This window comes from Pongo pygmaeus, chromosome 19, assembly GCF_028885625.2.
Source record: "Pongo pygmaeus isolate AG05252 chromosome 19, NHGRI_mPonPyg2-v2.0_pri, whole genome shotgun sequence".
Classification (NCBI taxonomy): Eukaryota; Metazoa; Chordata; class Mammalia; order Primates; family Hominidae; genus Pongo; species Pongo pygmaeus.
In genome coordinates, this window is record NC_072392.2 from 787,651 (window position 1) to 1,201,727 (window position 414,077).

At 52.4% G+C, this 414,077-nt stretch overlaps 5 protein-coding genes and 3 long non-coding RNA genes across 16 annotated transcripts; 4 read left to right on the forward strand and 4 right to left on the reverse strand.

The window, feature by feature from the left end:
* Positions 1–327: 327 nt before the first annotated feature.
* On the forward strand, positions 328–7,224 carry TIMM22 (translocase of inner mitochondrial membrane 22). 2 transcript variants are annotated; one of them, XM_054459714.2, is made up of 4 exons: positions 328–855; positions 2,272–2,468; positions 2,978–3,050; positions 4,491–7,224. In XM_054459714.2, exons 1-4 carry the CDS (start codon positions 390–392, stop codon positions 4,565–4,567), a joined length of 813 nt encoding a protein of 270 aa, XP_054315689.2. In that variant the 5' UTR covers positions 328–389; the 3' UTR covers positions 4,568–7,224. The 2 variants fall into 2 exon arrangements, with proteins under 2 accessions (XP_054315689.2, XP_063511779.1); XM_063655709.1 differs by having other exon boundaries at positions 557–855; positions 6,239–7,224.
* Positions 7,072–233,869, reverse strand: ABR (ABR activator of RhoGEF and GTPase). 7 transcript variants are annotated; one of them, XM_054459706.2, is made up of 23 exons: positions 232,671–233,866; positions 129,332–129,516; positions 104,016–104,114; positions 94,730–94,915; positions 82,957–83,064; positions 78,593–78,653; positions 73,269–73,321; positions 72,275–72,415; positions 69,383–69,504; positions 66,803–66,968; positions 61,515–61,637; positions 60,743–60,818; positions 59,698–59,802; positions 58,750–58,824; positions 53,220–53,317; positions 52,734–52,865; positions 16,654–16,713; positions 16,245–16,354; positions 15,392–15,531; positions 14,252–14,386; positions 13,207–13,312; positions 10,442–10,589; positions 7,072–9,846 (listed from the first exon to the last, which is right to left on the reverse strand). In XM_054459706.2, the coding sequence occupies exons 1-23, from the start codon at positions 233,770–233,772 to the stop codon at positions 9,757–9,759; spliced, it is 3,621 nt and encodes a 1,206-aa protein (XP_054315681.2). In that variant the 5' UTR covers positions 233,773–233,866; the 3' UTR covers positions 7,072–9,756. The 7 variants fall into 7 exon arrangements, with proteins under 7 accessions (XP_054315681.2, XP_054315685.1, XP_054315682.1 ...); XM_054459710.2 differs by lacking the exon at positions 232,671–233,866 and adding an exon at positions 190,453–190,568; XM_054459707.2 differs by lacking the exon at positions 232,671–233,866 and adding an exon at positions 183,359–183,699.
* Positions 35,473–43,733, reverse strand: LOC134738649 (uncharacterized). The gene is made up of 3 exons (XR_010124559.1): positions 40,492–43,733; positions 36,089–36,188; positions 35,473–36,010 (listed from the first exon to the last, which is right to left on the reverse strand). It is a non-coding gene; the product is annotated as an uncharacterized LOC134738649 (long non-coding RNA).
* Positions 185,290–194,034, forward strand: LOC134738650 (uncharacterized). The gene is made up of 3 exons (XR_010124560.1): positions 185,290–185,593; positions 185,932–185,976; positions 193,380–194,034. It is a non-coding gene; the product is annotated as an uncharacterized LOC134738650 (long non-coding RNA).
* A 4,347-nt stretch (positions 233,870–238,216) lies between the features above and the next one.
* On the reverse strand, positions 238,217–260,094 carry LOC129018246 (uncharacterized). Its single transcript, XR_008495210.2, has 4 exons — positions 258,939–260,094; positions 256,471–256,551; positions 248,170–248,407; positions 238,217–240,359 (listed from the first exon to the last, which is right to left on the reverse strand). It is a non-coding gene; the product is annotated as an uncharacterized LOC129018246 (long non-coding RNA).
* Positions 260,095–273,004: 12,910 nt separating this feature from the next.
* On the forward strand, positions 273,005–274,375 carry BHLHA9 (basic helix-loop-helix family member a9). The gene has a single exon (XM_054459715.1). It carries the CDS (start codon positions 273,125–273,127, stop codon positions 273,830–273,832), a length of 708 nt encoding a protein of 235 aa, XP_054315690.1. The 5' UTR covers positions 273,005–273,124; the 3' UTR covers positions 273,833–274,375.
* A 7,720-nt stretch (positions 274,376–282,095) lies between these two features.
* On the forward strand, positions 282,096–302,327 carry TRARG1 (trafficking regulator of GLUT4 (SLC2A4) 1). Its single transcript, XM_054459717.1, has 3 exons — positions 282,096–282,823; positions 296,189–296,321; positions 299,643–302,327. Exons 1-3 carry the CDS (start codon positions 282,437–282,439, stop codon positions 299,654–299,656), a joined length of 534 nt encoding a protein of 177 aa, XP_054315692.1. The 5' UTR covers positions 282,096–282,436; the 3' UTR covers positions 299,657–302,327.
* Positions 302,328–342,712: 40,385 nt separating this feature from the next.
* On the reverse strand, positions 342,713–397,657 carry YWHAE (tyrosine 3-monooxygenase/tryptophan 5-monooxygenase activation protein epsilon). 2 transcript variants are annotated; one of them, XM_054459720.2, is made up of 7 exons: positions 397,147–397,298; positions 366,753–366,785; positions 361,856–362,055; positions 358,905–359,011; positions 358,096–358,302; positions 352,721–352,857; positions 342,713–343,684 (listed from the first exon to the last, which is right to left on the reverse strand). In XM_054459720.2, the coding sequence occupies exons 3-7, from the start codon at positions 362,051–362,053 to the stop codon at positions 343,632–343,634; spliced, it is 702 nt and encodes a 233-aa protein (XP_054315695.1). In that variant the 5' UTR covers positions 362,054–362,055; positions 366,753–366,785; positions 397,147–397,298; the 3' UTR covers positions 342,713–343,631. The 2 variants fall into 2 exon arrangements, with proteins under 2 accessions (XP_054315695.1, XP_054315693.1); XM_054459718.2 differs by lacking the exon at positions 366,753–366,785 and having other exon boundaries at positions 397,147–397,657.
* Between the last annotated feature and the right edge of the window lie 16,420 nt (positions 397,658–414,077).

Here is a 414,077-nt window from a genome sequence, read left to right on the forward strand (position 1 = left end):
TGGCGTGAGCTCCCCGCCCGGTCCGTGCATTTACAGGACACGTTCACGCTTATCTACAAAGCATCTACCTCTCACCGCACCTTCCGGGACCACAGGATTTAACGCCTCACCGCCCGATGACAGCACGAGGCGGAAAGGGCAGCGACAATGCTCGCGGGTCCCCTCCCGGCGATCCGGAGCACGGCAGCCCCGGAGCGCGCGGTCACTCCTCGCTCCCCTCAGGAGCTCGTAAGAGCCCCGCGCGGGGCCGAGGCGCGAGAGCACGCGCAACGCTTCCTGGGAAATGTAGTTGGATGTCGGATTGGAACTACAAATCCCGGTACTCACCGCGCCGCAGCCCCGACCGTGAGGGCGCTTTGTGGTGAATCTGAATCTCTTTTGTCTGTGACATGGGGAAAGCTGTCCAAGCCCAATTCCATTTTCACAAGAGGCTTTCTTTTTGGAAACATGATAGCGGTCTCGCTGGTTGTGCGCACGACGAGCGTTGTGGCCGCGTCTTCCTCCTGCGGCGAATCTGCCGCTGCAGCACAGTGGCTAGGCTCAGGGCCCACCACGTGACGCTTGTCGAATCTGCTGCGGGGAGAAGGACGCGAGGGTTGCTTTGGGCAGCGACTGTCATGGCGGCGGCCGCCCCCAATGCCGGGGGTTCGGCCCCTGAGGCAGCGGGTTCCGCCGAAGCTCCGCTGCAGTACAGCCTTCTCCTGCAGTACCTGGTGGGTGACAAGCGTCAGCCCCGGCTCCTGGAGCCTGGGAGCCTGGGTGGGATCCCAAGTCCAGCCAAGAGTGAGGAGCAGAAGATGATGGAGAAGGTGATGGAAAGCTGCGCTTTCAAGGCTGCGCTGGCCTGCGTGGGAGGTGAGGCCGGGCGAGTGGGACCCTTGGGAGACTGAGGGCCTGGACGGCAGTGGGGATCTCTGCCGAGAAGACCACGCGCCTGGGAGGCGAGGGACTGCGGGCCTTGACCTTGACCACACCCCCGCCTCGTTCCGTGAATCGGGCGTCACCTCTCCTGCCCCCTCAGGTCAGCTTTCCTGATGAAAATTGGGTCAGAGAATCGGTGCTGTGGTTGGGGCCTAAAAGTTATTACATGACATCCTGGCTAACACGGTGAAACCCCGTCTCTACTCAAAATACAAAAAATTAGCCGGACGTGGTGGCGGTGCCTGTAGTCCCAGCTATTCGGGAGGTTGAGGCAGGAGAATCGCTTGAACCCAGGAGACGGAGCTTGCAGTGAGCCGAGATCGCGCCACTGCACTCCAGCCTGGGCGACAGAGCGAGACTCCATCTCAAAAAAAAAAAAAAAAAATGTTATTACATGGGTGACTTCATTCATCCGTTCATTCCCTTAAATTCGCTCATTCTCTTAAATCATTCTTTCAACAAATTGTTCCTAAGCAACTATCACGTGCCAGGTGAAAGAGACAAGAGCCTGGTCTTCATGGGGCCTGTATTATACTATGTGGAGAAGAATGTTGAACAGGAACACTGCAGAGGAAGGATGCAGAGATATGGAAATGCACATGCAGACGACTCTAGGGCAGCGGTTGTTTGAGGTTTGAAAAACTGAAAGACCACTGTGACTAGACAGCCCCGAGCAAGGAGAGACGAAGTCTGCACTTGTCCTTCTGTTTTTCCCTTAAGTTGGAGGGGAGGTGCCCGTGATTTTATTAAACTCATATTGACCATGAGGTCATGAGAGGGCATCCATCTGGACACGTCCAGCCGGCTCAGGAAGGTCAGATGTGGCAGCAATGTGGGATTTGCCGTTAGGTAGCTGTGTGGCCTTGGGAGAAGCTGCTTAACCTCTCTGAGCCTCAGTTTATAGAAAGGAGAGGCTAATAGCATCTGTCTCACTGGATTATTCTGAAGAATGAATGAGGCTGTGGCGTATCTGGCAGGTGGTGCTCAGTAAAGCATTACTGTGAATGTCACAGTGGCCAAGAGTGATTTGCAAAGTTGATAGCTGAACTTGAGGGTGGCTGGTTTACATATGAGAGAGTGTAGAGAGAATAGTGGGTTAACGATGGAATCTTGAGAAATGTTAGGGAATGAAAGGAAGAAATCCTAGAGGAGACGGAGAAGATGTCGTCAGTAACATAGACCCTGGATTGTGCAAAACTCTCCACCAGGCAAGTGGAGAGTTTGAGTGGCAAGAGGGGGGTGTCCTCTGCACCAATGGTCATCCAAAAGTATGGTCCCTTCCAGGATGATCCCAATACAGTAATCCAGAAAACATGCCATAGACACCTTTATCTCTGTGTTTGCTTCTAGGATTTGTCTTAGGAGGTGCATTTGGGGTGTTTACCGCTGGCATCGATACCAACGTGGGCTTTGACCCTAAGGATCCTTACCGTACACCGACTGCAAAAGAAGTTCTGAAAGACATGGGGCAGAGAGGAATGTCCTATGCCAAAAATTTTGCCATTGTGGGAGCCATGTTTTCTTGTACTGAGTGTTTGGTAGAATCTGTAAGTGTCTCTGCCTTCTGAGAAATCCTTGCTGGGGCTACCATTTCATTACTTTTAAAGAGAAATTGCCCTTTAAAAGTCATTTGAAAGTTTCTAGAAAGCAGATCGGAAGCATCAGATACGTTCTAGGTTGAACTTCCATAAAATAGTCCCTGTGGCAGACTTTTTGTGTGTTTACAGTACGGGCTTGCATTATTTTTTACCTTTTGTAGGCTAGAAGTTAGCTAATGATTTTAAACGAGACTTATTGGAGAGCCCCTTGAAGAAATTTTGATTATATTTCAAATGCTGGACTTGGTTTCAGCACTCTGGTGCCACCTACGGGAAGCATCTATGAACACATACTATATATATATATACACTGTATACTTAGGAACTCTATTTTTGAGAAAGATTAGGTTTCCTTTGGGTAGGGACTGAATGAGCTAACTAGCGACCCTGCGTATTTCTCCTTAATGGTCTGTCTTGGCTTGTTTCTTTGGCTTTAACGTGTACTTCTCCACCCACAGTACCGGGGAAAATCGGATTGGAAGAACAGTGTCATTAGTGGCTGCGTCACTGGAGGAGCCATTGGTTTCAGAGGTTAGTAAACGGCTCTCGAATGCTTTTTCTTTGTGGCCTTGGACAACGTGCTGAGGTTATCATTTCCAAACACACGAGTGTTCCAGGGACACTTGATCTTCTTCCCTCTGACGAATAAATCATGTTTGTTTCTGTGTTAACTCGGTTTTGGAAACTTGCTAGGATCTAGATTAGGGTTTCCCATCGTTGGTACTATTGACATTTTCGACCAGATGAATCTTTGCCGGGATTGGGTCTGTTTTGTGCATTCTAAGATGTTGAGCAGTATCCCTGGCCCCTCCCTACGAGATGCAAGTAGCACCCCCGTCCGTTGTAACAACTTTTTTTTTTTTTTTTAAAGAGACCGAATCTCACTCTGTCGCCCAGGCTGGAGTGCAGTGGCACGATGTCAGCTCACTGCAACTCCACCTCCTGGGTTCAAGTGATTCCCCTGCCTCAGCTTCCCAGGTAGCTGGGATTACAGGCGCCCACCACCATGCTCGGCTAATTTTTTTTTGTATTTTTTTAGTAGAGACCGATTTCACCTGGTCTCGAACTCCTGACCTCGTGATCTGCCTGCCTCGGCCTCCCAAAGTGCTGGGATTACAGGCATGAGCCACCACGTGTGGCCAACATTTTTCTCAATAATTCTAGACAATTGTCTGTTTTAATTTTAGATATAAATTGTAACAGTAGTATCTTTCTGCCCTTGGGGATTCTGATTTCTACCCATTGAATGCTAAGTACAGATATTCTAGAAATATTAGATTATCAGCTGCAAAAAAAAAAAGAAAAAAAAACAATTTGCTGCCTCTTCTCCCCGTTGGCATGTCCATTCGGAGCGTGGTGGAAGGCCTTGGTGACTTGACTTTCCTAGAAGCTGCAGTGTTTTATCACTGGGCCACTTTCCATCTGTCCTGCCCTGACTTACCCAGAGCAAAAAGCCGGTTTTCTCATCTTCTGAGAGACAGGATGATTTGCTGTCATGAAACCTGGTTTTGCTCCTCAAGCACCATTTATGATGACGGAGTGACTTCTCCACCGGTCGTCCCATTGCTCAGCTACGCCAGGGCCTCTTTGAGAACCTCTGCTGTCTCCAGGACTGCTTTGATCACCTTCCCAGGAATGTACAAATCATAAACAAATCAGGGTCAAGGCCATATGCTTTCGTTTCATTCCGAGGGCTGCTTCTCTCAGCCAGTTTCCTGCCTGCGAGGGGCTGTTTCCCTAAGACTAGAAATACCCTTTGAAGGAGAAAAGCTAAACAAATGTAGTTAGATAAAGCGCACTGGATTAGATCATATACACTGCTTCATTGATGTCTTCCAGAGCTATGATCGTTTGAATGACTTACAGTGCTTAAGCTCATTTCATGACACTGAGGGTGTGCAAACTTTCCGTGAGTGCCTCGTGACCCAGCAGCTGTCACCACAGGTCATGTTCTTTCTGTTTGTTTGACAGCTGGCTTAAAGGCTGGGGCCATTGGTTGTGGAGGTTTTGCTGCTTTCTCTGCTGCGATTGATTATTACCTCCGGTGAGAGTAATTGCCTGTGGGGAAGGACGATGCCAGCCCCGGATCCGGGCTGCTCTCTGGAGGACAGTTTCTGTACCACACCAGGGCCTTGGTTCAGGGCCTGAAGACATCCGTTTTCCCTCATGTCGTTGGTATTCTGAGGGAGCTGCCTGGCTTCTCTGCCTCCAGCCTTCGAGGCAGGCACACTTTGCTGCTCCTGGACTCCAGCCAGCCTTCACAGAGGACGTCCCGTGCCAGATTCTCTCAGAGCAGATCGGGAGACAGGATGTTGACATATAGGAATTCAGCTCCACAAAGCTTCAGGCCTGACCACAGCTGGCCCTCTAGGTTGTTTGGTGTTGCGGGCACAGAGGTGACAGTGTCTCTACAGGCACTCAGGAAGCTGTTCTACCTTGGAACTCCATGCAACTATCTGTCTCGAATACCAGGGCAGGGCAAGGCAGACTGATGCCGTCCAACCAATTATCTCACTTGTTTTGTGTTCTGCCATCCTTGTTTTTTTTAAAAAAATACACCCCCCTCCCCCACTGCCACACACCTTACAGTTCAAAAGGTTGGTTTATTTGTATTTTATTTTCAAATTCCCTATTCCAAAAATAGTGCCGGGTGGCCCACAGATAACATCTGAAGGGAAAGAATGAGAAATCTCCCAGGGAGGCTGGGCATGGGGGCGCTGAGGCAGGGTTGTTAGAAGACTATGTCATCTTCACCAAGATCATTACATCTGCCAGGGCCTGCCTCAAGAAGCCCAGCCCAGCCTTTTCCTGGGATGCAGTGAAATCCCATCCATGAACTCGATGGGCCCCTTCTAGAAAAACCCTCCTGTGCCAGCCGAGAGGCACACACTGGCTTCACGACGTGACCGCTGGACCAGTCCTGTGCTGGCCGAGAGGCACACACTGGTTTCACGACATGACTGCTGGACCAGGCCGAGCTCGAGGCCACACATGAAGGGTCCTGCTGTGGTCATCTTGGTGACTCGGTCACAGCAGCTACTGGCCAAGATCAGATGTCGCTGAGGGGCCGTGCACCACCATCCTCGTTCTCCGGGGTCAAGGAAGTGTTTTAACATGTCGTGTTTTCCACTTGACCTTGTGGTATTTTTCTTGGCCTAGCTGTGTGCCATGGATATTTAAAAAAAAAAAAAAAAAAAGCCGTCTACAATTGGGCTTCAGCACTGGTGCTGCTTTACCCTGGTGCTTTGTGGGGGAGATGACACTAATGGAGTCAGGCCTTTGCTCTTGGGTGGGGCACAGGCAGGTAGCTTGGCGGGGGCCACACAATTCTGGGCACCTTCAGCCAGTGGTAATGAGTCTCCTTTTTCCTATAATACGGTAATTCCTCTACCCTTTTTTTGCCTTCTTCCTCATCTGCCCTGTCTTCTGGCCCACACACTCTTAACCAGAGTTCAGATTCAGCTTACATGGCCTGGAGGCCCGAGTGTTTGTACATGAGTGATGATGTCAAACCCAGCTGGTAACACCTTCCTTGGGCCATGTTTGCCGTTTCCTTGGAATGAATGTGAGTTCCTGCTCAGGGCTCATGTCCTTTTACGGTGAATTCTATATAACGCCCCTCCCAGTCTCACAGCTAGGAGGCTTCATCACTGCTAGGCCAGTTGGAGCATTCCCTAGAGCTCAGAACAAATTGTTTCCTCTGCTGTCCCTAAATACAGGACACCTACAAGCACTCTGAAGCAAGGGCAGACACTCCTCCCTGGTACCTGTCAAAGTCCTAGGATGCCTGGGATCTTCCATCTTTCAGTCTAGCACATGGGACCAAATACAAGAGAAGCTGCCCTCACAACGGCCTTGGAAAAGATGAGCACCAGGGCTGTCAGTAGCCATCAGTTCAGTGAGCCAGGCATTGTCCACGCTGCCTATTCACTCGAGAGATGAATAGTTTCCTGTTTTCGATGGCTGGGGAGCCAGTATGAGCTCATAAACCAAACAGCAGTTTTCAGAGACATCTGTTCCTGATCTTCAGAATAAACTCAGTGTCCAGTTGCTTCGGCTGGTGGGAGCCGATATTCACGCCACTGGCTCTCTCAAAGGGAGGGTGGGCCCTCGGAGACCCAGCTTCTCTGACAAGCAGATTAGACGAAAAGGCTGCCTCAAAGATGTGCCACTTTGAAGGAAAACGTAGAGAAGCGTTTACATAAAAGAAGATGCTTCCTCTTCAGCGGACAACTTCATGCCACTTACAAGGCATGCTGATGGCCAGATCCCGGGTGGGACATTTGTACTGTAGCAGCACATGGCAAAGGCGAGCCAGAAGCAGCCTGGATGCTGGCTGATCCGGAGGCCTTTGTGAAGAGCAAGGAGAGGGCTCGAGCCCACATCCCTGCAGCTCTGCCCCAGCCCCCGTGGGCCACAGGGAGGCTCAAGGGGAGTGAACTAGGTAAACAGATTCCTGGAAACTCACATCTGGATGCAGCTGGAAGAGTTAAATATTGACATTGGTGGCTTCCCTGGACCACTGCGAACACAAACATCCACACCACAGGGCTGAGTTTTGTGCAAATGTTGGGGCTTTGCATTTTTTATTAACATTTTCCTCTCACGTGGTTTACATCGATTTATAATAATCTACATAAGTTGAAACAGAACATAGACAAAAAAATATATCCTTACCAACTTATTAAAGTCAGATATTCATGAAGGGTCCCATCCTACCTGTGTATCAGCAGAAACTGGCAGCCATCAGCCATTGCCCAGCAAGGACAGGCAGACCTGGGGTTTCTTAGCCTGACTCCTGCCGGGCACAGCCCACCCTGCTGGGCACAGTGACTGGAGGTTCCAGGCTGCACAGTCCCTGCTCACAGAACCCTTAGCCTGACTCCTGCCGGGCACAGTGACTGGAGGTCCCGGGCTGCACAGTCCCTGGCTCCTGACTCCTGCCGGGCACAGTGACTGGAGGTTCCGGGCTGCACAGTCCCTGGCTCCTGACTCCTGCCGGGCGCAGTGACTGGAGGTCCTGGGCTGCACGGTCCCCAGCTCACAGGAGACCCTGCTGGGTGTTTCCTTAGTGCAGTTTAGTCCAGGTCTGGCACCTGACCCTCCCCACTCTGGGGGTGGGATTTATAAATATGAGCCTTTGCATTTCTCAGCTTTTGCAGCCTTCCCGTAGCCTGTTCTCACGTTGCCTCAGCAAGCTTGGGGCTGTGGGGCTCCCTGAGGCTGAGATGCGAAGGTGCCCAGTCTGAGCCGTGACTCACTCTGCCCCTTCCTGTCCATCGCTTTGGAAGCAAGCAGGAGCCTTCTGTGCCATACACCGACACTCAGATGCCAGGCAGGGACCTTAGGAAGGGCCAGGCGCTGGATCTTTAGACTCAAGTTCACCGCCTGTCCCAGGGAGCAAGGGCTCCCTGCTAAGCTGCTCACAGGCAGCTGATGGTCAGTACTTCCTTCCTCTTGGGCATGTCTTTCCTCCATGCACAGAATATTTACTGTTCTGCCCAAGACAACAGGAGTAAACAGGATCAAAAAGGGCTCTGCCTCTTACTGAGCAAGCGCTGCAGCCTTAGGGCCAGCAAACCCTTCTTTAAGACTCAGCCCCAAGCACAAGCAGTGGGAACTGAGCTCCCCAGCCCTGAGGGCCCAGAAACGACGCTCTGCCACATAGAAGAGCCAGGGAGCTGTAACTGGCTATAAGTCGAGCCCCTGGAGCTGCGTCTGCTCTCCTAGGCTGATGGCCCGAGGCTGGCAGCCGCAGCTCATGTGGGAAAGTGTACGGTGGGAATACACCTCACTCCTTCCTAGTACTGGGCAATGAGTCTTCAAGTCGGGTCCCTGCTCCCTGGCGGGTGCCTACAGCACCAAGGAGGCCCCAGCAGAACTCAGCCCCTAGAGGCGGCTGTCTGATTCCCCACTCTCCCCGCAACTTCTGGAGTTCCCAATGTTTACCCAAAAGGCTGCATCCAGAAGCTGGGGTGGCACCACAATGGCTGACCACCGTGGGCCTGTGCCTTTGCTTCCCAGGTCCTGGAGGACCGTGGCAGTGCTTGGCTGTGGAGAGTGTGTAAAATCTAAGGCAAGAGTACCACGAGGTCCTGCGGTGCCAGGGAGCTCCTGGCTGCAGCCTGCCTGCCTGGACACCTGCTTCGGCCACATCAGTCACCCTCCAGGAAGCCTGGCCCCTCTTGAAAAGCCCCCACAACTCGCTCCTAAGAGCTGAGCTGCCCCACCCATGACCCGGGACACCCAGCGTGATGTGTGCGTTCCTCCCCCGTTCAGCCCGTGGTGTTTCCTCAGCAGCCTGACTGCCTCCTCCCCCGTTCTCTGCTGACCCTCTGGCTATCTCGATAGCAGGTCACTTGTGAGTCTTTACACTCAAAGGAAATAGAACAGCAGGGAAAGGAACTGAAAAGCAGTAGAAGAAACAGTCAGAGATGCCTCACTGATAGGCAGGAGGCCGAACAGGTAAACCCCAGAAGTGGAGATTCCCAAATGGAAAATTCCAGAAATGGGCACTCCAGCTCTGTGCTAAGCTGGGGACGAGTGTGAGTGTGTCTCCTTGTCCAACATTTGCACAGGCAGCAAGGCAAAGCAGGTGTGCTCCCAAAGGCGGAGGCTGAGGAGGGGCCGGCAGCGGCAAACGGCAGCATCAAACGGGCCGCCGCTGCCCCGGCAACCCGGGGCCTCTTCAGAGCTTTCAAGGTGATGCAGCGAAGACCGAGGGTGCACACGCATGCAGGCAGGCTGGGAAGGAAGAGCGGGTGGAGGAAGACTGAGCGGGGGCTGCCAGGAGACCGCCATCTGGGAGCAGGGCCAAGAGAGAAGCTGGCAGCGGTTACACAGCGCAAAATAAAAGGCCTTGGGCTGGACTCAGGAGGAAAGAAAGTGCTGGAGGAAATGAAAGAACAAAGCGGGCTGTCTGTGCCCACGCCGGGCCGGTCACTACCTTTTCTGCATGACAAGTGTACATAAAACAATTCCCGAACAGCACGGAGCATCAGACACAACTAGAGGTATGGAGGGCAGGAGGTGGGTGCGGTGGTGAGGCTGGGGCTGGGCAGCCGGCTTTGTACAAGGTGGCACAAAAGACGTACGCATTCCAGTTCTTGGAAGCTGGCTTCCCTCGAGTCTGGAGTGCTGGGTTTGGGAGTTTTCTATTGCAGTCTTTCAAGTCTGAGTTGGACCCCGGGCTGGAGGGGCTGGCTCCACCACCCCCCCGCAACCGCCCTGCCTCGGGCTACACGTCGGTGGAGAAGTACAGTGTGTTCCGCTTGAGTTCTGCGAAGGAAATGGGGGGGTGCTGCAGGTAGTAGAGGAGGACCTGGACCTGTGGGAGACAGGAAGGCGGAGGCTGGGCTCCCTGTCCTTGGCCTCGCCGTTGACGTGCGAGAAGACGACGTGGTCCTTGCTGGCTCCAGCCCGTGTTGCCCCTCCCACTCCCTAGACTGGCTCCGCCCACCTCCCCTTCCTGGGGAGCCCAGGTGTGTTTGCCTTTCTGCAGCCGTGGAAGGCGCTACAGGGCAGAGGGTGGGGGGCCTAGGGCCACTTCCCCAACCTGGCCATAAGCTTCTGCTCTGTCCTGAGGCGGCCACAGTCTGGCCCCTACTCTGGGTCTTGCAGGAATCCCAGGGAAGCCTCCTGCCCTTGGAAGCAACCTCAGAGCTTCCACGTGTGAGGACAAGGTTCCAGCATCTCCCCACCCCTGGGCTTGCTTTCTGAGACCGAGGCCCTCCTGAGAATGCAGCCAGCATCTCTGGGCCCTGGTCTAGGCTCACACGTTTGTTTTGGCCTGGGAGGGGCAGAAGTGTCTGCAGCCCTCAGCTTCCCACGAGGGAAGAGGCAGGACTCTGAGCTGTTCTCTCTCCTCCTAAGGGGCTGGTCTCACCCTCTGCCAGCCACGGGCCCGGGCGGTGCCGGGGTACCTGTGCCATGACGTCATGGGACCAGATGTCCGCAGCCGAGGTGAGGTGTGCTTTGCTCTCCACTTCTGAGGGTCTCAGTAACGTGGGTCCAAACACGGTAGCCAGGTTGTGAAGTGACATTTTGTTGATGGGCTCCTTCTCGGCAACCCTAAGAAGAAGAAGACGGGGAAGAAAGAAGCCCTTCCTCAGCAGCCACTCGGAGCTCCAGGACCCTTGGCCTTCACCGTAGGAGCTCCTGAAGGACTCCTGGAAGGGGTCACCTTGTCTCCGTCTCCTAGGAGTGGGGACCTCCCCCGGGGGAAGGGGACTCATCCAGGAGAGCAGGGCCCCAGCCATGTGCCAGTGTTCTGTGCTAACATCTCTAGCTGCTGGGTCCCCCTGGACTGATGGTGAACTGCCAGAGCCAGGGAGCCCACAGATGCCAACTCCAGCTCCCTTGCCTGAGAGCAAATGCTGTTCTAAAAACTTTCCCTGTAACAATTCACACTCGCCGCAGTCCTTTGAGGTAAATATGATTATTGTCACCCCCATTGTGTAGACGAAGAAACCGAAGTACGGAGGGGTTAAGTGACTTGCCCAAGGTCACACAGCCATTAAGTGGTAGAGCTGGGATTTGAATCCAGGTAGCTGCCTCCAGGACCTACCGCTCTGTTGCTTATTCATGTGCTAAGTGGCCCAAAAGAAGAGTTAAGGTGGATGGGGCAGAGGAGAAAGGTAGGCAGGGCCTGGAACCCAGCAGGAGTCACTAGCTAGACCTGGGGCTCTGCCAGCTGTGCTGGGGCAGGAGCAACCCTACTTCCAGATGAGCCCGGGGACTGTCCCCCTGTGCCTGTCCGGAAAGGTCGGCCTCGTGGGACCCAGGGCTTCCTCTTGTGCCTCTGCGGAAGGGTCTGCCTCGTAGGACCCAAGGCTGCCTCCTATGCCTCTCCATCTGCCTCATGGGACCCAGGGTTGTCCTCCCTCCGGATCCTCCCCTGCTTCTCTTACTCAACAGGCCAGATGCTCTGCAATGCTTCCCTGGGACAACAGCAGGAGCTGCCATCAGGGCTGGTGTCCAGGCAGGCCCAGGGTCAGCAAACATATCAGAGGGCCTCTGGTTCTCCTTCAGTCTCAAAAAAAGTTTCTGTGCTGAGACCCACCCACCCTAAGCAGTGCCTCTCACCCTTTCAATACCATCATTCTCACCCTCCAGGCAGGAGCTGTGGCTGCGCCTGCTTTGGAAACAGGCAAACAAACACTGTGATGCCAACAGGCAGCTGTGCAGCGGGGCCAGCCCCTCACCACACGCGCGCACACGGTCCAGCCAGGGGCCCAGATGTGGGAACAGACTGTGCCCAGTTCCCAGGGTGGGAGCCGAATGAATTTTCCCTTCCCACTCCTCCCCACAAGGCTTGCCAAACGCTTTCGGAATTGGTTGGGGCTCTGGTCCTGGCCAAACCAGAGGAAAAATGTTTCATGATGGGAAAAACAAGACACCAGCCCCGGGCGCGTCCAGGTCTCCGCTGGCTCTCCCGAGCCTGGCCTGGCAGAGCTGCAGCTGGGGGCCTGGCCCTGAGCTGGGGCTGAGCTCAGGGAAGAACTGTTCCACAGAGCGGCCTGAGGGGGCTCCCTGGTCCTGGTGTGCAGGTGGGTTTAAGGGACACCCAGGGACTGCCTCCCCCTGCAAGCCTGAGGACCTCTGAACCTTGCTACAGGTACAAGCAACTTTAGCCACTCTTGGTTGGACCTGACTAAAAAGGGTGGTGGGAAGGCAAGAAGGGTCTGAATTTAGGATCTGCACGTTGAGGGCTCTAAGGACAGATCTGCTACTAACCCAAGCAAGTCTCCGCCTGGTGTGGGGACTCAGTTTCCCTATGTCAAGTGAGGTGTGGGCCAAGACCAGTGGGTTTCACCTTTTTTGACTATGGCCACAATACAACCCACGTTGTGACACAGTCCACACGCCTCCATGTAACTGACCTGCACTCGAAGCTTGCAGTGTATCCTCCTGCTGTCCATCCCCACTGCTGTCCATCCCCACTGCTGTCCACCCCCCACTGCTGTCCATCCCCCACTGCTGTCCACCCCTGCACTGCTGTCCATCCCCCACTGCTGTCCACCCCCCACTGCTGTCCATCCCCACTGCTGTCCATCCCCACTGCTGTCCACCCCCACTGCTGTCCATCCCCACTGCTGTCCACCCCTGCACTGCTGTCCATCCCCCACTGCTGTCCACCTCCTCACTGCTGTCCACCCCCCACTGCTGTCCACCCCCCACTGCTGTCCACCCCCCACTGCTGTCCATCCCCACTGCTGTCCACCCCCCACTGCTGTCCACCACCCCCCACTGCTGTCCACCACCCCCCACTGCTGTCCACCACCCCCCAGTGCTGTCCATTCCCACTGCATCTAGAAATGGCTACATTGGTTGAATGAACCACCAGTAGGTTGGGACCCACTGATTATAAAACCTGCCTACCGTCTAATACTATCTGTTCTCCATTTCATTTATAGAAGGCTGAATTGACTCAATGAACCACTGGTAGATCGGGACCCATGATGATAAAACCTGCCTGTAGTCCTGGACTCTCACCCTGCCATTCTGAGCATTTTGTGGTGAATATGTGAGGTTACTACTGGTTACGGGACCCAAATATTTCTCAAAACAGAAAAACATGAGTGCAAGAACTTGGAAAGCAAACTCTCACTCCCCACAGACAGCCCGATGGAGGCCAGCGCCCACGAGGACGGACTGAGGAGGTGGGGTTGGGGCCACTCCCCGTTACCTTTTCAAGTGTTCCAGCAGGAAGAGGAAGGTGATGAGGTTGGGGTCGGGCAGGGAGCGGAGCAGGTGCATCATGCAGTTTTCCTTGGCAGCAGGGTCTGACAGGGCTGTGGGAGAGAAGGGCCAGTGCGGCGTTCGGCTCCTGGGGCTCCCCGCCAGAGCCCCTGTGGTCGTGAGGCTGTGGGCCCCTGCAGGAGAGCCCAGGCTTCCAGGCCTTTGGGGAGCAGACCCCACAGGGGAGGGCCTGGTGTCTGGGTGGGCTGTCAGCAGCTGCTTCCTCCAGGAGGCCCCACCACGACTGGTAACTCAGCCAGGAGGCTGGCTGGTGGGAGCAGACCCCCTTCCTGCAGCTGAACGCATGGGCCTTGGGCGCTGGGGCATCCCCCGTCTCGAAACAGGACACCCCTGGTCTGTGTGGCTAAGGTTAAGCCAGTAGGGACATATCCTGCCAGTGGTGGATTCTCTTTCTCCACCCTCTCTGCTGCTGGCGTGTGGGTGCGAGCAGCCTTCCATGGGGGGGCTGAAGCTCCGGTCTGCCCCAGAAGCAGAGAAGGCTGAAGGGATGCCTTGGGGCTGGATTTGGCCCAGGCGGGTGGAGGCGGAAGGCCTGCTGGCCGGGGCCCTCAGCAGAGGTGACGGGACGGTGTGTGGTCCCGCTGGCTCAGCACCACCCGTCTCGAGTGCCCTCTGGCTTGAACCAGCCTCCTCCTTGGCTCTGGGATGCTGGCTTCTGGCCACTCACCTCAGGGCAGTCTTCCCTGGATGCTCGAGCTTCCAAGCAAGAGGCCAACGTCCAAACAGGAAGCAGAAGGGGCTGCCCATGCGGACATCAGGGGCAAGAGGCAGGCGAGAAAGGGCCTAGTGTCTGCACCAGGTCCTAGCAGGCCACACCTCACCCTCGGGCCCCTCAGCCACAGGCCCCAGTGCACTGGGAAGGTCAGCCAGCAAAGGAAGCCACAGATATTTCTCCTGCTGGTTACTTCTCCAGGCAGGGAGTTCTGGCTCAGTCTGGCCCAGCCCAGCCCTAGGAGCCCTCAGGGCCTCACCGATGCCCTCCATGAAGGCTGGGTAGAGTCGGTCCGTGAGGAGCGGCTCGGGCAGTTCCCGGAAGTAGAGCTTGAGCGTCCCGGCGATGGCGTTGATGTCCATGTCACTCAGCATCAGCAGGATGTCCTTGTTATCTGCAGGGGGTGGGGCCGAGGTCAGGCAGCCTTAGCCGGGCCGGCGGCCCTGCTCCACCCCGACCCATCCTGACACACCCCCCACCCACTCCATCTCTGGTTCTGGTCTCCCCCGGAAGAGCGGGACGTAGAGAGTGCCCACAGGTGTCTGTGACTCGGCTCTGTGGGTCGGGGCTGGGGGAACAGGGAGAGACAGCCTGGGGGCCATCTGCTGTGGCTGCTTGGGAAAGGGTGTTTGGGGAGTGAAATCCATCACCCAGAGTTCAGAGCCACATTCCTACCGTGTGGCCCGCAGCTTCCTTCCGACTGGAACCTCCCCATCGCTAAGGCCCTCTCTGGAAGGCATTGCACACTTTTCACACGTAAAAGCATGTTCTGACAAAGCCTCAGCTGCTAGGCTGCACAGAGGAGCCAACGCCGGCAAGTTCCCAGGCCCCACCCCATCCTCCACTCCAGGCTCCCCACGGATTCATCCCTGCCTGGCCAGCCCAGGTTTCTTGACAGTTGGGTATGTGGCTGCTGCAGCCTGAACCAGCAGGAGCAGGGATGAGAAACCAGAAAGGTCAGGCCTCACCACGGTGGGCTTTACGCAGAGGCAGCACTGCCCCAGAGGGGACTGGGGGCCCCGGAGACAGCAGGTGCAGGCTCAAAGCTCTTTCCCTATGGCTCACCAGGCACCCAGGAACTAGCAAGAAAGCCAGCCATGCAGACTCTGGAGTCAGATCTGAGTTTAAGTCCAGAACCAAAACCTACAAGTTGGGTCATCCTGGGCAAGCGACTTGGCCCTTCTGAGTTTCTGCAGTTCCTTACCTGCAGCAACGGACAAGAGATTCGAGGGGAGGGGATTACGTGAAAAAATGCAGAGAAAGCACTTGCCACAGGGACTCTGAAGCAGACCAAGCCTCCTCTCCAGGGAGGCTCCTGGTTCCCCCCAGCTCTCCTGTCCATCCCACCAGCCTGCTCGGACACAGCCACACCCGCCCCGGCTGGGCCTCCCAGACTCACTGGCATCGAAGACGGCCTTGAGCGCCTGGATGTCCGTGGCCACGCCCGAGATCCGGTAGATGCCAACCTCCTCGATGCCTCTCTTCTCCACCTCCTCCACGCACTGCCGGACGATGTAGGGCACCTTGGAGCGCTCCCGCCTGGGGTGGGGCGTGAGGATGGGTGGAGGGCGGCACCACAACAGCTCTCCCATAGCAACCCCCCACCCAGCACACCCACACCCTGGAGAGCTTCTAGCATTTGGGATGGAGAGCTGGGGCGGGGTGGGGACAGGGCAAGAAAAGGGCAGAGAAAAAGGCCACCGCACCGCACCCCGGCCAGCCCACCCCAGGCCTGCCTGCGGAAGGGGCAGCGAAGGACGTGGGCAGAAGCCTTGGGAACTTGGGAAGGTAAGGCCGAGACTCTAGGGAAAGAACGTCCCCCAGATTCAGACGCTTGTAGGAGGCCCAGCAGGCAGCCCACACGAGGAGGTGGGTCAGGCCTGAGACAAGGGGCCGGGGTGGTGGTGAACTGGGGGACACGTGCCCTTTCCCGAGGGGCAGCCAGTCCCCGTTGGTGCCGAGCCCAAACGCAGGCCCCCGGCTGACACAGCTTCCCGCTTATTACGAGGTGCAGACGATCTGGGATCTCACAAGAGACCTTCCAGCGTTTAAGTGCTGGCTCACGTGCTTCTAAAGCGTCGTGTGAGCGCCTCCGCGGCCACTCTGGCTCCACGCTGGCCGTCTGCTGCCGCTGAGCTGGGGGTGACTGATCAGGTGCCGGGATGGGCACAGGCGGGGAGGGCTGGGGGGCCCAGGCTGGCGGGGACCCGGGGCACCGACGCCAGGACTGGGAGACCGGAGGCAGCACCTACTTAGTCACGACGCTGATCTTCACACCGAAGACGCCGGTCTGCTTTTTGGACGGCGTCCTCTTCAGGCTCATATCTCGGCTGGTGAATTTCATGGAAAATTCCACTTTGATCTGGTTGGGGGGTGAGGCAGGTACAGATTCCCCAGGGTGTGAGTGCCCGAGGAATGCCCCCAAAACACAGGGGTCCCCTCCCCAAGACTGCAAACGAGGCCTAGCTCACACCCAGGGCTCCCTCAACACAACACCTGCAGGACAGCAGTGGGCAGGGTGAGGGGAGAGGGGGCTGGGCTGTGGGGAGGTCGAGGCAGCACAGCAGCCCCAGGAGCAGCCAGAGGGCCGGGCTGCCCACCTGCTGCACGCACGTTCCACCTCCCGGCTCACCCCACTGATCGTTCCCATCCCCGGCTCACCCCATTCATCTCAATCACGTCCGTGTGCCAGTTCTTGGTCTCCACAGTTTGTGGGTCCAGCTGCAGAGAGAGAATGTGGGTGAGAGAGGTACCAGCTCGGAGGCCAAGCCAGAGATCTCCCCGTGGGTCAGCACTGCTCAGAGCCAGCTACGCAGTCAGGGAGGCAGAAGTGAGCAGCTGGGATAAGCTGATGTTTACCTGGAAATCAACCCTTCGGGGGGCCCTAGCCCCCAGGCCCCTGTGGCCGCCGTGAGGAAGGCAGGGCACACCCTGTTAGGCACTCCTGCCCGTGAGACCTTATTCACTCCTGGCTGCCAGCCTGGGACATGGGTATTATTACTCCATTTCACAGATGCAGAAAACTGAGGCTCACAAAAGGTAAGCACCTGATTAGGAGGCGCTCAAGCCTCTTAGGAGGGAACCGGCCCATCCACGTGTTGAAGAGTCAGGAGCCCGCGCTCAGGAGGCTGTCTAGGTTTGAATCCCGGCAAAGTTTTAAACTCACTAAGCCTCAGTTTTTCCATCTGCAACAGAACCTGCCTCCCTGGGATTGCTGGGAAGATTCAGGGAGAAAACTTGGGTCAAGCCATTGGCTCCCAAATAAGCAAATCCTCCACAGGGGAAGTCCCCAGGCTCGGGCTGGAGCCCAGGGAGGTGCACACCCCAGGGGAGGTCAGAGGCACCCCTCACACAGGACTGTTCCACGTTCTGTTTCTGTAACTCGAGGGCCTTCAAGCCCGTCTGCCTGTGCACCTGCGAACTAATTCTGAGCAACTATGTGCTCCCTGGCACATTCTTAAGTCAACATCTGAACATTTCCAAGTTTAAATAGTTGCAAAGAGTATGATTTCCAGAATCATGTCAATATTGCCATCCTAAAATAAAAGTGTGACATCATTCCTTCCCATGGATTCAGTGGGATCTAAATACCCCAGCGACGTGATACCCGCACTCATCCATTTAAAACCTGCACGAATGGCCGGGCGCGGCGGCTCACGCCTGTTATCCCAGCACTTGGGGAGGCCGAGGCGGGCGGATCACGAGTTCAGGAGATCGAGACCATCCTGGCTAACACGGTGAAATCCTGTCTCCACTAAAAATACAAAAAATTTAGCCAGGCGTGGTGGCGGGCACCTGTAGTCCCAGCTACTCGGGAGGCTGAGGCAGGAGAATGGCGTGAACCTGGAAGGCGGAGCTTGCAGTGAGCCGAGATCGCGCCACTGCACTCCAGCCTGGGCAACAGAGCGAGACTCTGTCTCAAAAAAAAAAAAAAAAAAAAACTACACGAACAAGCTCTTCTTTCCCTCACAGAGCTCCTGGATCTTCTCTCCTTGAATTTGTTTCTATTCCATTTCTCCTAAAGAATGTTGTCCTAGTTTATATTTTTATATTTTCAAGTCCTTTATTCACCGTTATATTTTGCTTCCACAAAAAAATCTGTATACATTGAAAACAAAAATTTCCAGAGACCACAAGGCTCCAAATATTCAAAATATACTCAGGATTAGTTAGTACCATGATTGGCAGTACACAATCAAAAAGGTGGCCAGGCACAGTGGCTCACGCCTGTAATCCCAGCACTTTGGGAGGCTGAGGCGGGTGAATCACCTGAGGTCAGGAGTTTGAGACCAGCCTGGCCAACATGACAAAACCCTGTCTCTGCTAAAAGTATAAAAATTAGCCAGGTGGGGTGGCGGGCGCCTGCAGTCCAAGCTACTACTTGGGAGGCTGAGAAAGGAGAATCGCTTGAACCCAGGAGGCAGAGGTTGCAGTGAGCCAAGATCACACCACTGCACTCCAGTCTGGGCGACAGAGTAAGACTCTGTCTCAAAAAAAAAAAAAAAAAAAAGTAAGCCGACACATTACACATTTTATTTATGTATTTTTTTGAGACAGAGTTTCGCTCTTATTGCCCAGACTGGAGTGCAATGGCACAATCTTGTCTCACCGCAACCTCCGCCTCCCGAGTTCAAGCAATTCTTCTGCCTCAGCCTCCTGAGTAGCTGGAATTACAGGCGCCCACCACCACGCCTGGCTAATTTTTTGTATTTTTAGTAGAGATGGGGTTTCTCCATGTTGGTCAGGCTGATCTCGAACTCCTGACCTCAGGTGATCCGCCCGCCTCAGCCTCCCAAAGTGATGGGATTACAGGCGTGAGCCACCGCGCCCGGCCTCATTATACATCTTGATAAATATTAAGTAGCAGAGTAACTTTTTGGTGTAATTCTCTCTCAGTGAAATGGGCGGAACATTTTTTGTTTTAGTTTGCGTATCTATATGATATTATTTTTTGCTAGAGTGAAACGAGGTTCAGCATCAATCCTGTTCATGTTTCTGGTTTTGTTGTAAAAGATGTGCAGGTGCGGTGGCTCCCAGCCACAGGATCACTTGAGGCCAGGAGTTCGAGACCAGCCTGGGCAACGTAGGACCATGTCTCTAAAATGAACAAAAAAGATGTGAACAATGCAACATTTTGTTCCCATAAAGAAGTAGATGAGGTCGAAAAGAGTTTTATTACAGCCATGTTACACCATTCTTTAACCTCTCTCCATGCTATCCACCTTAAATCGCATATATACCTATTACTGAAAATTACTTGAAATGATCTCTCAGTTGGAAAATTGAGTCCTCCATCAGTTTTGTGGAAGGCAAAGAACTGGATACCACCTGGCTTTTGAAAGGTTCTAAGTGGCTACTAGAGTCTTTTACTTTCTGAACACTGACCCCAACGTTTCTTTGTTTTGTGAGATGGAGTCTCGCTCTGTCGCCCAGGCTGGAGTGCAGTGGTGCAGTCTCGGCTCACTGCAAGCTCCACCTCCCGGGTTCAAGCGATTCTCCTGCCTCAGCCTCCCAAGTAGCTGGGATTACAGGTGCCTGCCACCACACCCAGCTCTAAATTTTATTAGTAGTGGAGATGGGGTTTCACCATGTTGGCCAGGCTGGTCTCAAGCTCCTGACCTCAGACGATCTGCCCGTCTCGGCCTCCCAACGTGCTCGGATTACAGGTATGACCCACCGTGCCTGGCCCCTACCCCAACATTTCTAAAAGCCCCTCTGTTCCCCACCCAGGAGGTCTGCGCACCCCGGGCCAAGCCCCCACAGCCAGCCTCGGGCCTCTCCTCTGCAGAGGACAGGATGGCGAGATGCTGGCTCTCAGGCAGATGGCTTTCTGGCAACAGCACCTATGGCAGCTGAGGATCTGCAAACTGATTTCCTGAAAACTCTCTACTCTCCTGCCCACGTCGCCCTCAGAACGTCTCTGTGCACTCTGAGGTGTGCGTGCCACGGTTTGAACACTGTTGCTATAACAGGCCACTGTCATCACGGAAGGGAAACTGGATCTGGGTCAGCCTTGGGCTTCCTGCAGCTCGATGTAGGTCCTTCCCACATCTTCTATCACCCACACACCGGCCGGGGACAGGTGGTACCCAAGCCTCCGACGGGGTCTCGGTCTGCACTGGGTTCGCCCTGGGCCCCGCATTTGGGGCCAGCCGTGGCCCAGGCCCTGTCTTTGGCTGTTCCCTGCCCAGAGAAGAGATGGAACCCAGAACAGGAGACAGAAAAAGTCAGTTGTGTACACAGAACCAAGTGCCCCTCAGGGAGAACCACTGCTCCGAGCACCTCTTCACACACGGGAAGCGTGAGGCCATCACCAGCCCGGCTGGAGGCAAGGGTCCTACAGGGTCTCAAAGGAAGCCACAACTCTGGCCTCACTTTCCCGAAACCTCTCTCCCCTCTAAGCTGCTTTTGTTCTTTGCAAACCCTCCTGGATCACACAGGCTGTCCCTCGTAGTTCCTTCATCTCGTCTGGACATGGGGCGGGGCCTGGGTCTGTCCCCAGTTTTGTCCCCCAGCAGTGGCTGCACAGGGTGGAGGAATCAAATGCTCTTTGTCGACTGAGATGCTACCCTTGGGAGAAACATTCTGGAGCGGCCATGACCTCTTTTTTTTTTTTTTTTTTTTTTGAGACAGAGTTTTGCTCTTGTTGCCCAGGCTGGAGTGCAATGGCGCGATCTCGGCTCACTGCACCCTGTCTCCCAGGTTCAACCGATTCTTCTGCCTCAGCCTCCCAAGTAGCTGGGACTACAGGTGCACACCACCACACCCAGCTAATTTTTGTATTTTTAGTAAAGACAGGGTTTCACCATGTTGGCCGGGCTGGTCTCAAACTCCTCACCTCAAATGACCCAACCACCTTGGCCTCCCAAAGTGCTGGGATTACAAGCGTGAGCCACCATGCCTGGCCAATTTTTGTATTTTTAGTAGAGACGGGGTTTCACCATGTTGCCCAGGCTGGTCTTGAACTCCTGACCTCAGGTGATCTGCCCACCTTGGCCTCCCAAAGTGCTGGGATGACAGGCATGAGCCAACACGCCCGGCCTGTATTTATTTTTCTAGAGACAGGGTCTCACTGTGCCATCCAGGCTGCTGTGTTGCCCTGAGCTTGAGTGATCCTCCTGCCTCGGCCTCCTGAAGAGCTGGCATTACAGGCATGCACCACTGTGCAGGCCCTTATTTTTTTTATTTTTTTGAGATGGAGCCTCGCTCTGTCGCCCAGGCTAGAGTGCAGTAGCTCGATCTCAGCCCACTGCAAGCTCTGCCTCCCGGGTTCACGCCATTCTCCTGCCTCAGCCTCCCGAGTAGCTGGGACTACAGGCGCCCACCACCACACCCGGCTAATTTTTTGTATTTTTAATAGAGACGGGTTTTCACTGTGTTAGCCAGGATGGTCTCGATCTCCTGACCTCGTATCTGCCTGCCTCAGCCTCCCAAAGTGCTGGGATTATAGGCGTGAGCCACCACGCCTGGCAGGGCCCTTATTTTTTAATCGACACATTGCAGTTGTACGTATTTATGGGGCACAGTGTGATGTTTTGAGACCACCCCTTCTTGAGGCAGGTCTCTCCACACATCAGCATAAGCTTCAGGCCAATTCCACAGCCCCTGGTCAGATTCACCCAGAGCACCTCCTGCAGGAAGCTGAGCCAATGGTCCCTCCCCACGTTTCAGGGGGACCTGGACACAGCCTGGTGGGGGGAAATGGGCAGGATTCGGAGGCAGGCTGATCTGAGTCTCCCATTCAACCGTGCGCACTTGGGCAAGGCCTTTCACCTCCGTGAACTTCAATTTCCTCATGGAGGCGTCCGCACCTGCCTCACAGGGTTGTTATGGAAAAGAGTGAGAGCAACGGACATCTTGAGCCCTTCCCGCAAGTCTGACACTGATGAATCCTCTACACACAGCATCTGCGTTCATCATCATGATAGCAGACATAAGCGGTTTAAGCGCTCATAGCTGCTCCCATCTCACACATGAGGACACTGCGGCTTAACGAGAGCGAGGAATTTACCCAGTGCACACCTAGGAAGTGAGAGCTGGGGTTCAAAATCAAGGCCCCCAGCACCCTCTCTGCTGAAACTGCAGAATGTGTGAAGTCCCTGACCGGCAGCTGCTGTAACTGCTGCTTCCTCAGAAAGGCGACATCGGGCCTCCTGGTGTGTGTCCCGACCCGGTGGGCAGACCTAGGTGCTGGGAGGCCACCCCCAGTACAGCCCTCCCGCTGCCTCGTGCCCATCACTTCCACTCCAGCTGCCAGGTCCACCCCTGTGTTCTCCTGGGACAATCTGACCCAAGACTGCAACTCCTGATGCTAAGGCCCAGTTCTCGCCCCGCCTTCTCCAGAGAGCCTTCTCGGAGGGCCCCAGGTCATGGTGGGAAACTTTGGGTCCTCTCTGCCTTCCTGCTCCACTAAGAGCTGCCCCTCTGCAGCCTCCCAGGCAAAACTTGCTGCTGTCTCACACACTCCAGCCCCTTCTGAGGCCAGGCCTGGGCCAGGGGCATTTTCCTAAGCTGCAAGACCCTCAAGCCCTGCCATCTTCCTGGTGCCTGCTGCAGGTGTGGCCCTGGTATCCACTCAGAGAGGCCTGCCTGGCCCCATGGTGCCCTGACAACGATGCTCTGTCTCCCAGGAGTCCATCAGCCTCCAGAAACCAAGTCTATTTCAGGATATCATTTAAACACAGAGGAGGGAGGGGGAGGGAGAGGGACAGGGTACATTTTCCAGAGGAACGCTGCTGCCCGAAACTGCGCTGGCTATTTATAACTCCTGGGAAATGTGGACTCTGCTATTTCCTGATGAGATTAGCGCCAGGGTGGAGGGGCCAGCCCCTGGGACGTTGGTGGATGGGACACCTGACTGCTCACCCTCTGGTCCCGGCAGACAGGTGCCTTCCATGGGCCCAGGGGAGCATGTACCTGGGGGATGTCTGATCACCTGAAGCAGGGAGACAGAGGGAGCTTGTGAAGGGCCAGGCTGGGAAGACCACCGGGGGCACACGAGGACTGGGGCCTCCCCAAGGTAGACCACAGGCAGGAGACAGAAACAGGCTGCAAAACATCGTGGAGCCAAAAGGCGGACGAACGACTGGGCGAGGGGTGGATGACTGGACCATACATGGTCACTGAGAGCAGCTCAATTATTTGCTTTTTTTTTTTGAGACGGAGTCTCACTCTGTCGCCCAGGCTGGAGAGCAGTGGCGCGATCTCAGCTCACTGCAACTTCCACCTTTGGTTTCAAGCAATTGTCCTGCCTCAGCCTCCCGAGTAGCTGGGATTACAGGCACGAGCCACCATGGCTGGCTAATTTTTGTATTTTTAGTAGAGACAGGGTTTCACCGTGTTGGCCAGGCTGGTCTCGAACTCCTGACCTCAGGTGATCCGCCCGCCTCGGCCTCCCACAGTGCTGGGATTACAGGCGTGAGCCACCGCGTCCGGCCGACTATTTTCTTTTTGTCCGGACACTGATTCATGGTCAAATCATGACTGCGCATTCAGACCTCTCTCAAAGAGAAACGCTGATCTTGGGGGCTCATGTCCAGGAGACGACCAGGTCCCCTGCGGCAAAAAGCCAGCAGGCAGGGGCACTAGGTTGAAATGGGGCTCCGTCACCTCCGAGGAAGCAGAAGTGAAGACCCAAAGGTGAGCGTGGATTTTCTGCCAAGAATCCCGTAGGTGCTGGTGGAGGTCGCCTCGCCTTTTTGGACCGAAGTGACCTCATGTTTGGGGCAGGAATCAGCAAAGTGGCCTCGCAGCGGGGAGAGGATTTGAGGCTCCCGGGCAGAGGGTGCTCCACGCACACCTGAGCGTCCTCCAGAGCTGACTTTCAGGAACATCCTGGGGATGCCCCTGAGGGTCTCAGCCCTTCCTCCCGGCTCACCTCTCACCCCCTGGAGCAGGTGACCCCATTTCTCCTGCCTCTGCCTGGAGGGCTGCTCCCGGCCAGCTCCCCATGCTCGGATTCAGGGGCACCCTCCCTCCGGTCTCCACTCCTGCTCCCTCGGAGGTGACAGAGCCCCCATTCCAACCCAGTGCTCCCGCCGGGCCACCCTCTCCACTGCAGCACACAGCTCGCCCCAAGGTCTTCGGAGATGGTTTCCGCCACCTCCCCTCCCACAAGCCCTCACCCGGGACCCTTTAATCCGCAGTAAGGGGCCTGTGGTGACCCTGCCCAAGGCAGGTGGGACTTAGAACTAGCCACTGGGGGTCTCAGTGGAGGGGGGAGCAGAGGTCCCGAGCAACCTTCAGCGGACGCCACTCGGGATGTGATCCAGGGGCTCACTGGACGATGGGAACCTGAAGACCACATTTGCCAGGGCCCCAAGAGCTCCGAGGCCTCCGCCTCCTTCCTGAAAGCCGCTTCCCTCAGGAGCCCACTCGGTCACTCCCACCGCCCAGGAGCCAACCCCCTGAGGAGCCCTGCCTCCGGGCACAGCCCTGCCCTCCTGCCCTCGGGGCCGGCCCCGTCCTTCCTCTCACAGCTGGCGCTCCTCTACCCTCCGCCCTCTGAGCCCCAGCATCCCAAAATGTGGGAGGGTTTCCCTCAAAGGGGGTTGCAGAGGTTCATAAAAAAAAGTGCTTCTTCGGCCAGGTGTGGTGGCTCACACCTGTCATCCCAGCACTTTGGGAGGCCGAGGCGGGCGGATCACGAGGTCAGGAGATCGAGACCAACCTGACCAACATGGTGAAACCCCGTCTCTACTAAAATTACAAAAATTAGCCAGGCGTGGTGGCGGGCACCTGTAATCCCAGCTACTCGGGAGGCTGAGGCAGGAGAATCGCTTGAACCCGGGAGCCGGAGGTTGCAGTGAGCCGGAGCTGAGACTGTGCCACTGCACTCCAGCCTGGCGGCAGAGCAAGACTTTGTCTCAGGGGAAAAAAAAAAAAAAAAAAGTGCTTCTTCACAAAAAGGTGGTAAATCTGTTCCTGAGAGGTGGGACAGGAACGCCAGAAAATGACTCCCAGCCGGGCGCGGTGGCTCACGCCTGTAATCCCAGCACTGTGGGAGGCCGAGGCGGGCAGATCACTCGAGCTCAGGAGTTTGAGACCAGCCTGGCCAACCTGACGAAACCCCGTCTCTACTAAAAATACAAAATTAGCCGGAAATCACTTGAACCCGGGAGGCAGGGGTTGCAGTGAGCCAAGATAGTGCCACTGCACTCCAGCCTGGGCAACAGGGCAAGACTCTGTCTTAAAAAAACAAAAGCAGAAAATGATTGCAGAAGAAGGACCTCAGTGAAAGTGGCCCCCGGACAGGGAACCACGTGGAAGGTGGAGCTGTGTGGGCGCATTTCACGCCTGCCCTGGAGGGGCCGCGGAGCCCAGGCCCCGAGCCAGGCATCGGGTCTGAGGGTGGGCACGTTTCCTGGGGCTCCCAGGCCAGCGGCCACGGTGGCAGCCCGGGCTGGCTTTCCCCTACCCTCCCCCAAGGGCAGCCCCACGCTCAGGGCTGGGTCCCCGTGGGACACCGAAGCCGGCCTGTCATTGGGGCAGACCACAGGCGTGAGAGGCACGGCGGGGCTGGCAAGCTGGCAATGGGGGAGACGGGAGTTGCCAAGAGCCCGCCTCTCCTCCCTCGAGGAGGCGCCGGAGGATTCCGTCAACGTGGCTGCTCCGAGAGACTCCAAGAGAGGCAGGGCAGAGAGGGAGGGGCTGCCAGGACCTACCCCTGGCTTCCAGCTCAGCAGCTGGGTCGGGGACACCAGGTCGGGCTCCATAAACTCTCCCCACATCTCCCCATGGCTTGGCATCCACACTGCTAGGCCAGGCAGGCTCCGCCCCTCCAGCCCTCACCCTGCAGGGTCAGCCAGGCTCCCTTGTAGCCAAGGTGCCCTGCAGCCAAGGTGTGCCCGCCTGCCATACCCAGGCCAGCCACAGATAGGCTCGGGCTGATGCTGTGTTCCAGGGCCTCGGCTGGCCTCCCCTCCGACACCAGAGAACTTCGAAGTTCCCCAAGCCTCACGGAAGGAAGGGGAATAGCAGCTCTGAACGATGCTTCTGTTGAAGGCAGGTTAGCCTCTTAGCACCCGCAGCAACCTGCCTTCCCCAGCATCCACTCCAGCGCCTCTGCCTGCCCCACGTCCACTCCAGCGCCTCTGCGTTCCCTAGGGCCCCTCCAGCGCCTCTGCCTGCCCCACGTCCACTCCAGCACCTCTGCCTGCCCCATGTCCACTCCAGCGCCTCTGCCTGCCCCACGTCCACTCCAGCGCCTCTGCCTTTCCCAGCGCCCCTCCAGTGCCTCTGCCTGCCCTGGCACCCACTTCGCTTTTAGCCCCCGGGCTGGGCATGGCTGACCTCGAGGAGAAGCAGACAAAACCCAAACTTGGGCTGCTCTTGGAGGCCCCACAGCCAGGCACATCTCCCCCAGCGGCCTGGGGCTCCGTCTTCCTCAGGGCCAGCCCACTCCACCACTGCCTCCCTGTGCAGGCAGCCTGGAGGCTTCAGCTTCAGCTTCAGAACTGGGCTGCAAATACCAGCCAGGAAGCCGGCCCTGCCCCAACCCAGGGCAGGTCCAGGATGCCAGGGTAACAAGGGCAGGGGCAGTGGGGCCCTCTTGAGAAAAGGAACAGGCCAGGGTCAAAGCAACACAGAGGCCCCGTCCTGAAAGGAAAGGGGCGCCCTCAGAGGTCAAAGTCCAAGATGAGAGGCCTTCTGTGGTCCTGACCAGGAAGCTTCACGCTGGCGGCCATGGGAAGGCCAAGGACCTGTCAGACCTCCACAGGCTCCGAAGCCTCGAGCTGGACCTGGAGTGGTTAAGAAACATCAACAGGGCCGGGCGCGGTGGCTCACGCCTGTAATCCCAGCACTGTGGGAGGCCGAGGCGGGAGGATCACCTGCGGTCAGGAGTTCGAGACCAGCCTGGCCAACACGGAGAAACCCCGTCTCTACTAAAAATACGAAAATTAGCCCGGCATGGTGGCACATGCCTGTAAACCCAGCTACTCAGGAGGCTGAGGCAGGAGAATCACTTGAACCCGGGAGGCGGAGGTTGTGGTGAGCTGAGATTGCGCCATTATACTCCAGCCTGGGCGACAGAGCGAGACTCCATCTCAAAAAAAAAAAAAAAAGCAGCATCAACAGCCTTCTCTGAAACCAGCTTCACCCTCCCTGCCCGGACCCGAACACTTTCTGGGCATGGAGCTGGCCACTGGGGACATGAGGGGCTCCAGCAATTCCAGGGCCCAGGTCAGCTCTGAGCGGCCCCTCCCAGGCCTCGCCTTGCTCTGAGTCTCACGTTCAGTGGCGTCGTCGCGAAGAACTGTCGTGCCTGTTGCTATGCACGGCATGCCAGGCTGGGCACCACACTGATGCCTGACGGGCAGGAGCCCGGCATCTCCAGACGCCCCCATCTGGGGCACGCAGCCCAACCGCAACTGGCCATGGAAGGCAGGACACTGCAGGTGAGAGCCTGCACTGAGGGTGAGCTGCTAGGGTCTGAGCGCCACCCCTCGGCTAAGCCACTCATGTGACCTCATCTGGGTCACTCTCTGAGCCTCATTCCTCATATATAAAACAGTCTGGGCCAGGCACGGGGGTCCCGCCTGTAATCCCGCACTGTGGGAGGCTGAGGCAGGTGGATCCATTGAAGCCAGAAGTGCAACAACAGCCTGCGCAACATAATGAAACCTCGTCTTTACAAAAAATACAAAAATTAGCCAGGCATGTTGGTACATGCCTGTAGACCCAGCTACTTGGGAGGCTGAGGTGGGAGGATTGCGTGAGCCTGGGAGATGAAGGCTGCAGTGAGCCGAGATGGTGCCACTGCACTCCAGCCTGGGCGAGAGAGTGAGACTCCCTCTAAAAAAAATTTAAAAATGTAAAACAAAATTCAAAACACATTTAGGGCTGGCGCAGTGACTCATGCCTGTAATCTCAGCACTTTGGGAAGCCGAGGCGGTGGATCACCTGAGGTCAGGAGTTCAAGACCAGCCTGGCCAACAAGGTGAAACCTCGTCTCTACTAAAAACACAAAAATTAGCCGGGCGTGGTGGCGGTTGCCTGTAATCCCAGCTACTCAGGAGGCTGAGGCAGGAGAATCGCTTGAACCCGGGAGCCAGAGGTTGCAGTGAACCAAGATAGCGCCACTGCGCTCCAGCCTGGGTGACAGAGCAAGACTCTGTCTCAAAACAACAACAAACAAAAACAAAAGAACCCAAATAAATAAATAAAACAGTGTGAATAACAGCACCTCGCAGGTGTCACCTCAGTTGCGTCACAGGCTAAGAACGATGCCTCGTACAGTACGTGTTCAAGACATATCATCGCCACAGAACTGTGCTTGAACACCCCGCGGCTTCCCGCTGCATTCAGATTAAAGGCCGAGCTCCCTGTCCTGAACCGCAGGGCCCCACGTCGCCTGGCTGCCGTCCCCTGACCCCACGTAACGCCCCACACTGTCCCTGCCGCCCCCCTCTGCCTCTGAACACACCTGCCTCGGGGTGTGGACCTTGCCGGTTCTTTGGCTTGGAATGCACTGCCACCAGGTTTTTTATGGCTGAATTCCTCTTGTCATTTAAATCTTCGCGCAAAAGTGATCCTCTCAAGCCAGGCTTCCCCCCATCACTCTCCACTGCGTTCCCCAGTTGTGTTTATTTTCTTCACAGCACCTCATCTGACCCGCCAGGATCTCATTTGTTGACGGACTCCTCCTGCAGACAGGGTCTCGTCTGTCTCGGGTGCCTCTGTGTCCCTAGCTCCTGCAGGCCAGCACGTGGAAGGTGCTCCGGCAACACTCACAGGCCAGAGGAACCAAGTGGCGCACGGGGGAAGGAGCTGACAATGGCTCCCCGCCAGGGCTGCTTCAGGACAGGGGTCAGGAAGCCCTGTGTTCCCACTGAACCCCCTGCTCCCGTGTCCACTGAATGGCTGGCACTGGCCCAGGCGCAGCCCTGTGACAGACTCTCCCAGGGTGCTCAGGGTTTAAGGTTTAGGACTAGGAATCTTGAGACATGGCCAAGATCATCACATGAACTGGATTCCAGGAGATCATCCTGTTTAGCTCCTTCATTGAGCTGATACCAGAGAACCAGAGAGGCAAAGGGATGTACTCACGGGCACACAGCAGTTAAGTAGCAGCCCGAGACGAGAAAAATGGGAAACCTTGACTCCCACCAGCCTGGCGCCCTGTCTTCTCTGGCACCTTGTGCCACATGAGCCTGAGGGCTGGGGACCCCGGAGACCTCTCCGAGCACAGCCACGGCATCCAGGCATCGGATGGGAAGGGCGCTGTGGACGTCACAGCTCTGGCTGTGCCCGTCATCGGAACCAGCCCCGGCTGGGGTCACGATCCAGAAAAGAGATCCCTCCAGATTTCGGCTCAAGAGCTAGCTCCACTGTCTTGAAGCGGGACTGGGGAAGTCTCCGTGGGGATCCTGGGGCCTCCCAGGACCAGCTCCACGGGCCCTCCCACCTCTCCAGGACCCATCCTGGAGGGTCAAGGGTCCACGGCTCACTGGATCCAGGGCTGACGCTGGGTTTCTCCCCGGGGTGGGGCAGGCAGGTCGTAGGCGCAGGGGACCGTCTGTTCCTCGAAGGTGCTGGGGGGCCGTCAGGACACAAACATCTTCCTGCCCCAGCATGATTTCACAGGGGAAAGGAGGCCAAAAAATAGCACCTGTTGACCAGTTCCCAACCATCTGGGCAGTGAGTGAGGCCACTCAGCAGAGGACCAGGCCTTTCCAGCACCAGCGCCCTGTGGCCAACACCTGGCAGCTCCCCCAGACTCACACCTGCAGGCTTGGGGGCTCCTTCCAAAATGTCTGGGGCCTCACTGCCTCTGGATACTATGGCAACACTGGGCTCAGGGAGCTTTGGCCTTTGAGGAACCCCTTTGGTTGGCAGGTTCTCCTCTCCCTGGTCCAGAGCCATCCAAAAGCTGGGGCACCACGCCCAGCACCGCTGGCTGGCCAAGCCGTCTGTGGCCTGCAGGGAGGCTGGGGAGGACCAGCGCCCTTCTACCCTCCCTAAGTACCAAGAAGCGGCACCTTGCCAAGTTCACTCAGAGCAGGGTTCCCGCCTTGGTGTCTACAGCCCCCTCTGAAGTCGCACACAGTGTGTGCATGGGATGGCTCTGTGTCTGAGTGGCCTCCAGAACCTTCATCAGATTCTCAGAGTCCAGGGTTCCTGCTCTGTGGACTCAAGCAGGCCTCTTGGGAGCTGGCCTGGCAGAGAGGTCAGAGAGCACTCATGAGGCCCCAGCAGTGAGGTCTGCCCACTCGGCGGGTGGGTAAGTGCTGTGGAAAAGAGGGAGGGTCGCCCAACCCCACTGCCAACCTGTCAGCCAGCCTGGCCGCAGTGAGGACCCACACAGAGGCCCAGGAAGAAGTGGGCTGGTGCAGGGGCCTCCAGCTCTCGGGGGAGGCACCACTGTAGTCCTGTCTGTGGCTGAGGGGTCGCTACAGCGGGGGGTTTGAACAGAGAAGACACACGATGAAGCTTTCTTCCCACAGGGAAACAAGGAAGGGCGGTGGGCAGCCGGGCCAGGCCAGACTTCTATTGCAGAAGGCTGCAAGATCTTTCCTGACGCCCAGACTGGATTATAAAATAACGTACACGAGCCCAAGACGTATCTGTATCTTGTACCCAGCACCTGTGTACCCTCGATGGCCAAGTGAGGGGTATAGTGAACCTCCGGGGCGTGCACGTGGTCTGCACAGCTGGTGCCATCAGAAAGGAATAAACGACAGGCTCTGCGAGGGGTGGGGTTGTCCTGCGGTGACGATCAAGCGGACAAAGAAAGGGACCCTTCCCCCCCCCACCCCCAACCGAGACCGAGTCTCGCTCTGTTGCCCAGGCTGGAGTGCAGTGGGGCGATCTGGGCTCACTGCAACCTCCACCTCCCAGGTTCAAGCGATGCTCCTGCCTCAGCCTCCCTAGCAGCTGGGATTACAGGTGCCCGTCACCATGCCCGGCTAATTTTTTTTTTCTTTGTATTTTTAGTAGACACGGGGTTTCACCATGTTGGCCAGGCTGGTGTCGAACGCCTGACCTCAGGTAATCCACCCGCCTCTGCCTCCCAAAGTGCTGGGATTACAGGCGTGAGCCTCCACACTTGGCTAATTTTTGCATTTTTAGTTGAGATGGGGCTTCTCCATGTTGGCCAGGCTGGTCTTGAACTCCTGACCTCAGGTGATCCAAGAAAGGGACCTTCTTCTAAGACCATCGTGAGCCTGAACCTTCCCCGAATGGCCCAAGAGGGGCTCTCCACCCCGTCCTTCCCCAGGTAACACCTCTGATCCTCTCCGAAGCAAAGGCAGCAGCTCCCATCACAGAACACGGGACTCACTGTGGGGCTCAGCGGTGCCGGTGTCCAGCTTAAGAGGAGCTCTTTGGAAGTAGGGAATCCTCAGACCCACGTGGCTGTGCTTCAAGGCAGAGACAAGGTCACCTGAAGCTGCCCTCAATCTCCTCCTCAGACCCTGACAGCTAAGCCTGAGTCCCCACCGCCGGCCAGCATCTGGCCTGGTCTGGGTCAGGAGCGTCTTGGCCTTGGTTGCTATATAAGGGCCTCAACTTCCCCGACAGACAAATGCTTCTGGACCGGCCTCCCTTCAAGCCCTCTTAGCCTCCTCACGGCTCCCAAAAGGGGATGCTGCGGGGACAGGGTTGGGGGGTTCCTCCTTCAGCCCCTTCCCCTCCAAAGCTCAACCGAGAATCTAGAATTCAGCCCCTTCCCCTCCAAAGCTCACCCAATAATCTAGAATTCAGCCCCTTCCCCTCCAAAGCTCAACCGAGAATCTAGAAGAGGGAAGGATGGGAGGGAGAGCAAGGCGCCGGGCCTGGTCTACTTGATTGTGATTGAGGCAAAAAAAAAAAAAAAAACAGGGAAAAGGAAAGAAAAGTAGAAACGTGAAGTTCAATACCGAGAGCCCTGGCTGAACCCACAAACCCAGATGCCACGTGTCTCCCAGCTAAACGCTCGCACAACAAGCTGACTGCCAAGTCAGGAGCTGGAATGAGGCTTTGGCCCCGGAACTCTCCTCTGGGGACAAGAACAGCTCAACCACGGGGACCCCCGCTGGTACCCAAAGGAGCCTCCGTGAGTGTCCCTGCCTCCTCTCCCCCAGAAACCAGAGGCCCTGCACTATTTAAAGTCTCAGTTCTAATAATGAGACCTTTCCATCTGAACAGATTCTTAAATCCCAGCCCTGGATGAGTCACACCCCCGCATCCAGCCTTTAATGAACCTTCAAGTCAGTGGAAGCAGGAGGGCCACCAGTGTTTCTCGCACCCACAGCATCACTCGGGGCAAAGTTAACGAGGAGTTAATGAGGCGATCCCTCCTATCAGTCTGGGCAGTACCAGGCACCCTTCCCTTACCCCACCGAAACGAAACTGCCTAATCCCAGCCCCTCAGCCCAACTTTGAAGCTGTTGCAGGAAAACGCCAGGTTAATGTGGCTGAGGATAGAAAAGAAGAGGCCGGCAGGCCTGGCCCCTCGACTCTGCTGCTCACCCGCTGGCCTGCACACAGCGACGTGGGAAGCACAGGGCAGACGTCTCTCCGTCCACCACAGCGCTGACCCCTGTGTCCACAACACGGACACACTGTGCCACACAGCACGTGTTAGGGGACTGAATCGCTCGTCACACAGAGCAGCCCAGGACCAGGGCCACCCTGAGCTGCACTGACGCCAACTGCTCAGCAGCTCAATAGCCCAGCGTCTGCCTGGCCACCACCCCTGCCCAGAGATCCCCATCAGACAGAGCCAGCAGACACCGCCAGGGGCAAACCCAGCTAAGGAATTCCTGAAGGGGCTCCTCAGTTCTGCCGGCCACAAATGCATAGAGAAAGAACTGAAAGTCCGGGACCTCGGGTTTAAAAGTTGCCCCCTGCCCACCAGGCGCCTCCTCAAAGGGGCAGGTAAACTGGAAGCACCCTGTTTGGCTGGCGCTGGACCTGGAACCTGCCAGGTCAGTTTCTTGCCAACCCTGACGTTTGGGGATGGATGGTGAGCTCTGGGCTGGTGCCTGCTGGCCTAGGCAGGGGCTGGGGAGGGGATGAGTCCACGCTGCCGGGCACAGACAGCTGCCTCAGCACAGAGGGGCTCCGGCAGCAGCTGGGGCCAGCAGGGCTCTGCTAGCCCGGTCCCCAGGGAGGCTGAAGGTGACACAGGGGCCAGGGCAGGACAGCTCAAGCTGCTGCCCTGCCCAGCACTTTCCAGGGCTGATGTCACCTCTGGGAGGTCAAGTATGCCCCATGGCAGGAGCTGAAACGAAATGAGGGGCCAACGAACCCAAGATCACTTCCTCCTGGCTGATGCCAGGAGCCTCAATGCCAGCTGGCAGTAAGAGCCTGCAGAGAGGGTCCTGTGAGCCTCAAGAGGACCTGCAGATCCCCACCACGGACTGGCCAAGGCCTCCCTTGTTGCTCTCTTGATGGATGGGCCCAGCCCTGGCCAGCCGGACTGGCACCCTGGGACAGCTTACTCGGGCAGTTGATTTGATCTGCAGAGTTATCGAGCGCTTCCTGTGTGCTGGGCGCTGGGTCTGGCTCTTTCTCAGATGCCCGATGCCAGGGCCCCAAGCCAGCCCCGAGGCAGCCTGCCCAGCTGCAGGACAGTCGGCTTCTATTTCAGATTTTAATCCCAACTCAGGTCTGGGGCTGCAGGGGCAACGGCGGTCTGCCCTGGCACACGGACTGAACGCCTGGTGCCCGGCGGGCACTGGGCCCACAGTCAGATGGGTGGTCCCTGAAGGGAAGCCTGGAGCCCCCAGACCCGGCAGCATCCCCCACTCCCCACAACCCTGCACAGAGAAACCTCACAGATGGGGCAGATGGGGCTGCGGTCGGCGCCCCTCAGCAAAGGGGCAGCCAGCAAGGCCCGCTGGATGCAGGGGGTCAGGTCGAGGCTGAACAGGGCGGCAAGACACAGACCCAGAGGCAGGCGTCTCCCCGTGGGCGGTTTGCGCTCCCGGCAAAGCAGGGTCCACCTGCCGAGAAGAAACCTCCCTTCTCCTGAGGCAGGGGCAGATGCCCGAGCGTCCAGGTGGGGGCGGCCCCGGCGTTCGCCATCAAGTTCAAGCCACTTAGAGCGACGCGCACAGACCCCAGCTCTGTCCCGGGACTCCACGGAGGGGGCGGGAGCGGGAAAGGCGAGCGGGACCCCCTCGGCCCCCGCAGCCCCCCGAGCCCCCGCAGCGCCCCTCAGCCCCCACCCCCTGGAACCTCCAGCCCCCGCGGGCACCTTGTTTCGGAGCAGCTTGTTGCGCACGCGGCCCCAGAGCCGGGCGCCAGTGTTGGGGGGGCGCTTGCTCCCCGACTCCTCCAGCTCCAGGGGTTCGCGCCCCGCCTCCGGGCTGCAGTCGGGCTGGGGCAGGACGTCGGTCATGCCGTGGGGGACGGGACGCGGCGCTGGAGAGAAGGCGCCTGTGGAGCGCTCAGTCCCGCTAGTTCCCTAGTCCCGCCGGCTTTCCCCGCGCTCGCCTCCCTCCCCGCGCTCGCCTCCCTCCCCGCGCTCCCCTCCCTCCCTCCCTCCCTCCCTCCGCGTCCCTCCTCCCTCCGCGTCCCTCCTCCCTCCTCCGCATCCCTCCTTCCCCGCCCTCCGCGAGGCTGCAGCCCAGGCTGAGCGCCGCCTCCCGGGCCCAGGGCCGCCCCTCCAAGCCCTAACCCCAGGTTTCATCCCTGGCAAGGGCGCTGCTCCTCCCGACCCCGCCGCCCTCCCTCGAAATAAAGTTTACACCAGCCCCACACCCCAGTCCCTCCCCGCTGGGTCCCCGTGTTGACCCCTTCACCACCAGGCTGCTCCAGGGGCCAAGCGGAGGGGCCGGCAGGGGCCCGGGGCCAGGCGGGGGCTGCATTTTGGCCACAAACAGCTGCCCTCCTCCCCGGCAAAAGACTCTGACTGCCCTGGGGTCGCACTTCCCCACCCCCTACTTCTGCCCCAGGCACCTTCCCCAGAACCAGCTTGGTGACCCGGCCAGACACTTGTGGACGGGCACTCACAAGCCTCCTCAGGTGAGAAATTTAAGGATAAAGGAGACCCCTAGTGTGGGAATCCCAGTGGGAATCAGGTCATTGATCTGCTCAGGGACAGGAGCAAAAGCCCGAAACGACACGTGTCACATGTCCAGACAGAGATGCCTCTTGAGGGGTTACTTTGAACCGTGGCCCTTTGCACCTCACCAAAAAAGGTTTCCACCGCCAGGGGCAGAGGACGCCACGGGCAACCCACCCGCGTCTGTGCTGGGAACCGAGGACGCCACGGGCAACCACCCGCGTCTGTGCCGGGCACCGAGGACGCCACGGGCAACCACCCGCCTCTGTGCCGGGCACCGAGGACGCCACGGGCAACTATCTGCGTCTGTGCTGGGCACCGAGGACTGTGCTGGGCTCCAAGGACGCCACGGGCAACTACCCGCGTCTGTGCTGGGCACCGAGGACGCCACGGGCAACTACCCGCGTCTGTGCTGGGCGCCTTGAGAGAGAGAACTTGTTCTTGACCCTCAGTGTAGTGAACCTTCTAACCGCAGACTAGGACACGAATTACGTCTCAAGGTAACAGTACAAGTTAGAGTATGGTATTCAGAGAAAAGAGAAAGGCTAAATCCCAAATGGTTAACTATGCAAAACCCAGGGGTGTCTGGGACCTCGCACCTCTGCAGACCCCGGCACGGCGCAGAAAGGAAACCAGTATTTGCACCGTGGCAACCACGGGCCAGGTCTTTCAAACGCCTGACTGCATGTGAGCTCACATTCTTGTCGTGTTGGTGTTACTGCCCTGTTCTAGAGAGGTGAGGACAGGCGGTCAGGAGGTCCAGTTCTGGCCAGGGTTACACAGTGCCAAGTGACGAGGGGGAGGTCCCCCCAAAGCCCTTGGTGCTCACAAGCACTGTGCCTTACTCAAGCATGGATGATGCTTTGGATTCAGGACAAAGAGCTGGGTCAGGACATTTCTTGGTTGACCCCAAGGCAGGTGGGTCGGGGCCCAGAGACAAGCCCTCGGCATCCGGCGTCAACGGCCAGGCAGGTGTCAGGACTTCTCCTCGGAGGCCTTGGTGTTTTTGAGAAATAGGTGGCTTCCCTGCAGAGACAGCCATAGTCAGAGCTGCCGTTCGTGGAAGGTCGGCAGGGACCGGGCTTCATGGATTAAGTCACTTACCCCTCCCAACTGTATGAAGTCAGTACCAGCATCCCCGCTTTACCTCTGAGGAAACGAAGGGCTCTGACAAGCTGAGCTACGTGTCCAAGGCCAGGACAAGCTGGAACACAAACGGAGGTCTGGCTAACTCCAAAGCCCACACCCCTGTCACTCACTGTGATGCCCTAGTGTGGCAGGATCTGGCCCTGGACTGTCTTCCACCTGGCTGGTGGAGGGGGTCCCTGGGGCATCCTGCCTGGGGCCTGCTGGGCTAGAACCGGGCCTGGGTCTTCACTGTCCCTTCAGGGGCGGCCAGACCAGCTCCGCTTCTTCCTGGCTCACACGTCACACCCACCCCTGGACAGTGCACACGGAGCCTCCTCACACCTGAGCTGCTAAGTGGGGGCTGAGCCACAATAGCCTCACCAGCACCTCCTGAGGGGGAGGCGGAGAGACGGACGGAGGTAGGAACAGGCCTGTGTCCCCTAACAGAGGCCTGAGTCACCCTTCCCCACCCCTCCTTTACCTGCCCCTTCCAGGGCTCCAGGAGGACCCAGACAGCCCCTTCACACAGCCACAAAACCATCTCCTCCAGGAAGGCTCTGCTCACTCCCCAGGCCCCACTGCTTGGTCCTACTCATGTCATTTTTTTTTTTTTTTTGAGGCAGTGTCTTGCTCTGTCGCCCAGGCTGGAGGGCAGTGGTACAATCTTGGCTCACTGCAGCCTCCACCTCCCCAGCTCAAGCAATTCGCCTGCCTCAGCCCCTCGAGTAGATGGGACTACACGCACCCACCACCACGCCCGGCTAATTTTTGTATTTTTCATAGAGATGGGGTTTCACCATGTTGGCCAGGCTGGTCTCAAACTCCTGACCTCAGCCTCCCAAAGTGCTGGGTTTAAAGGCGTGAACCACTGCACCTGGCCCCACTCATGTCACTCTAGAGGCAGTGACTGAGGGCCTGGCTGCGTGCCCAACCCTGGGGCGGGGGTTAAGGCATCACAGAGACGAATCAAAAGTCAGTGCTTGACAAAGGGGCAGCCAAAAAGCAGAGATGTCCATCAACAGGAGGCAGACAAGCATTTGTGCCTTTGGCACAGGTCACTTGTGCACCTACTAGGCACCACGCCCAGATGGACAAAACCCGCACAAAATCCCATATTACGGCCTCAGAACAGGACAGACAAAATGCCACGAACGTCGAGAGACACAATTTCCAGCTGGAGGCAACCGGGGAAGGCTTCCTGGAGGAGAGGGGTCGGCGTGGGGCCCTTGGGGCTGTGGGGAAAGGCCATCCACCCTCGCTGGGTCCCAGCTTTACTCTACCTCCCTCCAGCAAATGTGCAATGGCTGTTGTGTAACTGGCTGGTAGGGTGCCATTGTAACTGCTCGCCACGTTTGCGCTGCAGTGCTCCTGGCGCCATGACTTAACTTCGGAACCGGCGCCGGCCCCTCACTGGCTCCGTATGGTCCCCTTCCCTCGGGCTGGGTCCCACACCACAGGGTGTGGACTGCGAGAATGCGTGCCCCTCCCTGCTGCCGGGTGTGTGGGAGAAGGGGGCAGTGTAAATCCCGTTCCCAACGCCCGGCACTCATCTGTCTCAGGAACCAAAGGCTCAATACTTGTCTGGGTAAAGCAAGCTCGGATTGGATGAACGATGGCCAGCTGGTCTCCATGGTGACATAAGTGCCTTCGCAGATGGGTAGCCGAGTTGGGAGTCTTCCCCTGAGACGCTCATCTTTCCCTTCCTCCCTACGGACTGGGGGCTTCCTCTGGGGACAGCGCAGACTTGCCTTCTCTCCCCCAAGTCCGACTCATTACTTCCTGGAGTCAACGGTCTTGGGTGGAAGGAGATCCGTGCAAGACAAATGTCCCCAGCAAAAGCAGAAGTCTGAATTCTAGTCCCTGCAGCCCACCACGGACCCCTCCTCATCTCTGCTGGGCTCCTCTCAGGCTAGCCCAACTACCTGGGAAGTGGCCACACTCCTTCCTCCCTCACCCCTTCCATCCCCTAAACCTGCTCCCCCCACCCCTTCCATCCCCCACACCTGCTCCCCCACCCCTTCCATCCCCCACGCCTGCTCCCGCAGCCCTTCCATCCCCCACGCCTTCTCCCCCCACCCCTTCCATCCCCCACACCTGCTCCCGCAGCCCTTCCATCCCCCACACCTGCTCCCCCACCCCTTCCATCCCCTATACCTGCTCCCCCACCCTTCCATCCCCCACACCCGCTCCCCCACCCCTTCCATCCCCCACACCCGCTCCCCCACCCCTTCCATCCCCCACACCTGCCAGAGCCCTCCTCAGACAACCTGCAAGACTCCCCCGGCTGGATAAACAGAGCCTGGTGGTAAGGCCCCCACGAACAGATGTCACTGCCTTTGGAATTAAAAACATTCCTAGTGGACCATCCCATCCTCCCTCAGCCCCTCCCCAGGCTCTCTGCCAGGGGAATGAGAGGGGCTGTCCCTGGGGAGACGTGGGTGGGACCCCGCGTTACACCTAGGGAGGGGGTCATGCCACCCAGCACAGCTGTGACTGAGGTAAAATCGGGTTAAGGTGGTCAGCAGCGGCATCAATGAGGAAAAAAGGTCACATCCTGTACCATGAGGGCAAGGGACAAGGCAGCGGGGCTGCCTCGGTGACAGCTGGGGGTGGGGACGGCTTCCAGGCAAATCCTCCAGCCTGTGAGCACCAGGAGGAAGGTTCTGTCTCAGAACCTAGAAATGCAGCTGCCACTTTCCTGGAGTGACCTCCTTTTTCCCACCAGAACGACACTCCTCTCCCCTAGCCCACACTTGAACCCCGATTCCTCGTCCTCTCCGATAGCGCAAATGACTCCAGGAAAGTCATTTGAGAGAGTTTCTGAGCAGCCAGCTAGATCAAGGCCACAGGCGCCCCAGTGGGGATAGCCCGGGAGCCAGCTGGGGCAGGGAGAGCCCCAAGAGGCCGCCCAGAGAGTCCAGAGCCCAAGAGGAGCCTGGCACCCAGCTGAGGACGGGGACCGAGGGGATGTGGCTCAGGTCTGCCAAGAACACTCCCTCTCTCAGCACCAGAGGACCATGGCACCGGGTGGGCATCAAAGGAGCAGAGCTGGGGAGCAAGAAGGTGCTGGAGGAGAGCAGGGCGGACCCGAGGCTTTGGGGGCTGCAGAGAACCTGCCAGTGGATCCTGCCCAAAGACAGGCGCAGGCTCCAGGCTGGGAGAGAGACAAGCAGGCCATGCATGGGAGCCCGGGGTGCCCAGCGCCCACGCAGAGGGTATGCGAGTTGGGTGGGAGGATGGCATGTTCCGGGGACAGATGTGGAGGAGTGGGGACAGGAGTGTCCCCCTAACTCGGTAGCTCTGTGGTCACTGCATTCTTACTGTGTGTTCTGACCATTTCCTGTACCGACCCTAACCAAAACCTACAGACTGGAAGGCCAACTGTCTTCCCAGAATGAGACACTGAGACTCACTCTAGGTTTTTCTCCCCACCCATCGGATACCTCTGGGTATTTGCAATGTTCAGAGCCTGCATTCAGCCTGGGGACAGGAGTCACCCAGCAGCCAATGGCAGAGCAGACCCTAGGAGCTATGTTTGTTTCTTTCTTTCCTTCCTTCCATCCTTCCTTCCATCCACCCACCCACCCACCCATCCATCCATCCACCCATCCATCCATCCACCCACCCATCTATCCAGGTGGGGCTGGGAGAGGGGTCCAGATGGGCTCAAGGTTGAAGATGGACACAGTGGAAGGAAGAAGACAGTCAGGATGAAAGCGAGTTGCTCCACAGCCCAGACCTAGGCCTGCCCAAGGTAACCTGCTGTCCTCCCAACTCCCCAAAGGCCTGCGCCGGCTCATAGGGCAGTCCTGAGTACGTGCTGCTTCTCACACAGCTCCAGCCTCCCTCTGCCTGACCTCCAGCCTCTCTCTGGCCACGTCAGGCTGGTGTCACCAGGGTGCTTGGTGGTTCTAGGTGCGGAGGAGAGGCTCAAACAGCCCAAGAGCTTGTCTGCTGCAGAAGTGTCCTGACAGCCCGTCCCTGGCAACCCCTAGCGATTCTCACAGCACATGTGGTCACGGAAAAGGGTGACAAATGCACTTGAGCCTTTGGGAACATCTTGCTCATCTAGAACAAAACTCACCTAGGGACAGAGTGGGCAGGGCGTGGCCCCTCAGTATGCTGTCCCTACCGCCGGAGCCCCCCTAGGCTGCTTGCCTGCTCCTCCTCCGGGGAAGGAGGGGGTGTGGCCAGGTCTCTCAGCACAGCCGGACATGGCAGCCTGAGGCAGGAGGGGCTGAGGCCTGAAGGTGGGATGGGGTCGCAGAGCCTCCCTGCTCTTTCTTCATCCTGGATTCCCAAACACCTCCCTTCCACCCAAGCTCCGAGCTCACGGTGGCCAGAAGCAAGCCCTGGGAGCCAGGGACCTGAGGACTCACCGGCTGTGTTTTTCTCTCTGGGTTCAGTTTCCACAGCTGTCACATCAGGAGCTCGGAACAGACACATGGTCTCTGGTGAGATTTCTTTTCTGCTGAGGATGCACCCCTGCCTTTTTTTCCAAATGAAATTTTATGCCGACGTCTCCCTGCCCAACTCGTCAGATAAAAGCAGAAGCAGAGAGAGCAGGCGCCCTGGCTGGAGAGGGTACGTGGGGCCCACCGACTCACACCTGCTTTTCTACCACCCCTCGCCTGCCTTGGGGCTCATGTCCCTCCCCGGAATTCCCACACCCCACAGGCAGAATCTGAGGCACACCCCACCGCCCCGCCCTCCTTTCAGGCATCTACAGCTCAAACCTTAGGTTCTGTGGGTGGGCCCCCAGCAGCTCCTACAGGCAGTTCTCCCGAGGGCCTCACTCTCCCTCGGGGTGGGGGACATGGGGGGGGTCAGAGAGATTAGGGGCTTTGTAAGGACACCTCCGGGTCAGACACTGAACCTGCAGCTCCTGTCGTGTCTCCGCTTCTCTCCCTGCTTTGGGAAACTCGGGGCTTTTGCTCGGTGGCTGTGCGTTCGCCCCGGCAGCCTCGAGAGGGAACAGCGCCTGTCTAGTGGGTCGGGCGGGCGTGTCTGGGTCATCTTGCGTCTCCAGTCGCGCTAGGGTCTTTCCCGAAGCCAGGGCAGCTCAGCACTTGCCTCCGAGGGCGTGAACACACTGTGCCCATCCCTCTCTGCCCCCGCCCAAGGCTGCAGGCTGCACTGGGGCTTAGACCCTCACCCAGCACCACCACTGTCCACGCCCCCGGGCCACGGTAAGGGCGGGGCTGGCCACGAGGGGCTGCTGTGAGTCTGCAGTGGCTGCAGGCTTGAGGGAGGCCAGCAGAGCCCACCCTAAAGGTGACCCCCGCTCAGCATTCGTCTGCAGCCTCAGCCCTAACTCAAGGAATTCTCTGGCAACCCTTCTGCGGCGTCCTTCTCTCGAAGTTTTCAGAAAACACGGAAAGTGGGACAACCCTGGAGCTGATTCTTTGGATTCCTAGGAGGAAGCAGCAGCCTCCGCCCGCAGGGAGGTTAGCGGCTCACGGGGAGGAATCTATGTCTGCAGCTTTCGCCTCGGCGAGTTCGCTGAATGCTCACGGACCCGAGAGGACACTCTCTGAAGGGTCACCCGAAGTTGGCCGGCTAAGATCAAACCCAGGTCCTGTGCCTCTGAGTCTGGGAGCCCGGCACCCAGAGCTGAGAACACCTGTTTTTGGTTTGTCGGGAGGCTGGATGTTCTCAGGGCCTGACTGCATCAGCTCCTGAGGTCCTGTCTGGACCGGCTTCTCTGCGTGGTGCCCACCCCTCAGAGGTGGGTCGGGGGGAGCGGGCGCCAAGCCTGCCTGCCAAGGTGGCACTTCCCAGGGCTGGAGGGGAGCAGGGGGAGCCGACTCACACCTCCATCTGCTTCCTGCTGGATGCTTCCTGCTCAGAATCCACTGGGCAGAGTCCAGGCTCCCAAAATCAGGAACACCTGGGCGACGGAGGCGGCTGAGCAGGGCTGACGAGAGAGGTTCGTGCCCCACGTTTGGAAAAGCTTTCGACGGCAGGGCAGGCACTCTCGAGGGACCCTGCCCCTGACTTCCCCCACTCAGGACAGGCTCAGCTGCCCACTCTCCAAGGAGAACCAGGCGTCTAGACCTGCCTTGAAAAGGGACAGCAGGTGGGAGTCTGGGCTGGAGAACAAATGTGTCCGAAACAGCTGGGGCGGGTGGGGAAAGAGCAGGACAATGGCTGCAGTCACAGGGCCCTGGGAGGAAGTGGAGAGTGAGCAGGAAGTAGAACCAGGCCTGGGGCTCAGCCTCCACGGTCCCCATGTGCCTGGGGAACTGGCACAGGGGTGGGGGGTAGCGGCAGAGGGAAGAGCCCCACATGGGCCAGCTGTGAGGCCGGCAAGCAGCAGGGAGGCGGAACTCCTAAGCCAGGAGCCGACGCGGGGCCTGACACGCATTCCTGGCCTTGGCGGGCGCCGACGCGAGCTGATCTTCCAGGGAGAGGTCACTCCAGTGTCCCGGGACAGGGAGCTACGGGGGCTGTGAGTGCCAGGGCAGGGGTTGGGGACCGGAGAGATGGAACCAAAGGGAAAGGCCTGTGTTCCTTCCCAGTTGAACCAAGACCTCCCTCAGGGCCAGGGGCTCGGCTGTGGTCAGTGTGGTCTGCGCATGAGGCCTGGAAGGACGAACGGGGGAAGCACTGAGGACCCACGTTAACGGCCGTCGATCATCTTCCTGGGAGGGGTCCCAGTACCACCACGAAGAATGAGAAGGGGCCGGAGCTGGAAGGGGCTCTGGGCTAACATCCCAGGGCCCCCAGGACGCGCAGGACCCTCAGGCAGAGTCGAACGGGGACAAGAGACCCCTTGGGGGTCAGAGGGAGGGAAGTGGAGCAGGGGAGCCCTTGACTCCTGCCCTGTCGGGCTCCGGCCCCACGTTCTCTGCAAGCTTCCTCGTGCTCTGCAGAGTAATTGAAACCAGAAGCTGCTCCCCAGCCGCTGACAAAGGCCCCTTGTTCCTGACCATACCAGGCCAAGCTCAGAGCTGCCGTACTGGGTCATGGCAGAGAAACCTCGGGCCAGCCGGCGGTGAGGGCCCCAGCCTTGACTTCCCCGCCCCTACTATGAGGTTGGTTCAGCAAAGCCAGTCTGACCCCATCAGCTTAAGAAAATAATGCTGCCTCGGCCAGCCAAAGGCCCCGACCCAGGGGACCACTTATAGGTGATAGCCTTTAGGAGGGGGCTGCTGGACAAGTGACACCCAGAACCACTGGAAGGGGGTGGGGGACAGGGTGCCCGAACCTGCCAGCTTAGGGCAAACCGCGTACTGACTCCATGCCAGGCCCCGAGTCAAGGGTTTCATGGACCCTCACATTCAGTCCTCTTACAGCCCATCTGACAGGTCAGGAAGCTGAGGCTCAGAGGCAAAGATACTTGCTCTGTTCTCCCAACTAACGATGGAGAAAGCTAGACTCAGCCCCCCAAGATCTGTCTGGCCTCAAAACCCCAGAAACACTGGCTGAATGATCCAAGTTCTCGTTTTCCTTTTTTTGAGACAGAGTCTCACTCTGTAGCCCAGGTTGGAGTGTAACGGCGCAATCTCGGCTCACCGCAACCTCCACCTCCCGGGTCCTGGTTCAAACAATTCTCCTGCCTCAGCCTCCCAAGTAGCTGGGATTACAGGAGCGCACCATCACACCCGGCTAATTTTTGTATTTTTAATAGAGATGGCATTTCACCATGTTGGCCAGGCTGGTCTCGAACTCCTGACCTCATGATCTGCCTGCCTCGGCCTCCTAAAGTGCTGGGATTACGTAAAGGCGTGAGCCACTGTGCCTGGCCTAAGTTCTCTTGTTTTCTTTACCAGATGGTGAGGTCCTGGTCATTCTTTGTACCCACAGCCCAGGGCCTGCCATTCAGAGGATGTATCATAAACAGAAACAAGTGAGTATACTGGTGAAGGTGTGGACATGCACGTCACAGCACTGACTGGCTCTTCCAGGTATGTGAGATCCTTTAAGCCGGTGCCGAAGGTGGGGTAGGAATAATTACCCCCATTGAATCAATAAAAAAACTTGGCCGGACGCGGTGGCTCACGCCTGTCATCCCAGCACTTTGGGAGGCCGAGGCCGGTGGATCACAAGGTCAGGAGTTCGAGACCAGCCTGGCCAACATGGCGAAACCCCGTCTCTACTAAACATACAAAAATTAGCCGGGCGTGGTGGCGGGCGCCTGTAATCCCAGCTAACCAGGAGACTGAAGACAGGAGAATCACTTGAACCCGGGAGGCGGAGGTTGCAGTGAGCCAAGATTGTGTCATTACACTCAGCCTGGGCGACACAGAGAGACTCCATCTCAAATAAATATAAATAAATAAATAAAAGAAGAAACTGAGATGCCAAGAGGTCAAGGGACCAGAGGTTGTTCCCGCAGCCTCAGGGTGACTGCGTCCACATTCGATGCATCTAAACCACTGACCGGGGGAGCAAAGAGCTGACCCAGGAAGAAGGGTGAAGGGGTCAAGGGGCAGGGACGCTTGGCCGGGGGGGAGAGGAGGCCCGGGCGGGGGGCCCAACTGTGTACTTCAACTACAGGAGACTAATAGTGACCAGTCATGCCCTGGGGTCACGGGCTCTGCTCGTCTATTACAGCTGGGAGGCAGGTGGGGGACAGAGCTTGGGTCTGGAGAGAAGGAGGCTGTGCAGTCTCCATCCTCAGGGACGAGGTTCTTTTTCTCAACGAAAGGCAAGAGCGTTTTGGGTGGAAACAACCCAAATGTGCACGGATGGACGGACGGATAAACAGACGTGGCACCTACATCCACGGACGGATGGATAAACAGACGTGGCACCTACATCCACGGATGGGTGGATAAACAGACGTGGCACCTACATCCACAGATGGACAGATAAACAGACATGGCACCTACATTCATGGACAGATGGATGGATAAACAGATGTGGCACCTACATCCACAGACACACAGATGGATAAACAAAGTGGCACCTACATCCATGGACAGACGGATAAACAGACGTGGCACCTACATCCACGGACAGACGGATAAACAGACGTGGCACCTACATCCACAGATGGATGGATGGATAAACAGACGTGGTACCTACATCCACAGATGGACAGATAAACAGATGTGGCACCTACATCCACGGATGGACGGGTGGATAAACAGACGTGGCACCTACATCCACAGATGGATGGATAAACAGACATGACACCTACATTCACGGACAGATGGATGGATAAACAGATGTGGCACCTACATCCACAGACACACAGATGGATAAACAGACGTGGCACCTACGTCCATGGACAGACGGATAAACAGACGTGGCACCTACATCCATGGACAGACGAATAAACAGACGTAGCACCTACATCCACAGATGGATGGATGGATAAACAGACGTGGCACCTACATCCACGGACAGATGGATAAACAGACATGGCAACTACATCCATGGACGGACGGATGGATAAACAGACGTGGCACCTACATCCACGGACAGATGGATAAACAGACGTGGCACCTACATCCACAGATGGACAGATGGATAAAGAGACGTGGCACCTACATCCACGGACAGATGGATAAACAGACATGGCACCTACATCCATGGACGGACGGGCGGATAAACAGACGTGGCACCTACATTCACAGATGGATGGACGGATAAACAGACATGGCACCTACATTCACGGACGGATGGATGGATACACAGATGTGGCACCTACATCCACAGACAGACAGATGGATAAATAGACATGGCACCTACATCCATGGACGGCCGGGCGGATAAACAGATGTGGCATCTACCTCCAGGGAAATTGTGTCCCTCAGAAAGGGAGGAAATCCAGACACGTGCATATGGGTGAAGCTCAAGGACATTAGGAGGACAAATGCTGTCTGACTCCACCTACGTAAGGTTCCCAGAGTGGACAAATTCGTACAGACAGAAAGCAGGCAGGTGGTTACTGGAGGCTAAGGGTGCAGGAGCAGGGAGTTATTATTTAATGGGGATGGGGTTTCGGCTGGGAAGGGCCAACAAGTTCTGGATATGCACACTGGCAACAGCTGCACAGCACTGAATCCACCTACAGCCACCAAGCTGTGCACCCAAAAATTATTATTTTTTGAGATGGAGTCTCGCTCTGTTGCCCAGGCTGGAGTGCAATGGCACGATCTTAGCTCACTGCAACCTCCGCCTCCCGGGTTCAAGCGATTCTCCAGCCTCAGCGTCCCAAGTAGCTGGGACTACATGCGTGTGCCACCACGCCCAACTAATTTTTTTAAATTTTTGTAGAGATGGGGTCTCACCATGTTGGCCAGGCTGGTCTCGAACTCCTGACCTCAGGTGCTCCATCTACCTCGGCCCCCCAAAGTGCTGGGATTACAGGCGTGAGCCACTGCGCCCGGCCCCTAAAATTTATTAAATAAATGGTAACTTTATGTTATGTATATTTCGCTACAAACTTTTTGTGGTTTTTTTTTTTTAGTGGAGATAGACTCTTACTCTGTCACCCAGGCTGGAGTACAGTAGTGCAACCCTCAGCTCACTCTCGCCTCCTTAGCCTCCCGAGTAGTCCACAGCTACACCCTGTGAGCTACTATGCCTGGCTTCTACCACTGTTTTTTCTTTAAAAAGAATAAAGGCCGGATACGGTGGCTCACGCTTCCTTCTTGGCCTGGAACCCGCCCTCCCACCACAGGGTCTTCAGCACTGCTGTGCCCAGGGAGGGCGGCCCTGGCAGGCACGTGGGGAAGTGGAGCTGCCTCCCAGGCACAGGGAGCAGAGGTGGAGTGTGGGGTGGGGGCTGTCCCCAGCCTGCGGTGAGCGAGCGAATGACGACGCAGGGCTGGGGAACGGGCAGGGGGTGCAGAGGGCCCCTCGGGTTTAAGTAGCTCCTTGGTCTCAGACCCTTCTCCAGTCTGGGGACAGTGGCAGAAACTGAGCTGTGGGGCCCTAAGGGAAAGCGCTCGCCTCAGGCCCAGCCAGCCAAGAAGGGCCGGACCCTGGGAATATGCTAATCAGCTAGCGGGTAGGTCGCAGCTGGATCGGCAAGGCTGGAAATAGAGTAGGATAAACACAGTGGAGTCCCCTGGGACCAGGAGCCAGGGCGGACTACGCCGGGGGCAGAGGCAAGAGCCGGTGGAGGGGGGGCTCCCAGCTAAGCAGACCTGGATGGGGTCCCTGAGTCTGGGGCCCTTGTTCACCCACTAACAAGCTCTGTGACTGCAGCTGCCTCGCTCACCCTTGCTGGTGTCCATTTCCTTCTCTCCGGAAAACAGGATTGGATTAAATGCCCTCTAAGATTTATTCCAGGCTGGGTGCCGTGGCTCACGCCTGTAATCCCAGCACTTTGGGAGGCTGAGGCGGGCAGATCACCTGAGCTCAGGAGTTGAGACCAGCCTGGTCAACATGGTGAAACCCTGTCTCCACTACTACTACTAAAAATCAGCCGGGCGTGGTGGTGAGCGCCTGTAATCCCAGCTACTCGAGAGGCTGGGACAGGAGAATGGCGTGAACCTGGGAGGCGGAGGTTGCAGTGAGCCGAGATTGCGCCATTGCCCTCCAGCCTGGGCAGCACAGCAAGACCCCCTCTCAAAAAAAAAAAAAAAAAAAAAAGATTTCTTCCAGCCAAACGCCCAGGAATCCTCTCCTTTTATTCATTCCTTCTACTGGCCTTGCTTGCAGCTCCCCGCCACCCCTGCTGAGGCTCCTGACTTTCCTGGGACCCTCCCTTCACATTCCTGCTTCCCTGCCAGGCGGGTCTGTCCTCGGGAACGCCCACCCTACTCCTTTCTGCAGAAGCGGAGCCTGCCCACCTTGCTGGAATAACACAGAGCCTTAGCATAGCAATTGCGCTGGCCGCTCTATACCAAGATTTCTATAAAGAATATAAAGTACTTTTAACAAAGTATCCAAAAAGGTGCTTAGGAAGACTCCATACAGCTCTAGAGAAAAGGAGGTTTATAATAATCCATGAAAACAGAAAAACAGACAAAACAGGCCCTGATTAAATCTACATAAAAATGTGTATACCTCAAGAAGGGAAAAGGCACAGAATAAACCGGCTGCTTCGGAGGAGCAGGAGGAAGGATGGTTTCTGATTAGGTTTCAAGTCTCTTTGCTTCTACTGCAATTTTCTTTCTCATACAAACATTGCTTTCAGAATTAAAAAACCCAGGGCTTCCAAATCACTCTCGTTCCACCTCCTCCTTGAAGCCTCCCTAATTCCAGCCCATGGTGACCTTTTTGCCTTTGAACTCCTGCGGGACAATCTTCCGTCTTCTTACAGCAGGAGGCAGTGGGACATCTAGAAATGGGCTCTGCAGCCAGCTGCCCGCCCTGGCTCACTCCTGGGCACATGGCCTTGGCCAAGCTCCTTAGCCCCAGCTTCCTCATCTTTCTAGCTGTGATGACATTCCTCTCCCACAGGGTCCTGGGAAGATCCCCTGAGACAGCAGATGGAAGCATTTAGCACAATGCTGGGTTCGTCCTGGGCTCGCTCATGTGTGCACGGCTATTGTGACTGACATCTAGCATTCTTCTCACTGGAGAACATGGATCAATATACTTGTCTTTCCAATCTGACAGTGGGTCCCTGGAGGCCAGGACCCTGTCCTGGGCTGGGGACCTCACAGACGCACGCTAAGTGCCCCTCCTGCTCTTTTCTTTTCTTTTTTTTCCCAGACAGAATTTCACTCTGTCTTGTCCAGGCTGGAAGGCAATGGAGCAATCTCAGCTCACTACAACCTCCACCTCCCAGGTTCAAGTGATTCTCCTGCCTCAGCCTCCCAAGTAGCTGGGATTACAGGCTCCCGCCATCATGCCTGGCTAATTTTTGTTTTTTTAGTAGACACAGGGTTTCACCACATTGACCAGGCTGGTTTCGAACTCCTGACCTCAGGTGATCCCCCCGCCCTGGCCTCCCGAAGTGCTGGGATTACAGGCACGCACAACCACCCCTGGCTAATTTTTGTATTTCTAGTAGAGACAGGGTTTTGCCATGTTGGCCAGGCGAGTCTCAAACTCCCGACCTCCTGATCCGCCCACCTCAGCCTCCCAAAGTGCTGGGATTACAGGCATGGGCCACACACCCAGCTACTTTTTGCATTTTTAGTAGAAACAGAGTTTTGCCATGTTGGCCAGGCAGGTCTCGAACTCCCAACCTCATAATCCGCCCGCCTCGGCCTCCCAAAGTGCTGGGATTACAGGCGTGGGCCACACACCCAGCTAATTTTTGTATTTTTAGTAGAAACAGGGTTTCGCCATGTTGGCCAGGTGGGTCTCGAACTCCCGACCTCGTAATCCGCCTGCCTCGGCCTCCCAAAGTGCTGGGATTATGGGCGCGCGCCACCACGCCTGGCTAATTTTTGTATTTTTAGTAGGAAAGAAGTTTCTCCATGTTGGCCAGGCTGGTCTCGAACTCCCGACCTCATGATCCGCCCGCCTCGGCCTCCTGCTCTTTCCCACATGTGCTCCTCTCCTTCCTCCCAGGGGCACCAGGCACAAGTGTCCCCTGCCCAGAGGACTCCAAGACAAAGGAGGCTCACCTTATGCCATAAAGCAGCACCTCAGCTGCTTCTCCAGGCCACTAGCCATGCCACGGTCCTCTGTCTGGGCCGGGGGGTTTGTTGACAAAGGCCTGAGACATGGGGACATCGCACAGAGGAGGGAACATGGTCTTCCCCACATACCGTATGCAGAGATGCCTTGGCCAAGGTACTTAACCTCAGTACCCCAGTGTCCTCATCTGTAAGATGGGGAGGAGGGACTGTCATTCTCCCTGGAGGATCACGACAAGGATCACACGAGGAGATGGCATTTGGGAAGCGGCCTCCAGGAGCACAAGTGCTGGACACACATTGGTGACGCATGCTGCCGTCTGTCACTAAATGCTGCCCCCACCCCAGCCCGCCGCTCAGACTCCTGTCCCACTGCCCCGTCAGGCGACCCAGAGTGGGGGCCTCATCGCAGCAGCAAACGCCTGCGCTTAGGCTGTAGGGCCCGTTGCTTTCTCTGGATGGGCTGCTGGGAGGCGGCTTAGAGAGAAGTGGGGGCCCCAGAGGCTGCCCTCCTCCTCCTGCCTTTCCTTCAGGCCCCCTGAATATCCCCGAGGGCTGGGCCTATCTCAAAGCCACCTCCGACTATGTTTTCAGCGCCTGCCGGCAGGCAGCAAAACTACATTCCAGAGGCTAGTGCCAGTTCCTTTCCTTAGATGTGTGGCCGGAGCGGAGGCAGGGACAAGCTGTGGGGACAGACCGTTCCGTGGCTCCGTGGGGCCCGGGTTCGTGGGAACAGCTCCGTTTGGACTCATCACCCAGCCTGGCCATCCACAGTGGCTCTGAGGGCAGTCATGGGGCGAGACTTTCTAAGTCACGGCCTGCCCCTGGGGGATGCCTCCCCCGCCGAAGGCAGGCTGGTGAGATGGTTCTGCAGCGGAGGGCCAGGGCCGGGCATTAGCACACTGAGTGCTGGAGGACTTCAAAGGCCTCCAGGGGACTCTGGCTCTGAACTACCCGCTCACAGGCCCAGGTCAGCTGGCAGCAGGAAGGTTTGTGTTTCTTTTAATATCAACTCCCAGGCATTTAACATTCCTCGAAGCTTAAACACAGAAACATTTTCCTTACCAGACTCTGCCTTCTGCTTTGCCAAACATAACCTAGCTTCCTCCCTCCCCCACCGCCTCCATCTGCTCCTGTCTCCAAGAGGCTTGCAGTGACTGATGGTGTGTTTCCCCCGGGGCTTGTGCAGCTGAGTGAGAAGGAGGGAAGCAATGGGACTGAAGTCCAGGTGGGGGAATGTGCCCTCGGGCCCTGGGAGCTGAGTTCTCGAGGGGCTGGGGCCCACCGTGCCCACGGAGCTGGCTGCCCGGCACATCCTTGTAACTCTTCTATTCCACAGCCACCGGTGGTCCAGGGAGTGTGGTGTGGCAGCCATGCGTCTCTTGCCTGGGCATCTCCTGGGGCTGGACAGGCCAGCCCAGAACCCTTCCGTGCCTGTCCCACTAGCCCAGCCCAGGAACAGGGAGATGGGGCTCCCACCCCTTATCCCCGCAGAGAGCAGGTCCCAGGGACTGAATCTCTAGAGCCCATTTCCTAAATCACGAAGGACTGGCTGGCAGTTGCCTAGCAGCCCTGTCTCCCTAGCGACGAGTACTGAGAAGCAGGGTGCAGGCCCCACAGCATCGGAAAGAGACGTGTTTAGGAGCACAGGGCGTATGCGGCAGAGGCCAGGCCCCTCCACGTGGGGCCCCTGGTTCAAACACTGGAGTCTGAGACGGGGCAGGGAGTGAGGGAGTGGAAGACCCACACAGCTCCCCAGGGGCAATGCTAGCAAGGACCTGCAGGTAAGAGCCAGATACCAAACTCGGTAGCCATGACAATGCATCAGAGAACAAATGCTTCCTGCTAAAAAGCATCATTCAGCTCCCTGTTGTAGACGGAGCCATCACAGCCTGCGCCTGGATCACGTCTGGGGCCACTGTCAAGAAGCTCAGCACGCCCAACGCCCGAGGCTCAACCCCAGTACGGGTCAGTTGCCGTCTCCCTTCATTTAATGGTCACAGAATCTAACCCCAAACCAGACCACTTGCGGCACAGCACGAGGCCACACGAGGTACCAGACCGGAGTATGAGTGGCTCCACCACGTCACGCCTTTTCCCGCTCCCAAGCCTACTTCTCTTAACAGGTTGGTGAATAGCAGCCATCTTCAAAATTGGCAGAATGTTTCAGAGACACAGGCTGCACACACAAAGGCCCTTTTCCTACATGTTTATAGGGAGCCAAAAGCACAGTTGAGGCACAAATGCTCTTTTTTTTTTTTTTTTTTTTTTTTGGAGACAGGGTCTCACTCCATCACCCAGGCACGATCTCAGCTCACTGCAACCTCCGCCTCCTGGGTTCAAGCGATTCTCCTGCCTCAGCCTCCTGAGTAGCTGGGATTACAGGTGTGCACCACTACGCCCGGCTAATTTTTGTATTTTTAGTAGAGACGGGGTTTTGCCATGTTGGCCAGGCTGGTCTCGAACTCCTGACCTCATGATCCACCCGCCTCGGCCTCCCAAGGTGCTGGGATTACAGGCGTGAGCCACTGCGCCCAGCAGCATAAATACCCTTAATCCGAGGCGCAGCCTCTACTAACACCCAGAGTCCCCACCCGAAGCCACGGACTCCCAACGCAGCTGAGTAAGGTCCAGCCACCCTAACAACAAGTCAGAGACCCCCCTCCCCCCAAGCCAACCAGCAGGACCCTAAGTCTTTCGGGCAGAACAGCAAACACCTGGTCCGTGTGCCTCACTCCGGTCCCCCGTCAATGGCAGACATGGCTCCTCACACACAGCATTCCTCCCTCCCGTTCACCGACGCAGCCTCTGAATCCTTCTCAACACGGCGTTCCGGGAAACAACCACCCATAGACTAAAGATGGGGTGTGAAAACAAAGCTGGTTGTTTCCATCTTGCAGAAGCGTAGATGACCCACCTGAGGAGCCAGGCACACACCTGGGCTTCCGGGGCCACAACAAGCAGCCACCTCTAGCAGGGAGGGGAGAACCACCTCCTGGGGAACTTTCCTCCAACCAGCTTGGAAGCAAAATCACAAAAGAGCAGGCTCCTTGACCAGGATTCCTTTTCAAGGGGAACCACCTCCTGGAGGCTCCCCCAGCCTCGCCCTGGCGCCCTGGCCTCACCTGGATCTGCCCTTTGCCCATGATCTTGTCCACGATCTCATTGTTGTCCTTGTTGACTTTGGTCTTGTCATAGCACTTCTCGTAGCACAGGATCCTCAGGGACTGGGAGCCCTCCAGCTCGATCTCAAACTCCTGGGGAAAGACGGGACAAAGGGCCCTGAACCTCCGAAGCTGGGAGGCCTGGCTTTCGGCAGGTGCGCGCCTCAGGTTTGCAAGGAGGAGGGAGTAAGCATGGCCCACAAAGGACACGTCAGATTTTCTGGAGCTCCCAGAGGCCTCCCATCACCCATGGAGTCTGGGGGCCTGAGCTGACAACGCAGGGTCTGACGCCCAGACACACACCGTGATCAGAAGCCAGAGGAGCAGGGAGCAGAAAGGGGGGAGCAGACAGAGCTGGTCCAACCAATGGGCTGGCTGTCCCCAGCAGACAGGCCACGAGCACGGGGCGGTGGGGTCCCCACAGAGACGCCAGCCCCTGCCACTCACCTCATCCCACTTGGGCTCCGCTGTGTCCCGGAACACCCTGGTTTTGGCTTTGCTGACAAAATAGCCAAAGGAATCCACCTCCAGGGTACAGTACAGGTCTGTGGGAGGACAGATGGAGATACTGAGTGAGTGGGGTCAGGGTGGGGCAGGTGGGGCGGCGCTCAGAACAGAGGGAGACATCGCATCTGTCCTTTCCAGCGTCCCCGCGGATGGCATCTTGGCTCTCTCCTCCCTGAAGCCCAGGACCATCTGGCTCCTCCCCTGCCCCCTTCTTAGGGGCTCAGCCCTCCCTACCTCGGCTCACGCCACACTCTGTCCTTCTTACCTCGGTCCTCCCCACACTCTGGCCTCCTCCTCCCTCTAAAGGGCCCTTGACTGTTCCGTCTCCAGATCTTCCTCACCATGGAGACAACACCACAAACTCTTCACTGACCGCCCTGGAGCCACCTCTCCCCGTAACACAGGTGCCCAGGCCTCAACAGCGGCATTTGGGGTGGGAGGCGCCGGAGGCGTTTAGCAGCCCTGCCTCTGGGTCCTGAATGCTCGGAGCATCCCCTGCCGCGGTGACGACCAACAACGCCCACGTCCCCAAGCCCAGGGTGCTGTGGTTTCCTCCGCTGCACTCAACATAAACCAAAGGGATCTTCTCTACCTGTGCATCCCTAGTCTCTCTCCCCCAACGACGTAAACACCATGTGGAGAAAAGCCTGGGTTTTCCTGCCCGCCGGTGTACCACAGTACCAAGAACAGGGCTGGGAACCCAGCTGGCACACGGTGAACGAGGCTCCCACCACCACCAAGTGCTCCAGGTAACAAGGCGGTGGAGGGCTGGGGAGGGAGGGCGGGGCCGGGGGCTTTCCCTGGCATTTCCGTCTTCAACCCTGGCCTTCAGGCTGAAAGTCTATCTTGGGACCCAACTGCTGAGGCCACAGCACTGGCACGGACCCCAGGCCCTCTGCAAACCCACACCCGTCCTGGGCTCGGACCCCGGCAGTCCTCCCACCTCCAGGGAGATGCCGAGGTTGTTCCCAGGGTACCAGAGGTGGTGTGGGGGGTGCCTTTGGGACACTACGGCCAACCCTCTGCAGCGTGAACCAAGGTCAGAGGTCACCGTGCGAGCATACAGTGCAGGTGGCTTACTCCACTTGGCCCCTGGAGCTGCCCAGCTGGGCCATTCTCCATCAGAACAGCTTTCCTGGCCGGGCGCAGTGGCTCATGCCTGTAAATCCCAGCACTTTGGGAGGCCAAGGCGGGCAGATCACCTGAGGTCAGGAGTTCGAGACCAGCCTGGCCAACATGGTGAAACCCCGTCTCTACTAAAAACACAAAAGTGAGCCGGGCGTGGTGGCACATGCCTGCAGTCCCAGATACTCGGGAGGCTGAGGCAGGAAAATCACTTGAACCTGGGGGGTGGAAGTTGCAGTGAGCTGAGATGGCGCCACTGCACTCCAGCCTGGACGACAGAGTGACTCCTTCTAAAAAAAAAAAAAAAAAAACCAGCTTTCCTGCAGAAAGGACAATGCAGCTGCCCTGAGAAGCCTCCAGCTGGAACAACAGAAAGGAGACCCAGGTGGGCATCAGAACACACAGAACGAGGCTGGGGATTCGCAGGTGAACAACACAGAGGCCCTGGGCACCCCGGCCTGGGCACCCCGGCCTGGGCCAGACCAGGGAGTGGGCCTGTGTGTCTGAGACAGGCCATGAAGTGCTGTCATCATGGATTGATCTCAGTGTGAGTGAACCCTCCTTGAGGGGCTGGAGACGGCTCACAGGGTCAGAGTGAGGGTTCCGGAAGGGGCTAGGGACGGCTCACAGGGTCAGAGCGAGGGTTCGAGAAGGGGCTGGAGACGGCTCACAGGGTCAGAGGGAAGGTTCCGGAAGGAGCAGGGGACGGCTCACAGGGTCAGAGCAAGGGTTCAAGAAGGGGCTGGGGGAGGGTTCACAGGGTCAGAGCGAGGGTTCCGGAAGGGGCTGGGGACGGCTCACAGGGTCAGAGCAAGGGTTCAAGAAGGGGCTGGGGGAGGGTTCACAGGGTCAGAGCGAGGGTTCCGGAAGGGGCTGGGGATGGCTCACAGGGTCAGAGCGAGGGTTCCGGAGTCAGACCATCTGGGTCCACACCCCAGCTCTGCACAAATCACCTCCCTTCTCTCCCCAGATTCCCTGTCTGCACAGCAGGAACAGTCATGGTGCCTACACCCTGGGCCTGCCTGTCCAGAGGTCCTGAGTTTACCACGGCTGAAGACACAGGGCCTCACCTCTGAGTGAGAACAGACATGTGAGTGGGTCAGGGGTGGCGGCGGAGAAGGGAGTGAGGATAATCTGGGGGTAAAGAGAGATTTTGGAGCAGCTCAGCCGGCTCTGACACCCGCCCAGGCTGGGAGGCAGAAGGCCTGCTCCACGCTATGGACCGGCTCCCTGAGGCGAGGACCTCCCGGCCAACGGGAAGCAGGAGAGGGAGGGGCGGCATCTGGGGGCGTGGAGTGGAGGCACCTGGTCCAGACATGGTGGGGACAGTGCTACAGAGCTCACTAGCCAGAAGCTCCTGAGCAGCAGCCCCCAAGAAGGGAGGTCTGTGGGTTTGGAGAGGGTTCAGGAAGCTTCCACGTTAACAAGCAGCCTGAGTGACTGTGTGGTGTTCCTGGCCAGACATCGAGAAGTGCCCTAAAGGGAAGAGCTAGGGCTCTGGTGCCGGAAGACGTGGATTCTGCTGCACCACCTGCTACTGTGTGACCCCAGGAAGGAACCTCGAGCCCCTCCGAGCCTCAGCGTCCTCGTGTGTAAAACAGGGATGGTTTCCGTGACCTCGGCGTGACGCCGGAGGCTCAGAGCGGGCCGTGAGACTGAGAGGTTCTGAACACGCCACAGGCTTTGAACATGTGAGTACATCCACACGCCAGCCGTGTTCTCATCTTCTCCAGGTGTACGGTAGGTGCTGTGTAAATTAATGACTTCATTCTGCATTTCTGAGCTCCCGTTCATCCCAGGGTAAAGGAGACCTGGTTCCCGCCCTCAGAGAACTCACAGTGGGAGATGCAAATTGTTAAGTGACAAAAAGCACGACAGGTACCATAACCAGCTTGCCCTGAGCGGGATGGGGACACAAGGAACCCGACGGGGGCACAAGGAGCCCGAGGGGGACGGGGGCAGAAGGAACCCGAGGGGGACGGGGGCAGAAGGAACCCGAGGGGGACGGGGGCACAAGGAGCCCGAGGGGGACGGGGGCACAAGGAACCCGAGGGGGACGGGGGCACAAGGAACCCGAGGGGGACGGGGGCAGAAGGAACCCGAGGGGGACGGGGGCACAAGGAACCTCGGGGGACGGGGGCACAAGGAACCTCAGGGGGACGGGGGCACAAGGAACCTCAGGGGGACGGGGGCACAAGGAACCTCAGGGGGACGGGGGCACAAGGAACCCGAGGCGGACGGGGGCACAAGGAACCCGAGGCGGACGGGGGCACAAGGAACCCGAGGGGGACGGGGGCACAAGGAACCCGAGGGGGACGGGGGCACAAGGAACCTCGGGGGACGGGGGCACAAGGAACCTCGGGGGACGGGGGCACAAGGAACCTCGGGGGACGGGGGCACAAGGAACCTCGGGGGACGGGGGCACAAGGAACCCGAGGGGGACGGGGGCACAAGGAACCCGAGCGGGATGGGGACACAAGGAACTTCAGGGGACGGGGACACAAGGAACCTCAGGGGACGGGGGCACAAGGAACCTCAGGGGAGGGGGACACAAGGAACCTCAGGGGACGGGGACACAAGGAACCTCAGGGGACGGGGGCACAAGGAACCTCAGGGGACGGGGGCACAAGGAACCTCAGGGGAGGGGGACACAAGGAACCTCAGGGGACGGGGGCACAAGGAACCTCAGGGGAGGGGGACACAAGGAACCTCAGGGGACGGGGGCACAAGGAACCTCAGGGGACGGGGACACAAGGAACCTCAGGGGACGGGGACACAAGGAACCTCAGGGGACGGGGGCACAAGGAACCTCAGGGGAGGGGGACACAAGGAACCTCAGGGGACGGGGACACAAGGAACCTCAGGGGACGGGGGCACAAGGAACCCGAGGGGGACGGGGGCACAAGGAACCTCAGGGGATGGGGACACAAGGAACCTCAGGGGACGGGGACACAAGGAACCTCAGGGGACGGGGACACAAGGAACCTCAGGGGATGGGGGCACAAGGAACCTCAGGGGACGGGGACACAAGGAACCTCAGGGGACGGGGGCACAAGGAACCTCAGGGGATGGGGGCACAAGGAACCTCAGGGGATGGGGGCACAAAGAAGGGAGGCCAGTTCGCCCCCAGGAACTCAGGGAGGCTTCCTGGGAAAGGCTGCTTTAACCGCCCGGGGTGTCACCTCTGTTTGGGGCACTGCAGGGAGGGGCGAGGGCGGACCCCACCAGCCAGTGAAGAGCAGGGAGTGGGAGGGGCAGGTGGAGAGGGAGGAGTCAGGAGCCCGGGGTTTTTGATCCTCTGCGATGTTAAGTCTTTTCTCCTCTCTGTGACTCGGTTACCTCCTCTGGCAAATGGGTAGAAACTATTAGCTGTCCAACTGACTCACAGATTCCCGTGTGGATAACAGGTAGATAAAAGGCGCAACCAGGCCAGGCGCAGCAGCTCACGCCTGTAATCTCAGCACTTTGGGAGGCTGAGGTGGGAGGATGGCTTGAGCCCAGGAGTTCAAGACCAGCCTGGGCAACATCGTGAGAACCTGTCTCTACAAAAAATTTTTTTAAAAATTAAAAAGTGCAATCCTACTTTGTGAAACGCTAAAAACAGATTTAGTACGACAAACCCACAAGGGGGAAGGGGAGAAAAAGGGATGAGCGTGGCAGCACACCAGCGTTGCACACATACGATCATATCCGCCTGCTCTCGGGTCAAAATTCACAAGCATGACTGCCTTTTAGTGGAGGCCCAGAGAGGGTAAGAAACTTGCCCAAGGTCACACAGCTTGTCACGGGCAGATATGAAGTTGGAGTCCACGTGTCTGTCGCCCTCAGTTTCTTTCTTTTTTTTTTTTTTGAGACGGATTCTCGCTCTGTCGCCCAGGCTGGAGTACAGTGCCATGATCTCAGCTCACAGCAACCTCCACCTCCCGGGTTCAAGGGATTCTCCGGCCTCAGCCTCCCAAGTAGCTGGGACTACAGGCGCCTGCCACCATGCCCAGCTAATTTTAGTATTTTTAGTAGAGACGGGGTTTCACCATGTTGGCCAGGCTGGTCTCGAACTCCTGACCTCAGGTGATCCGCCCGCCTGGGCCTCCCAAAGTGCTGGGATTACAGGCGTGAGTCACCGCGCCCGGCACCTAGGTTTCAGACAGCTTCAGGGAGGGCTTGAGAAAGAGGACTTTGGAGATAAAGGCCAGGGGTGACCTCCCTGCCAACAGGAGCTGGTTTCTGGCCTTCAGGGGAATGTCCCATGTCTAAAGGCGTGCTGGCAGGGCCCCATCCTGGGCAGAGCAGAGCAGTGCAGAATCCACAATGGCCCACCCAACCTCGTCCTGGCCAGGGCACTTACTGGCTGATTGCTTAAATCCCTTGGCAGAGTGGACGATGACATGAAGGAAGCCATAGAGTCCTGGAGACTCGTCGTCTGCAAGAGAGAAAAGCCCCCAGGGCAGAGGGTGGTCAGCGGCTCCCTCGGCCTCCATCCCAGGCCGGTGGGAGGCAGACGGGGTATGAGACTCAGCTGGGTCTTGGTCCAACATCACCACCTGGTGGCCAGATGAAAAAGTTTCCAAAGGCCACGGCTGCCTTGGATGTGAGCTGCCCGGGGTAGGTCCAGCGCACCCACCATGCTGGCCCAGGGACTTAGTACCATTCCCCATGGGTACTGTCTCTCCCTCCAAATCCTGCCTATCCTGGCAGTGAAAACTGACCAATAGGATAAATCACTCTGCTAACGGAAGAGAGAAGGCCCAGGCCCCTCCTATGTCGAGGAAAACTTGCCTTCAGGACCCCGTTCACCAAGTGGACCCTTTCCCAGCACACAGGCAGCTAGAATCCACCCACTCCGGTCAGTTCCCAGCCCTGATCACAGCTCCCCACTGCTCAAAACCCCCATGGACTCCTGGGCTTACAGCACGAATTCCAAACTCCCTTGCTTGGGATTCGAGGCCTTTCAAGAGCTGGTCCCTGGAAACTTCCAGCCTCATTTCCCATACACCATTTTATCTACCGGCTCCGCTCTCTCATGAATATATTAACAGCACAATCTCAGTGCACCAGGGTGCCAGTTCTCCTAAGTCAGAAAGAGGGGCCCGAAGAAAAGCTGGGGTCATCTGGGAAGTCAGTAGACAGTCGCCCCTACCCAAGCTCTCTGTGTCCCTGGCCACTGAACAGTCAGCACAGCTGAGCAGGGATCAGCCATTTACAGCCACGTGTCTGTCTGGGTCCTTACGGGAAGCCGGCCACGCTCTGGGGGCTGGGACCTGCCGGCTGGGCAACCTCAGGTTCCCGAGCTTACCGTCTTTATTGCTGGTGACAGGAATGTTGTGTACAGTCCTAAGCTTGAAACAGGATCCTGTGAGCACCTGGAGCTCCACTGAGCTCAGGACAAAGGCCTGGAGATCTGGAGGGAGAGCCGAGAGAGAAGGGAGCGTGGGCACTGGTCCACCAGGACTGGCTGCTCTTCCCTGGGGTCTGCTGCAGGAAGACGGCTTAATCCCTGGGGCAGACTTGGTCCTTGCGAGGGAGGGGGAAGGATTTGTGGACACAGGGGGACTGATGTAGATGCTGTGAGAGGGGTCAGAGTAGGAGAATCTAACTGAAGAGGTTTGCGTGTGTGTGTGTGGTGTATGCGTTTTGTTTTTGTTTTTTTTTTTTGAGATGACGTCTCACTCTGTCGCCCAGGCTGGAGTGCAGTGCTGTGATCTCAGCTCACTGCAACCTCCGCTTCCCGGGTTCAAGGGATTCTCCTGCTTCAGTCTCCTGAGTAGCTGGGATTACAGGTGCATGCCACCACGCCTGGCTAATTTTTGTGTCTTTAGTAGAGACAGGGTTTCACCACGTTGCCCAGGCTGATCTCAAAACTCCTGACTGGGATTACAGGCGTGAGCCACCGTACCCAGCGTGTGTGTGTGTGTGTGTGTGTGTGTGTGTCCTGACTGGGATTACAGGCGTGAGCCACCGCACCCAGCGTGTGTGTGTGTGTGTGTGTGTGTGTGTGTGTGTGTGTGTCCTGACTGGGATCACAGGTGTGAGCCACCGCACCCAGCGTGTGTGTGCGTGTGTGCGTGCGTGCATGCGTGTGTGTGTGTTAGAGAGAGACAGAAAGCCCAGGCTGGGCTCTGGGTCCAGTCCCAGGACTAAATCACCATGTCTTTAAGCCAATCAGTTAGATTCTTTGGGTCTCAATTAATCCGTAACATCCTTAAATACCCATCCCTGGCACCTCTGAGGGTGACTGCGAGGACCAAAGACGTGATACTGGACATGAAACGCTTAGAAATACAAAAGGCCCATCATTGCCACAGACATCATCGGGGAGTGTGGAAGAGGCAGGAATTTACCCTTCTTCTGTAGTTTCTGAATTGCTTCTCTCCACTCTGACCTCTCGTAGTCCGAGGACAGGAGGAACAGGTAACTCTGAAGAGAGGAGACAAGAATAAAGTGGGTGACCACAGTCAGGCCAAGCGTATTCCCAGATCCTGGGGACCCCAACAAAGCTCCTTTCATCTTTTTTTTTTTTTTGAGACGGAGTCTCGCTCTTGTTGCCCAGGCTCTACTGCAATGGCAATATCTCAGCTCACTGCAACCTCCGCCTCCCGGGTTCACGCCATTCTCCTGCCTCAGCCTCCTGAGTAGCTGGGATTACAGGCGCCCACCACCATGCCCGGCTAATTTTTGTATTTTTAGTAGAGACGGGGTTTTGTCATGTTGGCCAGGCTGGTCTCAAACTCTTGACCTCAGGTGATTTGCCTGCCTCAGCCTCCCAAAGTGCTGGGATTACAGGCGTGAGCCACCTTGCCCAGCCCAAAGCTCCTCCTTATCCAGGCACGGCTGACCTTGCAGGAGGAGGTGGTGGGGGTGGTTGGGTGGGTGAAGGGGGAGCTCCTTCCTGGGAAGCCAAGGTGACCGGAGCGGCTATGCCAGGGACGGCCAGCAGAGGGCACTCATTCCACATAAGTGGGGAGAGCGAGTCAACAGCTGGAGCCACGGCAGCCTCCTTAGGAAGAGGGGGCCTGAGTTTCCGGTTCCTACAGGTCAGGGCCAGGAGCCACACAGCGGGCCGCTCTGGACTAAGGAAGGGGCTGTCTTGGTCCCACCCCCACCCGTCCTGACCTTTCCATTCCGATTGTGGATCCTGAACGGGATTGTGGGGGAGTTGAGCAGCAGCAGGAACTCATTCTCAAACATCTTCTTCTTCAAGCGCTCGATGGCCCGGCTCTGACCTTTGTTGGCTTTCTGCAGGAGACAGGGACACAGAGGGTTTCCCTCACACTCGGGCCTTTCTCACGAGCAGCACTAAGCACGACACTCTGCTGTGTGTTAATCGTGCTCTTTACATTTTCCGTATTTCATGATGTTTTGACATCTTGTGGCAGGAGAGGTGGGTAGCTGGGTGAGAAGCTGCTCCCCCGCAGGGCTCGCTAATTCCTAAGACTGTCGGTGACGCCCTGTGAGCACAGCTTTCATACACACACCCACTGATCCAGAGCCCACGTCCCCATCCACCTTCTCTACCCGACGCTCACTCGCCAAGCCAGCATCTCCTCTGCCCCACGTCACCCAGGGCCAGGGACCAGGTCACTAGAGACCACCCCTCTAGCCCAGGGCTGCCAACATAACGGAAGCCAGCTGGTGCCAAGCCCTTTCCCTGCCCTGTTTCTCCACAGAAAAGCTGTGGCCACACTTTCTTTCCACTCCTGCCTCCTGTTCAAAGCTGGCGCCTCCCCACGTGGCCCTGTGCAGGGTGCTATGCCTCCTTCATCTTGGGAACCCTAAATAATACAAATATTACAGTAGTATTAGCCTCTCTGTACTGTCACTCTGCTGCCTCTACACATTAAATCCTGAGTACAGCAGAGACACCTGCTTAAAGAAACCTCGGACACCTTTCAGCCTCAAGCCCCACCTGCTAGCCTGGCACCCAGGCCCCCATGGCAGGGTTCTAGCCTCCCTGCCTGGCAGACAACCCACCCGGCCCCCTCGGCTCAGCCTCCCCCTCTCACCAGCCATTCATCCTCTGTGGGCAGAGCCTGCTCCCTCAATGTTCCAAGTTTCTGTTTCATAAAGAATCGCCTCCCTTTTATTAACCACCATTATGCTTCAAGTCTCAGCTCCCGAGGCCATCCCTCAAGCTCCTCAGTTAGAATTCATCTCTACAGTGTTTTGTTCTTTTTAACCGACTGGACTGGCAAAATTGTAATGAATGTTCACGGCCAGTGTTGTGACATTGTGGGGGACAGTCACCCTCACACACCGCAAGGGGAATGCCATCAGTCACAGCTTTTTCAGAGGTAAGCCTGTCAATTACGTGTACACTCACCCTGCCCTGACCTTCCCACCTGGAGGGAACCTACTGCAGAGACACCTGCAGTGATGTTTACTGTCGACTTGCCTGCTAAGAGCGAAGAATCAGAAACAATCCAAACATCCAAAAACATTTGTACGCAGCCAAGCGACAGAGCAGGATGCAGTTGTTAAAAAGAATCTGATACTGCCGGGCATGGTGGCTCATGCCTGTAATCCCAGCACTTTGGGAGGCCGAGGTGGGTGGATCGTTTGAGGTCAGGAGTTCGAGACCAGCCTGGCCAACATGGTGAAACCCCATCTCTACTAAAAATGCAACAACTACCGGGCTGGTGGTGGGCGCCTGTAATCCCAGCTACTCAGGAGGCCGAGGCACGAGAATTGCTTGAACCCGGGAGGCGGAAGTTCCAGTGAGCCAAAATCTCACCAGTGCACTCCTGCCTGGGTGACAGAGCGAGACTCCATTCAAAAAGAAATAAAAAGAGAATCTGATACATCCAAAGGGCTCAAAGACCCACTGTGGAGTGAAATGCTAACGTTGCAAAACAGCACACGTAGTCTAGTCTCATTGGACACACATGCGCGCACACACACACACGCAGGCACACACCAGTATAAGCAAAGAAGAGTTCAGAAGAATACACCTCAAACTGTCAGCAATGGGAGGCGGGTGGTGACCAGCTTTACCTTGTACATGCTGGTACTATGAGCATTTCTCATTATAACCAGCCAGTATTACATTGGTGATTAGAAAAAACATGAAAGTTTTAAAAATTATTATTAAAAGAACAAGGCCGCACGGTGGCTCACACCTGTAATCTCAGCACTTTGAGAGGCTGAGGCAGGCGGATCACGAGGTCAGGAGTTCAAGACCAGCCTGGCCAACATGGTGAAACCCCGTCTCTACTAAAAATACAAAGAATTAGCTGGGCGTGGTGGCGGATGCCTGTAATCCCAGCTGCTCAGGAGGCTGAGGTAGAAGAATTGCTTGAACCCGGGAGATGGAGGTTGCAGTGAGCCGAGATTGTGCCACTGCACTCCAGCCTGGGTGACAGTGACAGAGTGAGACTCCATCTCAAAAACAAACAAACAAACAAACAAAAAAAACCAAATCACTGCTTCTTCTGTGAGTCAGAGGATGGCACCTGTGCCTCTCCAGTGACTCACATGTGCCACACACTGTGGTCAGCAAGGGGCGTGTCTGCCTCCTCCACTGGACAGGGATATCCATGAGGCACCCGGCACACCTCAGGCAGTGCAGCCAGTGGGGCTCAGTGAGTGATGACTTGACTGGGCACAAGGCCATGTCTGCACAGCTGGGGCAACGGTCGGGGGCAGGAAGCCTCCCAGGGGCAGGTGGGAAACAGGCATGCAGGATGCTCCCGGGTGGGGACTGTGGGCAGGGCCCAGCCGTTCAGGAGGGGGACAGCTGTGCTGGCAAGGGAGCCCTGTGGGCAGATGTACCCCAAGTTGGACCCTCCGTCCTAGGACATCCCCCAGCCCTGAACATTCCTGGGGCTGTAATGGTGATCTTGCTTTCCCCTGTTCAAAGGGAGATGCTTGAGTTGAAAGAACCCTCAGAGAGGCCATCTGGTCATGTTTTCTTCAATAATTGTTTGTTTACTACTTTTTTTTTTTTTTTTTTTTTTTGAGATGGAGTCCCACTCACTCTGTTGCCCAGGCTGGAGTGCAGTGGCACGATCTCGGCTCACTGCAACCTCCATCTCCCGGGTTCACACAATTCTCCTGCCTCAGCCTCCCACGTGGCTGGGATTACAGGCACCCACCACCACACCCGGCTAATTTTTGTATTTTTCATAGAGACAGGGCTTCACAACATTAGCCAGGCTGGTCTTGAACTCCTGGCCTCAAGTGACCCACCTGCCTCGGCCTCCCAAAGTGCTGGGATTACTGGCATAAACCACCGTGCTGGACCCTAAGTACCTATTTTTTAAGTGTTGAATATTAGGAACACGGAACAGAAGAAAATAGCACTGTCACTGGAGTTCAAATTCTAGCGGGGAAGAGAGGAGGCTGACAATGCAATTACAATTCAGTAGCATTTAAGCAACGCCACAGGATCTGGGGACAGGGCACCCAACCCAGACTGTGGTGGGGGGGGGTGTCAGGGAAGCTTCCCAGGGGTGGTGAGGCCTAAGCTGAACCTGAGAGGTGAGAAAAACAGACCAAGCTGACCAGACCACTCCAGGCCCTTCCTGCAACTCCGGGGAGGCTCCTCCTGTGGTGCCTTCCTCTAGCACTGCTGATATGTGCACTGAGGCTATGCATGTTCCTCTAAACACTTGTTACGTGAACTGAGGGCTATAAATGTTCCTCTAGACACTGTTTTTATGTGCACTGAGGGGTATACACGTTCCTCTAGACACCGCTGTTATGTGCGCTGAGGGCTATGCATGTTCCTCTAGACACTGTTGTTGAGTATGTGAACTGAGGGCCATGCATGTTCCTCTAGACACTGTTGTTATGTGCACTGAGGGCTATACATGTTCCTCTAGACACTGTTGTTATGTGCACTGAGGGCTATGCATGTTCCTCTAGACACTGGGCTATGCATGTTCCTCTAGACACTGTTGTTATGTGAACTGAGGGCTATGCATGTTCCTCTAAACAGCAGTTTGGCTGCATCCATGGGTACTGGTATTGAGTACGCTCATTTCCAGGCAGCTGTAAACAGTTTGCAGTTCCCATTTTGAATTTTGATTTCCTCTTTACCTTGTCAGTTTGAACTTTCCAAACCAATATTTTTTTTTTTTTTTTTTTTTTGAGACAGAGTCTCACTCTGTTGCTCAGGCTGGAGTGCAGTGGCGCAATCTCAGCTCAGTGCAACCTCTGCCTCCCAGGTTCAAGCAATTCTCCTGTCTCAGCCTCCTGAGTAGCTGGGATTACAGGCGCAAGCCACCACGCCAGGCTAATTTTGCATTTTCAGCAGAGACGGGGTTTCACCATGTTGGCCAGGCTGGTCTCAAACTCCTGACCTCAGGTGACCTGCCTGCCTGGGCCTCCTAAAGTGCTGGGATTACAGGCATGATCCACCGCGCCTGGATAATTTTGTATTTTTAGTAGACATGGATTTTTACCATGTTGGCCAGGCTGATCTTGAACTCCTGACCTCAGGCGATCCACCCACCTCAGCCTCCCAAAGTTCTGGGATTAAAGGTGTGAGCCACTGCACCCAGGCTGACCAATATTCTTGTTCACTTCTAATCTTACTCCACTGTGGTCTGTGAACATGACTTGTATGCTATCAACTTGTAGAAAAATTTTGAGATTTCCTTAGTGGCCTATTATAGGATAAATGTGAATGTCCCAAACGTGTGTGAAAAGAATCTCAGTTTTCTGTCAGGACACAAGCTTCTCTGCATTTTTAAGTCAAGCATGTTAATTGTGGCATTCAGGTCCTCTCTCTCCTTATTTATTTGCCTACTTGATCTGTCAGTTTCTGAGAGGCCTCCCAGGTCTTTTTCCTTGCACAGGTCCTGCTTTTCCTTACAAAAGCCTGCTTTTTCTTCTCTTGCTTCCCCCTACCTCCACTTTTTTTTTTTTTTTTTGACAGCATCTCGTTCTATTGCCCAGGCTGGAGTGCAATGGCATGATCTTGGCTCACTGCAACCTCCACCTCCCGGGTTCAAGCCATTCTCCTGCCTCAGCCTCCCGAGTAGCTGGGATTACAGGTGCCCACCACCGCACCCTGCTAATTTTTGTACTTTTAGTAGAGACAGGGTTTTGCCACACTGGCCAGGCTAGTCTCAAACTCCTGGCCTCAAGTGATCCGCCTGCCTTGGCCTCCCAAAGTGCTGGGATTACAGGTGGGAGCCACTGCGCCCGGCTACTTGCATCCCCTTTCTATTGTGTTCAACATGCACTGCTTTCCAGGGCACTTTCCATGTTAGCCCCATGAAATCCTGAGCACTGACCCCCTCGATCTGCTCGGAGCTACTGTAGTCGGGGTCTTTCCCTTAGTAACTACATACTCAAGGCTCCCTCTCAAACTCTCAAATCTTACAACTTCCCGCCTCCACCTCCCCCAGCACAGCTGGCTCAAAGGGCCCCAGGCTCAAATACCAAGCTCTGCTCACCTCCTTCTGGATTTCACTCTTGAGGGCAGAGATCTTCATCTTCATGTCCTCTAGCTCATGGTCTGGGAAGGGGTGCACCTGGGGGCTGGCCTCAGACTCCTCGGGGGATGGAAACACCAGGTCGGCCAGGGGGATGTACCACTTACAGTCATACTGCTGGTGCTTCCTGCAAACGAGCCAGAGGGAGCCATGAGCCAGAGGGAGCCTGGCTCTTCCAGCCTCCACTCCTGGGTCCAGAACCACAGAACCACTGACAGGAGTTGACTGAGAACTCGCCAGAAGCAAGAACGATCCCTGCTGCTGAGGAGCCTGATTGGGAAACACACACGTGGAGTGATGAAAGCTGGGTTCTGGGGTCCACCCTGCCTGCAGGGAGCAACTCCACCCCTTCACCTTACCAGGCTTCTGGCCCAGATGACTCATGTTGTCAAACATCCCAAACCACTTAGGTATCAAGAAGAGCGAAGCCCTCCTGGCTGGGCTCGCATTTTCCTATTCCCCACCACAATCCCCTCCCTCCCTTCTAGACTATCCGTGTTCAATATCCTTCAGGCTAGCAATGGAATACAGGTGTTATTCCGAATGCCACCTCTTATCGAGAGGTCACGTGGGTCAACACTGGGTGGAGGATTACAAAGCCATATCCAAGTCTAGCAAGAAAGTGTGCCCTAGTTGATTGGTAATGTCTGCCATGGCAAAGGACGACAGGCAGAGGCATGTGTGCTTATTGTCGCCATCTCTGCCTCAGAACTATCTCAAACATGATCTAGTTCCAGGGAGTCATGTCCTTTATTATTATTATTTTTTTAATTATTTTTACTTTGTGAGATGGAGTTTTGCTCTTGTTGCCCAAGCTGGAGTGCAATGGTGCGATCTCCACTCACTCCAACCTCTGCCTCCAGGGTTCAAGCGATTCTCCTACCTCAGCCTCCCGAGTAGCTGGGATTATAGGTGCCTGCCATCACACCCGGCTAATTTTTATACTTTCAGTAGAGACGGAGTTTTGCCATGTTGGCCAGGCTGGTCTCAAACTCCTGATCCCAGGTGATCCACCTGCCTTGGCCTCCCAAATTGCTGGGATTACAGGCATAAGCCACCGCGCCCAGCCAGTCATCCCTTTATTGAAGTTCATAATAATCAATCCTTCCTCTAGGACTCAGATTTGCACTTCTCATTCTGACCCTTGAGTGTTGTGGTGGGCGCATGGCTTGCTCCCCCCGAGCTATACTTGGGGGCACAGCCAGCCAGGGAGGGCTGAAGGGAGAGGTAGGATAGCCTGGTGGTATAATGCACTGGCTTTGGAGTCCCCTGTGCTGTACTTGGGGGCACAGCCAGCCAGGGAGGGCTGAAGGGAGAGGCAAGATAGCCTGGTGGTAAACGAGTCCCATAGACACGGGTTTGAATCCAGACTGCCGCTTCTCAGCCGTGAGAAGGGGTGTTCTTGGCACATCGCAGGTGATCACTAAGTGTGGGTGGAAGAATGTGTGAATGAACGCAGAATGAGCCTCTCTGCTCAAGGCACAGAGCAGACCCACATTCCCGGGTAGAGAGGAGGAGGCACAAAGGAGCTTGCACGTCAGCTTGGGGTTCCAGTCCCACCTGTGCCTCTAGCTGTGCAAGCTCGTGCCGCTTATTTACCTTCTCCAAGACTCTTCTCTCATCTATGATAAGGGAACAACAGTCGCTACTTTGTGGAGGTGGTGAGAGGACTAGAAATCATGTATTCAAAGCATGTATCATGGCACCTGGCATGGCCTAAACCCTCAATAAGTAGTAGCAGGAGACGTGGTGAATATTCACAGCACTGCAGTTAACAGAAATTCAGAGATGTCTAATAAAAGGAGAATGCTTAAGCAGACGATGGCACATCCACTGGTAACATCGTGCAGGAAAGTAAAAGGATGATTATGAAGATGAGGCAGCAACAGGGAAAATGCTTATGACACGAAATAGAAACAGCAGAGCCCCAAATTGGGCATTCACTGTGATTACGACTGTGTGAAGAAACATGAGAACATTTAAAAACAGGGAAGGAAGCAGCGTGGCAGGAGGCGGACCTCATGCTTCAGTGGGGGACGGGGTTTCCTCCAATGTCCTTATATTATCTTTATAATTAAAAACATGACTTACTTTCAGGAAAAAAGGCTATGTAGTGAAATTAAGTTAATTAATATAGTTTTTAAAAGGAAAAAACCGGCCAGGTGCAGTGGCTCATGCCTGTAATCCCAGCACTTTGGGAGGCCGAGGCGGGCAGATCACCTGAGGTCAGGAGTTCGAGACCAGCCTGGCCAACATGGCAAAACCCCGTCTCTACTAAAAATACAAAAATTAGCCAGTCATGGTGGCGTGGCAGCGGGCACCTCTAATCCCAGCTACTCAGGAGGCTGAGGCAGGAGAATCGCTTGAACCCGGGAGGCAGAGGTTGCAGTGAGCCAAGATCACACCACTGCACCTCCAGCCTGGGCAACAGAGCAAGACCCTGTCTCAAAAGAAAAAAACCCACAAAGTTGCTGAAGGCTCCATGGGTGGCAGGGTCCCGCCTCTCTCCCACACCCCGTGCCCCTGGACCCGCACACTCACCCTGCAGAGGTCTTCTTCAGCTTGGCACACAGTAGGACATCGGTAAAGAGGAAGACATGCCGCAGCTTCCGGGAGCTCTCCGACACTTCCACCAGGAAGCCGTCCTTCACCAGCTGTCGCGTCTGAGGGAGATGGCAGACCCCCCCCAGCCTGCTCAGAGGGGAGTGCGGCCGAGGGCAGAGCCTGCACGCGGGGGCACGGCCAGCCAGGGAGGGCTGGACCGAGGGGCGGCATAGCCTGTCATCCCTTAACCAAAGGTGGTTCAAGCACTGCCTTCGGCGTCACATGGACGTGCGTTTGAATCCCAACAGGCTTCTCAGCTGTGATCTCAGGCGGGCTCCCTGACCTCTCTGAATCCCAGATTCACCTTCTGTAAAGTGCGGATGGTGACGTCTGCCTCATGAGGTGACTCATTGAGATGGTGCGTGTGAAAGAGCACAGTGCCTGGCACATCAAGCGTGTGCAATGCACGGGGCTCTCCGCAGCTACCCCCGGAGCCCCCTGCCCAGGACGACCCAGTTTCTCCACCCTGGGGCACGAACATCCCCGTCTGCAATCCCTCCCGACCGCGGCGGAGAACTTCATCTAGTCCCGGCTCAACCGAGACCCGAGACCCGCTCAGGCCTGTCCGTGCTACTCCTCCCCGGCTTCTCCAGCCCCCTGGGGATGAGACCTGGGCCGTCCAGCCTGGGGCTGCAGCAGTGTCCAGAGGGGACCTGCAGCCAACTCTAACCTGGGCTCTGGGTTTCTGCTCTGCGTGGGATTTCCAGAGTTTCCAACCCCCGCTCAGAGCCAGTGGGCCGTCCCAATCTGTCCCAGCCTTTCCTGTATGATACACGGTGTGACCTACATCTGCTGTAATATGTACGTGAGTGTATTCAAAGTATACAATTAAGATGACCGAGGCCAGGTGCGGTGGCTCACACCTGTCATCCCAGCAATTTGGGAGGCCGAGGCGGGCGGATCACCTAAGGTCAGGAGTTCGAGACCAGCCTGGCCAACGTGGCGAAACCCCGTCTCTACTAAAAATATAAAAATTAGCCGAGCATGGTGACACCTGCCTGTAATCTTAGCTACTCGGGAGGCTGAGGCAGGAGAACTGCTTGAACCCAGAGGGTGGAGGCTGCAGTGAGCTGAGACTGTGCCATTGCACTCCAGCCTGGACGATGGAGTGAGACTCAGTCTCAAAAAAAGGATGACCGAAAACTGAGGGTACGCTAAGCTCTCTGGAGATTTTTCAGATATCCCCAGAGTAAAACAGACGAGGGGATCCCCAAACGCTGCACATCAGCCCCAGGAGCCGCACAGAATCGGCTTTCTCTGCCCAGTGGACACTCTCCAGGCCTGTCCCTCACCACTTTCTCCCCAGGAGACCCTGGGGGCCCGTAAACAGACCAGAGGAGCAGACACCCTGTCAGCCCCACTCGTAATGGCCGCCTAATGGCCTCCCCTGGACAGGAAGCCTTTCACCTGGGCCCGGCTGCCAACCCACGAGGGCAACTGTCCCTCTCATGCTTCCTGGTACTCCCCTCGCTGGGCTGTCCCCACCCTTGCACCAAGAAGGGCCCCCAGGGAACGGCTGTCCCACATGCAGGTGCCCACTGGACATTCCGACAACCTGGACGGCCTCCACCACCTCCAGCACCAGCCTTTCCTGCTGCGGGCTCCCCCCAAGCTACTGCGCGTGCAGGCCGAGCTGAAGCAGCTCCAAGCTCCTGCTCCCTTTGCTTCCCAGGGGACCCCGACAGCATCACACTGGCCAGAGGCAGGTGTCTGCATTCAAGAACGAGGCACCCGGAGGCCACTTCCCCGGCGTGGGCCTCCAGACAGCCCCAGGTGAGGAATCCAGCTCTGACACCTGTGGCTGAAAGACTGCGTGGTGGACCTGGAGAGACTCCCCAGCCTCAGGTTCTTCTTCTGGCTCACTGGATTGTTATTATTATTTTTGAGACGAAGTCTCACTCTGTTGCCAGGCTGGAGTGCAGTGGTGCGATCTTGGCTCACTGCAAGCTCCGCCTCCCGGGTTCAAGCAATTCTCCTGCCTCAGCCTCCTGAGTAGCTGGGATTACAGGCGCCCGCCACCACGCCCGGCTAATTTTTGTATTTTTAGTAGAGACGGGGCTTCACCATGTTGGCCAGGCTGGTCTCGAACTCCTACCTCAAGTGATCCACCTGTCTCGGCCTCCCAAAGTGCTGGGATTACAGGTGTGAGCCACCGCACCCGGCCTCCCTAGATTATTATGAGGATTAATGAGACACTGGACTTAAAGCTCTCAGCCTAGGGCCTGGAATGCTGCAGATCATCAGGGTGACCAAGGACTGAAGACCTCTCCTTGGCTGGGAATGGGGAATCAGGGCTGGAGAGGCAGGAGGCACCCGGTGCTGCCTCTGTGTGAGAGAAGGGGACGAGGGACCTGCCGCCTGTGTGTGAGAGAAGGGGACGACAGACCTGCCGCCTATGTATGAGAGAAGGGGACGAGGGATCTGCCGCCTGTGTGTAAGAGAAGGGGACGAGGGACCTGCCACCTGTGTGTGTGAGAAGGGGAGGAGGGATCTGCCACCCGTGCGTGAGAGAAGGGGACGAGGGACCTGCCGCCCGTGCGTGAGAGAAGGGGACGAGGGACCTGCCGCCCGTGCGTGAGAGAAGGGGACGAGGGACCTGCCGCCCGTGCGTGAGAGAAGGGGACGAGGGACCTGCCGCCCGTGCGTGAGAGAAGGGGACGAGGGACCTGCCGCCCGTGCGTGAGAGAAGGGGACGAGGGACCTGCCGCCCGTGCGTGAGAGAAGGGGACGAGGGACCTGCCGCCCGTGCGTGAGAGAAGGGGACGAGGGATCTGGCCCATCCCATACTTCTCAGCCTGGGTGAGGGGTCGTGCTGGGCCCTGAGCTCACCTCCCCCTTGGGCGTTGTGACTGCAGTCCGGCGGGGGTCGATGTCCTCGTTGATGCTGGACAGGAAGTTCTGGGAGATGCGGAGGGCATCCTGCAGCAGCGGGTAGTCGGGGTGGTCCACAGGTGTGTGCTTCAGCAGGTCCTGGGAAGGGTGAGGCGGTGAGCTGAGGGGAGCAGCTCTGCGGCCCGATGCGTGGCCCCCGGGGAGTGCTCAGTCTCCACCCAAAGAATCCAAAGGGTGGGCACTCAGGGACCTGTCTAATTCCCACAAAATCTGAACTACAAATCAGAGTCAGGCCAGGCACGGCGGCTCACGCCTGAAATCCCAGCACTTTGGGAGGCCGAAGCGGGGGAATCACTTGAGGTCAGAAGTTCGAGACCAGCCTGGGCAACATGGTGAAACCCCTTCTCTAGTAAAAATATAAAAATTAGCTGGGCATGGTGGCAGGCACCTGTAATCCCAGCTACTTGGGAGGCTGAGGCAGGAAAATTGCTTGAACCCAGGAGGCGGAGCTTGCAGTGAGCCGAGATCGTGCAACTGCACTCAAGCCTGGGCAACAAAGCAAGACTCCGTCTCAAAAAAAAAAAAATCAGAGCCAGCACAGCAGGGGACAAGGCCCTGGCTGCAGTCATATTCTTTCCCCAGTGGGGAGACCAGGTAGAGGCTCATCCCCCCGAGCAGCTAGGAGAGAAACCCCTGTGTCCGTCCTGCAGCTGCTCCAAGGACACAGGAGACCAGGAGGCAGTGGGTGGGGAAGCAGGAAGTGCCTGCCTCCCGGGGAGCACCTGGCCATGTCAAGCTTAGTAGCCAAGCTGTATTCAGGCCCTGGCCTGGTGACACGGATACCACGGGCCAGACAAGCATCCTTGGAGCCTAGGGACCCCTGATTCCCCAGGTGGGCTGTTCTCAGTGACTCCAGCACCCTCTCACCCCAGGCTCAGTCTTCCACTGAACTCCTAAGCCCTCTCTGGCCATTTGGGGGCTTGACACTCACGTGTAGGACTAGGGTGCTCCGAGTGACCCGGTCAATGGGCTTGTAGAGCAGAGCTGTCGGGGGAGACAGGGAGAAGGAGGAAGAGGATGATGGACGAGGCCAACCCAACACCCCAGCGACCAGCTTCGTCCCCCACCCGCATGCTTCCCACGTGAACACCCCTCGAGGGACACCAGAGTGAGCCCACGGCAGCCGCCACCTCTGTTCTCACTCCCCAGGCTGACCACACAGCAGACACAGGTGACGCACAGCCCTGGCAGCCCCTGCTCCCTCCCTAGCCCTGCCTCCTCTCCCATCAGACATGGCTTCATCGAGAGCTGCCCAGGCCTGTCCTGGCCTCACCTGGCTCAAGGCAGATGCTCTCCTGGACCCCCAGACCTGAATCACGCAGCTCCACCCAGCCACGCCCTGCAGAGTCCAGCACACCTGCCACACGCAGGACCCCAGAATGGGGGAAGGAGACATGCTGTGTTTCCAGGAAGGGCAGCTCCCCAGACCTTATCATTCTCAGGCTCCTGCAGCTGAAGGCCGGGCACAGCCAGCTGGGATTGGCATGCCTCACTGTGATCAACAGGACTGGCCTCATCTCTCAGAGGAAAGACCCCTCCTCACATCCTCAAACCCCAGATTGCAAAGCACAGGAAGGCTGGAGGCCGGGAGGCTGGAGGTCAGGAGGCTGGAGGTCAGGGAGGCTGGCCTGATCTCCACAGAAAGGCTCTGCTCCCCGAGGCCAGCCTGGCTAACACAGTGAAACCCCATCTCTATTAAAAATACAAAAATTAGCCAGGCATGGTGGCACATGCCTGTAATCCCAGCTATTTGGGAGGCTGAGGCACAGGAATCACTTGAACCCAGGAGGCAGAGGTTGTAGTGAGCCAAGATCATGCCACTGCACTCCAGCCTGGGCAACAAGAGCGAAACTCCATCTCAAAGAAAAAAAAGAAAAGAAAAAGAAAGGCTGTGCTCTCAAACACGTGGCAGCCTGAGGGGCAAAGGTTTCCTGAAGCAACTCAGGTTAGGCCTCACATATGAGAGCCCCAAAGAGGCTGGGAGGACGCAGGCAAGGCCAGCCCAGGCCCCCAAAAGCCACACCCTCCACAACCCAGATACCAAGTGAGGATGGCTGGGATTCAGCAGGGACAAGTGGAGGTGGCAGCTGGTGGATCAACACTTCCCAACACCCTTCCTGTACGCAGCTGTGGCCACCTTCCCAACAGGAGGGCCAGCTTCAGTCCTGCACCTGGATGCTCTGTCCCTGGGGTCGTGACCTTGGGCCTCCTGCTACAGGAGCAGTGAGAGAGGCAGGGTGGTCCTCTGGGAAGAAGGATCCCAGACTGGGTGTCCCATAGGACCAGGTTGTGACAGGTCCCAGCGTGAACACGCACGCCCTAGCCGGGCCCCAAACCCGATAGTTCTCCAAAGCCTGAGATATAAATACCCCGTGCGCGGCTAGGCGGACACTTCAGGGAGCAATCTGCTGGCTGTGAAGAAAACGCAGCCTCAGCAGGGCCACCAGCCTCACCCGCAGTCCGAGCCTGGCTGCCCGTCGGAATCACTGGGGGAGCGGTTAAAAGATACAGATGTCTGCCCCCAGCCCCGTCAACTCAACCCAAATCTCTGCAAGACCACAAGGGCCATCAGCATTTCTAAAAAGCTTCTTTACTGATTTGAATGTATAATAATGGTTGAAAACCACTGCTTTATGTTTTATTTATATATTTATTTTAATTTTTAAGAAAATATAGAGACGAAGGGCCGGGCACGGTGGCTCACGCCTGTAATCCCAGCACTTTGGGAGGCCGAAGCAGGTGGATCATTTGAGGTCAGGAGTTCAAGAACAGCCTGGCCAACGTAGTGAAACCCCATCTCTACTAAAAATACAAAAATTAGCCAGGTGTGGTGGCAGGCACCTGTAATCCCAGCTACTTGGGAGGCTGAGGCAGGGGAATCTCTTGAATCCAGGAGGCGGAGGTTGCAGTGAGCTGAGATTGCGCCATTGCACTCCAGCCTGGGCGACAGAGTGAGACTTTGCTGGTTTCGAACTCCTGGCCTCAAGCCAAACACAAGTTGGTCTCGAACTCCCGGCCTCAAGCAATCCTCCTGCCTCAGTCTGCCAAAAGTTGGGATTACAGGCATGAGCCACCGTACCCGGCCAACCACTGGTTTACGTAAATACACTTCATATGACATATCTGTAGCCCTTTCTTATCTAGCAGTTTCCAGAGACCCTCCCCATGGGCCATGGAAGCTTGAAGGAATGAGGTCGGTCTTGGGGTATCCTTGGCACTGAGGGTGCAGCCCAGGTCCTAGCTCAGGTGGGATCCATTTCTGAGGCTGTTTAAGGCACCCACCTGTGGCTCAGCCCATCTTCAGAGGGAAAAAATCACATTCGAGAACCCCAGAGACCCAAAAGAAAGCACAAGCTCAGCAGACACCTGCCGGGGTGGGCCCCGGAGTGGCGGCTCCACAGAAAGCTGACACTGCATTATCGGCTCCCCGCAGCCCTCTCTTGGGTCCCAGGAGGAAGAGGTTTCTGACTAAGCTCATAGGTCTGAACACAGGGCAGGTTGGGTTTCAGAGGGGTTATTAATATGTCTGTGGTCACCTCCAGAGTCCACCTGAGCAGGGCTGTGGAATGAGCCCTGGAAGGGCGGCCAGGAGGACAGGTGCACGGGGCCGGGGGCGGCGCTGGGACCACTTCAGATACAGAGGGAACCGGGGGAACAAGAGCGGCCCTGAAGTTTGTGCTCCGAGCGGCCCTGAAGTTTGTGCTCCCCACGGCCCCTGCATGCTGGGGTCCCCTGAGAATTCAGGGTGAGGTGCTCGCTCTGGCCCTTTCCCTGTCCCCGGGCTCCCAGCAGGCTGGCCTGCTTCCTGCCCGACCTCATCCACTCTCCCTCTCCACTGACTTGGGCAGCAAGCTGGTCTCTCTCTAGTTTGCTGGGTACTCGCTCTGTACCCAAGGGTACTGAGTTAACTGCTTTGCTCGCATTAGTTCCTGTGATTAAAAAGGGAAGCAATTCTCACTAGCCCCATTTTACAGACAAGGCAACTGAGGCCAGAGGCTTGTGGCTACAAGTGGTGGGAGCTGGGCAGATCCGCCTGCGCTCTTCGCTTTGAGCTGCCCCTTCTTCAGGGGAAGGCAGCACCTGTAAAATCTCAATGAACCACAGGAGGGTTCTTGGGAAGAGTGACCAGGATGGAGTGAGGCCCCTCCTCACGAGCTGGCCCTTTCACTCCTCATTCCCCACTTTGAAGCTGACTTCAACAACAGTATCACGGAGACCAAAGCAACATGAACTCCGGGTCCCGGGTCCATTTCACTAAGTCGAAGCTTCCTTTTGGGGAAGGGAGAGGAAGCCAAGGGTCCATTTCCTTTTCAGGGAGGCAGAGTCAAGACCTGACCAACTCTAGGCCAGACCAAAAAGACCATTTCTCCTCCCATCGCTGACCAGGCCAATCTCAAGTGAGAACAGGGTTCCCACGGCCGTCCTGCTGGGCTGCAGGAGAGAGGCTGCCTCAGAGCTTGCTTCCATCAACAGGGTCCTGAGAAGGTCAGGGGACAGTGGCCCCACACAGCCCCTCCAGCAGAGCCGCCCCTGGGAGGGAGCCCAGGAGACCTGCCATCTCTCCTCCGGCAAGCTGCCACCCCCCTCACGTCAGCCTTCGACAAGGAGCTCCAAGGAGCTCTGGGTTACCAGGGAGATAGAAAAGCAAAGTGACTGAGAAGGGTGCAGAGCCGAAACACCTGGTGGGAAGGAAGAGGAAGGTCCTAAAACCAGCCGCCCGCTGCTCCCACAGACTCAGGCCCAGAGCAGCCGGCCTGGGAGCCACACGTGCCCACCCCACTCCCTGCCACAGGCAGGCGGGGCACCCCTTGGCACATGTGCCTCTTGGGGCAGGGTCCACGGGCTTCTGGACACCTCCCTGCCTGGGCTGGCTTCATCCTCCTATGAGCAACAGTCATGCTGATGACATGAACCTGAGGACATGCACCTGTCCAGGGACTTCCCCCAGCCCCCAGCCAGCTGCGGGAGCTGCAAGGAGGATGGTCCGGGTCCCTTCCACCGAAAGGTGGTGTGTGTGTGTGTGACCTTCATAGAGTAGCTTGCCACACCCCTCTCCCGCTGGCCCTGCTGACCTGCCTTCCACAGTTAAGGGCCCAGACCTCGGCTGGGGGTGGGTCTCACGGCTGGAAACAAACCTCTCCTTCCTGCTCCCACAGCCCCTCCGTGTCCTCTGCCTGCTGCTGCATGTGCACAGAGCACACAATACCCTGCCGCCCAGCCTCCGCTCCTCTCTCCAGAAACAAAGAAACTCCCAACTTCTCCCTCCAGCTCGCACTGGCGCCCTCTTGGCTGGCAACGCCGCCGTCCGGACCATCGCCACCCATCGTCTCACTGTGCCTGGCCCCCGCAGACCCTCTCCCTGGCCTCAGGGCTGCTACGTCTGCGGGCACAGCTCGTCGCAGTCTCTCCCTAACAGCCCCTCCAGGAAGTTCTCTCACACTAGCCCACCAACTCCCCACCGATCCTCGGGGACACCTGGATCCCTCTAGCCTGGTCCTTCCATATGCAAGCGGACCTGCTCTGAGCAGCCCCAGGTTTCAACTCTAGGCTGGACGCCGCCAAAACGAAGGGGGAATTCAGGTCCAGCCGCTTGCCCACCCTCCTTCCCTGTAGCCCTCTAACCTCGCCGGCCACATCTAAGCCCACTCCAGCCGGCCCCCAGAGGTGGGAGGGTCCGCCACCTCCCACAGCGGGCACCTGGATTACCATAGGTGCAGTTACAGCAGAAGCGAATAATGAGGAGAATCTCCATGGCAGCCTCTGTTCCCGCAGCGGGAGCGTGCAGCCATCGCTCCAGGCTCCCCGGCGCCCACCAGCAGCCCGGCCACTCAGCCACCTTGCTGATGCTGTCGCACAGACTCCAGCATCCAGCAGCCGCTTCGGAGTGCTCTTCCAGCAAGGGGGAGGGGAGGGAGGCGCGTGGCGAGGAGAGGAGGGAAGGGGAAGGGGAGGATGGGAAGGGAGGGAGGGACCCAGCAGCCTGCTGGCATCCTAAAGAGGAGCACGTTTGTAGCTGGCTGGCTGCCTGGGCACGAGGCTGGAGTCCTCGCGTGCGCGCACAGACGCGCGCACACACACACGCTCACACGCTCACGCGCGCACACGCACTCACGCTCACACTCATGTGCACACACGCTCACACGCGCACACACTCACATGCACACACAAGGAGAAGGGTGCCGCGTTCACGCAGCCCGTTGCCCGCACAGCCAGACAAAGGAAGGTGCCTGTAATTCAGCCCGCTCCCCGAGGTACCTTCCATGGTGACGGACGTGTGGCTGTCCTTGGAGTCCTTGGGACCTTTCACTTTGAGTTCCTGCCAAAGGGAGGAGAGGAGTCATGGCCTGTTCTGTCCCTCACCTCTCCCAGCCCCCACTGTGAGCCTGGCAGGAAGGGGAGTTCTGAAACTCAGGGTGCAAGTATGAGAACAGAGGCCGGGCGCGGCGGTTCACACCTGTCATCCCAGCCCTTTGAGAGGCCGTGGCGGGCGGATCACCTGAGATCGGAAGTTTGAGACCAGCCTGGTCAACACGGTGAAACCCCGTCTCTACTAAAAATACAAAAGTTAGCCGGGCGTGGTGGCACATGCCTGTAATCCCAGCTACTCGGGAGGCTGAGGCAGGAGAATCGCTTGAACCTGAGAGGAGGAGGTTGCAGTGAGCCGAGATCGCACCACTGTACTCCAGCCTGGGCGACAGAGCAAGACTCCATCTCAAAAAAAAAAAAAAAAAAAAGACAAAGGAGCCCCACGGCCATGGGTTGCCTCTGCCGCCCCAATCCCCTGCACCACACCTGTGAACTCCTGGAGCCTCGTGGAGTCCAGTGGCTGGGGCGTGGGCAAGAAGGAAGGGACTCCAGGTCCCAGAGATGAGAGAGGCTGGCAGGGAGCCCTGTGATTACGTGAACCCCGACTCAGGAATCCTACACGTCGGCCAAGGGCAGACAGGGTTTGAGTTGACCAGCGCCAGGTACTCCAGCCGATCTTTAGGGCATGAGCAACCCGTGAGGTAGGAAGGAGGGGGTCCCACACACCAGCAGGGAAGTGGTGGACCTGCGGCAGAGACGCTGAGCTCCCCAGGACAGTGAGTTGCATCCTACCCCCATCAGAGAGCACTTACTCAGCCCCAAGCACCCCGACACTCCCCACCCACCACTGCCCATGCTGGGGGTCCGAGAGGAAGCTTCGAGGGAGGAACAGCCAATGCCCTTCCTGGACCCCAAGCCAGGCGACAGGTAGTGAGTACTGGAAACAGACCCCAGGGATGACTCGTCTGCTCCAAGCCTCTTTATCCTCCTTTAGAGAGGTTCCAGCCCCAGCTTTTGCTAACAGGACAGTGCAGCCTACAACTGGAGCTGTGACACCATCCCCACTTGGCAGACGGAGCACACGGAGCCTCAAAGAGGGGTGTGGGAGGGAAGGCAGGAGGCAAGGTGAGGCCAAGGTCAGGTGCCCAGGTGATGTCACCTGCTTGGTCTGCAGAGGAGGAAGCGCCCAGACAGCAGGAACTTCCTACTTCTATCTCAAGCTGTTTCTAGACAGAGAAAACTCCCGGAGAGGAGCTTGGGTGTGTGTATATTTTGGGGGGTGGGAGGTGGGGGTTACTCAGCGTCCCCAGGCTGTGTCTCTGGCTGGTGCCTGGATTCCCAGTGTGTGTATATTTTGGGGGGTGGGGGTTACTCAGCATCCCCAGGCTGTGTCTCTGGCTGGTGCCTGGATTCCCAGTGTGTGTATATTTTGGGGGGTGGGGGTTACTCAGCATCCCCAGGCTGTGTCTCTGGCTGGTGCCTGGATTCCCAGTGTGTGTATATTTTGGGGGGTGGGGGTTACTCAGCATCCCCAGGCTGTGTCTCTGGCTGGTGCCTGGATTCCCAGTGTGTGTATATTTTGGGGGGTGGGGGTTACTCAGCATCTCCAGGCTGTGTCTCTGGCTGGTGCCTGGATTCCCAGTGTGTGTATATTTTGAGGGCGGGGGATGGGGGATACTCAGCGTCCCCAGGCTGTGTCTCTGGCTGGTGCCTGGACTCCCAGATTTCGGGAATGTTTCCTCACGCCCCCTCCAGTGAAGTCTAGGGTATGAAATCACTGCTGCTGCAGAGAGGAGCCTAATTGCAGTAATTAAGTGGCAGCGCTAGCAGGAAGCAAGCGCGTCATCCAGTGAGTCAGGATGAGAAGCCACCTGGCAGAAAGCCAGGGGCCTGGCTCTGCCCTCCAGGGTGGGCAGGCTTTGAGGGGCTTATGGTTCGGTGTGGGGGTTTCTGCCTATGCACAGAGAACAAGCAATCAGCCCAGGCCAAGAGAAGACCCCACACTCTCTGCACCATGTCTGACCCCGGGCTCTTGGGCGGCCTCGGCAGGGCTGCTCTGAACACAGACCAGGGGAGTCCAGGTAGTTTCCAAGGTTGGGCTGGTAACCGCAGGGGAAGCACCATTTCTCCAGCCCCTTTTATTTGTATTTTTAATAGAGACGGGGTTTCACCATGTTTCCCAGGCTGGTCTTGAACTCCTGGGCTCAAGCCAATCTCCCGCCTTGGCCTCCCAAAGTGCTGGGATTACAGGCGTGAGCCACTGCGCCTGGCCTCTCCAGCCACTTGACTCCATGGAGAGGGACTTCCCCACCCCGCACTTCGTCCTCCCAGGCAGAGGGTGACTCATCTGCTCCATGGGTCTGGGAGAAGAAACTATGGTCAGCCATCCTCTCTCTACACACTGGGTGAGAAGCGTGGGCTCTGTCCTCATTGTGGGGAGGGGCCGTGGTTTCCTATTCCTGCAAGACTCAGTAGATACTTTTTTTTTTTTCAGGCAGGGTCTCGCTCTGTCACCAGACTGGAGTGCAGTGGCGTGATCGCAGCTCACTGCAACCTCCACCTCCCGGGTTCAAGAGATTCTCCTGTCTCAGCCTCCCAAATAGCTGGGATTACAAGTGTGCACCACCATGCCCGGCTAATTTTTGTATTTTTAGTAGAGACAGGGTTTCGCCACGTTGGCCAGGCTGGTCTCGAACTCCTGACCTCAGGTGATCCACCCGCCTCGGCCTCCCAAAGTGCTGGGATGACAGGTGTGAGCCGCCATGCCCAGCTTCAATAGGTACATTTCATTCCAGAGGTGAAGTGTCAGCAAGCCCACTGTGGCTACAGATCCAAATCCACATTTTCCAAGCTGCATTTTTTTTTAACAGTAATGAAGCTGACATGTTCATCTCCATCTGTCAGCTTCTCTGCTGCCTCTCGGTGGATTCTAAACATGGGCATCACCCGTCACCCCTGAAGTTTCAGGAAAACTATCCTGCCTTTCCCCAACTCTTCTAGCGTTAGAGCTGAGATGGGGACACAAAGGGCCAAGAGAGGCCTTTAAGGCAGGACTCCCAAAACTGCAGAAGCTTCTCTCCTTTTCTAGGATGGAGGTTCTCTTGCCCCAAGCTGGGGGCTGTTCCTGCAAGGCCAGTGCTTCAGGGGTGCCACTGAGATCTTTTTGGACAAAGGGATAAACTGGTCTCTGTCATGAAGGATCCTAAGCAACTGTCCCTCCATGCCACCTCTTGGGTAGAAATGTTGATGGCAGATAGGACTGCACCTCTGCCCTGCGGAGGAGTGCGGGAGGAAGGCTGGGCCTCAGGAGCAGAAGCACGTGTGTTTCCGGCCGGGAAGGCCGGGCCTCAGGAGCAGAAGCATGCGTGTTCCGGGCCAGGGATTCCAAGGCTCCTTCTCCACATAAGTGGCTCTTACCCTCTTTGTGTTTATGGGATTGCAGTCTTAGAGTTGGCAAGAACCTTAAAAGACGACCTATAGTCCAAATTTCCTCAAGACTTCCCTGTCATAAATATCACCCAGAAGCTTGTTCAAATATAGAATCTTGGGCCCCACGCAAAGCCTTCTGAATCAGAAGCTCCAGGGAAGGTGCCTGGAAATCTGTGTTTTAAACAATGCCCCAGTGATTCTTATCAAGCAAGGTTAGGATTAGCTGGCCAAGCTGGGCTCAGTGGCTCGCGCCTGCAATGTCAGCACTTTGGGAGGCTGAGACGGGCAGATCACCCGAGTTCGAGACCAGCCTGGCCAACACGGCAAAACCTCATCTCTACTAAAAATACAAACCTTAGCCGGGCGTGGTGGTGTGTGCCTGTAATCCCAACTACTTGGGAGGCTGAGGCAGGAGAATCACTTGAACCCAGCAGGTAGAGGTTGCAGTGAGCCGAGATCACGCCACTGCACTCCAGGCTGGGTGACAGAGCAAGACTCTGTCTCAAAAAAAAAAAAAAGATTATCTGACCATGTCTAAACCCCTCATTCTACAGGACAGGACATAAAAGCCAAGAGGGGGGACGTGACTTGCTCAAGGTCGCCATAGTGTGATGTGAGACAACACTGCCTCGAATTTTTTTTTTTTTTTTTTGCCTCCCCTGTTCCTCTCTCTAATATGAAAGAGAATTAAAAATAAATAAATAAAATAGATCGTTTTCTATTAAGAGGGAAAATGTCAGGTGCAAGAAAGCAAATATCAGGCTAACTGTTACCCATTAGAGTAACCACTTCACCGACTGGCAAGCGAGGGAGGGGAGACCAACGGCTCTGAGCAGCCCCAAAGCTCCGTGTCTGTCAGGGTGGCTGTGCGGGGAGCTGCCTACCTCTGAGATCTTCTGGAACTGGTTGTTGGACTGGCTGCACTTCTCAGCTGTCTCCAGAGCAACTTTATAGTTATCCACAAATGCTTTGTACACACCGAGCTGGCTGGCCTGCAGGGAGGAGTCAGGGAACAGAGGGAGAGGAGGGTGGGAGAGGAGAGGATTAATGAATGGATGAAAGCTTCACGGAGCACCGGGAGCTCCCGTGCACCGAAAACCTCTCACTCAGCTCATTGGGAACTTGGGGAAATGCAGGGATGAACATATTACAGTGTCCCTTTGAACTGGACAGTTTCCATGGAAACCAGCTCAGCCAATAAGGTTAACGAGGGGGTCTGGGGTTGGGGAGACCAGGCTAGGGCCTTTGTTGGCCTGCTAGAAATTCAACTCCTCACAGCATCCAGCTTTCCTCAGCACGGTGAAGGCCTCCCAGGGTTTGAAATCCCTTCATGTCTCATACTTCCTTCACATCCTGGAATTAGCCGGAACAGGGAGAGAGGGGTGTGTGTGTGCTGGAGGGAACTGGCACATGTGGCCTGCTCAGGCCTCCCTCCCCACATGCAGTGTGAGGCACGACATTTAAAGGTACCATCTTGGCCGGGAGCGGTGGCTCACGCCTGTAACCCCAGCACTTTGGGAGGCCTGAGGTCAGGAGTTCCAGACCAGCCTGGCCAACATGGTGAAACCCCGTCTCTACTAAAAATACAAAAATTAGCTGGGCATGGTGGCACGTGCCTGCAATCCCAGCTACTCAGGAGGATGAGGCAGGAGAATCGCTTGAACCCAACAGGCGGAGGCTGCAGTGAGTCAAGATCGCATCACTGAACTCCAGCCTGGGTGACAGAGTAAGACTCCGTCTCAAAAAGAAAACAAAACAACAAATGAAGATGCTGTCTTTCCATTTCCCTTGGCCTCGAGGCCCCGTGCTCACCTCTTCCACCTCCTCTACCTCCAAGGAGCCAAAGCCCCAGCCTCACTACACGTTTGCCTGTCACTCACACAGTCACAACCTGAGTCACAACCACATAGAGACTCGCCTCCTCTGAGAGGCAGGGCAGACCCCATGGCCCCTTTCTGCAAAAGGAGAAACCGAGGCTCCGTAAGTCAGTCCCCAAATATTTATGGAAAGGCTTCGCTGTGCTGTGTATAAGCACTTCCTCTTAAGGGACCAAAGGGTAGAAATTCAAATTAAAGCCATCAAGAGATATTTTATACTCATCAGAAGGGTCAAAATTTAAAAGTCTAATTGATAGCAAGGGCTGGCAAGCATATGGGGAAATTTAAACTCCCTGTTTTTGTTTTTGGTTTGAGACGGAGTTTCGCTCTTGTTGCCCAGGCTGGAGTACAGTGGTGCAATCTCGGCTCACCGCAACCTCTGCCTCCCGGATTCAAGTGATTCTCCTGCCTCAGCCTCCCAAGTAGCTGGGATTACAGGCGCCTGCTACCACGCCTGGCTAATTTTGTATTTTTAGTAGAGATGGGATTTCTCCATATTGGTCAGGCTGGTCTCAAACTCCCAACCTCAGGTGATCCACCTGCCTCGGCCTCCCAAAGTACTGGGATTACAGGCATGAGCCACTGCGCCCGGCCAATTTAAACTCTTTTTTTTTTTTTTGAGATGGAGTCTCGCTCTGTTGCCCAGGCTGGAGTGCAGTGGTGCGATCTCAGCTCACTGCAACCTCTGCCTCCCAGGTTCATGCCATTCTCCTGCCTCAGCCTCCAGAGTGGTTGGGACTACAGGCGTCCGCCACCACGCCAGGCTAATTTTTTGTATTTTTTTTTTAGTAGAGACGGGGTTTCACCATGTTAGCCAGGATGGTCTCGATCTCCTGACCTCGTGATCCACCCACCTCGGCCTCCCAAAGTGCTGGGATTACAGGCGTGAGCCACCGCGCCTGGCCAATTTAAACTCTTACAGACTACTCGGGGGAGTGTAAATTAGTACAATTGTTTGGAGAGCAATTTGTTAATAACTAATAAAGCTGAGAATAGGCATGGCCTATTTTCAGTTGAACTAATAAAGGTGTGGATAGGCACAGCCCATCGATTGCTTAGCAAATCCACTTTTACATACAAACTGCAGAGCTGTATCGTTCAATGCAGTAGCCACCAGCTACATGAGGCTACCAAGCACCTGAGATACGGCCGGTTCAAACTGAGACGTGCCGGACGTGTAAAATACACAGTGGGTTCCAAAGGCTTAGTATATAAAAGAGAATGTAAATTACCTCGTTAATTTTTAAATACTGATTACATGTTGAAATAATATTTGGACCTGCGGGAATAAATAAAATATATTCTCAAAATTAATTTCACCTGCCTATTTTTACTTTTAAAAATCTGGGTATTAGAGGCCAGGTGCGGTGGCTCACAACTGTAATCCCAGCACTTTGGGAGGCCGAGGCGGGCAGATCACCTAAGGTTGGGAGTTCAAGACCAGCCTGGCCAAAATGGCGAAACCCCGTCTCTACTAAAGATACAAAATTAGCCAGGCATGGTGGCACGCGTCTGTAGTCCCAGCTACTCAGGAGGACAAGGCAGGAGAATCACTTGAACCCAGGAGGTGGAGGTTGCAGTGAGCCCAGATTGCATCACTGCACTCCAGCCTGGGCGACGAGAGCAAGACTCCGTCTCAAAAAAACAAAAAAAAAAGGTGGGTATTAGAAAATGTGAAATGATGTGTGTGGCTCATAAGCTATTTCCATTAGACAGCAGTGCTCTGGAGCAAATGGCCTATGTGTGTGCCCCAGGGGACTCAAGGGTGTTCACCACCTCACTTTTCCTCCTCATAGTGGAGGGACTGGAAACAAATGCTCACAAACGGGGGAAGCCACGCACACAGCCATGAACATGGATGCACCCAATTTACACATAGCGTTGCTGACAAGCTCCAAAACGAACATGGGTTGAACTGTAAAATATGATATACGTGTATACTTACACACTTTTTTTTTTTGACATGGAGTCTCGCTCTGTCAACCAGGCCGGACTGCAGTGGCGCAATCTCGGCTCACCGCAAACTCCGCCTCCTGGGTTCCAGCGATTCTCCTGGCTCAGCCTCCTGACTAACTGGGACTACAGGCACGCACCACCATGCCCAGCTAGTTTTTGGATTTTTGGTAGAGACCGGGTTTCGTCATATTGGTCAGGCTGGTCTTGAACTCTTGACCTCAGGTGATCTGCCCACCTCAGCCTCCCAAAGTGTTGGGATTATGGGCGTGAGCCACCACGCCTGGCTTAGACACATTTTTAAAGTACATGCAGCTGGGAGCTGTGGTACACACACCTATAGCCCTGGCTACTTGGGAGACTGAGGTGAGAGGATCACTTGAGCCCAAGAGTTCAAGTCCAGCCTGGACAACATAGCAGGACCTTGTCTTTTTTTTTTTTTAAAGTACAGGCCAACCCAAAATAGATACAGATATGTAGTAAACACACAAACTGCAGTCTGGAAGGCTATCCACCAAATTCATGCCAGTAGCTGCTTCAAGAGGGAGGAGGAAGGGTGGAGAGACTCCATCTTCATGTGTGACGCTGTATTTTCTTCATTAGAAGGTTTTGCTGTTATTCTCTGGAGTTTCTGGTTTAAATGTTTTTCAATACAGCAGCAAGGGGGATACAGCTGCTGCCTGGCTTCCTCAGGGGCCTCTGCTTCCCACCAAGGTGCTGGGGGAAGTGGGCTGCTGTGGACCCCCACCCCAGACCACTCTGCTTTCTGCAGGATCCTCATGCTCCCCGAGGACCCAGAGAGGCTGGGGTGGGGGTAGGGGTGGAGGTAGGGGTGAGCGCAGGCTGGCCGCAGCATCAGCTGAGCCTGGAGCCTCCCAGGACAGAGGCAGAGCCCTTTGAGGAAGCTGGTGGGACAGGGGAGCAGGGGGCATCTGGAAAAGTCAGAGGGGAGAGCGAGAGGGGACACTTGGGGTGACGCCAAGGCCAGAGGCATTCAGGTCTCAGCTGCAGAAGGGCTGGATTTTAAAAAGGGGGGCGGGGCCAGAGTTTTAAAAGAGGGTGGTGCCTGACTTTAAAAGGGGGCGGGGCCAGAAGGGAGGGCGTTTATTTCCTTTTCCAGGGAGTACTGAGGCCCGGCCCATCAGTGCCCACGCTACACGAGACGTGCTAGACAGTCGCTTCCTAAGCCAAAGTCAAATCACCGATATTCTTCCAGGAAAAGGCTCCTCTAGCCCCCCTTTCCCACAAGAAGGAGAAAGCCTGGAGGCCCGGGTTGGCACATCACCCTCCCAGGAGCCAGGGGCAGGAGCCAGCTGTGCGAAGCCCTGCATCCAGGATCACAGTGATCTCAGGGACTGCCGCTGCCACAGTCACCCCAGGCTGTGGGGCCCGAGGCCTGGCTTGGCAGGTTCATTAACTGGGAAGTGCAGGTTGCTTGGAAACAGCAGCCTGGCACTGGAGTGATCTCATAAAACAAACAGCAGAGATGCTAATTCCCTTCTCTCGGTAACGAATAATCAAATACCCAGAGACTTCAGCTGAAAATAAACCACGTCCGGATGCCAGACCTGACCCGGCTCCCCCCGGGCCCTCCCAGACCTGCAGCCCCAGGGGTCTCAGGCATCATTTCACAATGCTGGCGAGGGAAGGTGGTGGGTAGCAGATTCACGGCCAGGCCTGTGGAGCTGAGACCAGAACAGGGGACAGCCAGGTCCAAGTGACAAAGATAAACTGTGACAGCATTTCCAGCAACCATGGACTTGCTCTCCTCTACCCTCCTGAGGGATGAGGAGAGGATGCCCCCCAGGCCACTCGGCTCAGGTGAGCAGGCAGTGATGACAGGTGTTCACCATCCCTGAACCGGAGGAAGCAGGTGGGTCCTGCTAGAACCAGAGTGTGGCATTCCTTTGAAAGGATACCTTCCGGGGTGCCTCTTCCCAATTTAATAATAATAATAATTGCACTGATGATAATGACCAGTTATTGAGTACTTATTAATTTACAATGTTCCAGGCCCTGTTCCAAGCACTTTTCCTTTTATTTTATTCTATTTCTTTTTTTTGAGACAGAGTCTTGCTCGTCGCCCAGGCTGGAGTGCAGTGGCGCCATCTCGGCTCACTGCAAGCTCCGCCTCCCGGGTTGAAGCGATTCTCCCACCTCAGCCTCCTGAGTAGTAGCTGGGATCACAGGTGCGTGTTATCATGCCCAGCTAATTTTTTTATTTTTAGTAGAAACAGGGTTTCACCATGTTGGCTAGGCTGGTCTTGAACTCCTGACCTCAGGTGATCCACCCACCTTGGCCTCCCAAAGTGTTGTTGTTGGGATTACAGGCATAAGCCACTGCGCCCAGCGTATTCTTTTTTTTTTTTTTTTTTTTTTTTGAGACAGAGTCGCAGTCTGTCATCCAGGCTGAAGTGCAATGGCGTGGTTTTGGCTCACTGCAACCTCTGCATCCCAGGTTCAAGCGATTCTCCCGCCTCAGCCTCCTGAGTAGCTGGGACTACAGGTGCATGCCACCATACCCGGCTAATTTGTTTGTATTTTTAGTAGAGATGGGGTTTCACCATGTAGGCCAGGCTGGTCTCGAACTCCTGGCCTCATGATCCACCCACCTCAGCCTCCCAAAGTGCTGGGATGACAGGTGTGAGCCACCACGCTCAGTCAGGCCTATTCTATTTCTTTGTATAGATAGGGTCTTGCTATGTTGCCCAGGCTGGCCTTGAACTCTAAGCCTCAAGTGATCTTCCAGCCTCAGCCTCCCAAAGTGCTGGGATTACAGGCGTGAGCCACCGCACTCAGCCCCATGCACTTTTCAGATATTAACTCCTCAAAATCACCCAATGAGGTAAATACTATTACTATCCTCATTTTTACAGATAAGGAGGCTGATGCAGAGCGGTTAGGCAAGTGGCCCAGTTGCAGGTTTAATCTGGCAGCGCTGGGATTCAAATTCAAGCCCACTTTGTGACATGGTTCTAGAAGCTGTGCTTGAGAAACAGGGCTCTCAGGACAGAAATCTCAGGCCCTGCGACGTCTCCCTCGATGCCCTTCCGAGCTCTCCCCAGAACCCGTGGTCAAGGTCACGGTGCATTCACTCATTCATGCAGCGACCACTGGGCCGGTTCTGGGGGTCTAAGAAGAAGGAAATGCAGGCTGGGTGTGGTGGCTCACGCCTGTAATCCCAGCACTTCGGGAGGCCAAGGAGGGTGGATCACCTGAGGTCAGGAGTTCGAGACCAGCCTGGCCAACATGGTGAAACCCCATCTCTACTAAGAATACAAAAATTAGCCGGGCGTGGTGGCAGGTGCCTGTAATCCCAGCTACTCAAAAGGCTGAGGCAGGAGAATCACTTGAACCTGGGAGAAGGAGGTTGCAGTGAGCCGAGATCATGCCACTGCACTCCAGCCTGGGCGACAGGAGTGAGACTCTGTCTCAACAAAAAAAGAAAATGCAGTCCGTCCTCCTGGAGCTTGTGGTTTGGGGGTGTCAGGCAGTTACTAGTGCTCACTACGGGGACTGGCACGAGGCCTGCATTTGGTGACTTGGAAAGCCTTCTCGGAGGAGGTCCCTCCTAAGCTGGGAACTGACCAGGGGAAGCCAGAGGAGACGGGAAGGACGTTTCAGGCACACGAGGCCTCAAGTACGAAGCGTTAGTGCCTGCCCTGGGAACTGAAAACAGAAAGTCCAGTGTCAGGAGCACAGAGGTGCAGGGAGGAAGCTGCCAAGGCCGGGGCTGGACACAGGTCAGCGTGCAAAGGGTCTCTCGAGCCATTCCTCAGAGCCTGACCTTCATCCGAGGGCCGCGGGGAGCCGCTGAAGGGGCCGTCGAGGTTTCAGCGACTCTCTCCCCTCTAAGGAGAGGTGGGGGTGGGAGGGGAGTGGGCCTGGAGGCAGGGGCCACACAGGAGGATACGCAGCTGTCCAGGTGAGGGCCACGGGTGGCCAAGAAGAGGAAAAGGTGGCTGTGAGCAATGGCCAAAAAGTGGACTCCACAGGACAGGTGGGGGAAGGGGGTGCAGCCAGAACAAGTCTAAAGCACTCAGTGAGGTAGACAGGAAGCGGAGCAGATAACGCCACAGGCAAGGAGCTCAGCTCTGAACACACTCAGCTAGAGGTCCTAGGAGTGTCCAAGCAGGAGAGGGAGAGTCTTCTCCAGTGTGAGAAAGGCAGAGCCCTTTCCATTCAGCCAGAACAGGGGAGGGGAGGGGAGGAGGCCTCCAGCCTTTCACACCCAGAGAACAGGGCAGGAAGGAGAAGGTCCTCTGGCCCCTCACACCCAGAGAACAGGGCAGGGGAGGGGAGGAGGCCTCCAGCCTCTCACACCCAGAGAACAGGGCAGGGGAGGAGGAGAAGGTCCTATGGCCCCTCACACCCAGAGAAGAACCGTGGCCTGGACTCCTAGTCTCCCTCTTGCCTGCTGGGCTGTCAGACGTTACGTAGGAGTGCTGGGGAGGGGGCTCCATGGGTCTGACCTGGGGGTCCTCCAGGGGACACAGCCAGAGATGGGGCAGAGCTGGGGGAGAGGGTGTCACAGAAGCACAGGGAACCAGCAGACTTCCGTGAGCGTTTCCCAACACGAAGTCTGCATGTTAACCCACCCGCTCCTGCCGCTCCCGACCCTGAAGTGGTGAGCAGGGCTGGGCTTTAGTGCTTCCTGCTCTTGGGACCTCAGGAGAGGATCACTGGCCAATGTGTCCAACTGCTTCCTTTTACAGAGGCAGCGCTGAGATGGAGTGAGTCCCCGAGGTCTCGGGAGCAGTCCTTGCACCCCCAACCTGGCATGTGCCCCTCTGTTCACTGAGGGACGGGAGACTGGAAGCCCAGCAAGGAGCCTTCATTCCAGGGCTGGTTCCACACAGCACCCTCCAGGAAAGAGACGGAGTACCCTCCAGGAGAGAGATGGTGCTCCCACAGAAGGGCCCATCCACCCAGCCTGTCTCCACCACCCCTAGAAGTGCCTGTCTCCACCACCCGTAGAAGCTCCCATCCACCCAGCCCGTCTCCACCACCCCTAGAAGGACCTATCCACACAGCCCGTCTCCACCACCCCTAGAAGTGCCTATCATCCACCCCGTCTCCACCACCCCTAGAAGTACCTATTCACACAGCCTGTCTCCACCACCCCTAGAAGGACCTATCCACACAGCCTGTCTCCACCACCCCTAGAAGGACCAATCCACACAGCCCGTCTCCACTACCCCTAGAAGCACCTATCCACCCAGCCCGTCTCCACCACCCCTAGAAGTGCCCGTCTCCACCACGCCTAGAAGGACCTATCCACCCAGCCCGTCTCCACCACCCCTAGAAGGACCTATCCACCCAGCCCATCTCCACCACCCCTAGAATTACCTATCCACCCAGCCCATCTCCACCACCCCTAGAATTACCTATCCACCCAGCCCGTCTCCACCACCCCTAGAAGTGCCTATCATCCACCCCGTCTTCACCACCCCTAGAAGGACCTATCCACCCAGCCAGTCTCCACCACCCCTAGAAGTACCTATCCACACAGCCCGTCTCCACCCCCGCAGAAGGACCTATCCACACAGCCCGTCTCCACCACCCCTAGAAGTGCCTATCATCCACCCCGTCTCCACCACCCCTAGAAGTACCTATTCACACAGCCTGTCTCCACCACCCCTAGAAGGACCTATCCACCCAGCCCATCTCCACCCCCCCTAGAAGGACCTATCCACACAGCCTGTCTCCACCACCCCTAGAAGGACCTATCCACACAGCCCGTCTCCACTAACCCTAGAAGCACCTATCCACCCAGCCCGTCTCCACCACCCCTAGAAGTGCCCGTCTCCACCACCCCTAGAAGGACCTATCCACCCAGCCCGTCTCCACCACCCCTAGAAGGACCTATCCACCCAGCCCGTCTCCACCACCCCTAGAAGGACCTATCCACCCAGCCCGTCTCCACCACCCCTAGAAGGACCTATCCACCCAGCCCATCTCCACCACCCCTAGAATTACCTATCCACCCAGCCCGTCTCCATCACCCCTAGAAGTGCCTATCATCCACCCCATCTCCACCACCCCTAGAAGTACCTATTCACACAGCCTGTCTCCACCACCCCTAGAAGGACCTATCCACCCAGCCCATCTCCACCCCCTCTAGAAGGACCTATCCACACAGCCTGTCTCCACCACTCCTAGAAGGACTTATCCACCCAGCCCGTCTCCACCACCCCTAGAAGCACCTATCCACCCAGCCCGTCTCCACCCCCCCTAGAAGGACCTAGCCACACAGCCTGTCTCCACCACCCCTAGAAGGACTTATCCACCCAGCCCGTCTCCACCACCCCTAGAAGCACCTATCCACCCAGCCCGTCTCCACCACCCCTAGAAGTGCCCGTCTCCACCCCCCCCCCCCCAGAAGGACCTATCCACACAGCCTGTCTCCACCACCACTAGAAGGACCTATCCACACAGCCCGTCTCCACCACTCCTAGAAGTACCTATCCACACAGCCCATCTCCACCACCCCTAGAAGTGGCCATCCACACAGCCCGTCTCCACCACCCCTAGAAGGACCTATCCACACAGCCCGTCTCCACCCCCACTAGAAGGACCTATCCACACAGCCCGTCTCCACCCCCACAAGAAGGACCTATCCACACAGCCCGTCTCCACCCCCACTAGAAGGACCTATCCACACAGCCCATCTCCACCACCCCTAGAAGTGGCCATCCACACAGCCCGTCTCCACCACCCCTAGAAGGACCTATCCACACAGCCCGTCTCCACCCCCCCAGAAGGACCTATCCACACAGCCCGTCTCCACCACCCCTAGAAGGACCTATCCACACAGCCCATCTCCACCACCCCTAGAATTACCTATCCACCCAGCCCGTCTCCATCACCCCTAGAAGTGCCTATCATCCACCCCGTCTCCACCACCCCTAGAAGTACCTATTCACACAGCCTGTCTCCACCACCCCTAGAAAGACCTATCCACCCAGCCCATCTCCACCCCCTCTAGAAGGACCTATCCACACAGCCTGTCTCCACCACTCCTAGAAGGACTTATCCACCCAGCCCGTCTCCACCACCCCTAGAAGCACCTATCCACCCAGCCCGTCTCCACCCCCTCTAGAAGGACCTAGCCACACAGCCTGTCTCCACCACCCCTAGAAGGACTTATCCACCCAGCCCGTCTCCACCACCCCTAGAAGCACCTATCCACCCAGCCCGTCTCCACCACCCCTAGAAGTGCCCGTCTCCACCCCCCCCCCCCAGAAGGACCTATCCACACAGCCTGTCTCCACCACCACTAGAAGGACCTATCCACACAGCCCGTCTCCACCACTCCTAGAAGTACCTATCCACACAGCCCATCTCCACCACCCCTAGAAGTGGCCATCCACACAGCCCGTCTCCACCACCCCTAGAAGGACCTATCCACACAGCCCGTCTCCACCCCCCCTAGAAGGACCTATCCACACAGCCCGTCTCCACCCCCACTAGAAGGACCTATCCACACAGCCCGTCTCCACCACTCCTAGAAGTACCTATCCACACAGCCCATCTCCACCACCCCTAGAAGTGGCCATCCACACAGCCCGTCTCCACCACCCCTAGAAGGACCTATCCACACAGCCCGTCTCCACCCCCCCTAGAAGGACCTATCCACACAGCCCGTCTCCACCACCCCTAGAAGGACCTATCCACACAGCCCATCTCCACCCCCACTAGAAGGACCTATCCATACAGCCCATCTCCACCACCCCTAGAAGGACCTATCCACACAGCCCGTCTCCACCCCCACTAGAAGTACCTATCCACACAGCCCTTCTCCACCACCCCTAGAAGGACCTATCCACACAGCCCGTCTCCACCCCCACTAGAAGGACCTATCCACACAGCCCGTCTCCACCACCCCTAGAAGGACCTATCCACACAGCCCGTCTCCACCACCCCTAGAAGGACCTATCCACACAGCCCGTCTCCACCATCCCTAGAAGGACCTATCCACACAGCCCGTCTCCACCACCCCTAGAAGGACCTATCCATCCACCCCGTCTCCACCACCCCTAGAAGTACGTATCCACCCAGCCCGTCTCCACCATCCCTAGAAGGACCTATCCATACAGCCCGTCTCCACCACCCCTAGAAGGACCTATCCACACAGCCCGTCTCCACCACCCCTAGAAGGACCTATACACACAGCCTGTCTCCAACATGCCTAGAAGTACCTATCCACACAGCCCGTCTCCACCCCCACTAGAAAGACCTATCCACACAGCCCATCTCCACCACCCGTAGAAGGACCTATCCACACAGCCCATCTCCATCCCCACTAGAAGGACCTATCCACACAGCCCATCTCCACCCCCACTAGAAGGACCTATCCACACAGCCCATCTCCACCACCCGTAGAAGGACCTATCCACACAGCCCGTCTCCACCACCTGTAGAAGGACCTATCCACACAGCCCGTCTCCAACATGCCTAGAAGTACCTATCCACACAGCCCGTCTCCACCCCCACTAGAAGGACCTATCCACACAGCCCGTCTCCACCACCCGTAGAAGGACCTATCCACACAGCCCGTCTCCACCACTCCTAGAAGTACCTATCCACACAGCCCGTCTCCACAACCCCTAGAAGCTCCCAGGGCTGCACCAGGGGAGGCCTAGAGTCAAGGTACCGGCCCTGGGCACCCTGTAACACACAGGCCCAAGCTTTCCTCCAGGACTCGGAGAGGACTCAGGCCTTCAAGGAGTGCAAGAGGGCTTCCCGGTCCTCTCCTGAGGCTCCTTCAACACTATCAGCTCCGCTGAGGCCCTGCGTGAGGACCCTCCATCTCTGGCAGACTCACCAGCTTCTGGAAGAGGTGGCCCATGGTGACCTGGCTGTCCCACTGTTGCACCTTGGGGCACAGGTTGTCGTAGAACTCCTTGTGGATCTCATAGATGTCCTGGATCTTGTAGAAGATGGTCTCGATCTGCTGGATGGTGAGCACGGGCTGGGAGGTGGTGGCGGTGGCCTTTAGGGGTTTCATGGGCTGGGAGAAACAGAGGAAGAAAGAGCAGAGGTCGGGGGTAAACAAACCAGAGTGTCGGCAGGCCCCGGGGCCGATCATTAGCCCTTCCCGCTGCCCAAGTCCTGCCCAGACAAGGCCGCTAAAGGCAGGGCACTGAAGCGAGCTTTGTATCAAGGAGCCACTGCCACAGGCCCCAACAAGCCACACACTCGACGGCAGGAACCTGGCCTGGCAGCTGTGCCAGGCCCAAGGGGTGGTGCCAGGGCTCACTCCCCTACCACACAGCTGAGCTCAGCAGCAGCCTGTACTGGGTTAACAGGATCCGCGTCTTTCTTCCACAATAGCCCGTGCCCCGAGTCGTAAGCTCCTTGTCACACTTCAGTGGAAGGGAGGGAGGGTTGACGGGGAACTCAAGCCTATAGCTGTTTCCTTCCAAGAAACAGAACGTGGTTCTAGGACTCAGAGGGTAGGGACCCGAAGTTACTCAAGACCAGTCTTGGCCTCATTGATATTCCAAGTTCCCTTCACTTGGCACAGGGAGAGGGATGGGGGTTCACGTGTCCCCCACTGCGTCCCACCCCCGTGGCAGACATTGCTAAGTGACTGTGATAGCCCTTCCCACTGCGCATGGCAGGGGTCTCCAGTCTCAGACTTTCTCAACACCTGCCTGTCTATACCAAGATGCTCCAGGCCTGCCAGTGTAGACGGTGAGGTGGCAGATAACACAGACCAACCCCCAGCACTGGCCGGGAGCTGATGCCAACACCTTCCAGCCTAGCAGCGGGACTGTGGGATAATGGGACGTGCAGGCATTTCCTCAGTGTGGTTCTCTGCATTTTATAAGTCACCTACAATGAATAAATATGAATAATCAGAAAAAAAACCCTCAAAATGCCCAGGCTGTACTGCAAAGGCCCTGCAGGAGACAGGGCCTGATAACCTGCAGTACAGGGAAGGTGTGGCAGGGAAGGGCAGGGTGGCCAGAGGGAGAGCAGCCACGTCCGATTCTTTTTTTTTGGAGACAGAGTCTCGCTCTGTCTTCCAGGCTGGAGTGCAGTGGTGCGATCTTGGCTCACTGCAAGCTCCGCCTCCCGGGTTCACGCCATTCTCCTGCCTCAGCCTCCCAAGTAGCTGAGACTGCAGGCGCCCGCCACCACGCCCGGCTAATTTTTTTTTGTATTTTTAGTAGAGACGGGGTTTCACCGTGTTCACCAGGATGGTCTTGATCTCCTGACCTCATGATCCACCAGCCTTGGCCTCCCAAAGTGCTGGGATGACAGGCGTGAGCCACCGCGCCCGGCCAGCCACGTCGGATTCTGTTGATGTTCTTCACCGACCTGAAGGCCATGTGGAAAGAGGCTTGGACTTGGCCGGGCGCGGTGGCTCACACCTGTCATCTCAGCACTTTGGGAGGCCAAGGCAGGCGGATCACCTGAGGCCAGGAGTTCGAGACAAGCCTGACCAACATGGTGAAATCCCGTCTCTACTAAAACTACAAAAATTATCTGGGCGTGGTAGTGTGCGCCTGTAATCCCAGCTACTCAGGAGGCTGAGGCAGGAGAATCACTCGAACTCAGGAGGCGGAGGGTGCAGTGAGCCGAGATCGCGCCACTGCACTCCAGCCTGGGCGACAGAGTGAGACTCCGTCTCCAAAAACAAAAACGAGGCTTAGACTTAGTCTAGGTTGCTCTGCAGACCCAGGAGCAGTGGGGGAAAAGTTATGGGGTCAGATTCGGGCTCACTAGAGCTGTCCCCCATGGGATTAAGTAGTGAGCTTTCCGACAAGAGGAGCATTCTAGCAGAGAATGGGTGACTCCACTGCTGAAAATGCTGCACTGAAGGGAACACCAAAGCCAGCGCCAGCTTCCTCTGAACGACAACCACCAGCTCCAGCCAACCACGGCAAACTCCCAGCCCAGCCTCACTCCAGCCTCACATCACCTCATTCTGATGAAGTCTCATCTACTCAGACACATCGCCTCACTCTGATGGAGACAGAACCCATGTTCACTGGAAGAAGTCATCTCATCTACTCAGACACCCAGATGGTGCTCTGCCTTCTGGCTCCTTCATCCTCCGAGCTCTAAAAAGCCCAGATCCAACAATCCATGCAGGACAAAGCAGGCCCCTCCTTCTGACCCTCGCCACGCTAGAACCAACGGCCCCTCAGCGTCTGGTCCTTGCTAGGCAAGCGCATGGGGTTCCACCTGGTGCAGGCCAGGCAGCGTGGCCTTGAGTCCCAGCTCTGCTGCAGGCACTTCATTAAGTGTCCCTGGGCTTCATGTCACCAGCAGCCTCATTTGTGAAACTGGGATAATACAGCCATGCGCTACCTACTGACATTCCGGTCAGTGCGTACATGATCATGGTCCCAGACTGCATTTTTTTTTTTTTTTTTTGAGACAGAGTCTCACTCTGTCACCCAGGCTGGAGTGCAATGGCGCGATCTCGGCTCACTGCAACCTCCGCCTCCCAGGTTCAAGCGATTCTCCTGCCTCAGCCTCCTGAGTACAGCTGGAATTACAGGCATCCGCCACCACGCCCAACTAGTTTTCGTAGTTTTAGTAGATATGGGGTTTCACCATATTGGTCAGGCTGGTCTCAAACTCCTGACCTCAAGTGATCCACCACCTCAGCCTCTTGAAGTGCTGGGATGACAGGTGTGAGCCACCATGCCTGGCTGAGACCTTTATAATCCAGTTGGGCAAAATGGGCCAACACAGATGGAATGACTATGGACGATGCGACCGACTGTAAGCACCAACCACGTGGTTCCAAGGTTGTGCTGGAGCAGCCTGGAGGGCTGCATGGAGGAGGCAGACATACCAGGGCCTTGGAGAGCTGAGCAGGTGGAGGAGTGGGGGGGTAGGGAGGCATGCCAGACAGGGAAACAGAAGGCACTGGGGGGCAGGAGCAAGGGAAGAGTGTCCCCCCAAGCCCAGGTGGGTGAGCTGAAAACTTTGGGGACTCCCCACCTTCCATGAGGGACATGGAACTAGCTTCAGGATTGACATTGTCTAAGAGTTTAGCCTTTTCACCTCAACGCAGGACCCCACGGAGGAGCCCGCAGAGTCGCCACAGAGTCCCCAAACCCATGAACTCTTGTCCCTGCCTTGCTGCAGTCCCCACTGAGGGGGAATAAGGGAAGCAGGAAGGCAGCAGTCCCAGGAAGTACAAGGAGACAGGATTTCTCAGAAGCCGCGACGCGCTCATCTGCCACCCACACAAAGACAAGACACAATGGTTCTGCTTCCTCCTCAACTTCCCACCCCGTCTGCAAAAGGGGAAGAAATGGACGCTCACCCACAGCCAGTCACAAGGATGGGGCCTGTGCTTGGGGCATCAGATGGTTCTCATGACACGATGGGGACCTTGGCTGTTACTCCTGATTTCACTCGCGGGGAGGGGACAGGGCTGGGTGTGTGCCCTTGGCTGGCCAGGATGCTTGAGACCGTTATTTGTCTCTGGTGAAGTCCTGTGTATGGGCTTAGGGGCAGGGGGGTGGACCGAAAGGCAAGGTGACCCACACTGAGCTTTGGCACGGCACAGCCGTTCTGCCAAAGTGCTAGCACACCACTCAGGTACCCCCTCCTCCCCAGTCCCGCCACAGGGGCAAGGGCGGGCCCGGGCTCTCCATTTCACCATTCCAGTTCTCGGAGAGGACCCCTGAGCGACCTCGACCCTGGTTCCTAGCCCAGTGGCCTCTCAGGAAGACGGGCCTGGGCTGGTTCTCACTTGCCAGTGGGACTTCACACAGCCATTTGTCCGCTCTGTCCCCCAGCGACCGGCCTTTCGAAATAAGGGAAAGAAATGTACCCACTTCCTCCACCTCCTGCCCCAGAAGGCCTGGCACGCTTGCTGCCATGCCACCCGAGTCACTTGTCACTGGAGCCCAGGGAGGAAGGCCTCATTCACCTGTTTTATAGATAAAGAGCCTGCGATGCAGTGCAGCTGTGAACCCCAACGCGTGGCCAGGAGTCCACCCCAGGAGGGCCAGTCGTGGCCAGCGGTGGGAGGGGCTGTGGGGAGTGGCCTCACCCTGTGGCCCCAGCGTAGCAAGACACAGTTCCCAAGCTCAGTTCCCAGCGTCAAGGAGATCCAGAATTTCAATGCATTTGGCTTCATCTTTTTTCCTTTACCCCCTACCTCAGCCCAGGCTCCCAGGCTTTTGCTATAATCAGAGCCCACCAGGAAGCAGGAGGACCCCAGAAGATGACCCCTACCAGCACCCCAGAGGCCAGGACGGAGGCTTCTGTGCAGAGGCTTGTCTGCCCCGTGTGTGCACACGGTTTTAGGCACACACACCCAGCCCTTTGCATATCAGGAAGTGTTCAGCTGAAAGCAAACAGGCTGGGGCAGAGCGGTGGAAATGGGGTCGGGAGTGGGAAAGCGAGCATGGAGGGAACGAATTTCTTCTCCTTCAAGCTGGCACCTTTGTGAGGCCACCCCGAAGAGCAGAAGGTTTAGCTTCCTCCTAGCTGAGGGGTGGGGAGGGTGCAGGGGTTCCCAGCTCAGGGAGGAGAGGAGGAAGGGCATGATTCTTTCGCTCTGAGGTTTTCTTCTGAGGTTGTGGCCGTGGAAGGTCCTATTCCTCTTCCTGAGCCCTCCTGCCACAGACCTGGCCTCCCAGCGAGTTCTTCCTTTGCTCCCTCTGGTCTCTGCTCAAGAAAGAGCCCAGGAGGAGAGAGCTGGGGAAGGGGGGGAACCTGCCCCGGGAGGAGAGAGCTGGGGGAAGTGGGGGAACTTGCCCCCGGAGGAGAGAGCTGGGGAAGGGGGGGAACCTGCCCCCGGAGGAGAGAGCTGGGAAAGGGGGGGAACCTGCCCCCGGAGGAGAGAGCTGGGGAAGGGGGTGAACCTGCCCCCGGAGGAGAGAGCTGGGGAAGGGGGTGAACCTGCCCCCGGAGGAGAGAGCTGGGGAAGTGGGGGAACCTGCCCCGGGAGGAGAGAGCTGGGGAAGTGGGGGAACCTGCCCCGGGAGGAGAGAGCTGGGGGAAGGGGGGGAACCTGCCCTGGGAGGAGACAGCTGGGGGAAGGGGGGGAACCTGCCCCGGGAGGAGACAGCTGGGGGAAGTGGGGGAACCTGCCCCGGGAGGAGAGAGCTGGGGAAGCGGGGGAACCTGCCCCGGGAGGAGAGAGCTGGGGAAGCGGGGGAACCTGCCCCGGGAGGAGAGAGCTGGGGAAGGGGGGGAACCTGCCCCGGGAGGAGAGAGCTGGGGAAGGGGGGGAACCTGCCCCGGGAGGAGAGAGCTGGGGGAAGGGGGGGAACCTGCCCCGGGAGGAGAGAGCTGGGGGAAGTGGGGGAACCTGCCCCGGGAGGAGAGAGCTGGGGAAGGGGGGGAACCTGCCCCCGGAGGAGAGAGCTGGGGAAGGGGGGGAACCTGCCCCAGGAGGAGAGAGCTGGGGAAGGCGGGAACCTGCCCCCGGAGGAGAGAGCTGGGGAAGGGGGGGAACCTGCCCCCGGAGGAGAGAGCTGGGGAAGGCGGGAACCTGCCCCCGGAGGAGAGAGCTGGGGAAGGCGGGAACCTGCCCAGGGCACATCAGGAAGGGGGCCCCTACCCCGCAGATTCTGCCTTTGGGGTATGAGCTGTTAGAAGGGCAGAGCAGGGAGGGGCTCTTGGTCTTGGCCCAGAGGAAGAGGCTTGTGGGTGGCAGGTGGCATTTAAGGGCTCCGTGTCTGATGGGGACAGGCGCCACTCCCTCCTTCAGGGAACAGGTATGTTGTGGCAGAAACCAAGAAGCCCTAACCTGTCTCCTCTCCTGGCACTGGAGAAATTAACAGCGTCAACAAACACTTAGGCTGTGTTCTAAAAGCTTTACGTGCCAGACATGGTGGCTCACGCCTGTAATCCCAGCACTTTGGGAGGCCGAGGCGGGCGGATCACTTGAGGTCAGGAGTTGGAGACCAGCCTGGCCAACATGGTGAAATCCCATCTCTACTAAAAATACAAAAATTAGCTGGGCGTGGTGGTGGGTGCCTGTAATCTCAGCTACTTGGGAAGCTGAGACAGGAGAATGGCTTGAACCCAGGAGGCAGAGGGGTTATAGTGAGCCAAGATTGTGCCACTGCACTCCAGCCTGGGCAACAGAGCAAGACTCCGTCTCAAAAAAAAAAAAAAAAAAAGAAATTTTTGTATAAATTCCTTTAATCCTCACAACGACCCCATGAAAAGCATACTATTTGTATACCCAGTTTGCAGATGGAAAAACTGAGGCATGATAGCTCATTCACCTGCTGAAAGCCTGGAGCCAGTACGGCCAGACAGTCTGGATCCTTTGCCTGAACTCCTTTCAAATACACATCCTGTTAGTAATGACAACTATGTTCCTTTTTGGACAGCAATTCACGGTTTGGAAGATGTGTTTCACGAATGTCTGACGGGTTGTCTCTCTGCCTGTCCTCCTTTCTTCCACTAACGGTTGAGTGTCTTAAGTAACTCAACCGATCTTCTCAACCCCATGGAAAGACATAGAAAGAATGGCATCCCTCTCATTTTCAGATCCAGAAACGGAGGCTCAAGGAATTTATGTAGAGCTCGCCCAAAGCCAGCAGTTTTCTTTTCTTTTCTTTTCTTTTTTTTGTGATGGAGTCTCACTGTGTCGCCCAGGCTGGAGTGCAGTGGCACAATCTCAGCTCACTGCAAGCTCCGCCTCCCGGGTTCACGCCATTCTCCTGCCTCAGCCTCCCGAGTAGCTGGGACTACAGGTGCTCGCCACCACGCCCGGCTAATTTTTTTTGTACTTTTTTAGTAGAGACGGGGTTTCACTGTGTTAGCCAGGATGGTCTCGATCTCCTGACCTCGTGATCCGCCCACCTCGGCCTCCCAAAGTGCTGGGATTACAGGCATGAGCCACCGCGCCCGGCCAAAGCCAGCAGTTTTCAAACTCACAACAGGTGTAAGACACCATGGGTCCGGCAATTACATATATATACAGGCACACAGACAGACAACAAACCGAAAGTTCCCTCACTTATCTTTCCTGTGTATGATGCACGCTGATATTTTTTCATTGGTTTAAAAATGCTGGTTCAACCCACTGTACTGGTTTCACAACCCACTGTACCGATTTCACAACCCAATGCACTGATGGGCTGAGAGGCACAGTTTGAGAAACAGTGCAATATGCCTGCTATTAATGGCAGGGCCAGGTCTTGCCCTAGCTCTGGCCCCAGACCAGGACCCTCAGCTACCTGCCACACTGCCCCTCATTTGGAAAACAGCTCCGTACACACAGATAAACTCCTGGAGAGATGGGACACACTCAGCCTGGCGTGTGGCAAAACAGCTGCACATTCAGAGTTTCACTCTTGTTGCCCAGGCTGGAGTACAATGGTGCGAACTCGGCTCACTGCAACCTCCACCTCCCGGGTTCAAGCGATTCTCCTGCCTCAGCCTCCTGAGTAGCTGGGATTACAGGGGCCCGCCACCATGCCCGGCTAATTTTTTGTATTTTTAGTAGAGATGGGACTTCACCATATTGGCCAGGCTGATCTCGAACTCCTGACCTCAGGTGATCCACCCACCTCGGCCTCCCAAAGTGCTGGGATTACAGGCGTCAGCCACTGCACCCGGCCTTTTTTTTTGAGACAGAATTTCACTCCCGTTGTCCAGTCTGGAGTACAGTGGCGCACTCTCAGCTCACTACAACCTTCACCCTCAGGTTCAAGCGATTCTCATGCCTCAGCCTCCTGAGTAACTGGGATTACAGGTATGCACTACCACGCCTGGCTTTTTTTTGTATTTCTAGTAGAGACAAGGTTTCACCACATTGGCCAGGCTGGTCTCGAACTCCTGTCCTCAAGTGATCTGCCCACCTGGGGCTCCCAAAGTGCCGGGATCACAGGCATTGAGCCACGGCGCCCGGCCTACATCTGCACATTTACACAGTCATTCCTGGGTAATATAAATGTCAACTCCCCTGGAACACTGACAGCATCTCAGGGTTGACGTGTGACAACACTTCACGTCATGGCAAGTACTTAAATGTGTATCTTAGAATTCTTGTTAAGAATGAGCTTCCACAGATCCACACTTCTGAGTCTCCCTTTTCTGACAATTACCTTATGTCTCAGGCTGCAAAACACCCAGAGGAAAGAACTTGACACGCCACGATCACTCTGCATAGCATCCAGACGTATCTAAGGAGCACTTTCTTCCAAGGCAAAACCACCTCACATCTGTGTAGTAGTTTTATCTTCCGAAAACATTTTCATATTCCCCTCCCAATCGGACTCTCCCAACGATGCCTCCATCTGGGAGGGGAACTGAGGCATGTTACCGAGGGCTGAGCTTGGCCTGATGCCTCAGAGCTGTGCTGCTTCTCAAAAGAACAAAGACAGGCCGGGCGCAGTGGCTCACACCTGTAATCCCAGCACTTTGGGAGGCCGAGGCAGGCAGATCACCTGAGGTCAGGAGTTGGAGACCAGCCTGGCCAACATGATAAAATCCCGTCTCTATGAAATACAAAAATTAGCCAAGCGTGGTGGCACGCATCTGCAATTCCAGCCACTCAGGAGGCTGAGGCAGGAGAATCACTTGAACCCAGGAGGCAGAGGTTGCAGTGAGCCAAGATCGCGCCACCACACTCCAGCCTGGGTGACAGGAGCAAAACTCCGTCTTAAAAAAAAAAAAGAACATAGCCTCCCACCTCATATTTCCTGACACAGGGCCTCAGGATGGCGCTAACGGCTCCCTCACCCAGGGAGGTAGAAGGACTTGGACCCAAGATGGCAGAGACTTCCTAACTGGATTGATTGGGAGTGATTGCCCAGAGCACAGCATGGAGGAGGCGCTTGGCCCCCACCCGGGCAGGCAGAGCACCGTGATGGGTTAGCGATGCCCTATGCCAGGGTCGTGGATGACAGGTGTGTTTGCCATCCCTAAGCCAGGTGTGCTTCTTCTCCTGCCTTTTGAGAGCTGGAGCTGAGAGGCACAGGCCCTTTCTGGCAATGACCTGGGCTGCCTGATGCCCAGCCAGAAGCAGACCAGCTGCAGATTCTGTCCACAGGGAGGGACGGGTACAGGTCCCCTTTCCTCTCCAACTCCAAAAGCAGCTTCAGAGCATGACATCATCCCCCACGAGTGGGGGGACCGGAAGGCCCCAGAGCAGGGACTGTACTCACCAGCAACAGGGCTTCCAGCTGATTAATGTAGATCTCTTCGCTGGCCAAGAACCCCGAGAGAACCAGCTTCCTCATCTCCAGGCCTTTCCCTGCTTCCACCTGCACAAACGCAAAGCACAGCCAACAGCTCATGAGCAAGGAGGCCAAAACCCTGCGTGGACGGTCTGTTTCCCTGCCCTTCCCCCCTACCTTTCTTTTTTCTTTTTTTTTTTTTTTTGAGATGGAGTCTCGCTCTGTCACCTAGGCCGGAGTGCAGAGGTACAATCTCGGCTCACTGCAACCTCCGCCTCCCGGGTTCAAGCGATTCTCCTGCCTCAGCCTCCCGAGTAGTTGGGATTACAGGCACCCGCCACCATGCTCAGATAATTTTTGTATTTTTAGTAGAGATGGGGTTTCGCCATGTTGGCCAGGCTGGTATAGAACTCCTGACATCAGGTGATCCGCCCACCTCAGCTTCCCAAAGTGCTGGGATTACAGGTGTGAGCCACCGCGCCTGGCCATTACGCCAGACTAATTTTTTTGTATTTTTAGCAGAGATGGGGTTTCACCATGTTGGCCAGGCTGGTATAGAACTCCTGACCTCAGCTGATCCGTCCATCTCAGCCTCCCAAAGTGCTGGGATTACAGGCATGAGCCACCGCGCCCAGCCCCCCTTGCCCCTTTCCCCTTATTTTAAGTGACACTTTCATAGGGGATAAAAGTCAGATACTATGATAAAAAAATATATAAAACATGCAGAAATATAAAAGGAAAAAACAATCACCCATATTCCTCCTGTAACATCTTGTTTTGCTTCCCTCAATCTATTTTCCACATTTCCCCATCTGATAATCATCCATGAATTCATCCACCTGTCAACCAAGCCAACCTGCTCATGGTGAGCAAGACACAAGGACCTGCCCCAGGTCTGCTGGGCAGTTTAACGGGCTGTGTGGGGATAAGGAGGTTCAGGAGGGAAAATCAGAGTCATGACCGAGGCAGGGCACAGTCACAAGGGAGGGTACAGCAGGGGCCAGCATCTAAGTCTGGGGGGCAGAGACGGGTCCCAGAGGAAGTGACAGATAAACTGAGAGAAGTGCGGGTGCAGAGAACGGAATGGAAGGGCCCCAGCCTTGAGGCCTCCTAGCCACACTTCTGTCCTTATCCTCTTGTCCCCAGGGGCTCAATCCCACAACAGAAGGCCGGCTGTGAGCCCCTCAGCCTTACCCCACCCCCGCCCCGCACACTTGCCCCAGCACTTCCTGATCACCTCACCGTGCCGGGAACAGACCCAAAGTGGCCTTCTCCTCCCTCCGGAACTGCAGCTCCTTAGCGTGCAGGTCACACGCTATTGGGCACTGGATGTCCACCAACTAGTGCCTGGAGCAGAGGAAGTACCCCCAAAGTTTTCCTCAGTGAAAAAACATACATAGTAATTCTTCTCAGCCAGGACCCCCAAGAGTCATCCCTGGGCCCCTCTTCCTTCTGTCTCCTTTCCCTCTGCCACACTGAGCCCCCAAGCCCTTCCATGCTTGCTGTCCATCTCCCTCAAGCCCTTCCATGTTTCCCTGCTCATCTGTCACCTCCTGTTCCCTCTGTCCCACCCCTCCCCTCTCCTGTGGCTGAGGCCCCCGGCATCTCACCCTGTCGCCTGGGTTCTCAAACCGACTTTTCCTCCCTCTCTTCCTCTCTCCTCCTGCCTGTCCCACATACCAGAGCTGGATTCAACTTCTAAGAGTGCCACCTTGCCCGATGCTTGCCAAGGACCAAGTATGAATACTGCAAAATGTGAGTACTTGGGGATTCCACTGGGCTATGTGTCCATTTATTTATTCATTCAATAAATATTGACTGAATGTCCACCAGGCCCTATAGATACCATGGGAAACAGACAGTGGCCCCTGTTCTCAAGTGGCTTAGAAGCTAGTGAGAAAGACATTTATTTTTTTCATTTTTTTTTAAGAGACAGAGTCTCGCTTTGTCGCCCAGGCTGGAGTGCAGTGGCGCGATCTCGGCTCACTGCAAGCTCCGCCTCCCGGGTTCACCCCACTCTCCTGCCTCAGCCTCCCGAGTAGCCGGGACTACAGGTGCCCGCCACCATGCCCCGCTAATGTTTTGTATTTTTAGTAGAGCCGGGATTTCACCATGTTAGCCAGGATGGTCTCGATCTCCTGACCTCGTGATCCTCCCACCTCGGCCTCCCAAAGTGCTGGGATTACAGGTGTGAGCCACCGCGCCTGGCCAGAAAGACATTTAAAAAACAAACAAGTAAAGATTCGGCCCTAGACTGGGACGTGGGGCCCACCATATCCTTTATGAGCCACCTGCAGTGCCCCAGATGCCCGTCCCTACCCTTCCAGTCTCTCCCGCAGCCAGGACATCGCTCGGTCTCCCCCACATGCAGGAGAACCAGCTTCCTCATCTTCAAAGGTCTCTAGCTTTCGGTTCTTTACCTGCTGCCTAAAATGCCATCTTTCCCCGAGGCATCATGGTACAGGAGGGGAATGAGAGGGCCGGGGAGACAGGGTGGTGGTGAGGGACTGCTTAGAAGACACTACACTGGTAGGTTTGAAGACAGAGGATGGGGCCACGAGCTAGGGAATGCAGGGAGCCTCTGGAAGCTGGAAATGGCAACAAAATGAATTCACTCCCCTAGAGCAGGGGCGTCCGATCTTTTGGCTCCCCTGGACCACAGTGGAAGACGACGACTGTCTTGGGCCACACATAAAATACAATAACACTAACGACAGCTGATGAACTAAAAGAAAAATATATAATGTTTTAAGAGTTTACAAATTTGTGTCGGGCCATATTCAAAGCAGTCCTGGGCCGTATGGCCACAGGCTGGACAAGCTTGCCCTAGAGCTTCCAGAACCAATGCAGCCCTGGAGATCCTTTTTATTTTAATTAATCTATTTATTTATATATTTATTTATTGAGACAAAGTCTCGCTCTGTCGCCCAGGGCTGGAGTGCAATGGCATGATCTCAGCTCACTGCAACCTCTGCCTCCCAGGTTCAAGCGATTCTCCTGCCTCAGCCTCCCGAGTACCTGGGATTACAGGTATCCACCATCACACCCACTAATTTTTGTATTTTTAGTAGAGATGGGGTTTCACCATGTTGGCCAGGCTAGTCTCAAACTCCTGACCTCAGGTGATCCGCCCACCTCGGCCTCTCAAAGTGCTGGGATTACAGGTGTGAGCCACAGAGCCGGGCCGAGATCCTTTTTAGATTTCTGTATAAGAGAATAAATTTGTGTGGTTTTAAGCCCTTAAGTTTGTGGCAATTTGTTTTAGCAGCATTAGAAAAGCAATACAGACCCCACGCTTTAGGCAAGGGCAATAGTTACTTATTGGCGGCTTCACAAATTCCAGGAACTGAGCTTAGCTCTCTTCGTGGTTCAACTCACCGGAGTCTCAAAACCTGGCAGGTGTTATCATCTTCCTGAGGCACCGAGAGTCGGGACTGCCAGAGGCCTGCACAGCCTCCAGCACACATACCCCTGGGGGACAAGATCAGAGCCTGGAACAGCCCCCAGCTCCAGCCCCTTCAGGTCAGACCCTCGGGGGTCTTCCTGCTGCTTCCCAGCCTTGACAAATGGGGACTCATCCCCTGTGCTGGGGGCTAGCACCCCCTCCTGTTCCCTGCCAACCAAGGATTTGCCTGAGGGTTTAGCAAATGCCACACCGTGAGCTTTAACTGTAGAGCTGGTTGGACTAGGATGGGGGGAAGAACGGGATTTGCAGCCCCAGCCACAAACAAGCTTCATCCCCCCGGCACGAGCATAGACCCTGAAGCCCTGTAATCGCCCATTTCTGCAAGATCCTCCCCTCAAGACTTCCATTCACAATCCAGTCTTAAAAGGCTGGTTCTGATGGGAAGACAACTCAGGAAGACCCTCCCTCAAGAGGCAACAGTCAGCCCCAAGAGTCCCGCTCTGGGCCCCATTCACACTGCAATTTTGGCTGGGATGGGAGCAAAGGCGTTGGAGAGCGTACAGATGGGAAATTAGCCTCGGTGCAGTTGGCTAACAGGAGACCTGTTGCTCAGTCACCACCAAGGGAAGGCCTGTTCCATCTCTCATCTTTTCCAGCTTTCCTCAGACTCCACAATTCCCAGTTTAGAGCCATGAGGAAATTCACATTATTTCTTCAGTCTTTGCAGGGCGTCTCTTGTCTCATCAAACACCAGGCTCACCACTCACTCACCCATTCCCACCAGGAGCCAGGCACCAGGAATACGAAGGTGAAGGACGTAGTCTCTCCCCCAGGGAGCACTTCAGAGGTGCCCATGTGCCCAGAATGCTCCGGAGTGAGTTCTCTAAAGAGTTCCAGGTCCCACAGCCTCTGCCATGCTGCCTACCCGTCTCCAGCACCGGGAAGCTGCCTGTCCTCACTTCCTCCCAGCCAGAACTTATGAAACGCAGTCCTGGTGGGTTCATTCATCCTCAGCATCCTGCACAATCTGCTAGGCTGACGATGTGGCAGCTTGAAGCCGCCAAACCAAAGACGTCAGGTCACTCTGGTAGGGGCAGTGTCCAGAGACAAGGCGTGGCCAGCTCAGGCCTGGTCCTCCACAGAGTTGAGAGGCTAAATAAAGCCTCCAAACATCTGGTTCCAGGCCAAGCAAAGACACAGTCTCTCCAGGAGCACTGGCCTCCAAGAGAACAAGCAGGGTTGGCTCTCTGGCTGCGACTCAAGGCTATAGGGCATGCAGCGAGGGTCTGAGGCTTCACAGATGGTAGAAGTCAGTTCACGGGCCACAGCTGGCTGCCAGGAGTACCCAGCAGGATCTGCTCAGAGTAGATGCCACCGGGCCTGGGGGTGGGGGGTGGCCGTGCCTGGGGCTTATACCCACACCAAGCATCAACCTCAGGACAACTGGCCCATCTCAGTCTCAGGACAGCTGAGGCAGTGTGGAGACATCGAGAGACCCTCTTCTCTCCCAGGGCTAGGCACTGAGGAAGTCTCTTTCAGCTGCTTCCTTGGCAGAATTTAGAACAGAGAAGACAGGGTCAACTGCTGGGGGACAAAGACCAAATTCCAGCGGCCCCTCTCTCCTGAAGGGTGGATCCTCGTATTCTGGGCTCCCTGTTGCTGTCTAAAGTCTTAGGCAGGCACCGTGGGGCACAGGCAATGTTTTGAAACTTCGGTTGTTCATATCCCACCCTTAAAATTTTGCCATACTCACATACCACCACCTACACTATTCTTTACTCAATATTGTTCTTTACAATAACTTTTTTTTTTTGAGACAGAGTCTCACTGTGTCACCCAGGCTGGAATGTAGTGGCGGGATCTCGGCTCACTGCAACCTCCATCTCCCGAGTTCAAGCCATTCTCCTGCTTCAGCCTCCTGAGTAGTTTGGATTACAGGTGCACGCCACCATGCCCAGATAATTTTTGTGTTTTTAGAAGAGAAAGGGTTTCACCATGTTGGCCAGGCTGGTCTTGAACTCCTGACTTCGTGAGCCACCGCGCCCAGTCTCCCAAAGTGCCGGGATTACAGGCATGAGCCACTGCGCCCAAGAACTGACTTGTAAAAAGCAGTCTTATCCTACACGTATTTGAAATCATAAGAAAAATGTACAGGTCATATTTTTTCTAATATATATTAAAATATATACTTAACCATTAAAATGCAAAATATAGATCGAGGTGCCACCGATCATTTCTCAAATCACCACATGTGGGGCCGGCACTTAGAAAAACATCCAAATGGGGGATACAGGCATGATGTGCAGGCACAAGAGACCTGGGCAGGTGAAACAGAAATAGATGTTTCAGACGATCCATTAAAAACTGACACAGAATTGGGCCGGGCTCAGTGGCTCACGCCTGTAATCCCAGCACTTTGGGAGGCCAAGATGGGCAGATCACTTGAGCCCAGGAGTTACAGACTAGCGTGGGCAACATGGTGAAACCCTGTCTCTACAAAAATATAAAAATTAGCCCAACGTGGTGGCATGTGCCTGTAGTGAGGGGGAGGCTGAGGTGGGAGGACTGATTGAGTCTGGGAGGTGGAGGCCACAGAGAGCCATGATGGTGCCACTGCACTCCAGCCTGGGTGACAGAGTGAGACTCTGTCTCAAAAGAAAAAAAAAATGGCACAGAATGATACCCAAAGGGCTAATCTGCATGACAAAAGGGTTTTTATTCCTGACAAATAAGTTCCTTAAAATAGCACCTTCTACAATGCCCCCGTCTAAACCCTACCTATCTTTAAATAGAATGGCATGAAACACTTTTGGCAAGTATACGCCATTTTACAGATGCAACATGACGCTGCTATCAGTATTTGCATTACCAGTTTCACAGATCAATAACTCTTCAAAGGTAAGTCTGGGCTGAGATATGCAGCAAACTCCAGCTATAGCTTTGGAGAAAACTGCGGCCAACTTTACCTCTGCCCCCCAGGAAGATGAAGCGTCTTGGAAATTACACTGGAAACAGGATTGATTTATGGGCCTGGCACTTGGGCACATGCTCAGGACACAACTGCTGCTTAAGGTAAGTAACCCTAAAGTAAAGTCATAGCAAAGAGAATTGCCTTGGATTCCTACCAGCTGCCAGGGAGGGGTGTGCCAAGAACGTCTGCAGCCCAGGACAGGAGTGTATCATCCAGAAATGACCCTTGGCCTGCACGCACACACACGCGCGCACACACACGTGGACGCATCCAGGCCATCCCCAACTCCATGAGAAGTGGTCCCTTCTCCCCTGAATTTGGTGCCCTTTTATCAGTACTCTTCTCACAGCTTTTTTTTTTTTTTTTTTTTTTTTTTGGAGACTGAGTCTCACTCTGTCGCCCAGGCTGGAATGCAGTGGTGCGATCTTGGCTCACTGCAACCTCTGCCTCCTGGGTTCAAGCGATTCTCCTTCCTCAGCCTCCTAAGTAGCTGGGATTACAGACGCCTGCCACCACGCCCAGCTAATTTTTGTATTTTTAGTAGAGATGTGGTTTCACTCTGTTGGTCATGCTGGTCTCGAACTCCTGACCTCAGGTGATCCGCCCACCTCAGCCTCCCAAAGTGCTGGGATTACAGGCGTGAGCCACCGCACCCGGCCAACCCTGACTACTTCCGTACTCTATTCCTACTCCCTGTACCCGCCCCTTGCTCTGAACGCCTTGTGAGGGAAAATCACGCCTTGTTCCTCTCGTCGCCTCTACGGTGCCAGGCAGGGCGCTCTGAAGAGCACCCAACCTGAGAGTGTTTGTTGAATGAATCCATGTGCCTTCTTCCCACAGCTCTGCAGCCACCTGCTTGTCTTCTCCCTCTGAGGCCAATGCCGGTAGAGGAGGGAGGAATTCTAGAGGTGTTCAGGATGAGGCAGGGAGCCTGGAACTCCCCAGCATTCAAGAAAGGTCCCCTTCCCCCATGCTGGCAGCAACGTAGAGGGGAAGACCCCATCCAGGTGCTCATGGGGACCCAGGAGGAGCAGCTGTTTTTAGGTGTGACACGTGCTCAGGCTCTCTCGGCATCCGTGGGCCACCGCCGTACGCAGTAGGACACCTCTGAGATGGAGCGAGGCTGGGAACCTGGTGCACCCTTCGTGGTCCCCAGCAAGCCTCACACATTGTGCAGATTCTCACCGGCACCAGCCCCATACCAAGCACTGTGCAGTGTTCAGCAATGAATATGACATGGTCCTCGTCCTCAAAGAGAATGGGATATAATTGCGGAGGCAAATGTCTAGAGTTCTGAGCATCTGAGCAGAATGAAATACGGGCTTAGTTGAGGCATATGCCAGGGTCCAGCAGAAGGGGAGGTCCAGGAGGCGGCCTCTGAGTGGGCCCACATCTGTGCTGGGGGCTTCCCAGAGGAGGCCCATGAGGGCCACACACCTCCCATCCCAGCATTGCTACTCCCAGCCTGACTCCTGGCTCACGAGCAGACTTTCCCACCCTGTTCCTAGTGGGGAGGCTGGTCAGATCCTAAGTGCAGAGGCCTCCCTGAGCCCACCGGGAGACGTGACTTACCCCCACGGCCCTACGCCAGCACCAGATCAGAGAACACGGGGTGGGGTGCCAGCCACTGCCAGCCTCCCTACAGCTCCACTCCCCACCCAGGCCTGCAGCCACCGCTCCACCCATACTCCACACATCAGCCATCTACCGTGGTTCTGCATCTATTTTTACCTCCACTGGCTCCTCCTCAGAACCACACTGTAGAGTGGGTGGGGCAGGACTGTGATCCCCATCTTCTGTGAGGGACAGGGAGGCCCAGAGAGGTTCAGGGACAGCCTCCCGTCCCCAGCAATGCTGGCTGCACATGCCATCTAGGCCCCGCAGATGGGCACTCGGTTAGGCAGCCTCGCTTAGCAGTCTGCAAACTCCCCGAAACGCATCCTCACTGGGCGTCCTTTCTCGACACAGAACAAGAGAGCAGTTGAGCAAAAGGCTGAGGTTGAAGCTCTGAGAGGTGTGTCCAGGAGAGAAAAAGGAAGACCGCTGTGGTGTTCCGGGCCAGACTCACAGAGCCGGCGTGGTTCCGGGGCCACCACTGCCCTCCAGTTCTACCGGGAGGCAACCTCTCCTACAGGACGGGGCATTGCTGCAGAGAACGCCGTCAGCCCCAGAGCCGGTGGGCCAGGGCCCATCAGATGCTCCCTGCCTATCCCACCTCGGGAAGGGCACCTGCCCACCTGGCTGCGGCCTCCAAGCCAGCTGTTCCCTCCCCCGCTTCAGCTGACCCAGTGCTTTTCCCTCAAGGAAGCTCAGTGACCTCTGGCTCTTGCCCTTTGCAAACACCCTCTTGCCTCAGCTCAGAGACACCAAGTCCCCGTCCCCTGGCTGGGAAGAGGGTGGCCCCTCTCTTGCGGTTGCCGTGGAAACAGGGGATTCCTGCCCACCGGCTCCAGGGAGGCTGACAGGCCCGCCAGGTGACTCCTGGCTCGGCCGCCGGAGCCCTGAGCTGGGCTGGGCTGGAGGGGGCGGCAGCCACTCCCCCGAGGACACCGGTCGGGGAGGCAGGCCCGCCCCTCTCCCCCGGGAACAGCTGCCGGGGCCGGGACCCTCGCGGACTCCGCCGAGGGGCTTCCACCCGGCCGCGCGCTCTGCGCCCCCATCAGCCATTTCTCCCGCGCACCTTCGGCAGCGCCGGCCCGGCCCCCCCCCCCCAGCGCCCAGGGCGTGTCACGCTCCCACCTTCACAGTCACCAGGAAGGGGGACCCTGAGCCGGGGCTGGTCGGGGTTCCCAGCTCGCACTCCTCCAGGAGAAACACATCTTCGTCCTCCAGAACCTTGTCCAGCAAGCCTATCGCCTCCTCTTCCTCCATGGCAGCCGGAGCCCGCGGAGGGCAGACAGGAAGCGGGGTCCACGCAGCGGCAGCGGGAGGAGGGAGGAGGGAGGAGGGAGGAGGCGGGCGGGAGCGGGGGCAGGTCTACACCCGCGCGCCCGGCCTGGGGCTCCCGACCCGGGACTGCATCCTGGACCTAGTCCACCCCGCTCCGCCGCCGCCGCCTCGCGCGTCCTCGCCCGGCGAAAGGGGGAGCAAGGCCCGGGCAGCCCCTGACGCCGTGCCCGGCCCGTGGCGGAGGCGAACCCGCGGCGCAGCAGCCCGGCGCCCTCCTCCGTGTCCCGCCCGGCCCCGCTCCCGGCCCCGCAGGGCCCGCCCTTCCCGGGCTCCGGGGCTCGGGCTCGCGCTCGCTCCGAACACACAGGAAACGCGCGTCGCGAGGTGGAGCCGCCCGTCCTCTGGGGTTGCGGGGCCGCGGCTGGCGGAGGCTTCTGCGGCGGAGGAGGAGCGAGGAGGCCGCGGCCGGGCCGGGGTGGGGTGGAGGGGGGAGGCCGCTTCGCAGACGCATCTTCATTCCCCGCGCGCGGCCGAGCCAGGAGCCCGGCAAGCAGGGGCGACCCCCAGAGCCACCCCGGAGTCCCCACGCGCCAGAGCCCCCTTCCGGAGGGGAGGCCCCGGCCCGCCCAGAAGCCACAGCCGCGTCCCGGCCGCCGCTGGAGGAGTCAGGCTTTGCAACAGACAGGCCTGACCTGCCCCCAAGCAGGAGCGCGGCGCCACCACGGTCCTGTTCACGAGCGGTGGGCGCCCCACTCACAGGGACCAGGATCCCCCTCCTCCGAGCAGCCCCCCAACTCACAGGTGCTGAGACCAGCACCCCCACCTCCTCCGAGCAGACCCCCACTCACGGACGCTACTGATACCAGCACCCCCACCTCCTCTGAGCAGCCCCCCCACTCACAGACGCTACTGACACCAGCATCCCCACCTCCTCCGAGCAGCCCCCTACCCAAAGACCAGCCCCCCAACTCACGGACGCTACTAACACCAGCACCACCTCCTCCGAGCAGCCCCCCACTCACAGGCCAGCCCCCCTACTCACAGAAGCTGCTGCGACCAGGACCCCCACCTCCTCTGAGCAGCCCCCACTCACAGGCACTGCAGAGACCAGGACCCCCACCTCCTCTGAGCAGATCCCCCGGCAGAGACCAGGACCCCCACCTCCTCCGAGCAGCCCCCCCCACTCAAAGACCAGCCCCCCTCACTCACAGACGCTACTGACACCAGCACCCCCACCTCCTCCAAGCAGCCCCCCCACTCACGGACGCTACTGACGCCAGCACCCCCACCTCCTCCAAGCAGCACCCCACTCACAGACCAGCCCCCCTACTCACAGATGCTGCTGAGACCAGGACCCCCACCTCCTCTGAGCAGCCCCCACTCACAGGTGCTGCAGAGATCAGGACCCCCACCTCTTCTGAGCAGCCCCCCCACAGAGACCAGGACCCCCACCTCCTCCAAGCAGCCCCCCACCGACTCACAGGCACTGCTGAGACCAGCACCCCCACCTCCTCCAAGCAGCCCCCGCAGCCACCCCACCACAGGGAGCCAGCCTGCAAGGGGAATGCACACAGAACCCAGGACAGGCACCCAGAACCCAGGACAGGCACCATTGCCCGCCCTGCCCACTCCCAGCCAGCTTCCCCTGGCTTCTCCGATAGTTGCAGAACCCCCAACTGTGCAGGGAGTGAGGCCACATTCTGGTCCCCCTGGCCCTAGTTCCCGGATGCACATACACCTCCTTCCATGGGAGGAGGAGTCCAGGGGAGGCCCTGGGAAAAGCTCTTTTACAACCCAACGATGGAGCAAAGGTTGCAAACGACACCCATGAGGGTGCGGGTGAGGCCAGCCCGTGAAGCAAGCCAGGTAGGGCTGGGTGAAACCACCACTCAGTCCAGCTGATGGCTGCTGGAGGAAACCAAGCTCACGGCTGCCTGATCTCTGTTCAAAATAAGCTAAAATCTGGCTTCTTAACAGGAACGCTCCTGATTTTAAAACGATGGCAAATAATTAACATTTTAAAACAACATGGTGCTGTCTAAATGAACCACACCTGTGGCCTGAGTTCGGCCCACAGCCCTCCACTCCCCCCAGAATTCTTCAGAAGCTCTGGGCTCTAGGTGGGGCTCATGCAATTCCATTAGTAGCAGAGAAGCTGCCCTCTCTGGAGAGAGGCTCCATCCTGTTTCCAGAGCTGAAATACAGAGCAAGGGATTGGGGGGTGAGCCCTTGGGGGGGCCCCAGGGCTAACAGCCTTTGATCAGGGAACTGTGCCACCAGAGTTCAGCAGAGGCACACCCCCACCCCACCCCACCCCACCCATCTCCTTCCAGCTCCTGGTTTTCCCCTGTGCTTGCCTGCGTGGGTTATAAATAGCCAGGGCGCATCTGAACGGCCCTTTCAGCCACAATTCCTCATTTGGTGTGGGCGGGTGAGGCTGTGGCCAGGGCTTGGGAACGACCAGGCCTGGCATTCCCCAGGGCACAAGTATGCCAGCTCAGGGCCTGGTACCACAGGTTGTTCTGTCTCCCGCCCGGCGGGCTCCATGTGCATGGCATGGGCTGCCCACACGAGTCAGACCTGCAGGTGACACGAAGAAGGGCCTAAAACCCCACAAGCCCCTGCTGTGTTCGTTCCTCCACTCAAGAGGACATGAGGTGCCCTTGGAAGTCTGCCAGGATATCCTCATCCCCGTTTCCCACGCCTCTACATGGCATGGTGAGACTGACGCCCACTTCTTCCCGAAATCCCTGAACCCCACACAAGTGGCTCCCTGAGTATCCAGGGCCTCTCTACTCCACCCTGTCCCCGGTGGCTGGAAATTCCAGTGAGTAACGAGAGTGCCCCTCCATCAGACACAGACTCCACTCACAGGCCCTCGGCACCCCCCTGGAGGGGAAATGACTCACCAGTCCCCACAGCTTCCCTCCCCTTCCCTTACAAATGCCCTGAGCCAGCCCTGGACCTGAGCTCCACACTGTCTGCCTCGGCCTGGCTCCTAATGTTCTCCATAGAAGCAGCCTGCTTCAAAGGCCCCCATAACGGTTTATTCCAAAGCCAGAGGCCTCCCTCTCCGCTTCTTTGGCCTCTGCAGTCTAGAGTTTCTCCAAGCCCTCAGCTGCCCTGTTGATGCAGGCGCTGCCCCGACCACTCTCTGGTGTAGGCTGGCCCTTCATTCTCCCGCCTCCTGTAAATGTGGAGTCACTTGCTTGGGCCCAGCCTCAGCCCTCTGCTCCCTTCCCCCAGAGAAGCAGCCCTTCTCCCTTCCAGGCCAATGGCGGCCTGCTGCCAGCTCCAGCCCCGGTGTCTTGCTGGGCTCTAGGTCTAGCACCTGCTCCAGCCACTGGGTCTCCTCACTTGGAAGCCCCAGCAACAGCCCTTCCACTCCACATATCCGGACCAAACGACCCTTCCTCCTCCTGAAACAGCTTCCCCTTCTGGGTTTCCCCTTCTGTTAGTGAGGCCGCCATCTTGCGAGTCTTCCTTCCCTCCACCCCCACATCCCTTTTACCAAGTCCTTTGGTTCTTCTTTTCCTTTTCCAAAGCCACCACCCCACCAAGCTTTAGAGCCTCTTACACCCACACGACCACACATACTTCCCCACTTTGGCTCCTGATCTTGTCTGTCCATCTGTCTGTTCATTCATGCATTGATACCCAGAAAAGGCCTGGCATGACACACATACAAGGCTGGGAGACAGGGCCCTTGCTGTTCGCAGGCTCTTGATCCGTCTGGGTTCAGGATGTGTGAGCACACGAGGCAGTGTTCTCGTTTACCAGCCACCCTGGGGACAGAGGACAGTGGCACTAACGCTGCCTGAGAGTGAAAGCTTCACAGGACAGTGGCTTCTGAGCAGCATCTGGAAATAGGGAATGGTTTCCAGGCAAAGAAGAGAAGTCCCGAAAGGAAAGGGTTAAGCAGCTTCAGCAACCTGGGTGCAGTGGCGCAGCTGAAATCTCAGGTACTCAGGAGGCTGAGGCGGGGAGGATCGTTTGAACTCAAGAGTTGGAGGCGGCAATGAGCTATGATCGCACCACTGCACTTCAGCCTGGGCAACAGAGCCAGACTCTGTCTTGAGGAAGGGAGGGAGGAAGGGAGGAAGGGAGGGAGGAAGAGAGGGAGGAAGGGAGGAAGGAAAGGAGGAAGGAAGGTAGGTTAAGAAGCACTGCTTGCTAGAGGACAGAAGATGAACTTGGAGAAGTGGCCTGAACAGCATCATAGAGGGTGAGGGGCATAAACTCCCGCAAGAGCAATGAATGGGGCACCCACTGAGACTTTTTTTTTTTTTTTTTTTTTTGAGACAGGGTTTTGTTCTGTCACCCAGGCTGGAGTGCAGTGACACAAACATGACTCACTGTAGCCTTGACCTCCTGGGCTCATGCGATCCTTCCACATGAGCCTCCTGAGCAGCTGGGACCGCAAGCACACACCACACCCAGCTAATGTTTGAAATCTTTCACAGCCACTGAGATTTCTGACACCATCAAGTCTAAATCTCAGTCTCCAATGGTTGACTCTCCACAGTCTTCCCCCACACCCACCCTCCATTCCCTCCTTCCCTGACCCAATCAGCAAGCATTTGTTAACGCCTGACCCAATCAGCAAGCATTTGTTAACGCCTGACCCAATCAGCAAGCAGTTGTTAACCGCCTGACCCAATCCAAGCATTTGTTAACCACCTGACCCAATCAGCAAGCAGTTGTTTACCGCCTGACCCAATCAGCAAGCATTTAACCGCCTGACCCAATCAGCAAGCATTTGTTAACCACCTGACCCAATCAGCAAGCATTTGTTAGCCGCCTGACCCAATCAGCAAGCATTTGTTAGCCGCCTGACCCAATCAGCAAGCATTTGTTAGCCGCCTGACCCAATCAGCAAGCATTTGTTAGCCGCCTGACCCAATCAGCAAGCATTTGTTAGCCGCCTGACCCAATCAGCAAGCATTTGTTAACCGCCTGCTGTGCACCAGGCACTGTGCTAGCATTCCGAATGCAGCCACGGACAGGGGACCCCGTGCCTATCCTCGCGCAGCTGACAGTCTCGGGGGACAGACTGACCTCGTGACTGACTCCCAAGGCAGTGTCAAGGGAGGGGCAGGGCCGTAATGGGGAGGGGAGCAATGTTAGAACTCTGCAGCTGAGGTGCCACTTTTCTAGAAGGGATAACATGGAAACACCTATTGCGATTTTTTTTTTTTTTTTTTGAGACGGAGTCTCTCTCTGTCACCCAGGCTGGAGTGCAGTGGTGCGATCTCAGCACACTGCAACCTCTGCCTCCTCGGTTCAACCCATTCTTTTGCCTCAGCCTCCCTAGTAGCTGGGATTACAGGCACCCACCACCAGGCCCGGCTAATTTTTGTATTTTTAGTGGAGATGGGGTTTCATCATGTTGGCCAGGCTGGTCTCGAACCCCTGACCTCAGGTGATCAGCCCGCCTCGGCCTCCCACAGGGCTGGGATTACAGGTGTGAGCCACGGCACCCGGCCCACTGCTCATTTTTAGATTTGAATTTTAGCGTCACCTCCTCCAGGGAGCCTCCCGTGACTACCCGTTGGCTGCATCAGATGTGCCCGTTGGTGCCCTCAGAGCCCACTCTACGTTCCCAATCGTGGCATTTCTTTTTTAACTTCTTTATTTTCCTGTTACATCACTAACAATTCTAACTTTGTAGACACACATAATATAGAAAGTCTCCTCTGGTTGCCTCTGACAGAGGGAACCTCTAAGAGTTAGTTATACATTTTTCCTTATTTCTGTCCACGAATAAACTATACATATAGGCCGGGTGCAGTGGTTCATGCCTGAAATCCCAACACTTCGGGAGGCCGAGGCAGGAGGATCACTCAAGCCCAGGAGTTTGAGACCAGCTGGGCAACATGGCAAGACCTCATCTCTACAAAAATTTTTAAAAATAATTAGCTGAGTGTGGTGGCATGCTCTTGTGGTCCTGGCTTCTTGGGAGGCTGAGGCAGGAGGATTGCTTGGGCCAGGATATTGAGGCTGCAGTGAACTGTGTTTGTGCTACTGTGTTCCAGACTGGGCAACAGAGAAAGACCCTGTCTCAAAAAAAAAAAAAAAAATTAGGCCGGGCGCAGTGGCTCACGCCTTTAATCCCGCATTTTGGGAGGCCAAGGCAGGTGGACCACTTGAGGTCAGGAGTTCGTGACCAGCCTGGTCTACATGGTAAAACCCTGTCTCTACTAAAAATACAAAAATTAACCAGGAGTGGTGGCACAGGCCTGTAATCCCAGCTACTCTGGAGGCTGAGGCACAAGAATTCCTTGAACCTGGGAGGCAGTGGTTGCAATGAGCTGAGATCACACCACTGCACTCTAGTCTGGGCGACAGAGCAAGACCCTATCTCAAAAAAAAAAAAAAAAAAAACTTATGGCCGGGTGCAGTGGCTCAGGCCTGTCATCCCAGCACTTTGGAAAGCCGAGGCAGGCGGATCACCTGAGGTCAGGAGTTTGAGACCATCCTGGCTAACACAGTGAAATCCCGTCTCTACTAAAAATACAAAAATTAGCTAGGCGTGGTGGCGGGCACCTGTAGTCCCAGCTACTCGGGAGGCTGAAGCAGGAGAATCACTTGAACCCAGGAGGCGGAGGTTGCAGTGAGCTGAGATCACACCACTGCACTCCAGCCTGGGTGACAGAGAGAGACTCCGTCTCAAAAAAAAAAAGCAGTGGTTAGAGATGCCGGTGGGGCTGGGGAACAGACAGGAGAGAGACTGTGTGAGGCACAGTGACATGAGTTTAGTCTGGCTGGTTCATGCATTCATTCAGCTAATATTTACTGAGCACCTACTGTGTGCCAGGCACAGTTCTAGGCACCAGAGACCACAGTGAGCAAAAGTTTTCTTACAAAACCGACAAAATCTCTCTCTCGTGAGAGTTCACATTCTAGCAGGGAGTTGGTCCTGAGGCCACAGAGGTCAGCAGGGGGTCCAGGGGTCAGGTCAGACAAGGTCTTGACAGCTGTGCAAAGAGTCTGGGTTGGGCCCTATAGGCGAAGGGAAGGTGTTGAAGGATTTCAGGCCAGGTGTGACAGGACATTCATCCTGCATCCCTCCTGCTGACATCAGATGACTCTTTCTAAAACACTGCTCACTCTGTGCCCAGCAGGAAGCCACCAAGCCAGCCCAAACAAGGGCCGTGGGGCCCCAGCTGATGACTCACCCATCTCACTGTTGACAGTAACCTCTCAAAGGGCCTGGCACGTTCTCACTTCCAGGCCTTTAACAATGGCAGGTCCTCGACTTGAAGCACTTTCTCCTGCCTCTCGGCTTCTCCCTGGCTCTCCCAGCTTTCCTGGCAGAAACTCAAGCCCCACCTCCAGATTGTATGAAGCTCAGTAGCTCTTCAGCCAATGGGAACCGACACCAAAGGGCAAGTGCCAGGGCAGGTGCAGCCACTAACTACAGCCACAGATGGAACCGGATTCATCACCTTCTAGATCACCTTGCTCCTCCCTCTGCCTCCTCGTTCTCTGTTCTAGTACAAGTCACTCCAAAATCATATACATAGTTCAACTACATAAAATTAACATTGGCCAGATGCAGTGGCTTATGCCTGTAATCCCAGCACTTTGGGAGGCCGAAGTGGGCAGATCACCTGAGGTCAGGAGATCGAGACCATCCTGGCTAACATGGTGAAACCCCGTCTCTACTAAAAATACAAAAAATTAGCCAGGCATGGTGGCGGGTGCCTGTAATCCCAGCTATTCGGGAGGTTGAGGCAGGAGAATCACTTGAACCCAGGAAGTGGAAGCTGCAGTGAGCTGAGATCACACCACTGCACTCCAGCCTGGGTGACAGAGGGAGACTCTGTCTCAAAAAGATAAAATACATAGGCCGGGCAAGGTGGCTCACGCCTGTAATCCCAGCACTTTTGGAGGCCGAGGCGGGCGGATCACCTGAGGTTGGGAGTTCAAGTCCAGCCTGGCCAACATGGTGAAACCCCATCTCTACTAAAAATACAAAATTAGCGGGGCGTGGTGGCAGGTGCCTGTAATCCCAGTTACTTGGGAGGCTGAGGCAGGAGAATCACTTGAACCCAGGAGGCGGAGGCTGCAGTGAGCTAAGATTGCGCCACTGCACTCCAGCCTGGGTGACAGAGGGAGACTCCATCTCAAATAAATAAATAAATAAATAAAATAAAGCTAATGTTGAGGAGAAGCTGGTACACGACACTGTTTATACAGTGAAACAAATAAACTAAAACAGAAAGAAAACTCCCCTGCACTCTGCATGTGAGCCCCAGCTCTGCCTCTTGCCAACTGTGTGACCTGGGCACGTCATCTAGGCTCCCTGTGCCTCCGTTTCCTCATCTATAGAATGGGAGTAATTATGGCACCAACTCTAGGGCTGCTAGCTAGCCGGGAGACGGAGATCCCAGACGGGAGGTGAGAGCTGTGGGATGAGCCAGGCCAGCCAGGTGTGGTTCATCAGGGAAGATTAACAGTATGGAGAGGTGAGCAAGATCTCAGCCAGCTGTGGCTCATCAGGGAAGATTCACAGTATGGAGAGGTGAGCAAGATCCCAGCCAGGTGTGGCTCATCAGGGAAGATTCACGGTATGGAGAGGTGAGCAAGATCCCAGCCAGGTGTGGCTCATCAGGGAAGATTCACGGTATGGAGAGGTGAGCAAGATCCCAGCCAGGTGTGGCTCATCAGGGAAGATTCACGGTATGGAGAGGTGAGCAAGATCCCAGCCAGGTGTGGCTCATCAGGGAAGATTCACGGTATGGAGAGGTGAGCAAGATCCCAGCCAGGTGTGGCTCATCAGGGAAGATTCACGGTATGGAGAGGTGAGCAAGATCCCAGCCAGGTGTGGCTCATCAGGGAAGATTCACGGTATGGAGAGGTGAGCAAGATCCCAGCCAGGTGTGGCTCATCAGGGAAGATTCACGGTATGGAGAGGTGAGCAAGATCCCAGCCAGGTGTGGCTCATCAGGGAAGATTCACGGTATGGAGAGGTGAGCAAGATCCCAGCCAGGTGTGGCTCATCAGGGAAGATTCACGGTATGGAGAGGTGAGCAACATCTCAGCCAGGTGTGGCTCATCAGGGAAGATTCACGGTATGGAGAGGTGAGCAAGATCTCAGCCAGGTGTGGTTCATCAGGGAAGATTCACGGTATGGAGAGGTGAGCAAGATCTCAGCCAGGTGTGGCTCATCAGGGAAGATTCACGGTATGGAGAGGTGAGCAAGATCCCAGCCAGGTGTGGACGTAGGAGGGCCAGAGAGGACGGGGGAGCCAGCGATGACCGGACCCAGGGTCACAACCAAGGCACTGGTCTACCTACTTCCGACTTACCTCCTTCCCAACTGGGACAAGCCCGGGAGCCACCCTGAGCCTCAGTGTCTTCATCTACTAAATGGGAGCAGCCCCATGGCTGGAGGACTTGGGTGGCAGGGCAGCCCCTGGGCTCCTAGCACAGCATCTGGCACATGGGAGGGTCCAGCTCGTGTCCTTCTCTTTGCAGCAGGGACCCAAGATCCAGGAAGGGGAGAAATGCAGGGGCCGGCTGCTGGGGGGCGGAGGTTGAAACTCGAGGAGTCCCTGACTCCGCCATGGGCGTCCCTGAACCACACAACCCAGGTCCAGAGCAGTCAGGAGGGAGTGGAGCGGGCACCATCTCAGGAGCTCCTGGCTCCCATGCCACCTCTTCACGCACCTACCAGCAACCTCGAATCCCAAGCCCCAAGCCTTCAGAAGAGACCAAGAAAGGGAAGAGGAGGCTGCAGTTCTTCCCAGTGTTAACCCTGAGCCTGAGTTTCTCCCATCCCTGAGCCTGAGTTCTTTTCAGTGTTATTCCTGAGCCTGAGTCCTTCCCAGTGTTATCCCTGAGCCTGAGTTCTTCCCAGTATTATTGCCTAAGCCTGAGTTCTTCCCAGCGTTATCCCTGAGACTGAGTTCTTCCCAGTGTTATTCCTGAGCCTGAATTCTTCCCAGCCCTGAGGTTCTTCCCAGCGTTATCCCTGAGCCTGAGTTCTTCCCAGCATTATCCCTGAGCCTGAGTTCTTCCCAGCGTTATTGCCTGAGCCTGAGTCCTTCCCAGCATTAATCCTGAGCTTGAGTTCTTCCCAGTGTTATCCCTGAGCCTGAGTTCTTCCCAGTGTTATCCCTGAGCCTGAGTTCTTCCCAGCATTATTGCCTAAGCCTGAGTTCTTCCCAGCGTTATCCCTGAGCCGGAGTTCTTCCCAGCGTTATTGCCTAAGCCTGAGTTCTTCCCAGCGTTATCCCTGAGCCTGAGTTCTTCCCAGCGTTATTGCCTAAGCCTGAGTTCTTCCCAGCATTATCCCTGAGCCTGAGTTCTTCCCAGCATTATCCCTGAGTCTGAGTTCTTCCCAGCGTTAACCCTGAGCCTGAGTTCTTCCCAGCGTTATCCCTGAGCCTGAGTTCTTCCCAGCGTTATTGCCTAAGCCTGAGTTCTTCCGAGCATTATCCCTGAGCCTGAGTTCTTCCCAGCATTATCCCTGAGTCTGAGTTCTTCCCAGGGTTAACCCTGAACCTGAGTTCTTCCCAGCATTATTGCCTGAGCCTTCCTTTGCTCCTCCCTTCCTCCTGACTGAACATCCCAGAACTACTTGGTTCCATTCCACAAATACCAGTTGAGAACCCCTAGGTGCCGAGAAGCTTCCATTGGGGTCCAGAGATGATTAGGGATTAAGGTCCTGATCTCACAGGGCAAATGCACCCCACAAGCGACCGTGCACACCTCCCAAACTGCAATGGGATCAGCAGCGGGGTGGGTGTGAAAGCTTCACAAGGGAGGGCGTGTGAGCGGGACCTGGCAGCGCTGTGCAGACTCTGGCATCACAGAAACCCAAGTTTCAATAACGCTCTGGCCCTGCTGGCTGCACAGTCTTGGACAAACAATAATAATATTAATAGTTATTATTAAGAGATGGAGTCTTGCTCTGTCACCCAGGCGGGGGTACAATGGCTATTCACAGGCATGATCCTAGCACCTTTCAGCCTCCAACTCCTGGGCTCAAGCAATCCTCCTGCCTCAGTTTCCCTTGTAGACGGGATTATTGGAGTGAACCACCATGCCCAGCTAATCTTAAGCAAATTATGTCACCTCTCTGAGCCTCAGTTTTCACACCTGTAACGTAGAGATGGTTATAGCACCTACTTCGTAGAGTTGTTGAAGGTCTTAAATGAAACCACACACATGAAAGGTTCAGCACAAGCCTCTCTAAGCAGCTGTGATGAGGGGGAGGAGGAAGAAGAGGATGATAGGGACAATGATGATGATTTTTTTTTCCTCTTTTTCTTTTTCTTTGAGATGGCATCTCGATCTGCCCCCCTGGCTGCTGAAGTGCAATGGTGCGATCTCAGCTCACTGCAACCTCCACCCCCACTGGGTTCTAGCAGTTCTCCTGCCTCAGTCTCCCAAGTAGCTGGGATTACAGGCACCTGCCACCACACCCAGCTAATTTTTTGTGTATGTTTTTAGTAGAGATGGGGTTTCACCATGCTGGCCAGGATGGTCTTGAACTACTGATCTCAGGTGATCCACCCACCTCGGCCTCCCAAAGTGCTGGGATGACAGGTGTGAGCCACCGCACCCGGCCAATGGTGAGGCTTTCAATTCACCTCCACCCTTATCTTTGGGTTCTCCTGCAGGCTGGAGTCTAAACCCCTGTTTCGATTTTACATTGACAAAGCATTCTGCCAAACACCATCTCACAGAAACCTCACAACAGCTGTGGCTTGAGCTGCATGAGGTCAGGAGGAGGAAATTCTCAGTGTCTTCATTCTACAGATGAGCAAACTGCAGCTCTGGTGGGGAGTCCTGAGTGACACCCCTCAAGCCACACAGTGAGACAGTGGTAGAGTGGGGACAAAACCCAGTTCTTCTCTCTGCCTTGTGGCCCCTTTGTACTAAGCTTCCCAAGAGGGAAGCAGACAGAGGAGTCTGTGGCCTGTGGGGAGCTGGATTTTCTGTAAGACCATGGCCTGGCTTAGGAACCTACACCCCCACTTGTCAGCTGAGATGAGTCCTGGCTCTTCCTTCTCAGAGTGAAACCGGGCACTCTCAGCTGAATGGAGCCACCCGTGGTCTGTGGGCCTGGCCCTGCCGTGCTGCCCTGCTCAGCCTGGACTTGGGCAGGGTCTGTGGGGCAGGGCTTCAGGTTTCACCCTGATAGCTCTGTGGGATCCATGTCTTGGGGACACAAACGAAGACAAAGGCAGAGAGCAAGGCTGTGGAAGGGCGTGCTGGGGAGAGAGGAGCATGTCCTGCCAACACCGCAGAGACCCGGCTTCACCAGGGGCCACCCCATGTGGCAGAAAGGAGGTTGACTGCAAAAGCAGATTTGGTCATCGTGCAGCAGATATTGATCAGACTTGGTCTCTGCAATGCTCTTGGCCCCCCAGCCCTCTAAAGCTGGTGAGAAAAGTCTTGTGGGCCCTGGTGGCCAAGGGCTGTGCATTTCAGTGAGCCAGGCCTCCCCTCATGCTGAAATTCCGCGGCATCTTCCTGCAGCTGCTCACAGTGGGATAGGAGCTGAGTCCCCCAGGCAGGGCTCTGAGCCCTGCTGTGGTCTGAGAGCTGCTCACAGTGGGGCCTCCTCCCCCACTACCTTTCAGGAGAGTTAGAGCTATTTAAAGACAAGGAAACTGAGGCTCAGCGGTATGAGAACACTTGCCCAATGTCTCACAGCTAAAGAGTAATAGATTTTCTTTTCTTTTCTTGAGATGGAGTCTCACTTTGTCACCCAGGCTGGAGTGCAGTGGCTAGATCTCGGCTCACTGCAACCTCCGCCTCCCAGGTTCAAGCGATTCTCCCACCTCAGCCTCCTGAGTAGCTGGGATTACAGGCATGTGCCACCATGCCTGGCTAATTTTTGTATTTTTAGTAGAGACAGGGTTTCACCATGTTGGCCAGGCTAGTCTCAAACTCCTGACCTCAGGTAATCTGGCTGCCTCAGTTTCCCAGAGTGCTGGGACTCCAGGCGTGAGCCACCGTGCCCAGCCTGAGAGTAATAGACTTTCATCTGTGCAAAGCTTATCTGCTTTCCATCCTGGGCAGCTGAGGGAATAATAGTGTGACACTTCATTTTCTAGGTCAACCTGACTAGGCCACAAGGTGCCCAGATACTTGTCCAAACATTAATCTGGACATATTTGTGAGGCGTTTGGGATGAGGTTGATATGTGTATTGCTGGACTGAGTAAAACAGAGTCCTCCCCAGTGTAGGCGGGCCTCATCCAATCCACTGAACACCTGAATCAACAAAAAGGCAGAATAAGAGGAAGCTCCTCTCGCCTGACTACTTGAGCGTGAGCTGGGATGTTGGCCTCCTCCAGCCTCCGGACTCGGACTGAAACACTGGCTCTTCCTGAGCCTCGAGTCCACTGGCTTTTGAGCTGGAATTTACGTCCCTGGCTCTCCTAGCTCTCAGGCCTTTGGACTTGGACTGGAACTAATATTGGCTGTCCTGGGTCTCCAGCAATTGACTGCAGAGATTAGGACCTCTAAGCCTCCATAATCAATTCCTTCTAATATCTGAGTCCCCCAGGCAGGGCTCTGAGCCCTGAATCAATTCCTTCTAATACTTTTCTTCGTATGTAGATATAGATACAGATAACGCACACACCCTATTGGTTTTGTTTCTCTAGAGAACACTAACACAAAGACTCAACCTTGGGCTTCCCGTTGGCTGCATATTTGGGCGTGGAAGACTCAGCGATCAGGCGGTGCCAGAAGCCAGATATCTGAATATCTACAACAATTGTCTGATTTGGTCCAGAAGTCCCCCCTGTTCCCAAGGCCCCAGCAGGAAGCCTGGTGGGGGAGGGGACCTGTTTGGCCGAATAAGCACAGCCAAGCCGCAGAAACCTCCGTCTTTTATTCATAGGATTTTTAACCAAAACATCCCCAAGTACTCAGGAAGAGGCGTCAGCTCCCTCCAGACACCCCGTGTAAACAGCAATACCTGCAGAGTCCACTAGGTGGGGCCGTGACCCAGCGGAAAGGGCAGAAACGCTCCCCGAGGAGAGAAGGCAGGTGCGCGGATGGGACCTTTGCCGGGACGATCCCCAGGCTGGACAAGGGCTCCCTACTCCTGCCTTGCGTGGCTTCTAGTCGATGGTGTAAACATCAACCCTGGGGACCACAAGCACTTTAGGGGGCAGTCACTCTAGCATCTCTGGATTTCAAGGTCCTCAAACCAAGTCCCTCTTGAGCCACCAAGCAAGACGCACAGCCACCAAGTCAAGTTCTGCCCCGAAGCCCCGGAGCGCCAGGCGAGGGCATCTGTGCGTGACGCCCGTGATCTGTCTCCCGAGAGAAGGCACCTGCCAGCACCAAGGAATCGGAAAATCGACGGACACAGACGCCAGCCGTGGTGGTCACGTGACAAGGACAGGGCACAGGGACAGGGAGCAAAGAGGGAGGTGGCGCGGGGACAGCCAGCGGCAAAGACCCTGGCCCCACACCGGGATTCCGCAGCATCTTCCTGCAGCTGCTCACAGTGGGGTGAGAGCTGAGTCCCCCGGGGCGGGGCTCTGAGCCCTGCTGTGGTCCGAGAGCTGAAGGCAGAGATGGGTGCGAGAGTCTCCTCCTCCTTGCTCTCCCCGGTTGGCCCCCGTTCAGGTCCCTGAACACCTGCTCTGCCTCCTTGGGTTACTGTTTGTACCCTGAGCCCGATGCCTCCAGGGGAACCAGGGCAAAAAACCTGCCCCCGCAGGTCCGAGACGCTTGTCTCTAACCCGCCTCCCGTCTTAGGGCAGGGCAACGACACCCCAGGATGCCGGCTGTGGAGGGCCCAACACTGACCAACCCCCTCGCCGGCCCCCTGCCCCCCACCTACCCCCCGCCAGCCATTCCCAAACGTGCACGGCTGGGCTGCCGCTAAACTCGGCCTCGGCCTCTGTTGCCATGGCAACAATGTGGCTTCCCCCAAGTGGGAAGCCGGTTGCCAAGGCCCTTGTTGCCAAAGGCTATAACAGCCGCCCCGGTGCGTGAAGGGGGGGGGGGGGTGAGAGCTCTGCGGGGGGTGGAGGGTGGCCAGGGAGGCTGGCGAGGGAAGGAGCAGGGGGTTCTCAAGAATGGGAGGGTTCAGGCGGCCTCAGCTGGAGTGGGGGAGCACTAGCCCCTGGAGGAAGAAGAGGCAGCCCGTGGCATCTCAGCGACTGCTCCTCTGGGGACGTCAGAAGGCAGAACGGAGACCCCCTACAAAACACACCCGGACGAGCCAGACCAAGCAAGGATGGGGCACTCCCACCGCCCCCTGCAACACACATCCCCCACAGAGGACCGGCTTGGATTCTTCTCCCCCACCAGCTCCAGGCAAACAACCCTCCAGAATCTCTGTTTTGCTCGTTCATGTGTCTCCGACGTGCACACACAAGCTGTGCTCAGACAGCGTCAGTCCCTGTCGCCAGGAACACGTTAATGACAAGGACTGCAAACCCTCCACAGTTTCTATCCCTGGCCTGTCTCAGAGCACATACTTAATATTCCTTCTACAACGCTTCTCTCTGGAGCAGAGCTCTCGTCTCTGTCAACAAGGAGAGGTGGACGCCATCAGAGTTTGTTCCCTTCCAAAGTGAATAGAGGAGGGCTGGAGCAGGCAGCTCATTGCACCCACAGGGAGCACCAGGCCCAGGCTGGCTTTGCGGGGGCAGCATCTGAACACCTGGAGCCCATGGGCCACACATGCAGCCACTGCCTGGCCTGGGTGCAGAGGGGAGGAGAGTCTGGTCCTCTCCTGGGTCCTCTCGAGGAGAGAGGCTGACAGGGGAAAGCTGAAAGAGGCAGGGAGGGGTCTGGGAGGCCTAGGGAGCAGATGGCTAGTAGAGGGGGAGAGAGAGGGGTGGCAGCGTTGGCAAAGCAGGTGGGGAGGGGAGCCTGAGCCTGAGAGGGGTCCAGGGCCAGGACGAGATGACAAGGCACCAAGAACGGCCAGGTCCAAATGTCTCCAGTCCCAATCTCTCGAGACCAACCCAAGCAGGGCCTGGCCCACGACACCCAGGCCTTCCTGTCACCCCTCCCCAAACCCAAAAGGAAAAGCCGGTGTACCTACCCCAGGAGCCAGTCCCTCAGGTGGAGTCGGGGAGACGCCATCCCCCCCGCCCTGGCTGCGGGCGCTGAGCTGCGGGGACATGGTGGGCGACTCATCGATGTACGGCATGGTCTCTGAGCCCTCCGGGGGCCCCTTCTGCTCCTCATTCCCCTCTCCGTCGTACTCGTCCGTCCCGTAGCTGAAGTCTGAGACAAGGAACAAGAAAGGCCACTGAGAATCCTCCACCAGAGCTGCCAGGGACTGGTAGCGTAGTGGGCGCCGGCGGCGGCCCCCGGCTGCCATGGCCCCGGCCGCACCATCCACGCCTGGCCCGGGCGGGGGCTGTGCAGGGGCCTGGGCCTGGGGAGGGGCCGGGGAGAGCCAGCAGGCACCGGGCCCTGCACACTCCAGGGCTGCTGGGAGGCGGGGAGGAGCGGCTCTGCTGTTGCTACCCGTTGAAGAGCATGTCAGCCGCGTATTTCAAGCTGCTGTTTTCTTTGCCTTCTGCCTAATTCGAAGTGTAAAAATTAACAGTGGGAGCAGGAGGCAGGACGCTTCCAACTCTCCTCTCTGAGTCACCATTTTGCTTTTTATAGGGAATAAGGGGGGGGGGGGGGGCGGGCGATGTCACTTCCTGTGGCCCTCCTCCTTGGGTACCATTTGTACTGAGCCCACTCCCTCCAGGGGGCCAAGGCAGGTTCTGGAGTGTGGGAGGGGAGCCCTCAGCCCTCAGAACAAGGCCCTGCACGGAGGACGGAGCCCAAGGCAGCAGGGCGTGGGCGAGGAGGCTGTGCCCAGGCCTGGCAGGGACAGGGGCTCACAGCAGACTCCTCGGAGCCAGTGCTTATTTCTATTACCCCAATGTGGGCTTCCTTCAAAGGAGGAGGGAAGGAAAGGCAACCAGGAAGTTGAGCCGCATTAACCCCCCAGGGCTGCCAGCACCACTCAGGCTCCAGAGCCCAGGCACGGAGCCCACCCCCCTTGGGAGGGGAGGCTGAGCCAGTGCAGCAAGGGGGATGTGCAGGTCAGCAGCCCAGGGCTTCACATTTTCCAAAAGGGTTACGAGGGCAGCCTCGGAAAGGCCCCTGCATCCAGCCCCACCAGCATGGCTATAGGAGGGACCCTCCCACAAACCGGCCCCTGCCCCTTGGCCTGTTTGCTTCCCCAGCCCTGACCCGCCACGACCGGGAACGGAGAACGTGGCAGTGTTGCTTCTGGGGGCCGTGGTGGACCTCCTTGGGCTGGGGCCACCAGCAGGGGGTGGACACCCCTCTCACACTCATCGCAGAGCAGGGGTAAGCTTCAGTACTCGTGCAGGCCAGTGGGAGCTGGCACCGCAGGGCGTCCTGGAGACACGAAGATCACCATGCCGGCAGCCTTGGGGCCAGCAGGAGCCTCCTATGCGCTGGACTGCCCAGTGGTGGTGTCCGCTTGTTAAACCTCCCCGGGTATCTTCCAGGCGGGACTCCCTGGCCAGGCATCTTCGGATCTCGCGCAGTGTGATGGGGGAGGCTGGCTGAGCCTGCCCTGCCATCTGCCCAGACATCCTTTCCTCCAGGTCACCCTCCCTATGGCACCTGGCCCCCTGGCGCCTTAGTGAATCCTGCCCCCTTGTCTTTGAGCCCTTGGGGCAGGAGGTGAGCATCTCAGTCATCACTGTACGCCAGCACCCACAACCCCACCTGTGGCAGGCTCTCGGGGAAAGTGCATGGAGCGAATGAATGAGCAGAGGATCGCACCGTCTGTCTCAGGTCTGAGGCTTCAGCCAAGTCCCAGCCAGCCAAGTTCTCCATGGGGGCCTCAGCTCTTCCCTCCTCTGTCACAACACACCAGCCCACAGGCAACCAGCAGCCGGAGAATGGTGTCAACAGGTCACTGGGACGCCTGGCCATGGCCACGCTCTGCCCAGTCTGGCCTTCTGGCAGCCGAGCGCTTCCCCCCGGATCGCTGCACCTGCTTCTGTCGGCTGCCTCTCCTCGTCCCTGAGCCAATGCCCCATTCAGCTGCCAGGGGACATGGACTAGTTTTTTCCCTAGACAGGCTTGTGTATGAAGAACCACAGGACCCAGGGATGCCTACCAGTGAGATGCGTGTACGCCACACACCTGGGCAGGACCCAGGGATGCCCCATCACTGAGATGTGTGTACACCACACACCTGGGCAGGACCCAGGACGCCCTCCCACTGAGATGCGTGTATACCACACACCTGGGCAGGACCCAGGGATGCCCCATCACTGAGATGCATGTACACCACACACCTGGGCAGGACCCAGGACACCCCATCACTGAGATGCGTGTATGCCACGCACCTGGGCAGGACCCAGGACACCCCATCACTGAGATGCGTGTATGCCACGCACCTGGGCAGGACCCAGGACACCCCATCACTGAGATGCGTGTATGCCACGCACCTGGGCAGGACCCAGGACGCTCTCCCACTGAGATGCGTGTACCCCACACACCTGGGCAGGACCCAGGACGCCCTCCCACTGAGATGCGTGTACCCCACGCACCTGGGCAGGACCCAGGACGCCCTCCCACTGAGATGCGTGTACCCCACGCACCTGGGCAGGACCCAGGACGCCCTCCCACTGAGATGCGTGTATGCCACGCACCTAGGACATAAGGCCCAGTGCCCTGGAGACAATGACACTTGTGTCTGTGGCTGGCGGGATGTGAACTGACTTTGGTCCTTCCAGGGGGAGGAGGAAGAGGCACAGCGGCACCCAGCTGGCCTGAGTCTGGCTCTGTGAAGGGCCTAGCCGTTTGGTGAGACCTCCTCACTCTGGAGAAGCACAGGAGGGGATGGAGGGCAGCCTCCCGCCGGTTGGTGCCTGGAGCTAAGGCCAGGGAAAATAAGCAATAGTGGACCCCAGCCTTGCCCACAGTTTAGATTCCAGCCGGCCAAGCAGACTCTCCTGTACGCTGACCAGTTCCCAGGGGTCGCAGGAATGGACCCCACACACTTGGGAGATCGTCCAAGATCAACAGGGGGAAGGGACGGCAGGGAAGGCGGGGGAAGGGACGGCAGGGAAGGCGGCTGAAAGTCTCTGCCAGTCTCCCCACGTGTACAGTTCATCCTGATCAGAGCAGAGGACCACGGGCCCTGCCATCCCCTGCTCCTTCCAGCCTGGACGCTCCGCGGGGAGGCAGTTCTTATTTTCCCCAATTTACATACAATTGCTGAAGGTCACAGGATCTGAACCCAGGTCTCAAATGCCCTCCCTTTCCCTCTGAATCTCACTCCAGAGAAGTCCCCTTCCATATCCCTCCTGGTTAAGGGGGGGCTGACCATGGAGCTGAACGCAGGGGGCCTGAGGACGGGGTGCTGGTGGGGGAGGCCCAGGGGCAGCGAAAGGGCTCGGCCTGCGAACATTTCCAGGGCCTTCCCCTTTCATTTCTGCCCCCACAAAACCATGAGAGCCCACAAGACTCCCAACAGGAAAAGGGGTACAGAAAAGACGGGGAAACCAATCCTCGGAGAAGGCAGGAACCCTGGGGGAGGAAGATGGGGACCTACTGAGCACAGGCTTCAGTCTCTGATGGCCACAGGTGGGTATGCTGAGCAGACAGTGGCTTGGGCACCAGACCTCAAAAAAGAAGAAAAGGCAGACAAGGCAAAGGCTGCTGGCAGCCAATATCCATTTCCCTGCCGACTAACAGAAATCCTACTGTATTCGGAGCAGCAGTGCACCCAGCAGCTAGTTCAAAGACACCTTTTCTGATGGTGTGAGCCATATGATTACATTCTGGCCAACAAGATGTTACATGGATATGTGTGGAACTTGCAGGAAGCTGCTGAAAGAGACTGATTTAGCTGAAAGGTACACTACCCATGCTGCCCTTGTTCCTCTTTCTGTTGCTGGTTTGGAGAGTTGATGGGATGGCTGGAGCCCCAGCAGCTATCCTGAACCATGAGGTGAGCCGAGGATAGACGCCACCACTGAAGACGGCTGAGCAGAAAGCTGGGAGTCCAGGTCACTGAGGGCACAGTGGAACCCACCCCAGGAAGGTCTACCTCGGGATGTTTTCACAAGCTGGGAGTCCAGGTCACTGATGGAGCCACAGTGGAGCCCAGCCCAGGAAGGTCTACCTCGGGATGTTTTTACAAGCTGGGAGTCCAGGTCACTGAGGGCGCAGTGGAGCCCACCCCAGGAAGGTCTACCTCGGGATGTTTTCACCTCGGGATGTTTTCACAAGCTGGGAGTCCAGGTCACTGATGGAGCCACAGTGGAGCCCAGCCCAGGAAGGTCTACCTCGGGATGTTTTTACAAGCTGGGAGTCCAGGTCACTGAGGGCGCAGTGGAGCCCACCCCAGGATGGTCTACCTCGGGACGTTTTTACATAAAAGAAAGAAAAAATGCCAAATGCTATTTAAGCCTCTGTTATTTGGTTTTTCTATTATCTGCAGTTAAACCTAAGGTAACTGACCCAGGTGATCTTCCCTGACGTCCCCACTTCGGTGCGTTTCCTGTGACTGTCACCGTCCTTCTCAGGCTCCTTGGCGAAATCTTCTTTCTCTACCCATCCCTTAACAATTGCTGTTCCCATGGAGGGGAACGTCACACGCTGGGGCCTGTTGGAGGGTTAGGGGGGCAAGGGGAGGGAGAGCATTAGGACAAATACCTAATGCACGCGGGGCTTAAAACCTAGATGACGGGTCCAGGCGCAGTGGCTCACGCCTGTAATCCCAGCACTTTGGGAGGCTGAGGCAGGTGGATCATCTGAGGTCAGGAGTTCAAGACCATCCTGACCAATATGGTGAAACCCCGTCAATACTAAAAATACAAAAAAATTAGCCGGGCGTGGTGGCGGGCACCTATAATCCCAGCTACTTGGGAGGCTGAGGCAGGAAAATCACTTGAACCCGGGAGGCGGAGGCTGCAATGAGCTGAGATTTCACCATTGCACTCCAGCCTGGACAACAAGAGTGAAACGCCATCTCAAAAAAAAAAAAAAAAAAACCTAGATTACAGGTTGATAGGTGCGGCAAAACACCATGGCACATGTATCCTAGAACTTAGAGTAAAAAAAAAGAAAATCGGTGTTCCTTATAGATCCTTGGAACAGAATACCATCCAGCAATGAAAAGGCACAAAAACATAAGTGACCCTCCCAGACATTATGCTAAATGGAAGAAGCAGCACAAAAGAGCACATCCTACACGCTTCCACACACATGAGGTTCGGGAACCTACACGCTTCACACATGTGAGTTCTGGAACCCACCCGCTCCCACGCCTATGAGGTTCTGGAACCCACCCGCTCCCACGCCTATGAGGTTCTGGAACCCACCCGCTCCCACGCCTATGAGGTTCTGGAACCCACCCGCTCCCACGCCTATGAGGTTCTGGAACCCACCCGCTCCCACGCCTATGAGGTTCTGGAACCCACCCGCTCCCACGCCTATGAGGTTCTGGAACCCACCCGCTCCCACGCCTATGAGGTTCTGGAACCCACCCGCTCCCACGCCTATGAGGTTCTGGAACCCACCCGCTCCCACGCCTATGAGGTTCTGGAACCCACCCGCTCCCACGCCTATGAGGTTCTGGAACCCACCCGCTCCCACGCCTATGAGGTTCTGGAACCCACCCGCTCCCACGCCTATGAGGTTCTGGAACCCACCCGCTCCCACGCCTATGAGGTTCTGGAACCCACCCGCTCCCACGCCTATGAGGTTCTGGAACCCACCCGCTCCCACGCCTATGAGGTTCTGGAACCCACCCGCTCCCACGCCTATGAGTTCTGGAACCCACCCGCTCCCACGCACATGAGGTTCTGGAACCTACCCGCTCCCACGCCTATGAGTTCTGGAACCTACCCGCTCCCACGCCTATGAGTTCTGGAACCTACACACTCCCACACACATGAGGTTCTGGAACCTACACACTCCCACACATGTGAGATTCTAAACAGACACAATTAATCCATGGCTGAAAAAAATTTAAAAAGTGGTTCCCTCTGGAGGGTGGTGTGGAGACAGGAGTTCACTATAATGAGCACAAGGGAACTGCTGGGCTAAAAAAACAAAAGTTCTCCGTATCTGGAGGGAACTTGAGGTACACAGGCGAATGCATTCATCAAGATTTATCGGGTGGCACACTTAAGATTCATGCACTTCAGGCTGGGCGTGGTGGCTCACGCCTGTAATCCCAGCACTTTGGGAGGCCAAGGCAGGTGGATCATGAGGTCAGGAGTTCGAGACCATCCTGGCTAACACGGTGAAACCCCGTCTCTACTAAAAATACAAAAAAAAATTAGCCAGGCGTGGTGGCGGGAGCCTGTTGTCCCAGTTACCCGGGAGGCTGAGGCAGGAGAATGGTGTGAACCTGGGAGGCAGAGCTTGCAGTGAGCCGAGATCGCACCACTGCACTCCAGCCTGGGCGACAGAGCAAGACTCTGTCTCAAAAACAAAACAAAACAAAAACAAAAACAAAAAAAGATTCATGCACTTCAGCAAATGTTGAGCTCCAGTGAGTGACATGTTGGAGTGAAGTGTATGACTTTCTGCAACTTACTCCAAAATACATAAAAAATAAGATGGGCTGAATGCGGTGGCTCACACCTGTAATCCCAGCACTTTGGGAGGCCTAGGCAGGTGGATCACGAGGTTAGGAGTTCAAGACCAGCCTGGCCAACATGGTGAAACCCCGTTTCTACTAAAAATACAAAAATTAGCTGGGTGTGGTGGCGGGCGCCTGTAGTCCCAGCGACTTGGGAGGCTGAGGCAGGAGAATCGATTGAACCTGGGAGGTGGGGGTTGCAGTGAGCTGAGATTGCGCCATTGCACTCCAGCCTGGGTGACAGAGTGAGACTCTGTCTCAAAACAAACAAACAACCAACAATAAAAAAACCAAGATGGAATGACGATGTTCAGAGGGATGGAAAGATGGACAGGTGTGTGATAAAGGAAGAGTAGAAAAATCATCACTGGGAACGTTAGACAGTAGGTGAATGGCTGTTCACTGTGAATTCTTTCAACTTTTCTGTGTGCTTACAATTGTTCATGACAAAATGGTGATGGTGGCAGGGACTGGTACTCGCCAGTTTCCATCAACACCGCTTCACCTTCCTCTCCCAAATTGTGTTCCCACTCCCGGGAGAAGTCTGGGCTGTAGACTCCTGGGCACCTCCACCTTTGGAAGCCTCAAACGCAGCCTTTTCCCAAACTTAATACAGCCTTTTCCCAAAGACCACACATGTAGGGAACCTGGGAGCCATTCTAGATGCCTCCGCATTCCCGTCCCTCATCTCCTGCACTGTGAGGCGTCCCCCCTCCTCCCCACCCTCACCAACTCTTACAAGGACAATTCCAGCACCCTCCCCACAGCAGCCGGGTCACAAATCGGACCATGTTGCTCCCCATTCACTTAGGGACACAGCCCCGCTCCTCAGCTCAAGGCCCTTTGTGGTCCGCACCTGCTCCACCTTTCCAGGGTCCTATTCTCCTGCCCTGTGACATCAGACTCCTTCTAGCTCCCTGTGGTGGGTTCGGTAGTGGCCCCCCCACAAGGTATGTCCAGATTCTAATTCCTGGGACCTGGGAATGTGACCTGATTTGGAAAACATTCTTTGTAGATGTGATTAAATTAAGGGTCTCAAGATGAGATCATTGTCGATTAACCGGTGGGTCCTAAATCCAATGCTATGTCCCTATGGAAAGAGAAAGGGGGAGACACAGACAGAGGAGAAGACAGAGGCAGGGTTTGGAGTGGGGCTGCCACCAACCAAGGAATGCCTAGAGCCACCAGACACTGGAAGAGGGCAGTAAGTGGGAACTCTGCCCCGGCAGCCTGGGGAGGGGCTGGGACTTTGATTTCAGACTTCTGGTCTTCAGACTGCGAGAGCATCAATTTCTGTTGTTTTAAACCATCAAGTTCATGGCAATCTCTAATGGCAGCATGAAGACACAAATGCAGTGCCTGACACGCACACAGCTCCCCACTCTTTGCACACGCTGCTCCTGTGCCTAGAAAACCCTCCTTGTTGGGCACGGTGGCTCACGTCTGTCATCCCAGCACTATGATGTGGGGCATCCTCCGAGGCAGGAGGATCACTTGAACCCAGGAGTTTGAGACCAGCCTGGCCAACATAAGGAGACTCTGTCTCTATGAAGACACACACACACAAAGACACGCACACACACACATACACATATATATATATACCTCTCCTTACCCCTTGTCCACCTGGTAAAATCCTGTTTTGCCCTCAAATCTGCCTCATCTGTGCCCTCTCCTAGGAACTTTCCTGTGTTCTGCATATTATGATAACACTTGAATACCAAAAGCACTTTTTTTTTTTTTTTTGAGATGGAGTCTTGCTCTGTCACCCAGGCTGGAGTGCATTGGCGCAATCTCAGCTCACTGCAACCTCCGCCTGCCAGGTTCAAGCGATTCTCCCGTCTCAGCCTCCCAAATAGCTGGGATTATAGGCATACACCACCACGCTTGGCTAATTTTTGTATTTTTAGTAGAGATGGGGTTTCACCGTGTTAGCCGGGATGGTCTCCAACTCCTGACCTCGTGATCCATCCGCCTCGGCCTCCCAAAGTGCTGGGATTACAGGTGTGAGCCACCACGCCTGGCCAATGAAGCACTTTTACAAGCCAATGAGAAAAGATGAAAACCTCAACTTTCTAAATGTGTAAGGGAAATGAACAGAAAATTAAAGAGAACTACAAATATTCAAAGTGCATTAAAAAGAATGTTAACCTCATTTGTAATCAAAGAAAATGTAAAGTTCTATATAGTTTTCACTGTTCGTATCAAATTGGCAAGGATTGTAAGATAATAATAATAATATCCAGAGTTGTCAGGGCACAGGCACTCACAGAAACTCTTGGAGGCTGCCTATAACTGGCACAACTTTGGCCGGGCACAGTGGCTCACGCCTGTAATCCCAGCTCTTTGGGAGGCCGAAGTGGACGGATCACCTGAGGTTGGGAGTTCAAGACCAGGCTGACCCACACGGAGAAACCCCATCTCTATTAAAAATACAAAATTAGCCAGGCGTGGTAGCACATGCCTATAATCCCAGCTACTTGGAAAGGCTGAGGCAGGATAATCGCTTGAACCTGGGAAGTGGACGTTGCAGTGGGCCAAGATCACACCATTGCACTCCAGCCTAGGCAAGAAGAGCAAAACTCCGTCTCGGGAAAAAAAAAAAGTTGGCCCAACTTTTCTAGAGTCAGTCTGGTAACTGGTATCAAAAGGTTTAGTGGTTGGTACAGTTTACACCAGCGTAATAAGATTATGATCTATGCTACTAGTTATAAATGAACATAAAAATTAAGTTATAAGTCAAAGGGCTGTCTGTAAGTGTGAAATATTAAAAACAACCTGAATTATGGGACTGGTTGAGTCAATTATGGTTTTTCTACAAGACGGGCTGCTATATAGCATTAAAAACTATATGGATGATGAATAGCATCTTATCAAGTGCAAAAAGAGATTAATAACTAATTACAGTATGTTACAATGTCTGAAAAAACGTACATGCATAGAAAAAAGGCTGGAAGGCTACAACACAAAATCATTAGAGCCTTCCGATTCTGGAAATTTGGAAAAAATTAATGTACAGTCTCTGCTCTCCAGGGCACTGGCAGACACCCAATGCCCGTCTTCCCTTCTTCCTTGCTTACTCTACCCTCGTTTTCTAGGAAGTGGCAACAGACCAGTCCCAGGCAAGATATCCACCTTCTCTGCCTCTCTCATAACCAGGAATGGCTGCCCTACACCATTCTGGCCAGTGAGACCCAAGTGAAGCATGCTGGGGCCTCTGGCAAGGCCCTGACTTTGATGATTACAAAGGGACGTTTTGCCTTGAACTCATAGGTGATGACTGGAGTTACAGTGGCTTTACTGCTGCCACCAGGAAGAGGTCAAGAAAGAACAGAGGCCAGGCGCGTGGCTCATGCCTGTCATCCCAGCAATTTGGGAGGCCAAGGCGGGCAGATCACCTGAGGTCAGGAGTTCGAGACCAGCCTGGGCAAGATGGTGAAACCCCATCTCTACAAAAACTACAAAAATTAGCCAGGTGGTGGCTCACGCCTGTAATCCCAGCACTTTGGGAGGCTGAGGCAGGTGGATCAACTGAGGTCAGAAGTTTGAGACCAGGCTGCTCAACATGATGAAACCCCGTCTCTACTAAAAATACAAAAATTAGCCAGGTATGATTGCACATACCTGTAATCCCAGCTACTCAAGAGGCTGAGGCAGGAGAATCGCTTGAACCCAGGAGGCAGAAGTTGCAGTGAGCTGAGATTTTGGCACTGCACTCCAGCCGGGGCAACAGAGCGAGACTCCCTCTCAAAAAATAAAAATTAATTAATTAATTAAATGAAATAAATAAAAGAAAGAACAGAGCCATTTCCCTCATGCTGTTCAGCTGAGCCACACTAGGAAGAGCCTGTCTCATTTCCTGCTCATGGGAAATACGAGTCCCTATATATTGGGTTTTCTGCTGCTTACAATGAACACATTTCCAAATGATATCCTCACAGCCCAGAGAGGAAGCGAGTCCAATCAGCAATCAAATCTCCGAGATGCTATGACAGAGACCTCAAAGGCCCGGCGATGAGGAAGGGAGGGCATGGGCAACACTCGGGGCGAGGAGGTGGCTGGGGAGGCTTCGGTGCCACGCTAAGGAAGACAGTTCATCGCTGTGGCTGAGAGCAGGGAGCCTGTGGTCCGGCAGCGGAGGTTCCAGCCCACGCTCGGTCAGGCAGCGGAGGTTCCAGCCCACGCTCTGGCACTTCCTAACCTCTCTGTGCCTCCGAGGAGTGCCTGGCACAGGGCGGCTGCTCCTAAATGGATACAGGTTTAGGAAATGCTTGTGAAACGGGGGACGACACAGAATCAAGTGCACGGGCTGCTGCGGGGGTTAAACTGGATAACACGCGTAAGGCACTTAGCACATAGGAAGCACCCAATCCATCTCAGCTGCTATTATTAATGTTATTAATTGGATCTTGAAAGCTGTGTGGGTGCCTGCCAGGCGGGTGGGGGACAGGAGCAGAGTTTCAGGCAGTGAGAGGAGGCTTGGCAGTGGCACACAGTGGGAAACAGCAGGGCCCCTGGAGGGGACTATAAATAGCCGGGAGGGCTAGAACACAGAGTGAGCAGAGGGGGAGAGGGCCATGCTGGAGAGGAGGCAGGGACTTGCTCCTGAGAGCCTCGTGAGCTGAGTGAGTGAGGACAGGTGACCTGGGCCATGACCCTCTGCAGGCTCTTGCCTGCCACATCATTGCCGAATATTGCTAACTTTATTTTTTATTCTTTTTCTTTTCTTTTTTTTTTTTTTGAGACAGAGTTTCACTCTTGTTGCCCAGGCTGGAGCGACACCCTCCAGCCTGTCTCAAGAGTGATACAAAGGCTGACTGTAGGTGATAAACTTATTTTCTGCCCAAGAATTGAGGATGGGAGTGACAGAGGGAAGAGCAGCTGAGGGAGCCCAGCCCTGACCATTATTCCACCAAAGCTGCATCAAAAGTCTTCAGAGAGGCCAGGTGCGGTGTCTCACACCTGTAATCCCAGCACTGTGGGAGGCTGGAGCGGGCAGATGACCGGAGGTCAGGAGTTTGAGACCAGCCTGGTCAACATGGTGAAAGCCTGTCTCTACTGAAAATACAAAAATCAGCTGGGCCTGGTGGCAGGTGCCTGTAATCCCAGCTATTCGGGAGGCTGAGGCAGGAGAATCACTTGAACCCGGGAGGCGGAGGTTGCAGTGAGGTAAGATTGCGCCACTGCACTCCAGCCTGGGTGACAGAGCAAGGCTCTGTCTCAAAAAAATAAACAAATAAAGTCAGGTAATGTGATTCTTCCCATTTTGTTATTTCTGTTTTGGTTCCATGTAAATTTCAGCATTGTTTTTTTCTGTTTCTGTGAAGAATACCATTGTTTGAGCATTATTCGTAAACTCCCTGGGATATTCGAAATGGTCACCGAGCATTGGATTAAAGTCACCCCCTGCACTGGCCCCTAACACGAGAGTCAGCCTGTCCTTCTGTCCTTTGAAGCTTCGAAGCCAGGCATGGATGCCTTTTCTAGGATGAAAGTCCTACATATGTCTTTTTCCAATAGAAGGCTGTTTTGTCTACATTGAAAATCTGATGTTTTTTGTTTTGTTTTGTTGTTGTTGTTGTTTGAAATAGAGTCTGGCTCTGTTGCCCAGGCCGGAGTGCAATGGCGCGATCTCAGCTCACTGCAAACTCCGCCTCCCAGGTTCAAGTGATTCTCCTGCCTCAGCCTCCTGAGTAGCTGGGATTACAGATGTGCACCACCAGGCCTGGCTGATTTTTGTATTTTTAGTAAAGACAGGGTTTCACCATGTAGGCCAGGCTGGTCTTGAACTCCTGACCTCAAGTGATCCACCCACCTCGGCCTCCCACAATGCTGGGATTACAGGCGTGAGCCACCGCGCCTGGCCAAAAATCTGATGTTTAGTGCAGTGACCTTCCTTTACATTCTTTGCTAGATCTTCTGGACAACTGGCCGCAGCTTCTCCATCCGTACTTGCTGCTTCACTTTGCCCTTTTGTTATGAAAGTGGCTTCTTTCTTGACCCCTCATGAACAAATCTCTGCCAGCTTCAAACTTTCCTCTGCAGCTTCCTCACCTCTCTCTGTCTTCACAGACTTGCAGAGGGCAAGGGCCTTGCTTTGGATTGGGCTTCGGCTCAGGGGAATGTTGTGGCTGGTTTGATCTTTATCCGACCACTCAAACTTTCTCCATATCAGCAATGGGGCTGTTTCCCTTTCTTATCATTCCTGTGTTCACTGGAGGAGCACTTTGAATTTCCTTAAAACACTTTTCCTGTGTGTTCACAACTTGGCTAACTGGTATGAGAGGCTCCGCTTCCAGCCTATCTTGGCTTTCAACAAGCCTTCCTCACTGCACTAAATCATTTCTTTTCTTTTTTATTTTTTTTTTAGGCAGTCTCTCTCTATCACCCAGGCTGGAGTGCAGTGGCACAATCTCAGCTCACTGCAACCTCCGCCTCCCGGGTTCAAGCGATTCTCCCACCTCAGCCTCCTGAATAGCTGGAATTACAGGCGCCTGCCACCACGCCCGGCTAATTTTTGTATTTTTAGTAGAGATGGGGTTTCACCATGTTGGCCAGGCTGGTCTTGAACTCCTGACCTCGTGATCCGCCCGCCTCGGCCTCCCAAAGTGCTGGGGATTACAGGCGTGAGCCATCGCGCCCGGGCTAAACTGAATCATTTCTAGTTTTTGATTTAAAGTGACAGACGCACATCTCGAGGCCACTGTAGGGTTACTCACTGGACTAACTTGGATATTTTTATGTCTCAGGGAATAGGGAGGCTGGAGGAGAGAGAGGAGAGAGGCTGGGAACGGCTGGTGGGTGGAGCACCCAGAACACACAACATTCATAGATGAAGATCGCCGGGTCCGGTCTGTGGTGCCCAAAACAATGACAATGCTAACACGGAGGATCGCCGATCACAGATCACTGTAACAGGAGTCATAATAATAAAAAAGTCTGAAAGATCGTGAGAACCGCCCAGGAATCATAATAATAAAAAAGTCTGAAAGATCGTGAGAACCACCAACGTGTAACAGAGAGAATGCAGGGTGACCACACACTTCCAACAGGTGAAAAAAAACGCAGCAACTTCGAAGCTCAACTAAGCATGGAGGTGCCGTAAAGCGAGGTACGCCTGCACCACATGAGTGCCGTAAAGCGAGGTACGCCTGCACCACAGGAGTGCCGTAAAGCAAGGTACGCCTGCACCACAGGAGGCCATTTACTTTAGGTTGGAGCAAAGGTAATTTAATGGTAAAAACCACAATTACTTTTTTTTTTTTTTTTTTTGAGACAGGGTCTCACTCTGTCACCCAGGCTGGAGTGCAGTGCCACAATTTCGGCTCACTGCAACCTCCGCCTCCTGGGTTCAAGCAATTCTCCTGCCTCGGGTGGGATTACAGGTGCCCACCACCAACACCCGGCTAATTTTTTTTGTTTTTTTTTTAGTAGAGATGGGGTTTCACCATGTTGGCCAGGTTGGTCTCAAACTCCTGACCTCAGGTGATCCACCCGCCTTAGCCTCCCAAAGTGCTGGGATTACAGGTGTGACCCACCACGTCCAGCTCTCAACTACTTTTGCACTAGCCTAAATACAAAGCTCAAGAACAGGCAAAACAAATGGATGGTGATAGAAGTCCATGGCAGTGGCTTTCTGGGGGTGGACGATGGGGACAGGGAGTGTTGGCTGGGAAGGGGCAGGAGGCAACTTTCCGGGACACTGAAGATGTTCCATATCTTGATCTGAGTGTTAGTTACACAAGCAGACATATGGAAATATTCACCAAGCTCTATGCTTAAGACTGGTGCACTTGAAAACCTTTTTTTTTTTTTTAGAGACAGAGTCTCACTCTGTTGCCCAGGCTGGAGTGCAGTGGCGCAAACATAGCTCATTGCAGCCTTGAACTCCTGGGCTCAGATGATCCCCCTGCCTCAGCCTCCCAAGTAGCTGGGACCACAGGCATGCACAACCATGCCTGGCTGATTCGAAAAAGTTTTTGTAGACACAGGGTCTTGCTATGTGGCCCGGGCTGGTCTTGAACTCCTGGCCTCAAACAATCCTCCACCTCGGCCTCCCAAAGTGCTGAGATTACAGGCATGAGCCACCACACTCTGACTGAAAAACTTCTTAAAAATTTAAAATCTAAGTTGTACTGTTTTGGGAAACTGAGGACCGGAGAGATCGATATGGAGAAGAGAAGGACTGTTTATTTTAGGTATGCACCAGCTCAGTGGATTTGCATCTAAAAAGCTGAGCATTGAATAAAGACAGAATGGAGTTTTTATAAGCAGACTTAACAAAAGTGAAACAAAAGCAGTTAATCATATAATGCATAACTTGTGGCTTGTAGCTGTGTCAAAAGAAAAACAAGGACTGGCTAAATCCAGACATTTGTAAACACAGTTATGCTTAGGAAGCCAGGAAAAGGAGTAACAGTAAAGGAATTTGTCTTTCTTTTTTCCTTGAACCTTGCTCTAAGAGGCGGGTGTGTGGAGCCCATTTTTTTAGCCTTGGCTTCTTAAACAGCATTATCTTATAACTGTCCTTAAAGTGAGCTTGCTAGGCAGAAAAAAAAATTGGTTTTTTTTGTTTGTTTTTTGTTTTCTGTTTTTTGAGATGGAGTCTCGCTCTGTCGCCCAGGCTGGAGTGCAGTGGCGCCATCTCGGCTCACTGCAAGCTCTGCCTACCGGGTTCAAGCCATTCTCCTGCCTCAGCCTCCCGAGTAGCTGGAACTACAGGTGCCCGCCATCGTGCCCGGCTAATTTTTTTGTATTTTTAGTAGAGACGGGATTTCACCGTGTTAGCCAGGACGGTCTCCATCTCCTGACCTCGTGATCCGCCCACCTCGGCCTCCCAAAGTGCTGAGATTACAGGTGTGAGCCACCGCGCCCGGCCTGTTTTTTTTTTCTTTTTAACCCTTGCCTTGCCTGTTACTTTTCTTGGAGTAAATACATACATATTTATTTTTAAATTTCTGCCTCCGTACCATTATGACTCATTTACAATGGAGGAAATGAAAGCTCAGGGAATTAAGTTACTCGCCCAAGATTTCACGGCGGTCGGGTGGGAAACCAGATGGACACAGGTCATCTGACTCCACGACCTTTGCTCTTAAACTGTTATAATACGTAGGACTCATACAAATACCAAAAATGAAGTGGGTGGGCTGCCCTCAAGGGTTCACATGGAAGAAACAACCAGTCACAAGGTTGTTGCGTGAGGAAGGAAAAGGTCCATTTGCGGCAGGGTCTCAGCGTGCAGAATGGGGGCAGGACGCAGGAGGTTAGCCCTGATGATCAGACTGGTACCACTGAAGCCAAGCTCTGGAGGGGTCAGACTGTGGAGGGCCTGGAACACTGTCCTGAAGAGTCAGATTTCATGCACACCAGGAGCCATGGATGCCAAAATGGCAAGGTGATTTCAGAGGTGACTTCAGGAAAACGAAGCTGACTGTGGTGCATGAGATGATGTGGAATGGGGCAAACCATCCCTCCGTGGTTTGTCAAAGGTGACCGTGGTGGGAACCAAGGGCAAAGTCTGGCGATGGGAGAGTTGACTGAAAATGCGGCCACAGCAGGGTCCTCTGGGCTTAGAGGACTGAGCAATGGACAGGAAGAGGGAGCTGGTTCCTGGGGAACAGACCCTAAGTCCAGGTAGAGACATGTCTGGACTGAGAAGACACGTGGCCATCCCTGTCAGAAGATCCAACGGGCAGCCAGACAGCAGAGTCTGGACCACAGGTGTGGATCTGGGAGGCCGGCGACCCTGAACCAGGGAACCAGCCAGCAGAAGCAAGGCTGCCACTTCCCAGGTGCCACCTGTACCAAATCAGCCTGTCTGGGGCAATTTTAGCAGGGATGGTGGCTCACATACAAAATCTACCACCTCACCTACAACAATAAGGACACTGTCTTCTACTGCACTTTATTTTATTTATTTATTTTTGGAGACAAAGTCTCAATCTGTCGCCCAGGCTAGAGTGCAGTGGCGCGATCTCGGCTCACTGCAACCTCCGCCTCCCGGGTTCAAGAAATTCTCCTGTCTCAGCCTCCCAAGTAGCTGGGATCACAGGCGCCCGCCACCACGCCCGGCTAATTTTTGTATTTTTAGTAGAGACAGGGTTTCACCATGTTGGCCAGGCTGGTCTCGAACTCCTGACCTCAGGTGATCCACCTGCCTCGGCCTCCCAAAGTGCTGGGATTACAGGTGTGAACCACTGCGCCCGGCCAGTTTATGACTTGAATCCTAAGATACCTGTTCCAATCTTCGCTGCACACTGGAATCCTTGGGGAGTTGGGAAGCTCTCTGGCTCCTACCCCAGAGATTCCTACTGAATTGGTATGGAATGGCCTGGGCATCAGGCCTGTTAAAAGCTCCCCAGGTGACTCTAATGTATAGGAAGGCCAAGAGCCGCCAGGTTCAGACAAGGACACTGAAGTGAGCGTCTTTATAACCAAATGGAACTAAGACTCGCCGGGCGCAGTGGCTCACGCCTGTCATCCCAGCACTCTGGGATGCCGAGGCGGACGGATCACCTGAAGTTGAGAGTTCGAGACCAGCCTGGCCAACATGGAGAAACCCCGTCTCTACTAAAAATACAAAAATTAGCCAGGTATGGTGGCAGATGTCTGTAATCCCAGCTACTCGGGAGGCTGAGGCAGGAGAATCGCTTGAACCCGGGAGGCGGAGGTTGCAGTGAGCTGAGATCGCACCATTGCACTCCAACCTGGGCGACGAGCGAAACTCCATCTCGAAAAAAAAAAAAATACTCTGAAGCAGCCTATGAAGCCATCAGCCAGGCGTGTGATCAATTCAGCCAGCACAGGGAAGGCTGCCTGGAAGAAGCAAGGCTTGACCTCAGTCTTGGGGACTGTGGGATACGCCAGGGAAGAGAAGAAAAGACAGACGGAAAGGGCTTTGCTCTGATTGTGAACCATAGACAGGCAGGGGTGGGGTGGGGGTCGGTCCCTGTCTCATTCACTCAGGACCCTAGGCCTGGCCTGTAACAGCCACTGGGAGCACAGACAGCCCCACCCTCACCGCGAGGCCTGGAGCTCCTCATTAGCCCAGCAAAGCTGCAACTGGAGGCCAGGCAGAGGCCATGGGGCAGCTCACTCCTGGGGGGCAGCTCACTCCTGGGAGGCAGCTCGCTCCTGGGGGACAGCTCGCTCCTGGGGGGCAGCTCGCTCCTGGGGGACAGCTCATTCCTGGGGGGCAGCTCACTCCTGTGGGGCAGCTCATTCCTAGGGGGCAGCTGCCGTTGCAGGATTTGTTTACTCTGGCTGTACCTCCACTGCTGGGAACAGACTCGAGGCCCCACCATGGGAGGGTGGCATGGCCTCTCTGGTTGCCATGGAGATGAAATCCAATCATCCACCTCCAAGATCCCTGGAAGAGGGAGGCAGAGACCATAGCCGCCTGGAGAAGTGGCCGCCTGGAGAAGCTCAGGGCTCCACAGCCTGAGACAAAGGAATCATAGGTCTTGGACATCAGGAGCAGAGGCTGAGGCCCAGGGTGTCAGGGTGGCCAGCAGCCCTGGGCAGAGAAGGGCATGTGGCTTCACCAGTCTCCAGCTCTTGGGGATGGATGGGACATGCTGAGTATTATCTGCACAGTGTTTTACACAATGAGCCCACGGCCAGGATCTTATTTCATCCCCACAGCCCAGGGAGGTTGTCAAAGTAGCTATGAATGGTCCCTTTTGACACGGGGGAAAACTGAGGCTTCTGGGTCTCATCCAAGGCCACCTGGCTGAGAAACGGCTGAGCCATGCATTAAAGCTACTCTTTGGACCAAGGCCATTGTTTCCTGCGATTTGACAAAATCCCCCCACCTAGGCAGAGGGAACTAAAATTCCTCATCTCTCTGTAGGAAAGACAGTTACGTGCCCACCGAACATAGAGGAATAATATTGCAGAAGGGCCGTATAACCTTGCTGTGGTACGACGAAAGCTGACGGCATGTGTACGCAAGCAACAGCCATTCAACAAACATATCCTAAGCTATCACACACCAGATGCAGCGGTGGGCACAGACTCCAGCACCCCTAGCTCCGTTATGAGTCGCCCGGGAGCTCATAAAGGCAACGGGACTCAATGAGGTGGGCATGGGGCCAGGAGGCAGATCTGGGTCCCGCGTCCAGACCTAATCTCTAGGAGCCACCGCTTCCTTATCTGTAAAATGGGCAAGACACAGCTGCCCTGCGCAGTTCACAGGGCTGCCCCCTGTGGAGTGACAAGAGATACCAAATAAAAAGAGCGTTTCACAAACAATAACGCGTTCAATCAGGCAAAAAAAAAAAAAAAAGGGGGACGGGGCCAGGCTCAGTGGCTCACGCCTGCAATCCCAGCACTTTGGGAGGCTGAGGTGGGTGGATCACCTGAGGTCAGGAGTTTGAGACCAGCCTGGTCAACATGGTGAAGCCCCGTCTCTACTAAAAATACAAAAATTAGGGCCGGGTGCGGTGGCTCATGCCTGTAATCTCAGCACTTTGGGAGGCCAGGGCGGGCGGATCACCTGAGGTCAGGAGTTCGAGACCAACATGATGAAACCCTATCTCTACTAAAAATACAAAAATTAGCCGGGTGTGTGGCGGGCACCTGTAATTCCAGCTACTCGGGAGGCTGTGGCAGGAGAATCACTTGAACCCAGGAGGTGGAGGTTGCAGTGAGCCCAGATGGTGCCATGGCACTCCAGCCTGGGTGACAGAGTGAGACTCTGTCTCAAAAATAAATAAATAAATAAAAATAAAGGAAAAAAAAGAAAGGAAAGAAATCCTCTACAAAGAAAGCAAGTCTGAGTTCATCTGGGGTATCGGTATATTCTGTCTTCCCCTCTTCTGCTCACTGCCTGTTATTTGTGGCGCCCAGGACAGGACTCACGCAGAGCCGATGCTCAGTAACTGCTGGCTGAGTGATACGATCTCCTAATAATCCTCCTCATCTCTTCCCATAACAACCAATTCAATTATTTAGGGTCTGGGGGCCAGGAAGGCCTTCTGACAAATCCCATAGGAGTTCTAACCCTTATTAGAGTTAACAGCTTCAGCCTACTTCCTGCTTCCCCTCCAAACCTCCTCAAGAATTGATAACAAGTAATAATCCTGGGCTGATTTGATTTAAGGCTCTGCTCTTCCTCCTGTCTTCCCCTGTGGGAAATGCCACTCAGCCCCAGAGCTGCAGAAGGGGGGTGACCAGGAGGCGATGACCTGGGAGGACCTTTCAATCCGACGGTGCTCACCACCCGCCTGGGGTGGCCTCCTCGGAGCCCCCCTCCCATCTATGCCTTTGTAAGTCCTTAGGGTATTTACGAAAAATTAAATGACAATCTAGTGCTGAGAAGTAGGAAGAGGCAATTCAGAGAACAGACGAGTAATGCCAGGTCCGGAGAGGCCAGCAAGACTCTCAAAGCAGCCCTGCAGGGTGGCAGCAGCCAGGACCGGTATGCACGACCCCTGCCTTCCACCCCAGGGCACCCTTCAATCCCAGAGCCACGCAGCTCCAGGCTCCTGCCCCTGTCCGCAGAAGTCGCCCAAGGCGTCCACTTGCACACCTTCACACAAACACCTGCAGAAGCAGCCGCACCTCTGCCCAGTGCTGCTGGGTGGCTACGCTCACTGGCCTTTGGCTCAAAATGCTGGCTCTCCACCCAGAGCCTTCCTGGGCCTTAAACATAATTCTACTATTGAACTGGGCTGTCACAGAGTGCCTCAAAAGTCACCTCCTTCTCCCCACTCCCAGCTCCAAAGCACCGGTGACTGACTTCCACTTCCAATGTCTCGTGTCATTCAAGGAGGGCAGGTAAGAGGACGTGCCCAGGTTAGCCTCTTCCTTGGACATTCGACGTCACCATTCCTCCAGAGTGGTGCAAAGCTAGGTGTGTGCAGAGCTGGGGAAGGGCAATAGCCCAGCCAGCTTGTCTCTGCTTGTTTGTATCCACACAGGCACATGGAGACACACACACACACAAACACACACACACACATCACATCCTTGTGGCCCTACCACCTCTGGCCCCTACACTCCATTCAGCCCCCGGCCTCTCTGCTGCCATAAGCAGCCTCCTACCAGCAAGCACAGCCATCACTTGGAGGGTGTGGCCCTGAGCTCTGGCTTCCCCAGAGGTGAAATGGAATGATAGGATTGTTGTGGGGATTCCATGAGATGACGTCTGTAAACAGCTCAGCACAGTGCAGGGCACATGAAGATGACAATGATTCTGCCACTTCCTCTAGAAGTCAGTGACACCCAGGTCCCTTCGGTGCCCAGACACCTGCCACCATGCCACCACTGCCACATGCCACCATGGCCACCATGCCACCACTGCCACCACTGCCACACAACACCACTGCCACCACTGCCACCATTGTCACATGACACCACGCCACCACTGCCACTACTGCCACCATTGCCACATGGCACTACTGCCACCATGCCACCACTGCCACTACTGCCACCATGCCACCACTGCCACTACTGCCACATGACACCACTGCCACCATTGTCACATGACACCACGCCACCACTGCCACCACTGTCACTACTGCCGCCACTGTCGCTACTGCCACCACTGCCACCATGATACCACTGCCCTGGCCACAGAGCAGGCTCAAGGGCCTTCATCCTTCACATAAGCCACTTGCCACTACGTGGTCAACACGACCAGTGCCCAGCAATATCTCCATCCTCCTGTCTTTCTGGGCACGTGGAAGGCTGTACTGCCTGGCCACTTGGCAGTCCCTGGGCAGGGCCAGGTGCTCAGTCCTGGTTAACAAAATGTAAGTGGATGTGACAAGTATCATTTCATGGCTGAACAGTGGAAAAATTACACACAGCTCTTTCTCCCTTTTCTCCTCCCACTGAGACTCTTGGAGACCACACATTCCAAATGGTGCAGTCCCCATCAGGCTGGATCCCAGCATGACCATGGGGATCAGAGGCCCCCGTCTACCGGGCCCACTGTGAGCGCGCAGCAGCTTGCTTGTGTTAAGTGATGAGGATTTCAGCAGTAATTTGTGGGGGGTTTTGGTTTTGGTTTTTTTTTTTTGACACAGAGTCTCACTCTGTCGCCCAGCCTGGAGTGCAGTGGCACAATCTCGGCTCACTGCAACCTCCGCCTCCTGAGTTAAAGTGATTCTCCTGCCTCAGCCTCCTGAGTAGCTGGGATTACAGTCACCCACTACCACACTCGGCTAATTTTTATATTTTTAGTAGAGATGGGATTTCCCCATGTTGGCCAGGCTGGTCTCAAACTGCTGACCTCAGGTGATCTGCCCAGCCTCAGCCTCCCAAAGTGCTGGGGTTAGTGTGAGCTACCGCGCCCGGCCTTCAGCATTAATTTGGTTCTACGGCATGACCGGCTACCCTAACACCCTGCTCCCACTCAGCCCTTCCATGTATGCTCAGCAGGCCAATCCCAGCCTCACGGAAGCTCCACACACACTTCCCAACACAGCGCCTGACAGTCCTTTCTCCTAACCTCACCCACGCCAGCCTCATGGCAAGCTGCAGCCACCCTTTTCCTGTTCAGGAGAGAAGCAGAAACCCAGCACCCTCTTCTGGGGAAAGACGGGAAAGCAAGGTGGAATGTCTTCCAGCAAGTAGGTAAGTGCCAGGAGCACCCACGGCTTAGTGTTGGGTAGAAGCTGGCACCTGAGGGCCACGCCTTGCCGGCCAGCATGATGGCCCCAGGCTGGTCAATGACCCACCCACTCTCCCCAGGCTGATCAATGGGCCCACCCCACAGTAAGCTTCAAGGATGGCCTGCTTGCTGCTGATGAGTGAAGTAAGCCCAAAAGTTGTCAGGGAAATACCCACATTCCTAAGAGCATTACTCACACTCGCCAAAAGACAGAAACACCCCAAGTGTCTATGGGTAGATGAATGGATACACAAAACGTGGCCTTTACATAAAACGGAATATTATTCAGCTTATATTCCGACACGGGCCAATTCTGACGTAGGTGAACCTTGGGGCATTAGGCTACGTGAAAGAAGCTGGTCACAAAAAGGCAAATACCATATGATTCCACTTGGATGAGGTGCTTAGAGCAGTCAGATTCATCAAGACAGAAAGTAGGAGGGTGGTGGCCAGGAGCTGGGGGCTGGAGAAACGGGGAGCTGTTGTTTAATACAGGGGTCCCCAGCCCCCCGGGAATGGACCGGCACCCGTCTGTGGCCTGTTGGGAACCAGGCTGCACAGCCGGAGGTGAGCGGCGGGTGAGCGAGCATGACCCCCTGAACCCCACTTCCCATCAGAGCAGTGCAGCAGCATTAGGTTCTCATAGGAGCGTGAGCCCTGTCGTGATCTGCGCGTGCGAGCGATCACAGCTCCATCCCGAAAGCGCTCCCCACCCTTCCCTGGTCCGTGGAAAAACTGTCTTCCACGAAGCCAGTCCCTGGTGCCAAAAAGATTGGGGAGCGCTGGTTTCATAGATGCAGAGTCTCTGTTTAGCCAGGTGAGAGTTTCGGAGATGATGTGCCGATGGCTGTACCACAGTGTGAACGTGCCTCAGGCCACTGATGTGTACACTGGATGGAAAATTTTAGGCATGTGTATTTTGCCATAATTTTTTTTTGTTTTTTGTTTTTGTTTTTGTTTTTGTTTTTGTTTGAGACACACTCTCACTCTGTCACCCAGGCTGGAGTGCAGTGGTGCAATCTCGGCTCACTGCAAGCTCCGCCTTCCGGGTTCACGCCATTCTCCTGCCTCAGCCTCCCAAGTAGCTGGGACTACAGGCGCCCGCCACCATGCCCGGCTAATTTTTTTTGTATTTTTAGTAGAGACGGGGTTTCACCATGTTAGCCAGGATGGTCTCGATCTCCTGACCTCGTGATCCGCCCACCTCGGCCTCCCAACGTGCTGAGATTACAGGCGTGAGCCACCTAGCACCCAGCCTATTTTGCCATAATTTAAAAAAATAGAATAAAATCTAAATTAAAAAAAAAAAAAAGTAGACAGGAAAGGAAATATCAGTGACAGAGACCCCTCCATGGGCATTGACAGGAGGCCAGGGGGCGGAACCAGGCCTGAAGCCCACCCAGCTTCTAAAGAGGGGTTGGGAATCACCTTCTGAATTACAAAGGCAGATCCCACCTCCAGAGCTCATTTCTGGTTTTGGTTTTTTGGCTTTTTTTTTTTGAGACAGAATCTCACTCTGTTGCCCAGGCTGGAGTGCAGTGGTGTGATCTCAGCTCACAGCAACTTCCACCTCCCGGGTTCAAGCGATTCTCCTGTCTCAGCCTCCTGAGTAGCTGGGATTACAGGCGCCCGCCACCATGCCCAGCTAATTTTTGTATTTTTAGTAGAAATGGGGTTTCACCATGTTGGCCAGGCTGGTCTCCAACTCCTGACCTCAGGTGATCCACCCGCCTCGGCCTCCCAAAGTGCTGGGATTACAGGTGTGAGCCGCCGCTCCTGGCCCAGAGCTCATTTCTGTTTTGCCGACAACTCCCTGGCACAAGACAAGCTCAGCTCGGCCGTAGGTAGGGGTTGCCGGGCACCTGTCAGCTCCAAACGCCAGGAGCCAGGCTCTCCGAATTCCACTCCCAGTTTTAGCTGTGTGACCTAGGGCAACTTGCTTCATCTCTCTGTGCCTTAGTGTCCTCATTTGTCAAATGAAGATAATAACGTACCAACATCATCCCATAGAGCTTTTGTGACAGTTAAATGAGTTAGTCCAGGCGAAGTTCTAAGAACAGGGCCTGGCACGTGGTATAACGTTAGTGGCTGTTATTGTCATCACTGATGTTGTCACTGCTGTTATCACTGTTGTTATGATTTCTCCCCATAGTCCCGGCCTGGGAGAGACACCGAGAGGAAGGCCAGCTTGTCCGGTGTCTTCTCAAGGGCTGACACACTTCTCAAAGTGCTGAGATTACAGATGTGAGCCACCGCGCCCGGCCTGTGTCAGAATTTTTCTTGTTAACCACCTCACAAAGCTCATCATCTTGCTAAAGATAACAGAGCGCTTGGCCAAGCCAGTGCAATGCCTGCGTTCAGATCTCCTCTCTCACCTTTTGCCCACAATGGGAAAGGAGGTAAAAAGTCTGTGTTCCGGGTGTGCTGAGCACTTGTTGTGTGCCGGGTGTTGCAGTAGACACTGTCCTGTATGATTCCACTCTGAAGAGGTGCTTAGAGCAGTCAGATTCATCACGACAGAAAGTAGGAGGGTGGTGGCCAGGAGCTGCAAGCAGCGGCACATGTGTGGGCAACCCACAGGTTGCCCAAGCACCGAGAGAGGCCCAGGAGTACGGGCCCCGGGCATGGCAAGCACACTGCCCACTCTCACTCCTCCGGTGGCCGCCGTCCACTCCCAGCCCTAGATCTGAGCTCCTTCCTGGAAGTCCAGGGCCCTTTGGCAAGGTTGGGTGAACAATCCTGGTACACGGTCTGCGGTAACATCCTGCACGGCTCTAAACCAGAGGCAACAGGGCACCCCACCGGCTGGGAACCACGCAAGCAGGGAGGGACGAAGGGAGGAGCATCGCACACACAGACGCCGGACTCCCTAGGTTCTGCAAACCCAGCCATCAACACACAGAGGCCCACGAGCCCGTTCCTGAGCCTCCCTCCCTTGCTGAGCTATTGGTGCATGTATGTGTGCATATATATACACATGTGCACACACACACTCCTGGGGGCGAGGAGGTCATGTAAGCAACTTGCTGTCATCTTTCTAAAAGGTAAGAGTGGAGGCACGAGAACATTTTGGTTCAGAGCTCATGCTCTGCAGCCAGACTGACTGGATCTGAATCCCAGGCTCCACCCCTTACCAGCTGTGTGACCTTGGGCAAGTCACATAACCTCTCTGTGCCTCTGTTTTACCTTCAAAATGGAGTAATACTAGCACCCAACTTCACAGGGTTTCTGTGAGGATGAAACGAGTAAACATCTAAAGCACACTGAAGAGAGTATTAGTTCCTATTACCACACCTCAGAAGCTCAGCAAGTCAGATCTTATGACTGCTAGGCTCTCACAGAGGCCTGGTTCCCCTCTAGTTCTACATCTTATTTCCCTGGACCAGTTCCCTAAAGCCCTCTCTGCTGAGAACTCATCTGACAATTCATCCTAATCCCTAGAGGGCCCCAAGCAAAAATCCCAAGCTCAGTTCCTGCACCCAGGCTAGGCTTGGTCAGTGCCCAGCCCTGCCCTCCCCAACTGCTTCCTGGGTGTGACACCCTCAATGCCCCCACCTCTCTCATTCCTGCCATTTAGAAACCACAAAGGGCCTCGGTCAGCCGCTCTCCACCTCGAAGCCGTGTTCTTCCCTGCGGAGGGACTGTCATGGTTTTTCCAGCAGGAGATGTACAAGTGTGTTTCTTCACGGGACATCCTGAGAATGCCTGATTCTGGGGATGGCTGACATCCTAAAGAGCCCTGGACATGAAGCCCAAGGATTTAGGTTGAACTCTTTTTGGGCAGGTCACTTCAACTCTCTGGCTGCCCAATCCTGCTCTTCTGCAAAACAGGAACAGCACTGCCTACTGCCCAAGTGAGGGAGAGGATACAATAAAAAGACAGGACATCCATCCTGGCTAATACAAGGAAACCCTGCCTCTACTAAAAATACAAAAAAGTTAGCCGGGCGTGGTGGTGAGCGCCTGTAGTCCCAGCACTTTGGGAGGCTGAGGCAGGTGGATCATGAGGTCAGGAGATCAAGACCATCCTGGCTAACACGGGGAAACCCCGTCTCTACTAAAAATACAAAAAAGTTAGCCGGGCGTGGTGGCAGGTGCCTGTAGTCCCACCTACTCGGGAGGCTGAGGCAGGAGAATGGCGTGAACCTGGAGCTTGCAGTGAGCCGAGATCGCCACTGCACTCCAGCCTGGGCTACAGAGCGAGACTCTGTTTCAAAAAAAAAAAAAAAAAGACAGGACAGGCTGGGCTGGTGGCTGATGCCTGTAATCCCAGCACTTTGGGAGGCCAAGGTGGGTGGATCACCTGAGGTCAGGAGTTCGAGACCAGTCTGGTCAACATGGGGAAACCCCATCTCTACTAAAAATACAAAAAATTAGCCGGGCGTGGTGGTGCATGCCTGTAATCTCAGCTACTCGGGAGGCTGAGGCAGAAGAATCACTTGAATCCAGGAGGTGGAAGTTGCAGTGAGCCGAGATCGCGCCATTGCACTCCAGCCTGGAGAACAAGAGTGAAACTCTGTCTCAAAAAAAAAAAAAGACAGGACAGTGTCTACTGCAACTCCCGGCACACAGCAAGTACTCAGCACACCCGGAACACAGACTTTTTACCTCCATTCCCATTGCGGGCAAAAGATGAGAGAGGAGATCTGAACCCAGGCATTGCACTGGCTTGGCCAAGCGCTCTGTTATCTTTAGCAAGATGATGAGCTTTGTGAGGTGGTTAACAAAAAAAACTCTGACACAGGCCGGGTGCAGTGGCTCACGCCTGTAATCCCAGCACTTTGGGAGGCCAATGTGGGTAGATCACATGAGGTCAGGAGTTTGAGACCAGCCTGGCCAACATGGTGAAACCTGTCTCTACTGACAATACAACATTAGCCAGGCATGGTGGTGCACGCCTGTAGTCCCAGCTACTTGGGCTGAGGCAGGAGAATCGCTTGAACCAATGAGCCGAGATTGCACCATTGCACTCCAGCCTGGGCAACAAGAGTGAAACTCCGTTTAAAAAAAAAAAAAAAATTCTGACACAGCCTGGGAAGGTTTAATCAGCTGGGATCCAGAGCAGGCATCTGTTCTGGGAGATGGGGACCAGTCTGGACCCCTTTCTTGCCCCATCATCAGGTTTACTTGGTCAAATCCCCACCATACCTCTTCCCCCAGAACTAGGCAGAAGGACCAAGGAAGGCCCCCTGACACTACATGGGCCTGGCGTGGCCCCCTGTGTCCCTCAGTCATACCCCCCAGCCTGGCCAATGCCCAGATGACTTTTGGGACAGTGCCCATCATGCCCCCCAGCAGATGGCACACCTGCGGGAGGGCTGGGGATCCAGGCACACCTGCGGGGAGGGCTGGGGGTCCAGGCACACCTGCAGGAGGGCTGGGGATCCAGGCAAACCTGCGGGACGGCTGGGGTCCAGACACACCTGTGGGGAGGACTGGGGGTCCAGGCACACCTGCGGGGAGGGCTGGGGGTCCAGACACACCTGCGGGAGGGCTGGGGTCCAGGCACACCTGCGGGGAGGGCTGGGGATCCAGGCACACCTGCAGGAGGGCTGGGGTCCAGGTCTACCGAACCTGTCAGCCTGTCACACGCATCACAAGGTGAGAAAACCTCGCCCGGCAACCATCTCATCCTTCTCACTGGTTTGAAGCCTGGTGGTCACCATAGCAACAGGCTCCCGCTCCAGCCTGCCAGGCGGGGCTGATGCAATTCTCGGCAGCGAGCAGCTCCAACTCAGCTCACACGGCTCTGCTCCCACTCGGGGGCGGGCGCGTGGGAGGACCAACGAAGAGGGAGGAGGTGGGCACACAGCCCACAGAAACCTCAGCTTCCCCCAGTTCTGCTCCGAAGACTAGGTCTAAGGGACGAGGGCCAGGAAGTGAGCAGCGGGTTCACCTCCCATGTCCCTCATGACCTGGTGTCCCTGCCACGGCTGCCACTTCTGGGAGATTCATCTCTAAGGCCTCAGGGGACCTGGGGGAGCGGGAGACAGGCTGTACCATGGTGTCTCCACCACCACACGGTCCCCTCCCCGCCTGCACCCCACCAGCTGGGCACCCCCACTTCCCGGGGCCCACGGGCAGCCCGGCCCTTCAGAATTCAACAGGTGCAGCTTACAGTTCCCGTCCCATGGTGCTGCCTGCCCTGGTTGCATTAAAGTGCTCATAAAGCCCAGAATCCCCCTACAAGCCAAAATATCTCCATGGTGCCAGCAGGCCCCCGCCTCCCAGCTTTCCATCCCACTCCACAAGGGTGTCTGGCTGCCCTGGGGAGTGTTACCTCCTCTGCATGGAAGGCACACCAGCGGAGAGCCCGTTCAAGCATCCACATCCCCCAATTTCATGGAACGAGCACACAGAAAGGATGGAAGTCACTTCGTCCCGCCTGCCCACCCACCCCCCACACACTGCAGACACAGGGAAGGAAGCCACAGGACAAGAGCCTGGCAACGCCGTGTCCTCAGGGCTCCGGCGCCTACCCATGGATGCAGCGCTCGCCCTCCCAAGGCCAGTGTCCTGGTGAAGATGCTGCTAGTGCCAAGAATGCTTCCCTCCTGCAGGCCCCGCTCCCTTCCCCATTCCAGCAGCCACTTTCCACCCTGCGTTCGTTCCCTCCTGCCTGGCCCTGACCAAGGCATCCACCCAATCCCGGCGGGGCCTCAGCACAAACAGGGCCTGCTCTGGGACCGTGCCCCCGGCCAGGAGGCTGTGCCAGGAGGAGGGAAAGCACTCTCTGCGGATCCCTTCCCGGGCGCCCTGGGGGCCAGCCAGTCACACTGGGCCCTCACCCGTGGTCACCTCGACGCCAGTGGGAAGTGATTAGCTCTGAGGCCACTTGAGAGATGGTGTTCAGCTCCAGGATGTCCCAGCAACGTGTACTACGGGAGCCTCCAGGACGACCGGAGCAGATGGGCAGAGGAGGTAAACTGTCAGGCTGGGGGCATCTTTCCAGACACACAGATCCACGGAGTCGCGTTGAGCGAGTCCAGAAAGGAACCCACATATCTATGGTCAACAGATTGTCAACAAGGGCGCCAAGACCCTTCCATGGGGAAAGAAGAATCTTTTCACCAAATGGTGCTGGGACAACCAGGTTGCCACATGTAAAAGTTGAACTTTTACTTTGTACCATATTCGAAAATTAACTCTAAATGGATCAAAGACCTAAATGCAACAGCTAAAGCTAAACAACATGTAGAAGAAAACCTACGGGTAGATCTTCACGGCCTTAGACCTGGCAAAGGGTTCTTACAAACGACACCAAAAGCACAAGCAACAGAGAGCACGGGGGAATCGCAAGTCATCAATGAACGCTTCTGTGCTTCAAAGGACACCATCAAGAAAGCGAAAAGACAATGTGCAGAGGGGAAGAAAATATTTGCAAATCATATACCTGATAAGAAACATATCTAGACTATATTTTAAAAATCTTACAACTCAATGATAAAAAGACATCTAGGCCAGCCGCGGTGGCACACACCTGCAATACCAGCACTTTGGGAGGCCGAGGCGGGCGGATCACAAGGTCAGGAGTTTGAGACCAGCCTAACCAACATGGTGAAACCTTGTCTCTACTAAAAATACAAAAATTAGCCAGGCATGGTGGCAAGTGGCTGTAATCCCAGCTACTCGGGAGGCTGAGGCAGGAAAATCCAGGAGGCAGAGGTTGCAGTGAGCCATTGCACTCCAGCCTGGGCAAAAGAGCGAAATTCCGTCTCAAAAAAAAAAAAAAGGATAGGGTGGCAGGTAGGCGGGTGACCAGATCCTGCTGGCCATCGAGGGACAGGAGAAGTACTCACTGTGGGGCACTGTGTCCTGGTGCCCAGGTGGCCCCAGGTTCAACTCCAACAGTGATCCTCAATGAGGGTGCTGTGGGGACCCAAATTCAGACACCCATGCCCACCAGCCTACACCAGACGGCAGACGGGTATCCAAGGGGCACACGCTGTGGGGAAAAGTGCAGGCCTCCGGCTGCAGGGGGCTCATGAGGAGCCATTCTGAGGACTGAGCCTTTGCTGAGAGGGAACCTGGGGCCAGGTGGCTGCTCCCTTCACATGGGTGACAGTGTCCAGTGAGAAAATAAACCTCTTTTCATGTGAAGGAAAAAAAAAAAAAAAGGCCTCTCCTGAGTTCCTGGCTGGGTAGCCGGGTAGACGGCAGAGCTAAATGCCGTGGTGGCGCACGCCTGTAATGCCAGCACTTTGGGAGGCCGAGGTGGAAGGATCACCTGAGGCCAGGAGTTCAAGACCAGCCTGGCCAACATGGTGAAACCTCGTCTCTACTAAAAATACAAAAAATTAGCCAGACGTGGTGGCGCGCACCTGTAATCCCAGCTACTTGGGAGTCTGAGGCAGGAGAATCACTTGAACCCGGGAGGCGGAGCTTGCACTGAGCCGAGATCGCGCCATTGCACTCCCGCTGGGCGACAGAGCGAGACTCTGTCTCAAAAAGAAAAAAAAAAGCTTTATGTGCATTATCTTATGTAATCCTCTTAACAATTACTTGGTGAAGAGTGAGTTCTATTATTATCCCCATTTCATAGAGGAGTAAACTGAGGCACAGGGAGATGAACTAACTTGCTCATAGTCACGTAGTTAGTTAGTGGTGAGGCTGGGATCTGAATACAGGCAGCCTGAGAAGCAGCTCTTCCGTCCACCTCCAACCTCCTTTTAGCCGAGGGTTTTGAGCTCATTTCAACACAGCCACTGTGTCCAGGGATACCAGCGAAGAATTAGATCAATGTCAGGCTCTGATGCACAGGCAGGCTCAGCGATAACAACAGTCCACACACACATATGATAAGTTAACTCACTGCAGCCTCACACCGCGCCGGGAGGCAGGCACTAATATTATCTCAATTTTACAGTTGAGGAAACTGAAGCTCAGAGAGGTCAGATGACTGACCCAAGGTCACACAGCTGCTGAGTGGCAAAGCTTGGAACCCGGACAGTCTGGTCTCAGACACTACCCTCTCTCTTGTTACTAAGTCAGTCATGCTACAGCGCACATTACTTTTTTTTTTTTGAGATGAAGTCTCACTCTGTCGCCCAGGCTGGAGTGCAAAGGTGGGACCTTAGCTCACTGCAACCTCCACCTCCCGGGTTCAAGTAATTCTCCTGCCTCGGCCTCCCAAATAGCTGGGATTACAGGTGTGCATCACCACGCCCAGCTAATTTTTATATTTTTAGTAGAGACGGGGGTCTCACCATGTTGACCAGGCTGGTCTTGAACTCCTGACCTCAGGTGATCCGCCCGCCTCTGCCTCCCAAAGTGCTGGGATTACAGGTGTGAGCCACCGCGCCCGGCCTCAGTGCACACAGTTCTAACGTGCCTAGGGGGCTGGTCCCTCAGGCCATAGGCCATGAGAAGCAGCAACTACAAGGGAAGAGCCGCTGCTGGAAGACACCCAGTGGAACAGGGGGAAAGCAACAATCCCGGCAGATGAAGGACAGGAACCGGCAGGCACAGTGCTCTCACGCCATCGCGTGTGCGGGCAGACAGCCTGGCGGGAGCAGCAGGACCATGACCTGAGCCTGCCTGCCGGGCACAGAACCACAGGCGCACCCAGGCAGACCCACGACGGGGTGCACTCAGCCCCATATCATTCACGCCATCGCGTGTGCGGGCAGACAGCCTGGCGGGAGCAGCAGGACCATGACCTGAGTCTGCCCGCTGGGCACAGAACCACAGGCGCACCCAGGCAGACCCACGATGGGGTGCACTCAGCCCCGTACCGTATCATTCATGCTGCAGGTCAGCCTAGGAAAGGATCATGCAGTTTGGTAGGTCACCTTCTGGAATGGATTGAAAAGGATTATCTCGCCTAATAAGGGCAGGTATTACTTTATGAGGCTCATTTCAAGCGTGCATGTGTATATGTGTGTGTGCGGTTGTATGTATGTGTGCCGCGCTGCAGTGTGAAATGATTTTCCACTCTGGATTCTGTCCCCAGGTAGAAGGAGCGTGACCACCCCTGAGTAAGCTGCCATTTATTCTACAATGGAATTCCAGTCAGCTTTGACGGTGCACAGTTTAGAGCTACAGGCAGGAGCGAAGATGAACCTAAAAACATAAATTTAACCAGAAAAGGGCAGGTCACAGGAACATACTTACAATGTGATTCTTCTTCTTTTTATTCTTTTTTTAAATTTGTATTTTTTTTTTTTTTTTTAAGTAGAGACGGAGTTTCGCCATGTTGCCCAGGCTGGTCTCAAACTCCTGGACTCAGGCAATCCAGCTGCCTCGGCCTCCCAGACTGCTGGGATTACAGGCGTGAACCACCGCGCCCGGCCGTCTCGTTAGTCTTTAATAAACCAAACCCAGACATTGTATGGGCTGTTTTGCATATATGCTACATTTCACATATAACACAGAAAATGGCTGGGTGCAGTGGCTCACACCTGTAATCCCAGCACTTTGGGAGGCCGAGGCAGGCAGATCGCCTGAGGTCAGGAGTTCGAGACCAGCTTGGCCAACACGGTGAGACCCCGTCTCTACTAAAAATACAAAAATTAGCTGGGCATGGTGGTGGGCACCTGTAATCCCAGCTACTCAGGAGGCTGAGATAGGAGAATTGCTTGAACCTGGGAGTTGGAGGTTGCAGTGAGCCAAGACCGCGCCACTGCACTCCAGCCTGGGTGACAGAGCAAGACTCCACCTCAAAAAAAAAAAGGAATCAAAAGTGCATAGGGCTAGTCCAACCCTTACATTTTACAGCTGAGGACACAGAGGGCCGGCCTGGGAGTGGCGGAGCTAGAATAAAAACCCAGATCTCCTGCCTCCCAGTGCAGCAAAAGCCACCGTTGTAACCAAGGCCCAGAATTACCCAGAGAAGGCTGAAGCCTGTTCGGACTACAGGGAGCCTGTTTGGGACTCACAGTCCTCTGGCAATGAGCAGAGACACTTCATGCTTTTGTGCCCTGGACACACAGCAGCCGGGTGAAGCCAAGGGACCTTTCTCTGAAGAATGTTTTGAAATGCGTAAAACTAAACTATGCAGGATGACAAAGGAAACCAACTATATTAAAATGCTGTCTTAGTCATGGAAACTCTCAGGAGTCCAAAAGAAGTAAGAACACGGTACTCACACACAAGAGAAGTAAGAATGCAGTACTCACACACAGGAGAAGTATGCGGTACTAACACACAGGAAAAGAATGCGGTATTCACACACAGGAGAAGTAAGTATGCGGTACTCACACACAGGAGAAGTAAGTATGTGGTACTCACACACAGGAGAAGTAAGTATGTGGTACTCACACACAGGAGAAGTAAGTATGTGGTACTCACACAGAGGACAAGTAAGAATGCGGTACTCACACACAGGAAGCACTCAGTAAAAGCCAGTGACACTTACGCCCATTAATCCTAAGAATCCCTTCCACGTCCTTGGTTGTGGGTCAATGATGCTGAGGAGGGAGGCTCAGGGACCTGTGCCTTTAAGTCAGACCCGTGGGAGCCCCTCTAGGGCCTGGTCTCAGCTGAGGGATGAGGGATGATGGCCCTGCACTGCAGGCCCCACACGTGACGCTGCCACCGCTGGGGGAGGTGCCTTCTGGAGGGAACAGGTCCCTTGGGGCTGAGAGGAGAGGGACCCACAGCAGGCCCTGCCTGGAGAGAGGGAGGTAGGGCGCAGGAGGAAACACTTACACCAATAGAAGCAGAGCCCTGGGGTCTAGGGCCGCTGTACCTCTCCTCTCTGGTACAAGATTCAAGAATTGCTTGAACCCAGGAGGTGGAGGCTGCAGTGAGCTGAGATCACACCACTGCACTCCAGCCTAGGCGACAGAGCAAGACTCTGTCTCAAAAAACAAAAAACAACAACAACAAAAAAAAAACCACACACACACACAAAAGGACTAACACAGCCTCTTATGGGCCAGGCACTCACACATTATTTAAGCAAAGTTCATCAAATGTCAGCGCTGCAACTGCACAGTCAGTAGGAATTACACCCCAAATTCAGATGAGGAAACAGGCTCAGAGATGTAACAGCTTCATGGAATCAGCATTGACACCTACGTCTCTCTGACTCTAAGGAGAACTGAATCCCAGTGAACGTCCGTTCATTCATTCTTCATTCATTCATTCACTCACCAAACACTTCTCATGGTTCAGGCACTGTTCCAGGTGCCAGGGGTATGACGGAGCGGCAAACAGACCAAATGTCTGCCCTGTGGAGCTGAGTTCACAAGACAGCCACACGCCGAGCGCGTACGAGGCTGTGGGGAGGGAGGCGGCACAGATGACTCAACCAAGGCCACCCCCAGGAGCTCACATTCAGGTTAATGGAGGTGTTGCCATTCTCTGTTGAAGAAGTGGGGGAGGACAGATGTAGCGCATCTGAGAACCTATTCTACCGTGAATTATTAACACTTTTCACAGAGTCCATGCTCCACAAAGGGAACTTCAGCGATACAGAAATCTCCCAAGGTGGGACGCCAGTGCGGTGGAGGCAACGTCACTTCATTGAGCCATTGCTCTCTGGCCCCGCCACCTGTACGAGTGCTGCAGATGGTGCCTTGGCTGAGGCAAGGGGGCAGGTGTTGCTGGACTGCCCTGCCTGCTAAATATCTATGTAGATTCCCGGTCCAAGGACACCATCCCTTCTCAGGGACACAAGGCTGGGGCACCTGAGTCTCATCTCCTTCCCAGCACCTATCCTGGGAAGGTTTTGCCGGAAACCCCCGTCACCCACAAGTCCAGTCTTTTTTTTTTTTTAAAGACAAGGTCTCACTCCTTTGCCCAGGCCAGAGTGCAGAATGTGATCACAGCTCACTGTAACCTCAAATTCCTGGGCTCACGTGATCCTCCCACCTCAGCCTCCCAAGTAGCTTAGACTCTAGGGGCAGTCCACCATACCTGGCTAATTTTTTTGTAGAGACAGGGTCTTGATATGTTGCCCGGACTGGTCTTGAACTCTTACTCTCCAGCAATCCTCCCATCTCTGCCTCCCAAAGTGCTAGATAACAGGTGTGAGCCACGGTGCCCGGCCAAAGTCACTCTTTTTTTTTTTTTTTTTTTTTTTGAGATGAGGTCTCACTCTGTAGCCCAGGCTGGAGTGCAGTGGCATGATCTTGGCTCACTGCAATCTCCGCCTCCAGGGTTCAAGCAATTCTCCTGCCTCAGCTTCCCAAGTAGCTAGGATTACAGGCATGCACCACCACACCCAGCTAACTTTTGTATTTTTAGTAGAGACAGGGTTTCACCATGTTGGTCAGGCTGGTCTCAAACTCCTGACCTCAGGTGATCCGCCCGCCTCGGCCTCCCAAAGTGCTGGGATTACAGGCGTGAGCCACCGCGCCTGGCCAGAAGTCACTCCTTTTACAGCTGGGCCGAAGGCACCCGTTAGGTCCTCTCCCACCCCCTACACCACTAGCTAATGGTAATCATAGCACCCATTCCCCTGGGAGCCCCAAACCAGCCCAGGAGATGCATTTCACTGCGGAGGCTCATTAAGTGACTCTCCCAGTGCTACACAGACTTTACATGGGGATGCTGGGATTCAGGCTGGGATTCAGGCTCTGCAGTGTTGCAATTTCTCTTTCCTTTGCCGACACATCCTCCAGAGGTTAGAGACTCCCAGCAGAACTGAGGATGTTAAAAGACTCAGGTTCGTGGTGGGGACCCAGTGAGTGTTTATCAACAGTAACAATTATCCCTTACTCTGGTAGAGAACAGTACCATGAACACACGTCACCAGCATCCAGCTTCTTAGCTGATTTTTACAACAGCCCCAGGACATACGTGGGGCAGGCGTTTATAACCCTCACTTTGCAGACAGGAGAGACTCGGCAAGAACAGCTGCACCTAGACACAGCCTAGTTTCCTGGCATGTGCCCCTCCGGATCCCCTCTCCCTGCTTCTCCATCCTCTTTCCCACCCCAGCAGGAGATGAGAGGAGGACAAGGGCATGAGGCTGGGATGTGGTACCCCCAGCTCCCCACTGTGGGCCACCCGGGCTGTGCACACTCCTGCCCAGAAGCCCTCACCACGTGGCCTCTGCCTCCAGGTCTAGGACACAGACCCTGCCCTCACCCTGCCCACATTTCCATCACAGCTCTCCCGGCACTCCTCAGCCTGAGCGTGGCATCTGCTTCCTGACGGGCCCTAATGGATGCGGCTCACACCTGTCATCCCAGCACTTTGAAAGGCTAGGCCGGGCGCAGCGGCTCACACCTGTCATCCCAGCACTGTGAAAAGCTAGTCCAAGCACAGCGGCTCACACCTGTCATCCCAGCACTTTGAAAGGCTAGGCCAAGCACAGTGGCTCACACCTGTCATCCCAGCACTGTAAAAAGCTAGTCCAAGCACAGTGGCTCACACCTGTCATCCCAGCACTTTGGGAGGCTGAGGCAGGTGGATCACGAGGTCAGGAGTTCGAGGACAGCCTGGCCAACATGGTGAAACCCCGTCTCTACTAAAAATACAAAAATTAGCTGGGCGTGGTGCTGGGCACCTGTAGTCCCAGCTACTCGGGAGGCTGAGGCAAAAGAGTCCCTTGAACCCGGGAGGCAGAGGTTGCAGTGAGCCGAGATCCTGCCATTGCACTCCAGCCTGGGTGACAGAGTGAGACTCAGTCTCAAAAAAAAAAAAAAAAGAACATCATGAACATTAATCTTTTGCTCCATTAATTTGTGCCTCTGTGTTCTCTCCTGTAAACTAGAGATGATAAGTATCTTCTTCACAGACTTTGTGAAGAATAAGGGAGTTAATACAGACAAAGTGCTTGCAACAGTGTGGGACACACAACAAGCACTAGGCTAACGTTAGCTGTTATCACTGGCCACTCTGCATCAATTGCAACATTTTTTGTGTCGACTCTGTATCGACCCTGTAAAAGCAAAATCTCAATGTTTCTGTGACAATTCCATAGAAACTTTTCTTCAGCTTGGCCTCTGAGAGCCAGGGGGTGACACAAAATAGAGAAGCAAGTCACAATATGAGCAAGAAGCATCTAGGTGGGACCCTGGCAAAGTGACACACAGCACTGAATCCAGACGCAGGGACCCCAGATAAACTGCAAGACGCCCAGTGAACATGAATGCCGGAGCATGTAGGTGGGACCCTGGCAAAGTGTCACACACACAGCACTGAGTCCAGATGCAGGGACACCAGATAAACTGCAAGACACCCAGTGAACATGAATGTCGGGTGAGCAACAGGCAAGCTTTCAGTCTACAGATAAAATGCAAGACTCCCAGTGAACACGGATTCGGGTGAGCAACAGACAAGCTTTCAGGCTACTATGTCCTAAGTTTTGTATGGGATATACTTTCTTTTCTTTTTTTGAGACAGGGTCTCACTCTGTTGCCCAGGCTGGAGTGCAGAGGCGTGATCTCGGCTCACTGAAGCCTCAACCTCCCCAGCTCAAGCCATCCTCCCACCTCAGCCTCCGTAGGAGCTGGGACTACAGGTGTCTGCCACCATTCCCAGATAATTTTTTGTATTTTTATTAGAGACAAGTTCTCACTATGTTGCCCAGGCTGGTCTCGAGCTCCTGGCCTCAAGTGATCCTCCTGCCTCGGCCTCCCAATATGCCCAGCCATATGGGATATACTTATACTTAAAAATTATTCATTGTTTATCTAAAATTCTAATTTAACGGGGTATCCTTATTTTTATTTGCTGAAAAACTCAGCAACCCTTTCAGTGTGGTTGGTAAGATTGTTCCCGTTCTAAAGGTGAGAAAAACACAGCTCACTAGAGTGTAAATAACTTGCCGGAGGTCACAGGCTAAGCAGGTGTTCAAAGACCAAGCTCCTGGCCTGCAGAGGTGCCTCCGCCCAGCCGAGCAACAGGCCTGGGACCACAGAACCGGGCCCTGGAGCGCCTTCCCACAATCCAAAAATGCCTCTCAGTCCCCGGAGGGGAGCCTGTGACCCGGAGGAGCCATTTTCTCCCAGGCAGAGGGAGCTCCTCACAAGCCAGTGCTGGGGGAAGACCTCCTGCGGGTGGGTGGCCGGGAGGAGGTGCGGGAGAGGACTGCAGTCAGCCAGGGTGGCACCCACAGCCCTTCTGGGAGCCGCCCCTGCCTGGCGCTGGGACCTGGAGGCAAAACATCCAGGAGAAAACTCAGGAAGCTCCAGAGGAAACCCCTCAGGAAGTCCTGAAATAGTTCCACAGCCCAGAGTGAAGACTTTCTTTTTTTTTTTTTTTCTTTTTTCTGAGACGAAGTTTTGCTCTTGTTGCCCAGGCTGGAGAGCAGTGGTGTGATCTCAACTCACTGCAACCTCTGCCTCCTGGGTTCAGGTGATTCTCCTGCCTCAGCCTCCCGCGTAGCTGGGATTACAGGCACCCACCACCACACCCAACTAATTTTTGTATATTTTAGTAGAGATGGGGCTTCACCATGTTAGCCAGGCTGGTCTCAAACTCCTGGCCTCAGGTAATCCTCCTGCCTCAGCCTCCCAAAGTGCTGGGATTACAGGCGTGAGCCACCATGTCCAGCCCCAGAACGAAAATTTTCAAGTGAGAACAGCCTTGAGGGTGCCATGGTCTCTCTGAGTCCAGGGCATAGACCCCAGTGCCTGGCATCTTGGCCCTGCTCACAGGGCCCCCTCCCCAGAGCCCATGCAGATGGCCTCAGCCCCTGCCCCCCGGAGTGTCCGCACCCACCCTCCCCAGCGCGGTCCCACCTCCGCTCTCCCAGAGCCCAAGGTGGAGTTTCACTTCGGTCATTCTCAGCTCTATTTTTATTCAAAGGTGGTAAGGAACGCCAAACGTTCAAAGCAGGACAGTCACGTCGCCTGACTCCACGCGGCTGCAAGGCTGAGCTTTTCTGTGAGCAGGGACGGGGGCAGGCTGCGGCCCCATGGAGGGCTTCTCTCCAGGGCCAAGAGTCTAGGTCCAGTGCCCAGTCCCCGGTCCTGACACTCAAGCAGGTGACATTCAGCGTCCTCTTCACCTGACTGAGAAAGGCCAACTGCATCCCCAGGCAGAGGAACAGCACGTGCAAAAGGCACCAAACTATGAACGGGCGAGCGTGGTATCCTGGGAAACCAGGAGAGGCTCAGTGTGGCCGGAGGCCCGGGGGTGTGGCAGTGGGGCCAGGAGGGGAGGCTGCGGCTGGAGATGGGTTGGAGCCAGTTTCTGAGAAGGCTCCCACGTTGTGCTAAGGAGTTTAGAGTTTATCCTGCAGGAAGGAGGGAGCTACGAAGGCTTGGAGGGCAGATGCTGCAGGCGCCTGGTCCTTCCCATCCAGTGTGGGCAGCGCGGGCCTCACCTGGGGCTTGCTAGAAATGCAGAATCCAGGCCGGGCGCGGTGGCTCACGCCTGTAATCCCAGCACTTTGGTAGGCTGAGGCAGGCGGATCACGAGGTCAGGAGTTTGAGACCAGCCTGGCCAACATGGTGAAACCCTGTCTCTACTAAAAATACAGAAAAATTAGCTGGGTGTGGTGGCGGGCGCCTGTAGTCCCAGCTACTTGGGAGGCTGAGGCAGGAGAATCGCTTGAACTGGGAGGCATAGGCTGCAGTGAGAGCCGAGATCGCGCCACTGCACTCCAGCCTGGGTGACAGAGCCAGACTCTGTCTCAAAAACAACAAACAAGCAAACAAAAGAAATGCAGAATCCGAGCTCCGGACCTGCCAAATCAGAATGGGCATGTCCATCATGGCGGACCTTCCCCAGGGGCTGGGGGACCCCGTGATACCCCAGTGATTCATCTTCTCGGGGTGAGGCAAAGCCTGGAGCTCTGGCTGGGCGGAGAGAGGCCACCAGTTGGATGTCTCCAGTATCCCCTTCTGATGGCCCTTCTGCCCTCCTAACACCCAGCTCCACCTCCTGCTTGGATCCTCCCTGCTCCAGGACTCTCCAGGGCATCCCCCGTGCTGGATCCAGGGACCCAGAGCCCTAGAGCACTTCGTCTCTTCTTAGCCACCCTCAACTCCAACCAATCACAAAGCAGCATCTTCATAGCCACCCCCGACCCCAACCAATCACAAAGCAGCATCTTCATAGCCACCCCCGACCCCAACCAATCACAAAGCAGCATTTCCCAGAGTTCCACCTGCTCGGTGCCTGGCTGGGTGTTGCGGGGAAGGGAGAACCACCATGGTGAAAGGTTGGTCCCCCGAGTGGAGGGCGTAAGCCGAGGAGCTTTTCAGACATGCAGAGGCCTGGGCCTCAACCTGAGGTCTCATGCCCCAGGCCCTGGCATTGGGCGCTTCTGGCAAAGAACACAGGCTGAGGCATCCAGACAGATCTGTGTTGTGTGACCTCTGGGAAGTCTTGGGGAAGCATGAAACAGGATAAAAATGGCTAAGAACTCAGCAGGTAGCCAGAGGCTAAATGGGATACTGTTAGCAAAGCACAGAGGACAATGTTTGGCATCCTATCACAGCAGCCTTTGTTATTCTCCCTCGTGCCTCTAAGAGAGTTGAGAGTCTGGCAGAGAAGAAATGACAACTGGCATGAAACACTGTACAGGTAAACACTATAAAACAACACGGTATCGGCCGGGCAGGTGGCTCACGCCTGTAATCCCAGCGCTTTGGGAGGCCGAGGCGGGCAGATCACTTGAGGTCAGGAGTTCAAACCCAGCCTGGCCAACATGGTGAAACCCTGTCTCTACTAAAAATACAAAAATTAGCCAGGCGTGGTGGCACACGCCTGTAATCCCAGCACTTTGGGAGGCTGAGGTGGGCAGATAACCTGAGGTCGGGAGTTCAAGACCAGCCTGACCAATATGGAGAAATCCCGTCTCTACTAAAAATACAAAATTAGCCGGGCATGGTGGCGCACACCTGTCATCCCAGCTTCTTGGGAGGCTGAGGCAGGAGAATCACTGGAACCCGGGAGGCAGAAGTTGCAGTGAGCACTGCAGGCCAGAGCAAGCAGCATTAGGGACTCTGAGCCAGGGATCTCACTAAGGCCAGTGCTCGAATCAGGCCTGGAGGGCTTCCTGGAGACGGTGGTAGCTGAGCTGAGGCTTGAAGCTGGTTAGATCCTTGGAGCACAGAGCTTTGCAGGTTGGTGAGAGGCCTTACTGGCTAGAGAACGGGCAGTGTGCTGGGAAACTGGAATGGGTAACAAGAGGTTCCCCCAGTCTGGACTGAATATGATGGGAAAGGCAATGCCCCACTGAACCCACTGAAGGTTTGTGGGCAAAGGTGAGAAAATGGGTTTAGCACAGCCACAGGCAGTTGGAAAAGGAACAATGTCCTTCACTCAGGGAGAGGTTTGAGGACAGACACTGCAGGCACCCACAACAAGGGCCTGGCTGTGCTGGCAGCTGACCAGCTGCAGCAGCGTCCTCTGGCTAGAAGCAGCAGCTCTCCTGACAGCCCACGTGCGTTCCATCCTTTCTTCCCAGGGAGCAGGAGACCAAATCAGCTCCTGCCTTTGGTTTCTGAAGATTCTACACCCAAAGATGGCACTTGGTGCCCCAGCTCATCCAGGCCTCCCAAGGGGGAACGTGGGTCAGGAGCTGCCACAGGGTCTGCAAAACGCTTGCTGGCCTTGACCAAGTCAAGGTGGCTGTTCCACGCGGCTGGGTGGACGCCAGCTGCTCTCATGACCCTCCCCGTGATGCACTCACAAAGTAACTACCAAGGCTTTCTGCTCCATTAACACCAAAGCTGGCCCTACAGGGGAAAGAGGAGGGAGGGAGGACGTGGGTTTTGTCTAGACGGAGGCACTCACAAAGCCAGATGATGCCTGAGCTTCTGCCACGCAGGAAGAGGGTGAGCAGAGGAGGGCAGAGGAGACCTCGTGCGTCCCCCTCAGGGTGCCCCCCATGGCAGAAGTCACCAGCAGAGGCCAAGAACAATGGCCATCCCCCTTCTTATCCTTAAAATCAGGGTAACAACCTTTCATAGGTTTACTGTGAAGATGAAATGAGATCACGAATGTGAGAACATTCACTTGACTCTGGCACCTGTGAGGTATCCAATCAATTGCTTTGTTACTTTTATTCCTATTGGGAAATGGGCTCAAAAGATCTGTGTCAGGGATTGCCTTTCATGAGGCCAGAATCCAGAGCTACAGAAGGGTCTGGCTTGATTTGAAGTCCCAGCCAAAGGGGGCTCCGCTAAGGTGTAAGCCCCCCAGACACAGGCTTTCCCCGGGGGCTGACCTCTCCGCTGGGGACTCTCTGGCCTCGAGGGCCGTCGTGGGTGTGAGACTGGGTCTGGAGGGTCTGCACCACCCCGTCATTAACATGCTGTGCGCGGGCGAGTTCAAACACAGCAGCTGGCTCTGCAGCTCAGCAGGCCCTGGGCCTCGGCAAAGGACCTCGATGCTCAGTGGCCTGATTTATGGCTGAGGGCTCTCTTTATTTTCCTTTTGAAACTGTGGAGGTGGATTTTAAGAGGCTGGAGAGCAGGGCCAGCACGCTTGGGCTCTGCCAAATCCCCGCGTCCTTGCCCCTGGCCTTGCTCTAGAAACTGGGCACTGGCCCTGCTCCATCCCAACCGCCAAAGTTTATTCTCACTCTCCCTTTCTCTGTGTTTGTGTTTGTATGGGGGGGTGTGTTTGTGTTTGTGTGTGTTTGTGTGTGTTTGGGGGCGTGTGTTTGTGTATGTTAACAATCAGCACTTCTTGCCAATAATCCCAGGAACGCAGTGGGTAATGCAGGCACGTGGGTACTGCAGGCACGTGGGTAATGCAGGCATCTGGGTAATGCAGGCACGTGGGCTCCAAGTGCCCATGAGGAGATTTCCTTAGGCTCATACCCCTAGGAAGAGGCAGCCCAGTTGGTGGATGCTCCCAGTGCTTCCAGGATACCTGGGGCAGAGGGCTGTCTCCTCATATCATGGGGGGTTGGGGGCAAGACGCAGTCTTCACAACTGTCTTTCTAGCTAGAGAAACGAACCCAGATCCATCAACCTCAGTGAAATACCAGCGTCAAGAGGCCCCCACCAGCACCACTGTGAAGGGTAAGAGTGCGGGAGAAAGAGCACAGTTTACAGCGGGGCCAACCGAGTGCACAATTCCTGGCTTGTAGTCTGCGACCTTGAATTAATTAATTTAGTTTGTTTATTTATTTATTTATTTATTTTGAGACAGAGTCTCATTCTGTCGCCCAAGCTGGAGTGCAACGGCGTGATCTCGGGTCACTGCAACCTCTGCCTCCCGGATTCAAGCAATTCTCCTACCTCAGCCTCCCGAGTAGCTAGGATTATAGGTGCCCGCCACCATGCCTGGCTAATTTTTGTATTTTAGTAGAAATGCGGTTTCATCATGTTGGCCAGGCTGGTCTCCAACTCCTGACCTCAGGTGACCCACCCACCTCGGCCTCCCAAAGTGCTGGGATTACAGGCGTGAGCCACCGTGCCCGGCCTGTCTCTTCTATTCTTTCTAAACCAAATTAAAAACTCTAATTTCTATGAATCCATCAGGACTGATGGACTTTCTTTTCACTGGACCCCAGGATCCTGGGAGACCCAAGGATGAGGTTTCTATGTCCCTCTACAGAATCCAGACACAGTTCCCAAAGAGGCTCCCATGGGTGCCATTGCACAGAACAACTGCAGGGGGCACCCTTGCACAGCACACACTGCCACGCTGACCCGTCAACTCCCAGAGGGGTCTTTCTCCTGAAACTTTGCCTCCAAGGTACAGACTCACTCAAAAAGATGACGTATGGGCTGTTTACGCCCGAGGTAACGCAGAACGGGGTAACCACAAGTGACGAAGTCAATTGCGGCTGCGAGGAGTAGATGTTCCCAGCCAGAGAAATAACTGGCTTAATTACACGGCGCCTTTGGTCCCCGTAATCTCGATCCATTAAACCTTTGCTGCTGCCCAGGAGCCAATGCCCAGGAGGAAGGGGTTAGCCCAGAACACTCACAGAAGCAGCCCTTCAATCCCACGAAGGTAATGATGGCCACATCCTTCCCCAACAGCCCGGAGTAAGCCCACAGATCCCTGCTCAATACCAGGCTTCTCTAAGCAGTACACCAGCTCCACCGATGCCCCAGGGAGGCCAACAGCCACACTGCCCGGAGTGACAAGGACTCTGAGCTCCCTTGGCTCTGAGGCCTCCCAGCCACCCAAGACTTTCTGGAGACCCTGCTAGTCTTAGGCAAAATGCCCGATCACGTCTGCCATGTCCACCTGTGACCTAGAGGCACAGGAAGGCATCAGAGGTGAGAGCAGGGGCAAGAAGGAGGGAAGTGAGGCCGGGCGCAGTGGCTCATGCCTGTAATTCCAGCACTTTGGGAGGCCGAGGTGGGCGGATCACCTGAGGTCAGGAGTTGGAGACCAGCCTGATCAACATGGAGAAATCGCTTCTCTACTAAAAATACAAAATTAGCCGGGCATGGTGGCTGGCGCCTGTAATCCCAGCTACTTGGGAGGCTGAGGCAGGAGAATTGCTTGAACCCGGGAGGCAGGGGTTGCAGTGAGCTGACATCGCGCCATTGCACTCCAGCCTGGGCAACAAGAGTGAAACTCTGTCTCAAAAAAATGAAGAAAGAGGGGAGTGGCACCCGATTAATCAATCAGGTCACCATAGAGCCGACCGCATCTGGCTTCACCTACTGAAGCCCAGGCTGACTCTGACATTTTCCGTATGGCCAGTAAACCCAGATTCATCTTTCGCTCTAGTGTGTGAGGAGAGGAAGGAAGGGCAGCAGGAGGATGCAGGATAAAGCCTGGACAAAAAACTGAGTGAGAGGCCCCAGTCAGGTCTTGATCCGGGGACAGAGAACCCGCTGCTCCACTCACAAGGGGCCACAGCCTCAGCTGGTCCCGCCTCAAAGGGCTCTTTGCCAAATGCCCAGGCAGGGGTGGGATTGGGCATTATCTTCAGCCTCCATACAGGGGTGCCTTCCGTAGCCTGCCTATTGCCCTGATTTCTTTCTCCTTCCCCCTTCACAAGGTCTGGGTCAGGTTCTCCTCAAGCTTCAGGGACCAGTGGAACATTCCCGCTGCCTCCCAGCAGCGCCATGTCCCCAACTGACCATATCTTGCCCTAAGAAATGCAAGCTACTCCCGGGCCGGGCACGGTGGCTCACACCTGTCATCCCAGCACTTTGGGAGGCCGAGATGGGTGGATCACGAGGTCAGGAGATCGAGACCATCCTGGCCAACATGGTGAAACCCCATCTCTACTACAAATGCAAAAATTAGCCGGGTATGGTGGCACATGCCTGTAATCCCAGCTACTCAGGAGGCTGAGGCAGGAGAATCGCTTGAACCCAGGAGGTGGAGGTTACAGTGAACCGAGATTGCACCACTGCACTCCAGTCTGGTTGACAGAGTGAGACTCCATCTCAAAAAAAAAAGAACAGAAAAGAAATGCAAGCTACTCCCCACAGCAGCAATGGACTTTCTCACATGTGGAGACGAGCCAAGGCCACATGTCACAAACAGCTTCCCCTATCACAGCCCTAGAGATGAGTGAGCTGCAGAACTCTCCCCCTGGTACAAATAGTCACTTGGAGGAAAGTGCCAACAATATACAACAGAGCGGGTAATCCACCCCCCAACACATCACCTCAGTCCACCCCCCACACATCACCTCAGTCCACCCCACACACATCACCTCAGTCCACCCCACACATCACCTCAGTCCACCCAACACATCACCTCAGTCCACCCCACACATCACCTCAGTCCACCCAACACATCACCTCAGTCCACCCAACACATCACCTCAGTCCACCCAACACATCACCTCAGTCCACCCCCTACACATCACCTCAGTCCACTCAACACATCACCTCAGTCCACCCAACACATCACCTCAGTCTACCCCCCACACATCACCTCAGTCCACCCCCCACACATCACCTCAGTCCACCCCCTACACATCACCTCAGTCCACCCCCCACACATCACCTCAGTCCACCCCCTACACATCACCTCAGTCCACTCAACACATCACCTCAGTCCACCCCCCACACATCACCTCAGTCCACCCCCCAACACATCACCTCAGTCCACCCCCTACACATCACCTCAGTCCACCCCCCACACATCACCTCAGTCCACCCAACACATCACCTCAGTCCACCCAACACATCACCACAGTCCACCCAACACATCACCTCAGTCCACCCAACACATCACCTCAGTCCACCCAACACATCACCTCAGTCCACCCCACACATCACCTCAGTCCACCCAACACATCACCTCAGTCCACCCAACACATCACCTCAGTCCACCCAACACATCACCTCAGTCCACCCCCTACACATCACCTCAGTCCACTCAACACATCACCTCAGTCCACCCAACACATCACCTCAGTCTACCCCCCACACATCACCTCAGTCCACCCCCCACACATCACCTCAGTCCACCCCCTACACATCACCTCAGTCCACCCCCCACACATCACCTCAGTCCACCCCCTACACATCACCTCAGTCCACTCAACACATCACCTCAGTCCACCCCCCACACATCACCTCAGTCCACCCCCCAACACATCACCTCAGTCCACCCCCTACACATCACCTCAGTCCACCCCCCACACATCACCTCAGTCCACCCAACACATCACCTCAGTCCACCCAACACATCACCACAGTCCACCCAACACATCACCTCAGTCCACCCAACACATCACCTCAGTCCACCCAACACATCACCTCAGTCCACCCAACACATCACCACAGTCCACCCAACACATCACCTCAGCCCACCCAACACATCACCTCAGTCCACCCCCCACACATCACCTCAGTCCACCCCACACATCACCTCAGTCCACCCAACACATCACCACAGTCCACCCAACACATCACCTCAGTCCACCCAACACATCACCTCAGTCCACCCAACACATCACCTCAGTCCACCCAACACATCACCTCAGCCCACCCGACACATCACCACAGTCCACCCAACACATCACCTCAGTCCACCCGACACATCACCACAGTCCACCCGACACATCACCTCAGTCCACCCGACACATCACCTCAGTCCACCCGACACATCACCACAGTCCACCCGACACATCACCACAGTCCACCCGACACATCACCTCAGTCCACCCGACACATCACCTCAGTCCACCCGACACATCACCTCAGTCCACCCGACACATCACCTCAGTCCACCCGACACATCACCTCAGTCCACCCGACACATCACCTCAGTCCACCCGACACATCACCTCAGTCCACCCGACACATCACCTCAGTCCACCCCCCACACATCACCACAGTCCACCCCCCAAGACATCACCTCAGTCCACCCCCTACACATCACCTCAGTCCACCCAACACATCACCTCAGTCCACCCAACACATCACCTCAGTCCACCCCCTACACATCACCTCAGACCACCCCACACATCACCTCAGTCCACCCCCCACACATCACCTCAGTCCACCCAACACACATCACCTCAGTCCACCCAACACACATCACCTCAGTCCACCCCACACATCACCTCAGTCCACCCAACACATCACCTCAGTCCACCCAACACACATCACCTCAGTCCACCCCCCACACATCACCTCAGTCCACCCAACACATCACCTCAGTCCACCCCCTACACATCACCTCAGTCCACCCAACACATCACCTCAGTCCACCCAACACATCACCTCAGTCCACCCAACACATCACCTCAGTCCACCCAACACATCACCTCAGTCCACCCCCCACACATCACCTCAGTCCACCCCCCACACATCACCTCAGTCCACCCCCCACACATCACCTCAGTCCACCCCCCAAGACATCACCATCACCCACCACCACCAAGGGCCTGGCAGGGGCAGCGGGCGCAGGGTTGTCTTGAAGCTGCCTGCCCTAGGTTTGCCCCCAAAGGGCTCAAGCTCAGCCAAACAGCTGCCACAAACACTGACAGTGAAGTCTTCCCATCATAAACCCTAGCAAAAGCGCAAGACTCCCTCTGGGGGTCTCTGACTCCGCTACAAGCGAGTACAATGACCAATTCCACACAGCAGGAAACGCGTGAACGGGCCAGCTAACAGGTTTCAGCTAAAGGGGTTTCTGCTGGGGGAGGAGCTCAAGGAGCCAAGAGTTTTCTTTTCCCGCCCGTACTCAGGCAACCAAAACCTATGAAAGGCCTGTGCAGGAGCTGCTGTGGGAGGCACCGCCTCAAAGCTAGTCCGATACCCTGTCCCTGCCGGTCCTCCTGCCACATTCCCTGCTCCTTCCTAAGTCATGTGCCAGCCTTTCCCAGTCCCTCAAGGCTTTCCCGGATGAGGAGCACGATGAGCCAGACAGCTGAGCAGCTCAATAGCTCTCCTCACCTTCAAAGCACTTTATAAATATGAATTAATCCACACAACACCCACGAGAGCCATCATGCCCTCCCTCTACAGAGATGTGGGCACAAAGAAGGTACCGGAATCGTCCCAGAAAGTAGATCGTACCTCAGACAGAGAACAAGTCTTCCGTCCTACCCGCAAGAGTGAGGCAGAGCCTCCCCGCCATTCCCTATCTTCCATCCTCCTAACAGCATCTTCCAGCCAATTCTCCGCAAATTTCCTTCCTTTTCCCGAAGAACAACAGTAGCCAACAATCACAACCACAAAAACCTCAGTTTCTCTGAGTAGATGACTTAATTCTTCTGCCAGCCCCACCTCTGAGACTCCAGCAGCCATGACGATTATGGGCCGGTGTTGACAAAAAGGAATAAATTACTGGGCTATTCGGAGAACAAGCGAGCATCCGCCAGCAGGCGCTCACTAGCACACGTGGAGTGGTCTGATGCGGCCCCGAGAACTGAGCTGCTCTGATCAAACGCACACAGGCTGTCAGACCAGTGGCTTGGTCCCTGGTGTAGGGAATGTGGGGCTCAGATGAGAAACTGAGGCAGGCTCATGATCACCTGGAGGCGGGCTTACATCTCCACTGCTCCAAATACTTTCCTGGCCCATAGATGGGGCACTGAATCTATAAAGGGCATGAAAATATCACAAGAGACTGAAATCGCCCTTGGAAATGTTGCTTGGGGTAAGAGAAGTGAGCCCTAAAAAGCAGCCTCTTGCTTGGCTCAGCAGGGAAGGTATGTTTGAGACCAGGACTAAATTACTTGGGACCAAATGGAGGCTGAAATGGCAAAGGGAGAGGCTTTAAATACAGCCTCTGCCTCTCCTCTAAATAAGCCCTAAACACACATATAAAGATTTTCCATCTGAAGAGGTGCCAGATGATCAACCTGCCTGGGGCACACGTATGTCTTAATCCAGATCTCCTTGGAGAATCCCAGGGATGGAGAAAGTTTCAGAGCACACCTCCACCCCCATTTTGGGCTGCTCCGCAGAACTTAATTTAATCCAATCTAATCCCATGGAATTGGGAAAATAAAAATTAAAAAATAAAATAAAATAAAACAAAGAGAAGATGGTAAGTGTTTAGCGGAAAGGGTGATAAAAGACCTAGAGGCGTTATGACCAAGAAAACATGGCCGGGAGCGGTGGCTCACGCCTGTAATCCCAGCACTTTGGGAAGCCGAGGCAAGTGGATCACCTGAGGTCAGGAGATCGAGACCAGCCTGGCCAACATGGTGAAACCCCATCTCTACTAAAAATATAAAAATTATCCGGGCGTGGTGGCAGGCGCCTGTAATCCCAGCTTCTCAGGAGGCTGAGGCAGGAGAATCGCTTGAACCAGGGAGGCAGAGGTTGCAGTGAGCCGAGATCACACCACTGTACTCCAGCCTGGGCGAGAGGGCGAGACTCTGTCTCAAAAAAAAAGCCTCAGAGAGAGCATCACACCAGCCCCAGGGAGAGAATCTAGGTAAGATACTGAGGGGTGAAACTGACATTGCTACATTAATGCAGACAAATGAGTGGTGCAGACACAGGAATTGGGGGATGTCTGAAACCATCTGTCACTCCACAGGCGAAGGACTCTGCTCCCATCAGTACCAGGGCCCCTGGCAGCTGGGATCCAAACTTTCTCCTTGAGGCAGACAAATCACACTTACCCCAGCCATTCAGGACTTCTACCATAGGAGAGATGCGGGGTTTGCTGCCCAACCCTGATCAAATGACTATCAAACCTGTGATGGAAGTGGGCACACTCCTCCTGTCAAAACCAGAAAGAATGAACTGCCAACCCCAAAGGCAATAAGTGTGTTCAGGGCCGGGCGCGGTGGCTCACACCTGTAATACCAGCACTTTGGGAGGCTGAGGAGGGTGGATCACGAGGTCAGGAGATCGAGACCATCCTGGCTAACACGGTGAAACCTCGTCTCTACTAAAAACACAAAAAATTAGCTGGGCGTGATGGCAGGCACCTGTAGTCCCAGCTACTCGGGAGGCTGAGGCAGGAGAATGGCATGAACCTGGGAGGCGGAGCTTGCAGTGAGCTGAGATAGTGCCACTGCACCCCAGCTCCAGCCTGGGTGAAAGAGCGAGACTCCGTCTCAAAAAAAAAAAGAAGTGTGTGAGGGGAGGGGCTGGCTGGCAGGCTGGCACCTTAGAAGCAGAGAGCCACCAGCCTCGGTGGGCTCAGACAGAGCTTCAGCTGTTCCTGCCTGGGCTCCAGGCCCAGCCCCCAGGTCCTACAAGAGGCACAGGGCCAGGCTGGGGTCAGAGCCATTGAAGCCATTTACCCTGCCAGACCATTTCAGGGAGAACTCTGCAACAGAGGACCGTAGAGAACGGTGTCCCCCATTCCATGATATTCCAAGGCCTTGAATAAACTCAGACATACCCAGGTGGTACTCGGGGTCCTCCTCATTATTCTAGGGTACAATCTGAATTCCAGCTCAGCTATTTGTTACTTATGTGATCTTAGGTCTATGATTTGTGCTAACTGTGCCTCACTTTCCTAATGTGTAAGAGTTGCAGAGTTGTGAGGTTTGGAGAGAATGGATAGAAAGTGCCTAGCACAGGCCGGGTGCAGTGGCTCACGCCAGTAATCCCAGCACTTTGGGAGGCCAAGGTGGGAAGATCACCTGAGGTCAGGAGTTCGAGACCAGCCTGACCAATATGGTGAAACCCCACCTCTACTAAAAATACAAAACTTAGCTGGGTTGTGGTGGCAGGTGCCCATAATCCCAACTTCTCAGGAGGCTGAGGAAGGGGAATTGCTTGAATCCAGGAGGTGGAGGTTGCAGTGAGCCAAGATGGCACCACTGCACTCCAGCCTGGGCAAAGACAGAGACCCTGTCTCAAAACAAAACAAAAAAAGAAAAGAAAAAAGAAAGAAAGAGAAAGTGCCTATCCCAGTGCCTGCCATACAGCAGATGCTCAGGAGATGCTATTATCATTGTTACCAGGAACAATGCTCAAAGAGGTGAAGGCAGGGAACCTCTAACACCGAGTCATTCCCATCTCTAAGTCACACTGTCACCCTGTGCCCTGGGTATACCCCCTTTACAGTTCCCGACGGATCTGGCATTTGTGGAGATTTGTCACCCCAGGACTGCGAGCCTTGTAAGCAAACAGCTTCCTGAGAAGCAGAGGAACTTCCTCTGGGAGCCACAAAACCATGCTGCCAGGCAAATGACAGCTCGGGTATTTGTTTTAATTTAGGCTCTTGTCAAGAGGAAAGTTGATGGCTAACAGCCCAAACATGACTGCACAGCACCTCCCCGGGAAGCCTCCTGCTACAGCTCTCCACTAAGCTGCTCCGAAGATGGAGGCAGGGACTCCTCACACTGCAGCCACATCAGTGCCCCCTCCCACCCACCACCCAGGCCACCCCAGGAGCCACCCAGAGGCCAGGGCAGCAGCAGGAGGGTAGACAGCTCAGGTGCCAATCTGCCTGAATCAGGGCTGCCCAACAGAACCCCCTAAGAGGCCTTGGCCTAATTCCCTTTTCTGGCCTTCCTCTGGTCAGGAATTTTCAAGGTGGCCTCAGGCAATTTTGCTTTTTTGCTCCAGGCGCGGGAGGAAGAGGGTGGGGTATGGAAGACTTGGAAATGATGAGCTCAGAGGAGTCTTCTGCCGCAGAGAAAGCTAGAGACAGGGTTCCATACGATTCCAGGCTTTGGGAAATAGGGAAACAAGAACTGGGTTTTGCAAAGAGCCAGAAACACTCAGGAACATAAGCACACGTGAATCTGAGGCATTGTTATGACGGCTGTTTGCAAGCACACAGCTAAGAGAGGGTCACTAATCCTGCCTTCGGGTCAGGAGCTGATCTGCATCGGCGCTCCGAACAGATGTGTGCCCCCATTCATGCAGACGCACGTGCGTGCACATGCCACACAGCCGTGGGCCCTGACCTTCACCCAACGACGCTGGCCTCTGCAGGGGAAGGAGCAGATGGAGCGGCGGCACTTGGCACAGGACCCATGCCCAGGGGATCCGGCTTTGCCCCTTTGATGTTGAGAAACCAAAGCAGAATGAACCATCACAAGGACAGCTCCTGGGGGGAGGAGAGGAAGGAACATGGGATGGAGGAGGAGGCGGGTGGAGAAGAAGATACAGGGAATGGCCTAGACCCAAGGGGATGCTGAGGTCAGAGGTTGAATGTTGGGTACCACAGAGCCTCCAGGGTAAGCCTTTGGGGCTCAAGGCATCACCCTTCTCTACTCCTCCCACCCCCCCCAATATGACTTATCAAGGAACTCTAGCTGGGGTGACCCTTAAAAATGCCCTTGTTGGCTCACGCCTGTAATCCCAGCACTTTGGGAGGCCGAGGCAGGTAGATCACCTGAGATCAGGAGTTCGAGACCAGCCTGGCCTCATGGTGAAACCCCATCTCTACTAAAAATACAAAAAATTAGCCGGGTGTGGTGGTGGGTGCCTGTAATCCCAGCTACTCAGGAGGCTGAGGCAGGAGAATCACTTGAACCCGGGAGGCAGAGGTTGCAATGAGTGGAGATTGCACCACTGCACTCCAGCCTGGGTGACAGAGCCCAAGACTCCGTCTCAAAAAAACAAAAAAAAAGAAAGAAAGAAAACGCTCCTGTTCCATGGCATCCAGTGCCTAGAATCAGGCTGAACCAGGCTCCACCTGGCCCCACCTGCCTCCCCCAACTCCTGCCTGGGAGATGTGCTGAGAGAGTGGGAGGGTCCCACTCACGTGCGCCAGGAAGGGCGAAATCCACTATGTAAGCCCAGGAGGACCCTCTTCCTAATCCCTGAGAGCATCCGGGAAAGGTGTCTCAGGGAAGGGTGGGGAGAAGGGGCAGGAGCAAGGTGTGGTGGTGGGGGGGGGGCGGCTCTCGGTTCGCCCCAAGCCCCCAACACCATTACCCGTGATCAGTTACGCATCCCCCGGGGCCATGCAAGAGCAATCACATGATCCAGAGAGATTTGGGAGCGAGGGGGTGGAGAACTCAAGAAGGTTTGTTTTTTTTTTCTTCTGAGGGTGGTGGTGATGATGAGGGTGGGGGTGGTGATGAGGCTGGCAGGAAAGATTGCTGAGCCCGGGATTTTCAGCTCCCGCATCCAAACGGCCCCCGCGGATATCTGCACCCACCGTCTCCCCTCCCACTCGATCCCACCCCAGCACCAAACCCCTGGGCCCTGGACCACACATGGCCCCGGTGCCCGTGGGGTGGCAAACTCGGGTGCCAACGACTGCTCCCAAAACGGCCTTTCCGCTTCAGCCTGGACAGAGAAGCTGCCGGTCCAGGGGCGGGGGCAGCACCCTGAAGGGCCTCCCTCCCCCGAGGCTCGCGGAGGCCGGATTCACAACAGGTGGGAGGGGGGACGCAGCTCTCGGCTCGGTCCGCCCACGGTCCCCGCCCCTGGCCCGCGGGAATCCGCACTGGGGACCCCCCGCCCGCGCCCCCCGGACCAGCCCGGCGCCTGGGTCCCGACCTCGATCCCGATTCCCACCCTGACCGCGATCCGTACCCCGATCCCGCCTCCGCCCGTGCTCCCCGGACCAGCCCGGTGCCTGGGTCCCGAGATCCCGATCCTGGGGTCCCGATCTCGAGTCTGGGGTCCCGACCCCGATCCTGGGGTCCCGATCCTGATCCTGGGGTCCCGCCCCCGCCCGCCCGGCGCACGTACTGCTGTAGAGGGTGTCGATCCAGGACAGGCGCGGCAGGCCTCGGTGGCTGAGCGGCTCCATCCCGCGGCGGCGGCTCGGTCAGATCCGAAACCCGACCCTCATCGCGCAACAAAGAAGGGAGGGCGGGCGGGAGCCCGGGGAGGCCGAAGTTGCGAGCGCGGCGGAGCGAGGAGGCTGGGAACCAGGTCCCCGGGAGGAGCGCGGGGCGGCCGGGGCAGGGGCGAGGGCGGGGCGGGTGCCCCCAAAACCCTCCCGAACCCTCCCGGCCCCTGCGGCCGCGCCGAGCCCAGCTGCGGATCCCGGAGCCGATGAGCAACTTCGCGGGGGGCGGGGCGGGGGCGGAGCTTCGTGACGGGGCGGGGCTTTGCTGCGGGGGCGGGGCGGGGCGGGACCAATCGGCTCGAGGCTCCGCCCTCCGCAGGACGCCCCCGGCCGGGCTAAGGGGGCAGCGGGGCTCCCGCGCTGGGCGAGGAGGGGCCGCGGGGGTTTCGAGGAGTCTCCAGGCGGCGGCGCAGACCCAGGTCCCCCTCGTCCCCACCGCGCCGGGCTCAGCAGGATCCTGGCGATCCGCAAACCAGGTGCCATGGGGGGCCCGGGCGCCCGCAGGGGTGACATCACCTCCCGCCCGGGATCTCCAAGCGCGGCTTCGGGGGCGGGAGCGGCGGCCGGGCCCCTCCCCAGCCAGACCCGCTGCGGCACCCACGGGGTGAACGTCCTGCGCGCGGCGGGAGGCGCCTCTCTCCTCCCGAACCTTCCCCCGCTCGTCCCTTTCCACACCCCTGACCTCAGAGCGCGGCCGTTCCCGCCACACATGGAGGGGGGCGGATGGAGACCCGGGAGGACCGAGGTCACGGGGGCTGTGGGGCCAGGACAGTCCCACATGTGCCCCTCCTGGGCGGAGGACAAACTGGAGCCAGGAGAAGCCCCAGGGGCTCCACGCGCTCCCCTCCAGGACCCCTCCTGGGGACCCCAGCCGCGGCCTGGAAAGCCCATCGTGTTTGCATCATCACCTGCAAATGCTGGGAAGTCGAGTTAAGAGGCCTGAGAACAGAAGGTTTAGAGACGAAATTCCCTCTTCACCGCCCAAGGGCAGTGAAGAGATTGGGGGCCCCATGCCTGTCTCCTGTGGGCTGGTTCTGTGGGAGCCATGGCAGCTTCCCCATAGACCTCTTTGGGCCAAGCGACCCTGGAGCAGGGAAGGACAGGAGGGGAGTCAGGCCAGGGGGGTCCAGGGCAGTGGGGCTGAAGCCCCTTCCTGAACCCAGGGAAAGGGAAGCAGTGGGGCCCACCCAGCGGGCTCGGTACCCCAGATAGTGACATTTCAGATACCAGAGCTGTCTCCACCCCACCCCATCCCCAGGCAGCTTAAGGGGAAAACCTTCTTGGAGCCCAGCCCTACAGAGGTCTACCAGGAAGGTTAAGTCAGCTTGGCCTTTGCCGGGTGCAGTGTGGTCGGCACCCGCAGAACGCTGGAGGAGTGTGCGGGTCGGTCGTCATCACTCCAAACAGACACACACACATCTAGTTATTAAGGGGAGAAGCAGCTCCTCCCCCAGGATGCTGAGAGGAAGCCCCATAAGCCGCTTGGGCAGACGCCTCTGCAGCTGCCCCAGGGGAGATGGGGGTCACCCACTCATCACAGGCTGGGGAGCACCTGGGAGACGCAGGGGATGATGCTCTGGGTGAGGAAGCCTCTACAGGTGGCTGCAACAGAAGTAGTTTTCAATATTATTAGCCCCTCCCTGCATCCCCAGGGCTCCCTCCGCCCCAATCCTCCTGGCTCAGGCACCAGCGCTGTCTCTTGCCGCCCCTCCCTGCAGCTGCCACCCTCCCACCGTCCCTGACTAGCACACAGGATTGGGAGGGCCAAGCAGGCACCTGGAGCTTGGCAGGGAGGGGGCGTGCATCTCCAATGAGATGCTCCAGAAATAGAGCCTCGGCATGGGAAGGGAACGAGCAGGCTCTCGGAGGACCGCGAGGCCGGAGGAGCCATGAGGGGCCAAGGGCATCTCTTCTTCCCACCTGGAACGCTCGGAAGACAGCCCAGGAGAAAGGTGGAAACAGGGGCGTGAGCTGCCGCCACCAGGAGCCACCAGCCCAGGAGGCAGCAGCACCGTCCCCTCCTCAAAACAACAACAACCAAGAACGCCCGGGCCCTCTCCCCACACTGTGGGGTTTTCCTGATGGCCACATCCGGCGCCGACTGTGACGGAGCCATAGATGTATGCTTCTGTGTGAGTCACATACATTTGCGTACATTTTACATTTTTATCTACAAAGGCTTGAACAAGCTATTTTCAGCATCCTCCAAGCTAAAATGTGGCAGTTGCTTTCCTTCACGTTGCCATAGTTTGCTTTTTTCTGCCTACATTCTGTCCAATCCTGGCACTCTTGGACCTTCCACTCCACAACACGATACAGGGTAGGGGGAGAGACAAATCTCGAGGGCTCTACGGAGGAAACTTCTAATAACGAACACAGAACACCGAGTGTGTGCCCGGCTTAGCGCTTCATTCACTAGTGTGATTTCACTGTGAATGTCACCGTTATCTCTGTTTTCTCCATTTTCCAGGTCAGAAAACCGAGGCCCTGAGCAGCTGAGTAACCCACTCAGAGGGTAAGTGAGGGCTGGGACTTGAACCCTGGCACTCTGTTCATGCTCTTTTTTTTTTTTGAGACGGAGTCTCGCTCTGTCCCCCAGGCTGGAGTGCAGTGGCGCAATCTCGGCTCAAGGCAAGCTCCGCCTCCCGGGTTCATGCCATTCTCCTGCCTCAGCCTCCCAAGTAGCTGGGACTACAGGCACCTGCCACCACGCCCGGCTAATTTTTGTATTTTTAGTAGAGACGGGGTTTCACCTTGTTAGCCAGGATGGTCTCGATCTCCTGACCTCGTGATCCGCCCGCCTCGGCCTCCCAAAGTGCTGGGATTACAGGCGTGAGCCACTGCGCCCGGCCTGTTCATGCTCTTAAACACCACGCATACTGCCTCCACGGCCAGCTAACTGGTGATCACTGGGTGCTGAAGGTCCCGAGAAATCTCTGCAGGTCCATGGGGTTAGAGACCACCCTCCTCTGGGAAACCCTGTCAACGCTCTTCCATCTCCAGACGTCTGTCTCAGACAGCGTGGCTCAGGAAAGGGCAGTCACTTCGAGATTCCCTCAATGCCTTTGTTGGATGGCTTCCAGTAGATGTGAACACCACGGCCAGATGCTAACCTTGCCCACAGAGACGAGTGTGTGAGCCTTTGAGCACCACAGTGATTTGGGTGGGAACAGAAACCTCCGCATCCCTGGCACTGAGGAGTTGGGGAGATCCAACGTCACGCACTGGGAAGGAAGGAGTTAAAGAGTCCTCGTCCGGGCTTTGCCAAAGGTGATGCTACCCTGAAGTGCTCTTAACCCCAGCCATCAACCCCAATCTGTCAGAGCAGCAGAGAGCTGTGGTAGACAGACCTTCCTGATTCAGCTAAATGTGGACCGGGTGGGGACCAGCCAGAGCTCCCCAAGGCACTGAACCCCCATCTATCACGCTGCCTCCTCCAGGTCCCTTCTAAGCATTCCCCAGACAGTCCCTGGGGCCAGTGCTCTCCACCCTGCCAGCCCTCCCTCCAGCCTGTGCACTCAGACCGTCTGCGGCTCCCGAACCCCGGGGTGACCTGCCTGCTCCTGCCTCATCACTGGACTTACAGGGGATTTCATGGTTGGGTGCACCACCAAGAGCACTGGGTTAATGATGAGGGGCTGAGTGGGAAGAAGGTATATCCCATTTTCAAGACTATTTGCCCTGTTCCTCATTCCCAAGCACGTGCTACTCACGGCCTCTCCAACTAGCAACTCTTGCTTCTACCAACCACTTGGCCGGGATGGAAAAAAGGGGACGGGCCCTAGAACCAAAACTGGATATCTCCACTTTTCCTCCCTTCTCATGTTAGCAGCTCAGCTCCACTGCACACGACAGGAAGGTCCCAGGAGTCTCTGCTTCCTTGATCACCCAGAGGTCACCGCTGATGACAAAAATACGTTCCCACGCGGGGGCCAGGCAGGGAGTCCCGGTGCGTGCAGACGCTGAATACACAATGAGTGGGAGGGAGTGGGGCCCTCTACATTCAAATGAAAAACCAAAACCAAAAATAGACTGTGATGACCAAAAAACCAAGAGTTTGCACCCTCACTGGCCCATCAGGTCCTTAAAAGCTGGGACTGGCCGGGCGCGGTGGCTCACGCCTGTAATCCCAGCACTTTGGGAGGCCGAGATGGGCAGATAGCCTGAGGCTGGGAGTTCGAGACCATCCTGGCCAGCATGGTGAAACCCCGTCTCTACTAAAAATACAAAAATTAGCCAGGCGTGGTGGCACGTGCCTGTAATCCCAGCAGTGAGCCAAGATCGTGTCACTGCACTCCAGCCTGGGCAACAGAGTGAGACTCCCTCTCAAAAAAAAAAAGCCGGAGCGGGGCACAGTTGCTCAAGCCTGTAATCCCAGTACTCTGGGAGGCCGAGGTGGGTGGATCACGAAGTCAGAAGATCGAGACGATCCTGGCTAACACGGGGAAACCCCGTCCCTACTAAATATGCAAAAAACTAGCTGGGCGTGGTGGTGGGTGCCTGTAGTCCCAGCTACTCGGGAGGCTGAGGCGAGAGAATGGTGTGAACCCGGGAGGCGGAGCTTGCAGTAAGCTGAGATCACGCCACTGCACTCCAGCCTGGGGACAGAGCAAAACTCCATCTCAAAAATAAAAATAACAAATAAAAAAACCAGGACTGCATCTTCCTCACTGGGCAGACCCAGTGCTCAGCGCAGTGGGTGAACAAGGCTCAGGTAGACTCCGAGCACAGCTATGACCGTGTGGTGCCTCCAGATCAGCTTTCTGCCGAAAGCCCAGCAGATCGGCATTCAGTAATGCACACTGAACAAATAAAATTAATGACAGCTAACAGTTATTGAGTGCCTTTTTTTTTTTTTTTTTTTTTTTTTTTTTTGAGACAGAGTCTTGCTCTGTCACCCAGTCTGGAGTGCAGTGGGCATTATCACAGCTCACTGCAGCCTTGAACTCCTGGGTTCAAGCTGATCCTCCTGCCTCACCCTCCCAAAGTGCTGGGATTATAGATGTGAGCCACCGGGCCTGGTCTACTGAGTGCTTCTCAAGTGCCAGGCACTGCTCTATCTGCTTTACATAGGTTATTTCACCTAATCCTTACAATAAGCCAATTTACTATTATCTCCATTTCACAGAAGAAGAAATTGAGGTGCAGAGAGGCTAAGCCATTGGCTAACTAGCAGATGGCGATGCTTGGAAATGAACCAAGTCTGAATCCAGGGTTCCCATGTGTAATCTCTGCATTGAGCGGCAATTAGTGAATGAATGAATAAACAGAACGAAGTTAAACTCAGGGAGGAAGAAATCGGAGCTACACGAGGGAGGCAGGCAGTGTTATTTCAGAACCGTCCCAGGGCCACTGATGATAAAGTAGAAAGAGAACTGGTATCCCAAGAAAACCATATCTACTACAGCAGGCCAGATGACCCTGGAGACAAGCTGAACAAAGTCCAGTGACAATCCCCCAAATGCCAGTCCCAGCCAAACCCCACTCCTTCGATGCCTCCGGCCAATCTCAAGAGTTTCCAGCCTCAGTGTTCACATCTGTAGACAGTGTGCACCCAGGGCCAGGGGCGGTAGCTCACGCCTGTAATCCCAGCACTTTGGGAGGCCGAGGTTACCTGAGGTCAGGAGTTCCAGACCAGCCTGGCCAACATGGTGAAACCCCGTCTCTAATAAAAATACAAAAATTAGCTGGGCGTGGTGGCAGGCACCTGTAATCCCAGCTACTCGGGAGACTGAGACAGGAGAATCGCTTGAACCTGGAAGGTGGAGGTTGCAGTGAGCCAAGATCGTGCCACTGCTCTCCAGCCTGGGTGACAGAGTGAGACTCCGTCTCAGAAAGAAATTAAAAAAAAAAAAAAAAAAAGAAGAAGGTAGTGCCCAGGTGGATCAAGAAGACGACCTCCAGGCCTCCTATGAGCACTAGCAGAATACAAACTCTCCTGTCAGATCCTGGGGTGGCCTGTTTTCCATGCTTTGCTCTATTTCCATTTCCTTGGTACAGTAAAGCAGCATTTACTATTCTTTTTTTTCTTTCTTTCTTTTGAGACGGAGTTTCACTCTTATTGCCTGGCTGGGGTGCAGTGGCAGGATCTCGGCTCACTGCAACCTCTGCCTCCCGGGTTCAAGCGATTCTCCTGCCTCAGCCTCCCGAGTAGCTGGGATTACAGGAGCCCGCCACCACGCCTGGCCAACTTTTTGTATTTTTAGTAGAAATGGGGTTTCGCCATGTTGGCCAGGCTGGTCTGCAACTCTCAACCTCAGGTGATCCGCCCGCCTCGGCCTCCCAAAGTGCTGGGATTACAGGCATGAGCCACCACGCACAGCCAGCATTTACTATTCTAAGATTCATCCTCAGCCCTCCAGCCTGAGGAAAGAAGAAAATTCCCCAGGCCTCCACAGCGTCACCTGTAAGGGCGAAGTCTCAGCCTACGAGTCTGTCTTTTGCCCTCTTCTCACCTGCCCTCTGTTGAGCCTCCCGGCTTTTCCAGCAGCCAGTGAGATCTACAGGCAACAGAGGTGAACTGAAAGCCCTTTCCAGTTAGTCATTTCTCCACCAAAGTTTTGTGTCAGCTTGAGTCATGGGAAGACCTGCCGCCCTGGCAAGATGTGGACCTGCTCCCCGGGGAGCTGCATTCACCCCCTCGCTGCCTCCCTTGGTATCACTGCAGGATAAAGCACAGTGACATCAGGTCCTTGCAGCTGTGACACTCCCCACACGCCCCCACACACTTCCCAGGGGCCGAGTTGAAGCCCCGTTCCCCTGGCCAGGGACCACAGCAAGGGTAACATCCTGGGCAGAGCCGCTGTCTTAGATTATGCACTCCCCAAGCCACAGTTTTAGGAGGGTCTCTCGCCAAGCCCCAGCTCACGTGGCCTTCACTTGACATGGCTCAGATGACACCACCCACACACAGGTCAACAGCAGAGTTTTCCCAAAGGGTCCATCCAAGGGCTCGACAGCAGGGCCTGGAGCCCCCTCCTCATTTACTTACCACCAAGTCCCCATCAGCATTCAGAAAGACGCCAGCAGAAGAGTCCGATGGATTCTCTAAGTCTCCAAAACCCAGAGATTCAGTTCAGTGGCTCCAATCTCCTTAGCCCCAAGGGAAACAAGAGCACGTCCAGCTGGGGTCAGCGCTCACGGGCTGGCCCTCTGCCCTCCTGTGGTCACCACGGCCCCGAAGCTGGCCGTGCTCCTCGCTCGTTCAGCCAGAATTATGCAGACGCATCCCAGGCCTACGCTGCTCTGCCAGGACCTCTGACACCACCCACCAGGCTGGCCCTGTCCCCATCAGACCCAGGAGTGGCCACAGGAGCCGAGGGCCAGCTGTCAAGGAGACGGGGCTCCGAGAGGCAGCAGCTCACCATTCAGCAAGGCGGGGGCAAAGGAACCTCAGAGCCTAGCCAGGGGCGCCTGCCATCAGTGGAGCCTTTGCTTTGGGGCTGCCGGTCGGGCCTTGTGCGCTGTGTCTCTTTAAGGACCAGGCCTCTTTAAGGCAAGTTCCCTCTGCAGTCCAGTCCTGCCTCTGCCCGTCCTGCGGCAGAGAGTGGGGGCTCCCCAGCGCCATCTGGCGGCCGCACAGGAGCACCTCGCACCGGAGGCTTCCAGCCAAGCGGCCCGCAAGTGCTTGGACAAAAATCTCCAGCTCGGACACAGGGCTGCAGGCTGCTGTTGGGAACACAGCTCGGGGAGTCAGGAGGAACTCCGTCCGGGCAGGAGAGAGAGCAGAAGCCCCCAGGAGTGACATGGGGAGAATGATCATCCCGCCGGACAAAACCTTCACTAAAATATCCTCAAATGGGCCAGGTGTGGCAGCTCACACCTGTAATCCCAGCACTTTGGGAGGCCGATGTGGGTGGATCAGCTGAGGTCAGGAGTTCGAGACCAGCCTGGCCAATATGGTGTAACCCCATCTCTACTTAAAAAAAATACAAAAAGTAGCCGGGCATGGTGGTGGGTGCCTGTAATCCCAGCTACTTGGGAGGCTGAGGCAGGAGAATCAGTTGAACCTGGGTGGCGGAGGTTGCAGTGAGCCGAGATCATGCCACTGCACTCCAATCTGGGCGCAACAGAGTGAGGCTCCCTCTCAAAATAAATAAATAAATAAAATATTCTCAAATTGGGCCAGGCACAGAGGCTCACACCTGTAATCCCAGCACTTTGGGAGGCCAAGGCAGGCAGATCACTTGAGGTCAGGAGTTCAAGACCAGCCTGGCTAACGTGGTGAAACCCTGTCTCTACTAAAAACACAAAATTAGCCGGACATGGTGGCGGGCATCTGTAGTCCCAGCTACTCAAGAGGCTGAGGCCGGAAAATCACTTGAGATCAAGGCTACAGTGAACTGAGATCATACCACTAACACCCCAGCCTGGGAGACAGAGCGAGACCTATCTCAAAAAAACAAACAAGTAAATAAAAATAACAATGTGTGGGAGCATTTAAAGAGGTCACAATAGGCCAGCTGCAGTGGCTTATGCCTGTAATCCCAGCACTTTGGGAGGCCGAGGCGGGCAGATCACTAGGTCAGGAATTTGAGACCATCCTGGCTAACATGGTGAAACTCCATCTCTACTAAAAATACAAAAAATTAGCCGGGCGTGGTGGCACACACCGGTAGTCTCAGCTACTCAGGAGGCTGAGACAGGAGAATCACTTGAACCCGGCAGGCGGAGCTTGCAGTGAACCGAGATCGCACCACTGTACTCCAGCCTGGGTGACAAAGCGAGACTCTGTCTCAAAAAAAAAAAAAAAAAGGTCACAATAACTAGGGGTCACTACTAGCCTTCAGTAGGCAGAAGCCAGAAATGTTAAAATGTGCTACACAACTTGCCCTAAAGAACATCTGTTGTAAGTGTCAAGAGCTTTGAGAACTCTACCTGGTTGGGGAAAACAGAGGATAGCGGATGGCAAGCTGCCACCTCACCCCCAGCTGGTCCTCTTTCCCCATCACGCTGCTTTGGATGTCCTTCCTACTAAATTTCACCTTCATAAACGTAGGGGTGGAGGGAGGGGGCAGTCTGGCCCAGCCGCCTTCACAAGGGAAGCCGGTGCCTCTGGCTGCCCCTCCCAGAAGCCAGGCACACATACCCCTGAAATCACTGCGCCAGCTTCTCTTAGGCCGAGCTGCACCCAGGACATGCAAATTTTCCATAAAGCACTTTTGGGTTCTGATCGTGAAACCTCGTGACTCCTAATTTCCTCTTCCCCAAGCTCTTGGCACCTTGTCCTGAGCTGGTCAGCTCAGTCTCATGAACACACAGTCCGGTGCCAGGAGCTGGCACGAGAAACTAGCACACATGACTCGTGTTCTCCCAAAAGGAGAGTGAAGAAGGGTGAGACTCCGGCCACAGTGACTACGTTTTGGCTGCGTCCGTTGGTTGGAGCAGTCCCAGGCTCACGAGACTGACATCAAAGATATGAAGATCAATTAGAGGAAAGAGTTTCCCAGTATCTCATAGCTACTAAAGAGTTGCTCTAAAACATCCTAAAACACATGTAGCATGTCATTCCTCTCTTACTAAGACCTGTCTATGGCTTCCTTTTTTTTTTTTTTTTTTTTTTTTTTTTTTTAGACAGAGTCTCGCTCTTGTCCCCCAGGCTGGAGTGCAGTGGTGCAATCTCGGCTCACTGCAACCTCCGCCTCGGGGTTCAAGCGATTCTCCCACCTCAGTCTCCCGAGTCACTGCTGTCGGGATAGAGACCCACACATCCTTTTGGTGGCCTAAGGAACCTGTGGCCGGGCCTCTGCACCCCTTTCAGCTTCATCTGGCACATTCTGCTCCTTGCTCTCTTCTACTTTTTCCTGCCTTGGAACTTTTGCATAGGTTGACATCTCTGGCGAAAACGCTCTACCCCCGCTCTGCCTGGGTAACTCCTACTCACCCTTCTGGTCTTAACTTAAATATCTTGTCTTCCAGGGAGCTTTCCCTACCCACCAGACCAGGAAGGCCTGCGTCGCTCCCTGCTTCTGAATGCTCAGTACTCTTGTAAACGTTCAATGCCTGTCTCTCCTGCTAGACTGAGGTCTCTTGGAGGATAGGAACCACATCTCTGTTATTCACTGTAACCCCAGGACCTTGCACAAATAGTTTCAGTGAATGAATGAGAAAATGTGAATGAATGAATGAATGAATGACCAAGTATATTCCTGGTCACAAAGAGCCTGGAATGAGGCAGTACAGGTGTTCCACCCAGCCCAACTCCACCAACTGGAAAAGAACTGTTTGGCTGGTTGAGACGTCGTGTCGAGAATGACCACCCTCTCTGGAAAGATGCAAAGAAAGAACAACTGGCCCCTAGGATGGGATTTGGGATGGGAGAATTGCTGTTCCAATTAATTCTCTAACTGCTCACAAAAAAACCCTAACTGAAAATTCCCTAGTACACAGGGCTCCCTTGTTCAGCAGCCAGCATTGGAGGCTGTACTCCTTTTTATCCAATCAGGCTCCAACATGGAAACAGCATAGAAACCCAGAAATGGTTCAGCCACTAAGGGAACTTCGGTCTCAATTCTGAGTCCTTCTCCGAGGCCTGTCCCAAATTTGCAATAAAACTTGTTTTTAGGCCAGGCACGGTGGCTCACGCCTGTAATCCCAGTATTTTGGGAGGCCGAGGCGGGTGGATCACCTGAGGTCAGGAGTTCGAGACCAGCCTGGCCAACATGGTGAAACCCCGTCTCTACTAAAATTACAAAAATTAGCTGGGCGTGGCGGTGGGTGCCTGTAATCCCACCTACGCTGGAGACTGAGGCAGGAGAATCACTTGAACCCAGGAGGTGGAGGTGGAGGTTGCAGTGAGCCGAGATCGTGCCACTGCACTCCAGCCTGGGCAACAGAGTGAGACTCCATCTCAAAAACACACACACAAAAAAACTTGTGTTTGCGGGAGGGAGGTAAACAGTGCTCTTCCCTGGGAAGAAAGCAGTTTCTGGGTGCGTGCCGGTCCCGTCTCCTCTCGCCGTCTGCTGGGATTCCGAGAAAGAAGATGCCGGTTGCTCACATTATGCTCAACCCCTCTGCCCAACGGCGCTGCAGGCGAAGCTGTGACTCACCAGTTCCCAGGGATGACTTTGATGCACCTCCAACCGGACAGATGGAAAATCTGGCTTTCAGTTCAATGATGGGAGAAATATGATAGAAACGGATTCCGGGCCCTCACGCTCCCAAGGGGCTGGCCTGAGCGAGTCTGCAGGGCCTGACAGACAGGGCTTGGGCACGACGAATGTGGCTGCAGATTTCACTGGGCCATGGTGACTGCCACGCCCACCTGAGGACACTGCACAGTGCGGCACCAGACTCCAGGTCTGCTGGGGGCCTGTGCCCAGGGGAGAAGGCTCCTTTCCATGTTCCCATCACCAAAACAAAGAAATAAACAAAACAACCAATGTCAAATCAAGATCCGGTTCTCGGGCCTTGAGTTTGTAAAGATCCAGAAAGCCACCCCAGCAGACGGCGGTTGGTCCGCCAGGCTTCCCGCCAGCTTCTCACCAGCTTCTCACCAGCTTCTCACCCCTGCCTAGTAACGATGTTCTGGCATTTTTCTTTTCTTTTTTTTTTTTTTTTGAGACAGAGTCTCCCTCTGTTGCCCAGGCTGGAGTGCAGTGGTGTGATTTCGGCTCACTGCAACCTCTGCCTCCCGGGTTCAAGCGATTCTCCTGCCTCAGCCTCCCGAGTAGCTGGGACTACAGGCGCCTGCCACCACACCCTGCTAATTTTGTATTTTTATTAGAGACGGGGTTTCTCTATGTTGGCCAGGCTGGTCTCGAACTCCTGACCTCAGGTGATCCACCTGCCTCGGCCTCCCAAAGTGCTGGGATTCCAGGCGTGAGCACCCAGCCTGTTGTGGCATATTCAACAGTGTCAGGGTTCTTCTGTCTCCTGAAATGAGGGGCCTGGTGAAAGGAGTAGGGGTGTGGAAGAAGAACAGAGGGTAATATAGAAACAAGGCAGCAAACACTTCCACGCGCTTCCTGTGCCCAGGCTGCCCTAAGGACTCTGCATGTATTAAATCACTTCATTGTCACCGTGCCACACAACTGCTCCAGGAACCACACATTAGCCCCTCAACACTGCTGCCTTTCTCCAACAGGAGGGAAAGAGCGCTCGACCGAGCACAGCCTGAATCCAGCTGCTGGCTCTGCCACTAACTTGCTGCGTGACTCTGAAGAACTGCCTTTCCCTGTCTGTCCCTTGATGTTCTCACCTCGACACGAAGAGATGTAAGTCCCAGGCAGTAGCTGATAAAGCAGGGGGGATACTTTCCTCTTTCCCACCCTTCGGTTCCTATATTCCAGGAAGTTTATTGGGTTTTCAGGGCTAGAAAAGTTATTATTATTTTGTAGAGCCAGAGTCTCACTATGTTACCCAGGCTGGTCTCGAACTCCTAGGCTCAAGCAATCCTCCTGCCTCATCCTCCCAAAGTGCTGGGATTACAGGCATGAGCCACCACGCCCTGCAGAAAAGTTACTTATTATTTCACTGAATATTCCCTGAGCCCTACTGTATAAGCCAGAGTTCCTTTTCCCAGGCTGCTTATGATAATGGACTTCAGACATGCCCAGAAATCACAAAGAGGGAAAGCACAGACAGTGGTCTGGACAGTGAGTTACGGAGGGGACAGGAGGGAGGTACCACTTCAAACTGAGCTGATGACTAAATGCTTCTAGAAAGAATGTGGGCCGGGCATGGCGGAAGGCACCTGTAATCCCGGCACTTTGGGAGGCTGAGTCAGGAGGATCACCTGAGGCCACGAGTTCAAGACCAGCCTGGCCAACATGGTGAAACTCCGTCTCTACTAAAAATACAAAAAAATAGCCGGGCATGGTGGAAGGCATCTATAATCCCAGCACTTTGGGAGGCCGAGGCAGGTGGATCACCTGAAGTTGGGAGTTTGAGACCAGCCTGACCAATATGGTGAAACCGCCTCTCTAGTAAAAATAGAAAATTAGTGGGGTGTGGTGGCACGCTCCTGTAATCCCAGCTACTGGGGAGGCTGAGGCAGGAGAATCGCTTGAACCCAGGAGGCGGAGGCTGTAGTGAGCCGAGATCGCGCCACTGCACTCCAGTCTGTGCAACAAGAGCGAAACTCCATTTCAAAACAAAACAAAAAATTTCACAGAGGCAGACGTGGAAATGGAGCGAAGAGCTAGAATGGATGACTGTGGAGAAGGTTCTTTTGGGAACTGGGGGCGAATATAGAAACTGCTACTAATCTAACGTGTGGCCTCAGCATGAATTCAGGAAAACAACAGAATTAGCAGCTTTTCTTAGATCCGTCTTATAGAGAAGCCTTTCTGGGACACCCCCTCCCCATCAATACACACAAGGATTCAGGACTCCCCCCCTCTCCCGGCAAGTTTCCTGAAAGCCCTTCGGCCGACGTGTCCCGAGCATCACCAGTATTTACGTTCTAGGCACCGCATTAAGCACGTAACCTTCACTCTTCGCAAGCAGCCTCTCTATGTGGAAGCCACAGTCACCAAGCCCACTTTACAGAAGAGGCTCAAGGTCACACTGCTAGTGAGTGACAGAGCCAAGTTCACACTCGGGTCTGGCTCGGTCCAGAGCAATTGTACCTGGCCGCCAGTCCTGAAGCTTCAGGAAAGCATCCTGACCAGATGCTGCCCGACATTCACTCAGGAAGAGCTCGGTTTCCAGCAGGCCAGGCAGCACTGGCACCTGACGCTAATTCAAGTACATCAGTGCAGCTCTTTTTGTTTGTTTGTTTTTGTTTTTGAGATAGAGTCTCCCTCTGTCCCCCAGGCTGGAGTATGGAGTGCAGTGGAGTGTGGAGTGCGATCTCGGCTCACTGCATCCTCCGCCTCCCAGGTTGAAGCAATTCTCCTGCCTCAGCCTCCTGAGTAACTGGGACTACAGGCACCCGCCACCATGCCCAGCTAATTGTTTTTTGTATTTTTAATAGAGACAGGGTTTCACCATATTAGCCAGGATGGTTTTGATCTCCTGACCTCGTGATCTGCCCACCTCGGCCTCTCAAAGTGCTGGGATAACAGGCGTGAGCCCCGCGCCTGGCCACTGCAGCTCTTAAAGCTACTCTCCAGGGGAAGTGGCAGAGGAAGGAAGACACAAACATGAATTTCCATCCTCTTTCTCCTCAACTGAAATCTGACAAGCTCCTGGGTCTTTTGATTTCTCCTTGAACGTGAGGTCTGTATCTGAAGGATCTCTGGTGGCAAGGGTGTTTTCTTTTTTCCTTTTTTTTCTTTATTTATATTTTGATTGATTGATTGATTGATTGAGACATAGTCTCTCTCTGTCGCCCAGGCTGGAGTGCAATGGCACGATCTTGGCTCACTGCAACCTCTGCCTCCCGGGTTCAAGTAATCCTCTTGCCTCAGCCTCCCAAGTAGCTCAGATTACAGGTGCACGCCACCACGCCCAGCTATTTTTTTGTTTTGTTTTGTATTTTTAGTAGAGAGGGGTTTCACCATGTTGGCCAAGCTGGTCTCAACTCCTGACCTCAGGTGATCTGCCTGCCTCATCTTCCCAAAGTGCTGGGATTACAGGCATGAGCCACTTCGCCCAGCCTTCTTTATTTTTTAGAGACAAGTCTCACTCTATTGCCCAGACTGGAGTGTAGTGGTGCAATCATAGCTCACTACAGTCTCCACCTCCCAGGCTCAAGCCATCCCTCTGCCTCAACTTCTTGCGTAGCTAGGACTACAGGCATGCACCACCACACCCAGCTAATTTTTCTTTTTTTTTTTGAGATAGAGTCTCGCTCTGTTGCCCAGGCTGCAGTGCAGTGGCATGGTCTCAGCTCACTGCAACCTCCACCTCCTAGGTTCAAGCAATCCTCCTGCCTCAGCCTCCCTAGTAGCTGGGATTACAGGCACCCACCACCATGCCCTAAAAATTTTGTATTTTTAGTAGAGACGGGGTTTCGCCATATTGGCCAGGCTGGTCTCAAACTCCTGACTCAGGTGATTCACCCGCCTCAGCCTCCTAAGGTGCTGGAATTACAGGTGTGAGCCACCACGACCGACCCTAGCTAATTTTTTTTTTTAATTTTGTACAGACAGAACCTCACTATGTTGCCCAGGCTGCTCTCGAACTCCTGGCCTCAAATGATCCTCCCACCTCGGCCTCCCAAAGTGCTGGGATGACAGGCGTAAGCCACCAGGCCCGGCCCATAAGGGTGTTTTCTACCACTACAGTGATTAACTAGTCTCTGTGTATCCCTCTCCCAAAGGCAGCCCCCAGCCCTGCCTGACCCAGGCTCAGCAAGTAGCATAAGGAGCATTTCAAAGAAAATTATTGGCCGGGCACTGTGGCTCACGCCTGTAATCCCAACACTTTGGGAGGCCAAGGCCGGTGGATCACGAGGTCAGGAGATGGAGACCATCCTGGCTAACAGGGTGAAACCCCGTCTCTACTAAAAATACGAAGAATTAGCCGGGCGTGGTAGCGGGCGCCTGTAGTCCCAGCTACACAGGAGGCTGAGGAAGGAGAATGGCGTGAACCCGGGGGGCGGAGCTTGCACTGAGCCGAGATCGTGCCACTGCACTCCAGCCTGTGCGACAGAGCGAGACTCTGTCTCAAAAAAAAAAAAAATTATTGGCCGGCGTGGTGGCTCATGCCTGTAATCCCGGAACTGTGGGAAGGCAAGTTGGGATTGTGGGGAGAGATCACTTGAGGTCAGGAGTTCGAGACCAGCCTGGGCAACATGGCAAAACCCCATCTCTACTAAAAATACAAAAATTAGCCAGGCATGGTAGCAGGTGCCTGTAATCCCAGGTACTCAGGTGGCTGAGGCACGAGGATCGCTTGAATCAAGAAGGAGAAGGTTGCAATGAGCTGAGATCATGACACTGCACTCCAGCCTGGGCAACACAGCAAGATTCTGTATCAAACAAAAAAAAAATTGGCAAGGTGCGGTGGCTCACGCCTGTAATCCCGGCACTTTGGGAGGCCAAGGCAGGTGGATCACCTGAGGTCAGGAGTTCAAGACCAGCCTGGCCAACATGGTGAAACCCTCTTTCTACTACAAATACAAAAATTAGCCAGGCATGGTGGCACGTGCCTGTAATCCCAGCTACTCGGGAGGCTGAGGCAGGAGAATCACTTGAACCCGGGAGGTGGAGGTCACAGTGAGCCGAGATCACACCACTGCACTCCAGCCTGGGTGACAAGAGCAAAAACTCTGGCTCAAAAAACAAATTAATTAATTAAATTTAATTAAAAAAAGATTTCTTAGCTAACTTCTCAGAGGAACATAGGGCAAAACTGGGTATTAACTCTACATCCTGCCTCACCCACCCCCTCCCTGAATGTTCATGACTCTGTTGCCCTGGGCTTACAGAAGAGCAGCAACACACACAGAACTTTCTGGAAGATCCTGTTAGTGCTCTGAACAGGGCTAGAGCCCCTGGGAGAAGATGGCACCACAGGAAGGTATAGGATATCCACCTTCCTTTTTTTTTTTTTTTTTTTTGAGACGGAGTCTCGCTCTGTCGCCCAGGCTGGAGTGCAGTGGCGCGATCTCGGCTCACTGCAAGCTCCACCTCCCGGGTTCACGCCATTCTCCTGCCTCAGCCTCCCAGGTAGCTGGGACTACAGGCACCCACCACGCCCGGCTAATCTTTTGTATTTTTAGTAGAGATGGGGTTTCACCGTGTTAGCCAGAGATGGTCTCGATCTCCTGACCTCGTGATCTGCCCGACTCGGCCTCCCAAAGTGCTGGGATTACAGGCGTGAGCCACCGCGCCCGGCTGAGATCCACCTTCCTAAGGAAGGACACTGTGCTGCTCAGAAACCTTCCCAAACACTCCAGGAATCCCGGCTCCCCTCCAGTGCCTCCTGGGCAGACGCATCCTGCAACGCTCCAGAGGGTGTCGGATCTTGGAGGCATCTCTTCTTCAAGGCAGCCCCCAGCCCTGCCTGGCCCAGGCTTGGATGAGCACTGCAAGGAGCTCTTTAAGGAGAGTCACTCCTATTTCAGAGCCTCTGGGAAACAGGCCCTGATCTCCTGCTGTGGGGCAGAGAGGGTTTGGCTGGCGGCTCTGAGCTGGAGTCACCTCCACTTAATGCTGGAGTGAATGATTTCAAGCCTCTGTCTCTGTGGGTTTGAAAAAAATTGGGCAGGGTCAGCCCCATGCCCAATTTTTGGTCTGATAGGTTGGAGAGAGAAAGACACCATCCCTCTGGCTCCTGACCATTCTGAAGCCTCGAGCTCTAGGAGCCTCCTCGGATCTTAGCCACAGCTCTGATGAAACCTCACCCTAATCCCCGTCTCGTGGCCCACAGCCTTCTAGACGCTCATTGCCCAAGCCCCTGCATGAGTTATTTTCCCAGTTGCTGTTTCTGTCTGACTGTGAAAGATTCTTTCCTCCAAAAAGCCACATGCCTGTCACATGAGGGGAGTGCCAGACCACCAGCAGAAAGGGGGAGGGTGCTGGGAAGTCTTTCCTGGACCCCAGGCTGGTCCCCAGAGTCCTGGGGAGTGGCTCCTCACTGCTCCCTATAGCCGACATCCCAGGGAGCTTGGGATCACACTGGGAGGAAGATCAGTGCTCACCCAAACCAGACCGTGACTTGGTTTTCCCCAAAGAGCAGTATCTATGGTGCCCCCACCTAAGACCTAGCTGGAGCTGGGCTCCTCAGACCCCTGGCTTTGGGGGCAAATACACCCTGCTGACTGTCAGATCAAAGCCATGCTGCAGACAGCTGAAACAGGAACACTGCTGCTGCTGCTGCTTCTGCTGCTGCTCCTGCTCCTGCTCCTGCTGTGCCTGCTGCTGCTGCTGCTGCTGCTGCGCCTGGCTGCCCACGGCCCCATGCTGGGGGTTAGTTCTTTGGGGGCCCTAAAGGAGAGCTGAGCTGTCGCCTTCTGGACATAAAGGAGCTGCTTTTGCAAAAGAGACTGTATCTGCCCCCTGCCACAACTAACCAGAAATGAGGGAGCCGCCACAGAGAAGCCTCCCAGTCTCTGGGGCTGCGGGTCTGTCTGCTCCCCCTCCCAGAGGCCACACATGAGGCTGTACATGCAGGCAGGCCACATTTCCTTCCAGGCCCACAAACAACCTCGACTTCCTGCAAAGACCACTAACCCCAACGTCAGTACACGTGGCACATTGCCCAAGGCCGAGCTGCTGCTGATTTTTAGTGTGACTTTCAGGACCAAAAAGGAAGAGGTTCTGTCTGGCCAAGGAGAGCTTGGCCTGAGACTCCAACAGACGGCGACTTCCCACCTGGCCTCTGGCTGATTCTGCAATCAACACTGCCTGGTTCCGGCCGGGCGCAGTGGCTCAAACCTGTAATCCCAGCACTTTGGGAGGCTGAGGCAGGTGGATCACCTGAGATCAGGAGTTCGAGACCAGCGTGGCCTCATGGTGAAACCCCGTCTCTACTAAAAATACAATATTAAACAGGCGTGGTGGTGTACACCTGTGATCCCAGCTACTTGGTTTTTTGTTTTTGTTTTTGAGACGGAGTCTCGCTCTGTTGCCCAGGCTGGAGTGCAGTGGCGCCATCTCAGCTCACTGCAAGCTCCGCCTCCCGGGTTCACGCCATTCTCTTGCCTCAGCCTCTCCAGTACCTGGGACTACAGGCGCTCACCACCACGCCCGGCTAATTTTTTTTTTTTTGTATTTTTAATAGAGACGGGGTTTCACCGTGTTGGCCAGGATGGTTTTGATCTCCTGACCTTGGGATCCGCCCGCCTCAGCCTCCCAAAGTGCTGGGATTACAGGCGTGAGCCACCGCACCCGGCCAATCCCAGCTACTTGGGAGGCTGAGGCAGGAGAATCGCTTGAACCGGGGAGGCAGAGGTTGCAGTGAGCCGAGATGGTGCCATTGCACTCCAGCCTGGGCAACAGAGCGAGACTCTCACTCAAAAAAAAAAAAAAAAAAAGTGCCTGGTTTCAAGGACGAGGCCCTATCTCCTCCCAGACCTTCATTCCTCTGAGGGAGCCGGGGAAGGTGTGAAAACTTTGCTCAGGGGTGGTAAGGGTCACGAATGCCTGGTTCTGGAAAACAAAACCTCTCTCTGGCTCTGCAGGTGCCAGGGAAGACTGGGGGAAACAGGGGCAGTGAGCCAACGCCCCACTAGGAAGATCACCCGGGCTGCTGGCTCGGAAGCCACACTGCAATTAACACGCTGGCAGGGGCTCATCTGTACCCATGTCACAGACCACCAAGAGGCCACGTGGAAGGTACGAAGCATACAGGCTGTTGGGGTTTCTGTTTTCTGGTTTTTTTGAAACAGGATCTTTCTCTGTTGCCCAGCTGGAGTGCAGTGGTGCAATCACGGCTCACTGTAGCAGGTGGGATATTTTTGGGGGGTGGAGCGGGGAGATGGAGTCTCACTCTGTTGCCCAGGCTGGAGTGCAATGGTGCGATCTGAGCTCACCGCAGCCTCTGCCTCCCGGGTTCAAGCAATTCTCCTGCCTCAGCCTCCCAAGTAGCTAGGATTACAGACACCCGCCACCACGCCCGGCTAATTTTTGCATTTTTAGTAGAGATGGGGTTTCACCATGTTGGCCAGGCTGATCTCAGTTGAACTCCTGACCTCAGGTGATCCGCCCACCTCAGCTGCCCAAAGTGGTGGGATTACAGGCATGAGCCACAGCACCTGGCCAATTTTTTTAAACTATAAGTTTATTCACTTTTTTTTCTGTCATATAAGTCATAAAGCCAGAATTTTAAAAACTTTTAGACAATAAAAGAGTAAAATGTGACCCATAAAATACACCACCCCAATTAGCATTTTCCAGCATTTTTTGTATGCATACAATAGAGCTCTTTTTTTTTTTTTAATTATACTTTAAGTTTTAGGGTACCTGTGCACAACGTGCAGCTCTGTTACATATGTATACATGTGCCATGTTGGTGTGCTGCAACAATAGAGCTCTTTACAAAGTTTTATAGTTGGCCTTCTCTACCTGGCTGGAAGCCACACTATCCCTATCCAAGGGCACCCTCAGATTCAACCAACCACAGATCAAAAATATTTGGGAGGAAAACAATAAAAAATAACACCACAAAAATAAAAAATACAAATAATACAGCATAACAACCACATAGCATTTACAATGTATTAGGTATTAAAAATAATCTAGAGATAAGATAAAGTACACGGGGGTGGGGGGCAGGCATGGTGACTCACGCCTGTAATCCCAACACTTTCGGAGGATGGCTTGAAGCCAGGAGTTCAAGACCAGCCTGGGCAACATAGCAAGACCCTGTCTCTATTAAAAATATATTTTTAAAAATAAAGTCTATGGGAGACGTGATTAGGTTACATGTAAATACTACAGCACCTTATATAAGAGACTTGGGCATCCTGGGATTCTGGTATCTGCGAGGGGTCCTGGGGCCGATCCCCCATGGAAATGGAGGGACAGGTGTAATTGGAGTGGCTCTCCAGACTGTGCCCAGGAATTTCTCAGCCCGATCTTTGGACAGTCCAGCTTCCTTTTCTGCCCTCGTCCCGTTACATCAAGCAGAACAAGTTTCACCTAGATGAGCTATGACCTCGCTTTACTCGGGGCCTCCGTGGTGCAGACACAAAGATGGATCCCCAGGTGGAAACTCGGGCACGTCATCCCGGTTTGTTCATGGTGCAAGATGTCTCCAGTTACTTCGGGGAGAGAGGAACATGACCTGGGTTGTCAGCACCGTCCAGGGACACCAGAGATAAAGCCTCATCTATAACATCCCCAGTAACAAGCTGAGAATTGCTCCTGACAAGGTCCTGGGGCTCTTCCTTCCTCTGGGCAGGGCTACAGCTTAGAGACTGGGAGAAAGGCTTGGGGTTGGCCAGGGCCACCCACCTGCCTCAGGAGGGACTGTGTTAATGACATCAGCCTTTCAGCAATGGAAACTAAGGAGGATGGGGGGAGGAAAGTACAGGAAGACTTGTAAAGGGAAAGTTCGGTTTGGATTCAGGGCCCAAGCCCCAAACCCTGACAGGAATAAAAGGAGCAGGGGAGCAGCCACGGGAGGCTTTGGTGCCCCTCAGGCAACTGCATCACTCAAGACTGTTCACATCAGCAACAGCTTCACGGGGCCAGTGTCCACGCGGCTGCTGCTCCGGATGCAAAGCATCATGGTTTAGGTCAGGATGTGGGTTCTAGAGACAGAAAAGACCCGGTTCACGGCCTGGTGTCATGACGTATTGAACCTCTCTGAGCTTCATTCTCTTCGGTAATGACGGTAACTGCTTTAACTGAGATTGTTAAGGGGACCCAGCGAGATCATGAAAAGAAGACATCCCGCACAGCGCCCGTTCCCTCGTTAGCACTCACGCAGTATCAGCTATTATCATCATGCTGGCTGACTTTTATGTGAGTGTGTATAACACGGGTACACACACACACAACACCTCTCTCCCGAGGGTAAAAACAAGACAAAAAGTGAAAAACGCCCCCTGAAGAGATGACGGCAACCCGATATTGTACGCGGTGTGAAGGTCACCAAAGCAAAACCACACGCTTTGTTTTCTGGGGGTGTCTCATTGACAGTGCAGAGGTAGCTTACTAGCGTTTTTGCTTGTTTGTTTTTTTGAGACAGAGTCTCGCTCTGTCGCCCAGGCTGGTGTGCAGTGGCGTGATCTCTGGCTCACTGCAACCTCTGCCTCCCGCGTTCACGCCATTCTCCTGCCTCAGCCTCCCGAGTAGCTGGGACTACAGGCGCCCACCACGACGCCCAGCTAATTTTTTTGTATGTTTAGTAGAGACGGGGTTTCACTGTGTTAGCCAGGATGGTCTCGATCTCCTGACCTCGTGATCCACCCGCCTTGGCCTCCCAAAGTGCTGGGATTACAGTAAACCACCGCGCCCGGCCCGCTTACTAGTGTTTCTTAAAAAGTCAAAGCAACGCTATCCTTCATAAGTGTGTTCCTCCCATACTTTGCTATTCAAGAGCAGCTAGATTAAGAAAAAGAAGATCCATCTAGAAAAACATAATCCCTTCGCCTCCTTTTATTTATTTATTTTTCAAGACAGAGTCTGGCTCTGTTGCCCAGAGATGGAGTCTTGCTGTTGCCCAGGTTGGGGCACCACCACGCCCAGCTAATTTTTGTATTTTTAGCATAGATGGGGTTTCCCCATGTTGGCTAGGCTGGTCTCCAACTCCCAACCTCAGGTGATCCACCCGCCTCGGCCTCCCAAAGTGCTGGGATTACAGGTGTGAGACACCGCACCTGGCCCAAGAATCTCTTTATAACACATTCAGCCATAGCAGAGCCCACAGCGCACATTCAAAAGAGAATCTCCAACCTCTTATTACTCATCTTAGATCACTCTAAATTGCAAATTCAAAGGGGATCCCAGCTGTCTCTTTCCTATACTCTTCAGCGAACAGTCCCCAAACACACACGTGCCCACTCACAATGAAGTTGCATTCAGAGTATTTCCCCTGTGGACAAGGAGGCTCAGATTCCTCACCCTCTTCTGAAAGGCCCCAGCTGCCCCCTTTTCACATCTTCACATATGAGCTGGCAGCAAATGTTGCATGAAATGAAGACCCTGTTAGGAAAGGGAAGGTGATCCATAGCCATCTACTCCTAATCTGCTGACCCTTGATGAAATCGGCCTAGGTTTAGGGTTAGGAAACACTGCGGCTGGAAACAGAGGCCTTGGAGACAAATGGCCCTCTCATTTCAACAAGGAAGCTTCTGCTGCTTGGGAGAAAGTGGTCAGCTCAGCTCTCCTCGAACCCTACTATTTAGGTTGGTGCAAAAGTAATTGCGGTTTTTGCCATTACTTTTTTTATTTTTTTTTAGATGGAGTCTCGCTCTGTCCCCCAGGCTGGAGTGCAGTGGTGTGATCTCGGTTCACTACAACCTCCGCCTCCTGAATTCAAGCGATTCTCCTGCCTCAGCCTCCCAAGTAGCCGGGATTACAGGCGCCCACCACCACACCTGTCTAATTTTTGTATTTTTAGTAGAGACGGGGTTTCATCATGTTGGCCAGGCTGGTCTCGAACTCCTGACCTCAGGTGATCCGCCCACCTCGGCCTCCCAGAGTGCTGGGATGACAGGCGTGAGCCATCGCGCCCGGCCCCATTCCTTTTAACAGGTCTTTCATTCGCCGGTGTGAGCAGAGGATCCTGGGGAGGCCTCTTGGAAGAGGCTTCGGATCCAGCCAGGCTCCCGCGCAGCCCTCAGGGGGCGTGGCCTGGCCCGTGGGGGCGGAGTCCATGGGGGCGGGGTCCGCGGGGAGGGACCTGCGGGGGCGGGGCCTTGCGGGGGCGGAGTCTGAGGGGCGGGGCCTTTTCGGGGCGGAGTCTGCGGGGCGGGGCCGCAGGTCCTGGTCACGTGATGAGGCTGCGGGCGGTCACGCGGGCTGCCTAGTCGTCCAGGCGCGGTGAATCCAGGAGCCACTGAGTCACCGCCCGCCGCCGCTGCGAGGAGCCTGGCGAGGGTTCGGCCTCGGTTTCCGAGGTTTCGGCCGGAGCAGCGATGCAGACGCCTTCAGGGCCCGGGCCGTGTCCGTGACTCGCGCAGGAAGGCGGATGGCGCCCTCCGGGCCTGCCTACACCCTGGGAAACTCGCGGGGCGAAGGGGGCTCGGACGCTCTCTCCGCCTGGCGAGGGACCCGCCAGGGTGTGTGGCGTGAGTGTGTTTCCCGCCAGGACGTTCTGGCGCCACCTGACGCGGGAGGAGAAACCAGCTCCAGCTCCTCATCTGGATTTAACATAAATCCATGGCGCAAAGTGCTTTCGTGTCCTGGCCTCGGTGCCGGCTTCACGGAGGAAATCCCTGGATCCGAGGGGAGGGCACGAGAAACCACCGACCCCCGGCCCACGGGCCAGCCCAGCCCATTCCTCCCGGCCTCTCCCTCATCTCGGCCTGGGCCCCGCACAAGCCACCACCAGGGCTCCTGGATTCCACCAGGGGCATCTTAGTCCCCAGCACGTGAAACCGCGCCTGGCGGCATTTAAAGACTTAATGTGGGCCGGGCGCGGTGGCTCATGCTTGTAATCCCAGCACTTTCGGAGACCAAGGTGGGTGGATCACCTGAGGCGAGGAGTTCGAGACCATCCTGGCCAACATGGTAAAACCCCGTCTCTACTTAAAATACAAAATTTAGCTGGGCGTGGTGGCACGCGCCTGTAATCCCAGCTACTTGGGAGCTGAGGCAGGAGAATAGCTTGAACCCAGGAGGTGGAGGTTGAAGTGAGCTGAGATCTCACCACTGCACTCCAGCCTGGACAACAGAGTGAGACTCCATCTCAAAAAAAAAAAAAAAAAAAAAAAAAAAAGCCAGGCATTGTGGTTCGTGCCTGTAGTCCCAGCTACTACTCCATAGGCTGAGGTGGAAGGATTGCTTGAGCCCAGGAGTTCAAGGGTGCCAGTGAGCTGTGATTGTGCCACTGGCACTCCAGCCTGGGCAAGAGTGAGACGTGTCTCAAAAAAAAATGTGAACAGATTCTCTCAAAAAGAAGTAAGGTGAGAATATGAATTGGATCAACCTTTCTGAAGGGTAATTTTACGGTATCTATTTGTATTTAAAATGCATATATTTGGCTGGGTGCAGTGGCTCATGTCTGTAATCCCAGCATTCTGGGAAGCCGAGGCGAGCAGATCACCTGAGGTCAGAAGTTCGAGACCAGCCTGGCCAACATGGCGAAACCCCGTCTCTGCTAAAAATATAAAATTAGCTGGGAATGGTGGTGGGCGCCTGTAATCCCAGCTACTCAGGAGGCTGAACCAGAATTGCTTGACTCGAGAGGCGGAAGTTGCAGTGAGCCGAGATGGCGCCAGTACACTTCAGCCTGGGCAACAAGAGCGAAACTCTGTCTCAAAAAAAAAAAAAAAAAGGGAAGTGGAAGAAAAAAAGGAAACTGTTGGAATCACAGACCTTATGACTTTGTAATTCCTTGCACAGCCTCTCTTAGAAGATCAACAACTTTGTTTTTTGTTTGTTTGTTGTTTTGTTTGTTTTTGAGACAGGGTCTCGCTCTGTCGCCCAGGCTGGAGTGCAGAGGTGCGATCTCGGCTCACTGCAACCTCCGCCTCCCAGGTTCAAGCGATTCTCCTGTCTCAGCCTCCCGAGTAGCTGGGATTACAGGCGCCCACCACCACGCCTGGCTAATTTTTTTGTATTTTTAGTAGAGATGGGGTTTCACCATGTTGGCCAGGCTGGTCTCAAACTCCCGACCTCAGGTGATCTGCCCGCTTCGGCCTCCCAAAGTGCTGGGATTACAGGCCAGAGCCACTGCACCCATCCAGATCAACCACTTTGGGGCCATTGATATCAGAGGTGGCCTCCCTGCTCTTGTCTAGGAATGAGGGTGTAGCAGACCCATTGAGTTATGAGTGTTTGTAAAAAAGAAGTTGCTCGACCCCCAGATGAGTCCCTGGGTGGAAAGGAAATGGTGGATACTAGAACTTGTTCTTCCTGGCCTTCCTGGGCAGCTGACACACAGGAGGCAGCTCTGCCTGTGACCCAAAGAAACTAGGTGTGAGGAGCAGCAATGCAGGGCACCCCAGTGTGAAGTGCCCTCGACCAGCTGAGGAATTGACATTCTCCTCTCCAGGAACAGTGGCAGCCTGTGCTGCATCTCGATCGGGTGATTCCCACACCATCATTGCAAGCCAGGGTCACCTGTCAGCCTGTGAAGAACCAGTCTCAGAGCCACATCTGTGGCAGAGAAGTCCTTGCTACTAATGAGATTCGAGTTCTCTGCTAATGTCGCTGTAGAGAAGTGCTGACCACTGGCCCCCTTTTTGACTCTATAAGGGGCGGCGGGCCGGGCGCGGTGGCTGACTCTATAAGGGGCGGCGGGCCGGGCGCGGTGGCTGACTCTATAAGGAGCTGCTGGCTGGGCGCGGTGGCTCACACCTGTTATCCCAGCACTTTGGGAGGCCGAGGCGGGCGGATCACGAGGTTAGGAGATCGAGACCATCCTGGCTAACACAGTGAAACCCCGTCTCTACTAAAAATACAAAAATTACCCAGGCATGGAGCGCCTATAGTCCCAGCTACTGGGGAGGCTGAGGCAGGAGAATGGCGTGAACCCGGGAGGCGGAGCTGGCAGTGAGCCGAGATCGCACCACTGCACTCCAGCCTGGGTGAGAGTGCGAGACTCCGTCTCAAAAAATAAAAAAATAAAAAGCCTGCTTTGTGCCTGGCAAGTCAGTTAAAGACAGCAAGCGCTCAGTATGAGTCTCTCTTGTACACACATGTATGTAGTGAATACCTGTTTGCTAGCCTAGTACCACAGTTACACTGAAGGCTCCTGAAGCAGAATTTTGAACTCTTTCCCTTGGTTCACTGCTTGGCTCAGTGCAGGTGCCAATAAAGTTTGCCTTCATAGGGCCTGAATCCCTTTTTTCCAGATGGAGTTTATGGGAGCCTGGAATTGATAGAGTTTATGGGAGCCTGGAACTTATGGTCATAAAATCAGACGTACAATGTTTTACTCTCTGCAGCTGCGTTGAAGTGGGTGGTGTTTTATTGTCCACGTCCTTCTCTTTTAACCGCCTTTTTTTTTTTTTTTTTTTGAGACAGAGTCTTACTCTGTCCTTCAGGCTGGAGTGCAGTGCTATGATCTCGACTCACCACAACCTCCGCCTCCCGGGTTCAAGCCATTTTCCTGCCTCAGCCTCCCGAGTAGCTGGGATTACAGGCATGCGCCACCACCACACCTGGCTAATTTTTGTATTTTTAGTAGAGACAGGGTTTCGCCATGTTGGCCAGGCTGGTCTCGAACTCCTGGCCCCAGGTGATTCACTCGTCTCAGCCAGCTACCACGCTCAGCCAAAGCTGAATGGTGCCTGAATCCTTTTCTTCCAGATAGAGTTTATGGTAGCCCAGAACTGACCTCTCGTGGTCATAAAATCAGACATACAATGCCTTACTCTCTGGACCTGCTTTGAAGTGGGTGGTGTTTTATTGTCCACATCCTTCTCTCTTAACCTTCTAATACTTGGTGACGTGGACACCCCACACACATACGAGTTACACATATACATAGATAATTATACTATTTTGTTGACCTTTTTCATTGAGCAGTTTGGAGGTATAATCACTCTAAATTTTCCGCAGCAATTCTTTTAAGCACTGGAAAACGTTGCATTTATCAAAGTCCAGCAGGTATCCCCAGTTATTTACAAATTCAGCAAATTTACGAATCACAACAAAGCTGCTATCTTAACTCCCTGACGATCTCCGCTGCTGAAGAAAACAGATACATATGTGCCCAAGTGCCTTCAGAACAGCCGACAGATTAAAAAAAGAAAACACGTATCTTTCATGGCAAGGACACCTAAATTAGTAAAGCACTAAATTAGTGAAGGCTGATCTCTTAGAGAGAGAGGGAGAAAGTAGAGGTAGAAAGTAACAGAATCTGGAGAGGCAGAAGCTCAGCCCAGCTGTGTTGGGACCGTGGGGGCTGTCACTTTTCACCTGCGTAGAAAGTTCTGACCTAAGCCGGGTGCCGTGGCTCACACCTGTAATCCCAACTCTTTGGGAGGCCGAGGTGGGTGAATCACCCGAGGTCAGGAGTTCAAGACCAGCCTGGCCAACATGGTGAAACCCCATCTCTACTACTCAGTTTCTCTGCACTATCGTCCAGGTGTCACTCCGCTTCTCCGCGCTACCGTCCACGTATCACTCAGCTTCTCCGCACTATCGTCCAGGTGTCACTGAGTTTCTCCATGCTATTGTCCACGTATCACTCAGCTTCTCTGCACTATCATCCACGTATCACTCAGCTTCTCCGCACTATCATCCACATGGCACTCAGCTTCTCCGCGCTATCGTACAGGTGTCACTCAGCTTCTCTGCACTATCATCCACATGGCACTCAGCTTCTCCGCGCTATCGTACAGGTGTCACTCAGCTTCTCTGCACTATCGTCCACATATCACTCAGCTTCTCTGCACTATCATCCACGTCTCACTCAGCTTCTCTGCACTATCATCCATGTATCACTCAGCTTGTCTGCACTATCGTCCACGTATCACTCAGCTTCTCTGCACTATCATCCACGTATCACTCAGCTTCTCCACACTATCGTCCACGTATCACTGAACTTCTCCGCACTTTCGTCCACGTATCACTCAGCTTCTCCGCACTTTCGTTCAGGTGTCACTCAGTTTCTCCGTGCTATCGTCCATGTATCACTCAGCTTGTCTGCACTATCGTCCAGGTGTCACTCAGCTTCTCTGCACTATCGTCCACGTATCACTCAGCTTCTCTGCACTGCCATCCAGGTGTCACTCAGCCTTCTGCTATTGTGTTTGCTCTCAAGTCAAAAATCACTTTGGGCTGTTTCCCCTCTCTCTGCTTCCTGGCTCCTAACACAAAAGGATTACTTTATCACTTTATCAACCAACTGGCAACTCCTATCTACTCACACACAAACTCAAAAGGGCTTTTTCCTCCATGCTTTGCTTAGACCAAACTTAACCTCTTAAGTACATTGAGAACCATATTTTTGCATCCTTTTAATATCAACCTATGGGGCCAGATGGACAGAAAGGGCTCTATATTTTAAATGCACCAGACATTTACCACCTTATATCAAGCACTTGGCAAAGCCTGCCAAACTCTGGGGTGCTGGGCTGGCTGCTGAAAAATCTCCTGAGCTTGTTAAAAACAGAGATTCCTGGCCGAGCGTGGTGGCTCACGCCTATAATCCCAGCACTTTGGGAGGCCAAGGCGGACGGATCACGAGGTCAGGAGTTTGAGACCAGCCTGTCCAATATGGTGAAACCCCGTCCCTACTAAAAAATACAAAAATTAGCCAGGCATGGTGGCAGGCGCCCATAGTCCCAGCTACTCAGGAGGCTGAGGCAGGAGAATTGCTTGAGCCCAGGAGGCAGAGGTTGCAGTGAGCAGAAATCTCTCCACTTCTTTCCAGCCTGGGCGACAGAGTGAGGCTCCGTCTCAAAAAAATAAATAAATAAATAAATAATGAAAAATAAAAATATGGATTCCAGGTTTTGCTCTGACCCACTGGGATTCCATTCAGTGGAGCTAGCCACCAAAAATCGATCTTCTTATACTGTTCCTGCAGAGGTGTCTGACTTGCAGTCAGTCCTTATCTAAATTATTCCAGGTCCTGTGGCAGGTGCTCAGAAAACAAACGGTGAATCATAGGAGTCATTATTGATTGATTATTCACCTTGATTTTTTTTACCGTGGATTTCCTCATTAATCCCCACAACATTCCAGGAAATAGACACTATTAACACATCCACTTTACAGATAAGATATCCAAGGCACAGAGACGTGAAATAACGTTTTTAAATCCTCACAGCTAGTAAGGGGTAGAGCTGAGGTTCAAGCGTGGGCAGTCTGACCCCGGAACCTGCATCCTTTACTGCCATAAGGTGGTATCTGCCTTCAGCAATGCTAGCAAGGTGGGAACAACATGTAAATTACTGTAACAAGGCTGGGCACAGTGGCTCACTCCTGTAATCCCAGCATTTCGAGAGGCCAAGGCAGGCAGATCACTTGCGGTCGGGAGTTTGAGACCAGCCTGGCCAAAATGGTGAAATCCCGTCTCTACTAAAAATACAAAAAATTAGCTGTGTGTGGTGGTGTGAGCCTGTAATCCCAGCTACTCGGGAGGCTGAGGCACGAGAATTGCTTGAACTCGGGAGACAGAGGTTGCAGTGAGCCGAGATTGCACCACTGCACTCTAGCCTGGGCGACAAGAGCAAGACTCCATCTCAGGAAAAAATAAATAAAATAAATAAATAAATAAATAAAAATAAAAAAATTAAAAATTACTATAACAAAAGAAAGAATGAAACAAGTGTTAAATTGAGATACAAAGAGGCTGGGCATGATGACTCACGCCTGTAGTCCCAGTACTTTGGGAGGCCAAGGCAGGAAGATCTCTTGAGTCCGGGAGTTCGAGACCAACCTGGGCAACAGAGCAAGCCCTCATCTCTACAAAAGTTTGATAAGGATTAGCCAGGTGTGGTGGTACATGCCTGTGGTCCCAGCTACTTGGGAGGCTGAACTGTGAGGATCGCTTGAGCACAGGAGTTTGAGGCTGCAGTGAGCCGTGATCATGCCACTGCCCTCCAGCCTGGGCAATGGACCATGACCCTGTCTCAAAAGAGAAAAAAAAAGCAACAAAACAAAAAGAGAGGCCAGGCACAGTGGTTCACACCTGTAATCCCAGCACTCCGAGAGGCTGAGGTGGGCGGATCATTTGAGGTCAGGAGCTCGAGACCAGCCTGGCCAACATGGTGAAACCTTGTCTCTACTAAAAATACAAAAATTGGCTGGGTGTGGTGGCTCACGCCTGTAATCTCAGCACTTTGGGAGGTCGAGGCTGGCGGATCACATGAGATCGGGAGTTCAAGACCAGCCTGATCAACATGGAAAAACTCCATCTCTACTAAAAATACAAAATCAGCCAGGTGTGGTGGCGCATGCCTGTAATCCCAGCTACTTGGGAGGCTGATGTAGGAAAATCACTTGAACCTGGGAGGCGGAGGTTGTGGTGAGCCGAGATCGCGCCACTGCACTCTGGTCTGGGTGACAGAGCGAGACTCTGTCTCAAAAAAAGGAAAAAATATTAGCTGGGCGTAGTGGCTTGCACCTGTAATCCCAGCTACTTGGGAGGCTGAGGCAGGAGAATTGCTTGAGCCCAGAAGTTGGAGGTTGCAGTGAGCCAAAATCTCTCCACTTCACTCCAACCAGGGCAACAGAGTCTCACTGTCTAAAAAAAAAAAAAAGAGAGAGATAAAAAGAGGTACTTGGGGAGAAGCTATATCTGGGATGGGGATTTGGACTCAAGAAATTTTTCACCCTTTTATCAAACAGCTAAAGGAGTGTGAAATTCCCCCAACAAATCCTTGAATGGAGCTGCAGACAATCAGAGTCAACCCATCTAACCACAGCACAGAGCTTTCTCCAAGATGTGGCACTAAACAAGCTGCAGCCCAGAAACGAAAGCTGGTTATTTCCATTTTTCAGCTTCTAAAACCTCTTAATTTTGTAATATGCTCAGGGTGGGAGACAGCTCAGGCTGGGAAATGATGAGACGTGAAGCTGCAGATGCTGTTTTTCTCCCAAACACTGTGCCGGCCATTAATTACCTAAAGACCATGATTTGAGACCCAGCTAGCAAACTAAGGGGCGTCCAAAGAGCAGGAAGATGTGGCCATAGTTTAGGTGACTAAGCAGATACTATTTGGTGTGAATTAAGGCTGCAGAGCTTGAAGGTCACAGTCTTTTTTTTGAGATGGAGTCTCGCTCTGTCCCCCAGGCTGGAGTGCAGGGTGCAATCTCGGCTCACTGCAACCTCCGCCTCCCAGATCCATGCCATTCTCCTGCCTCAGCCTCCTGAGTAGCTTGGATTACAGGTGCATGTCACTATGCCCAGCTAATTTTTGTATTTTTTTAAGTAGAGGCGGGGTTTCAGCATGTTGGTCAGGCTGGTCTCAAACTCCTGACCTCGTGATTCACCCTCCTCGGCCTCCCAAAGTGCTGGGATTACAGGCGTGAGGCACCGTGCCCGGCCAAAGGTCACAGTCTTAACTCCTAAGTCCTTCTGTGCTAGCTTCTCAGAGATTGCACACAAACTGTGCAAAGATACTGTCTTAACCCCACAGTGATTTCACTTCTTCAAAGATGACAGGCTCTATGGTTCCAAAAAGACAAAACTGTTAAAAACAAGGCAGTCTAAGGCACTGTTTCTATTTTGGAGAGACGTGAAATGGTTTGTTTTTTGTTTTTTGAGACCAAGTCTCGCCCTGTCGCCCAGGCTGGAGTGCAATGGCACAATCTTGGCTCACTGCAACCTCTGCCTCCCGGGTTCAAGTGATTCTCCTGCCTCAGCCTCCCAAGTAGCTGGGATTACAGGCACCCGCCACCGCGCCTGGCTAATTTTGTATTTTTAGTAGAGACGGAGTTTCACCATGTTGGTCAGGCTGGTCTCGAACTCCTGACCTTGTGATCCACCTGCCTCGGCCTCCCAAAGTGCTGGGATTACAGGCGTGAGCCACTGCGCCCGGCCTGAGATGTGAAATGTTATACAGGACTTGGACTTCCCCGCCCCCCGCACCACCCTAAACCTAAAGGTAAGCTAACTTCAGGTCCCTTCAACCTAAAATGAACATTTATTTTGGCTTTCATCAGTTTTTGGAATCTATGATACTAGGATGTGTGTGTATATATATATATTTCCTCTCCATGAGTAACCACCACCCCAGGGATGACTTAGGCAAAATATTTAAATTATTCCTTAACAAGTTTAAATTACCCTAACAATGCTGAATATCTACAGTTAATAGCAATTTAAAGGACTACAAAGGAGAGATTTAAGATTTGAATATAAAAATTCTGATCCTGGCTGGGTGCGGTGGCTCACGCCTGTAATCCCAACACTTTGGGAGGCTAAGGCAGGTACATCACCTGACATCAGGAGTTCGAGACCAGCTTGACCAACATAGAGAAACCCCGTCTCTACTAAAAATACAAAATTAGCCAGGCGTGGTGGCACATGCCTATAATCCCAGCTACTCAGGAGGCTGAGGCAGGAGAATCACTTGAACCTGGGAGGCGGAGGTTGCAGCGAGCCAAGATCGTGCCACTGCACTCCAGCCTAGGCAACAAGAGTGAAACTCCACCTCAAAGAAAAAAAAAATATTTGATTGTACATAGTTTTTCCCTGTAATGTGGCAGCTATCTCAGTGTACATAAGCTCAATGGCCAAGTTCTATTTCTCTCCAAATAAAATACTCAGACCAAAAAAGTATTGCTCTTGACCAGGTGGGGTGGCTCACGCCTATAGTCCCAGCACTTTAGGAGGTGGAGGCAGGCAGATTGCTTGAGTCCAGGTGTTTAAGACCAGCCTGGGCAACATGGCAAAACCCCATTTCTACAAAAAATACAGAAATTAGGTAGGCGTGATGGTGTGTGCCTGTAGTCCCAACTACTCAGGAGGCTGAGGCAGGAGAATCACTTGAACTCAGGAGGCTGAGGCAGAAGAATCACTTGAACCCAGGAGACAGAGATTGCAGTGAGCCTAGATCTCCCCATTGCACTCTAGCCTGGGTGACAGAGCAAGACCCTGTCTCAAAAAAAAAAGAAAAGAAAAGAAAGAAAGAAACTGAACACCTAAATAGAACTTACTATGTGCCAGGCTCAGCCCTTAAATCAACCTGCTTAGTTCTCACAAATCTGAGAAGTAGGGAAGCTGTTATAACCCCCTGCTCCAGAGGAGGAGAGCGGGGCCCGCAGGGGCTGTGTCATTTGCCTAGAGTCACGCGGCAGTGAGTAGCAGAGGCAGACGCAAACCTAGCTCTGAGTCTTCCTCTGTTCCCTGCACTAGACTCACTCCTCTCACATCAGAAGTGGAGAAAGGGGCCAGAGGAAAGCTGACACCATCGGCAAAATCACGTCCAGCCTGAAGGGGCCCGTCGGCTCTGACTAATGCCTCCCATACACATTACCCATCTTCCCATCTTTCAAGAAAAGCCAGAAATCCAGATTGCTAGGTAAAACCTCCTGGTTTTAAACGGATCCAATTTTGTTTTAACCCTCTGTAGCCCAAACAAAGCACATCAGCAGACTGCACTTAGCCTGAGGCCAGCCACGTGCCACCCTGCTGTTGCAGCTGTCTCTAAAGACTGCGCTGTCCTCTGCCTGTCTAAAGACCCTGCGGAACTCTGGGTCTGGTGGCCAAAGGGGAGTCACCTCAGTGAACAACAGCTCCTTCAGCCCATTGATATGAATAATTAATTTCTGCGTGCTCACTGCCAGCCCACAAAGGTTACCAACAAGCTCAGCATTCAGGAAGCAACTCTGTGCCCTCTGAGATAATGAAGACAGGCATGGGGGGATCCTAGGGGTATTCAGGGAGCCCCATAATGAAGCCCAGCATGATGAACTGTGCTCAGAGAGCCAGTGGATGCCAGCCCAGCCTGCTGCCTAGGTGGGGCCACAGAGCATCATCGAGGCTCATTAGAGATGGGACATGCGGCGGTTTTCCCTGCTGTCAGCGGGAGTGGGCTCTGGATTCCTCAAGATGCTTTAAAATAAAACGAAAAGGCGCAATTATGCAGCCAAACAGAAGGCGAGGCAGCTGCCTACAAAACGAGGCTTTCTCCGTAATAGGACCCCAACCCCAGAGCACAGTTCGGCCGCCTCACCGTCCCCTGCAGGCTGCAGCTGTGACGCGTCTGTAATTGGATGCTTCGCTGCTCCAGCTCTTGGATTATTCAAATTACAGGATTTCCAGTTTCAATTAAGGTTATGACCAGGCAACAAGATGAGCAAGATACCAAGTTTCACCTTTATAGTCTATTTCAGCAAGAAACATGGCCAAACTAGTAACAATAGGGATAATCATAAAATTAACCAACACATACTGAGTAGTTACCATGTGTCAGTTCTGGCTCAAGGTATGTTATATACATATTGATTTATTTAACATTCACGCCAACTTAATTGGCTATTGATACTATATTATCATCGTCCCCTAGCCTACAAATATAAAAACTGAGGTGCAAAAAGGTTGAGGAATTTGCTCAAGGTCACATAGCAGTTAAGTGGCAGAGCCGTGATTCGAACCCAGGCAATGTGGTCCTAGACAGCGTGCTCTTATTTATTTTATTTTGTTTTTTTGAGATGGAATCTTGCTCTGTGGCCCAGGCTGGAGTGCAGTGGTGCAATCTCAGTTCACTGCAACCTCCACCTCCCAGGTTCAAGCGATTCTCCTGCCTCAGCCTCCTGAGTAGCTGGGACTATGGGCGCCTGCCACCATGCCTGGCTAATTTTTGTATTTTTAGTAGAGTCGGGGTTTCACCATGTTGGCCAGGCTGGTCTTGAACTCCTGACCTCAGGTGATCCGCCTGCCTCAGCCTCCCAAAGTGCTGGCATTACAGGCGCGTGCTACCATGCCCGACTAATTTTTGTATTTTTAGTAGAGACGAGGTTTCACCATGTTGGCCAGGCTGGCCTCGAACTCCTGACCTCAAGTAATCCGCCACCTCAGACAGCATGCTCTTGATCATCACACCAGTTGCTGTTTTCATTTATAGAGAGCTCACCATATGCCAGACCCCATACTACATTATTTCATTTAACCTTTGCAACACCAAGTGAGGTACAATGATCCCCATTGTATAGAAAAGAAAATAGGCTTACAGACAGGTGAATTAACTTGGTTAAAGTCACAAAATAACAAGTGGCTACAGCCTGGATCCAAACCCAGGTTCCTCTGATTCAAAGCCAGGATCTTAACCTTATTTAGTACATAGTCCCAGCTCATTTAACTTACTGGGGTCCATAAAATTTAGGTCTGTCTGGAAAATTATCTAGTCCAGTCACCTTATTTAAAAGTGAAAAGCTATAGTCTGGAGAGGTTAACAGTTAGTGGTGAGCTGGAGCAGAGAATAACTTTGGACCCAGAAACAGCTGTGGTCCAATCCTGACTCTGTCCTTTGTTAGCTGTGTGACTACAGACCAGTGACTCAATGTCTCTAGACTTGTTAGTATAGAATGAGAAGAATGATCCTTATTCTCATGGGAATATACTGATTAAAGTATGTGTGTAACCTACACTTCTGCTCAACATTCGGCATGCCAAAACCATCTCATTATAGTCAGCTGTCCCCAGATTACAAATGGACGATTTCAAACTTTTGCCGATGAGTCTGTTCTTTATGATTTGAAATAATGCTGTAAGTGATGAGTAGGTCGCCAAGATGGGCCCCCCAAGTCCAATGAACAAAGACCTTGGAAAATTGCAGTGAACTTCTAGACTTCTCTGAATTCCTCATACATTCCAAATGTGCGAAATCCCCAAGGAAATCGTGTTTTTCAGAGAGCTGAGCAATCAGAGCTTTAGGCCTTCCACCCTCACAGATGAAGTTAATATACTACTAGGTCAATGACATCAGGAACACAATAGGTTCACACGGTGTTTAATTCTAATATCCTTTTCTATCTGTTTGTTTGTTTGTTTGAGACAGAGTCTCACTCTGTTGTCCAGGCTGGAGTGCAGTGGCACGATCTCGGCTCACTGCAACCTCTGCCTCCTGGGTTCAGGCAATTATCCTGCCTCAGCCTCTCGAGTAGCTGGGATTACAGGTGCCTGCCACCACGCCTGGATAATTTTTGTTTTTTTTTAGTAGAGATGGGGTTTCACCATGTTGACCAGGCAGGTCTCAAACTTCTGAGCTCAAATGGTCCGCCTGCGTTGGCCTCCCAAAGTGCTGGGATTACAGGCGTGAGCCACCACGCCCAGCCATGGCCTCACACACCTGGCTCATGGGTGACAAGGAGGATCCTTCTCACTATGTTAGTGATTTAATAACTTTGCACCTGCAGCAATGAACCATCCTGTAAGGCTGATCATTTTCCTTTGCATAAGTCATCAAGACTGATGATGTGCATCTGGATTTATTTCATTGTTAGGGTCCTTATTTTCTCTTGCCATGGCTGGTTGTATAGCAGGATGTGCCTATGTGACACTCCCATTAAAATCTCAGACTAATACAAAAGTTAGCCGGGCGCGGTGGCTCACGCCTGTAATCCCAGCTACTCATGAGGCTGAGGCAAGATAATCACCTGGACCTGGGAGGTAGAGGTTGCAGTGAGCCGAGATCGTACCACTGCATTCCAGCCTGGGCAACAGAGTGAGACTCCATCTCAAAAAAAAAAAAAAAAAAAAAAAAAAAGTCTGGGCGCCGTGGCTCACACCTATAATCCCAGCACTTTCGGAGGCCAAGGCGGGTGCATCACGAGGTCAAGAGATCAAGACCATCCTGGCCAACATGGTGAAACCCCGTCTCTACTAAAAATACAAAAATTGGCCAGGCGTGGTGACACGTGCCTCCCAGCTACTCGGGAGGCTGAGGCAGGAGGATCTCTTGAACTTGGGAGGTAGAGCTTGCAGTGAGCCAAGATTGCACCACTGTACTCCAGCCTGGCAACAGAGCGAGACTCTGTCTTAAAAAAAAAAAAAAAAAAAAAAAAGTCCTCAATTTGACCACATCTGCAAAGTTCCTTCTGCCATGTAATATAACATACAAATTCCAGGGATTAGGATGTGGACATGTTTAGGAGCCATTATTCTGCCTACCATAGCCATTGTGACGAGGGTTTCTGTTGTTTGCCAAACACACTCCTAACTGAAAGCTAACTAACTCCCAGCTCCGCCCAGGGAAGGCGGGGAAGGCCTCACAGAGGAGGCAGCCTCCTAGCCAAGACCTGAATGAATAGGAATCTGTCTGCCACCTGGACGACACGGAGAGGGCATATCCATGGAAATGCTGAAAAGTGAGTGTGCAAAAGGTAAGTTAGGAAACGATGAGCAGTTCAGCATTGCTGGGGCATCAGGTGCCTGCACTGGGGGAGGGTGGAGCTCACGGGTGGCCTGGCACATTTGCATCTAAGGAGCTCAGCTATTACTTTGTAGGTGACAGAAAGCCATTGAAGAATGCCAGCAGTGGGTGCATAATTGGACTTAGGGGCTAGAGAAATCATTTGGATGTAATGTGGAACATAAAAGCTGGGAGCTGGAGGGAAAAGCCTGGAGGCAGAAGATTCAGTGATTGCAGTGGTTTAGATTAGGGATGATGACATGAGTGTCTAGATATTCTTTTATTCCTTTTTTTTTTTTTTTGAGACGGAGTCTCACTCTGTCGCCCAGGCTGGAGTGCAGTGGCGCGATCTTGGCTCGCTGCAACCTCCGCCTCCCAGGTTCAAGAGATTCTCAAGTCTTAGCCTCCTGAGTAGTTGGGACTATAGGCACACACCAGCACACCTGGCTAATTTTTGTATTTTTAGTAGAGACAGGGTTTCGCCATGTTGGTCAGGCTGGTCTCGAACCCCTGACCTCAGGTGATCCTCCCACCTCAGCCTTCCAACGTGCTGGGATTACAGGTATGAGCCACTGCACCTGGCCAGGAGTGTCTAGATATTCAACAGCATTTACTGAGCACCTCCTATGTGCCACGAGCTATGACATTCCAGAGCTACAAAGACAAGCAAAGAACAGGTCAGAGCTGGGCTCCTGTCACTACACCAATGGTGCCAACTGCAGCCCAGGGCAGAAATGAGAGGTGCTTACGGAACCTCAAGCTTGGGACGTTCTAACACCTGCCCCAAGTCCAGGTAACACAAACAGGGTGGGGTGGGGTGGGGCCCAGAGGAATTCAGGCCAGTCCCACACTCCAGACCGCAGATCCAATGCTGTGACCGGAAATGACTGCAGAGGCTGAGGGTATGTGCCCATCTCACCCAAACAAGCCCCGATGTCCCCCCAGAATCTGGTTTAGCTATTTTACATCTTACATCACAGCACATGGCAAATGAGAAAAGGAAATGGCACTGTTGTAGAGAGGCCTGGGCTCAAAAATAACCCGGCCTGATGAAAATGTTCTGAAATTACAGAATGGTTCAAGAGATTCTCCTGCCTCAGCCTCCCAAGTAGCTGAAACTATTATTATTATTGACAGAGTCTCACTCTGTCACCCAAGCTGGAGTTTAGTGATGTGACCTCGACTCACTGCAACCTCGGCCTCCTGGGCTCAAGCCATTCTCCTGCCTCAGCCTCCTGAGTAGCTGGGATTACAGGCACCTGCCACACGCCTGGCTAATTTTTGTATTTTTTAGTAGAGACGGGGTTTCACCATGTTGGCCAGGCTGGTCTCAAACTCCTGACCTCAAGTGATCCACCCACCTTGGCCTCCCAAAGTGCTGGGATTACAGCCATAAGCCACCGTGCCAGGCCTCTAATAACCATTTCAAAAGGTTGAATTTTATAAAACACTTTAAAAGGGTGAATTTTATAAAACATGAGTTACCTCTTTTTTTTCCGCCCGAGATGGAGTCTCGCTCTGTCGCCCAAGCTGGAATTCAGTGGCGCGATCTCGGCTCGCTGCAACCTCTGCCTCCAGGGTTCCAGCAATTCTCCTGCCTCCGCCTCCCGAGTAGCTGAGATTACAGGTGCCCGCCACCATGCCCAGCTGATTTTTGTATTTTTAGTAGAGACGGGGTTTCACCATGATGGCCAGGCTGGTCTCGAACTCCTGACCCCATGATCCACCTGCCTTGGCCTCCCAAAGTGCTGGGATCACAGGCATGAGCCACTGTGCCTGACCAACATAAATTATTTCTTAATAAAAATTAATTAATTTTTGGCCAGGCACAGTGGCTCACGCCTGTAATCCCAGCACTTTGGGAGGCCGAGGCGGGTGGATCACCTGAAGTCAGGAGTTCAAGATCAGCCTGGCCAACATGGCGAAACCCCGTCTCTACTAAAAATACAAAAATTAGACAGGTATGGTGGTGCATGCCTGCAATCCCAGCTACTCAGGAGGCTGAGGCAGGAGAATTGCTTGAACCCAGGAGGTGGAGGTTACAGTGAGCCGAGATTGCCCCACTTCACTCCAACCTGGGTGACACAGCGAGACTCCATGCCCCAAAAAAGTAAAATAAAATAAAATAAAATAATTAATTTTTAAAACTGAAGAAAGAATAACCCCACCACTTAGCACTAAGAGATCTTGGGCTTGCTGGTGAACCAGTCAGAGCCTCAGTCTCCCCATCTGCACAATAGGAGGCTGTTCCGAAAATTAAACATGACAGCGTAGGTAAAGCACTTAATCTAGTGCTTTGCAGAGAGTAGGTGCTAAAGATACTCTAGTTCCTTCCTAGCTCTGTGTCAATAAAAATTTTAAAGTAGCCGGGCACGGTGGCTCACGCCTGTAATCCCAGCACTTTGGGAGGCCAAGGCAGGTGGATCACAAGGTCAGGAGATCGAGACCACCCTGGCTAACACGGTGAAACCCCATCTCTACTAAAAATACAAAAAAATTAGCCAGGCGTGGTGGCAGGCACCTGTAGTCCCAGCTACTCGGGAGGCTGAGGCAGGAGAATGGCGTGAACCCCAGAGGGAGAGCTTGCAGTGAGCCGAGATCGCGCCACTACACTCCAGCCTGGGCGACAGAGCGAGACTCTGTCTCAAAAAAAAAAAAATTTAAAGTAATCATTTTTCTCAGCAGTTGAAAAATGCAACGTGAGGTCCAGGCAGCCTCCCCTCAGACAGTGTTATCTCAGGCCAACTGTAGCGAGCATCGAATGGGAAGACAGGAACAGGATCGCTGCGGAAAGACTGCAGATTTACTCGGCTGCTACGCGGTGCAGAAATAACAGGAGAGACTCACATGGTGTAAATACAGCTACACAGAGCGGTGGTACAAAGTCAGGTGGTCACGGAGATTTCTGCTTATGATTCTAGTATGGTATACAGAGCCCAGTTTCCAAAACAGCCAAATCTGCCCCAACACCTGGACAAGTTTCTGTGACTACAACACAGCACTGATGTTTAGAGGCGACCCACTCCCCACCCTCCTTGCAGTGGGTTCCTCAAAACCAGAACAAGCTAAAAACAAACCTTACACAACCAGCATTTTCCAGCACAGTAAACCAAGGCAGGGAATGTGTTTATTTCACTGAGCTTCTCATTCATGACTATTCTAAAATCAACCAGGAATTTATCGAGTGCTGGCCATGAGCCCAGCCTTGTGAAAGATATTGTTGTGAGAGAGAAAAGGGGTCTAAACGACGGTCCCTGCTTTCAAGGAGTCAGCTAACCACTTAGTTTGAGAGCAACGCTTCATAGTAAACATGTAAAAGGGTAGTGCCTTGCACAGGGCAGTGGGTCCGTCGTTATTTGTTTACTGAGTCAATAAATTAATAGATGGCATAATAAGAAGACAATTGTGCCGTGTGGGGCCCACTCTAAGAGCCGCAAGATGGGTTGGAGTTGTTGGAAAAGGCTGTGCCAGAGGCTGCTAGCTGCCTACACAATATCAATTCTTCTATTTTTCCTTGTAACAGAGCCCCTATTTTACTTGAGGTGGCCATACGCCCAGATAAAATACTACATTTCCCAGCCTCTCTTATAGCTCGAGGTGGCTAAGGAGATAAAAACAGAAACTGTCAAGAGAGGTTCCCAGGAAAGTGCCTTAAAAGGCAGACCAACAGCCACCACTCACTCTTATGCTCCTCTTCCCATTCTTCTAATTCCTGCCTGAAACGTGAATGTGATGGCTGGATCTCCAGCAGCTATTTCAGACCAGGAGGCGAGCTTGAGGACAGAGAAGCAGAAAGACTGAAAAGCCTGCATTCCTGATGATCATGGAGTCACCATACTCTCGCCCGGACTGCTGGCCGCTGGAATTCTGTTACTTGTGAGATAAATAAGCCTCTATCTTGTTTAAGCTACTGTTTTTTAGTTTTGTCATATACAGCAAACCCCTATCAACCAATCCCAGGTTCCACGGAAAATCAGCCCTTAAAGGAAGGGTTGGTTTGGGGACTGGTTTGGGGAAGTCAAGATGGAAGGGCACCTCAAATGCCAGAAAGGGCACAGGAAAAGACGCTGGATGGAATGAGCAATGGCGGAAAGGATCTGCGTAGGAAACAGAATATAAGAAGCCAGATGGTGGCTTTGCAGACGCCAAGAGAGACAGGGCTTGACGGGGAAGCATCAGGGACCCCAGGGCACCTGGAACGGTTGTCTTCCTCTGAAGACGCAAAACACCTCTGGAGTAGGGACAGGGGTAAGTAAAAAAGGAGAGAAAGAGGCAAACAAAGAAGCTTGGGAAACTTTATTACCTGGAGAGATTCAAATATAAGCAGTGGCCTGGTTTAGCCAGCTGAAAATTCCTGGACTTATAACAGCAACAATAAAGACACCATTGAGGAAGAGTAACGACGGTAACAGCACCATCCAGGATCCCATCTTTTTTTTTTTTTTTTTTTTTTGAGACGGGGTTTCACCCTGTCACCAAGCTGGAGTGCAGAGTCGCGATCTCGGCTCACTGCAACCTCCGCCTCCCGGGTTCAAGCAATTGTCCTGCCTCAGCCTCCCAAGTAGCTGGGATTACAGGTATGTGCCACTCTGCCTGGATAATTTTTGTATTTTTAGTAGAGACGGGGTTTCACCATGTTGGCCAGGCTGGTCTCGAACTCCTGACCTCAAGTGATCCACCCACCTCGGCCTCCCAAAGTGCTGGGATTACAGGCGTGCATGAGCCACTGCGCCCGGCCTCAAATGGCTTCTTAATATCTCTTCACAATAGGGATGGGAAAAAATTACTCTATCACAGCTAAGGCTGAAAATTCAATCCTTCAAGTTAAGTTACTCAGACATCCACTGAACACAAGGAATTCTTCCTGGAGCAACAATCTCATTAGTCACCGATGGGAAGGGCAGAAAACCCATCAGGTTACAGATGAATCAGGTTACAGGTAACATGACTACCTAGTAGGAAATTCATTTCCCATAAAGATTAAAAATAAAAAGTCTCAGGGCCAGGTATGGTGGCTCATATCTGTTAATCTCAGCCCTTTTGGAGGCTGAGGTGAGAGGATCGCTTGAGCCCAGGAGTTCTAGACGAACCTGGGCAACATAGTGAGACCCCGTCTCTACAAAAAAATTAAAAAATAGCCAGGCATGGTGGTGCACGCCTGTAGTTCCAGCTACGTGGGAGGCTGAGGTGGGAGGATCGCTTGAGCCTAGGAGGTGGAGGCTGCAGTGAGCCGTGTTCATGCCACTAGACTCCGGCCTGGGCAACAGAGTGAGACCCTGTCTTAAATAAAATAAAATAAAATAGGCCAGGCACAGTGGCTCACACCTGTAATCCCAGCACTTTGGGAGGCTGAGTTGGGCAGATCCCCTGAGGTCAGCAGTTCAAGAACAGCCTGGACAACATGGCGAAACCCTGTCTCTACTAAAAATACAAAAAGTAACCAGGCGTGGGGGCGGGTACCTGTAATCCCAGCTACTTGCAGGGCCGAGGATGGAGAATTGCTTGAACTCAGGAGGCGGAGGTTGCAGTGAGCCAAGATCTTGCCATTACACACCAGCCTGGGTGACAAGAGCCATACTCCATCTCAAAAAAATAAATAAAATAATAAAATTAGCCGAGCTTGGTGGCGGGCACCTGTAATCTCAGCTACTCAGAAGACTCCATCTCAAACAAACAAACAAAAAAAACAATAACAACACACACACACACACACAGACACAGACACGAATACCCTCCGTGGTCACTCTACACCAGGTGTTCTGCTAAATTCTTTAATTATTCTCTTACATTTAATCTTCATAACTATCCTGAGAGGGAAGTATTAATATCTGAGGCAGTACAGCTTGGTGTACGAAAGCATGGACCTGGAAGCCAGATTGCCTGGGTTCACATCCTAAGGGCTACTTATAAGCTGGGTGACCATGAGCAGGGTTATTGAAGTTCTCCAGGCCTCGTGATTCTCATGGAAAATGGAAATAATAACAGCACCTGTGTTCGTCCGTGTTCACACTGCTGTAAAGAACTACCCGAGACTGGGTAATTTATAAAGGAAAGAGGTTTAATTGACTCACAGTTCCACATGGCCCGGGAGGCCTCAGGAAACTTACAATCACGGCGGAAGGCAAAGGAAAAGCAACCACCTTCTTCACAAGGCGGCAGGAGAGCGAGCAAGCCTGTGGGAGAACTTCCAAATGCTTTAAAACCACCAGATCTCATGAGAACTCCCCTCGTGATCAGGACAACAGCCTGGGGAAACTGCCCCCGTGATCCAGTCGCCTCCCTCGACACGTGGGGATGACAATTTGAGATGAGATTTGGGTGGGGACACAGAGCCAAACCCTATCAGTGCCTATCTCCTGAAGGTGCTGTGTGGAATCAATGAATTAAAGCGTATGAAGTGCTCAGAACAGGAGCTGGCAAAAGTAAGCCCTCAGGGTTAGTGATGTTTGTTATTCCCATCTGACAGGTAGAGATGGAGGCTTGGAAGGGTCAGTGGCTGGCTGGTGGTCTCACACCTGGGGAGAGGCAGGCCTGATTCACAGTACACACCACCCAACACAGCTGATCCTGGCTCTGCCCGTCCCCCAACTCCTCACCACACCAACACCGCCTGGTGTTTGTCTTTTCTGGTACTGAGCAAGGCTACAAGGTGCTAAAAGGAAGATACTAAGCGAATTGGCAGACTAACTTATTTACACTTTGAAGTTGCTATCGTGCGTGGACAAAAAAGCCGAAATGTGTTTTGGCTTAGGAATCTGCCCCTCATCTAAAAGGAAATGGCCCCTTTCAAAGGAGGCCCTTTTCACCTCTGCTTCTGGGCCTCTGTAGGTGAGGCCTCACGTGTTCTCTCTCTGAAATCCTGAGACTAAGGCAAAGCCTGGATTGCCCAATAAAACCTGACCTGAAGGACCTCTGAATGCAGATAACGAGTGTGATTGCTGGTGGAGGCCAATCCAGCAGAGAGACTCATGAGCCAAGATGACCTCTGCCTTGAGGCCTGCCCTGCTGCCTGAAAGGTTCTAGAAAGAGTCACAGCCTTGCTGGGAGGGGGAAACACGTATCCTATTCATTTATATTTTTTAGAGACAGGGACTCGCTCTGTCGCCCAGGCTGGAGTGCAGTGGCACAATCATAGCTCACTGAAGCCTTGACCTCCTGGGTTCAAGTGATCCTCCCACTTCAGCCTCCTGAGTAGCTGGGACTACAGGTTCACACCACCACATCTGACTGATTTTTTTTTTCTTAGAAACGGGATCTCGCTGGGCGTGGTGGCTCACGCCTGTAATCCCAGCACTTTGGGAGGCTGAGGCGGGCAGATCACAAGGTCAGGAGATCGAGACCATCCTGGCTAACACGGTGAAATCCCATCGCTACTAAAAATACAAAAAATTAGACAGGCGTGGTGGCGGGCGCCTGTAATCCCAGCTAGTCAGGAAGCTGAGGCAGGAGAATGGCATGAACCCGGAAGGCGGAGCTTGCAGGGAGCCCAGATGGCACCACTGCACTCCAGCCTAGGCAACAGCGTGAGACTGCATCTCAAAAAAAAAAGAAAGAAAGAAATGGGGTCTCACTGTATTGCCCAGGCTGGTCTCAAATTCCCAGGCTCAAGCAGTCCTCCTACCTCAGCCTCCCAAAGTGCTGGAATTACAGGTGTGAGCCATTGTACCAGCCACATTGCATCACAGAAAACCAAACCATCTGCGATCCAGAATGACTGGGGAGTGGGAAGCTCTGAGGAAGCAACTCGGCCAGGCACGGTGGCTCAGGCCTATAATCCCAGCACTTTGGGAGGCCGAGGCTGGCGGATCACCTGAGGTCAGGAGTTCAAGACCAGCCCAGCCAATATGGTGAAACCCCATCTCATCTAAAATACAAAAATTAGCCAGGCGTAGTGGCACACTCTTGTCATCCCAGCTACTCAGGAGGCTGAGGCAGGAGAATCACTTGAACCCAGGAGGCAGAGGTTGCAGTGACCCGAGATGACACCACTGCACTCCAGTCCAGGTGACAGAGCGGGACTCTGTCTCAACAAAAAAGAAAAAGAAAAAAGAAACAACTCAAAGAAAAATAACCTGTAGTAGTGGTTAATTAACACTTATGGGTGCTTACTACGTGCCAGGACCTATCCAAAAAGCTTTAGAAATATGATCCATTTATTTCTCATATCAACAGTAGGAGAGAAGAGGTGCTTATTAGGGTCATTTTACAGATAAGGAGACTCAGGCTCAGAAAAGTCAAATAACCTCCCAATGTCACACAGGCAGTCTAGCTTCAGAAACATGGTTTAATTCCGTGTTTTCAAACCTTTTTGTTCATCTCACAGCAAGAAATACATTCTACATCAGCTCCCAGTGTACACATACGCATCCGCATATAATCGAAACGGAGTCCAAAAACAGCATAATACTCGCCGTGGCCAATGCACTCATCTTTAGAGAGAAAACCCCTGCCCGCCTGCAGCTTGCGTTTGACTGGAGGGAAACAGTGAATAAGACCCACATGCAAAATTATAGCATCCACCGTGGTAATTTGGGGAATGCTGTAGAGAAAAATGAAGCAGCAAAGGACAAAGGTGGCCAAGGAAGACCTCCTGGGTGCTTCTGTTGCCAACTGCACTAATTTCAATGAGCTGTTACCCACAGTGCGAAAACCCCTTCCCTTAATCGCTCCACTCTAATGCCTCCCTGTATGCTTGAAGGCTTTCTCCTAGACTGTGTGTGCACACATGTATGTGGCAGTGTGCCATGTATATACGTCTGCAGGTGTGTGTGTGTGTGTATGCATGTATGTGGCAGTGTGCCATGTATATACGTCTGCAGGTGTGTGTCTGTGTGTATGCATGTATGTGGCACTGTGCCATGTGTATACGTGTAGGTGTGCATGTGTGTGCATGCATGTATGTGACAGTGTGCCATGTACATACGTCTGCAGGTGTGCAGGTACTGTGTGCATGCATTTATGTGGCACTGTGCACGTGTATATACATACGCAGGTGCGTGTATGTGTGTGCATGCATGTACATGTGAAGGTGTGAATGTGTGCATGCATGTATGTTACTGTGCACATGTATATATACGTGTGCAGGTGTGCGTTTATGTGTGTGCATGTATGTATGTGACAGTGTGCCATGTGTACGTGTGCAGGTGCGTGTATGTGTGTACATGCATGTATGTGGCAGTGTCATGATACACATGTGCTGCTGTGTGTGTATGTGTGTGCATGCATGTATGTGGCAGTGTGTCCTGATACACACGTGCTGCTGTGCGTGTATGTGTGTGCATGCATGTATGTGGCAGTGTGTCACAATACACATGTGCTGCTGTGCGTGTATGTGTGTGCATGCATGTATGTGGCCGTGTGTCACGATACACATGTGCTGCTGTGCATGTGTGTGCATGCATGTGGCAGTGTCATGATATACATGTGCTACTGTGCGTGTGTGTGCATGCATGTATGTGGCCATGTGCCATGAGTATATGTGTGCAGGTGCGTGTGTGCATGCATGTGGCCGTGTGCCATGTATGTACGTGCCATGTATGTACGTGTGCTGGCGTGTGTGTGCATGCATGAATGTGGCAGTGTACCGTGTATACATGTGCAGGTATGTATATGTGTGCATGCATGTATGTGGCCATGTGCCATGTGTATACGTGTACAGGTATGTATGTGTGCATGCGAGTGTGCCATGTGTATACGTGTGCAGATATGTGTGTATATGTGTGCATGCATGTATGTGGCCATGTGCCATGTGTATACGTGTACAGGTATGTATGTGTGCATGCAAGTGTGCCATGTGTATACGTGTGCAGATATGTGTGTATATGTGTGCATGCATGTATGTGGCCATGTGCCATGTGTATACGTGTACAGGTATGTATGTGTGCATGCAAGTGTGCCATGTGTATACGTGTGCAGATATGTGTATATGTGTGCATGCATGTATGTGGCAGTGTACCATGTGTATACATGTGCTGTGCATTTATGTGTGTGCATGCATGTAACCATGTGCAGGTCCTCCCTCACTCACTTCCTCACGGAGGAGGCTTTGGAGACAGAGGCAGAACCCGAACACGTAGCTGTGCAGTTTGCCACAGGAGCTTGCCCTTGCAGAGGGGGCTGGAATGGCACCTGAAATCTAGCCCAGGTATCACTAGCCAAAGCCATGAGTGCCAGACACGTGCCCCGGCTCACGTCTGTAGTCCAGAGGAAGGTGACTCTTGTTATCATTGGTCCACCCAGAGGGAAGCATCTTTTGCGATTCCCAGGGGCAGCGCCGATTTCTAACGTGCATCAAGGTGCCCTATGTGCTAGAGTGTCCTAAGGGAGACAGGCGACGACTCACAGAAATAAAAATCACTCCCTGGGGGAAGTCTAGTGTGCTGGGCACCCCGGGCAGGGTGATGGATGTGGGTCTGGGGGGAGATGGGATTGGAGCCAGCTCTGAAGCATCTGGGGCCACTTGGGTAGCCTCCACCAAGGGCATTTGGAACTTGGCACTAGGGTGAAATCTTCAGGCTCTTCCCTTAAGTTAAAGAGACATATAAAAATGTTACCAGCATGGGCGGCAAGAGCATTGCCTATGGGAAACACAGCCAATCTTTGCTAATGAATAAGTGTAATTGATCAAAACAGATGACTTGATGGACCTTCCAAATGTGCTTTTAGCAAAGTGGACAGTTTTTCATTCAAATGCAAACTCATCCAGATAAAATCTAATAATGGAGATTTTGGAACAATCCCAGCATCAATGATTTTTTTTTTTCCTCCTTCACTGAGCAGGAAGGCATCTTAAATTCCTGGTTGCAGCTTGACCCAACCAGACACCACCAGTGTGCTGCTTTCCGCGTGGCTGAGGAGACCGTGACAGTTCGCAGACACAGCAAGGGGCTCGCACGCCACCCCCATCCCCACCTGACCTCTCCTCCTTAGCCCCATTCCCACTCCCGCTCAATTCTAGGCAATCATGTATTCAACCATTGAGCTTTGACTGCGGGAAGGCACCGTGCCTACCACCAGAAGGGGATTCAAAGACGACTAAGACCAGGCCCTGTCCTCGGAAAAGAGAGCAGATGTGAGGGGAGACGGATGACAGTAGACCCGGTGAAGGTCTCAGCTCACCCCAACAAGCACTTAATCTTTCTGAGCTTCAGTTTCCTCTTTTATCCAATGAAGACGCTGGACTAGACATGATCTCTGGGCACCAGGCCAGCTGGAAAACGAGATGCGCCTAAGCTTTCCCCTTCCTCTCTTGCTCCCAGACTCCTAGAAAGCCAAGAGGCCAGGCGCCGCCTTCTAAGAAGAAAACGAATCCGCAGAGGGAGCTGGTGAGGGCCATGAGCCTTCCCTGGAGTTTGCACGTGGCCCCAACACACAGAGCAGCCTGGAGAAGAGGAGACTAAGTTCAGAAAATTGAGTGGAAGGTTTGGCCTTCCACGGTTAGGAAAGCAGAGCTCAGAAGGACCGGGAATTTCCGGGAAATGGGAAGCCCCTGGGGTGTGTGCAGAGAGGGGTGACACCCAGAGGGGTGACAGCCAGCCAGAAGGGTGACAGCATCCGGTGGTGCGAAGGAATCTGGCGGGGTCGGGCGGAGGGAGGGGGTGAGGGATGTCACGGCTCAAAGGCCGAGGCCTGGCTCAGGCTCCTCCCCCGGGCCGGCCACACGCCCCATTCCGTCAGCCCTGCCGCCGCCACAAGCTCATTTTCATAGAGTCGCCCGAGCCTCACGTCGCTTTGCACGTTTTTGTCTAAGTTCCACAAGCGGCTTTGGGGTCAACAGGCGCAGCTCGCCCTCCTTCCCGCCCGCTCCCCAGCCCCGAGCTTGAGGTCAAACGGGGCCGCGGAGTCGCCCAGGAAGGGGTCCCGGCAGCCCGGGGTGCGGGGCGCGCGGCGGGGTCTGGCGGGGTCTGGGGGTCGCGGCGGGGAGCGGGGGTCTGAGGGGCGCCCACCTGCGGGGAAGCCGTCCTCGCGGTCGGAGCTGTGCCGGCTGCCGTCGCTGTCTCTCTCCGGCGAGCTGTGGCCGGGCGAGTCCCGCTCGGGCACCCGCAGGAACCTCTGGCGCCTCCACGGGGGCCGGTGCTCGCGCCTGGGGGTCTCCCCCGCGGCGAGGGGCGAGCCCGGGCGGTCCTTGGCCTCCGGCTGCTCCAGGTCGCGGGTCCCCCGCTGCGGCCGCCGCCCCCCGGGGATCAGGTGCATCCAGCGCTGGGGGCTGCACGCCCGCCCCGGCCTCTCCACCTCCTCGCGGGTGCCGAACCGGCAAGGGGCCACCAGCCAGGGGCCGAGGACGACCTTCTCGTTGAAATCCACCATCTCGAAGTCGTGGTCGCTGCCGTCGCCCCCCTCGTCCGTGCCGGGAGCCGCGTGGGGGTCCCCGAGGGGCGCGTCGTCCTCCCGGGCCCGGAACCGCAGCTGGGGCTGCAGGAGCTGCTGGTGGACGGCGTCGGCCCAGCTCCTTCCCCCGCCCGCTTCTCCGGCCGCCCCGGGCCCGGCGGGCAGGTCCCCGCGGGGAGACTCAGCCTCGGGGTCGGGGCGCCCGGGGTCCCCGCGGGGAGACTCAGCCTCGGGGTCGGGGCGCCCGGGGTCCCCGCGGGGAGACTCAGCCTCGGGGTCGGGGCGCCCGGGGTCCCCGCGGGGAGACTCAGCCTCGGGGTCCGGGCGCCCGGGGTCCCCGCGGGGAGACTCAGCCTCGGGGTCCGGGCGCCCGGGGTCCCCGCGGGGAGACTCAGCCTCGGGGTCGGGGCGCCCGGGGTCCCCGCGGGGAGACTCAGCCTCGGGGTCCGGGCGCCCGGGGTCCCCGCGGGGAGACTCAGCCTCGGGGTCGGGGTGCCCGGGGTCCCCGGAGTCTCCGCCGCCGCCCCCGGCCAGCGCGGCCTGCAGGAGGGAGGCTTTGAGCTGCTCCCGCGCCAGCACCTGTTGCAGCCGCTCCAGGTTGAGTCTGCAGCGCTCCAGCTCCCGCTCCGCGTCCCGCACCGACTCCAGCCTCGGGACCGGCGCCTCCGCCTCGGGGAACTCGGCCCGCCAGCGCCGCTCGAACGCGCGGGGGTCCCACATGCCCCGAGCTCCGTCCCGCGGCCCCGAAGAGACCAGAGGAAAAATCAAGTGTCCGCTTCCGCCCTCGCGCCTTTTTCCCGTCTTCTTCCTCTTCTTCTTCTCCTCCTGGGTTTCGCCTCCCTGACGTCAGCGGCTCCTCGCGGCGGGGGCGGGCGCCTGGGGGATGAGAACCCGCCCCGGGCATCCCACAGCCAGCTCGGGCCGCGGAGCCGCCGGGGGAGGGCGGGAGCTGCGGGGCCTCGACTCGAGCCTTCCCCGCCGCGCGCTGCCGGCCCCGGACCCCGCCCGCCCCGCGCCCCGCTCCCTGCACCCGAGCGCGGGCCCCGAACACCCTCCTGCCGGGCCCGGGGAAGACGTGCGGGGCTGAAGGCGGCTTGGCTGGTGTCACTGCGGACCCGCGGGGTCGCCCTGCGCGGGGATTGATTGATTGATTGATTGATTGATTGATTTTCCTTTTTTGAGGCCAGGTCTCGCTCTGTCGCCCAGGCTGGAGCACAGTGGCGCGATCATGCCCTAAACTCACTTGACGAAGATCACGGAGCAGTTTAATCCAAATCTGGGGGTAACGCTTTGGGGTTCTGTTGGCCCCTGTAAGCTTCTCTCCTCTTCTCACTGAAGCTTTTCCGGGAAAAACACTCAAGGATGACAGCGCCAAGCGGCTCTGTTGGAGGCGCCCGGGACCTCAAAGCTGGACTCCCGGGGCACTGAGTCCAACCGTGGCTGCAGGGGCCGCGGCCTGGCGGAGGGTCCGCGTGGGTGTCTGCGAGGACCCCCCACTCCATCTCCTCTTTGCGGCCTCAGACACGTCCCTTGGGGAGGACAAGAAATGGGAGCTGAGCCAGGCGCGGTGGCTCACGCCTGTAATCCCAACACTTTGGGAGGCCGAGGCAGGCAGATCACCTGAGGTCGGGAGTTCGAGACCAGCCTGACCAACATGGTGAAACCCCGTCTCTACTAAAAATACAAAATTAGCCGGGCGTGGTGGCACATGCCAGTAATCCCAGCTACTCAGGAGGCTGAGGCAGGAGAATCGCTTGAACCTGGGAGGCGGAGGTTGCGGTGAGCCGAGACCGCGCCATTGCACTCCAGCCTGGGCAACAAGAGCGAAACTCCGTCTCAAAAAAAAAAAAAGAAAGAAAGAAACGAGAGCTGGAGAGGGGGCCTGGAGACGGGGGGTCCCACGTGGCCCTGCCCTCCGCACCTGGCTGAGCAAGGCTTTCCAGTTCTTTTCCAGGGTTGTGGATGAGGCCCCACTGCCTGTGAAGAGAGGCCCTGATAAACCATCTTGTGCTTTCTTAAAGAGGGGACACCATATCAATGATTCACGTTTCCTTCATTTTAAGCATGAAGAAATTGATCTAAGAGGCCGGGCGCGGTGGCTCACGCCTGTAATCCCAGCACTTTGGGAGGCCGAGGCGGGTGGAACACCTGAGGTGAGGAGTTCGAGACCAGCCTGGCCAACATGGGGAAACCCTGTCTCTACAAAAATACAAAAATTAGCCGGGCGTGGTGGCAGACGCCTGTAATCCCAGCTACTCGGGAGGCTGAGGCAACAGAATTGCTTGAACCTGGGAGGCGGAGGTTGCAGCGAGCCAAGATCACACCACTGCACTCCAGCCTGGGCAACAAGAGTGAGACTCCGTCTCAAAAAAAAAAAAAAAAAGAAAGAAAGAAAAAAAAAAAAAAAAGAAATTGATCTAAGAGGCTGACTTGGCAGCTGGAAATTCTTCCTCCCCACAGCACCTTTTGGGGACTGGAGCTAAACTCAGCCACCTTCTCCGTAGCCCCTGCCACCCACCCGGTTCTCACCTGAGCCACGGGCACAGGCCGTCCTGCTCCCACTTTTCCAGCCCCTTAATTCATCCCTCAAGGCTACAAGGAAGCAAGGAAGATGTTTCTTAACCACAAATGTGCCATGTGTTTGCGCCAAGCCCTTTCTTGGATCCCGTCACATACAGGGTGGAGTCCAGACTCCTTGGCATGACACAGAAGTCCTCCCACATCTAGTCTCTGCCTTCTTCCTATAATTTAGCCTTGCCAGCTCAAAGCTGGCCCCAAAGACCTCACACCCTTTTCCTTTTCCTTGGAACTTCTCATCTCTCCCTACACACTTGCAAAAGTCCCTACTGCCTGGGGACCTCCCCCTCTGATGAACCTTTTCAGCCCCCTCCTCGCCCTTGTTTGTATCAGCATTGGATCTCATGTCTGCCTTTTATCTTTGTTTGCCCTTGTTCCACCTTATTTTGTTTCTTTTCCTGTAGAGAGGCACCGGCTTCTCCACCTCATCTCAGTCCCTGAACCGGCAGGGGGCCATGCGCAAATGGAGCAAATTTCAAATCCACCATCTCGGCTGGGCGCGGTGGCTCACACCTGTAATCCCAGCACTTTGGGAGGCAGGTGGATGACCTAAGGTCAGGATTTCGAGACCAGCCTGGCCAACATGATGAAATCCCGTCTCTACTAAAAATACAAAAATTAGCCGGGTGTGGTGGCGGATGCCTGTAATCTCAGCTACTCCCAAGGGAGGCTGAGGCAGGAGAATGGCTTGAACCCAAGAGGCGGAGGCTGCAGTGAGCCAAGATCACGCCATTGCGCTCCAGCCTGGGTGACAGAGAGAGACTCTGTCTCAAAAAAAATAATAATCCCCCAAAAAAACAAAAAACAAATCCACCATCTCAAAGTCGTGGTCACTGCTGTTGCCCCCATCATCTCATGTTGCCAGGCTCATCTTGAACTCCTGGGCTCAAGCAGCCCACCCTCTCTGCCTCCCAAAGCGCTGGGATTACCAGCATGAGCCACTGGGGTTGTTCCACCTGTAGGGCAGTGGCACAATTACTGCTCACTGCAGCCTGGACCCCCTGGGCGGAAGCCATCCTCCCTCCTCAGCCTGCAGAGTAGCTGGAACTACAGGCATGTGCCATCATGCCTGGCTAATTTTTGTATTTTTCGCAGAGATGGGGGGTCTCACTGTTGCCCAGGCTGCTCTGGAACTCCTGGGCTCAAGCAATCGGCCTGCCCTGGCTTCCCACTGTGCTGGGATTACGGGCATGAGGCACCGCATTGGACTCCACTTTATTATAGTTACTAGTGAGACCTTTTGTTTCCCCTACTCTAAGAACCCCTCAAGTGCAGAGATTGTGTCTTTTTTCATTTTTGTATTCCGGCACCTTCTCGCAGAGTGTGGTATAGAGGTGACTGATAATTGTTGAAGGAAACAAATGAACGAACCAACAAACAGACGGATGCATGAACCCCCTCCTTGCCTCCTGCTGGGCTCTTCTGTCCTGAATCACTCCGGACTGGGGCACATTTGCTTCCCACACGTCAACTCCAAGAAAGAATTTCCTTTCTTGCCAAAGTCTGTGTTTACTCATTTTACTAATATCCCTCTTCCTTCTTTGTTTTTTCTTTTCCTTTTTTTTTTTTTTTGAGACAGAATCTCACTCTGTGGTCCAGGCTGGAGTGCAGTGACGCGATCTCAGCTCACTACAAGCTCCGCCTCCCGGGTTCACGCCATTCTCCTGCCTCAGCCTCCTGAGTAGCTGGGACTACAGGCGCCCGCCACCACGCCCGGCTAATTTTTTTGTATGTTTAGTAGAGACGGGGTTTCACCGTGTTAGCCGGGATGGTCTCGATCTCCTGACCTCGTGATCCACCCGACTCAACCTCCCAAAGTGCTGAGATTACAGGCGTGAGCCACAGCGCCCGGCCTCTTTCTTTCTTTTTAACTTGGTATGCCACTGGCATGAATCATCCCAGTGTTTGTCTTCATGCCAGACTGCTATGGAGAAATGGATGCTTTTTGTTATTATTATCATTTTTTTTTTTTTTTTTTTTGAGATAGAGTCTCACTCTGTCCCCCAGGCTGAAGTGCAATCCCCATTCACTGCAACCTCCGCCTCCCAGGTTCAAGTGACTCTCCTGCCTCAGCCTCCCAAGTGGCTAGGATTACAGGCACGTGACACCACACCCGGCTAATTTTTATATTTTTAGTAGAGACAGGGTTTCGCCATGTTGACCAGGCTGGTCTTGAACCCCTGACCTCAGGTGACCCGCCCACCTCGGCCTCCCAGAGTGCTGGGATTACAGGCATGAGCCACCGTGCTCCGCCGATGTGTTTTAAATACACTACTTTGGCCGGGCGTGGTGGCTCATGCCTGTAATACCAGCACTTTGGAAGGCCGAGGCAGGCAGATCACCTGAGGTCAGGGGTTCGAGACCAGCCTGGCCAATATGTTGAAACCCCGTCTCTACTAAAAATACCAAAAATTAGCCGGGTGTGGTGGCGGGTGCCTGTAATCCCAGCTACTCAGGAGGTTGAGACAGGAGAACTGCTTGAACCCGGGAGGCGGAGGTTGCAGTGAGCCGAGATTGCGCCACTGCACTCCAGCCTGGGCAACAAGAGCGAAACTCCGTCTCAAAAATAAATAAATAAATAAATAATAAAAATAAAATGCACTAATTTACTATTCCCCAGTTTGAGTGATTTCTCAATCCTTCACCTAGCTCCTCAACCTGCTTTCTCTCCCACCTTCGCTGCACACCCCAGGGGTCATCACAGTCTCCTTTGTCCACTGAGAAGGACTGAGAAGCTTCCAATGCCTATCGCCAGCCCACACCAGGCAGAGTCCATCAAAGGGAGTCCACGACATCTTGGCCTCTGTAAAGATTTCAGAATGGGAGAGGAAGAGCAGTCCAGAAGTGATGGATGACCCCAGGCAACAGCATAAACAGCATATTGACTGGAAACTGTTTCAATATGTATGTTGGAATGCACCAAGAAAAACAAAACTGTAGGTTACTAATACGCATCCATTTCTGAATGTGCAAGTTCCCTGGGAGGATAGTTTCAAATCTGTCCTTTCATTAAAGCCGTGGTATGATTCTGTTTTGGCCCAAGGAAATTGTTACCAATACCACTAATTTTTTCCACAAGGACCAGTAGAGCTGGAAATGCCAGCACACATCATCTTCTGTAAACAGATCCCAGGAGCAGCCTGCATTGTCCCCAGCTGGTGGATAGCTCAGCTTTATGACTCGGTTCTGGGTCCTCATGGGGACAGCGCAGGCTGCTGACATTTAGAGTCCACACCTCTAGCTGCCATACATTTTTTTTTTTAATTAAGTATTTATTGATCACTCTTGGGTGTTTCTCGGAGAGGGGGATATGGCAGGGTCATAGGATAATAGTGGAGAGAAGGTCAGCAGATAAACACATGAACAAAGGTCTCTGGTTTTCCTAGGCAGAGGTCCCTGCGGCCTTCTGCAGTGTTTGTGCCCCTGGGTACTTGAGATTAGGGAGTGATGATGACTCTTAAAGAGCATGCTGCCTTCAAGCATCTGTTTAACAAAGCACATCTTGCACCGCCCTTAATCCATTTAACTCTGAGTTGACACAGCACATGTTTCAGAGAGCACGGGGCTAGGGGAAAGGCCATAGATCAACAGCATCCCAAGGCAGAAGAATTTCTCCTAGTCAGAACAAAATGGAGTCTCCTATGGCCACCTCTTTCTACACAGACACAGCAACAATCTGATCTCTCCTTCCTTACCCCACACATCCCCCCCTTCTCTTCAACAAAACCGCCATCGACCTCATGGCCCGCTCCCGATGGTCGCTGTCTCTTCGGAGCTGTTGGGTACACCTCCCAGACAGGGCGGCCGGGCAGAGGCGCTCCTCACTTCCCAGACGGGGCGGCCAGGCAGAGATGCTCCTCACTTCCTCCCAGCCGGGGTGGCAGCCAGGCAGAGGCGCTCCTCACCTCCCAGATGGGGCAGCCAGGCAGAGGTGCTCCTCACTTCCCACACTGGGCGGCCGGGCAGAGGCGCTCCTCACCTCCCAGACGGGGCGGCCGGGCAGAGGCGCTCCTCACTTCCCAGACGGGGCGGCCGGGCAGAGGCGCTCCTCACTTCCTCCCAGCCGGGGTGGCAGCCAGGCAGAGGCGCTCCTCACCTCCCAGACGGGGCTGCTGGGCAGAGGCGCTGCTCACTTCCCAGACGGGGCTGCTGGGCAGAGGCGCTCCTCACTTCCTCCCAGCCGGGGTGGCAGCCAGGCAGAGGCGCTCCTCACCTCCCAGACGGGGCTGCTGGGCAGAGACGCTCCTCACTTCCCAGACGGGGCGGCCGGGCAGAGGCGCTCCTCACCTCCCAGACGGGGCTGCTGGGCAGAGGCGCTGCTCACTTCCCAGACGGGGCTGCTGGGCAGAGGCGCTCCTCACTTCCCAGACGGGGCGGCCAGGTAGAGACGCTCCTCACTTCCTCCCAGACGGGGCGGCCGGGCAGAGACGCTCCTCACCTCCCAGACGGGGCGGCCGGGCAGAGGCGCTCCTCACTTCCTCCCAGACGGGGTGGCAGCCGGGCAGAGGCGCTCCTCACATCCCAGACGATGGGTGGCCGGGTAGAGGCGCTCCTCACCTCCCAGACGGGGCGGCCGGGCAGAGGCGCTCCTCACCTCCCAGACGGGGCGGCCGGGCGGAGGCGCTCCTCACTTCCCAGACGGGGCGGCCGGGCGGAGGCGCTCCTCACTTCCCAGACGGGGTGGCTAGCTGCCATACATTTTTTATCTCTTCTAATTCCTCACAACAACCCTGTGAAGAAGGTATTATTGTCATCGCTTCAGACAGACAGAAATGGAAGATCAAAGAGGTTAGAAGCCACACAGCTAGTCTGCTGGATTTTCTTTTTTTTTGTTTGTTAAGAAACAGGGTAGGCCGGGTACAGTGGCTCATGCCTGTAATCCCAGCACTTTGGGAGGCCGAGGCAAGTGGATCACCTGAGGTCAGGAGTTCGAGACCAGCCTGGCCAACATGGTGAAACCCCCTCTCTACTAAAAATACAAAAATTAGCTAGGTGTGGTGGCAGGCGCCTGTAATCCCAGCTACTTGGGTGAGGTGGGAGGCTGAGGTAGGAGGAGCGCTTGAACCTGGGAGGCGGAGGTTGCAGTGAGCAGAGATCATGCCACCGTACTCCAGCCTGGGTGACAGAGTGAGACTCCGTCTTGAAAAAAAAAAGAAAAGAAAAAGAGACTGGGTCTCATTCTGTCACCCAGGCTGGAGTACAGTGGTGCTATCATAGCTCACCGCAGCCTCAACTCCGGTACTCAAGCCATCCTTCCACCTCAGCCTCCTAAGCGCAAGCCACCACACCCGGCTTTTTTTTTTTCTGGAGAGACAGACAGGGTCTTCTTATGTTCCCCAGGCTGGTCTGGAAATCCTGGGCTCAAGCCATCTTCCTGCCTCAGCCTCCCAAAGTATTGGGATTACAGGTGTGAGTCACCACGTTCAGCCTGCTAGGTTCTGTAGTCCCGCAGCTTTGTAAGAGCTTGGTCCAGGTGCATCAGTCACTGGCATTTCTTTATTCAATAAATATTTGTTGAGCACCCACTAGGTCCCAGGGCCTACCAAATTAAGTTTAAACTTTGTTTTCCGTTTATTTTTTTGAGACAGGGTCTTGCTCTGTCTCCCAGGCTGGAGCTCAGTGGTGCAATCTTGGCTCACTGCAGCCTCAACATCCTGGGCCCAAGGGATCCTCCCACCTCAGCCTCCTGAGTAGCTGGGACTACAGGTGCATGCCACCAAGCCTGGCTAAGTTTTTGTAGAGACAGGGTCCCACCGTGTTTCCCAGGCTTGAACTTCTGGGCTCAAGCCATTTGCCCGCCTTGTCCTCCCAAAGTGTTGGGATCACAGGCATGAGCCATGGCGCCTGGCAAGTTTAAACTTTGTAGCCTGGCATATCAGACCTATTGAAATGGGCCCCCTGACCCCAGCTAACATTTCCAACCCCATTTCCTGAATTTCCTCGGCCTGCTACACCCACTCAGCTCCCAACCCAAGTGGCCCTCTGTAGTAGATGTCTTTCGTGTCCTGTGCCACCTCCTGTTGGCCTATCTTGGATTTCTGCAGTGGACAGTCCCTGGGGGCTGCTGGGTTCTCACCTGAGTGCCATCTCCCACGCTGCTCTCTACTTTTCTGCCTTAGGGCTTCTGTCAAAGTCACAAAGCTCTCAAGAACAGCCAAGATAGGGGATAGGATATTAATACCCCCAGGGCCATAGCCAATTAACCCTGCCTGGACCAAGGCCAGTGGAAATACAGGTTGGTTAATAAACACCCCCCAGGCTTCCATCTCTGGAGGGCTTTTTTTTTTTTATTTTTTTTATCTTAAGACGAGTCTCGGAGTCTCGCTCTGTCACCCAGGCTGCAGTGCAGTGGTGCGATCTCAGCTCACTGTAACCACCGCCTTCCGGGTTCAAGTGATTCTCCTGCCTCAGCCTCCTGAGTAGCTGGGATTATAGGCACGCGCCACCACGGCCAGCTAATTTTTGTATTTTTAGTAGAGACGGGGTTTCACCATGTTGGTCAGGCTGGTCTCGAACTCCTGACCTGGTGATCCACCCGCCTCGGCCTCCCAAAGTGCTGGGATTACAGGTGTGAGCCACCGCGCCCCACCAGGCACCCAGTTTTCTAGAATTTTTGTCACTACAGTCTTGCCTTTTCTAGAATTTTTTTTTTTTTTAGACAGGCTCTCACTCCATCTCCCAGGCCGGAGTGCTGTGGTGCGACCACACGTCATTGCAACCTCGACCTCCCTCCTCAGCCTCCCAAGTAGCTGGGACCACAGCACAAGCCACCATATGTGGTGATTTTTTTTTTTTTTTTTTTTTTTTTGGTAGAGATGAGGTCTCACTATGTTGCCTAGGCTGGTCTCAAACTCCAGGGCTCAAGCCCATCCTCCCACCTCAGCCTCCCAAAGTGCTGGGATTACAGGTGTGAGCCACAGCACCCGGCCCCTTCCTAGAATCTTGTATGAAAGAATGTAGTCTTGGTGTTGGACTGCTGAAACAGCACAGTGTTTCTGAGTTCAATCTGCACTGCTGTGTATTTACATCTCCTTCCTTCCCTTCCCATACCCCAAGGTCGGAAATAGGCATTTTAACATACTAGGTGGAAACAGGCATTCAACCTTCATTCTAATGCTGGGACAAAAGTGTTATTATCATTATTTTGCAGATAAACAAGTGTGGTTTGATGAGATTAAGATAGTCATTCAGGGCCAGGCTCAAAGTCTGACACCTGTAATCCCAGCACTTCGGGAGGCCGAGGCGGGCAGATCACCTGAGGTCAGGAGTGAGACCAGCCTGGCCAACATGCTGACACCCCATCTTCCCTAAAAAAAAAAAAAAACACAAAATACAAAATATAAAAATCAGCCGGGCATGGTGGCGGGTGCCTGTAATCCCATCTACTCGGGAGGCTGAGGCAGGAGAATTGATTGAACCCGGGAGGCTGTCGCAGTGAACCAAGATCGCACCATTGCACTCCAGCCTGGGCAACAAGAGCAAAACTCCGTCCCAAAAAACATAAAAGATAGTCATTCAAGTTTATGTAATTCATTCCTTTTTATTGTGGAAGAATATTCCATTGTATGAATATACCCCTATTTGTTTATTCTCCAGTTGATAGACATTTGAGTTGTCTCTGTGTGGACAAGTGTTTTCATTTATATTCCCCACAAAAAATACACAGAAATGAGATTGCTGGGTCGTAAGGAAACTGTATGTTTAACTTTTCTTTTTTCTTTTTTTTTTTTTAATTTTTAAACGGAGCCTCGCTCTTTCGCCCAGGCTGGACTGCAGTGACGCTATCTCGGCTCACTCCGCCTCCCGGGTTCACGCCATTCTCCCGCCTCAGCCTCCTGAGTAGCTGGGACTACAGGCGCCCGCCACCGCGACCGGCTAATTTTTTGTATTTTTTTTAGTAGAGATGGGGTTTCACTGTGTTAGCCAGGACGGTCTCGATCTCCTGACCTCGTGATCCGCCTGCCTCAGCCTCCCAAAGTGCTGGGATTACAGGCGTGAGCCACCGCGCCCAGCCAAAACTGTATGTTTAACTTTTAAAGATATTACCATACAATGTTTTCCAAAGTGCCTGTACTATTTTCCTTTTTTTTTTTTTTTAATTTTTTGTATTTTTAATAGAGATGGGGTTTCGCCATGTTGGCCAGGCTGGTCTGGAACCCCTGACCTCAGGTGATTCTCCTGCCTCCGCCTCTGAAAGTGTTGGGATTACAGGCGTAAGCCACCGCACCCAGCCTGTTTTCCATTATTAACAGCAATGTGTGTGCATCTCATTGTTCTATGTCCATGTCAACACTTAGTGTTGTCAGTTTTTTTCGCTTTAGCCACTTTAGTGGGTATGTAATGCTATCTTGTTGTGCTTTAATTTGATTATTAATGATGTACAACATCGTTTCATGTACTTATTGACCATTTGCATATTTTCTTTTGTGAAGTGTTTAAATCTTTTGTCCATTTTTTATCAGATATACTTTTAGAGTTGAGTTGTAATAGTCCTTTTTTTATTTTTATATTTTTTGAGACAAGGTCTTGAGGTCTGTTGCCCAGGCTGGTCTGAACTCCTGGGCTCAAGTAATCCTCCCACCTCAGCCTCCCAAGTAGCTGGGACTACATGCCTGGCTATGGTTTTTTTTCTTTTTTGTAGAGACAGGGTCTCCCTATGTTTCCCAGGCTGGACTTGAACTCCTGGGCTTAAGTGATCCTCCCTCCTTGGCCTCCCAAAGTGTTGGGATTACAGACATGAGCCAGTATGCTCTAGCTCTTTTTTTTTTTTTTTTTTTTTTTTTTTTGAGACAAGGTCTTGCTCTGTCACCCAGGCTGGAGAGTGTATCAGCACCCTCTCAGCTTGCTGCAACATCTGCCTCTGAGACTCAAGCCATCCTTCCACCTCAGCCTCTCGAGTAGCTAGGATTACAGATACGTACCACCACGCTCAGCTAATTTCTGTATTTTTTGTAGATACCAGGTTTCACCATGTTGTTCAGGCTGGTCTCAAACTGCTAGACTCAAGTGATCCACCTGCCTCAGCCTCCCAAAGTGCTAGGATTACAGGCCTAAGCCATTGCACCTGGCCTGTCTAGTTCTTTTTTCTTTTTCTTTTTTTTTTTTTAGATGGAGTCTCGCTCTGTCGCCCAGGCTGGAGTAGTACAGTGGTACAATCTCGGCTCAATGCAAGCTCCACCTCCCGGGTTCACGCCATTCTCTTGCCTCAGCCTCCCTAGTAGCTGGGACTACAGGCACCCGTCACCACGCCTGGCTATTTTTTTTTTTTAATTATTTTATTTTATTTATTTTATTTTTTTATTATTATTATACTTTAGGTTTTATGGTACATGTGCGCAATGTGCAGGTTAGTTACACATGTATACATGTGCCATGCTGGTACGCTGCACCCACTAACTCGTCATCTAGCATTTTTTTGTATTTTTTCAGTAGAGACGGGGTTTTACCATGTTAGCCAGGATGGTCTCGATCTCCTGACATTGTGATCCACCCACCTCGGCCTCCCAAAATGCTGGGATTACAGGCGTGAGCCACCTAGCTGGCCGTGGCCTGTCTAGTTCTTTATATTATTTATTCATGCTCTTTGTCAGATATATAAATACATATAGATAGATAGATTTTTTTTTTTTTTTTTGAGACAGAGTCTACCTCTGTCACCCAGGCTGGAGTGCAGTGGCGCCATCTTGGCTCACCGCAACCTCTGGCTCCCGAGCGATTCTCCTGCCTCACTCAGCCTCCTGAGTAGCTGGGATTACAGGTGTGCGCCACACGCCCAGCTAATTTTTGTATTTTTGGTAGAGATGGGGTTTCACTATGTTGGCCAGGCTGGTCTGGAACTCCTGACCTCATGTGATCCGTCCACCTCGACCTCCCAAAGTGCTGGGATTACAGGTGTGACCCACCGTGCCCAGCCGTGTCCAAGTTTTTGTGTGGACATGTTTTCCATTTTCTCTGTTTCTGCTTAGGAGCGAAATTGCTGGCTCATATGGTCACTCTGCATTTCGCTTATCAGAGAACTGTCTGACCGTTTCTGAAGCATCTACGTCATTTTATCTTCCCGGTGTATACGGGCTCCCACTGCTCCACATTCTTTCCCACACTAGTGTGCATTTTTTGTATCATAGCCACCCTAGTGCGTGTGATGTGGTATCTCATTGTGGTTTCTCTGGTTGTTGTTTCCTTTGGGTTTTTTTTTTTTGTTTTTTGTTTTTTTTTTGAGATGGAGTGTTGCTCTGTCACCCAGGCTGGAGTGCAGTGGCTCAATCTCAGCTCACTGCAAACTCCGCCTCCTGGGTTCAAGCGATTCTCCTGCCTCAGCCTCCTGAGTAGCTGGGATTACAGGCGCCCACCACCACGCCTGGCTAACTTTGTATTTTTATTGGAGATCGGGTTTCACCATGTTGGTCAGGCTGGTCTCAAACTCCTGACCTTGTGATCTGCCCGCCTCGGCCTCCCAAAGTGCTGAGATGACAGGCGTGAGTCACCGCACCCGGCCTTGTTTTGTTTTTGAGATAGGGTCTTGCTCTGTCGCCCAGGCTGGTGTGCAGTGGCACAATTGCGGCTCACTGCAGCTTCAAGCACCAGTACTCAAGTGATCCTCCCACCTCAGCCTCCTGAGTAGCTAGGACCACAGGCGCATGCCACCACACTCAGCTAATTATTTTTTTAACTGTCTTGTAGAGACGAGATCTCACTATGCTGCCAGGGCTGGTCTCAAAGTCTGGACTCAAGCTATGTTCCCACCTCAGCCTCCCAAAGTGCTGGGATTACTGGCGTGAGCCACCGCACCCAGCCTTGTCATGGTTTTATTTGCCTTTCCCTAATAATGAAAGATGAACATATATTCATGTTCTTGAAACCACCTTTCCAAAATTATGACTGAGACAGTGTTAGATCTAACTTGACCGACTCCGTCTTGCTCCTAACCTCCAAGCTGTCCTTGTTCATTCCTGGGCGTAGGCTGCACTAACTTTAGGAAAAAACTTAGTTTATAGTTTAAACAAAGATGGTAACAGCCCTTTCCCAAACAAACCTCCTTCTTCCCTGGGGACTAGTCTGCCTTTGTAGGACTAACTTTAGCCCCAAGATTAGAAATTATGGTTTAGGAGCCATGCAGCTGGAGGTCAGAAGATCCTGACCCTCCTTAAACTGCTCCTAAGATCAGCGCTTGAGATATTTTGGAAACCCTGCACTTGATGAATCAGCTGACCCCACCCACATCGATAAACTGGCTCATCTGATCTTGTGGCCCCCACCCAGGAACTGACTGAGCGCAAGAAGACAGCTTTGACGCCCTGTGATTTCATCTCTGACCAATCAGCACTCCTGGCTCACTGGCTTCCCCCACCCACCACTTTATCCTTAAAAACTCTGTTCCCACTGGCCGGGCGCGGTGGCTCACGCCTGTAATCCCAGCACTTTGGGAGGCTGAGGCGGACGGATCACGAGGTCAGGAAATCGAGACCATCCTGGCTAACACGGTGAAATCCAGTCTCTACTAAAAATACAAAAAAATTAGCCAGGCGTGGTGGCGGGCGCCTGTAGTCCCAGCTACTCGGGAGGCTGAGGCAGGAGAATGACTTGAACCCGGGAGGTGGAGCTTGCAGTGAGCCGAGATCGTGCCACTGCACTCCAGCCTGGGCGACAGAGCGAGACTCCGTCTCAAAAAAAAAAAAAACAAAAAACAAAAAACTCTACTCCCCAGTGCTCAGAGAGATTGACTAGAGTAATAACAGAACTCCAGTCTCCTGCACAGTCGGCTCTGCGTGAATTACTCTTTCTCTATTGCCATCCCCTGTCTCGATGAATCCGCCCTGGGCATCTATATATTTTCTTTAGAAAACTGTGTATTCAAATTCCAAACCCAATTTTTAGTTGTATTGTTTGCCTATTATTGAGTTGTAAGAGTTTTCATATATTCTAGCTATTGGACCTTTTTTTTTTTTTTTTTTTTTGGAGACAGAGTCTTGCTCTGTTGACCAGGCTGGAGTGCAGTGGCATAATCTTGGCTCACTGCAGCCTCTGTCTCCTGGGTTCAAGCAATTCTCCTGCCTCAGCCTCCCAAGTAGCTGGGACTACAGGTGTGCACCACCACACTCGGCTAATTTTTGTATTTTTAGTAAAGATGGAGTTTCACCATGTTTGTCAGGCTGGTCTCGAACTCCTGACCTCGTGATCCGCCCACCTTGGCCTCCCAAAGTGCTGGGATTACAGGCGTGAGCTACTGTGCCTGGTTTTTGTTGTTGTTGTTTGAAATGGAGTCTCGCTCTGTCGCCGAGGCTGGAGTGCAATGTCTCAGTCTTGGCTCACTGAAACCTCCGCCTCCCGGGTTCAAGTGATTCTCCTGCCTCAGCCTCCTGAGTAGCTGGGATTACAGGCATGTGCCACCACACCTGGCTAATTTTTTTGTATTTTTAGTAGAGACAGAGTTTCACCATTTTGGCCAGGCTGGCATTGAACTCCTGACCTCGTGATCCGCCCGCCTCAGCCTCCCGAAGTGCTGGGATTACAGGCAGGAGCCGCTGCGCCCGGCCCTCCTACCTTTTTTTCTGTTTTATTTCTGTCTTTCACGGCATTGCTGTTTTTGAAGATTCCAGGCCAGTCGTCATGGAGAGTGTCCTGCGTAATCTGGACCCATCTGATGTTTCCCCATAATTCGATCCAGGTTGAGCGTGTGTACTTCACGTGGCATCGTATCATGACGTTTTCTAATTACTGCAGAATGGGGTCCGTTTCCTCGTCATGCTGCCAGGGCTCTGCCAGTTCCATGCCTCTCTTTCTAGAAAAAAGCAAGCAAAGGTCATATGTGCAACTTCTGTTTTCCACATTTTCTAAATTACAAAGGCAATAAGGGCTTGTGAAAGAAAATTGGAAGAATCCAGAATTATATAAGATAAAAAATGAACATCTCAGCTGGGGTGACAGAGAGAGACTCCATCTCAAAAAAAAAAAAAATGAACATATCTCTCGATTCCGGAACCTCTCCCTGGGGGAACTAGGTCCAATTTGGTGGTTCTCCAACTGGAACTTAAAGAGAGAGACAGAGGGAGAGAGAGACAGAGACTGACTGACTGAGAGAGACTTGCTCTGGCTAATTTTTTATTTTTTGTAGAGACAAGGTCTTGCTATGTTGCCCCGGCTGGTCTCGAACTCCTTGCTTCAAGTAATCCTCCTGCTTCAGCATCCCAAAGTGCTGGGATTACAAGTTTGAGCCACCATGCCCAGCCCCCAACTTATTTATTTTGAGACAGAGTTTCAGTCTGTCGCCCAGGCTGGAGTACAGTGGCTCACTCACTGCTCACTGCAGCCTCAACCTCCTGGGCTCAAGTGACCCACCTCAGCCTCCCTAGTAGCTGGGACTTCAGATGTGCAACACTGAGCCTGGCTAATTTTTTTTGCTAGGTTTTTTTTTTTTTTTTTTTGGTAGTTTGGCTTTTTGGTTTGTTTCACCATGTTGCCCAGGCTGGTCTCTAACTCCTGGGCTCAAATGATCCACCCCACTAGGCCTCCCAAAGTGCTGGGATTACAGGTATGAGCCATTGCACCCGGCTTATTTTCTTCTTCTTCTTTTTTTTTTTTTTTTTTGAGACGGAGTCTCACTCTGTTGCCCAGGCTGGAGTGCAGTGGCACCATCTCGGCTCACTGCAAGCACCACCTCCCGCGTTCACACCATTATCCTGCCTCAGCTCCTGAGTAGCTGGGACTACAGGCGCCCGCCACCACACCCGGCTGATTTTTTGTATTTTGTTTAGTAGAAATGGGGTTTCACCGAGTTAGCCAGGATGGTCTCGATCTCCTGACCTTGTGATCCGCCCACCTCGGCCTCCCAAAGTGCTGGGATTACAAACAACAGCCACTGCACCTGGCCTCTTTTTTTTTTTTTTTTTTTGAGACGGAGTCTTGCTCTGTTGCCCAGGCTGGAGTGCAGTGGCAGTCTTGGCCAACATGGTGAAACCCCATCTCTACTAAAACTACAAAAATTAGCAGGGCCCAGTGGCAGGCACCTGTAATCCCAGCTACTCAGGAGGCTGAGACAGGAGAATCGCTTGAACCCTGGAGGCAGAGGTTGCACCACCATGCCCGGCTAATTTTTTGAATTTTTGGTAGACACAGGGTTTCACCTTGTTAGCCAGGATGGTCTCATTCTATTTTAAACCAATCACTGCTGCCAGGGGCACTGCCGTAAGCCAACAAGCATCTATCCCTGGAGCTGAGGGCGTGGGTTAATTGCACCTAAACCACATGGCTGAGAACCTGGGAAGCGTTAATTTCCCCATGAGAAATCAGAGTCTTGTTGCCAAGAAAAAAGTAACAGGCAAACAAAAATGTCTGTTCTGGGTTGACGTAAGGACCCTCACAGAACTCTCTGTGGGTGCGGTGGCTCATGCCTATGATCCCAGCGCTATGGGAGGCCGAGGCAGAGGCAGGAGGACTGCTTGAGCCCAGGAGTTCCAGACCAGCACCTGTAGTACCAGCTCCTCGGAAGGCTGAGGCGGGAGGATCACTTGAGCCCAGGAGTTTGAGGCTTTTTTTTTTTTTAGACAGAGTTTCGCTCTTGTTGCCCAGGCTGGAGTGCAACGGTGCGATCTCAGCTCACTGCAACCTCCGCCTCCCAGGTTCAAGCAATTCTCCTGCCTCAGTCTCCTGAGTAGCTGGGCATGTGCCAACATGCCCGGCTAAATACTAACTGCCCTTGAGGCATGATGTCAATGTACCCCCCACCAACAATGTCTGAGAGTGCTTGTTTTCTTATGCCCTGGCCCATGCAGTGTGATATCAAATTTTGGAATTTTACTAGTATAACAGGTGAAAATGATATATCAATATAGTTTTAGTTTGCATTTATCTTATTATGACTGGGTTAAGAATGTTTTCATAATAAGAGCCATTTCTCTTTTTTCTGTGGAAATCTTTTTTGTTTTTTCTCCCAAGATGCGGTCTTGCTCTGTTGCCCAGGCTGGAGCGCAATGGCGCGATCTCGGCTCACTGCAACCTCTGCCTCCCAGGTTCAAGCGATTCTACTGCCTCAGTCTCCTGAGTAGCTGTGATTACAGACGCCCACCACCACACCTGGCTAATTTTTGTATTTTTAGTAGAGACGGGGTTTTGCCATGTTGGCCAGGCTGGTCTCAAACTCCTGACCTCAGGTGATCTGCCTGCCTCGGCCTCCCAAAGTGCTGGGATTAAAGGTGTGAGCCACCGTGCCCGGCCTATCCGTTTAAGTCTTTTGCCCATTTTCCTCTTGGGCTGTTAATCTTTTTCTTATCCATTTGTACGAATTCTTTAAATACCAGAGAACTTAGCTATTTGCCTGTGACATGAGTGGAAAATATTTTTCCAAACTTGTCATTTATCATTTGACTTTGCTTATTGCATTAGTCCATTTTGTGCTGCTATAACAGAATACCTGAGACTGGGACATTTATAACTAACAGAAATGCATTGGCTCACAGTTCTGGAGAGCAAAAGGCGCGACAGGCCTGGTGCCAGGTGAGGGCCTGGTCTCTGCTTCCAAGACAGAGCCTTGTAAGTTCATCATCCAGGGAGAGGGAGCGCGTTACTCACACGGCAGAGGGCGGAGGGACAAGCAGCAACAGGGGCCCAGATGCACACTTTTATACGATGATTGCATTAAATCCACTACAGATGAGGGCAAAGCCCTTTTATAAGATGATAGCGTTAAACCTACACACAAGGGTGAAGCCCTCCTGGCCTAATCACCTCTTAAAGGTCCCACCTCCGAACACTTGTTACAGGCCGGGTGCGGTGGCTCACACCTGTAATCCCAGCACTTTGGGAGGCCGAGGCGGGCGGATCACCTGACTCCAGGAGTTCAAGACTAGCCTGACCAATACAGTGAAACCCTGTCTCTACTAAAAATACAAAAATTAGCCAGACGTGGTGGCGCACGCCTGTAATCCCAGCTACTCAGGAGGCTGAGGTAGGAGAACCGCTTGAACCCAGGAGGCGGAGGTTGCGGTGAGCTCAGATCGTGCTGTCAGACTTCAGCCTGGGCAACAGAGTGAGACTCCTCAAAAAAAAAAGAAAAAAACTGTTACAATGGCAATTAAATTTCAACATGAGTTGTGGAGGGAATAAACAATCAAACCGTGGAACTTTACAATTTACCTGCAGACTTTTTTATTTAGCCAAATTTACTGATTTCTTTTTAGTGGCTTTTTGATTTTGTGATACGGTAAGTAAGGCCTTCCTCTGCAGTCATAAAATCATGTTTTTATATTTTCTTCTTTTTTTTGTTATTTTGCATTTTAATCTTTAATCCAATTGGAATTTCTCCTCATATGCAGTAAGTATGGCTCCAACTTTGTTTTTCCAGTGGCTACCCAGCTGTTTCAATACTACATATTAAGAAAGTAAACTAGGCAGGGTGTGGTGGCTCACACCTGTAAGCCCAGCATTCTGGGAGGCCAAGATGGGAGGACTTCCTGAGCCCAAGAATTCAAGACCAGCCTGGGCAACCCAGCGACGTCTCAGTATCTAATAAAATGAAAAATGATCTGGGCATGGTGGTGCACGCCTGTAGTCCCAGCTACTCAGGAGGGTGAAGTGGGAGGATCGCTTGGGCCTAGGATGTCGAAGCTGCAGTGAACTGTGATCATGCCACTGCACTCCAGCCTGGGTGACAGAGTAAAACCCTATCTCAAAGAAAAAAAAAAAAGCCAGGCACAGTGGCTCACATTTGTAATCCCAGCACTTTGGGAGGCCAAGGTGGGTGGATCACCTGAGGTCAGGAGTTCGAGACCAGCCTGGCCAACATGGTGAAACCCTGTCTCTACTAAAAATACAAAAATCAGCCAAGCATGGTGGCACACGCCTGTAATCCCAGCTACTTAGGAGGCTGAGGCAGGAGAATCTCTTGAACTCGGGAGGCGGAGGCTGTGGTGAGCCGAGATCATTTCTCCACTGCACTCTAGCCTGGGCGATGGAGTGAGACTGTCTCAAAAAAAAAAGGACATCTTAGACCTTCATCAAATATTTCTGGAGAAAGTGATTCTGAGTGCTTTGCTCATCAATCTTCATTTCTTTTCTTTTTTTTTTTTTTTTTAACTTTTTTTTCCCCCTGAGATTTTTTATTTTATTTTTTGTATTTTTAGTAGAGACGGGGTTTCATCATGTTAGCCAGGATGGTCTCGATTTCCTGACCTCGTGATCCACCCGCCTCAGCCTCCCAAAGTGCTGAGATTACAGGCATGAGCCACTGTGCCCAGCCCATCAATCTTCATTTCTAACATCTCCAGTAACTGATCCTTATCTTGTTAACTCTTTGAGGCTTTGGATAGTGTTGTTGTTATTCTGTCCCGTATTTAAATTTCTCTTCAAGGAAAGAATTGTCCTAAATTATCTAATCCACTAGTACCAGAAGAGGAATTTCTGGGTTATTGTGGTAGTTTCATGTGATGAACCATCCTTGAATTCTCCCAGAATAAACACCACATGGTCATAACATGTTATTATTATTTTTTTGTGTGTGAGACGGAGTTTCACTCTTGTTGCCCAGAATGGAGTGCAATGGTGCGATCTCAGCTCACTGCAGCCTCCACCTCTTGGGTTCAAGTGATTCTCCTGCTTCAGCCTCCCAAGTAGCTGGGATTATAGGCACATGCTAATTTTTTGTATTTTTAGTAGAGATGGAGTTTCATCATGTTGACCAGGCTGGTCCCGAACTCCTGACCTCAGGTGATCCACCCGCCTCGGCCTCACAAAGTGCTGGGATTAGAGGTGTGAGCCACCACACCTAGCCATGATATGTTAATTTAAATATGCAGGCCAGGGGTGGCGGCACACTCCCCTAGTCCCAGCTACTTGGGAGGCTGAGGTGAGAGGATCGCTTGAGTCTGGGAGGCAAAGGTTGCAGTGAGCCAAGATCACCTTGCTGTCCTCCAGCCTGGGTGACAGAGTGAGACCTCATCTAAAAAAAAAAATTAGGCTAGCCGGGCACGGTAGCTCACACCTGTAATTCCAGCTTTGGGAGGCCAAGGTGGGCAGATCACAAGATCAGGAGTTCAAGACCAGCATGGCCAATATGGTAAAACCCCATCTCTACTAATAATACAAAAATTAGCCAGGTGTGGTGGCACACACTTGTAGTCTCAACTACTCAGGAGGCTGAGGCAGGAGAATCGCTTGAACCTAGGAGGCAGAGGTTGCAGTGAGCCAAGATCTCACCACTGCACTGCAGCCTGGGCGACACAGCGAGACTCCATCTCAAAAAAAAATTAGACTGCGTGTGGTGACTCACACCTGTAATCCCAGCACTTTGGGAGGCTGAGGCGGGCAGATCACCTGAAGTCAGGAGTTCAAGACCAGCCTGGCCAACATGGTGAAACCCCGTCTCTAATAAAAATACAAAAATTAACAGGGTATGGTAGTGGGCGCCTGTAATCCCAGCTACATGGGAGGCTGAGGCAGAAGAATCACTTGAACCCAGGAGGTGGAGGTTGCAGTGAGCCGAGATTGTGCCACTGCACTCCAGCCTGGACAACAGAGTGAGACTCAGTCTCAAAAAAATAATAATAAAATAAAAAATAAATATGTTATATTCCGTTTACTAATATTGAATGTATACTTTTTGCATTAATGTTAATGCCTGAGATATTTCTACATGTATATTTTTAGCGGAATCTTTCCTGGGTTTGGTACCAGTCTTGTGCTCATGCTTTTAAAAGATTTTGGAAGTTTTTCTTCTTTTCCTATAGTTTCGAACAATTTAAATAGCCCTGGTATTGCGCACCAGCATGGCACATGTATACATATGTAACTTACCTGCACGTTGCACACATGTACCATAGAGCCTAAAGTATAATAATAATAATAATAATAATAATAATAAAGAAAAATAAATAAATAAATAAATAAATAGCCCTGGTATTATCTTCTCTTGAAAGGTTCGGTAGAATTCCCATCTTTTTGTGTGTGTGTGTTTGAGATGGTATCTTGCATTGTCACCCAGGCTGGAGTGCTGTGGCTTGATTTCAAGTCACCACAACCTCCGCCTCCTGGATTTAAGCGATTCTCCTGCCTCAGCCTCCCAAGTGGCTGGGACTACAGGCGCCCGCCACCACGCCCGGCTAATTTTTGTATTTTTAGTAGAGACAGGGTTTTACCGTATTAGCCAGGATGGTCTCGATCTCCTGACCTCGTGATCTACCTGCCTCGGCCTCCCAAAGTGCTGGGATTACAGGTGTGAGCCCTCGCGCCCGGCCCCTAGTGCAGTGGTTTTAATTGTGTTCATGGGGACCCTTGCTGGGGGCTGTGGAGGGGAAGAAAAGTCACGTGAATGACAGATGGAATTCCATTCACTCCAGTGCACACAGCTGCCGCTGCAGCAATTATGTGCTTAAAAATAACAAAACATGTAGTTGGAGTAGATTTTCAATAACATGAAATTACAAAGATTAAATTTTTGTTTTTTGTTGTTACCTGAGTAAAAAGTTTTAAAGCTTTTTCTTGTATTTATTTCATGCTCTAGCCTTTTTCAGAGACCAAAATCTGCTCGTGGAATCACTTCCCAAACATGTATTCTGCCATCAGAGCTCCAGCAATGAATCTAAGTTGCTTCAGGCTATCATGATAACCCTTTCTCTCATCCCCAAAGCTCATCTATAAAATTTGACATTTGCTCATCAGAAAACAATTCCCGATTCTGGGCTTCTTATCTGTGCTGTTCTCCCCCACAGGGAGAGGGCTGTACATCTCTGATTACTCCTAGAGTGGAGTAAATGGGATTATTAAGCATAAGGATGAAGGCAAGATGGGGAGGCGGAGCATCAGATCCACACTCAGGTTTTACAAAATCAAAACAAACAAACAATTCCCCAATAACAACAGAAGCCTCTAACTCTTTTTTTTTTTTTTTTTTTTTTGAGACAGAGTCTCGCTGTCGCCCAGGCTGGGTGCAGTGGCGCCATCTCGGCTCACTGCAAGCTCTGCCTCCCAGGTTCACCCCATTCTCCTGTCTCAGCCTCCCGAGTAGCTGGGACTACAGGTGCCCGCCACCACGCCGGGCTAATTTTTTGTATATTAGTAGACACGGGGTTTCACCGTGTTAGCCAGGATGGTCTCGGTCTCCTGACCTCGTGATCCACCTGTCTCGGCCTCCCAAAGTGCTAGGATTATAGGTGTGAGTCACCGCACCTGGCCAGAAGCCCCTAACTCTTTCAGAACAACATACTATTTATTAATAGGCTATTTTCTCATCTCCCCTTCTGGGAAAGCTCACTCAGAGAAACCCTAACACACAACCAAAAAGCCTCTGGTTACAAGTGACCTTTGCAAAGTGTTCTGTTTTCAAAGGAAGGGGCTTCAAAATAATAGAAGATGGAAGACATCTGAATTGGAACTCACCCCCGCACCCCAACCCTGGGAAAGAGGGTGGGGATCAAGATCACTGCCGGCCGGGTGTGGTGGCTCACGCCTGTAATCCCAGCACTTTGGGAGGCCAAGGCGGGTAGATCACTTGAGGTCAGGAGTTCGAGACCAGCCTGGCCAACATGTTGAAACCCCATCTCTACTAGAAATACAAAAATTAGCCAGGAGTGGTGGTGCACGCTGTAGTCCCAGCTACTCGGGAGGCTGAGGCACGAGAATCACTTGAACCCGGGAGGCGAGGTTGCAGTGAGCTGAGATCTCGCTGTTGCACTCCAGCCTGGGCGACAGAGCAAGACTCTGTCTCAAAAAAAAAAAGAGAGAGAGAATATTAGCCTCTCCTTGTTCCTCCAAAAGGCAGAAACTAAACCCCCAGAGGCAAATCTACCAAGGCTGACCCACTCCCCACTACACTGCCCTGCTCCAACCCCACCGCCCCTCAACCATTCTCCCTACCTTCCAGGGGAATTAGGAAAGGAGCAGAACTCCATCGCAGCCAGTCTTGGTTACCCACTGATTTAATCTCTGATTCCCGCCCTGAGGAGAAAGAATATGAATTATTATAAAACCATCTGTTCCCTCTCTTTTCTGCAAAGACAAGGACCCGGGGCTGGGTAATAATACTGTTGGCATTACGAGAGGTCTCTAGCTCACTGGTGTCTCCCTCCCCGCTTCCCCTAACAGCGCATAATTTGAAGATTTTCTTAAAAAAAAAAAAAAAAATGACTTTAACGCCCCCAACTAATGTTTTCCGAACAGTAATAATTATAAATTCCAAACAAAAACTTAGCGGCATGTGTGTGTGTGTGCATCTCTTCCAGGCTTTTCATTTCAATAGATCTGCTAATTAAAAGCTATAATTTAACAAATAATGATCTAACCATCTCACTTTGAAATCAAACAAAAACCTACCACTAAAATGTTGGACTAGACAAAGATAATGAACCCGGGTGCAATTTACACTCCTGCTGGGCCCAGGCTGGCCCCCTTCCAGCAATGGGCCTGCGCCCGTGATTAGCAGAAATAGCTTTTCCAGCCATTTGGAGCAAACAGGGAGGATAAATGAGCAATTTATGAGTCTAAGAGTCTTTTTGGACCCACGCCCACTGCTGACGGAGCAGGATGGAGCATTTATCCCTCCCCGGCCCTCATTCATTGACACTTGGTCAATTTCATTTTCTCCCCTGCCCTCTTTGGCCCCTGGGGAAGAAAGTTGTTTTTTTTTTTTTTTTTTTTTTTTTTTGAGACGAGTCTCGCTCTGTCGCCCAGGCTGGAGTGCAGTGGTGCAATCACGGCTCACTGCAGGCTCCGCCTCCCGGGTTCACGCCATTCTCCTGCCTCAGCCTCCCGAGTAGCTGGGATTACAGGCGCCCGCCACCACGCCCGGCTAATTTTTTGTATTTTTAGTAGAGACGGGGTTTCACCGTGTTAGCCAGGATGGTCTCGATCTCCTGACATCGTGATCTGCCTGCCTCGGCCTCCCAAAGTGCTGGGATTACAGGCGTGAGCCACCGCACCCAGCCATGATGGTTTCCAAAGGCTGCTATTTCACTGAACACATTGACTTACTCAATCCCAAATCTTTAGAGCAAAAGTATCAAATGTCAATTTTTTGTGTCAGCGGCCTCTCCAGCAGTGACCTGAGACAGGCTTTCACAGCTGGGCTGCCAAGGATGTGTCTATTAATTGATTTTATAGAATCTGTGTCATCACTAATTGGGGATATTTGCATTTCAAAAGAGGTAGAGTTCAAGTTCAAGCCATTCTTCCTCTCCTTCTTTTGACTAAGAAGGGGCTCTTTAAGGACAGAATTCCACCTTGTTTATCTCTGCATCTTCCAAGCACCTCATGGTCCTTATAAAGATTAAGGCGGGGTGGGGGGACGCGTGGTGCGTCACGCCTGTAATCCCAGCACTTTGGGAGGCCGAAGTGAGTGGATTGCTTGAGCCCAGGAGTTCAAGACCAGCCTGGGCAACATGGTGAGCCCTGTCTTTACAAAAAAACATAAAAATTAGCCAGGCATGGTGGCAGGCACCTGCAGTCCCAGCTACTCACGAGGCTGAGGTGGGAGGACTGCGTGAGCCCTTTCTTTACAAAAAACATAAAAATGAGCCAGGCGTGGTGGCAGGCACCTGTAGTCCCAACTACTCATGAGGCTGAGGTGGGAGGACTGCGTGAGCCCTTTCTTTACAAAAAACACAAAAATGAGCCAGGCGTGGTGGCAGGCACCTGCAGTCTCAGCTACTCATGAGGCTGAGGTGGGAGGACTGCGTGAGCCCTTTCTTTACAAAAAACACAAAAATGAGCCAGGCGTGGTGGCAGGCGCCTGCAGTCCCAGCTACTCATGAGGCTGAGGTGGGAGGACTGCGTGAGCCAGGAGGCAGAGGTGACAGTGAGTGTGATCACGCCATTGCACTCTAGCCTGGGCGGCAGAGTCAGATCCTGCCTCAAAAAGAAAGAAAAAGGGCTAACACGGTGAAATCCCATCTCTACTAAAAACACAAAAATTAGCCAGGTATGGTGGCGGGCACCTGTAATCCCAGCTGCTCAGGAGGCTGAGGCGGGAGAATCGCTTGAACCTGGGAGGCGGAGGTTGCATTGAGCCGAGATGGCGCCACTGCACTCCAGCCTGGGTCTGGGCGACAGAACAAAACTCCACCTCCAAAAAAAAAAAAAGAAACAAAGAAAAAAAAAAAAGATCAAGCCTTACAATCAAGATATACACATTAAATGGACTCTGACCATCCGTATTCCTTCAGACTCCTCACATTGCAAACAACAGCTTAAGTAACCGGCCAATACACTGCTTCAATAATAAAGAGGGTATTTTGGCCCATATAACTGAACAGTTTGGGGATAGATCTTTAGGCGTGGTGAGATCTAGTGTTCAAACAACGTAACCAAGAGCCTGGTTTTTCTCTTACCACATTTCCCAGCTCTCTTTTCTTGCTGCAAATAGCTCCATTCTCCGACCTGTTCCCATCTTCACAGTTCCCGATGGACAGTCATTTCCCAGAGCTAGAGCCATGCTCATGTATGTCCAGCAGGTGTGAGTCTATTCAGGCAATTTCCACACAAGAAGGAGGTATTTCATTCCTGGCAGCTCCAGCAAAATTCTCTGGGCATCTTACTGGCTCTGACTGGCAACTGCCCGTCCCTGAACCATGTGCTGTGGCCAAGAGGAGAGTCTCCAACAGGCTTAAGCCAATCCCATTCAAGGTGCTGAGGACAAAGGAGTGGAGACGCTCCAACAGAAAAGGGAGATTTTTTCTTTTTTTTGACAGGGTCTCACTCTGTCGCCCAGGCTGGAGTGCAATGGCACGATCTCAGCTCACTGCAACCTCTGCCTCCCGGGTTCAAGCGATTCTCCTGCCTCAGCCTCCCAAGCAGCTGGGATTACAGGTGCCCACCACCACGCCTGGCTACTTTTTGTATTTTTAGTAGAGATGGGGTTTCACCATGTTGGTCAGGCTGGTCTTGAACTCCTGACCTCAGGTGATCCGCCCGCCTCGGCCTCCCGAAAGTGCTGGGATTACAGGCGGGGGCCACCGCACCTGGCCAAGAGAGATCACTTTAGTGAGAGAACGGAGGGGTGGACGCCAGGAAAACAAGCAGAAATGGAAACCACACCGGCCGGCGCCTGGTGGGTGGAGGTGCTGGGTGGGAGCATTTCCTTCCTGGCTTCTCTCTCTGGCGCTCGTCACTGCAGCAGCTTCAAGGGTGACAGTTGGAGGCCACAGAGACGGGGCCCATCCGGCCGTGTGTGTGTCGGTGGGGGTGGGGGGACAAAGGCTGACGCCTCATGCTCACCAGTCCACCCCTCGCCAAGCTTCCCCGGCGGCCCAGCACTTCTTTCTTCCTTTCTCTCACCTGCCAGACTCCTATGTCTGAGGCAGTTCTGATCTCTTTGATCATGTTCACCTGCCTCAATTTCATGCACATGAAGGAAATTTTTCTGATTCCTTGTAGGCCTGCAACCCCTTTTTTATTTCCACTTTTTTTTTTTTTTTTTTGATGGAGTCTTGCTCTGTCATCCAGGCTGGAGTGCAGTGGCACGATCTTGGCTCACTGCAACCTCCACCTCCCAGGTTCAAGCAATTCTCCTGCCTCAGCCTCCCAAGTAGCTGGGATTACAGGAATGCACCACCGAACCCGGCGAATTTTGTATTTTTAGCAAAGACAGGGTTTTGCCATGTTGGTCAGGCTGGTCTCAAACTCCTGACCTCAGGTGATCCATCCGCCTCGGCCTCCCAAAGTGCTGGGATTACAGGCATGAGCCACCGCGCCCGGCCTATTTCTACTTTTTAGAGACTGGGTCTCGCTTTGTCTTCCAGGCTAGAGTGCAATGACATGATCTTTGCTCACTGCAGCCTCAAACTCCTGGGCTCAAGGGATCCTCCCACCTCAACCTCCTGAGTAGCTGGGACTACAGGTGCGTGCCACCACCCCCAGCTAATTTTTTAATTTTTCGTAGAGACAGGGCTTCTTAATAATAATGATATGACAATATTGATTCGTTAATTGTAATAAATGTACTACAGTAATGTGATATGTTAATAACAAGGAAAATGGGTTCAGGATACATGGGGGGACTCTTGGTATTAGCTTCTCACTTTTTCTGTACATCTTTTTTTTTTCTTTCTTTCTCTTTTGAGGCAAAGTTTCACTCTCATCCCCCAGGCTGTGCGATGACACAATCTCCACTGACTGCAACCTCCACCTCCTGGATTTATGCGATTCTCCTGCCTCAGCCTCCCAAGTAGCTGGGATTACAGGTGCGCCACCATATCTGGCTAATTTTTGTATTTTTAGTAGAGATGGGGTTTCACCATTTTGGCCAGGCTGGTCTCGAACTCCCGACCTCCGGTGATCCACCCACCTCAGACTCCCAAAGTGCTGGGATGACAGGCAGGAGCCACTCGCTTGGCCTAATTTTTCTGAACATCTAAAATCATTCTAAAAAATAACATTCATTAAAGCATAAAAAATGAGTGGCCGGTCGCAGCGACTCACGTCTGTAATCCCAGCACTTTGGGAGGCGGAGGTGGGTGGATCACAAGGTCAGGAGTTCGAGACCAATTTGGCCAACATGGTGAAATCCCATCTCTACTGAAAATGCAAAAAATTAGCCGGGCTTGGTGGCGCGTGCCTGTAATCCCAGCTGCTCGGGAGGCTGAGGTGGAAGGATTGCTTGAGCCCAGGAGATCGAGGCTGCAGTGAGCTGTGATTATGCTACTGCCTCCCAGCCTGAGTGACAGAATAAGACCCTGTCTCAAAAAGCAAAAACAAAAAACAAAAAAACACCCCCCAAAAACCCATGAAAGATCAAAAAGCAACTGGAGAGACGGAATAATAGCTAGCGGCTCAAAGTGTACCTTCTGTGAGGGTGGGAGTGGAGATGCTTCCCCCACCGCCCCAGCAGCAGGGTTATCTTCAGACAGCAGGACGTGCAAGTGGGTGCAGACAGATCTCTTTGTGGGCCCAGGCAGGAAGCTGAGGGTTCACACCTGATGGTTTCAATTTTTCCTCTGAGACAGGAGAGGTGGGCTATGTGCAATGAAACTGTGTGTTGTATGTGATGAAGACTCGAAGATCCTCCAAGAGAAGTGCAGGAGGAACGTGACCAGGGCAAAAGAGCAGTTTCCTCTCCCAGCACAGATGACAAGAGATAAAACTTCAGTTTTTGCAGGGGCAGCCCCAGGTGGATAGCACCAAGCAGCAGGGCCTTAGCCCAACTAGAGGCCTAAATTGAGCGCTTCATGGGGTTCAATTTTTTTTTTTTTTTTTGAGACGACGTAATCTTGCTCTGTTGCCCAGGCTGGAGTGCAGTGACATGATCTCGGCTCACTGCAAGCTCCGCCTCCCGGGTTCACGCCATTCTCCTGCCTCAGCCTCCCAAGTGGCTGGGACTACAGGCGCCCGCCACCACGCCCGGCTAATTTTTGTATTTTTGGTAGCGACGGGGTCCACCATGTTGGCCAGGCTGGTCTCGAACTCCTGACCTCAAGAGATCCACCCGCCCAGGCCTCCCAAAGTGCTGGGATTACAGGCGTGAGCCACCGCGCCCGGCCTGGAGTTCCACTTTCTGACCAGAAGAGGGCGCCGGGATTCCACTTTTGTTCTTCACGCCCCGCGTTTCTCTTTCCAAAGTTGCTAAGGTTTGGAGTCTAGGAGTAAAAAGTTCCCTTCTGAGTCCGCCACAATGATGGCGGGAGGCGGTGGGAGGGTCGGCGATGGTTTTGTTCCTTTACTTGTTCACCCCGGTGGGGAGCCAGGGAGAAGAGCGTGGGAACTGGGTGGAGATGTCTGCGGAACAGTCACCCGGACACGGGAACACGGCTCTGAACGTGGGGAGAGAAGCTGCAACTGGAAAGAAACATTTGACATTTAAGGGATTGTCGGAAGAAGAGGAGCCGATCAAAAGGGACAGAAAAGGAGTGAGTGGGGAGAGATGCCAAAGAGAGGAGCCCAGTTCCCGCCGGGCACGGGGTTCAGCCTGTAGTCCCAGCGCTTTGCCAGGGGAGGCGGGCGGAGTTCGAGACCAGCCTGGCCCACAGAGTGAGACCCACCCCACCCCCATCTCTACAAAAATAAAATATAAAAATAAATTAGCCGGGCGTGGTGGTGGGCGCCTGTAATCCCAGCTGCTCGGGAGGCTGAGGCAGGAGAATGGCGTGAACCTGGGAGGCGGAGCTTGCAGTGAGCCGAGATGGCACCAGTGCACTCCAGCCTGGGCGACACAGCGAGACTCCGTCTCAAAAAAAAATTAAATACATAAAGTAATTGAGAACGGAAGCTTTGCAGTCAGGGGAAACTTATTCAGTTTTCTCATCTGAAAACGGGGCGACGGATAACAAGGGCCGTGAAGAATCCCCCCACGCGGGCGCCCCAGCTCAGAGCCCGACCCTGGGAGGCTGGAGCCGAGGGAAGCGCCAGGAGCGGGGTCTGCAGCCTCAGCCCTTCCCGCGACCCCCACTTGCGGCGGGATTCAGGCGGTGGCGACCCCCGAGTCCCTCCCCTGGGGCGCCTCCCGACGCGTCCCGGCCCCGGTCTTAGCTCGTAAATCTCCTTCACACAGAGGCCCATAAATCAGGGGTGGCGGAGGGACCCCCCAGCTCCCCGCCCCCGCCCCACTCCTGGAGAGGCGGGGGGCGCAGGAAGCCCCTGGGATGGGGGCAGCGGCTTGTTAATTACAGGTCGCGGGGCCTGATTTATGGGGGGCGGGCCGCGTGCTGCGCGGGGGCTGGGCATGTCTGGGGGAGCCCGGACGGGCTCCAGGAGGCCTGAGGGGCTCCTAAGTTCTCAGGGCCTTGTTGAAATGACAGTCTGGAGCGTAATCAACCATAACATCTTCCAATGTAAATAAAATATAAACGTAATAATACGCATGGCTAAGGCAATGGAGAGACTGTGTGTCCAGCTGTGCTAAACACTGTATCAACTCACCAAATAGTTACTGAATGCCTATTGGGTGCCAGGAATCTTGCGTATATATATTGTCTCCTGAACCTCCCCAGGCAGCTCTGAAAGTTAGTCCTTATGGTTCCCATTTTGCAGATGGAGAAATCAAAAGAGAAGTGATCGACTTGTCCAAGGTCCCTTGATTAATAAGTAGTGGGTTCAGGAATCATACACCTCGTGTCTGTCCTCCAAGCTTAACCTGCTTGGATTAGGTTATCCTACCACTTGCTTCGCTGTCTTCCTACTCCACCCATGAGCTGTGTGATCTTGAGCAAGCATCTTAGCCTCTCTGAGCCTCAGTTCTCACTGATAAAAGAGCATTCTGCCCTATCTACCTAACACGGAGTTAGGAGGATCCACTCTAAAGGGAGTTTATGAAAGTGCTTTAAAAATTCTCTCTAAAGTTCTATATGAGGCTGGGCGAGGTGCCTTACGCCTCTAGTCCTATCACTTTGGGAGGCTGAGGCAGGCAGATCACTTGAGGTCAGGAGTTTGAGACCAGCCTGGGCAACATGGTGAAAACCTATCTCTACTAAAAATACAAAAATAAGCTGGGCGTGGTGGCACACTACTGTAGTCCCAGCTACTTGGGAGGCTGAGGCAGGAGAATCGCTTGAACCGGGGAGGTGGAGGTTGCAGTGACCATGATCACGCCATTACAATCCAGCCTGGGGAAAAAAACAATTCTGTATGAAAGAGTATTAGGCCAGGCGCAGTGGCTCATGCCTGTAATCCCAGCACTTTGGGAGGCCAAGGCAGGAGGATCACGAGGTCAGGAGTTCGAGACCAGCCTGACCAACATGGTGAAACCCTGTCCCTACTAAAAATACAAAAATGAGCCAGGCCTGGTAGCGCATGCCTGTAATCCCAGTTACTCAGGAGGCTGAGGCAGGAGAATCACTTGAACCCAGGAGGCGGAGGTTGCAGTGAACTGGCATCTTGACACTGCACTCCAGCCTGGGTGAGAGAGCGAGACACCAACTCAAAAAAAAAAAAAGAAAAAAAGAAAGAGTATTAGTTTAAGGTGACTTTAGGTACTGTAATGAATAAATCCCCAAATCTCAGTGGCTTAAACATGAAGATTTATTTCCTGCTCATGGAATCATTCATGTGGTGTCTCTGGTCAGGCAGTATTTCTGGGCAGCTCTCCCCCAGCCATGACTGAGGGCCCCAGACTTCTTCCTCTTGTACCTCTGCCATCTTCAGCTTATGGCCCCCATGGCTGGCCTAGGGGACCTGAAGCCAGCAGGACGGGGCATGGAGGCTGCAGAGGTGCGGGTGGGAAGTTCGTATGGGTGGGCCTGCAGGTGGCACGCATCAGTCCTGCTCACAGTCACCAGAGAACTCAGTCGACTGCAGGAAAGCCTGAACTGCTGCATTCATTATGTCTTGTCAAGAACAGGTGACCTCAAAACCGACTGCTTTAAAACAACCATAAACATGTGCTAGTTCAGTTTCTGTGAGTCAGGGTTTTAGGAGCAACCTTCCTGGGTGGTTCCCTTCTCCCCTCGTTCATGATGGAGGATGCATGTGAGTGCTAGAGCTCCTGCAGCCCTTTTGCCACTATGAGGGAAGCCACCTTGAGAAAGAAAATATGGGTCAGGCCTGGTGGCTCACGTCTGTAATCCCAGCACTTTGGGAGGCCGAGGAGGGTGGACCACGAGGTCAGGAGTTCGAGACCAGCCTGGCCAACATGGTGAAACCCCATGTCTACTAAAAATACAAAAATTAGCCAGGTGTGGTGGCACAAGCCTGTAATCCCAGCTACTTGGTAGGCTGAGGCAGGAGAATTGCTTGAACCTGGGAGGCAGAAATTGCAGTGAGCTGAGATCTTGCCACTGCACTCCAGCCTGGGCAACAGAGCGAGACTCCGTCTTGGGGGAAAAAAAAAGCAAGAAAGAAAATATGGAGAAGGGCCGGGCGCAGTGGCTCAAGCCTGTAATCCCAGCACTTTGGGAGGCCGAGGTGGGCAGATCACAAGGTCTGGAGATTGAGACCATCATGGCTAACATGGTGAAACGCCGTCTCTCCTAAAAATATTTTTAAAAATTAGCCAGGTGTGGTGGCAGGCACCTGTAGTCCCAGCTACCCGGGAGGCTGAGGCAGGAGAATGGCCTGAACCCGGGAGGCGGAGCTTGCAGTGAGCCAAGATCACACCACTGCACTCCAGCCTGGGCGACAGAGCGAGACTCTGTCTCAAAAAAAAAAAAAGAAAAGAAAATACGGAGAAGAGTTATGAAAGAATCACAGAAGAAGAGTTATAGACCAGGCGTAAAGGATAATCAAATTCCTGTGGAAGTGTAAAGGGCCAAGAACACCCAACAGAATTCTGAAAATGAAAAACGAGACTGCAAGATTGCCCGGCCAGACAGGCATTACCCAGAAATGGTTGGAGGTGGCTTGGCAGATATGTGGCATTACAAATCACTGGAGGCAGGGGGAATGGGTCACCAAAGGGAGCTGGAAAGATTGGTAACTGGGTTCCAAGGATGACAATAATAATTAAAGCAATAATAATAGCAGCAATAGGAATGTAGTAATGGATGCCATTTATTGACACCTACACAGTGTTAAAAATATACTTTTTTTTTTTTTTTTTGAGGCAGGGTCTCACTGTGACCCAGGCTGGAATGCAGTGGCTCGATCACGGCTCACTGAAGCCTCGACTTCTCGGGCTCTAGCTGGGACCACAGGCACGCACCACCATGCCCAGCTAATTTTTTTTTTTTTAGAGATGGGGTCTTGCTATGTTGCCCAGGCTGGTCTGGAACTCCTGGCCTGAAGCAATCCTCCTGCCTTGACCTCCCAAAGTGCTAGGATGACAGGCAGGAGCCACCGCACCCAACCAGAACTCTACTGTTGGTTTCTCTCACTTTTTCCTCACACCAAACCCACAAGGGAAGTATTATCTTTTTTCGCTTTTTTTTTTTTTTTTTTTTTGAGATGGAGTCTCACTCTGTCACTCAGGCTGGAGTGCAGTGGTGCGATCTCGGCTCACTGCAACCTCTGCCTCCCAGGTTCAAGCAGGTAATACCTGTCTGCCTCAGTCTCCCAAGTAGCTGGGATTACAGGTGCACGCCACCAGGCCCGGCTAATTTTTGTATTTTTAGTAGAAACGAGGTTTTACCTTGTTGGCCTGGCTGGTCTTGAACTCCTGACTTCAGGTGATCTGCCCTCCTCAGCCTCCCAAGGTGCTGGGATTACAGGCGTGAGCCACCGTGCCCGGCCTGTAATTCCTCTCAAACAGATGAGAAAGCCCAACCTCAGGAGGGTAGCGAAGATCTCTTAAGCCAACACATGGCTCTCAGCCTCCTGGGCACCAGGTAGGAACTCTGTTTTTCCTCCCAATAACAGAGCCCTTTCCTGAGAGTTCCTGGCCTTCGGCAGCCCTGGGCCCGGGAGGCAGAGCTCGCTGTCCACACCAAGCCAGCACCCACCTATCCACCACCACCCGCACTCCCCACACGCCCTGGACCTGGAATTCCTTCTCCAGACTGACTCTGGGGCAGATCTAAGGCTGATTAGACCCCAGCTAAAAGCACAGAGGCCTCTTTGTCATTTCTTTAATGAGAAGCCAATCGCCCGGTCATTAGTGGGTGGAGGTGATGAGCAGTTTGGTACTGGGGTGGGAGGGAGGAGAATGCTCTTGTTTACCTGGATGATTTACAGCTGCAGTGGCCAAGCTGGCTGGGGAAAGGAGCAGAGGGTAGGAAGAAGAGAAAGTTAATATTCACAGAGTTCCTTCTAGGAGCCAGGCCCTGTACTGACAGCATAAAAACATGGGCTTTCATTTAATCCTACAACAAACCTGATGAAGCAGTACCATTGCATACCTCATTTTACAGACAAGGAAACAGAGGCTCAAACAAGTGAAGCATCAGCCGGGCGCGATGGCTCGCGCCTGTAATCCCAGCACTTTGGGAGGCCGAGGCAGGCGGATCACCTGAGGTCAGGAGTTTGAGACCAGCCTGACCAACGTGGTGAAACCCCGTCTCCACTAAAACTACAAAAATTAGCCAGGCATGGTGGCAAGCGCCTATAATCCCAGCTACTTGGGAGGCTGAGGCAGGAGAATCGCTTGAATCTGGAAGGTGGTGGTTGCAGTGAGCCGAGATCATGCCACCGCACTCCAGCCCGGGCGACAGAGCAAGACTCTGCCTCAAAAAAAAAAAAAAAAAGAAGTGAAGCATCTTAGCCCAGGCTACGCAGCTAATAAATGATAATTTTATTCCAGAACCTACACAACACTCTGCTGTTTAGTGTTACAGGCAGGGCTGGGGTGAGTGCAGGTGAAGGGCCAAGCAATATTCCAGCATTAGAGCAAGAAAGAACAAGCTGTCGGCAGGTGCTGGAGGGAGGGACGCTGCTCTGGGGGCTGGGAGTGGCAGCAGTGGAGAGGACCAAATGTGTGCATGAGCTTGTTAGAAAGAAACCCTGGGGTATTGAGTGTGTTCTCCAGAAAAAGGATAATAATAACAGTAAGTAATTATTAACTTTTTTTTTTTTTTTGAGATGGAATCTCACTCTGTCACCCAGGCTGGAGTGCAGTGGCATAATCTTGGCTCACTGCAACCTCCGCCTCCCCGGTTCCAGAGATTCTCCTGCCTCAGCCTCCGAAGTAGCTGACACTATAGGCGCCCGCCACCACGCCCGGCTAATTTTTGTATTTTTAGTAGAGACAGGGTTTCACCATATTGGTCGGGCTGGTCTTGAACTCCTGACCTCAGGTGATCGCCCGCCTCGGCCTCCCACAGTGCTATTACAGGCATGAGCCACCGCACCCGGCCAATAATAACTAATTTTTTTTTTTTTGAGACAGAGTCTCACTCTGTCGCCCAGGCTGGAGTGCAGTGGCGCGATCTCGGCTCACTGCAAGCTCCGTCTCCTGGGTTCACGCCATTCTCCTGCCTCAGCCTCCCGAGTAGCTGGGATTACAGGCGCCCGCCACCACGCCCAGCTAATTTTTTGTATGTTTAGTAGAGATGGGGTTTCACCATGTTAGCCAGGATGGTCTCGATCTCCTGACCTCGTGATCTGCCCACCTCGGCCTCCCACAGTGCTGGGATTACAGGCATGAGCCACCGTGCCCAGCTGATCATAACTAATTAAGTGCCCACAATGTGCCAGGTACCATGCTAAGGGCTTTCTGTGCATGGTGTCATTTACTGCTCACAGCTCTCTCATGAGGCAGTTACCAGTCCATTTTAGAGATGAAGAAACAGAGTGAGGGTCAGAGAGGTTAAGTCACCTGCTGCACCTCTTGAAGTTGGGATTGGCTTGGGAGTCGGAAAAAACTGGCTGCTTACTCTCTACGCTGTGTTGTCAGGATTCTTGGTTGTAAACAACCAAATCCAACTTGAGCAGAAGGAAGAGGCGGGTATTGGCTCTGAGGTAGCTCACAAAATCAATGGAAAAAAAGTCTGGGGCACAGTCACTCACGCCTGTAATCCCAGCACTTTGGGAGGCCAAGGCAGGCCAATCACTTGAGGTCAGGGGTTCGAGACCAGCCTGGCCAACATGGTGAAACCCCGTCTCTACTAAAAATACAAAAAATTAGCCGGGCGTAGTGGAGGGCGCCTGTAATCCCAGCTACTCAGGAGGCTGAGGCAGGAGAATCATTTGCCCAGGGACACGGAGGTTGCAGTGGGCCGAGATCCACTGCACTGCAGCCTGTGCAATAGAGTGAGACTCCATCTCCAAAAAAAAAAAGAAAAGAAAAAAGAAAAAAGTCTCGGAAATTAAGGTTGGGAAACTCGTAAGAATTATAGGAAACTGGGTAGCTAGACCCACGGCCTAGCCAGGAACCTCCTCTAGATGCCAGTGTAGGATGTGGAGGGCCACAGGCCCCGCACCGGCACTGTGATTTCTCCACTGTTACCTGTTTGTTTCTTTGGGACATCACTCCAGATTCAAGTCAGGCAGTCAAGTGCCTGGGCTCGCGTCTGTCCCAGTAACCAGAAATCTCTGCCCCTCAGAGCCCCACCATGGAGGCCCCCTTCTCCCCAGATAGGAAGGCTGTTCAAATGCCGCATAGCAAACAGTGATAACAAAAACATCCACCACAGCAGGCGCCTGTAGTCCCAGCTACTCAGGAGGCTGAGGCAGGAGAATCGCTTGAACCCGGGAGGGGGAGGTTGCAGTGAGCCGAGATTGCGCCACTGCACTCCAGCCTGGGAGACAGAACGAGACTCCACCTCAAAAAAAAAAAAAAAAAAAAAAAAAAAATCACCGAAGTCATGGGTGCCCTGGGTCCGAGGTGACCATATGCCACTGGCTTTCTTGTCCCCATGTCCATGGCCGGACCTTTGTAGAGAGAGCCTCTGAGCTAAGGCTTCTGCTCTTAAAGGAGGATATGGAGACGACACCCCTTTTTGTCATCTGCTTTATCCCATTGGCACCCCCACATGTCAATTCTATTTTCCAAACAGGTGTTGACTCCGTGCCCTTCTCTCACCATTGCCTGCATAGCTCAGGCCCCCTCTTCCTCCAGGACCCTTGCTTCCTAAGTGGAATTTGTCTTAACATCCATTCTCCACACTGCTCAAAGAGCTCTAGCTGTAATTCAAATACGGCTGACATTCCTCAGCTTAATAACCTTTTGCGGTACCCAGCTGCCTACAAGGCGAAAAGCAAGCTTTTGGCACGACGCCTGGTGATCTCCAGCCTTATCTCCCGTCACTCCCTAGCCTCACATTTGGTGGTTTGGCAAAGTCACTTTCCTGTATTTTCCGCATCATCCTGTGACCGCTTACACTTCCGGGGCCTGGCACCTGCTGTTCCCTCTACCTCCTGTCTGCTTGGCAAACTGCTATTCATCCTTTGAAATCCAGTTCAGGGCCGGGCGCAGTGGCTCACGTCTGTAATCCCAGCACTTTGGGTGGCCGAGGCGGGCGGATCACTTAAGGCCGGGAGTTCGAGACCATCCTGGCCAACATGGTGAAACCCCGTCTCTGGTAAAAATACAAAAAATAGCTGGGCATGATGGTGGGTGCCTGTAATCCCACGTACTCGGGAAGCTGAGGCAGGAGAATCGCTTGAACCCGAAAGGTGGAGCTTGCAGTGAGCCGAGACTGCGACACTGCAGTCCGGCCTGGGCGACAGAGCGAGACTCCGTGTCAAAAACAACAAAAAAAAGTTTCTGTTGAATGAGCGCATGAAGGGGCAGAGGCTGCAATTGCGCCCCTACGTCTCCCACACTGGGCGTGTGGGTGGAAACGCCAGGGTCTCGCCTGGGAGAGAAGGAGGCTCAGGGCTTCCTGGGACCCGCTCTCTGGAGGGGGCGGGGTCGAGGCCCCCGTGAGCGGCTCCCGGACTTTCTCTCCCGGGCGGGCGTTCCGTCCTCCCTCGGGCAGCGGCGCCGGAACTTCCGGAGGAAGAGCCGGAACTTTTGAACCCCAGGCCCCGCCCGACGCTAATAGGCACCTTCGCGGCCGCCGGCGGAACCGCCAGACCCTAAATCACGGCGCCCCGCCCGCCCGCCCGCCGCGTCCTCCCGCCCGGGCCGAGAACTCGCGCTCCCGGGCACGAGCAGGTGCCGCGGAAATGCCGGGCCCGCCGCTCGCTTTGAAGTCGGCCGCGCCCCGCAGCGCCCGGGAGTCCCGGGTTCCAGGAGGGGGCTCTTCTCCCGGGTCCTCGGGGTTCTTCACGTGGGGCCGTTTCCTGACCTGCGCGGGGAAGGGCGGGAGCGGCCGGGAAACGCCACCGGGGAACGCGCGCTGCGTGGACATTTTCTTTGTTTTTACTGACCTTTTTTTTTTTCTGGTTTATTTTTTGTTGTTTTTTGAGACGGAGTCTCGCTCTGTCCGCCAGGCTGGAGGGCAGTGGCGGGATCTCGGCTCACTGTAAGCTCCGCCTCCCTGGTTCAAGCGATTCTTCTGCCCCAGCCTCCCAAGTAGCTGGAACTACAGGCTCCCGCCACCACGCCCAGCTAATTGTTGTATTTTAGTAGAGACGGGGCTTCACCATGTTGGCCAGGCTGGTCTTGAACTCCTGACCTCAAGTGACCCTTGAGTCTTGAACTCCTGACCCCAGTACCTCGGCCTCCCAAAGTACTGGGATTACAGGCGTCAGCCACCGCGCCCGGCCTCTAGCTGCTTTATAATTCCACATATATTGCAGATTTGGGGGAAATAGAACCTAGGAAATACAGATGTCCTTAGGATGCTTTCATCCTAGCGGGCAAGGCAGACAATCGGAGAAGTAAATACCTACACTCTGCTTCCTAATGCCTCATTATTTTCTTCTATGGCGAAATTCACAGTTTGAAATAATGGGGTTATTGGCAATGCTCTTTTGGCGAGATGGATGTGAACCACACCCCCATTCCAGTGCCACAGTCCTTGGCATTTTAGAGGCATTTGGATTATGACTGGGAATGAGTGGCCTTCAGGCGCTCCAAGTAACTCAGCTGTGGATGCCGGAAATTCCACTGGGGGTCTTTCTCTGGGAATGAACATTAACTTTTTTCTGAGACCCTCTTTGAAATGCAAACCCCTGGGGGAAGAGGACAGAGGCTGCTCATTGAGTTCATAACCTGGCAGGGCTGTGTCACAAGACAGGGCTGCCCCAGGGCTCTGGACCCCAAAGATGCCCCTGATGTGGACCCAGGGCTGCAAAGGGATCTTCCCCTTCACCCTCTGCTGCTGACTCATCCCAGCTCTGCCTGCAGAAGGGGAGTCAAAGGGCAGTGGAGGGAGAGTCAGGCCCAACCAAAACCCGAACCCCAATTGCAGCCAGCCGCCCTCCATAGCTGAAAAAGCCGGAAGCTCTGGGTCAGCCTTACCTGCAGAGCCCTGGCCCTCCCATATGAGCCCTGCCAGGACACTCATGCTTTTCCTCAATGACATCTCTGTGGTTGCCCACGGGACTTGACAAGAACTTTGAAGGTTTTGTTGTTGTTGTTGTTTTTCTGAGATGGAGTCTCGTTCTGTCGCCCAGGCTGGAGTGCAGTGGTGCGATCTCGGCTCACTGCAACCTCCAGCTCCTGGGTTCAAGCCATTCTCCTGCCTCAGCCTCCCGAGTAGCTGGGATTACAGGCGCCTGCCACCACGCCCGGCTAATTTTTGTGTTTTTATTAGACGGGGTTTTATATACTCTGTTGGCCAGGCTGGTCTCGAACTCCTGAACTCAAGTGATCCGCCCGCCTCGGCCTCCCAAAGTGCTGGGATGACAGGCGTGAGCCCCGGTGCCCAGCCCTCTGCCACTCTTTTTATTCCTATCAGCTCTCCTGCTAGAAGCCAAACTTAGCACCTTATCTGGGAGTGGGGAGGAAGAATGTGGAACCCAGACACCCCACAGTGGACCCAGAGCGAGGCAGGGCAAGGTCCCCGGGGCAGCGTGGCCGGGCTGCCCGTCTGGTCCCCGCTTACAAGAACCTGCAAGCTTCCCTCTTTGCTTTCCTTCTTTCCCTCGGTTCCTCCCCCGCCGACCTACCTGGAGGCCGATAATAAAGCAGGAGGAGGGAGATGGATGGACGGGAGGGCGGGGCGCCGCGTGGTGCCATAAAGCCCAGCTGGAGGGGGCCTGTCTTGGGAGTGTCTGGCCCCAGGAGCCGGGAACCGTCCGCGTCGCGAGCCGGGCCGGGGCAGTGGGCAGAGGGCAGACGGCAGAGGGCCGGGGCTGGGGCAGAGGGCGAGTGCCCGGGAAGGCCATGCTGCGGGGCGCGCCAGGACTAGGCCTCAGAGCGCGGAAGGGGGCCGAGGGCTCTGCGGAGGACTTGGGGGGCCCCTGCCCCGAGCCCGGGGGGGATTTGGGGGTGCTGGGGGCGAACGGCGCTTCCTGCAGCCGGGGCGAGGCGGAGGAGCCGGCGGGCAGGAGGCGCGCGCGGCCGGTGCGGTCCAAGGCGCGGCGCATGGCCGCCAACGTGCGGGAGCGCAAACGCATCCTGGACTACAACGAGGCCTTCAACGCGCTGCGCCGGGCGCTGCGGCACGACCTGGGCGGCAAGAGGCTCTCCAAGATCGCCACGCTGCGCAGGGCCATCCACCGCATCGCCGCGCTCTCCCTGGTCCTGCGCGCCAGCCCCGCGCCCCGCGGGCCCTGCGGACACCTGGAGTGCCACGGCCCGGCCGCGTGCGGGGACACCGGGGACACAGGCGCCAGCCCCCCGCCGCCTGCAGGGCCCAGCCTCGCGCGCCCAGACGCCGCCCGCCCCTCGGTGCCGTCCGCGCCCCGCTGCGCCTCGTGCCCCCCGCACGCGCCCCTGGCACGGCCCAGTGCGGTGGCCGAGGGGCCGGGCCTAGCCCAGGTCTCCGGGGGAAGCTGGCGCCGCTGTCCGGGGGCTTCCTCTGCCGGGCCGCCTCCCTGGCCGCGGGGCTACCTGCGATCCGCCCCCGGTATGGGCCACCCGCGCTCCTGACCGGCCGCGAGGCACCGGCTGGGCTGCAGGGAGGCCGGGCTGGCAGTTGGACTACAAAAGCCAGGACTGCAAAGGCGTCCTGGACAGAGCAGAACTGGACCGGCTGAGACCTGGCGTGGAAGAGACGCGGCCTCGCCAGAGAGAAGGAGCTCCGGGACCTGGGGTTGCGCCCCCACATCCCAGCCTGGGGCAGAGAGAAGGAGCTTTGGGGCCTGGGGCTGCGCCCCCACATCCCAGCCTAGGGAGGCAGTTGCCAGAAAGGCTCAGGATCCTGAACTCATCTTGGACTCGAACTCGTCTTGGAATGCCGCCTTCGCACCCCTGCGCCTCCGAGCCCTGTGTGTTCTCGATGCTTTTAGGAGAGTGAGGGCTTTGGGGCAGGTGTGGGAGCGTGGGAGTGCGGGTGGGGCCTGCTGTGGTTTCGTGGGCACATGAGTGCGGAGTCCCCTTCCCTGCCTGCGCTGCTGCCCAAGCCTGATCCGGGAGAGGCAGGATCCGGGAGAGGCAGGCAGGGGCAGCAGCCAAATAAAAAGGAAAAACTCATTTCTGTCCGATACCACGACTCCACTGGGCCCCGTGGCCCAGGGTGGCAGGAACGCCTGAGGGCTGGGGGCTCTCCTTGGAATGCTGGGCGGGGCCTAAGGCCCACAGGTAGACGCCTGGGGGAACTCGTTCATAGCAAGACCCCAGGTGTGGCTGAGCACTGTGGGGGCCCAAGGGGAGGAAAGAGACATCCAGAGACCCCCTCCTCCCTGAGTCCCCTGGGGTGGAAGAGGATATGATCAGGAGAGGGGTCACGGGGCCTGGGAGGCTAAGGATGTGGTCAGCCCCATCTCCGGACCTCCCTGCAGAGCTGCCTGGAACCAGCCACAGTGAAGGGAGAGTCTGGCCAGGTCTCAGGGAAGGAGGCCAAGGGCAGGGCTAGGATTGGGGGCCAGTAAGTCCTGCATGCATGTACCCCGAGCGACAGGCAGGAAGAGCTCCCAGGGAACCATGGGCCAGGGCCCCCATAATGAGGGGCCGACTTGGAACCCAGGAAGGATTCTGGGGAGGGGGTTGAGTGAGGGCAGAGGGGCCTCAGGCCAAGCCTGCTGAGTTGGTGAGAGACACAGCCAGCTGCCCCGAGAGTTTTGTCCAGAGAGCTGCCCTGCGTCTGAGATGAGCTGGTGTCTGGCCCAGCTCAGGCTAAGGGTCTAATGTTGCAGGGGCTGCCTGCTGGGCCAGAGCCCAGAGGTGCTGGGGGAGAGCTGGGCTCTTGCCAACAGGAGAGGGAAGGGTTCCCCACAGCTAGCTCAGAGTGGGGATTCCACAGAAGCTAGAGAAACGCCATTAGGCATAAACCGAGGGAGAGTTTCCCAGAGCACGTGGGGTGAGGCTCACCGCTACAGTTAAAAGTGCCTCTGCTGTCTGCAAACCCCAGCCCTGGCTGGCACGCTCAGCATCCTGTCCCCAGCCACAGCCCTTAGGGTTCCCAATTGCACAGGGAGGCTGTGACTCTATTCAGAGGGGACGTGGGGTCTAGCCAGGAGCAGCAACAGGTGAGATGCTGGCCCCAGCCCTGCCTGCCGAGCCCCACAGTGCCACAGGCTGCCAGTGAGAAGGAAAGAGCCAGGCCTGCCCTGGTCCAGCCCCTGCCCAGCCGCCTCTCTCAGCCTCTAGTTCCTCCCCTCTGACATGAATAATGATTCCAGGATGGCTGTGAGGATTGTAAGTGGTTCGTAATGGACCATTTCTGGCAAACAGAAGGTGTTCACAAACTGTCACTGTTTGTGTACTATTAGGATCTTATGAGAAACCAGCTTGGACAAGGCTGTAGCCATGTTTCAGCTTCAGGTATTTATCCTCTGGAAACACGATACAAGGACCAGCAAGTCCTGCTTTGCCAAATTCCAGGACTGAAAGAAATAAGGGGGCCGGGTGCGGTGGCTCACACCTGTCATCTGAGCACTGTGGGAGGCCGAGAGGCGGGTGGATCACCTAAGATCAGGAGTTCGAGACCAGCCTGGCCAACATGGTGAAACCCCATCTCTACTAAAAATACAAAAATTAGCCGGGTGTGGTAGCGCATGCACCTGTAATCCCAGCTACTCAGGAGGATGAGGCATAAGAATTGCTTGAGCCCAGGAGGCAGAGGTTGCAGTGAGCCGAGATTGCGCCACTGCACTCCAGCCTGGGCGACAGAGTGAGATTCTCTAAGAAAGAGAGAGAGAGAGAGAGAGGGAGGGAGGGAGGGAGGAAGGAAGGGAAAGAAGGGAGGGAGGGAGGAAGGAAGGAAAAGAAAGAGAAAGAAAGGAAGGAAAGAAAGGAAGGAAGGAAAGGAAGGAAGGGAAAAGAAAGAAAAAAGAAAAGAAAAGAGAGAAAACAAAGGAAGGAAGGAAGAAAGAAAGGTTCTTCCCCACCCCGTCACACTCTGAGCCTGGAAATAGCAAGGACACCCCTGCAGGCAGAATCCTGACGCGGCAGCCCCGTGAGTTCAGTGGGAGGATGTCACAGTTCTGGACTTCCAGCTCCTCACTGAGCAGCTGAGTGATCTTGGGCCAATCACCTGGCGGCTTTGAGCCTCGGTGTTCCCATCTGTATAATGGGCTAGAATAAGTACTTACATCATAGGCTGTTTTGGAGACTAAATGGGACGATGCATTTAAAGCACTAGCATAGTGCTTGGCCCACATAAACGCTCACTGGGTGGAGGCTGTTCAGACATATTCAGTTCACAAGGTTGTTACAAGGAGAGAATGCATGGGAAGCTGTTTTATAAACTGTAAATCCAGGATACATTGGCTGCTATCATGGTTTTTCCAGGGCTGTGTGTTTGGGTGCTGATATGTGTTTGCCTAGGATTCTGAGTTTGTGATATGTACATATTTTGTGTGTGCTTATATAGATGTGTGGCTGCGTGGATATTTGTGTGGGTATCTATATACGTATCAACCTAACAGGTGCTTCCTCATCTCTCTGATGCCGCAGGGGATCCTGGGCCTGAGTAGCCTCAGTTACGTGTTGCTGAGGTTTTCTGGAACCCTTGCTTGATTTTTCTGTCTGCTTCCCAAGATCGTATCCATTCTCCAAGATGACTTATATGTGGTGAAGAAAAGATTTTGTGATTATTAAAAAATGGTGGTTTCCACTGAGATCACATAGGTTTGCCCAAATATTGTTTAAAAGGCACAATGATAGGCATGAAATGCATAGAGAAAGGACAATGCCAGGAAGGAAAGACGCACGTGTAAGACAGAGCCGCCAAGTCATGGCTCACTGTAGCCTTGATTTCCTGGGCTCAGGTGATCCTCCCACCTCAGCCTTCCTAGTAGCTGAGAATACAGGCGTGCGCCACCATGCCGGCTAATTTTTGTATTTTTTGTAAAGATGGGGTTTTGCCATGTTGCCCAGGCTGGTCTCAAATACCTGGTGCTCAAGTGATCCTCCTGCCTTAGCCTCCCAAAGTGCTGGCATTACAGGTGTGAGGGGCCTGGCCTTAATTTTCTTTTTTTCTTTCTTTTTTTTTTTTTTTTTTTTTGAGATGGAGTCTCGCTGTGTCGCCCAGGCTGGAGTGCAGTGGCGTGATCTTGGCTCACTGCAAGCTCCGCCTCCTGGGTTCACGCCATTCTCCTGCCTCAGCCTCCAGAGTAGCTGGGACTACAGGCTCCCGCCACCACGCCCAGATAAATTTTTTTTGTATTTTTAGTAGAGACGGGGTTTCACTGTGTTAGCCAGGATGGTCTCCTGACCTCGTGATTTGCCCGCCTTGGCCTCCCAAAGTGCTGGGATTACAGGCATGAGCCACTGCGCCCATCCTAATTTTCACCAGGGTCTTCATCATTGTTATCTTAAAAGGTGAAAAATTAGGCCCAGCCAACATGGCAAAACCCCGTCTCCACTAAACAAAAATTAGCCAGGCATGGTGGCGGGAGCCTGTAATCCCAGCTACTTGGGAGGAGGCTGAGGCAGGAGAATCACTTGAAACCCAGAAGGTGGAGGTTGCAGTGAGCCGAGATAGCACCACTGCACTCCAGCCTGGGCAACAGAGTGAGATTTGGTGTCAAAAAAAAAAGTGAAAGATTAGTCTCCTTAGGAAAACTCCGAAGAGGAGTAGGGATGTGTTTTGAGCAAGGACAGAAAGGAAGACGTATCCCCAGTGGGTTCCTTCAAGTGGACCCACCTCCCTGGATGTGAAATTCTGGGGTGCTTGCTGATGGGCGCATGATTACATCAATGTTTATCACACTTTACATAAGTACGTGCGTGTGTGAGAGTGTGTGTGAATGAGTGTGCGAATGTGTGTGTGAATGAGTGTGCGAGTGTGTGTGAGTGAAGGCGTGTGTGTGTGTGAATGAGTGTGCGAGTGTGTGTGAGTGAGGGCGTGTGAATGTGGGTGGGGGTTGAGAGTGTGCGAGTGTGTGTGAGGGTGAATGTATGTGGGGTGAGAGTGTATGAGTGTGTGTCAGTGTGTGTATGAGTGTGTCAGTGTGTGTGTGTGAATGTGTGCGTGTGTGAAGGTGTGTGAATGTGTGTGAATGAGTGTGCGAGTGTGTGTGAGTGAAGGCGTGTGTGTGTGAATGAGTGTCCAAGTGTGTGTGTGTGAGTGAGGGCGTGTGAATGTGGGTGGGGGTTGAGAGTGTGCGAGTGTGTGTGAGAGGGTGAATGTATGTGGGGTGAGAGTGTATGAGTGTGTGTCAGAGTGTGTGTATGAGTGTGTCAGTGTGTGTGAGTGTGTGAATGTGTGCGAGTGTGTGAAGGTGTGTGAATGTGTGGGTGAGTGTGTGTCCGTGTGTGAGTGTGTGTGTGAATGTGTGTGTCAGTGTGTGTGTGAGAGAATGTGAGTGTGTGGGAGTGAGAGTGTGTGTGAGTGTGTGTGTGTGTGTGTTAGTGTGAGAGTGTGTGTGAGAGAGTGTGTGTACACACAGATGTCAGGAGGCTACTTTCACTCCTGGAGCAGAACTCCTGAACGGGGCCCAGGAAGGCTTCAGTGAGAAGAGGAATTGGCTTAATTGCACCTTCCCTGTCAGCCCCGTAGGGTTTTCTGACACCCAGTGAGATGCCAAGGATGAAAGGGCTGTGGGGCATACATAGGAGGAGGATGTGTTTCTCCTTCCCCTCGGCTTCGGCTTATGCTTCTGAGGTTTCTTCCCCGCCCCACCTCACCCCCAAAGGACCCCTCATGGGCTGGTCCACTCCCGCGCACTGTTCACATCCCTGTCCTCTCTCAGCATCCCTCTCATGTAGGGTGCACAAAGGTTGGGGTCACCGCCGGGAGCCCAAATCCGCTGCTGCCTCCCTCCGGCTCCCTCCACTCTGGTCATTCCCCTCATCACTACCTGCCACTAGGTGGCGCTGAGACTCCAGCATCCCACACGGGAGGAGCAAACGTGGGTCCCTAATTCCCCCCGACCCCAGCTCGCCCAGGCAACCTCGTGTCAGGGACTACTCTGGGGACTTCTTAGTTTTTTCTTTCCTCCTTTTATTCCATCAAAAATTTAACATATAGCCGGGCGCGGTGGCTCACGCCTGTAATCCCAGGTCTTTGGGAGGCTGAGGCGGGTGGATCACCTGAGGTCAGGAGTTCAAGACCAGCCTGGCCAACAGGGCGAAACCTTGTCTCTACTAAAAATACAAAAATTAGCCAGACGAGGTGGTGCGCGCCTGTAATCCCAGCTACTTGGGAGGCTGAGGCAGGAGAATCGCTTGAACCCGGGAGGCAGAGGTTGCAGTGAGCCGAGATCCTGCCACTGCACTCCAGCTTGGTGACAGAGCGAGATTCTGTCTCAAAAAAAAAAAAAATTTTTTTTAATTTTCTACTAGGCACATTTTTGGAACATAAAAATAAACAGATGAAATCAATAATGTTGATTTTAATAATGTTTTATTTAGCCCAGCATATCCAAAATATTATCCTTTCAATATGTAATCAATAAAAAGCATTAATGAGATATTTTCCATTCTTTTTGTGTTTGGACCCAGTCTTCAACGTCTTGTGTGTATTTTATACTCACAGCACATCTCATCTTAGATGAGTCACATTTCAAGGGCTCGGAAGCCACATGTGGCTAGGGGCTACCGCATTGGGCTGGGTAGCTGTAATCCCTCCACCCAGGGGTCAGCTCCTAGGCTGTACCATGGCATTCTGCCCAACTGGATCCCAGCTTGGAGCCTAAGGGGTCTCAGGGACCCACCTAGCCACCCTGTGAAGGAGCTTTCCTGTTATACAGGATTATCATATTTGTGGACACTGATGAGCAGGGGAGCCCAGCTCGCTCCCAGGCCCCACACCTGTCCTCCCTGAGGACTGAGAGGAGGATGAGGCAGCTCCCCAAGGTCTTCATTTTGCAAATAATGATGGGTTTCCTTTATTGAGCACAATTCTTTTTTTTTTTTTTTTTTGGGACAGAGTCTCACTCTGTCACCCAGGCTGGAGTGTAGTGGTGTGATCTCCACTCACTGCAACCTCTGCCTCCCGGGTTCAAGCGATTCTCCTGCCTCAGCCTCCTGAGTAGCTGGGATTACAGGCACGTGCCACCATGCCCAGCTAGTTTTTGTATTTCTAGTAGAGACGGGGTTTCACCACGTTGGCCAGGATGGTCTTAATCTCTTGACCTTGTGATCTGCCCGCCTTGGCCTCCCAAAGTGCTAGGATTACAGGCATCAGCCACTGTGCCCAGCCTGAGCAAAATTCTTAATTTAATATAGTCAAATTTATGAAACCTGAAAAGTTGCCCCAAAGCCACAAACATTGTTTTTTGTTTGTTTGTTTTTAGATGGAGTCTCATTCAGTCACCCAGGCTGGAGTGCGGTGGTGCAATCTTGGCTCACTGCAACCTTTGCTGCCTCCCAGGTTCAAGTGATTCTCCTGCCTCAGTCTCCAAAGTAGCTGTGGTTACAGGCACCTACCACCACACCTGGCTAATTTTTGTATTTTTAGTAGAAACAGGGTTTTGCCATGATGGCCAGGCTGGTCTTGAACTCCTGACCTCAAGTGATCCACCTGCCTCAGCCTCCCAAAGTGCTGGGATTACAGGCGTGAGTCACCGTGCCCGGCTGAATTTTCAAATCTTATTCATTTCCAGGTGTCTGTTCAGCCCCATATCTCCCACTGAGCTGAGCGGCAAGATCTCGGCTCACTGCAGCCTTGACCTCCCGGGCTCAAGCGATTCTCCTACCTCAGCCTCCCAAGTAGCTGGGATTACAGGCGTGTACCACCACGCCCATATAATTTTTGTATTTTTTGTAGAGATGGGATTTTGCCATGTTGCCCAGGCTGGTGTCAAACTCCTGGGCTAAAGCAATCCTCCTGCCTCGGCCTCCCAAAGTGCTGGGTTTATGGGCATGAGCCATGGCACCCCGCCTGATCGTAGGATTTTAAACTATTTCATACAACCACTTTCAAACCACACACACACATCCTTGGCGGCTTCAGATCACACTTGTAAAACAATGTAAGGAGGGGCGTCAGGGATATAGAAAGAGATGCCGAGGATAGAGAAGAAGGCAGAGACAGAGGCAGAAAACCTAAGAGAGAACAAAGGAGGAGAATCCGATAGGACAAACAGCCTGAGGCCCTTCCGAGCTGGCATCTGCCCTGAGCAGCTGACCTAGGGGCTGTGTGCCGCTGGTTGTTTAGCACCCCAGAATCGCTCTGATGGGCATGAGGTGGACCCAACACTCCCCCTTATCCTCTTCCCCACCGGGTGGTGAGCTACGTAGAAACCCACTCATGGGGCCCTGCTGGTCCAGGCAGGATCCAGGGACTACCTTGGTGCTCACACCTCCCCTTCCCTTCTGGAGTCAGGAGCCAGGCTTTGGCCTGGATGCTCCTAGCGGTTGGGGGTCAGGGTCTGGGTGGGATGCAATAGGTGGGCCTAGGGTCCAGCATTTCCTAACAGAAAGGAAGAAGTACACGCTTGCTTTGGAAGAAGCAGCGGAGGGCTCAGTTCCCAGGACAGCTGAAGACACATCCCTGTGGGGCCCGGGGTGTCTTTCTCCCCATCCAGAGCCCCGGCCCAGAGGAGCAGGCCCTGGAACTGCAACAGAAACTGGAGGCTGGCCCAAGTCCCTCTGGGCTGGGCTGGGCTGGGCTGGGCTGGGCTGGGATGGGGCAGAGGCAAAATGCTGCCAGGGTGGTTCTCTGGGGAGAGGGGAATTGAAAAGGAAAAGCATCACCAAGGAGGGGGAGAGGGAAGGAGGCCGTGTGTGCATGCGCACACACACACACACACACACACACACACACAGCCTCCCTGACTGAGCCTGAGCCTCCCTGGGAAGAGGCGCATTCTTCTCTCTGCTCTCTGAGCTTTCTGTTGCTTCCCTGCTCATCTGTGCTCTCAGCAGCAGCAGCAAAGTTGGCCTCAAACTTGAACAAAGCTGCAGGCTCCAGCGTCTTTCTGGGAGCTCCGAGGGGTCAGCAGGCAGGCCCCAGCCTCTGAACTCAGCTGGCCTTGAGAAGCCCAGCCCAACCCTTCCAGCACCCAGCCGGCCCTCTGTCCCCCGAGGGACGCCCCTGCCCCCGACCTGGAGGCCCTCAGTCTGGGCTGGGGAATGGTGCGCTGAGGTCCCTCCAGAGCCCCTTGTCCCAGCCTGGAGCTGCAGCCGCGCAAGACCCAGGCCCCCATGGCCAACCCGATGCAGTCCGAGTTTCCTTCAGCACAGGAGCCAGGCTCCACCACACCCCTGGACCTGCCAGAGATGGAGATACTCCTCACCAAGGCAGAGAACAAGGATGACAAGACCCTGAATCTGTCCAAGACCCTCTCGGGGCCTCTGGATCTGGAGCAGAATGGCCACGGCCTGCCCTTCAAGGCCATCTCCGAGGGGCACCTGGAGGCCCCACTGCCTCGGTCCCCCTCCCGGGCCAGCTCAAGGAGGGCGTCCTCCATTGCTACCACCTCCTATGCCCAAGACCAAGAAGCCCCCAGAGATTACCTCATCCTGGCCGTCGTCGCCTGCTTCTGCCCCGTCTGGCCCCTCAACCTCATCCCTCTCATCATTTCCATCATGGTAAGTGCTGGTCTTTATTCCAGGGGCAGGGGCTGAGCCCAGGGGTCGGCAGGTGTGTCCCCCAGGCAGGCACCAAACACACTGCCCAGGGTGTGGACAAGAGAAAGCTGGGAGTGGGGGCTTGGGGAAGACTCCTTTCCTCACTGACCTCCTTCCCCTTAGAGAGGGGCCCCGGGGCCGGGAGAGCTCCTGCTCTGTTCTCTCATCTCTGCTTCTGGGCATCAGAGCTTGACTTTGCACCTATGGCTGCTGGGGAGGGGCACTCAGGGAGCTGCCTGGTGATACATCCTGTGGGGCAGAAAGATAGCCAGGCTGGGGGTCTTGCTGTTTTAGGAGGGACAGGCGGTCCCAAAGAGTCATCGCCAAGTGGGGCTGTCTCAGCAGAGGTTGCACCGGACGGGGGTCCCAGGGCCCATGTGTCCTCCCAGGCCACCTGGACATGCTCCCAGCCTCTGCCGGCTCCGGTTTCCAAGAGTCACAGCGGCGTCCCCGCTGTACCCTGAGGGCTCCGGGGCCAGGCTCCCCCGAGGGGCGCACAAAGCGGGGAGAGCTCGCAGACTGCTCCTCCCGAGGCTTGGAGTTCCCTCCGGAGCCCTCTGCAGCTCCGCAGCTGCGCTGACTTCAGCCTCGTCTTCAGGGCAGGGGAGTTCTGGGTCACAAGTGAAAAATGTAAGAGTCAGAGGGCATGACTCGCCATGCCCAGGAAGGGGCATGTGGCCGGGTCTGTACTTCTATGGGGTTTTGAATGAATTGTCTTAGATTGTCTCCAACCCAAGCTGTTTGGGTAGAGCTACTTATAATGGATTCCATAGAAAATGTCAGCAGATATTGGCAAGCGACTTTTGAAGTCCAGGAAGAAGCGAGAGTTATGAAAGGGTGGGGAGAGGGAGAAGCAGGGCCCAGCAATGATTTCAGAGTGAGGTCAGGGGCAGGGGGTAGAAAACTGCTGGCCCAGGCTGGTCAGGGCCAGAGGACTGGGAGGGGGGGTTTCCCGAGAGTGACTCCCTGCAGAGTCACCGTCACCAAACCCCCAGGAGCTGTCCTCTGAGAAAGCTCCTATTTCTTCAAACAACTCTGTCTACCTCAGGGAGGCCCAGTCTCCCCACAGGGAAGCCTTCCCCATCCCACCAAAGCTAGTACTACCTTTCAGGACATCAGGGGGCACTGGCAGCCTTCCTGAGTCCAAGGGACTTGGCATAGGCTCTGGAAGCAGGGCTGGGCAGGGGCCTTCCGGGCAGCTCTCTGTGATGCCTGCTGTACCTGGGGACCACTTGCAGGTAGAGCCAGGACCCAGGGGTGCAGCCAGTGGCTCTGGGCAGGTCCCGCCTCTTGGCTATAGGGAAAGGCCCCAGGAGGGGAGACCGGATTTGGGGAGGGAAGCTACCCAAGGGCTCAGGAGAAAACAGCTGCTGGAATCCATCTCCTGGTGGGGTGGCAGGGTGCAGGCTGGGCAGGGCCTGCCTCTGTCAAAGAAACAGCTGCTGGAATCCATCTCCTGGTGGGGTGGCAGGGTGCAGGCTGGGCAGGACCTGCCTCTGTCAAAGGGAGCCTAAGCCCAAGGCAATGAGACCACGGAACCCGCCCCAATGCGTTTCTACATTTCTTTTTTTTTTTTTTTTTTTCAAGACAGAGTCTTGCTCTGTCACCCAGGCTGGAGTGCAATGGTGCAATCTCGGCTCACTGCACCCTCTGCCTCCCGGGTTTAAGCAATTCTCTTGCCTCAGCCTCCTGAGTAGCTGGGATTACAGGAGCCCGCCACCACACCTGGCTAATGTTTGTATTTTTAGTAGAGACAGGGTTTTACCATGTTGGCCAGGCTGGTCTTGAACTCCTGACCTCGTGATCTGCCCACCTCGGCCTCCGAAAGTCCTGGGATTACAGGTGTGAGCCACTGAAACCCACCTGTTTCTACATTCTTTAAAGGTTTTGTTTTGTTTGGTTTGGTTTGAAATGGAGTCTCGCTCTGTTGCCCAGGCTGGAGTGCAGTGGCGCAATCTCAGCTCACTGCAAACTCCGTCTCCCAGGTTCATGCCATTCTCCTGCCTCAGCCTCTCAAGTAGCTGGGATTACAGGTGCTGGCCACCACGCCCCGCTAATTTTTATATTTTTAGTAGAGACGGGGTTTCTCCATGTTGGTCAGGCTGGCCTCGAACTCCTGATCTCAGGTGATCCTCCCACCTCGGCCGCCCAAAGTGCTGGGATTACAGGCAAGTGCCCACCACACTCGGCCCCTTTTACAGTTTTTGAGTCAGGTGTGATGAATACCGGGCTGGGCACAGGGAATACAGTGCTAACCAGACACCGTTGCCAATTCCCCAGAACCTCCAGTCCGGCAGGAAGGAACTCTTAAACAGATTCTTACGACATATTTCAAGAAGTGCCCGTGGTAGACATAAACTTAACGTAATGAGCTGGGAAAGTCATTCAAACGGCTCTTCTCCTCGGCATTCCTGTCTGCAAAATGGGCATAACCACAATCCCTGCATGAGAGTGCCGTGAGGGGGTGAAATGAGATAGGCCACACCCAGTGCTTCAGAACAACACCAGGAGGGTGTGGGGCTCTTACAGGATAATGGGTATGTAAGGGGCAGCGGGGAGCCTCCCCGGGGGAGGTGGGAAGCCATCCTGGTGTTTTAGAAATGGCTTTTTTGAGATATAACTCACATACCACACGATGCACCCATCTAAATTGTATTCACAGACAGGTACAACAACCACAGTCAATTTGGAACATTTGCCTCATCTCCAAAAGAAACCCTGTACCCTGGCCGGGCGCAGTGGCTCATGCCTGTAATCCCAGCACTTTGGGAGGCCGAGGCGGGTGGATCGCCTGAGGTCAGGAGTTTGAGACCAGCCTGGCCAACATGGTACAACCCCAACTCTACTAAAAATACAGAAAAAATTAGCCAGGCATGGTGTCATGTGCCTGCAATCTCAGCTACTTGGGAGGCTGAGGCAGGAGAATCACTTGAACCCTGGAGGCAGAGGATGCAGTGAGCTGAGATCCAGCCACTAAACTCCAGCCTGAGTAACAGAGTGAGACTCCATCTCAAAAAAAAAAAAAAAAAAAAAAAAAAAGGCCGGGCGCGGTGGCTTACGCCTGTAATCCCAGCACTTCGGGAAGCCGAGGCGGGCAGATCACGAGGTCAGGAGATTGAGACCATCCTGGCTAACACGGTGAAACCCCATCTCTACTAAAAATGCAAAAAATTATCTGGGCGTGATGGCGGGCGCCTGTAGTCCCAGCTACTCGGGAGGCTGAGGCAGGAGAATGGCGTGAACCCGGGAGGCAGAGCTTACAGTGAGCCGAGATGGCACCACTGCACTCCAGCCTGGGCGACAGCAAGATTCTGTCTCAAAAGGAAAAAAAGAAAAGAAAGAAACCCTGTCCCCCTTCAGCTGTCACTCTCCATCCCTGGCCCTCCCAGCCCTGAGCAACCACTCATCTCCTTTCTGTTTCTCTAGATCACTCATCTCTAGATCTCACTCTAGATCTCACTCTAGATCTCACTCATCTCTAGATCTGCCTATGCTGGACATGAAATGATAAATGGAATCACACAGTATGAGGCCTTGTGTTCCTGGCCTCGTTCACTTTGCGTGTCATCTTCAAGCGTCCTCCCTGCCGTAGCAGCTGCAGGCTTTGCAGCCGAGAGGAGTGTGGTTGGATCTCCATTTTGCTGGATCAGTCTGGGGCAGGGTGAGAGGAGGGGTTGGAGGGGATGAGGCTGGCGTTCAGCAGAGGGGACCCTCATAGGAATGCAGGCAAGAGGCGAAGAGGCAAGGACCAGGGACAGGGACAGGGCCAGAGGGGGCTCTGAAACCCTCTAAGAGTGGGTTGTACTGACCATTCATTCATTCAGTCGACTTCAATGGCAAGTTGCTTGTGTTGAGGGAACTAAGTAGTAGAGGACGGTCAGGCCCCCGTGAATGAATGTGCCCCTTTTATTTATTTATTTATTTTTGAGATGGTCTCTCGCTCTGTCGCCCAGGCTGGAGTGCAGTGGCGCGATCTCGACTCACTGCAAGCTCTGCCTCCTGGGTTCACGCCATTCTCCTGCCTCAGCCTCCCGAGTAGCTGGGACTACAGGCGCCCACCACCACACCCTGCTAATTTTTTGTATTTTTAGTAGAGATGGGGTTTTACCGTGTTAGCCAGGATGGTCTCGATCTCCTAACCTCGTGATCCGCCCACCTCGGCCTCCCAAAGTGCTGGGATTACAGGCGTGAGCCACCGCGCCCGGCTGAATGCACCTCTTTTATGAACCAGGCACTGTGTTGGCATTTGGGAAGCAGATGGATCAGATAAGTAGATGTCTGGCTGATATGGCAGAAGGCTGCAAGGGGTGTGATGGGAAAGGGAGGCGGCAGGGACTTGCTGTAGGAATTTAAGTTCTGGCTGGGTGCGGTGGCTCATGCCTGTAATCCCAGTTCTTTGGGAGACATCAAGTGGATCACTTGAGGTCAGGAGTTTGAGACCAGCCTGGCCAACATGGTGAAACCCCATTTCTACTAAAAATACAAAAAATTAGCCAGGCGTGGTGGCACATGCCTATAATCCCAGCTACTCAGGAGGCTGAGGCAGGAGAATGGCGTGAACCCGGGAGGCGGAGCTTGCAGTGAGTTGAGATCGCGCCACTGCACTCCAGCCTGGGCGACAGAGCGAGATTCCATCTCAAAAAATTAAAGAGGGCTGGGCACAGTGGCTCACACCTGCAATCCCAGCACTTTGGGAGGCCAAGGCGGGTGGACCACGAGGTCAGGAGTTCAAGACCAGCCTGGCCAACATGGTGAAACCTTATCTCTACTAAAAATACAAAAATTAGCCAGGCGTGGTGACACGAGCCTGTAATCCCAGCTACTCTGGAGGCTGAGGCAGGAGAATCGCTTGAACCAGGACTCAGGAGGCAGAGGCGGAGGTTACAGTGAGCCGAGATTGTGCTACTGAACTCCAGCCGGGGCTACAGAGCAAGACTCCGTCTCGAAAATGGGAAGGGAAGGGGAGGGTCGAGGAGGGGAGGGGAGGGGGAAACTGGAGCCACATTAGAGAGATGTGGGGGTCTCTAACATCTAGGGGGTGGGCCGAGGGGAGTGGACAGAAAACTATTTTGAAAAGGAGATTCCAGGAGGTGGAAGGAAATCTTGGAAAGGGGGAGAGACGCCCAGGGAGGAGAAAGTCTGAAGGAGGGAGCGGCCAGCTCTGAGGCCACTCAGGTTCAATGAGCATGGAAGCATCCACTGCCTTGGCCACGCGTAGATCCCTGGTGACCGGGGGATGGAGGGGCCTCGGCAAAATGGAGAAGGATGATTGATGAGCTGAGGTCCTGGAAGCAATGGAGAGATGGGATCCAGAGCCCAGGAAGAAAGATGCCCCGTCCCTGGGAGCCTGAAAGAGAGGCTGTGAGGGCAGAGGCCGATGGAACTGCTCAGAGGGAAGGGCTGGCTCACGCTGCGTGGCCTCCAGGCCTCCAGGGATGTGGGTCCAAGGTCGTTTGCTAAGAACTAGGGGCCTGGTGGCAGGAGGGAGGGGAGGTGACCAGGCACAGACAGGCCAATGGCCCAAGGCCTCTGCTGAGGCTGGAGACCACAGATGTGGGGTGTTATTGGCCTGTGGGGTGGTGTTGTCAGCCTGTGGGGTGGTGGTGTCAGCCTGTGGGGTGTTGTCGTCGGCCCGTGGGGTGTTATCAGCCTGTGGGGTGTTATCGACCTGTGGGGTATCGGTCTGTGGGGTGTTGTTATCAGCCTGTGGGGTGTTACTGGCCTGTAGGGTGTTGTTGTTGGCCTGTGGGGTGTTGTCGGCCTGTGGGTGTTGTTTTTGGCCTGTAGGTGTTGTTTTCAGCCTGCAGGGTGTTCTCAGCCTGCAGGATGTTGTTTTTGGCCTGTGGGGTGTTATCGGCCTGTGGGGTGTTGTTATTGGCCTGTCAGGTGTTATCAGCCTGTGGGGTGTTGTCGGCCTGTAGGGTGTTGTTTTCGGCCTGTGGGGTGTTGTTGTTGGCCAGCCGGGTGTGACTTGCTCCAGCTGTAGGTGTAGGTTCCCAGACATGCGTATCAGGTCAACCCAAGTCTGAGGATGGCACAGTTGCCGTAGGAGCAGGGCCAGGTGGTGAGGAGGATGCTGGTGAGGCGGCTGAGATGACGCATCGAAGGGTTGGGCTGTGCTGGGAGGGAGTGAGGCCAGGAACATAGTGACAGACTTGGAAGAGAAAAGGGGCCACGGGCTGAGAGAAGACAAAGGGCATGAGAGGGTGAGAGGGAAGTTGGGAGTTGAGTTTCAAAGGAGGAATCAGGTCAGGGGATGGCAAAGGGGTGGAGTGTAGTTGTGGAAATGAATTTCTCAAGGGAAAAATCAGTAGCCAGGGAGGAGGGAATTGAGGGAGCCCAGTGTTGAGGGCTAATATTACTAATATTCATTGAGTACCTACTAAATGTTAGGTACAGTTCCAAATTCTTTTTGTTGTTATTGTTGTTTTTTGTTGTTGTTGTTGTTGTTTTTGAGACAGAGTCTCGCTCTGTCACCCAGTCTGGAGTGCAGTGGCACGATCTCTGCTCACTGCAAGCTCCGCTTCCCAGGTTCACACCATTCTCCTGCCTCAGCCTCCTAAGTAGCTGGGACTACAGGCGCCCGCTACCACGCCCAGCTAATTTTTTGTATTTTTTATAGTAGATATGGGGTTTTATTGTGTTAGCCAGGATGGTCTTGATCTCCTGACCTCGTGATCCACCCACCTCAGCCTCCCAAAGTGCTGGGACTACAGGTGTGAGCCACTGCGTCCAGCCTGTTGTTGTTTTTAAGACAGAGTCTCGCTCTGTCACCCAGGCAGGAGTGCAATAGTGCGATCTTGGCTCACTGCAACCTCCACCTCCCAGGCTCAAGTGATTCTCCTGCCTCAGCCTCCCGAACAGCCAGGACTACAGGCATATGCCATCAAGCCCAGCTGATATTTGTATTTTTAGTAGAGACGAGGTTTCACCATGTTGGCCGGGCTGGTCTTGAACTCTTGCCCTCAGGTGACCTGCCCGTTTCAGCCTCCCACAGTGCTGGGATTACAGGCATGAGCCAGCGTGCCCGGCCCCCTCATCCAATTTCTAAGAACAGGAGTGCCCTCCCCACTCTGTCCACAGGCCGTCCCTGAGCTCCAATCCAGACCTCAGCCTCTCTCTGCTGCCTGGGGGCATCATGGCACCCATCACTCCTTGGTCTAATCCCCCTTCCCTCTTTGCAGCTCTCTTCCTCTCCCATCTGGAAGAAACCTGTTTTGTCTACCCAGCTGTACTTGCTCTGCCATCACCTATTCCCTTCCACAGCTGAGCTCCTAACAGCTGCCTTCACGTGCTGTCTGAGCTTCTTCATCCCCCACCGGCTCCCCATCCCCCACTGGGCTCCTCATCCCCCACCGGCTCGTCATCCTCCTCCAGCTCCTCATCCCCCACGGGCTCCCCATCCCCCACAGGCTCCCCATCCCCCACGGGCTCCTCATCCCCCACGGGCTCCTCTGAAACCTCCTGCCAAGGGTAAGCGTGGCCGGCATTGCCGATAGTTCCATATTTCGTCCTTATCTTGCTTGACCTATGCCGGACATGGCACTGTGAGCCACTCCCTCCTTCTTTCCCATCTTGCGCTTCCCAGATGCTGCCCCTCCCGCCCTCTCCCGCTCCTCCTCAGGCTCCCTTACAGCCTTCTTCTCCCCAGCACCCCTTTATTTATGAGTCAATGTTCCCCACAGTCCTGTCTGTGGACCTTTCCTCTTTCCATCTGCCCCTGGATGGCCTCAATTGCATCCCTGTGTGACGACTCCTGCACGCTGGGGCCGGTTTATCCAAGTCCAGCTACACACTCGCGGCATCCCGCACCTCTGCCCAAATACAAATCCGAACACTGCACGGCCCTCTTCCTGGGTCCCAGCTGGAGGAAGGGCACCTCCACTCATCCAGCACCCAAGCCGGGAACCCGGGAATCATTCGAGTCACGTTCCTCCCAGCACCCAAGCCGGGAACCTGGGAATCCTTCAAGTCCCGTTCCTCCCCCACACTCCATCTCACCTTTCGCCAAAACCCATGGATTCTATCTTCAGAACTTCTCAAATCTGAACTCTTTTCCAATTCTCTACTTCGTTCCAGTCTTTGAAACTGTCTGCTCTCAACCTCCAGCCCGTACTCTACACAGTAGTCAGAGAACATTCCTAAAATGCAAATCTGATCCTGTCCCCACTTAATATCCTTCACTGGCTCCCTGTTCCTGCAGGATAAAATTCCGACTCCTTATGTGACAGTCAGGGCCCTTGTTGTTATTTTGAGATGGAGTCTCGCTGTCACCCAGGCTGGAGTGCAATGGCGCGATTTCGGCTCACAGCAGCCTCCGCCTCCTGGGCTCAAGTGATCCTCCTGCTTCAGCCTCCCGAGTAGCTACAGACACACGCCACCACGCCCAGCTAATTTTTGTATTTTTTGTAGAGATGGGGTTTTGCCATGTTTCCCAGGCTGGTCTTGCTCCTGACCTCAAGCAATCTGCCCACCTCGGCCTCCCAAAGTGCTGAGATTACAGGCGTGAGCCACGGCTCCTGGCCGAGGGCCCTTGTTGATCTGGCGTTTTCCCCCTCCCCAGTTGCTTCTTGTACCACGCCCACATCATGGTCTGTGCTCTGCCCCCATCTCTTCGTCTGTAAAATGGACTAATGGCAATCTCCGCCTCCTTGGAGTGTTAGGAAGGTGATATGGCTTGGCTGTGTCCCCACCCAAATCTCATCTTGAATTGTAGTTCCCATAATCCCCTCGTGTCCTGGGAGGGACCCAGTGGAGGTCAATGAATCATGGGGGTGGTTACCCCCACGCTGCTGCTCTCGCGATAATGAGTGAGTTCTCGCGAGATCTGGTGGAATTTTTTTTTTTTTTTTTTTTTTTTTTTTTTTTTCCCTGAGACAGAGTTTCACTCTTTTTGCCCAGGCTGGAGTGCAGTGGCACAGTCTTAGCTCACTGCAACCTCCACCTCCCGGGTTCCAGCAATTCTGCCTCAACCTCCCAAGTAGCCGGAATTATAGGCAGGTACCACCACGTCCGGCTTATTTTTGTATTTAGTAGAGACAGGGTTTCACCATGTTGGTCAGGCTGGTCTCAAACTCGTGACCTCAGGTGATCCACTCACCTCAGCCATGCAATGGTGCGATCTCGGCTCACTGCAACCTTCACCTCCTGGGTTCAAGTAATTCTCCTGCTTCAGCCTCCTGAGTAGCTGAGATTACAGGCACCCGCCACCGCGCCCAGCTAATTTTTGTATTTTTAGTGGAGACAGGGTTTTGCCATGTTGGCCAGGCTGGTCTTAAACTCCCAACTTCAGGTGATCCACCCGCCTCAGCCTCCCAAAGTGCTGGGATGACAGGCATGAGCCACCACACCAGCCACTCTGATGGTTTTATAAGGGGCTTTCCCTTTCTGTTTGGCACTTTTTCCTTCCTGCCGCCTTGTGAAGAAGGGTGTGTTTACTGCCCCTTCTGCCATGATTGTAAGTTTCCTGAGCCTCTCCAGCCATGCTGAACTCTGAGTCAGTAAAACCTCTTTCCTCTATGAATTACCCAGTCTAGGGCATTTCTTTATTAGCGGCATGAGAACAGCCTAATACAGAGGATGAATTGTTCTAATCGGTGGCAGCATTTAGCATCATGCCCAGCACGAGATATGCATTCAAAGAGTGCCAGGGTTGTTTATTCTTCTGGCACAGCTAGAGGAATCTTGGTGGGCTTCACAGAGGAGGTGGCCTTGGAGCCACCCCTTGAAGGATGGAGGGATTTGGACACATGGTGTTTTGGAGAAGCAGGAGAAACAGCCAGAATAAAGCCCTGTGGAGGTCGGTACTTGAACCTCAAGCAACTCAGACTGGCTGGGCCCAGTGGTTGTGGAAGAAAATAGTGGAGGATAAAACAGGAAATGTAGGCCAGGCATGATGGCTCACACCTGTAATCCCAGCACTTTGGAAGGCTGGGATCACCTGAGGTCGGGAGTTCAAGACCAGCCTGACCAACATGATGAAACCCCACCTCTACTAAAAATACAAAATTAGCCAGGCGTGGTGGATGCCTGTAATCCCAGCTACTTGGGAGGCTGAGGCAGGAGAAATGCTTGAACCCAGGAGGCGGAGGTTGCAGTGAGCCGAGATCTCACCATTGCACTACAGCCTGGGCAACAAGAGCAAAACTCCATCTCAAAAACACAACACAACAAAACAAACAAACAAACAAAAAAACAGGAAATGTAAAGCTGGCCTGCATTTGGACTTTGTTCTGTGGAAGGCGCTGAGCAGCTGGGATGGCCTCAGCCACCATCATCTCACTGAACCTTTGCAACAGCTCCTGACTCACCTCCCTGCCTCCCCTCTGATCCCCACGCTGCAGCCAGAAGGGTGTTTTGGAAATCTGTATCCAGTCCTATCATTCCGGACTCACGTCCTACACTGGCCCCCGCTGCTCATGGTATAAGGACCACCCTCCTTCTGGCGCTGCTCGAGCCCTGCCTGGCCTGGCCCTGCCCACCTATGCACCTCCTCGTCCTCCCTCCATCAGGCCCAGCTACGATGACCTCTGTCCAGTCCCTCCTACCTCCTCAGTAAGCGACTGTTTTTTGAACATCTACACATTTGCCATGCAGCACCTTCGCACATAGCTGTTATCTCTGCCTGGGATACTCCTTCTTCCTTTGGAAATAAACAATCTAATTCTTGCTCATCCTTCACATCTCAACTCAAATGTCCTTCCTCCAGGAAGTCTTTCCTGATTCTGCCCTTTTACGAGTTCTCCTGGTATCACCTGCCTCTCCTTTGTCATGCCACCCACCACAGTTGCATTTTTACCTTTCTTCGTGTGATCACAAAGGAGGCCAGTGGGCCGGAAGTTCTATGAGCACAGGAACCGGGATGCTCCTCTGCGCTGCTGCGTCCTGGGGTCTCGCACAGTGCCTGTTATGAATACAGACAGTGTGAATCGGGGGCGTGGGGAAAGGGTGAAGAAGAACAGAGACTGGTGCTGGGGGGATCTTTGAGAGGAAAGAGGCCGGGCACGGTGACTCACACCTGTAATCCCGGCACTTTGGGAGGCCAAGGTGGGCGGATCATGAGGTCAGGAGATGGAGACCATCCTGGCTAACGCGGTGAAACCCCGTCTCTACCAAAAATACAAAAAAAATAGCCGGGCGTGGTGGTGGGCGCCTGTAGTCCCAGCTATTCGGGAGGCTGAGGCAGGAGAATGGCGTGAACCCGGGAGGCGGAGCTTGCAGTGAACCGAGATCGCGCCATTGCACTCCAGCCTGGGCCACAGAGCGAGACTCCGTCTCCACAACAACAAAAAAGATAGTGGTGATGCTCCTGCTTTGTCACGGAGGACAGAGGAGCTGTCACCGAGAGGGAGGAGCTCAGGCTGCGGGAAGGAGAGGCACAAGGCGCGGGTTGTGTTTGATGACGTCGCGGGCTGGGTTTGATGACGTCGCAGATTGAATTTGATGGTGTCGCGGGTTGGGTTTGATGACGTCGCGGGCTGGGTTTGATGACGTCGCAGATTGCGTTTGATGGTGTCGCGGGTTGGGTTTGATGACGTCGCAGATTGAGTTTGATGGTGTCGCGGATTGAGTCTGACGTCGCGGGTTGGGTTCGATGACGTCGCAGATTGAGTTTGATGGTGTCGCGTGTTGAGTCTGATGTCGCGGGTTGGGTTTGATGACGTCGCGGGTTGCGTTTGATGCTGTCGCGGGTTGAGTCTGACGTCGCGGGTTGCGTTTGATGACGTCGCGGGTTGAGTCTGATGTCGCGGGTTGAGTTTGATGATGTCACAGGTTGAGTTTGATGATGTCACGCTGTCCCAGAAAGAGCTTGGAATGGAATTACGGGGCTAGGTGCAGGTTGGTCAGAATTCTAAGCAGTGAAGAGAACAGGACCCCAAGAGGGCACCTGCAGAGAGAGAACACAGAGAGGAAGGGGCACGGCTCTAATGCTCAGTTTCTTCCTCAGGGAGGTGGGGCTGCATTGCCAACCTCCTAGGGTGATTCTGAGGCTAAATGAGGTCATCTAGGTACAGACCTTAGCAAGCTGCCTGGCATGAAGTAAAATCATCATCATCATCATCTTGTCACCATCTTCATCATACTTAACTGCATTTCCATGTTGAACTCAGGAGCCTCAAATAATCAGAAAATAAAATAACCAAGGACTTCTCTGAGGCCCTGAAATCAGCCACACCATCAGAGGACTCCTGCGTGTGCCTGTTCTAGGGAGGCAGGGACACAGGACCCTTAGAGATGCTTGGGCTCCACCTCCTACCAAGTCACCCCAGGACCCTCCTAGGACCCTCTCATCTCCACCCTCATCCATTTTAACTAGGTTCAGGAAGAACAGAGCTCACCGAGGAGTGATACATAAAACGAGGCCCCCGTGAAGCCACATGACTCCACCCAGTCCTGGTCTCCCCAGGCAACCACGAGGCCATTCATGCTTTTGTGTGATCTGGGAAGTGGGCTCGATTGAACGAGGATGTGGTTCTTGGGTGGGAACTGGAGGCTGTGAAGACAGTGTCTTTTTTTTTTTTTTTTTTTTGAGGCAGTCTTTGTCGCCAGACTGGGGTGCAGTGGCGCGAACTTGGCTCACTGCAACCTCCACCTCCCAGGTTCAAGCGATTCTCTTGCGTCAGCCTCCTGAGTGTCTGGGATTATAGGTGCGCACCACCATGCCCAGCTAATTTTTGTATTTTTAGTAGAGATGGGGTTTCACCACGTTGGTAAGGCTGGTCTCAAACTCCTGGCCTCATGATTTGCCCGCCTCAGCCTCTCCAAGTGCTGGAATTACAGGCATGAGCCGCTGCGCCCGGCTAACAATGTCTCTTTTTACAGAGGCGGGGGTGGGGGGTGCTTACAGAGGAGAGGAGGACGGTGTGTCAGGCTGTAGGAAGAGCCCAGGGGCTGTCTTGGGATCCCAATGCCGCTGCAGAATTGAAGCTTGCACTGGAGTCCAGCGGGGCCTGGCTTGTCTGTTCTTGCCAGTTGGCCTGGACCTGGTCCACCTTCTCAGGCCCTCGGTCTCTACCCTACCACCGCCACCCCCTCCACCGCCGACCCCTCCACCACCGCCCTGAGAAGAAGTGCCAGGCTTTTCTGGGTTCTGCTCCCAGCTGTTCCCAGCTGGTGAGGGACAGGCGTGATTAGGGGTCTGCACAAGAGGCCCTGGCCACTCATCCAGGGGGAGCCCTCTTCCTCTCCCCTAGAGTGTGGGCTGCCATAGGGATGGGATGTGTCTGGAGGCCCAGGCTCAGGGCCACCCCAGGGCTGCCTGCTGAGGCCCGTGAAGCTGACCAACAGCCTTCCCGGTTCCTGGGGTCTCTCTGTGCTCTCTCCCAGTCTCGAAGCAGCATGCAACAGGGCAACGTGGACGGCGCCCGGAGGCTGGGCCGCCTGGCTCGGCTGCTCAGCATCACCCTCATCATCATGGGCATTGTCATTATCATGGTGGCCGTGACCGTCAACTTCACAGGTGAGACCCAGCTCCTTGGAGAGGAGGGAGCCAGCTTGCCTGGTGTGAGGATTGCTCAAGGGTGTACCCAGCCTCAGGGGCAGAGGTGGTGGGTTGGGGGAAAGAGAAGGGCCGGTGGGGGCCCCGGCCTTATCCTCCCAGTCCAGAAAAGTGCCCCAGTTCCCAGGAGGGACCGGCTGAGTGGGGATGAGCTGGCAGACTTGTCTTATGCCCAGAGAGTGAACTGATGGAAAGGGTGTGGAAAGTGCACAGCCTCGGAGTCAGAGGCCAGGAGCTCCAGCCTCAGCTCTGATGGGCCTGGGACCGGGGCCAGTTCCTGACTAGCTAAGCCTCAGTGTTTCCTGGTATCAAGTGGCAGGAAAGAGCTTCCAGCAGAGGCTTTTGTGAGCATCACCCGAGATAATGGACGTGACTGTGCTTTGAAAACACTAAAATCCCTGCACAGTCAGCCGGGGAACCCCAGAAGCAAGCAGTGCATATGGTAGAATTCAAAAAGTAGGTGACCCTTCTGTGGGCACCCATAGGTGGCCCGGTGAAGTCATCCAACCAGGGGAAACATTTTTTATTATTTTGTATTAATTAACTTTATTTTTGAGATGGAGTCTCACTCTTGTTGCCCAGGCTGGAGTCCAGTGACGCGATCTTGGCTCACTGCAACCTCCGCCTCCCGGGTTCAAGTGATTCTCCTGCCTCAGGCTCCTGAGTAGCTGGGACTACACGCACCAGCCACCACACCCGGCTAATTTTTGTATTTTTAGTAGAGACAGTTTCATCATGTTGGCCAGGTTGGTCTCGAACTCCTGACCTCAGGTGATCCACCCACCTTGGCCGCCTAAAGTGCTGGGATGACAGGTGTGAGCCACCACTCCCAGCCCAGGGGAGCCATTTTCTTTTTCTTTCTTTTTTTTTTTTTTGAGATGGAGTCTCACTCTGTTGCCCAGGCTAGACTGCAGTGGCACAATCTCAGCTCACTGCAACCTCCACCTCCCAGGTTCAAGCGATTCTCTTGTCTCAGCCTCCCGAGTAGCTGGGATTACACACCCAGCTAATTTTGTATTTTTAATAGAGACGGGGTTGCATCATGTTGGCCAGGCTGGTCTCAAACTCCCGACCTCAGGTGATCCACCCGCCTCGGCCTCCTGAAGTGCTGGGATGACAGGCATGAGCCACTGCGCCTGGCCCAGGGGAACCATTTTCAAAGGTGACTCTCAGCTGTTCAAGAAATCCATGCAGCTTGGTGAGGTGACTTTGGGGGGTCATCCGGGTCTGAACTGCCCATTTTCTTCCTTCATACATGTCCCCAAGGATCTCTGCCCATTTCAATGAACCCTAAGCTTTTCCCTTAAAGACATTGCTGCTCAAACCGTGCTCCCTGGACCTGCGACAGGGGATCATCGAGGAATGTGTCAGAAACGCACAACTCCAGGCCCCATCCCCGATCACCGGATTGGAATCTGGACTTTAATAAGACTCCCAGCGCAACCGTCAACGTTGGGAGGCACTGGTCTAGAGTGTGGGGTGCCCAACTTGAGCTTGGGGCTGAAAGCCTGGGGTTCACCTGTGGGGCCACGAGAAACCCCGGCCACTTAGGAGAGGGAAGCGTTCGGTTTTGGAATCAGCGTGCCTGGCTTCAGAATCCAGGTCCTGCGTTTTCTCGCTGTGTGAATTGGAGCATGTGTCATAGTTTCCTTCGTGAGTAGAGTCTGATTGACATGCAGGTATGTGCAAGGCAGGAGCCCACCAGCCCAGGACATTAGCCTCCGTCTCACCAAATGATGCCTTGGTCTCCATCCTGCTGCTTCTTGTTATTTTAGCTAGGCCTTTTTTTTCTTTTTTCCCGACAGAGTCTTGCTCTGTCGCCCAGGCTAGAGTGCAGAGTGCAATGGCACGATCTCGGCTCACTGCAATCTCCTGCCTCAGCCTCCTGAGTAGCTGGGACTACAGGCACGTGCCACCACGCCTGGTTAGTTTTTGTATTTGTAGTAGAGATAGGGTTTCATCACGTTGGTCAGGCTGGCCTCGAACTCCTGACCTCAGGTGATCTGCCCACCTCTGCCTCCCAAAGTGCTGGGATGACAGGTGTGAGCCACTGCACCCGGCCTAGTCAGACTCTTTCAATGGCAAGTGACAACTACTGAACTCAAATTACCAAAGGGAATTTGCTAGCTTTCCCTAAGAAATTTAAGCGTAGATTGCTCCATTTTTAGGCCTGGCTGTATCCACACACTCAAAAGATGTTGACAGGAATCGGTTTGACTCTCTTGTCCTGCTTTCCGCTGTGTCGGCTTCGTTCCTCAGTAGGATCGTTCCTTTGGTGGCAAGATGGTCACCAGTGGCTCTAAGAGTGACCTTAGGGTGGCACATATATATATTTTTTTTTTTCGAGACAGAGTCTCGCTCTTGTTGCCCAGGCTAGAGTGCAGTGGCATGATCTTGGCTCACTGCAACCACCGCCTCCCGGTTCAAGCAATTCTCCTGCCTCAGCCTCCTGAGTAGCTGGGATTACAGGCATGCGCCATCATGCCTAATTTTTTTTTTTTTTTTGGTGAGACAGAGATTTACTCTTGTTGCCCAGGCTGGAGCGCAATGGCGTGATCTCGGTTCACCACACCCTCCGCCTCTCAGGTTCAAGCAGTTCTCCTGCCTCAGCCTCCCGAGTAGCTGGGATTACAGGCACGTGTCACCATGCCCGGCTAATTTTATATTCTTAGTAGAGACGGGGTTTCATCATGTTGCCCAGGCTGATCTCGAACTCCTGACCTCAGGTAATCCGCTTGCCTCAGCCTCCCAAAGTGCTGGGATTACAGGCGTGAGCCACTGCGCCCAGCCATCATGCCTAATTTTTTGTATTTTTAGTAGAGACAGGATTTCACCATGTTGGCCAGGCAGGTCTCGAACTCCTGACCTCAAGTGATCCCCCCGCCTCGGCCTCCCAAAATGTTGGGATTACAGGCGTGAGCTGCCGCACCCGACCAGAGTGGCACACATTTTAATCAGTCCAGTAACTAAGCAGGGAAAGAACTCTCTACAGTTACATAGCGAAAGTCTCAGGACTGATTCAGATTGGCTCAGCTAGGGTTGCATGCCCACCTCTGACCCAGTGCCACCTCTGAGCCAGTCACCGAGGTCACAGTCCTCTTATTGGCAGGAGTCAGTTACTCCAAGAGCTCTAAACCAAAGAGGTCCCCAATCCTTAGCCTTATCCCCTTATCCCTATTACCACTTCCCACTGGGAACCAGAAACCCAAATCCTCCAGTCAGGGACTTGAAGAGCCAGTGTTCTGAGCCCTGTTCTGCCATATCTGTTCTTTTTCTTTACAGTTCAGAAGAAATAAACTTAACCAGGGAGCTGGGCTAGCAGAGGCCGGCCCTGGCCATCAGGAGAGCTCTGACCCGCACACCGCTGGAGGCCAGGGTGCTGACTGTCAGGCATCCCCCGTCCCCAAGTTCCAAAAGCACAAACTCAGAGGGAAACCCCCAGTCACCCATTGTCAGCCCCCATCTGACCGGAAATCCTGGAGGAGGAAGGAACGCACGGAGAACCCAATGGGTAACGTGGTTTACTCTCCCAGACGCGTCCTGGGATCTCAACCCCAGTGCTCTGGCTTGTTTCTCATTCCAACAATTTCCTGGATTGTACCAAGCAGCAAAAACTGCCAGGATGAGGAAAAAACCCAGCCCCACAAACGACACACATGCCGGCGGGGAGAGACGCAGCAGAGCTCCTTCCTGTCTGTGGACCCGGAGCAAAGACGTGGGGCCTCATCTTTTGTATTTTCCTCAAGCAGGGAAAGAATGGACTGTTTGCATGCTTCCTGCCACATGCCCGCAGTGATCCCAGCCAGGGCCCCGAGCACAGAGGCGGAGCTGTGCTCAGCACAGGCCCGGGACCTCCCCCGGCAGGCACCTGTCGGGGGTACAGCTCCCGGGAAGGAGGCAACCGCCTCACTTAACATCCTCCCCTGCAAGGCGTGTCTGTGAAGACAGGTACGGGGACGGCACGACCTGCACGCCTCTTCCCAAACCTGTCAGCTTCAGAAGCATCTCTGGAGGACTCTGGTCCCAGGATGTCTCCCAGGACAAGCCAGTCTGCCTCTTCCTCCTACTTCTGCTGTAGCCTGGGACCAGACCTGGCCAAGGTCAGCCAGCGGGGAGGGCCGTGGCCCCCGCGATGGCCTGGGGTGCAAGCTCGGGCTCCGGGTGGTGCTGCTCAGGTGGTTTCAGGCTTCCAGACCAGCCCTATGCTCTGTGCTTGGCCCTGGGCCCCTGGCCATCCACAAACAGCAGAGGCCTTCCCTGGAGGAGGTTTTGGGACCACCCCTGAGGGGACTTCCCAAGGGGTCCCAGGCTGTCAGGGGCGTTTGTGCCACCTGCAAGGGCGTGGGTCAGAGAGTTTTTATGGGGCGTCTGTTGTTTGACAGTCCTGAGACCGAGGGAAGGGCTCGGCTGAAGGACCTCGTGTGCAGGAGAGTTGGGGGATCAGGTTTGGGAATACACTTGCACGCACAGAGCCTGGGGCCTGGACGCCACGGCCTCTCTTAGGACCTAATGGGACCCCCAAAAGGAGCCAAGTGGGGCCCTCGGCCTCTTCCCTTGTTCCAGGCCCATGATTTTTCCTAGACTTCTCCCTGGCCCCGGCTGCAGCCACAGACACCTCTCCTGCCCCCGCCCACCCTCCTGACTGCAGCTCCCAGGCCCCGGAGACCTCCAGGCTTTCCTGCCCTGGGCGGCCCCACCTCATAGCCAGAGTCAATGCCTTCATGGGAAGGACTCCCAGCCACACCCAGACTTGCCCGAGGCTGTTGAAGTCAGCATCCTTTGCGCCCCATCAGGACCCTCCTGCCTCCTCTCCAGGGCCCTTGTCCGCCTCCCCACCCTCCTCAGAGGCCCGGGGAAGGGAAGTACAGAAGTCAGTACAGAGGTTCTGTCTGCAGGGAGGGGCCCTGAGTCTATGCACAGCTGGAGCTCTGAGCCTTCCACAGCCCGTGTGACTGCTGGAGGGCAGGGGTGCAGGGGTGCAGGGCTCAGGGGGGGCCAAGCTGGTCCTTTGGGGCTGGTGTTCCTACGTCAGTCCCCACCTGGGGAATAAACTCCAGCCTCTCCTGCTCATACAGAAGGGACTGGTTGGGTTTGCTTTATGGGATCTTTGAGGCCAAAACAGATGCCCCTGTTTGCTGTGAGCACGGAGTATTTCTGTCCCTGGTGAAGTCACGTCACATGGGGGAGAGGCGAGGTCGATGGAACTGGCCACGCACAGGCTCTGGCTCTGGAAGGAGGGATGACGAGTGGGTGTTTTCCCGGTAGGCCCCCGGGGTCCTCAGCCTCAGCAACCCAGGGAGAGGAGAGAAATGAACCGATGGTTGAGGGATTGTCACAGGAGGAACGTGACACCCGAAGGGACTCTAGGTGCCCTCAGAGTGCCACACATGCCCAGACCTTCTCACCCCCACACAAATAGGCTCCGCTGTGCACTTCTACACACACACATACACACACACATACACACGCTTGTTCACACTCAGAACCCAGGACAGCCACAGCCACTGCTTAGGGGAAGCCACTGCAGATGCCCCCGGAATGGGCACAGCCAGGATGCTCTTCCAGGCAGGCGAGGATGACTTGAGAGTTTCCTAGGGCGCCAGGGACAGAGCTCAGAGGCCCCCGAGGTGTGTGTGGGAGGCAGAGGCCCACAGAGCACAGAGCAGGAGGAGGGCCCGGGCCCTGGAGGAGAAAGCCATTCTGGACGCCAGGGGACCCGGACGGAGGGTCCCCACAGCCCCTGCCCCACGCCGCCTGGAGGCCAGAGGGGTCAGTGGCCCTGCTGTCCCGGCTCCATCTTGGTTCTAGTCGCTACCTGCATGAACACAGTGGCCCGGCTTAACGCACTAACCCAGCCTCGCCCTGTGTCCCACAGGGAGTAGCAAGACCCACCCCACACTGCCTTCACCACCTACACCAGTGACGCCGCTGTGTGTCTTAGCATGGAAAGAAATAAACCTGAATGTACACGCTCGCCTCCGGCCTGTGTGTTTGTGCTGCTGGGGTCAAGGGGGTTCCAAACAATCAGGGGGTGAGCAGTCCACTCCGCCTGTGGCCCCAGGGTCAGGCTGAGGCTGCGCACCGGGAACCTGGCACGCTGGGGCTCCGTGGCCAACTCGAGGCATTCCTCTGGACAAGTCACTTGTCCACTCCGGGACTCAGTTTGTCCAACTGTAAAATAAGTGGTAATGCCAGTCTCATCTCCCTTCAGTCCTTTCTGCATAGATCTCAGGCCTGGAGAGAAGAGGGCAGGCAAGAGTTCGAGACCAGCCTGCAACATGAGGAGACTCTGTCTCTACAAAACATTTAAAAATCAGCCAGGCGTGGTGCTGCACGCCTGAGGTCCCAGCTACTCAGGAGGCTGAGGTGGGAGGATCACTTGAGCCAGAGAAGCTGGAGCTGCAGTGAGCTGAGCCATGTTCCTGCTCCTGGCCCCCAGACCTCCTGGGACAGTCCCTAGACCACCAGGTTCCCCCACCCTGCTGGCCTCACTACTGGGACACTCGCTGCCACCCCCAACAACCAACTCTCCGCTTTCCTAGAGCATTTCCTTTAGGTCAGAGTCACATGGTCCAGGAAGCCTGTCCTAAGTGTCTGCGTCCCCAGGGTTCAGTACAGAGCCTGGCACATAGCAGGTGCTGAGGACAAGTCTGTAGAAGGAGGGAGGGAGGGGCCCCAGCCACCAGGAGCCTCCCAGGTTGCAGGATCCCTGGGAGCGGAAGCTCCTTCCATCCAGACTGGAGGCCACAGCGCCGCTTCCTGTATGCTAGGCGTGGGGCTCCCTGCTCCGCTGGAATTACCTCATTTAATCCTCCCATTTTCCCGGGAAGAAATAAAACTCAGGAGATCCAGGGGCTTAGCCAAGGTCATATAGTCAGGAGCCAGTAGAGCAGGACAGTCCTTGAGAAGCGTGCCGCGGTGACAGGGGCCTCTCCTGGCCGTAAAAGCCTGCGGGCTCTGCCAAGGGAGCTGACCGTTTCCACACCCTGCAACTGCTCCCAGCACCTTGGGAGGCTGAGGCGGGCGGATCACCTGACGCCACGAGTTTGAGACCAGCCTGACCAATATGTTGAAGCTGACAAGCTTCAAAACAAACACTGATTGAACTGAAAAATATGATATACATGTGTACTTACACACGTTTGTTTTGTTTTTTGAGACGGAGTTTCGCTCTTGTTGCCCAGGCTGGAGTGCAGTGGCACGATCTCCGCTCACTGCAACCTCTGCTTTCCCAGTTTCAAGCAATTCTCCTGCCTCAGCCTCCCAAGTAGTTGCGATTATAGGTGCCCACCACCACACCCGGCTAATTTTTGTATTTTAGAGACGGGGTTTCACCATATTGGCCAGGCTGGTCTCGAACTCCTGACCTCAGGTGGTCCACCTGCCTCGGCCTCCCAAAGTGCTGGGATTACAGGCGTGAGCCACGGCGCCTGGCCACCTGGAGGTCATTATTAAGGTGAAATGCCACCAGTGTAATGTAAGCAACTTAGCCACACTCAGGTGAGCTGGCCCCTTCTACACACCCTCCGTCAGCGACAGCCACGCCCCTTTACAGCAGGCATCAAGGCGTGGCATCGGGGCCTGGAAGTTTCTTTGGGATCATTTGTCAGACACCAATTTCAGAAGTTTAAAAGCAGGGTGGGAGGAGGACACGTGTTTTGCAATCAGTAAAAGAGGAAAGGGGGGCTCTCACCGTGCAGAGGCTTCAATGACAGACGCTATGCTTCTGGGACTCAGGGGCTCTGGCTCCCTGTCTGTAAACAGGGCCATGATCTCCGCAGGCCCATGGGCTGTGGGAGGCCCAACAGACAGCTGGACACACAAAAGGCCGCATCCTGGTGCTCAGCAGGCAGCTCCTCCCATCCCACAATCTGGGAGGCTCTGGGCACCCCAGGCTGACCGCTACGTTCTGATCTCCTCCAGGCCCAGCCCTACCTCGCCTCCTTCCCGTTCCTTGATGCAAAACAGGAGACGACCCCCTGTGTCCAGGAACCAGGAGCACCTGGCCCCATCCCAGGCCTTTCACGCATTGGCTGTGTGACCTCCGGCAGCCCCCGGCCTCCCTCTGAACCTCAGTCTCCCTGTGTAAAGGAGGGACTCAGTCCGGAGCAGGCTTTTCAGGCCTGGCCACACACTGGAATCACCTGAGATGTTTTAAAAATCCTACTACCGGCCAGGCACAATGGCTCACACCTGCAATCCCAGCACTTTGGGAGGCCGAGGCGAGCGGATGGTCAGGGGTTCGAGACTAGCCCGGCCAACATGGCGAAACCCCCGTCTTCTACTAAAAATACAAAAATTAGCCGGGCGTGGTGGAGGGTGCCTGTAATCCCAGCTACTTGGGAGGCGGAGGCAGGAGAATCACTTGAATTCAGGAGGTGGAGGTTGCAGTGAGCTGAGATCGCACCATTACACTCCAGCCTGAGCGACAGAGTGAGACTCTGTCTCAAAAAAAAAAAAAATTCTACTACCTGGTACCACTGCTAGTGAATCTGGCTTAATTGGTCTGGGTGCAGCTTGCACACCAGAGTTTTAAAAGCCTTCCAGGTGATCGCAATGGACGCTCAAGCCTGGGCCCCACCGGTCTGGACTCCAGAGGCTTTTGCTACTCGAAGTGTGGTCCCCGAACCATCAGCATGAGCATCACCTGGAGCTGTCAGAAAGCTCAGGCCACACCCTAGCCTTATCAGTCGGAATCAGCCCTTTAACAAGATCCTCAGGTGCTTTGTATGCAATTTAAAGTTGGACCAGGCCAGAGCGGTCACTAGCCTGTAATCCCAGCACTTTGGGAGGCCGAGGTGGGCAGATCACGAGATCAGGGGTTCGAAACCAGCCTGGCCAATATGGTGAAACCCCGTCTCTACTAAAAATACAAAAATTAGCTGGGCATGGTGGCGGGCGCCTGTAATCCCAGCTACTCAGGAGGCTGAGGCAGGAGAATCACTTGAACCTGGGAGGCGGAGGTTGCAGTGAGCCGAGATCGCACCACTGCACTCCAGCCTGGGCAACAGAGAGACTCCGTCTCAAAAATATAAATAAATAAATAAAGTTGGACCAGCTCTGATCAGATGCCTGAGGCAGCTTCCACTCTCAGTGTTCCTCGGCGGAGGCCGGCTTTCCTGTGGTCCCAGAAAGGCAGAGCCATGGAGCTGAGAGGCACTTACAGGCTTGAACCCTGCCAGTGGGGCCTTTATCTCACCTCTAAAAGAATAATGCTCCCTCCTTCTGTTTCCCTCCCTCCCTTTGTTTCTTTCTTCATCCTAGAATTTATTGTAACAAACTGAGAACATCTAGGCAATACTGAGAAACCAAGAGAAGGATAAGAGAAACCCCAGATAAGTTTGGGGGGGTCTCACAGCAGAAGAGGCCGGCACCCCATGTCCAGCGTCGTCACAGCGAGGCTGTGGCCCAGGTGAAGACCACCTTTGTGTGTGTGGGGGGGGAGTTGGAGGGGCAGGGTGGGCGTGGCTCAAAAGTGCAATTCCGGGGGATGTTGGACCTTCTAGAACCTTCCCAGGGTTGGAGAGCCAAGTGGGTGTCTCAGAGCTGCTTGGATGGAAACTACTCACAACCAAAATGAACACCCTGGGTTCTCCCTGGTCTCCACCCCCAGACTCTAGGCCTGGAGGAAGCAGGAGGGGGCAGGGACCCTGGGAAGCTGTGAGGCCTCTTGCACCCCGTCCTAGGGCAGGAATTCCTGCTCCTGGAGTTGGCCCAGGTTCATATGCTGCCTTTGTGCTGACCGCAAAATGGGCCCTCCTAGACAGAAAAAAACATGAAAGCTGAAAACGGCTCCCCTTCCTAGGTTATTTGCAGCCGGACGCCCAGCCTGGTGTGCTGAGGGTAGTTGGAATTCAGAGGTCCCGGGCACCGCCTGAGCAGGGCACAGTCTGCGAGGCCGTCCTGGGCAGGTCTGCCCGCTATGCCCTGTCGGGGTCCTTTCCCGGAGGTGGCAGTACAGCCGGTCAGCTGGAAGCGGGGCAGCCAGGGCTTCTGCTCCTGCATTATTGATCTGCTGCCTGGTCGTGGGTATGAATAATTCATCAGAGCGAGGAAGCACAGAAGATTGCGAGCAAGCCGAGGTGGAGCCCAGCTCCTCCCCGCCTCGCCCCTCAGGGTTGGCTCCTCTTTGCTTAATGTGTTTCTGTGGGGGAGGCCGTACTGAATCTCAAGCTTCTCCTGCCCAGAGGGCAGGCCCAGGAAAGGCCTCACAGGTTTGGAATTGCAGTGATCCATGTCATCAGGATGGAGCTGCCTGCAGCCCCTGGACCAGGCTGGCCATCCTCACTGTGCTCCCGGTCATCTGGGACTCAGAGTCAGGCAGCCTGAGTTCAAATGCTGAATCCTTAAACATCCTCTTTTTTTTTTTTTTTTTTTTTGATAGAGACAGAGTCTCACTCTATCGCCAGGCTGGAGTGCAGCGGTGCAATCTCAGCTCACTGCAACCTCTGCCTCCCGGGTTCAAGCGATTCCCCTGCCTCAGCCTCCCGAGTAGCTGGGATTACAGGCACCCGCCACCATGCCCAGCTAATTTTTTTTGTATTTTTACTAGAGACGGGGTTTCACCATGTTGGCCGAGCTGGTCTCGAACTCCTGACCTCAAGTGATCTGCCTGCCTCAGCCTCCCTAAGCGCTGGGATTACAGGCCTGAGCCAGGGTGTCCGGCCCTTGAACTTCTTTGCGCCTCCACCTCCTCATCGGTCGAATGCAAACAGTGTATCAGGTGGATTGTGTTTATGGTGAGAAGAAGCCGGCCTGGTCCTGACTGTAGCATGACTTCCACAAACACGAGTTGATGCTGTCGCTGATATTGTTTATAATAAATGGCTCCTTTCACTGTTGCCAAGGTCTTGGGAAGGGGAGATTGGTGGGTAACTGATGGGCCTCCTTGGGGTGGAGGTGACCAGAGCTTCAGGGGAGAGGGTACGGGCCAGGGTGGGTGATGCCCCATCTGGGGTATCTCTGGGTGGGGCCGCCAGGGAGGGGCAGGGGTGGAGGTAGGAAGATATCAAAACTATTATCCAGAATTACTGGGCGCAGTGGCTCACGCCTGTCATCCCAGCACTTTGGGAGGCCAAGGTGGGCGGATCACAAGGTCAAGAGATGAAGACCATCCTGGCCAACATGGTGAAACGCCGTCTCTACTAAAAATACAAAACTAGGTGGGCGTGGTGGCACGCGCCTGTAGTCCCAGCTACTCGGGAGACTGAGGCAGGAGAATCACTTGAACCAGGGAGTCGGAGGTTGCAGTGAGCTGAGATCGCGCCACTACACTCCAGCCTGGGCAACAGAGCGAGGCTCTGTCTCAAAAAAAAAAAAAGAAAGAAAGAAAAATGTGACTGGTCGTGACCAATTCATTGTAAACACCACTGCACTTGGACCAGCAGGTTCCCTTTAAAGAGCTTTCCAAGAGTTCCTGTCCAGTGACTTCTGCTTTATATTCTCAGACCACGACTGTGCCATACAGCCACCACTAGCTGCAGAGGAGGCTGGGAAATACCTTCCTTTCAGCTGAGCACACAGATGCCCCAAGAAAAACCGCTGTTCTGTTAGGAAGAGAATGGATACTGCAGAGTAGCCAGTGTTTCAACTAGATGTGGACTATCTGAGAACGCCCACTAAAAAGTGAAAATTCTCAAAGGGGGGAAATACGGTATGAGGCTACGACTTCTCCTGTTGTCCTTCTCAGTTTCTCCCCAACCTCCCCTTTTCCCTAGTTTATAAGACAGGAGAAAAAGGGAGAAAGCAAAAAGTTGGAAAGAAACAGAAGTAAGATAAATAGCTAGACGACCTTGGCACCACCACCTGGCCCTGGTGGCTAAAATAATAATAATATTAACCCCTGACCAAAACTACTGGTGTTATCTGTAAATTCCAGACATTGTGTGAGAAAGCACTGTAAAACTTTTTGTTCTGTTAGCTGATGTATGTAGCCCCCAGTCACGTTCCTCACGCTTACTTGATCTATTATGACTTTTTCACGTAGACCCCTTAGAGTTGTAAGCCCTTAAAAGGGCTAGGAGTTTCTTTTTTGGAGAGCTCGGCTCTTAAGATACGAGTCTGCCAACGCTCCCGGCCGAATAAAAAACCTCTTCCTTCTTTAATCTGGTGTCTGAGGAGTTTTGTCTGCGACTCGTCCTGCTACATATCAAGGTATCAGCAAATTAAGAATAAGATATCCGGGAGGCTGAGGCAGGAGAATGGTGTGAACCCGGGAGGCGGAGCTTGCAGAGAGCTGAGATCGCACCACTGCACTCCAGCCTGGGCGACAGAGACAGAGCGAGACCCCGTCTCAAAAAAAAAAAACAGGTATCAAGTTATAGTTTGTTTACTGAATGAACAGTTGTTGAATGCCTACTGTGTAGCAGACACTGTGCTGTGTTTTGGGAACTTTTAGTTTAGTGCCTGGAGGGAATAAAAAATGGATACATCATTACAATATGTGATACTGATTAGGAATTGTCTGTGAAAGTATGTGATGGAGGGAATCAGGGAAGCTCTGCCTGAGGAAGTGACATCTCCACGGAGTCCTGAGGTCGCAGTCCAGGTGAGGAAGGGGTGAAGGTGTCCAGTCGGAGCCAGGCCGATGGCAGGCGTGGGGCAGGTCAGGAGGGCAAGTGCTGGGCTCATCATACGCAGGGTCAGGGAGGCACCGACTTGTGACCATTCGGTGATTAATCCCTTCCAGCAGGTAGATTAATGACAGTGGTGGGGTTGATTGATCACTCATTTCCTATGATAAACACCATTAAAAGAAGGAGGCCGGGCGCGGTGGCTCACGCCTGTCATCCCAGCACTTTGGGAGGCCGAGGTGGGTGGATCACAAGGTCAGGAGATCGAGACCATCCTGGCTAACATGGTGAAACCCCGTTTCTACTAAAAATACAAAACATTAGCGGGGCATGGTGGCGGGCACCTGTAGTCCCAGCTACTCAGGAGGCTGAGGCAGGAGAATGGCGTGAACCCGGGAAGCGGAGCTTGCAGTGAGCCGAGATCGCGCCACTGCACTCCAGCCTGGGCAACAGAGCAAGACTCAAAACAAAAAAAAAAGAAGAAGAAGAAGGAGGAGGCTGGGAATGGTGGCTCACGCCTGTAATCCCAGTCTTTGGGAGGCTGAGGAGGGAGGATCGCTTGGGCCTGGGAGGAGGAGGTTGCAGTGAGCCATGATTGTGCCACTGCACTCCAGCCTGGGCAATGGAGCAAGACCCTGTCCCAAAAAAGAAAAGAAAAAAAAAAGAAAAAGAAGGGGGGGAAAGTCAAATAATTACTATCTAACTTAGAAACAAGCATGGACTCCAATTCAGTCCAGTCCTCCAAGCTGTTACTGAAAACTCTCACAATAGAGCGGGCATCAGTGGCGGGCACGGCAGGCAGGAAAAGGATCTCCTGCAGCCTCCAGGAAGGTGTGGGTGGCAGCCATCAGCTGGACGCACAGTGGCCACCTCTACAGGGGACAAGGAGGCAGAGTGACACGTCTCAGCCCTGGAGATGGCAAAAGGGGTTCTCTAGAGAAGGGCTGTGTCATCAGACAGATCAGGAAAATGGAGAATGACTTCGAGCTAAACACTGTCATGAGACAGATCAGGAAAACGGTGAATTACATCGAGCTAAACGGCGCGTGACAGTAAGATTTCTCAGAGACCTCCATACACCCACGTGCACCATGTACCTCCAAGAAAGGGTGGATTATGCAGTATTTCCTAAATCGGATGGGTTGCCAAGCCCCTTCTTTGAGAAACATTTTCTTGTAAAGCTAAGTTTTAGATTTGCAAACACAAGCATTTCTCTGTTATGAAAAACTCTGTATACAAAAAAATTATCTGTAAACATCCTTTTAAGATGGCTATATAATGCATATAAATGATAACTTATTTATTTACTTATCATTTCTCCCATTGCGAGGCATTAAGGTGTCCAGTTTCTCTGTCTCCCATTTTGTTCCTGCCTATAATTTTTGATGTTGTTGTTTTGAGACAGAGTTTCACCCTTGCCCAGGCTGGAGTGCAATGGCGAGATCTCGGCTCACCGTAGCCTCCGCATCCCAGGTTCGAGCGATTCTCCTGCCTCAGCCTCCCAAGTAGGTGGGATTACAGGTACGCACCACCACACCAGGCTAATTTTTGTATTTTTAGTAGAGATGGTGTTTCACCATGTTGTCCAGGCTGGTCTTGAACTCCTGACCTCAGGTGGTCTGCCCGTCTCGGCCTCCCAAAGTGCTGGGATTACAGGCATGAGACACTGCGCCCGCTCCCTACCTATAATTTAAACACAGGACTTAGGCACTAGGGAGTGAATTCCGAAGGTGCTTCAAAAGCAGCCCTTGCTGTGGAGGCCCCACTGGGTCCACCCTCTCCTGAGCCAGGGAGAAGAAGGCAGCCTGGGGCCTTGCCTCCCCACTGGGTCAGCTGACTGGGTCGCCATGGCAACCACACAGGCCTGGAAGAGGGAGGGTGCTCGTGGGATGGGGCTAGACGTGGAAACCCCAGGGCCAGGTGGCTGGGAGCCTGGGACACTGGGGCTGACCAGACCAGATGGCTGGGGGACCCCCTGGGAATGGGGGGCTAAACTGCCTTTGGAAAGTGCCAGGTGAACACAGGTCTCAGCCAGAAGCCTCAGACAGAGCCTCTTTCCTTCCTGGTAAGCCATTTGGAGGAAGGGTGGGTGTAGCAAGATGTCCAGTGAAGAGGCACCATGGATGCTGGAAAATCTGGGTAATGGGACTGAACCTGCATCTAATAATAAGCAAGTGTGATTTGCTCTCACCTGTAAAACCAGACCCCCACAGTCTTCCCAGAACTCACCATCTCTTGGGGGCTTTGGGAAGTCCCAGCCTCCAATCTGCTCTCTGCCCCAGTGGGAATGTTCCCCTCCCCAGTGGGAATGCTCCCCTCCCCAGTGGGAATGCTCTCCCCTCCCCAGTGGGAATGCTCTCCCCTCCCCAGTGGGAATGCTGTCACCTCCCCAATGGAAATGCTCTCACCTCCCCAGTGGGAAGGCTCTCCCCTCCCCAGTGGGAATGCTCCCTCCCCAGTGGGAATGCTCTCCCTTCCCCAGTGGGAATGCTCCCCTCCCCAGTGGGAATGCTCTCCCCTCCCCAGTGGGAATGCTGTCACCTCCCCAATGGAAATGCTCTCCCCTCCCCAGTGGAAATGCTCTCCCCTCCCCAGTGGGAATGCTCTCCCCTCCCCAGTGGGAATGCTCTCCCCTCCCCAGTGGGAATGCTCTCACCTCCCCAGTGGGAATGTTCCCTGGTGCAAAGGGCCGATTGGAGGCTGGGTCGCCAGAAGCAGATGAGCCCTTGTTCCTGCCTTCGTATGTGCTGGTGTTTTCAAAGTTTCCCCACTTGTTTTTTCACTGGATGGAGGCTTTTCTTCCACAAATTTCTCAATTTAGTTTGAATTTTATGTTCCTCAAGGAAGTGGCAAGAGGGTGCCCTTGTGCACAGTTGACTATCAGGGGAAGGTGTTTCTGGGTGAGAGGAGACCCTGGTCTTCTTGGGACACTTCCAGGAATGCAGGAGCAAAACTATGGTGCAAGGACCAGGTCCCAGAGGCCCCTGTCTGATGCTGCAATGCTTGCCCTGACTCTGAGGGCAACATTGTCCGCAAGAATTTTCTGTGCTCCCCGGCCCACGTCAGATTCACTTTTTTTGTTGCTTTTCTTCTTCCAAGATGGAGTCTAGCTCTGTTGCCCACACTGGGGTGCAGTGGTGCGATCTCGGCTCACTGCAACCTCCGCCTCCCGGGTTCAAGCAATTCTCCTGCCTCAGCCTCCTGAGTAGCTGGGATAACAGGCACACACCACCACGCCCAGCTAATTTTTGTATTTTTAGTAGAGACGGGGTTTCACCATGTTGGCCAGGCTGGTATTAAACTCCTGACCTCATGGTCTGCCCACCTCGGCCTCCCAAAGTGCTGGGATTACAGGCGTGAGCCACTGCACCCGGCTGAGATTAACTCTTTAAACTTATTTAAAACAAAACATTATGCTTGCCCTGACTCTGTAGGGCAACCATCCTCCGCAAGAATTTTCTGTGCTCCCCAGCCTATGTGAGAGTCACTGTCTTTTTTTTTTTTTTTTTTTTTTTTTGAGACGGAGTCTCGCTCTGTCGCCCAGGCTGGAGTGCAGTGGCGTGATCTCGGCTCACTGCAAGCTCTGCCTCCTGGGTTCACGTCATTCTCCTGCCTCAGCCTCCTGAGTAGCTGGGACTACAGGCGCCCACCACCACGCCCAGCTAATTTTTTATATTTTTAGTAGAGACAGGGTTTCATTGTGTTAGCCAGGATGGTCTGAACTCTTGATGTCGTGATCCACCAGCCTCAGCCTCCCAAAGTGCTGGGACTATAGGCGTGAAGAGATTCACTCTTTAAACTTATTTAAAACAAAACAGAAAACCCATCTAAGTGCTCCGCACCAAACTGATACCAGCCGTCGCTCAGGGCTGGGGAAGTCGCTATGGGACTGGAGGTGAGAAAGGCAGTCTCCAGTTTTTATCCTATATACCTTGTATCATTGGAACCTTACACCAAGCATTTATAGATGTATTACCTTTATCATTTATAATTTAATTGAAAAAATGGGAATGTCTGAGGGAGGACAGATGATTCCCTGTAATCCATTAGCTGAAGCAATCAATGTGAAGAGCTGAACATTTTTCTTCCGGGCTTTTAAAAAGGAATTTGTGACATACAGCAATAGTTGCTTTATAATAAAAGGGCTCTAGTAAGTGGCCTTTGCATGGTAGCCGGACTTTGAGGGGATTTTAAGTAGCAGATCCCTTCTGTCTCCCACAAACCTGCCTCCTTAAGATGTATCAGCCTCACCTGACTGAAATGACACCAAAATGCCAGGCAGCCTGAGCTGCTGGAAAGGCTGGAAGCCCTGAGAAGCTCCCTCTCCCCGGCTGGGCACGGTGGCTCACGCCTGTAATCCCAGCACTTTGGGAGGCCGAGGCAGGTGGATCACCTGAGGTCAGGAGTTCGAGACCATCCTGGCCAACATGGTGAAACCCCGTCTCTACTAAAAATATAAATATTAGCTGGGCGTGGTGGCACATGCCTGTAGTCCCAGCTATTCAGGAGGCTGAGACAGGGGGATCGCTTGAACCCAGGAGACGGAGGTTGCAGTGAGCCGAGATCGCACCACTGCACTCCAGCCTGGTGACAGAGTGAGACTCCGTCTCAAAAAAAAAAAGCTTCCTCTCCCTCCAGGACAGAACTCTCCAGAAAAGCCTCTCCCCCACGGCCCTCCCCAGGCTCCCGTCTTCTGACCTTTGCTTTGGATTTGGTTCTCGCTCTTGGCCCTCGCCCTGGAGCTGGATGCTTTGGTCGGGCTCTTGCCTCCAGCATCTCCTTTGCTATCAGCCTGCCCTCCCCTTGCCCCAGTTGGAGGCAGGGCTGCCGGCCCCAGCCTGGCCAGTGGGGAAAATGGATGCCTCTACCTCCTGGTTCCCTACTGAGGTCAGAGGCCCTTTCCGACCTGCTAAGCCATTTGGGGGGCCCGTGGCTGTACAGGATATCCAGTGAACAGGCACCACGGATGCTGGAAAATCCAGGTAATGGGATTGAACCCGGATCTAAGAATGGGCCAGTGTGATTTGCTCTCACCCCTAAAACCAGACCCCACAGTCTTCCCAGAACTCATCCACCTGTTGGGGGCTTTGGGAAGTCCCAGGGCACCGAGGTCTCAGGGTAAAGAGATCCCAGGCTTGGCTCCCTCTGGTTGTTAGCCGGTAGAGACATTCCAGGGTCTATGGACGCTCCCTGGAGAGGGGAACACGAGGTTCCAGGCAGGGCCCGGCTGCCCTCCCAGGGGAACCAAGCTGGAGGAACTCATGTTTTCATCATGGCCCCTGGGAGCCGCTCATGGGCTGCTTAAACAGGCAGGAGGTAAACACATACCCCAGGCGACCAAGCTCTGCTGCTCCCTGCACAGCGGGTTTAATTATAAGAGCAACATAATAGCGACAGGACAGAAAGGGGGGGAATGGTGGGGAAAACCTCTCACCAGCCCACAGCCTCCACATTCCCACTGCCTGGCTGTGAATCTTCTCCCTCCTGGGTGACTTTTCCCAGGGGTGTGGAGTGGGTTTTTTCCTTTCTTAATTTCATTCCAATTGCAAAATTAATACAACGTCATTGCAGCAAACTTGGAAAATGCAAAAAGCCTGAAGAAGAAAACAACAATTTCTCTAAGTGGCCTTTTTTTTTTTTTTTGAGACAGAGTCTGGCTCTGTCACCCAGGCTGGAGCGCAGTGGCACGATCCTGGCTCACTGCAACCTCCACCTCCCGGGTTCAAGTGATTCTCCTGCCTTAGCCTCCCAAGTAGCTAGAATTACAGGCACTCACCAGTGGGCCTGGCTAATGTTTATATTTTTAGTAGAGATGGGTTTTCACCATGTTGGCCAGGCTGGTCTCGAACTCCTGGACTCAAGTGATCCACCCACCTCGGCCTCCCAAAGTGCTGGGATTACAGGCGTGAGACACTGCGCCCGGCACCTGGGGTTGGTTTGTGCAGAAGTGAGAACCTGCTCAGGAGCTTGCATCTGGTCAGACTGGAATTAGAATTGGAACCACAGATATAATAATAAAAGCTTCATCTTTTAGAAAAAGATCAAATCAGAAATATGGGTTATGTTTGTAAAAGGCTTTCAATTAAAAAGAGGCTGTGAAGCACATCTTGGGAGGCCTAAATGTCCTTTTCATTTGGATATTGTTTTATCAAAAGCCCTAGTTTGTGCTGATAAGAAAATGGATTTCACAAGATTGAATCCAACTAAAAGCTTTGGCTAGCTGATTAATTAGGTGAGTCACAGGTCTCCTGGGAGCTGGAAATCAGGAGTTTAAAGACGCTATGAAAATACACAGAAGCCGGTGGCTCACGCCTGTAATCCCAACACTTTGGGAGGCCAAGGAGGGTGGATCACGAGGTCAGGAGTTCGAGACCAGCCTGGCCAACATGGTGAAACCCTGTGTCTACTAAAAATACAAAATTAGCCGGGCGTGGTGGTGGGCACCTGGAATTCCAGTTACTCGGGAGGCTGAGGCAGGAAAATCACTGGAACCCGGGAGGCGGAGGTTGCAATGAGCCGATATCTCCCCACTGCACTCCAGCCTGGGCAAAAACAGCAAAACTCCATTAAAAAAAAAAAAAAAGAAAGAAAGAAAAAAGAAAAAGGTAGTAATAGTTCACCAGTCTCTCCATCACTTCAGATAAACTGGGCCAGGCACAGTGGATCACACCTGTAATCCTAGAACTTCGGGAGGCCGAGGCAGGAGGATCACTTGAGCCTCTCAGAGTTTGAGACCAGCCTGAGGAACCCAAGGAGATCCCTTATCTACAAAAAATGCAAAAATATTAGCCAAGCATAGTGGTGCACACCGTAGTCCCAGCGACTTAGGAGGCTGAGGTGGGAGATTCATTTGAGTCCAGGAGTTGGAGGCTACAGTGAGCCGTGATTGTGCCATTGCACTCCAGCCTGGGTGACAGAGCGAGACCCTGTCTCAAAAAATACATAAAAACATTAAAAGAATAAAAAATAAAGTTCAGACAGGCTAGGCACAGACGAATTAAATCCACAGTAAGTACTGTATCTTTATTTTCACCAAAAATGTCAATCTTATCCTCAGTGCTAAGTTTCTGGGGGAAAACCACGAGCTACGCTGTACGCTGTTCTACTCTCAGAAGCTCCCTTTTGCTCACATTCATCTGTCTCTCTTGTTTTTTTTTTTTTTTTTTTTTGAGACAGGGTCTCACTCTGTTGCCCAGGCTGCAGTGCAGTGGCCCGATCTCTGCTCACTGCAACCTCCGCCTCCCGGGTTCAAGCGATTCTTCTGTCTCAGCCTCCCAAGTAGCTGGGATTACAGGTGCCCACCCACCACACCCAGCTAACTTTTGTATTTTTAGTAGAGACGGGGTTTCACCATATTGGTCAGGCTGGTCTCAAACTCCTGACCTCAGGTGATCCACCTGCCTCGGCCTCCCAAAGTGCTGGGATTACAGGCGTGAGCCACCGCGCCTGGCCTCAGCTCACATTTATTGAACATCTACTATGTGCCACTTACTTTCACATACATTTCATTTGACCTATGACAACCTATTTTACTTATTTATTTATTGAAATGGAGTTTCGCTTTTCTTGCCCAGGCTGGAGTGCCATGGGTCAATCTAGGCTCACCGCAACCTCCACCTCCCAGATTCAAGTGATTCTCCTGCCTCAGCCTCCCAAGTAGCTGGGATTACAGGCATGAGACACCACGCCCGGCTAATTTCTTGTATTTTTAGTATGGACGGGGTTTCGCCAGGTTGGTCAGGCTGGTCTCGAACTCCCGACCTCAGCTGATTGGCCCTCCTCGGCCTCACAAAGTGCTGGGATTATAGGCGTGAGCCGCCTCGCCCGGCCCACCTTTTGGCTATTGTAAATAATGCTGCTGTGAACATGGGTGTGCAAATATCTTTTTGAGATCCTGCTTTCAATTCTTCTGGGCATATACCCAGAAGCAGAATTGCTGGATCATATGGTAATTCTATTTTTAACTTTTTGAGGACTTGCCTTACTGTTTTCCATAGTGACTGCACTGTTTTGCATTCCAACCAACAGTGCACAGGGGTTCTAGTGCCTCAGCATCCTCACCAGCACTTATTTATTTATTTATTTATTTATTTATTGAGATGGAGTCTCACTCTGTCGCCCAGGCTGGAGTGCAGTGGTGCAATCTCAGCTCACTGCAACCTCCTCCTCCCCAGATTCAAGTGATTCTCCTGCCTGAGCCTCCTGAGTAGTTGGCATTACGGCCATCCACCACCACGCCTGGCTGATTTTTGTACCTTTAGTAGAGACGGGGTTTCACCATGTTGGCCAGGCTGGTCTTGAACTCCTGACCTCTAGTGATCCGCCTGCTTTGGCCTCCCAAAGTGCTGGGATTATAGGCATGAGCCACCGTGCCCAGCCAATACTTTTTTTTTTTTTTTTTGGAGACATGATCTTGCTCTGTTTCTTGGGCTGGAGGGCAGTGGTGTGATCACGGCTAACTGCAGCCTCGACCTCCTGGGCTCAAGCGATCCTCCCACCTCAGCCCCCTGAGTCGCTGGGACCACAGGCACATGACACCACACCTGACTAACTTTTTATTATTTGTAGAGATGTAGAGCCTTCTGTTTCCCAGGCTCAAGTTCCTGGGCTCAAATGATCTGCCCACATTGGCCTTGCAAAGTGCCAGGATTACAGGCATGAGCCACCATGCCTGGCCTCTGGTTTTTTTGTTTGTTTGTTTGTTTTTTGAGATGGAGTCTCAATCTGTCACCCAGGCTGGAGTGCAGTGGCGCTATCTCAGCTCACTGCAAGCTCCGCCTCCCGGGTTCAGGCCATTCTCCTGCCTCAGCCTCCAGAATAGCTGGGATTACAGGCGCGTCCCACCACGCCCGGTTAATTTTTTGTAGTTTTAGTAGAGACAGGGCTTCACCGTGTTAGCCAGGGAGGTCTCGATTTCCTGACCTCGTGATCTGTCCACCTCGGCCTCCCAAAGTGCTGGGATTTCAGGTGTGAGCCACCGCACCCAGCCTCTGTTTTGTTTTTTGATGGTAGCCATTCTGACGGGTATGAGGTATAAGCCTACAGTTTTATATCCTCCTGATTGTCCCCAATAACAGGGAGGATAAAAATTGAATGAACATATGGACACTGATCAGACAGGCATCAGGACCTGCCAGTAAAAGGCACTGAAATATTGACAAGACCAAAATAAATGGAAATAAATATCAAGATACGAACTCGAAGATTCAATATTGTAAAGACGTTCATTCTCCCCCAGTTGATCTATATATTTAGTGTAACGCCAATCAAAATCCAGCAAGTTTTTCTTGGAAACTGACAAAGTGATTCCACAATTTATATAAAAATGCAAAGGACCAGCCAGGCTCAGTGGCTCACGTCTGTAATCCCAGCACTTTGGGAGGCAGAGGTGGGAGGAACATCTGAGGTTAGGAGTTCCAGACCAGCCTGGCCAAGATGGTGAATCCCCGCCTCTACTAAAAATACAAAAATTAGCCAGGCATGGTGGTGCATGCCCCTAATCCCAGCTACTCAGGAGGCTGAGGCAGGAGAATTGCTTGAACCCGGGAGGCGGAGGTTGCAGTGAGCCGAGATCACACCACTGCACTCCAGCCTGGGTAACAGAGCGAGACTCTGTTTCGGAAAAGAAAAAAAATGCAAAGGATCAAGAATAGCCAAGATAACCTTGAGGAAAAAGAACAAATCCGCAGGACCTATTACCAGATATCAGGACTTATTGTAAAATTATAGTAATTAAAACAGAGTGGTGTTTTCTCAAGGACAGAAAAATAGACCAATGGAGGGCTGGGCGCGGTGGCTCATGCCTGTAATCCCAGCACTTTGGGTGGCCGAGGCAGGTGGATCACGAGGTCAGGAGATCGAGACCATCCTGGCTAACATGGTGATACCCCGTCTCTAATACAAAAAATTAGCTGGGCGTGATGGCGGGCGCCTGTAGTCCCAGCTACTTGGGAGGCTGAGGCAGGAGAATGGTGTGAACCCGGGAGATGGAGCTTGCAGTGAGCCGAGATCGCGCCATTGTACTCCAGCCTGGGTGACAGAGCGAGACTCTGTCTCAAAAAAAAAAAAAAAAAGAAAAAGAAAAATAGACCAATGGAAAAGAATGAGAAATCCAGAAGGAGACTCGGGACAACTGCTTGATTCATGACAAAGTTGGTGCGTCAGTACAGTAAAGAAAGGATGAGGCTGGGCACAGTGGCTCATGCTTGTAATCCCAGCACTTTGGGAGGCCAAGGTGGGTGGATCCGCTGAGGTCAGGAGTTTGAGACCAGCCTGGCCAACATAGTGAAACCCTGTCTCTACTAAAAATACAAAAATTAGCTGGGCATGGTGGCACACATCTGTAGTCCCAGCCACTAGGGAGGCTGAGGCAGGAGAATCACTTGAACCTGGGAGGTGGAGGTTGCAGTGAGCCAAGATTACATCATTGCACTCCAGCCTGGGGGACAAGAGCGAGGCTTTGTCTCAAAAAAAAAAAAAAAAAAAAGAAAGGATGACTTTGTCATATGGTGCTGGATCAATTGCATATCCATACGGAAAAATGAATCTTGACCCCTGCCTCAAATTATACATCATAATTAGTTGCAGAATATTTATAGTTCTAAATTGAAAAGCAAAATAATACAGCTTCTAGAAAAACAACACCGGAGACTATCTTCATGGCATTGGGGGCAGGCAAAGATTCCTTAACAGGATGAAAAACACTACCCACAAAGGAAAAACATGGATAAATTGGGTTACATTAAAATTCATAACTTTGATTTATCAAAACCACCATTAAGAAAGTAGAAGGATAAAGGCCGGGTGTCGTGGCTCACGCCTGTAATCCCAGCACTTTGGGAGGCCAAGGCGGGCAGATCACCTGAAGTCAGGAATTTGAGACCAGCCTGGCCAACATGGTGAAACCCTGTCTCTACTAAAATACAAAAAATTAGCTGCACTTGGTGGCGGGCGCCTGTAATCCCAGCTGCTCAGGAGGCTGAGGCAAGAGAATCGCTTGAACCCAGGAGGCGGAGGTTGCAGGGAGCCACTGCACTCCAGCCTGGGTGACAGAACAAGACTCCATCTCAAAAAAAAAGAGAGAGAGAGAGCAAGAATGACCAACAGAGAACAGAATAATGGTTCTCCACATTTGGCGTGCATCAGAACCACTGGGAAGCTGGTTGAAATGATGGCTGGGTTCCACCTGTCTGTCCACACAGAATATAGCTTACATATCCCCCGCTTAGCTGCCTTTATCAAAGTTAAAGATGTTAAAGACCTCTGGAATGTTCTCTCCTCTCCCACATCAGCGAGGGGGAAAAAAAGAGGCCCAGTTTCTGGCTGTTAGGACAAACCCAAGGATCTCTCTTATGTCAGGTCAACTCTGCACTCTGACTTTGCTGATATACTTACAAGCATTTCCTCACATAACCCTGACAATATAATTAGAGCATAATTATGGTAACCATCCTTATCTCCACTTTACAGAGGAGGAGTTGACCACCAGCTGGAATAATTGCAAAGTCACGCTGCTGGGCTAAAGCAGAAATGACGTTCAAGCCCACATCTCTGACTCTGGGTCTGATGCTCCCTCCTCCATAGCCAGCTGCCTCTCACAATGCCAGGCATGCTGTTCCCTCCTCTCTACCCATCCAGGAGCTAGCAAACTCCAGGTCCAAGACCAGCCTGACCAACACGGCAAAACCCCGTCTCTACTAAAAATACCAAAAAATTTGCCAGGCGTGGTGACAGATGCCTGTAATCCCAGTATAACTATGGTAGCCGTCCGAGGGCCCCTTTCTCCAGGAAGCAAATATTGTCACCCAAAGCTAGATGTTTTTGCCTGATGTGAATATTCTATTGTTTAGCTACGTGATGTGCTTCTGGATGTTAAAAGCTCAGCTCTGAACAGGCTCCTTTAGGCAGCAACTGTTTCTGAGGCTAATTGGCTGTCTGGGGAGGTAGATGCAGCAGCAGCAGCAGCAATAAAATACTGATCTTTCAGCCAAGCCACTTAGAAAGAGCCGGGATACCCTGTTCCTCCATGAATCAGCTTTTTTTTTTTTTTTTCTTTGAGATGGAGTCTTGCTCTTTCGCCCAGGCTGAAGTGCAATGGCGCGATCTCCACTCACTGCAAGCTCCGCCTCCCGGGTTCAAGTGATTCTCCTACATCAGCCTCTGGAGTAGCTGGGACTACAGGCGCCCGCCACCACATCCAGCTAATTTTTGTTTTTTTTTCTTGTTGTTGTTTGTTTTTTGTTTTGAGACGGAGTCTCGCTCTGTTGCCCAGGCTGGAGTGCAGTGGCGCGATCTTGGCTCACTGCAAGCTCTGTCTCCCGGGTTCACACCATTCTCCTGCCTCAGCCTCCCCAGTAGCTGGGACTACAGGCACCCGCCACCACACCCAGCTAATTTTTTGTATTTTTAGTAGAGACAGGGTTTCACTGTGTTAGCCAGGATGGTCTCGATCTCCTGACCTCGTGATCCGCCCGCCTCAGCCTCCCAAAGTGCTGGGATTACAGGTGTGAGCCACCGCTCCCAGCCATTTTTTTTTTTTTTTATTTTTAGTAGAAACAGGGTTTCACCATGTTGGTCAGGCTCAAACTCCTGACTTCAGTTAATCCACCCGCCTCAGCCTGCCAAAGTGCGGGGATCACAGGCGTGAGCCACCGCACCCGGCCGCATCAGCATTTTTGAAACACCTGCTTATGACTTTGGCAGAACCGGATGGGATGTACAGATTCTTTGAGAGCAGTGCCCGTGGCCTGAAGATATTCAGCACCAAGGTCAGTGACCCAAACCCCAAGGAGGCTAAGAAGCCATGGCCGGGCGCGGTGGCTCACGCCTGTCATCCCAGTACATTGGGAGGCCGAGGCGGGCGGATCACCCGAGGTCAGGAGAACCAGCCTGACCAACATGGCGAAACTCGTCTCTACTAAAAATACAAAATTAGCTGGGCGTTGTGGGGGGCGCCTGTAATCCCAGCCCCTCGGGAGGCTGAGGCAGGAGAATCGCTTGAACCCGGGAGGCGGAGGTTGCCGTGAGCCGAGATCGCACCACTGCACTCCAGCCTGGGCGACAAGAGCGAAACTCCGTCAAAAAAAAAAAAAAAAAAGCCATAAAGCAGAAGTTCTCAACCCCGGCTGCAGATTGGAAGAGGTTAAACACACACACACACACACACACACACAGTGTCTGGGCTCCACCTTAGTCTAATTGGATCAACAGCACTGGGGAAGTAGATTCTGGCATTGCTACTGCTGTTTTTAAAACCCCGCTTTTGCAGGTGATGCTAATATGTAAAAAGGATTAAGCATGCCTGCAGTAATGAATTGACAAACAGGAGATGGAGTGTTCCAAAGAATAGGTAGCACTGTGGGAACCATGAGACTTTGAGTCTAAAAGGAACCTTGCAAAGGAGGTCATCGCCTCCTCCGCCCTGCTTCCGGGGTCATCGCCTCCTGCGCCCTGCTTCCGGGGTCATCGCCTCCTCCGCCCTGCTTCCGGGGTCATCCGCCTCCACAACGCTGCTTCCGGGGTCATCCGCCTCCTCCACGCTGCTTCCATGAAAGCTATTCCTGGCGCTCTCTAAAGAGATCAGTGCTACCCTCCACTCCAGGGTCATCTCGCTTGGCCTCTCTTTTTATATCCACAAGTTCAAGAAATAGCCCAGGCATTCCTCTCAGCCAGTTGGAGCACTCGACGGAGCCCAGTTCATAAAACACACACCCACACAGACACACACACACACACACACACACTCAGAAACCACAGGGCTGTAGATATAACGGCAGTCTGGCAGTTGGAGAATGTATCCTGCTTTCAAGATTTTTCAAAAGAAAAATCAAGTGTTGCTTGGTTATTTTAATGGAATAAAAATTGGAAACCACTTTAAAGTTAAAAATAGGATGTTGGTTATATTTGAAAAGTTAATCAATCAGGGGTTGGGCATCTGCATAATAAAATTCAATGCAGCCATTACAAAGTATGCTTCATATGAAAGTTTAATGACACTTTCATACGAAAGTTTAATGACAGCTATGCATGCTGTGTTACATGAAAAATGGATGTACCATATGATCCCAATTTTCTAAAAAAAAAAAAAATGCTTGTAAGTTTTTAGACATTTAAAACAAAAATATGCAGTGTTAACAGCTATTATCGTAGAATGTTGGGGAAACCGATAATTTTTATTTTCCTTATATTTTTATTTTTCTATCTGATCCTTTTTTTTTTTTTTTTTTTGAGACAGAGTGTCATTCTTGTTGCCCAGGTTGGAGTGCAGTGGCGCAATCTCGGCTCACTGCAACCTCTGCCTCCCGCATTTGAGCAATTCTTCTGCCTCAGCCTCCCAAGTAGCTGGGATCACAGGTGCCTGCCACCAAGCCTGGCTAATTTTTGTATTTTTAGTAGAGACGGGGTTTCACCATGTTGGCCAGGCTAGTCTCAAACTCCTGACCTCAGGTGATCCACTCACCTTGGCCTCCCAAAGTGCTGGGATTACAGGCATGTGCCACCGCACCCAGCCTTGATCCATATTTTCTATAATAAACACATATTGATTTTGTCAGAAAAAAATGTAATAAAAATGCTTAGATGCTGAACCAGTGGATTGATCCATAAAAATTTGCCATTTTCAACAGAAGATTGCTGGGAGCTTTGGGCTAAAGTAAAATTCCATACCATAATCAAAGACATTCAAATAATAACAATATAGATTCTTTCCTGGAATAAACAACTTCTTTAAGGCAAATGTCCACGTTTCCTTGGAGTTAAATATTAATCTGATAGAACTCAGCCTAGGAGATGAAATTTAGTTTATGTGAAATTTTTATGAACTAATAAATGCGCTGGATCAAACAGCAGGACCAGAATAGAGTCACAAAGAGGTGTTACAAGATCAAGCGTTTACTGTGAATTCTCCATTGCTTTCTTAAAAGGGTATCAATTTGGATGAGGCACTTACCTACCTAGCGTCTACAGCATAGCACCTACATGCCTACACAGTGTCCCAGGTGGGAAGCCGTGCTGGAAGCAGAAAGCGGCTCTGAGAAGGGAAATTAGCAAGACCCTTATCCGAGGCGAGCTGGGAGAGCCATTCTTGGGTTCTCTTTGCATAGGTCACCTTCAGCAGGAAGTTTAAAAGCTGGAACCATATTCAGTTAAATATAAATATCAAGTTGTGCTTGATGGGGTTTCAGAGGAGCCACGGCCCAGATGCCATAGTCGCCAACTGTGCACCACCATAAATGATCGGATATGATCCGATGCACAGGGCTCACGGCTCCATTAATGGTTCAGTGTTCCAATCTCCTACCAGAGTGGAGCTTCTGAAGTGCTCTTGGCTAAACAGAACCGTCTCCATCCATCCATTAAGAAATATACTTTCAATACTGATGTTTTCGAAGCAACCTATTTCTTTTGTTAAAAATATAATTCAAATAATTTTAAAATGCAGTCTGGGCCGGGCACAGTGGCTCATGCTTGAAATCCCAGCAATTTGGAAGGCTGAGGCAGGAGAATCACTTGAGGTCAGGAGTTCGAGACCAGCCTGGCCAACATGGTGAAACCCCATCTCTCCTAAAAATACAAAAATTAGCCTGGCATGGTGGCGCCCACCTGTAGTCCCAGCTACTCAGGAGGCTGAGGCAAGAGAATCACTTGAACCTGGGAGGCAGAGGTTGCAATGAGCCGAGATTGTGCTACTGTACTCCAGCCTGGGCAACAGAGTGAGACTCCATCTCAAAAACAAACAAAAAAGAAAACAGGATGGACCATTTGGGTAGTGTTATGGGCTGAATATTTGTGTCCCTCTAAAATTCATATGTGGACGGCCGGGCACGGTGGCTCATGCCTGTAATCCCAGAACTTTGGGAGGCCGAGGCGGGCGGATCACAAGGTCAGGAGATCAAGACCATCCTGGCTAACACAGTGAAACCCCGTCTCTACTAAAAATACAAAAACAAAATTAGCCGGGCATCGGCTCGGCATGGTGGCTCATGCCTGTAATCCCAGCACTATGGGAAGCCGAGGCGGGCAGATCACAATGTCAGGAGATCAAGACCATCCTGGCTAACACGGTGAAACCCCGTCTCTACTAAAAATACCAAAAAATTAGCCAGGTCTGGGGTGGGAGCCTGTAGTCCCAGCTACTTGGGAGGCTGAGACAGGAGAATGGTGTGAACCCGGGAGATGGAGCTTGCAGTGAGCCGAGATCACGCCACTGCGCTCCAGCCTGGGGGACAGAGCAAGACCCGGTCTCAAAAAAAAGAGACACAAGGTTTGCTCTGTCTCTCTGTCTCTGCTGTCTGCCAGGTAGGGACAGAGTGTCCATCTGCAAACCAGGACCCTCAGCCAACGCTGGGTCTGCCCGCACCTTCACCTCAGACTTCCCAGCCTCCAGAACGGTGGGAAATAAATGTTGTTGTTTAAACCACCCAGTCTATGGTAATTTGTTATAGTAGCTTGAACTAAGAAAGGTAGGTTTTTGTCTTTGTTTTCTTTTTAAAGTGTACAATTCTGGCTGGGTGCGGTGGCTCACGCCTATAATCCCAGCACTTTGGGAAGCCGAGGCGGGTGGATCACCTGAGGTCAGGAGTTCAAGACCAGCCTGGCCAACGTGGCGAAACCCCGTCTCTACTAACAATACAAAAATTAGCCGGGCGTGGTGGTGGGTGCCTGTAGTCCCAGCTACTAGGGAGGCTGAGGCAGGAGAATCCCTTGAACCTGGGAGGCGGAGGTTGCAGTGAGCTGAGATCACACCATTGCCCTCCAGCCTGGACGATGGAGTGAGAATCCATCTCAAAAAGTAAATAAATAAATGGCACAATTCAGTGGCATCGAGTACATTCCCATTTGTGCAACTACCACTTCTACGTGCTTTGAAAACACCTCATGATTCCAAAAGAAATCACCATACCCGTTATGCAGTCCCTCCCGTAGGTTTTAAAACAAGGAGGAAGTGGCCGGGCACGGGTCTCTGACCCAGTACCCCGCAGAGACAGCTGAAAGGACTCTGAGCCAGTACCCCAGAGGGCCCACTGGAAGGACTCTGACCCGGTACCCCACAGAGACCACTGGAAGGACTCTGACCCAGTACCCCACAGAGACCACTGGAAGGACTCTGACCCAGTACCCCACAGAGACCACTGGAAGGACTCTGACCCAGTACCCCACAGAGACCACTGGAAGGACTCTGACCCAGTACCCCACAGAGACCACTGGAAGGACTCTGACCCAGTACCCCACGAGACCACTGGAAGGACTCTGACCCAGTACCCCACAGAGACCACTGGAAGGACTCTGACCCAGTACCCCACAGAGACCACTGGAAGGACTCTGACCCAGTACCCCACAGAGACCATGGGAAGGACTCTGACCCAGTACCCCAGAGGGCCCACTGGAAGGACTCTGACCCAGTACCCTACAGAGACCATGGGAAGGATTCTGACCCAGTACCCCACAGAGACCACTGGAAGGACTCTGACCTAGTACTCAAGAGGGCCCACTGGAAGTACTCTGGCCCAGTACCCCACAGAGACAGCCAGAAGGACTCTGGCCCAGTACCCCACAGAGACTGCTGAAAGGACTCTGACCCGGTACCCCACAGAGACAGCTGGAAGGACTCTGACCCAGTATGCCACAGTTCTAAGGAAGAGGGTTAGTCTACGGAGCTGCAGAGGTGCCCGCTCCGGCTCTATGGGGTCAGCAGGACGTGACTCAGGACCACCTCTGAAGATGGGCTTTGGGTCCTGAGCTCATGCACACAAGCAAATTGCTGTTAAAACTTGATGGCGTTTGCTTGTATTCCTTTCCCCAGTCAATCAACAACCACTTAATGCAGACAGTGTGCCAGGTGCTGAGGCCACTGCCCCTGGGGTGAGTTATGAGGGGGTCAGCCTCTCCTTCCTTTGCCTTCCCATCCCCACCAAGATACGAGTAGCAACTCCGGCATGGGGTGGGAGGGCAGAGGGAACTCCATAGAGCTTCCCGGGAGACTAGGGAGTGGTGGGGAGGACGGGCCACTGGTGCCAGCCTGTGACTGCTCCGGCCTATGTCCCCTCCCTCACAGCTCCCCTGGGAGTGCCAGCCCTTTGACTGGTGGGATGCAGCCCACCAGAAATCCCCAGGCCCAGGGCCTCCTTAGCAGAGACCTCTCTCAGACGCACTGGCAGCTTCAAGGGACTACGTGGCTAAGTTGGCAGCATCTCAGGGGGGTCCAGTGTGGATTTGAGTGTTTTCCTCAAATGCCTGGACAGTGAAAGACTCTTGGGAACTCTGCATAACACAAGAGGCAAAGGGAAGGAGACTCAGTATGACTAAGATTGATTTCATTTTTGGTAGCCCAGTAGGATAGGGGCTCCGAGATGGGGTGAGCTGAATTCAGGAGTGACATGACAGTTTCTGCATAAAGTTCATACACATGATACAGAGATGAACAGCACACGCCGCGCAGCTCTCCGGGGACTGGCAGTCTAGTGGAAAACTGCCCGGGCCCCCACATTATTTCTTGAGAACATTCTGAGGAATTTTGTACCATGGTGATCCTTTATTTGATGTTATCTCTACAAGTTTGCAAAGTTGCTACAGCCCATTTTGCAGATAAAAAAACAAAACTCGTGTAATTTAGTGACTTTCTTATAATAGTATCCGATTTGGCCAGGCAAAGTGGCTCACACCTGTAATCCCGGCACTTTGGGAGGCCAAGGCAGACACATCACCTGAGGTTAGGAGTTCGAGAGAGATCAGCCTGGCGAACACGGCGAAACCCCATCTCTACTAAAAATACAAAAATGAGCCTGGTGTGGTGGCAGGCACCTGTAATCTAAGCTACTCGGGAGGCTGAGGCAGGGGGAATCGCTTGAACCTGGGAGGCGGAGGTTACATGCAGTGAGCCGAGATCGCACCACTGCACTCCAGCCTGGACGACAGAGTGAGACTCTGTCTCAAACCAAAAAAAAAGCAAGTACTACTACCTCAGTAAGTGAACAGAATTGTATTGGGGGGTGTGTGTGTGTGTGTAAGTTCTGGGGTACCTGTGCAGGAGGTGCAGGTTTGTTACATGAATAAACATGTGCCATGGTGGTTTGCTGCACAGATCAACCCATCTCCTGGGTATTAAGCCCAGCATCTATTAGTTATTCTTCCGGATGCTCTCCCTCCCCCACCCCTCTCCCCAACGGGCCCCAGTGTATGCTGTTCCCCGCCATGCCTCCTTGGGTTCTCATCATTCGGTTCCCGATTATAAGTGAGAACATGTAGTATTTGGTTAGTGTGTGTGTGTGTTTTTTAAGAGACAGGGTCTTGCTATGTTGTCCAGGATGGTCTTGAACTCCTGGGTTCAAGTAACCCTTCTGCCTTGGCCTCCCAAAGTGCTGGAATAACAGAAATGAGCCAGCCGGGCGTGGTGGCTCATGCCTGTAATCCCAGAACTTTGGGAGGCCAAGGCAGGAGGATCACCTGAGGTCAGGAGTTCAAGACCAGCCTAGCCAATATGGTGAAACCCTGTCTCTACTAGAAATACAAAATTAGCTGGGCGTGGTGGCGCATGCCTGTAATCCCAGCTACTCGGGAGGCTGAGGCAGGAGAATCGCTTGAACCCAGGAGGCGGAGGTTGCAGTGAGCCGAGATCGTGCCATTGAACATCCAGCCTGGGCAACAAGAGCAAAACTCCAGGCCGGGTGTGGTGGCTCACGCCTGTAATCCCAGCACTTTGGGAGGCTGAGGCGGGCGGATCACGAGGTTAGGAGATCCAGACCATCCTGGCTGACATGGTGAAACCCTGTCTCTACTAAAAATACAAAAATTAGCCGGGCATGGTGGCGGGCGCCTGTAGTCCCAGCTATTCGGGAGGCTGAGGCAGGAAAATCGCGTGAACCTGGGAGGCAGAGCTTGCAGTAAGCTGAGATCGCGCCACTGCACTCCAGCCTGGACGACAGAGCAAGACTCTGTCTCAAAAACAAACAAACAAACAAAAACAGGTGTGAGCCACCATGCTGTTGTGTATTTTAGTCTAATGTATGAAGCAAAGTGCTGAATAGACATCTCATGGGTTAACGCACCACCACACATGGTCACAAACAACAGGGAGCTGCGCGGTATCCTTGAAGAGAGCGATGACAGGTTGTAAGCTGCTGAGGAAGATAAGCAGGCAGCTCTGTGCAGGGTGGGTTGAGACGGGTTACATGAGAGGCAGGGCACTGGCTCAGAGGTGGCTGCCACGGAGTCAGGTCAAGAACAACGGGGCCGCAGCCAGTAGAGTACACAACAGAGGATAGAACAGGAAACAGAGAGGACGCGAGGGCGTGTTCCAGGGTGAAAAACACAAACTGCCATATTCATTTAGTAAAAACTTGCCACTTTTAGGGAAACGATTGTTTTTTGTTTTTGTTTTTGTTTTTTGAGATGGAGTCTCGCTTTATTGCTCAGGCTGGAATGCAGTAGCGTGATCTTGGCTCACTGCAACCTCCGCCTCCCGGGTTCAAGCGATTCTCCTGCCTCAGCCTCCCGAGTAGCTGGGATTACAGGCGCATGCCACCACGCCAGGCTAATCTTTGTATTTTTAGTAGAGACGGGGTTTCACCATGTTGGCCAGGCTGGTCTCGAACTCCTAACCTCATGATCTGCCCGCCTTGGCCTCCCAAAGTGCTGGGATTACGGGAGTGAGCCACCGCGCCCGGCCACTAGAAGAGTTTTAATACACACGTGTTATGGTGTAATGAAATGGTTCACTCTTTTCAGCATCCAATCATCTTTTCTAAGTAAACTGCTGCATTTCTAACTGCTTCTTCTTGAGGCAATAAATGCCATCTCATCTTTATTTTGTGCTACTAGAAGATGCTATCCCTTAAAAATGACTGTGTTCCCCAAGAATGTGTTAATATAATTTTGGATGCAATGCAAAATACTTTTTGTGGTGGTCTTCATCAAATATAAAAAGCAGTATCGAAGCTGTGAATGCTGCGAGCTACACCCACCCTAGGAGAGATCGCCCCCTTGTGGGAATCAGTAACATCAACAGATTCAGACACACCAACAGCTGGCTCCAACGCGGGGAGCACTCAACAAGTCTTGACACTTCTGTGTTCTGATTTCAACAGCTTTGATTGATTGATTGATTGATTGACGATTGAGTGATTGATTGAGACGGAGTTTCACTCTGTCCCCCAGGCTGGAGTGCAGTGGCGCGATCTCGGCTCACTGCAACGTCCGCTTCCTGGGTTCAACTGATTCTCCTGCCTCAGCCTCCTGAGTAGCTGGGACTACAGGCGCCCGCCACCACGCCTGGCAAATTTTTTGTATTTTTAGTAGAGACGGGGTTTCATCATGTTGGCCAGGCTGGTCTCGAACTCCTGACCTTGTGATCCTCCCACCTTGGCCTCCCAAAGTGCTGGGATTACAGGCGTGAGCCACCGCGCTCGGCCTAATTTTTTTTTAATTATTATTTTTTTGAGATAGAGTTTCGCTCTGTCACCCTGGCTGGAGTGCAATGCCGCGATCTCAGCTCACTGCAACCTCCACTTCTTGGTTCAAGCAATTCTCCTGCCTCAACTTCCCAAGTAGCTGAGATTACAGGTGCCCGCCACCATACCCAGCTAATTTTTTGTAGTTTTAGTAGAGACAGGGTTTAGCCATGGTGGCCAGGCTGGTTTCGAACTCCTGACCTTGTGATCCTCCCACCTCAGCCTCCCAAAGTGCCGGGATTACAGGCGTGAGCCACCGCGCCCGGCCCTGCAATTCCTTTTCTAATGAAAAAAGTCATTAGGAGAATAAAATGAATTTGCATGGATAAAGCACTTTCTATGAAAACATCATAAAACGTTTGTTACACAAGTCAATGAATTAATAAACATGGAAAACCACATAACACACATACATTCAATAACACCTACTTTCAAAGGTGGTCACGTTCTTTCAAAAATAGTTCAGTCCTTCCGTTGTTTGCTCCAGACCCACTTTTGTATGACCCAGGACAAAAGAGAAAATTTAAAAACATTTTTGGCAGAGAATGCAAATCAGATTAAGTGACAGACCATAGTGATACTGAAAATACATAAATTCAGCCACTTCACAGTTTTGAATGAACAGAGTGCGTAATCCTTTTCATTTCCCCCTAAAAATGATATCTATTTAAAATAGATAAATATTAATGCCTATTTGGGGCCTAACTATTTACTATGTTTTTCACCAAAATAACTCAACATTCTGAAACAAACAAAGAAAGGATCTTACTTTTCCTTTGTCTATTATCCCTGATATCTTCATTTTCTCCAAGTGGAAGCTATTTAGCATCTGGCACGTGGGGTGGGAAAGCTGTTGAAACGGAATGTTTTTCCCTCACAATAGTACATGCAGTCCACCAACCAAAGTCTGAGGAACACCGAAATCAAGCCAACAAGTTTTTTTTTTTTTTTTTTTTTTTTGGAGACAGGGTCTCACTTTGTCACCTGGGCTGGAGCGCAGTGGCACAGTCTCGGCTCATGGCAGCCTCGTCAACCTCCCAGGTTCAAGTGATCCTCCTGCCTCAGCCCCGCAAGTAGCTGGGACTACAGGCGCCCGCCACCACGCCTGACTAATTTTTGGTATTTTTTGTAGAGACAGTGTTTCTCCATGTTGCCCAAGTTGGTCTTGACCTCCTGAGCTCAAGCAGTCCATCTGCCTTGGCTTCCCAAAGTGCTGGGATTACAGGCATGAGCCACCATCCCTGGCCCAAAATATTTAAAATTCAAGTTAGCTGCACAAATACTACAGTAAGACAAAAGAGGCCAGGCGCATCAGCCTGGGGTCACGAGGTCAGGAGTTCAAGACCAGTCTGGCCAATATGGTGAAACCCCATCTCTATTAAAAATACAAAAATTAGCCGGGCATGGTGGCAGGCACCTGTAATCCCAGCTCCTTGGGACGCTGAGACAGGAGAATCACTTGAACCCGGGAGGTGGAGGTTGCAGTGAGCTGAGATCATGTCATTGCACTCCAACCTGGGCAACAGAGCAAGACTCCGTCTCAGAAAAAAAAAAGACAAAAGACAGTCATGCTGTTAAAACGGAAATACGGGCTGAGAGGCAGCACCACTGTGTGAAGCAGAAACACCACCACCAAGGAAAGCAGAATGGTCTCACCAAGAACACACTGGACTCGGGAGACGGATGACCCGATGACCTGGATTTAAATCTATGCTGCATCATTTCACACCCACTTCACCTTCGACAAGCGTCTCAATACCTTATTTTGTAAAATGAGACTGATAATTTCTATCTTAACCAAAAGATTATTATGAAGCCAAAACAGATAATACATGAAAAAATACTGTGTAAGTTACTATATATCTGTTATCTATATACAACGTTAGGTGTTATTACTACACCTCATCTCACTAATCATATTCTGCCTCGTATTATACTAACCTGAGTATCTGCCTTAATTCCCTCGAGCACCAAGATTAGAAACTCCTACAGGGTCATGTTGGTCTTTTTGAGGCAGGAAAATAGGGTCTGGAGTCAGGGAACATAAGGCACATTCACACTTCAGCTATGACAAGAAACATCCTCTCCGTGGGGCGTGGGCCAAGTAAATGACTTTGTAACTTTACTACCTCCTCTCCTTTCACATATGGCGTACCCCAAGTAAAGGGTATTTGAACTCACAAAAACTCTGTAACGCGGCCTCTGAGCCCCTGTGCCCAGGCTGCCCCTACACTGTGGAGTGTGCTTTCATTTCCAATAAATCCCTCACTGCTCCCTTGCTTTGTTAGTGCGTTTTGTCCAGTTCCTTGTTCAAGATGCCAAGAACGGCTGGGCACAGTGGCTCTCACCTGTAATCCCAGCACTTTGGGAGGCCAAGGCAGGTGGGTCACCTGAGGTCAGGAGTTCGAGACCAGCCTGGGCAACATGATGAAACCCCGTCTCTACTAGAAACACAAAATTATCCAGCTGTGGTGGCAGGCGCCTGTAATCTCAGCTACTCAGGAGGCTGAGGTGGGAGAATTGCTTGAACCCAGGAGGTGGAGGTTGCAGTGAGCCCAGGTTGCACCACTGCACTCCAGCCTGGGCAACAAGAGTGAAACTCCATCTCAAACAAAAAAAGTGGGCAAAGGACATGAATAGACATTTCTAGAAGATACACAAACAGGCAACAAATATGAAAAAAATGCTCAAAATCACTAATCATCAAGGAAATGCAAATTAAATTACCAGAAGGAGATACCACCTTACTCCTACAAGAATGGTCGTAATTTAAAAGTCAAAAAGCAATAAATGTTGGCTTGGATATGGTGAAAAGAGAACACTTGGCCGGGTGCAGTGGCTCACACCTGTAATCCCCACACTTTGGGAGGCCAAGGTTGGTGGGTCACTTGAGGTGAGGTCAGGAGTTTAAGACCAGCCTAGCCAATCTGGTGAAACCCCATCTCTACTAAAAATAGAAAAATTAGCCAGGTGTGGTGGCACATGCCTGTAGTTGCAGCTACTAGCCAGGCTGAGGTAGGAGAATCTATTGAACCTAGCAGGCAGAGGCTGCAGTAAGCCTCCTCGTGATCCTCGAGATCACGCCACTGCACTCCAGCCTGGGAGACAGCGAAACTTCATCTCAAAGAAAAAAAAAAGAGTTCGAGACCAGTCTGGCCAATATGGTGAAACCCCGTCTCTAAAAAAATACAAAAATTAGCCGGGCATGGTGGTGTGCGCCTGTAGTCCCAGCTACTCAGGAGGCTGAGGCAGGTGATCCACCCGCCTTGGCCTCTCAGAGTGCTGGGATTACAGGCTAAGCCACTATGCCCAGCCCAGAAAAATAATTTTTAAAAAGGATCAGGGCCAGGCGCAGTGGCTTATGCCTGTAATCTCAACAATTTGGGAGACTGAGGTGGGAGGATCGTTTCAGCCCAGGAGTTCGAGACTAGCCTGGGAGAAACCCCCTCTCAACATGGAGAAACCCCGTCTCTACAAAAAATACAAAAATTAGCTGGGCCTGGTGGCGCGCATGTAGTCCCGGCTACTCGAGAGGCTGAGGTGGGAGGATCACTTTAACCAGGGAGGGAGAGGTTGCAGGAGCTGAGATTGTGCCACTGCACTCCAGCCTGAATAACAGAGTGAGACTCTGCCTCAAAACAAAGAAACAAAAACCACATACACACACACACACAGTTGTACTAGTGGTTCCAGCCAGTGCAAGTGGGCAAGATAAACGCATAAAAGAATTAAAACTGTATAGATTCATAGACATGATTGTTTATGTAGAAAACCTGAAGGAATCTACAAGCAAAAGAAAGCAGCCCACTAGAACTATTACGTCCGTCTAGCAAGGTTGCAGAATAAAATATTAATAAACAAAAATAAATTATATTTCTTTAAAGTAGCAACGAGCAATCAAAAGAAAAATTTGAAATGTAAAAAGCAAGCATTTGCAGTCACATCAAACATTATTAAATGCTCAGGGGAAGATGTGAGACAATCGTTGACAGACCTGTACACACTGAACAGCACAAAACATTACTTAAGTTAAAGAAGGCCCAAATGGGCCGGGCGCGGTGGCTCACGCCTGTAATCCCAGCACTTTTGGAGTCCGAGGTGGGCGGATCACGAGGTCAGGAGATCGAGACCATCCTGGCTAACACGGTGAAACCCCATCTCTACTAAAAATAGAAAAAATTAGCTGGGCATGGTGGCCGGAGCCTGTAGTCCCAGCTACTCGGGAGGCTGAGGCAGGAAAATCGCTTGAATCCAGGAGGCAGAGGTTGCAGTGAGCCGAGATCACGCCACTGCACTCCAGCCTGGGCGACAGAGCGAGACTCCGTCTCAAAAAAAAAAAAAAAAAAGAAAAGAAAAAGAAAATATAGAGATGGCAAATGGCACATGGCACATAACAAGATGGTCAATATCATTTCCTAGTCACTAGGAAAATAGTCATTAAAAGTGCAAGATACCACCATAAACCTATTGGAGAGGCAAGATCTCAATGCCGGACTATGCTGAGTGCTGGAGATGATGTGGAGGAATGGGAGGATTCATACGCTGCTGGTGAAAACGTCAAATGGTACTACCTTGTAAAACTACTGGATATTTTCCAAAAAAGTTAAATATACTCCTGCCATGCCATCCAACCATTCCACCATTTATCCACAAGAAAGGAACGACATGCCCGTATAAAGACTTATACACAAATACTTACAGGTGCTTTATTTGTCATGGACAAAAACTGGAAACACCCAAATGTCCATCAAATAGGTGAATAAACAAATCGAGGTATATCAAACAATGGAATACGTCTCAGCAATAAAAGGAATGAAAGGAATAAAAGGAATAAACTACTGATAAGCACAGCTTGCAGTGAGCCGAGATCGCGCCACTGCACTCCAGCCTGGGAGACAGGGTGAAACTCCAGCTCAAAAAAGAAAAAAAAAATGTTAATTGCTCCCCAAATCGATTTATAGATTTAATAAAATCATAAGCAAAATCCCAGCAGGTTTCTATTGTTGCTGGTCTGTTACTGAACTCGACAAACTAATTCTTAAATGTACATGGAAATGCAACAACCAATAAAATCTTGAAGAACAGCAAACCTGGAGGCTTCACATTACCGAATATTGAATTATTTTAAATCTAGTGTGGCACTGGCATTAGGACAAATAGACCCATGAGAAAATACACTGTGCTAGGTCCATCGGATCTCTATATGGAAAAAATTTTAACATCTCCCTCATACCATGCACGAAATAGATTCTAGATGATTCTAGATCTAGCTATGACAGGCAAACCATTCCTAGAAAATAACATAAAAGATTCATGACCTGGCCAGGCGTGGTGGCTCACGCCTGTAATCCCAGCACTTTGGGACGCCAAGGCAGGCAGATCACCTAAGGTCAGGAGTTCGAGAGCAGCCTGGCCAACATGATGAAACCCCGTCTCTACTAAAAATACAAAATTAGCCAGGCGTGGTGGTGCATGCCTGTAATCCCAGCTACTCGGGAGGCTGAGGCAGGAGAATCACTTGAACCTGGGAGGTAGAGGTTGCGGTGAGCCGAGATCTTGCCATTGTACTCCAGCCTAGGCAACAAGAGTGAAACGCCGTCTCAAAAAAAAAAAAAAAAAAAAAAATTAGCCTGGTGTGGTGGAGTGCACCTGTAATCCCAGCTACTTGGGAGGCTGGGGCAGGAGAATCACTTGAACCTGAGAGGTGGAGGTTACAGTGAGCTGAGATGGCGCCACTGCACTCCAGCCTGGGCATCAGAGCAAGACTCCATCTCAAAAAAAAAAAAGATTTATGATCTTGGAATAGACAAGTATTTTTTAAATAGGACATAGAAAGTGCTTACCTTAAAGGAAAAGATGGATAAACTGGACTATATTAAAATTAAGGGCTTCTGTTCCTCAAAAGACATCATTAAGAGAATGAAAAAGCAAGGCACGTCAGGGGAAAAGACAGTAACAAAAACAACTCCAAAAACATACTAAATAAAGACGCTTAGAAATCAGTATCAAAATGACATCCTAATAGAAAACCGGGCAAAAAGTGTGCATGTAACAACAGAGATATCCAAATGTTCAATATATTACAAAGTGCTCAACCTCATTAGTAATCAGAGAAATGCAAACTCAATCCAGAATTAAACCTCCTACATACCCACCTACATACCCACCAGCATCACTGTAACTAAAGAGTGATCAGGCTGATATAGTGGCTCATGCCTGTAATCCCAGTGCTCAGAGAGGCTGAGGCTGGAGGATCACCTGAGACCAGGAGTTCCAGACCAGCCTGGGCCACGTAGTGAGACTCCATCTCTACCAAAAAATAATAATAAATTAAATTACCCAGGCATGGTGACATGCACTTACAGTCCTAGCTACTCAAGAGGCTGAGGTGGGGCTGGTGGCTCACGCCTGTAATCCCAGCACATTGGGAGGCCGAGGCACGCAGATCAACTGAGGTCAGGAGTTCGAGACCAGCCTGGCCATCATGGCCAACCCCGTCTCTACTAAAAACACAAAATTAGCTGGGCGTGGTGTTGGGCACCTGTAATCCCAGCTACTCGGGAGGCTGAGGCAGGAGAACCACTTCAACCCGGGAGGCAGAGGTTGCAGTGAGCTGAGATCGCGCCACTGTACTCTAGCCTGGGCAACAAGAGCGAAACTCCATCTCAAAAAAAAAAAAAAAAGAGGCTGAGATGGGAGGATCATTTGAGCCCAGGAGTTTAAGAATGCAATGAACTATTACCATGCTACTGCATGCCCACCAGAGTGATAGAGAGAGACCCTGTCTCTTTAGGAAAAATAAAAAGTGATCATATCCAACATCAGTGAGGATGTGGAGTAGCTGGAACTCTCATATCCAGCTGATAGGACTGTAAAATAGTACAACTCATTTAAAAAACTTTTATAGTTTATCTACTGTTCATCTGTAATGACCCAGTTAATCACTTATAAATGCACACATGTATATATACCAAAGTACTTGTCCAAGAATATTCGTAACATTATTTGTAACATCCAAAACATGAAAATACTCCAGTATCCATCCACAGAACAGTGGTATACAATTGCCACAGAGTACTACATAGCTATGAAAACACGCTATTATCACAATGACATGGATTCATACCACAAACACACTGAGAGATAAAACTCCAGAAAATAGTGTATGATTCTATTTATATCAAATTCAGAAACTACCAAGACTAACTGAAGTTGATAAAATACTAGTTTCCATTTTGGGGGTGAGAGAGTAAACACTGAGAGGGGGTCATAACGGGGTCTTATGGGATGCTGGTCCTGTTCTATTTCTTGATGTGGGCGGTGGTTAAATGGTGCATTCCCTTTGTGAAAATGCATTAAGCTATACACCTTTGGTTTATGTTTTCATGTTACACTTGAGTAAAAGTTTACTTTGAAAATACAGCAACAGCATACAAGAACATTTCCGGGCCGGGCGCAGCGGCTCACGCCTGTAATCCCAGCACTTTGGGAGGCTGAGGTGGACAGATTGCTTAAACCCAGGAGTTTGAGACCAGCCTGGGAAACATGGTGAAACTCCATCTCTACAAAAAATACAAAAATTAGCCAAACGCAGTGGTGCACGCCTGTGGTGCCAGCGACTCAGGAGGCTGAAGCAGGAGGATCCCTGGAGCCCAGGATGCTGAGGTCAGTGAGCCATGATCGTGCCACTGCATTGCAGCCTGGGCGATAGAGCAAGACCCTGTCTCACATAAAAATAAAAAAATAACTTTCTGTCTCCCCTTATACACAGCAGGCCGGGTACCTCCAGTCCAGCACAGTGAGCTGGTGCTACAGGGGCTGACCCAGGCTCTGCCCCAAAGCAGGAGCTGAGACCGTTTCCTAGAAGGCAGGCCCACTGGAATTGTCTCCACCAAAAGCAGCTACAAACGAATGTGACCTTCAGGTATGAAGGCTTTGGTTTTCTAGAAAACTGTCACGGCACTGAGGCAACTTGACAACCCATAATCGCTGTTCTCCGTGTGGACTGTGGCTCTACTTGTCCAAGGTAAAGTATCTTAAATGGGAATGAAATACTGATCCAATTGTAAAATTTTTTTTTGAAAATTTCCAAATTAAGCTAAATTAAAAAAACAAAAATTGCCAGAACCTTAACCTACAAAATAAACTTTTTGGACAGTAGCCACCTGAGCTCTAAATAATTGTATCATTTATTTCAATTCCAATACACTGGTGAATATGCATATTGCAGCTTTTCCAAGACACATATTAATTATAAAACATATACTGACCTCGAAAATGTGTCTGGGCGTGGTGGCTCACGCCTGTAATGCCAGCACTTTGGGAGGCCGAGGCAGGTGGATCACGAGGTCAGGAGATCGAGACCATCCTGGCTAACACGGTGAAAACCTGTCTCTACTAAAAATACAAAAAATTAGACGGGCGTGGTGGTGGGCACCTGTAGTCTCAGCTACTCGGGAGGCTGAGGCAGGAGAATGGTGTGAACCTGGGAGGCGGAGCTTGCAGTCAGCCAAGATTGCACCACTGCACTCCAGCCTGAGCAACAGAGCGAGACTCTGTCTCCAAAAAAAAAAAAGTTTAAATACTTTAAATGATCAATTTAGAATATATTAATAAGGGGGAATATAGTATTTCAAGAAAATACTGAGTTTTAATGAAGAGCAAAAGGTAGTATGGCCTAATGAGACTCTTCAGTGATACAGACGAAATGAATTCTGTATTTGAATCATCAGCCATGCCGCTTTCAGCAAGTTCCTTAACTACTTCCCATTCAGCTTTCCCATCTGCAAAATGCAGGCTCACCTGATTATTATCGAGCACTTACGTGCTAGATTCCAGACATTGCTTAGTAACAAGCACAGTGCCTGGTGCAAAGCTGATACTCAATGTTAGCAAAACTATTATTATTATTTTTTTTTTTTTGAGACAGAGTCTCGCTCTGTCGCTCAGGCTGGAGAGCAGTGGCGCGATCTGGGCTCACTGCAAGCTCCGCCTCCTGGGTTCACACCATTCTCCGGCCTCAGCCTCCCGAGTAGCTGGGACTACAGGCTCCCACCACCACGCCCAGCTAATATTTTGTATTTTTAGTAGAGACAGGGTTTCACCGTGTTAGCCAGGATGGTCTTGATCTCCTGACCTCGTGATCCACCTGCCTCGGCCTCCCAAACTGCTGGGATTACAGGCGTTGAGCCACCGCACCCAGCCAATGTTAGCTAAATATTAACAGTATCAATTACAATCCTACGAACTCAAAGAAACAGGATAAAACAACACAGGGCTTGGTTTTCCTGATCCAGGTTGGATCTGGGAGCATTCCCATTTCCTCTCACGGTGCTCACAAAGGCTTCCTTTAATGACACATTCTAGCATTTCACCAGTTTTCCATGAACTATTACTTGTTACAATTTTCAAAAGAACACAGGGTTCACACCTTTATCCCGATTTTTCAGCAAGCCCCACTCTCCTCTATTGTCCTAGGATCAGGAAGCAGCTAATTTGGGGTCTCATTTATAAGGCTCAAGGCATTTGTCTGGGACAGAGGCCAGTTAAATGTCTCCATTTACCCCACCAGTTTCCCCTTTCAGTGATGGAAGTTCATCCCCATCTTCCTATAGGACCGAAATTTAACTTTGCAGACGTGCTGTTCTGGGCACCCACCCGGAACAGAGCATGTACACAAACCCACATACTGTCGCTTCTAACATTTTAGGAAACTTTGGGTTTTCCTTTTCCAAGGCAGCAAAGTACTGAGATGTGTAATTAAAAACACATATTAGCTACATTCAAGTTGTAACTAACAAAAAACTTCTATTTAAGTCAACTGATCCTCAAAGGAAGACTCAAATCAAGAGCAGAAAAGTTTGGGGGCAATTCCCTTTCCAGCCCACAAATACAGGAACTGGGAGTGACACCGTCCTCACAGGGCTACGGCACCTTTCTGCAGCTTCCCAGGATGCCTTTCAATTTTTTTTTTTTTTTTTTTTTGAGACGGAGTTCTCTTATTGCCCAGGCTAGAGTGCAGTGGCGCGATCTCGGCTCACTGCAAGCTACGCCTTCCAGTTTCCAGCGATTCTCCTGCCTCAGGCCTCCCAACTCGCTGGGTGTAATTACAGGGCCTGCCACCACGCCTGGCTAATTTTTTTGTATTTTTAGTAGAGACAGGGTTTCACCATGTTAGTCAGGATGGTCTCTAACTGCTGACCTCGTGATCCACCCACTACGGTCTCTGAAAGTGCTGGGATTACAGGCGTGAGCCACCGCGCCCGACCTTTCAATTTTTGATAAGGATCTTTCCTTTTTTTGAGACAGAGTCTCACTCTGTCGCCCAGGCTGGATGGGGTGCAATAGCGCGATCTCAGCTCACTGCAACCACCGCCTCCCGGGTTCAAGCGATCCTCCTGCCTCAGCCTCCTGAGCAGCTGGGAGTACAGGCCTGCACCACCACGCCCGGCTAATTTTTGTATTTTTAGTAGAGACGGGGTTTCACAATGTTAGCCAGGATGGTCTTGATCTCTTGACCTCATGATCCACCCGCCTCAGCCTCCCAAAGTGCTGGGATTACAGGCCTGAGCCACCAGCGCCCAGCCAACAAGGGTCTTTCTTATAAACCTGTACCAATTACCTCTTTCCTAATTACCTTTATGGGTTTCTCTGGGTGGCAGGTTCTGTTTTTTCGCCTTGCCAAAAATCGCCACACCTCTTGAAAATGCTCATGCATCTTGAAACTGCTGACTGAAAGTCTTAAGAAACCCTTTCACAAAGCAAAAATCATGCGAACCAACTCGAGACAGTTAACATTTGGTATTGCCTCATTACAAGATAAAATAAACAGCAGCAGCACCTCCGTGAGCCTGTTTCGTGACAAACACCCCCCCCATCACATGTGGTCATCTGAACTCTGCGAGTCCGTTCACGCATTAGTGTTCAGTGTGGCGGCAGCAAATCCCTGCATCCCATGAGTGGTGTTTTTTTTTTTGAGATGGAGTCTTGCTGTTTCCCAGGCTGGGGTGCAATGGTACGATCTCCGCTCACTGCAAGCTCCGCCTCCCAGGTTCACGCCATGCTCCTGCCTCAGCCTCCCAAGTAGCTGGGACTACAGGCCCCCGGCCACCACGCCAGGCTAATTTTTTTGTACTTTTAGTAGAGACGGGGTTTCACCGTGTTGGCCAGGATGGTCTCGATCTCCTGACCTCATGATCCACCCGCCTCAGCCTCTCAAATTGCAGGGATTACAGGTGTGAGCCACCGCGCGCGGCTGAGTGGTTTCTTTAAACTCTGCAACAGACTTGACGAATTCCTTGGATTTTGACCTTTAAGCGTAGCAGGTGTGCTGGAAACAGAGCAAATCAACTTGAAAGCTTCTTGGAGGTTGCTCCAAACAGCAGCATGTGATTATATTCAATGGTCTCCCTATCTCTCGGAAAAGCAACTCACAAAAACATGTTTATTCTCATTGTCAGCACTCACTAAAGATAAACACTACTAGGATATCGCTTATCTGTTCATTTCCTAAATCTCTGCTACTAACACTTTAAGCCGAGAGTAAACCTGCAGTCTCAACATCGAATTTTAGAAGATAAGTGTGACGAGGAAGCATTTATCAACTGAAAAATGTTTACTGACACAGGGAATCTAGAAATGTACCTTCCAGATACATACAAATATTTAAGCAGAAACTGTTGCAAGGGTATTTACTGCAGCACCTGCCCAAAAGGAGCAAACTGGTCTTAACAAAATCAGGTGTACATCCATGTTACGCAGTCAGAATGAGACACATCTAAATGCCTAACATAGAAAGATCTACAGTAACTAGGTATCTATACACATTGATGTATAAACTGTTTAGGGAAAGAAGCTTCTTATACAGTGTTTCTGGGAAGGGAGACTGCTATACTGCTATCTATAATGTGTATATGGATTACTAAGAAAGGATTGAGTAATTCTCCACTACTGCCACTGGCCTCTGGAGGAAGAGGGCACAGTTTTACCTTTAAGAATTATTATTGTAAGACATTCAGCCTTATTTGGTTGTACGAAATACTATGCTAGAAAATGATCCATAATTACACCTGGTACTACTCACGTTGTACTTTAATGATTAAAATAAATACCATGTTGCTGCCTGGTCTGGAGGACAAGACACGCCATCAACTGACTCAAGTGTTCTTCACAACCAGACTACAGGCAATTTTTCTCCAAAACGTACATCTTTGGGAAGCAAACAAATTATTTATGGAAAAAAAAAGGAATGTTTCACATTCAGGCAAACATAATACTGTCAGTGTGTTTGGACTAGAGATTTTATTTTAGAAGTATAAAGGATGGAGGCGCGATGGTATTTGGCATTTTTAATTTAGGTTTGTTTTATTTAAGTTTAATGTTAATTCCATGCTGTGTTTCAGTAAGAACAATACAGATTCTGCATCTGTGGCTCCAGTCAGATATCCAGTAGTACAAATTAGCTTCAAGTTACACATACTGAACAAAAGAGGTTGAGCGAGCGAAGGAGGGGAGGAGTGAGGGGAAGGAGGTAGGGGGAGGGAGAAGGAGAAGAAACAAAGAATTGAACAGGCATGCAGGCTTTTCCATACCACCTTCAACGCTAACCTGCTTCAGTGGGAGAGTAAAGTAGGCAAGAATGAGCAGCCACGGATTGTTGAACTGTTACCAGCACCATGCTTTTCAGCAACATTTCAGCAGAGTTTGAAACATTTTTTACAGCAAAACCATTACAACAAAGTCCCTCCCCAAACAACCTTTAACCATCTCAAGCTAACACCCAATTACTTTCAAACACTGGTATAAAATACAGTTTAAACAATTAGAAAAATGAAAACTGATACCACTTATGCCTCTATAGTGTGATGAACCTCTCTCTTAGATGCTTGCCTCACCTAGAGGTCTAATGGCTTTCAAATGTCATTTCCATTGCTAATGGTGATCCTGCCACATCTGGCACAGAGACAACACAGTAACGCTGAAAAAGCCTCTATGCAGTCCTGTTAGTGTCTTTAAGAACCTAAAAGCTGGGACCAGTAAAATCCACAGAAATTCACTCTTGCCTTTAAGAACTTTTGAAAACTGTTTTTTTTTAAAAAAAAAAAAAAAAAAAAAAAAAACCAACAGGGCAGGAACCTAAATTCTGAGACCAAATGTAAAAGTCAGATTTGGTGGTTCTCAGTGACAATGGGGAGTTTCCTAGGGGTGGGATGGGGAGGAGGGGTGGTCAGAGATGGTTTCTCTTGTTGGCTTATGTCTCACTGATTTTCGTCTTCCACGTCCTGCAGCGCTTCTTTATTCTGCTCTTCACCTGTTAAAAAAGACAAAGTTAATTATTTCGTATTGACTACATTAGGCTATGGCAGCCACAAACAAAGGTGTCATTCCAAGCATAAAGACTCTTCTATTTGCTACGATTGATATTAAATGCAGGCAAAGGACTTGTATCATCCTTGACACCTGAGATGCCTAAGCCAAGAAGGGATTATGGTCCTGAAAGTATTTATTGGTCAACAGAATGAAAAAAACTGATGCGCAGTACAACTCAATGTTTTTATGCTAAATAAGCTCTTAAAGTAGACAGCCATGGAAACCATCTTACTAAAATGACGTTCAAGCTTTCACATAAATCTTGGGTCAAAATACTCTTTCTCAATAACCTCACCTCTTCAAGAATCAAGAGTATTTTGCAAACTTTTTGCAAAATCTAATTTACCCACAAGCTAATTATCAGAAACGCTTCAAAATAGTTAACTGAGCAATAAACTGTTCCCAAGAAGTTCTATCGCATTTTATTGTGGGGTTCTGCTGTTATAAATATTTCACCTTTTGTATCTTGGCCAGATACATCAAACTATAATCAGATTTTACTTCAGAGTGAAACACAGCATGCTCAAAGTAAATCAGACCACTGAGGTTATTAAAGAATGGCATTTGGACCACTTCACTCATGCTATTTGTCTTTGCCTTGAAAGAGGGTGATTACCCTAAGGAGTTTCAACTGCACTACGACATGCAATAGAAAGCCAGCCTATTGGTTGGAGGGTCATCTACCTATTAGTATGCATTAAACAAGTCAGCCAAAATAAAGAAGCATGCAGGCTTTTCCCTTAAAAATGATGTAACAGGTAAAAGTTACATTCACTTGTACTTTAAAAAAACCACTTACAATTACTACATAGTTAACTAGTTTGAATCAAAATAAATGAAAAATCAACCCAAGAATCATACATGTTCAAATGACCATCCATTCATAATGCTTGGTAAATTATTTAATTAGGATGGACAAGTAACACCAAACTAGCTGCCTACAAACATGAAGCATTTACACTGAGTACAGCTTTGAAACAGCCTAAAAGATCTCAAAATGATAAATGTCACAGCATTAAGGTTTCAGTAAAGAGTTTTCAAATCTGTGATGGAAATGCTTGACATTGATGTGCGACTTCAAAAAAACCACTTTACAGCCTCAGCAACACAGTGAAGCCCTGTCTCTACAAAAAATAAAAATAAGGCCGGGCACGGTGGCTCACGCCTGTAATCCCAGCACTTTGGGAGGCCAAGGCGGGCAGATCACGAGGTCAGAAAATCAAGACCATCCTGGCTAACACAGTGAATCCCCATCTCTACTGAAAAAATAATACAAAAAATTAGCCAGGCATGGTGGCACGTGCCTGTAATCCCAGCTACTTGGGAGGCTGAGGCATGAGAACCGCTTGAACCCAGGAGACGGAGGTTGCAGTGAGCCAAGAACATGCCACTACACTCCAGCCTGGGTGACAGAGTGAGACTCCGTCTCAAAAAAAAAAAAAAAGAATAAATAAAACTAAAAGTAAAAAACTATGTATGCTGGAGCCAGGCGTGGTGGCTCACGCCTGTAATACCGGCACTTTGGGAGGCCAACACAGGTGGATCACGAGGTCAGGAGATCGAGACCATCCTGGCTAACACAGTGAAACCCTGTCTCTACTAAAAATCAAAAAAAAAAAAAAAAAAAAATTACCCAGGTGTGGTGGCAGGCACCTGGAGTCCCAGCTACTCGGGAGGCAGGAGAATGGCGTGAACCCAGGAGGCGGAGCTTTCAATGAGCCAAGATTATGCCGCTGCACTCAAGCCTAGGTGACAATCGAGACTCCGTCTCAAAAAAAAAAAAAAACTACATACGCTGGGCATGGGGCCACATGTCTATAGTCCCAGCTACTTGGGGGGCTGAGGTGGGGGAGTTCTATTTCTGCAGTGAGCTTTGAATGCCACCGCACTCCAGGCTGGGTGACAAAGCAAGACCCTGTCTTTAAAAAAAATTTTAAAACCTGGCCAGGCGTGGTGGCTCACGCCAGTAATCTCACCACTTTGGGACGCTGAGGCAGGTGGACCACCAGAGGTTGGGAGTTCAAGACCAGCCTGACCAACATGGAGAAACCCTGTCTCTACTAAAAATACAAAATTAGCCAGGCGTGGTGGCGCATGCCTGTAATCCCAGCTAGGGAGGCTGAAGCAGGAGAATGGCTTGAACCCAGGAGGCGGAGGTTGCAGTGAGCCGAGATGGCACCACTGTACTCCAGCCTGGGCAACAAGAGCAAAACTCCGTCTCAAAAAAATGTATAAAATTTAAAAACTACTTAAAATACATGAAGATCTTTAATTCATAATACAGAAAAAAAACATGCAAAGGCAAAAAAAAATTGCTTAGGGATGAAAGAACTGATGGGCACCCAACTGTTCTCCAAAGGACAATAATGTATTCAAACGTAGGAAACATGATAGGAACATTCACTCTAACAGCAAATCACTGCCAAAATATTAACACACAACACTAGAACACAACTCGCTCGTAAGCAACCATGAGATGTGCCAGAAGTTCCAAGTAACTTTGGCATAAAAATGTCACTGTCATATACATCACATCCAACCACAGCAGGCAGGAGGAGCAGGCCAGAAAAGGCTTAGGTCAGCGCCCTGGAAGGTGTGACAGGCAGAGTCTGTAAGCAACAGGACGATCATACGCAGGCATGATTAGTGAAGAACCAAAACTGAAAGCGGAATTCACTGTGCCATGAACATGACTTACAAAGTAGAGTTTTTAGGAAAGGAAGAGTTGGGTTTTCCTTTAGGAATCTATATTGCAAGGAAAAAGGGAGGGAGAACAATCATATGAAAGCAACATTACGAGAAAAATAAACCAACAGAGCAGGACAAAGGAAAACATCAATGATACAGGAGCCAGACTTTGGTCTTACTTTGTGTAAACTTCACTCTAAGAAACAATCTGTCTACTCCTCCTCCCTTCTACTCTGAGAAGGAAATAATATCCTCTTGAAAGGCATGCAGATATTAGGGGAAAAAGGATTCCTTGGATATGTTTCTTTGCCCAGTGTATCTACATTTTGGAGAGAGAGGAACAGGCAGGGAGAACATGTATTTCCTACCTATGGATTCGCATATGAAACAATCCTCTTACCACAGGTAAGGGGACTAAAATCACTTGAGAAAAAGCAATGATCCCTCCCTTTAAAGAAATTATGTTCCAACATGCTGGGACAGACATTAATATATTCTAAAGTTAAAAGACATAAACACCATGTCTCTTTAAAAAACAAAACAAAACAAAATCTAAATAATCCTTAAACTAAATGCAAAGTCACATCCTACCAGACTGCCAATTTCATGACGATTCTCCTATATTCACCACGGAACCCAAGTCACAAAAGTAGCATTTTATTTTGTGAGATCAAGTTTTATGTTGCCCAAGCTAGTGTCAAACTCCTGGACTCAAGTGATCCTTCTGCCTCACCTTGCTGAACAGCTGAGATTACAGGCAGGCACCATTGCAGTTTCAAAACCAATTTATTAAAAAATGTAGGCCGGGAAGAGTGGCTCACGCCTGTAATCCCGGCATTTTGGGAGGCCGAGGCGGGCGGATCACGAGGTCAGGAGATCGAGACCATCCTGGCTAACACAGTGAAACCCCGCCTCTACTAAAAATACAAAAAAAATTAGCCAGGCGTGGTGGCGGGCGCCTGTAGTCCAAGCTACCAGGGAGGCTGAGGCAGGAGAATGGTGTGAACCCAGGAGGTGGAGCCTCCAGTGAGTCGAGATAGCGCCACTGCACTCCAGCCTGGGTGACAAAGCAAGACTGTGTGTCTCGGGGGGGAAAAAAAAAAAAAAAAAAGATGTAATACTAGGCCAGGTGCAGTGGCTCGGACCTGTAATCCCAGCACTTTGGGAGGCCCAGGCAGGTAGATAACAAGGTTAGGAGATCGAGACCATCCGGGCTAACACAGGGAAACCCTGTCTCTACTGAAAATACAAATTATTGCCAGGCATGGTGGTGGGCATCTGTAGTCCCAGCAACTCAGAGAGGCTGAGGCAGAAGAGTCGCTTGAACCTGGGAGGTGGAGGTTGCAGTGAGCAGAGATCGTGCCACTATACTCCACCCTGGGCAACAGAGTGATACTCCATCTCAAACACTCTATTTTTTGACAAATTCAACTTCTCAATCTGATGAACAATTTCTTTGTACCCACAACTATTTGTGTATTCAGAGTTTGTTAGTTGTACCAGAATGTCAACAGACCACCTGAATTTTTCACTGTTGAACTATTTCATGACTGGAAACATTATATAAATAAAAGTATTTCACCTAATAAAAATTAAGTGAAAATTACTCTGCTTAACCAAATTTAATCAACTGATTTACAGACTCAATAAGGAATTAAACACAAATGAATTTCACTAGATTTTTTTTTTTTTTTTTGAGACGAAATCTTGCTCTGTCGCCCAGGCTGGAGTGCAGTGGCACTGTCTCGGCTCACTGCAAGCTCTGCCTCCGGGTTCACCCCATTCTCCTGTCTCAGCCTCCCGAGTAAATGGGACTACAGGCGCCCGCCACCACGCCCGGCTAATTTTGTTTGTATTTTTAGTAGAGACGGGGTTTCACTGTGTTAGCCAGAATGGTCTCAATCTTCTGAACTCGTGATCCACCTGCCTTAGCCTCCCAAAGTGCTGAGATTAACAGGCCTGAGCCACCGCGCCCAGCCGAATTTCACTAGATTTTTAAAAACTGCGACCGAATTTCACTAGATTTTTAAAAACTGCGAAGGTATTACTGGTTTTTTTTTGGATGAAGTTTCTCTCTTGTTGCCCAGGCTGGAGTGCAATGGCGCGATCTCAGTTGATCGCAATCTCCAACTCCCAGGTTCAAGCGATTCTCCTGCCTCAGCCTCCCCAGTAGCTAGGATTACAGACATGTGACACAACGCCTGGCTAATTTTGTATTTTTAGTAGAGATGGGGTTTCTCCATGTTGGTCAGGCTGGTCTCAAACTCCTGACCTCAGGTGATCCACCTGCCTTGGCCTCCCAAAGTGCTGGGATTATAGGCGTGAGCCACTGCGCAAGGCCATATTACCCTATTTTAAGATGATCCATTTCCTAAAAACTGTACTCGACAACCAAGAATAAGGATTATCTTTAGTTCTGTACGTAGACTGACAGGTAGTCTACTCTGATTAATCAACGCTTGGTTATCAGTGATAATGAGCTACAGAAGTAATCCAGACTTGATTATGAGTTGGCATCAAATGTGTTGTTTTGTTTTGTTTTGTTTCTTTGAGACGGAGTTTTGCTCTTGTTGCCCAGGCTGGAGTGCAATGGAGCGATCTTGGCTCACTGCAACCTTTGCCTCCCAGGTTCAAGTGATTCTCCTGTCTCAGCCTCCTGAGTAGCCGGGATTACAGATGCCCGCCACCACACCTGGCTAATTTTTGTATTTTTAGTAGAGATGGGGTTTCTCCATGTTGGCCAGGCTGGTCTCGAACTCCCGACCTCAGGTGATCCGTCCACTTCAGCCTCCCAAACTGCTGAGATTACAGGCGTGAGCCACTATGCCCAGCATATGTTTTTATTAAAATAATAATTTTTAAAAAATGGCCAGGCGCGGTGGCTCACACCTGTAATCCAAGCACTTTGGGAGGCCGAGGCAGGTGGACCATGAGGTCAGGAGTTCGAGACCAGCCTGACCAACATGGTGAAACTCTGTCTCTACTAAACAAACAAAAAACTAGCTGGACATGGTGGCGCACGCCTGTAATCCCAACTACTCAGGAGGCTGAGGCAGGAGAATCCTTTGAACCCAGGAGGCGGAGGTGGCAGTGAGCCGAGATCACACCATTGCATTCCAATCTGGGCGACAGGGAGAGACTCCGTCTCACAAAACAAACCAAACAATCAGCCAGGCGCGGTGGCTCACATCTGTATTCCCAGCGCTTTGGGAGGCCGAGATGGGCAGATCATGAGGTCAGGAGTTCGAGACCAGCCTGGCCAACATAGTGGAACCCCGTCTCTATTAAAAATACAAAAAATTAGCTAGGAGTGGTGGCAGACACCTGTAGTCCCAGCTACTAGGGAGGATGAGGCAGGAGAATCAGAAGCAGGAGAATCACTTGAACCCGGGAGGCGTAGGTTGCAGTGAGCTGAGATAGTGCCCACTGCACTCCAGCCTGGGTAACAAGAGCAAAACTCCGTCTCAAAAAAATAATAATAATAAATAAAAACACACACACACAAAAAAAACTTTCAAGTCAGGTCACTTTCATTACTTATTACTTTTACTCTGAAAAACATGTCCCCAGAGGTGAGAGGTATATCATTTCCTAAAGTCAATCCTTCTCCCCAAACTCTCCGCATGCTTTCCCTCCATCAACAGGCAGAGAGATACTAGTATCTGAGCTGGGGATGACTGTTAGGAGTCCACAGCTGTTTGGCCATTCTTCTTCATAGTTGTCACAACTTTTTTTCTTCCCTTAAGAGATGGCATCTCGTTCAGTCATCTAGGTTAGAATGCAGTGGTGCAATTGAAGCTCACTGCAGCCTCAAGATCCCCCAACCTCAGCCGTCTGAGGAGCACGCGTTGTCACACCTGGCTGTTTTTTTTTTTTGAGACAAAGTCTTGCTCTATGAAGCCTCGCTCTGTCACCCAAGCTAGAGTGCAGTGGCGTGATCTCAGCTCACTGCAACCTCCACCTCCTGGTTCAAGCAATTCTCCCGCCTCAGCCTCGCAAGCAGCTGGGATGACAGGCACCCACCACTGCACCCGGCTTTTTTTTTTTTTTTTTTTAAAGACAGGGTCTTACTATGTTGCCCACGCTGGTCTTGAACTCCTAGGCTCAAACGTCTTCCCACCTTGGCCTCCAGAGTGCTGGGATTACAGGCACAAGCCACTGCAACCGGCGTAGGATAGATTTTTAAGCTGGAAGCCACTTGTTCAGAGTTGGTAAATTGTTTCTGAGTCCCAAGGGCAGGGAGTAGCTGCCTGAAATGCTGTGCTGGGAAGTGTTCTGTGGCTCCATCTGGCACTGTTGCAAGTGTGTAAGTAAGTCCTACGTATGCGAATATCTCATGCCAATCCTGATCTAGTCAAATCCTAAACATACCACAGAGCTAGTAAATGTTAAAAGCTGAGTCACCTAATTCTCACTTTAGTACCATAACCCAAAAGTCACAAATCTGATTTGATCCTTCCAGAGAAAAGTCACATACGTGTCCACTTTCAGAAGCATTTTCAAAAAGTATAACACTTCCAAAGACAATACAGCAGGTCCGTTTCCCCAACAGAAACTACAGATAGCCTCAAGCAACGTGACATATGTTTTATGTTTCAGCCTAAGAAACATTCTTTTTTTTTTTTTTTTTTAGATGGAGTCTCCCTCTGTAGCCCAGGCTGGAGTGCAACGGCATATCTCAGCTCACTGCAACATCCGCCTCCTGGGTTTAAGCCATTCTCCGGCCTCAGCCTCCTGAGTAGCTAGGACTACAGGAGCCCGCCACCACGCCTGGCTGATTTTTTTTGTATTTAGTAGGGACGAGGTTTCCCCGTGTTAGCCAGGATGGTCTCGATCTCCTGACCTCATGATCCACCCGCCATGTCCTCCCAAAGTGCTGGGATTATAGGCGTGAGCCACCGCGCCTGGCACAGCCTAAGAAATATTCTTAAGGGAACCGCTGCTAAAACTGACATCAGACTTTGTTTCCAACCTCCTACCAGCACCACCACCACCAAATGTAAAACTATCTTGTAATGCTCATAACACACTAATTTCTCCTCTTCTCCATCCCTCTTCAACAATCTACCATGGATCAAAATGATTCTCTAGGGAGAGAATAAAATTTCCTTTAAAATCAACAAACATAACAAATTTGGGCTTCTGTATTTAAAGTAAACATTAACACACACTCAACATCACAATTAAGTTTAGTAAAATACTCAAAAGTGTTTGCAATGAAAACCTCTTAAGAATAAAAACAGGCCAGGCGCGGCTGCTTGCGCCTGTAATCCCAGCACTTTGGGAGGCCGAGGCGGGTGGATCATGAGGTCAGGAGATCGAGGCCATCCTGGCTAACACAGTGAAACTCCATCTTTACTAAAAATACAAAAAACTAGCCAGGCGTGGTGGCAGGCGCCTGTAGTTCCAGCTACTCGGGAGGCTGAGGCGGGAGAATGGCGTGAACCTGGGAGGCGGAGCTTGCAGTGAGCCAAGATCGCGCCACTGCACTCCAGCCTGGTCAACACAGCGAGACTCCATCTCAAAAAAAAAAAAAAAAAAAAAGAATAAAAACAGCAGGGCGCAGTGGCTAACGCCTGTAATCCCTGCACTTTGGGAGGCTGAGGCGGGCAGAACACCTGAGGTCAGGAGTTCAAGACCAGCCTGACCAACATGGAGAAATCCCGTCTCTACTAAAAATATAAAAACTAGGTAGTAGTGGTAGCGGGTGCCTGTAACCCCAGCTACCCCGGGAAGCTGAGGCAGGAGAATCACTTGAACCCGGGAGGCAGAGTTTGCAGTAAGCCGAGATCCTGCCACTGCACTCCAGCCTGGGTGTCGCAGCAAGACTCCGTCTCAAAAAAAAAAAAAAAAAGAGACCCAAGGGCCAACATTCAATTTCTCTACAGAATCCCAGAGGGAAATGGGAAACTAGTTCCCTTTTAGATAAAATATTTCAACAAACAGAAAAACTTCATAAATACCTACTGATACCATCTGGATTTAAATACACTTAATTTCAGCCCCCTAAAATTGAATCTGAAAAAAGATGAAATAAACTGCTTGCTCTCCACTTTTCCTGTCCTCAACCTTTGAAACAGTGTAAAGGAAGAGCTAAACTAAGTTCCCCAAAATGGAACTCGGTACTGTAGCACCATTTCCTATAAAGGCAGCAATTAAAATTTCATAGAGGGCAGGCAGTGAGTCGAAATTCTAGCTTGATGTAACGATAAGCCAAGGAATGTCTAAAGAGAGTAAAAACAAATCCTGCAACTGAAAGAGGTGCCTGTTTCCCTCCATGTTTGCTTACCGTCACCCTGCATGTCTGAAGTCCATAGTGTCAGATTATCACGTAACAACTGCATGATAAGTGTAGAGTCCTTATAGCTTTCTTCACTCAGCGTATCCAGTTCTGCAATTGCATCATCGAAAGCTGCTTTTGCCAACCTAAAGGTATTTAAATAAAAGCATTACAAAAATTAAGTCCAAAATCAGAATTAGAAATGACATGTTAGACATCAATCTTTGTTATTCCAGTGTGTAATAGTGACAATGATAATACAAAGAAAAAGCAAATACAATAAAAATTAACTTAAAGGTATGTGGAGCACTACTTCTTACTATGCTTTAAGTAACTGCTACTGACATGCTACAATATATATATCAACTAATAAAATGCACAGAACAAACTCCATCCTAAACCCTCACCAAAAAATATACCTCCAAGTTCTAGTCAATAGTTCACTTATTTCACAAAGCCTTTTTTTTTTTTTTTTTTAAAGACGCAGTCTCACTCTGTTGCCCAGGCTGGAGTGCAGTGGCGAGATCTCGGCTCACTGCAAGCTCTGCCTCCCAGGTTCATGCCATTCTCCTGCTTCAGCCTCCCGAATAGCTGGGACTACAGGCGCCCGCCACCACACCTGGCTAATTTTTTGTATTTTTAGTAGAGATGGGGTTTCACCGTGTTAGCCAGGATGGTCTCGATCTCCTGACCTCGTGATCCACCTGCCTCAGCCTCCCAAAGTGCTGGGATTACAGGCGTGAGATATTTAACAAAGTACTAATGCAAAAAGAAAATCTTGGACAATACCTCAAAGTTTAACAAAATTTAATTTCACGTTAATGGTGGCAGGGAAGCAAAATAAAAGGCAACACAGACGCCATGGAAATGTGATTAGGTAAGCCATTTACAGTTTTAAAAGAAAATCCACACTTGCTGAGTACTGTGTACTATGTCCAACAAACAATACGATATACCAATAGAAAAAAAAAAAAGAGACATAATCTAAGTCCACATCAACTTAAAAATTTAGAACTGGAGGGTGGACAAATACGTAACTATTCTAAAAGGAGGAAGAGGCTGGGTGTGGTGGCTCATGCCTGTAATCAGCACACACTTTGGGTGGCTGATGCGTGCGGACAGATTACTTGAGGTCAGGAGTTCAAGACCAGCCGGGCCACCATGGCAAAACCTATTAAAAACACAAAAAATTAGGCCGGGCGTTGTGGCTCAAGCCTGTAATCCCAGCACTTTGGGAGGCTGAAGTGGGCAGATCACCAGGTCAGGAGATCGAGACCATCCTGGCTAACACAGTGAAACCCCGTCTCTACTAAAAATACAAAAAAATTAGGCAGGCGTGGTGGCAGGCGCCTATAGTACCAGCTACTTGGGAGGCTGAGGCGAGAGAATGGCCTGAACCCAGGAGGCTAAGCTTTCAGTGAGCTGAGATCACGCCACTGTACTCCAGCCACGGCGACAGAGTGAGACTCCGTCAAAAAAAAAAAAAAAAACCAAAAAGCAAAAGAAACCATTTTGCTACTGCAATATTTACTGTAAAAATTTAAAACAGACTGGGTGCAGCAGCTCACGCCTGTAATCTCAGCACTTTGGGAGGCCGAGGTGGCTGCACCACTTAAGGTGAGGTGTCCAAGACCAGCCTGGCCAACACTGTGAAACCCCGTCTCTACATAAAAATACAAAAATTAGCTGGGTACTGTGGCGGGCATCTGTAATCCCAGCTACTCGGGAGGCTGAGGCAGGAGAATCACTTGAAACCGGGAGGCAGAGGTTGCAGTGAGCTGAGATTGCACCACTGCACTCCAGCCTGGGAAACACAGCGAGACTCGTCTCGGGAAAAAAAATAAATAAATAAAAGACAATAGCAAACAACAACAACAAAATGCCAACCTACAGAAGAGGAGAAAACACAAACCATTTACTTGCTAAGATGTTACTATCTGGAATAATGAACTCTCAACACTTCACAAACGAAAAAAACATGAATTTAAAAATGGGCAAAAGGGCCTGGTGCAGTGGCTCAGGCCTGTATTCTCAGCATTTTGGGAGGCTAAGGCAAGAGGATTACTTGAGGCTAGGATTTCAAGACCAGCTTGGGCAACACAGCGAGACCCTGCCTCTACAAAACAAAACAAAAAAAAATTTTTTTTTTTGACAGAGTCTCGCTCTGTCACCCAGGCTGGAGTGCAGTGGCGCGATCTTGGCTCAGTGCAAGCTCCGCCTCCCGGGTTCACGCCATTCTCCTGCCTCAGCCTCCTGAGTAGCTGGGACTACAAGCGCCCACCACCACGCCCGGCTAATTTTTTGTATTTTTAGTAGAGACGGGGTTTCACTGTGTTAGCCAGGATGGTCTCGATCTCCTGACCTCGTGATCCGCCCGCCTCGGCCTCCCAAAGTGCTGGGATTACAGGCGTAAGCCACTGTGCGCAGCCCAAAAAAATTTAAAAATTGGCCGGGCGCAGTGGCTCATGCCTGTAATCCCAGCACTTTGGGAGGCTGAGGTCAGGAGTTTGAGACCAGCCTGACCAAGACAGTGAAACCTCGTCTCTACTAAAAATGCCAAAAAAATTAGCCAAGCATGGTGCTGCATGCCTGTAGTCCCAGCTACTTGGGAGGCTGAAGCACCAGAATCGCTTGAATCCAGGAGGTGGAGGTTGCAGTGAGCCGCGATCGCACCATAGTACTCCAGCCTGGCCAGCAGAGTGAGACTCCATCTTAAAAAAAGAAAAAGCAAAAGCAAAAGAAAAAAAAAAAAAAAAAGCTGGCCAAGCACAGTGGCTCACGCCTATAATCCCAGAACTTTGGGAGGCCGAGGCGGTCAGATCACACAAGGTCAGGAGTTCGAGACTGGCCTGGCCAACATAGTGAAACTCCATCTCTACTAAAAATACAAAAAATTAGCCAGGCATGGTGGCAGGCGCCTGTAATCCCAGCTACTGTGGACGCTGAGGCAGGAGAATTGCTTTAACCTGGAAGGCGGAGGTTGCAGTGGGCCAAGATCACACCACTGCACTCCAGCCTGGGCGACAGTGGCAGGCTCTCCCTCAAAAAAAAAAAAAAAAAAAAAAAAAGAAAAGAAAAGAAAGGAAAAGAAAAGGCCAGGTATGGTGGCATCTGCCTCTAGTGACAGCTACTTGGGAGGCTCAGGTAGGCGGATCGGCTGAGCCCAGGAAGCCAAGGCTGCAGTGAGCTATGAGTGCACAACTGCAGAGACAGAACAAGATCCTATCTGGAAAAAAAAAGTTACACACAGAATTTTCAGTCCCAATTCCACCTCAAGGTGAAGTTAAATTCAAGGACTCAAGCAAATACTTACTGCATCCATTTTCATAGCAGCATTGTATTCACCATAGGAAAAAGGTGGAAAGAAACTCACTGACCACCAAAAGTTTAATGACTAAACAATGTGTGCAAAATACATAAAATGAATCATGTGAATTCAGTCACTAAGAGGACTGAAGCTCTGATCCATGCTTTTACATGGATAAAAACATTATGCTAGATGAAATAAAGACAGCCACAAAAGGACAAATATTTTATGATCCCACTTACATGAGGTATCTAGAATGGGCCAAATTCATAGTGATAAAGTAAAATAAAAGTTACTAGCAGCTAGGGAGAGGGGAAATGAAGTTACTGATTGTTTAATGGCTATAATTTGCTTTGTGTGGGGTGAAGAGAAAGTTTTCAAATACTGGTGATTACACAACACTGTCAATGTATGTGGTGCCACTAAATTGTTGTGTGTGTGTATGTGTAAAAGTCTCGCTTTGTCGCCGAGGCGAGAGGGAGAGAGAGGAGAGAGAGAGGGGAGAGAGAGGGAGAGAGAGAGGGGGAGAGAGGGAGAGAGAGAGGGAGAGAGGGAGAGAGGGAGGGAGAGAGGGAGGGAGAGAGGGAGGGAGGGAGGGAGGGAGGGAGGGAGGGCGAGAGGGAGGGAGGGAGGGAGGGCGAGAGGGAGGGAGGGAGGGAGGGAGGGAGAGAGGGAGGGAGGGAGGGAGAGAGGGAGGGAGAGAGAGAGGGAGGGAGAGAGGGAGAGAGGGAGGGAGGGAGGGAGAGAGGGAGGGAGGGAGGGAGGGAGGGAGGGAGGGAGAGGGAGAGGGAGGGAGAGAGAGGGAGGGAGGGAGAGAGAGAGAGAGGGAGGGAGGGAGAGAGAGAGGGAGGGAGGGAGAGAGAGAGGGAGGGAGGGAGGGAGGGAGAGAGGGAGGGAGGGAGAGGGAGGGAGAGAGAGGGAGAGAGAGGGAGAGGGAGAGAGAGAGGGAGAGGGAGAGGGAGAGAGAGAGTTGAAAAAAAGTCTCACTTTGTCGCGCAGGCTAGAGTGTAATCAAGGCTCACCACAACCTCTGCCTCCTGGGTTCAAACAATTATCCTGTCTCAGCCTCCGGAGTAACTGGGATTCCAGGCATGCACAACCACACCCGGCTAATTTTGTATTTTTAATAGTGACAGAGTTTCGCCATGTTGGTCAGGTTGGTCTTGTACTCCTGATCTCAGGTGATCCACCCACCTCAGCCTCCCAAAGTGCTGGGATTACAGGCGTGAGCCATTGCACCCAGGTTATCACAACTTTTTAAAAGTAAAAAGTTATGTACATATAAATATTCCTTACATTTGTATCTACATTATCAAAAACTGGGAACAAGCTGAAGTATAAATGGGGGAACAGTTTAGCACACATTAGTAAGACTGAAACTTGTTTATGCTAAAACAGAAAATATAAAATTATGTCTGCTACGAGAGTAACTATTAAAAACATGCCCATAGAGACAGAAAACTGGCTGGGTGTGGAGGCTCATGCTTGTAATCTCAGCACTTTGGGAGGCGAAGGCGGGCGGATCACTTAAAAGTCAGGAGTTCCAGACCAGCCTAGCCAAAATGGTAAAACACCATCTCTACTAAAAATACAAAAAAAATTAGTTGGGCATGGTGGCAGGCCCCTATAACTCCAGTTACTCAGGAGGCTGAGACAGGAGGATCACTTGAACCCAGGAGGTGGGGGTTGCAGTGATCTGAGATGGCGCCACTGCACTCCAGCCTGGGAGACAGTGAGACATGGTCTCAAATTTAAAAAAAGACTGAAAGCTAATATACAAAAATTAAAATAATTATATTATAATTCCTCTCATTTCCTTCCTCTACTCATTTTAACATGTTAGATCTCAATCTACCAGCAACAAAAATATCCCACATCAAAATAATTATCCTGACTGCTATGCTAGTGGGTTGAGATAGGTCTGTTTTAATACTATCCAAAGTAGTTTCAGTAAGAGCCAAAAGAATTACTATGCAGCCAAGTCTACAAAGGCAGGCCCAAGAAACAACACGGAAAACCCAAACAGCCACCCCTTTAACTTTCACGCTGAGCGCTGTTGTTCTTCCCTACAACTTACCTGCAGGCACGGTCAGGGGAATTAAGAATTTCGTAGTAGAATACGGAAAAATTGAGAGCAAGACCTAAGCGAATAGGATGCGTTGGTGGAAGTTCTGTCATTGCAATATCACTAGCAGCTTTATAAGCCACTAGGCTGTTCTCCGCAGCCTCCTTCCTGTCGTTTCCTGTGGCAAATTCTGCCAGATACCTGTGGTAGTCCCCTTTCCTAAAACAAAACCAAAATTAAAAAAAAAAAAAAATTTAAACCAGGAACGATTTTTAAAGAAAAATAAGCTAAAATTGTTCTATATTATATAAAATGCGACAAAAATATATGTAACAATTAGGTGTACTTCAATAATTTTGAACACTCTCAGGAATAACTGGCTTCATTTCGCTTTTTCCTTAGACATTTCATATTACTAAATATAAGCAAAAATCCCAAGGAAATTAACTGAGGAGCCTCTAAAAATTAATAAAATTATCACCTGATAGACCAGAATTAAACAAGCAAGTGGTTCCAAGGAATGGCATGACAGTTTATTAATCATAAAATAAAATTTCTATATAAAACACTAAGCACTGTGAAATGTATGCCGTTTGGGGGAAGGGAATGGGGTAGGTCTCACAAAAACAAAAGAATATAAATAAGCAAAAGCTAACACATTTTCATAATAGCCCGACCATCTTTTCATTCCAGTATTAACTATCCTTCTAACATTGAACAATTATTCTTAAATAAAAGTTGAAAACCTACAGAGAAAAAAGTTATGATTCTAAAAGGACCAACTTTCAATCTTACATTTTCCCTTCTAGTATAGAACCTACATTTTATAATAGAAAACCTTGGACTCGCCAGTGTTAGCTGCTGGAATGAGGTGTTTGTCCAGTACATCCAGAATGTCACAACAGATTAACTTTAGCTCAGTCTCAACCTAAAAAAAAAAATAAATTTTTTTTAAATCAGATTAAGTCTGGAATTTCTACAAATTATTACATATTCTACCTCTGGTTTTGAGGAAGAGAGCTTAGTATTAAAAAGAATTTGTATCCCTCTCCAAACTCCCTTCTTCCTTCTTGACACAAAAGCAGAGAAAAGCTGCCTCTAGGTTATAAAAAGTATCTTTTCCTTTCTGCATGCTGCCTATTGTTACACACACACATGCAGGCAAGCACACACACCAGCCCCACACCCCCTTCACAGTACAGCTACAGAATTACCAATGACTGAAACTGAACACTGATGCTTCTTGGTAAATGCTAATCAATTACATGAATTACCTTCTTTCACAAGGTAGCAACTTAATGACATTGCTCTAAGATCAACAAATAAGAATTGAATAAACAGAGCTAGGATTTGAACCCAGGCAGGCTGCAAGGGACACAATCAAAATTTAAACCCAGGCAGTTTGCCTTCAGCACTCACATCCTTAACAACATTCACCAGACAATTCCTTTAGTAGCAGAGATCCCTAACTATTAAAACACCGAAAACCTATCTACCAAAGTAGCTATTGCCACCTATCTCTATCCACTGATCATGCTGAAGGCGTACACCACCTCTTGACGCACATCCCCAGCTTGCTTCCTGTTTGCTATTAACTCATGCAGCACTACTGCTGAACCTTTCATGAGGGTCCTGTCCTCTCCATGACCCTGGAACCTCCATTTCACTGTAGAAAATTCTCTCACTTTTTCTTCTATAATCACATCCTTATCCCAAGCAAAACTACTTTCTGAATAAACCACATCCCTGACGGCTTTTCCAATAGAGACTGGTCTAGGAGAAGGAAGACTTCTAAGTTCTAGCTCCTCACATATTCAATGACTGCTCTCCTATTACTCCAAACCCTTCCTCCTCACAAGCTGATCATCTACGTTCTATTTCTCAGCTTTTGTCATCAATAGATCTCTACACCCTTCTCCCAGATTCACTGAGTATCTACAGCAAACTCATCCAATACCTGAGATCACACCAAGGAATGGTGCGGCCATGTTCCATTCAACAGAGTTCTTTGCTCTCTACTCCAAGACTTTCACTTGTCCACACCATGACCGTGCTGCTCCATACTAGAGTCTGAATTGCACACTCCACTCTTGGCCCATGGCTTCCTTTTTCAGTTCCTCTTTTCTTATTATTTCTATGTAGGGACTCATCAGGACATCTGGACTCTTTATTTTTTACTTTTTCTTTCTTCGACTCAGAGTTTCGCTCTTGTTGCCAAGGCTGGATGGAATGCAGTGGCTCGATGTTGGCTCACTGCAACCTCTGCCTCCTGGGTTCAAGCGATTCTCCTGATTCGGCCTCCCGAGTAGCTGGGATTACAGGTGCCCGCCACCATGCCTGGCTAATTTTTGTATTTTTAGTTAGAGATGGGGTTTCACCATGTTGGTCAGGCTGCTCTCTAACTCCTGACCTCAGGTATCTGCCCACCTCGGCCTCCCAAAGTGCTGAGATTACAGGCATGAGCCACCACACAAGGCCCCAGCTCATAACTTTCTGTGTGACCTCAGGTGTGTCAAACACTCAAAACCCTGGTTTGTGCATTCATAGGTTGGGATAATACCTCCCCCTTCCAGTGCCATTTTAAAGACTTCATGTACTACCTTGCACAAATACATATAATAAAAATATTTCTCTACTCAGGACAGTGCCCAGTACAGCTGGCAAGTCAGTAACTGTGGTTCCCCCACCTTTTCCTCCCCCAACCAAGCTCACTTTCCACCTGCCCTGTAATTCTCTCCCCTGTTCTCTTTCATGTGTTTCCGTGCCTGTCTCTTCTACTAGAATCAGTCACTCAACAGCAGCACTATTGGCAGTTTGCTGTGGGGCCCGTGCTGTGCACAGCAGAATGGTTAGCAGCACCCCAGTCTCCACCCCACTAGATGCTAGGAACACCCTCCAAGTTGTGACAATCAAAAGTATTTCTAGACGTTGTCAAATGCTCTCTGAAGGAAAAAAGCACCTCTAATTGAAAACCGCTGCATTACAGTGATGGCTGTCCAACTTTTTTTTAACAAGACCTACAATAAGAAACATTTTATGTATGTATAGACACCCACAGTATGTAAAAGAACTTCATTAAATAATCCTCAGGAAAAAAAAGAGGAATCAGACAAATTAACCCAACATATTGGGTTTTTTGGGTGCTTTTTTTTTTTTTTTAAGATGGGGTCTCGCTCTGTCACCCAGGCTGGAGTGCAGCGGCACGATCTTGGCTCACTGCAAGCTCTGCCTCCTGGGTTCACGCCATTCTCCTGCCTCAGCCTCCCGAGTAGCTGGGACTACAGGCTCCCACCACCACGCCCCGCTAATTTTTTGTATTTTTAGTAGAGACGGGGTTTCGCCGTGTTAGCCAAGATGGTCTCGATCTCCTGACCTCGTGATCCGCCCGCCTCGGCCTCCCAAAGTGCTGGGATTACAGGTATAAGCCACCGCACCTGGCCAACTCACCGTATTTTTTTTAAAAACAGTCATCATTTTGCTTGAAAATACAATAGTTCCCCCTTATCCAAGAGGGATCCGTTGAGACCTGCCAGTGGATGTGCTGAAACCATGGATAATACCAAACCTGATATAGACTATGTTTTGTCCTCATACATAGCCATGGGAAAGTTTAACTTATAAACTAGGCACAAAGATTAATATCAGAAACATTATAACATACTGTAATACAACTTATATGAATGTCGTCTCCTTTTCTCTCAAAATCTTAGTGTACCATCCTACAGGTAACTCAAACTGTGGATAAGGGGGGATGACGGCACAACAATCTCACCATTTGCCGATATTCCCGAATCATTTTTAGCTTGTCTTCTCCTCCCTTGTTTTCTTCTTTCTGTTCAATGCTGCTGATTATTCTCCAGGAGGCTCTTCTAGCTCCAATCACATTCTTATATGCAACAGATAGGAGGTTTCTTTCTTCAACTGTCAGCTCCACATCCATCCCTGCTACTTTCTTCATTGACTCCACCATTTCTGTATGGGAAAAGGAAAAGTCAGACCTTACAAATTTGAAGTTTTCTTAACATATTCCTTTCAAAGTAGGTTTTTTTCTGTCAAGCTACTGGGAAAAAATTTTTTAACAAAAATAATTTCATAATCATCAAAACTAATATGAGTAAAAAGCCAAAAACATGTAAAGGAAACCAAACTAAGAGCCAATACAAAGACTCCAGAAGGTCAGTTCTATGGAATGAGAAAGACTTCATATACTATCTAATATAATTTAGTGTGGTCTGAAAGCACCTCTCATTAAATAAGGTAATCAGGCACACCTAACCATTTTCCAGCAAAAAAAAATGAGCTTCCAGTTTAAGAGAAAGATTAAGAATTTACAGGTTCTAAAATGTACTGTCTTACAAATAAATAGTATTTCCAAAAATACAAGAGGAAGGGGAATTTGTTCATACAGCAAAAATATACAGAGTATATGGTTGGTCACCAACAGACTTTGGATGTTTTCTATCCTTCCTTGTATGAAGCTCTTTCATTGTTAAAACTTCTGATGATTCCTACTTGTTACCACTAGGTGGCGAGCAAAGAAAGGGGCCCAGAAAAGCCTTGGCATCTACCGCTAGCATAGGGAAACACAACGGCGTGTGAATGCAAAGCGCCACAAACAGCCCAAGAAATAGTAACTCAAATACATTAATAAAAACTTATTTTTGATGCCATATTACCATGTGGCTCTCCAACATTACCCACATTTGAATCTTTGGTGATGAGACTCAAGAATCTGCATTTTAGGGCCAGGAGTAGTGGCTCATACCCCTAGCACTTTCAGAACTGAGGCAGGAGAATCACTTGAGCTCAGGAGTTCGAGACCAGCCTGGGCAACACGGTCAGACCCTGTCTCTAAAAAATAAAAATAGAGGCTGGGCACGGTGGCTCATGCCTGTAAATCCCAGCACTGTGGCAGGCCGAGGTGGGCGCATCATGAGGTCAAGAGATAAAGACTATCCTGGCCAACATGGTGAAATACTGTCTCTACTAAAAATACAAAAACTAGCTGGGCGTGGTGATGCACGCCTGCAGTCCCAGGTACTCTGGAGACTGAGACAGGAGAATCGCTTGAACCCAGGAGGTGGAGACTGCAGTGAGCCAAGATCATGCCACTGCACTCCAGCCCAGCAACACAGACTCCATCTCAAAAAAAAAAAAAAAAAAAAGAATAAATAAAAAATAAAAATAAAAATAAAAATAGGCCGGATGCAGTGGCTCATGCCTATAATCCCAGAACTGTGGGAGGCCAAGGTGGGCAGATCATTCGAGGTCACAAATTCAAGACCAGCCTGGCCAACGTGGTGAAACGGTCTCTACTAAAAATACAAAAATTAGCTGCGTGTGGTGGTGCGTGCCTGTAATCCCAGCTACTTGGGAAGCCGAGGCAGCAGAATTGCTTGAACCCAGGAGGCAGAGACTGCAGCTGAGATCGCGCCACTGTATGCCACCTGGGGCGACAGAGCAGCCTCCGTCTCAAAAAAAACAAACAAAAAAAAGAATCTGCATTTAAATAAGCATCCTTAGCTTTCATTAACACCCTAAGCATAAGCATACCTTAACTAATAGGTATGAAAGAGATGGTGACTTCATAAAACACTACTAAATTGGACGGGCACGGTGGCTCACACCTGTAATCTCAGCACTTTGGGAGGCCAAGGCGGGTGGATCGCCTGAGGTCAGGAGTTCGAGACCAGCCTGGCCAACAGGGTGAAACCCGTCTCTACTAAAAATACAAAAATTAGCTGGGCATGGTGGTGCACGCTTGTAATCCCAGCTACCAGGGAGGCTGAGGCAGGAGAATCGCTTGAACCTGGGAGGCAGAGGTTGCAGTGAGCTGAGATCACACCACTGCATTCCAGCCTGGGTGACAGAGTGAGACTCCGTATCAAAAAAAAAAACACAAAACAAAAACCAAAACACTACTAAATTAAGGGGAGTGTGCCTAATGTATCCAGAAAAATATGTTTCAAAAATTAATCCTTTTGGGAATCTAAAAAAAAAATTAAGAGAAGCAATATTTTGTAAAGTCTCTTTGAAAAAAATTCGGCAATGTTTTAATAAACATTTACCATATGACTCAGCAATCCTAGTTCTATGTATTATCCAGAAGAAAAATAATCTTTACAAAGACTTTTACACAAACATTCACTCACAGAAACTCTATTCATAATAGCCAAAAAGTGGAAACCACCCAAATGTGTATCCGGAGGGGAAATGTATAAGCACACTTATGTTCACATATGTAAGATGGGATACCACTCAAAAATAAAGAATTAACTGTCCATGCACAGTGGCTCACATCTGTAATCCCAGCATTTGGGGAGGCCAAGACAGGAGGATTACTTGAGCCCAGCAGTTTGACACCAACCTGGGCAACATGGTGAGACTCTGCCTCTACGAAAATTAGCTGGGTGTGGTGGTGTGTGCCTGCGGTCTCCACTACTCAGGAGGCTAAGACAAGAAAACTGCTTGAGCCCAGGAATTCAGGCCTGCAGTGAGCTATTAGGTTGGTGCAAAAGTAATTGCGCATTTTGCCATTAAAAGTAATGGCAAAAACTACAATTACTTTGTATAATCCTAACACGGTACTCCAGCTTGGACGACAAAGCGAGACTCTGTGTCCAGAAAGAGAAGATGAGAGGGGAGGGGAGAAAAATAATTAACTGATACAAGCAACAACATGGAAGAATTTGAAAAACATCATATTAAGTGAAAAGAGTCAGATTAAACGGATTTTATCATTCCATTTATATCAAATTGCAAAAAACACAAACTAAAAAGACAGAAAGCAAATGGTTATCAAGGTACAGAGGTGAACTGAGGGGCTTTTGTGCAAAGGACAGCTCACAGAATTGTACATGTAAAAGTGGCACGTTTAACAGTACACCTCAAGCTGATTTTTTAAATGCAATTCTGAACCATTAAAGAAGGATGACATGTTGGGTGCTGTGGCTCACACCTGCCATCTTAGCACTTTAGGAGGCTGAGGCAGGCGGATCACCTGAGGTCAAGAGTTCAAGACCAGCCTGGCCAACATGGTGACACCCCGTCTCTACTAAAAATACAAAAATTAAGCCAGGCACGGTGGCTCACGCCTGTAATCCCAGCACTTTGGGAGGCCGAGACAGGCAGATCACTGGAGGTTGGGAGATCAAGACCAGCCTGACCAACATGGAGAGACTAAAAACACAAAAAAATTCGTCGGGTGTGGTGGCACATGCCTGTAATCCCAGCTACTCGAGGCTGAGGCAAGAGAATCGCTTGAATTCAGGAGGCGGAGGTTGCAGTGAGTGGCGATCGTGCCACTGTACTCCTGTCTGGGCAACAAGAGCGAAACTCCATCTCAAAAAAAAAAAAAGAAAAATACAAAAACTAGCCAGGCGTGGTGGCAGGCGTCTGTAGTGCCAGCTACTCGGGAGGCTGAGGCAGAGGAATCGCTTAATCCCCGGAGACGGGGGTTGCACTGAGCTGAGATCGTGCCATTGCACTCCAGCCTAGGCGACAGAGACTCCGTCTCAAAAAAAAAAAAAAAAAAAAAAGTATTACACTATGGTAATAAGAGCACTCATTAGTTCATCTGTAGGAGTCTGAAAGTATCACTGGAAACATGCCCAATTCTGTTTCCTAAACCGCAGTCATGAAGCAGCCTAAATTTAGAAGCAGTGGAACAGGTCATCTAACCTCCATACGAGTTTAATTCTCAAAACTCAGCAAGTCAAACGTAACTCAGAGGTAAGCCTGTAATTCAACTTTCTAAACTGATCGCAAAGTAAATCTTAAGTAACCCAGCTACACAAAAACAGTGCCATTAATTGTTTTAAGGCTTTACAATATTACATACAGAAAAACTATGCAGACGTCAAATACTACCAAAAATTTAAGTTACATATCTCGAATATTATTGCTTAGGATTTAATTTTCTTCAAATTTCTGTGCTTTACAAATTTTCAACAACGAAGACTTACTATTTTTATAATGCAAGGAGAAATATATTTATAACACTCAGTGATACTCTACTGTTCCAGATTCAAGCATAAATGCCTTCATTTTTACATATACACAAAACAATGCACAGACTGTGTGGTAAAATTATAGAAGCAACAATTATCCCTTTAATAATACCTTTATTTATATATAATTCCCCTACCGTAACAATTCACCCATTTAAAGTGTACCATTTGGCCGGGAGCAGGGGCTCACCCCTGTAAACCTTGGGAGGCCGAGGTGGGTGGATCACGAGGTCAGGAGATCAAGAACAGCCTGGCCAACATGGTAAAACCCCGTCTCTACTAAAAATACAAAAATTAGCTGGGCCTGGTGGCAGGCGCCTGTAGTCCCAGCTAACCAAGAGGCTGAGGCAAGAGATTTGCTTGAACCCGGGAGGCGGAGGTTGCAGTGAGCCGAGATGGCTCCACTGCACTACAGCCTGGGGGACAGAGAGAGAGACTCCGTCTCCAAAAAATAAATAAACTGTACCATTCGATGGTTTTTAGTATATTCACAGAATTATGCAATCATCATAATTTTAGATTTTCATCACTTCAAAAAGAAAAGCCCCAAACCCATTAACCATCACTTCCCATGTACCCGAACCCCAGCCCGGTCAACCACCGATCTATTTTCCGCCTCTACACACTTGTCTCTTATGCACATTTCAAATGCGGGCATACCTTGGAAGATACTGCGGGTTCAGTTCCAGAGCACTGCAAAAAAAAATATTGCAATAAAGCAAGTCACATGAATTTTTGTGCTTCCCAGTGCATAGAAAAGTTATGTTTAAACTACACTGTAATCTATTAAGTGTACAACAGCATTATGTCTAAACAATGTGCATATCTTAATTTAAAAACACCTTATTGCTAAAAAGTGCTAACGCTCATCTGAGCTTTCAGCAAGTGATAATAATTTGCTGTTGGAAGGTTTTGCCTTGATGCTGATGGCTACTGACTGATGAGGGTGATGGCTACTGAAGGTGGGAGTGGCTGTGGCAAGACAATGAAGTCTGCCATGTTGATGGACTTTTCCTCTCCTGCATGATTTCTCTGTAGCATCTGACGCTGCTGGACAGCATTTACCTACAGAAAAACTTTTTTTTTTTTTTTGAGACAGAGTCTCGCTCTGTCACCAGGCTGGAGTGCAGCGGCACGATCTGGGCTCACTGCAAGCTCCGCCTCCCAGGTTCACGTCATTCTCCTGCCTCAGCCTCCCGAGTAGCTGGGACTACAGGCGCCCGTCACCATGCCCAGTGAATTTTTTTGTGTGTATTTTTAGCAGAGACGGGGTTTCACCATGTTAGCCAGGATGGTCTCGATCTACTGACCTTGTGATCTGCCTGCCTCGGCCTCCCAAAGTGCTGGGATTACAGGCGTGAGCCACCGCGCCCGGCCAGAAAAACTTTCTTTGTTTTTCTTTTGGAGAGAGAGTCTTGCTCTGTTGCCCAGGCAGTGGCACAATCTCGGTCCGCTGCAGCCTCTGCCTCCAGGGTTCAAGCAATTCTCCTGGACTACAAGTAGGCACCACCATGCCCGGCTAACTTTTCTATTTTTAGTAGAGACGGGGTTTCAGCATGTTGGTGAGGCTGGTCTTAAACTCCTGAATACAGGCAGGTGATCTGCCCGCCTGCCGTGTTAACAGGCATAAAAACAACATTGCAGGCTGGGCGCAGTGGCTCACACCTGTAATACCAGCACTTTGGGAGGCCGAAGTGGGAGGATCACAAGGTCAGGAGATGGAGACTATCCTGGCTAACAAGGTGAAAACCCCGTCTCTACTAAAAATGCAAAAGAAATCAGCCGGGCATGGTGGCGGGCGCCTGTAGTCCCAGCTACTTGGGAGGCTGAGGCAGGAGAATGGCGTGAACCCGGGAGGCGGAGCTTGCAGTGAGCCGAGACAGTGCCACTGCACTCCAGCCTGAGCAACACAGCGAGACTCCATCTCAAAAAATAAAAAATCAAAAAACATTGCTCTCCTTACACAACTCCATCAGAGCTTCAAGGTGACCAAGTACAGTGTGTGAGTGTGTGGTGTGTGTGTGTTTTGAAACAGTCACACTCTGTCACCCAAGATGATACAGTGGCACATCTCAGCTCACTACAGCCTCAAAACCTCCCCAGCTCAAGTGATCCTCCAACTTCAGCCTCCTGAGTAGCTGGAACTACAGGTGTACGCCATTACGTCCAGCTAATTTTTATTATTTTTTTTTTTGTAAAGACAGGGTTTTGCCATGTTCCTCAGGCTGGTCTTGAACTCTTGTGCTCACGTGACCCACCCATCTCGGCCTCCGAAAGTGCTGGGATTACAGATGTGCACCACTGCACCCAGCCTCGGTGCATTTTCAATGTGCAGTAATACATTGAAGGGAATTTTTTTTTTCTGAGTACTAAGCTTCAACAGTGGGCTTAAGATATGCAGAAAACCATGCTGTAAACAGAAGTGCTGTCTTCCAGGCTTTGCTGTTCCATTTATAAACCAGGCAGAGTAAATTCAGCATGATTCTTAAAGAGGCCTCCAATTTTTGAAACGGTCAATGAGCACTGGTTTCAATTTAAAGTCACCAGCTGCATTAGCCCCTAAGAAGCTGCATCAGCCCCTAAGAAGCTGCATCAGCCTGTCCTATGGAGCTAGACACACTGACTTCTCTCTAGCTAAGTAAAGTCCTAGACAGCATTTTCTTCTAATACAAGGCTGTTTTGTCTACGCGGAAAATCTATGTGGTGTGGTCACCATCAATAATCTTAGCTAAATCTGGATAATTTGCTGCAGCATCTACACCAGCACCTGCTACTTGACCCTGTACTTTTTTTTTTTTTTTGGTGGGGGGACAGAGTTTCACTTTGTCGCTCAGGCTGGAGTGCTGTCACAATGTCTCAGCTCACCGCAACCTCCGTCTCCTGGGTTGAAGCGATTCTCCTGCCTCAACTTCCCGAGTAGCTGGGATTACAGGTGTCTGCCACCACGCCCAGCTAATTTTTTGTATTTTTAGTACAGGCGGGGTTTCACCATGTTGGCCAGGCTGGTCTCGAACTCCTGACCTCATGATCCGCCCGCCTCGGCCCCCCAAAGCGCTGGGATTACAGGCGTGAGCCACCGCACTCAGCCGACCTTGTACTATTTAAGTAATGGAGATGGCGTCTTTCCTTAAACCTCATTAACCAACCTCTGCTAGCTTCCAGCTTTCTATCTGTAGCTTTCTCACCTCTCTCAGCTTTCTTAAATTTGAAGAGAGTTAGAGGGTTGGTCTGAATTAGGCTTCGGCTTAAGGGAATAGTATGCCAGGTTTGATCTTCTATTCAGACCACTAAAACTTTCTCCCTGTCAGCAAGAAGGCTGTTTTGCTTTCTCATCATCGCTGTGTTCACTGGAGTAGCACTTTTTAATTTCCTTGAAGAACTTTTCCCTTGCATTCACAACTGTGGTGCAAGAGGCCCAGCTTTCAGACCGTATCTCGGCTTTTAAGGTAGCCTTCCTGACTCAGCTTCATCATTTCTACCTTTTTATTTAAAGTGAGACTGGGACTTTTCCTTTCTCTTAAACACTTAGAAGCAACTGCAGGGTTGTTAATCGGCCTAATTTAAATATTGTTGTGTTCCAGGTAACAGGTAAGCCTAAGGGGAGGAAGAGAGACAGGGAGTCAGAACACAAACAAGAGCTCATGCCTGTAATCCCATTACTTTGGGAGGCCGAAGGCAGGAGGATCATGTGAGCCCAGGAGTTCAAGACCAGCCTGGGCAACAGGTGAGACCCTATCTCTACAAAAAAAATACAAAAACTAGCCAGGCATGGTGATGTGTGCCTGTCGTCCCAGCTTCTCAGGAGGCTGAGGCAGGAAGATTGCTTGAGCCTGGGAGGTCAAGGCTACAGTGAGCATTCCAGCCTGGGTGACAGAGTGAGACCCTGTCTCAAAAAATTAATAGTAAAAGAATACAGGCCGGGCGTAGTGGCTCACGCGGTAATCCCAGCACTTTGGGAGGCCGAGGCGGGCAGATCACATGAGGTCAGGAGTTCGAGACCACCCTGACCAACATGGAGAAACCATCTCTACTAAAAATACAAAAAAATTAGCCAGGCATGGTGGCGCGTGCCTGTAATCCCAGCTACTCGGGACGCTGAAGCAGGAGAATCACTTGAACTCAGGAAGCAGAACTTGGCGGTGAGCCAAGATCGCGCCATTACACTCCAACCTGAGCAACAAGAGCAAAACTCGGTCTCAAGAAACAAGCAAAAAAAGGAATACACACATCAATTAATTTCCCTCAGTTCAAGGATCCCCAAAACAATTACAATAGTAACGTCAAAGATTACTGATCACAGATAACTACCATTAACATATAATGAAAAATTTGGGGCCGGGCGTGGCGGACTCACGCCTGTAATCCCAGCGCTTTGGGAGGCCAAGAAGGGTGGATCACGAGGTCAGGAGATGGAGACCATCCTGGCTAACGCGGTGAAACCCCGTCTCTACTAAATATACAATCAAAAATTAGCCAGGCGTGGTGGCGGGCGCCTGTAGTCCCAGCTACTTGGGAGGCTGAGGCAGGAGAATTGCATGAACCCAGGAGGTGGAGCTTGTAGTAAGTAGAGATCGCGGCACTGCACTCCAGCCTGGGTGACAGAGTGAGACTCCATCTCAAAAAAAAAAGAAAAGTTTGAAATACTGCACAAGTTACCAAAATGTGAACAGACACAAGAAGTAAGCACCTGCTGTTGGAAAATGGCACCAACAGACTTGCTCAAAGCAGGTTCCAGAAACCTTCCATTTGTTTTGTAAAAATGTAGTATCTGTGAAGCACAATAAAACAAGGTGTGCCTACGAACAGAACCATACAGTATGGAGCCTCCCATGACTGGCTTCCTTTCCAACAGAACCTACAGTATGGAGCCTGCTGTGACTGGCTTCTTTCCCACAGCATGGTCTCAAGGTTCACGCCTACCGTAGCATGCATCAGTACTTCGCCTACTGTATGGATATACTATGCTTTAAAAAGCCATTCCTTAGGCCAGGCGCAGTGGCTCACGCCTATAATCCCAGCACTCTGGGAGGCAGGTGGATTACCTGAGGTCAGGAGTTCAGGACCAGCCCGGCCAAAACACGGCAAAACCCCGTCTCTACTAAAAATACAAAAATTAGCCTGCCATGATGTCCAGGCGCATGTCTGTAATCCCAGCTACTCGGGAGGCTGAAGCAGGAGAACTGCTTGAACATGGGAGGCGGAGGTTGCAGTGACCCGAGATCGTGCCACTGAACTCCAGCCTGGCAACAGAGCCAGACTTGGTCTCAGGAAAAAAAAAAATCCATTTGTTAGTTAATGAACATTTGGGTTGTTTCCACTTTTGGACTATTATAAACAATGCTGCTGCGAACATTCTTTAAGTTTTTGTATGAATATATGCTTTCAGTTCACTTCAGTATACACCTAGGAGGAACTTCAGGATCACATGGTAACTAGCTTTTTGAGAAAGGACATCCCAAACTTTTCTACAGGAGCGGCACCATTTTTACACTCCCACCAGCAACATAGGATTCTAATCTGGCCACGTCCTCAGGAACATTTGTTAGTTATTCTTTAAACTAGTCATCCTAGTAGGTGTGAAGCTGTATCTCCTTGTGGTTTTGATTTGCATTTCCTTGATAACTAATAGTGTTGAACATCTTTTCATGTGCTTATGAGCCTTTTGCATATGTTCTCTGGAGAAATATCTATTCAAACACTTTGCCAAATATTTAATTATTTGTCTTTTCATTATTGGTATGTAGGAGTTGTTCATTTTTAAAATCCCACTGACTCCTCTTAATTCCCCCAACCCCCTCTGCATCCCTTAAGGTAGCAGATTAAGGAACAGAAGTAGCATGAGTCAGGAGACACTTTTATTGCTTCAACAGACAGGGTCTCACTACGCTGCCCTGGCTGTATGTCGTGCAGTGGCTATTCACAGGCCCATGATCACAGCGTACTATGTAGCCTTAAACTCCTGGCTTCGAGTGATCCTCCCACCTCAGCCTCCCAAGCAACTGGGACTATAGGTGCACACTACCAAGCATATTACTCCTTCAAGAGTATGGAAAGTTAACTTCTCAATCTCTCCGAACATTCTACAACCAGTGCTTTGTACGTTTGTACAAATAACGACAATGACACTCTCTCCTAATATCACTGTCATCTTTATCCTTTTAACACCAGCAACAGAAACATAATACTAATGATAATGTACCCCAAAACTATATAGGAAAAGCTGATTTATCCAAAACTCTAGACTAACTACACCCTTCAGCCCTCCCTCAGTAGAGGATGAACTCCAACCATTATATTCACATAAAGGCCCTCAACACAATTAGCATTTCCTGAAATCACCTTTGCAGCAAGTATTTTGTCAGTGGGATGTGGGCATTTCGCGGGTGGGGGAAGGCTGTCATGTGTTTGCAGCAGGTGTGATCGCAATTTAAGAACCAGAAAACTGAAATGGTCGAAATCACTTCTTTTGCATCCACGGGCAGTTTTGCTACCGTAATTTTGAGTAACAAAATCGAATTTCTGGGACTTTTCATGCTTTGGGGACAAGGGTGGGTGATTAAAATCACCACTCTGGAAAACATAATCCTCACAAGTTAATTAAACATAGTTAAGTCTCTTTAGTTCCAGGTAAATTTCCTTCATTGTATGGTAATAGCTTAGACACAGATCCACCACATGGAACCAGCTTGTGTCTGGGACACCCATCATCTGTTGCTGCCAGTAGAGTCACAAGTTTTTCCCCTTGACTTGTTAACTGAGGTTTGGTTTGGTTTGTGGTTGTGTTCTTTCAACTAAGTTGTTCATTCAACAGACTAATTCATAAATAAAACACCCCATTTCAACTATGTTGTTCATTCAACAGACTAATTCACAAATAAAACCCACCATGCTAAAAACCCCCATGCTAAAATAGGCACTGTTCCAAATGCTTCGCTGTATTAATGCACTTAATCTTCTCAACAGACCTCTGAAGAGGGTACCAGTATTATCTCATTTTAGAATATCTCCATTTACTGAAGAACACGAAGGTTAAACTTGTTCCAGATCACAAAGCCAGTGCACTACAATTCAGGGAATCTGACTTGAGTTGTGCTTTGATTTAATCATATTGCCTCAGATTTGAATATTTATTTGAATGCATCTGTACGAGTATCCTTTTGTTTGCTTCTGTGACGACAGAGGGGAAATAACTGGTTTCAGTGACTCTACCAGAGAAACAAGTTTCATATATTAAAATGTGGTTTAGACCCAGGCATGGTGGCATCTGCCTGTAGTCTGACCTACCTGCAAAGCAAGAGGATTGAGAGGTTCAAGGCCAGCGTAGGCAACATAGCGAGAACCAGTTTCAACAATAATTTAATTTAAAAATAAAATGTGGGGCAGGGAACGGTGGCTCACACCTGTAATCCCAGCACTTTGGGAGGCTGAGGCGGGCAGATCACCTGAGGTCGGGAGTTCGAGACCAGCCTGGACAACATGGAGAAACCCGTCTCTACTAAGAGTACAAAATTAGCCGGACGTGGTGACGCATGCCTGTAATCCAAGCTACTCAGGTGGCTGAGGCAGGAAAGTCACTTGAACCCGAAGACGGAGGTGAGCCGAGATTTCACCACTGCACTCCTGCCTTGGCAACAAGAGCAAAACTTCGTCGAAAGAAAGAAAGAAGAGACAGAGAGAGAAAGAATGAAGACGGAAACAAAGACAAGAGAGACAAAGAAAGAAAGAAAGGAAAGAGGTTCCCTCCTGCTTAAAACGCATTTCTTTTTCCACCTAGAGGTTCACCCCTCTCCCAAAAAAGCTTACTTTATTCTTTTCTCTTCAAGAGATGGGAGTCTTTGTATGTTGCCCAGGCTGGTCTCCAACTCCTGGGCTCAAGCAATCCTCCCACCTCAGCCTCCTGAATACAAAAAGCTTAGTTTCATACCCCTAATATCTTTACATCAACATCCCAGTAAACTTGATTTTCCCAAGACTGTCCCTGCCGGATAGTAAAACAAGTCTCTGCTAAGCTTCAACAGTTTCTGATAAACACAAAGTACAAAATCATAAAAGGAGCAGGTCTCCACCTATCAGGCTGACAAGTCACAAGGCACAATTAACAGCTTCTAATGAAATTCAGGGTCAGGAAAAAAGCAAACTGTTCAGAATCTGTCATGGGAAAAACGAGCAGGTTCTGTACTGGCTGACAGGATTAATGTTCCTCTTACCAAAGCATATAGTGTCATAACCCTAATTTTTCCTTTTTTTTTTTTTTTTTTTTTTCTGAGACAGAGTCTAGCTCTGTCGCCCAGGCTGAAGTGCAATCTCACTGCAACCTCCATCTTCCAAGGTTCAAGTGATTCTCTTGCCCCAGCCTCCCTGGTAGTTGGGACTACAGGTGTCCGCCACCGTGCCCAGCTAATTTTTGTATTTTTAGTAGAGACGGGGTTTCACCATGTTGGCCAGGCTGGTCTCGAACTCCTGACCTCAGGTGATCCACCTGCCTCGGCCTCCCTAGGTGGTAGGATTACAGGCGTGGGTTACTCACACCCTGCCCTAATCCTGATTTTAAAGGCAGAAAAATGAAGCTGAGAGTAATGTTCTTAAAGTGACACAATGGTAAAACCCAAACTCAAACCCAGACAATCTAACTTAAGAGTCTGAGCTTTTAGCCATGACACTTCAATGACTTCGTAACCAGAGTGCTCATAGAAACAAATTCTTCAGCCCAAGAACAGTAAAACCAATCACACCAAGGGAAAAAAGGGCACAGCATCAGGAATTAGAACCGGAAATGTGGCTCACACCTGTAGTCAGTCCCAGCTACTCCAGAGGCTGAGACAGGAGGATCGCTTGAGCCCAGGAGTCTGAGGCTACAGTGAACTATGATCATGCCACTGCACTCCACCCTGGGCAACAGAGCAAGACTCTGTCTCTCAAAAAGAAAAAGAGTTCAGTCACTTAGGTTCTGGAAAGGTCCTGAGCTTGCTTTATATAAAGGCTAATCAATTAGCCAATGACCTTTCATTTTTCCTAGGAAACATCATCTCTCTGAATGAAACTCAAATGTCTTACTACGTAAAAGACTTCCTGGCTGGAAGCAGTGGCTCATGCCTGTAATCCCAGCACTTTGGGAGGCCGAGGCAGGTGGATCACCTGAGGTCAGGAGTTCGAGACCAGCCTGGCCAACATGGTGAAATCCCGTCTCTACTAAAAATACAAAAATTAGCTGGGCATGGTGGCAGTTGCCTGTAATCTCAGCTACTCGGGAGGCTGAGGCAGGAGAATTCCTTGAACTCGGGAGGCGGAGGTTGCAGTGAGCCAGGATCGCCTCACTGCACTCCAGCCTGGGCAACAGAGGCGAGACTCCGTCTCAAAATAAAAGTCTCAAATTGTTGTTATGGTTTGGCGGGGACAGTATGCAAGTTTGTTGGGGAGAAACAAGGTGCTACTTACTAAGAAATTTACCTTGTGGGTATTTTCTTAAAAAGGAGTCATCAGAGAAAATGTATGACTAGATTTACATGTGAGAAGCAGTCTTCAATTGGATACTTCTGACCCCATGAAATAATTGAGGACATTTCTGCAGAAGGCTGACATATGAGAATGCTCAGGAATTGTGTGGCTTTCAAATAATCTGATTAAGCTTGGACAACCTCCAAGGAATGAATCAAATTAGGCAAAAGCTTGACAATCACTAAACATAGTCAATTCACAGATAATTCAATGACAATCAACATTCTGCCTTACTGATTTCTAAAAGGTCCCAATACCTTGCTAGTCACATGACAACTCTCCTGTTACTATTCAGAAATATAAAGATGGAGCAAAACTTCTTCTAAAACGATTATCACGCACCTTCTCTATCACACTGACAAAATAATCTGGGAAGCAGCATCAGTTCTGTACTAAAAAGCATGTCTAAAAAACCTGACTCAGACAATTTCAGGAGCAATACTACTCGTTTACTATAAAAGAAATTCAGTACAGGCCAGGCACGGTGGTTCTCACGCCTGTAATCCTAGCACTTTGAGAGGCCAAGGCGGGTGGATCACCTGAGGTTAGGAGTTCAGGACCGGCCTGGCCAACATGGTGAAACCCCGTCTCTACTAAAATTACCAAAAATTAGTCGGGCATGGTGGCACACACCTGTGATCCCAGCTACTCGAGAGGCTGAGGCAGGAGAATCGCTTGAACCTGGGAGACGGAGGAAGTTGCAATGAGCAAAGGTTGTGCCATTGCACTCCAGCCTGGCGACAAGAGCAAAACTCTGTCTCAAAAAAAAAAAAGAAATTCAGTATGATCCCCAAGAAAGTTACGAAACATTCTCGGATGGCTAACCTGACTTATATTGGTTTTTAAACATTAAATCTCTGCCCAAATTTGGCAATTTTAATTTTATCATAATTAATTCAGCTGCTTGAAGCCTGCTCAAAGTTTGCAATGTCATCACTTTAAGGTTGACTATACTCATATGTCAGTGTACTTCCAAATCACCAAGAGCTCCATGGGATGTTAAGACACACTTCAGATTTTACATGGCCTCACGCCTGTAATCCCAACACTTTTGGAGGCTGAAGTGGACGGACTGCTTGAGCTGAGGAGTCTAAGCCCAGTCTGGGGAACACGGCAAAACTCCGTCTCTACTAAAAATACAAAAAATTAGCTGGGCATGGTGGCACACACCTGTAGTCCCAGCTACTCTGGAGGCTGAGGTGGGTGGATCAACTGAGCCCAGGAAGTCAAGGCTGCAATGAGCTGTGATCACGCCACTGCAATCCAGCCTGGGCAAAGACAGCAAGACTCTGCCTCAAAAGAAGATTTCATATATGCAAAACTTCTAATTCGGATGACGAAAAAAATTATCAACTACACTAATTCTAATAGTAAATAACATGGAAAGAATCTAAGAATGTAACAAAATGTCAAATCTGTCGCTTGAGGAATCTTAAATCATATTTTCTTAGAAAGACAAAATGCAAGAATAGTGATCACTAGTTCTACTCAATTAAGATGAGCAAAAGGCTGGGATGTATCCTGGAGTGTGTTACGATGAGTTACGAAGGAAGGAGTACTTGAGGTAAACAGTTGGACAAGATTTAGGAAACACTCCTGGAACTTGTTTTAATTTAAGCAAAGATTTAAAATTGCATAAAATGAACAGGATTAGTTGCTTGACATGTAAATTATACTTTGTGTTCAGTACGGTGAAAGAACCAGAATACCGTAAACAGAAAATAATGCAAGTACTAAGAAGCTTTTCTGAAGAGGCCCTATTCTAATCTAGTAACTTTGACTATTATTGTAGTACCCACATACCACGTGCACTTTTATTAGACAAAAATGACACACACTTTGGGAAACAGCACAGGAAAGTACCACCACAGCACAGCAAACACCAGTTACAGCAAAGAAAGTTTCAGACTAGAAGACTAGACTTTTTTTTTTTTTTTTGGGACGGAGTCTCACTCTGTCGCCCAGGCTGGAGTACACTGGCGTGATCTCGGCTCACTGCAACCTCCGCCTCCCGGGTTCAAGAGTCTCCTGCCTCAGCCTCCGAAGTAGCTGGGATTACAGGCGCACACTACCACGCCCAGCTAAATTTTGTATTTTTAGTAAAGGCGAGGTTTCACCATGTTGACCAGGCTGGTCTCGAACTCATGACCTCAGGTGATCTGCCTGCCTTGGCCTTCCAAAGTGCGTGAGCCACCCCGCCCAGCCCAGACTAGATTTTCATTCCTGCTTATTCATATGCTATTTGACCTCAAGTATGCCACTTAATATCTAGGAGCTTGTTCCTCATCCATAACATGGAGGATATCCAGCCCTGAGTTATGAGAGTTTAAAATGAGATTGTAGAGTAAATTGTCTGGCATATAATATGAATTCAATTTTATGTTTAATTTCTTTTCTTCGCCTCACTTCCAAGATTAAATAACAAAAAAACAAAACTGGAATCCAGACGGGTGGGGGTGTTAATGTGCCTGATGTAGGAAAGAACTAAATAAAGAACACAGAGTTTAGAATCTAAGTCTGATAAAGCCTTTTGTAGAATACAGCTCCATTTTTTCTAACCCAGACTTTCCATTCTTACATCTCATGTTTAATCCCATGTCTGTGCCTTTGGTAACATATCCAAAGAACCTCACTCTCCCAACATCCAAATCTTACACCCCAATTAATGTCTCACCTACTACTCAAGTTCTCCCCGACAACTACAGCACACAATCCCTTGTTCCCCTTCTCTACAATTCCTGTATTATAAGCTAGGAATCATCATTCTGGTTTCTAGCCACAGCTTCCCTGATTAGACTGTAACTCTTCCATAGCAGGTTATTATAAGTAACCATTTTATTACTCACAAGGGGAAAGTTGCTCCCCATACATGCTAAAGAAATACATATTGATTAAATGGTCCAAGAGGCTGGGCGCAGCGGCTCACGCCTGTAATCCCAGCACTTTGGGAAGCTAACAATCACCTGAGGTCAGGAGTTACAGACTGGCCTGTCCAACATGGCGAAACCCCACCTCTACTAAAAATACAAAAATTAGTCCGGGTGTGGTGGCACACGCCTGTAATCCCAGCACTTTTTTGGAGGCTGAGGAGGGTGACTCACCTGAGGTCGGGAGTTCGAGACCAGCCTGACCAACATGGAGAGACCCCAACTCTACTAAAAATAGAAAAAATTAGCCAGGCGTGGTGGCACATGCCTGTAATCCCAGCTACTCGGGAGGCTGAGGCACGAGCATCCCTTGAACCCAGGAGGTGGAGGTTGCAGTGAGCTGAGATTGTGTCACTGCACTCCAGCATGGGCAAGAGGACAAGACTCATCTATAAATAAATCAATAAACTCAAAAAGATAAGTAAGTAAATAAAACACGAAAGGCTCAAGAATGCACGTAAAGGGGGGAGGGAAATTTCAAACTATCAGCTAATCAAAACGTAACATAAATGCACCGAGGAAGGCCGAGCGCAAAGGCTCAGGCCTGTAATCTCGGCACTTTGGGAGGCCAGCGCGAGTGGATCGCTTCAACTCAGGAGTTCAAGACCAGCCTAGGAGACATGGTGAAATCCTGTCTCTATAAAAAAATACAAAAATTGGCCAGGCCTGGTGGTGCACGCCTGCAGTCCCAGGCATAGGACTGAGGTGGGAGCATCACTGGAACATGAGAGGTCAAGGCTGCAGTGAGCCCAGACTGGGTCACTGTACTACAGCCTGTGCGAGAGAGCAAGACTATGTCAAAAAAAAAAAGACAGAAAGAAAGGAAAAAAGAAAAAAAACACACATAGGCACGCACTGGAGCAAAGAAAAAGTTATTAAAGGAGACTCAAACCACTGACAAGTTACTTCCAGCAGTAAGTAGTAGTTTGTGTGTGTGTGTGTGTGTTTGTTTGTTTGTTTTGAGACGGAGTCTTGCTGTCGCCCAGGCTGGAGTGCAGTGGCACAATCTCGGCTCACCGCAACCTCCGCCTCCCGGGTTCACGCCATGTCTCCTGCCTCAGCCTCCCGTGTAGCTGGGACTTCAGGCACCCGCCACCACGCCTGGCAAATTTTTTGTATTTTTAGTAGAGATGGGGTTTCACCGTGTTAGCCAGGATGGTCTCAATCTCCTGACCTCGTGATCTGCCCGCCTCGGCCCCCCAAAGTGCTGGGATTACAGGCTTGAGCCACCGCACCTGGCCTTTTTTTTTTTTTTTTTTTTTGAGAGGGAGTCTCACTCTGTTGCCCAGGCTACAGTGCAGCGGCGCAAGCCCCGCTCACTGCAAGCTCTGCCCGAAAGCTCCGCCTCCCGGGTTCTGGCCACTCTCCTGCCTCAGCCTCCCAAGTAGCTGGGGACTACAGGCGCCCGCCACCAGGCCAGGCTAATTTTTTTTTTTTTGTATCTTTAGTAGAGACGGGGTGTCACAGTGTTAGCCAGGATGATCTCAATCTCCTGACCCTGTGATCCGCCCGCCTCGGCTTCCCAAAAGTGCTAGGATTACAGGTGTGCTCCACCACGCCTGGCCAGTAGTTTTCATTGTTTACTTGATATGGTTGTACTATTGACTTTACATTTAAATTCATCTTTTGCAGTAAGAAATGAAAAACAGGCCAGGCGCAGTGGCTCATGCCTGTATTCCCAGCAATTTGGGAGGCCGAGGCCAGCGGATCACTTGAGGTCAGGAGTTCGAGACCAGCCTGGCCAACATGGCGAAACCCCATCTCTACTAATAATACAAAAATTATCCAGGTGTGTTGGCATATGACTGTTTCCAGCTACTTGGGAGGCTGGGGAAGGAGAATTGCTTGAACCTGCTGACCTCATGCCACTGCACTCCAGCCCAGGTGACAGAGCAAGATTCCGTCTCAAGAAAAAAAAGGGCAAAACAAAAGTGGAAAAACTGGCTGGTCGTGGTGGTTCACGCCTGTAATCCCAGCACTTTGGGAGGCCGAGGCAGATGGATCGCCTGAGGTCGGGAGTTCGAGACCAACACAGAGAAACCCCATGTCTACTAAAAATACAAAATTAGCAAGGCATGGTGGCGCATGCCTGTAATCCCAGCTACTCTGGGGGCTGAGGCAGGAGAATTGCTTGATTCTAGGAGGACGAGGTTTCCGCGAGCTGAGATTGCGCAATTGCACTCCAGCCTGGGCAACAAGAGCGAAACTCCGTTTAAAAAAAAAAATGGAAAAACTATTTCACATACTGTTTAATTTTCTTTCTTTCTTTCTTTTTTTTTTTTTTTTTTTAAGACGGAGTCTTAGTCTGTTGCCCAGGCTGGAGTGCAGTGGTGCAATTTCAGCTCCTGGCAACCTCTACCTCCCGGGTTCAAGCAATTCTCCTGCCTCAGCCCCTACTAGAAGCTGGGATTACAGGCACGTGCCACCACGCCCGGTTAGTTTTTGTATTTTTAGTAGAGATGGGGTTTCGCCATGTTGGCCAGGCTGGTCTTGAACTCCTGACCTCAGGTGATCCACCTGCCTTGGCCTCCCAAAAGTACTAGGATTATAGGCATGAGCCACTGCACCCGGCCCTTGTTTAAATTTTTTAAAACACCAGTTTTTAGTTAAATTTTGTGCTGCACATTCGTAAGTTGCTAGTATTATAAACAGTTAATAAACCTTTTCAGAAAATGGAGTATTCCTGCAATCTCCGCACTTTGGGAGGCTGAGGTGGGAAGATTTCCTGATCCAAAGAGTTCAAGATCGGCCTGGGCAATATGGCAAGACCCCAAAATTAGCCGAAGAGGGCTGGGCACAGTGGCTCACGCCTGTAATCCAAGCATTTTGGGAGGCCGAGGTGCATGGATCACGAGGTCAAGAGTTCAAGACCAACCTGGCCAACATGGTGAAACCCCATTTCTACTAAAAATACAAAACAATTAGCCGCGCGTCAAGCAGGTGCCTGTAATCCCAGCCACTCGGGAAGATGAGGCAGAGAACTGCTTGAACCCAGGAGGGGAAGGCTGCAGTGAGCCAAGATCCAGCCACTGCTCTCCAGCATGGGAGAAAGAGCGAGACCCTGTGTCAAAAAAAAATTAGCCAGGCATGGTGGGCACACCTGTAGTCCCAGCTACCCAGGACGCACAGGTGGGAGGATTGCTTGAGCCCAGGAGGTGAAGGCTGCAGTGAGGTGTGTTTGCTACTGCACACCAGCCTGGGCAAGAGGGAGACCACATCTCAAAACATTAAGAGTACACATGTAAAAAGATTTATGCTCGACCGGGCTCGGTGGCTCACTCCTGTAATCCCAGCAATTTGGGAGGCTGAGGCGGGCGGATCACGAGGTTAGGAGATCGAGACCATCCTGGCTAACACGGTGAAACCCTGTCTCTACTAAAAATACAAAAAATCAGCCAGGCATGGTGGCAGGCGCTTGAAGTCCCAGCTACTTGGGAGGCTGAGGCAGGAGAACGACGTTTATTTTGTATTTTGAGGGTTTCACCAGGCTGGTCTTGAACTCCTGACATTATGATCCACCCGCTTCAGCCTCCCAAAGTGCTGGGATTACAGGAGTAAGCCACTGCACCCAGCCCAGAGTTTCTCTCTTGTTGCTGAGGCTGGAGTGCAATGGCGCTATCTCGGCTCACTGCAACCTCCGCCTCCCAGGTTCAAGAGATTCTCCTGCCTCTGCCTCCCGGGAGTAGCTGGGATTAGAGGCATGCGCCACCAAGCCCGGCTAATTTTTTTTTGTATTTTTAGTAGAGACGGGTTTTTCCATGTTGGTCAGGCTGGTCCTGAACTCCCAACCTCAGATGATCTGCCTGCCTTGGCCTCCCAAAGAAATTTTTTTAAAAATCAGTTTCAGGTTTCTTTTTTCTTTTTAAAGGAGCCTCCCTATGTTGCCCTGGCTGGCTTGCAGTGGCTATTCACAGGCATGACCGTAACACACTACAGCCTGCAACTCCTTGACTGAAGCTCACCCTCTATTGCACTCCAGCCTGGGTGACAGGGCAAGACTCTGTCTCAAAAAAAAAAAAAAAAAAAGTAAAGATAAAATGAATAAAGAAATGTTGGCAGCATTCTGAAACCAGAAAAGGTAAAGGTTAAGAAGAAATCTGCAGCAATAAGATAAAGGCATTAAGACCATGTTAATGATGTACAGTTATTCATTGTTGAGAACATGAAAAGCTACCAGCAACTGGTCTAGAGGAAAACACCAAGATCCCCTGTGATCAGTCCCCCAGGCCTCCTAACTACATGCCTGAAAAGTCATCTACTGAAAAGGTACACAAAGAAAAAGTACAACACCATACCGCAATTTACTAAGTTCCCAGAGCTTCTTATCCAGCCATTTATAAAGCTCTGGTCCCATATATCAGCGGTCCCCAACCTTTGTGGCACCAGGGACCAGTTTCATGGAAGACAATTTTTCCACAGACCAGTATGGGTGCATGGCCTGGGCACTGGGGACCCCTGCATGTATCAAAGAGTTAAAAACAATGTAGATTTTTCAGAGGGTGGGGGAAGGAGGGAAGAAAGGAAGAGGGAGAATGGAGATGGCCTGCTCCTAAATTTAATGACTCCTATTCCAATGCTAGTTCCATTACCTGTTACCTGGAAAATATACTCAACCTATATTCCATTCTGTCTTCTTCATACATTAAAGATAACACTATTCAGAGAGAAGCTAAGCCAAAAGACTGCTATAATCCCAGCACTTTAGGAGGCCAAGGCAGGAGGACTGCTTGAGCCCAGTTGAGAGACCAGCCTGGGCAACACAGAGACCCCCAGTCTCCATAAAAAAGGGGGAAGAAAAGAAAAAAAAGAAAGCCTCAAGCAGTTTGGACTGACGTTTACACACAAGAAATACCGAAGTGGAACAAGTACCAGCTTTGCAGGGCACCAGCCTACAAGAAATACCGAAGTGGAAGGAGTACCAGCTTTGCAGGGCACCAGCCTTGGCAGAATACCAGTGACGTTTCAAATGTATTGTCACTTTTCCTCAAGTACTTGATTCTTATCTGTAAAACGGGTAGTACTTTGCATGGCTGTTTGGATGACAAGTTAGAGAAATAGGCAATAAACAGCAGATGGTATTATTATTACAGGGTTTTATCATCACAATGAAACACTTTAAACAGGTTTTTCAATTTGTTAGTACCATTTTACACCAGTAGTCAGTGAAGAAAACACTGAGCTTTCCACAGTCTTTAATATGGGACACCCAGCACCTGATACAGTACCCTGAATATACCAGACACCATTGGTGCTAACTAATTTAAACGAACTCTTAATTACACATAGGAACAGAATAACTCCAAAAGCAATTATACATTCACTAGAATATAAAGTCCTTGAAAAGATCTTTTGTCTATTTTGTTCACTGATGAATCCCAAGTGTCTAAAGTGTATAGAACAGTGCCTGGTACATAGTTGGCATTCAATAAGTATTCGTCAAATGAGTTTGGGAACTTGTTTTTTAATACTTTAATACTTTGATTAAGGCTTTTCAAAAGACAATAATCTTGACACTCAAGGACAACTTTACTCTTCATATACCAGCCTAAACAGAGGCACCTCTCCTCACTCTAAAAGTAACTACATGAGCCAGGCACGGTGGCTCACACCTGTAATCCCAGCTCTTTGGGAGGCCAAGGCGGGTGGATTACCTGAGGCCAAGAGTTTGAGACCAGCCTGGCCAACATGGTGAAACCCCTGTCTCTACTGAAGAAAAAACAAAAATTAGCCAGGCATGGTGGCAGGTGCCTGTAATCCCAGCTACTCAGGAGGCTGAGGCAGGAGAATCGCTTGAACCAAGGAGGTGGAGGCTGCAGTGAGCCAAGATCGCGCCACTACACTCCAGTCTGGGCAACAGAGACTCCGTCTCAAAAGAAAAAAAAAAAACAAAGGAAAACATGAATTGTGTAACCTTCTATGAAACTTCAAGACTTCTTTCCAAATCAGCTTCTGCTAGGTTAAAAAGAAACAAAAACAAGACAATCTTTTACCAAGATTCTACAATTTTGACTGCAAAAGATACTTTTCCCTTCGGTCTCAATATTTAGGGCAGGGTTGTGCTCACTTTGGCAGCACATATACTAAAGTTGGAATGACACAAAGATTAAAAAACAAAAATAAAAATATTGGGGGTGGGGGAGTAATCCCCTACTCCATCAGAATGGGAGATTTCTCCTCTCAATTTACGAGGATACTCCCTCGTAAACATGTTTGGCTGCAGTAGAACCAAACAGGTGAAGCTCCAGTGAAAGCTGAGGTAGAAAATAAGAGGCTGGAGAGATCAATGACCTAAAACACTAAGTACAGGAAAAAGAGGTAGATCAAAGTCTAAACCTTTTTACAATTTTTGTGGAATTAGAAAAGACACTGAAATAAAAAATACTTTAAAATTCTGTTTTGGAATACTCAGGAAGAAAATGACCACAAATAACCCTTGGGTCCAATTCGGTTTAGTAGAAGGATTAACTTTCCATTCAGATTTTTAAGAAGTTTGACTTGTTTTCTCAAGTGGTTGAGTGAGTTAAGGATTTTTTTTTGGTGGGGGAGGGGGCAGTAGACGGGGACGGAGTCTTACTCTGTTTCCCAGGCTGGAGTGCAGTGCCACAATCTCGGCATTCTGCAGCTTTCTACCTCCCGGGTTCAAGCGATTCTCCTGCCTCAGCCTCCCGAATAGCTGAGATTACAAGCGCACGCCACCACGCCCGTCTAAATTTTTTGTATTTTTAGTAGAGACAGGGGTCTCACCATGTTGACCAGCCTGATCTTGAACTCCTGACCTCAGATGATCTGCCCACCTAGGTCTCCCAAAGTGCTGGGATTACAGGAGTGAGCCACTGCACCTGGCCTTTTTTTTTTTTTTTTTGACAGAGTCTCACTCTGTCGCTCAGGCTGGAGCGCAGGGGCAGTATCTCGGCTCACTGCAACCTTTGCCTCCCGGGTTCAAGTGATTCTCCTGCCTTAGCCTCCTGAGTAGCTGGGATTACAGGCACGCGCCACCACCACGCCCGGCTAATTTTTTTTTTTTTTTTTTTAGTAGAGACGAGGTTTCACCCTGTTGGTCAGGCTTGTCTCGAACTCCTGACCTCGTGATCTGCCCTCCTCGGCCTCCCAAAGTGCTAGGATTGGCCGGGCGCGGTGGCTCATGCCTGTAATCCCAGCACTATGGGAGGCCGAGTTGGGCGGATCATGAGGTCAGGAGATCGAGACCATCCTGGCTAACACGGTGAAACCCCGTCTCTACTAAAAATACAAAAAAATTGGCTGGGTGTGGTGGCGGGCGCCTGTAGTCCCAGCTACTTGGGAGGCTGAGGCAGGAAAATGGCGTGAACCCGGGAGGCGGAGCTTGCAGTGAGCCAAGATGGCACCACTGCACGCCAGCCTGGGCGACAGAGCAAGACTGTCTCAAAAAAAAAAAAAAGTGCTAGGATTACAGGCGTGAGCAAACCACGCCCAGCCTTTTTTTTTTTTTTTAATAGAAACGGGGTCTTGCAATGTTGCCCAGGCTGGTCTCAAACTCCTGGCCTCAAATGACCTCCCACCTTGGCCTCCAAAAGCAATGAGATTACAGGTATGTCAATTCTTTGATGAGCTAAGAAACCCCTATCAAAATTTCAACACTTTAATATTTTAATGTGTCATAAGTAGTATATTCTGCATTAAGTATTTCATACTCATGAATGTGTTTCTAAAAATCTACAAAAACTGTCGTAACTGTCATACAACAGTGACAATATTTTCTGGTCAAATAATGTTCTTGAAAATTTCACAGTAATCCTATCATAAATGTTAACTATTTTACAAGTAAACCTATTACAATCAAATATAAGTCATTAATCCCACTAAATCTTTCTTCTTTCCTTTTTGAGACAGGGTCTCACTATGTCACCCGGGTGGGAGTGCAGTGGTCTTATCATGGTTCACTGCAGCCTCCACCTCCCGGGCTCAAGCCATCTTACCACCTTAGCCTCCCAAGTAGCTGAGACTACAGACACATGCCACTAGGCCAAGCTAATTTTGTTTCTTTTTGTAGAAACAGGGTCTCGCTATGTTGCCCAGGCTGGTCTCAAACTTTTGGGCTTAAGGGATCTTCCCGCCTCTGCCTTCCAAAGTATTGGAATTACACAGATTATTAGCCACTGCACGTGGCCCCTACTAACACTTAAACACAACATTCAAATTTCAACATAAAGGTGTTCACAACAACCACTCCAAGGTCCTACAAAGTCCTCAACTGACTAACCCAGGGATTAAGTAGTATTTAGTAGCTTTCTATTAATCAAAACCCATTCACTGTCCAAGGCTTGTATTATGCCTTTAGGATCACATTTCACAAAACTGGTCACAGCTAACACTATTTTTCTTAAGTAATCTGAGATGGCTAAAATGCAAATATTTAACAATGATTTACATTTTCTTTTTTTTTTTTTTGAGATGGAGTCTCGCTCTGTTGCCCAGGCTGGAGTGCAGTGGCGCAATCCTGGCTCACTGCAAGCTCCGCCTCCCAGGTTCACGCCATTCTCCTGCCTCAGACTCCCGAGTAGCTGGGACTACAAGCGCCCACCACCATGCCCGGCTAATTTTTATATTTTTAGTAAAGACAGAGTTTCACCATGTTAGCCAGGATGGTGTCGATCTTCAGACCTCGTAATCTGCCTGCCTCGGCCTCCGAAAGTCCTGAGATTACAGGTGTGAGCCACCGTACCTGGCCAATTATTTACATTTTCTTTCTTTTTTTTTTTTTTTTGAGACAGTTTTGCTCTTGTCGCCCAGGCTGGAGTGCAATGGTACAATCTCGGCTCACCACAACCTCTGCCTCCCAGGTTTGAGCAAACCTCCTGCCGCAGCCTCCCGAGTAGGTGGGATTACAAGCGTCTGCCACCATTTCTGGCTAATTTTGTATTTTTAGTATAGATGGGATTTCTCCATGTTGGTCAGGCTGGTCTTGAACTCCTGACCTCAGGTGATCCACCCAACTCGGCCTCCCAAAGTGCTGGGATTACAGGCGTGAGCCACTGTGCCCAGCCTACATTTTCATATTACAGCAGCTTTCATCCCAAATTCAGACAAAAGTGTTACGTTTGCTAAGGAGAAAGTCTCATTAATCTAAAATTAATATCAAAACAACTATATACCAGCTCAACATGACGAAATTATTATTTGGGAATAATCTGGACGACCTTTACTTTGGATACGCAAATTTACAGATGTAAGATTAAGGATTTTGAGAATATTTCTTTGTGTAGATCTTACATAAGGACTAAGCCCAGAAGAGTACACTTGCTAAGAATAACTCAAAAAGGTAGGTTATCATCTAATATGATCCTAGCACAGCAGTAACAAAAACAATTATCTGACCTTTCACATTAGATAAGACTGTCTCACAATAAATAGTACTGACAAGCATTACACTTTACAGTTTACAAAAGCCCAAAATTTCGTAACCACCCTGCAAATTAGTAGGCAAGAGAGACATCACTAATCCCCATTCGGAAGATAAGAAGCCAGTGATTCCTGTGCATTCTGTGGCGGCAAATTTACCACATCTGCCAAATGATGAAACACTGTCCTCACTCTCAGCAATGCCGCCCCTTCCAACTTCAGATATGAATGAAGAGTTAAACACATTTCATATTGCTTTAGCTCGATAAAATCCTCATCTGATCACAAATCAAGCCCACCAACAATAGATCCGTCCAGCTACTATGGTAGATTGTTGGAAGGGCAATAAATTCAAGATTAAAATTTCAGAACAGATAAACCAGGATCATGGTCATATGGTCTGAACTACAGAATTTGGCATTCTAAACAGAACAGTTGTAACAAGATATGGCTGAGCCTTTAAATTTTTATGTGGGTATTTGGTATGAAAGAGACTTGTAAAAATAAACAAATAAAATGTATGTGGGGAAAGCTCTGAGCTTAGGACACTACTACCAACACCTAGGTCTATTATATTTTTAAACACAGAACTGGCTCAAGGTAGCCATAAGAAAACCAACACACTAGGTGTTGACACCATCAGAGGATTTGGAATGCCAGCAAGCTCTATTTTCAGCAACTACCACATCCTTAACTAGCACCTTCCCATTTGTGGGGGAGGGAGCTAGGAGGAGGAAATTTTCACTTTTCCTTTGACTTATATTCTGCCAAAGGCTAACTTCATCTGAAAAATAAAAATAAAAAATTAACCTCCTAGAGACTTATCTAAGATATTTCTGTGATAAAAAGCTGGACAAAGTTTAGCAAACTTTTGTATGAGTCTAAACGAGAAAATCTAGTAACAAATGGCCATGAAGTAGGGTGACCACAAGGCAAGTTTGTTGCCCAGGACAATCCCAGTTTATGCCTGCTGTTCTAGCTTATGAATTGTCTGTCTTTTCAAGATGTACTCATGTGGATATTAAATTATGGTGACTTTCATTATTATTTGCTACAATTTAATAAATTTAAATGAACATCGGAAATTGTTCTTAGGGCCATGACTAGCATTAACATTTAGTCAAAGCACAAACCATGAAGTTTTGTTGGCAACCCAATTAGTCAATTTGGATATATCAATACCTAAACATATCAAGCTGGCCGGGCGCAGTGGTTCACGCCTGTAATCCCTGCACTTTGGGGAGGCCACAGTGGGAGGATCGCTTGAACCCAGGAGTTACCTGGACAACACAGTGGGATCCCGTCTCTACAAAAAAAAATTGTTTTAATTAGCCGGTCATGGTGCTACCAGCTACTTGGTGGGAAGATCACATCAGCTCAGGAGTTCAAGATCAGCCTGGGCAATCCGCTGGGACCAGGCCTCTACCAAAACAATTTTTTGCCAGCCATGGTGGCTCACGCCTGTAATCCCAAATCTTTGGGAGGCCGAGGCAGGTGAATCTTGAGCTCGAGTTCAAGACCTGGGCAACACGGTAAAGTCCTGTCTCTACAAAAATTAGCCAGAAGTGGTGGTATACTTCTGTAGCCCCAGCTACTTGGCATGCTGAGGTGCCCAGGGGGTCAAAGATGCAGTGAGCCATAACTGTGACAGTGCATCCCAGCCTGAGGAATATAGTGAGAGCTTGTCTCGGGGAAATAAAGAAAAAGACAAAAAAGTTATTTTAAGTTACCCAGGTATTGCAGTGCACAGCTGTGGGCCCAGCTACATGGGAGCCTGAGATGGGATGATCGTTTGGGCCTGGGAGGTTGAGGCTGCAGTGAATCGTTACTGCACCAATGCAATCCAAGCCTGGCCAACAAAGCAAGACCTCGTCTCAAAAAAGTTTATGTATCTTTCTCAAACTGTTAACTGACCATTTCAAAAATAGTGAAAATAGCCATTTTTCTTGCTGCTCTTTGCTACTCCTTAATGGATTCCATTAGACAGCTATCTAGCCAACTACCCGGAACAACACTAGTGAATCATATGCCAACCTTTGTCCCTCCTAGAAGTTGTATATCTGGCCAGGTGCGGTGGCTCACGCCTGTAATCCCAGCACTTTGGGAGGCTGAGGCAGGCGGACTACCTGAGGTCAGGAGTTGAAGACCAGCCTGGCCAACATGGTGAAACTCTGTCTCTACTAAAAATACAAAAATTAGCCAAGCATGATGGCCCAAGTCTGTAGTCTCAGCTATTCGGGAGGCTGAGGCAGGAGAATCACTTGAGCCCAGGAGGTGGAAGCTGCAGTGAGCCAAGATTGCGCCACTGCACTCCAGCCTGGATGACAAGAGCGAAAATCCATCTCAAAAAAAAAAAAAAAAAAAAGTTGTATGACTACATCATTAACCTAACAACTTAATAGCATTCAGTAAGATGGCTGGGGGTGGTGGCTCACGCCTATAATCCCAGCACTTTGGGAGGCCAAGTCTGACAGATTGCTTGAGTCCAGGAATTCTGAGACCAGCCTGGGCAACATGGTGAAACCCCATCTCTACTAAAATACAAAAGAAATTAGCCGGGCGTGGTGGATCGCGCCACTGTACTCCAGCACTCCAGTCTGGCTGACAGAGCAAGACTCCATCTCTCCAATAAATAAATAAATAAATAAATAAATAAATAAATAAATAAATAAAATAAATAAAATTTAAAAACAAACAACAACAACAACAACAACAAAAAACAGCTACTTGAGAGGCTGAGGTGGGGGAATCACCTGAGACTGGAAGGTAGAGGCTGCAGTGAGCCAAGATCGCACCACTGCACTACAGCCTGGGTGACCGAGTGAGACCCTGTCTCAAAAAAAAAGAAACAGATAAAAGTGAGAGGGGAAAATATTTTAAAGCTACTTTACAGAAATGCATAGCATCAGCCATATCCCAGTACAGACATTATGATAAACTACGGGGCTTTTCTTTTCTTGAGACAGGATCTCCCTCTGTGGCCCAGGCTGGAGTGCAATGGCGCGATGTGGGCTCACTGCAACCTCCACCTCCCAGGGTCAAGCTACTCTCCCGCCTCAGCCTCCTCTCCTCGGTAGCTGGGACTAAAGGCACAAGCCACCACAGACCAGCTAATTTTTGTATTTTCAGTAGAGACTGGTTTTCACCATACTGGTCAGGATGGTCTCAAACTCCTGACCTCAGGTGATCCGCCCACCTCGGCCTCCCACAGTGCTGGGATTCCAGGTGTTTGAGCCGCGGAACCTGGCTGGGGCTTTTCTTTTTTTGGTTGTTTTTTTCTTTTGCTTAAAGAGGTGACATCTGTCTACAATAAACCATGTTTTTTAAGAACCTGTATGCGAATAAACATTCTGAGATCACCTAAACTTCACCTCCTTTTAATTTCGCTGTGCCTTGAGATAAGATTTTGTCTCTGAAAAAAACCACCAGGTTTCTTCAGGAAAGTGAAAAGATTTTGTCTACAATTCACCATGGATATTAGTCATCACAAACATCAAGATATGAAGCAGATGCTATTAGAATTGTTAAAGAACAAGCATACTCCTACTCACCCCCTACTCCCCTGAAAGGCACCACCTTACTCAACAGAGGTCTTTTTTGAGTGGCTAAGGAGAGTAAGTGTACCGATCTAAAGGTGAGCAGACACTAAGTTCTGGCTTTGCCATTTAATAACTGATCAGCCATATGATCATAGAAAAATCTCTCTCAAATTCACTTTCTTGAACCAGAAAATGGGACTAACACTCTACCTGCTTCAACCTTGTTATATAAATTACAAACTTTTGTCAATGTGATCTGTGAACTGAGGTACTGCATAATGTCATATACATATATGTAAAGTTTAGGCCAGGGGCAGTGGCTCACACCTGTAATCCCAGCACTTCGGGAGGCCAAGGTGGGAGTCCAGGAATTCAAGACCAGACTGGGCAACATAGAGACCTCATCTCTACAAAAAAAAAAAACACAAAAACTAGGCCGGTGCAACAGTCCCAGCTACTCGGGAAGCTGAGGCAGGAGGGTCACTTGAACCCAGGTCGAGCCTGCAAGTGAGCTATAATAGCGACACTGCACTTCAGCCTGGGTCACAAAGCAAGACCCCGTCTCAAAAAAAAAAAAATTTTTTTAAGTTTAGCCTTCCCATAAATACATAGACCTAATATGTACCCATTAAAAAATTTAAAAATTTAGGCCAGGCACAGTGGCTCATACCTGTAATGCTAGCCCTTTGGGAGGCTGAGGCAGGAGGATCACCTGAGGTCAGGAGTCAGAGACCGGCCTGGCAAACATGGTGAAACTCCATCTCTACTAAAAATACAAAAATTAGCCAGGTGCGATGGCGGGCGCCTGTAGTCCCAGCTACTCGGGAAGCAGAGGCAGGAGAATCGCTTGAACCCAGGGGGCAGAGGCTACAGTGAGCCGAGATCCTACCACTACACTCCACCCTAGGTAACAGAGCAAGACTCTGTCTCAAAAATAAAAATAAAAATAAAATTTAGCCTTTACTCCATGCTTGTCATTACTGTTTGTGTACACAGTGTTCTTGAAATATAAAGAAAAAACATGCCTGCAGTATCAGTCACTCTTACAGTCATCCATGAAAAAAAAAAAAAAACAATCAGGCCAGGTGTGGTGGCTCACGCCTGTAATCCAGCACTTTGGGAGGCTGAGGCGGGCGGATCACCTGAGGTCAGGAGTTCAAGACCAGCCTCGCAAACATGGTAAAACCCTGTCTCTACTAAAAATACAAAAATTGGCTGGGCGCGGTGGCTCACACCTGTAATCCCAGCAGTTTGGGAGGCTGAGGTGGGCAGATCACCTGAGATCAGGAGATCAAGACCATCCTGGCCAACATGGTGAAAGCCCGTCTCTACTAAAAATAAAAAATTAGCCGGGTGTGGTGGCACGTGCCTGTAGTCCCAGCTACTTGGGAGGCTGAGCCAGAGAATCGCTTGAACCCGGGAGGCGGAGATTGCAGAGAGCCAAGACCACACCACTGCACTCCAGCCTGGGTGACAGAGCCCAGTCGTAGAAGGCATTTTTAACACTACATTACTCAGTTCTGTCTATGCATTTAAGAAAGAGAAAAATAAACTTTACTCCAGAAAGTTAGTCCATTAACTGAAATGGCAATGGAAAATTACTAGCCTACAGTCAAAGAATTGGTAGTTAATCTAAATACTTCTAAACGTATTAACAAAGTTAATTTACTACTACCTATTTTTTTCCTAACAAGACCGTAGTAAAAAGTTCATTCCACACATGCTCCCTTCCCTATTCTTCACTAACTAGCAGAATAAGCTAGCTAGAGATGAGGATCTTGTGTTTTAAAAGGACACCTCTCAGCGGGCTCAGTGGCTCACACCTGTAACCCCAGCACTTTGTCAGGCCGAGGCAGGCGGATCACCTGAGGTCAGGAGTTCGAGATCAGCCTGGCCAACACGGCGAAACCCCATCTCTACTAAAAATACAAAATTAGACGGGCATAGTGGCGGACGCCTGTAATCCCAGCTACTCTTGGAGGCTGAGGCAGCAGAATCGCTTGAACCAGGGAGGTGGAGGTTGCAGTGGGCCGAGATTGTGCCACTTCACTCCAGCCTGGGAGACAGAGCGAGACTCCGTCTCAAAAAAAAAAAAAAAAGACAGCTCTCAAGTAAATGACTCAACAGATGCATTCCTAGTGAATCCAACATGACCATCAAAAATTCATCCTACCTTCCATGGAACCAATCTTGACAGGGAGAGACTAGGAAAGGACAAAACCAACAACTGCCCCACAAGCCCAAATGTAGTTTATGTTACCCCTCTGCTCCCCAAAAACGGGTAAACTATTCATTTTTCCCCTCCATATTCCCTGTTTTTTATTGTTGTTGTTGCCCAGGATGGAGTGCAATGTAGCGATCTTGGCTCACTGCAACCTCAGCCTCCCGGATTCAAGTGATTCTCCTGCCTCCGCCTCCCAAGTAGCTAGGATTACAGGCACCCACCACCTCCGGCTAATTTTGTATTTTTACTACAGACGGGGTTTCTCCATGTTGGTCAGGCTGGCTTCGAACTTCTGACCTCAGGTGATCCACCCACCTCAGCCTCCCCTAAGTACTGGGATTACAGGCATGAGCCACTGCACCCGGCCTCACTTTTTTTTTTTTTTTTTTTGGAGACAACAGTCTCACTCTGTTGCCCAGGCTGTAGTGTAACGCCACAATCCTGGTTCACTACAACCTTCACCTCCCGGGTTCAAGTGATTCTTCCACCTCAACCTCCTCAGTAGCTATGCCCAGATAATTTTTTTATTTTTGTAGAGACAGGGTTTCACCATGTTGGCCAGGCTGGTCTTGAACTCCCGACCTCAGGTGATCCACCTGCCTCGACCTCCCAAGGTGCTGGGATTACAGGTGTGAGCCACCCCGCCCGGCCTTTCTTCCCCACTTTCTTGTACTAATTCATATACGGGACAGTAAGAGCTGTTTGAGAAATGTTAAGAAATAATGGACTTGCTTAATACGGTTTCAAAGGAGGTAAAAACGATTCTTGGACTACTGGCCTGTTAAAGTGATGAGATGCCAGATTTAATCTTCAACTCCCAGCCCCAAACTTAAATATTTCCTGTGACCCAAAATTGTCGTTTTCCTGAACACAGCTTAGCTCTTCCTCCCGTACTGTTAAATAATCCATATAAATTGATTCCAACGCCCCAGGACAGAATTAAATGAGGATACAAAGAAGTTTAGGCACTAATTCAACACAGCAAGCAAAATAAAATAAGCCTACTGCAGTAAGAGATAAAAGAGCAGCCGGAAAGCCAAAATTTGGGTACAAGTACCCAACAAAGAAATCCTGCCAATACACTGTCTTACCTTCTTCCACCCCCGACACCTGCTAAGTTGTCTGGTGACCAGAACTCCGGGAAAACTTCGTCACCAGAAACAAAAAAATACTGCACTCAATAAAGGAATGGACACAGGTAGAAGACACAGGTAGAAATTCCTGGTTTCTGTCTCCTCCTCCTCCTCTCCTTTCCACTGAGTCCCTACCTTATGCCCCAAGTCACAGGAATAGCTCCTCACCTTGCAGATCCTATTTCCTTACCCCTTTAGATCCTGAAGGGGACACCTAACATTAACAACTGTAATGCTGTGGCTGTATCAGAGTCCTATGTTCAATAACCAATAAGGGCTCTGGTCAGAAATCCTCACCACTCACATCAAAAATATAATTATCACTAACCTGTACTTTATTTGGAAACTACAATCACAAGCTTTCAAATCGGTTTTTTAAAGGAGCTTTCAAAAAGAAAAAGACCTTCCCTCACATCCTTTCTAGCTATCACAAGTTTACTTAAAAAGCCCCAATACCCACAAAATAGAAAGCATTCAAGTATAATTTGTTTCCTCCCAAGAACACTAATAGATTAAGAGGGGAACATCTGGAGATGAGCGGGTGGAGGAGGAGACTTCCAATACAAGCACATTTATATCTGTTTGATTTTTTAAACACTGAAATAAAGACAAAGCTGACCTTGAGCTATGTACTTCCCCATCTTATCCCCCTCCCTCTCCCAACAGGAACCTTGTTCAATGCAAATAGCAATTTAAGAATTTACAAGACAAAATTTAGTTCACTGTATTTCCTAAATATGCCTTGTCTTATTTTCAAATCCCTGAATCCTTATTTCTGATGATAACGGGGACTAGCCCTGAGGTTATTCACGTGACTAAATCTTCACTTCGAGGAAAGCAAGGGCCCTATGTAACATTTTGAAATATAGGTAGTTTAATTAGGAAAAAAATCTAAGGATCAAAGATACTTGATTCCAACCACGTCTCACCACACCCTACCACGCAAAAGCATTAAAACCACAGGACCCATGACTTTTCGTTTAATACTACAGTATCGCACAATTATAGATGTGAGGGTATTTCAAAAGGTGGTCCAAAAGGTGGATTGGGAGGGAGGATTAAGAATAAACTTCCTGACAATGACTGGACAGACACAATGGAAATTCGATAAAGTTCTGAAAAAGGACTGGAGAACCCATCAGGGGCAAAAGAACAACGAACAAAGAGGACCTACTAAAATTTCTACATAAACCCATTTATTTAAAATGGAAAAAAAGAAAGTAACAGCATCTTCAACCTTCATAACTCAAAAACCCCAGCCTCAGCCGAGCGCCTGGAATAGGTTAAGATCCCCCACGAAGTACAGACCAGCATTCCGAGCCTGCAGAGTTAACCAAAATACAGTTACTGAACACTATTGGAAATAACTTTATTTCAACAGGTCTTTCCATTTGTCAGGACGGTGCGCACAAACTGTAAAGTCATCGTTTTTACAAACGGGTGGACGGAGGCTCGGGCTCTACAAAGGCTCGAACTCTCAGAGTCGTGGCCTCCTGGTCTCCTGGTTCTATCCATCAGAACCCACGGGTAATGGAGCCACAGAAAGGTTACAGGAACTTCCAGGTCTCCTGTTTTAAGTCTGAGGAAAGGGAGGGAGTGAGGATTTTCTGGGCCTCCCCAGAAGACGGCGAGGAGGAAAAGCCCCAAAACCCCTCACTGCGAGGTGCCGGCCTACGGGAAAGACACCCGATCGCAGCATCGGAGCCTGCCACCGCCCGAAGACGAACTGCAGTGATTCCCACTCACCCCTCTCCCCTCACCATCATCCAGGACTGCCCCCACCTCAGGCCTGAGGAATCCCATCGCTCTCAAGGGTTCCCCTTTGTGAGACTCCACGGCCGCCGCCCCACACGGGGCCTCCGGGGAAAAGCCACCGCCCCCACCCGCCATATTTCCCTGAAAGGCGCCCGCGCTACAGCTCCCGGTCTTCGCTCTCTCCCATGTGGCGGGTGCTGCTTCCCCCGTCACCCCACCCAATTGTTCTCCACATCCCAAGGCCGTCCCAGAAGCTCCCATGAGGGTGGCTCGTTCGGAGACAGCACCCGCCATCTCCTCCCCCTCCCCCGCCCCGGGACTCGCCCTCCCCCCAGCCGCCATTTTACAACCAACTCCTCCACCCTGTCGCCCCGGCCTCCCGGCCCGCGAGTTGTTTGCAGCTAAGGACGGCGAAGGGGTCACATTCCAGGGCACAGAGCCTCCCATCGCCCCGGGAGCTCCCAGGCCATTTCCTGCTTCCCGAACCCAAGCCCCCGGGCCAGGCTCGCAGACGATGCCGCCATTTTGTCTCCTGTTCCCGGCCTCTGTGGGCGGCGGCAGAGGGTCCGAGAATTCCAGCCCCCCGGTGCCCCCCCAACTCACCGTCGTATCGCTCAGCCTGCTCGGCCAGCTTCGCCTGGTACACCAGATCCTCTCGATCATCCATAGCGGCAGCGGCTCCGGCAGGGTCTGCGCGACGGATGGAAGCGGATAGCGTCCCCGACTCTCTCAGCCTCTCGCTCCGCGTCCGGGCAACAAAAAATGGCGGCGCCTCAATCCGGGACTTCCGCCTGCGCACGCGGACAACTGCTCAGCTCTATGGCAACCGCTCCCTGGCAACTGGCGCGGGGGGCGGGTCCTGGAACTCAGCGCCCGAAGAGGCTGGAACCAGCGCACTAGACGCCCCTCCTCTGTCGGCTCAGCGGGTGCCGGAGCCCAGAGGCGGGAACTGCGAGTGCCGAGAGGGAGCGGCCCCCGGGGAACGAGAAGGGCTGAGGCGGGGCCGGCCGGGACTGCTCCTGAAAATAGCCAGCGAGAGACCTGGGTCAGACCGGGGCCCGAGGCCCGACCTGCGGAAAAGAACGACGGAGGCTGTAACGGTTTCTGTCATGGCAGGTCTTCTTTCCTGAAATCTGCGGCTGTCACTACCGAGCCCTGGTTTTCTTTTCTTTTTTCTTTTTTTTTTTTGAGACGGAGTTTCCCTCTTGTTCCCCAGGCTGGAGTGCAGTGGTGCGATCTCGGCTCACCACAACGTCCGCCTCCCGGGTTCAAGTGATTCTCCTGCCTCAGCCTCTCGAGTAGCTGGGATTTCAGGACCCTGCCGCCACCCCCAGCTTTTGTATTTTTAATAGAGATGGGGTTTCACCATGTTAGCCAGGCTGGTCTCGAACTCCCGACCTCAGATGATCCGCCCGCCTCGGCCTCCCAAAGCGCTGGGATTACAGGGGTGAGCCACCGCGCCCAGCCAGCGTCCTAGTTTTCTCGGCCAAGCCTGGTCATGGGCCTTTTTCAGACACTTTTACACTCAGGGTAACGAACTGGGCCCTGGCCGGGCGCGGTGGCTCACCCTGTCATCCCAGCACTTTGGGAGGCCAAGGCGGGAGGATCACAAGGTCAGGAGTCCGAGACCAGCCTGGCCAATATAGTGAAACCCCGTCTCTACCAAAAATCCAAAAAATTAGCTTGGCATGGTGGTGCATGCCTGTCATCCCAGCTACTCAGGAGGCTGAGGCAGGAGAATCTCTTAACCGGGAGGCGGAGGTTACAGTGAGCCGAGATCCCCCCACTGCACTCCAGCCCGGGCGACAGTGTGAGACTGTGTCTCAAAAGAAAAATTATACAAAAATTAGCTGGGCGTGGTGGTGCATGCCTATAATCCCAGCTACTCCGGAGGCTGAGGCAGGAGAATCGCTTCAGCCAGGGAGTGGGAGGGTGCAGTGAGCCGAGATCACGCCATTGCACTCCAGCCTGGGCAACAAGAGCACAACTCTGTCTCAAAAAAACAAAAAAGAAAAAAAAAGAACTGGGCCCTATTATAGTTGTCAGGGACAGGGGGGCTCCAGTTTTCACGCCTCAACTTTCCCCTCACACTATTCTTTTTCTTCTCCTGTTTAACCTTCTTCCCTCCCTAGGCCCACTATGAATAGGAGCAGGGAATTTGTTAGATGAGGATGGTGTAGAGTACATGGTACAGAAGAGTTGGACCAAGATGAAATTAAGACTGTGGAGGCAGGAATAACTCAGTGAACATAACATTGCTTCAGTTTCTGGCGCTTGGGAGGCCCATGCGGAAGGCTGACTTGAGCCCAGGGGTTCGAGACCAGCCTGGGCAACATAGCAAGACTCCATGTCTACAAAAACCTTTTTTTTTTTCTTTTTAATTGGCATCTCGCTCTGTCGCCCAGGCTGGAGTGCAGTGTCGTGATCTCGGCTCACTGCAACCTCTGCCGCCCGGGTTGAAGCGATTCTCCTGCCTCAGCCTGCCAAGTAGCTGGGACTACAGGCACGTGCCACCACGCCCGGCCAATTTTTTGTATTTTGAATAGAGACGGGGTTTCACCGTGTTAGCCAGGATGGCCTCAATCTCCTGACCTCATGATCCGCCCACCTCGGCCTTCCAAAGTGCTGGGATTACAGGCATGAGCCACCGCGCCCTGCCATATCTTAGCAGTTTCAGAGGCTGAAGCAGGAGGATCTCCTGAGTCCAGGAGGTTGAGGCTGCAGTGAATTGTGATTGCACCAGTGGACTCCAGCCTGGGTAACAGAGTGAGACCCTGTCTCAAAAAATAAAGTGGGGAGAGGGAGGGATCTTGCCACGTTGCGCAGACTGGCCTTAAACTGAGCTCAAGCAATCCCACCTTGGCCTCCCAAGTAGGTGGGATACTACAGGCTTGCACCAACGCACCCAACTTTGCATCCTATTTTGTGGCAAGGGAGCTGTATGATTTTGCGTGGAGGATGATGTCATCATAGTTATATTTCAGAAATATTAACAAATATTCCATAGCAATGATTAAAGAGGAGGATAACCAAACGTAATACATGGGAGCAATGAAAATAGAAAGGAAAGGATAAATAGGAATAGCACTATAGAGGGAAGCCACAAGTAGCTGATCAGATTGCAGCTCTTTATTTATTTATTTATTTTTTAATTTTTATTTATTTATTTACTTGTGAGACGGAGTCTCGCTCTGTCGCCCAGGCTGGAGTGCAATGTCATGATCTCGGCTCACCACAACTTCTGTCTCCCGGGTTCGAGCGATTCTCCTGTCTCAGCCCCCCAAGTAGCTGGGATTACAGGTGTGCCCCACCACGCCCAGCTAATTTTTGTATTTTTAGTAGAGACAGGGTTTCACCGTATTAGCCAAGCTGGTCTTGAACTCCTGACCTCAGGTGATCCTCCCACCTCAGCCTCCCAAAGTGCTGGGATTACCAGCGTGAGCCACCGCGCCTGGCCCAGATTGGAGATCTTATAATAAAAATTGACTGTCCATCTTTCCACCCTGAGAATATTAACAAAAAATGGGAATGCTAGGAACAGTTGCTGATGGAATGCAGAGAAAGACAAAGTTCCTTTTAGCACATGTTGGTTCAGAGGATCAGAGATCCTCAGGTACCCAAGGATCACCCAGGTACAAATGACCACGAAGGAGTTGTAAAAGGGGACATGCATTCCAAATAGAAGGGAAGCTGTTGGCCGGGCACAGTGGCTCACGCCTGTAATCTCAGCACTTTGGGAGGCCAAGGCGGGCGGATAATGAGGTCAGGAGTTCGAGACCAGCCTGACCAACATGGTGAAACCCTGTGTCTACTAAAAATACAAAAAGTGGCTGGGCATGGTGGCACGCGGCTGTAATCCCAGCTACTCAGGAGGCTGACGCCAGAGAATCACTTGAACCTGGGAGGCAGAGGTTGTGGTGAGCTGAGATTGCACCACTGCACTCCAGCCTGGGTGACAGAGTGAGACTCCGTATCAAAAAAGAAAAAAAAAGAATAAAGGGGGTGTCAGTCGTATTAAATTCTGCAGAGACATAAGTAAGATTAGCACTGAGGGAAAGCCATTGGATATAGCGATTAGGTCATTAGTGACCTTCAAGAGGAGTTTCGAAATGGTGTTGGAAGCCAGATTGCATTTGGATGAAGCTCAGGGAAGTCGAGAAAGTGGAACTGGTAAGTGTAGGGGTCTCCTGAGAGGAGCAGTGAAGACAGACAGGTAATTTGAGAGCAATGAGTGGCCAATAGGGGTGGCCAACTTAAGGATTTGGTCCACACATTCACAAACCTACCTACAAAGACAGCTCTGCTGCCAGGTTGATTACAGGGGCTGCTGCCGTGGCTATGCAGCTGTCTGTGCTAGGGAAAGAAGCTACCGGTCGTCTCTTTTGCAAAGAAGCTTCTGCACAGTCTCCCCAGACCCGCCGAAGTCTCTCCAAAAGTGCCTCTTCCTACGTAACTGCTGAGATGGCAGAAACCCTACACGTAGATTGCTGCTGTGACTGTACTGCCTGTTCTCGCAATACATGGAACTAACGGGCAGACATGGTTGATAGGGCACCAAAAATAGACACAGAAACATTTTTGATGTAGCATTCGGGATTATGAACAAATATAAAACATCTTGGTGCTGCACAGAGGTGGCCGTCGTGACACAGTCCTGCGCTTTTCACTGCTGCCACGGCCATAGGTACTTCACTTGCTATTGAAACTCCTTTGAAACCATCTCCAGGTCATAGGTCACAACCCCAAGTGTAAGTCTCCCTGCCTGATTGAAAATTTGCTTTAATAAGAAACAAGAACTCACTTAGTCCGTCCGGAGAGCCCCTGGATACGTGGCAGTGTACTAAACACTATGAGAAGGAAATAAGACGTTAAAAAATATCATTAACCAGGCTCAGTGGCGCACTTCTGTAATCCCAGCACTTTGGGAATCTGAGGCGGGTGGATCACCTGAAGTCAGGAGTTTGAGACCAGCCTGGCCAACATGGTGAAACCCCTTCTCTACTAAAAATACAAAGGCTGGGCGCGGTGGCTCACGCCTCTTATCCCAGCACTTTGGGAGGCCAAGGCGGGCGGATCATGAGGTCAGGAGTTCGTGACCAGTCTGGCCAACATAGTGAAACCCCCATCTCTACTAAAAATACACAAAAAAACTAGCCGGGCATGGGGGTGTGCACCTGTAATCCCAGCTTCTCAGGAGGCTGAGGCAGGAGAATCACTTGAACCCGGGAGCCAGAGGTTACTCTGAGCTGAGATCACGCCACTGTACTCCAGCCTGGGCGACAGAACGAGACTCCATCTCAAAAAAAAATAAATACAATAAAAATAAAAATACAAAAATTAGCTGGACATGATGGTGCGCACCTATAATCCCAGCTACTCGGGAGGCTGAGACAGGAGAATCGCTTGAACCTGGGGGGAGGAGGTTGCAGTGAACCAAGATCATGCCACTGCACTCCAGCCTGGGTGGCAAAGCAAAATTCTGTCTCAAAAAAAAAAAAAATAGACTTAATGGTATTAAAAACAAAAAAAAAAACCACCCAGGCTCAGCACAGTGGCTCATGCCTGAAATCCCAGCGCTCTAGGAGGCCAAAGTGGGAGGATCACTTGAGACCAGGATTTTAAGACCAGCCTGGGCAACACTGTGAGACCTCCGTCTCTACAAAAAATGATTGGATGTGGTGGCGTGCACCTGTAGTCCCAGCTACTCCAGAGGCTATAGTGGGAAGATGGCTTGAGCCCAGGAGGTGGAGGCTGCAGTTAGCCGTGATCACAGCACTGCACTCCAGCATGGCCAACAGGGCCAGACTCTGTCTTGAAAAAAAGAACAAAGAAAAAGAACAAAGAAAAAAGAAAAAAATCTATGCAGGTTTGGTGGCCCATGCCTGTAATGCCAACACTTTAGGAGGCTTAGGTGGGGGGAATCGCTTAAGCCCAGGAGTTTGAGACCAGTGTGGGCAACATACTGAGACCTTCTCTTTACTAAAAATACAAAAATTAACTGGGCACGGTTGTGTGTGCTTATAGTCCCAGCTACTTAAGAGGCTGAGGAGAGAGAATTGCTTGAGCCCAAGAGTTGGAGTTTGCAGTGAGACTTGATGATACCACTTTACTCCAGCCTGGGTGATAGACACTGTCTCAAAAAACAAAACAAGGCCGGGCGCAGTGGCTCACGCCTGTAATCCCAGCACTTTGGGAGGCCGAGGCGGGCAGATCATGATGTCAGGAGTTCAAGACCAGCATGACCAACATGGTGAAACCTCTTCTCTACTAAAAATGCAAAAATTAGCCAGGTGTGGTGGCACGTACCTGTAATCACAGCTACTCAGAAGACTGAGGCAGGAGAATCGCTTGAACTAGGGAGTCGGAGGTGGCAGTGAGCCGAGATTGAGCCACTACACTCTAGCCTGGCGACAAATCAAGACCTCGTCTCAAAAAAAAAAAAAAAAAATCCATATCTAAAGTGATTTGAAATGACATGTTTATTATGTTTCAAATTTTCCTGTGTCTGGTTCTAGAATCTTTCTATTCAGTTCCAGTGATCTGTTTGTTCTTATGTCGATAAGATTTTAAATATAATACCATTATAGTACGTTTTTATATCTGGTAGAATTTTTTTCTTCAAAATTTCACTCATTTTGTATTTTTAGTCTGCTAGATGAACTTTAGAATCAACTTGAAAAGTTCTCTCGGCCGGGCGCGGTGGCTCATGCCTGTAATCCCAGCACTTTGGGAGGCCGAGGTGGACGGATCACGAGGTCAGGAGATCGAGACCATCCTGGCTAACACGGTGAAACCCCGTCTCTACTAAAAATACAAAAAATTAGCTGGGTGTGGTGGCGGGCGCCTGTAGTCCCAGCTACTTGGGAGACTGAAGCAGGAGAATGGCGTGAACCTGGGAGGCGGAGCTTGCAGTGAGCCAAGATCCCGACTCTGCACTCCAGCCTGGGCGACAGAGCGAGCCTCCACCTCAAAAAAAAAAAAAGAAAAGTTCTCTCAAGACTCATGTAGGTTTTTTGGGGGGCTGTTCTGAATTTATAGATTAATTAAAAGAGAATTGGACTTTTTTTTCTTTTCTTTTCTTTTTTTTTTTTGAGACAAAGTTTCGCTCTTGTGGCCCAGGCTGGAGTGCAATGGCACAATCTCGGCTCACTGCAACTTCCGCCTCCCGGGTTCAAGTGATTCTCCTGCCCCAGCCTCCAAAGTAGCATGTGCCACCACGCCCGGCTAATTTCTTATATTTAGTAGAGATGGGATTTCGCCATGTTGGCCAGACTAGTCTCAAAATCCTGACCTCAGGTAATCCACCCGCCTCGCCCTCCCGAAGTGCTCAGATGACAGACGTGAGCCACTGCACCCAGCCCAAGAATTGGAGATATGTTCAAAAATGAGTTTTCTCAGGAAAATTCTCCAATTTTATTCCAGTCTCCTTGCTGAAATGATTTTTTTTTTTTGAGACGAAGTCTCACTCTGTCACTTAGGCTGGAGTGCAGTGGCACAATCTCGGCTCACTGCAACCTCTGCCTCCGAGTTCAAACGATTCTCCTGCTTCAGCCTCCTGAGTAGCTGGGAGGCGCACGCCACCACGCCTGGCTACATTTTTATTTTTAGTAGAGACAGGGTTTCACCATGTTGGCCAGGCTAGTCTTGAACTCGTGACCTCAGGTGATCTGCCCGCTCGGCCTCCCAAAGTGCTGGGATGACAGGCGTGAGGCACCCAGCCTGAAATGATCTTAAGTACAATTGTATAGTTAGATGTATAGAGGTCTCATATATTTCTAATTAACTTTGTTCCCAAGTATTTAGGAGGCTATTGAGGTTATAAATGGGCTCTCCCCCTATTTTATATTTCTTTTTTTCTTTTTTTTTTTTTTTGAGACAGAGTCTCGCTCTGTCGGCCAGGCTGGAGTGTAGTGGCACGATCTCAGCTCACTGCAACCTCCGCCTCCCGGGTTCAAGCAATTCTTCTGCCTCAGCCTCCTGAGTAGCTGGGATTACAGGCATGTGCCACCACGCCTGGCTGATTTTTGTATTTTTAGTAGAGACAGGGTTTCACCATGTTGGCCAGGCTGGTCTTGAACTCCTGACCTCAGGCAATCCGCCCACCTTGGCCTCCCAAAGTGCTGGGATTACAGGCGTGAGCCACTGCGTCTGGCTCTATTTTATATTTCTGATTGATCTATACTTCCACTGATATATACAAAATTCACTTTTTTTTTGTATAGACGGGATTTTGCCATGTTGCTCTGTCTGGTCTCAAATGCCTGGGCTCAATGATCTGCCAGCCTCAGCCTCCAAAAGTGCTGAGATTACAGCCATAAGCCACTGCGCCCAGCCCCAAATCAATGATTTTTGATAGTTATCTTGTACCCAACTGCCTTACTGAATTGTCTTATTAATGCTTTTTTTTTTTTTTTTTTTGAGACGGAGTCTCACTTTGTCGTCCAGGCTGGAGTGCAGTGGCACGATCTTGGCTTACTGCAACCTCCGACTCCCGGGTTCATGCCATTCTCCTGCCTCAGCCTCCCTAGCAACTGGGACTACAGGCACCCGCCACCATGCCCGGCTAATTTTTTTTTTTTTTTTTTTTTTGAGGCGGAGTCTTTCTCTGTCGCCCAGGCTGGAATGCAGTGGCGTGATCTCAGCTCATTGCAAACTCCGCCTCCTGGGTTCACGCCATTCTCCCCCCTCAGCCTCCTGAGTAGCTGGGACTACAGGCACCTGCCACCACACCCGGCTAATTTGTTGTATTTTTAGTAGAGACAGAGTTTCACCATGTTAGCCAGGATGGTCTCGATCTCCTGACCTCGTGATCCACCCGCCTCAGCCTCCCAAAGTGCTGGGATTACAGGCATGAGCCACTGTGCCCGGCCACGCCTGGCTAATTTTTTATATTTTTTAAGTAGAGATGGGGTTTCACCGTGTTAGCCAGGATGGTCTTGATCTCCTGACCTCGTGATCCACCCGCCTTGGCCTCCCAAAGTGCTGGAATTACAGGCGTGAGCCACCACCCCTGGCTGTCTTATTAGTTCTAATAGTTTTTCAGTCATTCGATTCATCGATTTTGAGACAGGATCTCACTCTGTTGCCCAGGTTGGAGTGTCGTAGCATGATCACGGCTCACTGCAGCCTCGGCCTGCCTGGGTGCAAGCAATCCTCCCACCCCAACCTCCCACCTCAACCACAGGCGTGCACCTCCACCCTCAGCTAATATTTTTGTATTTTGCATTTTGTAGAGAGAGTTTTGCCATGTTGCTCAGGCTGGTCTCAAACTCCTGGGTTCAAGCGATCCTCCCTCCTCAGTCTCCAAAAGTGCTGGGATTAGAGGTGTGAGCTACTGTGCCCGGCCTTCAGTAATTTGGTTTAGTCTTTAAGAGTGAAATAATGATAATTTTATCTCTTCCGTTGTAATATGTAGAGCTTTTTTTTTTTTTTTTTTTGAGACACAATCTTGTTCTGTCACCAGGCTGGAGTCCAATGGCGCTACCTTGGCTCACTGCAACCTCCGCCTCCCAGGTTCAACTGATTCTCCTGTCTCAGCCTCCTGAGTAGCTGGGATTACACGCACCTGCCACCACGCCCAGCTAATTTTTGTATTTTTAGTTGAGACAGGGTTTCACCATGTTGGCCAGGATGGTCTCCATCTCTTCATCTCATGATCCGCCTGGCTTGGCCTCCCAAAATGCTGGGATTACAGGCATGAGCCACTGCACCCAGCCATGGAGCTCTTACTTATTTTAATTAATTAATTAATTTATTTATTTTTGAGACACACTCTCACCCTGTCATCTGGGCTGGAGTACAATGGTGCGATCTCGGCTCACTGCAACCTCCACGTCCCGGGTTCAAGCGATTCTCCTGCCTCAGCCTGCTGAGTAGCTGGGATTACAGGCACCTGCCACCATACCCGGCTAATTTTTTTTTTTTTGAGGTGGAGTTTCACTCTTGTTGCCCAGGCTGGAGTGCAATGGCATGATCTCGGCTCACCGCAACCTCCACCTCCCAGGTTCAAGTGATTCTCCGGCCTCAGCCTCCCTAGTAGCTGGGATTATAGGCTTGTGCCACCACACCCGGCTAATTTTGTATTTTTAGTAGAGACGGTGTTTCTCCATGTTGGCCAGGCTGGTCTCGAACTCCCGACCTCAGTTGATCCGCCCGCCTCAGCCTCCCAAAGTGCTGGGATTACAGGCGTGAGCCACCATGCCCAGCCAAGTTCTTATTTCTTTTTTTTTTTTTTGAGATGGAGTTTCGCTCTTGTTGCCCAGGCTGGAGTGCAATGGCGCGATGTCTGGCTTACCACAACCTCCGCCTCCTGGGTTCAAGTGATTCTCCTGCCTCAGCCTCCCTAGTAGCTGGGATTATAGGCGTGCGCCACCATGCCCAGCTAATTTTGTATTTTTAGTAGAGACGGGGTTTCTCCATGTTGGTCAGGGTGGTCTCGAACTCCCAACCTCAGGTGATCCACCTGCCTCGGCCTCCCAAAGTTCTGGGATTACAGGCGTGAGCCACTGCACCCAGCCAAGTTCTTATTTAATTCTAACTTCTTTCTGCATTGACTTGGAGCTTCAGAGAAGTATTAAATAAGAGATCTAATAATGGGCATTACTGAATTCTATTGAATACTTGATTTTAATGGGAATGACTCGTGTTTCACCACTGAGGTTTACTATTGGTTCTGATAAATAATTTTTTTTTCTTTTTTTGAGGTGGAGTCTCGCTCTGTCGCCCAGGTTGGAGTGCAGCGGCACGATCTCGGCTCACTGCGAGCTCCGCCTCCTGTGTTCACGCCATTCTCCTGCCTCAGCCTCCTGAGTAGCTGGGGCTACAGGTGCCTGCCACCATGCGTGGCTAATTTTTTTGTATTTTTAGTAGAGACGGGCTTTCACCACGTTAGCCAGGATGGTCTCGGTCTCCTGACCTCGTGATTACAGGTGTGAGCCACCGTGCCCGGCCCTCTGGACTTGTTTCTTTGCTTCTTTGTGATGCTATTTAAATTGTTTCCTTAAATTTCCTGTAAAGTGGCAGCTGGAAGACAGCTAGGTTCAGATTTTTTTTTTTTTTTTTTTTTTCCAGAACACCTCAGAGGTGGTGCTTGCTGCAAGCTTCCTTTGGTCTTATTGTGCTAAGACTGACAAGTGACAATATTTAAAGAATATGTTTGTTAGGGCCGGGCATGGGGGCTCATGCCTGTAATCCTGGCACTTTGGGAGGCTGAGGTGGGCAGATCACCTGAAGTCAGGAATTGGAGACCAGCTGGGTCAACATGGTAAAACCCCATCTCTAAACAGAGCAAGACTCCATCTCAAAAAGCAAAACAAAATAAAAAGAATATGTTAATTGAGAAACAATTTCCACACCATGAATTCACCTATTTTGAGCAAGAATTCAATGAGTTTTAGTATATTACAGAGTTATCCAGCCATGCCACAGTCTAATTTTAGAGCATTCCCATCATACTAAAATCAAACTTTGTGCCCATTTACAATCAATCTCTCTTCCTACTCCCAGCCCTAGGCAACCACTAATGTATTTCCTATCTCTATAAATTTGCCTTTTATAGAAATAAATCATATTTTGTGTGCTTTGTTTTTCTGGTGACTTCTGAATTCAATGTAGACATATTAACTTCACTGAGTCTTTGTTGTTTTTCCTTGCTCCCGTTTCTCTCAATTCCTCATCGATTTATTCTGATCCATTAATAAGAGTTGTGTCTTTAGTTTTGTGCTTACTTCATTTTGCTGCGTTGCGTACCCCGTGCCCTTGCATATTCTTTAGTAACCAGCTCTGTGCTAACTTTCATTTGAATATCAGGGCCCTGTTGGCTCATAAGGAACTTTTGTGGGACTCATTAAAAAAGGTACCCCCGCCAAAGAAATGCCCTCGTTTGAATTAAAAAATGATCCTGCTGGGCGCAGTGGCTCACACCTGTAATCCCAGCACTTTGGGAGGCTGAGGCAGGCAGATCAGCTGAGCTCAGGAGTTCAAGACCAGCCTAAGCAACATGGTGAAACCCCCTACTAAAAATACAAAAAATAGCCAGGCATGGTGGCAGGTACCTGTAATCCCCGCTACTCAGGAGGCTGAGGCCGGAAAATCGCTTGATCCCAGGAGGCGGAGGATGCAGTGAGCCGAGCAAGATTGCACCACTGCACTCCAGCCTGGGCGATAGAGCGAGACTCGCCATCTCATAAAAAAAGAGGGTCCTTCCCAGCAGTAAGGGAGGCTGAGGCAGGAGGACTGGTTGAGCTCAGGAGTTCCAGACCAACCTGGCCAACATGGTGAAACCCCCATCTCTATAAAAAAATACAAAAATTAGCTGGGCGCGGTGGTGCGCACCTGTAGTCCCTACCGATCACAAGGTTAAGTTGGGAGGATACTTTGAGCCCAGGAGGTCGAGGCTGCAGTGAGCTGTGACTGTGCCGCTGCACTGCAGCCTGGGTGACAAAATGAGACCCTGTCTCAAACAAACAAAACTAAACAAAAACGATCATCCTGCAAGCAGGCAAAGCCTGCTGGAGTTTCGGCTGGCCTTGTACCTTGCTTTGATCAACAGAATGCAGGGGAATTCGGCGGCTGCACCGTCTGGGAAGCAAGGAGCACCTCTGCTCGGCAGCTGTGCAACCCTCCAGGTGTGACGTGGCAGCCGTGTGTGTGACCTTTCTGCCCTCCCCAAGTTTGCATTTTCTTTTTTTTTATTTTTGAGACGGAGTCTCGCTGTTTCACCCAGGCTGCAGTGCAGTGGCGCGATCTGGGCTCACTGCAAGCTCCGCCTCCCGGGTTCACAACTTTCTCCTGCCTCAGCCTCCCAAGTAGCTGGGACTACAGGCGCCCGCCACCACAGCCGGCTGCTAGTTTTTTTATATTTTTGGTAGAGACGGGGTTTCACCGTGTTAGCCAGAATGGTCTTGATCTCCTGACCTCGTGATCCACCCGCCTCGGCCTCCCAAAGTGCTGGGATTACAGGTGTGAGCCACTGCGCCCGGCCCCAAGTTTGCATTTTTGACAGTAAAGTTTACTTTTAAATTAAAAGATTTAAATTGGGGAAAATAACAAAAAGAATGTAGGGGGACTGACATTGTGTCAATTCCACAGCTACACCTTAAGAGACCTTGGTCTCTTGGAACCCTGCCAATAGCCACGAACTCAGTCCAGGCTGCCCTGCTGGAGGATGGCAGACCACACGAAGTAGAGATAAACTGTGTCAGCTGAGGGCCATCCAAGATCAGCCAGCCCCCGCCAATCAGCAGCTGACCTCATCCATGAGTGAAACTGGCCAAGACTTGGAGAACTGCCCAGCTGAGCCCAACCCCAGCTACTGACCTGTGTAATTATAAGATGGCTAAGTGATTGTTATTTTAAGCCACTAAGGATTGGCATGGTTTACTTTGCAGCAAAAGCTATCTGATAGAGTAACTTTGTTTGTTTGTTTTGAGACAGAGTCCTGCTGTGATGCTCAGGCTGGAGTGAAATGGTGTGATCTCGGCTTACTGCAATCTCCGCTTCCTGGGTTCAAGTGATTCTCTTGCCTCAGCCTCTCAAGTAGCTGGGACTACAGGTGTGCGCGACCACGCCCAGCTTTTTTTTTTTTTTTTTTTGAGACGGAGTCTTGCTCTTTCTCCCAGGCTGGAGAGCAGTGGCATGATCTCGGCTCACTGCAACCTCCACCTCCCAGGTTCAAGCAATTCTCCTGTCTCAGCCTCCCAAGTAGCTAGGATTACAGGTGCCTGCCACTAGGCCCAGCTAGTTTTTGTATTTTTAGTAGAGACAGGGTTTCACCATGTTGGCCAGGCTGGTCTGAAACTCCTGACCTCAGGTGATCCACCCATCTTGGCCTCCCAAAGTGCTGGAATTACAGGCGTGAGCCACTGTGGCCGGCCTTAATTTTTCTATTTTTATTAGACATGGGGTTTCACCATGTTGGCCAGGCTAGTTTTGAACTCCCAACCTCAGGTGATCTGCCCACGTCGGCCTCCCAAGGTGCTAGGATTACAGGGGTGAGCCACCGTGCCCACGTGACTTTTGATGACCTCTAGCCCACCTATTCTGTTTTCACTCTTTGGTTCAGAATACAACCCCTGGGTATCTGCTGTGTCTAGCAGGGCTGGGTGTTGGGAATACAACAATGAATAGCCGTGGCCTTGTGATGGACACACTCATGGGCAATCTCAGCTCAGTGTGAGGTCACGGCAGTAAGTGCATGTTAGCAAGACAGGACACAGGACATGCACCTAACCCAAATTAGGACATTAGATAAGACTGATGTTTGAAAATGAGATAGACTTACAGTGTCCAAAAGCCCAGAGGAGAGAGCAGGGGGGTCAGGTAAAGACAGGGCAAGAAATTCAGTGTGGCTGGAGCCCAGAGCACCGGAGGGAGAGTGAGGAAGATGAGGCTGGGAAGGGAAGGAGCAACTGGAACATGAAGAGCTCCGTTTCCCTTTGCAGGGAGTTTAGACACCGGCTGAAGGAGAATATAATCTAATAGGAGATGATATAAAAGCTCACAGGGGCTGTGATGTGGAGGATGGACTGGAAGGGCCAAAACTAGTGACAAGGAGCCCAGTTAGGCAGCTGTTGAGGCATCCAGACGAGAGGCGCTGGCAGTCTGAACTAAGATGGCAGCAGTGGAGACGGAGGAAAGTGAACTGTGCAGGACTAAGGACTTGGTAAATGACCAGCGAGAGGAAAGAGAGGATTGCCTCCAGAGTTGTGGCCTGGCCAATGGTGATAGACATTGAGATAGGAAAGCTGAACGAGGAGCAAATGGGGAGCGGGATCATCGATTTGTTTTTATTTTTGAGATGGAGTCTCACCCTGTTGCCCAGGTTGGAGTGCAATGGTGCGATCGCGGCTCACTGCAACCTCTACCTCCCGGGTTCAAGCGATTCTCCTGCCTCATCCTCTCGAGTATCTGGGACTGCCAGATACCTGCCACCTGCTACCATGCCTGGCTAATTTTTAAAAATTATTTTAGTTTATTTTATTTAGACGAGTCTCGCTCTGTTGCTCAGGCTGGAGTGCAGTGGCACAATCTCGGCTCACTGCAACCTCTGCCTCCCGGGTTCAGGCAGTTCTCTGCCTCAGCCTCACGAGTGGCTGAGATTATAGGCGCCTGTCACCACGCCCAGCTAATTTTTTTGTATTTTTAGTAGAGACGGGGTTTCAGCATCTTGGCCAGGCTGATTTTGAACTCCTGACCTGGTGATCCACCCGCCTCGGCCTCCCAAAGTGCTGGGATTACAGGTGTGAGCCACCGCACCCGGCCTTTTTTTTTCTCTTTGAGACAGTCTCGCTCTGTTGTCCCAGCTGGAGTGCAGTGGCACGATCTTGGCTCACTGCAAGCTCCACCTCCTGGGTTCATGTCATTCTCCTGCCTCAGCCTCCAGAGTAGCTGCGACTACAAGCACCTGCCACCTTGCCCAGCTAATTTTTTGCATTTTTCGTAGAGACGGGGTTTCACCGTATTAGCCAGGATGGTCTCGATCTCCTGACTAGTGATCCCCCCGGCTCGGCCTCTCAAAGTGCTGGGATTACAGGTGTGAGCCGCCGCGTCCAGCCTATTTTTATTTTTTAGAGACAGGGTCTCACCATGTTGGCCAGGCTGGTCTTGAACTCCTGACCTCAAGTGATTCTCCTGCCTCCGCTTGCAAAGTGTTAGGATTACCGGCATGAACCATCACGCCCAGCCGGGATCATGAATTTGGCTTGGAATATGTTGAGTGTGAGGTGCCTTCACCACTTCCAAATGGAGATGTCCATCCAGCGAGAACTGATAGTATTTTTTTTTTTAACAGACGGGGTCTGAGCCAGGCGCAGTGGCTCACAGCTGTAATCCTAGCACTTTGGAAGGCTGAGGCGGGTGGATCACCTGAGGTCAGGAGTTCAAGACCAGCCTGGCCAACATGGTAAAACCCCGTCTCTGCTAAAAATACAAAAAGTAGCTGGGTGTGGTGGTGGGCGCCTGTAATCCCAGCTACTTCGGAGGCTGAGGCAGGAGAATTTCTTGAACCCAGGAGGCGGAGGTTGCAGTGAGGCAAGATTATACCGCTGTAGTCCAGCCTGGGTGACAGAATAAGACTCTGTCTCAGAAAAAAAAAAAAAAAAAAGAAAAGAAAAAAAAGAAAATATGATCAAGAACCTCACTTTGGCCAGGCGCGGTGGTTCAGGCCTGTAATCCCAGCATGTTTGGAGGCCAAGGCAGGTGGATCCTTTGAGTTCAGGAGTTCGAGACCAGTCTGGGCTACATAGCAAGATCCCATCTCTTAAAAAATAGTAATTTAAACAAACCTCAAAAATTAGCTGGGGATGGTGGTGTGCGCCTGTAGTCCCAGCTGCCCAGAAGGCTGAGAGGTGGGAGGACTGCTTGAGCCCAGGAGGCAGAGGTTTCTGCGAGCTGAGATCACGCCACTGCACTCCAGCCTCGGCAACACAGTGAGACCCCATCTCAAACAAAAAAAAAAAAAAAAAAAAATCACATTAAGCCGGGAATGGCAGCTCACACAGATAATCCCAGCAACTTGGGAGGTCAAGGCGGGAGGATTACTTGAGCCTAGGAGTTCAAGACCAGCCATAGCAATACCCTCATCTCTACCAAAAATTAAAAAACTAGCCAGGTGTGGTGGTGCGCAACTGTCGTCCCAGTTATTTTGGAGGCATAGGTCGGCAGACTGCTTGAGTCCCGGAGGTCCAGGCTTCACTGAGTCCGGGTTGCACCGCTGCATCCCAGCCTGGGCAATAGAGTGATTTTTGTCTCCCAAAAGAAACAAACAAAGGGCCGGGCACGGTGGCTCACACCTGTAATCCCAGCACTTTGGGAGGCTGAGGCAGGCAGATCACGAAGTCAAGAGTTCAAGACCAGCCTGGCTAACACAGTGAAACCCCATCTCTACTAAAAATACAAAAAATTAGCCGGACGTGGTGGCACGCACTGGAATCTCAGCTACTTGGGACGCTGACGCAGAAGAATCGCTTTAACCTGGGAGGTGGAGGTTGTGGTGAGCTGAGATGGCACTACTGCACTCCAGGCTGGACAACAGAGCAAAACTCCATCTCAAAAAAAAAAAAAAAGAAAAGAAAAAAAAAAAAGAAACAAACACCCATCACACTCATTCCTTTTTTCTAAGTATCATAGATTTTTTGCTTGTTTGCTTTTTGAAACGGAGTCTGGTTCTGTCGCCCAGGCTGGAGTGTAGTGGTGTGGTCTTGGTTCACTGCAACCTCTGCCTCTCAGGTTCAAGCGAGTCTCCCACCTCAGCCTCCTGAGTAGCTGAGATTACAGGCACCCACCACCATGCCCGGCTAATTTTGTATTTTTATTTACTTATTTTTGAGACAGTATCGCTCTGTTGCCCTGGCCGGAGTGCAATGGTGCGATCTCAGCTCACTGCAACCTCTGCCTCCCCGGTTGAAGTGATTCTCCTGCCTCAGCTTCCCGAGTAGCTGGGATTAAAGGCACCTGCCACCACACCTGGCCTTTTTTTTGAGATGGAGTCTCGCTCTGTCGTCCAGGCTGGAGTGCAGTGGCGTGGTCTCGGCTCA

Excerpts from the sequence above, each read along its gene's own strand:
- TIMM22 (XM_054459714.2), top strand. The coding sequence starts at position 390 with ATGGGGAAAGCTGTCCAAGCCCAATTCCATTTTCACAAGAGGCTTTCT. Across the intron at positions 856-2,271 it reads TGCGCTGGCCTGCGTGGGAG|GATTTGTCTTAGGAGGTGCA; the intron begins GTGAGGCCGGGC and ends GTTTGCTTCTAG. Across the intron at positions 2,469-2,977 it reads CTGAGTGTTTGGTAGAATCT|TACCGGGGAAAATCGGATTG; the intron begins GTAAGTGTCTCT and ends CTCCACCCACAG.
- ABR (XM_054459706.2), bottom strand. The coding sequence starts at position 233,772 with ATGTGGGACCCCCGCGCGTTCGAGCGGCGCTGGCGGGCCGAGTTCCCC. Across the intron at positions 58,825-59,697 it reads TGTCACCAGCAATAAAGACG|ACGACGAGTCTCCAGGACTC; the intron begins GTAAGCTCGGGA and ends TCTCTCTTGCAG. Across the intron at positions 9,847-10,441 it reads CCCATGACGTCATGGCACAG|GTCCAGGTCCTCCTCTACTA; the intron begins GTACCCCGGCAC and ends TGTCTCCCACAG.
- BHLHA9 (XM_054459715.1), top strand. The coding sequence starts at position 273,125 with ATGCTGCGGGGCGCGCCAGGACTAGGCCTCAGAGCGCGGAAGGGGGCC.
- TRARG1 (XM_054459717.1), top strand. The coding sequence starts at position 282,437 with ATGGCCAACCCGATGCAGTCCGAGTTTCCTTCAGCACAGGAGCCAGGC. Across the intron at positions 282,824-296,188 it reads CTCTCATCATTTCCATCATG|TCTCGAAGCAGCATGCAACA; the intron begins GTAAGTGCTGGT and ends GCTCTCTCCCAG.
- YWHAE (XM_054459718.2), bottom strand. The coding sequence starts at position 397,210 with ATGGATGATCGAGAGGATCTGGTGTACCAGGCGAAGCTGGCCGAGCAG. Across the intron at positions 359,012-361,855 it reads TTCGGGAATATCGGCAAATG|GTTGAGACTGAGCTAAAGTT; the intron begins GTGAGATTGTTG and ends TTTTTTTTTTAG. Across the intron at positions 343,685-352,720 it reads TTCAGACATGCAGGGTGACG|GTGAAGAGCAGAATAAAGAA; the intron begins GTAAGCAAACAT and ends CTTTTTTAACAG.